Raw genomic sequence first — 526,084 nt, 5'->3', positions numbered from 1 at the left:
CCCTAAAGAGGGAGAGCAAAGGCCACTGTGTTAAAATGTCTGAGGCAGGAGAGGATGGTGGGAGGAAGCCATTCAGTTCCTTCTAAAACTCAGTACTCTCACCCAGGTGATTTGGTCAGGTTAAGCTGGTACTTCTGGATAAAACCAGAATTACATCTGATAAACCAAATTTGAAATAGTCATTCAGAGAAAGCCAGAAAAAAGATCTACTTACCACTCTCAGAATTATTTCAGTGCTCTCTCTATTCGGCATACCTCACCGAGGCTTGTGAGATTGTGGCCAAGCAGTTGAGATGTGCAGGCATCAGGTGTGGGCTGCGCTGCAAAGCCAGAGGCACCAGCCTGGCTTCACGGGGGCCACAGGGTGTCCCGACCTGGCCTGCTGCTAGTCAGGAGGGCCCGACGGTGAGGGCCTGGCATATATGTCTGCTGGGTTTGTTTCTACCCAGGCTGATGGTCTTATTTCTTCAGAAAAAGAGCCCGTCTTAGGAACAAAATGAGTACAGAAGCAGGAGTGAGAATGGGATAAACCAAGGATGGAGTACAAGCATTTCTGGATTTGGCAGGATATCCATTCTTTCCCCCTGATATAAAACACCAGGCTCCCCTTAGAACAGTTTTTGATAAAAACTATTTTAAGTGTCAAGAAGGCAGAAATGGAAACCCTGCGTTTCAGGAAAGACAGTTCTCATGGTCATAATTATGACCACAGATTCTTTCTAGCCTTGGGGGCTTGTGATCCTGTTTGGGTCCATATCAAAATAAGAAACAAATGTCCCAAGAACCCTGCCACCTCAGTCAGCTTAGAAGAAATGCTTGGCCACGGCCAGGGCTTACACTGGGCCTCCTCAGGCTTAGAGCTCTACACTGGATCCAAGAGATCATGGTCAATACCTTCTCTAGGAGTTACAAGGGGCTTTGAATTTAAATATGAACGCTTTTAATTTAATAACAAGTCAGGCAGGGAAATGTGAAGAAAGGAACTGAGACTCCCTTTAGCAGGGACCCTGGAGGGAAAATACCCCCCAGACGTTAACCTTGAGAATGGTCCAGGTTGGATTGTCTGCCTGGGCATCAGCCAGCCTCCTCTTTCCTCTGGGCCCTTCCAGGGTTGGCGGGAGCCAGGAGGAGTGGGACCAGAAAGAGACCCAATTGCTGAAAGGTGGCTTTCTCAGGTTGTACCAAGACAGGCTGGGACCTGGGACCTGGGGCCTTTGCTGCAGTGCTTGCACCTGGACAAACTCTCCTCGAGCAACAGAATACAAAGAAACTATAAGGGACTAAAATAACTGCGTGCATGTGCAGTTGGGGCAAATTATGAACAAGATACAGAAAGGCCAAACCCAACTGCCCTTCCAAGGTGCTGAGGTGCCGGGAGCAAAAGCAGCGTACTGCGCATGATCTCTGCACACGGCCCCACCAGGGCGGTGGGCAGACCACTTGAGCCACGCCTCCCGCCCGACACACAGATCCATCTGTACCCTCACCCTGTTTGAGGGATCGAGCTAGGGCACCTGTTGCTTGTTCTCACTCCCTTGTGCTGCAGCAGGGGCCCCAGTAAAGCCTTGCCTGAATTCCTCATGTGGCCTCTTATCAATTCCTCTTGATTAAAGAATCCAAGAGCCCAGGTAGGTAACCGTACAATAGGAAGCACTGGAAGCTTGCTGGTTCTGAAGGGCAAGAGAAGGACTTCTAAGATGCGACTGATTTCATGCTTCCTGTATTGTTTCTTTTTTGTTTACCTTGCTGTTTAGTAAATGTCTTTCTTCCTTTTTTTTTTCTTTTTTTTAAGGTTTGGAAAATTAGACTACTTTGGGCACACTAAAAGAAACCAAAAAAAGATTTCGTTTGTTTGTTTGTTCGGTTTAGGTGATTGTGAAGAACACAACTCTTAAAAGTCAAACTTCAAATAGACTAGTAGAATGTAAGCTCCTGGACAGGAATTGTGGTGTGTCTTGTTCACTGCTGTGTTCTCAGCAGATGGCATATAGCTTGGAGGGAGCTCAAGTCGTATCTGATAGTGAATGAATGAAGGAAGGAAGGAATGAATAAATGGCAAGGTGAAGCTCAGGGGTAGAGGCTGACTTTTGGGGTTCCTCCGACATTTCTCCAGGGTCCTCTCTTTTCCCAATGAGTTCCTCCTCCTGTTACAGTTTCTACTTCTGCCCACACCCCAGGGCCAAGCTGCAGGAGCACATAACATTTACACTGACACTTTTAGGGTAAGTAGATCTTATGCAAGGTAAAGGGGACAAGGGGAATCAGGTGGAGGGTATCAATAAGGGCTCTTTTGGTAACAGTGACAATTCAAACTGGCTGGAGCAAAAGGGAGACTTGTTATCTCACATAACTGGGAAGCCCAATGATAACCTCAGGCACAGCTGGATCTGGGGGCTCCAACAATGATGTCAGGGCTCTCTTTCACTCCATCTGGTGGTTCTGCTTTCCTCTATGATGACTCCATTCTCAGTGAAGGCTTTCTCAAGGATGGTAAAATGTCCACCAGCACAGCTCCAAACTCAGGTCCTAGTCCTCTGAGCAACCTCAGTGAAAGTAAGTGCTCCTCTTTCCTTTGTTCTCCATGTCTGGGCTGAGCTCTGATTGGCCCTCTTCAGGTCACATGACCACCTCTGAACCAATCACTATGATGAAAGGGATGTACAATGCTATGATTGGCTTACATTCCATGCCCATCTCTGGAACCAGGGTTAAAATCAGCTCCATCTAAATCATGTGGCACACGCATGGGGAGGAGCGGTTCCCCAAGGAAGACTGAGGTGTCATTTGTACAACAGGGGGAATGGGTGCTGAGCAAGCAAATCAACTGTCCAGTCTACAAGGAAATAGCAAGTCAAAGGCCCTGACCCAGAAAAGTGAGCCGGTCAGTCTGAGGTCATAAACATGACTAGGGCAGAGCTCGGCCTCAGGCTCTTGGTCCATGCTGGTCCCAGAGTGCCTTCAGAAAGAACCCACTGGGGCCACCTTGTTTGGCCTCCTGCTGCTGAACATACAGTGTTCCCTGGCCACCCCTGCAGGTGCTGATCTTCTTTTCTCAATGACTCTGGTTACAGCAGCAAACAGCCCAACTATTTGAAAGTCTTTATTTCAAAAACACAATTCCTGCTTCAGTTCCTGACCTGAATTTGATTCCGCCAGTTCTGAGAAAAAAAAAAAAAAAAAAAAAAGGCACTTTAAAAAAAATTGCATTTTTAATGGTCCAGAGCTTCAGATGTGTGGTCCAACAAGGACTAGAGATCCTAAACACATAGCACTTTCATGGAGGAGTTTGTCCCCCAGCAAACTTCTAAGGGAAAGATGCGACCAAGTCTAGCTCTAGTTATCAGGCTTTATTCACTGGTGCTTAGAGGGGGTCATGCCTTCCACTGATTGGGTAAAGAGGGCAGACCACATTTCTCCTGATACACTTCCAAACTGCCCTTGGGAGAAAAAGTTAACAGCTGAGTTCAGTAGGAATAAAGACCATATAGGAGAGGATCTGTTTCATCAGACATATGATCCCTCCATTTATAAACTGTAATACCGACAGCACTCCCACAGAAGTCTGAAGTCTTCTAAATGTTTCCTTTTGCTTGAAGGACACCAGAGACCTTGCCATACCTGGACTTCGGAGTGATAACCCCTGTAATTCAAGGGCTGGGGTTTGGAGGATCCTTGTCCTCAGTGGATATTCCTCTAATCCTTGAGGTCAGGTGAGTGGATCAGAGGCCAAGATCACATTAGCTCCAAGGAGAGTTTTTGCTTGTGTCTGATTTGTTTTGTCACCCTGATAATGCCCTGCTATAATTATCATAGCAGTGGATGAGGAAATATCATCCATTTCACCCAGAGTCATTTTATAGTATCCAGCACAGTGCTTGGCACATAGTAGGTGCTTACTGAATGAATAAGGAACTTATTCAGGATCAATGAGGAGCTTTTCAGGGTCAACCTGTCATTTAAGTGACCTTGGCTGAGGAGTTGCTTGGACAGACCCTGGGCTCCCCAACCCCATCTGAGGGGGGACAGCAGTGTCTGGAAATCTGAGCACCTCCATTTCTCAGAGAAAGTGCCCCAGCTTCCATGCTCATGCCACCTCACACCTCCTCTAATGTGTTTGGGAATCCGTTGGGAGGGTACTCCTTAGTGGTGGGGAGATTTAAGCTGCTATCTAACAGACTGCTGATGGATTAGCAAGGCTTTCAGATAAAACCTTAAAGGGGTTAGAGTTTCATTTTTCCCCCATGCTCAGGGGGAAGAACTGCTGCTTCACTGTTGCTGTAGTTTGGGACCGACAATGAATGAGAGGGGAGGCAGGGCTGGGTGGTGGGCAACTGGGTTCAAGGGAAAGGCCAGATTCTGGTTCCGGCCCAGCCATGGTTTCCTCGGGAAATTCTGGACAAGACATTGAATCTCTGGGCTTCTCTTTCCTTAGCTTCAAATGGGAAATAATAATACCTACCTGACAGGGGTATTGTACACATGAAATGAATGAGAGCAGTGACATGAAAGCCCTTTAGAGAAGTTAAAAGTACTTCTCTGTGTGAGGCTATTATTTTCCTGCCATAGGAAACAGACTGCAGGGCTGAAGCCTCTGCTTGAGACACCAGGACTGTTGGGTGGGACTTTTTGAATAAGGCTCTTTGGCTTACATTTGCCCAGAGTGTAACAGGGAAGAACATATCTGACTCCATACTGGATCTGTTCCTTTTAGTTTAACCTTTGTATTCTACTGCTTTTGAGACAAGTTAACCACTAAAGGGATGTTGCCAATAGCTTAAAGTATACATAATCTCTGGGAACCCTGCCTCCCATGCCCCAGCATTGAGCTAAGATACTTTTGTTTAGTTCATAGGAAACATCCTGACCAGGCTCACCCAGGAATGGCTGCAGGAAAGAAAAAATTAGCACACCCCCACCAGAATCTGACTGGAACCAGGAAACAATGGCAACAACTTATTGCCTTTTAAACTTTACTTCCTCACCTCCTCCTCTTTGTTCCATAAAAGAAACTAACATCCAAAGCTGGGCAAAATGGTTCTTTGGGACACTCGTCCACTGTCTTCACAGTCTGCTGGCTTTCCAAATAAAGTCCCTATTCCTTGCCCCAACACCTCACCTCGTCTCAATTTATTGGCCTGTCATGTGGAGAGGAGTATGAGCTTGGACTTGATGAACAAGTTACAAGAGGAAACACAAAGGCGGACCATCTCATTCCATGTCCTGTGGATATTATGACGAAGAAGTGTGCAGCAGCTACATAGTCCTCTGAGGAGTGGGGGACCCAGTGGCTTGGGATCCAGACAAGATAATGTCATGACTGAGAGGGAAGCCACTGTTGCTACTGGTGACTCACCCACATGCTCTTGAGAACAGAGCCAAGCACATACTCAAGGATGTGCCCTCCAGGTGACATAGCCTTTGAATAAGGTTATTAAACTCCTCCTGTTTATGCCTAACTCTCTTTTTCTTTTTCACAAGACTTCTCATGGGAGAAATCTTCCAGGTCCTCCAACTAGAATTTACATTCTAGTTGTAGAGAAAAAATAAAGACACAGAAAAGAATTTCACATCAAAGTATTTAAAAGTGCAGCATACTGAGACAGGAATTCAGAGGAAGGACAAAAAAGTGTGGGCTGGAAAGGGCTTGGCACAAATGTATGAGTGCCTGGAAGGACCCAGGGTGTTACCAAAACAAACTTGGGTCCACTCACCTGAGTGCGAATCTACTGACAATTGGGTTGTAGTGAAGGAAAGTACAGAGTTTATTGCAGGGTGCCAAGCAAGGAGAAGGAGCAGCTCATGCTCAAAAACCCAAACTCCCCGATGGCTTTCAGAGAAGGGGCTTTAAAGGCAGTGTGAGGGAGGAGGCTGCAGGGTGAGCCATCAGCTTGTGCACAATTCCCAGATTGTTTGGCATCAAGGTGAAGTTTCAAGCATCATCAACCTTCTGGTTTTAACCAGTCTGGGGTCTATGTGCTTGCAGTCAGCAGTTTCCATCTGGTGGGGTCTGCTTCCTGTAAAAACAACTTAGGACCTGTGTCAGGCCTTTGTCTGTATCTTTCAGGGAACTGGGAGTTCAGTGGTTCTGCTGTGTGGTGGATTTATAGTCTAAATTGTTACCAGTTTCCCAGCCCAACAGCTGCCCTTTGTTTCTACATCTTCACATTTCCTAATCATTAACTCTTGAGCCAGCCTTTTGAGACTCAAAGGGAGGCCTGGGAGACGAAATCAAAAGCCTTTAACTTCAAAGGACAGAGACACAGAGGTTTGTATAGGTTTCAATACCCCCTTTTCTTTGATACTCCTCAGTCTTGAGGGGAACAGATTCAGGAAAAGAAAGGGAGTAAAGTTTTGGATAGAAAGGTTAATCATAAACTCAGCAGAGGAACTCAGACTTAGGGGGACTCAGTTTCAGGGACCGATCTTCCACAAGTTGCTTCACCCCTCCATGCCTTAGTTTCCTCCCTGTAAAGAGAGAATAATTGTAATACCCACCTCATTAGCCAGGATCTGAAACCTAGTAAGTATTTGATGAAAGGTACCTCCCATTTTTATTATGTCAGGGCTTTGAGGATGTGTTAAGATTTAAGGAAAGGGAAGAAGGTCTTTTGAGTTGGGGGAACAGCAGAAGCAGAATCAAGAGGATGGGAATGAGCAGAATATATGCAGACAAAATGCATTGGGGAGCTGGCCTAAGAGAAAAGAGGGCATTGGTGGGGCACTGCCACTCAGCAAATCTTCCTCAGGCTTCCTTGAGGAAGCTTCCTTGGAGCACCACAATGAACCACAAAGACGTGGGAGCCAGCGTAAGCACTGTAACCCAGCAGGACCCTATGGGACCTTCCTGGGAAAGACCACCCCCCCACCCATGTCCTCTGCCTGCCTCTTGTCTGTAGAAAAACTTTAGCCTCCTAGGCCTTCCCTGATTTCCAAAGAATAAATTTAATCGGAAAAGTGAGAAAATGCAGAAAAGAAAACAGTCAAGCAAGACAAAATAATAATAGTTTAGCCATTAAACAAAGTCAAGGACCTTTAGTTCCTCCTCTGAGGCCATATTCTGAGCCATATCCTTTGAGCTGTTTTACAGAGACTGAAATCCCTTCCAGGTGGAAGTTAACTGCATGCTGACCACAAGCAGGTAGACCCCAGACTGGTTGGAACCAGAAGGTTGGTGATGTTGACTCCGATTGCCTCACCACCAACCAATCAGAAGAATGTCCATGAATGGATCATGAACCTCACAACACCCCCTCCCTCACCCTGTCTTTAAAAACCTTCCCCTGAAAACCACTGGGGAGTTTGGGTCTTTTGAGCATGAGCAGCCTGGACTCCTTGCTTGGCACCTGCAATAAACGCTGCACTTTCCTTCACCACAACCCAGTGTCAGTAGATTGGCTTTACTGTGCACAGGCGAGTGGACCCAAGTTTGGTTTGGTAACAGTACCAGAATATGACCCTAAAACTAAGCCAACTCCAAGACTCAGTGAGATCATACTTGGATGGGTCATGTGCTAAGGCCATGTGCAATTTTGGTAATATTTAAGGGGTAATAATAGATATGCTTATTTTAAATTGTACCTAAAACTTATGAATCATGGCTCTTACTCATATCCAGTATATGGAATATATATAAATCTTACAGTAGTTTAAGTGAAATAATGTGAATACTGTATCAGCAAAACTTCAGAAGATTGAAAAAGCATTCTTCTTCCCCCTGTATTCATATTCACACATGCACAGACAGGGGGCATCTACAAAGGTGGCTGGCTCCAATATAATGACAACAATAGTAGCTACCATTTCCCGAGGGCTTACTGTGTGCCCAGCATGATGCTGAGAACTTCACAGAAATCATCTCATTTAATCTTTACCATAAACCCATGAAATAGCTGTCATACGTCCCCCACTTTTTACAGACAAGGCAATTGAAGGTATGAAATTGTAAGAGATGAAGCTGGGCTTTGAACCCAGGCATCAGGACGAGGGGCACTTGCACTCCAGTCACTGCATTTACTGCTTCTCAGCGGCCCCCTTGGGTCCCTGCCCTTCTCTGCACCTTGGTTCAGAGGCTTCCCATACATGGAAGGACGGTTCACCTGGCTTTTTGGGATCTTGATTTCCTTATTTGTAAAATGGGGGAGGGTGGCCTGGGTGACACATTTTTGAGCAGTGAATTGTATTTAGCCATTGAAATCAGATGGCTTCCAATAAAGCTGAGAGTGGAGTAGCTGGTCCCTGAATTATTCTAGGAGCCTTTGTCCTCATTACTCATTCCAACATTTCTCACTCTCTTGCCGTGCCTTTGATCTAGCCTAAATCCCCATTGCGTGTGAACACATCCATTTTTACACGGAAGTTCGTCTCTCGGCTGCAGAGAGATGAAGTCTACCTGTGAGTGCGTGTGTCTGGGTGGACTTGTGGCTTGAGGGGACGTGAGGGATCTAAATGAGCAGATATGGGATTAAAACACAGACCTACTAGAGCATGGACTTGAGGATATGGGGAGGGGGAAGGGTAGGCTGTGACGATGTGAGAGAGTGGCAGGGACATATACACGCTACCAAATGTAGATTAGATAGCTAGTGGGAAGCTGCAGCATAGCACAGGGAGTTCACCTCTGTGCTTGGTGACCACCTGGAGGGGTGGGATGGGGAGGGTGGGAGGGAGGGTGACAAAAGAGGGAAGAGTTATGGGAACGTGTGTGTGTGTATAGCTGATTCACTTTGTTGTAAAAGAGAAACTAACACACTATTGTAAGACAGTTACACTCAAATAAAGATGTTAAAAAATAAAAAAAAAATAAAAAAAAGAAAGTCTTTATCAGACTGTTTTATAAAATAAATATCATATGGAAAAGCTCCAAAAATAAATAAATAAATAAATAAATGAGCAGATAGAGCTGCTGAAGATTAAAAGTGCAAAATGTGAAGTTGGAGACGGACCTGTGACGGGGGAGGGATGTTCAGGCCGAGTGCAGTCAGGCGCAGCTGGCAGACAGCCACACACTCATGCGCGGATGGGAGTCCCTCTCTGGAACTGGGCCGACCTGAGGCTGGGGTGGCTGTCAGGGCGCATCAGCAGTCACTGCTCCCACGCTCAGCTGGCGCCCAAGGCCCTCTCCCCACCCTGCCGCCAGAGCTGAGACCAGAGAGCTGCCAGAGAAATGGGATCCTGGCCTCAGGGCCAAATCAGACCAAGGGGCAGACTGGCTCCAGGGAGAACCCATTCTTCATTTCCCCTTCTTGAAATGGACATCGAATTGGAGGTCTTGTTAAAATAGAATGTCATCCAGCAGGCTTCAGATCACAGAAGCCCAGCTCTTCACTGGCACACGGCAGCAGCAACAGGAGTGGGAGCTGTCCCCCGTGGGTGCTTCTGTGACCCACACCTCCTTTCCAGGGCGCTCAGGGCTTGGGCTTGAGGGAAAAAGAACTATCAATATCCTGATGAGTGGGTACTGGAGGCACAGTCCTTGGAATCAATCGGTTTTCTTGATTCTAAACTTAGGTCAAATAGCAAGTGACAGGGGGCATCTGTTTGGGGAGGGGACTTTGGGGCACTGATCCCAGCACCTATGGCCCTTCCTGCATGGGGCTCCCAGCCCACTGTACACTGGGTCCCTCTGGTGTAAATGCAGCCCGGCCCTAGGTCTTGGAAGGCCCCAGTGACACTGCTGCTGGTGAGGAGCACCGTTGAGCTGCGGTGATCTCTACTCAGAGCCCCGCCCTGCCCAGGCCTGGGGCTTTCAGACCTCCCCGCCTCCGAGGGAGTTAAGAAGGCGTTTACCGTCAGGTATAGGAGGCAGAGAAAAGCAAACTTAAGTGCCACACGGCTGCTTGCCTGCCATGAGATGAGTACCTAGGAGGATGAGCAGATTGGTGAGGGTGGAAGGCGGCAGATAATGTGATCACGGGAATTTCAGGCTTCAAAATAATAGTCACTCTTAAGGAAATGCCTTCTCTTTTCCAGTCACCTGTGCCAGGCACCGCATGTATGTTGTATCCAAACCCAAGAACTCTGTAAGTAGGGACCGTTCCTCCCATTTGACAGAGAGGAAACTGAGGTTTGGAGAAACTAGATAATTTTCCTTCAAACCACATTGAGTGAGTGGAGGTATGTTTTTAATGTCGAAGGTGTTAAAATCCAGGCTGAGGTCAAATTCTGACTCCCTAACCTACCTGCTAGGTGATCCTGGGTAAGAAGTACTTACTGTCTTCTCATTTTAGTTTCTTTACCCGCAAAGCAGAGCTAATGCCCACGTCACGGGGTCTCCGTGAGGCTTATGCGGGATGGATCTTTGGGCGCTTATTACAGTGCCTGGTGCAGAGCAGGCTGGCCGGTCGCCGCCCAGGAGGACCAAGAGCCTCTCGCCTTGGGAAAGGGAGTGACTTGTAAATGTTTTCCTCACCTCCAAATACTCTCTCCGCTTAGTGGGCCCTCTGAGGAGCCCGTATTTTCAAGGCATTTAGAAAATGAGAACTTTTGCTGAAAAAAGTCATGGAGGAGTAAACGTCACCTGGCCTCAGGATACTTCAAGGTGGCACTCTCTTCCTTCGGGTCTCCAAGCCAGGAAGGTCTTGTCCTAACAGATCCTCAGGGAAGCGCCTGCAACAGCATGTCCTACCCTTTCCTATCATTTCCTCCCAGAATCTAACCTCAATCCTGCCTTGCTGCCCTGTAGAAGAGCCGGTGTCACCTAATCTAGGACAGGTGTTCACCATCCGTGACCTGACACCTCTGCTGTGGCTTCAGGAGGGTTATGAAGTTCCATCTCGGCCACATCTCTTTAGGATGGACAATCCCACTCTGTCCGTGGAACCAACAGACTGCCTTCTCGGAATACGCCACGATCCTGAGGGTGGTTAGGGGGTGGTTAGGAGGTGCCAGGGGCTCCAGTCACGAGGAGAGGAGCCCCTTCTTCAACACATAGGTCGTTTCTTCCAGGCTGCCTGGGAGCCCTGTATGGTAGCACGTGCTAGAGGCGACGAGGCTAGGGCGGGTTGGCTCCGCAGTGAGACGGAGACACCAGTGTGTGAAACATCTCTCTCCACCTGCGAGGGGAGGGCGCTTCTCAGGTGTGGCCAGACCCTCCTCCAAAGCAGAGGGATGGCAGCTCTTGGCAGGCTCTCCGAGGCAAAGATAATAATATAATTTGACTTTCCCCACTCTCTGGGGAAGAGATTACACGTATAATAGCCATTTTCATGAGCCGGGGAGGAGGAGTGCAGCCAAAGAGAGGGAGTAGGAGGGGTCTGCACTTCAAATAGGAGGAGACAAGCCTGCTCCTTACGTACACAGGCAGGCTTTTCCAGTTTTAAAACCCCACTGAATTCTCTCCGAAACCAGCAAATTTTGCAGCCTCTAATTTTCTTCTCTATTTAGCACCAAGCCATCTCCCTCTGCAATCCAGTAGCCTCTTGAAGTGTGTTTGTTTGCATGATGGGATTGAGTGGGCAAGTCCTAGCCTCTCTAATGTGGCCTGTCACTTGCCTGCCACCCAGGGACAGTAGGGCACCAACACAGAGTACTCCAGTGAGCCTGATCCCAGAGTGAGACTCTCAGGGCTACTGATTTCCTTCCAGCCCCCCAAAGTGACAATTCTCTCTCTTGGTTTCCAAGGGCTATCTCACTTGAGAAGACCCATTTGTTTGGGTGTGTTGAAAAAAATGTCTCAGGAGGAGGATTTCCTTTCTTACGTGGTCCAAAAACATCCAGTTCTGATTCCTTAAAGGACGTGTGCTTACCTTTTCCCAGCCCCCTTAAATTTAACTCAGATGACATCAAAGTCAACCCCCTCAATCTCAAGATGGAGCCTAGAAATCTCTTACATTTGTGTAGCATTTTGCAATTCCTCGTGGCTTTACCTCCAAAACTTCATTTAATCTTCACAGTAATGTTGGAGATAGGTTGGACAGGTATTACGCTAGCTTTTCCAAAAGCAGCAACCAAAGCTCAGAGAGGTTGAGTGTCTTGCCCAAAGTCACACAGCTGCCAGGTAGCAGGGTAAGTAGGACCACAGGCCTTTGGAACTTTGGTCTGGGACACTTGGCATTCACTCTACCATGCAGGTCCCGCCTCCTACCCTAAAACAGTCAAGTGAAAGAGTGGTGGCACTTATTGGACTTTTTGCTTAGGGACTTGGGGTCCAAAGGTGACCCTGTCAGTTTCAGAGTGGACTGAGGGCAACTGTAAGGGAGCAGTGCCTTTGGGGGATGGGGTGGAAGAGCAAGGTGGGTTAGAGAAATAGACTATGTCTGTATTTGTGAGAGTTCAGGACAGAAACAGATCCCCCGCTGCTCTGGCACTGGAAGCAGAAGACAATTTAAGGGAAGGGGGTGTCACAACGTCCTTGCATGGGGCGGAGGAAGGAAGCGGGTGGTGCTTCCAGGACTGAGTCCCCTGGACCTTACAGAACTCCCTGCTGGGGAGCCACACCCACCACTCAACCCACTGAATTCAAGACCGTGCGCCACAGCCAGGCCTGCGGAGGCTCACCATGCAGACGCTGCTGCAGCTGTGTCTTGGCACTTTAGAGCTGGAAAACAGAGGCCAAAACGCCACTCCTGAAAAACCTGATGCTTCTAGCGTGTTGCCAGCAGAAAACAGCAAGAGGGGCAGGTGGGGTGTTAGGCGGAACCTCGTTCCTATCTAGAACCGCTGCTTACCAGAGAGTCTGGGCAAGCTGTGACCAGTGAAACCAACAGGCGAGCATTCTGAAGATCAGTATTCAGGTCTGGAGTGGATACTCAGAAAGTCTTTATTGGCACGGGAACAAGCCAGAGCTCACGCGGACGCCGCGCCTCTCAAGAATCGTCCACGTACTTCAAGGTAGAGTTGAGAATCTCCATCCCGTGAAGCTCTCTCAGTAGAGCAGCAAACCTGTCATAATCAGAACACAAACCCCAGGACATAAATGCCAGGGTGCAGACACCTGGCCCCCAGAGGCATCCCCCCCCTCAGGCGGAAGCCTGCTGGGAGGGCAGGACAGGGCAGCTGCTGTTGCCCTGGGGTGCCCTGAAGATCAGAGTGGGGAGACCCTCAGGAGGCCCACAAAACGCGGCGACACTGGCCGTGTGAGTGGCAGATGTGACAAGGACCTGCGGGACCTGCTCTCGGGAGCCTCCCCAGCAGGTTGCCACAGCGAGAGCCCATCCTAGCTGATGTGCTTTGCTTCCTGTAGAAGAAAGATTTTACCCATTCCTTCCATTTGAACAATCAGACAGAACTCGAAAAGACCGTAGACGTCATCCAGGCCCACCCTCTCATTCTCCAGAGGAGGGGTTGGAGGGGGAGGCTGTGCGAGAAGGAAGCAGGAAGGCCAGAGGCCCTCCCCACCACGGAGGGCACCCCCCCCTGTGCCAGGGCCCCACGCTCAGCCACAGGTGGGCCCCTTCCAGGAACGTGAGGACCAGGCATGCCGGCGCCTCAGATCGGGGCAGAGCGGGGCGGAAGCCTGGGCTGAGAGAGGCAGGATACCCAGGTCAAGCGCAGGCTCCTGTCCGAGCTTGTTGGGTGGTCTTAATCATGCCGCTCCGCTCCCAACCTCCTCTGTTTTCTCCAGCGCAAGAATTTACCCTACAGGACATTCTCCCATACGCTTAGGTCCCAAGCAAAAAAAAAAAAAAAAGAAGCGCGGGAGGTTTCTGGAAAAGCAGCGGAGAGAGAAAGGAGACAGAGAGAAGGGGAGATGGTGTGAGAGGGAGAGGGCGGAGGGGTAGAAAGAGGAGAGGCTGGAGGAGACTGCAGGAATGGAACAGAGAGAAGACAACGGCCGCCGGTGCCCGGAAAGATCCCTGGCCCATAACCATGTTCCCTCTCCGGCTGCAGCCTGAGCTCTCCCCAGTGCCCTGGGGGTGGGGGGCATTCTCCAGAGAAACAGCTGGGCTCCCTGCCGCGCCGTGCACCTGGGCTCGGCCGTGCACAGCTTCCCCAGGGCGATGCCCGCGTTCAGCTGCACGGCTGTCCTCTGAGCATCGCCGCCCGCGAGCTTCAGCAAGACCGGCACGATGTCCGTGGTCAGCAGGGACGAGGCCATGTGTGGCACCTCCATGCAGTTCCCCAGGCAGAGGGTGGCGTTGCCCACCAGAATCTCATCCTCCGAGCCCAGCAGCTGCATCAGGACACCGAGCTCTGCAGGGTGGAGGAGAACAGCCAGGAGGCTGGCAGTGGAACATGGGGGACACAGGGAGGGGGCAGGGGATGGACATGCCACGTACTCGGCAAATCCCTATTGAGTGCTCTGAAGCTCTCTGGCTCCTGGCTGTGTCTCCGAGGGACCTCAGGAGCCCAGGGCAGAGCCTGGCAGGACTCAGTTGTCCTGGGAATGCAGGCTATGCATCAGACAGGTCCATTCTCTCTACATCCCAGATCTGAACCTCTCAGCTCCACCCGACAGCCCCCGCCTGAGTGGGAGGCCATGGGCTGGCACCGTGTACCTGCGGGGCCAGGAAAAGTTTCCACAGGAAAGGTTCCTGCTCCCCACTCAGTGGGGACCCCCCTCAGTTCACGCCTGTGCGGCCCAGAGGAGGTGGGAAGGAGAGCATTAACAGGACCCCTGCCCCGCATGACAGGGCAGCGACTAGACTAAAGCCAGGCTCAGCCTCTCCCATTCTCCTTGGTCACTAAGGTGTTTCCCCTGGAAGGGAAGAGGACCCGTGTTAGGTCAGTCTATGCAGAATGCTTTACAAACAATCTCAATTTACTTGGAGTGGGGAGGTAGCTACCAGCTTTGATTCTGTTATCTTTGGGCTGTTTCCCAGCTGACTCTTCCAGCAAGGATGTGGTACCTGTGCCCGGCCGAATGCTAATTAAGAGCTTCCAGAGCTGGAGGTGAGGTGACGTCATCTTCATACACACTGCCTGAGTCCGGGGAGGGGGTGACGCATCATCCTCAGTCTTTCCTCCCTCCTCACCGGCAGCTCCCTTTGCAGCTTTTCACGGCTTGATGAACCTCTGCGTTAATGTGGGCTCCACTTAAAGAAACTGTCACTTACTTTTATCCAGTCTTATCAGCTCTTCTCGCGCTTCGTGATAACTATTAGTGCAGATGGCGAGGATCTTTACCGCATAACGTGACGCAGTCTGGCCTCCTGCCTAGATTTCAGGGTGAAATTAGGAAAAGAAAATCAATGCCGTGGTTGTTCTCGGCCAGAAAGTACAGTGAGCAGCTGTGATTGTGCTCGTGGCTTTCCTAGACTTCTGAGACAGAGCTCTGCTGACAATAGCGTGTGCTTCCTGGCGAGTGGGCCTGGTCCCTGCTGGGATGCAGTGTCACTCACATCCTCCCTAACATGGCCCTGACCCCCGCTGTGAGTGTAGGCCTGTCACGTACACCTGAGTAATTACCCGTGGAAGGCTTAGGAGTGAGTGGCTGAGAACAGAATGGTGTTGTCGACGGGCAGATGTACCAAAAAGCACCACAGGAACACGGGGGAGTGAACCCCACTGGGCACGTGCATCGCTGGCGGGACCCAGAGATGCAAGCTAGTAACTCACCTCCCACTTCAGGAGAATTCAGTTAACTCTTGTTCTAACCCACATAGAGTCACTGCACTCATACGGCGGGGAAAATCTGAACATCCTTTTAAAAAGCCACACAGTTACTCTGCAGCCTACATATCTCATAAATGGAGTTATCTCCAACCTTCTCTGGGTAACTGGATAAAGCGTCATGAGCAGGAAACCATGAACAAAACCAGGACCTGAGAAACCTTGTTCCAGACCATCTTTTTCGAGGACAGGGGCCATACATTTTTAAAGTTAGGTTTAAGTGGTAAGCAGTTTTTACGGATGTATCTAACGGACAATTATTTGTTCAACAATCTTACATTGCTGGTCAGAGCAGAGTCTGGGTGGACAGGCAGGAGGGAATCTCCATTCGAGAAGGTTAGAAGCTAGCAGGGGGGAAATAGAAGAACCTCAACTGAGCAAAGCCCTCCTTAATTCTATCCCCCAAATAAAATATGACACTCCCGGAAATTCAGGAGGTTGTAAGCAATGAAGTTATTTTACCTTCAGGAATTTCATCATTTTCTTCACCGCTCCTGCTCTGAGGGCCTCCTCGACAATTTTCAGAGAGGAAGCAAGGGTGCGGCTAAGAACGCCAGCAGCTCTCTGAGTGAAGCAGAAAGAAAGGCTGATTAAACCTTCCTAAGCGGGGAGGGGCAAGAAAGGGGTAGGGGGTTAAGGCTACAAACTACTATGTATACAGTAAATAAGCTACAAGGATATATTGTACGGCATAGGGAATATAGCCAATATTTTTTCATAACTATAAATGGAGCATAACCTTTAAAAATTGTGAATCACCGTGTTGTACGTCTGAAACATATAATATTGTACACCCACTATACCTCAATAGAAATTTTTTTCTTAAAATGTTGATGACCTTTTAACGTCAACAAGTAGTTTGGTGAGGCAAAAACAATCATTAGTATTAGATGCAAAATAATACCTTGACTTTAAAAATACAATGGCCAAGGAATTGATAGCAAGTCAAGTACTGTTCTTTATGATAAAGCTGTTGGGTAGGCAATTCTAAGGGCTGCCAACATTGCCCCCGGGTGCACAGAGGCCCAGCTTATTCCAGCTTCACACAGGACCAGTGTTCAACGCTTGGCAAGAACGTCCTGCCCTCTATCACCCATGGGGCTCTGATACCAACAGGGCCCTTATTAGATGGTGGACTTCCTGGATGGATCCTCTGGGACTTTTAGCTTTTCCTTTATCTTTTCTAAATCTTTGTCTTTTTATTCTATTTTCTGGGAGACGTCATCGATTTTATTTTCCAGTTCTGATTTAAAAAAAAATAGTTCTGTTACTATTTTATGGCCATAACACTATCTTGAATCTTTCTGAAGATACAAGGGATGGATAGTTATTAATTTTTTCTTCTGTTTTCTACTTCATCTCTATTTTTGAGAGTCAAATTTTCTGCTTACCTTGCTTTGTCTATTTATTTGTATGGCTTTCCTGATATGCCTGGTGAGATTTACCCTTAGCTCTCCAGTCACATTTATGAAAACAGCAGTATGTTTGGGTACGCTATATTTATGGGAAGTTTATCCACTGACAGGTGGAGAGGTGGCACTCTCAAATACTAGAAAGCAAAAATTTTTTCTCTGGTCTTTCAATTCCTTTAGGAAAAAAAAGGCTCATTTTATGCCTGAGGAATAGATGCCTGGCTGCCAAATGCAGTCCCCCCATCTCTTACTTCTGTCCTCTGCTGTAGCTGGCGGTTTGACTTCTCAATCTTCTCCATGGAACTGCAAGACAGACCTGCTACCTCCCAGCTGGGCTCCCCTCATCTGTCCTCTACACGAAGGCTTCTTTAGCCCTGCCTCATTAATTACCAGCCTGGCAGCTGTTCTCCATCTTCCAGAAACTAGCTAAAATAACTTACCCTTTGGCGACCTCTTGCCTGTTCATGTTGTCAGTGTGGGTTTCTGCCTTTTTTACCCCCTAATGTCTTTTCTTCAGTCTCATTTTAATGCAGTCTCCAGAGCAAGAATGGACAAGCTTGTGTATTATCATATTACCTATCTTGTTTCCCTAATCTGCTTCCTACAGGGGCTAGGATGTGACTACAGTTGACAGTACAGCTCTCTTTTCAGGCCCAAGGCAGTAGAGAGAGCACCGTATTAAAGGACTGGGTTTGGGCTTCCCTGGTGGCGCAGTGGTTGAGAGTCCGCCTGCCGATGCAGGAGACACGGGTTCGTGCCCCGGTCCGGGAAGATCCCACATGCCACCGAGCGGCTGGGTCCGTGAGCCATGGCCGCTGAGCCTGTGCGTCCGGAGCCTGTGCTCCGCAACGGGAGAGGCCACAACAGTGAGAGGCCCGCATACCGCAAAAAAAAAAAAAAAAAGGACTGGGTTCCCTGCTAAGGCTACTGCCCTGCTCAACAAGCTGGTCAGCACCCACCTAGCTGTGGCCAAGCAGAGTTCTGGGGACATCTGGCCCAGAGTCCTTGAAGGGCCAGTGTGGAACTAGTGCAGGCCCAGCTTTAGACCCACCAGCCAGAAAATCCCAAGTACCCAAGAACAGTGGTGCTTACCACGTTTGGGGTGGTCTATCATTTTTGAGGATCTGATGAAAGCTGTGGTGCTCTCCAGTCCCAAGAAAATGCACATACACTCAGAATTTTCTATACAATTGCTGGGGGTTCCAGGGAACCTGAAGACCTACCACATCTTCCTGAAGCCCAGGTTAAACAGCTTTGCCCTGTAAGTCAGGATTGACTTCAGGGAAGCTGTGGGCTTGCTGGCCACAAACAGGATATGCTGGATCTACTTGGAAGGTTTTTACAACCCTGGAGCCAGTCCCCCAGCTATGATCCCTTTTTAAAAAATAAATTTTTTTTTTAATACAGCAGGTTCTCATTAGTTATCTATTTAATATATATTAGGGTATATACGTCAATCCTAATTTCCCAATTCAGCCCACCACCATCCCTCCTTCACGTCCCCCACTTGGTGTCCATACATTTGTTCTCTACATCTGTGTCTCAATTTCTGCCTTGCAAACCGGTTCACCTGTACCATTTTTCTAGATTCCACATATATGCGTTAATATATGATATTTGTTTTTCTCTTTCCGACTTACTTCACTCTGTATGACAGTCTCTAGATCCATCCATGTCTCTACAAATGACCCAATTTCGTCCCTTTTTACGGCTGAGTAATATTCCATTGTATATATGTACCACATCTCCTTTATCTATTCGTCTGTCGATGGGCATTTAGTTTGCTTCCATGACCTGACTATTGTAAATAGTGCTGCAATGAACATTGGGGTGCATGTGTCTTTTTGAATTATAGTTTTCTCAGGGTATATGCCCAGTAGTGGGATTGCTGGGTCATACGGTAATTCTATTTTTAGTTTTTTAAGGAACCTCCATACTGTTCTCCACAGTGGCTGTATCAATTTACATTCCCACCAACAGTGCAAGAGGGTTCCCTTCTCTCCACACCCTCTCCAGCATTTGCTGTTTGTAGATATTCTGATAATGCCCATTCTAACCAGTGTGAGGTGATGCCTCATTGTAGTTTTGATTTGCATTTTTCTAATAATTAGTGATGTTGAGCAGCTTTTCATGTGCCTCTTGGCCATCTGTATGTCTTCTTTGGAGAAATGTCTATTTAGGTCTTCTGCCCATTTGTTGATTGGGTTGTTTGTTTTTTTAGTATTGAGCTGCATGAGCTGTTGATATTTTTTTTGAGATTAATCCTTTGTCCATTGATTCGTTTGCAAATATTTTCTCCCATTCTGAGGGCTGTCTTTTCGTTTTGTTTATAGTTTCCTTTGATGTGCAAAAGCTTTTATTAGGTCCTATTAGGTCCCATTTGTTTATTTTTATTTCCATTACTATAGGAGGTGTGTCAAAAAAGATCTTGCTGTGATTTAGGTCAAAGAGTGTTCTTCCTATGTTTTCCTCTAAGAGTTTTTTAGTGTCTGGTCTTACATTTAGGTCTTTAATCCATTTTGAGTTTATTTTTGTGTAGGGTGTTAGGGAGTGTTCTAATTTCCTTCTTTTACATGTAGCTGTCCAGTTTTCCCAGCACCACTTATTGAAGAGACTGTCTTTTTTCCACTGTATATTCTTGCCTCCTTTGTCATAAATTAGGTGACCATAGGTACATGGGTTTATCTCTGGACTTTCTATCCTGTTCCATTGATCTACATTTCTGTTTCTGTACCGCTAGCATATTGTCTTGACTACTGTTGCTCTGTAGCATAATCTGAAGTCAGGGAGTCTGATTCCTCCAGCTCCGTTTTTTTCCCTCAAGAATGCTTTGGCTATTCGGGGTCTTTTGTGTCTCCATACAAATATTGAGATTTTTTGTTCCAGTTCTATAAAAAATGCCGCTGGTAATTTGATAGGGATTGCATTGAATCTGTAGATTGCTTTTGGTAGTATAGTCATTTTCAAAATATTGAGTCTTCCAATCCAAGAACATGGCATACTCTCCATCTGTTTGTGTTATCTTTGATTTATTTCATCAGTGTCTTATAGTGTTCTGAGTACAGGTCTTTTACCTCCTTAGGTAGGTTTATTGCTAGGTATTTTATTCTTTTTGTTGCAATGGTGAATGGGATTGTTTCCTTAATTTCTCTTTCTGATCTTTCATCATTAGTGTATAGGAATGCCAGAGATTTCTGTGCATTAATTTTGATTCCTGCAACTTTACCAGATTCATTGATTAGCTCTAGTAGTTTCCTGGTGACATCTTTAGGATTCTTTATGTATTGTATCATGTCATCTGCAAACAGTGACATTTTTTCTTCTTGTTTTCCAATTTGTATTCCTCTCATTTCTTTTCCTTCTCTGATTGCCGTGGTTAGGACTTCCAAAACTATGTTGAATAATAGTGGTGAGAGTGCACATCCTTGTCTCGTTCCTGTTCTTAGAGGAAATGCTTTCACTTTTTCACCATTGAGAGTGATGTTTGCTGTGGGTTTGACATATACGGCCTTTATTATGTTGAGGTAGGTTCCCTCTATGCCCACTTTCTGGAGAGTTTCTCTCATAAATGGGTGTTGAATTTTGTCAAAAGCTTTTTCTGCATTTACTGAGATGATCATATGGTTTTCATTCTTCAGTTTGTTAATATGGTGTATCACATTGATTGATTTGCATACACTGAAGAATCCTTGCATCCCTGGGATAAATCCCTCTTGATCATGGTGTATGATCATTTTAATGTGTTGTTGGATTTTGTTTGCCAGCATTTTGTTGAGAATTTTTGCACCTATATTCAGCAGTGATATTGGTCTGTAATTTTTTTTCGTAGTATCTCTGTCTGGTTTTGGTATCAGGGTGATGGTGGCCTCGTAGAATGAGTTTGGGAGTGTTCCTTCTCCTCAATTTTTTGGAAGAGATTGAGAAGGATGGGTGTTAGCTCTTCTCTAAATGTTTGATAGAATTCACCTGTGAAGCCATCTGGTCCTGGGCTTTTGTTTGTTGGAAGATTTCTAATCACAGTTTCAATTTCATTACTTGTGATTGGTCTCTTCATATTTTCTATTTCTTCCTGGTTCAGTCTTGGAAGGTTATACCTTTCTAAGAATTTGTCCATTTCTTCCAGGTTGTCCATTTTATTGGCACAGAGTTGCTTGTAGTAGTCTAGGATGCTTTGTATTTCTGCGGTGTCTGCTGTAACTTCTTTTTTCATTTCTAATTCTATTGATTTGAGTCCTCCCCCTCTTTTTCTTGATGAGTCTGGCTAAAGGTTTATCAATTTTGTTTATCTTCTCAAAGAACCAGCTTTTAGTTTTATTGATCTTTGCTATTGTTTTCTTTGTTTCTATTTCATTTGTTTCTGCTCTGATCTTTATGATTTCTTTCCTTGTACTAACTTTGGGTTTTGTTTGTTCTTCTTTCTCTAGTTCCTTTAGGTGTAAGGTTAGATTGTTTATTTGAGATGTTTATTAAGGTAGGATTATATTTCTATAAACTTCCCTCTTAGAACTGCTTTTGCTGCATCCCATAGGTTTTGGATTGTTGTGTTTTCATTGTAATTTGTCTCTAGGTATTTTTTAATTTCCTCTTTGATTTCTTCAGTGATCTCTTGGTATGTAGTAACATATTTTTTAGCCTCCATGTGTTTGTGTTTTTTTATGTTTCTTTCGTTGTAACTGATTTCTAATCTCAAAGCATTGTGGTCGGAAAAGATGCTTGATGTGACTTCCGTTTTCTTAAATTTACCGAGGCTTGATTTGTGACCCAAGATGTGATCTATCCTGGAGAATGTTCCGTGTGCACTTGAGAAGAAAGTGTAATCTCCTGTTTTTGGATGGAATGTCCTATAAATATTAATTAAATGTATCTGGTCTATTGTGTCATTTAAAACTGTGCTTCCTTATTAATTTTCTGTCTGGATGATCTGTCCATTGGTGTAAATAGGGTGTTAATGTCCCCCACTATTACTGTGTTACTGTCGATTTCCTATTTTATAGCTGTTAGCAGTTGCCTTATGTATTGAGGTGCTCCTATGTTGGGTGCATATATATTTATAATTGTTATATCTTCTTCTTGGATTGATCCCTTGATCATTATGTAGTGTCCTTCCTTGTCTCTTGTAACATTCTTTATTTTAAAGTCTATTTTATCTCATATGAGTATTGCTACTTCAGCTTTCTTTTGTTTTCCATTTGCATGGAATATCTTTTTCCATCCCCTCACTTTCAGTCTGTATGTGTCCCTAGGTCTGAAGTGGGTCTCTTGTAGACAGCATATATATGTGCCTTGTTTTTGTATCTACTCAGCGAGCTTGTGTCTTTTGGTTGGAGCATTTAATCCATTCACGTTTAAGGTAATTATTGATATGTATGTTCCTATTACCATTTGCTTAATTGTTATTGGGTTTTTTTTGTAGGTCATTTTTTCTCTTGTGTTTCCCACTTAGAGAAGTTCCTTTAGCATTTGTTGTAGCGCTGGTTTGGCAGTGCTGAATTCTCTTAGCTTTTGCTTGTCTGTAAAGCTTTTGATTTCTCCACCAAATCGGAATGAGATCCTTGCCAGGTAATCTTGGTTGTAGGTTCTTCCCTTTCATCACTTCAAATATATCATGCCACTCCCTTCTGGCGGTATAGTTTCTGCTGAGATATCAGCTGTTAATCTTATGGGAGTTCCCTTGTATGTTATTTGTCATTTTTCCCTTATTGCTTTCAATAGTTTTTCTTTGTCTTTAATTTTTGTCAATTTGATTACTATGTGTCTTGACATGTTTCTCCTTGGGTTTATCCTACTTGGGACTCTCTGCGCCTCCTGGGCTTGGGTGGCTATTTCCTTTCCCATGTTAGGGAATTTTCGACTATAATCTCTTCAAATATTTTCTCGGGTCCTTTCTCTCTCTCTTCTCCTTCTGGCATCCCTATAATGCGAATATTGGTGTGTTGAATGTTGTCCCAGAGGTATCTTAGGATGTCTTCATTTCTTTTCATTCTTTTTTCTTTATTTTGTTCCACGGCAGTGAATTCCACCATTCTGTTTTCCAGGTCACTTATCCATTTTTCTGCCTCAGTTATTCTGCTATTGATTCCTTCTAGTGTGTTTTTCATTTCAGTTGTTGTATTGTTCATCTCTGTTTGTTCTTTAATTCTTGTAGTGCTTGTTCCTTAATTCTTCTAGGCCTTTGTTAAACATTTCTTGCATCTTCTTGATCTTTGCCTCCATTCTTTTTCCAAGGTCCTGGATCATCCTCACTATCATTATTCTGAATTCGTTTTCTGGAAGGTTGCCTATCTCCACTTCATTTAGTTGTTTTTCTGGGGTTTCATCTCGTTCCTTCATCTGGTACATAGTCCTCTGCCTTTTCATTTTGTCTATCTTTCTGTGAATGTGGTTTTCATTCCACGGGCTGCAGAACTGTAGTTCTTCTTGCTTTTGCTGTCTGCCCTCTGGTGGATGAGGCTATCTAAGAGGTTTGTGCCCAGGCTGTGATCCTTGAAGGGCTGGTTTCCCAGACCTGCCCTGGATGTGACGCCAATTGTTTCTCTAGGTTTAGGGCCCTGACCTAATAGGCATAAAAGTTGGGGTGATTCCTAATGTGAGTGAAGAACACATCCCAGGATAACGGCAAACAGCCTCTTGAATCATATTAACATTCTCCTCCTGATACACTGTGCTAACCATAGGTCTTCTTAATTTTCTTAGCCAAATGTCAGAAACAGAAGAAAGCCATTCCAGCATATATCTCCAAGGGGGCTAAAACCATTATGCATAAAAAAACCTCCAGAATCACTGGCTTCAAAATATGTGTCTGGCTTTTTTGACTATGGAAGCAAGATTCCAAATAAAATCATTTGGCCTGTCCAATTTGCACAGAGATGGCTTGATAAAGGACAAATCAGACAGATTACCTTGGATAAGTTGTTAAGTGCCACAGTTTACAGAAAAGGGATTCTTAACTGGGCTTCCTGGACTCTAGGGCCTCCACAGATGGGCATTAGTGGGGGGTGTCACCAAATCCCCTGAAACCATAGGCAAATTCGGTATTTATGAGTATATAATCTGCCCCATATCTCAGAGAATCAGTAGAATCTGAAAGGTGTGGTGACTTCAAAACGAAACAAAACAAAACAAAACAAAAGGAGAACAACAAAGGAAGCTGTTTCTGGATTTCCCTGGGAGAAGCTTACTGTGAGGATTCCTCCATCCTGGCTGTTCAGTAGAGACAGGCACTTCCTGCTCACCTCCATGGCCCAAACCTACAGCAACAGGGAGCAGGAGAAAGAGTTTGCCTGTCCTGGTCGTGGTCCTCTGCCTCTTCCTTCTGAGCACTCAAGTAGAACCGACCACTCTCCACTCCCTCCCTCTCGCCACCACCACGTCTGTCCACGTTTCCTTCACAAAATCTTCTTCTACTGCTCTCATTTCTTCCCACGTCCAACTCCCCTAACTACAGGGTGACACCTTGAGAGCAGGGACCACATCATATTTGACTTTGTAAATGCAGAACCTAGCACCGTGCCCAGCGCCCTGGATACTCAACTGGTTTTCAGAATCAATACCTGACAGAGCGACTCATCCATCCCTCGGCAGCACAGGGACAGAGCGACCACCCTATTCCCACTGCCAATGTAGAAGCACTGCCATGCTTCTATCCTCTTTGCAGAAATGAGAACAGTTCTATGCAACAGAACGTGTTAAGGTAGGGAGAAAAGAATACGGTACCTCAGAGACAAAGGAGGACTGAAGACACAAGTTCATCATGAGTCCCAGGAGGGTATATATGACCTCTCTGAACAGGTCCACATCCTCCTCACACTTGGCCTTTGGAAACAAAACAAGGTGATCAATGATCTTCCTGCAGCTTGTCACGGTCATCTGTTCCCCTTGGCAATGGTCTCAGTATCACTCACACTCCCTAAAATTGTCAGTGTCATGAACCTAAGTGATGTGGGAAGATCTGAGACCGGTTTACAGCAGAGTGTGTGGTGCCTCATGTCATATGTCGTATGTTGTATGCCCTGGGTTCAAACTCCAGATGGAGCTGCTGAAATGGGTGCTCAAGCCAGCTCCACAGAAAACCCTTCGAACATCTCCGGGGTGGAAGAGACTTGATCTGGAGGACTCTGTAAGGCCAGCTGCCCATCAAACCTACTGTTACAGAAAGGGTAAGCCACTGGCCCCAGCACCCTCAAACAGAAGTTTTGGAAAAGCCAGATAATGAAGAAGAAGCCAATGCCCTCAAAGCAGGTAAAAGACCAACTTTGACTAGAAAAGCTGAAATACCATGAGGCCCAAGCAGGCATCCATGAATTCTTCAGAGGCAGACATCTGTCTTCGGGTGGCAGCCTCAGCGCTGAGGTTTCCCATAATGGCAATACACTGGCAGAGAGCTGAGGTGTTGGTGACCTTGGGATCTCTCTTCTAAAAGGGGATAAAGAGAAAGCGACTCTGCAGAGAGCAGGCAAATGATGCCAGAATAATCTCTAGGGGCATCCCTCACTCACCAAAATGTCTGGGAACCAGATAGCGTTATGCCACATGGGGACATCGGTGGGGTCACGCTGGCAGAAAGGAAGGAGGCACACAGAGGGGGAGACCCCAAATCACCTTGGCCTGGAATAGGGAGGCCTAGGGCTTAGTCTCAGTCACTCCATCAACTAGCTGGGGGGCGCTGGAACCAGTCCTGTCCCTTCTCAGACCTTCCATTTCCACATCTGTGAAATATCGGGGTGTCAGTATGCCCTCTAAGGTCCCCTGAAACTTCTATGGCTCGCTGAGGACAGGTCTAGTCACAGCACGCTCTCCTGGAGGACGCCCGGCCTGGCAATCTTCTCCCTCATCAGCTCCAAGCACTGCACCTGCCCTCCTGACCGAGATGACTCCGACTCAGGGGACAGGGTTGCACGGGGTACTTATGACGGGACTTGGCTCAGGAGAAGACTGATGGAGACCAACAAACTCTCCACCTTGGCCTACCGCAGCCCCCAGGCGGGCTTTCCCCCCGCTGTAACCAGCTCTGCCCATATGCCATCTCCACCTGCCCCCACTGCAGCTGCTTCAACAACCAAGACTTGTATAAATTCGAGCTGTGAACAAGTGATGGATCAACCTGAGAGGCAACAGTTGTTCTGGGGGTCAACTGTGTTGAAACGGCCCCACTCATGCTCCCAAAAGGCTCTGTCACAGGTGATAAAATGCGGGCTTACTCACCAGCACGCCTGTCAGTGGCAGGAGAACATCTGGAAGGCTGGCCTGGAACCAAACTTGGAATCTGTCGAGAGAACATCAGCCATGATTTGTCTCTACCCCGTGCAAACTAAAACATAAATACAGCATCTTGGGTGATGGAGCAGACCGTCCAACCCTGGGCCCGTGTGATTTGCCCCTGCGTGGATGATTCATTCGGAACCAGAAAAGGTCATCACGGGGCAGGTAATGTGGCTTTACTTTTTCTTAGCCTGGAGACTTGCCTCTGATGTTACACAACAGATCTCAGAGGGCGGCTCTCTCATGCAGAAGCTGCCGGAATCCCTAGGTTTCTGCTGAACTGACTTAGCACCACCCCTGCCCTCCCCTTGCTTTGAGTCTCCACGCTGTTTGCCGTGCAAACAGGAGACACGGTGTAAGCATGTTTACGTGTCACAGCCGTGAAGAGGGCCCCGAGGCACACACACCTCCACCAGCTGGAGAGGCGAGTACACCCTCCCAGCCCGTGCTGATGGCCGGCTGCCAGCACAAACAGCTCTCTCTCATTGTTTGACCGTTCCTAAGTAAGATGCCCTAAAGTTGATGAGGATATTAAAAACAAAACAAGATGCAGTTTTTAAAAAACTGAAAAGTTATGAAAATCTAAGAACTTTACTGTCTTCTGCAGCAGCAGCTAAACAAAGGGAAAAAAATAAAAAGCCTGGGGGATGGTTACCCATACTGCCACTGGCAGCCGGGAGGGCTCTACTTTGTTACTGTGTTTCTCTTCCCTTCCCCTCCCTCTCTCCCTCTCTCCCTCTCTTTCTCTCTCATTTAATCAACACATGTCTGCCAGGCAGTTCCTATTAGGCACTGAGTAGGGGAAGAAGCCTCACCGCATAGCAGATTTGCTTGCTGGGAGAGTCACTGTTCTAAGTACGTCACTGCTCCCAAGCTCATCGAGGGCTGGGTCGCCCCCTGCACCTGGAGGGGCTGGAACGGGAGTGGCTGACCACAGCCCCTGAAGACATCAGCTGTCCTATGCAGTGAATCCTGTGATGCTCAGTTGGTCTAGCCTCCCATGTGCCGCACGTTTTAGAAGATCAGACAGTTCAACAAAGGTTGAAGAAGAAATGTCAATTTCTGGAAATAAAAATTACCTTTCTTCCAGAGCCAAGTCTGTGAGCAGTCCCATGGCTGAGTTGGCCTTTTTATCTGAGAGATCAAGAAATGACACGAGGGCTTCCAACAACCTGCAAAAATCCATAGAACCCTCAGGGTGGGCTGACCTCCAGCTGACAGCATCCCCAACAAGGAGGCTCCGCATGGAGGCCAGGAAGGAGTCAGCGGCTGAGTGAAATAAGCCGAAAGGGCCTTGCCATGCCCACCAGGAAGCCCAGCCCCGGCCCACCCCAATGAGGCAGCCACTTTCCCGTGGGAATGGCTCTACCATTTAAAGTGAGGGCCCAGGGGAATTAACAGGTTTTTTTTTTGCGGTACGCGGGCCTCTCACTGTTGTGGCCTCTCCCGTTGCGGAGCACAGGCTCCGGACGTGCAGGCTCACTGGCCCAGCCGCTCTGCGGCATGTGGGATCCTCCCAGATCGGGGCATGAACCCGCGTCCCCTGCATCCGCAGGCGGACTCTCAACCGCTGCACCACGAGGGAAGCCCCAAGAGCTAAGTTTTTTTTTTTTTTTTTTCAGTACGCGGGCCTCTCACTGTTGTGGCCTCTCCCGTTGCGGAGCACAGGCTCCAGACGCGCAGGCTCAGCGGCCACGGCTCACGGGCCCATCCGCTCTGCGGCATGTGGGATCTTCCCGGACCGGGGCACGAACCCGTGTCCCCTGCATCGGCAGGCGGACTCTCAACCGCTGCGCCACCAGGGAAGCCCGAATTAACAGTTTTAACCAAAGTTCACTGATGATCAGATGCTGACTTGGAAGGAATCTCTGGTGCCTCTGCCCTGGGACTCAGGCTTGGCCAAGTTGAATCACACAAATGACATCTAAATGGCACGCTTACTAATCTGCTGATGACTAAGTGGGAAGGCCCGCTAATGAAGTGGGGGATGGCGTCAAGATTTTGACAGGTTGCTGAATATATCAGATGAAATTTCAGAGAGTTAAACTCAAAGTCTTTCACTTAGAGCTGGAAATTCTGTTTAAGTAACAGAATTGGGAGACCTGGTTTATACGTGACTCATGTGAAAGAAACTTACACATTTTTCAACAATGGCAAACCTGGTATATGAGCAAACAGTCTGGTGCAGCTGCCGAAAAGCTAATGCAGTCTCAGGCTGCCTTAACAGACTGACGGCCACCAGGACGATGAGAGCAGAAGTCACTTGTCCATCCAGCAAACCCACACCAAGCACCTACTGCGTGCTGAGTGTCGTGCTCAGTGCTGGGACACAGTGCTGAGCTCCTGTCTCGCACAGGGACGTGTGCCAGATGATAGGTTAGAAACAGACGCACGTCAAGTGGGCACAGAGTCCACCTGGCAAGAGCTGTGGGAGGACGGAGATGAGGATGACATTTCCGCATCACTTGAAAGTGGACCGTTGGCTACTTGTCCCTTTGTCCGTTCAGTCAACACACGTACTGGCATTATGTGCCAGGTGATGTGGTAGGCTCTGGAGCCACAGGGATGAAACAAGACAAGGCCCCAGCTCCAAGGAGCTTGTAGGCCAGTGTCAGGCACGCGGGGACAGGAGCAGAGCATCTGAGGCCGAGCCCACAGCAGTCACAAAGATGATGAGGCATAAAATCGCAGAGGCACACTTGGGGACTGCTAGCGGTTCCTCACAGCTAGTGCTTAGGGTGTGGGGGGGACAGGGAGCAGGGAGGCTGGGGGGCTGGGCAGAGCCAGCCTGGGTCACGGCAGGCCTTCTGGAATGTCTGTACTTTCCCCTGTTAGCCTGTGTCCCGAGTGTGGGCAGTGGATGACTTGCTTGCTGGGGGTGTATGGGGAGGGCTGAAGGCTCTTGAGCCCCTCTCAGTCTCTGAGCTAGAGGAGGCCCCAGGAAGCTGTATTCTAATAAAGCCCCCAGATGATTCCTAAGCGCTATTATTTCTCAGAAATTCAAGAACTAGTCTTAGGGGCAGTAGAGTAATTTCGGCATTTTAAGCAGGAAAGTAACAGGACAGATGTGCATTTGGGACAAATCCCTTTGGTGGCGTGCTGCAGGTGGATCAGAGCAGGTAGTACAGGCGCCAGGGAATCAACGGGGGGAGAATTGGGATTTTCCAGACAATAAAGGTTAAGGGACTGAGCTGAGATGGGGCAGAGTAAGACGTACAGTTGAGAAGAAAGAGGCCTCACAATGACCTAGAAGTAATGATGGGAGACGTGGCAGGAGAGCCAGAGGAAGTGAATCCAGGAGATGCGGAGGAGATAGGACTGACAAGTACCATTTCCTCAAGGATGTGGGCAGGAGCCAACCAGGGAGCTCTCAGGATTCTGGCCTAGGCGACGGGGTGGATGGAAATGCTATCTATGAAGACAGAAAATTCAGCTAGAGGGGCTGGTTTGAAGAACCGCTTTTGAAACACTAAGTTTATGATACTTGTGACGTTGCGATGAAGGTGCCCAGTTGCAGAAGAATGTTTCCTTGTAACATTTGAGAGAGAGACTTAGACATGATAATTAGGGCCATGGACAAGAAGAGGGCCAAGGGTAGGATCTTGCTGTCCCTGACTTGGAAAGATGACAGCATAAAGGGGGCTTGCCAAGGGAGCCGAGAAGGAACAGCGGGGAGTAGGAGGAGGGCCAGGGAGAATGATATCATTAGGACCAGATGCCATCAGGCTGTAACAGGAGATAAAGACAGAAAAGAGCCCATCAAACTGGGCTCTTACATTCAGGAGTACGGCCTCCAGTCACCCACATTTATGGTACTGGGTTTATTTAGCAGCTTGTTCTGGGAGGGGTCTGGAAGTCGAACAACCTGAGGAACGGTTGAGGAAACCAGGATGCTTGACCTGGAAAACATCAATGTCTTCAGACACGTCAAACACTGGGATGCGGGAGAGTTGCGTTCTGTCCTGCCTGCCCTTACCACAGAAGCTGGAACCATCTTCGCCCCCAGGATGGCATGTGACACAATTCTGACCAAAGAGAAACAAAAGCAGTAGCTCCTCTTGATAAAAGGGACAGACCCAGTTGGTGCTAACCTGTCTTAAAGAGGGATGTGATGCTTGGAGTTGCAGCAGCCTTGTGTGACCATGAGGGAAAGGTCAAGAGAAGGACAGAGACCTTGACCCTGCCATCGTTAAACCACCAAACCAGCTGTTACCATCTTTGGTCTTTTTGTAATGTGAGAAAAACAAGACCAGTTCTCTTGGTCAAGTAATCTGTCAAATGCAGCAGAAAAAATTTTACCTAGCATACGGGTATCATGTCTCTGAAGCTTCACCATAAGTCTGTGATACAGATGAGATACCAGGCACATCAAGGCTAAGCAGCTTTCCTGGGTCACACAAGTAGAAAGAGACAAGCAGAGGATTTGGGCTCCTGACTGCTTGAATCTAAAACCCCAGAGCTTTTCACAAAGGGATACTGGCCCTCGCTCGGCTCCTGTCCATGCACATTTGTCCCTTCACTTTCTCATTTGGGGAGGAATGTGAGGGTCATGGAAGCTGCGTGCAGCCCTGTCCTGTTTCAGACTATCTCATTTCATTTCAGAGAACATGTTCCACTCTTTCCGGTTTAACTGGAGATGGACATTAACGAGAAGAGTGGGCACACAGGTAACAAACTGAGGTTTCTTTGACTGTCTAAGGAAAGTAGGCAGGACTATACAAGATGATCACAAATGCCAAGACACTGGAAAAATTCAAATGAAACTCAAGCAATTCAAAGATAGCTGGGGAGAAAGCTTATGATAACTACAGCTACATTTACTCAAAGAGACCAAAACCAAATGAAAAAACATGTGATGAAGGTATTGAGGAAATGACTGCAGAGTCATTTGAAATGTGAAATGCGCTTTTGAGGATTTAACTCTGCTAACGATCCGTTTGCCTATGTAGGTTGAGCTTCGGGGGCTGTCAAGGCCTTTCCTGTGAGCCATGGGGCTGCTGAGCTGGGATGAGAAGGGGGAGAGTCACATCCAAGGCTTATCCTGTCCTCAGCACACATGGACTTCCTCACTGACATGGGACCAGCCCCAGAGGTCTCGCTGTGGTCCAAGAAGGTCTGACACAGCTTCATATTTGACTGCTTTCCTTTTGGGGAACAGAGAGTAGGAGAGAGGCTCCAAGGCCCGGGAGACAGCCGGCTGAGACGCCCCGAGTCACTAGCTGCACTTTCTCCTGCCCCATCTGTGAAATGGGGTAATGACACTTATCTTGCCTCCTTCCCAATGAGATGATAGTGAACAGAACCGGAGGCCAACTTCTGTTTTTAGATTACGTAGGAAGCATTTATAAAACAAAGGTAAAATCATTGCTACTATTTCTTTTAGGTTGAACCACATGAAATTGCCAACATGCAGCCTTCTGTGACATAAAAAGTGGCAATTTCACATATTCAAACTAATACTCTTTAGAAGGAAAAGCACTGGGCAGAATCACTGTGCTTCAGTCATTTTTTAAAAAAAGTTTACTTAGGAAAGAGGAGCATTCCATTCCTATCACCTGAAGCCTTGGAAAAACCTACATGTAACAGTATTTGAAATGTGTTTTATTTACTTATACCCTACCTTGCTCCAGAAAGGGGTTAAGGATATGCAAAATCAGATAGTATTACCTGAAACAGGAATAAACGAAGAAAAGTAAGGACAGGAACAGGGTAGAGCCAGGACGGAGGTTAAAAGGGCAGAAACAAATAGCCTATTTTACAGTTGGGTTCCCAATTGCTGGTTTTGGAAGTGCTGCCATATTTACAAGGTCTGCAATATGTGTGAGATGGAAACAGGCTCAGGAGAAGTGACACTGTCCATGGTACTAAGTTCAGACAGGAGTGTCCTGAAGGTCCTCACGAGGGAGTGTTCTTCTCGAAGGCTCTTTCTGTTTTTGATCCTTAATCTGATAGGCTGGCATCTCTCACGTCAGAGATGTGAGACAGGAGCCAGGCAGGTGCTAATGTGGCAGGTAAGGTCTGAGATGCTGCCGGGAAGCTCCCACCCACAGCGCAGAGCCTTACCCGGTCAGGTCAAGGTGGCCTATGATCAGGCTGCGTCCATTCTCCGTCTGGGCAAGCTGCAGCAGCAGGGCCAGGGTCTGCTGCCGGATGTTCGGGACCCTGGAGGCCAAGAGGGAGGGCAGCAGCTGGCCTGTGTCGGGGTACAGCACAAGTAGGTGCTGGTTCTTCTCTGCAAAACACAGGGCACGTCCGTCTAGCGCAGACCATGACAGCAGTCACGCCAGTTCTGTCTCCCCACATCTCAGCGGGAAACCCAACTCTTCCCCAGGCATTTGAGAGGTAGGGTAATGAAGGGTAAGAGCACGGATTCTAGAACCAGACTGCTGGGTCTGAATGACCGAGAAACGACCTCAGCCAAATTATCAACCCCTCTATTCCTCATCAGTGGAACGAGGAAGGCAACCAACATAACAGAGTTGTCGTGAGGATCAAATGAGTTAAGACGTGATGGCGCGGAGAACAGGGACTGACACACATACGTTAGCTATTATCACTACTCTGGCCAGAGGCCTCTCGGTGTACGGTATTCAGAAATGTGTGGAAAGGAAAAGAAATCAGCTTAATGTCGGAAGAGCTTTAGACCATCGATTTTCATATCATGGCCAGGGCAACTATTTGAGTTTTTTCTAGAAACCTAGAACGATCACATGAGAACATTAATTAATAAAGAATGCTCCCCTTCCTAGACCATGAGCTATTTCCAGCGTGGTGGCATCAGATTTCCCCGCACCCCGCTTTCGCCTGGTGCATTTTCTAACGAGGTACGTGAATTTGAGAGCAGGCAGGGGTACAGGCTGGGGTATGAGGCTAAGCTATGAAACAGAGCAGAGTTTGTTTAGTTTACATAAAAATGAAAAGTAGCTCAGTGCAAACAATTCAAATAACACAACGTGTATACGGCTGAAAATGAAAATCCTCTTCTCTCGTCCGTATCCCCTCCAGGTAAGCCCTTTCCCTAAGGGGGCTAGTATTCACCCTTCTTATGAACAATGTTAAAATATGATACATCCTACCCTGAAACTGGCTTTTCTCTCTCAGTCAGCACTATATCACTGACATATTTCCACATCTTTACTTTTAAGCATTCCTTTGTCCTTTTTAAAAACTGCTCTGTATTTATTGAATTGGACATACCAAGATTTCACTGGTCTGAGATACAGCATGTACGTCACAGGCTGTGTCCAACAGTATTTTTCCAGATATTAAAGAAAGATGTGACCCCAAGGTTCACAGAAACCAAAGTGGGCTGCAGGGTGAGGAAGTTGGGCTGCACGGAGGGAAGCGTGTCCACTTCATACTGAAGAAACACCCGGTCACCAAGCCTGCCTCCCTAACCCTTGGGCAGGGCGATTTGCAAAAACACTGCTTGGAGCCGGTACAGTGTTCTACAAGGAGCAGGGCACCTTGATTGCGATATTAGTCTGAACGTAATTCCCTGCAGGGAAGAGTCCCCCTGATTCTCTAGAACTTAAGAATTCTAGAATTTAACATGATTCCTCCACCCTACTAAATCAGGAAAAAAATCATATTACATCATATTCAGCATTTAATCGTTTACAAGCTGCATTTACAAGCTCTCTTGACAGCTCCTCACAGAAGGCTGTGCATGGCATACACAGCTATCACTATTCCCATTTTCACTGTTTTGTGTCCAAAGTCAGACATTTCCCCCTCATTAAAAAAAAAAAAATAGAATTGTTTTAAAATATGAGGGAAGGGCTTCCCTGGTGGCGCAGCAGTTGAGAGTCCGCCTGCCGATGCAGGGGACGCGGGTTCGTGCCCCGGTCCGGGAGGATCCCACGTGCCGCGGAGCAGCTGGGCCCGTGAGCCATGGCCGCTGAGCCTGCGCTTCCGGGGCCTGTGCTCCGCAATGGGCGAGTCCGCAGCAGTGAGAGGCCCGCGTACCGCAAAAAAATTTAAAAAATAAAAAATGAGGGAAATACCTAAAATTTTTATTGAGGTCACTAAAGTGATAAGATTGTACAAAAACTCAGTGAACCCCAGAAGAGGCTAATATGCAAAAAAGGAAGAGTTACGGTAAATAACTCCCCATAGCATGTTACTGTCCCAATATTATGCACTAATTAATAAGTGTCACAAGAGGCCGGCAGGGATGGTTGTAAATCTCAGGATGCTGAAACCAGTACTGTGGTCAGCAAAAAAGGAGCACTATTTTTCAGCAGACAGAAAAGGAAAAACTCTACCCGCCTCACTGCCAGTGCACGAGCTGAAATCACTAGTCTGCAAAGAGCCAGGGCAAGTGCCCAGGCGATGAGACCACGCATGATGCTGACAGTGACCTGCCCACTGTGGAGGCGGCTGCGAGGGTGCCGGAGACACGACTGCGGCACAGGTCTCGCTTCTGATCCATATGCTTTTCCAGGGGAGGGTCGAGACCGCCATCTCCAGGGCCTGTCCTAGAGGAACTATCCTGCCTGGCCACACCCCCACCCGTAGCCCTCCCATTACCAGCGCGTTAACGATGATTGACGGTTACTCCCTGGCTTACCGTTCTCACTGCACACCGCTTGCCAGAGCCTGAGAACAGACATGCATACTGTCTCTTCCACTGCATCTTTTCCTGCTGTGGAAAAGCACCTACAATGGGCAAGGGAGAGCAATATTAAAACTGCAAATCAGTCTTGCTCTTCCTTTCTGTTGGTTTTATTTCACCTCCAGACTCCTCAAATGTGGGTTTAAGAAAGTCACTTCTTAATCCAGAGCCGCAGGTCACCAGGACCAAAAGGGACTGCTAGGACCTCAACTGAGAGCTCCAGGACAAGGATGCAGCCGAGGAAGCTGAGTCTGCACAGAGGGAAGGTGGTAAGCCAGGGGCCAGGGCGTTGGCTGCGGCAGGACCAATGAACTGTGTGTGATGGGCCAGCAGACCACTTAGGGTTCGTGAGCCTCATCACACACACAAACGTGTGCGGGTGACTCCGACCCACACCAGTGTCCTAAGCCTTGGGAACTGCACCGGAACAATTGAAATACAAAATAAAATAACTTTAGCAAACTACCTCCTGCCATATGGGTCTTTCTTCAGATACAATGATAAATGAGGTCAGCCAGGAACCAGCTGATCTCATTTCCTGTTATGATCAGCAAATTCCCAAAGAGGACAAGAACAAAGAGAAACCTTGCAAAACTGGTGGGAAACCAGCAAGAGTGGTCATTTCTCTGACTCTGAAGTGCTCAGAGGAACCCTGGGAAGTTTTCCTAACCCAGCATTGACTGAAGGCAGTACCATCCAGTGATCACGCTGCCTGTGTGATGAGTGTCTGATTTCATGAGAAATGGTTGTCTTTCCTTGCTTGGATGTCGGGCTGTCTTTACAAACGTCCCTACCTTCTTATGACCTCATTCTCACTGATGATACTGAATCCATTGTGTGTTCTGAATAAAGTTCGTTCCGTGCCTGAAACAAGTTCAGAGAAAACCGCGTCGTCAGACTCCTGAACTGTCTGGCTGATGTCTAGCTGTCACAGAGCCAGATGATAATAGAAACCCAATATGGAATGTCTAGATCACCAAATCCACAGTTTGGGCAGAAACAAATACCTCCAATGCTGAAACCTAAGGCTGTCATCAGCCAGTTGGTGCCACCGTGAGAGGGACGCCCTGGTTCAGAGAAGGAGAGCTGAGCCCTGGGGGCCCCATGAGTGATCTGACAACTCATCATTCTGTAATCTTCAGAGAGTCTCCAGGAGCCGCTTAACCTCCTAGAAGAACTGGCATATCCATCTGTTCTTTTTTTTTTTTTTTTTTTTTTTTTTTTTTGCGGTATGCGGGCCTCTCACTGTTGTGGCCTCTCCCGTTGCGGAGCACAGGCTCCGGACACGCAGGCCTAGCGGCCATGGCTCACGGGCTTAGTTGCTCCGCGGCATGTGGGATCTTCCCGGACCAGGGCACGAACCCGTGTCTCCTGCATCGGCAGGCGGATTCTCAACCACTGCGCCACCAGGGAAGCCCTCATCTGTTCTTAATAAATGTTTATTTCAAAGCTGTTTCCAGGCTCTAGAGAGGAACCTATAATCTCCAAGAAACTACTGCAGGGGTGTTTGAGCACCCTCCACTGTACACTAAAGGAGATCAGACTCCATCCATTTGTACAAACATCATTCTGTCACTGAGTAACAACACTGGTTTCAGCCATGGGATCAGTAATTACAGAAACGACTAAAACAGAGCACTGTGGCTCTCGTTAGCAGGAGGACAGCTGATGTTTGCTCTGACACTATTTCCACATCCTCAGCAGCCATTAAGTGTAACTGGTGCCATTAAGTGAACGTTACAGTTTATCCTACAAAATTCTGTCTTCCATTCCTCTACGGTTGGGGGGAAATTTGTGGGGCTGGTACAGGGTGTTGGGGGTGTATATGGGGTCTGTGTGGGGTATGCAAAGGGTGTGTGGGTATGTGCAGCACGTGGGGAACACCCATGAGGGGTGAATGTGTGTGGTGTGCTTGTATGTGATATAAGCATATATGGTATATTTGTCCCACACGCACAGTGTGTGTGATGCATGTGACATAAGTATACATGATAGTGAGCACATGCTGTGTGTGTGTGTGTATGTGCTGTGAGTATATATGGAGTGTATGCCGTCTGTGTGTTTTGTGTCGTATTGTGTGGTGTTTACAGCGTGTGTGTCATGTGTCAGCATGCTCTGAGGAGAGGATGGAGCTGGGATGGGTTATGTTTCCTAAGCACCCCCTCTAGCACCTACATTATAGTAGAACTTCAATGAATATTGGTGGAAGGAAGGGAGGAACGGATTCTTTGCCTCGTGAGGATAGACCTCTAAACTCTGTCCCTTTATACTGACAATATTCATGAGATCACACACATCGCTGGCTTACAATCCTTCATCATGTTAGTCAGGATTTCAATCCCCCCTGCATAGAACAAGGGGATCTGATTAGGCTTGGAAAGAATCTCCAGAAGATTCTTGGTCGTCACGGCTGTGTTTGTTCCTGAATCCAGTGCTTCCTGGGCTTCCTTCTCTTGAAGGTCTGCTTTCTCCTGAAGATCTACCTGATTCAGGTAATCTAGCAACACAAGAAGGAAGACACAACAAAACCCTAACAATCAACATGTCCACACATGGAGCAACCTTTTTTTTGAGGATGGGAGGCTGAAAGGCAGAAAGCGTTAAAATAATTCAGACTCATCTTCCACAAGGAAAATTTTAGGAAGCGTGTACAGTTTCTACCAGGAATCTTAAAACATCTTGGGAATTATTCAAGGACAGCATTGTTCCTTGTCTAGAAGGCTTGGAGGGAGGATGATGGAGAAAAGGAGGAAGGCCAAGAACAGAGGAAGAGGAGCAAGGCAGGGTGTTAATGAGAGGACTTGATTGTGCAGGGCTGGGCATGGCTGTGTTGCAGCCAAGTGCAGAGAAGGCATGGAGGGCACCCCAGGACCGGAGCACAGAGGGGAGGTGCAATTTGAACAAGGGCGTCAGCAGGAAGTCTCACCTTTCACCGGTGTCTGCAGCTGGGGGTTTATTTCTAAGATCTTCTGATAACACTCTCTAGACTGGAAGAAAGAAACAAAGTCTTGAAGAGTGGTTAGGGGGGAATGGTGATTGTAAGAAAGGCACAGGGTATCATTATCTCCTCCCAGCCTCCCCAGCTACCTGCGTCGGAGGCAGGCATGGGGAATGCAGCATGCATTTGACATTTTGTTTAGGCTTTCTTGGTTCTGTGAGGTAACAGGTATTATTTCAAATTTTATTTTAAAAAATAGTGTTGTCAGATACAGCCTGTGATGGAAAATATCCAGTCCTAAATTCTCGTGGCTCATGTCTGGCTGGGATAAGAATAATCATAAGGCAAATGCAGAATCCAGATATGATATTTGCACTGAGAAAGAACAGGAGGCTACCTGTCAGATATGCTCACAGGGAATAAGGAAATAAATGAAGCTAGAAACACTGTTGACAGAGACTTGGGAACAGGAAGCGAGAACTGCCTATTTAAACGTACAGGCTGCCAAGAGCTGGTAAGGGGTCTGTTCACTGGCCATGGAAGAGTCAACTAGAACACTTGAGAGTGAGAGGCTCACTGAGGACACTGTTAGGTAGAAAGTTTCTGGAAAAGAAAGATTCTTGTTAATGGGGCATGATGATGGGTTTAGGGCAGTACAGTCCTCAGGGCTATCAACGCGACCAGTCACTGAAAGAAAAGGCTCAGAAAAAATAACCCCAAAAACAAAAAACGAAAAACAAAGAAACGTTCTGAGATACCTTAAAAGCTCAAGGCTCATCTAGAAGATTAGGATTAAGAAATGAACTGAAGAAAAAGCATCTCATTAAAACAGAGAATAGTGTTGCAGGATATCAAACATGGTAACTGTAATAGACTGAATGTCTGCATCCCCCCAAAATTCAGATGTTGAAAGCTAACCCCTAATGTGATGTATCTGGAGGTGGGGCCTTTGGGAGGTGATTAAGCCATGAGGGTAGAGCCCTCATGAGTTGATTAGTGCCCTATTAAAGAGACCCCAGAGGGCCCCCTCACCCCCTGCTGGCTGTCTGAACTAGGAAGCAGGTCCTCACCAGACACTGAATTTGCCGGCATCTTGATCTTGGATTTCCTAGCCTCCAGAACTGGGAGAAATAAACCTTTGTTGTATAAACCATCCGATCTATTGTACTATGTTATAGCAGCCCAAAAGGTCTAAGAGAGTAACCCTGTATCCAACTACTTTTTAACCCTAGCTCTAATCTAGCAGCAATTTTTGTTGGCTTCACTGTCAGTATATAAGCAGAACCCCAGCACTTCTCACCACCTTCATCATCACCAACCTGGTCCAAGCCATCATCATCTCTCACTTGGATAATTTGCTGCAATAGCCTTCTGACTGGTTCTCTCTTCTTTTCTTACATGTCAAGATATATTCTCAATACAGCAGAGTGATCCTTTAAAACATGAGTCAGATCATTTCTCTCCTTTACTCAAAACCCTCTGATGGCTCCCAGCTCACTCAAAATAAAAGCCTAGGTCCTTCCGAAAACCTCTAGGGCCCTAGGGGATCAGTCCCCCACGTATCCCCCCTACCACCTGCTCACCTCATCTCCTCTCACTCCCCTCCTTGCTTGCTCCATTCTAGCTATCCCTCTATCTGGACCACTCTTCCACTGTATAATATATCCACATGGCTTGCTCACTTCACTCCTTCCCTTCCTCCAGAGAAGCCCTCCCTGACCACTCTCTGTAAAACCAATCTCACCTTCACCACTTCCTGATTTAGTTTTCTCAGTAACAATAATACTCATTGCTACCTAACACACTACACATCTACTTATTTGCTTTCTATCTTGGGACAAGTCGCCCCTACCACAAGAATGTGAGTTCCCTTAAGCCAAGGATTTTGTCTTGTTTGCTACTGTATTCTGTTGCCTAGGACAGTGCTTGGAACATAGAGAGCATGCATTAAATATGTGCTGAGTGAATTAATTAACTGAATGAATGAATAAGTAAATGGAACTTGGTGAAGGGGGGAGATTAATATTTTCCTTTTTACTTCTCTATTATTTGACCTTATTACAATAAGTCTGTATTACTTTTAGAATTAAAATCCAACAAAGAATAATTTTTAAAAATGTACAATAGGGTCAATTTCTTTTTAAAAATAATATATCTTGTAAATGGAAAGATATCTCATGTTCATGGACTGGAAGCCTTAATATTGTTAAGATGGCAATAATCCTCAGGTTGATCTACAGATTCAATGCAATCTCCATCAAAATTCCATCTGGCTGAGTAATATTCCATTGTATAAATGTACCACATCTTCTTTATCCATTCATCTGTCAATGGACATCTAGGTTGCTTCCATGTCTTGCCTATGATAAATAGTGCTGCAATGAACATTGGGGTGCATGTATCTTTTTGAATTAGAGTTTTCTCTGGATATATACCCAGGAGTAGGATTGCTGGATTATATGGTAGCTCTATTTTTAGTTTTTTTAAGGAGACTCCATACTGTTCTCCAATTTACATCCAACAGTGTAGGACAGTTCCTTTTTTCTCCACACCCTCTCCAGCATTTATTATTTATATTACTCAGCCATAAAAAAGAATGAAATAATTTCATTTGCAGCAACATGGATGGACTTAGAGATTATCATACTAAGTGAAGTAAGCCAGACAAATATCATATGATATTGCTTATATGTAGAATCTAAAAAATATGATACAAATGAACTAATATACAAAACAGAAATAGGTCCAAAGACACAGAAAACAAACTTATGGCTACCAAAGGGGAAAGGGGGAAGAGTGATACATTAGGAGTTTGGGATTAACATATACTCACTACTATATATAAAATGGATAACCAACAAGGACCTACTGTACAGCAAAGGGAACTACTCAATATTTTATAATAACCTATAAGGGAAAAGAATCAGAAAAAATAGGTATATATATATGTATAACTGAATTACTTAGCTGTACACCTGAAACTAACACATCATTGTAAATAGACTATACTTCAATTAAAAAAATTCCACCTGGCTTCTTTGCAGAAATTGACAAAGCAGATCCTGAAATCTGTATGGTAATTCCAGTAACCCAGAATAGCTAAAACAATCTTGAAAAAGCAGAACAAAGTTAGAAGACTCACACTTCCCAATTTCAAAATTTACTACAAAGCTGTGAGAATCAAGACAATGTGGCATAAGTATAAAAGTAGACATAGACAAATGGAATAAAATTGAGAGTCCAGAAATAAGCCTATGCATTTATGATCAATTGATCTTTGACAAGGGTGCCAAAATCATTCAATGGGAGACAAGACAGTCTTCTCAACAAATGGTGCTAGGACAACTGGATATCCACATGTAAAAGAATGAAGCTGGATCCCTTCCTCACACTATATACAAAAATTAACTCAAAGTGGATCAGAGATCTAAATGAAAGAGCTAAAGCCATAAAACTCTTAAATCTTGGATTACGCAATGGTTTCTTAGATTTGATATCAAAAGCATAAGTGACCAAAGAAAAAAATAGGTAATTTAGACTTCATTAAAATTAAAAATTTTTCTGCTATGATGTGAAAAGACAACACAGAGAATAGGAGAAAATATTTTCAAATCATTTATTTGATAAGGGACTTGTATCCAGAATTTATATTGAATATTATATTACTATATATAATATTTATATTACTTTATATTGAATATTTATATAAATATTCTTTATATTATATTGAATATATTTATACTCAATATAAAAAGACAAATAACCTAATGAACAAATGCCTCTGAAGAGGCATTTCTCCAAAGAAGATATACAAATGGCCAATAAGCACATGAAAAGATGCTCAACATTATTAGCCATCAGAGAAATGCAAGTCAAAATTATGAAATACCACTTCATACTCATCAGGATCGGTATAATAGAAAAGAAAAATAAATAACCAGTATTGTTCACGATGTGGAGAAATTGGAACCATACACTACTGGCAGGAATGTCAAATGGAGCAGCCACTTTGGAAAACAAGATGGCAATTCTTCCAAAGGTTAAACATAGAGTTATCACGACTCAGCAGTTCCACTCCTAGGTGTATAGGCAAGAGGACTGTAAACATGTGTCCACACAAAAACTTTTACGTGGATGTTCACAATAACCAAAAGTGGAAACAACTTGATTGTTCATCAACTGACAAATGGATAAATAACATGTGGTATATCCATTCAAAAGAATATTGTTCAGCAATTTAAAAAAATGAAGTACTGCACATATTACAACATGGATGAAACTTGCAAACACTATGCTAAGTGAATGAAGCCAGTCACTAAAGACCACATATTGTATAATTCTATTTATATGAATGGTCTAGAATAGGCGAATGTAAAGAGACAAAAGTAGATCAGTAGTTGTCTAGGGTAGAGGGCGGGGTGGAGGGGAGGGGAGCGACTGCTAATGGGTATAGGTGTTTTTGACAAAGTGACAAAAATGTTCTCAAGTTGATTGTGGTGATGGTTGTGCAACTCTGTGAATATACTGAAAACCACTGAATTGTATATTTTCCATAGGGGAACTGTTTGATACGTGAACTATATCTCAGTAAAGCTGATATTAACAATATACAATATCTTAGTGTGTATATCTATCTGCATGGTTACTTTCAGGTGATGAGATTACAAGTGAATTTTGTTTTTTCATCTTTTTGCTTATGTCTTTTCTCTCCAGAGATGCTCCTCCCAGGACTGAACAGACACTGGTAGAAGATACTACAGAAGAGATTCCTACAGCAGGTGGGGCTGATATCAGATGACACTCAACATCCTTCCCAGCGCTAAGATCTTAAGATTTACCCTGGAAAATACTAAGAAGTGGATTAATATCTCATCAACTTGGAGAAATGTCGTTCTTCTCTGAGACAATCTGAAGCACTACTCCAAGATCAAACATGCCACTTAAGGTTCCTCTAGCACTTACCACACTGTAGTTCTTTAGGGCCAGGTGGGCTTTTCCCATGTGGAAATATGCTTTTGTGCATTTTTCATCACACTGCATAAAAGAGAATCACTGATCAGATGTTCCGGAAGACTTGAAGTTATCAGCCCCTCCCCCAACTGCCCGGCTAATAGGGTTAGGGCAGTGCTTTGATTCTCAGGACAGCCACCAGAGTTGACAATTAAGACTTTTCTGTGCCTCTGTAACCAAACTAATTGATGCCTGCAAGGAGCCTGGATGCACAAGTAAGCTCTCTATTAAATTAATTCACGATACTTGCCAGTTTTCATTTCCATTTAATGAGACAACCAGGAAACAAACCAGAAACCCTTAGTTTAGAAGAGCTCTTGACCTTGGCTGAACATTAGAATCACCCAGGTGCTTGTAAAAATCCTGATGGCCCAGCTGAAACTCACACCAATTAAATTATACTAGTGGGTAGGACTGAGGCATCAATAATTTTTTAAACTCTCCAGGTGATATAAATGTGCAACCAAGTTTGAGAACCACTGGTTTATTAAAAGGTAGGAAAATTTATGCTGGGTAAACAGCTGAGGTTACTATTATATATTTAAGTTCCTTCCTTGAGATAAAGCACATCATATACACTAAGAACTTGCGTTCCTATCACTTACGATCAGGAGGGATGCCCCCTTCAAAACTTATGAAACTTATGGCTGAAACGATACCGCTTGCACAGGGGGCCCTGCACCTGCCTGCTTCGAACTATTATAACTCCAGAGGGAATGATGTGGCACAAAGACATAAACTATAATTTAAAACATCCAGTTAATTCATTGAATCCCTTTTATGTGCCAGGCATTGTGCCTGGTGGGATGCCATCAGCGGTATAGATGTAAAGAGGTTAAGGGTCCAAGCTCATGCGTCTAGAAAGTCCTGGGTGAAGCCCTGTCTGCCTCTCACCAGGAGTGGCACGCTGGCCAGGCCACCCAGCTTTTCTGAGGCTCATTTTCCTCATCTGCAAAGTGGAGATCATAATAGTGTCTCTCTTGGGCTATCGTGAGGAGGGAACGTGTGTAAAACACTGTGGTACCAGGTAATAGAGGATTAGCTGCTGTCGTTGCAGTTATAGCAAAAAGCAATCCATTTCAGGGCAAAAAGGAAAATTTAAAGAAAAGCTAAAAAAAAAAAAGATGAAAAAAAATAAAATAAAATAAAGAAAAGCTAAAGAATAATAGAAGAGGTAACAATAATTGTTATATTTGGGGAGGCCTTTATAGATGCATTTTCATGAATATCGTTTCCTGATTCTTTGCTAAGTGAATGACAGTAATAATATTAGTGCATTATTGTTCAGTCCTGACCGTATGTTTCATATGAATTATCTCATGTCAACTTTATAACAACTCCATGAAGCAGAGATAATTATTAACCCCATTTCACATAGGAGGAAACCAGGGGTTGGAGAGGTTCAAGGTCACATAGATACTAAGTGGAAGAGCTGGGATTAAAATCTAGCCATTTGACTCCGGGACCCAAAAGCTTAAAAATTACACCAGATCTCCTTCAGAAAAGTGCTACAGCAGTTGAGTAGAAGGAAATCCACTCTGAAGACATATAGTCTGACAAAGACATACTGTGTTTCAGAGGATGCAAAGACAATCACTCAGAAACCCGTGGGGTGGGGAGCAGCTGAAATACAGATGTGAGAGCCATTGGCAAGAGTGATAGTTGAGCCCGCCAGAGGAGACGAGAGCTTTGAGGGAGAAACTGTAGGAGGAAGAATGGCAGGGAGCTGTGGCGTGAACCCTGGAGAACTCACAGAGGATGGAACTGAGGAAGTGGGAAGGGAACTGTCAAAGGGAACAGAAACTCTGGCACCGCAGCTCACAGAAGCCACCTGTTCACGGCACCTTCACCGGCAGGGCGTCAGGGTTGCAACAGGGGCAAAGGAGCCCCAGAGCGCGTCCACGTCCCACTGTGCCATCGCGAGGGGTGCATCGTGACCACACTTCCTCAGACACTAACACAAAGCGCCACTAATGGATTTGCTCACTAATAGTCCCTTTCTCCTTTGATGAGGTCTCCACCCTCACCAGGATTCTCTCAGTTGAACCCCAGGTCCCCTCGAAAAGAATCCTGCCTTCAGAGGAAGATGCAGTTTGTTGTGCAGGAAGAGTTCTGCCAAGAAAGAAATGATTCTGATCCTAATTAAAACCAGCTTCGCTGCCTTATCTTCCCTGACTAGGAAGATCAGTCTTGAAATGTCATCACGTGGGCTTGTCTCTGCCAATTCACAAGTGTCAAAAATATTAAACTGGCATGAGAGTCCTAATACTACCAATAATGGGGTGCCGCTGACATCCGCTGCTGATATTTAAAAAGAGTGAAACTTTTCCTTTTAATTCACAGCTTCCATGTAGAGCCAATGATTGTTAGTTTTTAGAATTCCTTATACATTTTTTTCCCCATCCCTCCAAGTGTTTACCCAATCGTCTTCAACGGGAGCCTCGCTGGGCCTTTAAGAAGGCTGGCTGCTGGGTGTCAGCATTTTTTAATGAGGCAAAGGCCTGCTTTGCCTCAGTTTCACCGTTAATAACATCACGCTTCAGTGAACATTTGGGAATGGGCCAGCGTGTCGTCCTGAATCAGCACGAGGCTGTGACTACCTCTTTGGTCCTTTTCAGATCAGAAAAGATGCTCCTGGAAGCCCCACAAGGAGATCTTGTTTCTGCCACATAAGGAATGAAAGCCACACCCAGGGATGATGGGGTTTCCTGGATTCTGTGGAGAAGCTGTTTATGGTCAACAATTCAGGGCACCAGCCTACAGTTAGGCCGATGTTAGCTATGTGATCCCACACAGTGTGCTTAGTTAATCTCTGAGGCTCTGTTTCCTCGTCAGAAAGATGAGGATAACTGTGGTGTTGACCGGAACAGAAAAGAAGGCTGTGAGGCTCCAATGAGACAGCTCACGGCCAGCGTGCAGCAAACGGCAGCTTCTGCTGTTATTGCTGAAACACCAGAGGGAAACGCCCTTGCCTCTTTCTTCTCTTACAGATGATAGTAGAAAAAAGTCATGATCATATAAGGTGACAAAGCAGGCTAATGGATCTCCACTGGAGCTGTGAAGAACCTAATGGCACCAGTTTGGGGCAGTTCTCATCACTTGAAGACTGTCACGATGCAGTGGGACAAGGTGTCCTCCACACCGTATCTTCTAGGGCGTAAAGAAATCAGGCACTCCAGCTATCCATTTTGGTGGGATGCTCGTGTTTTATAAACCGTTGTTAGTAAAGGTGCATTTCGTTTCTTTTTTTTTTTTTTTTTTTCTGCGGTATGCGGGCCTCCCACTGCCGTGGCCTCTCCCGCTGCGGAGCACAGGCTCCGGACGCGCAGGCCCAGCGGCCATGGCCCACGGGCCTAGCCGCTCCGCGGCATGTGGGATCCTCCCGGACCAGGGCACGAACCCGCGTCCCCTGCATCGGCAGGCGGACTCTCAACCACTGCGCCACCAGGGAAGCCCGTAAAGGTGCATTTCGAATTCACCTGTTTTCTTGCTTACCCTTTCAATAAAAAGTAAGGAAGCAGGTATGGCCAATGTGCTGCTGCTGAGATGTGCTCTTGTCTGGGGGCCACGCTCATGAAGCTGGGGTAGGCAGTGCTGGACCAGGGGAATCTATGCCATAGGATAAACCTGGCACGTTCTCCCGGCACTTCAATTTTACTTGATTATAAATTATTTAAAATAACATGGCTGTATTAAGACAGATAACATCTTATGGCATGCCCTGCAAAATTTGCAAGGATTTTTAAGATAAAACACGTGTCTAAAAAGAAATTTCATGCTCTCTGCTTCTAGACCCTCCAGGGGCTCATGTTTGTTCTGTTAGCACTTCAGCAAGGAAGGCTGAGAAGCACTGGTTTTGGTTATTTAGTTAAGCCCCTGTGACAGAGTAACTTGGGGGAATGTGGATTAAGGGTTATTTAAATATTTAGTCATCTGAAATAATGTTCCTATGAAGTGATCATGACATTTCTCTTTTAAAACCCTTCTAGTATTTCTACCAACAGTCCTTCCTTCTCTCCACCTTCGATTATCTATTCTGTCAGGTTTCAGAGGAAATGCCATGCACAGTATTAGGCTATCAGCCTGAGGCCTGACTAGTATCCAAGCTGAACGACAGGAATTCTTTCTTCTGATTATTCCTCTACAAGGAGGGGGTGCCATGATACATTTCCAAATTATCAGAGCCGGAGAGGAAAAGCACGAACTGATGAGGAAGAATGGCAGCACTGTGGAAACAAGCCCCCGAGGTGAGCTCTGGAAAGAGAAGGAGGCGTTTCCACTACCACGTGGAGCAAAGCACCTAATAACACAACAGTGAAGGGTGAGCCATTGCAATAAAACCCTGAAAAACTAATATTAACAGCGGCTTCTCCAGAGTACTTCCCACAGGCAAGGCACCGCGTGCCTTATCATAACCCTCACGACAATTCTATTCGTTCCCATTTTACAGATGAGGAAACTGAGACCCTGACTGCAGAGCCCACACCCTTTCCTGCCATGATACACTGGCAGCTCCCCTCTATTCACTTCAGGACTGAGACATCTGGCCCCAGCAAGCCCAGCTCCATCATGTGGAAGAGGAAACAATCTTCTTACCTTCAGAGCCCAGTCACAATCCACCAGTGCCTTCCGGTACTCCCCAAGTTTGATATAAGCCTGTAAGGACACAAACCGCTGCTATTCATACACAGCTCTGGAGCCGGCAGTCTTCAGTCAACACAGAAAGAGCAGTCGGGCAGGAGAGTGGTGATGAGAAGTAACTCGCCCCTACCTGTACCAGTCAGGGTCCCAGCAGGAAATAGATGCCACCCACACAGGGTAACTGGGGAGAGTTTAATAAAGGGACTATTTACAGGGTCAGGGCAGGGTGGAGGGAGACCAACAGTGGATAACCATCACCCCTGCCAGACCTGAAGAGGCAGGAGGAGGAGAAATGAACAGAACGGAGAGGGTCGCTGTGTGAAGAGCGCTGCTTAACAGGAGCTGAGGCCCTTAGTAGAGCAGAAGCTGGGAGATCACTTTCCTCCTTCCTTCTCATCTCGTTGGCCGAACCCAAATGGAAGTTAGAAAGCTGGGAAGCCAAGAGGGCAGTCCACAGAGGTCAGTCCCCCAGGGCACAGAACAGGGCAGAGAAGGATCTGGAGGGGCAAACAGAAACTACCCAGCACACTGACCACCCCTACAAAGGAAGAGCTAGCTTCTGCAGTCTACCCTGCTGTGAATGGGCCAGAAGGAAACCAGATGAGAAAGGGGATCAAAAAGACAGATAATAACAAGTGTTGGTGAGAATGTAGGGAAGCAGAACACTCATACACTGCTGGTGGGAATGTAAAATGCTGCAGCGATTTTGAAAGACAGTCTGACATTTCCTGAAAAGGTAAAACACAGAGGTACCACATGAGCCAGCAATTTCACCCCTGGGTATATAGCCAAGAGGACAATACACATATGTCCACGCAAAAAGTTGCACACCAGTGTTCATAGCAGAATTATTTCTAGGAGCCAAAAAGCAGAAATGGCTCAAATGTCCCATCAATTTTTGAATGGATAGACAAAATGTGGTAGACAGGCAATGAAATATTATTTGGCAATAAACAGGAATGAATGCATACTACAACACGGATGGACCTTGAAAACACTGTTAAGTGCAAGAAACCAAACACGTAAGGATAAATATTATATGATGTCATTTATATGAAAAGTCCTGAATAGGCAGATGTATAGAGACAGAAAGTAGATTAGTGGTGGCCTAGGGCTGGGGTGGGGGAGGGGAGGGGGACTGGGGAGTGACTGCTTAAAGGGTACGGGGTTCTTTGGGGGATGATGAAACTGTTCTAAAATTGGTTGTGGCGAGGGTTGCACAACCCTGTGAATACACTAAAAACCACTGAATTGTACATTTTCAATGGGTGATTGTAGGTTATATCAATTGTATCTCAATAAAGCTGTTATGGAAATATGCTTAAGAAAAAGCTCCCCTTCTTTCCTCATGAGTGCAGCAAGAAGGAAGAGATATAGGAAATGAGCTGACATTTAAGAGTCAGACCACCACCAGGAGCCCTCGGTTTCAAATGCCTTGGGGCTCTCTTCTGGGATCTCCTAGAATTGGGGAAAATCTTGAAAATCAAGAATTAACTCAGAATTCTGTGATCCACTCAAACTAAACCAAATTTAAGAATTTAGTTCATCTATAGTTTCAAAGAGGTGTGATATGTAAACAAATGCAAGTCATTTAACAGCAAGCACCATGGCTACCATACCCTCTGTATTTAATTACTGGACATGAAAGGTGCTTAATAAATTCTCTTCAAGTTGCACAAAGTAGACTTTAAGGGCTCTTCTTTTGGAAAGTTCCCTAAGAGGCAGCAATGATCACCCTGTTAGAAGAAAGGCAAACCAGGCACCAGGGTCCCATCAGCCACCAATAATAGACCCAATAATCCATGGAGGTTTGCCCATGATCAAAACTGTACCAGGGCACTGTGAAATTCTGAACAATAAATCTGATGAGATATTTCCATGGACAGGCCAAATATGAGGGTAGTGTTATAATTCATGAGAAATCTAAGCATTCAACCAAAGTGAGGAGTGAGCAGGCAATAGCCAGCTAATGGGATTTCTGCTGGGCAGCTCCTCGCACCAATAGATAGGAAGCTGCTATGCAGTGCTTTCATTAACGGGGCTTCAGCACTCATTGAAGACGATGACTCTCTGAGCGCTCTGTTCTATAAAGCACCACCCTTTCCTCCGGGTGTGGGGTTTCATTAGAAAGTCAGAGGATGTGAGGAAGAAACTAACATCCTTCTAGACAACCGTAGTCATAATTTCACAACACTGTTATTCAGGATACAGACTCTGAAAAATTCCCTATGGGCTTCAACAATGTCTCTACAGAGCCTTTCACTTTTCTTTCTTTTTCTTTTTTTAAAGCTTGGACCCAACACCCTATAAATTCCCTGTTCTCTTTTGTTTTTCCACATTTTTAAAAGAATGACTTTTCCAAATGGCAATTAAACTCCTGATTTATCTAAATTACACCAGCAATTGATTGATCATAACATTAGCTCCAGGAGAAAAACACGGCGATGAATGGGTAGGTTTTCTCTCCAGCAAGCAGCGACTCTCAATTCACAGGGTCCTCATTAAGTGTTTTCTAACGCTGTGTGCAAACAGGGAGGCATTTTAAAAATAGTCAAATGATTCTTAACACCAGGCAGCACATTTTGCATTTATTTGTCTCTGAATAAGCTTTCTCTTTGGGAAAAGTGGGAGGAATTGCCTTCCCAAAGCTTTTCATTGCATTTACTTATTTTTATCCACAGTCGTTCTTAATGCGATTCTCCAGAACTAATCAAAGTGCTGCTTAAACTTGAGTACAGGAAAAATGTAACTAATTTAGATGAATCAGGGTATAGACCATCTGAATTAGTATAAGTCTGAATTACATAACATTTTAAAGGCAATTCAATTCTACAGCTTTCAAATAACTACAGAGTAACAAGACTGAATAAGCATCAGTAGGTAAATGTTCTGGAGACCACATGTGGTGATAAATAAAAAGGAACTATGATTATTCTATTAATTGTTTGCATTTAAATGCTTCTTTTGATGTGTCAACAGAAACGCCATTCCCTTAAATGGACTTACTGTGCCTCCACCCAGTGTTATGTAACTTAACAAGGATTTATTGAACATCTGTTATAAGTAAAGCATTAGGGAGAAAAGTATATGGCAGTTTTCGCCTTCAAAAAGTTTATCATCTTGTTAGGGGGATAAGAAGTACATGGCAAAATCAACCTCTGGCCATTTTATTTACTGATTCTCTTCTTTATTACAATTTTTCTCCACAAATGGGGCTAGGTAAATGACACCTCAGCTTGAGTCTGATTTATCCAAACTGCTGAACTAATGAGCTTATGCTGTGCTTGGATTTATTTATCATTAAATCACTGTCACTGCCCAGACTTTCTGGACTGCTAACGTCCTGTTTCTTGCACTCTTCCTCAACATACCACAGCAGGATCTTCTTAATCTTGAGTTATAGAAATTGGAGCTGATGAATCTCTCCCTCTTGTAAATGACATGGTGTCAAGTTCAGCTCACCCAGGTCCTGCTGACATATCCCGATCATTGGATAATCATGTCCACGAATCTGCCAATTTTTCAGGCCTGAGCAGCAGAGAGCCTTCCATACACAAACTCAAGTACTTTTCAAAGATAAGGTCACAGGTGACATTTTTGTTTCAACTGAGAACTATTAATTTTGCCCTTCATTAAGTAGTAGATAATAAACATCTGGGTGATGGTTTTTACCTGGTGCTCCAGGAATCTGAGCTCGTCTGTGATATAAAACAGAGGTATGAGGGATTTCAGAAACTCAAAATTTCTGAGAAATTGGCTCTAGGCCCATTAGCTCTCCAGTATACCCCAGTCACAGAAGCTTAATCAAGGAGGGATTGATACGATGGGTAAGAAATTAACAGGAGAGTAACCCTTAGGAGTGTAGACCGGCATCAAAAAAAGAAGTTGAACAACTTCAGTGGTGGCAGAATTCCAAGGTCTCATAGACTGTCTCATTCCACTAGATTTCTTGTCTATACATGAGGGAAAGTGCCTGGCTACCATCAGTGATGTGCTGGAGCTGACTTCTACTATGGAGAGAACTGATTATGTGTAGCTGTTCCCAAGTTCTCCTTCAACGGTTCCAAGTTGGTAGCTTGAAATTGAACCACAGTGTAAGTATTTACATCATGGAAATTGGCAAATGTTCCATACAAATCAGCCCCCACCCGCAAACCGACCAGAGCCAGCCATTACACAGTTACGAGCACACCCCTGGCTCCATCTGGTCTCATCTTTCTCTGCTTTCACAAGGTTAGTGGCTACTGTTCCCTGAGGAAAGCCCGTGGACACATCCTTGGCTCACTCACCTGGGCTCGGTTGGTGTACAGTACTTTCATGTCCTTCAGCTTCTCCAAACCCTCACTGTAGCACTGGATGGCTGTTTCATAATCACCTTTGACAAATGCTTCATTCCCCTTTTCTTTTAGGGCTGTGAGAATAGAAGTTATACAGGTGAGCTCTCCCCACACACTGGAAAATTCTTTCAGACTTCATTGCCCTGATTTTCCAACCCTACTTTGAAGGTCAGAGCTTCCATGCATCCAAAGGGGGCCTGTCACTTACTTCTCTCTGCAGATAATTCCAGGTGGGTTTCTGTTCTCTCAATCTACCCGAAGTCTTCTAAGCAGCTTCTCAGAAAAAGTAAATGTTTCTGCCTCAAGGCTCAGAACACCCCAAACTTGCCACAAAGAGCAAGTCTACACATTCAAATGTCTCATAAAGAGATTCAAACAACGAATTTTCTGGCAAATATGGAATCGTTCAGATCTGCAGCACACATACCACTGAGTGGTATAAAATAAGTGCTGAAGCATTCTTCTGTCATGTGTATCTTCCTCACCACACACACAACCCCAGTTCTTTCTTTTCCTTTATTTCCCCTCTCCCTTCACCCAGCTTTGTTTGCTTGTTTCATTTTTCTTTTTCATTTCTTCATCTGTGCCTCAGGCTGGACAGTAGTACCTCACTCCCACCCCCCCCTACTTTCCAAGCATCACTTAGTGCTGCTAAATCCATCCATGTGCTTTAGAAAGGTCTGACTGTGGAGGCTGACTCAGGGCTGTGTCTGACTCCCTGCTTGTTGCTGTGGGAACAGGAAACAGACTAGTTTCAGCCTGGCCATGTCCCGTTGCCCCAGGCCCATCATGAACCCACCCACTGGGAATCTTGATGTCCTCAAACATTAGCATAGAGACTTCCTTGTTCTTTCTAGCACAAATCACCCTGGCTATTGAAAAGAGAAAAGACTGACAATTACCATGTGCTAAGACTTTGTTTTCCCTTCTTCTTTTGGCACGTTCTTTTGCATCCCTCTCCACAGATGCCAAGAAGGCCTCTGACAACAGCGTAATTTCAAATATTAAAAAGAAAAATCCAAATACTATAATCAGTTCTTTAGCTCAAATTCAGAAAAAAGCTACTTTAGAGTTTTAGAGCCACGCTTTTCATGCATTCACAGGTAGGCACATGTACGCGCGTGCGCGCGCACACACACACACACACACACACACACACACACACACACAGATTCGGAGACAACTAAGATGACATTTTCTTAATTTGACAGTAAATGGTAATCTGTGTGATGTATTATTATACATGGTGACTATGTCTGTGCTTCAGATTTGAATTATGCCTTTTAAAAGAGTTTTTCTTTGAAGACAGACTTTTTTGTTCCACTTAGCATAATGAGCTTCTGGGCCTGAGCGACTGAGAAACTCTCTGGATCCCTTTAAGCAGCTAAGAGTAAATTGGATGAAACAGAATAACTGAATTCAGTTTACAAAAGACTGGCCAGGAGAACGTAGGAAAAACCCTCTGAGTACTGTCCCCTCCGACTACTAGTAACAGAATTGAGTGATCAGTAGGTTTTGGTTCATGGGTTGTTTGTAAGCCCAGAGGCTATAATTTAAGGGTCTGGAAGCTACAATCAATAAACGCTGATCCTAAAGGAATAATACACATTAGAAAGAGAGATGCTGTCCTTACCTGTGTTTATTTCTTCTGTATTCTGCAGGGCACAGGTTATCATAAAAACAAAGACACAAATTTCAAAAACCACTCCCTCATTTATACATATACAAAGCACGAAGGCAGATCAATTACAAGTGGGGAGTAGGGTCATTTCCTTTAACCATCGACACTGAAAGGCTCAAAATTCAGGGGGCTTGCTGTAAATCAGGAGATCTAGGTATGGGCACAATTGTTATGGGGTTACATCTGCAGAAACAAGGGCGAGCAGGTCAAGGGACCACCGCTGTGGCTGTATGAGTTGGAAATACCAGTTAGTAGAATATATTACCTTAACGGCTTAAAAATGGTCACAAGCTGTGTGGGTAGAGAGGCCAAATTTTCATTAAAACAAACCCAAAGGGTTGTTTAAGGATGACCCAGAAAGATCAAGAAATCAGAGTTTATACTTCCTTGTGGAAAATAAATCTAGTGAATCTAAAAATCAAAAGGCTATTTCAGCCTCACCAGGCAGTTGAGATTAAACCACTGCTTCCTCTGCTTTATGCAGACCTCCTCACACTGTCTACTTAGATAACGCCACCATAGGGAAAGGGCACCTTTGTGGGAGCTTGTGGGGGACTGATCATGGTCTTGTTCACGGTGGTCCTGCACTTGTCCTCCTCTTGGTCTTCCTCTGTAAACTGCAGTCTCTTTTCTGTCTCGAGGACAGCTTTCTCTTGTACGACTGGGTCATCAGAATTCATCTCCTGAATTAAATTGGCTAGAGGAGAAATCAGAAGTGAATCATTCAAGCAAGGTCTTCAGAAAGACTCTATTCACTAAAAAGATGGTGTAGAAAATTTCATGGGGAAGGACTTTTATTTTTCCAGCTTTATTGAGATATAATTGACACATGACATTGTGTAAGTTTAAGGTATACAACATGGCCATCTGACACACGTATACACTGAGACACGATTCCCACACCAAGGTTAGTTAACACACCCATATCCTCATACAATTTCATTTTGTGTGTGTGTGTGGTGAGAACATTTAAGATCTACTCTCTCAGCAACTTTAAAGTGTATAGTACACTATTGTTAACAATAGTCACCATGCTGTATATTAGATCCCCAGAACCTATTCACCTACTAGAGAATTTGTGTATATGTGTGTATTTAAGCATCTTAAATAAATGGTTTTTACAAAATGTGCATTCTTTTGCAACCTAGTTTTTTCTCCTAATATGCTTTAGAGATCTGTTCTTCATACTAATAGTTGCAGTTGATTTATTTTAATCCCTATATATACCATAGGTAATCTATTCTCTTATTGATGGACATCCAGGTGTTTTTAAATTTTTTGCTAGTGAATAAATGACGAATCGAATATCTGTGCGCATATTTCCCCATGCACACACGTGACATATTCCTCGGGTTACGGCTGTATCAAGTTTTATTCCTATAAGCTGTGTACAAGAGTTCCCATGCCTCCACATCCTAGTTAACGCTTGTTGTCAAACTTTTAAGTTGTTGCCGCTATAATGCATTTATCTCCTTAATGTTTTCATTTGCATTTTCCTGAACATGATTGGGATCGAGCAACTTTTCATTGGTTTGTAGGCCATTTGGATTTTTCCTTTTCTGTCAACTGCCTGCTCCTATCCTTGGCCGATTTTCTATTGGGTTGTTTGTCTTTTTCTTATTATGATTTCTTTATATATTCTGGACTGATATGTATTTGTGAACGTCTCCTTGTGTATGGTTTGTCTTTTTATCTGTTTGTATGGAAGCTTTTGTTGAAGAAGTTTTCTATGTGTTAAATGTACCAATATTTCCCGTTATGCTTTAATGCCTTTTGTGTATATTAGGTTTACAAATATACTCTTATATGTCTTCTGTATGTTTTAACGTTCTGTTTTTCTCATTAGGATATTTAATCCACCTGGAGCTGACTTTTTTTTTTTTTTTTGCCGCACCGCTTGGCATGCGGGATCTTAATTCCCAGACCAGGGATTGCAACCGTGCCCCCTGCAGTGGAAGTGCAGAGTCTTAACCACTGGACCACCAGGGAAGTCCCCTGGAGCTGACTCTGCATAGGGCACGAGCACCATTTGTTGAAGAGTCCCTGCCTTCCCACCGATGTGTTGTGCCATCCCTGTTACACGCGTGAACCTGCTCTAGGCTCTTTATTCCATTATACTGGATGACATCTTTTTTCAGCACCAAAACTTCTGTGCGTAATTACTACAGCTTTATAATGAGTCTTGAACATCTGATAGGGAGATCCCACCTTCTTATTTTTCTGCAAAATTTTCTGGATTCGTTCTTGGCCCTTTGCTCTTCTGTGTGAACTCTGGAATCAGCTTGTTGAATTCGAAACAAAACATTTTGGGGATTTTGATCTAAGTTGCGTTGAATGTAGAGAATAATTTGAGGAGAACAGATTTCCTTACCAAATGTGTCTTCCCATCCATGATAAAATGTCTCCACTTATTTAGATATTTTATGTCATTTAATTAAAATTTTTATTCACTAAACTCGGAACTTTACTCTAATTTCATTAATCTCGCTGTAATATCCTTTTTCCATTCCAGGATACCATCTAGGATATCACATTACATTTAGTCATGTCTCCTTGTAATTCTCTGAGCCATGACAATTTCTCAGACCTTCCTTGTTTTCCTTGACAGTTTTGAGAACTACTGGTCAGGAATTTTTTGTAGAATAGTTTTCAGTCCGGGTTTACCTGTGTTATTGTCACAGTCAGACTGAGGTTCTCAAGATTTGGGGAGGAAGACCATAGCACATATTAAGGGTACACGTTATCAATATGATTTATCATGCTGTTAACTCTGACCACCTAAGGTAGAGTTTGTCAGCTTTTTCCATCTTAAAGTTACTTTTTCCCCTCTTTTCCTGTACTGTACTCTTTGGAAGCAAGTCAGGAAATGTATCTCACTTTCAGGGGTGGAGAGTTATGCTCTGCCTTCTAGAGGCAGGAAAACCTACATAAATTGTTTGAAATTCTTCTGTATGGGAGATTTGCCTTACAGATTTATTTACGTATTTATCTATTCATCGTTTATTTATATCCATATAGACTCATGGATATTTATTTTATACTTTGGGCTATAATCTAATCCTGTGTTTTGCTTTCTTGCTCAAATTGTTCTAGTTTTGACCACTGGGAGCTCTTTCAATTAAATTTTATAACCTTCCCCATAAAGGTCTTGCATATATTTTGATGGATTTATTTTGGTATGGTAAATGAAGGGTTGCTGGTATATAGGAAGTATATAAGAATGCAACTGAATTTTATACATTAATCTCCTATCCAAAAACCTTGCTCGATTTCCTTCTTTATTTTAATAATTTATTTACAGAGTTTTTGGAATTTTTCTCTGTAGACTCTCTGCCAGAGCCCTCTTCTCTTTTTCTACACCTTTCCCAGGAATTCCTGCTCCCTCCTACGGCTCCAAATACCATGCAGATGCCAGTGTCTCCTAAGTTGACCTCCCCAGCTACTCCCTCTCTTAGGCTGAGACTCACAAAGTCAACTGCCTTCTGAACATCTTCACTGGGATGCCTTACTCATCTGCCTATCCTCTTTCTCCCCAGACTGCTCCTCCTTCAAATGCTCCTATCTCAGCAGATGGTCCAACCATCCACTTGTCATTCAATCAAGACTCTCAGGCTCATCCTTAAGCCTTTGTTCTCCCTCCACCTTCACAGCCATCAACACTAAAGCCTGTCAAGTAAGCTCTGAAGTCTCTCTCCAATCTGTCTACTTGTGTCCATTCCAGCCACAGTCTCTTCTCCCTGGAGCACTGTAACAGCCTCCTAGCTGGCTCTCAGCACCTGTTTGCTTCTCCCCTCCAGTCTACCACTGCCAGAGTGACTTTTCTAAGGTGTAAATCTGACCATGTTGCTGCTCCGAGTAATTCCTCCAAAGGATTCCCATTGCTCTCAGGATAAATTCGAATTCCTTACCGTGGCTTCCAAGGTCTTTCCTGATCTGGCCTTTCTGGACTCGGATGGGACCCTTCTCTCCTTGATCTATTCTCTCCAGCTATACTGAGCTTTTTAATCTTTCAGTTTCTCAAAAGTACCACACTTGCTCTTAACTTCCATCTTTCCTGCGTACTTTCTCCCCATTTAGAATACTCCCCTACCCTCTCCCCAGTGGCCAACTCCTACTCAGACTTCAGATTTGTGCTTAAATCTCATCCTTTAGGGAAGCCTTTATTTGTGGGCTGAATTGTGCCCCTTTGCCCCAATTCATATGTTGGAGTCCTAATCCCCTCAGTGTGACTGTATTTGGAGACAGGGCTTTTAAAGAGGTCATGAAGGATAAATGAGGTCATAAATGAGGTCAATCCAATTGGATTGACGTCCATATAAGAGGAGGAAGAGACACCAGGGATGTGCACACACAGAGAAAAGACCATGTGAGGACACGGTAAGAAGCGGGTTGTCTGCAAGCCAGGGAGAGAGGGCTCAGGAGAAACTAAACCTAACACCTTGATCTTGGACTTCTGATCTCCAGAACTGTGACAAAAATTAATTTCTGTTGCCTAAGCCCCCCAGTCTGTGATATTTTGTTACAGCAGCCCATCAGATAACTCCCTAATCTGAGTTAGAGTCTCTTGCATTTTACCAATCTCTCTTTGTAGCATACATCACCCTTGAAATTACTTGTTTAATATCTGTTTTCTCTACCAGATTGTAGGTACCATGAAGCAAAGTAATTCTTATTCATTGTTACTGTACTCTCCAGGGTCTAGCAATGCTCAGTACACAGCAAGGGCCCAAGAAATGAATGTATAGAATCTATACACATGTGGCTATATAAATTGAACTTACTTATAAATGAAATAGAGAAATTCACTTCTTTAGTAGCACTAGCCACTTTTCAAACCCTCAATAGCCACTTGTGGTCACTGGTTACCACAGTGGACAGTGCAGATTATAGAACATTTCTATCATCACAGAAAGTTCTATCGGATGGCACTGATATAAATGATATGGAAATGAACTTGGGGTACGAATGAATGTTAGCCAGGTAAAGAAAGACCGGGAGGCAGAGGGAAGGACAAAGGCAGCAGGCACAGGATGAACGGTCAGGGGGTGTGTGGGGAACCGGAAGCTGTCTGTAGCTCAAGTGTGAGGTAGCGGGAGGTGAGAGAGGTAAGGCCAAGGTCACGGGAGGACTTAGGTCCTGATGAGAGCATGAAATTTTTTGGGACTGCGGGGAGAATGCAGGCAGAGAAGTGGCTGGGTCAGATTTGCATTTTAGATACATTACTCTGTGGGGAGTGTAAGCCTGGAGGCCGGGGGGGGGGGGGGGGGGGGGGGGGGGACACAATCAGGGGGTTGTTGAAGTCGTCTGGATAAGAGAACCAGAACAAAGGGAGGTTGGAGCTGGAGGGAGAAGGCAAACCTGAGGGCTGATTAAATTAAGGGCTGAGAGGTGCGAGGAGGCCATTGTGACTTGTAAATCTGGGGACAGCAGTGCCACCAAGTGAGACTAGAATGAATGGGAGAGTAGGAGAAGCAGGTTTTATTTGGCACTGGGGGGGACAGAGAAAGAGACGATCAACTAACCTCTGGACACATTAAGTTCATGGTGCTTGAGGGATACAATGGGTGTGACAGCTGGCATAGAGGCTGAGGCTCAAAAAAAGTGGCTGGTAGCAATTGAGATGTGGGGTCATCCCAAGGGTGGTAGCTAAAGCCACGTGCTTGGGCTAGATCACCTCCGGAGAAAGGTGAGCAGTGGGCCAGGCCAGAACAACATTTGGGGGATGGGCCGAGGAGAAGCAGCCCACGACAAACCCAAAGAACACCCTAAGGATGCACCATCTATGAAGTTGCCTGAACTATTTTAAAACCATTTTATTCTTTGGACCCATACAGCCTGTGAGAAGCAGCAACTTCAATATATTTCTACTTGATATGTAAGGTTTGTTTGTGTCTATCCTCAAACGAGCTCCCTGAGGTCTGAGCGGGGACTGAGTGCTTTGGAATCTCCTGTATGTGATCTGTGTGGTCAGAGTATGTCCTTTGAGATCCCACCTATCTAAGCAGGGGAAGGGTCTCCTGCCTAGAGGAAGAGAGACAGTAGTATGATGAGCAGGAGACATCTACGTAATGTGATGGACCCTGAGGAAAAGCCTTTTGACTTTGCCTCTGCAGCTCAAAACCAGGAACAGCTCTCCCCTAAAACAAGAGGGATTTTAGACTGATCAGTGGGGTTCCTGAGTGATCTTCTCCAAGGGAACAGTAGGCTCACTGGTGATGGGGAAATAGAAGCTCCTTTTGACCTGATTCTACACAGAAGGGCAGAAAAGGAAGAGCTGTCAGCTTGAATTCAATCAGAATGTTAGCAGCTTCTCTGATACCAATTAACAGCCAAAAAATATTACCCCCAGGCTCCAATATTACTTGCTTCTCAATACCCCTGCTGTTTAATCTCAAGAACGTTTTTTTTCCTTAAGAGTCATAAACCTGTCAGGAAACGCATGAACTAACTTAGAGTAATCATCTCTCTTTAATCACTCCACCTCCCTAAAGTAAAATTTAATTTGTATATGATTTACTGGTACTTACTGATTTCATCTACATTTTTAAGAAATTTCTGCAAGTCTTCCTCTTGATAGCCAGCCATTGTGAACCAGAATCCCTGAGGGAGGCAGCATAAATGATGAAAATTAATAATAAAACTCTAAACAGAATTTGTCAGGCTGATTAGACTTCTAAAACCAAGAACCAGGTAATTATTTTTAAGATGGATTTGTGTTTAGAGAAGTCATGAATAACAAGCAGGGTGATCTATTTCACTCTGACTGCTGTTAAGGCCAAGGGACCCTCATTCTATGTGGCGATATTTCTGGAAAGCTGCCAGCCTCCCTCCAATGGGGAAAGTGCTCTTCAAAATGTCCCTACAAAGCCAACATCAGCTGCTGTGATTCAGGGGCCTGGCTTGAAGGCGACCAGGTGGAGAGCAGTCGACAGGCCACCAGAGATGGAGGAGGACACTAACACTTGACTTTGATCACAACAGGCTGGCCCAGCCAGAAGCTTTGGACTTGGCTGTGTGACAGGTAACCAAAAATGGGACAATTTGCACCTAAATGTCCCAACTATTTAAAATATAAGCCTCTGGCTTATTTCTGAGGAGTGAAGAGAAGGTACAAATTGCATGGAGGGATTAGAACTTGACAGCCCTGCACGCCAGCCTCTCTTCTCCTCTCCAGGTACTTTAGTTGGATCACCACTCAGTTGTTTTTGAGTGAAAGGCCTCATGCTACAGCCAGTGGTTCTCAAAGGTGTACCCACAGACCATAAGAATCATCCAAAAACTGGTTTAGCATAAGATTCTTCAGCCTTAGCCCAGAGCCCCTCAGTTAGTAACCCTGAGAGAGTACCCAGGAATGTATAGTTTTAAACACTCTCCAGGTGATTCTGATTTACAGCTAGGTTTAATAACAGTGTAGCCAAATAAGGCACCTTTAACTGGAAATTTGAAATCTGCCAGGAACAAGCCCTGAGTTATTTGATCTCTCTGAGACTCCACCAGTTACAAGCTGTGCTACCTCAGCTAACGTCACAACCTCTCTGAGCCTCAGAGGCCTCATTCATTCTATGGAAACTATAATACAAACAGAGGGCTATCTGGGGATTAAATTAAAGCACCAGGTAGGCAATGAGTGGTTACTGCAAGACATATCTATAAAACAGGGCTGGGGACCTCTGGCTTAACTAAGTGATCGCTAGGTTTCTTTCCAGCTCTTAACAATTCAGGCTCCCGTGAAACTGAGGCCTAGTCAAGTGAGTTGACTTGCCCAAGGTTAGGAGAGGCAGAAGGCAGGCTCAGAACTCCCGCGGGCAGGCGCCAAGCCCTCTGCTCCCAGGCCAGGGTCTAAGGGCGCGCCATGCCTGGGCACGAACCCACGACGGGACGAGAAGGCTAGGGCACGGTGATGCCCAAGGCGCCCGACGGTATCCACTTCACTGGGGAGCCTGCGCCCCGCTTGGAGCCAGGAGACCGGCTCGTCCCAAATGCCCCTTCCCGGCCGGCGTAGAGGGGCGGGGCCGGCGGCACCGTTGCCCGGCAACCGCTCCAGAGCGTCCACCGGCCGAGTGCCCGCCGTGGAGGTCCCGGCGGCCCTCAGCTGATACCGTCCCATCCGCCGGGGTCCAAACCAGCGTCCTCTGCTTGGCTCTGACGGCCAGATCAGGACCAGGACCAGGGCAGACCCCGGGCCACCCCGCTGCACTGACCTGAAGCGCCCAGAGCTGGACAGGAAATGGCGGCTGTGGGCGGGCGGTGACCGACTTAGGTTGAGGCGGGGCGGCGCCAAAGGGCCAGGGGCGGACGTGGCCCCGTGCACGCGCCCTGCCTTCTAGTTCCGGAGCGCGCAGCCAAGTTAAAGGACGAGCTGGGGTGTGGGAAGCCCGCTGGGGACCGGGGAAGCTGGGAGGAGCAAAAGAAGCCCGAGTGACCTGCGCTGATCCCTAAATCAGCACCAGGTTTTGTGTTCTTTGTTTTCTGGGGTTGGAGGGTGTGTCACTTGCATTAGCCTAATATCCCTGGCCCCAAAGAGGGAGGGTCTTCAGCGTACTTGGGAGAGGCAGGCTTGGGTGTGAATCCGATTTTACTTATTAGTATATGCGAGACCTTCGGAGAGGAGAGTTATGTGATCTCTCTGATCTTCAGAGTTCTCCTTTGTATAAAAATTGGAGAAATGGCACTTTCTCATAAGATCTACGGTTAAGGTGCCAGGCACCTAGTCAGTAGGGATAAGTGATGGTTATTATCCAGGGAATCATAGTATTTAGAGCAGAATGAGACAATGGACACATTCACAGAGAGAGAGATTTATCGTTAGGAGTTGACTCACATGATTATGGAGGCTGAGAAGTGCACCATCTGCAGTTGGCAAGCTGGAGACCCAAGGAGCCAATAGTGTGAGTTCCAGTCCAAGTCCAAGGGCCTGAGAACCAGGAGAGCTGACGATGGTGTAAGTTCCAGTCCAAGCCTGAGTGCAAAAGCAGGAGAACACCAATGTTCCTGCTACTACAGTCAGGCAGAGAGCAAGAATTCTATTCAGGCCTTCACCTGATTGGATAAGGCCCACCCACAGTGGGGAGAGAGATCTGCTTTGCTCAGGCTATGGATTCAAATGTTAATCTCATCCAGAAACACAGACAAACCCAGAATAATATTTAAACAAATATCTGAGCACCCTTTGGGCCAGTGATCCATAAAATTAACCATCACAAGTATCCAGTCACCAGACCCAAAGAGCTTGTCACATAAGGGGGTTAAAGGTCAATAAACAAATAATCACTTAAATTCTCACTGTGGTAAGCACTATAAGAAGTAAACGGTGAAAAACAAAAGTAGCAAAGGGTACCATGAAAGCTGAGTCTCAAACCTCGGAGATATTCCCTGAGGACGTGACATTTACACTGAGACTTAAGGGATGAGTGGGCACTGACCAGCTGGAGAGGGAGGTGGAAGCAGAGGGGGCAGGATGGGCAGTCAGGAAGGAGCCTGGCAAGGACAAGGAACCAACAGGAGGCCAAGCTTGGCTGCGGCCTAGAGAGCAAAAGTAAGTAGTGCAAGATGAAGCCAGGCCCAGATCACACAGGGCCTTTGAAAAGTCCTAGGTCTCTCTCCTAAGTGCCACAGGCAGCTTTTGAGGGGTTCTAGGAGAGGAGTGACATGCTCAGATTTTTCTTTTTAGAAAATCATTCTGGCTGCAATGTAGAGAATGATCTGGAATGAGGCCAGAGGGACACTGAGAGACAAGTTAGAGGTTGTCGACAACATGTATTGGTAGAGGAAATAGAGAGGATTAGATGAATTTGCCATGTATTTTGGAGGGGCAATTGACAGCAGGGAAATATTAACAATGACATTAGGTTTCTGGCTTGAGCCAGAATAGGGCTCTCTGTTGGCTGAGATGGAGAATATTGGAGGAGAATCAGGTGTGGAGAAAGATGATGAGTTCAGATTTATATTCAGTTCAAGATGCCTGTGAGTTATTCAAGTGGAGATGTTGAATAAATTAATTGTTCTTTAATAGTTACTCTCCTCTTCTTCAGATTTTCCTATTTTTAGCAAAGCACAGGCACCTAGAATAGACTGTATTTCCCAGCTTTCCTTACATATGACTATTTCCTTACACATGACAGTCCAATTAAATATAAGCAGAAGTGGTGGGTGCTACTTCTAGGAAGTGTCCTAAGAAGGGATTCCCTCCTCCTTACCTTTTCTTCTTGTTGGTTGGAATGTGGACGCAATGGCTGGAGCTGGCTCAGCCATTTTGGACTATGAAGTAGAAGCAGTATATTGAGAATGGAAAGCCACAGGTAGAAGGAGCCTGTGTTCTAATGATCATGGAGTTACCATACTGGGTTTTGGACTACCTAACTCCATATTTCTTTATAGGAAAGCTGTTTAACCCCAACAATACATCATGTTCTGGGAATCTAAAGACTTCTATCTTGTTAGAGTCACTGTTATGTTGGGTTTTCGGTCACTCCCAGCCAAACCTAACGTTAACTGATATGGAAGACACTATTCATTTATTCAACTAACTGTTTTAAAGTTGATATCAAATTTTTTGGTGATAAGTCCTTCCAAATAGTCCAAATGATGTTATGCATAAAAATAGAAATATTGATATTTAAAAATAAACATGTCAATTGTAAATAACTTTTGTCTGAAGGACTCTAAACACCAGAGAAATTTGACACTGAGATCACACAATTAAAAAGCACATGAATATGGGCTTCCCTGGTGGCGCAGTGGTTGAGAGTCCGCCTGCCGATGCAGGGGACATGGGTTCGTGCCCCGGTCCGGGAGGATCCCACATGCCGCGGAGCGACTGGGCCCGTGAGCCATGGCCGCTGAGCCTGCGCCTCCGGAGCCTGTGCTCTGCAACGGGAGAGGCCACGACAGTGAGAGGCCCGCGTACCACAAAAAAAAAAAAAAAAAAAAAAAAAAAAAAGCACATGAATAATGTTTTATGTTAGAAGTTATTTTTGTAGTTAGAAGTTATTTTTTTCTCTTCAGTCATATTTCCATTTTATAGCCCCCCCCCACACACACCCACACTCAGAATACTGTCCTAATCTAGGATATTTTTATGCCTGAATGTCTTTCGCTGATCATCTCATCATAATTCTCTGCCACAGTAATATCAACAAATATTGTTGGACTATTTGCTTTAGCCAGATACCATACTATAAGTCAGGGGCTCAGCCCCAGTCCTCACACAGCCCAATGAGGAAGATAGATGCATAAACAAATCCTTTTTTTTTTCAATTTTTAAAAATTGAAGTATAGTTGATTTACAATGTTGTGTTAATTTCTGCTGCACAGCAATGTGATTCAGTTATACATATATACATTCTTTTTTTATATACTCTTTTCCATTATGGTTTCTCATAGGATATTGAATGTAGTTCTCTGTGCTATGCAGTAGGACCTTGTTGTTTATCCATAAACAAATTCTTACAGAACCATGTGACAAGGACAGTGACAGCCTAGCACTTAAGGAAGAAGGAAGGAGGAGGAAACGGTGTCAGGCAAGTTCCCTTAGAAATAGGAATTGGCACAGTTAATGTGGAAGCTGAGAGTGTGCGGAGTGCTCCAGGCACAGGGAACAGACCGAGCAGAAGTTTAGAGTCAGGAAACATTGTGCTGTGTGTGAGAAAATAGAAAAATTCAAGGCGGGAGTGGTAAGAGATGAGCCCAGAGATGTGGGCAGGGCACAGGGTATCAAGGAGGGAAGCCACAGGGTATCAAGGAGGGAAGCCACAGGGTATCAAGGAAGGAAGCCACAGGAAGAATGTGAAGCAGGGAAGAGACAAGGGAAGAACCCAGGAAGAGCCCAGGGAAGAGCCCAGGCTCAGGGGGAAATACCTGAGCAGGAGGCATACAAGAGAGGGGGGCAGATGTGCGTGCTCCAAGGTCAGGCTGGAACAACAGGACTCAGCAGGGACAGACACTTGCGGCATCTTCGAAGTCACTTCAATCCTGATGACTCCTTCATGGATGTCTGTCAAGCCCACACTTCACTCTAAGCCCCATCCTGATAAATCCAACAGGATAACTAGACTATGAATCTCTTGAGAGAAGGGATTTTGTTTTATCTTGTCTTAATTTCCCCAGCACCTGGCACTTAGTTGGAGCCTAAAAGAAAAGATGTGTTGTGGAAGTGAGTTAATCTCTTGCCCTGCATGGAGGAAGGTTCAAATCTAAGTTATTCTAGATGGAAAAGGATTACGAGTGCTTAGAGTTTCCCTACCCCAAGCTTCCCAGAGAACTCCATCCAGAGGACAAGCATTGTGGCAGTCACAAAGTACATCTTAGGGTAAATTTCATACTTGACAGATTGATCACTTTAAAGTCAGAAGTCCTAGTAAGCCTGGGTGGTGATAAACTGTCCACGAAGATGCCAGTTTTCCTCCTTTCAGGCACACAGTAGGATCTCACCTCCCTGTGGCCAGGTGACTTGCTCTGTTCAGTGCCATGGTGGGAAGAAATGAAATGGGCAGAAGCCTTTAGGGGCCAGAGTGGGACTCACCATACATAGCCAGCCCTTCCTCCTGCCCCGCAACTACAGGGTAGAGTCTGTGTCTGGTGGAGTCTGTGTCTGCCTGAGTCCCTGAGTGAAAGGACATGGACCAGAGTTGCCCACCTACCTTTGCTGGACATGCAGCTCAAGTGAGCAATAGACTTTTCTTGTGACTGGCAAACATTTTGGATCTGCTTGTTACACAGCATAACAGAGCCCTTCGTGTCTAATATGCCCACTCAGACCATTGTACTTCACTTGGCTACAATGACAAAATCTAGGGACCTTGTGCATGAACGTACATAGATTATGATCACTGTGATTTATATTTTAAGCGTCAATGTCTGCCAATATTCAGGAAAACAGACTTAAAATGTGTGTGACACATTTCAAATATATTCCCCCTAGAGAACCTGCTATTTTCATCCTACCTAAATCCCTTGTGCAGTACTTAAATTTTACTTTTTCTTTATGTCCTCAGTAAAAAGTTAGAGAACGTTTGGTCACTTTCCACTGTATAATAAACCTGGACTTGGAGATCATTTAACCTGTTTCTTCTCTCTTTTGCTCTGCTCTCCTTTTGTGTAAACAATTCTAGCTGTTTGCCTTTTCTCATCAATCATACTTTATAAACTTAGGAGAAATAAGGAAGAAAAAGAAATTTTTTTTTTCCTGAGGACAACTGCGTGAGGAATAAAAGGAATCGTACATTTGCCCGCTGCATGGAAAAATTGCAGACAAGGTCAACCTGGAGCCAGGAGCCAGACAGACCACAAAGATGTCTGTTGGGCAACCCCATCACCATGGGTGCTGGGATACAATTCACTTGGTTACTTTGGCTTCAAGATTTGAAGGGGAGGGAAACTGGAGGAATTCAGTACTGTCTCTTCCCTCCCTAAAGAGAATTCAAAAATCACATTTGATTTTTTCCCCCCCAAACTTATGCCCTTTATTTGAAAAACAACTAAAATTCTTGCCTCTTGGACACCCTTTGCTCTCTCAGTTCCCACTTTATTATAGATGAAGAAATCATTTCAGGATCTAGTCACAGATTTAGTCTGTGTGCCCATAGCGGGCAAGAGTCTTCCTTGGGATTTCTATGCACAATTAATGACATCACAGTTACTAACAACAGCAATTACAACAGTGACGATAGTAACTAACACTCGCTGAGCTGCAATGTGCCAGGCATCTCACTCAGTCCTTCGTAGGCGTTATCAAACTCCAATCTCTCAACAGCCATACAATTCCTCTTTCCATTTCACAGACAAGAAATGCAGCCAGGGAGGTTGTGTGGTTTGCCAGAGGCTGAGCCAAGATGTGAAACCTGGTCTGAGTGGCCCCCTAGCTCATACTATCCCGTCTCACTACACTCCCAGGTATCAGCCTTCCCTGGAGAGCTGTTTTCTTTTTTTTGGGGGGGGGCGGGGGGGTTGGCGGCGCTATGCCGCTTGCAGGATCTTAGTTCCCTGACCAGGGACCGAACCCATACTCCCAGCAGTGGAAGCACAGTGTCCAGAGTCCTAACCACTGGACCCCCAGGAAGTCTGGGGCTCGCAGGACGTTTCTGCCTGAAAAGGGAAGGGGAGTTGAGGGCCAGAAGGAAAGTGTGTCCACCCGTCTCTACCTAGTGTGGAGCGGCACTGCCACCGTGTGGACAGACTGGCTGCGCCTGGACAAACGCGGTGGTAGAGAAAGCAGGGGAACTCCTGAGCAGTCAGCCCCTGTTCAGGCATTTATTTGATGTTTGTTGAGCACCTAATATGGCCACGGACTCGGCTAGGCTGCTACTGCTCCAACCGTGGGGAGTTTCCTTCTCTGGGTAGGAAATTAAATGATGCCAACGATTTAGGCTGTTTAACATTTATTCATCATTTATTTGGGGCACTTTCATCTAGGGCTGATTTGCACCACTCAGAAATTATAGATACACCCGATTTGTACAGGGCGATTTTCTTTGCCTCCAAGGTTTTAGAGACAAGAGGATGCAGAGAAATATAGGGCTCCAGAGTGACTTCCTCTATCTTGATTGTTACGAAAGCCGAATATGTATTTCTAGCAAACGCCTTTGCTTCTTTTTGTCTTAACAGTTTAATAGCATCTTAAAAGCATACCATAGAAACAGAAAGTAGAGAAAAACAGAAAATCCTTCATGATCTCTTTAGCCTCACACCATCACTATTAACATTTTGATATATTTCCTTTTTAATTTTTGTCTGCATTTTTGGGCATCGATGTAACCATGCTTGCATATGATTATGTATTTCTCTTTATTGATATAGCACAATATCATCATCATAATAATAGCTGATACATTCTTTTTTTTCTTTTTCGGTATGCGAGCCTCTCACTGCTGTGGCCTCTCCCGTTGCGGAGCACAGGCTCCGGACGCGCAGGCTCAGTGGCCATGGCTCACGGGCCCAGCCACTCTATGGCATGTGGGATCCTCCCGGACCCGGGCACGGACCCGTGTCCCCTGCATCGGCAGGCAGACTCTCAACCACTGCGCCACCGGGGAAGCCCTGTATGTTATTTTTAAAATAAAAAAGTTAAATTTAAAAATGCTATTCTGAGAAGGGGTCTGTAGGCTTCACTTGACTAACAGTGGTGTCATAGCAAAAATAAAGTTTAAAATTCCTGTCCTACAAATGTTCATTATAAAAAAATTCTAAATAATAAATGTAAATACTACCCCTCCAGGGATAGAACTCAATTCCTTTCCCCTTGAGTATCCACTGGACTAAGTGATTCACTTCTAAAGAACAGCACCAGGAAAGGGAAAATAGTGACACCACAGTGGAGAAGCCTGTAGACACCACCTTACCCAACTGACCAATGTCAACACGACCAGTAGACAAGTCAGATGTTGTGCACTCCTGAGGTGATGAGAAAGTCACTTTACCTCTGTGACATTCATTGTCCTAAATCCACAATGCTGGTCTAACCATGAGGAAACAACAGACAACCCCAATTCAGGGACATTCTACAAAATAACCAAAAGGTCCTTTTCAAATGTCAAGGTTATGAAACATAAGGAAAGACTGAGAAACTGCCCCAGACTGGAGGAGACTAAGGAGATATAATGCCTAAGTGTAAGATGGTCCCTGGATGAGATCCTAGTGCTGAAAAAGGATGCTGGTAGAAAAACCGGTGTAATCTCAATGAAGCCTGTCTCTGTCTTGGCGTGACAAAGAATGTTTCAATGTACGTCCTCATTTGTGGGCCTTTATATGAGAATTCTTTGGGATTAAGAACCAGGAGTGGTGGGGGCTTCCCTGGTGGCGCAGTGGTTGAGAATCCGCCTGCCGATGCAGGGGACACGGGTTCGTGCCCCGGTCCGGGAAGATCCCACGTGCCGCCGAGCGGCTGGGCCCGTGAGCCATGGCCGCTGACCCTGTGCTCCGCAACGGGAGAGGCCACAGCAGTGAGAGGCCTGCAAATCGCAAAAAAAAAAAAAAAAAAAAAGATGGGATCTTGTAAAAAATGATACAGAAGTTAGCTTGAATGCACTCCCAGACAAGGGAGCATCAGAATAAATAATGAGAGTGACAATTTGCTGGGAAAAAAAAAAAAAAGAAAACCATTAGTCTACATGGATACAGATAAAGGATAAACCTATAGAAAGTTTGATGGGGCATGGGATATTTACAAATTTTTAAAGTACCTCTCCACATATTAAGCTCTCAATTAATGATATTTACCGCAAGGATGAGCAGATGCTTATCAATTACAAAGGGGAGAAGAGGAACTTTGCAGTGGAGAAGGCTGGCAGACACCCTCTTAATCCAGTGATCAAAGTGGATACCATCAGATACAGGAGAATGGAAATTGTGTGTCACCGTATAGTGTACAATGAGAAAACCAATGACCTCCTCTGTGATGTTCATGTCAGAGGAACTGCCTGAATTTAATTGTGAGAAAATTTCAGAGAAACCAAAATCAGGAGACATTCTGCAAAAGAAATGGACTGTACTCTTCAAAAATGTCAAGATCAGACTTCCCTGGTGGTGCAGTGGTTAAGAATCCACCTGCCAATGCAGGGGACACGGGTTCGAGCCCTGGTCCGGGAAGATCCCACATGCCGCAGAGCAACTAAGCCCGTGCACCACAACTACTGAGCTTGCACTCTAAAGCCCGCAAGCCACAACTACTGAGCCTGCGTGCTGCAACTACTGAAGCCCATGTGCCTAGAGCCCATGCTCTGCAACAAGGGAAGCCACTGCAATAAGAAGCCCACGCACCGCAATGAAGAGTAGGCCCCACTCACTGCAACAAGAGAAAGGCCGCGTACAGCAACAAGGTCCCAACGCAGCCATAAATAAATAAATAAATTTATATTTTAAAAAATATCAAGATCATGACAAACAATAAAGGTTGAATATTCCGGATTGAAGGAGACTAGAGAAGCAGAAAACGAAATGAGATGTGTGTTTCTGGAGTGAATGATAGACACACCAAAATTATTATTGTTTTTTTGCCATAAAGATCATTATTGAAACAACTGGGGAAATTTGAATAAAGACTGCAGATTAAATAGTAGTATTGTATAAATATTCGTTTCTTGATTTCTATTTTGATTGTGGTAAGGTAAGGGAGGGAAAGTCCTTGATTGTAGGAAATAGTAAAATATGTGCAGATAATGGGGCATGGGTCAGAAACTTATCTTCAAACAGTACAGTAAAAAGAAAGTTCTTTGTAACTTCTATGTAAGTTTGTGATTATGATTGGGAGAATCTGCAGTCATATTTTTGTGGCCATTTTTTTCAATCAAATAAAATATGGCTGTTTTTTTTTTTCAGTGTACCACAATGTCCAAAATAGAACTCTTATTTCCTTAGATATGTTCCCTCCTATCTCAGAAAATGGCCCCAAACATCCACCCTCTTGCTTAAGGCGAAAGCCTAGGAGTCATCCTGATTCCTCTCTTTCTCTCCACCAGAAAGTCCTAGCAAGTCCACCTCCAGAGCAGATGTTAAACCCATTCACTCTCCATTACTGTTACCACCTCTCTAATACAAGCCACCACGTCTGTGGGTCTGTGAAGGAGGTGTTCATAGAGAGGTCAATGGGAGGCTATTATCTTTGTGTATTCTACAGCCAAGTGTCTGGCAATGGACTTGAGGCTGTGGTTGATCAGAAGGACACTGACGGTCAGCTGGACTTGAGTGGAGGAGAGCAAAGACGTGACGAACTCGCCCAGCCTCTGCATTTGTCCATCCCTGCAGCTGATAGCGAAAAGTCCTCAATAAAGCAATGAGCACTGCATCACTTCTGCCTTCAAATCTCATACAAGTTCTTCTTTTGGCCAACTCTAATTGGAACTACATATAGAGAAGGGAGTTCTGGGAAACAGTAACCAAGTGGACAGAAAGCATTTCCATCACGACATTCTCTGACCAGCCAATCTAAAGTCCTCACCTGCTCCTACTCTGTCACGTCACTCCATTATAATTCTCTGGGTGGCATGTATTGCCAGCTTCTGTCATCTAATTTGTTTATTGTGGAGTTCCCCACTAGAAAGTTAGCTCAGGAGAGCATGGATCTTATCTGTCCCGGTGCCTACTTGATATCCAGGACCTAGAACAGAGTAGCACACAGAGTTGAATACATGTCCCTCACTACCTTGCCTTTGACAATTCCTTATTTTTGGATCTGTTACAACACCCTACTTCCACATGATGATTTCTTTTATTAAATAGGAATTAATAGAATTCTTTCGGTTTGGAGTAAAAAACATGTTTACTTAGACTTAAGTAAAGGGGAATACATTGGTTCGTGGAATGGAAAAGTCCAGGACTTTTTCAGGTACGGCTGGATCCAGGGTGCTCACATGTCACTGAGATTTGCTCTGCTTCTTGTGCTTTGGTTTCCATCTCGGGCAAGCTTTCTCCTCAGGTGGCACCTTTTCTCATGGCTTCAGTGAGAATAGAGTTTCTTTTTGCCAGTAGTTTCAATGAAAGTTCTGAGAGCAGGAGGGGTATCCTCCCTCTGACTCCGGCCCCCATCCCAGAGAAGGTGCCGTTGAGAGAAAGAAGGAAAATGAAAGCCAGCTGGGCAGATACATTTGTTCGCTACAGATTTGTTGTGAGGATCAAGAGATGATATTTTAAAGTTTATGACATATATAGTAAGCCCTCGGTTATGATGGCTACTACAACAATAATATTGTCATGTAATTATTGTTGCTGTGTGAAAGCATGTTGTACACTTCAGGGTACCAAACCAATGTTGGATGTCATTATCTCCTTCGGAGTTTGTGGGTTTAGACAGTTCAGGAGTGCAGGGGAGGAGAAGGGCTCCTTTCCCACGCCACGGGGGAGGTGGGGTTTTCTGCCTGGGCAGCAGGGTTGGAGGGAAGGCTGGTCCTCCTGTGGTTCTCAGAATAGCCACTTGGTGGCAGCCTTAGCCCGTCCCAGCACCGTCCCAGTTTGACTAGCCTGCTCATCTGGGCTTTCCTGGGATCTCAGGGTCCCCAGCCCTTCTCAAACCTCCTGCTTGAGCCTCTCCCTTGTGCTGGAGATGGGGGCCACGTGTACATAGATGCGATGCACGGTTCCTTGGTGTGTCAGGGTTGCAGTGTGAGGACAGGGAAGCTTTGGGAGTTGGGGGCATCTCCACCAAGAGTTCGCAGGACTGGCTAGAGGCTGGGTATGTATTTGGTGAATAGCCTGGGTAAGGCTCTCCAGTGGACCTTTATCATGTTCAAGTTGCCAAGCACTTGTCGAGCATCCTTGCTCTATTGGAGGAAGGTCTAGCCTTCTGAGTCCTAACCCCCCAAAAAAGTTGAAGCCTGAGAACTCATACCCCAGGCGTCTTTGTCGCTACCAACTGGTCATAGGTGAGACCCAGAGCCCTGTGAGCAGACGTGAGACCCAGTCTGGAGATGAGAACAGCATGAGGAGAGAAGTTCTGCCATTTTTCTGGCATAGTACAGAGACGTCGGCTTTCTCTTGGAGGGGAGGGTGGTGAGGGGTGGGCAGATGGTAGCAGCTGACGGCCAGGTGCCTGACTTGGATGTGGCATTGCTTAGGGGAGAGTGGGTAGTGGCAGATTTCTCATCAGGCCAGCTCTGCAGTTTGTTACAGGCATTGCTTTTGGAAGCTGGGTCTAAAGCCCTGTTCTCCAGGCCTCCCACGATAGTGTGAGCCATTCAGTCTCCTTTTGTAAAATCCTGTTTGGGGTTAATCCACCAGAATCAGCTTTAGTTGCTTGTAGCTAAGAACCCAGACTAATGTAAGTGCTAACACTGATTTATCACATGCAACTGCAAGGCCTCTTTTAAATTGCAAATAGTTCTATGAAGTAGGAATTCTCATTTTATAGATATAAGCAAAACATACTCAGAGAGGTTAAGTGCTTTGCCCATGGTCACACAGCATGGACATACAAGAGCCTCAAGTCCAACGTAAGGTATGTTGGTCTCTGGAGTCCATGATCTTTCCACTGTGCCAGGCTCCTTGCCACCAGGTCAGGGACATTATCGGTACCTCCAGTACCCAGCTCAGTGCCTGACACATAGTAGGTGCTCAATAAATATCCAACCTTAATTAATACTGAACAAATGAGTAAATGAAAATGCCACAGTCTTTTTTCTTGGAGTGTGGTCGAGCTTGGAGCGTCTTTGGGGTGGAGACAAGTCCTGGTAAAATGTCAGGTGAAACTTGTCTTGGAAAGTCTCAACCCTCCTGAGAGCCCTGTCTCCTCCTGGCTCCAGCCCCTCTGCTCCATCTGGGACTTAACTGTCTATCCCCAAAGGTGAATTCGAACGGTGGCTGTGATCTCGTTGATCATTTGCTTCCTCCACCTTCAGTGGTGGCAGGAGCGCAGAGTCGCTGCTTGTATCAAAGGAATCGAGAATTTGAACAGAATCATCTGTGCATCTGATGCATCAATCTCCTCTCCTCGTGCCTGAGGGGTGGCTGCCCAGCCTCTATTAAGGACCTGACTGTCCACTTCTAGGGCTGCTCTGAGACAGTAGTGTTCCTCTGGTTTGTAAAGCCAGGTTCCCTATAATGCTGGTTCTGCTTGAGCCCACAGAGTATCACATGTGACGCCCACTCCACCCCTCTTTCTTTTACTTGTTAGGTTTTTAAAAAAAATTTAATTAAAAAAATTTTAACTCAAGTATAGCTCATTTCCAATGTGGTGTTAGTTTCAAGTGTATGGCAAAGTGATTCAGTTATACACACACACATGTATATTCTTTTCCATTACAGTTTATTACAAGATATTGAGTATAGTTCCCTATGCTATACAGTAGGTACTTGTTTACCTATTTTGTATATAATAGTATGTATATGTTAATCCCAAACTCCTAGTTTATCTCTCCCCATGGCTGATATCCCCTTTGGTAACCATAAGTTTGTTTTCTATATCTCTGAGCCTATTTCTGTTTTGTAGATGTTCATTTGTATCACTTTTTAAGATTCCATATATAAGGGATATCCTATATTTGTCTTTCTCTGTCTGACTTACTTCACTCAGTATGATAATCTCTAGATCCATCCATTTTGTTACAAATGGCATTATTCCATTCTTTTTTATGGCTTAGTAATATTCCAGTGTGTGTGTGTGTGTGTGTGTGTGTGTGTGTGTGTGTGTGTAATATACCACATCTTCTTTATCCATTCATCTGTTGACGGGCATATAGGTTGCTTCCATGTCCTGGCTATTGTAAATAGTGCTGCAGTGAACACTGGGGTGCATGTATCTTTTCAAACTAGAGTTTTCTCTGGATACAGGCCCAGGACCCATTCTCTTTTTTAATTGATAAGCCTTCAGATGTGTGAAGGCAGCCACTTGAAGTCTCCTGTATTCAGTCCCACGCCCTCCCACTTGCTCCCAGGTTTTCTTCCTCAAGTGAAACATATACACCTCCTCCCCACGCTCCTCCTCAGAGGTGGATTTGCATTCCTTCCCCCTCCAGTGGTCCTGCCCTAGACACACCCCAATGGCCTGTGGGTGTGTCTTGGATGTGATGCGGGATCTTGTGGTATGAAAGCTGTACCACAAGTATGGTCTGCCCAGGGCCGGGTGGAGTGTTGGCTCAGGTGTTCCTCGCTCTGGGTACCTTATGACTGGGTTCAAATTCTGGCTCTGCTTTTTACTGGCTGTGTGACTTTGGGCAAGTTACGAAACCTCTCTGTGCCTCAGTTTCTGCATTTGTAAAATGGGTTTATAACAATAATATCTACTTCATAGAATTTTTATAAAGACTAACAGAGTAAATATTGTTAACTAGGACAGCGGCTGACATAGTATTCGAGAAATGGGAAGCAAAAATAAATACAAGTCAGTGTCAATATCACAAGTATTGTTGAATGTCTACACTGCATTACCTCTCATACTGACTTTATAGCCAATTAAAAATCCATTGTCTTTTTTTTCTTCTTCTTTCTTTCTCAAAAAACAGGCTCTGCTGCTAAGCCCCATCCTGTCAGCACATGCTTCAGCAGTTGGATTTCAGGGAGTTCACATCTATTCCTCGGATACGACATCATCTTGGTCACTCCTTGTCTCAAACGGCTGGCTTCCTGGGATGCTAACTCTGCCTTCCAGCGTGTGTGGTGAAGTGTGCTGAGCCGTGGGCAGTGTCTTGCTGACTCCAGACACCCGACTGTGTCTGCAGCCCTTCCTGTCTGTCCCTGAGTACCGCAGAGCCTCCTGAAGAAGCCCCTCCCTGCCCTTAGCAGGACGGGCTGGGCCCTCAGGCCAGGCGCCCACGGCGGGGAAGTTGAAGCGAGACGGTCCCCAGACACCCTCCTTCCAGGCTTTCTCCACCTGCGGTCTCAGGGCCAGCTACAATGGAAGCCCACCACCCCAGACCTGCAGCCTCAGGATCTGGGATCCAGGAATGCGCAGTTTATACGGTGTCTCAGGAGACCCAGAGGGCTGGCCAAGGGGACGATGGAGGAGCTCCGCCAAGTGTGGCTGCGGACGAGTGCCGCCACCGACCTCCCCGCCTGGGCGGCATGGGGCGGGGCCGGCTGTCCGTGGGAGACCTTGTCTCCTTGGAGACACTCCTTGTCTCCTTGTCTCTAAGGACCCACTTTCTTTCCTCCTTCAGCATTAGGACACGGAGTACGGCAGGACTTGTGGGCTGGATCCTTGGGCTCCAAAGTCTGGATCCCTGAGAAGTTTCACCCCCTCTCAGCCCAAGAGCTCATCAAAGCTTCTTCCTCATGTTTCCAGCAGGCTGCTGATGGCCATCGTGGCAAGAAGCACTCTAAACAGACAGACCCTGTGGGTTTCCTTGGTCTGGGCTGGGCTTGACAGCCAAGTTCCTGGGCTCACCTGCTCAGGAAGAGGCAACCGCACCGTGCTGACCCCGGCAGGCCAACACACCGACACCTGGACCTGGGGACCGGGAGGCCTTCACAGACCACACCAGCCTGTTCTCCTGCCTCCTGTTTGCTCTTCCCAGCCTCCCAGCCCAGAGATTTTCCCCTTAGAGAAAACTCCGCAGAAGGAGGTTCCTGGGCTAGCTTGGTCAGTCCTGCCCATTAGATAACCGTGGGTTTGAGTAACAGGATGGGGTCGACCCAGCTGCGATGTTCTTGCCTTTCATGATCTCCTAACCCGAGTCTTCCCAGCCTGCCTCCATCGTGGAGGGGCTGCTCACTGGCTGGACTTTGTTACCAGCCTGGAGGAAGGTGATCAGGGACTGGGCCAGGCAGAGCAGACCCTTTCCAGCCACATGTGAGCCCTGTGACCAGACACTTCCCTGGTCCCTAGGGTGGACTTCTTCAAGACTGAGTGGCACTGCTGTGTGAGTCAAGTTCAAAGGCATCTTCCCTGGCCAGGTACAGACCCTGTTTGCACTTACACACACACACACACACGCTCACATAAACACACACACACACACACACACACACACACACACACACACACGCACATGGGCAGGTAACCATGGCTCGTGTCCATATAGATATGTTCACTTCATTCATGCATTCATTCACTCCGTGATTCATAAAGCAGGCAAATACCAACCTCCTGCTTTGTGGCAGGTGCTTTATGAGGCACCAAGATAAAGTAGTGAATAAGATAGACACAGAACCTGCTCCGGAGAAGTTTAGAATCAGAGGGAAAGAGCAGCATTAAATTAGAGATTTAAAAAAGTGTGGGGTTATGTTAGCTATGGACACCAGCTAAAGCACGAGTGGGAGATCTTGGGGGCATCATCTGAAAGATCCTGTGTGAGGGGCTGGTTGACAGCAGCTGCTTACAACAGTGAAGAAGCATTTCAATATTTTAACAACCTGATACAACTGGACTCGCGAGTGCCAGCTGTATGCTGGCCCTGGAGAGAACATCGAACAGGGGAGTTTGCAACCTGGATCAGGTGTCAGGAGAGGCTTACCTGATCAGGAGATATTTAAGCCGAGACCTGAGGATGAAGTAAGAGTAAAGGATTAACGGGCACTGCGGGTGCTGGAGAGGATTCCAGAGAAAGTAAGAAACGCTTGGACATGCCAGGAACCGTAAGTGAGAAAGAGCCTGGCATAATTAAGGAAATACAATTTTTCCCACTAACTCTGGCACATGGAGTATGAAAGGAAAACCACTGTGATGGGCTTGGAGATGAACACGATTAGGGGTCGTGTCAGCAACACTGAGAGGGCTGAGGGCTTAGTTTGATGGAGATTACATTTCTACCACCCCATGGCATGGCACATTGAAGGAGAAATTAAGTTCAACGTTAGGAAAAAATATTTCATTTCATATTCATTCGAGAGTCTGACGCACCACGCAAGCCTGCCAGCCGAGAAAGGCTCCGAGTGCGTGGAACATGTGCTCCTTCATGTTTTTAGGTCTCTGCTTAATGACAGATCCTCAGAGAGGTCTTTGCCGATTCCTCCATATTAAACAGCCATTCCTCCTTTGTGACCTGCTAGCATCATTGCCTCACTGCATATTTCTTACCGCACTCAGCCTGGACTCATGATATATATTTATTTAGGTGTAAGCTCTATGAGAGGCGGGTCATTGTTTCCCCAGCATCTAGAACAGTCATAGCCTTGGGGCCAGTGCTCAATGATGTTTGTTGAATGGATTATTTTTTTTTTTTTTTTTTTTTTTTTTGCGGTACGCGGGCCTCTCACTGCTGTGGCCTCTCCCGTTGCGGAGCACAGGCTCCGGACGCGCAGACTCAGCGGCCATGGCTCACGGGCCCAGCCGCTCCACGGCATGTGGGATCTTCGCGGACCGGGGCACGAACCCGTGTCCCCTGCATCGGCAGGCGGATTCTCAACCACTGCGCCACCAGGGAAGCCCTGTTGAATGGATCTTGAATGGATGAAGAAAGACCCCATGAAAGGTGGAGAGAAGGGCCAGCACCAAGGGATGGAGATAGCCTTTAGGAAGGGGAAATGCTGCTTCCTTATACGGGAGCCAAGAGATGGTGGGGGGGAAGGGAAGGAGACAGAGGGGTTGTAGGTTTTGTGTGGGTGCTTGAGGTTGCTTCTTCCTGCCAACGGTACTTTTCCTTTAGGAGAAGGAAGCAAGACCATAAGCTGAGATGGAAGGCATGGCTGGGGGTGGGGGGCCTGGTTTGGGGAAAGTGAAGACGTTTTGTAGCCTTTGAACGAGTTGTTGAGAAATACCTGTAAGATTGTCAAGCAGTGCTAGTGTCACAGTCTAGTTGAGAGGGACTTATCTATTGGTACTACTGTGACTGATTACCTGGTTTCTCTCCAAAGGCGGCCAGCTGTCCAGAGGTGAGCAAAGAGCCGGCAGCCAGATGATTTTCTGGGGCTGGAGTTTTACAAGAGAGACACAAGTGAGAACATCGAGGCAAAGGAGTGTTGGATTTTTGGGCATGAGTGGTTGACGTGCTGGACCAGGGAATGGAGACGGGGAGGTCAAGCTGTGTGTTGGAAGGGCTGTCTGCATAAGGCGCTGAAGTCAGCTAAGGTGATGGAGGAGCTTCAGGAGAGAGAAAGATCGTGAGTATTTTGCTCATGTCGTTTTGCTCATGTCAAGGCTTTGACAGATGAGAGGCATAGTCCGGAGACTGCACGTGGCAGGGACAGCCTGGAATCAGATGGAATCAGGTGGTCTTTCATCTTGTCGGTGCGAGCTTGTTCCTCCCCCGACCCCCTGTGTAAATGCTATCGTTCTAAGTGCCAGATAAAGAGTCATTCAGTTTCCTCCTTGACATAGAGCTGCCTGTGAATGTTCTTTTCCGGGTTCCATGCTTGGTTCTCTCCTCTTCTTCATCTATATTCATTCCTGGGTGACCTCAGCAAGTGCCAGGATTTTAAACCCAAGCTCTGTGCTGACAGCTCCTACCTGTGTCTCCAGACTCTCGAGCTTCAGTCTATCCAAAATCTTCAATAGGATGTTCACATAGATCTCAGACTTAAAGTGTCCAGAACCAGAGTCTGCCTTCCCAAACTCTGCTCTTCTTTACTCCTTTTAGAGAGTAAATGGCAATTCCATCTTTTCAATTGTTTTGGCCCCCAAATCTGGAAGTCATCCTTGACGCCACTCTCAAATCCACATCCAATCTATTATCCATTTTTGATGGTTTGACCTTCAGCAGAGCCAGAATCTGGCCACTGTCCACTTCCACTGGATCCAGCTTCCTCCACACACTCCATCTTGTCTCATCTACATTATTGCCTCCTAACTGGTACCCTTACTTCCTCTCTTCCCCTGCTGTGGTCTATTCTCTACCCAGCAGCCGGAGTGACAATTTTAAAACTTAAAAGTCATGTCAGTCTTCTGCTAAAAATTTTCCTTTGGCTTTCCATCTTAGTTGAAGAAAAAGCCAAAATTCTAACCATAGTCTACAGACCCTGTGTGATCTAGCTGTGGATACCACTGACTTATCTCCTACCTCTCCAGCCTCTGTCCTACACCATCCCTTGCTCTCTGCTCTGGCCACACTGCCCTCCTTGCTCTTTATCAAACACACCAGGCAAGTCCTTACCTCAGGACCTTTGCACTTGCTGTTCTCGCTGCCTGAGATATCTTCATTCAGATGCTTGCATAGTTCAGTAGCTCACTTCTTTCAGGTCATCATTTCAGAGAAGACTACTCTGACCTCCCCCCTCACCTGGACTTATTGTTGCCCATAGCACTGACCACACCCTGATTTAGCCATGATAGGCTAAATAACGTTATGGTAACAGATCCCAAGGTGAAGTGGCTTATAACATAAAGGGCTATCCAGTGGTATGCTGAAGCCAGCTCGTACTGGATCCAAAGAGCCAATTGTTAAATTTTCAGGAAATTTAAGTCAGTGTTAAGCACGGTCGTTATTCAAAGTTAAATTACATAAACTTCCTATTAACAAACATTAAAAATGAGGGCAGTATGTACTCAAAACACATCAGATCTCCATTGTTTTACAACATTCTACTATTATTATTAATGTATATGAAGTTTATTATTATTACTCCATATTATGACCTCTGTGCTTGAGGTTATCTATGTCTTTTTTATTTGTAGTGTGGAAATACTGTTATATAATATGTGCCACTGTGCATTTCTACCTAACTCCTCACGCAGTGATGACATGTAGAAATCAGCCATATTGGGAATATTTACATACCCCTGAAATCAGTAAAGCTACAAATCAGGGTTTGATTGTTTTTGTGTCTCTCTCTGTGTGTTTGTCTAGACTTAACAAAGGGATGGGGAAAATACTTATGACGCAGAGGAAACTTCAAAGTGTGTCACGTCTGCAGCCATTACACCGCGAAGAGCAAAAACTGAAGCAGTATTCAAAAACTTACACCTGATTTGGGCAAAGAGATTGCTCACCACTGATGAATGAGTGAAGTTCTGACCCACAGGTCTTCATCGTGTCACTTTCGTCTTACTTATTAACATAAATGAATATATCAGGCAACACTCATGTTGGAAGTACGCTCATCCATCAGTTGCAGCCATAGGTTGATTATGGATACAAGACTTCAGCAAAAATGAACCAAAGCATCTGCATCAATTGGGTACATGGCATTTCAGTGTAATTTGTTTTACTATTTGTAAATTGCATTCTTTATATCAGCAAAGTTTCTAATAAACACACACTCACACCACACACACCCTGTACTTATATACCCTCCCCTCCCCTCCTTCTTTGGAGAGCTGGTTGTTAAACATTCACTGGGTTGGTCCCACATGCACATGCCATGTCCATCATGGGTCCTCGGTCCACATCCCTCACTCCGGGCCCAGGTGATGGCACTTCTACCACGTGCAGTGTTGCTGACTACTGTGGCAGGGGAAGAGACCCACTGGCTTTCAAAGGCTCCACCTAGAAGGGACATGCACTCCCCTGCTCCTATAGCATTGTGGGAAGCAAGCCACATGGCCACATCTACTGTAAGTGAAGAGAGGTGTAATCCTGTCATGTGCTGGGAAGGAGGGGGGGAACTGGAATGATATACTAGGTTCTTGTCTAGAATCCTCAGCCCCACAATGAACAAACATTCCACCGGAGAGTGTTTTGTTCACTGCTGTCTCTTGGAGCGCCTTGAGACACTCAAGAAATACTTAGTGAATCAGAGAGGAGACTAGCCTGAAGGAGGAAGGCTCTGGAAGCAAGCCCTCATGGATCAACAGAGAGGGTTATCCAAATCTTGAAAAGCAATGTGCTCTTAGAGCCCCTCACCCCGCCGTATGCAGCTGGAAATCCATGGCACAGGAAGTCACATAGATGCATGTCCTTCTGTGCCATTTAAACAGGCCCTAGGGCCAGTGAAGCGACAGACTCTGGGAGTGGCTGCAGATGCCAACCCCAGGAGGAGGCTCCACTGACCCAGGCTGAAACCAGGGTGAGGGCCGTAGACCCGAAAGATGGTGTCACCCAGATTCGCGCAGGTGCAGGATTGGCCCTGAGAAGGAGTTACATTTTGCTGCCTGGGCTCCTTGCTTGCCTCACCCTCGTCCTGGCCTCTTCCCCAAGAGCTCCTGATTCCATAGTCTAATAGGTGATCCCAACTCTACTGGCTGCTTCTTCCCAACACAGCCAGACAGCAGCGTATGCAAGAGAATTCGGAGCTGAGGCAAAGTTTTCTTCACCCTCTGTCTAGATCAGAGGTTTCAGTAAATCCCAGGGGTTGAATTAAGGTTCCACGTGCTGAGCGGGATGACAAAGTAATAAGGAGAGGGATCACGTATTCTAGAATAGCCTCATGCATCTACCTTGGCGTTGGCACCTTGGAGCTCAGGTGTACACTGGTATCCCAGGTGGGTTTGATGTTATCACACACCAGGGAGGCAACAGCTCTACTCCCATTCGTTGAGCACCTACTATGTGCCAAGGCTTTCCTATACGCTGCTTCATTCATTACCCAGCACCCCAAATCTAATAGCTCGGTATGTCCTGTTTGTCAAAAGAGGAAACCGGGGCTTCCCTGGTGGCGCAGTGGTTGAGAGTCTGCCGATGCAGGGGACACGGGTTCGCGCCCCGGTCCGGGAAGATCCCACAGGCCGCAGAGCGGCTGGGCCCGTGGGCCATGGCCGCTGAGCCTGCGCGTCCGGAGCCTGTGCTCTGCAGCGGGAGGGGCCACAAAAGTGGGAAGCCCACGTACCAAAAAAAAAAAAAAAAAAAAAAAAAAAAAAAAAAAATATATATATATATATATATATATATATATATATGAAACTGAGTCTGGAGAAGATTAGGTAACTCTTCCAAGGTCAACAGGGAAGTGGCAGAACAAAGGATGTGAATGCAATCTTTCTGAATCTGATGTCTGGCCCTTCTCGACGAGGACTCCTCTATCAGCCTGAGAGAAAAGACTAAAAACTATCATTCAGGCAACATGAACTCAAGACCCTGGGTTTAAATGAGGTTAAAAAAAAAAAATACCAGAAGCATTTCCACATGTGATTCACATGCCAGACTTCCACAGATTTGAAATAAATCCCAGTTGGACCATAATAGCTTTTTTTTCTTTCAATTTTTATTGAACACAAGTATTCTGACAGAATGCAAAGTCAAAATTCTCAGTTAGTACTCAGTATTTACACCAGTGAGAATGGAAACAAAGGTGGTATCGATGTTTCACTTGGTAAAAAGTTTGTAACAAGAGAGAAGGCCCCCGAAGTCGGGAATGCTGGGTAGAGATGTTAATGGAGATCTGATAACCACCATCCAGACAGACAGCCTACAGTGAAAACCTGGGACTTGGAAGGCTCCATAGAAAAGTGTGAAAATAGCGTTCCACTTCAAAGCTGCACTATATATACTACGGCCCTTCAGGGTTCCGAGGCCCCGTGCATGGCACTTGAGTGCCCCTCCAGCAGAACCTGGCCACACCGGTATTTATGTGAATACATATGTATGGCACATACACATATAGACACATAGACACTGGAAACCGATAGAGTGATCCCTCCTTCAAAAAATTAAAAAAAGGAAAACTATAAGCTTTTACCCTTTAACATAAAAGATAGAACGTCTTGAAAAGAAAGTGACTCCCTCTTTGATTTTAAAGAAAGCATTGCTCTGTTTCTTTCTTTCTTTTTTTTTTTTTTAAAAAAAAAGAAAAGAAAGCTCACGCATGCAGAGACAAATCTATGTATGATGGGAGAGAGGCAAAACAAAAGGTTGGCAGAGTTTTGGGTTCCAGCCAATGGCAGAGTCAGGGTTTAGGGAGGGGGCAGGGGAGTCAGCTGCCCTGGGCCAGGTTATCTGAGGGTTGACCATACCTCTTTCTCTTCCTAACCACCGGAACCGAAATCAGTTTATCTGACCACAACCCCTTGGAGTGAGATGCACAGTCTTGACGAGGTATAGTGTGGGCTTGGCCTAGGTAGTCAAAGCCATTAACATCACAAGATGAGGAATTGATTCCACTGAAAACCTGGGGAACCGGAAGAGCCCACCACTCCCTGCTGAGTCCTCCCCGTCTGTCTCAGACGCCCAGGAGCTCCCATCTGCTGTGCGCTCTGTGTGCTCTGACAACTGTCCTCACCTGACTTGTTCCTGAGGGCCTGTGCATTCGAACCATAGATTTGTGCAAGCCCTAACATCTAAGGGCCAGAGCTGTGCAGACTGGGATCCTCCTTTTCCATCCCCAGGAGCTGAGAAAATGCAAAATAACCCCACATTGAGCAACTGACAAGACCATTATTGTTCACAGTTTGATATGATTATCTAGCATAGCGCCACAGATTAGTCTGCAGAAGTGTCAGAACACTGGGGGGTGTGCCCCACAGAACAGACTCAGGGGAAGTCTTGCTACCCTAACCTCTTGCTGTTTCGTACCTTGCGAAAGGTACCTGCAGAGTGCTGATTTCTGTTGACTTATCATCTTCATTATCACAATCGCTTTTACTTCATTTTCTTTGTTTAAAGGCTTCAATTCCTTTCAAGATTTATTTTTGTTTCCTGAATATCTTTTTCTGAACTATCTGCTATACCTTCCACAACCAAACTATGTTGAAGTTTTATTTCAATACTATGACAAAAACACGTTTCACACTAAAATATTCACGCATCCACAGTGCACAAGCTTGCAGTTCTAAAGTAGAATGAGGAAAAAAAAGCAAAATGTCTATACAAAGGGCTGGCTTTTCCCTTCTCCCCCCTCCCATCCCCCTTAAAGTTTCTGTATTTTTCTTTCCCCCACTTGGTTTCCAATCCAGGAAAGTTGTGTTATGACTCCAGACAGCAGGTTGGTTTTTTTTTTTTTTCTCTCTCTTTTGTTTCTACAAACGCTGCCTAAGTGAACAGAAGGCCGATGTTATTTTACTTCAACAGACTTCCAAAAAAAGACACTAATTCCCTGAAGCACACATGCTCTTCCGCTCAAATCTAGATTCTGGGCTCAAAAGGAAATTGTACGTATATATTTTATTTGGCTTTCTACAAAAAAGGGGATGTTTGGGGTAAAAATGTGTGTTCACCAAGACCAGCCCCAACTATACAATCTTCTCTGCTTCATTCAACAAAGCCTAAGAGTCCTTCAAAAGGAAGGACAGGGATGCCTGGGGAGCAGACCCTTTTCACAGATACAGGCAGGTGGTAGCTAATCAGAAGTGGTCTAACCCCCTAGGAAACAAAAAAGAACTGAAAACCCGAAAGCAAAACCATTCCAGAACGAGATGGATTTTCACCTGAGTCGCACACAGGCAAAAATTTCAAATCAGAAAGCGGGGAAGAGCCACTGTAAACAATCAGATTTCGTGAAGCTGTCCTGTGATGATCCTACACCCCTAGGCAGTACTTGTAACTTAAAAAAAAAAGGCAGCTATTTTACACGGACATTGAAACACAACTGAAGTCAAACATTTGTCAACTTGTAAACACTGGAAAGCCAAGTTGGCAGAAAGGTAAAAAAGAGAAGGAAAAAGAAAAGGAAAGGAAAAGAAATCCGTATACTGCAAATTGAGATCTACCCCCAGAAGCTGCAATTTGGCATTCTTCCTACAAAACAAGAGTCTATGTGGGAATTGAATTCAGCTAGAAAGGGTGACACACTTTGCATACTGAACAAATACAAAGTGAACAGAAATTATAACTTATTTATGAGGTTTTACAGAGTTCAAACTCGACTGAAAGTATAAAAATAAACTTGGACTTTGTTCATTCGGTTAGTCTTAGTGTCTGGAAGTATTTCTCTGAACCTGGTCTGTGCCAGTTGGGCAACACCAAGTGCGGTCTTCCTGAACCTAGATTTTTTTATTTTTCTGAGCTTCCTAGATTCTTAATTTGGGGTCCTTTTGTTTGATTTTTAAATGGTTTCAGGGAACGGAGAGTCCTAGTTTGGCTGTGGGTTTCACCTTTTTGTCTCATTTTCTTACAAGTGAGTGTGCAACAAAGGAACCCTTTCTATAAATCTACAAAAAGGAGATCCCACGTTGATCTGCTTAGTTTTTTTTTTTAAAGGCAAAAGACACTAGAGGAATGAGATGTGTGTGTGTGTGTGTGTGTGTGTGTGTGTGTGTGTGTGTGTGTATGAGATATTGGAGATTCTCCGGTGAAGCTGTTGTGTCACTTTTTATTTTGATCTTTGCTGATGTCTCGTCACCCATCATGCTTTGCTCTCGTTCTCCTTTGTTTGTGTGGCATCGTTGGGGACCGTCTTGACTTCGGCTGGCGCTGGCTTCGTTTCTGTCTCCTGGCACTCCGGCTTTGCTTCTACAGGACCCTTCCTGTGGAGAATCAGGAAAACAGCACTGAGACCATGGTCTGCAGTAACGCACCCTCTGGCCAGTTCCTCAAAGGGGGCTCCAGTTAAGAGCACTGGTCTCCGAACTCAGCTGCACGTCAGGATCACCTGGAGTCTCTAAAAATCACTGATGCCTGGGCCGTGTCCCCAGAAATCCCGATTTCATTGGTCTGAATGTGGTGACTTTTAAAAGCACCCAAGTGGTTCTAACTTGCAGCCAAAGTGGAGAGTCACTGAATCAGCGGCAGGAGCCCTTCCGGGCCTAATCTGATGCCAGGGGCTCCAGCTTTACCTGGGGTGGTGCAAGTGCGGCAGGTGCAACCTTTTCCTCCCCCTGCATGGCTGCAGCAGCCCAGCTTGGTATGAATCTTGTATGTGGGGCTCCCTGGTACTGATTCCAGGGGGCCCTCTGCAAACCACCTGCTCTTGCCTGGCCTCACCCCCACCCCTCTGTGCTCTGCTTTTCCTGGTAATGCCTCTATGGCTTGCCAGGGCAGGGTAAGAAAATGCTCTTTGTTACTGAGGTAGCTTTCCATGGGAGTCTGGTGAGAGGCCAGAGTGGGCTGCCGGGCTGCAGGGGAGCTGAGTGGGGTTGAGTGGGCAGGGCTGTCCTTTTATTTTCTGACAGATTCGGGGCTCCTGGTGAAGGTCCCCTTGCTGCTCTTGGTGGCAGCACCTCCGCTTATCTGGGAGCAGCCACAGGAGCCTCTATAAAAACCTCTGTCTGACTCTGCCTCTATCAGTCCCAAGAGTGAGAATCTGGCTTAAGGACGCACCAGAGCAGACTCAGACCCCAGCCCCAGCTGGTGCCCCTGCATTTTGGCCTCAGACTGAAGAAACCTGCAAGCTGAAGGACCTGGCCTCGAACTTGGAAGACCCAGCAGTCACTCAGTGCTTGGGAGCTCTGCGTTTTCCCATTCCCTCAAGGGCAGGAGAAGCAAGGGTGGGTGGGTAGGTGTGTCGGTTGGAGTGTGACGGGGCCTTCTGGACCACACAGATCCTCTCCCCACACGAGCCTCAGGGTCTGCCTCTTTACTTCCCGAATACCCGTGCCATTCTGGTGGGGACTCGGCCTTGCCCTGGATGACACACTGCCTGTGGGTCCCGGGGTCGCCGATCAGGGCACCTTGACCTCCTTAGCTCACTTCCCAAGCTATGCTCATCAGTGGCCCGAATGCAAAGGCTCCTCCAGGGACAACAGACGCCACTGCTAGGACGATAAGGATAAAACCTAATTAACGTGGCCTAATTAGTCAGCAGGCGGCTGCCTGCCGGGCCTGCTGCCTGTCCTCGCTCTCTGCCTCGGCCCAGCCCCTGGCTGACAGTCGCCTCAGAGAAGCTCTGGAGTAGGCTGAAGACACATCTAACAGGGAGGACACAGCACAAACGCACACCACCACCACGGGACACCACCCGACGACAATGGACAGAGAGAGGCCGTACTCGGTCTTGGCTGGTGCAGGAGGAACAGAGCCGTCAGCAGTGGAAGCAGCAAGCTCAGGGGCTTGTCCACTGGCCCCAGCGGCGGGAGCAGGAGAGCCCAGGGCTGCAAAAACATCCTTTGCAAGGTCAATATCTGGGGTCTTGAAGTTCCCTTCGTCCATTTTAAAGTCCTCGCCCTGGGAAGGGTTTGTGGTGCTGATGGAGGCCGCCTCGCTCTTCGGGCTGGCGAGGGCCCTGGCTGCCTCGGCCGGGCTCTTCGCGGCGCCGGGCTGGGTGGGCTCAGGGTCCGGACCTTTGGTGCCGGGAGCCTCCTGCTTGGCCTGGGGGGCTTCTGGGGTGGGGGTCGTCGGTGCCACTGCTAGGGGACCGGCTGCCCCGGCCGCGGGGGGGACCGGCTTGCTGGCCGGAGGGGCCTTGGGGGCCTCGCCCGCACTGGCAGGGGCACTGGGGCTGAGCACGGCCCCCTGGTTTGCCAGGACGCTAGAGGACAGGTTGCTGGCGGCGGGGGCTGAGGTCGGGGTGTCGCTCAGGTCAACGAGGGGGGCGACCTTGGGGGCTGAGGCTGGGGGCGGGGAGGTGGCGGCGACGCCGGGCCCCTTGGAAGGGGTGGCCTGGCCGGCGGGCACAGAGTTTGAGTCAGGGGTGGCTGTGGCCAGGGGGGCGATACTGGAGGTGAGGGTGGTGGTCTCACTGGTGGGGCTGTTCTGAGCAGTGGCAAAGGTTTCGGTGATAGTGTCAGAGTTAGCGGTGACGGTGGTGACAGAAGGCAGCATGTCCTCAACAGTGGCTGTGGTGTCAGCAGGCAGCCTGTGGGGAGGACAGGAAGTAGAAGAGATAGACGATGAAGCTGAGACGGACAGAGAAGCCGGGGAGGGCAGAGGCCAAGGCGGGGGCCGGGGGCTGGCATGCGGGGACGCACAGGCATAGACACAGGCCCACAGAGAGAGGAGGACGCGAGAGGAAGCACACGCCCAGGCGGGCAGAAGAGGACACAGGAGACAACAGAGAACTCGGCAGTCTAACAGGGCCTGTCACCTTCCTCCTGCTGACTCCCCTCCCGATCTGCACGGGGCTCCCTTCCCTACAGCGCTGGTGGCCCTTTCGGACCCCTGCCTGCATCTCGACTCAGGGAGAGGCCAGCTGGAGCTCCGTGTCCACCACCGCAGGCGTCATACATAGGTCCCTGGGGAATTGGGCCCACCTGCCCCGGAGACGAGGAGGGCTCCACGTGGTCCCTCAGGGCTGTGGGGGGTCCAGCCAGAGACTTTGTGCTTCCATTAAACTCCATTTCCTTCAAACCCACAGGACCCACGATACCCACGTGGTCATTACCATCACAGCTGGATGTGGCCTCGGACCGAGGGTCCCCAAGGCTTCCGAGACCAGGAGAACCGGGGAACTTTTACCAGGGCCCCAGCTTCCCTTGCCCTTTGAGGAAGAAGGCAGAAAACCATAGAATTCTTGGAAATCCTAAACAGAATCTGCTAAGCTCAGCTTCTCTCAATGAAGTTTTGTCTCCTTAAGCCATTTCCAGAATGTGCGTGTGACCTGGGCACAGGGTCTAGGGATCCCATGTATGCACGGAGCCTTTAAGGCATCCACAGCCACCCGGGTAGAATCAAGAATGCCTCCTCTGTAGGGAGAGAGTGGGGTCAGGCGTTCCTGGCCCAGCACCCCAGAATTCTGGCCTGCCATGCTCGGCGGGGAGCCGTGGGTGGGAAGCATGGAGCTGTGCGTAGGGTGATGCGTGGCTGTGAGGCTCTGCCGAGGAGGTGGCAGCCCGACCCGCCCACGTACTCGGGCTCCGTCAGTGGCGTGGTCTCGTTGGGCTCTGTGTGTTTCCCTCCGTCGTGGTTTGGGGTCCGCTCCTCCTCAGTTCGCACCTCCACGATGGGTTCCTTGGACTCATCTTTCCTGTGGAGACAGCTCTGCTGGTTCCATCCCAGGGAGCTGGGGGATGCAGGGGGCTCCCAGGGAAGCCAGCTACAGCTCAGGCGCCTGTGCCTGGCCCGAGGCTGGGTGGGGGTGGCGGTGGGATCCAGAACGAGAGTCAAGTGCGGCATCTCAGCCCCCACTCTTGCTAGCTGTGTGACCTGCTCACCCACACCTCGGTTTCCTCATCTGGAAAATGGGGCCAATAACAGTCTCTACCTTGCCTAGACGTTATGAACATTAACTGAGATAATGGATATAAAGTGCTTAGCACAGTGCCTGGCACAGTCTAGTGCTCTAGTCGTCTATATTTGTATACATGTAAGTATGTACGCATATGTGTATATGTATATGTAAGTATGAACACGGATAAGTATATGATGTATATATAAGTATATGTGTACCGTATATGTAAGTATGTATACGTGTAAGTATATGATGTATGTATATGTATAAATGTATACATATATGTAAGTACATACATGTATAAGTATAGCTATACGTACATGTTAGTAAAACATGTATACGTATGTGTATATGCATGTACATGCATGTATAAGTATATGATGTATGTGTGTGTATATACAGTGCCTGGCATGGGGTGGTGCTAACAACTTATTTCCTGCTATTTGGCTCAGGATCTGTTTCTCCAGAGATGCTGGAGCACATCCTCCAGGAGGATGCTGGATCGTCCTCCAGGAGGACAGGTATTTTCATCTGCTTTGTTCACTGCTGTCCCCTAACGCCTGGGGATGGTGCCGTGCCCGTAGCGGCTGCGCCATAAATGTTTGTTGAATGAAGGATGCATGAACGGCAGCAAGGCAAGTGTGTCTCTCAAATGCTGACCCCTCCATGGTAGCTCCCCTCCGGGCTTAGCTCTGACACTTCCCCTCATTTTGACCTACGGAGGAATTTCAAACATCTATGCCGTTCTAGATGTGGGGTTCAGTCCAGGTGTCTGCTTTTTAAACAGGTACCCCTGAAGACCATGCTTTGAGAGACAGTTCTCTAATGCTCTGCTCCCCTCGGGGTTTCCAAGGGGGAAGCTAAGGTGGCCCCCTCGCTGGGCCCCAGGCCGGGGCAGGGTCTAGCGCTCCGCAGCGGCGGGCGGGTCTGCACTCACGAGAAGGCGGCTTTGCCCTCCTCCATGTCCTTGCCCTTGGCTCCAGGCCCGGCTTTTCCGCACAGGTTGACGGCGATGCACATGAGCAGGCCACACTTGTTCAGGAAGTAGCAGGTGACGTCCACGGCCACCAGGAGCAGGACGAAGGTGACGACGAGGATGCCCACGATGGCGCCCGTGCTCAGGCCTGAGGTGGGGCTGCCGTTGGCTTGGAGTGGAGGGAGAGAGGGATGGTGTTGGTTAGTACACTGAGATGCAGACCTGGACCTGCCGAGCCACAGCCCTGGGGGTGGGGTAGAGCCCACAGGACGGCTGTGGCATCTGTGCTCAGAGTGACACTTTCCCTCTGGCCTTTCTACCCCCAGGCGTTGAGACAACAGGGTCTCTTTCTATCTTCAAGAGGGAGCGATGGCAGCCTCCTCTCACAGACCAGGGGACAAGGGCACAAGGCACCCACAAGTCAGGAGGAGACTGGGCAATGTGTCTCCATCCCTGCTCTCGACCCACGCTCAGCTGGTCTCCCCGTGAGCCCTGGGAGCTGCCAGGGACAGGGTCCCAGGTGGGGTGACAGAGGGTTCCCAGGGCTTCCTTTGGGCTTGTGGTGATGTCAGGTACAACAAGATGCCCCGTGCACCTCCGTGCTTCCTTCCCCCCCTTTAGGAGCCGCTAGAGGATCCCGACTTTGGACCATATCCTTCTTCATTGCACCAGGAAGACGAACGAAGCTCACTTACTCTGGAGATATGGGGGCCTCGCGAGGCCCAGAGGGCAAGGTGGAAGGTCTGGGAATACTTACCATCTGGGAGCCAGGCATGCTTGGATCAGATTTCAGGAGACCCGGCCGACTCACCCAGAGGTGCACCCACGCACGACAGGCTCACTCACACAGGACACGTGCCCACCACAGACGGATGCACATTCTCCCCTTTGAGCAGCACCCAGCATCCCTGCTCTAGCTGGACTCACTTGAATGACTCAACCTCTGTGTCTTGCTCCCTGGTGTCCATCTAGAATCCCCTGGGGGCCCTGGGCTATTGACGGTATCACAGAAGGACGCCAGGCTCGGCTCCATAGGGCCCCCTCGTGACTGGTGCTAGGTGCCTGCGGTGGACTCCCGACCGCTTGGTCATTCCCACCAGCATCTGGACGGCGGAAGGCTGTGCTGGGGGAAGCAAGGACCCGTGCGGAGCTCTGTGGAAGCCAGTGTGGAAACCATGACCCCAGGCTGAAAAGTGGGTACCCTGCTTCATTTTTCTTCTTCTGGGAGGACAGGCTTCCAGAAGGGGCAACCCCATCGTACCACCACACCTTGTCTGAAGCTTCCTGTGTCCTCCGGACCCACTTGGGTCACCCAGGCCTGTTGACTGGAGACAGAAACCGTGGCCAACACCACCTGGGTCTCACTGGGCCTTTGCTGAATCTGGGCCAGGCCCAGGGGCCTCTGGTCACATCACGTGCCAAATAATGGAAAGAACAGGTAACCCGAGGTGACAGAGATGGGCCACACACTCTGTCTCCATGTGGTTTGTGCTCCTGGGAGGCCTTCTGTGTGTCCCAGGGGCCCTGCTCGGGCATGGCGGGGCTCCTTCAACTGCTGTCCTATTCTGATGGCCCTTATTTCTAACTTCAATTCAGGGTATAGGCCACTGGCCAGCCCGTAAGAGACGACCACTCACAACCTAATTCCTGGCACCCAGGGCTCAGCTGGGCTGCGCCCGAGGAGCTTCCTAGGATCTTGAATATTTTTGGCTACTTGGGACCTTGCCCTTGCTTCCCAGCCCCTCCTCCTCAGGCTCCCCCACTGGTCCCTTTCAACCCCACACTGAAGACACAGCCTGTTCCCCAGGAAGGCCCGAGTCTGGCAACGGGCTCCGCGCTCAGAGGACCCAGCTCTGGCCACTCTGTCTCCGGGCTTTGGCAGCAGGAAACCGGCCACGGGTCCCTGCGGTCAGCTAGAGCCGGTCTCCTCCCCAGAAGCACACCGTCCACTCTGCTTCCCCGTGGTACTCACACATGCACACACAAAAGCAAAGAAAGACACGCAGGCCTTCCTGGTGTTCAGAATACCAAAGCTGCTTCCCTGAACAGGGAAGAAGTACGGCCTTGGGCTTCCTCCCCATCCCGTGACTCAGGGCTGGAGGCCACCTGACACCCATACCTAATCGGTGTTAAGTGCCTACTTCCTGCAGAAGGAGCCTAAGGTATTTTTGTGGGGAAGGAATGTCTGTAGTTTTGGACTCAAAGGCACTAACACCATGTTCTGAGGTTTATACATAAATGTGGTTTTAGGGAACAAGTCAGGTCTCTAAGGAAGAAAAACGAACCACGGCAAAGCCGCTCCGTGTGGGAGAAGCAGCCGATATCCACCTGTGCTCTGGGCTCAGCAGACCCATCAGAGGGCTGCACTGCTCTGAAGGCCAAGGCCAACACCTCCAAGGGCCAGGAGGGCAACAAGACTGATATAAAACAGAAGGTAGGGCGATGGTCTTCTCTCCCATTTGATATAAAATTCAAATTCTTTCCCTTGGTCTAAAAGGTGCTACACGTGCCGTGGACTCTCCCACTCCTCTGACCATCGTAACTCAGGGCACTGAGCGCCGCCTCCCATCCCTGTGCTCTAGCCAGGAGCGACTCCATTCTATCTGCTCACCACGCCCAGACGGTTCCTGTCATAGTGCCTGGCTGATGCCTTGCCTGGAACCCTCCAGCCCGGTCACCCTGTGGTGGCTCTTTGTTCTCCTGCAGGTTCAGCTCAAATGGTACCTTCTTGCAGAGGTTCCCCCCTCCCCTGCCCTGATCTCTTATCTACTCAGGCACCTCTACCCAGTACACATTGCCCTGTTTTATTCTCTTCTTACCACTATCTGCCATTTTCTGTTCATTGACATGCTTTTTATCTGGCTGCCCTGCCCTCTAGAATATCCTGGCAGGTACCCTGTCTGTCTCTTGTCTCCCCAGCATCTAGGACAACCCAACTTATAAGAAATGTTCAAAGAATATTTGTTGAACAAAGGAACAGTGTTTGGCCTTGGAGGTGAGAACACTGTCTCCGAATATTTGAAGGTATATCATGAGAAGGAAGTAGCCTTATTCAGTGTCCCTAGTGGATGGCAACTATGGGGGCAGGAGGCAAACTTGAGCTCACATGAGACAGAACTAACACACGAGAGCTATTTAAGTGTGGTGTGAGCTGCCTTGAAAGAGCTCCCTGTTGCCAGAGGCCTTCAAGCAGAGGCTGGAAAATCCCTTGGCCGGGATACCGTAATGCTCTGGATGAGGTTCCTGCACTGGGCAGAGCCTAGGATAGAGGATGTCTTCAGGTCCTCTTCAACTCTAAGAGCTTGTCATTGCATGTTAGATGTCCTACAGTCTCCGGCACAGGGTACAGATTCCCTAACGTCCATGTCCTCCACAGTGTGTACTGAGCAGGATTTTGTCCTGCAAGACACATGGTAGGTCCCATCTTTATTCGTTGATTCTTATGATTTTATCTTTAGTTGAAAAATAAATACCTTTTAGCATAATGTTTCTCCACCTGCAGCAGAATTCCTGGGGTGCTGTTAAGAATTCAGATTCTGGGGTTCCCCCATTCTACCAAGTCAGACTCTCTGGGGGTGAGGCTTAGGCTCAGGATTTGATGGAGCACCCCAGTGATTCTTATGCACCCCAGACTTTGAGGACCACTGTTTCTAAGTTTTCTGCCTGCATTAAATGAATAACAGCTGTTCCTATGGCTCCCCACCGAAGGATGAGCTGTGCAGTCTTACCTGGTGGCCCTGACCTAACTGATGTACTTGATGGATGGAGAGAGAGCAAAGACCTATCCCCAAGGGACCACCCAGTTCACCATTAAGAGTCTAGACTTCCAGAGGAAGTGAGGTACCCCTCAAGCTGGAGAAAGGATGTGTGGGGGTTTTACAAAAAACTGTAAATAAAGGAAACACCTGATGCCAATGAAAGGGTATCCAAGTCAAGCCAACATTCATTACCTCTTTGTGGCTGTTACAGAACTGTTTAGTCCAGGAAACTAGAAGGACAAAGGTTATCTCCTGCATCCTGCTTAACATTTTACAAAAGGAAAAGAAAACAACTTTGGGGTCTATCTTTGCATAACCTTCCCCTGACCTCTCCTGGCTATGCCATCTGCACACCTGCATACATAGAGTGCTTCCTGGGAGCAGTTCCTCCACAACCTCTGGGCTCAGCGCAGCGCTATGAAGCTGGGGCTGCCCATCCTCTGTGGTTCCTGGTCTGGGAGGTGTCGGCACTGAACACCTGGCTTGCCCGACTGAGACCTACAAGTGCCTATGCTCATAAATGCCTCAAAATGGGAAGATATCTCCCATCTTGCAGTTGAGGGGGCCCGAGTCACTGTGTCACGGGACATCAGTGCACAAGTGCCCCCTCCTGCCTCCGACTCTTGGAACCATTAAGCTGAGGTTCCGGTTCACTCGTCTGCTTGTTCCTTCCTGGAATCTGCTGAATAGACGGCTGGTCTTGGGGCTTTCAGGAGGCATCCAACTAAGTGTGATTATAAACGGAATAGGGCTTGCCAATGAGACCCTTCTCTTAGATGCTCTCTGTCACCATGTCACTCTGTGAAGCCTCTGATATGAAGTCGTGAAGGGAGCCGGGCAATCGGGAGAACCTGCAACAGAGTTGTGGCTCTGGTGGCCCAGCGTGTGCCCCCGATCCCAAGGTGACCACCTTCTGGCTCTGCGAAGGCACTTTGCCCTCGCCCTGTCTGCTGGGGAAAGTCCAAGGCGGCGGCGACCCACAGCAGCTCTTAGGAGAGCTGAGAAAACCGCATCACTCCTCAGGAGGAAGGGAAAGCTATTCCTTTGGCTAGAACGCCATTCAGCAAGCTACGAGTTTGGGGTCCAATTTAAAGGGCTCTCTGGGGCAATCAAAATAATCCAGGTACCTGGGAGGTGGAGGCAAAGGGATTTTGGCACTTTGTAGGATACACAACTATCAAATAAAATCCAAACACGCTGGTGAGTTCACATGAACTGTTATTTCCTTTAATAATGCAAAGGTGTAAACTTCATCAAGGCCTCGCTGATTATCTACACAACAATGTTAGTTAGCATTCTTATTAGTAGAAAAACGTGATCCAAACCTGCCGTATAAATATTCCAAAAGACAAGCAGAGAAGCCCTGTGGCGTGTCCAGAGTGGGAGGCACTGAGACAGGGCGCGGGGGCAGGGCGGCTGAGCGGGGCGGCGAGCATTCCCTCCTTCAGGGCCTGTCTTAGGGGTTCCCGGTGGGGCTGAGGGCTGCAGCCACCCCGAGAGACCTCAGCGTCTGGTGGGAGCGGGCGTGCCGCAATGCTGTCTCCCGAAGGGCACACCATGGGCCTATCTGAATGGGCCCAATGCAATGGCCCCGAAGTTGCTTCATCTGAGGCCTGCCTGGCCCAGAATGAGCTGAGGGAACAGGGTCATGGATGTCAGGCCTCCCCACACTTTGGGCCAGATCTTCAGAAACACAGACATAGGCCCATGCCTATGGGACTGGGACCAGGGTGGGGCAGACCTCTGAGATGGGCCCTCCTGGGTGAATATGCAACTTCTGCTGAAGATGATACCAAGAGCCTGCCGGGAGTCAGGGGACAGGGACGGGTGACCTGCGTGAGGACCATCTCTCCCTCCTTTGCCCTCCTAATGGCCCTGGGATTCTACGCCGGGCCCAGAGGCACCATGGGCCTCTTCTTGATACTCTGCCTTGTGCCTAAGAACCACGTCTGCTCCTGCTGCCGTGGTGGGACGGTTCATGGCGGGGCTGGAGGCCAACGGGGCTTAGGGCGAGAGGCGCTACCCAACGGCTGAGCTGTTGGGTAGCCTGTGGCCTCCAGTGTGGGTACCTGACCCTCTAAACTGCCAGCGCTGGGGACAAGGGCCTGTGCCCACTGACACGGGCAGCTCTGCCCTGCAGACCATAGGATCATTTGGATTCCCAAAGAGAAAGGCTCGTCTTTGAACATTGAAAAATAACAACAGAACCAAAAAGTAAAGAAACCAAAAAGAACAAAAATCAAACTTCTGTGGAGATGCTCAGAGATGAGATATGTGGAATGACATGTGACCACAATGGAGGGGGGAGTTTTTATTCAGGGGAAGGTGCCCCCGAGCTCAGACACTGACACGACTGAGCAGATTCACCCGAGACTCTACGGGGAACTTTAACAAACACACCTCACCTCCTCTCCTGGGCATGTCGGGAGGTACCCCCAACAGCAGAGGGGCAGCTGGCTTCCACCAGAATTTTTTTAAAATGTCATTGAAGCTACTGACCAACAGGGGGTTGGGCCACTCAGACAGTATGACAGGCTGGCTGGGTTCCAATTTATGGGCACTCCCGGCTGGCCCTGCCTTGCGCTCTACTGAGCACGTGTGGGGAGCGGGTGCGACTCGCGCCAGGCTCACAGTGGAGGCTTCCAACCTGGGAGACTGATGCTTACGGGATAATATGGGTCACAGTTGGGCCACATCTGCCAAGACACGAGGTCTGTGGCTGATCCGTAGCCATGCAGCAGGTATCACCCTGACTGGGAGACACGCACTGCCAGGGCCCATAGGTGCTGGGCACGTCCTAGGTTGGCCCTGTTCACAGAGCCAGCGTCGGGTGCTGGTTATACTACCAGGACCAAAGCGCCTCCCAGGTTGTTGGATCAGCCTCAGAAAATACTCAACAAATCTGAGTTCTTCGGCTGCATGGGCAACAGGGTGACTTACTTTGCCCATCATGTCAGCAAAATGCTTGGTGCATCGCAGCGGCCTTACCAGGGGCACTTAAATGCAAGCAAAGCCAACTACGGATTGAAGGGCAGCAGAGAAGCACAGGGTTACGACGGGGACACGGGGTGATTTTAACAATCTGACGCAAGCTTCAGAGAGTACTTAGAAATCCTTCTCTGCTGCATCATTAAGAACCAAAAATGCAACCAGTAGCAGATGTGCAGAAACTTTTCTGTAAACCTAGTGTAATGGTTTTTTGTTGTTGTTGTTTTATGCATATAGAGAGAGAGAGTTTAAGAGAAGAGCTCCCAAACATTTTTTTATACTGCTATGAAAAGGGGGGCAAACTCCTTATGAAGTGGCACAAAAGCATCTGTGAAGGGTAATAAGTCTGGAGGTCCAGGTTTTTCCAATTGCCAAACCTTCCTCTTCCACAGAGAGCTTGGTGGTGTGGCCATGGCAGTCCTGACAGATTCTTCCAAAGGTTGGGGCGGGGGGGCACTGACCATTCTCATAGGAACTGGGCTTTTAGGCAAATTTAGTTTTTTGGCATTCAAGTTCCTAACAGAGCAAGAGAAGAGTCACTGCAGAGAAAAGTAATGAGGCAAAGGAGTAGGACGTGGAGGAGCCTCCCAAGGTCGCTGCACGTGCCAAGCAATGGGTCCCCAGAGAGAATGTGGTTGTTTAAAAACAAATGTGGCAGTGGGGATGTCCCGGTGACGTCCAAGGTGACATGTGTGATGACAGACACAGGAAGGGGAGGGGGAAGGAGGAAAGAGAAGGAAGAGACAGAAACAGAGAAAAAAAAATAGATAAAAAGAAAAAAAAAATAGGTCAAATATAGAAAATGCAAGAATCCAAGGTTAATTCAACTTTGTAAATTAAACTGACAAAAGTTAGAGAAGAGTTCAGTGCGGTATTATCACCATAAGGCCAGTTCCGAAGCTCAGCAAGGCCAGAAGCAGCACAGCAGGGTGAATTCAGGGGTTAGGGGTCAGCGAGCAAATGAAATTAAAGTGAGAGAACAGAAGCCTCCACAGGCAAATACAAGAGTCTCATTAGGAAAGTGTTACCTTTGATAAGGGGAGGTCTCGAGGTCTCTACGATGCAGTCAGGAGTCTCCCCACAGCCTTCTAGTCTCTAGAGCTTTTTACACGTTGGGGTAGAGATGCATCTGATCACTGCAGTATGTGCAGCAAACTGTATGCAAGGATGGGGGCCACCTTTTCAGCAATAAATCGGACTCTTCTTCCTATTGTACAATGCCCCCACCCACAGTGCACTTAAAGAGAATCTAGTTCTGCACTTCTCACCTCCACCACCCACTGACCACAGAATTCCACCGTGAACGTACACCTCCTAATTCAGAGGTTTTATTCGCAGGTCCCAGAGAAATCCAACCAAGCAACCTCCTTCTAAAACCTATGCAGTAGAGCCCGAAGCCCTCTTGGGGAGGTGAGAAGCCCCTCCAACCTTCCCCTTTAACTGGGAGCCTGGGAGATTAGCCGGAAGGACTCTGACAACTCCGGCGGACAGGACTCGGGGGACTGGTCTTCCCAGAATTTCTGTACCTGACACACAGTGGCCCCAACTTCTCCAACCCCAGAAGCTGATGCCGCTGGCCGTACCCAGCCCGGGAACGCAGTGTGTCGGAATCACCACCTATGAAGTCTTACCCGAGGAAATAGATGTCAGTAGAAATCTGTCTCACTGGAAAGGAATCACTCAAGGCTTCTCACTCCCCCATCTCCTTAGTGCCCCATAAAAGCCGAGCAGATCTGGACACTCCCACCAGACTGTCAATTTCAGGGAAAAACGGACCCAAGAATGCAGAGAAAGAAGGGGCAGAGAATAGAGAGGGCCACCTCTATTTGGGTAGCCTATGAAGCAAGCAGTGAGGAGAACATTGTTTACAGTCACAACCCGATGCCTTGGCTTCATCACTGACCATGTGACCAGTGCCTGCAGAGAGACACCCACCCTAGCCTATGCTAAGGGCCCTCCCTGTCAGTGCAGAGGGGAGGGCCATGGACACTTCTCATCTATGGCTGCCAACTCCCTGGGGGCCCACACACATCTATCAGACACACACACTCATGCACAACCGACCATCGGGAAGCACACACTGATCTTACTTTGTTGCTGCTCGACTAACCCACTTCCACGTGCACACAGCCCTGTGTCACAGCAGCCCATGTCCTTTCTGGCCTCTCTCCCTCTGGGAAGAGCAATCGTGATTACTGAGCTGAGAGTTGGGGGCAAGCACTCTAGACAGGACAGGCATAATGGAGGCCAGACGAATGCCACCGGGAGATTGGAGCATCTGCCTACCATACTTGGACACTGCAGCGCGTTTATGGGGACCCCTCCACTAGGCTGCTGCTGTTATGTTCCATGCCCACCTCTCCTGCCTGTGGCTGGCATCTGGCTGCTCTGGAAAAGCAGACAGGGACGATCTCTTTCTGCTCCGAGGAATTAGATCTTTGAGGAGACTGGCCGTCAGCAGCAAGGCAGCTGGGCCAGAAAGCAGAACTCTCACTTTATTCCCACACTTGAGTTGGTCCTGGATCCCTAGAGACAGATCTGCATCTCCTGGGAGAGCCGCTCCCATCCCAGCCTCTAGCAGACTGGACTGCCTTTCATGGATGGGAGTTTCCAGCGTCTACTTTCTCCACTTGTTTCAAGTGGCTCAATTTAATCTTTGTTTCAATTGAGAGGCCCTTGGCAGGGAGGATTTTTAACTAACTAACTGGGCACCATATGTTCCTTCTCTTGGGGTCCCCACAGAGAAGAGATTTGGGCCACAGTTGTGCAGGTAAGCAAGCATCAGATAGGAAGGGCTTAAAAATAGTTACGTGGTCCTTGTATGAAATGGTAGATAGCAGATAAGGCCTCGAAAAGGGATCCTTCCTCAACCAGCATCCAAAGCTTGGCTGGAGCTGCATCTGACGGGTCCCACGGACCGGCTTATCATCAGTCCTCCAAGGCTCAATGACACAGGACCTTCACTCAGGAGGCTTGGCCAAGCCTTCCTGGGGGTCCAGTCCTTCTCAACCTACTGCACAGCTAGGTACAAAGCAAAACTAAGCTTTGCATGGGCAACCGATCATGAGGATGGCTGTAAGCAAGCGAGTTGTCAGGGGCTGTTCAGGCACATTAGGAGGTGCAGCACTTGTGCATTAATTCAAAGCGGGAAACTCACAGAAAGCAAAGCCGTCATACCTGGGATGGCTGTGGGCTGGGCCGAGGTCCTGAACACAAAGTGAGCTGCTTTGGACTTTCCCTGCTGGTTCTCAGCCACCACATAGACCTCGTACTCGGCATTCCAGTCCAGGGACTTGAGCATGACGTGGTCACTGCCAGACGGGAGCCTGATCTCTGGTTTCCATTCGGAGGAGAGCTTCTGGGAGAAACCGGCAAGAAAGATACAAGACACCAGAAAGCTTTAGATGAAATAGCTGCTAAGACCAGCTAACAGGAGGAACATAAGGGAGTCAGTAACGATTGGTGCAAAACAGAAATAAAAACCGAAGCTAGAACGTGGTCTTTATTCTTAACCAGCCCGAAAAACCCAAAGGTAAATGATCTTGCAGGTCAGGAGGTCACCCTTGCGTGCCTGCAGATACAAACAGCGGCAGACTGCCAGTGTGGCATGGGGCCAACTCTTCAATGTCCTGTGCATCACCTTGAGAGCATGCAGGGACCCAAGCTGCACTCTGGAGTGCTGGCCCATGGCCTAAGGATGAGCTAGAAGAGTAATCCAACAACTGTGTTCCTTGTCCTGTTTCAGAATGTTAGTCACACTCAGGTGTGTAACTCACCTCCCTGACATGGGAACACTGCACAGATTCCACTTTTATTAAAAATGAAAACTATCATTTATGGAGCACCCACTACGTGCCAGGCATTGGACTAAAGGCTTTCTGCACATTTTCTCACTGCAACCCTACAACAAGCCTGCCAGTGCTTTTGCCAGGCCCTTACTAAAGCTGATGACGGGGAAGGGAGGGAGAGGTCAGGTGACTTCCCCAAGTCACATGGGCAGTCGAGCTGTGGCCAAGAGCCGCTGGGCCCAAAGCCTTTCGTAGGAGGGAGCTCAACACACATCTGCTGCACTGAACTGGATTGTCCTATTCCATGCAGTGGAATAGGACAATAGACCTGGTCTCTGAGACTGGAGCTGGAGGTGTCACAGGTGTGAGTTCTTCTGTCAGGTCCAAGGCTGAGGTGCCTAGAGCGCCTACAAGGTACACTCAGCTCAGCAGAGCACTGCCCAGGGCATAATTTCAGGCACGAAGCTGGAGTTATAGGTGTCCCTCTTCTCTCAAATATTCTTTCCAGTTCTATCCTACACGTTCGCCAGTGAGTTTGTTCTGGGTGGGAGCCATTGACACATGTCTACTGGATGATGGGCTGCTCCCCGGAAGAGCAGAACATGCTAGCAGTGTCACCTGGAAGGTGGTCTAGCCCGAGGCTGAGGCTGGAGGAAGAGTTACATTACAGGAAAGCCAGCCGTCTTCCCAGAAGAATGCTTTGTACCAGCCAAAGAGATACCTTTAGGAATGGGATAGCACTCGGGTCATGGCCATGACCAGTGTGGGGAAATGCTGGAAGGGGGTGCTCATGTCCTCAGAGTCTAACTGGAAGCCAGGCTATGGCTCTAAGTTGGCTCCTGAGCGTGTCAGCATGTGCCCCATTTGCATTTAAAATGAAGAAATTCAGCTGTTTTTGTCCTCTTTCTCTGAAAGGCTTCTTTCCTTGGCAAACATCATTACAAAAGAGAGAGCCAGAATATAAAGCAAACATTACGTTACGTAATACATATTAATAATATATAATAATAGTAATGTTCAGCAAATATTAGGATTTTGAGGTGGAAGAGAGAGGACAGTCAAGGTTGTCGAAGTCTAACATATCCCAGTGTTTTGCCCCAGCTGTCTTTTTAAAGCAGGCCTGCCTGGCACAGCTGGGACGGCTCTTCTGGAACACTGACACCTGATGTGGCCTCATAAGGGAGATATTTCCAGCCCCAGCCTTCATCATAGCAGTGATTATCACAGTTACCATGTACAGAGTTTTCCAAGTGTCAGGCACATTTCAGGTTCTTTGTTTATGTTATAACTAATCTTTACAACTGCTCGATAAGCTCTCCCTATTTTATTGATGGAGAAATGGAGATTATGGAAGACTGGGTGACCTGTTCAGGTCCCATGCCTCTAAATGGTAAAGCTGGAATTGGGTGGCATGTCTGTTGGGCCACATCAGCATAACAACACATAACAACATCCTCCCCCACACTGCCCACTTCCATTGGGCTCCATGGGACCACCTGCCCAGTCCCTGCCTCCTACTCCACAGCAAAGAAACCACAGGGACCTCTCAGATGGTGGTGCCTCTGGGCTGGGCCTTAGGAAAGTCAACTGAGGCTCCTCCTCCAACATCAGGCTCACACCTGACTTCACAGTTAAGTAGGAGAGGGCTGAGTGGACTGACAGGCTGCCCAGCAGCTGAGACGTATGCCCGGGAGGGCTCTGTGCTGTACGGACTCTCTGTAAACATAACCCGGTTAGGGCTCCCATGGCACTTCAAGCAGGGCTGATCAAAAGGCAGAGAGGGAGTAAGTCAAACTTCCTGGGAAAAGCCTATTTGGGGGGCTATCTGAAGGAAGAAAACTCCTCTCGAGTTCATCATTTTCTACAGGCAAGAAATCCTAGCAAGAGGCTATTTCCAATGCTCAGATGCTGCCTCTAAACCTCTCAGCAATTGGTTGTGGAAGGCAATGGCCAAGGGTCATTCTAAAACCAAATAAACCAAAAAAAACAAAAAAACACAATGGGGTGATTTTCAGTTTGGGGGTCGGAGATGACAGGTGGAATGTCGGAAATCTTAGATGGGTGGTGGGCAAACCCAGAAGAGAAGGCTTAAGGCCAGGCTCACTGGTAGCCAGACAGCAGGGTGACAACAGCTCAGGTGGGCTGCACGAGCACTGGGGGTGGGGTGAGGGAAGGAGCTGGTTTAGGACCTGAGGCAGCCCAGGCCGGGAGCTAAGGACCCCGTCTCTTCAGGCACACAGACCTGGATTCAAACCCTGGCTGCCTGGCTGTATGAGTCATGCGGTCACTGACACGCACTCACTTACTTCCTCTGTAAAGTGGGGATAATCATTAAAACCAACTTCGTAAGGTTCTTGGGGAGAAGAAAATGCATGTGATCGTGGGCCTGCATGCCTGGCCTATGATACACACTTTATCCAAGTGTGATTATCAGATATCAGTATGTTATTTGCAAAAAGTACTGGGTGATGGCAAGATAACTTCGTAGAAAAATTTAGGAAGCAGAAAAATCAATCATGGTATGGACTTGTCATCACCAAAATCATTTTAGAGGTTTTAAAATGGTCTCAGTGTGTTTATCCATGCTGTATGTAGCACAGCAGACCATATTCATTATCCTACGATAAACCATAATGGCAAAGAGTATTAGAATGTATATATATGTGTAATGGAGTCACTTTGCTGTACAGAAGTAATTAACACAACGCTGTAAATCAACTGTATTTCAATTAAAAAATATAAAATAGGGGACTGAAAAAAAAAATGGTCTCAGCGTAGATATGACCTAAAGGCTGCAAGTCAATCTTGTTATGTAAAACCCTAACCTGGACCCAGGAGCCACCTGCCAGGCACAGAGGCCGTCCCTGCCCCCCTGGGCTTTGCACCCTGCTGCTCCAAGAAGGCAGATGTCAGGGTTGCGGGGTGGTGTGGAGCCCGGGAAGGAGGCCACTCACCGCTCGGTACTTGACCAGGTAGTGTCGGATCGGGGAGCCGCCGTCATCCTGCTTGATCAGGTTCACCTTAATAGAGTTTCCATCCTCTCCCATCTGCCCTTCGAGCTTAGGTGCACTGGGTTCCCCTGAAACAGCCACGTAATTCGCATGACATTTTCATCCACAAAATGAAAACCCAATCCATCAGAATGGGATGTAGTGATGGGCTGGGGCTGGCCTCTTGCTTTCTCAGCAATTCAAATGGTTAAAAAGCAATACATAGAAAACTCTGAATTCCAGTTGGATGCCTCAGACTTAGCCCAAAGTGAGAATGTCTTTTGGGAATGTTCTGGGAAGCTGCCCTCCCTACTAGCATAGTCCTTTTACCATTTTAGAGAGAAGTGGTTTTTTGGTTTTGTTTCGTTGTTGTTTTTTTTCCTGTCACGGGCTTGTATTTTCTTTTAGCTGCTCTTACAACTGCAGATTTAACTTTTATGAACCTGGTACATTTTGAGGAACAGCCTGAAATATGGGAAAATGTAAGCATTTAAGGAGAAAACTTACGCCCATAAAATAATTTTTCAAAGCAGCCCAGTTTTTTTTTTTTCCCTGGATATATGATTCATCCCAGCGGTCTAATCCCTAACTGGGGGAGAATGATGCTGCATTCGTGTGAACATCTTTGTATGAATTAAATTTTATTACTTAGATTCATTAAAAAAAAAATAATGAGTTTCCAGTTGTGATTAAGTAAAGCACGAGTTGCTGTAGGCAAGTTTCTTGTAAGTATCCTGCATTTGCAGCCTGAGTGATAATCCTTGGGACCTTGTATTAATGGAACGATCATTAAAGTCTTTTTATTTGTGAGAAGAGAGAGGGAAATATGTCTTTAGCATTTCTCAGCAGAAAAAAGTCAATGTTTCTCTTTTCCTTGCAGTAGACCTCTGAATCCAAGGTCGAGAAGAAAGATGAGCTTGTATGTGACAAACTACCAGGTCTGGGATGGTTCTTCAGGAAGATGCCGATTTACTTGAAGGGAAACTATTTCATTAGTCTATGTTGAAAGCAATGAGATGAGAGAACATCTGTTATAAAAAGTTAAAGTGAAGATTTAAAACACTTGGGAACCCTGTACTTCCCGTGCAAAGCATCTCTGTATCTATTGCATGACCTCAGACAGAAAATTTGGAGAGCCTATAAAACAGTTACCTTCTGGGTGGGCTGTCCTCGCTTGTCCTCTGGAAGAGAGAATCACAGACATGGGATAGGAGAGCCAGGGGAGGCTTGTCACTAGGCTTTGGGCCTCATCACTCACAGTGTACCTTTGGTAATTTAATGAGAAGGCTGCTGGTGTCCAGCCCACTGTCCTCACTCAGCTACTCTGAGAACCTACAGTGGCCGAGTGTCCTACTTTTCCCTTTGAGACAAGGAGGACCCAGAGACAAAGCTAACGAGTGCCCTGCTACTTGGCCTGGGTCAGCAGCACGCACACCACCTGGAAGCTCAATTAACAGGATCGCAAGGCGATCTTGGTGCACGCGTACTAGTCATGGGGACACATAAAAGCAACAACAGGGGCCTTCCCTGGTGGCGCAGTGATTGAGAGTCCGCCTGCCGATGCGGGGGACGCGGGTTCGTGCCCCAGTCCGGGAAGATCCCACATGCTGCGGAGCGGCTGGGCCCGTGAGCCATGGCCGCTGAGCCTGCGCGTCCGGAGCCTGTGCTCCGCAACGGGAGAGGCCACAACAGTGAGAGGCCCGCGTAATGCAAAAAAAAAAAAAAAAAAAAAAAGAAAAAAAAAAGCAACAACAGGGAGGCTGTGTAATCTTAATGTCTGAGGGATAAAGTATTGAGGAAAATTTGTGCTTATTATTTGTTTTCTTCAATCAGTAATTAAGGAAAAAGAAAAAGAAAAAGATAAATGGGCTTCAGGCGAAGACCTGTCCTGCTTTTACGCCACTATCTAGCCACCAGCACCGACTATTCAGTGGAAAATACTTAGAGATCTGGTTTAGGTAATGTCAAGGTGTGTACGCTTCTCAAATTCTTTTGGACCATTTGAAGTCTTAGATAATATTTCAACCATGTCTTATACCATTAGAGATATCCAGTGCCAAAAAGAAATTCAAAGTGGAGTTTATTTTAGAGTAGGGAAGGAGGTCTGTGTAGACTCAACAATGCTGAACAACGGAATAGGAGATACAGTAGAACTTTACAAATTCTACTCTCTTGCTCAGTTAGAGTGACCTCCTCGTCCCGGTTAGCCTGTGACTTTCCAGGCATTAGCACTGCAAGTCCTTTACCATGGACAAACCCTTAGTCCCAGGTGAAATGGGATGTTGGTGACCCTGGACTGAATGAAGACTTACATTAATCATTATAACTTTCTGTATTTAGAATTGCAACACTGACTCTGGGATTAATGGTCTCTTTGCCTTAAGAAGGAGGGAAGGAGGTGGCATCAGCTGTCCTTCCAGCACACCCACCAGGCAAGGACCTAGTCCTTCCCCTGAGCCTCCTAGGAAGGGAAATAGAGATTATTCCACTGGGTCTTCTCTGTCTGTACCTTCCTTACTATTTTCTCTCAGACTTGAGACCTATGGCTCTCCAAGGCTGAATCAATACCGCAAAATACTGAACCCTGCTTTGTGGGGAGTGTCTAGTTAGAAGAGGGGCTTTCTCCGATGTTGTGAAGCTCCCTTTAGAACTGATTGCTAAGGATGCCACAGTGGACCTCAGGGGGTCTAGGGCCTTGGCTAGGTCATTGCCTCAGTCTCCACATTTGCAAAATACCAGATGCTCCCGAGGGCTCCTCCTCACTCTGATATCACCGTGACACTGTGACAGTCACTGTGCTAGGATGAGCTGTCAAGAACACCTTGGCTATTTTCATGATGCTGTAAAACACAGAGCCCCAAATCTAGGACGTTCAGTCAATTTTAGGGAGATGCACCACAAGATCAACAATTCCATATCACTTAGGCACAGAGATGCCCATTTTTTCTACAATTTAAAAAAAGTCATCTCAAACAATTCCTGTCTTTGAAAAAAAGACTCGAAGAGTCTTCAAAGACATATGAATAAAAATCTAGCCAAGGAATCCCTGCAAAAACCAAGAGCCCTGATGAAGGTGCTGTCCTATTTTTGGATTTATTTCAGAAAAAAGTATAGCAGGAATCACAGAGAAGCCACTAAAAATTATACCACAGTTAGAACATGGTTCTAACATTTATAGAAGTTAGAACACTATAATTTGCCACCATTTTAGCTGAGTGACTACCACGTCACTCTGATGTGTATTGCTTTCTCATAGAATTTAGAGTATTTTACATCATATCATTTAGAGTGCTTTAAAGATAATTTATTCACCAAATGCACATTCAGTACATACTAAGTACCGGGTAGTCCATTAGGCTTTCGAGTTTCAAAGGTGATTAAGACAAGGTTTTGTTTGCCAAATGAAAAAACTTAGTTATTCAATTCTTTGCATGGTGGGGCCTTTGTACAGAAATCTAACCCTTCCTATGACAGTATTTCTAAAGGATGATCCCATTCAACTAATATCATAGAGATCTGGACCAACGTTATGGCCATGCAACTTGTTGTAAGTACATACAGATGTGGAAAGAGCAATATTTGTTTAATCGATGTCTTACTCATCTTCAAATGTTTACTGGCAGCTAATTTTTTTTCAAGATTAGAAATGGGGTTAAAGAAACGATTTCCTAAGCTCTCTGCAAAAAAGAATGTTCCAGCCACGCCTGAGGAGGGAGGGTTTGACACCAAAGAAATGGGCCTGGCATTCAGGAGGCTTGCTGCTTTATTGAACACATTAAGAGAGGAAATTATTTAGAGGGTCCCAGCATACACTCTGTTCTGAGATGGCTGCTCTGATTGAAATCATTACGGGTAATTTCAGCAAAACCAATATTGTAATTATTTGTAAATGTTGGTTTGCAATTCAGCAGAAATCGGCAGGTGGCTCCAAGAAAACCCCTGGGGTTAATTATACCCTTTTGAGTTTAGCTTCAGCCACGAGTCAAATTTTTTTCCCTAAATATTTTATGTAAAGATTAAAACAGTGGTATTCATAAAAATAAACCTTGTCAATAACAAATATGAAATATCAGGCAGTTCTGGTATTTTCTAGAAGAATGTAAATCGTGTATGCAAGAAAAAATAAAAGAATGTAGCAGAGAGACCGCATACAGTCAAAAATATTACTGGCAGGTCCTATAAATTCCCCTTAGAAACCGTAATTGAAATGTGTATTTCTGGCCATGTAGATTGCAGGTTCTTCTTTGTAATTATGGTGCTACTGGCCCTAAAATCAGAGTCAGCTTCACGTCTTTCTCCTCGTCAGCAGAAGCCCTGGGACCAGAAAACTACTGCTGGATATGTGAATTCCACAACAAAAATTCTAGCAAACCCAGGGCCTTTGAACAGCAACTATGAATTCTGGAAGGAAAACAATATTCTACTTCTCACTCAAAAAGCCCAAGGACCAAGAGCTGTATGTTCTGAATGAAATGCTGAGTGGCCAATAGGCTGAGACAGGCTGGACCTGGGTTCTGTCTTCACCCACTTTGTTTTCTCTCCCATCAGGACCCACACAAGTTTTGGTGCATCTGAGAAGAACCCAATGATGGTTGTAGGGCCTGCATTAGAATCTTTTACTACCAAAAAGGATTGTCTGGCATTAAAAATACTGTTCGTTCTGTTTCTCCTAATGCCTGTTCCCCTTTACTGATTATTTCTTATAAGCAATTTGAAACTGTTTTAAAAAGTCCAAAATGTATGATTAAGCTGTTCTGATATGATGCTTGTTTGATGTTTCCAATTCAAGAACGTTTAAAATTACATCAAGAAGTTCGAAGTTTGATTGGTCCTTATGGGATCAGTAAATTACCAAAGGGAAACAGGACTTAGTTATTAGACCACCAACTCTCCTTCCTCAGACCAACCTCTTAGCCCTAACGTCAAACAGACGAATGTGATCTATGCCACATACACTCCTGGACCCTCAACATCTCCCCGATGCTGCTTTGGCAGCCTACCTGGCTATTCTAGTCTAAGGTGGTTTTCCAATACTCCCAAAGAGCAGCCTGCAGTGCTTAGACTGGCATCCATTTGTCTCGAGCGTCGCTCCCCCAAATCAGGCCTTTGGAACAAAGCGTTCTTTTTCTCCTGAGCGCTTGTCTCTCAATTGTTAAGGATTTGCTACGCTAGCATGACCTGACTCTTTGCCATCCTAGTCCCTGGCTCTGGGGACTGCTGGGGTACAGAACGAGCGGGTATGGGCGTGGCCAGGTCCCCCACTTCTACAGAGAAAGGATGCTTGGCTCTCTGCGGCCAGGCTCATGGAGGCATCCAGTCCACAAATCTTCCCAGCGCGAGTTTTCTTGGGGATTGTGAATGGGAGTGCGTGCTGGGGGTTGAGGGGTGGGGCGGGGGGGAGGACGAATTAAACAGCAACAAATGAACTCTGACAGACCGAACCACAAAAGTATCAATTCCCTTCTCGTGGGTGTCATGAAAACACCAACGGATTCATTGATCAACTATCTTTGTTTCCTCATCCTAAAAAGAAAATAAGACCACGAAGGTACGGCTTGTGGTTATGGGGGGCCGATCCAGGCTGAGGAAGTTAACACAGAAATAACTGCCGTCACCAACAATTAACTTGGCTCCTGCCTCCGAGGTCACAAGGTGGGTGCGTGAACCTCTCCAACGCTATTTCATGGACGTGAGATTCGTTATTAAGAAGTATGAGGCTCCTGGGAGGTTTTAGCACTCATACTGGTCAACCCCAGGGAGACAGTCACTTTCTGGGCCCCGCGGTACCTGCCCACAGGATTCGGGCTGATATACATCACTGCCTTGGTCCCTTCATTGCTAGCTTTCTATCCTGGTAACCACCAGTGCTTGGCATCCTTAGGAATAAAGGCAATTAGAGCAGAACCCCTGGTGAAAAGTCTATGTCGACCTGCCAAAGACCGTGGCAATCCAGACACACAGCTGTAAAAAATAAAGGAGGGGGCCGTGGAAGGGATGGTTAGTGATGTTTTCAATCTAAGAAGGAAGAGTGGGTGTTAAAGAGTTTAGTTCATCAGAATCAGCATTTCCTAGTACAAGTCAGTATCAGTAGCTAAAGAAAAAAAGATCATTATAAATGGGTGGGGAGGGATCCATGCTCAAACATGCAGCACACGAACAGGGGGATGCAGGGGGCATCTCATCACATACATGCTGGTGGGAAGGGCGTCCCATTTATGCAGAGTCCTCGGTGGCTGATGGAGGCATGGAGGAAGCAGGACCCAAAGTTATGTGATGTCATGATACCAGAAATGAACTTTGGCATCAGGGGCTCAGATTTACACTTCCAAGGAACCCATGCCTGTGCCCTTGGGCCACGTGTCTGAGCTTCCCTGCCATGGACCCCTCCCTGCAGAGCTCTGTGGGCTCAGGGGCCAAGTGGCCCTGGGCTGTGCTCAATGCCAGTGTTCATCTCCCTTCTTCTGGATGGAAACCGAAGGTGCACGGACACCTGGCATATGTTCATCACATTGTAGGCAATTTTGCGGGGGGGCGGGGGGGCGGAGGGTAGTGGACACTGGATTTAATCTATTGTGGCCACTGTTCACTTAAACCCTCTTCATTAGGCTTAGCTCACCTGAAACCCTTACTAATGCCCAGAGGAACCATCCCTAACTAAGATTTACTTTTCTCTTCTGTAAATTTTATTTGCTCCAGCCTCTCCATTCCCTTCAATTTTATTATTAAAGGCCATTTCCTGCTGCTTGTTGCTCATCTGAGTAACCGTCCTCTGCCTGCCCCCTTGCAAATGGCAGGAGAGGGGTGGTTTGATGAGGGGGTGATCACGCTTCGGAATTCCACAGGCTCCCGAGGTGATTTTTTAGTACTGGCCAAATTTTCTCCTGACAGCCAAGACCACTGCTAAGGTGTGTTTCTAGGGCAACTGTGGGAAACACCTACAAACGCTTCTAGCCTTGCTTAGAATGTCTGCAAGAGATCTCTCCTCAGAGGTGTGAATGAGCTTCTACCTTGCACTTCACTCTGAATCACAGCATTGCACAGAAATGACCCAACTTGGTTTTACAGAAGAAACGAAGGGGTTTCAACCCAATATCTGCTTACACGTCCGCTTTCAGGGGAAAGGTTCAGCCTCTGAGCAGTCACCCCAAGTCTGAAAAGAGCTTGTCTCCCTCAGGGAAATAATGAAACCACATTTTTGTGTGTGGGGGACTTGGAGTTTATACAATCATAGGTTCCCAATGTTCTTTCCTCTGCTCTAAGACTCACAGATTAAGATAATTTTTTAAGCTAGGTCCAAGTTTTTAGCACTATAGAGGTTCCCTGCTTTTGGGGACATCCCTCCTTTATTTCATACGATGTAAATGTTAAACATCTCCTTTTTTGGAAACGAGGATGCCTCCAATCGAAGACCCTGTCCAGGAGTCTGGCTGTAAATGGGACTAAACTGGGGCACGGTGGCCATGCCCAGAGAGCTGAAGTCCTCAGAGGGGGTCAATGCAGAGGGCGAGGGGTGGCACATACAGGGCTCACACACGTGGGGTGCATGGGACACAGGACAGACCAGGGACAGAGCACATGCGAGACGAACGGCCGATGGTTTTGTTCGTGTGGATGTCGCCCAATCAGCTCTCAGAGAAGCGAGGTCGCCGGGGACCCCTTGCATGCACGGGCACCCTGAGGGGGTTACTGGTGTTAGTTTCGCTTTTGTGATCAGTTTAGCCCGTGTGTGTCTCAGGTTGTGACGTGAAGTACAAATTTTCAGTTAGTCACGCGTGTGACTCCCAGGGTAGGTTTGAATGGGTGTTTGATTTTACTGGTAGAAGTGGTGAGCAGAGGCTTCCTTTACTCTTCATGGTAAATAAGAAATGTTTTTAAAAGGTTGTGACAGTCACAATATTAACTAATTATTTTGTCACCCCTATGCGCTTAATTAGGCTATAATTTTTTTTGCCTTTGCTGCAAGGGTCAATTGTGTGCTTCTGGATTACATGGATCTCCAGTCATGGTAATTGTCAAGTGACTTTTGCTTTGATTTTTCTTCCCTCCTGCCTGGAGTGGGAGGCGGGTCACTTTTCAAGTGACCCCTCGGCCATCACAGCCAAACTGCTCTAATTCCAAATTCTTAAATCTCTCATTTCAGAAAGTCCTCAATCTGCATGAATTTTATGAAACTCTCTCATTGGTTTTGAGCAAATACAACCTTTGGGATTGATACGTTTCTCTCTGTAGCAAAGTTATGTTTTTATGGAAATGTGACATTTTAGAGCAACTGTGGTTTGTAGAACTACAAAAGTTAAACAACAATGCAAGAAAGCTCATTTGCAACATTGCTTTCTTGGAAATAATGTTTATGAGCTATCTGGTAAACATTCAAAGGTGCAGATTCTGCCGTGGCTAGAGTGATTTTACTGTAGCCAAATTTCTTGAAGCAAACCATTAAACCGAAGGCTGTCATGGTATCAAATTGTCATGTAAAGGCTACGAAGGATGATGAATTCTGGATGTGCGTTGATTGAGAACAAGAGGAAATCTCTCAAATGGCTTTGCTTAGGAAATCCGAGACAGGAAGAAATGAGTGGGCCCTACGTGCCAGGCTGTGGTCCCAGATTTATTTCACTAATCAGAACAAAGAGTTTTACCTTCTGTTCACCAGCGTGGACGACATCATCAGCACCATGCAAGCCACATGACAAAGTCACATGATACGCACGCACATGATTGGTTGAAAGGAAAGTGGAGGAGATCACATGGAAAATACAAAAAAATTAAAAACTGATGTAAACAATGGGCAGGGAGAAAAATCAACAACAAAATCACAGACTAAATAAAAGGAGAAATTAAATTAAATTAGCAGCATATATAGGAAACATTGGAAGGGCAGTAAAACTGCCCAGAAATAGAAGACTAACAAATCATAAAGAGCATTTGGTTAACAACACCAATAAGCATTAGCTATAGCTGCAACACTGCATATTAATACCACATCAAGGAGCATGGAAACTTGTTTTGAAATGGGGAGGTGTCTCTGTCAGGACCCAGATGCCAAAGTCAATCCAGGAGACTGCTGAAGGAGAAGGACAAGGCAAGTTATTCTTCACAGATTCCAGAAATGTCTCGGCATCCTTGGAAAACAAGGGCAATGAAACAGAGCATGGTCATGAAGGAAGAGTCCCATGATTTTTAAGGCGCAGACCGTGTGCCCTGGAAGAACAAAATATTACATTACATTAAGGAGTCATTTCATGTTTCCTTTGGCGCAATGAGGAGGCGGGTGTGGAATGAGCGAGGGATGGAGGATGCAGGCAGAGATCTCATCTCACTGCCGTATTCGTCTACCCATGTTATCCTAGGGGCCACCGTGAGATAACCCCAATCAAGACACATATAAAAGAAGAGGCCACTATTTTGTTCTCTACATCTGTGAGTCTGCTTCTTTTTTGTTAGATTCACTAGTGTGTTGTATTTTTCAGATTCCACATATAAGTGACATCATACAGTATTTGTCTTTCTCTGTCTGACTTATTTCACTTAGCACGATGGGTACCAGTGGGGAAGAGGTACAAACTATTTGGTTTAAAATAAGCTACAAGTATATATTATACAACACAGGGAATATAGCCAATATTTTATAATAACTATAAATGGAGCATAACCTTTAAAAATTGTGAATCACTATATTGTACACCTGTAAATTACATAATATTGTACGCAGCAACTATACTTCAATGAAAAAACAGTTAAGTAAAGAACCATGAAGTAGTATAATAAAGATTCTAACAAAATAATTTTTTTAAAAAAGAGGCCAGTGCAGAAAGGGAATAGGTTTCCTTCCGGAGGTTGAGACCATAGCTCTGTCAACACTGAACAGCAGAAACTGAACCCCTGGCTCAATGAGCTAAGAATTTGACATGAAACACATGCTCGGGCATTTGCGGATACAGTTATCTCTTTAGACTTGTGGTGAATGGATAAGACACGAGTTTGGTTTTTACAATGAAAAAAACAGCTTTCTTGTTTGGATTTGCCTATACTACTCCTTTTTGTCCCATGCTATATTTACATCTGATTTGTTACTGAGTGATTCTGCATCAACAAAAGGCCTTTTGGGTTTCCCACCTTAACTTGCACAGGCCAAGGGGCGTTTTGGCTATTACCAGTTGGCGCTAAGAGAGGAGGAGGGCAACGAAGGAAGGCGAAGATACCTTCCTGCCCAAAGCACACCAATGTTTAAAAATGATTCGAGAGAAATGCTTTAACCAACTGACACAGTCCCATGCCACTGTGAGCTAATAGGAGTGTTTGCTTCTCACTCTCTGACACTGCACAGGGTCTGGCACATTCCGAGCAAGGATGCCTGCAGGGATTATAGACAACTGAGCAGTTTCTCCTTTGATTTTACTTAGGCTACCTTCATTCATTCATAATTATAAATGAATCAATACACACACAGAGAAGCAAATATAAAAGACATTATTTATATTCAACCCTACTGACTCACTGCCGATTGATGGATTTGGGGATGCTTCCAGCTACTCTGCTGTTAGTGTCACTGCAATTCACGTGTGCTCCGTTCTGCCTTACAGTCGAGAAACATGTTCATGCTAAATACGGGCTGCTGCCCAATCGTGACTGTCTTTCCTTTATCCCAGTATCCACTGGGACCTACAATTCGGGTCAGTAGTCAAGTGGTTCAAAATAAAGAAGACTCAAACTTTCTTCTCTTTGCGTGTCACTGCTAATCATTTTACCTGTGGGAAGAAATGCCTGATGTTTAAAAATTAAACCTATGTCAGGGGAGAGATACCTAATTCCTCCTTAAGGAAAAATCTGGATTCAAGATTCTGTTTTCTTTCCAGAGAAGACCCACTTACAGTGAGACACCTTAAATATGACCCAAGTTGTGCAAATGCATTGTGTAGCCTTTTTGCGCTATGCTCTGCACAGCACACACACTGCACTCAAGCTGCAAAGGACTAGAGCATGGCTGTTAGCAGATGAAGGGGTGCTGTTAATTTCATTCCTTTTCCAAATGCAGAGCAACCCACCACCTGAATTAAACCCATGTGAGCACAGCTCATTGTCGCCTGCTCTGCTCTGCTCACAAAATGTAACCTCAAAAGCATCAGGAATTAAAATTCACTGCAGCACGCACACGGAGAGAACACCAAGAAAGCAGACCCTCAGCTATGTTCTGCAGTAGAAAAGAGAACCACTCCGTGCAACACGCAGAATCTCTTTTCTTCTCTGTTCAATTATGTATCAGAAACCCTGGCCCAGGGAGCAGAGTGGGAGCTGTACTTTGCATTCTTGCTTTCTGCCGTCTGCTCTGATTACTCTTAACGGGACGCACGTCCTTTTTCCTGTGCACTCAGAAGTAGTATAAAATCTAAAACGCGCACACAGCTGTGGACACACACACACATGTTCCAGTTGACTTGTCAGGGGCTTTAAGGCCTGACACACAAGCCCACATCATTAGAGCGTTATAAAGACTAGCTTGGAACGTGTTACAGACCGTGATGAAGAGTAACGTTTTCCGTGATGGGAAAGATGGTACAGTCTGGCCATCAGTAGATGAATTCCAGAACTTTCATCTAGACTTTCAGCTCACAAACTTGACAGAGCCTGGTTATGCTTTTTGAGGCCATAATTTTTCTAGCACAAGGGAGGCTAGAAGCCCCTCTCCTTCCCCGCGTGCTCGGGGCACACACTTCCACACTCCGCAGGAGGCAAAGGAGGGCGCGCTGTCAGGGAGAAGAGGCTCCCTCCTTCCTCACCCTCTCCCTTTCCCCGGGCAGCCAGCTTCTATTCCTTCCCTCCTTGTTCTCAGTCTTTTAGCGATTCTATTTTCGCCTCTGTGTGTGTGTGTGTGTGTGTGTGTGTGTGTGTGTGTCTGAGGGGGAGAGACAATGAAAGCTGGGACGAGATGCTCTCCTTTTGTCTCCTCGGCACTTCTCTAATCATTTTCTGGTTTTTTAACTTGTGGGTAAACTTGGAAAAGTCTCCTTGTGCACAGTTTTCTTCAAGAATCACCCCAGTTCTTTTGGTGACACTGGGTCTGCTCTCTTGGCCAGGCAGACAGCATGCTTAGGGACCCACACCAGGCAAGGAGCCTCCGTGCATGCACAACTGTTGCTTTCAGCACTCGGGGGGGGGGGGGAACCAGGGACAGCACTGTGACCCAGGAGTCAGCTCTGCCACAAGCAGCAGCCTGGCCCATGGCAGCTAAGCTCTGTACTCACTAGATGGTTTGGTGGTGGTAAGGGCAGGAAGAGGCCAGGTTGCTATGGAAACATGAAGGATGGAAAGGGCACAGAAAGGTGAAAGAGGGAACGGAGATAAATTAAATTTATAAATACATATCTATGTGTGTGTATATATATTAAGGCATTATTATAAAGAAAAAAGAGATGGTGAAGCAGGTATTCTCTCATTTCCTTCTTCCCTGATTTATCAATATGAATGTAGGTGTTTTAAAGAGATGATCAGTGATTTTGCTGACAAATTATTCTCACGTAGCAAGAAGTAACATAACTCTCACTTATTCTTACTATGAATTCCAGCTACTATGTGCTGGGCACTGTATTCTGTGTTTTTCATACTTAATCTTTCATTATCATAAATACCTATAGAGTAGGTAGAATCTATCCTTCCTTTGGGAGATAAGAAGTTTGAGGTTCGGAGAGGTGGGAAGACTCTCAAGGTCATGGAGTTATATACAGAAGTAGTGGAGCTGGTATTTGAACCCGGTCCCCAAACCTGAATTCCTGCTGCTACAGAGTCCACTTCCTGGAAAGCAGTGTGTGGGGTAGGCGGGCTTGTTTCCTTCCAAGTCAAGTAGATGCCCCAAAGGGCTCTGAGCTTGGGGCTTGAATCACTCCCGAGGCTCCACCCAAGGTGCAGGGCTTCTGAGGCACCAAGGGGTTAGGGTCAGCCAGCAGCCCCACTGTCTGCTGCTCTGAGCACATGCTGGCGTGACACCCGGATCTCACTCAGCAGCTGTCTGCCTCTGCTCTTTCCCTCTGGAGTGCTGGGTTCATAACTCCGGACAGTGGGAGGCCTGGAGCTCTCCCTATGCCCGGGGACTCAGGGGAACAAAAGGGCAGGGTAGCCGAATAAAATAAGGTGGTAAACGAGTGAGGCTCAGGCAGGGTGACAAAGCCCGAGACTGACCAGGTGACACCACGGCCGGCTTACTGGCACTGCTCCTAGGTGGGCCAACAGTTTGATAAATGCCAGGTTTGTTGTTATTTGCCGGGGGCGGGGGTACGATTCCTTCTCGCGTTTCATAGAGGAGAAGAAACAAGGCTCCCTGGTAAAGGGTTAAATAATGTGCCTAAGTGCCTACGGCCAGGCACATCTGCAAGCAGACACTGCTTCTTTTCCCACAAATATTTAGGAGAAATATATGCATTTATGGAGAAAGCAAAAGCTACAGACCTCGCTATCTAATTTCAATGTCTGAATCCAACTACGCCAATTAAAATGAAGGGGGAAAACACAATGACCCAAACATTTCTTATGACCCTGCAGAATAGACATTTTTCTTGGGAAATTCCTTTGGCTTCTCCAAATAATCAGCCCACTATGAATCCCGAGGACAAGGCTGGGGCTGCCACAGCCTCAGGGAGCTTGTCTGCGGGGTTTTCTGTCCAGAGCCACGCTTCCCACTTGCCTCCTCTTGCGGGGAGAGCCGTCCCCCGTGAATCTGAGCGGACCTGTGCCTACTTCTCATCTGCTTCTCTAAAACCCGGTGCTGCTCTCCACCAACAGAGTGGGATTATCACCTGGTAAGGGAGGTAACGTGACGCAGACCCACTGTGGCTGGCAGAGAGCAAGCAACCTGCCGAGAGATGGGTGAAGAAAATGATATACTCACTATCTGGATGAGACAATGCAACAGGGGTGGAAGAGCTAGCAGGAGCCGCTGAGGAAAGAAAAATGAAGGTGAAAAAAAAGGGGAAAAAAAGATCATTGAGGCACACAGATACTGAAGGGAAAAATGGAAGAGGAAACCCGGGGGTGTCAGTAAGAGAAGCTGAAGCGAGTTATAAGTGGGAAGGAGAACCCCATGCATGAGAACAGGTGGCCGGCGGCCCAGCAGAGAGCAGGGCCTCTCTGACTTCAAGCCCTGAGCCTGTGCGCCTGCCAGGCCCTGCCGTTCAGGTAAGGGACTGGGCCAGGAACAGCTGCAGAGGCCTCCAACCCCTCCTGAAAACAAAGAGCCAGTTCAGCAGGACCAGCTGTCTCCATAGGATCAGGTGTCAGGAGGCAAGGGAACTTGGACCCCAGCTTAAGGTGAACCAGCAGAAAAGGGGAAAAGCACTTTGTTTTTTGCCATTACCTACCTCTTCATGTGTATATACATAGGCATATACCTACGTGGATGGCACGTACCTATAGCAAAACCTGTGTGTCTCACTCTCTGATTTCAAGGTCCCAATGAAACAGAAACAACTATCCTCCTTGATGTTTGTGACTGGGTGAGGTAGGGATGGTTTGGCATCTGGATGGTATGACAGCCACTGCTGCCCTCCAAACCCTATGAAATGTGATGCTCTGGCTGCTGCTGTGTGCACAGAGGGCAAAGCAAATTAACATCGAGTGTCATTCTTGCCCTCGAGAGAAAGGGAATGTTCGAGGGGCCGGGACTGACCAAGTTAATGCTAACCAACTTTCTGCATGGAGAACCTTTAAAATGGTGCGTCCGAGACGTTTTGGACACTGAATGGATCTTTCGTTTTTCATTGGCAAACATTCAGAAGTTGTCCCAGCAGCAATCACAAAACATAGTCCCCTTAGAGAGCTGTATAGAAATTTGGAAAAACATCACTGTATCTCCAACACTGCGTTGACACTCACGGTTCTGTCTTTCTCGTACCTTCCAGATGAGGGTACCTCATTAAACCATCGAGTACGATGTCACTGGAATCAGAGCAAGACAGGCTACTAACTCATCATGACTCGATAGCCTGGTTAACTCTGGTAAAAGTGTATCTCTCTCTCCTTTTTTTCCTTTTTATTTATTTATTTTGTGTGCTTTAACCATAATATATTACAATGCTTTAACTTATACTTGCCATGTGCCACCTAGGGGGCAAACTGTGAAAACAAAAAAGTCTCAAAATGCCTCTTTTAAAAAGTAGAGACTCACTTATGACCTTTATACCCGGAAAGAAATTGTCTACATCGCTTCACGGTACAGAAGCAAATGAAGAGGTAACATTCAGGCCATGGGATCCTGAAGGCGTGTGGTTCATTCATGGAGGAAAGAGTCGTAATAAACTGTCACATCATTTCTTTAGGGCTTTAGCAGCTCTGAGAGGAAAGCAGCCCCTCTCAGGGCAAACAGAGGTTGTGAGCTTTCCACCTAAGAGTTTCTTGGCAGCACGCAGACACCTGGCCTAAAAATACATGAAACAGGGACTTTTTCCCAGGTTGGAATTCCGATTGTCCCTTTGGAGCCACAGCTTCCTTTGCCTTCACAGAAACAAAGGGACCTCGCAACAGGTAAGCCCGGTTTTCAAATGGGGCCGCTCCGAAGCAGGAGTCCTTGAGATACTGGCTAGTTTCACCTGCTCATCCCTGTTTTGACATATTCATGCCGCCAGATGTGGAGTAGTCTATTAAGGAACCATGAGAGCAACACTAATACTGAGACATTTCAACAAACTTCAGGTGCTGAGGAATGGCTCTCCCCTACGCCTCCCAACCCGGAGGGGCCGGCAGCATTGAATCTGTCCCGGGTGCCAGCCCCTGCTGACCTATACTGTCTCCTCCTTGGAGGTGGGGTGTACCCAGCGCCTACCTCCAGTGCTACAGGAGCAGGCGGTGCACCTGCACCCCGACATCACAGCAGGGGAATGCACTGTCGGTGGGCAAGATAAGTCAGCTTCAGAAACCAACACCCCTGGTTCCTGGGCTCAGCGTAAGCCCACAGCTAAACTGATGGCTGATCTCGTTCAAGCTCAGACAGCCTCTGGGTCTTTCAAGGAAAGGGAGCGAGAGCTCAGAGAAGGTTCTTCCTAAAACGTATCCTCATTTTCTAGCAGCAATAACTGGGGTTTGTTCTGGCAGTGGCAAATGTTGGTGTCTTCCTTCCAACTGTAACCTGTTCTCAGGATGGCTCTAGGCACGACAGGATACCCCTTGGGCAGACATCCTCACTTCAGCAACTCTAGGAGGGCTATGAGGGTGCAGGGGAAGTCCATAAGAACCAACTTTAGTGAGAGCATAATATTCTCTTACCCCGCCCAAGCCCTTGAAAAAGGCATGTTCAACTCTAAAACTGTGCCACATTCTCCTTATCTAAAAGAAGTTTGCTTTTTAATTCTTTAAACCATACCTTTATTAGGTGATTGAGAAAACTGACCTTTCATGACACTAGCAATGCCTGCTGCTGTATCACTCACGATTGACTTGGAATAGAGAACTGACCCCACCATTTTCCAAAGGACTTCTTGGAATCTTGGTCAATTATCCATCTTCGTACTGGCAGACAACAAACAATAAAATCTAGAGGTCTCCTTTTCTAAAAAAATTAAATGTTGGCTTTTAAAACAAACCAAAAAATTCTCTATAAAAATTCTCACCCTAACAAAGGCTGGCCTGGCAGTGAATGAAAATCGCTTATGACCTTTGAATTTCAAGACCCAGTTCCTCCGATTCAGTACTCAAAACCCCGTTACTGGTTAGACACTCAGAAGGAGGCCTGACCCTAGCCTTCCTCTCTGTCATATAACTAAGCTGGCCTTCGTCCACTGCTAAATCCAGAGGAGAGGACACCCGAAGACCAGGTTAAAGATCCAGGAGGCAGGTGCCCTCGTGCCTTCTGAATGCACTCAGGGCAGAGCTGAGCTGCCAGCCCAGAGCACACAGCTGGCAGTCCTAGCCGTCAGCTCCACCCAACACACGATTCCGAATCCTTCCAGAACTGGTTCATTCAGGAACCAACTCTGCTGAGAGAGTAGATTTAGCACTTGCTTGAAATCTCAGAACGCCTACACTGAGCTACTTAGTTTTCTGCTGTTGCTGCATTATTTCTGAATAAATTTCAAAAAGATAAGCTTCCCTGAGTGCCTTTCAGGAGCTAGGAGCTTTTTATGAAAAGAGTGTGCAGGGCTTCCCTGGTGGCGCAGTGGTTGAGAGTCCGCCTGCCGATGCAGGGGACGCGGGTTCGTGCCCCGGTCCGGGAAGATCCCGCACGCCGCGGAGCGGCTGGGCCCGTGAGCCACGGCCGCTGGGCCTGCGCGTCCGGAGCCTGTGCTCCGCAACGGGAGAGGCCACAACAGTGAGAGGCCCGCGTACCACAAAAAAGAGTGTGCAGCTTAAGACTTCCCTCCACCATTCTGAGCTCAACCTGGGAAGAAGCTGAGCCTCAGTGGATGCATAGTTTGGGGGGGCATCTGTGCAGGCTGAGACCAGACCACAGTTCTGTTCCTGGAGTAGCAGGCTTGCTTCCTGTTTCCCCTGCTGCCAGATCCACTGTTTACAGCTTACACGATTAGGGTGTCCTTCCTGGGGAGAATCACCCTCTTTCTGCATTCTAGGCAGTAGAGCTACTAAGTAGCTGGTCAGTTTTCCCAAACATGGAAATCCACATTGCAAGTAACTTAGTGCTAGAGAACAGAGTTGACCAGAACTGGGGGTTTAACTCCCCTGCAGGATGTATGTACCCGTGATTTGAACCCAAGTTCATGCTGCTCTTTACAACTGCAGCTGCTGCTGCACGAGGTTCCCCTAACCATTCTCCTTAGAACCTTCCGGCTACCATCCTGTCGGACAGAAAAGGGAGAGGCAGTGAGCTCAGTTCTTTCACCTCCTAAAAGCAAATGTGAAAATCCTTCCGGGTTCTTGTGCCCATGAAGGGGTTTTGAACAGAGGCCTGGTGAGGCTGTGGTCACTTTTCTGGCAACCCGGCTAAAGGTGAGACGGTGCTGTAGCCTGTTATTCAGAGACCCTCTGCACGCCTCCGCCACGCTTGGCTCAGCAACATGTTGCCACAGGGTAAATCGTCACACACAGAAATTAATAAATAAACACAATTTCAAAAGACACAAAAATTGCATGCTCTAAAACAGCACGAGTGTTAGCCTCTTGGTGTAACCTACGGACATTAACAAGAGCACAAGTAGACTAAGGTCAGTGTGGTTAGGGCCCGGACGATATCATCTACTTCAGCCTCTAGGGGACAAAAGGGACCAGAACTCAATTAAAAACTAGAACTAGCAGATGTTAACGCTATAGAAACAGGTAATGAGGTATGAAGAGGCACTTACGTGGAAGAGGGCTATCTGCATATCCCATGGATGGAACACAGACGAAAAGAAAAGACAAGAGACAGACCCAAGAAAAAAAAATAAGATGTAAAAGAAATGAATAGGATCCGCAGAACACACGGAGCTGGAAACTCAAATTATCAAATTACTTCAAATCCAGAAAGAAGCAATTCCTGTACGAGGAAGATGAGACAGGCTTTCTACTTCTGGCAAGAGGTAAGGGGATCACTTCCCAGGCCCCTGGCTTCAGAGAGAAGAGAGCAAAGGATCCCCCCCCGTGTGCTTTTTAATCCAGGAGTCAGAGAGGGCCCAGGGAGCGGAGTCTGTGCTACAGCATCTTCTTCAACCCGGATGGACTCACCATTCTCCCAGGGCAGGAACTCCAGTCTGTGGAGGGATAGGACTAGACCAGGGCTCACCCGGAGCCTGGCTACGTGTGGGAAGGGAGGGAAAAGTACGGCATGCCTGGTTTAAGGAAACAGGGAGTGATGGAGACAAACAGAGCTGCAACCCTGAATGGGATCAGGAAGGAGCGACTCCTGGAAGAGGCCTTGACCAGGGAGACCCCGACTGTGCTCCGATGTGGGAAGGGAGGAGGCGTAGGAACGTCAGAGGCCATTTTTCTCCCTTTTGCCTTGTTGGGCTTTTGCTGCTGCTCATATATCCTACAGCAGGCTCCATTTTCCTATAACTGAGTATCTCTGCTGCGTCAAAAATCCCACAACTAATTATGTCAACTGTCGCTGCGTTTACTGTCTTCCTTCAGGTCACCGGCTGCTTAGGGCCCTGGTGACAAAAAGCAAATCTACCCAGATCCCTCCCTACCACGCTGCCGTGATTCTTCCTGTTGTCTTTAATAACATGTGTTAGTGGTTTTCCTCCCCGGCTGTTATTCTAACAAGCTGGACCAGCTGCTATGATGGTGTCACCAAGCCCTTCAAGAAAGTGAGGACAAAGGGGGACTGGGTATCAGCCATCACGGAGGGCGAGAGAACTAGGAGGTGGGGCCACTGTAAGCAGAGGGATGTGAAAGACAAAAAGCTGTCATCTGAACAATGGATGGGCTCGCTCACGGTCCCCCCTGCCCCCAAGGGGAAGAGGCTGCGCAGCTGGCTTTACTTACGGACTGGCTGCGTCTTGAACTCGGAGGCTGCGCTGATCTCGCCCAGACCCTTGCCGTTGAGGGCCGCCAGCCGGACCGCGTACGTTGTCTCGGGCTTTAGGCCCACGATGGTGACGATGCCCTCCATGCTGGCTGTCATGAAAATACGAAAAGGGTCACAAAGGAGGAAAAGCCTATTGGTGAAATGGTGTAGCTGCTATGGAAAACAGCAGGGCAGGTCTCCCCAAAGTGAAACACAGCATTCTCATTTGATCCAGCGATTCCACTTGTGGATATATGTGCAAAAGAACTGAAAGCAGGGACTGGAATAGATATTTGTACACTCATGTTCACAACAGCCAAAATGTGGAAACAACCCAAGTGTCTGCTGACACATGAATGGATAAACAGAATATGGTCGATACATACAATGGAATATTATCTGGCTTTAAAAAGGAATGACCTTCTGACACCCATTACATGGATGAACCTTGACGACATTACGCTAAGTGAAATAAGCCAGACAGAAAAGGACACGTGCTGTATTATTCCACTTATATGAAGTACCTAGAAGAGTCAACTATACAGAGACTATTACTAGTCAGCTATATAGAAAGTAGAATGGTGGTTGCCAGGGGCTGGGGGAAGGAGGGAATGAGGAGTTATTGTTGAATGGGTATTGAGCTTAGGATGATGAAAAAGTTCTGGAGATGGACAGTGGTGAGGGTTGCACAACAACGTAAATGTATTTAATGCCACCGAACTGTACACTTAAAAATGGTTAAAATAATACATTTTATGTTAAATATCTTTTACCACAATAAAAAAGTTAACTAGAAAAAAAAAAAAAAAAGCCACAGATTTGGTATGAGGTTTCAGGGGGGAAGTCAGGGACGTAAAGGATCATTTTCTTCTAGCTCTAATCCTGATTACCCAGAGAGTCCTCCCAGCCGTCCCCAAAGCTGAAGGAGTGAAAGGAGCTTCCTGGCAGGATGAATGCTCAGGAAAACTGGGTTGAAAGATGTCTCTGAATTGCTATGACACCGTGTCCTAGCCCACTCCCAATTCTACCCTTATTTCCAGGATTAAAAATTTCTACAGAAACGAAACCTACTTCACTGAGTTATTCCAATTAACCCCCAAAGGGAGAGTTCGACATAAATATATTCAGTCCTCAGGGAAAGATGATCCGAGCTCAGAGACTTCAAATTGCAGTCATCCAAAGGTTATTTTTCAAATCTGTGGTTTGGAAATATATCATAGGATTGACTTAAGAGCAGACCTGTCTTGTTGGCTCTGCTTATCTGGTTAATTACAGGCCAGTCCCTGAATAGACCCGAGCAGGCCTGGATGGGTGAGAGCAGAGAACCCGAAGCACATGGAACCCAAATATGCAGAGCAGGGGTGGACTGGACTCCTCTGGTTGTGCTCAGCACCTAAGCAAGGGCTTCCGCTCGGCATGTGGCTGAGCTGGCCTCATCTATCCTGGCAGGGTCACGAGAACCAGGTTCTGAAGTACCAGGGGGCAGAAGGCCAATAACTCTACATGAGATGCGACCACGCCCTAAGTCTGGGGAGCCGGTGATGGTGCTGCAGCATAGGAAGATCAACAGGACGGCACGTGGTGGCATCTGGCCTCTCTCAGTATTGGGGAGTGGTGTGCACCCTACCCAAATGGGCAGTCAGGGTGCCGGCATCTGGTGAATGCAAGGGGTGAGCGTGTACCGGGACTCTCCAACTTACCTTCTTTGGCATCATACCACTTGGAGTGCCACACTTCCTCGTCTATTGCCCTCCACTCAGCCTTGTATTTGAGGATGGGCACCCCGCCTGTGGCCTCTGGCTCATCAAACTGCACCTGTGCTGTGCTAGAATATGGCTCCACCTGGTCAATGGATGGTGATGATGGGGTGTCTGTGGAAAGGACATATATGGAGACTCAGGTGAGCCTGATTTGGCCCAGGATGTAACTCCCAATCATGAAACACATCTCTCTCATTTCTTTTAACTCTTGGGAATCTTGTCGCCTATATCCTGTCTCCTCCTGGTCCACCTCACCATGCAGTTCTTTCCCAACGTGTCCCATGTCCAGATCCTCAAAGCCCCCAGAGCTCCCGGCCTCTTCACCCTCACCCCCTCTTCTTCCCACGCTCCTGTCATCACAGAAGGTCACGAAAAGGGCCGGCAAGGGTGAGGGTGGTGCAGCCATAAGGGGTGCTCACCTGCTTGGACAAGGATGAATTCCAAAGACTCCTGTCCGATGCGGTTCACTGCGGTACAGTTATAGTTTCCAAAATCATTTTCAGAGTCCGGGGTCACCTTTAGAAAGAAGGAGCTCTTGAGTTACGAGTGTCCCACGGAATGGCCCCCACCTCAGATCCTTATTTATTGAACTAAAATTAGTAGAGCATAGAATCAGTAAAGCTGCAGCCCAGCCTTAACCCAGAGGGAACAGAAAAGGGGATCATGGGAGAGGCACACTCTGCCTCCCAGGCCCCAATCTAGCTCCGGGGAGAGAAAGAGGGCCGAGGCTCACTTTCTTCCTCAGCCAGTGGCTCCCCTGCTCAGGACGTGCCAGGGAAGCAAGTGAGAAGATGTTAGCTGTATCCAGGAGCCTGCACATCCTCAAACGGTGCCTCCTCCACCCTGCCCGCTGCCCCCCTGTCTCACCTCCAGGTAGCTGGCGGACGGGGTGTTGTAGATCTTGATATTGCTGTAGTTGGAGCTTGGCAGCAGCTGACCGTCTCGGAACCACGAGATTGTGGCACTGGGGTAGGCAAACACCTCGCAGGTGATGTTCACCTGGTTGCCCTCCCAAGTGTACACAGCCACAGGGCCCTGAAGCTTGGGGGCATCTGCAAAGAAGGACAGCAGCTCTCAGGAAGACTGCCACGATCGTGACCCCTCCCCCCACTCCGTCTCCTGGCACCAGGAAGCTGGTCACGCCTTGAGGCCGAGCTGGTGCCGGGGGACAGCAGACATCGGGGTCACTTCCCATGAGTTGCACAGGGAGACACGCAGACTTGTAAGAAGCCTGGGGATGGCGTGAAGGGGTGCCTTGGGGACACAGCTTTGAAATGGCCAGGGGCCAACCACCACGGGCCGGGTCCTGGCAGCCATTTCCCTCTGTCATCCTGAGCCTGCGCGGCCCTCCCTGCCCCCTGTCTTCCCACCGTTTTCCTCACATTGCACTTCGAGGTACACGGACTGAGAGTCCTGGCCGATGGTGTTGCTGGCGGTGCAGATGTACTCCCCGGCGTCTGTGTACTGGATGCTCTTCAGGGTCAGGGACGACACGCGGGCGTGGCTGCGCACCACCATGTGCCCGTCCAGGGTCTGCCAGGAGGGGAGGGACAGCGTCAGGCCCGGGGCTGGGCGGGGCCAGGAGACCGGGCCATCACTGTCTGCGACCAGCCTCACAGCTCTCTGCTCTCTGGGCCAATGTCTAAGTCTCGCTTTAGGCACCGACTTGCGAGGAGGCTCCGGAGAGCACTATGGGAACTTGGGTGCATCCCAAACAGAAAATGGGACTCAGTTTACCCAAGCAGCCTAGCCTATGTGCCAAGATTGGCTTGAGAAGGACAACCAAGGCCCCCAAGACGATTTGGTTGGCACATCTAAAATGGAAGCCAAAGTCTGGCCGGCAGGCATTGCAGCTGCAACAGTCCTGCCTCGTGAGATTCTGGAAAACCTGCACTCCCGTCCTTTCCTTCTAGTCCCCTGCTCATCTGCCTGTTCCTTGGTGCATGCACACATAATGGGAAATCTAAGTAAAAGAAATGATACAAGAAATCCATATTTCTGCAGATGCCTTACTTTCCTGGATGCTTAAAGGTAAAATAATCTCATTGAAAAAAGTCCAGCAATCCGGAGCTGAGGAGCTGTTGGGCTTGAAGTGAGGGGAACCGGGTCCCCTCTCCCGGAACAGTGATACAGAGAATCCCAGGCAGATTTGGGATTCTGGACACTATCGTCACCATATTCTAGCCCTTGACACTAGAATTGTCTTCCTGAGTCTCTGGAATTACAAGACTTGGTCAAATAGGGAATAAGCATATGAGCCCCGGGCAATGGGCACTGAAATATTTCCAAGGGGTTTCCCCCCTTGACACTCTTAAGTAAACTGGTTGCTGGCCTAGGAAGAGTCTAGGCATGTGGTCTGAGTCCAGACCCTCAAGAAAGCTGGCAATCTGAAGGAGTCTAGCTCCTCGTAGGCTGGGCCATACTCTTTAAGTCCAATGAGCGATATTCCATAAAGATAGACAGGTGAGTGCTCTGTATATCGTCCGTCATCCCATGAAGCTGGGCCCTTAAAGAACTAAAGAACACCTGCCTTCAGGTTCTTTTTGGCTGCTGGTTTGGAAGCCCCAAACCCAGCATTGAAATAACATATGGCAGCCAGTTTGGGGAGCTCAAAAGCAAGACACCATTGGCCTCGACAGAAGCCTCAGATCTACCACAAAAAGTCCCATCACTGGTAGAGCTAATCTGTTTCAGTCATTTAAGTCCCATCCCATTCATATCCAGAAGCCAGAACACAACTGCCAGCAAAGAGGCAGAAGAGCCAAGCAAAACCATCACTACCTACTGCAGCAAGGGCCAGCCCTCTCTGACGGGAATGCCCAGATGCCTTGGCTCTTGGCCTCCACGAGGCCTGGAAAGCTGTGAAGCTGATGGGCTGAGAAGCTGCACCCCAGGGGATGAATGAGAGCTGACACAGGCAGACGTGGAGCACTTATCTCAAAAGTCTACAGTCATGCACCAAACAAAATCTTGAAGCATCACCTAAACTCTTGGCATCAGGAGTGTGAGGTCAACGCTGCAAGTACCTCTGAGGGCTGACCTGACCTGCTTGTCATTCCTGCATTCCCAAGACAGCAGAATGAAGGCAGAGGGGCTTCCTGGTTCACCTCGGCCTTTCAGGTTATCTCAGTGAGATCACAGGTTCAGCCAACAGTGATGCCAGCCGGTGACTGAACTGTAATTTTTTGTCACACACCCAGGATTTGTCCTGGGGCTGCCACCACAAACACAGAAAACTGATCAGAATCTTTCAGAAGTCAAGAGAACATTTCCACAAGGAAGGATACAACAGCAAAAGATGCAAAGAAAGTCGTGTAGGTGAGAGAAGGCCATTAACAAGTAACCACAAAGAGGGGCATGAGCAGTTTTTACTCAGAATAATCTAGAAAATGGTCAAAGAGAAGCTCAGGAAATGGTTGCATTGACAGCCTTACTTTTTTTCCCCCTTCTCTCTGGTCTCTTTGTCTAAAGTTCTCTCTGGAAAATGTTCTCATTTAATGATGTCAGCAGAGCAGCAGGCAGCCTTCCATAGAGAAGTTTATTTTGAGGTGGCTCAAAACAGGATCGATGATGGAATTATTTGCCAGATGCCCAGTTCTCCCTCCGAGGGGACTCAGACAGATTCCAGTGTGATTGGACTATCTCCCTCTGAAATGATTTACTCTGGCACCAGGACAAAGTCAGAGAGTGCCACCTCCAAGCCATCCAGACCACACGTCATGCTGATGGTCCAGACTCGAGGAGGAAGCAGATAAACTCTGGGCACGAATGAAAAGATCACTACGGCAAGAAGACCGGTTTTGCAAAAATGTACGAAAGGCGATTATAATTGCTCTTCTCATCAAAACATTTTTGTCTCTCTTCTTGCAGGGAAAAGTCCTAAGGCTTTCCAGAACTTACAGGATGAAATCAGCCATGACCCAAGCCTTCTTTTGAGCTCATCTGGACTCAAGGTCTTCATCCCTGACTGAGACAAATAGGAGGGAACGGAAGTTCTGAGCCTCAGGGGGCAGAACTCACTTGAAAGTCAATTATGTCCAGAGCGAGATAACTTAAGATAAGGATACGTCTGCAAAATGGAGTGAGGTGTCTGCTTTCCTGGGAGTAAACCAATTACTTCCACTAATAATAACAATTCTCTCAACATCTCCTTAATGCTCCCTGATAAATCTCAGCTCCTCTTGTAGCCGTGTCTAAATCTGAGTGATGGGGAAGATACACAAGGCCAAGAAGAATGAGAGGGGTAGTGGTTCAGGAGCAGCTGATAATTAACCCTTCTTTTCTCCCTTCCCCAATCCCAAGGAGCCCATGACGTTTGGGCAATAAAAACATGCAGTCTGTGACAGCACTCCTGGGGAGTGTTTACAGGAGGCAGGTGTTTTAGCGAGGGTATGCATCTAACTACAGTCCCTACAACGGGGAGGAAGGAATGATACAAAGAGAGCTTATGATGAATTAGATTTGACGACAGCAGGGTGCAGAAACTAGCATCAATACCTGGGGACAGGCGGTCAACTTTTAAATATTAAACAGCATGAAATATTTATAGCTATGACCTGAACACATGAGTTATGTGTTCTGAACAATTATCATTTCCGAAAGACTGGAGGATGGGTTTACCCAATTAAAGTACAATCTACAGGATTGCCATATTCTACATTTACAATATTACACAATATCAAAGTTCCATCCGGAGAAAAGGGCTACTTTTTAAAAAAGTATTTATAGATTAGATTCTTGAACTTCATCTAAAACATACTGTTTTTTATTTCACTATCTGTCACTTAATCACACAAATCAGGTCAAGAATGATAGACATGATCATCCGTAGGGTCTAGGGGATATAGCAATTACAATCTAAAGATTTATATTAAGCTTCAGTTTTCAAACTAAGTCCCACATTACCCAAACTGAAGCAAGCAGTCAGAGAAATTTCAAAGGCTAAATATACTACTGACTTAAAAAAAAAAAAAGAAAAAAGAAAAAAAGAACCATTTGTGACAAATCATTCTAATCTCATAAACTCAATGCTCTATAAAAGTAACATAGATATGTTTAGCAATTTGGGAAAACCAATGAGAGATGTCATTTGCATTGCTCCGAGATGAGATGTGATGTGGTAATTTACCAAGACCAGTCATGATAAAATAAGTGAGCAACAAGATGAGTTGAGCTGGAAAGGTAAGGGCTGAGTGGGTTTTTAGATCATTAACTCTGTGACTTTATGATCCAAAGCCACATCAACCAGGTAAGAGTCAAAAAAATTTTATCATTTCAAAATGCCTGGCCTGGGGCCATTTATTTCTCTAAGTATATAATTACCTGGATGTGATTTTATCAGCACCAGCAAGAGAATAAGATCCAGTTTTAGGAAATAATAAGGATTTGTTCATCCACTCCCAACACAGCTTGCTTGCTCGCTCATCCTAAAGTGACACTATTGCTAAGTAATGTCTACCACTATTGACCTATTCTTTAATCTAACTGAATTACTAATTAATTTTAGCATGACTAATTAGTTTTAGCATGTCTGATTATTAAACTGTAGTGGTGAGTTGAACTGTAATGCTTTCAAAACTACAGACTGGCTAGTGGTCAGGTAAGCTATACCTCTTGCTTCTCTGGTCGAGTCCACGAAGCCTGTAGAGAACAAGATATAAAACACAACAAGAAAGCAGTAAAATTTTACAACATGTTGCTTTAGAGAATTGACGTATCACACTGCATTCCGTGCACATGCAGTTTCTTTTTAATTCAGAACTTTGTCCAAGGCCCACTTTCAACGGTGTGTTTACTACCCAGTTTAATTTAGGATTTAGCTTATGTTCAGCTTTCTTCCCCCACTTATGCACATTAAGATGTATAATTCAAAGGTAAAGTCTTTCCTAATCTTTGGAAGACGTACATATGGATACCAGCAGATATATTAGACTGCTCCTGTTCCAAAAACATCTTGAATATTCCTCGTACTATTAGGTGATACTATTAGTTCTAACCACACAATCTAGAGATACTTCTAGAGTAGGTCTCCTCCTTTGGATTTTATTGGACGGCTTATCATCAATATACTATTTTGTGCTCATGCATTTTGTAACTCTATGCATGCATTCTATTAAAAAATCAAATTTTTATTTTAAAAAAAGGAACAAAGAAAGGAGCAGAGGGTACATTAGGAATGAGAATTATGCCCTTAAGACAGGAAGTTTTGAGGATACTGAACTCTGAGTGCTATGGTACGTTCCAGTTGGTTCTTAAAGGCAGAGGGACACCCAGATGACATGCACACTTAAGCGTTCACCATCTTCATCAAAAATGGCATTCACAAAGGGAGTTTAGGTATTTTCCTACCCACATCAAGATTTTTATTTATCCAGCACTGGGGAATCTACTATGCTTACAGTTTTTCTGATTTCACGCTGGGAGTCAAAACTATCATATATGCATTATTCTTTTTATTAGAGGGCATGACTGCCTGATCGTCCCTCATGTTTAGATGGAAGAAGGGTAGAAACGACGCCAGAGACACAGTAATGCAATCCCGGGAATGCAAATGATTTAGCAAACATTCAGGAAGAGTCCACTAAATGCAAGGAGCTTTTGTGAGACATGAGGATGGAGATGTTGAATTATGTCACATGATGTTGGCATGAAGAAGAAAGTGAGAAAAGAGGAACACGCATAGACCAAAGCAACAGTGGGCCAACATGTCAAATGTGGTTGCCGTTTCCACATCGCTTAGAAGCTTGTCTGTCACATGCCAGGGCTGCATGAATCAAGACAATTTTCAGGGGCCCTATCATATGCAGTTGTTTGTTTTTCAGATATGATTCTTCCTGTGTCTCTCCTAACTTACTGTGGTTTTGTGGCTTTTAGGATAAGTAGGTGCTAGTAACACAATGCTTTTAGTAGCCTGACCTTCTACCTCTGTGCCTGGTGGGATAATAGGATATACCTTGACCCTGATCATTGGATGAAGGCATGTAGCCCACTTTAAGACAACCTGATATGCAAATATACATACTTAAAACCTAAACTAGTTAGCAGTGCTCTCAAAACTGTTAGTTCCAGTTTCTTTTAATATTTGCATGTTTTACGATCTTACACCCAAGTCTGTAGGAGTATGTATACAAATTAAAGTGAAGTGAAGTGATAGACACTTATCCTAAGTATTCCCTGTTATACTCCTGCCTGCATCCTGGATAAACTAGACTCCAACTGCTCAAGGCACGCACCTTTCCTAATGTTTAAGAGTGAGCACCTGTTGTACATTGAATGAGGAATTCTTCCTGGTGAAAAGAAACTTCAGTTTCTAGGGAATCCAGAATTTCATTTTTTTTAACGTCTTTATTGGAGTATAACTGCTTTACAATGGTGTGTTAGTTTCTGCTGTATAACAAAGTGAATCAGCTATATGTATACAAATATCCCCATATCCCCTCCCTCTTGTGTCTCCCTCCCACCCGCCCTATCCCACCCCTCTAGGTGGTCACAAAGCACGGAGCTGATCTCCCTGTGCTATGTGGCTGCTTCCCACTAGCTATCTATTTTACGTTGGGTAGTGTGTACATGTCCATGCCACTCTCACCTTGTCAAAAGGTTTCTCTTTGTTGTAGGATACTCTGTCTACTCAGAATTCAAGGTTCATGAAATGCCTTTCACTTATTTCTATCTCTTCTGATCTCAACTCTTTGCTCTTCTCCTTCTTCTTAGACATTAAGGTTTAACAAGCCTTTCTTTCCCAGTCTCTTCAAAGGCACTGATACATTCAAATGAGCACAGCCTGGACTTGTTCTGCCAGGGACAAAGTATGTAAATTACCATCCAGGGCTCTCACGCAATATGTAAATGGTACCTGGAATTTGGCACCACTCACTGCGGGTCTTTAAAATAACCGGCGATTTAAAAAATGAGCCTCGATAGGATGGGTAATAAAATGATGTCGTTGCACAAACTTTCTTTGTATCTACAGTTACTACAATGCCCTCCATACACATCGATCAAACTGACCCATTACGATATTCAAATTTTTTTTGTCAACAGACTACTGACCACTAAGAAATGGATTAACTTTCAGACAGATGATCTCCTCTAATGATCTCAGTGACCCAAGCTTAGCCTAGCTATTATCATTTGTTGAGTGAAACCAACTCAACTAGCTGAAGCCAAATGGATTGATTATAATCAATCTTAAATGAGTGACTAGACTAAACCTAGAGACATTGCCAAAGACAGAGTGTGACTTTTGGGCTCAGTGTACTGGTTTTTTCTTTTTTTCCCTTCTTTTTTAAATGAAGAACATCAGTATACCGTTAGAAAGTCACCACAAGCCTATGAGTGAAAGCCTGTTCTCCCTTCTTCTCCTAAGAAGGATTAATACTAGATTCAACTAAGCAGTGAAGCAAAAGACCAAGCTGCTTTAATCAGCTTCTGTTGTCACTAACTTTATTAAAGGAAGCATTGAGCCTTCCATGAACGTCATCAGAATCATAAGAGAGCACCAAGGCGTGAGCCACTCACCCCAGGGAAGCGCCGGTGGCATTCTAAGGGCTCTGTACTTGACCATGTTCCAGTCAACATTTTAATCAGTGACTTGGACAAAGACATTTCAAATAAGCATTCATACGAGGTTGGAAGCAACAGCTAATAGAGATGCTAGATGGCAGTTGCATGGGGAAGGCTGAATTGCCTGCCCTTGGGTCTTGTGCTTGGAACTGGGGTCACCATCGACTGCTATAGCCCATTGCTTTTAACAAACATAGATAAAACAGGGGGGACCCACATTGGTTGAAATGCCCTGGACCCAAAGAACTCTAAGGACAGTTCTGATGAAAGCCAGTCCTGACTGGTCAGAAAGATGGACTAAAATAGTCGTTCTCAAGCCAAGGAGTGTTTCTGTATGTGAAGCTTTTGGTAACGACAATGATTAGAGCTGGTTACTAACATTTAAAGGGAAGGGACTAGGGATGTTAAATATCTTGCAATGCACAGGACAGTCCCAGTGAAGAAAGAGTCTTCACAAACTGTCATTTGTGACCCACACTGAGAAATACTGCGTTGCAACAAACAAAACAATCTTTAATAGAAATAAATATACAATTCTACATTATTGGTTAAGCAATCAATTGCATAAGGACAGGACAGGGGATATGCAGCTTAAATGCAGTTCATGCCAAGAAGAGCTGGGCATTTTCGTTGATCACAAGCTCAACAGGAGACAACAGAACGAGGAAACTGCTAAAGGGTTAACGTGATGTTGACAGCATTTCAGTGTCCAGATCAAGGGAGCAATGAGCCAGGAAGTCTCCATTAGCTATACTGGGCACCACAAAGTTATAGGGGACACTAGGGAAGTGAAGCTCTCTAGTACAGGATGACTAAAAAGGTGAAGGGTGTGGAAACCATAAGATAAGAGCAGCAGTGAAAATAAATGGATGTGTTACAGGGCAGAAGGCTGACTAAAGGAAAACTGGAGAGCTAGTTAATGGCTCTCACACAAAGGACTGAGTTGTAGGGGCTGGAAGGCTGAGAAGTGGCAGGCGCAACGAAGCAGGGCCTCTTGACCATCAGTGTTGGCCGCCTGACTGCAAAGAACTGACACTGTCACCCTTCAAGCAAGGGCTGAGTGACTTTTTGGCAGTGAGACTAGATAACGTCCAAAGGCCCCTTCCTTCCGACCTTCTATGATTCTGGCAGGTTATGCGATCTACTTTCTCAGGAGGCTTCTTTCCCTTCCCACTAGAAACAATTGGCTATTCTTACTGCTCAGCATATAGTCTTGACTTTAAAAAGAAAATTGTTTTCTTCTCCTCCTATAATTCTGTGACTCTAATAATCTTGATACCTAATTATCAATATGTATAATGCAACTTCAGATGGAGGAGAAAACAAGGAGTAGCTGTCAAAGGGAAAGTGAAATTTACTATCTGGAGACCACCTAGCTCACGAATAGGCCATCTCTGTTTCCTTAATTTTTAGCCACCCCCAGTATAAGATGGCTATCATGCCTTTTTGATGTCAATATGTAATGAATAGAAATAGTAATTTTTCTATACAGCATTTCATTTAGGCAAATATGCTGATCTGGGGTCACATCACTGGCCAATTTGGCAGGCTTGTTCTAACATTGATTCATTCATGTTGCAGTAATGTCACTTGAAGGCGGTCCACAGTAAAAGAAAGTGCAACACAACCTATGTGGCTGGGCTTAAATAATTATCTCAGATTGAGACTAATGATCTACACTGGTAATTGAACTATGCAAAGCCTACTTGGCTTGACATGGTCTCTGCTAGACACCTTTGGTTTTTATATTTAGGAAGTATGAGTGTGTGATTAATGCCTGGTTTTTGGTTCTCATTCTATAAAAACGAATTCACAGATACAAGCCAGAAGTGCCCACCTATTAAAGGACCTGAGGTAGGCACAAGTCTTAATAACTCTTCTGGTCTAGCTTGGCTGTTGAGCTACTCCTAGGAAAGATATAGAATTTAAAACCATCATTCATCTGGAGTAGATGTTATTTCTGTCCTTCCCTTAAAGATATACACTGGGTCATTCGGGACAAATCTACTCTCAAGCCTGATGTAGAAAAATCTGCCAAGTGGCAGCCCTGTGGTTTAAGCCTTGAAATGTACATTCAATCCACGTAACACACACGATGGGAGCTAAAATCTGAGCTGAGGGTTTAATTCCAATGTTGATAAAGTATCCAAGTAAACACTACATTACTTAATTCGGTTGGTTTGCACAATATCAAACAGCATATGCAAGTTTCAAAAATACTTAGCAGTTCCTCGGTTGAGTTTTTGTTAAGTTGAATTCAACTCTGGAGGTAAAACTTGCAAAAATTAATGGGTTTTTTTGGAACAGCAATTTCTGTTCCTCTTGATTTAGTTTTGTTTTCTATTAGTAGGAGAGAAATCAGTTCTTCAAATGCAAATCCCAAATTTGGCTCTGAAATTTCACACTATCCCTTTTTAGCTTTATTTAAGTCTACCCTCTCTAGGGATTTCCTTTAGGCAGGCAGAAGAGTGAAGATCTATCTTTTGTGACATTCTAGTCAATCAGCCATCCATTATAAATGTTCTTTAAAGCCAAGGCCATTACTCCTGAATAGGTGACAAAGCTCTGGCCAACTAAAATGAAACCCATTACTACAGGATATATGAGATGAGATGAGATTGGAGAAGTGCCATAAGAAGGTTTAAGTTGCTTGAAAACCAAGCTTCTTCCTCCCCCTGTCTTTTGGCCCACTCAACAGCAAAAGGCTGTCTGATGTGGGGTTACCTCAATTTTTATAGACTGTTAATAATAAAGACAGCTTTCCGGTGGTCTATAAATCCATGTGCTTGAAAGCTAAATCTTCCCAGTCATTTAAATTTGCCAGGAAGGTTGCTATAACGTTCTTCATCTCTCAGAGAATATATTGTGGAACCTGGTGTAATGATCATCACATAGAAACTGCTAATTATTTTTGCCTTTAGAACAAAATGATATGCAAGTGCGGCCGAGAATACAGGCAGACACAAAGGCAACCAAGCTTTTGTGCATATAGTGCTTGTAGAGCATGAACATATAAATCACAAGGAGAAGAATTCATCGGCTCATCCTGATCCCTAGTAGTTCTGGGACACATTTCCTTGGGTGCTCCTGAGATGATGCTAATATCACCCAGTGCACCGGGACTTTAACTTTCCTTGTTCCTCCCAGCTCCATAACCTTGGTTTGAAAATCACTATCCCCTTCCTCCTTGCAACATCTAACCTAACCATACCCACTAATATCGCACCCCTACAAATCCATGCAAGGAATTGTGTCTCTTCCATCTCAAGGGGATGCTGAGCAGGCCATAGCCAGGGCAGGCTGGAGGAGGGGGGCCATAGGACCTGGCTGCAGCCTCCGGTGACCACATCCCATTTTCTGGTTCACCGAAGAGGACTGGGCATGGGGCAGACTCAATCCACGTAGAGTCTGCATTCCATGGCCCTGAAACTCTTGGGCGACATTATACCTTTTCTTCGCTGCTGATGTTTCGGGTGGATGTTCTCCAGGTGATTGAGGGAATGGGGTCTCCTGAGGCTTCACAGGTAAGTGTGACCTGTTCCTCTAGTTCCATGGCAGTCTGGTTCTCTACGTAGGTGATTTTGGGTTTTGCTGAAAAGACAGAACACTTCCATGAGTTTGACATTTTTTTAGCTTTCCAGGTTTGAATTATAAAGGCACCATTCAACAAAGGTTATCAACTTATTAATCATAAGGCCGTATTCTAGGTGTTGTATGAGTTAATGAGCTGAACCCCCCAGCAGCTTGCAATGGAGCAGGCAAATGACGACACCAAAGTGACAGTAATAACAACGTCCCGAATGGGGAGAGCACTGAGGGTGATGGTGCAGGAGGCCTGAGCAGAGAAAGAGCCCTCCTCTGGCTGAGTCTTCATGAGGAGGCAGTCTTTGGGGCTGGGTTGTGAGATTTTCAGTACGTGGAACTCTGGGTGGACACGGAGTCATTCCGAGTGCAGAAAGGTGCGTGCGTGAAAGCAAAGAAGCAAGAATGTGTGGGGAGAGGGTGGGGAAGAGAGCAGAGCATCAGGGTCTGCGTGTCTGTGCCTCAAAGCAGTGGGAGACAGTGCTGGACCCAGGCAGAGAGCATCGTGGTTGCCCGGTTACAACTCTGGCTTGAATTTTATCCCCTGCCTGGTGGAGACCCACTGACAGTGTTTAGTCAGAGGAATGAAATGCTCACTTGTATTAAAGGAAGGTTAATCTAGGCAAAATTGAAGATGGAGAAAACCTGAAGGTGGGAAAACCAACCTGGAAGCCCTGGCATTGCCCCAGATGTGATGTAATACAATCCCGAACGTCCTCTCGGGGGTGGGTGGCGGGAATGGAGGAGAAAGGGCAGCTTCAAGAGAGATGCTGAAGGAAGGCTTTACAGGAAGTGGAAGCGAACAGAGGGCAAGTAGAGATGGGAAGAATCCAAAGAAGAAATTAGGAGTCCAAATGACTCTGAGATTCTTAATACCTAGGAGGGTTGTGTTAGCATTAACTCAAGTAAGGAAATGTGGTGGGTGACTCACTGGGGGCTGGGGAGTGGGCTGGGGCTTGGGAAGAAGATGAGTTGAGGTGAGCTCATTTCCCAAATGTTTTGGGTAATGCAAGAAAGTACGAGCATTTGAAAGCTGAGTTTAAATGTAAAAACATCAGAGAACATTGAATTTTCCCAATTTAAAACAATTATCCTCTGAAATCCATTGAAGAGAAAAGATGGCACTGCACAAATATAACTTATTTCACTAATAAAGAAAAAGGCCAGGCTAGATAAACAAACAAACAATAGATAAATTAGAATTATGGATAATTTTTGAAAGAATTACATTTCCTTTATATTCAAATTCATACAGTAACTCCAAGTAGACTATTAAAACTACTGCCTATTATATGTCCTCCAAGTTGAGGCCTTAATTCTGTTTTAATAAACAGAAAACAATGATGGAGCTGTGCATTTTCTGTAGCAAATATCTACTTCTATATAAGATGACTCATTTAGTTCAAATATTCTCCTACAGCTAATCTGTACTAATGGCCTGCTTATAGCAAATCCTTTTTAAAAAAATAATTAATTAATTAATTTTGGGGCACTGTGCTGGGTCTTCGTTGAGGTGCACGGGCTTCTCTACTTAGTGGTGCCCGGGCTCCAGAGCGCTGGCGGGCTCAGTAGTTGTGGCGCGCGGGCTTAGTTTCCCCGCGGCATGTAGGATCTTAGTTCCCCAACCGTGGATCGAACCTGTGTACCCTGCACTGGAAGGAAGATTCTTGACCACTGGACCACCAGGGACATCTCCACAAATCCTTTTTTTTTAAATGTGTTTTTATTGTGGTAAAAGTCACATAATATAAAGCATACTATTTTAACTATATTTAACTGTACAGTTCAGTGGCACTAAGTACCTTCACATTGTTGTACAACTCTCAGTGTCATCCATCTCCCGGATTCTTCACTTTCCTAAACTGAAACTCTGTCATTAAACACTAACTCCCTATTCCCCCTCCCCACCCGCTACCCCCCAGCCCCTGGCATCTACCAATGTACTTTCTGACTCTGTGAGATTCCCCCTACATGAGGTGCCTAGAATAGCAAATCCTTTTGGATGGTTAGCACCCAGGCACATCTCAATCCAATGTGGTCAAATGATTACAAATTTGAACGGATGGAGCCCACGTGAGTGAGGTTTTCCCACAGGAAGGTTCTGTGTCTATCTTGATCAACAGAACTTTCAAGGAGGTTATAACTCATATTGGATGGAGTAAGTGTTAAGTGTGTTGAACCGGAGGTTTTAGAGAGGTAAAATAAAAGTTGCATTTTCTCTACTGTTAAAATCACAGATTGAAAAGTTAAAAAATCAGCCAGACTACTGAATTCACTGAACTGCGAGTTGGCCTGGGGTCTGGAGGCAGCCACAGGAAGGCTGACTTTCTGGCCTCTTGGAACCTACATGGACATTGTGAGCCAGACAGCGCTTGCTGACCTTGTCCCACTCCACGGTGCTTTGTCCTGGCAGCAAAAGGTTAGCAGAAGACAGACAAGGGACAGTTAACATCTATTAATGATATCTGGTCTTGGTGACTCCATTTCCCAGATGGTTATAAAGGCTACACTGTGTTAAGTCTTTGAACAGGCAAAATATATTCTTGTTAAAAACATTATTAACAATGGCTAATTTTGTATGGGCTACAGAGGCTGTTGGAAGGAAGGCAAGCTTCTCGCTGGTAACTTATTCCTTTCTGCACTTCAGAAGCAATGCTATTGTTGGGGCTAACTGAAGGCTTAGAAAGCTGCCTTGGAAATAGGATAGCAATACCATTTATTGTCCAAATTGGGGCATTCTAGAGAGTGAAAGGCGTGCTCTGAATAATTACTCTGGGACAATGGGCTTCACTAAGCAGACAGGGACAGATTTGGGGTCATCCTGCTTATGAAAGCTTCCTTCCTTCTGAACACCAGAATCTAGAAGAATCTCTCCAGGTTTTATCTGTGGATGGTATGTGCACCATCTTAATGAACCTCCATTCTCGGTCCTTGTGACTTTGGATCCCTGTTTTGTTCTCCACCTGCCGCCATGGGACTTAATGCCTTAGAATGTTCCATTGCACCTCTCCCCATGGACCCTCCTGTGAGCACAGCTGTCTTTGTGAGTTTTCTAAGCATGCTTGCTCTCTCCATCCAGCATATCCATGGCTCTGCACCCGGCCACTGAGGGCCAGACTTGTCTACTCTAACTCCAATCCAAGGTCCTGCGAGGCCAAGGAGGGCTCCAGGGCCCCTGCTTCCCTGCACTGCGGTGTTGGGCATGACCGGGTACCCCTTCCTTCAGGAGCCTGTTTGTCCCTTGCTGTAACTCACAAGGGTGGCTTTGGTCCTAAGGGGTCAGCTAAGCAAAGCTTCTGCCCACTGGTGAACTTGTCTCAGACCATAGCACCATGAGGCCTCAAGAGCATTTGTATGGGCATAATAAGAATCTGTGGAGACAAAAATGCTTCTTTAGAAGGGCCCAGGGGAGGGGAGCAATGGAAAGTCATAGTCAAGTTTAAAGGAAGGTAGGATGCTCTTAGTAAAAAGAGCTTCTGGCTGATAACTAGGGCAGTGCATGCTAGAACACGTCCCTTTCTTAGGAAAAAATGGTACTACTTAGGATAATTACAATAGTCCCTAATTTAGATATGTCCCTTACACACTAATTGCTAGCCCTTCTTGAAGCCACCGTTCTGAGAACTTCTTTACTATCTAAGCTACAGGCTTCTTTCCTCTTCTGCCTCATTGCTGTAACTCTGCTGCTTCTGGGGAACCTACCCCATGTCTCCCCAAATGCTGGTCCCTGATGGCAAGGCAGAAGGCAAAGGAGAGGGAAAAAGGGGCTGAAGAAAGATGAAGTCCCAACTAGCTAGCTCTTCCCCACCTGGCTCCCAGGCCTTAGTACCAATCTCCAAAACCCATGGGGAGGCCAGAAGGAGGAGGAGAGAAAGGAGGTCAAGAATGTGAAATGAAGAGAGAAAGGAGGGTACACATGAGGTACCAGGTTGCTCCAAGGAGACCATGTGAACTCTCCTCAGGATGTTACAGAGGAGGATGGGGCCCAGATTAGAGGTGGATGGGACCCGGAGGATGGGGCGTCTATGATCCTTTTACCTGTCTCTGCAGGAGTCGGCCCACATCTCCTTGTTTGCCCTACTGGGCTGCCTAATGACCATTCTCCCAGTTGCAATCTTGGGAAAGAACTGTGGTAGTGGAGTGAGAGAGAGAGAGAGAGAGAGAGAGAGAGAGAGAGAGTGTGTGTGTGTGTGTGTGTGTGTGTGTGTCTGTGAGAGAGAGAGAGAGAGTGTGTGTGTGAGTATGTGCATGAGAGTGTGTGTGTGAGAGTGTGTATGTGAGAGAGGGAGTGTGTGTGTGTGAGTGTGTGTGTGAGAGTGTGTGTGTGTGTGTGTGTGAGAGAGAGAGTGTGTGTGTGATGCAGGAGGGAGGAGGGTGGAAATACAAATCCTGCAGTCCCACAGGTCCTGCATCCAACTTTCCTGCCTCCTTCCCTGGACTCACCCACCCTCTTCACCTTAGCACAGCCCCACGTGGCTCTTGACACTACACACTCCTCCTTCTCGGGGCAGCCGTCGCCACCAGAGAGGCCTGGAACAGAAGCCAAGATCTCTTCTTGACCAGCCAAGTTAGAACTGAGCGTAGTTCCGTAGAGAAACCATGTAACCCATGGAGGTAAAGGCAGAATCCACTAGTCATTCCATATGGAATTCAGATGTAATATGTGTTAAACTGGGTTTCATGGAGGAGTGACCACCATTGCCAGCCCCGGGAATGGATGTGAAAGCTGGGGTTTGAGTCCCGGCTCCTTGGGTAGGACACCGAATCTCTCTGTGGTCAATTTCCTCACTTGCAATATGGGGATAAAAATTAAATCCACTTCATAGGATTGTGATGAGGTTAAAAGAGGTCACTTATGGATAGTACTTCACATACAATGTACTAGGCACATTATACGTGCTCACTTTGCGTTGGGTATTATTATTATTACTTTATTGAGCTGATATGTAAAAGAAGTTCCTAAAGACAAGTGATTACATGTTTCCAGGTTCATCTCCCTGCCACATACATTATGCTTCATTCATATGAAACTAATTATGATTCCCTCATTTATTCAAACACAGGTGTCTATTACATGCCTGGTGATGTTCTAGGCCCTGGGGGTATGCCTGTGAGTGGAGCAGACACAGTCCTCGTTCACAAGTTCACATTCACCACAACATTGGCTCTTCCGGCCTCGATGCCTGTGTGGCCTGACCTGAAAGGCTTGTCCACCTCTCCTGCATCTGGGAAACTCCCACTTGGGAAAAGCGTATCATCTTCAAACACTTCTCTAACTTCTGTCACACAGGACCAGAAATCAAATCTTTTCTTATAAAACACTGTGCATATTGCTATTATGAAGTCATTAAAAATTTCAGCACTGATTCTCTCCGTTAGCCTGTGAACCCACTGGTGAGAACAGAGTACCTGTGATTCATCTTTGTAACCTGGGTAATGGCTGGGCCCACAGCTGGTACTCAAATGTTGTTAACTGACACCATCTATTAGAATTTATGCGCTTATATGTTTATGTCCCTTTTTGTGCTTCTCAGGGTCAAAAGACCACATCTTACTCATCTCTGTAGCCCCTCGCCCAGCAACAAGGGCGCTTAGTAAGTATTTGTGAAAATTAAGGAATACATTAACAAATGCACCTGTCTTTCATCTAGAAAAACTTAAAATCAGAGTGACTGGGGTAGATAAGTCAGAATCAGAGAAAAGACTGTCAAGAATATTTTCCAGGGCTTCCCTGGTGGCGCAGTGGTTGAGAGTCCGCCTGCCGATGCAGGGGTCACGGGTTCGTGCCCTGGTCCGGGAAGATCCCACATGCCGCGGAGCAACTAAGCCCGTGAGCCATGGCCGCTGGGCCTGCGCGTCCGGAGCCTGTGCTCCGCAACGGGAGAGGCCACAGCAGTGAGAGGCCCGCATACCACAAAAAAAAAATAAAAAAAAATAAAAAAAAATAAATAAAAAAAAATAAAAAAATAAAAAAAAAAAAGAATATTTTCCAAGAAGTTTAGCTTCACTTTCGAGTATGCACAGTTAATTTAGACCAAACTGATAACCTGGTTCTAAGCCCATTAATTCATTGTCATTAACGAGTAAACGGGATTCATCTGGGATAGCAGGTCCAATTGCACATAAACGCTGGATTTTCAAAGGTCTGTGTTTACAAACATCAGTGAGTTCTCCGGATCAGGCTAAACAAGCGGGTCCCAGGCAGGTTCCCAAAGCGCAGGTGCTGGAACCACCAGGGAGCTGTGTGTGCCAGGGCTGCCCCTGCGGTGTCTGTACTCTGGCAGCACCACCGACAGTGGACTCGCTTATCTGTGCTTTTAAAAAAGATGGTCAGATAAATAGATAGATAAATAGAAGATGAGCAGACAGAGCTGAGAGCCACTAGGTTAAACATCTCTCTGCCACAAATTCGTTTGTCAAAGTCAGGTCAAAGTGCATTTCAGCTCTCAATGAATGGAAGTTAACTGAGTTTATAGAGACGAAGTGAGCAGAGATATGGAGGTTCTTTTCATGACTTTTATGACCCTGCTTCACACAGGCCAGGGATTAACTGAGTTTATAGAGACGAAGTGAGTAGAGATACGGAGGTTCTTTTCATGACTTTCATGACCCTGCTTCACACAGGCCAGGGAAAGAAGAAATGGAGACAGAGGCAGCCACTTGGTCACTAACAGAAGAGTGGAGGCAGGAGAAATAACTCCCCAAACCAGTATGTAAATGAGATGAGTTTCGGTACCGAAAAGGGCACTGAAGAAGAGATGGGTGGAGTGAAGATAAGGGAGATGCACTGGCCAGAGCAGGGAGGGAAGGATTCACTGAGAAGCAGCTGATCTGAATGATGCACTGACATCTGGATTAGGGATGACACGAGGGCGGCTCACAGCGGATCTGGGGAAATGATATTCCAAGCAGAAGAAGCATCTAGTGTAACAGCCCTGAGACAGAGAACGAGCTTAGCGTGTCTGAGGGAGAAGAAGAGGGCTTCCGGGGTTGGAGAGCTTTAAATGTAGAGCACAGCAGAGGCATGATGAGGTCAGGAAGGAAGCCAGGGGCTAGCTCAGATCTGGCCTCTATCGACTGCAGGGAGTCTTGATTTTATTCTGGTTGCAACAGGAAGCCGTTAGAGGATTTGAAACAGAGTGGTGGTGTTTAAGGTTATTCTGGCTACTGGGAGTGGGAGGGGCTGAAGGGGACCGATGCATGGCTTGGACTAGGGCCGACGTGGTGAAGCTGGCAAGAAGTGGGGTAGATTCCCAGGCAGAGTGGACAGGGTCTTGCTGATGGACCGTGCGGGGTAAGCGGAACTGTGGCAGAGGGGTGACCTTGACCCCCTGTCCTTACCGAAGACCTTGAGATGGATGGACGCATCCTGCTCGCCGGCCTTGTTCTCGGCGATGCAGACGTACTCGGCTTCGTCATTCTTGTCCACCTTTCTGATGGTCAGCTCAGAGCTGTCGTCGCTAAAGAGGTACTTCTCCTCCTCCTCATTCTCTATCTGCTCCCCGTCCCTGCAGGGCACAGAAATGTAAAGGACTGTGATTTTGACTACAGAGCTAAGAGGTTAATTTTTAATTAGTTTCCATAAAACGCGGACCGAGCCCACGCGAAAGACTGAATCTTCACAGAAAGTTAAGATGCTAAATTGTACTTCCTCGGGATTCCTCTACCCAAACCTCCGATTCCGCCCAAGGGCTGCAAATTGCACCCCCCGAAATTCCAAAGAGACCCTCTGGTTCTGCCCCACAAACTGAAAATGAAGGAATCCAGTGCACGCACAAGGCAAGAGGACCTGACGGAAAAGAATCCATTCTGCACCCAAAGCTGATGTTCCCCAGCCGCCCACCCCTGTTGCCCTGAAACGCCAACACAGGACAGACCCTGCAAGGACTCCTTCTCCACTAGTCGGTGATAAAAAGCACGAGCCAGTTTCTTACTTTGTCCAGCTCATGGTGGGTTCTGGGAAGCCTTCGGCATCGCACACCAGAGTGACGGACTGGCCGAGGTTGGCGGTGGCATTCACTATGCTCTGTCTGGCCTGGACGGTGGGCGGCACTGAAGGAAAGAAGGACTGTCAGGGGTGGCGGGGAAAACTTGGAAGGACTCGCTGGCCTGGAGAAGAGGCACTTCCAGGAGACCCCAGGTCAGACGGTCAAGAGTCCTGGGCAGCTGCAAAGTTACTGCAAGGGATCTAAGTTCAGGGGTGCACTAAATAATTACTGTAAACTGGATCAATAATTCATCCACAAATGCACATTCGTACTTTTCAACAATACATAGTATTGTTATACATATAACAATATATAATATTGCTTCTCAATAATATAGATTTAGAAGCTATATTAGTATGTTTCGTTCATTTTACAATGGTATTCTATTTACAGTAGCTATTTATCATTATATATATATATATATATTTTTGTGTGTGTGTGTGATATGCGGGCCTCTCACTGTTGTGGCCTCTCCCGTTGCGGAGCACAGGCTCCGGACGCGCAGGCTCAGCGGCCATGGCTCACGGGCCCAGCCGCTCCGCGGCACGTGGGATCTTCCCGGACCGGGGCACGAACCCGTGTCCCCTGCATCGGCAGGCGGATTCTCAACCGCTGCGCCACCGGGAAGCCCCTCATTATATATTTTCTTAATCAATGCATACCAGTCTTACAACTACCGTGATTGATAGAACTTCACTTTCAAAAGGGGGCTCTTGATGTTGGAAAAAATTCAAAACTCCTGCTCCTAGTGATTAAAGGGTTAATACCAATTTGAAATGCACCAGCTCACCAAAGAGTGACATTTCTCTGGGACTGTCACAAACAACCCTGTGCACAAGCTATTTTTTACCAAAGGAAGGAGAGGGGGAGAGTTTGGCAAAAAATATATATCAATATCCAAAGCAATTTAACCATGATTTACTTATTTTCTTAGTACTGACATTTCCTGTAAACATCTTGTAAATGTCAGATCGATTCCATGGGTGTGTTTATTTGACACTGCAAATTAAGATTAATAAGCCCATGGACTATGATTCTGACTGTTCTGAGGCCTGAATTGATTATAATATTTTCTTTGAAGACTGAACCAGGGGATTAACTTAACAATTACAGTAGCCTCAAGGACATTGAAGGATGAATAAGAATTTACCAGTAAGCATGGGGCAAGTTTCTAGTGTTATAAGATAATGAAGGACGTTCCAGAACTGCACTAAAAGTCCCCACAGTTGAGGGAGACTCAAAGACAAACAAACAAACAAGGCAGAAGTTAGGGGTGGGCTCTGGGAAGGGGTGGACTCAGTCGCCATGGATGAGCCAAGGTTATACCCGTGGAGAAAGCAGAACAGATCTCCTCACCATTCACAATGACCTGAATGTCCTTGAAGTTGATCTCCCCGCGTGCCAGGATCCTGCCTTCACAGCGGTAAGTGCCCTCATCTGTTTTCTTGATGCCCCGGATCTGGAGGTAGTTGTTGGCCAGGACTATGAATCGGACTAGAAGAGACAAGGTGCAGGTTCATCCAAGGATCAGTCAGAGGACTGGTATCTGCAGGCAGGTGGCTGAGCCTTTCCTTTTGCCTGCCTTCAGGCTTATGGGGGGGGGGGGGAGCGGGGGCTGGGAGCGAGAAGAGGCTGTAAGCTGCAATAAGAAAATGTGGCCCTGGCTCCAACACAGAGCCAAGGGCAAAAGTCTATTGGAAATCTGTCTTTTTCCTTGGAGAGAAAGTCAAGTGCTCGAACATACAAGCTATAGACATGCAACCTTTGACCTGGAAACGACACGGGGTTTTGGGACACTAGAATCTGAGTTTGGGCTAGAACGCCTCAGAAGCTGACTCAGTGGCCCAGGGGAAAGGGCAGCTGCCAGGTCTCACCATCTTTTTTCAGGACGACATCTCGGCCTTTGTGTTTCCAGATGATGGTTGGGGGGAGGGAGCTGACCACGTCACACACAATCACGGCATCTTCCCCCTCCCTGAACTCCTGCGGGGTTGGCGCATTCTTGAACATGAGCTTCTCTGGAAAAGGAGCAAGAGGAGAGTGAGGGAAAACGGCTGGTTCTCCCACAAAGATCCCTTTTCACTGGCACCATACTGGTTGGATTCGAGTCCATACATACGGTGGTACCAAAGCGGGTCCCACCCATCACTTGGCCAAAGATGCAGGCAGAGAAGCTGGCACAAGGAGTGGAATATATCAACCGTATTTGGCAATTAGTGTCTATTCAAAAGTGCTAAAATTATCACATGTTGTGCAGAAAAGGGTCTACAGAGGGAAAGGATTGTCTTTACCAAGGGTCTTCGCCACGTGGGATGGAGCCGATGAAACACTGTGAGCAGGTAAAATGAACTGGTAAGACATTTATTCTACAACTAATAGGAGGGGCCACCAGTCCTTCCTCTGTCTCCCACTCTGTCTGGCATCCCATCCCCAGCCGGTCTATGGCAGAAAGAATTTTGAAGAACAAAACAGAAGAAAGGGCTTCCCTAGTGGCACAGTGGTTGAGTGTCTGCCTGCCGATGCAGGGGACGCGGGTTCGTGCCCCGGTCCGGGAAGATCCCACGTGCCGCGGAGCGGCTGGGCCCGTGAGCCGTGGCCGCTGAGCCTGCGCGTCCGGAGCCTGTGCTCCGCAGCGGGAGAGGCCACAACGGTGAGAGGCCCGCGTACCGCAAAAAACAAACAAACAAACAAAAAAAACAGAAGAAAAGCAGGCTTATAGCAATAAATACTGTGGCAATCAATACTGTTCCATTGGCTGTCACCCATCATTACCCTGGCCAACAGGACAGATGCATGATAACAAGGTAATGAGATGCCACCTCCAGACTGGTTTCAGTGGCAATGGGAACTACCCGCTCTGAGTGGCACAGTGTATTCAGATAATAATCCCCCCCACACCCCATCGAGCCTTTGCACTCCATTACCAGCAGGAAAAAGTGAAATAAGAGGGGATAAACTGAAGTGTACGACAGTCAGTCAACACTTGGGGAAGGGAGAGGGGAACCCATCCTAGTCCTCTGGGAATTGGTGTAACTTCAGTTTAGAGAATGGAGGCCACAGGGAGGTAGCTGTGACCCGCATGAACACAGTTGTGAGTTTGGAGGTGGCTGAGGATCATTTAAAAACCTACTGGAGCTCTTAGCTTGATGCAGAAAAGACTTAGGGAAAAAGAGGAAAGGGGCCCTGTCAAGCCCTCAGTGGGTCCTCTACTCCATCCCACTCTCTTTGCTACCCATGTGCCTTCCTAGACAAAGGAGAGGACAGGGAACACAGAAGAAGGAGGAGGAGGAGGATCTTACGGAAGATCTTCACATTGACCGTGGCCTCTGACTCGGTGCCATCCTCTGCAGTGACCACGCACTTGTAAATGCCGGCATCATCGATGTTGGCATTGTAGATGGTGAGGGTGGAAGAAGAGTCATCGTTCCACACCACCGAGATCCGCTGCTGGTTCGGGGTGAGCTTTTCTCCATTGGGGGAGAACCAGGAGATGTCTTTATCTTTGGCATCTCCTGCCACTAAAGAGGAAGAGATTATTTTCAAAACACTGATGCTGAAAAGACAACGACCCCTCCAGGGTGACAGTGGGTACTCAGTAAGAGCTACTGAGCAAGAGCTCATCAGGCTTGATGACAAGGGGGGATGACCATTCGTGTTGGTGATTTCTGCGTTTAATTGTTATGTCCATAAAACAGTGTTTGGAAAGAACTCAACAAACACTGGTGCTGGTATTTCTCACAGTGGTCCCATCCCTAGTGAGGGAAGAGAAGAGATATTTATTGGGGACCCACTGTGTGCCAGGCACTAAGCTCGGAGCTTACAACCTCACAGAATGGGGGGGGTGCAAAGGGAGTTAGTATAGCTGGGATCTGAGCTCAAGGCTAGCTGGTCTGAGCCAACTAATCAGCTTATTTTCCAGGGCTTAGGTTACGGTCTCTTAAGTGGAAGATGAGACGCTGGCTAGTTTTGGAGTGTACACTCCAACCACTTTCATTCCAGCATCTGCCTGCACAAACTGGCATGCTGTCATTTCAGCACTCCCGCCTCAGAGAGGCAAATGCATCTGCCTAACTGCCACAAAGAAGGTAGCCAGCATCGCCTCTGCGTCCTTTCCCCAGGCACCTTGGGATACAGCTGCTGAGCTGTCCAGACACTGAGCTGGAACAAGGGCTCTGGGATCCCCAGACATGGCTTTGCCCTGCCTCTCTGCACAGCACCCTTCCCCAGCCCACACTCCCCGCCCTGCAAAGATGCTTAGTGTGGAAATGAAGCAGCCCTCCTTTCAGGGCCCATCATGTTTTCATTAATATTGCTATTTGCAAGATGTGCTATGGGCTCCACGGCTGCATGTCCAGATCGTTTCAACTGCTGTAGTGAAGGCAAAGCTGGAAGGAATACATCAGCGGCCACCAGCCGCCTCATCTGGTGCAAATCATGACAGCATTTCAAGGCCCCTCCCTGCCGAAAGCGGCTTGCTCAATGTCAGTTTACACCTAGCTCAGCTCTTTCCTGGTCCTTTCATGTTCCAAATCCCAGGCATGTCACATACAGAGACTCCAAAGCCTCATATGAAGCCTTTCCTCTGCAGGACATTTACTGATAATTAGCTGAGCTGTGGATACGGGGGCATATTTTCTAAACAAAAGACAAGGACACCAGGTCTGACAAATTCTAAGCTCTGGTTGGCAATGGGACAGAATATTGGAATTCACTAGAGAGCTGGAAAAACCAGGGCACCTGTCCTCACAGCAAAAAGAGGTACTGGTAACTCAGTTTTCTTTCAGGCACTTTTTAGGCCTTCTTGGATTTTCCTGCTCTGGGGGATTCTAATAATCGGTACACTGACCCACTGAAAGCATTCTTTCTGCACCAGCCCTGCTCTCCAGTGTCATTCATGGGACTCTGGATGTACACAGCGCAGGGGGTCTGAGGGCTGTGCTGACTTTCCTAAGAAAAGCCCTAGACCTCCTCCACATGAAGCAGAAGTCCACACAGCACATTTCACTGTCCTGGGGCAGCCTAGGTAAGGGAAGGAAGGGGGTCTGAGCACTCTCCTGGCTCTCTGGTCACCCTGAGAGCCTGCCCCAGGGTGACCCGAGATTCCAGGCACACTGCGATCCGCCGGGCAGACACAGCCGCTGGCTCTGCTCTGAGGGGGTGGGTTTTCTGAAATGCGGTGTGACACGGGCACTTGCCTTGGCATAGGAAGAATTTGGACTCTCCGACGCTGATTTCCCCTTGGCTGGGAACAATATCCACCTGCAGAGACACTGAAAAAGACAATGTCCACTTTAAACACACGTTTGGATTTCTGAGACAGAAACCAGAGCTTTGATTCAAAAACAGAGTCTCCCCGCTCACATCAAGAAAGAGTGAAGAGAGGAGGTTGTTTGGGTTTTGAGAACTTGTCACCAGAGTTCCTCATGCCGAGGCCAGGAGTGGACAGGGTCCAGGCCATTCCCTGTGGAGTGGGACTATCCTCTATCAGACAGTGCAGGGTCCCCTGGACGATCTGGGGGTGACCTCTGCGCTCAAGGTTTCCGACCCCTTGAGAAGGCCTAGAGTCCTGCTCCAAACAGCAGCACGTCTGGGATTCACGGAAACAGCAGCCCAGCCAGTTCCACATGGATCATCGACCTGCAGCATCCCCACAGCTGTGATGAGAGGGAACCTGCCGCTCCACAACCCTGCACAGGGTTTCCTGCCACCTCCCCACACCACGGAGCTTAACCACTTCGGGGAAGGATTCAACGTGAAGATCCAAACTGATTTTGAAGCGGGGTGTGCCAAACAAACGTCCACCTTACCTCACGACTATAGGACCAATACACCTCTTTGCATAAAGGAGACAGCAATCAAACATCGTCACCCCAAGCAGTCAGTCAACTCTTCTGAAATGCTGGAGTCTGTGCCCTGCGGTCCCCTGAATCTCTTGGCTACTGCACTGCAATATTGGAATATCTATACGCTCTGCTCCACCCGTAAGACAAAATACATTGCACCGGATTTCACAGATTCCCGTATTCGTGGAGTTCCTCGTTGATCTGCTTAGAGCAGATAACTGTTCCTCATGAAAATATACTTTTAGGGTCGGACAAAGGCTGTTATTCATTGGAATTCAACTTCCTTCTGCCTTTCCTCCTCTTAGGTGAAGGAAATCTGCGAGCTAAAGGCTAAGGGGCATTTGTTCCAAGGCGTGTAGCTTCTCAAAGCCGGTACGAAGGAGGGGCCTGGACAAAACAGACCGAGTAATAGAGACTCAGCTAGCCATTCCTTCTAACAGCCATTTTCTCTTCACGGTAGAACAGAGGGAATGCTCGTTGCCATGGTGATAGCCTGGCAGAGCTGCTGTGGGTCTCAGTCTGCGCTCATTTGATGAAGGAGCAACCACGGTTGTGCTCAGTGCAAGAGAGGGATCAAAGGGTCTGCCTGGGCGGGGAAGGCGGAGCATGGGTGCAACTCAGCTATCAGGGGCGCAGCCTTCCTAACTGTCCTCCAGACAAAGCAGCCCATGGAAAAACCCAGCAGAGGCTGCAGAGAGAGGGGTGGTTCGGGGACAGGAACGGAACAGGGGAGAAGTGAGGGTAATGGTGAGAAATCGGGAACAGGCTGGGAGAGGATCCTGAGGGCTCCACTGTGAGAATACGAAGTGGGAGTCCAGAGACTTCCAAATGCTGGTTCAGGAGAAATAATATAGTCACTGAAGGGCAGCCTGTCTGTTTCTCTCAGTCAGTTTGCTGCTGATGACTCACTGGGGGCCCAGGATGGAATTCTTCCCGAGAGCAGTGAAACGTCTTCCCCTACCTTTCCTGAATTTCACCCGTAGTGCACAGAGCTGCAGTGGAATATAATGCCGGGGCCACGGCACGGCACCCGGGGGGCAGGGGTGCCCGGAGGTGGCACGTCTCTCCCATCACTCTCTTCTGGATGGAGTCAGGGCCACTGACTTCTAATCTGAGGGAGCGGAAGGGGTCCCAACCATCACCACGTCCCGCCTCCTGATTTTCCAGATCAGAAAAGAGAGGTAAAGTGACTTCCCTAAGGTCACATCTAGTGAGGACCAGGGTGGCCCCAGAGCCCAGGCCACCCGGTTCCCAGGTAACTGTTCTTTCCGTTACACGTAAGGCTGTCTCTATGAGCAGGGGATACAATGTTTCCACTCAGTTTAACGAATAATCCTGCCAACCTGAGGAACTACCTTCAGATGAACATCCCCTAAGAGAACAGAGCAAGCCCGCAGTATATGGGAAGCGCGGGGCCCTATAGAGAGGGCTACAAGCCAGTGTCATCCATCTTAAGGCCGACCAGGACCTTTGCGATCCCTGTCTGTGGCTCACATTCCATGGAACAACAGGCCTGTGAAGCCCAGAAGCTGCGCCGATGCCATCTGTCACCTAAGTAATGGTCCTTTCTGGAGTTTACTGGGGCATTCTTTAGAGAATCAGAGGCATACTTCTGCCTGGAAAGTCCATTGGCCCATATGCTGTGTATTAGCAGCCAGCTTCAACATATGCATCCTGTTACTCTCACAGAGCCCTTACTGCTTTGAGAAGGATTTTCCTATCCCAAGTGAAAAAACAGCCTTCATTTTTTTCAGCTCTTTTCAAACAGAACTTGACTCTCAAGAGGGAGGAGAGCACGGCAAGGCTGAAAAGTTTCCATACGCAAATGTGGCCAGTGTCTACCTTTGGGCCAAGGAGAGAAGTGAGAAATGAGAATTACAAAGGAACTCCCGGCTTCACCAGACCCCATGGACACATTTATCATCACAGAGATTTTTTTAAAGAAGAGATAGCCATTTAGACGCCTGACCTTTTGCACACATGGAAAAGATAGTGATTTCTCCTTCTAGACGCCAGTCAAAGCCAGGTCAGAGGAACTCCAGACTCTCTGAAAAGTCAACGCTTGGATGTTTTCCACCGAAGCACAATGGCTGATTATTCTTCCCCAAATGCAAAACCTTGAATTATTAGGTTTAATAACGGTAAGTGGAAATCCCGCTCTAAACCTCAGACTCTTTCCCTTCACTTCTTGTGGCCTTTTCCTTTATTACTGTATTAGTCCTCTCAATGCTCCCAATAAAAATTCCTGCCTCGACTTTTACCTTTCTCCAGTTGCAAATATAACTGAGATTTCCTCACCAGGTCTACCTTGGACCCTTTAGAGCAACTATGAAAACACTTCTCCCAGAAAAAGTATCTCGTTTCTTGCTTTGCAGAAACATTCTCTGCAGAATCACAGTGTGTCATCTTAGATGCGTCCAAAGACACACGCTTATAAACACAGGTAGTTGGACCTGGCTGGGACCCAAGGGCAGGCTTTCAGTGTCCTCCCATAAGGACTCATCTCCAAGGCCTCTGGCAGCCAGTTCACACTTTCTGGTTTACAAAGCACACTTTGTTACTTCACCTGAGGCTCACGACAATTCTGGGGTATAAACAGGCTGATACTATAGTCCCCATCCTACAAAAGAGGGAATCAAAGCTCAGGGAAATGAAATAACTTGCCCAGGGCAACTCAGCTAATAAGTAGTAAGTCAAGATTAAAAGTCATCTAATTTTAAGGCTCCAGCTCTTCCCCCTACACTCCATAACTACCACTAATCTTTTCTTGGCCTCCTAATGGGCTCGTTATTGTTATTACCTATTAGTTACCATTTGCTCTCTTTCTAAATTATGGGCTAGAAAGAGCAGAGTGTACAAACATCTTATTATCAAGTTGCTGCCATCATTTCTACTCTGGTTAATTATAACTGGCCTCTCTGTTCACAGATAACCATAGCATTATAATTCCCATTTTACAGATGGGGAAGTGGAGGCTCAGAGCCCTAAGTAATGGTAATAGTGGGGTCAAGATTCAAAGCCGGGTCAAGATTCAAAGCCAGGTCAAATGCATCCAAAGCCCCAGCCATTTCTCCCACACTGTTCTATCCCTTGTGACCAGACAGAAAAAGCTTCTCTTGAGAATGCAATGAGTCCCTTCTCCATGTCTCATTTAAAAAGTAAAATAACCCCGTGAGAGATGTATATGTTTCAAAATGTGTTTTCTACTTAAATGTATCTTTTAAAAAGTAATGACTTGTTCTGAAAGTTATGCCAACTTGCTTAGCAAACAGCTTCAGGTTGAGGTAGAAGTTTTGTGATTCCCAATTCCCTAGCAGAAGCAAGCTGTGAAGTCTTAGTTGCTGAGAAAAAGGAATTAAAATTTCAGTTCTAAAGGTGCTAAGGCACTTATCAGAAGAGGTGAGATCTTACCAAAGCAAAGCAACAGAAAAAAATTATTCTGATTTCAAAAAGGAACTCACAGATTTCATCTGAGTCAGGAACTTCTTGTAGCAGTTTAATTTTGCTGTTCTTTTCAGAAGATTCTTATGTGCTTGAGGAAGTAGAGGCTGAAAGCAGAAAGTGAGCCCAGGTCTCTCCCATGGCTAGGTGATAGTACTTTCTTGTTAAATGGTTATAAAGACACTGGTTCCTGAGGAAGACAGACTGCAGAGATGCAGCAGGCCCAGGGCCAAGGTAGGTGCACCTGAGGACCATGTTCTGGTCACCAATTTAAGAGATGGGTGAACGACAGAGGATTAATCGGATCAATGACTATGCATCAGATAAAGAGATTTTCCAAAACCTATTTAATAACGGCTAAGGATTTTTGAAAAAGGCAGCAAAGTCTAGTTCTACATTTATTTTCTCAGCTATTGTTCTAGAAATGAGCCTTAAATATCACTATACTTAACCACTTTAATGGAGACTTATTTTTTATTTTTCAAAGTATACTAAAGTGTCTTTCATTTGACGGTTCTGTGGGAAATCCAGATGTTGGAACCAGAAGTGTGATAACCGAGGCACCACCGTTTGCCTAGACAGTCTGCCCTCATTGTTAGCAAAGTACTCGAGAGAAGATAAAGGACAATTTCACTGATAAACCAAAGAAACGCAATGAATGTAAAACTGAGACTCAAATGGCAGTCTTGTAGAGTGGGGAAGGCCATGGACTCTGGGCCAACCCTCAGCTCTACCACTTACTAGCCAAGTGTAATCTTGGCCAAGTTATTTAATAACCTCTTGGTGCCTTTTTCCTAATCTGTAAAACGGGGAAAAACAGAACCCTTATCATAGGGCTATTGGAAAGATGAAATGAATTAATACATGTAGAATAGTCTCTGGCACATAATACACATTTTATACTTGTTGTATATTATTACTATTATTAAGCCTCTATCAACAACCCTTCCCAAGGAAATTATTTTGGTTACTATTTTTGAGAGAAGCTATGTTTCCCTTTATGGTTTTAAATAAAGTAAACTTCCTGAATGATCCATGTGTTGGTCAGGTGGACCAATTCCACTCTCTACATTTCTTGAAGATATTTAACTTGCCTGTCAGAACTTTATTGGTATAAAAGATGACTGAATTCAAAGCCCCCAAAAGACAATAATGTAGGCACTCTAGCCAAGTCACTTCACCTCAATTTTCTCATCTGTAAAATGGGGATGATAATAAAACTGAGGTCTTGTGGTTGGACTGTCTCACAGTTAAGAAGTCAGGATCTAGAGTCAGAGAGGCCTGGGTCCAAATTCCAGCTCAGATATGTAGTAACTGAGTTCTCAGGAGAGTTTCAGGACCTGTGATTCCACATTTGTAAATGGACTTAACAACTCAATGGATCTCGCAGGGATGCTGAGATGATATAGACAAGTAATGTATGTAAAGTTCCAAACACAAGGTCAGGCTGTGCTGGTTATCTTTTAAATGATAGCACATACATGATAGTACTTTGAACTCACACACACGCACATACACACACACACCCTAAACAAACAAAATCCCCGATAATGCTTGTAATGAGAATGAGATAGCAGGAACCTCTTGTAGACTACTGCATTCAACTGTCCAAAATCTATTAAGGGGTGTGTGTGTGTTTTTATCTATGTGTATGTATGGGAACATCCACTGAAAGCATAGATAAAAGTGTGTGTGTGTGTGTGTGTGTGTGTGTGTGTGTGTGTGTGTGTATAGAATAATTCAACTTGTCAGATTGTTACTGTTGCAAGAAGCAGCTGGACATAGGTAACTCTTCTCACTTGGGGAGAGAAAAATGAATAAACAATTAAGGATGACAAAGGAGTCTCACCCATTCTTGACATGTGAGTCTCACATTCTGGCTTGAGCTACTGTTGACAGCAGCTGGGTAGGAGAAAACGAGGTAGACTGTTTTACTTTCAAACATTAACCCAAAAGTTATATGTCAGTTTAAAGGAACTATAACATATGTGCTTAGAGATTTTGGCTTCTGGTTCTGTATAATGGCATCATAATGGCAGACCATACTCTGATTGCCACTGGAAGCATCCTCCTTGTCTAAAGCTGGTTCATAGCAGCAACCAAAATCATCTAAGTGTCATACTCAGGGCTGCCAGTCTCTTGGTCAGCCTAGTTAGGGCCCCATCTATGTAAATGCTGGGAATCCTATGTGATTCCCATTTAAACCTAAACACCCAGAAATAATCTAGCTAGCGTTTCTAAGCCAACTGAGATAAGTTATGACCAAACCCTTGGGAAACACTCTGTGTGTAGTCCTCACAGGACCCTGGGCCCCTGGCTTCTCCCAGTATATCAGCCAGCCTAGAGGGTGAAGGAAGCCCTCAAGAAAGCTGTGGTCTTCCCTGGCTGACAACACCAGCACCAGCAGACTTGCAAGAGCAGAACTCAAGATTGGAGAAGGAAGCGAAGCTGGCTCTTGGTGGTGGTGGTGGGTCCATAGTTTATGCCTTTTGAATGGAGAAACCAGAGCTTCTGTATGAAGACAAACCATACAGAGAAGCTGTAGATAAGATACAGACTTTTCTAAACCAAACTCACTTAGCTCATATACCAAGCAGGTTTCCAAAGCCTATCATTTTAATAAAGCCATCAAAACTGGACAATGTTTCATTACAAAACTGATGCAATGACAATTCCTGGTGAAAATTCTCTTTAACCTCCTCAAATCTCAGGACTCTTCCAGAGTGATGGGGGGAGGTACGCAGAAGGTGAATATGGCTTCAGAATTCTTCACCTTTCTATGCAATGTGATAATATAGTTGATATTATAATATTATACTAAGGAAGAAAAAGTATTGAGTGTCACTACACAACTGAGGCCTAGATGGTTAATCTGATATCCTGTTACCCAAATAAACTATCCTATGAAATTCTGGTAGCCAAACAACAGAAACCAACTTGCTAGAATCAGGAGGCTCTATTTCTTAGCATAATAAATTATATGAGCTGCTGGGAATCAGGAATAACTGGGTTCTGGCCCTGTTCCATAGGGCTGGCTTCATATCAGAACACAGAGCCAAGTCAGATAACGGCTTCAGCTCTCTTGGCCTCCTGAGTTCCCTGGGTCAAATTAACATTTCATCAGTTCTGATCGGATGGTTTAGTTTTATAGAACTAAATCAGTGGTTTCAAACCGTGGTTGTTGTCCCCACGAACTACCTAGAAGCTAGAAAACTTGACTAATGTCACACAGTGCCCTTGTGCTTCTGGTTACAGGGCAAGAAGATCTACGCAGTGGTTTAATCTGCTCAGATGTGATAGATTCACGCTATCCCCCAGGCTGTCACTCCCACAGCTAACCCCCACCCCCAAGAAAGTACACAGTTCCTGCTAGGAGCATTCTAGAGCATCTTTAACAGGGAGTCAGAAGAAATGCCTCAAAGGGATATTAATCAGGAGCATGACCCAAACAAATTCTACACCACACCCCCAGATCAGACACAGGAGAGAAGCCAGCCGAACTCTGATGAAAGGAGCTGGTTGGTTTGGTTGTTTTTACAGAGGATCATAAAGGAAGGAGACGGATTGAAGAATTTACTTAATTTTTTTCCCAAAGCAGCAACAAAGTCAGAGGGAGTCCCATAGAGCCTCAAAAGGGCCAGATTCCAGGCCAGGAGTGAAATCCTTTCTGAGTGGGCATTCGTACTGTCTCCTATAGTCCACAAGGGGTGAAGGCAGGAATGCTCCACAGCCTCCACCCTGGGGAGCACCCAGCTGAGGGCATGAGTGTGTACCAAGAGGTGGCAAATGTGGACTAGTTATACCCTGACTTCTGTCTTCTACTCTGTTGGACTGATTCATAGCCAGGGTTTTAGAGCTAGCATTTAGTAACAGAGAAGGTTAGAGCTGGGAGGACCTGACATATAATCTCCAATCCCTTCATTTCACAGATGGGAAACACAGGAGCAGAAGTCTAGGGTCCCTGCAGCAAATTTCAGGAGCCACGAGGTTGGGCCCAGGTGCTGACTGCTGACTTGAGGCCTCTTCTTGCTTCTGTGTCTCATTTGCTTTGTGTGTTCCCTGTAGCTATTTTGCCAACTGTTTCCTCTTGTCTGGTTTGCCCTGCTCTCACCTCTGTCCCCAAAGAGCAAGAGTCATCACTTGGAGAGACTGGCTCTATTACGTGCAGGTAGGAAAGCTGGACAAACATCTGGTGGTCTACCCTTCTGTCCAAAGCCCATTAAAATATCTGGTGCTGCCAACACCAGCCCACTTTTTAACAGAAGCTCTGGTTCCCTGCTTCCTTTTCATAATTTTTCGGTAAATAAATGTATTTATTCTTGTCTGTGTTGGGTCTTCGTTGCTGTGTGCAGGCTTTCTCTAGTTGTGGCGAGCGGGGGTTATTACTCTTTGTTGCGGTGCGTGGGCTTCTCATTGCGGTGGCTTCTCTTGTTGCAGAGCACGGGCTCTAGGTGTGTGGGCTTCAGTAGTTGTGGCACGTGGGCTCAGTAGTTGTGGTGCACGGGCTTAGTTGCTCCGCGGCAGGTGGGATCTTCCCGGACCAGGGCTTGAACCCGTGTCTGCTGCATTGGCAGGCAGATTCTTAACCATTGCGCCACCAGGCAAGTCCCCCCTGCTTCCTTTTCAGACTGTCCTTCCTTCTGTTTCCCTTTTCCTGGCAGACTGACTGCCGGCCAGCACTTTGCCTGAAGTTGAATTATTGAAACATAGGGCAAGGATGCAAATAGATGTTTGGAACTCAGCTAAGCTTCTCTAGATAAACAACATAAAATCTATCAACCTGCCCCGATAACCCAGGCCTTCTTAGTAAATGGCTGTGTGCACTTTGAGAGCTGCCAGGATGCCCCTGACAATGTTTCCTTAGGTCTGCTCTTCTGAAACCTTGCCTTGACAAAATGACTCATCCAACTTCTCTTCTTCCGGCTACAAAAAGGTACTGATACAAGGCGGATCGTTTCTCTCCCTCCCAACAGCTTTTGCCAACATGGCAAGAAGTTGGAATTATATCTTCCAATATTTGTCCAGCTGTTGTTTGCAGATGTTATATTCTTTACACCCAGAAAATAGAAATTTAGAGAATGCTGGCATGCAACTTCATCCAGAGAATTTCAAATCCTGCCCGTGTCTTTCAAAAATGTCTTATTTATGTGATCATAGTTTTAAGCACATCTGGGCTATTGAAGATACAAAGGCTTATAATCTCTTAAACAACCAGTGCAAAGAATCGCTAAATTTGGTTTCTGTCAAGTGAAAAAATCACACTCTCAAACCAAGATATATTGTTTATATAAAGAGTGATTATTTTGTGCCAGTCCCTGTCCTAAGCACTTCATTGAGTTCATGTAATCCATGAGACAGGTACTTTTATTATCCTATTTGACAGATGAAGAAACTTAAGAACTGAAAGGTTAACTAATGGCCCAAGGTCACAAAGCCAGTAAGAGGTAGAGCCGAGATTTGAACCCCAGGCAGATCCAGCTCCATGGCTCTTGCTTGATCTTAAGTATGTATTACTTAAAGTTGGTTTCAATAAAGTCAACTTTCATGAAAAAGGGGTTGCTCTTGTGCTGGATGAACTGGGAGACAAGTACATAAGTAGAGAAAAACACTATCTACTCATGGATGTACTGATTCTGAACAGGGGCTGGAAACAGGTTGCTTGAATTCTGAGCCCACCACGCCACATGCCTCTCCCTGCTGCAGCCCTGCCTTTGTCCCTGAACTGAATCCTTCTAGCCCCTCTGCCTGCCACCAATGGTCCTGGCCTCGATGCCTACGGGCTGCCACCAGAGCTCAGTATCAGTGGTGGCCACCAGCAGGGATCAGGCAGAGGCTGCGAGTGGGACTTTCCCATCTATGGGTCACTCCTGATCCCCCAATTTGGATTCTGGATAAGCCGTATCATGCCTGATTAAAATGTGAGTGTTAGAATTATTCTTTGCCGACACAAGTTGTGACTGGCTCTTCGCCCCTCTGCAGGGTGTGCATCTGAACCGGATTATTCATGCAGCTCCTCGGCCAGTGTTCTCTCAAAGCACTCACTCTCCTTAAGAGGCCATCTGGAGAGCGCCATGGTAAAGAGATTCTTATTAGAGGTCACAATCTCTTCTGCAGGATAGAGAGTCCATTCCCTATTCCCTTGGCCACTGTCACCCCTCATCAGACAGAACCTGACCTGTTGATTAATACATAAAACCATATTACACAAAATTTTGAAGGATATAGAACAGAAGAAAACTCAGCCACTTAATAATAGTTTTACAAATAGTATATCCACTATCTGGGAAATAATTGTATTGCTTTCTTGAATTAGAGAACAAATAAGAAAGCTGTCGCTGGCACCAAGAGCTGAAATGCCATATCTGTCACTATGGCTTATCCGGAACTTAGAAGTGAGAGCAGCCCCAGCCCAGGTGGGGTGGCGTAGAGCAGAAGGGGTAGCGGCAGACGGTGGCTGTGTGGCGGTCCTGGCACCTCTGAAGTACATCCTGGTTCTGAGTCTGTGGTACTACATCTGCCAACCTTAGGATCCATCCATCCGTACAATTACAGAACATTACTTTCTGATTTTCAGTTACAAGTCCTTTGGCTACATTTGTGGCCTCTTTCTGTCTTCACACAGTTTGATTTCAGGGACCCAGAAGATCCCCCAAGGATTCTCCCAGCCCCAGGCTGGTGACTGACACGACTTTTTCATTCTTGGTACTTCTACCTTCTGATGTGTATGCCTACTAACAGCCAGCAACTCTATGTTGCTATCAGTCTTTCCAACTTAAAATGAATCAATTATGTGGACAGAGTTTGTTGGGAGGGCTGGAAAAATGGTCTGCTGGGTAGGAACAGAGAGCTTGGGAAAAAAACAACCAAACACATAACATTCCCACTCATCTTGGTAGCTGAGACCTTCCATGTGTGTTAATTATGCTCCTTTCTTGCCGATAATAATGCTACAACCCAAAAGAACTGCCAGTAAGTCATAAACATTCAATATGGAGTGAGATCAGTATGATATATCCCTTACAATTTTTTTGTTTGGGTTTTGTTTTTTTAGTAGGGTTTTTATTTGAGCAACCATCACTAAATTCTTTCATTATTCACTTAGACTCCTTCCCTCACCCAATCCAAACCCAACTGTCCTTAACAAACTCATTTTGCTTTATCCAACAGGCAGGAGAGCCTTTGAATCCCAGTCTAAGAAATCAAAGACAGAAAGATTAAAGAGAGTCCCCCCCATGGCACCATGTCATAATGGGTTTTGATGTTCAAGGACTAAAATGAGTGAGATCCCAAGGAGCCAATTCTAAGGTCAGAGGCAAATATGATGCTCACCCATGAGAAACAAACACAAACCCATCTCATCTGATGGTGGCAGAATCTTTTTGGAAGGATTTCACAAAGGCAATGTTTCTTAACTTCCCCTTCAAGGTGACAAACTCTAGTTCTATGAGCAACTTCAAAACCAAGTAACTAAACCATTATTCCTGAATCCGTATCTAAATAAAAAGGAAAAACCTGCCAAGAGACAAATTCTCTTTAGGGGAGGTTTATGGGAAACTTCCTCTCAACTTCGGGAGACCAAACCCCTTTCCTGGCAATGGGGATTTAGTGTCCACTGTGACCCTGCCTGCTGGTTCCAGCACCAAGTCTAACTAAGGGACTTGGGCAGGACACAGGGGAGAAAATGTGCGCACACACACACACACACACACACACACACACACACACACATACACACACACTCCTTCCTCACATTGTCTTCCTGGACAGAAAATGCCCCTTGGGAACTAACTTTTTTGTGTGTGTGTTGGTACGCGGGCCTCTCACTGTTGTGGCCTCTCCCATTGCGGAGCACAGGCTCCGGACGCGCAGGCTCAGCGGCCATGGCTCACGGGCCCAGCCGCTCCGCGGCACGTGGGATCTTCCCGGACCGGGACACGAACCCGCGTCCCCTGCATCGGCAGGCGGACTCTCAACCACTGCGCCACCAGGGAAGCCCGGGAACTAACTTTTGAACTTTCAATATGATGTCAAGTCACAGTGACCAGGTAAAACTGGATTCCTTAAACTCAGGTCACTGACCACTGAATTTACAGTCAGCCTCATCAGTGGCTAAACCTGGGAGTGGAAGCACTCGTTTCTACTCCAAACTGGACTGATAGCGACAATACCGAGGAGCCCCAACACTGGTGGCGATCTGAACATATTTAAATTGGCAGAGCTCACACATGATGATGCTGTTTTGTGTTGCATGTAACTCTTAGTTTTCTTACATCCCCACCAGAAAGTCCCCAAACTCCATGCTGCAGGGCTTTGACGGTGCAGACAGACAAGGCTGTAACTGTGGCCACCTTAGAAGCAACAGTGCATCTGTCTGCTGTCAGGATGACTATGTCGTTCTGAGGGTAACTCAGCACATCTCTTAGCACCGCGGATCGTGACAGAATGCGCCACTCATTTCACATGGACTGGGATCTCCCCAACAGGCCTATCTTTTGTATAATGGAGTCCTTGCCTTTATTCCCCTCTTATCACCTCTCTCCCCATCCCACCCCCAACTCTCAGGGTTGGCCTTCCGACTATTTCCAACAGAAAGGCAGACAGAAATCCTACACACCCAACAACAGCAACAAACTTTGGCCAAATAGAAAAAGCACGGATACATATGGATATACAGCCCTCATGTTTGCATTATACCTTATTTGGTAACAAGGCCTTTATTTCTATAAACAAGTCATAGCTTTCAGCATCACTATTTGGCCTTTAAAGGTGCCAGTATCTTATAAGAAAGCTATTAAACAGTAACAACCTGACAACCAAGTCCCCTAAAGGGACAGAATCGCCAGAATAAATGGCCAGAGCAAAAAGGGCTCACAATCCCAGGAGCACTCCCCAAACTCCCTAGGGGGCAAAGAATCCATGTCTGAATTTCATCCTGCTCTCTGGAGGTGTAAGCGATTACCCCCTCTTCCTCTTTTCTGTTATGGGGTCACACATAGATTTACATTTCATGAAGCATTTCTCACTGAGTCCGTTCCGGCAAGATGACACAATTTGAATAGTCTACAAGATATTACCAACACACACACACCAAGATCTCCAGGCCGCACAATGTCAGTCTCAAAAGCCACTGAATTGTGAGCTATATGCCTGCTTCCCACGTAAGGTGAGGTGATGGTTAACACCTAAGCTTTTCCCCAAACTTCTAGGTAGTTTTTAAAGCTGACAACAAAAACAAAAAGAAAACCTACCACATCAAAGACTTCTTGACCTCTATGTCATCCTTTTTCACTGAACCCTTGGGGCAAGGCTATTAAGTGACCAAAATGGGCTCAAGTCTCGGGTTGGCCTTTGTCTTAGACCAAGACTTTTGTAACATCACAAGAGAGAATGACCCAGAGACCAAGACCTGAAATCAAGAGTACTGGGTCCAGTTTCCCCACAGCAAAATACCATATGCTAACACATATACATGGAATCTAAGAAAAAAAAAAAAAAAAAGGTCATGAAGAACCTAGGGGTAAGACGGGAATGAAGACACAGACATACTAGAGAATGGACTTGAGGATGTGGGGAGGGGGAAGGGTAGGCTGTGACAAAGTGGGAGAGTGGCACGGACATATATACACCACCAAACGTAGGGTGGATAGCTAGTGGGAAGCAGCCGCATAGCACAGGGAGATCAGCTCGGTGCTTTGTGACCACCTAGAGGGGTGGGATAGGGAGGGTGGGAGGGAGGGAGACGCAAGAGGCAAGAGATATGGGAACATGTGTATATGTATAACTGATTCACTTTGTTATAAAGCAGAAACACACCATTGTAAAGCAATTATACTCCAATAAAGATGTTAAAAAAAAATCTCCTGGAGTCTGACTTATTCCTGCCTCTTAGCAAAAGGCCTTGCTATACAGCTCAGAGAAGGGGAACTCCCTTAGAGGCCAGGTGCCAGAGGCAGAGCCTCAAAGGTGAGAACGGGTCAAAGAAAAGAGAGAAGAGATATGGGAACATAGGTATATGTATAACTGATTCACTTTGTTGTAAGCAGAAACTAACACACCATTGTAAAGCAATTATACTCCAATAAAGATGTTAAAAAAAAAAAAAAAAAAAAGGAAAGAGCTGAGAACTGAAGTCAAGAAGCAAAGTGCCTTCAGGGGTGAGAAAAGAGATGGAACTAACAGGGTGACATATTAGTGCACTGTGACAAAGGCCTCGAAAGAGCCTCAGGAAGCAGTCACCCTACATACTGATTTTTATGCTTCTCAGAGACTTCCAGAAACCACCAACTGTGATGTAAGCTTCACAGCCATGCCCTGTGTGAGCAGTCCCCTCCCTCCTGCTGTGTGCTCTGGACTCGGAGGCCATGCTGGGACCTTCCGGGAGACCCCAACTATGGGCACAGAAGACTGTCACAAACCAGACTGCACGATGTTCCCTTACACTCTGCAAAAAGTCAAAAAGTGACACTGCTGGATTCTTTTCTTCCAGGGAAAATCAACCAGGGCCACAGGAGGGCTGATCCACGGCTATCCTGGTCTTAACTGTTAAAATCTGGCCCCAGGATCCTCTAAGGCCATAGAAACCATAACAGAAGGGATCTAGAGGTGTAGAGGTGTGAAGGTCAGTCCCGCCTCCCTGTCTCCATAGCAATTAGCTTGCACCTCCGTCACAGCCTCACTGTGTTATAATGCAGTAGCACCTGTTTAAATGACTGAACTCCGTAAGGACTGAGCCTTTGTATGCCTTAAGTGATGTGCTGAATTAACTGAAGATCCTTTCTGATTATTCTTTTCTGAGGTGCACATGAGTCCAATGGTTCTGAAATGCATGGGATGCAGGAGTTCAGGCCCTGGAATAGTACCAGGTTACCTGCTTAAGAATCACCTGGACGCTTGTGAAAAACAGATTTCCTTACTGCACCCCTAAAGATACTGATTCCGTACCTGCACTGGGGTCTTGTGATTCTAATTTTAAAATGCTCCTCAGATGATTTTGATATGTAGCCAAGTGAAGATTCTCTGGCCTAGTCAATAACCTACCTGGCATAACTGATGAATTGCAAACAATACTGAACCCACCTAAACTTTTCAAGGCCCTGACTGAAGTTTTTGATTTTTATAACCATTCTTATGTTGCCCTGCTACTTGGCCATCTGTCACATTAAGCAATGTGGCACAGCTCTGCAGAAACTCCTATTTCATGCACGTCTTTCCAAGTTTGTCACATTAGTACTTTCGGAAGTATAACCCGATGCTCAAAACCAATATACGAGTAAACATCACGTTTTTCTAAGAGCAGATATGCCTCGCAATCAAAGTGGATATAATAATAAAGGACAGGAAATTACAACTGGGTACCACGGTCCTTAACATAGCGTTTGACATCCTTGGTTCATCTAGCCCAGGATGACAACCTGATGCTACAAATGGAGGGTCTCAATCAGTGTCAGTGATCAGCTGAGCTGATCACTGCTTGCTTTGCTAAGCAGGTCAGCCTGAATTGTTCCCCGTGTAAGCCACGTCTATAGCTCTGCTCCCGCAGATGAATGTGCTGGTCACTAAGTAGATGTGGTGAGAGAAATCTATTCTGAAAGCTCAGAGCAGATCTTTGTTAACAGTAAGAGAAAAGAGAGGTGAGCGGGGGGCGGGCATGAAACATCAGACACTATCTTCTTAAAATGAGACTTCAGGGTTCTGAAACAAAAACAGTCTTTAGACATTTTGAATTGGCTCTAACTCATAAAACAAGATGAATTACTTCTATAGTAGCTTCAAAAGGGCAGTTAAAAAGTATACCCAGCCCTATCCGGCAGAAAGCATTCTGGTCCATGGTATAAGGAACTACCTGCCTCTTACCTTCCTTTTGTGATACTGATGAATTTTAAACCTCTACAGGACCATTTAGCAGGCTCTCAATCCCCTGCTGAACCTGATAAAAGAAAACTTCCAATTGTTTCAAACAATTCCTAGCTGAATTCGTCTTGCTTTCAAAGCTGCAGAGTCCCAAGGATGAATGCTCTTCTTGTATGTAAAAGATGATTATTTATTCTTAATATCACTATGCTTGCTCACTGATTTTTTTTCCTCTTCCCTACAGCACAGGCCTCACTTTAAAAGAAAAAGACATCTGGTGATTCGTTAGCTCTTCCCTGAATGTGGAAATTCATAACCGCTGCACAAATGCAGATGCCTTTTCCACCCAAGTTATAGATCTTTCTGCCCTTTCAATGTGGATCTCTATGGCTTACACACTCCCTACAAAATACTCCCACATGCAGGAAATATAGAAGAAAAAGTACACATACATGTTCCTATTAACCCTTAGGTTTCCTCTTTCTTAAACTACCCAGAGAAATTCAAACTACCCAGAATTCTGAGTCTGTCACCACTGTTCACTCTCCTGAGGATACTGAGGGACCCAAAGGGACACCTGGAGCACCACATGGGAACCTCATTTGCTTTACAAGTGGCCAGTGCACATAAGAACAGGAAAGCCTCCAACGCTCAACTTCTGGCTGGTTAAATAATTCGTAGCTGTTAAGTTTCTTGGTCTTAAAATTAGAAATTGAAAACAATATTTAAGAGATGACTCAAATTAGAGGAAAAAGGGGAACAAAAGAAACACACCAAACAGCTAGACGGTAAGCTAGAGCGAGGTCAGGACTTTTCTGCAATTTCAAAGTGTCTTGTACTTAGTTTTATACCCAGCAGGTTCCAATAAATGCTCTCCACTGCCTGACAGCAACCCTCCTTTCATTTATGTTTTATCTCCCGAGGTGAATATTGTTTCTTAAACTACTTGGTTAAAAAAATGTATTTTAAAAATGTTTTCAATGGAAATGCCTGGGTCAGTCCCTAAAAGTGAGGCCAGTGGGAAGAGAACCCCTGTGGCCACTCAGCAGGAGATGTGGATTCTGGTTCTAATTGCCTCATTTGTGCTGTGGCACTGGTGCCTCAGCTGTAAGATTAGGATAAAAGTAGAGGCAGAGGGTGGCAAAGTGGGAAAAGCAGGTGAAAAGGAAGCAGAAAACCAGGTTTTCGATTAGCCTTGCCCCTAAAACACCTCCAGCATTTGAGGTCAGTCATTTTATTTTGCCAGGTCTAGGTTTATTCATTTGGAAAGGAAGAGGTTGGACTAAGTGATTTTTAAGGTCCATTCCACCCTATGGTCATATGACTGGGGCCAAGTGGGCAGTCCATCAAGGGGTTTCCCCATCTTCCTGCCCAGGTTGGCTTGTCCCAGTCCTGCCAGGTGGGGTGGGGAGATTGAACCTGCAGGCACAGGCTCACCTGACTCCTGATCCCACCCTCACTGATCCTGGCGACCCATCAGAAGCCCCAGTCTCACCGGGGAGGCCAGTGCTGCCTCCTTAAGCCTGGGGTACTGGAGTACTGAGGAGGTGCTGCCCTCTTGCCAGCCGTCGCCCGAGGTGGCGCCCTGGACTCTGGCTAAAGTCCTGGTCCTAGCCAATCAGACCACTCAGAATGCAATGCTGCCACCCACTGAGCTTGGAACATGTCCCTCCTCCATACTCCACTCCTACTGCCTCTGCTTCCACCCCAGTCCTTCCTGGTTCCTCCTCTTCGGTGAGACAGAGATGGTGGTTCCATGTACACCATGCAGTGCTGGGGGAGACAAGCAAAATGCCCCGTGAAGCGCAGAGTACACAGCAGGCACTCAGTCATTATCACTACTGATAACCATAATGCAAGGCAGAAAACGCAAGTGCCTGGTGGCTGTTAATTACACCGTGTGAGAGCCCAGAAAAGCAGCCTCAGAGCAGCCCGAGGGCGGAGCAGGCCCACTTCCCGCCCTCTGGCAGGACGACAGCTGCCGAGAGGGAGCTTAACAAGCCGACCCTGGCCCTTCTCCAGTGCACTCCCAGTGGTCCTTGGACGCATTGCCGTCTGGTAGGAGAGTGAGTTAAGAGAAACAGAGAACAAGACGGACTATTCTTTCATCAAGACTTTTATTCCCACTGGGGTACAGTCCAAAAGCTTGATGTTTCTTTAAGTGTTAAGCCATCCCTATGGACTTAAAGGAAGAGATATGAATAACTCTGAGGACAGTAAGCTGTATTTTGCCAAATAACATCATTATGACAAGGGCTAAAAGAAAACCAAGGAGCTACAAAGAAATTGCTGTCTCCATTTGTCTTTTTTTCCCTTCTTGGGTTTATGCAGTAGTAAGCTACTTAGACATGAGGATATACCCCCTAGGGCCTATTTCAAGGACCACTTTTTGAAGCTGAAGTGGCTAAGTGGTTTCATTCAAAGAATGTTTAAACCGTGGAGGCTAGTATGTCAAAATGGAGTGGAGTTCCTTAGTCTAAACCCAGGTGGCTACCCAACAATGTAATGAAATCAGGAGAGAATCGGAGAGGCTGGACCAGCCAAACATCACCAGGATTCTGGTTGCTTCTGAGGTCCAGTCCTGTTTCTGGCAAGGAGAGGGAAGTCCATCTGGACCAGAACCACATGGTAAACCCTTCCCTAAGGAAAATCTGGCCATATCATTGTAGGCTTATTCCCACTCAAAGCAGGTCCTGGGCCTCAGAACCTGTGCCTCCCAAAGCCAGATAGTCTAAAGCCCATCAAACAGAGCTCAGGGCACCTTGCTGACTTGGGCAGCAGGAGAACGGACAGCTTGGAAGCACGAGGCTGACGGAGCCCAAGAGGGCAAGGGGCTCTGCCTACAACACACATGTTCACACCAGATCTCACAAATGCCTCTAAGCAGATCCTCCCAGCCTCGGAGGAACTCATTCTAGTAGGAACTTGTCTTTACATTATTAGTGAAACTAAGAAAACAACAAAGAAGCCCCAGCAGAAGAATTGGCATTGCTATTCCACTTATATCAAGTAGTAAAGAGAAAGTGCAGTAGGAATGAGGCCTCCCATTTGGGATACAGCACTCACATCAGCAACCGAGTGTTTAAATCTGGACCAGATGCTTTACAAACGTCATCTCTGGGACCTAGCATTGTCCTTGCACACTCACTGACTGAGCGATTGAAGCTCACATCCACCCTCCATGGTGGGGGGGCTACTGTTACCCATTTTACAGATGAGAAGACTGAGGCCTAGAGAGGTTAAGTGAATTGCTCAACATTACACAGCTAATAGCTGTGGTTGGGTGGAGGGGGCTGGGCTTTGAGAACTCAAGGTTGTTCTGCTCCAAAGTCCACTTCCTTTGTCTTATACCATGATGCCTCCAATAATGCAGTGGGGCTTCCAATGGGAGACTGATTTCTTCTCCTTTTTCTACGCCAAGTCCAGGTCCTTGCTGTTCATTCTTAGGGGTAGAGAGGAGAAGCAAACTGACAATGCTACAGGAAAGACCATCCTCGCCATATGTATTCACACATCACGCCCACACTTTCCTTAAGGGTGCTCTGTCCAGGGCTAGGCGCCCAGACATTAAGCCTTTTGAAAGATCATTCCAGAAAGTGTCTTGTGATTCTTTTAGTACCAAGTCTGATGCTAAGAAAAACTCCACCCTCTAGCCTTTACCTTTAGAGGTTTATCTTCTTCCTTTAGCTAATGCTCCCCAAAGGGGGAATCCCGGGGATGGCCAAATGCCTCCATCAAATATGCTTTCTCCCGTCTTTCAAACCCAAAGTTCTTAAAACACTCTTTTTACTGGGGGTATTTCTTATCTGCAGGATGAGGCCGGAAGCCTCTTCAGGACAAGGGTAGGGTCCTCCCGTCCTCGCCAACCTCCCGGCGCTCAGCCGTACCTTTCCCAGCAGAAGGTCAACGCAAGTCAGGTGAAGTGAGAAGCACGGAGAATATCTGGCACAGCCCCTGCTGCTACGGGTGTTCCACACACGTGGGCGTGTCAGCAGAGGCAGATGTTGCTGTGGCTCCATGCTGCCTGCAGGTCTGGGGTCCTGTTCTGTGTGCTGATCTTGGGGAAGCCACAGACTCCTGATTCCCAGTTTCTTCATTTATGAGAAATGAGTGTGAACGTTCTTTGACTTGAGAATATTAATGAGTTGGATCCTTTCCTTTCTCCTATTTCCCAAGATACTGCTTAAAGACCCATTGTCACAAAAACCATGTGTCTCCATATTTTAAGAGACACAATTTAAAAGCAAAGGAAATCTCAGCGTTTCATGCTAAGGAGGCTTCAGACATCCTCACGTTTCTCACAATTTCCACGTGGTTGATTGGAAGCTCTTTCTAAGATCTACCTGGTGATTGTCTACCTTCTATCATATGCCCCCGAGGGATGGGAGAGAAGAAATGACCCAAGTGTTGATAGAAAGGCCACACCAAGTCTGTCTGGCAGCGTCCTCATTAGCACGGCAGACAGAGCAAAGATGGCTAAATCATATACCTGCCTCTCTCTCATGGCTGCGCCACTGAGTCCTACACAGTAGACCTTTGGAAGCAGCCAGCTTGTCCCCTGCACATTGGGTGAGCTGAGGCAAAGACAATTTTCCAGGCTGTCTGGCTATCAACAGACACCAAATTGCTTAGCCGAGCAGACGTGATTTCCTTCAACTTGTTGCAAAATTCTTAAACAAACTTTGAAAATGGAAATGTGTTCTCATTTTACTTCAGAGCTAAAGGATGGTGAATGCTTTACATGGGAATCAAGTTGGGGGGGTACCCACATAAACATACACTCTCAGAAAACAAGATGAGGCTCTAAAATGATTAAAAATGGGTAATGATGTATCATTTAAAAACATATGATAGGCTTTCATCACACTTGTCTCCTGCCCAGTGGCATGTGGGTAAATGGCTCTTGGCGGTGGGGGAGTCCTAATTTGTAGCACTTGTCAATTTCTGTGGTGTAAATACTCCCACCATGAAATTTCAAGCTACCAGACTGATGCTTCTGAATGTGACTTTGAAAAAGATACCCACAATACGCTGTTGAAAACTGGTGGACCAGCTCCAACATATACCACTGTCCTGCCCGACATTTAAGCCCTAATCCTGGGCTACAAGCGGGGGGTGGTCACCAAAAGCCTGCTTTCTCTGGCCGGGCAACAGCAGCAGGTGAGTGAGTTGATGCAAACTGGACGAATGCACGTCAGCCCTTCAAAGGTCAGCCATCCTAGAACACAGAGATCTCACCGTCATCTTCCATGTCCTCGTCACTCTCTGGACTCTATTCACTCTTCAGAAAGCCAGCAAACATTCTCTGTCCTGAGATCACCCTGAGGGCTCAGGAAGAAATTAGCCTTCTTTCTTTTTTACTGAGCTCTCTCTCTCCTGATCTCAGCAGGCAGGCTGGCTTTGGTTATCCTGCATCTGCCCAAACCCAGCCTGTCTGTCAGGAACTTGCAGAAAAGCAGAGTGTTAAGTTTTGCTAATTGGCCTCCCGGATGAAGGAGCTTCGTCAGAGGCCCGTGGAGATGTGGCAGGACCAGCCTGGTGCAGTTACATTTCCAGCCAGTTGGCTTATTCTCCCAGATTTCATCATCCTGCACATGAAATATACACTGGAACTTCAAATCATTTCTAAGGACAAGAGGCTAGGTCTGGTACTGGGAGATGAGCCCTGCACCCTGGTTTAAGTCACCATCTGCATTCGCCTGGCATGCCGTGGAAAATGAGGGTCGCCCCGTCCTGAAGTATTTTACTGCTCCCCTCTGCCTTCCTCTCTACTGGGCTCCTTTTTCTGTCTCCCCGACTCTCCTCTGCTCTCAGGTTCTCTTTCTGTCTCTGTTTCATTTTTCTCTTCTAAGATAGAGGCACGAAGAGGGTAGGATGAAGAAGAAGGACATTCGTGATGTGAGGATGGTATTTGCATTTATTTCATCTGCAGGGTCTACCTCATGCTTGCTTCTTGGACTTCAAATCCCACATCGTCTTTAAGGAACTGCTTTTTAGACCTTAACTAGGCATTTATAGAGTCTCTTTTCCAAAACAGCATTCCTCCTACTCATTCTGCACTAGTGGATTTGTCTTTCACTTTTGCTGCAGGCACCCGTTTTGAGGGAGTGAGGGGAGGGTCCATGGGAGGAAGGATATGAAGGTGACAGGCAAGAGAGACAGAGATAAAAGGGAGGTAAGCAGAAATGGAGAGGTGGGCGTGGCAGTCCCACCTTGGCCGCCCACGGGCTCCTGTCAGTTCTGAGCCTCACCGTGGGGCTCAGCCTAAAATATCCCCCACCTGACACCCCCCCCTTCCGTTCATTTCCCACCACGGGGTCTGACCCGCACTTCACCTGCCGCCTTCAGGACTGTGTTCCCTTACAAACGATAAGAAAAGTGTGAGGCTCCTCCCACATGACTTTCAACAGTGGCTCTTTGAGGACAAGGTATCCCGTCTTCTTTCCTGGTGGAATTTCAGACCATGTAAGGCGGTTCCGGGAAAGAGAGAGGCCTATAGAGTTGATGCCCTTGAAGCCACCCCACGTGGGCAGCAGCTTACACCAGGCCTACTCGGCCCGTGAGTGTGATAAACACCAGCGCTGCAAACATTCCAACCGGAGATATGTTTAAATACGCAATCTGTGAATCCAAGGCAACCAGGGAAACATACCCCAGGATAGGCTTGAGATAACACATCTTGTGATACTGCCAGTGACCCCTAGCACACTGTCAGACAAGAAAGTCTATTCAGAAGTTTGGAGAAGATGCCGCAGGAGTATACATTCCAAACTTCCAAAGCCAAGTTTATCATTCCTGGTGAACTGACACAGGATATCACTTTCATACCCCTCCACACGTTGATTTTCCATTGAGGATACAGCCCTCATATAAGAGGTTGGTGGACAAGCTTTCCTCAACAGGCTGGGAGATAAATGGTGCATATTTTTTATGGTACGATGGAAACATTTGGAAAGCATTTAGTGTATCTGCTGTTAGGAATTTCTTAAGCTAAAGTTGGCCCCATCTCAATGACCACAGAGAAAAACCAGACAAATTAAACATACAAAAAACAAACAATGGGGTGATTTACAGATGTCCCATATCTTAAGCTGAAGCTCGGAAGAAAAAATTAACCTTTGCAAAAGCCCATAACATCTCCCTTGAAAATCATGGAGTGTTTTGTGTTTCTCCTTTGCAGACCAGTGGGTGTTCTCAGAGGTGGGGTGGGGTGGGGATGTGACCTCAGAATAGACCAGATGGTTTTTCAAGATGTCAGAGAATTGGATGGTGATCGAATAGGGCTTCACCTACTCTCTTGTAAAACATAACAATCAATTGTGGACGAAACAGCTTTGAGGAGCTGTAGAAGACCTAGCATCTTTTCTGACCTTGGACTACTTCCTTGTACTAACTCTTCAGCACAATCAAAGCAGAATCTAATTTTGAGTAACATGAGGAACCTTCACCTGTACCTTTGCTTCTAAAAAGCTACCCAGCACCCTTCTTAAACCTATAAGCCTCTCAAGTGCCAGCCCTATCTTTGATCTCTGCAACCTTGGGACCAGCACCCTTCTTGTAACGTAGCTGGGCTACACACAGTTGATGAAGGGGTGTGAATGAACCCACTGTGATCTCTGGATTCCCACTCTGTGTTCTTGCCATTCGAGTCTTATGATTAGATCTTGTTCTACCAAGACATGTTGTATTTAATCCAGCACCAGCATCTGGTGGTTGTTAACCAACCACCTTGTACCATCCTCTTCTCTTAACTCACTCATCATTTCCTCTCTACCTGCTCACCAACTGCTGCATTGTCTCCAGTTTACTTAAACAGCTTTCTCATTTTCTTTCTTCTTGCTTCTTTCTTCTTTCCCTCTTTCTTGCATTTATATATATGCATATTTACATATATGCACAAATGTGTTGGGTTTTACATACAGGAACATAAATATGTGTCCAGATATGTAAGGAGTATGACTGATGTTTTTTCACAACAGCAAATGACATGAAAAACATAAGAACAAAGATATTCTATTATTGCTCCATACAAAGACAAAGAGAAAAACTCAAAGATTCATCCCTTTCAGTGTCATAACTGCCTTACTAGCAAGACTCTATTCCTACACCCTGGGGGAATATAGGCTAATTCTCTAGAAGCTTAGGCCTGGCTTAGGTCTAAAACCAAATTACACGTGTGGTATATTGAAATATACCACCGCTCTTACTGAGGAATGGGGCCAATGTGCAAAACTCCTAAATCAAAAGTACTTTCTACAAGGTGAATAGAATGGTGAATAAGTCAATGACATACATGTGAGCAGCGGGGCAAAGTTTCCCAACTGGAGGTGATATATGCAATTCAAGTGCTTTCCAAATTGTTACAAATCGCACGACTCACATTCTACTCCTTGCCACCTTCATTCAAACAGTACACACAGCCTCCATCTTTTGGGCCAACGGTAATTGTGGTGCTGTCATTCACAAATCAGCACAACTGGTAAACTCTATTAAGCTTCTATCAACTCCTCATGTTGCATTAGAGACCTCAGTCAACCTTTTGACAACAACTGTAAAATGTCTCCAGATGGTTAACATAGCACATCAAAGTTAGTATTCAAAGGCTTCAGTCAATCTCAGGAATACAGATCTCCCACAAAGGCATGGCACCACCCAGCAACCTCAGCTGCCAAGGCACGTGTGGAGACTTTTATTTTGTAGGGGCTGCAAGAAGGAAGCCTTTTGGGCCCCAACTGATGTGCAAACACCACACACACACACGACCTTCTCCAGTAGATGCAAAGGTTTTATTCCCGGAGGATGAAGCCCAAGGTGTTGGTGGGCCTGGCGTGAGAGCAAGTATGACATAACACTTGTACTCCACCTTTGATGGAATCCACGCAGAGGAGGCTTTCTTGCTGGGATTCCCCTGCTCTAATCTACCTCCCATGTTGCATCCTTCTCTTCACCATTTCTTTACCTTATTTCTGTTTCTTTTCCCTAGTGAAAATATGAATGGGACCTGGTATCTCAATGCCACAGGCAAGGGGAAAAAAATACTAAGTCGAAGGTGAAAATTTTCACATTTCCAAATTTGCAATATCTTTAAAATCTGTGCCAGCCAAGGGTGGTTAGAAGAACCAGGTGGGGACAGCTCCACAACTCTAGGAGGAGGACCAGACGGACCGCAGCATAAGCTGGGGGCATGAGGGGCAGGACGCCTGGCTCCTGTCTACCAGAGACCTCTATCCCAGGAGTCACAGCCCTACCTGTTGACTACATTTGCTAGAACAAATCACTACTGCAGATGTTCCTTTCTTTCTTTTTTTTTTTTTTTAATTTTCACTAAACCCTCACAAATTTATTTTCAGATGCAAAGAAGGTTTCTGTACAACTTATGCTCCTTTGCATAAACATTACTAAATGCAATTGAGGTTGCTTAGAAATAGCTGGTGTTTGATGGGAAAATGGAGTCTTAGCTCTGAAAGAGAAACCTCAGTAAGATCTCAGTGTGTGTGAAACAGCAAGCAGTCAAGAAGTACAGAGGGGGCTGTGAGTCTGAACCACTGCAGGGAAACTTACCACCCACCCCCTTCCACCATTAGGGTCTTCTCAGTTGCTCTGGCTATTTTAAAAAGGATAGGATTGCCAGGAAATCTTCTGAAGGGGATATATATTTAGATCTATATATATATTTAGGATTTTCCATTTCTAGTCTCCTAGATCGAAGCAGACCATAATAAGAACTCCACTTTCTACTTAAAGACCTTATTCTGCTGCACAGGACACACAGCATTTACACTAACACACTGACAGAGGTAACATACCACAGAGATTTGTTTTTTTTAACATTAAGTACCTTCACTGGGGGTAAGGGATGATCTGGGAAAAGTGGCCGCTGGCACTGAGCTAGTCAGAGGCAACAACAATCTAAGTTCAGAGGCTGATTCTTCTGACCTCACCCCAGAGCACCAGCTCTACTCGCAACCCACAGTAACCCATCGCCCCAGACCAGTGCTGTGGTACTGACCCCACCGGGCTGGTGGGTTCCTTCCACGGGCCCTGCGCATCCTATTTTCTCCAGTTCTAGAGATAAAGGAGCTGAGGCTCTGAAAGTTAAGTCCAAGAACACAAGCCTTGAACTAGGGAAAAAAATGAACGTGGATGGAGATTTTGTTTCCTGTCCCACTCCCACTAATAGCTTTTCCAGCATCTCATGCTGCCCCTAAAATGAGTATGTTTCAAGTACTGTGCTAGCTAGCTTCAGTCATACATTTCCCACCTCCATAGCGAAGTGCTCACAAGCCTGAAAAATGTATCTGGACAAAGTGCTGCTATTAAAACAGTGGAGACCCCTCCCGTAGCAGCTTCCCATCTGATCTCCCCTGCCCCGTTCCTGCCCACTATGGGGGCAATTTGCACCATTATGTGGTCCCTTCCTTCTTATTGTACTACCAGGGCTGAGGTCCAGGGAAGCAATTCAAATGAGACCCCAGGTTTATGGAGATTCTTAACATAGTTATAAATATTCAAATCAGGGCTGGATCTTGGCAGAAGTTTTCTAATTAAAATTTCATTCAAATTAAATCAGCCACATTTTGACAGACACGGGAGACAAAAAGTTTTGTGGTTTCGTGAGGGTTTTTTTTTTTTTTTTTTCCCCAACTAATCAAAAACATGGCTAATGTACTAAGAGCGGGGAAGGGACCCTGTCCATGTGATGGTGGTTACAAGTGAGCAACAAAGGGGATGGTGCAACCAGAAGCCATTGCTTCCGCAAGCTCAGATCATTTAAAAATGGCCTATTACCTAAAAGTCTGAAACACAACCGACCCTACGTGGAGGCAGGAGCTGCCATGAGCAGTATTTTTAAAAAGTGTAACTTGACAACGTCATGGGAAAACTATTCAACATCATCTGCATCTCAGTTCCATCCCAGATTAAGCCTTCAAAACACAGCTGCCAGGCTCAAATTTGCAAATACAGATACAAATTTCCTTTTTATAACAGTCAGACTTGTAAAAAGCAAACAAAATAGACAATGCAGCACTTAGAACACTTCCAGCTAAGAAGGAAAAAAGAAATCCATTTCAAGATCCAAAGCAAAATACCTACTTTTCATGGTAAAACAGTTTTATTCATTTCTACTTCCTTCACTGAATACAATTTAAACTCCGCATAATTTTTGCTATCAACCCCTCTCCCACAGACTGCAACAGCTAAAATGCCAGTCTGTCTCCAACATAATTAAACAAAATGTGCAATCTTCTAAAATCTGTGAATAAACAATATAAGGCAAAATAAAAGACCCAGACAAAAGAACATACTGAGATCAATCCTCAAGCTATAATATCCTGACATTCCACCAAGGAGTACTTACAGGATCCACTGTGGCACGGAAAATACTAATTCCAGAACACAATGAGGACAGGTTGCTGCGGATGGTGCCGCTGGGAGTACAGGTGAGGACACTTATTTGGAATGTAGAGGGGATGAGCTGTATGCAGTGTTCGAGAAAAGACAGCTTTGATGGCAGCTTCTAGAATCTGCCCTAAGTCTGTGAAGACAGCTTGGGAGAAGTTCCAACAGCCCAGCCTGGACTGAAGGAGTTGATGAGACTAGGGAGTTATGGGGAGAGATGGGATGTATTCGTTTGCTGGCACTGCCAAAACAAAGTACCACAAACTGAGTGGCTTCAACAACAGAAATTCCGAAACTCCTTGTCTCACAGTTCTGAGGCTAGAAGTCCAAGATCAAGGTGTCAGCAGGGCCATGCTCCCTCTGAGGCGCTAGGGAAGGATCTGCTCCAGGCCTCTCTGCTTGTTCCTGGCAGTTCCTTGGCTTAGGTCAGTATCACTCCAGTCTTCAGATGGCACTCTCTCTGTATGCATGTCTGTCTCCAAATTTCCCTTTTATAAGGACACCAAGTCATACTGCATTAGGGGTCCACCATATTCCAGTACGATCTCATTTTAGCTGAACTAATTACATCTATTTCTGAATAAGGTCAGAGGTACTGGGGGTTAGGACTCCATCTGATGAATTTCGGGGGGACACAGTTCAACCCATAGTATGTACGAAGGAAATGCATTACCTAACTGGACAGTAAGTGATCATTAAATCCAATTCACTATTAGCTGTGGGAGGGCAATAAGTTATCCCTTTTCATGACGTATCTCAAGCCACATGCCTTCCCAAATTCACCTTTGGGAAACAGTGTGGAGAGGATGGCTGAGCACGGTCTTTACAGCTAGATAGACCTGGATTCAAATTCTGGCTCTGTCACTTAAGAGCTGTGTGTTTGGGACAGATTGGTTAAAACCAATCTGGTGGTTAAAACCACTCTGTTTCCTCATCTGTAAAATAGAGACAACTTCTATGTAACAGGTTTCTGGTAGGGATTGCATGAGAAAACATAAATAAAGCAAGTGTCCCATCTTATGGCACAGCGGGGCAACCACCATTCATTAATTCACCTCCCCTGTCCCTGCCCAGCTTCTCTCTGGAACTGTGCACTTTCTACAAAAAACAAGGCATCTGAAAATCAAGTCACTCTACTTTTAATTACACTACTGCAAATTTTCTAAACACAAACACAATGTAACACCAACATCAGCTCAGATTACCTGGCCCTTATTTACAGCATAAATAATTATTTTAATGCAATTAGCTTTTAGCAGTGTTGGAAGACAAGCGTAATGATTTTTTTCACCCAAGAGAGCTCTGATTCATAACTTCCAATGTCTATTCAATGTAGTATGAAAGAAAAATGCCTCCTTTTTGCCCTTGGTCCATCTCTTTTGTGAGCAAATAGGCCAGGAAGACATGAAAATAAAACTTAAAGAAGCAGCCTAAAACTGAAAAGGTAAAATGAAGCAAAGCAAAACAAACAATGAGAATAAAAATCACCCTATCCTTCCCCCACTGTCCTCCCCGCCCTTACCCCTCCCCCAAACTAATTCCTCAAAATGATGCTTCACATTATTTTGATCCTCTTAACATCTGGCCAGCACATTTCTTAAATTTTAACCCTTTAAGGTTAAGTAAGTATTAGACATTGAGTCTAAGACATCACTTGCAAAAATATCTCTGTGGAACAAACATGCATTACATCTCCAAAATATACAGGCAGCTCATACAACTCAATTTCAAAAATAAAAAATAAAATAAAACAAAATAACCCAATCAGAAAATGGGCAGAAGATCTAAAAAGATATTTCTCCAAAGAAAACATACAGATGGCCAAAAGGCACATGATAAGATGCTCAACAATGCTAATAATTAGAGAAATGCAAATCAAAACTACAATGAGGTATCACCCCACACCAGTCAGAATGGCCAACATCAAAAAGTCTACAAATAATAAGTGCTAGAGAGGATGTGGAGAAAAAGGAACGCTTCTCCACCATTGGTGGGAATGTAAATTGGTACAGCCACTATGGAAAACGGTATGGAGATTCCACAGGAAAATAAAAACAGAGCTACTATATAGATGATCGTGCAATCCCACTCCTGGGCACATATCCAGAGAAAACTGTAATTCAAAAAGATACACGCACCCCAATGTTCATAACAGCACTATTCACAATAGACAAAACATGGAAGCAACCTAAATGTCCCTGAACAGAGGAATGGAAAAAGAAGATGTGGTATATATACACAATGGAATATTACTCAGCTGTTAAAAAAGAATGAAATAATGCCATTTGCAGCAACATGGATGGATCTTATCATACTAAGTGAAGTAAGCCAGACAAAGACAAATATCCCATGATATCACTTATATGTGGAATCTAAAAAAATGATACAAATGAACTTTCTTACAAAACAAAAACAGACTCACAGACATAGAAAACAAAATTATGGTTACCAAAGGGGAAAGGGGAGGAGGGATAAATTAGGAGTTTGGGATTAAAACATACACAATACTACATATAAAATAGACAACCAACAAGGACCTACTGTATATAGCACAGGGAACTATACTCAATATCTTGGATTAACCTATAATGAAAGAGAATGTTAAGAAAGAATATATATATTTATATATACGTATAACTGAATCACTTTGCTGTATACCTGAAACTAACACAACACTGTAAATCTACTATATTTCAATATCAATAAAAAATTTTTAAAAATGCATTACAATTTGGGGGTTTAGAAGTGTCCTAGATCTAAAGTAAGAAGGACATACTCTGTCCTCTCTCCCTTTCAATTTCCCGTGTTTTGCTCACTTGTTGTCACACATGTACTGTACACTCTGTCACAGAAAACCAGAGAGGATGGGCATGGCCAAAGGACAGCAATCCTACTTTAAGAGTGGATAGAATTTTAATAGTGGGGAGAAAGAGAAGTGAAGGAATATACATAAACACGAATACACTTGGAAGTCAGAGAAAGGTTCTAGACATGTTATTTCATTCTTCTTGGAAAAAAACAGCCAGTCAACGAAACAAACAAAGCAAACCAGGCTGTGAAAAGTATTTGCCAACCTCCTCTGAAACAGCAATGTGAAATAACTGGGACCAATGTCTTCATGGAGATGATAGTCACCTTAGTTACATCCAAGAGCCTAAATAAAAATCAGGAAACTTATGACAAGTGAAAATACATATCATCTGTTCTCCTATGTGATGTAAAACTCAAAACAATACATTTGTGAGGAGCTGCCACATGGACAGAAGAAGGCAGGTTCTAGGTTTTTCCAAGGAAACAACTTTTCTCTCTGCATTATTAATGTGGAGTCAATCTGTACTACTGATTTCGCACTGGGGAGAAGTTCAACCCAAATTGTTCTACCAATAAAGGCAAGTTGAAATGATCTGCTAGCGTCCTAACATGGCTAAACAGGTCTGTCTAGCTGTCTATTAAACTGCATCAACGACTGTCCTCAGTTTCTGGTTTTGGTATATGATTAGTATCAACTAGGTAAGTCTCATCCTAAGTTTCCTAAGCTGGTTGTTATTTCTGCAAAGCAATCTGGAAATGGGCCAAAAGACAGAGAGTGAGAAAGAGAGAGAGAGATAGATAGAATATCTTTGCTTTCCTCTTTTTTTTTTTTTTTTTGCATTACGCGGACCTCTCACTGTTGTGGTCTCTCCCGCTGCGGAGCACAGGCTCCGGACGCGCAGGCCCAGCGGCCACGGCTCACGGGCCCAGCCGCTCCGCGGCACGTGGGATCCTCCCGGACCGGGGCACGAACCCGCGTCCCCTGCATTGGCAGCCGGACTCTCAACCACTGCGCCACCAGGGAAGCCCCTTTGCTTTCCTCTTTAATAGGCACACAAGAATATTTATATTCTGCCTCCAAGTTCATGCAGTAAAGGTCTCTTTAGTATCCCATAATAACTCCATGTAAAAGCTTATGCTTAATCACAGAGTTAACATTTTCATGTGGAATTGTTTCCCTGGCTCCCCCCACCCCTCCACCCATCTGGATTCCCAGCTCCTACCTCACACAAGCTATAAACTTTTCCCATTGATTAAAAAGTGCTGTTAGGGCTTCCCTGGTGGCGCAGCGGTTGAGAATCCGCCTGCCGATGCAGGAGACACGGGTTCGTGCCCTGGTCCGGGAAGATCCCACATGCCGCGGAGCAACTAATCCCGTGAGCCATGGCCACTAGGCCTGCGCGTCCGGAGCCTGTGCTCCGCAATGGGAGAGGCCACAACAGTGAGAGGCCCGCATACCGCAAAAAAAAAAAAAAAAAAAAAAAACAACAACAAAAAAGTGCTGTTAGTGCAACTTTACTATCATCCGTGGTTAAACAGAATTAACTCAGCATTTCAACAAAAGAAACTGGATCAAACTTCTCTGCAATTTTGGGTAAGAAACAAGATTTCTTCCCACTGTGTACAGACTAAATCAGGAGCAGCAGGGCAGATCTGAGAAGTTAATAACACATCTCAAACAGAAGTGGGGAAAAGCACATTAATTACTAGGTAGCAGATATCAACAGCGCAACTAACTACAATTACACATGCTTAAGTGATGCAGGATGTGAACCGGTCTCAGAGAATGCAAGCTGTCCCTTCTTTTCCTAAGGCGTGTGACGTTGGGGGCGCACTAAACGGTAGAGATGGGCTGGTTATGATCCCGCTAGCAGGGAGGCTGCCACAACTAGGGAGTAACTGTCCAGGTTTCTCTCCAAATAACAGATGTGAGTTGGAATTCCAAACCTGCGTTTACAAAAGCAGTAAAAGTAAAACAAGAGCCCAAACGCGAATAGAACCCAGGCTGCAAGACTTTGGTTTTCAAAATGCAGACAGATGCATTGTGTATCTAGCACCTCTGCGCAAGGTCCCATTTTCCAAAGAAAGTCCTGCAAATGATTTGAATTAACTTGATTATCCAGCCTAACCTGGAAGGAGCCTTCCTTGTCCGATTCAATTTTAAACACGATTCTGGATTCAATTCCATTTCCTTTTAGATATGGAAAAATGTGTACTGTGAAATTCTAGCTTCATGGTCCAGTCACAATCTAAATTATTTATACAATTTCCAAAGATGTTATGTAAGAGGTGCCTAAAGGTTGGATTTAACCTTTCAAAGGTGAGGAAAAGAAGCATCTTTTTTGGCATAAAAACAACACACACATACACCCTAGCTATCACACTGTTTTACGAAATCACAGCAAATTGGTCACGCTAAATCAGTTCTAGAAAAATCTGCTGATAAACTTGACACAGTGCCAAGAATTAAGTCCCACTCAGTTTGGGCTCGGAATTGTGTGAACCCTGGGCAGAAACTGCCTCCCAAATGGGTGAGGATGCAGGGAACATGCCCTCCAGGCTGGAGATGGACCCAGCTGCTTCCCTGCCACCGCCTGTACTCCACTAGCCCCACCCAGGGGCCTGGCTCCACCTTCTAAGTTTGGAATTAAGGCTTTTGAGTAACTGCTGAATGTTGAGTAAGGGTTTGATGAAAAACTTTTTTTTTTTTTAATTCAAAAACTATTCTGTCAATCTGAAATAGTAGCCTGTAGCCACTATGTCAGGTGGCACCTGCCCTTACGAGTGTGTGGGAAGTGGCCTGAGCCACCGTGTGGGACCGACGTCAACCCATGTCAGCGGGTTTGGGGAGCAGAGCAGGAGGGTCGTTCACCTCATGGCACCTCAGACTGGGGGGCTCTATCACATTGCTCGTAAACCATTCAAAAACGTGGTGTTTTTTGTTTTTTTTTTTCCCTAAGAATGTAAGTGAGGAAGCTCAGAAAGATATAGACACACATGAAGGACATTTCGGCCTTTTCTGTAAGCGAGGCAAATCTGAGGTCAGCGATTAACAGGAAAAGCTCAGGGTTCTGGCTTCTTTACACGGATAGGTCTGAGTTCCTGACAGCTCCTCTGATGACAGAAGGATCAAGACTGTGTACTTAACATGTCCTATGTGTTTAACAGAGGCATGAACACTGCAGTGCACTTTAAATGCAAGTCAAAATCCATTACGTCAAATCCCAAAGAGGCAGAAATCAATTTGCGTTGATTGAACAGAAGAGTGAATACTCTAAGAAGCCATTTTTTAATCTGAAATCTGATCTAATCCAGTTGATTTTGTATATTACTAAAAAGTACTTAAAATGATTGCATTTCCTTTCTTTGTTGTTGTTTTTTTTGCCTATGTGGAGATATATATCACAAAGTTCATATACAGTACATAGAACAGAGTCAACTTTTTTTTATCCAATGATGACTGTATTTGCTGGAGGTAGAACTCCAGATTTCCTTCTACGACATGTAATGTGTTATGAATCTGAGTATCTAAAAGGCTCCCTCATTCTCTAACCAAGTCATTATTCGTTGTCATCATTTAGCAAAGTACAGGCATAATAACAGCCTCCACAAATGTTTTATATTGTTCCTCATATTTTGTCATAACCTATCATATACCTCCTATCACGCCACCCTTAAAACAATCTGTACTTTAGGTAAAATGCACCTGCTTTATAGGTGAGAAACAGAGACTAAGAAAGGTTCAAATGACCCACCCAAGGTCATACAATTCCACCGGATTTGTAATTGCACAGCAGTACCCCACGGGCTCACTGACGTGGAGAGACGCGGTGCCCAGTGGTGGGCGCTTTTTTCTACTCTGCGTTTTGCATGGCTTTTCAGGGTCCTTCTTCTGCAAATTCCCTTCACACATCCTGCCTCTGGCAATCAAGCTGCAAGGCCTTGGAGGCTAGGACCATGGCAGGGATCCAGGTCCCAGTCTCCTCCTCCTCCTTCCTGCTGCTGTCTTTTTGCTATTTTTCTGATCATTATCACCTCTCCCAGGGAGAAGGCGGGCAATATGAAAAGGCAGGGAACTGAGTCAGTCAGTTTTGCTACTTTAGGAGCAACAGAAGCAGGGGAGTAGGCAAGAAGCCAGCGTAGCTAATGGTGGTCTTCCCCACACTGAAGCTGAGCTACCCTGGAGGGTCCAGATGGCTGGGGCACCCCTCAAGTGGGGCAAGGCCAGAGGCTGCCTTATTCATTCAGTGGTACATGATAAGCTCGTAAGGATGTGGAAGAATATTGCAAATAGGTAACAGTCCAGGCGGGGGCGGGAGATGAAGGCTACACAGACCCCAGCTCTGACCAGGTGTCTCAGAGGATTAAACTTTACTCTCTGGAAAGTGGTTTTTAAAATTAACTACAGGGCTTCCCTGGTGGTGCAGTGGTTGAGAGTCCGCCTGCCGATGCAGGGGACACGGGTTCGTGCCCCGGTCCGGGAAGATCCCACGTGCCGCGGAGCGGCTGGACCCGTGAGCCATGGCCGCTGAGCCTGCGCGTCCGGAGTCTGTGCTCCGCAACGGGAGAGGCCACAGCAGTGAGAGGCCCGCGTACCGCAATAAATAAATAAATAAATAAATAAATAAATAAATAAATAAATAAATAAATAAAATTAACTACAGGTCTGAAAAGTGGTGATTCTTAGTACTTCCCAGGCTCCACTGCGTGTAAGACAGGTAGAGAGCCCAGAGACCACGTCTCAGATTCTGGATCTTAGCTCTAAAAGGGACCTTTGAAATCATCTTTCTGAACTAGTGCTTTTAGAAACTATTGGCCTTACCCACATCCATCCCAGTGGACCAGTGCAGTCTTGCTTGACCTTCTTCTTCTTTCTTTTTTGTAAACAAGGAAGAAGCATAAACACTGTTTATCATTCTAATATTAATATCTAATTCTGTTTATTTTCTTCAGACCATTGACTCAGGCTTTCTTCCTTCTTTCTTCCTCTCTTTTTTCCCCCGTGATGGTAAAAGTTAAAACTAGCTTTTCTGTTTATATTTAAACGAAATACATAGTCAAGTTACTGGTAGTTATTTTGTGAAAAATCAAAGGTATCGATTTTAGGAACTATAAAAGCAACAGTAAGGAAAGTATTCCATTCACACTTACTTGCTGGCCAAAGATAAATGACAGGGCGCTATAAGTTGTAAGGACATGAATGTCCTACGTCAGACCCTAATAATCTTAGGTGCAGACAATTTTAAGAGCTGCCCAGCTGGTCTCCCTGTTTCTGGTTTCTCCTTACTCCATCTATGCTGTACATGTTACTTCTGTGGCATTGATCTTTATGAGAAAACATCTCGGTCTTTCACCCAACAAGTACCTGTTACCCTCCACTGCCTTCAGAAAATAAATAAGTAAATAAGCAAACAAACCAAGAAATAAAAATGAAACAAAACCATAAAAGCCCTCTAAATTCCCAAACCTCCTCCAATCTGGCTGTAAGTAATTTTTCAGACCTGATTTTCCGACGTAAATCCTCCATGCCAACTAGTCTGCCAAACTCACTGTCGCGTCGCAATTCTTCACTGGTGAGTTTTTGTTTATTCACATGTTTCCACCTACCTCTTCATCAGTGTGATCCTCTTGTTTCTAAGTCACTCGATCTGTGGAAGGAAGGCCCCTAGTGATGCTAAGGGCAGGGCTGATGATGCTAGGGTTATTTCACAGCTGCCTTCTCTAGCTTCTGTCCTCCCCTCAGAGAAACTCCCACAGACACGCTTGGCCCTTGTTGTCAGTGAGGAAGCCCCCTTCTCCACCACTAATTCACAGCAGAGGTGCTAAGTGCAGACTGTAAATCTGACATACCAGAGGCATCGGGTCAAAGGCAACCTGTCTCCACGCGGGAAAGTGGTGACGCTGCATTCAGCCAGGGGAGATAACCACGTACAGAGATCTACTGTAGCCAACATCAGGTCCGGGATGACCCCGGGTGCGGTGGGGTGCCCTATGGCCCCATCTAGGGGAGGGCCCTATAGGTGTCTTGTCCTGTAGCACCCTGCACTTCCTTTTGGAAATACCTCTCAAGCTTTTGTTCCCTTACTATTTGTCTTCTCCGCCTGACCTTGCACTTGAGGATGCCAAGGTCAGCGAACTCTCTCACAGCTTTGTAACACCCAGCACTTGGAACAGTGCCTGGCACATTACTGGAACCTACGACTTTAGGGCAACTAAACCCTGCCATTTTCTTCCTTAGATCATAGCCAGGTCTGAGCAAAACTTGCCCTTAACTTTATTCTAGATTCTCACTTCTTATCCAGCTTTTGGCCCATAATAAGTGGAATGCTCAAATTATAGCCTTCCCTCCAGGCAAGCAAGGGGCACTGCCCACTGGCTTCTCTGGGCTGGGACTGTACACACCCTTCCTTTGAGAACACGGCCTCTCATAGGAACGATGCCTTGACTCTGACAAGTTACTTTCCATAGTGCTCTCGACAGATTCCAAGAGCAGAACCTCAGCCCCAGCCCTGAACTTCCTGGCTTTGAGGACCAGTTCAATAGAGAAATCCACAGAGGTCAAAAGTGCAACACCCTATCGCCGGGGGCGGGGGTGGGGTTTGGTGGAGAACAAAGTCCCAGTAGAAACAAAAGCATTAAGTCCATGTGGCTGACCAGGCTGCTGAACCGACACTGATGCAAAACAGCAGCATGACTGGTTTATTTTTTTCCCCCACTCTTTCAGCACTATTGCAGCATTTATTTTACAGAACGGTAAAGATTTGCCGCAGACTAAGAAATCTTAGTCTTACATCCCTGACTCCAATTGCCAGGGATCTCTTCCGCTTTTCTTCCGGGAGGTAAGAAGACTTCCCTGCAGCCGGAGAAGGCGGGCAGGGTGTGAGATTACAGGATGAGGAAGCTGCACGGAAGTTTTCCCAAAGCAGTGGCTCTCTACCCTGCTGCATGTTAGAACCACACGGAGCTTGGAAAACACTGATGCCTGCGCCCCACCCCACCGAGTCCCAGCATGCAGGGGTGGGGACAGCATTTGTAACAACTCATGTTCCCAGCTGACTTTCACAGGCAGCCTTGGGTAAGGGCATCTTTCCCAGAGAGCCGAGGCAATGAACTGAACGTCCATCTCAAATCTACATGTGGACTGGGGCTCGAGTGGCCACTAGGGTGGCATGTTGAATCATTAATGAGATTGTGTCTCAGTTGCCTCAGCCTCATGTACTTCCTCGAACGGCCACTAGGGTGGCATGTTGAATCATTAATGAGATTGTGTCTCCCTTGCCTCGGCCTCGTGTGCTGTGCCAGAGAATATGTGCTATGACTGTTAACAACAAAGGAAGAACAAACAGGGCAGAATCCAATCACATTTCTGGTGGAGACAAACATTTGGACAGTCCCACATTCATTTTTTCTTTCTCCATCACATTATGATCATCTCTAAACAGCAACTCATCCTTATTCTGAAAAGCCATTGAAACAAATGTTTTTTCAGTATTATTGGTTCAAGGAGAGTGATTTCATGGGCTCGCTTTCTTTGTAATTTGGGAAAGAAAGATGGATTCTTCCACTCTCAGCCTCAGTAATAGTTATTAGTCCAGGACGGGCGCCGAGAAAGCAACCCATCTTTGCAGATGACAGCAAGCCCTAGTCTCCTCTACTGAAGCCCAGGGAATTGAGCCTGAGCTGGGATTTTTGTTTTTTACCAAATAAATGAAATGCGGACTAGGCTTCAAATGACAGGAAACCGAGTAGACAAAGGGTTTGCTATACTACCGTGTTTTGATATTTTTAGCTCTGTTTGTAAAGGCTAAATTACAGTAGGAATCTGGACTCGTCCCTGGCAATTGCCTGTAGCACACCATAACCATCTCGGGTCGCTCTTCCTCCCCAAGGAGCCATAACTCAAAATTACAGATCCTACCGAAATAAACCCCTAACTGCTTGTTTGCTTGTTTTACTCAAGTGATCCTCACTTTCTAGCATAACACCCTTGGGTTCTGAAAATATCTCGAACGGCAGTCCACCTGGCACACATGAGGATTTCACGTTGTTGGCAGGAAACAATCCAAGCCAAGGTTTCAGGGAAAAGATCAGTTCAGGGGAGGGACAAATATGACCAGCTGCTCCCTGGCACAGAAGACTGTGGAAACTCAGCCGACTGTATGGAGCCCCACCATGGCCCGGGGTCTCCACTCTCTCCCTCAGTTCTGCCACAAGGCGCCTAAAATCAAGGCTCCAGTTCCTGCCGAATTATGGGCAAGAAAGTAGGGGGGACTATATCCTCATGCTTAACAGGGAACGTGGGGACCTTCTCTAATAGCCTAACATACTGACCACAGTCAACAGTCAGATGGATTTTATGTATGTTTCTCTATGATAAATGCACTTTTTTTTTTTAAAGAGCTTTACCCTGATTACAAGATTGATCAGTCTCTGGAATGAGCTGTCCAAGGCTGATAACAGAAGCATGAAAAGCAAGCACACGTATTTTCGATAGCTCAGCAAGCACACATTTGGCTCTAAGAACACACTCCAAGAGCCTCTTATCATACCTGGATCTCTTTCGGTGGCATAAGGTTTAGCGGTAACAGCACAAAAAAAGGGGATTCTGACTCCAAGGCATGATGTCCACCAACTTAAAAATGCCAGGTAGGGTTAAGGGGAAAGACGGAAACATTCTGAAGCAAGAAATTAAACATTTTGAATTAAGATTTTAAAAATTGACAAAGAACCCCCCTGTAGTATATAAGTTCCATTTTGTAAAATGAAAGTCATTGACTATTGGGAAGCTATTTTGATTCCCTGCCCTCTCTTCTCATCTGTAGCATAGATTCTCATTTTCTAACACGACCGTCTGTCCTGACCAACAACAAGTGTAATTCAATGTTCTTGTCTGTCAGATCTCTGTGAGATAAAAGTGAAAGCAGAGCATGCCTGCCAGACCCCCGTGTATTCCAGCCATGGAGCCTACATGAACACATACGTAGGACATGGGAGCTGTGCGTCTCAGTGGATAAGAACACATAGCTTATGTTCTCCAAAAGCCCTTTAGAGGAACTATCAGGCAAGCAGACAAGGCCCAGACCATAAATCAATTTATGGTTGATTTAACCTTGTAAAAACTCCCTAGGTCAGCACAGTCCAGTATGCTTCATCATACAATCTGTGGCGGATTCCTTCCAGAAACCGCACTATATAATCAGAACCCTCCATGACCTTCTTTGTTTGGAGCTGGTACAGCCATCTGCAACTGCAAAAGCAATCATTTTAAGTGCTCAAGATGAACACCTAGGGCAACCACTGGCACGATCACACAAGCAGCTTCCAACAAAAAAATGCCGAGTGCCAAGTGGGGTTGAGGGTTTGCAATGGTTGCTGTTGGCAGAAAATAAAACCAGTTCAGGGGAAGAAACACTCTTGAGTTTCTCTTCACTGAAGATCAGTAACACCGGCTGTGTCTGATTCTCTCATAATTCCTGCAAAACTCTACAGTTCCAAGCTCACTCCCATCATGCAAGATCTGGGATATTGTACCAGTGCCAGGAAAATTAGACAGCCTAAAAGGAGCCCTGGGACTTCATGTCTTGCAATTGGAACAGTCCCGTGGAAACTGGGGCAGCTGGTAACCTGGGGTGAAGCAGAACTAAAGGGGAGGTACAATCTCCTTCTCTGAACACCATTTAGCTCCATGACCACATTCATACTGTCAACTCCAATGTGGTCAGAGATTGTCCAAGGCCACGGTCCTAGGCCTGGTGTTCAAAGGCTGCCTGAGGGAACGCAGTGGTGTCTGCCCCCCATGTGTGACCTCAGGGGCTGACAGAAATAAAATCAGCTGCAAACCAGAGCCTTCCTGCTGGTCACAGCCTCTCCAGGCATCGGGCACTCATGGCTCTGTCTACATGGTATGAGCAGGTGGCAGGTGGGCATGTTTCAGACACAGTGGGAAGGAGGGAGCTACATGCAGTAATGACTAATAGGACTGGTTACAGTTAGGGGACTTTAAAAAATATTTTAAAAATCAGATTACTAAAAACTTCAACTGGACTTTCACTTTCAAAAAGCACTTAATTGGGCTTCTCTGGTGGCGCAGTGGTTGATAGTCCGCCTGCCGATGCAGGGGACAGAGGTTCGTGCCCCGGTCGGGGAAGATCCCACATGCCGCGGAAATGCTGGGCCCGTGAGCCATGGACGCTGAGCCTGCGCGTCCGGAGCCTGTGCTCCACAACGGGAGAGGCCACAACAGTGAGAGGCCCGCGTACCGCAAAAAAAAAAAAAAAAAAAAAAAAAAAAAATTGCATAAAAATTAAAAAAATTCTTAACTGTAAAGGCCACACCACACATTTCTATTTTCTTCACATCTAGTACATTTCACCCAGATGTTTAATAGATGCTCAAGGTAATGATACAGCATAGGCAACTTGAGAACTGACACTTAGTACTGTAAACATTTCTGCAATTGGATATTTCCCAATTATCAAGTATTCTTTTATTTCGAATTGATACCTGGAACAAAAGAAGTGAACTATTAAATTATATAAACATTTAAGAAATATATCAAATTTAAATATAGGAAACATAAATTTTAACTTCTAATTATAAAATGCAAGATTCCTGACCATCAAATTTGAGAAAACATACTAATGTCAGTTTTTAAAAGTTGTCTTGTTACAGTTTACAAATAAGCTGCAACAAGCCATTGATTACATTAGAGCCTTAATCTTATGGAGCTGCCATGGGCATCTATATATAATTTAGAAAAATTAAATACATCACTCTATTCAATAGAGGCTTATGCTCTAACTAAAGAAAATCCCATCTCGCATTAAAAGAGATGCTGAGTTTCAGTTTTCAGTGGGTGGCGCTGGTCTTTAGAGATAGCTATTGTTAGAAATCACATATTGTAGAAGAAAAAAAATATCACATATTGTTATTTATTATTGAAAAAACATACTCCAAATACAAACTTGCTGTTTTAGATAAAGATATCAAGATGTTTACTGTTTTGGGTGATGTTGCTTTCCTAATAATTCAACTTAGCATAAATATGCCCCAAATGACCATAATTAACCCAATGAATAGGAGAAGCTTTCATCAATTTCACTCACCCAGTGTTCACTGGACAACTAGGTGTTGTGTGTTGACTACACACATGGGCACAGTGCACTGAGCACTGAGAAGGCATAAGAAGCCTGATGTGTGGCCCTTGGAGAACTCCATAATTTGGCGAGTAAACCCATAACTTAAAGCAACCAAGACAATGTAGTGTGTGCACAGTCTGCCTTATTATAGCAGGGGTAAGGAGAGGGACAAAGGAGAGAAGAACGGAGGGACACGCACATCTTCTTAACATTCTGTGGGACAAAATGGGAAGAGCGAGTGAAGCGCCTCTGCTGTGTACAGAAGTATGGCGGCTGCTCGAGAACAAACATTGGTGCAGCTGAGTTGTGAGCTCAACTAGCCCCACTGCTCAGGGATCACCATTTTCAGTTGAAATAACTACTGACACACAAACTAAGGTTACTCAGACTTGGGGATTGGAAGATATTTTCTCAAAAAATGAATGAAACAAACCTGTCATTTTAAGGAAAATACTTGGCAGTATTTGTGGCCAGTGACGAAATTCAAGCTTTCAAGAGAAAATTACCATTTCGGAAAACCTGCATCCACCAAGGTGAGTATAATAGCTTTCCAATACTTAAAGACTCTTCTGTTGAAATTTTGGTGATAGCCATGCATACAATTTTAAATATTATGTAAAAAATGTGTTGGTATTTGGAAGGTCTACATAACTCAATGTACCAATATTTTCTAAGGGACCAATACGTGTAAAAAATCATGCTGGAGTAAATTATTCACCAAAGTGCAAGACAAACCAAGGAATTTTAAAGTAACCAAGTGCAAAAAGCTGATTGGTATGCTTTCAGATTCCACATTTGCAACCAACTTTAAAAAGCTGCTGCTTGTCAAGTTTTGGTATAGTGTTATAGAATATCCACAATTGTCATAAAAGTCTACCAAAATACTCCTTCCTACATATCTGCATGAGGCTGGATTTTCTTTATATACGTCAGCAAGAACAGCATACTACAGCAGATTGAATGCAGAAGCAGATATGAGAATCCAGCTGTCTTTTTTCTTTTTTTCACTGTATTATTGATTTATTCTTTTTTCACTTTAAAAAAGTTACACTTGATGAATATACGGTTAGTACCCACAAGCCAGCTAGCAGATCTGTTTTTTGGGGTTTTTTAAATTTTTGAATGTTATTTTATTTATTTTTTTATACAGCAGGTTCTTATTAGTCATCAATTTTATACACATCAGTGTATACATGTCAATCCCAATCACTCAATTCATCACACCACCATCCCCACCCCACCCCCGAGGCTTCCCCTGCTTGGTGTCCATACGTTTGTTCTCTGCATCTGTCTCAACTTCTGCCCTGCAAACCGGTTCATCTGTACCATTTTTCTAGGTTCCACATATATGCGTTAATATACGATATTTGTTTTTCTCTTTCTGACTTACTTCACTCTGTATGACAGTCTCTAGGTCCATCCACGTCTCAACAAATGACCAAATTTCGTTCCTTTTTATGGCTGAGTAATATTCCATTGTATGTATGTACCACTTCTTCTTTATCCATTCATTTGTTGATGGGCATTTAGGTTGCTTCCATGACCTGGCTATTGTAAATAGTGCTGCAATGAACATTGGAGTGCATGTGTCGTTTTGAATTATGGTTTTCTCAGGGTATATGCCCAGTAGTGGGACTGCTGGATCATATGGTAATTCTACTTTTAGTATTTCAGGAACCTCCATACTGTTCTCCACGGTGTCTGTATCAATTTACATTCCCACCAACAGTGCAAGAGGGTTCCCTTTAACAATATTGATTCTTCCAATCCAAGAACATGGTATATCTCTCCATCTGTTGGTATCATCTTTAATTTTTTTCATCAGTGTCTTATAGTTTTCTGAGTACAGGTCTTTTGTCTCCCTAGGTAGGTTTATTCCTAGGTATTTTATTCTTTCTATTGCAGTGGTAAATGGGAGTGTTTCCTTAATTTCTCTCTCAGATTTTTCATCATTTGTGTATAGGAATGCAAGAGATTTCTGCACATTAATTTTGTATCCTGCAACTTTACCAAATTCATTGATTAGCTCTAGTAGGTTTCTGGTGGTATCTTTAGGATTCTCTATGTATAGTATCATGTCATCTGCAAACAGTGACAGTTTTACTCCTTCTTTTCCAATGTTTTCCTTTTACTTCTCTGATTGCCGTGGCTAGGACTTCCAGAACTATGTTGAATAATGGTGAGAGTGGACATCCTTGTCTTGTTCCTGATCTTACAGGAAATGCTTTCAGTTTTTCACCATTGAGAATGATGTTTGCTGTGGGTTTGTCATATATGGCTTTATTATGTTGTGGTAGGTACCCTCTATGCCCACTTTCTGGAGAGTTTTTATCATAAATGGGTGTTGAATTTTGTCAAAAGCTTTTTCTGCATCTATTGAGATGATCATATGGTTTTTATTCTTCAACTTGTTAATATGGTGTATCACATTGATTGATTTGCATATACTGAAGAATCCTTGCATCCCTGGGATAAATCCCACTTGATCATGGTGTATGATCCTTTTAATGTGTTGTTGGATTCTGTTTGTTAGTATTTTGTTGAGGATTTTTGCATCTATATTCATCAGTGATATTGGTCTATAATTTTCTTTTTTTGTAGTATCTTTGTCTGGTTTTGGTATCAGGGTGATGGTGGCCTCATAGAATGAGCTTGGGAGTGTTCCCTTCTCTGCAATTTTTTGGAAGAGTTTGAGAAGGATGGATGTTAGCTCTTCTCTAAATGTTTGATAGAATTCACCTGTGAAGCCATTTGGTCCTGGACTTTTGTTTATCGAAGATTTTTAATCACAGTTTCAATTTCATTACTTGTGGTTGCTCTGTTCATATTTACTATTTCTTCCTGGTTCAGTCTTGGAAGTTTATACCTTTCTAAGAATTTGTCCATTTCTTCCAGGTTGTCCATTTTATTGGCATAGAGTTGCTTGTAGTAATCTCTTAGGATGCTTTGTATTTCTGCGGTGTCTGTTGTAACTTCTTTTTCATTTCTAATTTTATTGATTTGAGTCCTCTCCCTCTTTTTCTTGATGAGTCTGGCTAGAGGTTTATCAATTTTGTTTATCTTCTCAAAGAACCAGCTTTTAGTTTTAATGATCTTTGCTACTGTTTTCTTTGTTTCTATCTCATTTATATCTGCTCTGATCTTTATGATTTCTTTCCTTCTACTAACTTTGGGTTTTGTTTGTTCTTCTTTCTCTAGTTCCTTTAGGTGTAAGGTTAGATTCTTTATTTGAGATTTTTCTTTTTTCTTGAGGTTGGCGTGTATAGAAATAAACTTCTCTCTTAGAACTGCTTTTGCTGCATCCCATAGGTTTTGGATCATTGTGTTTTCATTGTCATTTGTCTCTAGGTATTTTCTGATTTCCTCTTTGATTTCTTCAGTGATCTCTTGGTTATTTAGTAACGTATTGTTTAGCCTCCATGTATTTGTGTTTTTACGTTTTCTTCCCTGTAATTTATTTGTAATCTCATAGTGTTGTGGTTGGAAAAGATGCTTGATACGAGTTCAATTTTCTTAAATTTACCGAGGCTTGACTTGTGACCCAAGATGTGATCTATCCTGGAGAATGTTCCATACGCAATTGAGAAGAAAGTGTAACCTGCTGTTTTGGGATGGAATGTCCTAGAAATATCAATTAAATCTATCTGGTCTATTGTGTCATTTAAAGCTTCTGTTTCCTTATTTATTTGCATTTTGGATGATTTGTCCATTGGTGTAAGTGAGGTGTTAAAGTCCCCCACTATTATTGTGTTATTGTCGTTTTCCTCTTTTATAGCTGTTAGCAGTTGCCTTATGCATTGAGGTGCTCCTATGTTGGGTGCATATATATTTATAATTGTTATATCTTCTTCTTGGATTGATCCCTTGATCATTATGTAGTGTCCTTCTTTGTCTCTTCTAACATTCTTTATTTTAAAGTCTATTTTATCTCATATGAGTATTGCTACTTCAGCTTTCTTTTGTTTTCCATTTACATTGAATATCTTTTTCCATCCCCTCACTTTCAGTCTGTATGTGTCCCTAGGTCTGAAGTGGGTCTCTTATAGACAGCATATATATGGGTCTTGTTTTTGTATCCATTCAGCAAGCATGTGTCTTTTGGTTGGAGCATTTAATCCGTTCACGTTTAAGGTAATTATCAATATGTATGTTCCTATTACCATTTTCTTAATTGTTTTGGGTTTGTTTTTGTAGGTCCTTTTCATCTCTTGTGTTTCCCACTTAGAGAAATTCCTTTAGCATTTGTTGTAAAGCTGGTTTGGTGGTGCTGAATTCTCTTACCTTTTGCTTGTCTGTAAAGCTTTTGATTTCTCCATCAAATCGGAATGAGATCCTTGCCAGGTAGAGTAATCTTGGTTGTAGGTTCTTCCCTTTCATCACTCTAAGTATATCATGCCACTCCCTTCTGGCTTATAGAGTTTCCGCTGAGAAATCAGCAGTTAACCTTATGGGAGTTCCCTTGTATGTTATTTGTCATTTTTCCCTTGCTGCTTTCAATAGCTTTTCTTTGTCTTTAATTTTTGCCAATTTGATTACTATATGTCTTGGCATGTTTCTCCTTGGGTTTATCCTGTATGGGATTCACTGTGCTTCCTGGACTTGCGTGGCTATTTCCTTTCCAACGTTAGGGAAGTTTTCGACTATAATCTCTTCAAATATTTTCTCAGGTCCTTTCTCTCTCTCTTCTCCTTCTGGGACCCCTATAATGCAAATGTTGTTGCATTTAATGTTGTCCCAGAGGTCTCTTAGGCTGTCTTCATTTCTTTTCATTCTTTTTTCTTTCTTCTGCAGCAGTGAATTCCACCATTCTGTCTTCCAGGTCACTTATCTGTTCTTCTGCCTTAGTTATTCTGCTATTGATTCCTTCTAGTGTAGTTTTCATTTCAGTTATTGTATTGTTCATCTCTGTTTGTTTGTTCTTTAATTCTTCTAGGTCTTTGTTAAAACTTTCTTGCATCTTCTCGATCTTTGCCTCCATTCTTTTTCCCAGGTCCTGGATCATCTTCATTATCATTATTCTGAATTGTTCTTCTGGAAGGTTGCTTATCTCCACTTGATTTAGTTGTTTTTCTGGGGTTTTATCTTGTTCCTTCATCTGGTACCTAGCCCTCTGACTTTCCATCTTGTCTATCTTTCTGTGAATGTGGTTTTTGTTCCACAGGCTGCAGGACTGTAGTTCTTCTTGCTTCTGCTGTCTGCCCTCTGGTGGATGAGGCTATCTAAGAAGCTTGTGTAAGTTTCACGGATCTGTTTTGCTTCTTTCTGAGGTTTCACCTTATCTTGCAAATCATACTGGCCAATTCCTTTCTAGCTGATTCCAAGCCACCAAGAAATTCCTTGTTTATCCTTTGTTTCATAATAATGGACTCCATAGGTCAGTAGAGCTTCTACTATTTTCATATACTGAACCACAGTTTGACCCCGAGTCAGACCTTTGATTTTCAAATAATGCTCAATTACCCTGTCCTCACAGTATGCAAGGGAGGGGTGCTCCTGCAGAGTTTTGGTTGGAAAGGCTGGTAATGTCTTTAAATCTTTCCTGGCATTTTCATCACCAGGGGCCCCTCAGGGAGGTGGTGCTAGATCGAGAGGACCAGTGGCTGCTTGACTGGTTCTCCAGACTCCAGGTCAAAGTGGAGCAGCTGGGGAGAAGAAGGAAGCAGAGGAGGGAACTGGAAAGCCAAGAGGAGAGAGGAGGCCAGCTGTCTTTTATTAAGGCAGATATTAAAAGAGATTTGTAAAAGTGTAAAACAAGGCTGCTACTCCCAACTTTTTTTTGTTTTTGTTATTTTATTACCATAAGTATTGATTCATACAGCCAATATAAGTAAAAGATCTTTGGGGAATGTAACAATTTTTTAGGAAGTAAAGGCGCCTGGGACGAAAAAGATTAAGTGCTGATGATCTAGAAGCAGACTTCCAAACAACAAAGTGTCTGACTAGTAAGAGTATAATGTACCAAAATAGATAAACAACAAAGACCTACAGTATAGCACAGGGAACTACATTCAATATCTTATAATAACCTAAAATGGAAAAGAATCTGGAAAAGAATATATATATATGTATAACTGAATCACTTTGCTACACATCTGAAATTAATACAACATTGTAAGTCAACTATACTTCCTTAATAATAATAAAAAGGATGCATTGGCAACTGCTCCAAATATAACCAATACAGATACAAAATTGTCATTTATTTGGTTTGTTTGATGTGAAACTAAAACTTGGAACATTTTCAATTTGGGTGTGGGCATCTGCTCAGCAATCAAGTTTGAATTAACTACATTTCAAATGCTGTAGGTGCTATAGCCTTTTGAGCCCAGCATTGCTCTACAGGACCCAAAAGTGCAAATTAAAGTGCTGCATGCTTCAGGTTTTTAAGCAGAATATGCAAGTGGGTCTTTTTTTTTTTTTTTTTTCAAGTGGGTCTTATTTTGTTTATTTTTTGTGTGTTTTCCTAATGAGGGAATCCTCTTTTGTCTTCAAGTCTTCAGTGCTTCTCTCTAGGCTGCCCTTGCAATATATCTTCCAAACTGGACCAATTAAAAGTGAAAAGGGATACAATTAAAATAATTATGCCTGAACACCAGGCACAAATCATGAGTGTCCTAGACAAACAAAGACATGTGGTCATCTGACTTCTTCCCAGGCCACCACCCTCAAGTCTGACTGATATGCTTTCCCACTCCCTGTAGCATCTACCCGAAGCCTTCCTCCTGCTCTCTCTGGAGATGACTGCTTCTCTCTTATCAAGAACACAGAGGACCACCAGACTGCCATGTTCCTCCATCTCAACACTGCCTTCTTTGCCCATGCATTCCTCTTTCTCTTCATCTTTTGTTCTTGGAGGAATAAGGATGCAAGGCTCTGCCATTTCCCGATCCCTGCTTAATCCAACAAGCAGTTCTTTGCTGGCATTCTCGCTCTCTCTTCCATATTTTCTCCTTCCAGCAAGCCATGAACATTGTAGTCTTTTCTCTCTAAAAAGTCTTCCCTAGACCTCAGGATACTGCTTTCTCTATTCCTTCCACTGTCTGTGTTTTCTCCTGCCCACTTCATGACAAACCTCTCTTTCTGGAGGCTGTTTTACTCTCACCCCTTCAACACAGGTGTCCCCGAAGTTCTCGACTCTGCCCTCCTCTCTTCCCACGTGCTCTCAGTTGGCATGATCTTCCTCTCCTACAGTGTGTCATAGACAAAACTAATTGTGATTAACTCTCAAATATGTATTTCTAGTACTTGCCTCTCTCTTTCTTTAAAGCACCTTTTCCAAGGTCCATCTGTGTTTTGTACATCTCACCTGAATGGGCAGTTGGCACCTTAAACTCAGCAAACTCAGCGTGCTCCACACAAAATGCATCCTCTCCCATGTTCCCCTTTTGGCAACATCATCCTCTCAGGAAGCCTCAACGTTTCATCATCTTTTATCCTTCTGTTTCCATCTCCCTCACATACTTCTTTCTCCCAGTTGTCCTGTTGACTTTCATCATAAACTCTAAAATGCCTTCCACTTCCATCTCTTCTCTCTTTTCCTACCTCCACTTCCCTATTTCAGGCCCATGTGTCAGTTGCTCTAAATTCAGAGCCAGTTTCATACCTCATCTTCCTGCCTCTTCTCTTTCCCTCCACCAGTCTTCATGGACACTTGGCTAGGGAGGGACTCTGATGGTGAATGTGAGCACAGCTCAGAGGAGTCTTCAGAGAAGGTCTCTACCAGCAAACTGAGACCTGAGAGCTGAGAGGAGAAGCCAGTGGAGGGATGAGAAGGGGAGAAGGACCAGAACAGTACATTTACCAGATGTCCAGTGAGGAGAGAGTACGAGGAAGGAGATGGCCAACAGTAAAGAATGCTAGGAGAAGTCAAGGACTTGAGACTGGAGGAGAGGACTTTAATTTGGCAATCAAAGATCACGGTGCTCTTGGAGAAAGAAGTTTCAGTTCCTGAGTGTGGGCGGAGGACCAGCCTCTAGGTTTTCAACTTCTCATGACCACCACTGGCATTCTCCTTCAGCATCTCCTTATCTCGGTCACATTCTAAGACCACTCTTCTTTTGATAATTGAAATGCCACTACACAACTCTCCAAGGACCGTTTTCTATTCTTCCAGTTCCTCTACACCCTCAAAACCCCCTAAACTCAACTCTTTGATCTGGACGAGCCACCAAATGTCATCTACTCTTGGTTCCGCTTGGCTCCACTTGTTTTTTTCCTGTTCCGTCAGACCCTGTCATCCAACACCTCACTTACTGCCCTGCTAGCATCCTTCATTCTCTCATCTGCATTTCGTTACACCACAGTGCACAGGTTGAAATGATGCAGCACTGAGGTACATGGGGCTTGCTGGAGGAAACTTCCCAGCCCTCACTGTCCCTAATACGTGATTCTCCACTCCAATCTTCAGTGGTCCCTCAGCATCATTCAGCAATCCTTCTCCAGGTCAACTTTCTTCTTTTTTTCATTCCTGCACTAGCCAGTTTAACCCATCATGGTTTTCCTCAAGACCTACCATTCTGCCCCATCTCCCAGCAGATTCCTTGCCTCCTTCTCCACAGACAAAGTGAGGCCTCCAGGCGTGAACGTCAACTTCCCTCCTTTAATCCTCACAGTTACAACATTGAACACTGTGTGTGGGTAGATACATGTATGTATATAAGCAGATGTGTGGATAGATGTACAGGTGTATGTGTAAGCATATATGTGTGTGTGTGTACATGCTCACAGCCTTAATCAACACAATTTTTAAAGCACCCACCATGTGCCATCCACTGTGCCATGCATTTTGTAATGTGTTATCTCATTTAATCCTCTTACCATGCTTCTTTTGCTAGTCAGAGAAGGTGCGTTTCTTTACATCTGCCTGTCTCCTGAGAGACCTCTGTCCCTATTTCCTATAACTTCATCCTCTTTGCCAGGTCCTTCCCCTCAGCAGTTCAACATGCTCAAGTCTTCCATCTTGAAAACCCCACAACTTTTCCTCAATCACCACTTCTCTATATAGTCCTCTTAGCAGCCAAACTTTTGAATAATCTTTGCTCATTACTGCCAGTTTCTCACATCTCATTTGTTACTCAATCCAGAAACTAGAATCTATTCACATCACTCCATGACTCCATGAAAAGTATCACAAGTGTTACTACTCCTGCTGGTACTGTCTCAGGACCCACTCTGTGCTACTCTATTATACCAGGTGTCATAAACTCATTCTCTTGTGCAATTCTTCTCAGCATTTACCTTAACAATAATTGTTCTGGCAATTATTTGTTTAATGTCTGCTCCCTACAAAAGACTGGAAGTTAACTTGGAGCGTGGACCATGACTATTTTCTTCACATTTGTGTCCCAAGTCCATGCACAGAGTGCGACCTCAATAAATATTCGTTGAGGGCTTCCCTGGTGGTGCAGTGGTTAAGAATCCGCCTGCCAGTGCAGGGGACACGGGTTCAAGCCCTGGTCCGGGAAGATCCCACATGCCGCCGAGCAGCTAGTCCCGTGTGCCACAACTACTGAGCCTGTGCTCTAGAGCCCGCAAGCCACAACGGCTGAGCCCATGTGACACAACTACTGAAGCCTGTGTGCCCTGGAGCCTGTGCTCTGCAACAGAAAAAGCCACCGCAATGAGAGGCCTGTGCACTGAAATGAAGAGTAGCCTCTGCTTGCTGCAACTAGAGAAAGCCCGCGCGCAGCAACAAAGACTCAACACAGCCAAAAATAAATAAATAAATATATTTAAAATAAATAAATACATACCTACATACATACATACTCGTTGAATTAACGACTGAATAAATAACCGAATAATGCTTTAAGGTAGATCCTCGTATGTCCATTAAACATGAGAAAAACAGGGCTCAATGTGGTTAAATGACTTTCCCAAAGTCATATGGCTAACATGGTGTAAGAGCCAGGACTCAAACCCAGATCCAATGATAAGCCTATGCATGTCCAGTGCCCCCTGTGATCTCCCCCACCATTATCCTCACTGATGCCCATACACATGAGACACACTCTCAGATTTACACACCTAGCCCAGGCCTTTCTTCTTAGCCCCAGATTCAGATACACAACTCTCGACTTTAAATTTCCACCTCTAACCAAACTCAACTCATTATCTTTCACAAACCTGCTCTTTAACTCTTACTCTTAATGTTGTCACCATCGACCCAGATGACCAAGACAGAATCTTGGGAAATATCTTCTCCATCACACCGACTACACACACACACACACACACACACACACACACACACACACACACACACACACACACACACACACACACACACCCTCCCAGTAACTACATCCTGTCTTTTCTCCCTCAACACCTCTTCCATCCATCCTTTCCTCTAAATCACTATACTGTTGTAGTTTAGACACTTACAGATTTCACCTGGATACCAGCAATTGGGTCGAGCTTGGTTTCCTTGCATCTGGCTTGACCCTCTACAATTCATTCTTCCCTTATATCAGCATCATCTTTATAAAGCACAGATATGATGATGTCACTTCCTTCCTTAACACTTTGTAACACTTTGATGGCTTGCTGTCCCAGCTAATGAGGTAACCAAGCAAAATCTCCAGAAATGAGATATAAAGACCTAGATGGGTTCATTCTTCCTGTGTCCCGAGTCCCTCCTGACACATGCCCCCCCCCAGGCTTACTGAGGTGCTTCCAGTCCCCTCCAGCCCACCGTGCTGCTTCACTCACCACTGGCTCTGTACACGCTTCCTCTCCTGGAAGGAACACCTTTCTTCATTACAGTCGTCCTCATGAACTCCTACAGGTACTGCAAAATCCACGTTCTTCAACCAAGTCTTTCCAGACCCTTAGAACCCTCTTCCAAGCTCCTACTGAATATTATGGTTTCTATATAGGATATGCCACACTATGCATCAATTATTTGTTCACTTGCCTGCTTCCTTGCTATGTTGTAAGTTCTTTAAGGGAGGGACCAAAATTTTTTTAATTTTCTTATGCTCAATACCTAGTAGCAATGGTGTCCAATAGAGTTTTGATGGTTGAATAACTAAATACTTTACAAATGCTCCACGTTCCTATAACTGGGCTCCAACCTCACAGAGAACAGGAGCAAAAGTGAAATGAACTTGGTTATGATGGTCCTGATCCATAAAGAGCAAAAGCATGTAAGGTTTGCCTGCCACAGCCAAGTGCTCAAAAAGAGAAAATGTTAGAAACAAATATCGTATATTAATGCATATGTGTGGAGTCTAGAAAAATGGTGTAGATGAACCAGTGTGCAGGGCAGGAATAGAGACAGAGATGTATAGAACAAACGTGTGGATGCCAGGGCAGGGGGTGGGGGGGTGGGGAAGGTGGGGGGGCAGTGGTGGGGTGGAATGAACTGGGAGACTGGGATTGAAATATATACACTAACATGTATAAGGCAGAAAACGAATACGAACCTGCTGTACAAAAAAAATAATAAAATAAAATTCAAAAAACAAGAAAAGAAATATGCATTTTTGAGTATTATACAAATATTTTTAGAACATATTACACAGACTTGTTTCACGTGTTGGCTTGGGGAAGAGAAGATGCCAAAGGGATGTGTGGCAGCTGTAGCTTCCATTTGTTCCAAACAATGTAAACCATGATGCCAGAGGCAGAAACTCACAAATGCATCACAGTGGAAGTGCAGCCAGGCCACATCAAGATTTCTGCAGCCTTTACACATGGATTTTGTTCGAAAGGCAGGGCCTGTCACCCCACACATGGGCTATGTCAAAGAGTGAGGCCTAAGGTCAGAGCCTGACGCTCAGAGAGCAATTATGCTGTCTCCAGACACAAGTGTGGGATGTCTTCCCATAGGTCATTTAAAAGATTCTTAAACTTCGGCTGCTTCCAACCATGGCTTATTTTTCTTTAGAACCCACTTCAAATCTGCACTCAGATGATCCAGTTCTCACGTGTACCCTCTACTGGAATGGAAGGCAGCACGTTGCAGGAGCGTTTTGCCCAGAGTTAGAGGAGATCAAATACCCAGTGTGTCTCCTCCACCCTCTCTCCTCCCACTCCCTGCACCTGTGGCCCTGCTGAGGATCCTTATGTGCTATGGTGGACTCTCAACATCCGTTTTCCATCTTTCTCAAGTCAGCTGCTGAGCCCTGTAAGGCTCTGGGCTGGTGGGCTCATGGGATCTAGCTGCGCACTCACTGTACCCTGGGGGATCAGAAGAGACCACAGTGGCTGATGAGTGACAAAGCGGAGTGAAACCGAAGGCAGAGAGCTGCTAATGTGGGCCTGGGTCTTCCAGCAGAACCTTGATCCTGCATGAAGGGCCTTCCATGAAAGTTGATGACAGAGTGGCGGACAAGGATGACAGAGACAGATTCCCTTTACCCACCGCTTCAACTTTATTCACTACTGGGCTGAGTGTGAGGGCTCAGAAAATGTGCCCCGCTCAGGTAATGCTGTGGCTTTTCCTACCCACTGTCACCCTGGCTTGCAAGTGACAAATTCGCAGAATCTGTCGGGCAGTGGAATGTCTCCTGACCACATCCAATTGACTAGTCACTTTCAGCCTCCCCAGCAGAGAGCACATCTTCACTTATAAGGAATGATTTCAGGATCATGAAGATGGTCAGTTAGATATGGCTGTAATTTCTCTCTCTTGAGCTCCCAGGAGAACTGCCTGACTGGCCCATGGCTTTTGCAAATTGACAAGGGGGTCTCAGCTTCGATCTTTCTTTTGCATGTTTTTCTGGCTGGAGTCTACATTTCTCTTAATTTGGTTTCAGCTGGCATTTTCAGGCTAGGGCCATTCCCCTTGTACATTTAGAATTTAGGTCTTTGGTTCAAGAACCAACCGGAAGCTGAATAAAAGTCATTAATCTCAAGCTTGTCATCTCAGAGCATCCATGTGGCTGACAATGTCCCAGGGTGGAGGACCAGCACCCTACCTGGCTTTGCTCCTACTTCTAAAATTTTCTGCTCAATATCACATTGTCTTGTTGCTCATATCCCGTTTCTATTATGTATTAGATTAAGATGGGATCCTTTCACCAGGCATTCAAGGACTTCAAAACCTACCCACACGTCAACTATCTAGGCTTTCTCCTCCAGGTTGCCTGACAGGGACACTCCATCTGCCAGCCTCATTCAACCTCAGGTCTGAATCTTCCACCACCCTTTCTTCCCCACACAGTAAGCCTTTTTCCTAGATTCCTGGTCTGATGACACTCTAGCCTAAATTCATTCAAACTCATCCCAAAGCCTTCTTCCTTCATACACTCTTCCTAGTCTGCTTTAGTTCACAGAGATCTCTCTCTTTCTTGATGTCCCCACAGTAAAAACTGCTAGACAATTTGTGAACAGAACATACTCCATCTTCTGTGTTCTCCGATTGTCTTTTGTGTGTTAGTTGTGCCTCCCCAAATGAATGACAAATTCCTTAATGGCAGGGAAACAGCTGTACAATTCTTACCCCCTCCCAATGCCTAGATTGGTGCTGGCCTATGAAAGGTACTTAATAAACATTTGCTCAGTTGAATCCAATATAGCAAGTTGGATCATAAATGGTCTTCTCAACAGGAAGTACCAAGTGAGGAGGCTGGTGTCATAGCCCCTGAACTGCCAAGTGACTCATTCAGTTTCAATATAGACAGGACCACACATGCAAACATTGCTGCACCCAAATGGGTTGATTTGAAATCAATTTAAACTACTATGTGCAACTCATTCCATTTTTTCAAAAAGTACTTTTACATTTCTTTTAATTTTTTTAATTTCTTTTTATTTTTTTTAACATCTTAATTCATATTTTCACAACTTGAGATATATTTATTTAAATTGGACATTTCTAAAATAGTGATTTACTTTCATATTTTCAAAAATTATTTTTTACCATGGCAAAGTTGATTCAGGCTTTACGTATTTCATTTTAAATGAAGCAGACCTTGTATTGTTTTTCCTTCCAGTACTAAAGTGGCTGAACCAACGGTGTGCAGTGTGCCTCACTATTTCTCACAGCCCAGTTTCAATCCTTCCCAGCCTTTTAAATTCTGACTTTTAGACAAATGCTCCCAAATATATGCTTCCCAACTTCACCTTTCTTCAACGTAGATGTCAATTCCCCATCTACTACCAGAATATCTTTTTCAAATAAAACACAATAAAAGAAGTCAGCAACTCTGTATTCCAAAATTCTATTTCCAAGGCTGTTTGAAATTTATAATTCATTTTCCATAGAAACGGCATTATAAATAGTAATTCAGTTAGTTCTCTGGCTGGGAAACAAAGCTTAACTAATCCATCTGCAAGGAAAAGTAGCAGAAAGCAATATGGTAGCAATATGAGTAATTAAATGAAGCACTAAAAAGTGAATGTAAAAAGAAAAAAGTTCATCTCGGTTGTTAATATTTAAAGAAAGCACTTTCACTTAGAGGACAGGGAGACTGAGATTGCGCATATCTAGAGGACTTTTAGTTACAGCCACACAGTACTAAAATCTGGCAGGTTCTAGACCTACCTCCTCAATCCAGTTGCCAGTCCTGATTCTTCCTTCAACTGACCTCTTCTACTTGTCTATTCTCTTCCATTCCCTCTGTCCCTCTCCTCTACCAGACATCCTCCTCCCTGACCTGGATTATTCTAACGGTTTCCTAGTTGATTTCTCTGAGTCCAATTTCCTCTTTAAAATTCATTTTGCATATGGCATTCAGATTAATCCTTTTCGAACTGTTCTGCTCAACAGTATACCATCTACCCCCAATGAGTCAGAATAGCATAGACCTTGCCAAACTTTCTGGGGTGATGTGTACCTTGGTACTGGAGGAGACCCCTCATACTGGCAGGGCCCATTCAGGGACCAGTGGAGGACCCACTCCCATGCAAAGTAGTCCAGGCACCCAAATGACATTTAGAATTCTTGGTCAGGAGAGAGCACAAGCTCTCTCCCTTTAGACTGCCTGAATAGTTGATCTGGTCTCGAAGACCAGAAAGTGATGTCTCAGTCTGGTTACTACATTATTCTTTTAGAGGAGCTAGAATGTTGAAGCTCTAGGCCCAAAGTGGGTGGATGGGGAGGTGAGAGAGTTTGGTCTTCCGTTTGGTCTCAGCTACCTGTGATCCCTCTGAGTAGAGGGAACATAGACCTATTGGTACAACCTGACAGAGAAGCATCACAATAGTGAAAGAGACTTGCGTTGGTACAAAGCTCCTTTTCTGAGACTCTGTTGTGTCTTCATTTGTTCAAAGGAGACAGTGATGCTCTCCACCCACAGCTGCTGTAGGATTGAGGGAAGTGCTTGAAAAGACCTCTAACAGTGTCTGATACATACATACATACATACATACATACATACATACATACGGGTATGTGTTAATTAAATCGGAGATAAGGAGATGTACAAAAGCTTTGGGTCAGAGCCTCCAACTCTTGACCAACCCCTGGCAGATGCTTTCACTTGGACGAATGCCCACTTTATCAACTTTGGGCTGGAATTCAAGCAGAATCTTGCTTGCTGTTCTATACTCCATCCTGACTCACTAAGAAGAACTATCTGGGGAAAGGAGAATTACTGATTTACAATTCAGATCCAAGAAATACTCAGGAACGAAGACAACAGCAAATCCAAATGAGACACGGAGTCTGCTCTGGTTAATTAAAACAAAACAAAACAACCTCAAAAAACAAAAGCCAAACAAACCAACAAAAAAACTCTGCATCTAGCCAGCCAGGAGCAGAGCCACTGCCTGTTGTCATGGCGACTCGGGTATTGCAACCCAGAGCTTCTGAGGGCAAAGACTGTGGCTGCAGAGGGCCACGCCCAGGGCTCTGTGGTCCCTAACTCAGGCTGCTTCTCTCTGAGGCTGGCAAGAAAAGTGAAAGAGGGTTGGGAAGATGTGTATTTGCTTCCATCCTCTGTGTGGTACTCACAGAGATATGTATTTTAGGACTAATCATTATGAGGCATTATAGCTGTAGAAGATTTATCCATTTTCAATGCATTTTCACACACTAAAATTCTAACAGCAGCCCAGGTATTATTTCCATTTTGTAGATGATAGAGCTTAGAGTGGTGGCCATGGGACAGGTCACTTAAACCCTCTGAACTGTGGGTTTTTCACTGGCATAATGACTACATGGAATTGTAAACGACAGAGCTCTAAATGTTAGAGAAATGTCACTCCCGACCACTGTCATTCCCATACCACCCCACCCCTTACCCCCACCCCAATCTCTCCTAAGAAAAGATAACGCCAAAAAGCATTAGACACCGAGGTGTTACTCAATGCAGAATGTGTCCTATCCATCTCTGTTTCGTATTTTTAGAGGAGTTGTCCTGTTTCTAGCTCCTTGGGCTGTTTGGGAACTATGGGGCATATCTGGAAACAAAGACTGTAATTGCAATCTGCGCCACCTACTGTGCTGAGAAGTGACCTCATTAGAAGAGGAGAACTATCAGTGCAAACGGAAAGTCTCCTGAACCCTCTGGCAGTTGGGCCTGTGCTTGGGGAAGGCGTCCAGCAGCTGCCACTGACGATGTGTTTCTGTACCCCATATTTGCAAAAGCTTTTTTTGCAGGCCTTTGATCCTCCCAGGAGCTAGCTGGTTTTGTTTTGTTTTTATCCTCAAGCAAGATGGCTGCTGATTGCCATGAGCTCAGAATAGCAGAAAGTAATTAAAAATTCATTTAAAAATCTATTGCACAGTTTACCATCTACATTAAGAACACCGATGGGGTAAATAGGCTGGCATCATCTTCAGTAAGGCAAGGCAAAAGAAGAATTCGGGCAGTCTGTTGCACACAGTTTTAGGAAGAGTAGATAAAATAGACTATATTTCAGCTGGCCTTTGTACACGTTTTGTAGGCCTTTTCCTGAAAATGCAAGTGGTCATGACAGAAACCCGCATTTTCCAAGAGAATTCGGTAGCCATCCGATGGCCCAATTATCTCAATCTTGTTGATTGAGATAATTCTTCAGGAAAATGGATCTCCCGTTTTCAAAGAGCAGTTCTCTTTAGAGGTCAGTGACCAATGGTGCCGGAAAGCTGACATTTTAACAAGCACTTTTGTTTTCTAATGATGTGGATCCACTGTTTATCGCATTTTGGGGGGAACCTTTCTGCGTTGATTATCTAGAGTTTAAACCAGACTTTGATGTGCAGACTGAGCTGCCAAAGTAGTAACAGAGGTGCACCTGGACCCAGACCTGCCTGTGACCGGCAAACGCTGCCATCAACTCCATCCCTGCCCTGGGCCCAGATCTCAGTACCATTTACAACCAGAAGCAAATTCCATTGGAAAATAGATATTCTCTGCAAGAAAGTCCATATGCAAGACATTTTTCTGAGAGCTTTTTTCTTTAAACTCTAGCAGAGAAAGTGCTACTGAGAACACACTATTGAAAAGAAGTTAATCTGCATTAAGTGTTCTGTATTTTCACCCATGAGCTATGTTTTCTGGGTCCAAACATCACTTTATATCAATTTTGAAGTGTGGCAATAGGAATCTGATGATGAATATAATAAAACAGTTTCATTTAGCAATCGTATTACATTATTAATATTACTGCATTACCCATTTTATTCTAGAATTTATGTTCATTTTCAGAACTAACAACCCCTTCTGCACAGTACACATATTTTATGTTTAAAGTACCTTGTTGCACTCCAACCCGGGAAATAAATATCAAATCAATTTACTCTCTCCCTCTTTCCCCAACACTGAAAGCAAGTGTCAAGTGTTATAAAGCTCCCCAATGATGTCAATAATTTTATTAAAACTTGAGATTTAATATCTCTTCTCATATCTTTGAGAGAGGCATTGAAGTAGGTAGGGCTATAAAACTAACAACCTAATTTTCGCTGCAAATATTTTCATTCACCTGGGGCAGAGTAAACCAAGGTCTTTATGGCATCGTTAAGCCAGATTACGAGCAATTTTGATTGAGACCAAAGACACTGACATTTTCCAAACAGAAAAGGAGTGTCACCAGAATCAATGTGTTAGCCATTGCTCATGTCCAGATGAATCCAGAAGCTGGGGTGGGAGAAAGTGCCTCCAGAGAGTTGAGGGCCAAAACGATCACAGGTTCTTAGCATCTCCTGCCTGATCCTAAGTGAGTGGAGGTGAGAGGTGGGGGGTGGAGCTGGGGAGGGAATCTGTGCTTTAGTCACACAAGGGTGACACCTTCTGACCTCAATTAACATATACACGAAGCGAATATAGAGACATTTCTTTCAATAAATGTTGAAAATATCAAAAGCTAACTTTTTTCCAATTTCCAAAGCAACAAAGAAGACCACGGATGGACAGGTCATTAAAAAGCAGGGGACAGACCCAACAAGATGGAATAATGATGCTTGCATTTCTCACTCTTACCGGTGCTGAAGTTGTCTTTATTAAGACAGTTAAGAATATTTACAAGTTTCCAAGGGAAAAAAATTGAGTTGAAGATTCTGATTTTTTTTCTTGTAATTATTTCAGAAACAAATGCTAAATCACTTATAATCCATTATAAAATTATAAGTGATGTACTATAATGCTAGCATGGGCATGATTCCAGAATTTTACCAGGTTTTCTCCATTTGTAGTTTTTATTGTAGGAAAATATGCCTTGATCCAGCCCAGGTTCAAATATAAAGAATAATCATCATGTTTTATAACAAAGGTCTGTTTTGTGGATTCTTGGTTCATGTTATTACATGCTTACATTTGAAGATAAGGCAGCTGCTGTTGGTATTCCTGGGGCCAGTAAAATTGAAACAGTTAATGAATGGGTGTCAATCTTTTCTAGATAGAATATTCATGTAGCTTGAATGAGAGCATTCATATTTTTGATAATAAACTAAGAGGAGGTATCGGCCTTTCTTAGATTATGAGTTAGAAAAGTGCTGTGATACATTTAAGATGATGGACATCATGTAAAAAGTCTTGTTTTTCTTAATCATGTATATTGGCTGGAGGACCCTCTACTCAAGGAAATGGCCAAGGATTCAGTGATACTACAATGTCAATGATCGTTAACATTTGTCAACACCTGCTATGCAGTAGACACTTTACATACGTGATTTATTTTCACCCTCACTACTCTTTGACAGGGGAGCTATTCCTATTTTATGGAAGAGAAAACATAGCTTAAAAATTCTAAGAGGGCTTCCCTGGTGGCGCAGTGGTTGAGAGTCCGGCTGCCGATGCAGCGGACACGGGTTCGTGCCCCGGTCCGCGAAGATCCCACATGCCGCGGAGCGGCTGGGCCCGCGAGCCACGGCCTCTGAGCCTGCGCGTCCGGAGCCTATGCTCCGCAAAGGGAGAGGCCACAACAGTGAGAGGCCCGCGTACAGCAAAAAAAAAAAATTCTAAGGAACATGTTAAATGCTGTTATACAGGACACATTCTGCCAACCTGGAAAATACAAATACTGAACCAATCTTTATAATTAAAATTCACCACAACATTGCCTTGGGTAATGAGGGGAGTCAGCTCTTTTTCTCCTAGGTTGCTGAGTTACTCTGCATTAAGAGCTTTTAAGCAGTAACTGTAATGTATTAGCGGTTCTACCATTTTTTAAATATTTAAATCTTTTTCTAATTACAATAAAATTTATCTTATTCTACATGGACCCAGAATGGACTATTCTGATTATTATAACACTCTGGCTAATAAAGTGTTAGGGGAAGACTACTAATCTTTAAGAAGTAGCAAAATCCCAGGCATTCAGTATCAATGAAGCACACACTTTGATGACTCAGGAATCATGTAGGAGACGGTAATGCTGGAGGGTCCTCATGACAAAGACCGGTTATAATTTCACAAGGAAAGCATGACAACACTACTTGATAGAGGTTTCTAGTTGTCAGAATCTTAGATTTGAAGAACTGGAAGGCACCTTGGAGGTCCTCCAACCAAGCCTTTTATTTACAGGTGAGGACTCGGAGATGCAGACAACTGGCAGCTTTAAGTGACACACCCAAGGTCATCCAGGAGCCCAGTGGGAGCCACCTAGTGACCAGAAGCCATGGTAACCAGTTCTGCCTTGCTAAGCTGATTCGTCAAAATCATAGGTACCCTACTTAGCTCATCATCACTTAGAACAAAACAAAAAAGGAAAGATGTGCCGTCATTTGCCTTCTGAATTTGTTGATTTCCGGGCAACCACAGATTTACTTTTTTTTGGTGTTTTCTGTGAAGCTATTCCCTGGATCGTCATTTTCTTTCCATAACTTCCATAGCACAATTAACACACCTGATGTCATGCTGTAAACAGACAGAGCAAGGAACGTGCACTTTCTCTGAACAGTTTCTGATTTTTCTCTCTCCTCTAATACAATTTTTATTGGGACTGAAATGTGGAGAGGAGTTCTACGAAGCATTCAATTCCAGCCTTGCAATTTAACTTGCCAGGTTTAACTGGGGGATGATTAATCAATTATTTACTTAGCTGGCACCATTTTCCTGTCACTTAAATCATATTTAATTTCAATCTATTATAATCCATTCTCTGTGCTGAGCCAAAACCCTTGATGCACTATCTGCATATGAGATGGTTTCACACATATAGCATCAAAGTACTAAGTGTCTCACGTACATTTACAGATGACGGACTGCCTCTGTTAAGAGGTGGTTCATGTGCACACTTTGGAGATTTCTATGTTTTACAACTTTAACATTCCGGCGCCATTTACTACCAAGTGAAAAACCACCAGAATGATCTAGATCAATAGTCTATTTAATCTGAAAAGTCATCATTCATGTAAAATGGGACTTAAATATTTTTTTTGAAAATCATCCAAATCTTTTATTCCTGCCTCCTTCACAACAGGAAGTCAAAACTCTAAAACTATTTGAGATTTAAAAGCCAAATGCAAAGTATGAAACAATTAAATCCTAGTTCTGGGGAAAATACATATAGTACATTTTGGAGGGATAATTGCACTGGGTGTTTACATGATACTAGAGAATTAGTGCTAATTTTCTTATGTATGAAACTGGCACAGCACCCATGTCAGAGCATAACCTTATTTTAGGGATAACGCCCTTATTTTTAGGAGATGCAATAATGAAGTATTTGGGAGTTAAGTGTCATAATGTCTGCAACTCTTTAAATAGTTCATATAAAAAACATAGATGAAGCAAATGTGGCAAAATATCTGAATTTAAGTAGTCAGTATATAGGTATTCATTGTACCATTTTTCCTTTTAGTTTTTTCTTTGAAAATTTATAATAAAATGGGAAATCACTAAAATATCACTTTAGAGAAATAATTCAGAATTGCTTCATTTTATACACCCTAGCCGCCCCCCCCCCCCCGCCCCGTCAGGGTAACAGAGAACCACTGTTTGGGGCAGGTGATGGGACGGTAACAGATGACAGAGAAAACAGCTATTTCCCAGAATGAGTCTCCAACCAGCAAAGATAAACACAGTGAAAAGAAGAGGAGGCCAAAGGTAGGTGAGGATACAATAAGAGGGCACCCACCTACTTTACATGAGCACTTTTCCAGGCCCTGGCAACTTCCACCTGGGTTGTTCAAGGAGGATGCATGTGCAACTGTGGACACACTTGTATCTAGCTCTTAGGCTTTGCGGCAAAAAGAAGAGGAAGGCACTAGGACACTGCAGATGTGCAAATGTCCCAATTTTCAAAGGGAGTAGAGTGTTCTGTACTTAGAGAAGACAGTGGTTTAAAACCATGCTTTATATCTACATATATTGAATCATTAAGTTGTACACCTGAAACTAATATGTTAAATGTTAATTACATATCAATTAACAACAAACAAAAAACAGCATGCTTCACAGCATGCTTGACAGCATGCAGCATGCTACCGCACCTTTTGAAGCCACCTTGCTTTTGGCTACAGACTTACAAAGGGGACACACTCAAGGATGATTTTCTAATGACATACGCTAACGTGGAAAAGCCTGCTCATTGCCAGCTTAAGAGCTGACCCCCACTTTACCATTCCGTCCCTCACTCTCCTAATTTGTAAGATAGGAAGAACGTGCCTATCTCATGGGTTTCCCGTGAGAATCAAATGAAACAGCATTTGTAAAGAGCCTAGCACTGAGCCTGTCACCTGTCACCAGGTAGGGACCAATATGTGGTAGTCGTCATTACCATGTAGGTTTCCAGAATCAAAGCACTCGACTGTGTTTTATGAGAACCTTCTAGCCCACGTGGAAAAATTAGGGGCAGGTTGTCAATATAAATAGGCTTATTCATATCTAGTTAAAAACTTCCTCAAGAGGGCTGATGAATGGATCAATGTCAACCTAGAGAGAGGTTTTAAGTGTTCCAATAATTCATCTTTATCTTTTTTTACTTCTACTTTTATATAAGACGGAAATGATACCATCCAAAAATGTGGATGAAAAAATATTACGGAGACAACTGATACACCAGAGAGAAGAGCACTAAAATACAGTGAGAACACCCCTAGAGGTGTGTGAGATAGTCCATTAGGGTGAGAGAAGGCAATTTTAGACTATTTCTGTCTATTCTTAAACTTGAAAAAAAAGTTAAGCTTTGCTAATATTCTAAATGCACTGAGTGACAGTGATATTGTCACCTGGTCTATAATGGAGAGGACGGCTTGTCAGGTAAGGTATACAAGGAGTCTGAGGGTTTCTATAACAATAGACGATTGAAGATAGTCTCCTATTTGTTTGTTCTCTTTCATTGTATTACCACACACAGCTGTTTAGTTGAGTTCTGTTAAGTGGATTTATGGATTACATTACCTAGTTTTAACTACAGAATCTTCCTCAAATGGACAGCTGGCTTAAAAAAAAAAAAGATCCCCCAAAGAAATCATGGATTGAAGATAATACTAATGAAGAAAGCACAAGTGAACAAGAAAATGGCAGAGCGGACAGTTCTACTGTTCCTGGCATCTGTACTATGCCAGCCATAGGAGATGAAACAAGAATGATCTAATGAAAGCTGATCAGAAATCAATAGAAAAATTTGAAATCACTAAAATGATTTGAGATATGGATTTGATTCACTATTTGAACCTTGCCTTAAGTATATATTATGGCTTGAGATATTAGCTAATAACATCTGTATATAAATTATAAAATGATAGATACACATATCTCAAGGGTGGCTACTCAAAAGGTGTTTACAGGCGAAGTAATCCATTAAAAATAGTTAGAGAAAATAATCTGGACTCGAATTTCAAAATAGGCTGGAACATGGGTCAGTTTTAACCATAATGAAATATAAATGAGATGAATGCAAAATAAGTCCTACATTTCAGGTCCAAACGTCCAATATACAAGTAAGGATGTGGGAGACTTGCCTACAAAGCAGTTCACGTTAAAGAGGGCTCAGGCTTGCAGCTGGCCGTCAGCTTTGTGCCAGGTAACAGTGGGCCGTGGCTGGAAAAAGCCTGCACCAATTCTCAGGCCGCCTCCCTCAGGGGAACCCTTGGGTCTAGAGACGGGGAGCAGATAGCCTCACTGTATTCTTCTGGCCTACAGGTGGCTGTTCAGTTTTACCAGAAATATACAGGCTTCCACAGAGGCTGCAGGCCTTGCCTGGAGGCTGAACTAAAACCCTGGGAGGTAATTCTAACTCTGAATTTTGCAACTGTGAAGACACAGGACAGGATCTGCATAACAAACGAGCAGAATTTAAAGAGTTTAGCTGTTTAAGGTTCCAATGGACGTGGTAGGCAGCCCACTCAAATGTAAGTCCATGATGATAGGAACTGTTTCTTCATCTTTGTCTTGTTCAATATTGCATCCCAACACCCGAGCTAATGGCTGGCATCTAATATATGCTCAGCAAATGTCTGTTATCACGGTAGGGGTAAGGCATATCTCATCACTTGAGATATTCAAGAAGAGGCTGCAGGGGTTTTATCTCTAAGGAATTTCTGACCCTAAGATGCTACAATTTTATATTTGCATAAAACTTTTCCTCGCCAAATTAAAATATCACTAACACAGGCCTCTGAGCCTCTTTACAAGTTTTTAATTGAACACTCCACATTTCTATGGATGAGATTCTCTATTCAGAACAACTTTGATTTTTTTTTTTCCAAATAATTTGGGATTTTCTTTAATTTTTTTTTTTTACTTCTGACAACTCTTTTTTTAAACTAAAAATGTACAGAGAGATTCTTGAAGTCAATTCTGCCAGGAATTTGTAAACAGTATTATTATTTGTCTTATCTCTCTCTATCCAAGAGACTGCAAATAAACACAAAAACGAATGTGGTATAACAAGCCTCAAAATATTTTAGCTAAGGTTTAAGGGAGAAAAAATAATTAAGGACCATGAAGATACATGTGCCTGAAGAAAAGGTAGATCTGGCCACAGATCAAACTGATGACAGCATAGGGTCCATATTTGATATTTTCTGCAACTTGACAGGACAATAGAGAATCATTCCTTAAACCGTTTCAGCTTATTAGAAATTAGATTCTTACAAAAAAAAACTTCAAGTGGAAACTAATAGTGGAGGAAGTCACTGCCAAATTATGAATATAAGAAGTACACATGATACCCTGAAGCAGCACTGAACATAATCTCTTATGCTGTAGCTAAACTTAAAACAATTTTGCTCATCTCTTTTAAAATAAATATCAAAGATCTGGTTTCCCGTGTACAGCAATATTAGTATATTTGAGTTAGTAATTTCTGTAGAACATTTTTAAAAGACACTTAGTAACTGTGATTTTATTTCGAAGATAAGAACTGTCCCAGGGCTTCCCTGGTGGCGCAGTGGTTGAGAGTCCGCCTGCCGATGCAGGGTATGCGGGTTCGTGCCCCGGTCCGGGAAGATCCCACATGCCGCGGAGCGGCTGGGCCCGTGAGCCATGGCCACGGAGCCTGCGCGTCCGGAGCCTGTGCTCCGCAACGGGAGAGGCCACAACAGTGAGAGGCCCGCGTACCACAAAAAAAAAAAAAAAAAAAAAAAAAAAAAAAAAAAAAAAAAAAAAAAAGAACTGTCCCAGCAAGTCCCTAGGGTAGGTGGCAGTCTGACTGGTCTTTCTAGAATGCCTTGGAGAAACACTAACCCTCACAATTATCCAAGAAAGACAGGCTAAGCATTAGTGGGACAATGCCCCGTGTGGGGAAGTGCTGTCAAAGAGAGGCATCTGCTATTTGCATGGATGTCAGCCTCATGATAGAGGCTGGGTGGCCATCTGTGAGGAGCGGGGCAGAGGAAGGATTCCTACATTGGAAGAGTCGAGATGACCTCTAAAGGCTACAAGCAACTCTAAAACTCTACAGTGCTAAGAGATGCTAAAAATGTGGGTCTGCTGGATGACTAGCTTCCATGGAGATTTCCGGAGCGTGTGGAAAATACACTGTTCCTTCAAGACATCATCTAAAGGGCTGCATCCCATCACCAAGATTAAAACACAAAGAAAAGCGAATTCAAATATAAGAGTTCATTCATGCAATAGAATCAACTAAAGAGGTATCGTAAAAGAGCCCAGATAGGGGCTTCCCTGGTGGCGCAGTGGTTGAGAGTCCGCCTGCCGATGCAGGGGACACGGGTTCGTGCCCCGGTCCGGGAAGATCCCACATGGCGCTGAGCCTGCGCGTCCAGAGCCTGTGCTCCGCAACGGGAGAGGCCACAGCAGTGAGAGGCCCGCATACAGGGAAAAAAAAAAAAAAAAAAAAAAGAGCCCAGATAACGCAGTATGCACATTCAAGGTGGAGTGGAAGGCAGTGTCTCTATCAAGAGAAGTATCAAAATGCAATACAAAACCCACCCAGCTCAGCTCTCTGTCAGTTCTTGCTAGCAGTGACGGGGCTATATCATCTTGCTGTTTGCTATCCCAGGGAGGGGAGCTGTCAGGAGACACAGGCCCCGGATGACAGAAGCGCCTGAGTCCTGGGCCATGACAGATGCTGGACTGAGGTAACCAAAAAGAATAGGAAATATACAGAACAGCAGCTGGGCCAGACAAATTCAACTTCCACCTGCTGTTGATTTACACATTCATGTCTCACACTCGATCCCAGCCCATGTAAAAATCTGCCAGCACGTGGAGAAATTAATCAATCTGGGGAAAGGGAGGGAGTTATCCGTGGTCGATTTTATATTCTTTCTGTAAACACATTTGTGTAGCACTGAGGCAGCTGAGCTGAATGAACAGCAGTGGCTTTTTCTGCTTTCTGCTGTAATCACCCATACACCTGGGACTCACACAGCTCTCGCTGTTTTCTTAGAAGAGAATTTTTTTTTTTTTTTTCCTGGGGTAAAGCTGGCTTTGGAAACTAATTAGATACGTCTGTGTGTCTGTGTTTTTTGTTTGGCTTCGGAGGACACTCTGGCCACCTAATTTGCATTTCTGTCTTGTCCCTCCCTTGTTGCCTTTGTTGTTTTTCCTTTTGTCTGAAGAGAGAACAAGAATGATTTCCAAGCAGGGCTGATCAAACGTGCTACTCTTTAGGGTGTGTGTCTATATATGTACGTAAAATTCAAGTGTCTCATTTGCTGCAAAACAACCTTTATTCTGAAGAACATTTCAGCTCAAGGAAATGCTCTTTAAAATGTCTAATTCCCCACTGTGATTTCCTTTAAAGTTCTAATTAGTTGTGCACAGTAATGAATTCTGTAGATTGCAGTGTTTCATTTAAAGCTTTTAAGGTACAGAAGGCTCTAATAATGAGTTTTGCCACCATCAGCCTTTGAAGAAAGTAATTTTGAAATTTAGGTTTCATATTTTTGGAGATGCCATACATCTTAGAAACAATCACAATGCTGAGTCTCAAATTAATATTTGTTGCTTAATGCCATCAAAATGTCAGATTAATGAGTAATTAACAACATTTGTACATAATGTTATTTCCTTCTTTCTGCAAAGGCCAACGGCGTAATGGAGAATTCAAGCCATGAAACATCTTTCAACAGATATATTTCCAGAGTTTCCATTTTAAATAACTCATTAAGTCCATAACTGTCTTTTTTAATGGTCAGCAAACAGCTGGGTTTCGAGATAACACAGTGAACATAACATATTCATGTTATTTAAGCTATTTCTACATGTCACTAATACTCTTTGATTTGCTGGTCTTGAAGGGGAAAGAAACCATCACCACTGCTCTCCCTACAACATACACACACCCTTTTTTGTAAAAAAAGAAAGGTTTATCTGCACCAACAACCTCTTTCTGTTATGCGCCGCTTGAGGACAACTAAGTTCCTTTTTATTCCGTGTCTGGTTTTCAATCTTTCCTTCTCTTCTTGAACTTAATTGAAACTTGACAGTCTTGGGGGACACGCCCCCCTTTCTCACCCTCCCCAACAGACAGGCAGGGAGCTGTCCTCTGGCCCCGGTCAGCTTCAGCCCAGGCCTCCCCAGGCATCCATTCTCCATGCCCCATTCAGGCTGGAGCCCACAGCCCACAGAGCCCTCCAGACATTCAACTCCCTGGAGTCTGTTAACCCACTTTGTCTACACTGGCCTCCCTTCTCCCGTCCCAGGCTCAGCATTAATGACTGGGAAATCACCCTCTCCAGTAGCCCAGCCTCCTGCCTTACCATTCTCCTAAGTCTCTCAAGTCAGTTCCCAGCCAGGGTCCATCCCCACCATCCATCCTGCCCATTCCTGCACCTGGGTCACAGATGATGGAGACAGAAGGCACGTCCTTACAAACCTGGTCTTTCACAGATTCAGACACGGCCAACTGGAGAAGCACAGAAGCTGATCGTCCATCACTTCACATGGGTCTCACGGTCTTCCTAACCCAGACCCCACAGCAACTATGCCAGTCTGCTTCCCATCTGCTTATCCTCCCAGCTTCTCCTCAATCCCCAGCGGGGTCTCAGGAAGAGCCTGGTCGCTGGTCCCACAGAGAAGGGCAACGCTCTGGTGTGCGCGCCCCTCATCCCCCACCCCTCCACTCTTCAGTGAGGGAACAAGATCCTCTCCAGCCCGCCTTCCCCATGAATCCCACGTCATACCCCAGCCCACTCTCACTGCCCTCTCTTCCTACACTTAGCCTCTCTCTACTGAGCAGCTTTTCTCACACTTATTTTCTTTTAAAACCAACACAAAAGCAAACCCTTTATTTGACCTGCTATTATTCCTCTCACTCATCAACCTCTCACCTTCCATTTCCTGCCACACTCCTTGACTCTGCGCTCCCCCCTTGCAGGCACCCCGCGTTTTTATTCATTCCTCTCTTAACCTTCCACAGGCTGGCCTCCTTCTACCTTCACTGATCTACTGACGACAACACTCAGCGTCCACCAAGCACCCGCCTCTTGATAAATTCATCAGCACTGCTCTATGCTTCCCTCTTGATCAGTGGTTCCCAGCACTTCCTGGACATAAGGATTACTGATCGCTGGTCATAAGGATCCTCACTGATCACTGAAAGTTTTAAAAAATATAGTGTCTGGACTGGGTCCTATCTGTAGACATTCAGATTTAATTGCTGTGGGGTGCGGCTCAGTCATCGGTACGTTTTTAAGAAGCACCCTAGGTGATGGTAATGTGTACCAGGTGGAGCCCTGTTCCCGAGATGATCGCGAACCTCACCTGGTAAGTTCTCTGTCTGTGCTCCGCGCGTGGCGCCCCTCCTCTGCTCATCCTGACTCTTCCTTTCTGTCCTCACTTCTGATTCCTATGCTTTAGCCATGCCCATGCATTTTCTCCAAGGGATAGTCCCCCACCTCATGCACGTGTGCCTAATATAAATAATTTGTAATTCTGAATATGAATAATGTCCATATCTCCACTCCAGTGGCAACCTAAAATCCAGTTCCCCAGTATGACTGCTGTGCATTTCTACCTGCATACTTTGCAGTGACTTGACGACCAAAATGACCTGATGTCTAAAAACCATCTCCATCTTATCAGTCCCATTCCTATCATTAGTACTACTACGAATTACTTTTATTTCAATCTAAACTGCACCAAAATTAAAACCCTGAATAAGTGAAGTGTCCACTGTAGAACTTCGCTTACCTCCAAATTAATGTAAAAGGAAATGAAACCACAAGGGAGACTCATTGTATTCTATCAACTATATTATTTTTGGACAAAAAAAGACCCTCCCCAGATCCATATGATATACAAGGAAACCTGCTTTCAAATCTCATTACCGATCGTCAAGAAATAGTCAGCCCTGGGGTTCCCATCAAATGTGTTGATAGTTAAATTGACTTGTGAGTATTAACTGGCTTTGCCTCCATGACACTACAGGTAGACCTGGCACTTTGCATAGTTCAGCTCGTCCCTGATTTCCCATGAAGAGCACAGAGGAATATACGCAAAATATCTGGTAAGAAAGATAGTTCCCACACTGCTCTCAAAGGCTCAAGTGCCAATGAGACGAAACATCTGGGATGAGGAGGTCTGAGGGGCAGGATGTGTGCCTGCCCAGGGCACACACCCAGCTTTTTAAAAATTTTTTAATTGATGTATAGTTGACTTACAATGTAGTGTTAGTTTCTGCTGTACAGCAAAGTAATTCAGTTATATGTATATATGTATACACATACATTCTTTTTTATATTCCCTTCCATAATGGTTTATCACAGGATATTGAATATAGTTTCCTGTGCTACAGAGTAGGACCTTATTATTATCCATTCTACATATAACAGTTGGTATCTGCTAATCCCAAACTCGCAATCTGTCCCCCCCACTCCGTCCCCCTTGGCAACCACAAGTCTGTTCTCTATGTCTGTGAGTCACACACTCAGCTTTGATGAAGCCAAACAGTTTCTTCATCTTGCTCCAGAGCCTCACATGGGTCCAACACACTTTACTTCTAATGCTCACTCTCTGCAGACCCCGTTGCTCAAGTTTGTTTTCCATCTCAAGAACTGAGTCTAAGATGCACCCTTGCAACTGCTAATAGTGCTGTTTAATTCTGCCCAGTCACTTGTCTTCTCAGATAATGAAACAGCCAACCCAAGTCATGAACATCACATTAAAAATATCACTTCAAATGTGCTCTTGACGTTTTCTTACAGACATCTATTTTTTTTTAAATCAGAAAATGATTATTTTTTTTCTCAATCTGCCTATAGCCACAGGTGAGTCCCACCTCTGCCTGTAGATGCTGTCCTGGTAGAACTTTGGCTCTGTACTTAAGCCACATTGGTTGACAATATCACAGAATTGCCCCACCAACTCACCTTCTTAAATCCCACCCTGTTCACTGTTCTGAAACACTTATGAGCACCAACAGAACTTCTGGAAATCAATCTCTTTTTTCGCCATCAAGGATTCAGGCCCATGATGGGCAAGGTCTGTTGCCCACAGCCCTGGAGAAACCAAGCTCAGTAAACATTCACCATAGACTGATCCCGGGTGCCCCAGGAGGGAACTGGTAGGAAAAGACAGAAACCATCGACCCTGGAAGATCTACACAACGCTCTCTTCCCTTGGTATGGATTACTGCAACAGAGCAAGCTTCTTCCACATAACGAGGCAATGAGATCTGACTTGATAATCAATCCTCAGCTCAACATCATGTACACGAGATGATACATATTACCCAGAAAAGCCTTACAAATGTATGTTACAACAGGCCGACCATCCCAGTGTGAAGATAAAGGGGAATGTGGGGGGCGGGGGAGCATGTGATTCTACAGCCTCTGCCCAAAAAGTATAGGAAAGGGAAGCAGGGGAGAAAAGAATGTGCTGAGTAGCAGGATGGGGGATGAGTACCTGCCAGTCGCTAAGCTGCAATGAATGTTCAGCCCCAGGAGACACTAGGCTGGAGGGCTCGCTATGTTGAAGACTTAATAACACAAGAGGCAGTGATAATTCACTTTGGGAAAGGACATGGCAGGATTCATCTAATCAAAAGATGGGTACACATATTCATGGGATATGTGTACCCAGGTTTGCAGCAACACTAGTCACAAGAGCCAAGAGGTGAAAAAATCCAGATGTCCACCCACTGACAGATAAATGGATAAACAAAATGGAGTGTATATATATACTTACAATGGAATATTATTCAGCCTTAAAAAGGAAGGAAAGCCTGTCACCTGCTGCGACACGGATGACCCTTGAGTACATCACATTAAGTGAAATAAGCCAGTCACAGAAGGACAAATACTGTATGATGCCACCTACATGAGGTAAGTAAAGCAGTCAAATTCATAGAAACAGGGAGCAGAACGGTGATTACTGGGGGCTGGGGCAAAGGAGAAAAGGGGAGTTGGTGTTTAATGGGTGAAGAGTTTCAGTTTTGCAAGATGAGAAAGCTCTGCAGATCTTTAACACAACAATGTGAATGTACTTAAACACTACTGAACTGCACACTTAAAAAATAATTAAGATGGAAAATGTTGTGTTTTTTACCACAATAAAAAAATGCAAAAAAAATATGGCAAATGTGTGTGTGTGTGTGTGTGTGTGTGTGTGTGCGCGCGCGCGTGTGTGTGTGTGTTTAGCAGCTGCAAGATTCTAAGTTTTCCCTTTTGGCGGAGAATCTAAATGGTCTCTCCCCTATCATGCAACAGGTATAATAAAACCCCAAACTGGATCATTATTGGTTGGATTAATCGTGCTTTAGTGTCAATCAAGACAGAGCAATATTAATGCTCCTCTAACCTCCTTTCACTTAATATTTCAGTCTTTATAAAACTCAACTGTGAAATGTCTGTAACTTGCTCTCCATGTTCATGAGCCAATGACAAAAATTCATAAATACGAAGACCCCACCCACACCTGTGCCTCGTTTCCCACCAGCCCCAGAAGAGAGGCAATCCATCAGCCAGACATTGATACTAGAATTGAGGGCTTCACAATCAATCCCTTTTTCTCTTAAAGTCAAAAAATTCCTAATGATCAAAATGTAACTCTTTTTTTGCTTGTTTTATGAGTTGGTGTTGCTTCAGCAAATTAATACCATTTGTGGTTCCTTACCTTTTGGTTTGGATGCGGAAGAGATGAAGGAATTTCATGACAACGGGCAGGACACAGCAGCCGATCACCAGGTTGGAAAGCAGAGCATTAAAGAAAAGGAAGGAGAAAACTGTTAGTTTATGTCCTTGGAAAGAAGGACAAAGTACACTCCTGAGTTACGTCTATCGCTTGAAGAACACAGCAAGAACACAACGTAGAGATATTTTGAAACACAGTGACACGCTTCATCACAGTGATCGCTCCTTCCATCATAATTAGAAACCTAGCGCTTCTGGCACCAAGAACAAAGACAAGACTCTTCGTCATCTAGTAAGGACTGCCCTCCCCAAGCTTGTCTTTTCTTAGCTGTTAATTCTGTTACTAAAAACACGTAGGACATCATTCCTCCTTCAACAGGGCAGAACAACAGGCTCTGTGGGCACAGATTTCTATCCTTGCAACCCTTTCTTCTGAACACAAGAAAAGAATTCCACTCCCGGCACCTACATCCAACACACCAGTACCGACTGCTGTGTCCCCAACATATGAGAAGTGTCCTGTGAAAGCATCAGGACACATGGCCTCTGTGTGAGAGGCCTTGGGTGTGGGAATGCCACTGTTCTGCAGTCCCAATAGGTGCAGGGCAGCCCTCTTCTGGGGCGGGGGGGGCAGTGTCAGGCCACCACCTCTCCCATCGTTGTAAGAGCTGAGCTATCACAGATACTGGACGGTGGTGTTCATACCTCAGAAGTTCCTAGACACACACACACACACACACACACACACACACACACTCTCACTCACTCACTCTTCCTAATATGCTGGATCCCAAATGCATGTGTACCCTCATTAAAGCTGTGTGGCCAAGCTTAGGAGAAGGAAGATGTGTTGACTGTGACATCTGGAAGAAACCACACTGGAGAAACCACAAAAGGAGAGGAGGGGAAGGCCCCTCCCCTCAGGCATTAAGGAACACACATTATCCAGTGCTGAGATAGACTAAACAGATGTGATTTGGGGGAACCTGTCTTTTCTTGTTATAAATGGCAAATTCTCACAGCCTGGCTCAAAATTTAGGGGAGTCTCCTGGGAACACTGTCTTTCCTTACATAGCCTACAGACATGATTTCAATGTCTATTGTTAGCTGTATGAGGTGAGCCTTTCACAGAATATGCTTATAATTCGGCTGACTTTTTACTCCTGGCAGAGGGCAAGGGGGCAACGACAGGCCTCGCTGAATACCAGCCTGACGGATGGTCCAGCGAGCTGAAGCATTGTCCACATGGCAGGAGGATGGAGAGGATATGCATTTCCTCTCTCACAAAAAAAGCATCATGAGTCCCCTTCTCATCCAAAGGGTATCCAGCACAGAAGGACACACAGCTCTCAGTCAGGGCAAAGGACAAAGTTAACCTGGATCCGGATAGACCTGGAGCTCCTAACTGCCCTCCAAACTGCCTTTCCTTTCCTCCTGGGCACACAGCTGGACTGCACACCCAGTCTCCCTTGAAGTAAGCTGTGGCCATATGGCTGCATCCTGGTCCATGGACCGTGGGTGCAAGTGATATATGCCACCTCCAAGGCTGGCCCACAAAACCGCCATCCCAACCCTCCACTCTCCCTTCCCCGGTCTGCGGGCTGGATGCTGATGTCCAGGGTGAAGATGGCAGAGCTTTGTCAGCCTGGGGCCCTGCACGAACGACTCTGTGGAACACAGCCTCCCCCACCGTCCAGCTACTGATGCTGATGGGCAAGAGAAACGAACTTCTGCTGTGCTGAGCCACTGAGGTCTGGGAGTTTACCTGCCACAAGGGCCCACGTTCCTCTTAACTAATTCACCAGTTCTACTCCCTGGTGAGGGGCTAGCTGCCAGATCTTAGCTTCTCTTAGATGCCTCTGCCTGCTTCCAACAAATCCCTCCCTTGACCTTGAGCCAATCTGAACGCGTGTTCTTCCTCAATGAATCTCTGAGTAAAAGATGGGCTTGAAGCAAATGCTCTAGAAGCCCAGCGATGGGCACAGGTGACCTGCTCGGGAGGGGGAGGAGCAGGTGGCTTTGTGTTCCCCTCCCTGCAGCTCAGAAGGGCTGAAAGCACGGAAAGAAGGATGATTGACAGGCATCAACAGGGCTCCCCACCAAGGACGTCAATTAGGTTGCTCATCTTAGCCTACCTATGTCAGAAGAAACAAACAGGCTTAAATTAATTTAGAAGGCACATAAAAGAGAACTTCCTGCCAGCAACTGGAATGTCTTAGATCAGACCACAAGGTCTGATGTCTTCAAGCTAAATATGAACAGGGAGACAACTGCTCCCAGCTGGTCTGGGGTCAAGCCTTTACTGACCATCCCTCCTGTGACCTTTATACTAAGGAAGAAAACTTTCCAGAGGAGAAAACAAAGAAGAGCTCTCTAGTCGTTTCCTTTATAATCCATGCTGTGCCGTGAGGAGACGATTACTAGGGATAGTTCAGCAAAGGGATGTAGCAGTAACTCCGTCCACCTAAGGAAAAACATGTCTACACACCTTATAACACACTCCGTCGAGCCTGAAACAGCCACACCCATGGCCACATCTGTCTCCTGCTGCTGGAGATGTAAACATTCACTTAATATACATGTACGGAGCATCTGTAATGTGTATGACACTGGACTCGGGGCTGTAGGGGAAGCCAGGACTCACAATGTATAGTCCCTGTCTTCAAGTTGCTTAACAACTACTAACAGAAGCAGGATATAAGCATGGGAGATTAAATAACAGAACAAGGCAACAGTACCCATGATGTCACGAAAACGTACAGCCTAATTGCTGGGCAGAATTCAGCCTATCGTCTGTACCCAATTTGTTTTTCAAACATATTAATTTGCCAGTATCACTGTTCCCTGGAACTCCCAATTTCAGCTCGCCTGTGTGATTTATTTCCTTGTAACATATATCACTTTGCAAATCACTGCTTCATTGTTTCTACCGTGTTTACTAAGCTTGACAAAGGCAGGGATTTTCTCTCTTCTGTTCACTGTTGTACCCCAGTGCCTCACACAGTGCCAGGCACAGGGTGGAGGCATACTAAATATTGGTCAAATGAATGAAAACCACTCCAAGTTTCTAAGTACAGAAATGAATAATAAACGATCACCTTGCTCTTAAAAAGAGCCTTTAGCCTCACACAAGACATCCCAGTGTCCTCAGACTCTCTGAGGACAATAACCAGATGCTCCTCAGCCTGCATACCGATGGCAAGACAGAGCATGGCTACAAATTGACAAGGATCTCGGGGTCAAACCCAAGATGCTGGTATTTAGAAGATGCGGCGGGCAAAGCTTGTGTTTCACACGGCTAGCTGATTATTTAAAATAGTAATGTTGGGCTTCCCTGGTGGCGCAGCGATTGAGGGTCCGCCTGCCGATGCAGGGGACGCGGGTTCGTGCCCCGGTCCGGGAGGATCCCACGTGCCGCGGGGCGGCTGGGCCCGTGAGCCGTGGCCGCTGAGCCCGCGCGTCCGGAGCCTGTGCTCCGCAACGGGAGACGCCACAGCAGTGAGAGGCCCGCGTACGCAAAAAAAAAAAAAAAAAAAAAAAAAAAAAAATAGTAATGTTATATCCAGGAAAGTGACCCTCAGTCACCCCTGTGTCCAGAGGGCCATTAGGGCAATCAATGCCATTTAAAATATGGCAGTAAAATTTAAAAAGCAGAATGGATGCCCTGCATAAAATGCGTGGGCTAAGACAACAAAAGCCGAAGCTACAAGAGCAATATGGTAAATCACTGGCCTATTTACTTAGCTAGCAAGAGGCTGAAAAGAACCTCGGGGGCAGAAGAATTGAGCTGCTCACCCCTGCCACTTAACATATCTTTATTCAGGACACCCACCAATATTGCACAGGCTCCCAAGGAAGCTTGAAACTCAAATTCCTGTTTCTCGCCTAGCAATCTCCGCGCCAGGTATTTATTTTACATTCTGTGCTCCTATGGCATGGATAGGGAAAAACTAGCTCTCAGGAGTTCCTCCAGAATACGCTGAATCACTAGATGAAATGAACAGGACTTGGCCTTGTTCATCTGTGTTCATCTCACAGCTGTGGCCGAGCGGGCAGTTCAGAGAGCAAATGACTGCTGCCCCTCCGTCTTGGTCACTGTAGCTGGCATAAAAAATACAGATCCTTGTCTGTAGCGTGCCCAGGAAACAAACCAGAAAAGAATCTCATTATAGTGAAGACCAGGCCAGCAGACATGTACAGAGCTGGTTTCATGTGCACGGAAAATTATGCAGAAGCCAATCTGCCAGGACAACAGTTTAATTTTCAAAAGAAAAACTTGGCCCTAAGTGACCAAGCTAAGAATAGATTTTTTTACTGAAAGTATCTTCATTTGTCAGACACAAAGAGTCCTCTTCGGGAAACGAGAAGGCCTAGTTCCCGCAAAACTGAGAGGGGAAAGTTGTCATTGGGCGGTAGGGGTCCCCCTTGGAGATTTAGTCTAATGAAAAGACAAAAGGCTTGAACCTCATGGCTCCCAGACAGAGGATTGGTTTAATCATTCTGTCCTCCTTTGTGCTGTACATAATCTCCCCCAGGGTTTAATTTTTAATAAATTGTGTGCGTTGGAGAGCATGTGTGAGCATGCACGTACACAGACACGCACACACAGAGATACACACACTTAGAGAAAGTATGACTTTATATTAACTCCCCAACTGCTGGTACCAGAATGTCAGCGAATACACGCTACCCCCAATTACAAGCACTGCCCTTCTAACGCATATTAAACAAACGCGGCAGCTACTTTTACCTGTCTTTCCATTTTTCTCTTGGAGTCGCTGCCGACCCTGCTAAAAGGAAGCTCTAATAAAACTCGGGCTACAAAGCCAATTTTTCAGCTTGTCAGGCCAGGCTGTAGAGTTATGAGCAAATCAACTCGAAGAATAAAGACATCCAAAGGAGTGGGACAGGCCTTCTGCAGAGGGCAGAGGTTTAAAGGGCAGTGCGGTGGAGGTGACAAAAGCAGAGGTCTTCGTGACTATTTCCATCCTGGGGTATATCACCTTGCATTGTGATTTCCCTTTTTACACAAGTGTCTCTCCCGCTAGACTGTGAACACTCTGTGGGAAGGGGGTGTTTATTACTGACTCTTGTAGCCAAAGCTCCCGGAGAAGAATCTATGGGCAGGAGACCTTCAGAAACCTCATCTCACTGGTTGATAACTCATGGGGTGCTTTCATTCCCACTTCACAGAAGAGCAAATTGAGGTGTGGAGATCTGAAGTTGCTTGCCCCAGCTCACAGAGCTAGTAAGTAGCAGACCTGGGACGCAAAGCTCAGTCGGTTGGGTCCCCACCTTTCTGTTATGCCTGCTCTGTCCCCGCACACAGAATCTGGGAAATGAGCAGTTACAGAATAAAAGGACAATGCCTTGAGACTTAGACGTTTAGATACAAGGGAAGGGTGGTCACTAAAACTCGCGGTGAATGGTGTGTGGATTAATTAATGGGGAGATACCAGCCTAGGAAACACACAGGACAGTGACGGGGGTCCACACTTCAGTGCCAGGCAGGACATACCACAGGGAGCACCTAGGAGAAGTGATGACCCAGCCACACCCAGTGTGCCAAGCGCCCCCCACCCCACTGAATCACCTCTGCTCGGCCCTCTGTGTTACAGGAGCCCCTGCAAGGGTGAAGGGACCTGGTATCTAAGGTCGAAGACGTTGTTAAGTTCTAAAGAATCAGCAAACGACTGACCTGTTGAGGCATGACCCATCTTTATATTGGGACCTGTCCATGTCTTTCTCTTTATAATATGGAGGATGCCGCTGATCACTGGCTTGGTTTTTGGTACTGGGCACCAATCACGTACCTTTTTCTTTTATAATTACTTTTCCTTTGGGTGGAGATCGAATTACAACATTTCAATGCCTTGCAGCTCTTAATGTCGATATATTTCTATCTTCCCATCACTTCTTACCACGACCAATTTTGCTAAAAACAATGGAAATTTTAAAACACTATCCCTAAAAGACAATTCCTGACTAAAAAGACACCCCATTTGTCTTCCATTGTAATCTGCAGTCCCTGTTTTTCACGAGAGCAATTAGACCAGGAGCTATATGGCTTTGTTCTAAATAGCTCCTGGAGGGAAAGAGATGGAGCGCTTCTCCCCTCCCGCACCTCACAGCTCTCTACTGGCAAACACAGGTGAACACAGTGGTTCTGCTACAGCCCTGGCAAGTCCTCGTTTACTGCAAACTCCATTTATTGTTCTGAGGCGGTAGAACTGTACTTAAGTAATAACAGAATTACCTGGAGAGCTTTTGTAAAAATGATTCCTAAACCCCATCCCTGGAGATTCTGGGGTGGAGCCTCGGAATGTGTATTTAACAAGCACTCAGGTGAGTCCGTGAGGGGTTCGGGCTTGGGAAACGCAGTTCTGCCTAATAAACCAGAGGTAATGCAACAGAGACAATCTGTAGCTCACACAACCTGCAAAGATCACCACCTCCTTTGAGTTCAACAGTGGTCAGAACAGACTTAGCGGCGCCCAGTAGGCACTGGGTCTCACTGTGGAAGGCAGAAAGGAGCACAGAGGAGGAAGGCCTTCTCCTCCAGAGGAGGTTTAAGCCTGGCTGTGTCCCTTGTACCCGTATCTGCCTGGTTGATCTGGCCTAAGTCATACCTGTGAGTAGTTGGTGTGAGCGTCCTGGGATCTGTGCAATGGGGGCAGGTCTGCCTTAGTGTACCCTGAAAGGCAGATGAGCTCTTCCACTGTGGTGAACATGTTTATTCTCTCTTTGTGTTGTGAGTGAATCTGTATTGTGTTTGCAGGGGTGTGCTGGGTGGTTGAGCAGATTCTTATTGAAAAAGTAACAATGTTGCCTTTTATAAGAGAAATTTTGATCTAAAATGCATTTCAAAACTACATAAGAATGTTGGAGACAGGAGAAGCTCGATAATTTGTCAATCGCACCCACTGAGAATACAATTATGAGAGAAATGAACTGCAATGATATAATAGATCTTTTTGTGTGACTTAAAGACTAAGCAATGAAGGACGAGGGTGATAAGCATGAGGAGAATGCGGCTATAAACACATCTGAATTAATCTCAGGACCATGTGAGGCTACATTCACCCCACTTTCGCCCTGGGACAGAGGCAGCACAGAGAATTCTGTGCTTTGGAGTCTTGACATATCGGGGTTCAAATCCCAGCTTCACTACTTAGATGAGCTGTCTGACCTTGAGCAAACCATGCATACGCTCACTGAGCCTTCTCTTTCTTATGAGAGTGGTGTAAGGATTAGGGCTAATATTGCAGAGCACAGGGCCTGCCACGTAGCAGGCACTGGATAAATGGAAGCTATTTACTGTTATTATTACTTGTTGTTGTTAAGGGTAGTTTAGGGAAGGAGAGACTCAAAGATCTAGGACTCACAGATTTCACAGATGATCTCAATGTATATTTTAATTTTGAAGGATGGGTTGGACCATTTGAAGCTCTATCCCATGTCCAACTTGGTGACCTGGTGTCCTGCACTCTGCCCAGGTGGTCTCCAGCAGGTCGTCTGCCTCTGCCTGACTAAGCAGCAGTTTCTAGACTGAAGTGGTACAAGCTGCTGCCCCCAGGAGAGCCCCAAACAATTCTTCCTTCTCAAACCCAACAGGGAGCTACGGGCCACTGTCCTCACCCCCAAATGGAAGTCTGCTGCAATGTTGATATAATTAAGAAGTAAGGGGAAAAAAAGATAATCCAATTGAATCCCTTCCATTAATAAAGACAATTGAGATTTCTCTCGATTTGTTTGCAATAATTTCCCACTTTTTCATGGATGGAAACATGCTGCCATTTTCCAGCACGGTATGGTGACCAGGGTTAGAATTTCTAAGACGCTACAATCATCATTACACATGGAGCGTGATCTATTAGCTAATAGGTATAACAGTGAAAACAACCCTGCCTGGAATCTGTACAGGACCCAGAGAAAGCCTGATTCACTAGGTTCCTCATTCAAACCCTGACCTACGCATTTATCAAACAAAGGCATCCATTCTGCAAAGCGTTACCAGAAAGTTACTACCCAGCTAAGCGCTTCAGACATCTGAGGGTTGCATTCTATTTTGCTCTACTTATATTACTTAAGATTTTATAAGTTGTCTCATTAGAAGGCTGATTTAATTACAGCGCTAATAGAAGTGACAAATATTACACATGCTCATCTAAAACCTGTCTCAATCGTTTTCGAGACACCACTCCTGTGATGACTAATGCTAGGCATCCAGGCCTCTAATGACCGAAGGCCTCAGGCAACGCACACTTACTTTTAGGACACACATCAAGTCTACATTCAAAACACTGCTGAGGAATTTAACAAAAGTGTCAATGCATGCTCTTTTGCCAGATCCCAAGTCATCCAGCGGTCGGTAAATGTGTTTTATACCAACTTTAACGCAGTAGTGAAAGCCAGACGAACACACGCAGGAATAATGGGTATTAAAAACGTTTTCCAAGTATTATATACCTTTTCATGCTGGTGTCTTTGGGTAAGTTATTATCCAAGGAAAGTTCCTCAAAAATAAATTATCATCAGAAGAGACAATGAAGAATGAAATAAACCACTGTTTCTCATATGTTATGAGCTTTAAGAGAATAATAAGACTAAAGATGAGTAAAGAATTTTTGGATTATCTTGTGACTCTACGGTTTCCAATCTGAAGAACACACAACAGCTGCTTTACAGCACAGAGACTTCACCCCTGCTAGGCAGTGGACTCACAACAAGAGATGGAGGGCGTAGATTTCACCGTGCAGCAGGATGCTGAGTAGGACTTGGGCCACCGCCCCATACTGGTCAAGTAGGCCTAAGTCCCCTTGCCAGGGCCCTGTCCAAAAGGGCAGCCTGCAAATAAAGAGACCTCACGAAGAAAAGGCTGGAGGTTATATCATTAGGTGACTGTATTGAGGAAAGTCAACACTGGATGTCCCGTACCTGGGAACCATGCAATGGAGAGTCTCCAAAAGGGGCCCTGAAGAATGCTCCTTTGGGTACCGCAAGAAGGCCAGTATTTGGATGTCTGCCACCTGGCAGGCACCCACCATCAGCCATACCTACAGAGAGAGGCCTGCAGCCATGACCAGGGATGTGAGGGACGCCTGTCTCTCCTCCCCACCCTAACTTAAGAGACAAAGGATGAGACAAGGGGAGGGGTAAGACTGTCCCAGAGCTACAGCACATCCTCCACCCTTCCGCAAAGGTGTGGGAAGGAGACAGAGAGAGAGAGAGAGAGTGTAGCCCTGCCCCTCCCCCACTTCCTTAAGCCCAAAGAGGGCAAGTGCTGGAAGAAAGGGGCAAAGAAGAGCTTTACAAAGGATATGGGACTGGTGCTTTAAAGCAGACGGTTCTGAGTTTACTTTTAATTAATGAAAGCAATTGGGGTTCCAACCAAAAATGTTCAATTTAATAAATCTTTCCTGAGGTTCTACTATGTGCCAGGCACTATTTTAGGCACTTGGGTGACAATGACACAGATGAACAAAACAGGCAAGATCCCTGCCCCTCTTGCTACTAGTGGGGGAAAGGAGATTTAACCCAGCACGGTCAACAACAGTGAACAGGGAAAAATAAAACTACTGAACCTCTACCAAGTTCAGGCCAGCCAATAAACCAGTTTCAATAGCTTTCAAAGATGTAGCAATTTTTTTTCTGAAAGTTTTGCTTTCAGGAGAAACACTGCCTTTTGCAAAAATGCCTAGTGATCAAAGAGCTGCTTAAGAGGAGGAAAGGAGGGCTGAAGGGAGAAGTGACTAATAAAACAATGTACCTATGTAGAGAAATTAAATGTCTTAGGCATTCTCAGGGAAGAGTATATTGAGGTTTTACAAGCTGAGATGGCAGCTGTATCTGATGGATATTTGATCCCATTTCAAGACTCTCCTGGGAGATGGGACTGAAGGGCAAGCTGGGGACACCCAGGAAACCATGAATTTAGAGAGATGCTTAAGGGCACTCAGGATCAGCTGAAATAGACTAGAATGGCCAGGTAAGAATTTAAGACCTGCTTTCAATTATACCAAGGCAAGCATGACTGTGTTTTCTAAATATTTTCTCTTAGAATGTCATTATTTATACAGTAAATAGGTCCATGTTATGAACAACTCAAAAATCTTTGAAAAAACACCCAAAGTTTCCTCTTTCCTTTCCTCTTCCCTTCATCTCTCTCCCTTCCCAGTTGCTGATTTGATTCCACCTTCCCAGGGGAGGACTCTGAGGGTCACATCTGAGAGGTCTGGCGGGCCTGGGACTCATGAAGCCTGATGGAGACAAGGAACCTCTGGCATCTTCGTCGTGATGGCTCTGAATCCCAGAGTGAATTCTACTCCCCATTCTCCTCCCTGAAATGGATCACTGCTTTCTTCTCAAAAGCCCCTTTCTGGGCTGGAGTGTCCCTTTTTCTTCTAAGATTGGTGTGGACCTCCTTGGCGGAGTCCATCCAAGGTACAGCTGTGTATGGGCCAAGCTTTATCTTCTCAGGATAATAAAAGTGACCTAAGGAGTGGGTCAGTACAAAGCATGACTGCAGTGAAGTCATGGGAGGCCTGTGGTGCTAACGAGCCCGGGTTATAGTTTTATTTAATGTCAGATTATTACCCTGAATAATGCTAAAGGCTGTCCACTAAGGCCTCAGCAGCTGGCTGTTCACAAGGCAGAGTGGGATAGATGATGGTAGTTACTTCTAAATGACTGGGTGTAATAGGAGAGAACAAACCTGACTCCACATTAGATCTGTTCTCTTGCCTGTGCTCTTCACCTTTTGTAAAAGAATGTTGCCTAGAGCCTGAAATATACAGGATAGCCTGTTCTCAGGACTCTGACCTTTAAGAGTCCATTCACAGAGAGATAAAAAGTTGCAGAACAGAAAATAACATTTGTTTTATGGGAGGTTTACAGGAACATCCTGACCTGACCTATGTAGACATCTGCAAGAACAAAGGATTCCAACACCAAGAAGTTTGCACAACTAACCACACCCTCCCTCACCTTGCCTTTAATAAAAGTGCTTTGCTGAAACCATTTGAGAAGTTCGGAGTTTTTTGGGCAGAAGCCATCTGTCTCCTTGCATGGCCCTGCAATAACCTTCCTCTGCTCCAAACTCTGATGTTTTGGTTTGTTTGGCCTCACTGTGTGTCAGGCAGTCGAAACTGTGTTCGCTAACATGGGTACTAAAAAAGATAAGGACACTTCTACGCTGAAACCTTCCAGCTTTCCAAAATGAGTTCACTTATTTTTTTAAACATTTTTATTGGAGTATAATTGCTCTACCACGGGTGTGTTAGTTTCTGCTTTATAACAAAGTGAATCAGCTATACATATACATATATCCCCATATCCCCTCCCTCTTGCAACTCCCTCCCACCCTCCCTATCCCACCCCTCTAGGTGGTCACAAGGCACCGAGCTGATCTTAACACTGCTCCTGGATAATGTCAACCCACAGGGTGCTAATGGCCCCAGAAGCTCCTCAGAGCAAACACAGGATTAACATCACAAATTCCTCATTGGGGAAACCAAAGTGCCAGCGCAGCTCAAAATCATTTAATGTCCTGCCTGCAAAACGCCCCTTCTTAATAAACCGGTACATTTTCCAGCCTGGCACAGCCAAGCCTGGCTAATTCTTTTTAGACAACCAAGAGAAAACTCTAGCTTCAATTCTTTTAGGAAACTATTGGCCTAATTAAACCCAACAGCCAGAATGCTAAATGCAAATCTTGGTCCTCCAGTAATTTAGCTCAAGCAGCAAAGCTACTTTCCCTTTTCTTGTTCCCACTAAGTATTTTGTCATCATGAATTGAGAATAATAAAAATAAACCGAGGCCGGTAAATGTAACTCCAGACAGGGTACTGGGTTGTATGGAAATCTATGGGGCTGACATTAATAAAATTCTGTTTAATACATTAAAATAGTATTTTATAGGAAAATTTCAACATGTGCCACAGAGAGGAGGCATGCTGAACCCATTGACATTTAGCTAACAGAATTTTAATAGACTTGAGCTGGCCTAGGAAGGAAGAAAAATAGGAAAGAAATGCCAACCAGATGACTCCCTAGAGGATAATTCATTTTGGTTTTATGTGACATTAAATATCACTTCCTCCACCAAGGTTAGAACCTGCATTAGGCTTAACAAAGCAAATTTCACCCATTCCCAAACTCCATCATCATGGCTGCCAGATCAACCCCAGGGTCTGGGGCACTGCTACCAACCATTCTAACAAAAGCAAGACAATTCCCTGTGAGTGATGCCATTTTCCATTTCACTGTGCCTATGCACCCGGATCACAAGTACCCGTGGTTTAGGAAACACTGTTGGAACTTCTGTCCTCTTGGCCGAGTCTGACGGCTGGCTTGATTTCACCTGGTCCACGGCTATCATTGGCTATTGCTCTGGATAGAAGCTCTGCAGCTCTGAAAGCAGATTCCCTCTTGTGGGGCAGGTCCAGAGCTCTCAGATCTAGTTACTCAACTGATTAGTACTTCACAGGACAGGAAAAGCAAAGTGTTCTCTAACCCCCAAGTGACCAGAGTCTTCAGAGTACTTCTCCCTCCCTTTTTCTTCTTCCCATCCACCTTTTCCTATTTACCTTCTTACTCTTCTTCCCATTTCCCTTGGCTTAAAACTGCCCATGCAGAAATATAAGTAGAGAAAAGACAGCCTCTTCAATAAGTGGTGCTGGGAAAACTGGACAGGTACATGTAAAAGTATGAAATTAGAACACTCCCTAACACCATACACAAAAATAAACTCAAAATGGGTTAAAGACCTAAATGTAAGGCCAGACACTATCAAACTCTTAGAGGAAAACATAGGCAGAGCACTCTATGATATAAATCACAGCAAGATCCTTTTTGACCCATCTCCTAGAGAAATGGAAATAAAAACAAAAATAAACACACGGGACCTAATGAAACTTAAAAGCTTTTGCACAGCAAAGGAAACCATAAACAAGACCCAAAGACAACCCTCAGAATGGGAGAAAATATTTGCAAATGAAGCAACTGACAAAGGATTAATCTCCAAAATTTACAAGCAGCTCATGAAACTCAATAACAAAAAAACAAACAACCCAATCCCAAAATGGGCAGAAGACCTAAACAGACATTTCTCCAAAGAAGATATACAGATTGCCAACAAACACATGAAAGAATGCTCAACATCATTAATCATTAGAGAAATGCAAATCAAAACTACAATGAGATATCATCTCACACAGGTCAGAATGGCCATCATCAAAAAATCTAGAAACAATAAATGCTGGTGAGGGTGTGGAGGAAAGGGAACACTCTTGCACTGCTGGTGGGAATGTAAATTGATACAGCCACTATGGAGAACAGTATGGAGGTTCCTTAAAAAACTACAAATAGAACTACCATACGACCCAGCAATCCTGCTACTGGGCATATACCCTGAGAAAACCATAATTCAAAAAGAGTCATGTACCAAAATGTTCATTGCAGCTCTATTTACAATAGCCAGGACATAGAAGCAACCTAAGTGTCCATCAACAGATGAATGGATAAAGAAGTTGTGGCACATATATACAATGGAATATTACTAAGCCATAAAATGAAACAAAAGTGAGTTATTTGTAGTGAGGTAGATAGACCTAGAATCTGTCATACAGAGTGAAGTAAGTCAGAAAGAGAAAAACAAATACCATATGCTAACACATATATATGGAACCTTTAAGAAAAAAAAAAGGTCATGAAGAACCTAGGGGTAAGACGGGAATAAAGACACAGACCTACTAGAGCATGGACTTGAGGATATTGGGAGGGAGAAGGGTAAGCTGGGACGAAGTGAGAGAGTGTCATGCACATATATACACTACCAAATGTAAAATAGATAGCTAGTGGGAAGCAGCCGCATAGCACAGGGAGATCAGCTCGGTGCTTTGTGACCACCTAGAGGGGTGGGATAGGGCGGGTGGCAGGGAGGGAGACGCAAGAGGGAAGAGATATGGGAACATATGTATATGTATAACTGATTCACTTTGTTATAAAGCAGAAATGAATACACCATTGTAAAGCAATTATACTCCAATAAAGATGTTAAAAAAAAACAACTGGTCCATGAAGTGATATCTTAGCATTTGTCCAACGTTTTAATGTTCTTCTCATAATCTGAAGGTGATTTGAACATTTTATATTTCTTTCTAAGTATATATTTTTTAAAGACACTAAAATACATTGATTTTTGTTTGTGCTCTGTCATCGTAAGATTTTGATAGTTTAAACTTTTGCTATTCTTGACTTGCTTTAAATATGAAAGGTTTTTTTTGGCCTTTTCTTTTCTTTTTTTGTTTTTTTGCCTTTCTGTTTTTCAATTGCTCCTTTTCATTCTATATGCTTCAAATGAGCACTAAACTTCAGTTGTCAAGTCTCTGGTTTTCCTTATTTGCAGATTCCTTTCACTTGTACATATTTGCAAGTTTAGTGCTTTATTTCAGAACTTAAGCTTCCCTTTACCCAAACATTTTTACTGAGCACCTACACAAGCCAGGAATAGGGCCAGGCTCCAGGGGGTTCATCGTTCAACAAGATAAGGTAACTGGCTTATATTCCAGAAGGGGAGACAGTAAAGTCTAAATATATAAAATATTCAGAGGTGTTGCCATGTGTTACAAAGAAAGTCACTCGCATGCTTTGGGAGAACAGGCAGGAGGCCTGATTGAGATGGGTGGTCAGAGAAGACCTCTCCAAGGAGCTGGTTTTTAAGGGAGCCAGCTGGGCAAGGAGGTGGGGCAGAGAATTTCAGGGGAAGGAATATCAGGCACAGAAGCCCTGAGGCAGGAAGGAGCTTGCGTTTTCTAGGAACTTGGAAAGAATGTGTGAGCGACTGGGGCCCAGCCAAAGCGGAGAAAGTGACATAGGACAAGACTCAGAGAGTGGGACCAGAGCTCACAGGAGGCTTCTGAAGAAGCTGGATTTTATTAAGGAAGTTGCTGAAAGGCTTTAAGCAGGGGGATGGCATGACGTAATTTTTGTGGTATTTCTCTTTACGCATCACTCTAGGAGGATCTGAACTCCTGTCTCTGACTGCAGTCCAGAGTACTTTCCAACACATTCTCAAGACCAAATTACTAGTTACATCCACAAAACACACCAACATCCTGAATCTACCCCCAGATGAACTTCACTTAGAATAGGACAATATGTACTTTTATGAACTCAAACATTTCTGAAGGCATATAATCGACTCAACTGTAAAATGACAGATCCATCTAGTTTCTAAAAATTAGCATCTACAGCTTCCTGCCTGTACATATTTGGTTTTGTTTTATTGTTTCTTCATCATCTCCTTAGAAATCACTAACAAGTACTGTAACATAATGAAATGTGTACAATAGTTTCCCCAAAATTTTATTGACATGATAAAGCAGTTATTTAAAAAAAAAAAAATCAAGGAACACATTATAAGAAGAATGAAAAGAATACAAGATGTAAATAGGAACTAATAGCCACATATCTAAGTCAGTGTAGCTATTGAATTTTAGGTGATAAGCAGAAAGGACATGAAAGAAAAAGTTAATCTTCTTTAGAAACAATCAGTAACATAATCCCCCCTTCCCTGCCTTTTATCTGATCCAATCAATCACACATTTATTGTGAACCTACTATTGGTGTGTGCTCCATCCACCCCTGACACAGCTGTCTTCCTCCACTTTTTCTGTCACTGTTTCTTTATGCTATGGCTCCACCTCTGCCTGTTGGTCAGTCTTCTCTTTCAAGCCCAGCCCTTGCCATCACCCTTGACTCAGAGCTCAGCTCCCCCTTGGAAGGCCTGCTCCTCACTTTTGAAAGCCATGAGGGCTGTAAATGAGGTGCTGATAAGATACAGAATGGATCTGGCCCAGTGACAACTTCTCCCTAAGCCTGAGAAAAGCTTCCCCAGCAAAGGCAGTGGTCTTTTCTGAGACATTTAATAGGTATAATTGTTAATTACATGAGAATCCTTTGGGCTCATTTACGTTTTTCATCTACCCATCAGGGCTAAAATAACAGCTGAACAAAAGCAGGACTCCTCTCCAACACAGACACAGCTGAAGAACAAAAGCTTAAGAAATAAGATTAATGTCCTCTGAGAGCACAGAGATTTAACAAGTTATTTTTAGTTTCAAGTACCTAGACACTAGGATACAAAGAAACCTCAGAAAAAGGAAGACTCAGCTGGAAAATTATGAAAAAGTCATATTGGCAGCAGAACCTCATGAAACCAAAATTGAAAATAACAGATGATAATACACTTTAAAAAATACCTTCTTACAATTACTGGTATTAATCACTCTTAGCCTAAGTAGTCCCGATGATATTGCAGATGTGGAGCAAATGACTGCTTGAGATGCCTATTTACAGTATTTTGTGTACTAAAAAATCTGTCATTCTTTTTCCTCCCCCCTCCAAATTTTAGACATCAAGTAGTTCCTTGTGATGATAAAAGATGTACAATTACTTGACCTTCATAGGTCACTGGATCCATTTCTGTTCTGACTATAAACTAAAAGCGAAGAAATCTCACACCTTTATAACCGGCATGAAATTTACCAGGATTTAGGTGGTTTTGCCCATTTAAAATTGGTTTTCCCTCAGTATAGCTGGACAAAGTTTCTGAGGAAATCAATACTTTTCATTTTTCCTGAAGTCTATAACCCATGTAGAGCAATTCCTGGATGGTCACCAAAACGTTTGCAATCCTTTTGTGGTTGGTTTCAAAGCAAAACAGCCAATAAGACCTTTGCCATGACAAGTAGATGGTCTGGGTTGGGGAACTGAGGCAGGCGGGGTGGGGGAGAGGTGGAAGGTACAGGCGCTTTGTGTCCCTGAGCAGAATGCCGTGGGTAGAGGAAGGCTCTGTTCATCAAAAACAGTGTAACTGACCCGAAGGTAGGACATCACATTTGTAATTCAGGTTTCCTAGAACACGGTGCGAAGATCCCTTGTAGTGGCAAGGACGCCAAAATGGGAATAATTTACATCTGAACACTAAATGCATCTTGGGTTTTGTCTGTAGCATATTAGTCTACTCGCAGTTTTGCCAGCCACCAATCAGTTTATGCAGATGAAGTGAAATACACAAAACTGTGTTTCCAGAGCATTAGGATAAAGATATTAATGCTGCCCTAATTTTGTAACATTTTCTTGGCACATGAAATATTGAAGGCCAATTTGCAAAGAGAAACATGTAATTTATATATTCTACACTCATTCTCAGAAGGATTTGAGGCAGAAAACAGAGAATTCATTTTACAGGGAGTGCCCACTTGAACTCACCAAAAACAGCAAATGTAATCTTCTATATTCATAAAGAGGCATATTTTTATAAACATTTTTTTCTATGAAATCTTACGTAGTTAAAAAAGTTCCAGTCATAATACTAGATTTTAATCTGCTTTTTGGCCCCTTTCCCAAAACACAGTGGTACCTTTCTCCAAAGGCTGGGAAACACACGACAAGACCTCGAATGAAGAATTTCACCACACTTTTCTGAATGTATTGAGAGCAGAAGCGATGCAAAGTGCCACACTCTTTGGCAGCCTTTTCTGGGGTCAGCTTCCCTGGCACCTTCTTGAATAATATCTTTATTGTTTGGTCTTGCTCTTTGAAATGAACAGACTAACCCAGAGGGAAAACAAGAAGCTTTACTCTCCCTGAGTCGATACATTTAAATAACTTGAAGCCTAAAACGATTCTAGTTGTCTAATGGTTTGATGCAGATGGAAGGTTTGTTTTGGAATCACTTGAAAATATGTGCCAGCTGACCTGGCCCCCTCTGGTTTAAGGTCCTCCTATATGCTGTGCTGTCACTCTGGCAGTCAGTGGCTTTGCAGGGCTGTGAGAAGTTCCTTGGAGGAAGGGCTGCAACTGTGGTGCTGTCAGTCTATTACCTTTCTTCCCCCATCACCGCATCCATAATAAAGGCACAAAGCAGTGGCACTGAATGGGCAAAAAGTCATTTACCAAAAGAATGTAACACTCCAGCAACAAATGACCTTTAAGCATCTTAGAGTAAGGCGCTGGACTAAGTACTGCAAAGGATGTGAGTTACTGTCAAAAACCTCACCGCCTAGAAGGGGAAGGAGATGATCAGACATCAACTACACATCCAAGGTATTTATTTTGCCCATGAATTTTTAGAGGCGATCTATTTCCAGTTCCTCACTTTAAACCTAGATTTTTGTACTTGCTTCAGACCCTTGGCTACTTGGGATTAGAGATATCAGTTGAAACTTATGAGGGGGAAGAAGAAATTTTTTTATTCTCTTAGCAGTATAATTCCTCTTTAAAAGAGATTCATCTACTAAACTGTATACCTTAAATTAGTCAGGATCGTAGATTTTATGTTATGTGTATTTTACCAAAGTTTAAAAGAGAGAGAGAGACAGACAGGCAGAGACAGAGAGAGATTTTAGTGGTTCCTCTCCTCTCGGGTAGCATCTCCTCAAGCTGTTTTCTCACTTCTTGGTTTCCTCCACACTTGCTCTTTACCCACTATTTAGCTGGGCAGAATCTCTGAGTCTACGCTTGGCCAGGTTATTGTTATTGTTATTTGTTATTGTTGTTTATTTCCCCTCCAGCTTTACTAAGATGTGATTGACAAATCAAAACTATATATTCGGGCTTCCCTGGTGGCGCAGTGGTTGAGAGTCCGCCTGCCGATGCAGGGGACACGGGTTCGTGCCCCGGTCCGGGAAGATCCCACATGCCGCGGAGCAGCTGGGCCCGTGAGCCGTGGCCGCTGAGCCTGCGCGTCTGGAGCCTGTGCTCCGCAACGGGAGAGGCCCGCATACCGTAAAAAAATAAAAAATTACAAAAAAACACTATATATTCAGGTTGTACAACATGATTTTTTAAAGATGTAAAATGTGATGATTTAATATACAACTATATTGTAAAATGATTACCACAATTAATTTAATTAACCCATCACCTTACATAGTTACTAAACAAACTAAAGCTTGCAAGTTAAAGTCAGCTTACTTCTCTACAGCGAAGAAAACCATCAAACAAAATGAAAAGGCAACCTACGGAATGGGAGGAAGTATTTGTAAGCCACATATCTGATAATGGATTAATATCCAAAGTATATAAGGAACTCATATACTGAAGAGCAAAAAAGCAAATAACCTGATTAAAAAATGGACAAGGGGCCTGAATAGACATTTTTCCAAAGAAGCCATACAAATGGCCAACAGGTACCTGAAAAGGTGCTCAATGTCACTAGCCATCAGGGAAAAGCAAATCAAAACCACAATGAGATATCACCTCACACTAATCCGGATGGCTATTATCAAACAGGCAAGAGATAAGTGTTGGCAAGGAGGTGGAGAAAAGAGAACCCTTGTCCACTGTTGGTAGAAGTGTAAATTGGTGCGGCCACTTTAGAAAACAGTATGGAGGTTCCGCAAAAAATTAGAAATAGAACTACCACTTTGTTATTTGTTCTAAGCAAAAAGTGTTTCTCAAATAGTGCGTGCAAATAAAGTTTTCTTCAGAGTATCCACGAAACAGAAGGATCCCAAAGAGTACATGTAACAGGGATCTCACTGCAGTTCCCCTGTTCTGCTCTTGTTCCTAGAACAATTTGGAACTTCACTTTGTTAGCTGGCTAATGGTAGAATCCATTGGTCCTGACTTTCTGGTCACTGTGTCCCTTACAGAAGCTAAGGCATCGCTGGCATCTTGGCAGTGGGGTGAAGGAGTGATTTTCTTTCTTGATTCTCTGTGTGGATGCTCAGAAACCATAAAAATTAGAACCGATGATAGGCCTTTTGTTAACATAAAATTGGCTGTAAGACAGCTCATACCGGCTTCCCAACTCTTTGCTTGCATATTTTGAACCTTTACCAGGAATGTGGAGGCAAAATATGTTGCTCCAACTTTCAGCTTTCCGCTAACAATGTAATAATAGTAAGAAAGCTTTATTTTCTCAGTATCGCTTTCCAAGCTGTTTTGTATGGTTTTTGAGGACACCTAGGTTAAAGTAGCTTTTTGTTTCCACTACCTCTGTGCTCCACTTGGGTGGTGGGATCAATGAACAAAATGCAGAGATAAGGGCAACTCAGAAATTCACAAGACACAAAGGGTGGACCTTTGACAGCTCCACCTCAACCACTTCTCTTCCAGGATGACACTGACCGTGGGTGTTGACTGCACAGGGACCTCCTCTCAGGAGATCCATTTATTTTTTATGCCTCTTGAAAAATAACCTTAGTTTATAGCTATTAGGTGCAGTCTGAATGTTTGTGTCCCCTCAAAATTCATATATGTTGAACTCCTAACCCCTTAGGTGATGAATCAGGAGGAGGGGCCTTTGGGAGATGATTAAGTCAGGAGTGTGGGGCCCTCATGATGAAGATTAGTGCCGTTATGGAAGGAGACCCCAAAGAGCTCCCTCACCCCTTCTGGCATGTGAGGTTATAATAAGAAGACTTTACTCAAGTAGGAGCAAAGCCCTCCCCAGAAATGCTCCCACGATCTTGGACTTCTCAGCCTCCAGAAATGCAAGCAACAGATGTTTGTTATTAATAAGTCTCCCCCTCCTCCCCCTCTGCCACCGTCCAGTCTATGGTATTTTGTTATAACAGCCTGAAGAGACTTAAGATACTATCTTTTCTAAATTCCCTAATACAAAAAGGAGACGTTGGTGGGTTAGGTAAAATCCTCCCACCCCACCAGCTAGGTGAAACTTTCTTAACTTATTCCTTTTCTCCCCCTAAATGGGTAGAAAGGAACTTGTCTTCATTTCTGTTTCTCGATACGCTACAGATACAAAATTTTAGTGGACCGATAAATTCAAGGTCCATGAATCAGGGACTTGGCTTGGTTCCCTGTTGACTGTCCAGCCTTGATCTGTCAAAAAATACCAGTTTCTGGTGGAATGACTGACTGGTGTGACTTCAAAGTGAAGAGCTGAGCAACCTGAGTGCGTTTCCTTGCTGGGATCTTCTGGGTCACAGAAGTGAGGTGCTCTCCAGCCCTGTAGACCACGTCTTCCACCAGAGGGAGCAGGGGCACCACCACAGTCCCGAGGACACTTGGTGCAAAACCACAGTAGATGCCTGAAGGGGAAACTCAGAAAGTCCCCAGGCACAGCAAGAAAGAGTTTAAATCAAAGCCAAAGAGAAGAAGAATAAATCTTTAGGTCCATATAAGTAAGGGCAAATGGCTAGATCAAGCCAACATAGACCTTCTTTTTCCTGCTGCTTAAATGTCTGGGGCTCGTGACATAGAGGGGCCTCTGCCTGCCTCCTGGTTACTAATGTGGAGGCAGCCTTGCCACAGTGCATCTCATCCTAAAAGCAGAAGGGACAATGACCACAGCCAAACCACTCTGAAATCCCTCACTGCAATGCTCTGAAACAGTTCTATTTGTGTCTCCAGCTCCAGGGAAAAGATCAGTTATGTGGGTTGTTTTTGGTCTGGCACAAGTGCTATGATGACTTCATTCCAAACTCTGGGCTGTGATTCCACCTAAGGCCAAATAATTCTGCACAAACCACCATCAACTCACATAAATGGCAACAGAAGTTTAATATTCAAGGCCTCCACTTTCTTCTCCAGACAAATTTAAATCTATAAAGGGCAACAGTTTGAAAGGTTGGGCATCAAAACACACAGCTGTTAAAGCAGATCATTAGCCCTTTCTAAGTCTCGGCATGAATGAGAAGGTGGTGGGGTGGACAGCGGTGTACAGGGGGGATTCAAAATGACAGACATGGGTGACTACTTTGCCCCATGGACCACCATCCATAGATCAGGGACACCACAGGGTCGATTTTAAAGCCCAACATCATCTAAAAGGAAAGATAATTCAAGAGGAGATCTAAGATGTATCATGATTAAAAAAAAAAAAAAAAAAGACACATCAAACTAAAGCAGCAAGCCTTAAGTAGATTTAGCTAATGAAGTTTTGGAGAGTAAATTATTCTTCCATGGCTGCTGAAACAAGCAACAACAGCAAAAGATACTCTCTATTTTCTGAGTGGTTCCACCCTCTGGATGGAGCCTACCAGTCCACAGACGTCCGATTCGGGCCATTCCTGGGAGCCTACTGATGGGCTATAACTGTTGAGCAAACATGAAACAGAGCATCCCAAGCAGTGAACATGGTAATATTTTAGGTTTGTTTTAAGGTAATGATCAGAGCAAGTGGAAAATTACATATAATTCAAGAGAGAAACCCAGGTGACAAATTCAAATGAACAATGACAAGTTTCTACAAGGCAAGATCCTGGTATATTTCCTTACACTGCCCACTGCATCTTGCCCAGTCTATAGCAAGTGGTCAACAGGGAATTACCGATTATCTAATTTAAAAAGATATATCTATGGGCTTACCTAAAAAGAAACCGGAGGCCAGATCCTTTCTACAAAGCTACCACTAGACCAGAGGATAGAAGTTTTAGACACAGAAAGATAAAAACACAGTAGCTAATCAAACCCACTGAGTCTAAAATGTTTTCCAAAAGTTGGGGGATCCTTCCTATAAAGAAGGTGGCTGGGCTTCCCTGGTGGCGCAGTGGTTGAGAATCTGCCTGCCAATGCAGGGGACACGGGTTCGAGCCCTGGTTTGGGAAGATCCCACATGCAACTAGGCCCGTGAGCCACAACTACTGAGCCTGCGCGTCTGGAGCCTGCGCTCCGCAACAAGAGAGGCCGCGATAGTGAGAGACCCCCGCACCGCGATGAAGCGTGGTCCCCGCTGGCCGCAACTGGAGAAAGCCCTCGCACAGAAACGAAGACCCAACACAGCCAAAACTAACTAACTAACTAAATTAATTAATTTAAAAAAGAAGGTGGCTTCTTGTTCTAATCCTACTCTTCTAGGCAGGCAGGCTTTCAAAAAATTCCTCAAGAGAGAGGCAAAGGGTGTGTTAACTTTGCGGGGGGAACAGAGAAGGCTGAACACACCGAGCAAGACCCATGCAGAAGCTCCCCTAATGTCTGTGGAGAGATGTTTCTCTACATAATGGTAAACAATGAGCCTTGTCAAATTTTTCTTATTTTTCATTATGCGAAACATTAAGTGTCACAATACTTCAAGTATGCAGCGTGAATAGAAATCAAGATGGCACACCGCCTTCACAACAATGGTAAATCAAGTGTTCTGTCCGGCCGGAAAAATGTCATTAGGCTGTGAAGTGATCTAGCTGATGTCAGTTTTGAAACAGAGGTCTACTTGAATTTATGAGGAAAACAATTGACTTTCTTTTCAGCCATCTTCTTTTAGAAGGAAAATATTTATTGTACCTTTCAAAAGAAAGAACATTCGTACTCCCCTCAAAATAAGTTTATAGAATAAATATTTCCACCAGCAAAACATGGAAAACAGAAATTCATTCTTTTTTTTTTTTTTTTTTTGCGGTACGCGGGCCTCTCACTGTTGTGGCCTCTCCCGTTGCGGAGCACAGGCTCCGGACGCGCAGGCTCAGCGGCCAAGGCTCACGGGCCCAGCCGCTCCGCGGCATGTGGGATCTTCCCAGACCGGGGCACAAACCTGCGTCCCCTGCATCGGCAGGCGGATTCTCAACTGCTGCGCCACCAGGGAAGCCCGAAATTCATTCTTTAAAAGTCAGGTTATGAAGGACTAACAGCCTCACGCCCAAATGGAGCATTAAGGTAAAAACAGCTCATCCTTTTGGTCATTCCGCACAGGTTAGGCCTGCCTTGCTATACCTCCAATTCAAGGTCAAGGAAAATGTACTGAAAAGTAGAGTCTTCAGGTACCTAATAACTAGAAGTCTAACAATAGACAGAATGTTCCCAAAGAAGTTATCTAAGCAACCAGTTTCGCTATTTTTCAGTCAAAACAACGGTGTTCTGAGAGAATTTCTTTTTTTTGTAGTAAACATGCACGGTAAAGCTTAAGAACAAGATGTGCTATAAGAAAATGCAGACAAAAGCTAACTTACATAGTTAATAAGTGTATTCAAATAATCATGCTCACTGTTCATGACAGATGAATTGTTATTGATTATAAAGAATGCTTTTGATATATTTTTGAGTGAAAAAATACATTGTATGACATTTAGAGTATAATCTATTTTTAAAACTGTATTTTTATAATGAGTATGCATAGAAAAATGTGTGGAAGGAAAGGATGTACAACAAGGTTTTAATATTGCCTTACATGTTGTCATGTTTCCTGAGGAATAATTTATGTACAGTAAAATTCACTATTTTTCTATACAGCTCTATGAATTTCAACAAATGCATACAATCATATGACCACCACCCCAATCCAGGTGTAGAACACTCCCATCACTCCAGAAAGTTCCTCTGTGTCCTACTGTAGTCCATCCCTAACCCCATCCCAGCCCCTGGCCATCAAAGATCTGTTTTCTTTCCTTTATCATAATTATGCGTATTCTAGAACATCATACAAAAGGAATCATACAGTAATCAGTCTTTTGATTAACATCGTTTTTGCTTTTCTAGAATATGGGATTGTAGGTGATGATCCCTTTTTTCTTGTTATCTTCTTTTCCTATATTTTTTTTTTTTTTTTTTTTTTTTTTTTTTTGTGGTACGCGGGCCTCTCACTGTTGTGGCCTCTCCCGTTGCGGAGCACAGGCTCCGGATGCACAGGCTCAGCGGCCATAGCTCACGGGCCCAGCTGCTCCGCGGTATGTGGGATCTTCCCGGACCGGGGCACGAACCCGTGTCCCCTGCATCAGCAGGCGGATTCTCAACCACTGCGCCACCAGGGAAGCCCTTCCTATATTTTTAATCTTTCATTAAAAACTTAACTATTTTTTCAATTTAGAAAAAAACACAAGCAAAAACTAATTAATTGTGATGCACCTACGGTGAGTAGACAAAGCCATGAGAGCACATGTGAGAGCAAATGTTGTATAAGGTATGAAGACTGTGGAATTACTTCACCAAAGAGTTAACTTTGAGAGGCAACGGAGAATCAGCTAGGGCTTGGGGAAAATACTAGCTGTGCTATCTACCAGTTGGGTGGCTCTGGGTAGGTTTTTTATCACCTTTTAGCTTCAATGTCCTCATTTTAAATTAGGGTTTCAAATAGTTCCTCTCTCATAAAGTTGTTGCAAGGATTACATGAGATTGTGCATATAGGCCACTGGCACTTGGTAAATTTTAGCACTAAAATTGTGTTTCTTATTTATTTGGCTGTTCTCATCAGTATTATTATCATTATGGAGACCTTGGGAGGTTTTCCAATACAAAAGGACATTTCTAAGCCCAGGAGAAGAGCCACAGGGAGAGAGAAGGGCAAGTAGAGGCAGGAGGAAGGTGGCTTAGGTTACATGTTCACCTTTCAAATCTCAAAACTAAACCGTAGACATTCCGCTTTAGAAAATGTAAATCTCCTGATTCTTCTAAACAAAGTTCTTATCATTTTGTTATGATCTCTGAGCGAATTCAGACCCCTGTGGTTTTCTATTCTTGGAATTTTAAGTGATAGCTCATTATTCAAGGCACCTTGGGAAATGTAGTATTAATAGTAAAAGACCAGCCACCCTTACAACTTTAATCCATATTTTCTTACTATTTAGAACCCAGCGATCCTTTAGTGAAAATATACATTTGCATTGATCTAATCCTCTCCCCTTCACCCCACATGAATAGCCCAAACCCTCTAACCTTTCTTCACCCCACTGTATGACATGAATTTAGGGGAGATGAGGGTAGCGAATTATACAGCCAGCAGTCTAAACAAGAACATGACACTGAAGATCAGTGAGCAACAAGACCAAGCAATTGTAGATGTTCATTTCTGCAAGGTTTTTGGTTGTCAGAGACTCTGGGGTAAGAACGAGTTCATAAAAAACAAGTATGATCCACTTTTATCTTCCCAAGACTGTACTACATGCCAGGAAGTAAGTCTATCTCTTTTGGGAAGCTCTCAAATGTTTTGATTGAAATAGAACATCTCATTTAATTTTCATCCTCATGATGAATTTATAATTCATGAACCAGTCCAGGCTTTTCATAATAAATGGCAATTAAATTAAAAACATGTCTGCTGTCTTTGGCCACAAATATACATATAATAAATGTAGGACTATTGGCTTCATGTATTTTGGTCAAAAAATAATTATAGCCACAGTAAAGTTCATAGACATAACATTCATATGTGTATGTCTCTATGTGTATGCATGTGTGTGTATATATGTATATGTGTGTGTGTGTGTAAATGTGCATGGAGCATACGTTATCGCAAAATTGCACAAGCGAGGGAATGATCTCCCAAGCTCCAGGCCCCTCTATCAGATGCCTGCTCAACTACAGGAGATGGTTCCTTTGACTAGAAAATCTTACCATCTCCACACCTTACCTGTCATTCAAGATGTAGCTCACGTGCCACTTCTCCATCAAGCCCCTTTCAGTTTTCCTGCACCAGAAATGACCTTCTCCTTTCTACCTTGGATTCATTATTTATGTACCTGTCCTCTCCCCATGACAAAGCAAAAGGCTCCTTGAGAGTACGGCCCATGGAATATTATCATTTGTATCTCCCTCACCCACTAGTGCCTAGCATAGTACTTTGTACAATTAGGGGCTCAATATAAATTTTCAGAATAAAATGAATATTTTATGTCATTTCACTACAATCATCAGTTTTTGCTTTCATAAGACAGCAACGGCTGAACAGTCCAGAAAATGAGACTTGAGAGTATGGCTTTGGTAATATTCTAATTTCCAATTCCTGATTCCTCTTGAAACCTTGTTAATATTTCAATGGACACATTGAAAAGTCCATAGATATCCAGGCCCAACTCCAGTAAAACAGAAAGAATTGGAGGGTTTAAGAAGAAACTTGTTTTGGATGTTGCAGAGTGCCTGGATTGAAACTGATGAAAGCATTAAGAAATTATTGTCTTCCATATGCTTTCAGGTTAACAAAGAACTTTTTGTCCAGATATGAATACACCAATCACAAGCAGCTTCTGACTTTACATCATTTAAATGACCCGCATATGAGAGATGAGTCAAGAAAGACAGTAGGCGTGTCTCCCCTTTTCCCAAGCTAAGTACCATGCTGGGGGGGCGGGATAATTTCCTCCCAACTTCTGATAAAGCAATCACCCAGAAAGACAGAGAGCTCTGAACAACATTCATCCCAATTTGATATCTCTCTTCTTTTTTGAAGTGTCAAAAGTTTAAAAGTTAGGGGAACAAACATGTGGCATCCTTCAGCGCTCTGCTCTAAGACAAGTATCATTCACTGACTAAACGATGCATGGCTTTGCCAGCCTTTTGCTCACTCAGTGCTCACAACAAGGTGAATTCCCATTTAACCCATTTTACAGATGATAATACTGAGGCTTATAGTATTAAAAATTAGGCCTACACTATAGTCCACAAAGCAGAAAACATCCCTCAAGTCCGAGCTTACTTCCTATGAATTAATCTTTAAAATCTAATATTAAAACTTGGGGACAATGTTGACATAATGGACAATGTCGGTCCATTCATTTTCAATTAACTCAGATGAACACAACTTATTTTCTAACTGTTAAGAGTTTGGGAGAACTTATCTCTGAATGATCACAGAATTTCCAGAACATTCTGAATTTCACCTAGGAGTTAATAATTTCTGAGAAAAGGATAACACAGGTTTAGTAACAGAAAAGTTGGAGCTCACCTGGGGACTTCTACTGGATTCTGTTCCTAGGATTGCTCCCAAGGACTCTACTGCCTGAGTATGCCATCTGGTCAATGTGAAAGGTCTCTAGGAGCGATCTTTTCTGTCTTAAAGCTAAATCTCAAAGCCATTTATTGAGCGCTTACTCAAAAAGCCTGGAGCATTGTACAAATTATCCCATTTAATTTGATCAAATTTGTATTTTAAACCCCTTGAGGACCCTCAATGTCCATACAGAGAGGTTAAATTTCTTGGCTATGAACCACACAACTTAGTAAGAGGTAGAGCGGGAACAGGAACCCAGGTGTTTCTAGCTTTAAAACCCAGGCTTTTTCAACTACACTGTACAACCACAATCCTCCTCCCAGCCTCCTAAGTATTTTTGCCTTCTATACCTCTGAGCTTAAAAGCTCAAGTCCATCCAGCTTCTTTTCAGGATACAATCATTTTCTTAATGCTCATCTTCATCATTAATTCACCAAACTGAACTGAAAGTTGCAAAATTTTTTTAACTTAAGAAATCATGGTGTAAAACAAACTGACAGAGCTCTGACTCCACTGCCATTGCTTAGAGAACGAGGGAGAGAAACCACAAGCAACTGTTGACTGCGTGTCTCAGCCCACACCAAACAACTGCCTCTTCTCTAACTGCCATTTTTACAATTTCATTGGCCTTTTTTAGAAACAGATGGGACAGTGACTGGAGTATTATCAGTTCCCATGTATGCAGCTGGAGCATCCCAGAATTGCAGAAATAGCAATCTTCTGAATAATTTCTCCTGCCACAAACAACTGCTGCTTCTGCGATAATAATCCCCTTAGTGGACCCAGAGAGCATTCTTCCCATTCCAAGAGCCATGGTTCTGTTTATTTTAAACCACAATGTCCTTTTGTATTTCGGCTAAGAAATGCTTCAGATATGTGGACCACCTGATCTTTGTTTTGTCTTTCCGAAGGCAGATATACCAGATGATAATATTTGGGTTAAAGGACATCTTATCTTCAGCTGTCATAAAAAAGGAAGATGAGGATAGGAGGCAACTGAACTGTTTTTGTTCTTTTTCTTCTTACTCATTAAGTCCGGGAGCCTTCATGGGTACGGTATCACATGAACTGCTCATTTTATGACACCAACTCTTAGACTCCCAAAAGGCCAAATTAGTACCAACCACAAACCTTGTTGGCCATATTTTGACCATGTTTGTTGCTACGGGGGGAGAATGTATATCTCAGACCAAAAATATATATTTTTCATCTGAGTGCTCTGCAACCACAAAGTACTCATTTGATAAAACAGGACCTGATAATATTTAGAAATAACTGAAATCACAATATACATAATAATAAACTCGATCTGTCATCCATGGAACAAGCCTTAGTTTTTTTCAGATAATATTTTTCTCTCAGTGGCAAAGCCTACACCAATCAGCCAAATAAGTAAATAAATAAATTACAAATTATTAAAGTTATTAGATTTTTATTAAAGTTATACAAACTGTATAACTCTGAAGAAACTAGTTTTCAGTGGTGACAAAGTTACATTAAGATGTAATTTTCCAATTTGTCAAACGCATCATTTTTCTAACAGCTTTGAGTTATAAGTCAGATACCAAATAATTCAGCCTTTTAAAGTTCAATGGTTTTTAGTATATTCAAAGAATTATGCAACCATTACCACTATCTAATTTTAGAACATTTTTATCATCCCCAAAACATCCCCAGTGGCTGTCACTCTCTATTCTGTCTCCCTAGACCCTAATAATCACTAATCAACTTCCTATCTGCTTAGATTTGCCTGTTATGGATATTTCATACAATATGTGGTCTTTGTAACTGACTTCTCTCACTCAGCATAATGTTATCAAGGTTTATCCATGCTGTAGCAATCTATCAGTACATTATTTCTTTTAATGGGTAAATAATATTTCCCTGTATGAATGAACACCTTTTCATTTATGCATTCGTTAGTTGATGGACATTTGGTTTGTTTCCACTTTTTTGACTATCGTGAGTAATGCTGCTATGAACACTGTGTACAAGTGTTTGCATGGATCTATGTCAAGCATTTCATTTTTAATGACAATCACAATCTTTGGTGAAGAAAGAAATGTGTTATCTTACGCCAGTGAAGGGAAAGGTTTTAACAGTAAGTGCTGTGTGAGAGCGAACAGGTTAAGTAGGTACAACCTACATTGGCTGGATGTGGGGAGGCAATGCAGCCCATCCCTGCCTGGCCCGACGTTACCAGCACGGCAGCCAACTGCAGGGGCATCCCTCTGGCCATTCCTCATGGTGTGATTGAGATCACAGGCCCTCCAAGCTCACCAGCACATTGCCAACCAAGCCTGAGCAAATCTTGCCCACCTCACCCAGGGTCCTCACAACTCATCATTTCCTGATTGTGAAGTGGAGAGAGAGTGTCTAAGCCAAAACCTTGATGATAGATGCTGATGGGGACCAAAATGACCTCCAAATGTATTCTCACTAATGACTGAAGCAGGTCAGTAGGCAAATCAGATTTTTATTAACAGTTTCCTCCCATGTGACACACGATCTCATCCAAATGAAAAGAACTCATTCAAGTAAATAGATAGGTTAGTAAAAGAATAACTCAACCTATTTTATGAAAATAGTAGAAAAGGACCTACATATTAAAATGCACTTTGTTTCTATGTCCATTAAATATCAAAGGCAAGTTTTCCAAGGGGCTGAAGTACTAGTCAAAGAGGTTATACATTAACTTCTTTGCCCTCAAGTAAAATAATATGAGAATTCAAGTGCATAAGACAATTTAATCCAAAACTGGACGTTCAAAAGATCTGTCATTATGAGGCTATGTAGGAGAAAGGGATGTTTTGCGTCCTCTAAATTACCAGAGGTGGTTTGCTAACTAGCACACGTATACAATGAGCAATGAGCGATTACCCCCAATTCAGCTTTGTTCTCATTAGAAAAGGACTTCGACCAAACTGAAAGGCAGCCAGAGCCCAATAATACCACAGTCAACCCCTGTTGTCTTTTCACAACTGGATCTGCATTTTCTTAAAGGAATACAAAAATCACAAATGTAATGTGCTCATTCACACATATATCATCATGGTTATTTCCATTAGTGAAATTATAGCATCTGAATTTCTTGTAATTAAAAGAAAAAAGATAACCACAGAAGCAGCATCAGAGCATATATGACTAAACTCTGAATTCTTTTAGTAGAGCTGTATAAATCACTGTTGCTTTTCTCTCCACTCCTACAAACAAGAGGTTCATCCATCCCTCCTCCCATACCCCCCAGGAAAAAAAGCAACACAAAACAAAACCCTGGTCTAGGCCTCTACACAGTCCACAGTATCCACCACCAAAAGATACTGGGTTCTGTCCTGGGTTTGTGTTTAGAAAGCTGAAAAAGTAAGAGATCAGAAGGAGAAATGGACACACAGGACAAAAGAAGGGCCTACACCAGGGGCAGCCAAATCTACCCACTGCCTTTTTTTCGCAAGGCCCTTGAGCCACAAAAAACATTTACTTATTGGAAAAATTATATTTAAATCATTAGAAGAGAGTCAAATGAAGAATATTCTACGATATATGAAAATTACATAAAAATCCAATTTCAGTGTCCATAAATAAAGTTTTATTGGAACACATCCCTGCTCATGCATTTACATCTTGTGGAAGGTTACCTTTGGGCTGCAAAGGCTGAGTTGAGTAGCTGTGGCAGAGACCAGAGGGCTTGCAAAGCCAAAATGAATCATTATCCGGCCCTTTATAGAAAAAGTTTGCAGACCCTTTGTCTAACCTAGCCAAAGTGTACATTTCATCCCAAATCTCTAAAATGGATCTCAAGAAAGAGGGAAGGTTCTAAACTGCCCATTGTGACTGGGTGGGTGGAAGGTGGGACATTTATGGACAGAGGTAACTGAGATGGGATTCCTGTTCCACAGAAGCACAAAATAAGTCAGATATACCAAGTTTACTGGCTTGAGAGTTTTTGCCGACAAACAAACGACTTGTCTCCTTTTATAAATTTGTTTCAAGCACACAGCTTATCAGTGAACACAAGAACACATAAGTTGCTCACAAATTAGCATTTAGTACAATTATCTACAAAAGGGACAAGGAATGCATTTACATTTCAAATCTTCTTCACTCCATTTAATCTGCAACTTTTTTCAAGTAACAAAACACATCCAGGAACACTAGATACCTACTTCTTATCAATGTGGATGCCATTTTAATCCATCCTTTCATAATGTTGCCGTTGTATGAAGGTGGAGGAGTGAAGCAGCTAGGGAAACGGAATAACTCATGAATAGAAATTGGAACCTGGCGAGCTCACTGACAACAGCCTGAGTGTGATGATGTCAAAGTTTCATTAATTGGATGTGTTAATCAACCTCTCCCCGTGTACTCTTGTTCCCTTAACTCTATCCTGTGCTTATCAATGAACGCAACGTACTGGGTCTTTTGCCTCATTCAACCATGATATGCAGAAAAATGTCTGTAACCAAATTTCATAGCCTAAAACTCATCCAGTTTATTTTGGATCTAATCATCAAGGGGACATCTGTCTGTTCTTATGAAGAAATAAAGGAGATAACCCAAATACAAGATTATAAATGCTTTCAAATTCTGGAATGGGAATGAAAAGACTTTTAATAGTTGATCTAATCTTAAAGATTTTGCTCCAGAAATCTTAGCCGTACTCTTCACCTTCCCCACAAAACTGCTAATATGTGTTTTCTTTTAGTGGCTCATGTATGTGCAACAGAAGAATGATGGTCTAATTTTTAATCAAACTTTGCTCGTGTTTCAACTCTTCCGTTCTTTTTTAATCATTCGAAGTAAATAAGTAACTACCATGTTGCAGACAGGCACAGATGGCTGGGGGATCTATGGGAAGCCCAGATGGTGTATCAACATGCCCACAGGCCAGTCATCTCATCGGCAGCTTCCAACCTGACACTGGCTGGGATTAATATAACCTCTACAGTCTCCACGCCAGCTGAGGGGCTCACAAGACTAGTGTTTGGGCCAGAAAAGATGCTGACTAAAGACCTCCAGGTCTCACTTCACTATCTGCAGCAAATTTGATTTCAAGTTTCATACGGACTGAAATGGCCCAACTTCCTTAGCAGCTGTTATAGGTTAACCATGCTTCTAAGACCACCTAGTGTTGTGTGTGGGAACACGTGTGCCCAGATGTGCCCTCATGTGGATTATAACCTCCTATTTTTCCTTAAGACAATCCCTATCACATTTACAATTTACAGTTCATGGGAAAAGTCCTCTAAAAACTAAATACCGAGTGAATAATGTTCCCAAGGAACTTTTTCACAGGACTAAAAAAAATGCAATTATTATTCACAACATTATTAAAGGGCAGAGTTTACCAAAATCTTCCAAACAAATAATGAGTTTGCAGAATTAGGAAATAACCACATTTCCTTTCATTTTTATCAGGCATTAATCTATCCTTAGAGGAAAATAAAAACAAACATACCAGTGTTCTTAATCAATTTGTAGAAAAGACTAACAGAACATCATGTAAATAGGCTAATGTGTGTAAACAAAGGAGAGATGCCCAGTTGTTTGAAAATCAGCTTATTCATGTTATAAAATAATACATACAAATTATTTAAGAAGCATGTCCTAAGAAATAACAAATCCATATTTATTAAGTTATACAACCCTCTGGGCCTCAGTTTCCCAATGGGGAAAATGATCTCAAAGAGGAGATTGTGGGAACTAAATAATTAATACACTAAACTGCCTGGGAGGTTGTAAGCACTCAAAAGTCTTAACTATTATTACTTCATTATTAAAAGTATTGCTAGGGCTTCCCTGGTGGCGCAGTGGTTGAGAGTCCGCCTGCCGATGCAGGGGACACGGGTTCGTGCCCCAGTCCGGGAAGATCCCACATGCCGCGGAGCGGCTGGGCCTGTGAGCCATGGCCGCTGAGCCTTCGCGTCCGGAGCCTGTGCTCCGCAACGGGAGAGGCCACAGCAGTGAGAGGTCCGCGTACCGCAAAAAAAAAAAAAAAAGTATTGCTAAAATTTCAATCACATTCTTTTCCAAAGAATTTTATTTTTTCTGATACATAAGGAGATAGAAAATAAACAGTTCATTCAACGAGCATAAATGCAGGCAAAGTGAGGACATTAGATAATCAGAAAAAACAAGGGAGGAGGAAACAGGAGAATGTATGACACTATGGTTTATAATTAAGGAGCAATACACAATGCCATCATAATTTAGAACAGATCATAGAGAAGCAGAGTTAAATATGGGAAGTAGACTATGAAAGCAACAGAGGAAAATTACAATGCCATTAAAAACAAGGTCCAAAAAAGGAGTCTGTTGTAGGAGTCTAGGCAAGAGAAAATGATAGCTTGGACTGGGGTCTCTGGGGTGACAGTAGTGAGAATAGTATTTATTCAATTTGGAAGGTAGAGCCAAAGAAAATATTTTACCCTAAAATATTTTTTTATGGATTAAAACATTGATAGCCACGGTTGATTGAACACCTATTATATAGTAGGCACATTACTTATATTATCTCATGTTACTTCTCCCAACAACTCTGATATAGGCAGTATTAATATCAGAATACAATGGGCAAATTGAGGAACAGAGAGGTCTGCTAACTTATCCACTATTTATATCGAGCAAGCAGTAGAAGTAGGATTTGAATTCACATCTATCTGATTCAAGACCCACTCTTTCCACTATATTGTCTCACCTCCAAGGTTGAAAAAGGTGCAGAAATCCCTATTCACAGTTACTGTGAACCTATCAGCATGGATAACTCACCAGAAAGCTAATAACTGTATCAATTATTTTTTCAGGAAACATGCAATGTTTAAGAATAAATCTTGGTGTAATAAAGTTTACTTTAATAAGTTAACATAAAAAAAAGAAAACAAGGTCACACCTTTAGCAATGCTAACAACATGGGAATTCAAGCCATTAGGGAAGAATCTGCTGGCTCTTTCATATTTCATTTTAAAACTTTTAATAATTATTCAGATAGTCTGTCATTGCCACAACAGTAGAGAACACAGGAACTCTGGGATGGCCACCAAAGAATACTATAGAAGTAGTTAAGTGCACCAAGGTGGAGGGACGGCAATTGATACCGAGCTATTTCCAAGTCAAAGGCAAACCTGGTAAATCTTTCCTTAAATCTCCTGAGAAAGGGTAGGTTTCCTCCTCCAGGCACAACCTAAGCTGGATCCTACTACTTTAAATATCATCAGGTTCCTTCTTGGGATGGGGAGAACCAAAAAAGAAGGAAATGATCTCTTTTAAACACATTCCCTTTTATCACCTGGAAGCAGTGTAAAGGACCAGAGTGCATTCTAGGGAAGCCACATTAGAGTTGCCTTAGCAACACCCCAGATGAATTTAGAGATGGAAACCACCGAAGAGGGTACTGCCTAGGGATTTCTACCAGGCACAAGAGGTACATTTAGGGTGAGGGGCTCTGGTTGATGAGTAGCTGGGATTTTTCCATGGACAGGAACTCAAATAGTCTGTCGGTTCTCTAAAAATAAAAATCACTTGAAGCAAGTGTGTTATAACCACCCAGGGAACCTAATCCTTTCACTCTTTTTTTATTTTTATTTTTTGCGGTACGTGGGCCTCTCACTGCCGTGGCCTCTCCCGTTGCGGAGCACAGGCTCCGGACACGCAGGCTCAGCGGCCATGGCTCACGGGCCCAGCCGCTCCGCGGTTGTGGGATCCTCCCAGACCAGGGCACGAACCCGCGTCTCCTGCATCGGCAGGCGGACTCTCAACCACTAGCGCCACCAGGGAAGCCCCCAGCCCCCTTTCACTCTTTTATTGATGTGGGTTTGGGTGAGCTTCTTCAGCTGCTTATCTTTTTCAACTGCTTTCTACCTTTCTGCTTTGTTTGTTTGTTCATTCACATTGCTCTGCTATTCAGAGAAACAATGAAGAGCTTATTATAAACAGAATTAATTTATTCTAGCTACCGGTTCAGGAAAGCATATGGTGAATGTGACAGGACAATAGTTATCTATAACCATGCAGTGATAAACTCAAGAGAAACAAATCAAACTGGGGTGTCCCGCCCACCGCACAGCAGACAATGAATTTATTACTTAACACCCTTCTCAAGTCTCATTATGCTTTCTGGTACTCTCTTCCAGATTTCCCCAAGGTCTTATTTATCCTCTCTTGATGGACAGTCCATAAGGCAGCATAATGTAGTAGTAAAGATCATGGATTCCACAACCAAACTACTTAGACTTGCCTCTGAGCGCCACTAAATAAATTTAACTGGGGGAAAATTAATGTCTCTGAGCTTCGGCATTCTTTCTTCTTTTTTCATTGAGGTATAATTAACACATAACATTATATCAGTTTCAGGTGTATGATGTAATGATTTGATATTTGTATACACTGTGAAATGATCACCTCAATAAGTCTAGTCGTCATCCATCACCATACAAAGTTAGAAAAACAAATTTTTTTCCTTATGAGGAGAACTTTTTAAGATTTACTCTCTTGGAAACTTTCAAATATGCGATACAGTGTTGTTAACTATAGTCCCCATTCTGTACATTACATCCACATGAGATATTTATTTATTTTTTTTTGCGGTACGCGGGCCTCTCACTGTTGTGGCCTCTCCCGTTGAGGAGCACAGGCTCCGGACGCGCAGGCTCAGCGGCCATGGCTCACGGGCCCAGCCGCTCCGCGGCATGTGGGATCCTCCCGGACCGGGGCACGAACCCGTGTACCCTGCATCGGCAGGCGGACTCGCAACCACTGCACCACCAGGGAAGCCCGAGATATTTATTTTTAAGTTTGTACCTATTGACCCCTTTCATCCATTTTGCCCACCCCCAAACCCCTACCCCCTGGTAACCACCATTCTATTCTCTGTATCTATGGGGTTTTTTTTGATTTTTTTTTATATGGCAGGTTCCGATTAGTTATCTATTTTATATATATATATATTAGTGTATATATGTCAATCCCAATCTCCCAATTCATCCCACTACCATCCGCCCCCCATTTTTCCCCCTTGGTGTCCATCCGTTTCATCTCTACATCTGTGTCTCTATTTCTGCCTTGCAAACCGGTTCATCTGTACCATTTTTCTAGATTCCACATATATGTATTAATATACGATATTTGTTTTTCTCTTTCTGACTTACTTTACTCTGTTTAACAGTCTCTAGGTCCATCCACGTCTCTACAAATGACCCAATTTTGTCCCTTTTTATGGCTGAGTGATATTCCATTGTATATATGAACCACTTCTTCTTTATCCATTCCTCTGTTGATGGGCGTTTAGGTGGCTTCCATGACCTGGCTATTGTAGATGGTGCTGCAATGAACAATGGGTGCATGTGTATTTTTGAATTATGGTTTTCTCTGGGTATATGCCCAGTAGTGGGAATGCTGGGTCATATGGTAATTCTATTTTTAGTTTTTAAAGGAACCTCCATACTGTTCTCCATAGTGGCTGTGTCAATTTACATTGTCACCAACAGTGCAAGAGGGTTCCCTTTTCTCCACACCCTCTCCAGCATTTGTTGTTTGTAGATTTTCTGATGATGCCCATTCTAATTGGTGTGAGGTGATACCTCATTGCTGTGATTTACGTCAAAGAGTGTTCTTCCTGTGTTTTCCTCTAAGAGTTTTATAGTGTCCGGTCTTACATTTAGGTCTCAAATCCATTTTGAGTTTATTTTTGTGTATGGTGTTAGGGAGTGTTATAATTTCATTATTTCATTATTTCACATGTAGCTGTCCAGTTTTCCCAGCACCACTTATTGAAGAGAATGTCTTTTCTCCATTGTACATTCTTGCCTCCTTTATCATAGATTAGTTGACCAGAGGTGCATGGGTTTATCTCTGGGTTTTCTATCCTGTTCCATTGATCTATATTTCTGTTTTTGTGCCAGTACCATATTGTCTTGATTACTGTAGCTCTGTAGTATAGTCTGAAGTCAGAGAGTCTGATTCCTCCAGCTCTGTTTTTTTCCTCAAGATTGCTTTGGCTATTTGGGGTCCTTTGTGTCTCCATACAAATTTTAATATTTTTTGTTCTAGTTCTGTAAAAAATGCCATTGGTAATCTGATAGGGATTGCATTGAATACACAGATTGTTTTGGTTAGTATAGTCATTTTCAAAATCTTGATTCTTCCAATCCAAGAACATGGTATATCTCTCCATCTGTTTGTGTCATCTTTGATTTCTTTCATCAGTGTCTTATAGTTTTCTGAGTACAGGTCTTTTACCTCCTTAGGTAGGTTTATTCCTAGGTATTTTATTCTTTTTTTTTGCAGTGGTGAAAGGGACTGTTTGCTTAATTTCTCATTCTGATCTTTTGTTGTCAGCATATAGGAATGCAAGAGATTTCTGTGCATTAATTTTGTACCCTGCAACTTTACCAAATTCATTGAGTAGCTCTAGTAGTTTTTTGGTGGCATCTTTAGGATTCTCCATGTACAGTATCACATCATCTGCTAACAGTGACAATTTTACTCCTTCTTTTCCAATCTGTATTACTTTTATTTCTTTTTCTTCTCTGGTTGCCGTGGCTAGGGCTTCCAAAAACTGTGTTGAATAATAGTGGCGAGAGTGGATATCCTTGTCTTTTTCCTGATCTTAGAGGAAATGCTTTCAGTTTTTCACCATTGAGAATGAAGTTTGCTGTGGGTTTGTCATATATGGCCTTTATTATATTGAGGTAGGTTCCCTCTATGCCCACTTTCTGGATAGTTTTTGTCATAAATGGGTGTTGAGTTTTGTCAAAAGCTTTCTCTGCATCTATTAAGATGATCATATGGTTTTTATTTTTCAATTTGTTAATATGGTGTATCACACTGATTGATTTGCATATATTGAAGAAGGATTTATCCCTGGGATAAATCCCACTTGATCACGGTGTATGATCCTTTTCATGTATTGCTGGATTCTGTTTGTTAGTATTTTGTTGAGGATTTTTGCATCTATATTCTTTGGTGATGTTGGTCTGTAACTTTCTTTTTGTTAGTATCACTTCTGATTTTGGTATCAGGGGACGGTGGCCCTGTAGAATGAGTTTGGGAGTACTCCTTCCTCTGCAACTTTTTGGAAGAGTTTGAGAAGGATGGGTGTTAGCTCTTCTCTAAGTGTTTCATAGAATTCACCTGTGAAGCCATCTGGTCCTGGACTTTTGTTTGTTGGCAGATTTTTAATCACAGTTTCAATTTCATTACTTTTGATTGGTCTGTTCATATTTTCTATTTCTTCCTGGTTCAGTCTTGGAAGGTTAAACCTTTCTGAGAATTTGCCCATTTCTTCCAGGTTGTCTACTTTACTGGCATAGAGTTGCTTGTAGTAGTCTCTTAGGATGCTTTGTATTTCCACAGTGTCCGTTGTATCCTCTCCTTTTTCATTTCTAATTTTATTGATTTGAGTCCTCTCACTCTTTTTTTAATGAGTCTGGCTAAAGGTTTATCAATTTTGTTTATCTTCTCAAAGAACCAACTTTTAGTTTTATTGATCATTGCTATTGGTTTCTTTGTTTCTATTTATTTCTGCTCTGATCTTTATGATTTCTTTCCTTGTACTAACTTTGGGTTTTGTTTGTTCTTCTTTCTCTAGTTCCTTTAGGTGTAAGGTTAGATTGTTTATCTGAGATTTTTCTTGTTTCTTGAGGTAGGCTTGTATAGCTATAAACTTCCCTCTTAGAACTGCTTTTGCTGCATCCCATAGGTTTTGGATCATCATGTTTTCACTGTTATTTGTCTCTAGGTATTTTTTGATTTCCTCTTTACTTTCTTCAGTGATCTCTTGGTTATTCAGTAACATATTGTTTAGCCTCCACATGTTTGTGGTTTTTACCTTTTTTCCCTGTAATTTATTTGTAATCTCATAGTGTTGTGGTTGGAAAAGATGCTTGATATGATTTCAATTTTCTTAAGTTTACAGAGTCTTGATTTGTGACCCAAGATGTGATCCATCCTGGAGAATAGTCTATGTGTACTTGAGAAGAAAGTGTAATCTGCTGGTTTTGGATAGAAAGTCCCATATATATCAATTAAACCTATCTGGTCTAGTATGTCATTTAAAGCTTATGTTGCCTTATTAATTTTCTGTCTGGATGATCTGTCCATTGGTGTAAGTGAGGTGTTAAACTCCCCCATATTTTTGTGTTACTGTCGACTTTCTCACTTAATAGCTGCTAGCATTTGCCTTATGTATTGAAGTGCTCCTATGTTGGGTGCATATATATTTGTAATTGTTATATCTTATCCTTGGATTGATCCCTTGATCATTATGTAGTGTCCTTCCTTGTCTCTTGTAACATTCCTTATTTTAAAGTCTATTTTATCTGATAGAAGTATTGCTACTCCAGCTTTCTTTTGATTTGCATTTACATGGAATATATTTTTCCATCCCCTCACTTTCAGTCTCTATGTGTTCATAGGTCTGAAGTGGGTCCTTTGTAGACAACATATATATATAGGTCTTGTTTTTGTATCCACTCAGCAAGCCTATGTCTTTTGGTTGGAGCATTTAATCCATTCACATTTAAGGTAATTATCAATACGTATGTTCCTATTACCATTTTCTTAATTGTTATGGGTTGGTTTTTTTTTTTTTTTTTTTTTTTTTGATGTATGCGGGCCTCTCACTGTTGTGGCCTCTCCCGTTGCGGAGCACAGGCTCCAGACGCGCAGGCCTAGCGGCCACGGCTCACGGGCTCAGTCGCTCCACGGCATGTGGGATCTTCCCGGACCAGGGCACGAACCCGTGTCTCCTGCATCGGCAGGCGGATTCTCAACCACTGCGCCACCAGGGAAGCCCATGGGTTGGTTTTTGTAGGTCCTTTTCTTCTCTTGTGTTTCCCACTTAGAGAAGTTCCTTTAGCATTTGTTGTAGAGCTGGTTTGGTAGTGCTGAATTCTGTTAGCTTTTGCTTGTCTGTAAAGCTTTTGATTTCTCTGTCAAATCTGAATGAGATCCTAGCTGGGTAGAGTAATCTTGGTTGTAGCTTCTTCCCTTTCAACACTTTAAATATATCTTGCCACTCACTTCTGGCTTGTAGAATTTCTGCTGAGAAATCAGCTATTATCCTTATGGGAGTTTCCTTGTATGTTATTTGTCGTTTTTCCCTTGTTGCTTTTAATAATTTTTCTTTGTCTTTAATTTTTGTCTATTTGATTACTATGTGTCTTGGCATATTTCTCCTTTGGTTTATCCTGCCTGGGAGTCTCTGTACTTCCTGGACTTGGGTGGCTATTTCCTTTCCCATGTTAGGGAAATTTTCGACTATAATCTCTGAAAATGTTTTCTCGCGTGCTTTCTCTCTCTCTTCTCCTTCTGGGACCCCTAGAATGCGAATGTTCATGCGTTTAATGTTGTCCCAGAAGTCTCTTAGGCTGTCTTCATTTCCTTTCATTCTTTTCTCTTTATTCTGTTCTGTGGCAGTGAATTCCACCATTCTGTTTTCCAGGTCACTTATCCGTTCTTCTGCCTCAGTTATTATGCTATTGATTCCTTCTAGTGTATTTTTCATTTCAGTTATTGTATTGTTCTTCTCTGTATGTTCCTTATTTCTTCTAGGTCTTTGTTAAACATTTCTTGCATCTTCTCAGTCTTTGCCTCCATTCTTTTTCCAAGGTCCTGGGTCATCTTCACTATCATTGTTCTGAATTCTTTTTCTGGAGTGTTGCCTATCTCCACCTGATTTAGTTGTTTTTCTGGGTTTATCTTGTTCCTTCATGTGGTACATAGTCCTCTGACTTTTCATTTTGTCTGTCTTTCTGTGGATGTGCTTTTCATTCCACAGGCTGCAGGACTGTAGTTCTTCTTGCTTCTGCTGTCTGCCCTCTGGTGGATGAGGGTATCTAAGAGGCTTCTGCAAGGTTCCTGATGGGAGGGACTGGTGGTGGGTAGAGCTGGGTGTTGCTCTGGTGGGCAGAGCTCAGTAAAACTTTAATCCACTTGTCAGCTGATGGGTGGGGCTGAGTTCTCTCCCTGTTGGTTGTTTGGCTTGAGGCAACACATCACTGGAGGCTACAGGCTCTTTGGTGGGGCTAAAGGCAGCCTCAATGAGGGCTGATGCCAAGGGGCACTTCCCAGAACTTCTCCTGCCAGTTTCCCTGTCTTCATGGTTAGCCACAGTCATCTCCCGCCTCTGCAGGAGACCCTCCAACACTAGCAGGTAGGTCTGGTTCAGTCTCCTATGGGGTAACTGCTCCTTCCCCCTGGGTCCTCTTGCACACACTAGGTTGTGTGTGCCCTCCAAAAGGAGTCTGTGCTTCCTCCAGTCCTGTCAAAATCCTGCAATCAAATCCCGCTAGCCTTCAAAGTCCAATTCTCTGGACATTCCTCCTCCCTTTGCTGGCCCCCAAGGCTGGGAAGCCTGACGTGGGGCTCAGAACCTTCACTCCAGTGGGTGGACTTCTGTGGTATAATTGTTCTCCAGTTTGTGAGTCACCCACCTAGCAGTTATGGTATTTGATTTTATTATGATTGCACCCTCCCTGCCATCTCACTGCAGCCTCCCCTTTGTCTTTGGATGTGGGGCATCTTTTCTGCTGAGTTCCAGTGTCTTCCTGTTGATGATTGTTCAGCAGTTAGTTGTGATTGTGGGGCTCTTCCAAGAATGAGTGAGCACATGTCCCTCTACTCTGCCATCTTGAAACAATCTCCTCTGTATCTATGAGTTTTGTTTGTTTTTTTGCTTTTTTTTTAGATTCTGCATATAAGTGAGATCATATGGTATTTGTCTTTCTCTGTCTGACTTATTTCACTTAGCATAATACCTTCAAGGTCCATTCATGTTATTGAAAAATGGCAAGACTTTAACCTTTTTATGAAGGAGAATACCCATTGTATATTATATACAACACATCTTCTTTATGCATCTACCGATGGACACTTAGGTTGCTTCTGTATCTTGGCTATTATAAATAATATAGCAATGAACATAGGGGTGAATATATCTTTTCAAATTAGTATTTTCATTTTTTTCAGATAAATACCCAGAAGTGGAATTGCTGGATCAAATGGTAGCTGTATTTTTTTTTTTTTTTTTGTGGTATGAGGGTCTCTCACTGCCATGGCCTCTCTTGTTGCGGAGCACAGGCTCCGGACGCACAGGCTCAACAGCCATGGCTCACGGGCCCAGCTGCTCCGTGACATGTGGAATCTTCCTGGACCGGGGCACAAACCCATTTCCCCTGCATCGGCAGGTGGACTCTCAACCACTGCGCCACTAGGGAAGCCCGGTAGCTCTATTTTTAATTTTTTGAAGAAACTCCATAATGTTTTCCATAGTGGCTGCACCAGTTTACATCCCCACCAGTAGTGCATGAGGTTTCCCTTTTCTTCACATCCTTGCCAACATTTGTGTTTTGTTTTGTTTCTTTTGATAATAGCCATTCTGACAGGTATGATGTGATATCACATTGTGGTTTTGATTTGTATTTCCCTGATTATTAGTGATACTGAGCATCTTTTCATGTACCTGCTGGCCATCTCTATGTTTTCTTTGGAAAGGTATTTATTCATATCTTCTGACCATTTTTAAATTGAGTTGTTTGCTTTTCTGTTGTTGAGTCATAGGAGTTCTTTATATATTTTGGACATTAACCCCTTATCAAATATATAATCCACAAATATTTTCTCCCATTCAGTAGGCTGACTTTTCATTTTGCTGATGGTTTCCTTTGCTGTGCAGAAGCTTTTAACTTTGATGGAGCCCCACTTGTTTATTTTTGCTTTTGTTGCCTTTGCTTTTGGACTCAGAACCCCAAGTCATTGCCAAGAACAATGTCAAGAAGCTTACTGCCTATGTTTTCTTCCAGGAGTTTTATGGTTTCCGGTGTTACATTGAAGTCTAATCATTTTGAGTTAATTTTTTTGTATGGTGTAAGACAGTAGTCTAGTTTCATTCTTTTGCATATAGCTATCCAATTTTCCCAACATCGTTTATTAAAGAGATTGTCTTTTCCCTGTTGTATATTCTTGCCTCTTTTGTTAAAGATCAGTTGACCATAAAATCGTGGGTTTATTTCTCCATTGTGTTCCTTTGATCTATATGTCTGTTTTAATGTCAATGCCATGCTGTTTTGATTACCATAGCTTTGAAACATAGTTTGAAATTAGGGAGAGTGATTCCCCCAGCCTTGTTCTTCTTTCTCCAAATTGCTTTGGCTATTCAGGGTCTTTTGTACTTCATACAAATTTTAGGATTCTTTGTTCAATTTCTTTGAAAAATGCCTTTGGGATTTTCACAGGGATTGCACTGAATCTGTATATTGCTTTGGATAATATGGACGTTTTAACTATTAGTTTTTCCAATCCATGAGCACAGAATATTTTTCCATTTACTTATGTCTTCTTCAATTTCTTTCATCAGTGTCTTATACTTTTCAGTGTATAGGTCTTTCACCTCCTTGGTTCCTAGGTATTTTATTCTTTTGATGCAATTGTAAATGGGATTGTTTCTTTCTTTTTTTTTTTTTGGATTGTTTTCTTAATTTCTCTTTCTGATAGTTCATTATTAGTGTCTAGTAACACAACCTATTTTGTATATTGATTTTGTACCCTACACCTTTACTGATTTCATTTATTAATTCTAACTTTTTTTTGAGTCTTTAAGGTTTTCTATATATAAAATCATGTTATCGACAAATAGTGACAGTTTTACTTCTTCCTTTCCAATCTGAATGCCTTTTATTTCTTTTCTTGCCTAACTGCTTTGGAAAGGACTCCCAATACTATGTTGAGTAAAAGTGGTGAGAGTGGGCATTCTTGCTTTGTTCCTAATCTTAGAGGAAGAACTTTCAGCTTTTCCCTATTGAATATGATGTTGGCTGTGGGCTTGTCATATATGGCCTTTATTATGTTGAGGTATGTTCCCTCTTTGCCCACTCTGTTGAGACTTTTTATCATAAATGAATGTTGAATTCTGTAAAATGCTTTTCTGCATCCAGTGAGATAATCATATGATTTTTATCCTTCATTTTGTTAATGTGCTGTATCACACATTGATTTGAAGATGTTGAAAGGTACTTGTGTCCTGGAATAAATCCCACTTGATCATGGTTTATTATCCTTTTAATGTATTATTGAATTTAGTTTGTAATATCTTGTTGAGGATTTTTGCATCTATGTTCACTGGGAATTTTGGCCTATAATATTCCTTACTTGTAGTTGTCTTGCCTGACTTTGGTATCAGGGTAATGCTGGCCTCATAAATGAGTTTGGAATCACTTCCTCCTCTTCAATTTTTGGGAAATGTTTGAGAAGGACAGATATTAAATCTTCTTTAAATGTTTGGTAGAATTCATCAGTGAAACCATTTGGTCTTGGATTTTTGTTTTTTTGAGAGGTTGTTGATTACTGATTCAATATCCTTACTAGTAATCAGTCCGTTCAGATCTACTATTTCTTCAAAATTCAATCCTGAAAGATTGTTATGTTTCTAAAAATTTATCCGTTTCTTCTAGGTTGTTCAATTTGTTGCAGTATAATTGTTCAAAGTGATCTCATGATCCTTTGTATTTCTGTAGTATCAGTTGTAACTTCTCTTTCATTTCTGATTTTATTTATTTGAGCCCTCTTTTTTTCCTGGTGCATCTAGTTAAAGGTTTATCAAATTTGTTTATCTTTTCATAGAACCAGCTCTTTGTTTCATTGATCTTTTCCACTTTATTTTAGTCTCTATTTCATTTATTTCTGCTCTGACTTTTGTTATTTCTTTCTTCTGCTAACTTTGAGCTTCATTTGCTCTTCTTTTTCTAATTCCTTTAGGTATAAGGTTAGCTCGTTTATTTGCGATTTTTCTTGTTTCTTGAGGTAGGCTTGTATCACTATAACCTTCCCTCTAGAACTGCTTTTTCTGCATCTCATAGATTTTGGTAGGTTATAGTTCCATTTTCATTTGTCTCAAGATATTTTTTGATTTCTCCTTTCACTTATTCATTGACGCATAGGTTGTTCAGTAGCATGTTTCTCAATCTGCACATATCTGTGATTTGTCCAGTTTTCTTCTTGCAACTGATTTCTAGTTTCATGTCATGTCTAGTTTCATCTTTTCAGGTCAAAAAAGATGCTTGATATGATTTCAGTCTTCTTAAATTTATTGAGATTTGTTTTGTGGCCTGACATATGATCTATTATGGAGAACATTCCATAGGCACTTGAGAAGAATGTGTACTCTGCTGCTTTTGGATAGAATTTTCTATATATATATATCTCTATTAAGTCTATCTGGTCTAATGTATCTTTTAAGGTTGATGTTTCCTTATTGATTTTCTGTCTAGATGATCTATCCATTGATGTAAGTGGGGTATTAAAGTCCCCTACTATTATTGTATTGCTGTCAATTTATCGCTTTAGGCCTGTTAATATTTTTTTATATGTTTAGGTGCTCAGTTTTCTTACCTTCAAAATGGGAAGACAATAATAGTGCCCGTCTTTTAGTATTGTTTTGAGGATTAAATGAGTTAATATCTGTAATGTGCTTAGAAATATGCCCCATGGGCATTTATCACTGTCATGGGGCATGTATTGGGGAAGGGAAGCAACTCTGGTTCTTCTAAACAATGGTCCTGTTCAATTGTTTTAATTATCTCCAGGGACCTGATGACTATCCAATCTTTATCTCCTTGGCTGTCATTTTCTCCTGCTCCTGATTTCCACACCGAACTGCCTGCCAGCATATAATCCCATGAGCCCTTCAAACCCAACAAACTAACTCAGATTGGACACACTATGTTACCCCTTATCTCAGGCCCTTAGCTCTACTTCAGTTCTTCAAATGATTAATTATTCTGGTCTCAAATCCAATGTCATCTCCTCAGGGAAGCCTTATCTGAACACCCTATTTATAGGGGCCTACCTATCTTAGTATCCTGTAGTGGTTTCTTTATAGCCCTGATCACTATATCTGACATGATCTTCTGCATTTATTTGTTAACATGTTAATTACATGTTCCCCCCACTAGAATAAAGCTCCATGAGACCAGAGTGTTATTTTGTTCACTGCTATATCCTGAGAATCTAGGGCAAATTCTGGCACTTAGTACATGCCTAGTGTTTACTAGATGAGTTTATCTAATAAATTCCATGGCATAAGTTTCAGAAAATTTTGGTCTCACTTATTTGCTTAAGAAATGCTTTCAGGTAGAACACTCTTTAACATAAATCATAGAAATATTTTTTTGGATCTGTCTCTTAAAGTAAAGGAAACAAAAGCAAAAATAAACAAAAGGGATCAAATTAAACTTAAAAGCTTTTGCATGGCAAAGGAAACCATTGACAAAACAAAAAGACACCCTACTGAATGGGAGAAAATATTTGCAAATGATATGATCAATAAGGAGTTAATATCCAAAATATATAAACAGTTCATACAACTCAACAATAGAGAAACAAACAACTTGATTAAAAAATGGGCAAAGACCTGAATAGACATTTTTTCAAGAGGAAATGCAGATGGCCAACAGGCACATGAAAAGATACACAACATCTCTAATCATCAGGAGAACGCAAATCAAAACCACAATGAGATATCACCTCATACTGGTCAGATGGCTATTATCCAAAGAAACACAAATAACAAATGTTGACGATGATGTGGAGAAAATGGAACCCCCGTACACTGTTGGTAAGAATGTAAATTGGTGCAGCCACTGTGCAAAATAGTATGGAGGTTTCTCAAAAAACTAAAAATAGAACTACCATATAACTCAGCAATTCCACTCCTGGGTATATATCTGAAAAAACGAAAACAATTGTCTGAAAAGATACATGCACCCCAATGTTCATGGCAGCATTATTTACAATTGCCAAGATATGGAAGCAACCTAAGTGTACATCAACAGATGAACGGATAAAGAACACACACACACACACACACACACACACACACACTGGATTACTACTCAGCCATAAAAAAGAATGAAATTTTGCCATTTGCAGCAACATGGATGGACTTGGAGGGTATTATGCAGAGTGAGATAAGTCAGACAAATACTGTATGATATCATTTATATGTGGAATCTAAAAATTACAATAAATATTGAATACAGCAACAAAGAAGTAGATTCACAGATAACAAAAAACAAACTAGTGGTTACCAGTGGGGAAAGGGAAGGGGGAAGTGGCAAATCGGGGTAGGGGGTTAAGAATTACAAATTATTATGTATAAAATAAGCTACGGGCCATGGCCGCTGAGCCTGCGATATACCCAACATTTTATAAGTATAAATGGAGTATAACCTCTAAAAATTGTGACTCACTATATTATACACTTGTAACTTATATTGTACATCAACTATACTTCGTTAAAAAAGAAATATTTTCACCAATTGTGTTTAAAATAAAAGGCTTTGGTACTTGGTAGGATAAGCTTCAGCTATCTGAAATATTTAGACATGTGTAAAGCCCCACTGACCCTGAAACAGGAGATAAATGAATCCTATTCTTGTACACTTAACACAGAAGCTTACACAAGTTCAACTTAAATGCACCTTGATGATGATAGCGATCCCACTGTGATTTTAGGTATTTATTTCAAAATAAATGTCCATAAATGCAAATAAATTTATTTTGACATACATGCCTCCAGACCTTTAAAGAACCACTCAACTGTTTTCACTAACAACCATCTAAAATGTGTTCTTGAAAAAAAAAAGCTACTAGCCTTAGGGACAAAGAGTAAAAAAGCAAGCCCAATTCATCCCTTAGTTTCAACAAATGACCAGTTTATATCCTTTTTTTTTTTCTCGACAAGTTGATATTCTAACAGCTCCCAATGAGACAGGCAGTCGTTTGACAGGTAACCAGATCATTCAGCTAACAGGAGAACATATTTGTTGACTCCTAATTTGATGATCACTTTATATTAGCTGCGTGATGCTATTCATTTCAGTTGAACTCAACAAACATGTACTGAGCTTCTCCTTTGTGTTCCATCTCTCATTTAAGTCCTGCACAGAATACAATAAGTAAGACACAGAACCTGCCCTCAGATGAGTGAATATTTGTGCAGGTGCCTGGCGAACAGTAGATCCTCAATAAAAGTATGCTGAATCCATTAAAGCAGAAGACAGCATTACATAAGAGCATTAAAAAGATTCCCAGTATGCTCTGGGGCTTGCAGCTTGGAGGGGTTGGAAGAAGATGGGATTTGGACTTGTGAGCCATGCTGGGATCCCAGCTCTGAGGCTTCCTAGCTGTGTGATCGTCAGCAAACTTCTTAACCCTGTCAGACTCAATTGGACCCCACGTAAATGGAGATAAGAAGTCTTCCAGCTTGTGGGACTTGCCATTGGAGCATTAGATACGATACTTGTTAAGCACTGGGCTTGGCGCAGGGCAGGGGCTCAATGCCTGGTTAAGTAAGATGAGACACGGAAAGGAGGTTGCAGGGAGCAGGACATGCTTTGATACAAACTTATGACAGGAAAGACAGGCGGAGGCATTCCAGGCAGAGAGCGAGTGCTGGGAGCAGGGCCTGGAGGAGGACTGGGCAGGGCACACGCATCTATCAGGGGAGAGGGAATAACTCTGTCGGCCGTATTAGAATGGCTGAAGACACAAGGCAGCAGGATGTAAGATGTCAGCTGAGGGCTTTGAATCCTAGGCCCAGGAGTTTATAATCTGTAAGGTCAAACAGGCATCCACTGAGAGTCTGGGGCAGGGAGGAACACAGGCAGGTAGAAAAACAAACAAAATATTTAAAAATTCAGAAATAGCATAGAGCTAGAAGGGGACCTGAGGATTGATCTACTCCAACGGACGCATTGTTACAGATAAGGAAACTGATAGAAGTACAAAGGAAACACGCTCAGAGTCCCAGGGAAGTTGGTACTAGTGCAGTGTACAGACTGGAATCCAAGTCTCCTGACTTAACCAGCACTTCTCCCACAATGCCACCAAAATATGGTGTGTGTGTATGCCAAAATATGGCATGATATATATGTGAATATACATATGTATATACATACTCATGGAAACATACACACATATACACACATACATATACATACATATATTTACACACACACACTTTTTCATGTTTATGTAAAAATATCCACCAGTGTACATATTGTGGTGATAGAGAATGATTTCCTCTGGGACAGAGAAGCAGACGGCCACTGAAAGCTTTCCCCAGACATTGGCTCCCTCTCCAGAACTGGCACAATCTCTCACTCTACCCTGGTTCCTTACTCAACTTTCAGACCTACTCAATACCCCCTTCTGCCCCCCCAACCGCCCATTGCCCTGCTAATCCCGTATCTTTTAAACATTCCTCAAAGTTAAATATAAGGAAGCAAAGAGACAAATCCAGAAAGTGGGACTTTCAGAAGGACAGTTGTAGAAAGCTCAACAAATCAATGGCATAAAAAATAAAAAGTAGGGGTCTGCTCTGGAGTGAAAGATACCCATGCGGCATAACCACCAAATGTAAAACATGAGCCTTGCCCGGATCTTCACTTAAAAAAAGACATAAAGAACAGACTTGTGGTTGCCAAGGGGGAGAGGCGGAGGGAGAGGAATGCACTGAGAGTTTGGGGTTATTAGATGCGAACTATTACATTTAGAATGGATAAACAACAAGGTCCTACTGTATAGCACAGGGAACTATACTCAGTATCCTGTGATAAACCATAATGGAAGAGAATATGAAAAATAAAGTATATATATATATATATATGTATAACAGAGTCATTTTGCTGTATAGCAGAAATTAACACAACATTGTAAATCAACTATACTTCAATAAAAAACAACAACAACAAAAAGGTACCCCTAAAAAGACAGTTCTGAGACAGAGAAATGCAAAAGAAGACCGGATAGTAGAAGAGACTGTTAATGCTGGACGTGACAGTGACATGACAGCTTTGCAGGCAAGTGTCAGTATTCACAGAGGCACCTATGAAAGTACATAGAGGTGAAATGAGGATGTGTCTGAGATCTGCTTTAAAGTACTTCCAGGATATAATGAGCAGCAGATGAAATAAGCAAGGAAAAATCTGGATTACTGTTGAATCTGTGTAATGGGTATATAGGGGTTCATCATGTTACTCTACTTTTGAGTATGACTGAACTTTTCTTGATTAAAGTTGGGGTTTTATTTTCCCCCAAAACCAAACAGACCAAAAACCCTTACCTACACCTTCCCCTTCAAAAGCAATCCCATTCTCTTTTTCCATTCACTGACATACTGGTTCATCTGACTGTACTTAAACACTGGGATCTCTCTGAGGCCCCTGCCCCTTCTCACCCTCCTTCACCTCTCTGGGTTTCCTCATCTGCACCCATGTCTTCAATTACTATCCAGAAACATACCCTTAGCCCCAGCCTTGACCTCTGAGCTGCAGTGGGCATTTCTGATTACCCTCTGTGCGCATTCCCCTGAATACAGCATGTGGGCATATACTTACCTGACGGAACACGCTGACCTCCCATCTTCCTCCTTTATTCCACATTTTAGGCAAAGGTACTGCCACCATTTCCCTAGGATGGAAATCTCCCACTGTCATCAATTCCCCGCCCCCCCCCCACAATCCCCACTTCTAATGATAACACCTTTTGTCAATTCTGTTTCAGAAGAGTGTCTCAAATTCAAACCCACCTCGGTATCTCACTGCCCAAGACTCAGCTCAGGCTTAGAATTCTATGATAAGTGCCCACCTATCTCCTAGCCAACAGCTATCCCCAAGCCAGCCATTCTCCGTTCTGCTAAGCCAGGGCACTTCTCCAAATCAGACCTGACCTGGCCAGAGGTGCTGACAGCCCTCCCATAACTGTTTCCTCCTTCAGAGCCCAACAGGTCTGTGTCTGAATCCCTAAGAGCAATCATTAATTACAAAAAAATATTGAATGTTTACCCTTTCAGGCATTCTACAGATAAGGAAACTGAGGCACAGAGTATAGTCATCTGCTCAGGATCATACAGTCAGTAGGTGGCAAGGCATAGATTTGACCCTAGACACTCTAGTTCTGAAGCGCAGGCACCCTCTCACAAGGCTGACCTAATTGATGTCACTTCTTGAAGTTAACGTCCCTAAGACTCAGTTTTTTAATCTGCCAAATGGGATTAACAAAGCCTACTCAAAAGATTGTTGTAAGGATTTGATGAAATAAGAACTCAAAAAACATTAACTATTGCTATGCATTGGATTGTTTCCAGTTTGTTGAGAAGGCATTCATAGATTTTCAGCTCCGTGTGGTTTCCCCTCCCCTCCTGCAGTATCCCTAGTAAGTTTCAGAACTTCTGGGAAGGAGCCTGTGTCCTTTCACTAAGTTGGCCCGGGTGTGGGAGGCTCCCCATGTCAAGGGAACCATGTCCAAACAATCATTCGACTGTGCAGTCATTTACTTGCTCAGCACCGACTGAGTGCCCTTCATTGCACTGGGAACTGGGTAAACTGGATAAGATCCCTGATCTTGGATGCTTAGCCTGTGGTAAGATAAACACACAAACAAAAAATTATATGAAATAATGCCATTTTCAGCAACATGGGTGGACCTAGAGATTATCATACTAAGTGAAGCAAGTCAGGCAGAGAAAGAAAAATATCACATAATATCACTTATATGTGGAATCTAAAAAAATGATACAAACTTATTTACAAAACAGAAATAGACTTACAGACATAGAAAACAAACTAATGGTTACCAAAGGGGAAAGGTGGGGGAGGGATAGATTAGGAATTTGGGATTAACAGATACAGACTACTATATATAAAATACATAAACAAGAAGGACCTGCTGTATAGTTCAGGGAACTACATTCAATATCTTGTAATAACATGTAATGGAAAAGAATCTGAAAAAGAATATATATATGTATAGCTGAATCACTCTGCTGTACACTTGAAACATTCTAAATCAACTGTATTTCAATAAAAGTAAATAAATAAATATTAAAAAAACAAATAATTATATTATAGCAGAGTGAGTGCTATATCAGAGGATGATACAAGGGAAAAAGAAATGCTGAGAATAATACAGTGACTAGATTTGCTCGCGGGGGGAATTCAAGGACATGGCGCAAATCCATCACGAGTACTTAACAAGTAATAATTTAGAATGGGGCAGCTATACTGTTCTTCTTCAGTCATGCTCCTTTTACAAAATTATTGAGTTTTGATAAGACCCCACTAAATACGAAAGCTTTAGTCCCTTTCTGAGCTTTAGGTTATCGGGAAATCTTAACTGCGGAACCTCAGAGGTCCAATTTAACGTAAGCAACCTAACAGCTTGAAGAAGGAGAGAAATATAAAATGTATTTCATTTAAAAAAATGCTTAGATTATTTAATAATTCAAAACCGATACTATTTCCTTTTATATAAAAGCACTTGTATAAAAACATACCTATGGCTTTCTGCATATGAAATGGATATGATTTAAATTAAGTATTTCCCTCTATATTTCTCTTTACCTAGAAAGCATGCCAGAGATGTTCTTGCCAATGTGACTTAGAAAAGACCAGGTCAGGGACTTCCCTGGTGGCACAGTGGTTAGGAATCCGCCTGCTAAATGCAGGGGACACGGGTTTGAGCCCTGGTTTGGGAAGATCCTACATGCTGCGGAGCAAATAAGCCCGCGTTCCACCACTACTGAGCCTGCGCTCTAGGGTCTGTGAGCCACACTACTGAGCCCTCGTGCCACAACTACTGAAGCCTGCGCGCCTAGAGCCCGTGCTCCGCAATAAGAGGAGCCACTGCAATGAGAAGTCCGCGCACTGCAACGAAGAGTAGCCCCCGCTCACCGCAACTAGAGAAAGCCCGTGCACAGCAACGAAGACCCAATGCAGCCAAAAAAAATAAAAATAGATAAATAAAATAAATTTTAAAAAATGTTAACGGACCAAAGAGAATTGAAAACATTTGTTAAGAAAAAAGAAAAGACCAGGTCAAAGCTAACAGGGTTGTTTGAGAGCCAACAAAAAATATTTACTCTCCCTTCATTCCAGCTCAAATGGCCCAGATCTGCCTGCTATAGCGTAGCCTATCAGCCATGGGCGAGGTGGAGCTAGCAGGACTGAAACCCGTGGGCCCAGACAAGGGCAGGAGACAAGAGTGCGAGCCACCACAGTGAGTCCCAGGCCCTAAATGCTTGTCACCCAAACATGGGCCTCAAAGGACCTGCTGCAGAGGAGTGGGATGTGCCCCAGTGGTGGCAAAACAGCACAAAAGCCCTGGTCTCCCGTCTGTGCATTAAGGTTCTAAAAGCACAGCCAGTGGAAAACCTCTCCATGCTACGACAGCAAGAAAGACTGAGGGGACTATTTAGTTCAAGCTCTGAAGACACAATGGCCAGTGTATGGAGGCTCATCCAGCACGCCAACGCTGCAGATACCAAAATACAAAGTCATCATCTCTACAATGATTTTAACCAACCTATCAGTCTGATTTCTCTGATCAAAATGGTGCCAAATGATAGAACTTGTCCCCCCCACTCTCACATCCAAATCCACTTTACCTTTTTTCCCCCCTTCACGCTGTCCTTGTTCAAGTTCCCTGATGGGTCCACACTGGTTATAAGCCAAATGGTCAAGAGCTATAGCAATGGGCTCACCCTCAAGCCCCCTCCCCCAAGCCATCCTTCTTTGTTTTTGTAGCTATTGTTTTAACTGCCTAAAGGAACTCGAGCTTTCTCTGTGTGTTTGAAGCAGCATGATGGCACTTCTCTGGTACTGATTGTTACCCCCCAGAGGTAGCAGCAGTGAGGGCAGCTTGCAGGTGTTTTGTGTGGGGTGGGGGTGGGGGCAGGGGGGCCCGGTGGGGGGTCTCCTGCAGAGAAGCACATCACACAGCAGCTTCCCCCTGGCCAGGGAAGGGGGCCCACTGGGACGATGTAATGACTTCATGGCCCATCAGGGTAGGATTCCATCCTGGGTACTCCACTGGTCTGCAGAGGACCCTTTACAATCCATCTGCTTGTTTGCTTTTAAGTAAAAAGGTGTGAAACGATTCCTCCAGTCAGAAAAGGAATGGCTTCCATGTACCTGATTGTGTCCGGTGGCTACTGAGTAAGTGTGCCTCCCTTCCATAAAAGTCTGCTCCTAATGTTCCTACCTAGAGAAGAAAGATCGGCGTTTTAAAATATTCAAAGAGATGCCTTCCAAAGGCTAAAGAATAAAGAAGCTCCTTCCAGCTGTGCTCCACAGGACCATCAATCTCAGGCGGCAGAACCTTCAGGACAGAGCTGCATCACATTTGCAGGACAGGGGGGAGGGAGGAAGATGGGGATGGAAACTAAGTTTGAGTATCTAACAAGGAAAATTGTTCTCCCGTTTCACTTGGGGCAATGAAACAGCTAAGATTCTTCGAAGCCCGCTTGACCATTTTTTTTTTGTTTTTCTCTGAAACAAGCTTTCCCTAAGCGAGCTTTCTCTGTCCTAAACTAGACGCCAGAAAGAAAAGCCATGTGGGCAGCGTGTGACCTGTTTTCCGTCAGATGTCCCGTTCCCTGTTGGCAGCGTGAATTAAGGGGCCTCCAAGTAAGAACTCTCCTTGAAGAGCACCAAATACTAGTGATCTGTGTTAGGGCTGCAACAGAAAACTGCAAGCCTGCGTGTGTATAAAAATATAACTGGGCAGACCCGGTATTTTCTGAGTTACCCATTTATTTGGTCATTCACTAACAAGCTCCGAAAGCTTGGGAGGAATTGATAATGAAGAAATCTTTAATGGAGAAAAAATTCTACCCATACAGTAGTTTTCTGCAAATTAAGATTGCTATTATTGTTTTAACATTGAGCATTTTAGTATTGAACGTTTTTGTATTTTAGCAGTTAGCAGTTTAGGGCTGGTACTGTGTAGGAGCGGAGTTTGAGGACCACTGCTGTGAAATAGTGATCATGGCCCGGTGCCAGTTCCTGCCAAGAAACAGAGGGGATTCTTTATGGACAGTTACAAGAGATGTTATATAATCTCACTCCTTTCTTCCAGTAGCAAGCGTAATTACTTATTTGTCTAAGATGAAAAGCATTTTGCCACCTAGACTCTACTATTTTGATTTTATACTCCCCCTCGCAACGATCAGGCAGGGTTGGTGGGGAGATGGTCAGACTTTCCTGACCCTTCAAGTTCTCCATCGGGTAATTATCTTTAGAATTGAAGCAGACTTTTATATAGTTGCAATTTTATTTGAGAACTGCGTCCATTCTGCCTGGATTTGAATCTCAATTCCACTCCTTGGTAGCAGTGTGCCCTTGGACAGGCTAGTTAACTGCCCTGTGCCTCAGTTTCCCTACCTGTAAAGTATAATCACCATAATGAAAGTACCTGCCTCACAGTACTGCCTCTGTTTCTTTCTTTTTTTTTTTTTTTTGCGGTACGCGGGCCTCTCACTGTTGTGACCTCTCCCGTTGCGGAGCACAGGCTCCGGACGCGCAGGCTCAGCGGCCATGGCTCACGGGCCTAGCCGCTCCGCAGCATGTGGGATCTTCCCAGACAGGGGCACGAACCCGTGTCCCCTGCATCAGCAGGCGGACTCTCAACCACTGCACCACCAGGGAAGCCCCTGTTTCTTTCCGTTTTAATCTTCTCACTCCCTGGTGTGCTGAAAAGGAGGAGGACCTACAGCCAGAAAATCTAAGTTTGAATTCTCATCACACTTTTTTTTAAAATTAAATCATCCCACCTTTGTATGGATAATTGTTAGTCAGGCAAGCCACCTAACCTTTTAAAATCTTGGTTTACTTATCCGTGAAATGGGGAGAATAAAACCCACTTTATAGGATTCAAGGATTGAATGAGATATTGGTTGTGAGTCCAAATTATCTAATTATGCATGTTACTTGTCTTCTTTTATGAATCATGACTTATTTGCTGTCCTCAGTACCAACCCGGGACAAAATTTTCTTGTTAAGTAATTATCTCCCCCAACCTCTGATACAGCTCTGCCCGCTAACCTCCTTTTTTCATCTTAACATTTTGATCCTAGCCTTCTTATCCTCTCATGCATGTCTGATTTCCAGCTATTATAAGCTGCAATTCCCGAGGATATAACTGCAGCGATGAACTATGTTCTGGCACTGGAACCCTGTGTTGCCTAGAAAAGCCTGAGTCCAATAAAATATCTGCAACACACCATCCTGCAATCAACCACGTGGGCCAAGATATATGCCTCGCAGAAAGCTACTGAAATGGGCCCATTTAGCTGGGAGGCAGTGGGGTCTGATAAAATATTTGAGGGTAAACAAATTTCTCTCTTATCTACTCTTTGACTGGGGCACTTACTCAACCTTGTTGAGAAGCAGTTAGCTTATAATTTAAAACTGATGTATGCTGCATAGTGTGTGTGTATCGGGAGAGGGGGTAGAGGGTCCCTCATATAGACTGGATCTTCTAGGAAATCAAACTTGTGACTACCCACACTCTGTCCACTTCCACAAAAATTCCTCTCATTCTGTTCTATACTTTCTCTTCCCATAGCCATTAGCACTTCCTGAAGTACTATACAATTTACTCAATTGCTGTCTACTGTCCATTTTAATCTCCACTAGAATGTGAGCCCAGGAGAAGGAATCTTTGCTATTCCTTTTGCTGATGTATTTCAAGTGCCTAAAACAATACCTGACTCACAGTAGGTGCTTAGTGGGCACCTGTTGAATGAATGAACGAACGAACCACAGCCAAGACAGAACATAAGCCAAAATATGTCTAGAAGTGCTAACTTTGGGGGAGTCACGTTTTGGGTATCATTTTAATTTCTATGAAAGTTTTCATTATTTCTTCCAATTTTAATTCAAAACACCCTTTTTTCCTTTCCCTCTAGTGTACTGGAGCTAGGTTTTATGGATGTAACACAAGTAAGACATGCAACTCGCATACTGGATTTTTCCCCAGTACACTCCCAGTTAGATAACGACTTTGTGGCCGCTGAGCAGGGCATCTGTGTTCAGAAGAAGGGGAGGAAAATAGCTCCACAATCATCCCCCAGCATTACTTCCTTGGCCTTTATGTTTCACACATTCCCTACAAGTTCAAGAGTTCATGCACTGCATTTCACTACAAATTATGTTGCAGAAAGTGAAATAATGTGCTATGTGATTCTAAATCTTCTTTTCCACAAACTCTGCTGTCTTGCTTTATTGTTCAGTGATGCAAAACTTCTCTTTTACAGAAGATGTATTAGTCTTGATCCCATGAATATGGTTCAGTAATACTCTAAGTAATAATCCATGCAAGGCAAACTCCTCATGAATGTTAACTAAAACACACAACCAACAGTGTTTTTTGCCCTGTCAGAGCCTTTAAATTTATCAACTCCGAGTACACAGCATAACGTAATATGAATGAGGTCAGAAAGAACAGTTAAAAATCATTTTCTCATAACTCCTTGTTGAGGTTTTAAAACAAAAACAATCAGAAATACCACAACTTAGAGATACTTAGAAAACCATTATTTAATGTACACAAACCCCCATAAATTTTGAAGATGTTACTTTCATCAACTTAATACATATTTCACTGCATAATATTAAGTTGGATGTACTGTAAAATCTATTTCTTTCTCCTGTACGATCATAAAACCTAACAGACATAGAGAAAGAAGCCTGCACATTATTGTGGGGAGGAAAAATGCACCCAAATCCCCGGTTATGCTTTTTTGGTTCAGTTAATCATGACAGCAAGTACTGTAATCTTCCTTTGGAAAAATATACTTTCTTCAATAACATGAAGATCATACCAGATTATCATTATCACGTATCCTCATCTTCCCCTTTCTGAAATGTCTCCCCCACTGCTTTTCTGTAAAACATTCTGTTTTCTTTCCCCAACACACAGTTACCATCACTTTTCCAAACTCTTCCAGCAGGTTGGTTCTGCAGACTGCTGGATTATATGCCACTCCAAAACCAGGAAAGGGAGGAAAGAGGCTCAGTACCTCTAAGCGTATCACTACTGTGAACCATGGTTGCTCATTTAGTAAATTAAACCTACTTAATAGCCTTTATGCACTGATTTTTAAAAAAAAATCGAAATCAACTCTATCTTTTAAACTTTCAAGGGAAGAACCCAAAGCCTTATGAATTTTGAAGCCAAATGTGTGGTTTAATGAAATGCCTGGTTATGGCACATTCTGATTTCTCAACTGCTTTGCTAATTCTCCATTTTTAATACACACTGGTCCCAATTACAGCTATCTTAGCCCAAACCAAAAGTAATTAACAATATTTTCCAACTCCTCCAAAGATCATAAAATTCAATTGAGTAGCTTTCATTCTCTCTCAATTCCCATCCTCTAATCTGCCTACCACTGACTGAGGAATAAATATCATTCCCTTGGGTTTTACTAATTTTACTATGATTTGGAGTTAAGCACAGGATTTAAATCTACTTAGCGTTTATGTTTAAAGCTTGTGGTGCTTCTCTGATGAAGCAACTTCAAAAAAACCCAAACAAATCCAAGACTAACACGAAACTCTGAGTCTTCAGTATATAGTTCCCCTCCAGAGCCATTTATTTTGCCAAAATAATTGGTCACAACATGAGAACAAAGTCACCACTTTTCAAGGTGATTAAAGTTCAGTTTTCTTTTCAAATGTCTTACTTAGAAGGCAATTGCTAGGACACTAGAAAAGCTGAATGGTGGAAGTATGACCTGGCTGGCTGTCATCACGCCGAGGACACACTGTGATGTCAGCACCTAAGGAGAGGCCATGTCCTTTGACCTCTATTGTGCCAGAAGTCAATGGCATGTGTAGAGCTCCTTAAAGCAGGAGTAAACCTGCTTTCTGTTAAAAGGCTGAAAGAGCAATGCACAGACATCTTTATACAAATCTATTTATAATGATAATGAAGCGAATTATGCTATAGGAAGCTCTATAAGCGATCAAGAAGAACAAATTGAAAGTTATTCATGCCTTACACTCATCCTCTCCAGGGTACCCAGTTCAACAGCTCCTATGAATGGGGAGTTCTGCACCCCCGAGTTAGCTGTATCACATCAGGCAGGGCATCGCTGGAGTCACTTATGTGTGGATAACTTCAGAAAGGGACGGACAAATGGGACTGAATGATACACTGCTAAGATCTGCAACAACTATGAATCAGAAGAGACAGAGAATTAGGGATGCAAAAGTTCACTTTAAACCAAAAAAGCAAGAAACCAGAGTCAGCGCAGGTCATCTGCACAGTGTTCTTCAGGCTTTTCTGCCTTTCAGTGTTTCCATTGTTAGTTCAGAACACAAATTCTATAAACATAGTGACGTAAAGAGAAAGACTAGGAAGCAGGAGATACAACCATGACCTGCCCAGCTCTGCTTGCAAAGGACTGCACAAAGGTCCACCAGCTTCCAAAAAAATGATTCTCTCTGCCTTTCATAGGCATCACCAGTGATGCACTTGGCTGGTCTGTTTGAAAAGAACAACTATCTCCAGAAAGAAAGGCTGCAATACAATCATGTGCTTTCTTTCTGATTAAAATTTGCGCTTCCCTGGTGGCGCAGTGGTTGAGAATCCGCCTGCCGATGCAGGGGACACGGGTTCGTGCCCTGGTCCGGGAAGATCCCACATGCCGTGGAGCGGCTGGGCTCGTGAGCCGTGGCCACTGAGCCTGCGCGTCTGGAGCCTGTGCTCCACAATGGGAGAGGCCACGACAGTGGCCCGTGTACCACAAAAAAAAAAAAAAAAAAAAATTATATTTGTGTAAGTCTTAGAAAAATAGATTCTATGGTCTCAGGCCAAAAAAAAAAAAAAAAGTCTTTGGGCTTCAGCTAATCTGGAAGGTTGCTATGTTTTAATTCTTTGTATACCCTGTATTGCTACAAAGTGGACTAAAGTATAGTCAACTTATAACTACCCATGACAATTGAAGAGAAGCTATTCAGATATTCTCACATAAAACCTTACCATTGTTTTCCTTACCTCGTATTAGGATTATGATTTGTCTTCTGAGAATTTAACACTTCAAACTTTATTGTTTCAAGCTACCTAACAAAGACTCTGCCAGATGCTGGAAATTTGTCAAGCTTTCCCAATCTACTACTCCGTTCATACCTCTTCCCAACTTTCCAAGTTAGGAAGAGCCTGAACCAGTATGTATGGCTCACACTTTCTGATGAGAAAGAGACAAATAAGAAATGGGAACGCACCTCAGTGCTGCCTGGACTGTCAGCACCATCTTCCCTAACAATGTTAGTAAGACTTTAGAAGCAAGAGTCATTCCTGAGCATCTAAACTGTGGTCCACTTCAGAGAGTAACAGCTGTTCAATCTTGGGTATCAGATTGCTTTGCCCTTCATGACTTTTGTCAACTGATCAGTGAAATGTATACTTAAGAAGAGTGATCAGTCACAAACGTATAAATGTTACCTGACGATTAGCAGGAAGTCAGAGGTGCCTTTTAGACGATTCATCGCAAAATGTGCACCAAAAGTGGTCCCTACTTTGCCAGTTCTGAAAAACCAGCATTCAGTCCACGGGCTCTGTTAGGCTTCCCTGAGCCAAGAGCCCTATACTGCCAGCTCCTTCTGATTTACAGCTACAGCCATGAAAAGCAGACTCTTCCCCCAACTTCTCTTCCAGGGCTCCTATAACCCCACCACAGACAGCAGATTTTCCGCCTCATAATGAGTGTCAGTGCAATGTGAGGATAGTTATATGGAATTTGGGGTTAGAAACAAATTTGTTTGTACTCATCTATTATCATTTATCAAGGTGTATGATTATTCCCGCTATTGGTATGTAATGCAGCTTACAGAAGTCAGATATCATTTGCTAAACTGTGGGAGAAGAGCTTCCCCAGCTCTCAGAAGGGAGATAATTGGGGAGAATGGGATAACCTCCATGAGCTATTATCTCTATATATACGGTATATGTGAGCTGAGTGAAATAAATCTACCCTGGCTCTATTCAGAAACCCAAAAGGTTTCCACGCAACGCCGGGGAGTCCAACGAGATTGTGTTTGTTATGAGACTTGATCACGTGAGGCGCGGGATTCCTGGTCCAGCTCTGCCTGCAGACAAGCCAACATCCGTATCAGTCGGGACAAATTTTTGTCCATTTATATTTTTAATAACCTTTATGGGTGGAAATTCTACAGTTTCCCTTGGTAGTCAGCCTAAGAATTTAATGATGCTGACACGCAGGATCCTGTCCGGGGTTTTAGCACGCTTCTCGGCACACAGCTGTGAAGGCAGCGTCAGGGTTCAGGATGACTCAGTCGGCGAGACTGCCATTGATAACAGCAGCGCATTTATTGCGGGCTTACCCTGTGCCACAACCGTTCCAACTGGTTTGCGGACTAATTTACTTCACTCTCACAAAGACACTATCAGGCAGCAAACACTTTTGTCATCCTCATGTTACAGGGCAGTAAGTTGGATGGATCAGGAATGTACAGCTGGTCCTCGGTAGAGTGGCCTGGCTCTAGGGCCAGTGCTCTTAACCGTTACGCTAAGCTGTCTCGAAGAGCCTCAGGGTAACCATGTGGACATCCAGTTAACCACATCACAAGGTATACAGCAGAGGAGCACTGAATACTGAGGTGGGAGACCAGTTCACAACGACTGTATTTCATGGTACATAGGAACCCATCAATTTCAAGATGCAGCATGATTATTTTTCATACCACTAAGAAAGAAAAAACCTTGTTGATCAAACTATGACACGGTGGTCAAAAGCCACCAATTAGAAGACAATCCTCATTTCAGAGATGGGAAAATGAGGGTGAAAATGTGCATTTCAGAATTTATCAACTACTGTTACAGTATTAATTACAATGAACAGATCATATAACCTAAGGCTCAGTTTCTACATCTATAAAATAGGAGGCTGATGATTATTAAGGTCCCTTCCAACCTGACAAGTCTAGGTACCACCTATATAAGGGACAGAGAAAGTGCCGGGATGAGGAGAGTGAGGTGTCCAGGACCCCAAATTTCAGGAAGCACTGCTCTCAGGTTGGTGCAAGTCCAGGGTGGTTACCTGAGAGTGAGCGCCCCCTTAAATCATACACCCCGGCACCTGGCTTCCTCATCCCAGTGGGGCCCTCATGAAGAAAGCAATGAGGGATTCAGACCATTTGTCTTCTGGAATTTTTAATCAAGATCTTTTATAATGACCTGTTCACATTTAAGAGCAACTTTTTCCAATTACTTTCATCTTTCCTACAGAGAACTATTTCCTTGCCTTGGAGTATTTCTTTACATTTCTATTCCCTCTCCAGCTTCTCCCCATTTCTTTTTTTTAAAAAATATAAATTTATTTATTTATTTACATTTGGCTGTGTTGGGTCTTTGTTGCCGCGCGCGGGCTTTCTCTAGTTGCAGTGCGCGGGCTTCTCACTGCGGTGGCTTCTCTTGCTGCGGAGCACGGACTCTAAGCCCGCGGGCTACTGTAGTTATGGCATGCGGTCTCAGTAGCTGTGGCTCGCAGGCTCCAGAGCGCAGGCTCAGTAGTTGTGGCGCACGAGCTTAGCTGCTCCGCAGCATGTGGGATCCTCCCAGAACAGGGCTCGAATCCGTGTCCCCTGCATTGGCAGGCGGATTCTTAACCACTGCGCCACCAGGGAAGTCCCCCCATTTCTATTAAAATCCCTGATTCCAAGTTTGTTCAGCTGGTGCTGCAATGTTTTTACTGAGGCCAAGGACAGATGTGTGAGCTCCTCTGGGCTGGTACTTCGCTGTCTCTCTTAAGTTATACACTGCACTCCATCTCATGGGAAACCCATTGCTGATCTCAAGGAATGGATATAAATGAGGCCCTTGCTGCTTGGATCACCAGGACCACATTACCTGGAAGCATCTTAGAAATGCAGAATCTCAACCCCACTTCTGGCCTTGCAGAATCTGCATTTTAACAAGCTCCCTGTGGTACTTTATAAACACAGTTTGAGAAGCACGGGACTAAGCAAAATCATGCCAAATATACAGAAAAGCAACTCCAATGAAAACCACTCCTTATTAAGCACGTAATATGTGTCAAATGCTTTCCATACAGCATCTCCATTCCATTCAACAATATAGACAAGTAAATGATGATCCATTTAAATTCAGTGACCCAAGTGGAAGTTAATCTGGAAGTATGGTATACCTATCACTTCAGGCCAATGAGGCAAAGTTTTGTAAATTTTTTTTTCTGCAAATAGTATCCTATTCACCTCCCATTCTTTCCTTACAACTATAAAGACTAGAGATCAGGACTTTCAGTTTGCACAGCCTGATATTCACTGTGTGCACTTGAGCTAGCTATTGAACTTTCTGAAATCCAGTCGCTTTATCGATAAAATAGGAGATGATAGCCTGTATTATACGTATGGAATTAAATAAGGGATGTAAAGTGCTTAGCAGTCTTCAGCATGCAGGAAAAACTCAGCAAACAAAACACACTACATCCCTCAGCCACTAGCAAAGGTTGGTTAAGCTACACAAGTACAAATCATTGGCTTAACAATTTGCCCTATGTTTCCACTTCCTTAAGAAAAAAAACTAGGCTCACTGTGTTTTGGGGATTATCCATCTATCTACACAGCTCCTAAGTGATGATAGGCAAAGATATCATTGTCTCTTTGAAAAACCTCTCTTCCGAGTAACGATATCTGTTGTAACTTGACTTGTGACTGAAAAATCGAGCAGCAAAAAACACCCTCCTCCCATGACTGTACATGCACACACTCTGATAGCACAAGAGGCACCTTGCTCATTTATCGAACTCCAGGGAGGTAGAGGGTTGCTTTTGACAGAGCTGTTAAGCAAATAAGGATCTTCCTGGCTGCTGAATAAATTATGCTATTCTTATTTGACCTTGCCAAACTAGGTTTGAGTGACCGACACGATCCAGCATTGTCTCCTGTTCATTCGTAAGATGTGACAGCCACGCTCACCATGTCCAGGCCCTTCTTGCCTTTGTTGCTTTTATAAAAGGTTTCATTGAATTGCTTATTAAAGCTGCTGTATATAAAACTACGTCTTTGAAAGATTTCTCTGGCTGGGCTCCAGCTCAATTAGCAGACTACTTCCAGCTGATGAAAAGTAACAGTCAATATCAGATTAGAGTTAGCAACTATTCACCAGAGTAATCAAATTAGATTTGGGTATCTATGGTGACACGACAAAAATTTCCACTAAGCCCTGTGGTTTACAGTAAGATGACCATGGCTTTATATTAAATTATTGTTCAAAATGTTTTCTCAAAATCTAATCTGCATCTCAGGAGATACACAGTCAAGTCTATGGGCATATCAAAAAAATGTATAACCAGTGCTTTTCCAATTTAAATACTAAGTAGCCTAAAGGGTCTAGGAGAACAATTTGCATGGATCTTGGTCTTTCTTCTCTTCCACCAACTCCCTCCCGATTATCAATTATGACTGGCCATTGTCAAGCTGAAACGCCTGACTGATCTGTCAATAAAACTGACCAAGTCTGTAGTCCAGGATTGGAAGGATAACAGAAAAAAAGAAAAGACAATCACAGCTTTTGATATGCTTACAATCTTAATAGGATATTAAAAATACAATGTAGGGCTTCCCTGGTGGTGCAGTGGTTGAGAGTCCGCCTGACGATGCAGCGGACACGGGTTCATGCCCCAGTTCGGGAATATCCCACATGCTGCGCAGCGGCTGGGCCCATGAGCCATGGCCGCTGAGCCTGCGCGTCCGGAGCCTGTGCTGCACAACGGGAGAGGCCACAACAGTGAGAGGCCCGCGTACCGCAAAAACAAACAAACAAAAAATACAAAGTAAAAGACAATATTAGTACAGTAGATTTCAACTTATGCGCATATGGAGTAAAACTGTACATATATGTAGACACATTACATGCAAATTGTGTTTAACTGCAGGTAGGCAGAGTAAATTTAGCCTTTATCGGGAATTGTTGTGTTTAGTTCACTTAAAGCAAAACAACCAAAAACCCTTAGATGAGATTTTCTCCTATTTAAAAAAGTCTCTGATGCCCTGTGAGATGGGGTCATCTTTGCAGACCCCTAGCTAAGAGACATCACACAGGTTCTTAGGAAGCAGGCACCTTGCAGAGGTCCCAGCAAGACTGGACCTCCCATCAGCTATGGTCCACGTCCAGCTCTGGATCCTATAAGCATAGGTGGGATCCATCCTCTGCACTTCCTGGGAATGGAGCCCTGGTTGATGGAAGTTGGGCGGTTGTCTTAGACCTCTTTTCCCACAGATGCCAGCCCCACCCCATCCTGCTGTCTCTCCACAGATGTCTTTCCCCCTGCTCTGATACACGAGAGTCATACAATTGGGGAACAAAGTGACAGTCTCTCCTCTGCCAGGCACCCCCAGTCTTTACTGGGGATATCCTCCAACCACCGATTGAATTCTGGAAGAGAAATCACTACCTTTTAGTGTTGGAAGAATTAAATGAAATAGCATATATGAAAGTAATTTATAAAATGTAAAGGCTAAAGAAATGTAAGAAATTATTATTTCCAGACATTAACTGATTAAAAAAAAAAAACACACATGTACAGTGCTTATCTTCACTCAAATGTCAATCAGATTGTTCTGGATCCAAGCGATATGCAAAACAAAGTGAAAAACAGCACAGCAGAAGCCACTCCACTCTGTTCCCTTAATGACTTCCATTTACCTTGGCAACTAAATACACGATGACTTGGCACTTAGGGTCGCAGCAAGCACCAGGAAAACAAAGCCAGAACTAACTAACATGAGTCTTCTTAAGACTCCGTCTATACGATCCAATGTTTTGGCAATTCACAGTCACAGCCATGTCTCTTTTCCTCTTGTCACTGTAAAAATACTGTTATATGATCTAGAGCTTTAGAAATTATATCAGTTATAGCCTCCATTCAAACAATTAACTTAATAATCCATGATTACCAATTAGATGCTCAATTGGACAGATGCTTGATCTTACATACAAAAGCAATGCCGCTTGTGAATACCACCCACATCAAACTTGACTGACAGGTCTTTTTTTCTAAGTTAAAAAAAAAGAAGTCTTTTCAGAGTATTTAATTTTCAGGGTTTTATGTGTCTGATTTGACAACCTGTATGTGATTTAGATGGAATACTTTGTATTTTTACTTTGCAAATGGAAATTTTCATCAGGAAACTGTGCTTCTTTAAGGACATTTCAGGCTTTGGGGAAACATATATGCTTACCTGGGAGACCTGTTTCAAATTACCAGGTAAAGCACATTTCTGTAGTGGGCATTTGAAAATCACATCACATATTACTAACTCAATAGGGTGTATATCATCTTCTGCCAGCCTCGCTGTTCATTTTTACATAAATGGATGGTAGAAAAAAAAAGATAACCATAATTCCACATGCCTTATTCAGCCCCAAATCTGTTCTCTTTTCCAGAAATGCAATCAGATATCTGAGCCTAGTCTCTATAGAATTTCAGAATCTGAATCTCTGGTATTATTCCTGAAGACTTTCTACCTAAATTATAATATACTGCAAAATTATTAGGATTTTAAGCCTTTAAAGATACCTTTGTGCACAAAGCCTCCCAAAGCATGAGGACCATTCCTTTCGAAGAAAAAGCAAGCTGAAGCAAGAGTTCATTTCTCTAATATGTCAATCTTGAAGTGGTTTTGTTAAAATAGAGTGACCATGTCTTGCCAGTAAAGGAAAACAACCGGAGAATTACCAAATCGATGTTTTTAGCCACTGTAAAATAGACATCATGGACTGGCTAACTCAGTTGAAAGTGCTAGAATATCACGGTCTGCTATTCATCAAAGACAAGTTTGTCTAATTTTTTAAAATGTTTACTGATTTTATTATGAAACATTTAAACATATTCCGAAAAACGTGTATCACAAAAACTACATAGCTCCATGGTTTATCACAGATAACCTTAATTTTCACATTGACCAGATAAAGAGTAAATTAAAACACTTGGCAAAGTCTTTACAATTAATTATTTATCTGGTTAATAAATAGATGAGACAGATGAGTCAGCCTCTGTCACTGGGACATAAGAAACAAACAAGAAACAGACATAGCACTTGGCTCCCTTGGGAGGGAAATAAAGGAGGCTCACGAAAGCCAGGATAGAAGGTCCTGAAGAAGACAGCGGAGCAGAGAAGAGCACTGGTTGGAGTTGGTCTCTGGATTTGAAGCCTTGTTCTACCACTTATCAGTTGACTGAGTTTAGGAAAGTCCCTTAACCTCTGTTGCCTAGGTCTCTGCGGCTATTAAATGGGGAACAAATCAGATAATACCTGTAAAATGCTTAACACATAGTATGAACTTAACACACAAGTGTTAAGTAGGCTTATCTCTTAAGGAAGTTCAAGGATAAGAAGCACAAAATTACAGCCTCACGCAAACTGGAAGGTGTTTGGAATCAGAGGCTGGTCTTTCTCGAGGGCCACAGGGCCACCCTCTCTCGTGGTGCCTCTGCTTCTCTCTCCATGTTGCTGGGCCAACTCTCCCTACCGACGGACTTCCTCTCTACTCCAGTGGGCACGCGGCCCATGGCCAGAACTCTCCAGGATCTTTCAGTTGCAGGGTGCATTGCCAACTACCTTAGTCTCTTGAGTTTCAATACTCAAATCATTATGAGAGAACGACAAGTGGACCACATCAGCTTGCCAGTACTGGACAGCTTCTGAGTTGGCTGCACTTGGGATGGGTCTCCAACACACTCAAGTCACCTGCGGTCAGGAGTCAGCTATAGTGGTCTACAGTATGGTGATGTGGGTCAAACAAGCTGTAGGCAGACCACACTGTGTGGTCTAGATGACTCTCTAGAAGGCTCTCCCAGAAGACCCTTCCTCAGAATGTGGAGGACACGAAAAAATGAAATATAATGAGACACCTTTAAAATCTTCTCTCACCACTACCCTCCATGTCTACCCCAACTGTGTGATGAAAACAGTTATTTGACTAAAGGGTATAGCTGTGATACCCTCCTTAGTCTTACTTAGGCCCTGGAAAGGACCCTATAATGGGTGGGACAGTGACTCCTCAAAAGATGTGTGCATATTCTAACCCTGAGAAGCTGTGAAGAAGACTGTATTTGGAAAAAAGAGTCTTTGCAGATTAAATTGAGGAGATGATCCTGAATTTAGGGTGGACCCTACATCCAATGACAGGTATCCTTTTAAGAAAGGCAGAGGAGATCTGAGACACTAGCAGAGGCCATGTGAAGGCAGAGGCAGATTGGAGTTACACAGCCCCAAGTCAAAGAACTACTGAACCATTAGAAGGAAGTGGGAGAGGCAAGGAAGGAGTCTCCCCTGGAGCCTTCAGAGGGATCAAAGCCCTGCCCACACCTTGGTTTCAGACTTCCGGCTTCCAGAACTGGGACAGAATACACTTCTGTTGTTTTAAGCCACCAAGATTGTGGTCTTTGTTATGACAGTCCTAAGAAACCAATACAGACTCTAAAATAAGCATCTGTGTTTATCCATTCAAGAAGTACTTCCTGCGTACCTACTACATGCAAAACCCTGAGCTGGGCAGGACACTACAAACATGCTGGGTAAGACAAATGAAAGGGGGATCCAACACACAAATTTGGCACATGGGCTGGCATGGTGTCCAACTTCACGACAGTGAATGGTGAGAACACAAGAAAAAACCTGGCTCGAGAACAGAGGTACATAGTACAGCCTGCTGAGACTGTGGGTGGACCCCAGGGGTCAGGTATATGATACTCGGAGAACAAGTGTCTACATTTAAGTTAAATACAGTGTGCCTAGGAAAAGCAAAGTGCTCCCCTAAGCCCTATATAGAGAAGGAACCTCCTGAATTGCTCTTCCTCCTTCCTTTGCCCAGCAAATGTCTCTACATCAACATCAAATGCTATCTCCCTGATGAAACCTTTGCTGGCTGACTCCCTAGGAAAACGAGCAATTTCTTCCTCTGTACATCACATCAGGCTTTTCATACCATTATTGTAGCACCAATCATACTGCTTTGTTAATCGTTTGCTTACAAGTCTGCCTTCTCCACCAAATTAAGGCTCCTAGACAGAAGGGACTGTGTCTGATACATCCTGGGGTCCCTAGTACCTGGCATAAGAGATGCTCAATATATTTCTTGAATGAATGAGTCAGAGTTATTTATTCATGAATCCGGGTCCTGCTTTGAAACATGCATAATAATTAAATGTTAAAACATTTTGAGGTCAGATAGTTAAAAGCAGTCTTGTTCACAGTCAAAATGAATCATTTTTTTGTATCAAACCAGAAACCTTTTCTACTCTGCTCACGGTAATTCATGCCAACATTTTGGTAAACAGTCAAGAATATAGACACAAATATATAAATAAAGTAGCCTGAACCTGATGTAGCAAAAGGCAGTAAAATAATTTATCAAGGTCAAACCACCTGAATAGAATTCTTTGAAATGCTAGAAACACATCTGTCCTCCTTTTTCTACAGAAGGAAGATGTACATATAAATGTTTCACTTTACTTTGCATTTACATGCAGGGACTATTTTAGATCAGACAGTAGTCTAAGGGGCTGTTATTAAGAGAAATGGTTCGGGGCTGAGGATTCAACAAAAAGAAAAAAAAAATCACTTAACTGTTTTTTTGTTTTTTTTAGCGGTACGCGGGCCTCTCACTGTTGTGGCCTCTCCCGTTGCGGAGCACACGCTCCGGATGCGCAGGCTCAGCGGCCATGGCTCTTGGGCCCAGCTGCTCCGCGGCATGTGGGATCATCCCGGACCGGGGCACGAACCTGCGTCCCCTGCATCGGCAGGCGCCACCACTGCGCCACCAGGGAAGCCCTAACTATTTGTTTTTTAATGTTTACAACCAGGAAACACCCATTTACCTGTACAGCAGTGGAGAACCCATTCCTCTCCTCCTTCTCATATTATTTTTCCTCTAAGCGCAACTAAGTGACGTGTTGCCACAGGTCTGCAGAGACCATGGCTATGCTCCTAAGGAAATGGGCAGGAGAATGAATGGGCAATTTTCCCAACTTACAGAACAAAACCTGGAGCCCAGTGGAGGATGGGCAAACGTGTTTTTACAAGGAGGTAAGCTGAATCAGCAAACTGCTTACTGAAAACGCACCCCCTTCTCCACTCCAGACCAGGAGTCTCTCTGCAGTGGCTTCTGACCAGGGACAGAGTTTGGTGATGCTGCCCCAGTCCTATCCATACCAGAGCCCAACCTCATTAGACAAGTCAGTTCAAAAGAGGACAGGGAACCCTTGCCCACTGGACATCAGACCTTTCTCTTTGAGTCAACTGTAAGATTTTGATTGTTCCAGACATTTCCTTTAGGATGTTAAATCTGCCCCCCCCCCCACTTTTTTTCATTTTAGCTTCCTTTTTCCTTACTGAAGAGTCAGAGAGAATGGATGCAAGGAAACCAGTTATAAATACAGGCCACTGTCCAATAATGATGATAAGCATTTAAACAGCATCTTGCAATGTACATTATTTCATTTTTTATTCCTAAGAATTACACAAGCAAGCAGAACCGTTATTATTCCTCCTCTTTCATGTAGAAGAAACTAAGTTTCTGAGGGAATAAGTGGTTTAGTCAAGTCCATCTGGCTAGCATATATACCTGATGCCAGATAAAGTGGTTCGTATCAAGCCCCAGCGGTATTCCCTTTAACCCGAGTTAGCCTGCCAGAGATCCACCTGGGACCTTTTAAAGGTCTCGCCATTTAGCCCTAGGCAATCTCTTATTTGTAGAGGTAGCCAAGGAAAGCAGAGAGCTTTTCTCTAAAGAGTAACAACTCTTGACTCAAGAACTACCCATCTCAACTTTGCCTTCTCCCCTAGACCACGGAACTCAACAGCTGAGTTCCAAGGATGGCTGATGAATTTGACTAAGTAGGAGGGTGGCCAATGACTGAGCCGCTGTACAGAGATCTACAAGTTCTGACATGTAAACAAGCAAGTTTCCTCCTATCCAACATCATCACCTCTAGAAATGTGTGAGGGATGCCCTAAGCAGGACGGATTTACAGTCACAGATAGAACAGGAAACAGAGCATGGAAGGGGTTAGAAATTCAGGAAGCTGCTCTCTTCTTAGACATGTACTGTCCGGTACAGTAGCAACTAGTCACATGAAGCTCTTTCATTTCCATTTGAATTAATTAAACATAAACATTCAGCTCCTCAGTCATACTACCGATATTTCAAGTGTCCAATAGGCACACATGACAAGTAGCTACCATCGTGGACAGCAGAGAAAAAGAACATTTCCCCCACTGCAGAAAGTTCCATTGGACAGGGCTGTCCTAGGCTGTTTTTCCTTTTCACAGAAGGACCCAAGATTTTTAGTTAGGCATAATTCAGAAAGAACTCGGTTACTTTAGGTACATGTCACTGCAGAGGGCAATGTGAAGAAATGGTCATCTCCCTGGCTGCACTCCTACAGCGGACCCAGAGCCCCATGTTATACAAATCCAGGGTACCATTCCCATCACAGTGTACATGAGTCACGTCTTGTGGCATAGTTCAGGGTTTATCCTGTATTATGGTTGCCTGTGGCCACCCTAATCATCCCCAATTTACAACTTCTTCTTCAAATGTGTGATGTCATGTCCTCAGTATTCAGGAAAAATAAGGACCTGAGACAGCCAAGTTCAAAAGAAATCTGGAGAAAAGGACACAGCAGCATCATCCAAAGGAATTTTTAAAATAACTTACCTGAGTGAAGGTGTTCTCTTGTAAAATATTCTTCTTACCTCTGTACTGGCATGTTTTTCCTTCCAAATTTCATTACTAATGCTTCTCTAACACCTACTCCTTACTCAACAGCAGAAATCAACTCCCACTCAGAAAACAGCTAAGTATTGCCACTTAAAGACTCATAAATATCAGATGTAGGTATTTTATAAGAACATTTTCGAAATTCATATTGCAGGTGAGTGTTGCAGATATCCTTCTGTAACTTTCTTTCCATTGGTGTCACAAATTAATCGATCAGGAGGAAAAAGAATGACAGGTGCATTCCTCACTTCCGACACACACGCCCTCCCACCATGACCATCCACCTTGGGTGCTCTGAAATGTACTATGTATATTTAAATGTTTTGTAAAAAGTTCTTTTTTTATTAGCTTCCATTAGAATGAGATGCTTCCACATGGCTCCAGGGCATTTAAAAAGTTAGCAAGGGCTTCCCTGGTGGCGCAATGGTTGAGAGTCCGCCTGCCTATGCAGGGGACACGGGTTCGTGCCCAGGTCCGGGAAGATCCCACATGCCGCGGAGCGGCTGGGCCCGTGAGCCATGGCCGCTGAGCCTGCGCGTCCGGAGCCTGTGCTCCGCAACGGGAGAGGCCACAACAGTGAGAGGCCCGCGTACCACACACACACACACACAAAAAAAAAAGTTAGCAAAACTTTAAAAATTAAAATAAATTAACCTTATAATTAAAAAAATTGAGGAACATGATCCAATAGAGCCTAATGCCATGCTAAAAATACTGTTGGAGTGCAGTGCCAGAAGGTGGGGTGACGGCTAGAGAGGTGTGAAGAAAGACATATCTCGGCAGAGGCATTCCTGTGATTTGTGAGAAATGAAAATGTTTTTTAAGCTAAATTATTAAAGATAACTTTTCTACACACAGCTCTCCCTTTCTTACCCTCTGTACTTTGGTGAATGCATCTTTTCACTTGGACTCAGTGTAAGGGAGCTGTGTTTTTTTAAAAAATGGTCCTTTTTCTTTCTATAGAGATGCACTTACACTTAGCTGGAGAAAAAAAAAATAACAATATAAAAACAAAGCAAGAGGGTTTCCCTGGTGGCGCAGTGGTTAAGAATCCGCCTGCCAATGCAGGGGACACGGGTTTGAGCCCTGGTCCAGGAAGATCCTACATGCCGCGGAGCAACTAAGCCCGTGCACCACAACTACTGAGCCTGTGCTCTAGAGCCCGTGAGCCACAACTACTGAAGCCTGTGAGCCACAACTACTGAAGCCCGTGCGCGTAGAGCCCACGCACCGCAACAAAGAGTAGCCCCCACTCGCCACACCTAGAGAAAGCCCACGTGCAGCAACGAAGACCCAATGCAGGCAAAAATAAATAAATAAATGAATAAATTTATTTTAAAAAAACAAGGTAAGAAGCAATGGAAAACACTTAGAAACCATGATTATTGGTTTAAAGCCCATGGAAGAAATTGTCTTTTAACAAAGACAAAAAAGAAAGATGACTCCAGAAACACAGCAACCAGTTTGGAACTGTCTCAAGTGAAGTGTGCGTACTGAGTCAGCACAGATGTAAATCAAGACACGAGTTATGGTTAAAGTCGTGCAATAAACGTGCACCAAATGAAGGTGGTCCTCAAATGTTATCCCCCGTGGGTAGATAGTGCGTGAGAAATCTACGCGATGACCCAAACACGACAATTCAACAAAACAGGTCCAGATTAGGATTTTCTGAGCTTTGCTTACCTGGAGCACCAGTACAAATCCTCTATGAGATGCTCTGCCTTCCCTGCCCAGAAAGTTGATATTGCAAATGAATGGATCGGCAATGAAAAGTAACACACTGAATTCACCTATAATACGTTGGAGACTAATATTTCATTGATTAATTTTTAATTTTAAATATGGCAATGCCCTTGGCCTTCCCCCAAATGAATGCCCCTAATTCACTCTTCAATTTCAGTCTTTATTAATAAGGTTAGTCGAAATTCATTGGTCCAAATAAAAGTAATGCCACCATTGGTCCAAACAACAAAATATAACAAAACTACTAGTGACAGCTTCTGAAAAAAATTATGAATTATCAATGATCAGTGGTCATTTTTAATGTAATTACCAATTACCAATGAAAAGTTACCAAAAAATTGGAAACCTTCAAAAACTTTAATTTGGTAAGAGTTACAAACGAAAACTGAGTCCTGCCGTTTGCTCATGGCCGGCAAAGTATTCCACCTAAACCAGCTGTAAAAAGATCCAGCTTCCCAGTACAATTCCCGCCAGCAGTAACAAATCCCAAAGCAATACTTGTAAAAGTTGCTCAAATGAAAAGCCCCAGGGAATATCATGCTATTCATTCAGCAAACACTTAGAGCAAATTTCTATGGCTACATCCTGGGCTTTGGAACCACTGGGAACCATTTCACCTCTGTAATCCTAAACTGGTCCAGTGCAATGTCCAACTGTGATCCATTATCATTCCCCCTCCTTTCTATTCGCCCGTTCCAGCCATACCAACTCCTGCCATCTGTTGGGACTATACCCTCTTCCTGTCCCTTTTCTTCCAATCAATCAGCCTCCTTGACTTCACAATCCCCCAACTGGGGGCTTAATCACTCTCCAACCTAATTCCTCAACCCCTCATCCTTGCACCACACACAAATGGCCAGAAGAGGTTCAATCCAACCATCCAGCGATGCCCCTCCTGCAGAGGGCTTGCCAAGTGCTACAGAAGAAAAATAAACTATGCAGACCAGACCAATGATAAATTTGTGGTTTCCAGTTTCAGCACACCCCAAAAAGACATTTTTGTGAGGGAGGTATCCAGGCAGCTGCCTTTCCCATTTATCCACATTTTTACCACCTTCTCAAAGCACCCAGGTCCTCCCTTTTCTCCCCTGTCCATCAGCAAATGACCTCGTCTCTTCCTTGATGGTAAAAATAGAGGCCACTGAGGAATAGATTTTATCAGCTCTCAGGCTCTCTTCCCAACAACCTCCAAATTTATTTGTATTCCTATCACTCCTTCTTACAGTTCCTCCAATTACAAAGTAAAAGCCATACCTTTTATTTTGAGACTTCTGTCTCCCACATGTACCCTTGATCTCCTTCTGTCTCCCTCAGGGGTCCTGCCCATCAATCATTCTTCTCTCCTCTACCCTAATCTTTCGCTGCCCATTCCCTCAGGCCCACTAAAATGTTCATGTCTCCTTTCAAAGATATAACAGCTCTCCTTCAACCCACGCCCTTCTCCAACTCCCTGTGCATTCTTCTTTCTCTAGGCAAACTTCCTGAAGGAACGACGTTTCCTCATCTTTCATTTAATACCAGATGTGCTGCAATCTAGCTTTTTTCTCCACTACTTCACTTGGTATGACGTCACTTTTTTCTATTTCCCTTAACCTTTCTATCTGGTTATTCTCAGTGCCCATTTCTTTCGGTAACCAGTGCCCATCTCTTTCGGTAAACACTGCCATTTCCTAGAGTTCCACCAAGCATGATCACACCATTCACCATCTAAACCAGGACACTCTTCAGTGTGATAAGCAGTACACTGGCCCTGTGTTCACCTGGGTTCTGACCCTCTCACTGGCTCACTCATACTCAGTCTCCATTAAGACACCTTCACTTCTCCCATGACTGCCCTTTCCCCAGGTAGGATGCTGAATCCTGGATCCACATCTCCAAGCCTGAGTCTTTAGGAGAGCTAAAGCCATAGCTGCATTTTAAAATCTGCAGACATCCTCCGAATACCTCATCGACACATCAGACACAACAGACTCCCGAAAGAACACACCGCTCTTGTCTCTGGCCACCACACGCCCCATCTCAGTCAGTGGCATTACGGCTCCTCTAATCATCACAGCCAGAAGTCATCCCCAATATCCCTTCTCCCTCCTTCCCACCAAAATAATATTGACTATAAACTGTCATCACATTCTGTCAATTCATTGTCTTAAGAATCCTTTAAACCTCATCTCTCCATCTCCAAGGCCACTGCCTTGTAAGTCCTTCTTCAAATCTGCTTAGAACAATGTCCTTGACTTTTTTTTTTTTTTAAACTCAAGCTTGCCCCTTTTTCCTAAACAGAAATACACCTTGTCCTGTACCCAGCCCAGTCCTGAATGACTCATCTCCTTTAACTGGTCTCCCTGGATCTACTTTGGATCCTTCTGGGTCCTTCTCCATTCTGCTTCCAGTTATCTGCCTTAAAAGAAATCTAATCATCATGTTATAAAATCTTAAAACTCCTAAAATCCAGCAAAACTCCTTGCCCGGTCACAGAGGCTTTATCATGGTCTGCTCTCGTCTACACATGCTGCCACTCCTGACTTACCCTTTCCCACTGCCTCCAGCCACTCACACGAGACCAAACCACTTTAAGGTCCTAAAGCTCTTTTATTAGCTGCATGGCAAATTTCCACACAACCTTGAAGATTTTTCCGCTTGGGTTTGAATGCCACCCTCTCCCTAAAGACCTCTCTGTCCTTCTTCTGGACACCTGTTTCCGCTGCTCTCTGATTATTCTCACTCAGGGCCGCCTCCACGAGGGGACTCCACGGCTCTGGAGACAAGGGTCACTTCTCACTCATCTCTGTCTTCCACATGCCCAGAATACAGGAAGCAATTATTAAATACTTGAGAATCAATAAATGAATGAATTAATGAATACAAATGAAGTACCATGTGCCAGGACATCTGCTAATATAGTACAAATATTAACCACATATAAATTAAGCACAATCATCAAGTGAAGCTGAAAACCCCTTCTCTCCATAGATGAGCCATGCATTATGCCTTCTTGACAGAATAAGACTGCATAGTATTATGTGAAGTTAAAGGGCCATAATGATTCAACTGAATAGACAAACTACTATTTCTAGGTCCAAATCATCAAAACCCCACATCTTCCAGTGGTAAGGTCCCTAACACAGTCCCAAGGTCCAGGTATAGCAATGAGACCCTTTTGGTAGAATGTCTACATCACTCTATTCTGTAAGACTAAGAGCTGGCATTTATACTAGGGATGGAAGATTATGGTATGTTAGACATATCAGACTATGGAATAAATCATAGGAATTTATTCTTAGCCTCATCTGTAGAACTAGATGAAATGAATGACCAATACAATTATAGATCAGCATTTGTAGAACTATCTTGCAGAATTCTAGGTTCTTCAAAGTATTATTACCACTAGCAACCATTTTTTAAGGACACCTCAAGTGCCAGGCACAGTGCCAAACATTTTATACCCAATCATTTCATTTAATTGTCATAATAATCCTATGGACATCTATTATAAGTATACCTGCCTTCAAGATGAGGGAACTAAAGCTTAATTATAGAACTTTCCCGAAGTTCCATAATCCAGGTGAATATCACCTTGAAGCCAGAGTTGTTAACCACTGTTGCCCATATTCATACAAGTTTTGGAAACTTGGTATACTCATGACCTCCCTGGAGGTTACAGTCTGCATTACCATTAGAAGGATTCTCAGAAGTCTCCCAGCAAAGAAAGCCTTTTGACTTTGTTTAACACAACAGTCTTCAAGCTTATTTGACCCCAGGAACCTTTTTTTAATGGATCCATTTGTAACATATCAGGGGGCACATGTCTTGCAGAAGACAATTTGGCTTTAGGTGGTAACCAAAGGGATTATGAACTCACTGAGGCCAGAAGGGAGAAAGGAGCTAATTGCAGCATTCGATACAGGTGACAGAGCTAGTGAGGCATTTGTGTCACAATCTCAAAACACCAGGTGACATAATCATGGTGACAATATTCGTGAGTCAAATGAAAAGTATTTTCCATTCATGGAATGAGACGCTTTGATTTGATCCATGAATCACAAAACCAATTCAAGAAGCCAATTTGCCAAGGGGCAGTGGTGGTAAAGGCTTCCTGACTGGGGCCATGGTTTTCAAATGCTGAGTCACAGAAGTGCCTGCTTGTGCTACTTTCTGGTCCTGCCACACTTCCTTCCTGTCCAGGACACTCACATCCTTAAAAGAAACCCTGGGCTTCCAATAAAACATAGTTTGCAGACCTAAGTGTGAGAAGGCTGAGAACAAGTGGCTTTGTTACAAACAACTCACTTGTCAATTCCACTGAATTGTTCTCTCTTATTTATTCAAATTCCATTTATTGACCACCTACTCTGTGTCAAACTCTACCCTAAGGGGGATGACAGCCTACCCCTCAAAGAGCTCCCAGCCTCATGGGGGGAGAGCAGGATACAGAGATAAAGCAACAGACTTCATGCAGTGTTGTACAAAAGATGTGCACGATGATACATGTACCCTCCCTGGTCCAATTCTTTGTAGAAGGAAAGGGGATCCATAAAGGCTTCACATTCCTCATTCTAAAATGAGTACATTTGTAATAAAACCTGCCCTCCAAAATCCTAAGGGAAAATGGAGGTTAGAGCCATAAGAGAAAAGCTGATTAAAAGAGTATGTAATTTGAAAGTCAGCCAACATGTTCACAGTGGGCAAAGCACAGAAAGCAGGAGTTGAGATGCCTGCGGTCTAGTTTTGATCCTGAGAGGCCTTAGCAGAACCCCTGGCCTTTGCCTTTTTTTCCTCTGTCCTACATGGATGCAGTGGATATAAATTAATATGTGGTGATGATGGGCAAAGACTTATTTAATTAGAGAAGACAAATAGAAAAAACAAAAAGCTAATTTAAGATCCATTATAACAACTATTACAGAAAACAAATTTATTTCTGTATATAAATAACCTTAATAACTTTATGTGGACTTTTACAAGACTAAAATTAAATTACAGAATTGCTTCTTGCCTATAGACATTTTTTTTCCCCACTGAACTGTTCATCTTCTAAAGTCAGAGAGGTTCAAAGTGATCTTTAGATGACTTCTTTTTACCAAAATTACTTATCTGACAATCCCTGGTTGAGTAAATTCACATCTACATTCTATACTTACAAGATAAATGAGCCAGATGCATTATGAAAATGAAGGCACGAGGACCAGCCAAATGACCTCCTCTCATGAATTACATTAAAATGCTCACATGTTCTTCTAAAAATTATCATTATTCTTTTTTCAAATTGAAGTATAGTTGATTTACAATGTGTTAATTTCTGCTGGACAGAAAAGTGACTCAATTATACATGTATATATACATACTGTTTTAGATTCTTTTCCATTATGGCTTATCTCAGGATATTGAATAAAGTTCCCTGTGCTATACAGTAGGACCTTGTTTAAATTATCATTATTAATAGACTTTATTTTAAAACACAGTTTCAGCTTGGGAAACTAGTACAGAGTTCCCACATCCACCTATACAAAGTTTCCCTACTATTAACATCTTACAGACCTATGGTACACTTTTTACAATTAATGAACCAATATTAACACGTTATCAATAACCCAAGTCTGTCATTTACTCATCATTTCTTAGTTTTTTCCTAATGTCCTTTTATGTTCCAGAAGCCCATCCATACATTTAGTTATTGGGTCTCCTTAGGTTTCTCACGGCTGTGACATTGTCTCAGTCCCTCCTTGTTTTTGATGACCTTGACAGTTGTGAGGAGGACTGGTCTCGTATTTTGTAGGATGCTCCCTCTGTAGGAATTTGTCTGATACTCTACTCATGATTAGATTGGGGTTATGGGTTTGGGGAGGAAGACCACAGAGGTAAAGTGCCATTTTCATCAGTCATTTCAAGGCTACCTCCTATCAACATGATTTATGACCTGTCAACGTTTGCCCTTGATCCCTTGGCTAAGGCTGTATTCATCAGGTTTCTCCACTATCAAGTCACCCTTTTTTCTCCCCTCTCCATACTGTAGTAAGGAAGTCACCATGTGCATCTTATCCTTAAGGAGGGGGAAGGCATGCTCTCCATCCTTTAGGGTGGAGTATCTCTATGATTTATTTGGAATTCTTCTGCACATGAAATTTGCCTTTTCTTCTGCATATATTAATGTATTCAGTCATTTACTTGTATCAGTATGAACTCATGGATATTTATTTTGTACTTTGGGTTATAATCCAATACTACTCTATTTATTTTGTTGTTCACCCTGTTCCAGCTTTGGCCACTGGGAGCTCTTTCAATTGACTCCTGTGTTCTCTGACACACACCCCTCAATGTGGTTCTTTTTTTTCTTTCTTTCTTTTGGAGCCTTTCCGTACTTTCTGGCACTACACGATGCTCCAGGCTCATGCTGTATATGTCCTGCCCCAGTCCTAGAATCGGCCATTTCTCCAAGGATCTGGGCACTAAGTATGCTTGTTGCTACTGAGGTATCACTTCTTTTAAGCCCATTCAGGTGACAGAGCAAAGAAATATATGTGTGTTTACTAACCCACGTACATATACTTACCTATAAATATTTCTACATGTGATTATATTTATATGTACTAAGTAAAATATTATGTATTTTTTAATTCTCCAGAAAATTTCAACACTTTTAAGTTTTCTCTTCAAAGTGCCTCAGAAGAAAACTATGTCATTTACATTTAAAATTCCCCATGGAGCCTAGCATTGAATGATCAATGAACATCTGCTGATCTGAAATACAGAGCTGAAGAATAGGTTGAGGTATATCTGCTAGTAGTAGGTAAGCCTCTGTCTCCTCACCTATAAAAGGGGGATAGCAATGATACCAACTGAAAAGGATTACTGGACAATAAGATGATGCATGTAAATATTTAATATACTAATAAGCACTTAATAAGTGATAAATAAAGTTCTAGCTTATGGGAAAATATTTTCAAGAGCCAAAGATATAATGATATAATTTCAAGTTTCGACTTCTTTATGGTTGTCTTATTCATTTTTCTCATCTTACTTAAAAGTAAGTGTTGATTTAAATGTATTGTTTTACTCCAAATATACTTTTTTTTTTTTACATTAATAATGCTACTAGTCATGTTACTCCTGGCTGAAGGCACAAAGAAATTGATTCCCTAATGTACACCATCACAACCCGTCTCGAGGAGAGATAATGGGTTAAAAACAGGTGTCACAGTGAGGAAGAGAGAGCAATGAGACATAGGATTAAATGCCCCTACTGCCATTTAATAGAAGGTAGTCAGGTTCCCACAGAAAATAATTTCAACTCCTACGGCTGATTAGAACTGTCTCAGTACTTGGAAAATCTGTCCATACAAATCTGCAACATGATCAGAATGTCTTCCATCTTTTATGAGAAGATACATGACTATATATGGCAGAGAAACTGCATTATTTCCACACGAAGGGCCAAACAAGATACCAGTCACACATGGTATGTGTATAGAGTATGTGAGGACTGATTTTAAGTAACACTTGAGGAGCCCTTAATGCATATTCTGGTGCTCTGAAAGACCACTTAAGTATTCACTTAAACTAAATCTGATTAGGTTATTAGCCTAACAGGGTCAGAATGAAGTAACATGCTTCTTTAGGGTAGATGGTATGAGTTTGGCATTTTAGCAAAGCAGGCTATAGTGTCTGAGATGTGAGTGGCGCCTGAGAACCGCAGAAGGTTGGGGACCCACCATCTAAGTCATAGCAATCACGTGGGCCCACGGTGCCAACACAGCACCATGTGAACTGTGCCTCTTGCAGTTCTTCTGAAGAGCTCAGCACAACCAGCCTATTAATGCTGCTGAGGGATCTCCAGAGGAGGCAGAGCAAGGTCCAGAGATGACCTGTGCAGTAGGCGCAATGTCAAGTTCAGACTGCACACTGAAGATGGAGATCTCGGAGCACGAGGCGTGGCCACAACCCAGGACGGGCCTAGCCACAGGCAGAGAGCAGAGTCTAAATCAGAGAATCAGGAAAGTGATCTCAGAATTAACAACAGGCAGCACACACCATACTAGGATATGCCTGTGAATCTCTGTCCTCCACAAACCCCTGGAACAGCCCCTGACTGGCCAGTCCTGCCCTTGCCCCCCACATAGCACCTGGTAAGTTAGCTCATGTTTCTTCTCTGCTTAAAATGCTCCACTGGCATCCCATTGCCTTCAGAGTGAAGTCCAGAGCCCTGGCTGCCTCTCTAGTCCCCCAGGCTGCTTCAGCCACATCTGCCTTCTTTGAGAGGCTGCAAGATTCTTGCCCATCTCTGGGCCTTTGCACATGCTACTCTTTCTCTCTGAAATTTCCTTCCTCCCATTCTTTACAGGGCTGGTTCCTTCTAAACGTTCAATTGTCTACTTAAATGTCATCACCTTGGAGCGGTCTTCCTTGACTTTTAAGTATCAATATTCTCTAGGCCAATACACTATTTTGTCTTTCTGTGGCACTTAGCATGGTTCAAGGTCATTTGTTTACTTATTTACTTGTTTTTTGATCTGATGCCACCACTGTGCCATGAAATTCACGAGGACAGGGAACCTGCTGGCTTTGTCTTTCACAGTTTATCCAGCACCCAGCACATCACAGGCATTCGGTAAAAAGCACTGATGTTGAAAACATGACGCTCGGTAGAGACGCCGGGCCCAAAGGCCACACATACTGTATGATTCCATTTGTGTCCAGAATAGGCAAATTGAGGGAAACAGAGCACAGATTGGTGGTTGCCGTGGGCTGGGGGAGGTGAGAACGGGAGCGCCTGTTTAATGGGTGTGGGGTTTTCTTTTGGCTGATGAAAATGTTTTGGAACTAGAGGAGGTGATGGCCTCACAACACTGTCACTGTAATCAATGTCACTAATGGCAACGCTATGTTATGTATATTTTACCAGTATCAAAAATCAGTGGTGTGGGGCTTCCCTGGTGGCTCAGTGGTTGGGAGTCCGCCTGCTGATGCGGGGGACACGGGTTCGTGCCCCGGTCCGGGAAGATCCCCCATGCCACGGAGTGGCTGGGCCCGTGAGCCATGGCCACTGAGCCTGTGCTTCCGGAGCCTGTGCTCCACAATGGGAGAGGCCACAACAGTGAGAGGGCCACGTACCGCAAAAAAAAAAAAAAATCAGCCGTGTGAACCAGTGCACACATTGTGCTCACGTTGCCTCCCACCTTCCTGGCAGATGACAGCTAGGAGGTAGGGTGCTTCTCCTCAGGCCGATGCCAGGTTGTATGCCTGCCGGACACGGATGCAACAGGCCAGGTGCTTACCAACTGGACCATTGAGATGGACTCACTTTTATCAAGTGAATTAATCCAATGAAAACCAAATCCCCACTTGGGTTGTACACGTATACAGTCAGACAGAGAACCCCAGTTCAAGTCGCCTATTTTACTCATAGAGAGAACAGAATGCGAGTTCCATGCATTTGTCCCATGTTCAAGCCAAGCAAGATGGCCCAGAGCAGGAACAGGAAATTGGAAATTTCAAAGCAGAAGATCTCTTCTGTTCCTTTCCTGCCTCTGCCCAGTGTCAGTCCCAGTGCCAGGGAGGCTTGCCTTCACCATCTAAGAACTTTCTTTGTATTTGGAATATTTACTTCCATGATTCACCACTTTTGAGATTACAAGTAAAACGAAGGTGTAGGGTTGGGGTGGGGGAGGTATTGGAAGTAAAATATTACGACACTATAAAGTTAGAAGGTGTCTCCAGTAAAATATGTAACTCTCCTGCTAAGAAGGCCGGTCAGTCCCTTGACAACCAGTTTTTTTGTCTTCCTTCGTCTACTTGCAACAACTTGATCACCACCTTGCGAACTCTGCACAGTCCTAGAAAAAGTCAGGGTGACTAGTAACAATTGAACTGCTTATTCAAAGGAAATATTGGGGAACACTGAGGAAGTGAAATGCAAAAGATATATAAACATTATCTTTCCAAATACTGAAATTTAACTATAGGAGTGTTTTAAATAAAATTTGTAGTCCAAAATGTGAGATTCACTTTTTCGGACAGGGAACAACGGGTAACCTTCTCAGTCTCCCATAGTTTGGATCCCACAAAAAACAACATAGCCTTTATCAAACTGTGAATAATTTAAACCATGTTTATGAGTTCATAGGAGGAAGAATCTTTCTAAATCAACTCCCCAAACTAGAATTCTTGATAAGCCGAGCCTTAAAAAGACACAGATTAGTTAAAAGAAATGAACACGTACTTTCTTAAGGACCTGGATTAGGTCTTTAAAGTGAAGATGCCTACATTATACACAAATGAATATAAATATCCAAATTTAGTTCATAAGGCCAAATAAGAGACACTGATTCTCAATCATCCGCTGGAGTCAGCCATTGCAGTATCATAAAACATGATGTATCAACCCGCAAGGGTATACATCACAGTCCTATTAAATATCTTGTCTGAAATGCTTCTAAAGTATCTTTTTAAGTGAAGCAACCCAGATCTACAAAACCTAGATACAAACACTTTACAGTCAGGAAAAATTTAGTATTAAAAAAACCTTGAAATAAAATCTTTTAAAAAGTAGAAAAATATTTACATTTTCTACTTCATCCAGACTATTTTGAGAATCTCACATTCAGTATTCAATCTTCTCAAATATATTCTTATTCATCTATTCTATCTCCTAAGTAACACGCCCCCCGCACCCCCCCCCCCACACACACACACTCCCTGTAGAGTTCTGGGGAAGAAAGAGGTCCTGGCTAACCTTTTCTGTTTGCCCTTTGTTTCCACTGGATTAGTAATAATGCACCATTCATTAAGCACTTGCTATAGTGCCAAGTGCTTGACATACATTATCCCTAAAACCAAGTTTTTTCTCCACTTAATGGGAAGAAACCACTGGCTGTGGCAGAGCACACTTTACAAAGATGGCAGCAACAATACTTCCCATCCCCATGCTCTTGTGCAATGTATCCCTGCCATCAAGAGGTGGGCCCTGTGGTGCCTCAACTCATAAAATATGGTGGAAGTGACACTGTGCCAGTTACAGGCAAGGCTCTTAGCTGACCTGACAGCTTCTATTTTCTGCCTCTTGGAAACCAGCTGCCACGCAAGAAGTGGCCTCCCTGAGATTGCTGTGCTGTGACAAGCTCAAGCCTCCAGAGGGGCCCTTGGAAGATGAGCCAGCATGTGGTGAGGCAGGGGAACCAGCACATGGGCATCAGAGGTATAAGTGAAGAGTCATCTTGGAAGTCGATCCTCCAGGCCCAGCCATCAAAACGGATGCCACGAGGATGAGGCACAAACTGTCCATCCTAAGCCTTTCTCATGTCCACAAAAACATAAGCAAAATAAAATAGTTGTTTCAAGCCACTAAATTTTGACTTGTTTGTTACACAGCAATAGATAACTGTAACACTCTCCCATGGACCCCTTAGCTTTGGAAGGGTCTTAGATCTAAAAAAGACTGAAAGAGATTCCTGTTGAGCTCTATCTTAAGCTTGGAAATGTATAATTTATTCCATTTTACTAAGAGAGCAACTGAGGCCCAGAAAGATTAAGTGACTTTCCTAAGATAGCAGAGTTTATCCATCATGTTTTCCTTGGCAAGTGGAGGAAGAAGCCTAGAACTCTGTTCTCTTGCTTTTTTATTGCTGTGCAGCCTTTCTCCTAGTTACTTGTTCAAACTCTTTGACCAGAGCATGAAAGAAACAATAAAGTAAATGCAGAACCAAGACTTGATGATTAGAAGAAAACAACGGCCAGTAACAGAGACAGCAGATTTCAGTTCACCAAACCCATGTTTCTCATTTACTCCCACTTCTAAGAGTGAATAATGACTTTCCCCAAATTAGGGCATCTTAATTTGTTACGTGAGTCCACTTTGCTCTCAGTAGCATCAGGCCAATAGCTGTGGAGCCTCCCTACACCGATCTGGCTACAAAAGCAGCTGCAGTTAAGCCGAGGGAGTCAGTGTGAGAGGCGTGAAGTAGCAGAAATAGGCTATGACTGGACTCGACTCCTTGCAGCTCCTTTAAAGGTCAAGAAGAAGCAGTTCTGCACCATCTGTTCCAAACAACTACAGAATGAAAGCCAACTCCAATTTTGAATTTAAAAGTAGCAAATTTCAAAAGGTTCCATTCAATCAGCCAAACATCCTCCTCAATATAAAGATTCTATAAACGTGGGAACCTATGAAGAGGTCAGTGCTTGACGGCATGTCTTCTGTGCCAAGGAAGAACAAACTCTACCTCAGCCAAAACGCCCTCACTCCTCGTGCTCTCAGCGTCCCTTCTGACAACCATCCCCTCTCACAACCCTTTCTACCAGGCTCTCTGGAAACCTTTCTCATTGAAAACATACCCACTCACCCACTCTCTCCACACTTTCTCCACATCCAGCTTTTAATGGCAGGCTCTTCTCTGAGGACAACACTTCCCCATCCAAGGAAATCCACGTTATACTCCCACATCCTCTGCACTACAGGACCATAAAGTGGGTGGGGCATGGGAAGTCCTGCAATTCAGTGAACAGTGCAACCAACTGCTTATTGAACATCTTCACCTTGGAGATCCCAGAGGTACTCAAATTCCACACGTCCATAATTGAATTTATTCATCTTCCTCCATGCCAAAGCTGTTATTTGGGTTTTTTTTGTTTGTTTCTTTCTTTTTTCCAGCTTTATCGAGCTACAGTTATCATATAACATTGTGTAATGTCCACAAGGTATCCAACATGGTGATCTGAAGTATGCGTATACTGCAAAATGATTACCACAGTAAGGTTATTTAACACATGCATCCCCTCACATAGCCACCTCTTTTTGTGCGTACACAAAACTGTTATTTTGTATTCTCTGTTTCAATTGATAGAGTCTGTCTATTCATGCTAGAAACAGAGAAGTTATATTTGACTTCTCCCTGTCCCTCACCTCCAACCCCACAATCAGTGACAAATTACTAGAGTTTCCCTCATATCTATTTTAAAACTTATCCTTCTTCTGCATTCTACCACACCCCTAGTTTAGTCACTCACAGCAGCTTAACTGGCCCGATTCCATCCTAGTTCTCTCAGATTCAGACTCCCAAGTAACCAGAGTTCTCCCTCTGAAATACAACTGTGTCCTCGTCGTTCTGTTTAAATTCTCCAATGGTCTGCTCTGCCTGGAGGATAAAGTCTAAGTTCCCTAACACTGTTAGCTAGACCCTCTTTTATCCCATCCCTACCCACTTCTGCAGCACAGTATTTCACCTCTTATTTCCTCACTCTATTGCTTGTAGCTCCCAGCACACTTCATGCTGTTTGTTACCTCTGCACCTTTACTAATGTCATGCCCTCTCTGTCTCGGTGCTCACCACCTCTCTGTCCTCTCCCACACCTCACCTGGTTATCTCCCAGTCACTACTACATATAGTTCAGGTTTCTCCGCTGCTAGGAAGTCATTCCTGCCATTGTCCTTCATCTTTCACCACCCATAGGCTAGGCTCCTTGCCTGTGTTCCTGTAAGAGACTTGGATGACCTCTATCACTATATCTTTAGCACTTTCCACAATACTCACTACTAATATAGTTTAAAGAAACTATGATTTACTCATAGTGAATGCCAAACCTGGCATTGTAGTAGATGCTCAAGAAACTTTTAATGACGGATGATTAAATTATTATAGGGATGTAAGACCCAGAGAATAAGTCTGTACCAAAATGTATCCATTATCTATGGCTGTACAACAATATTACAATAATTTAGTGGCTTAAAACAATACACAGTTATTGTCTAAGAGTTTCTGTAGCTCAGGAATCCAAGCATAGCCTGGCTGGGTCTTCTGCCCTGGGGTCTCACAAGGCTGCCTTTAAGATGCTGGCCAGGGTTGTGGTCTCATCTGGGGCTCGACTGGGGAAGGATCTGCTTTCAAGTTCATGCAGTTGTTTCCAGCATTCATTTCCATGCAGACTGTTGGGCTGAGGGCCTCACTGGAACTGGAGGTCCCTCTCCGGTGCTTGCCACATGGGACTTTCCAACATGGCCAGAAAAGGAGAGAGTGGCTCAGTAAGACAGACATTACAATCTTACGTAATGTAATCACAGAAGTAGTATTCCATCACCTTTGCCATATTCTATTTTTTAGAGACAAGTCACAGGTCCCCTCCCCCACTCAAGGGCATTAAAACCAAGAGGTGGGAACCACGGTGAATCTAAGAGTCTGTCTGCCACACAAAGATATGGTTTTGAGAGAACTCAACAGAACAGGTGTGTAGCTACAACAGCAAGGAGAGGACTGAGAACAGCAAAAGCATGTTAACTGTGTTAAAAAGAGTATGTTTATGTGCAAAACTTACTGCACAATCTCATTAATTTTTCTCTTTATGGAAATGACTTTTAGGTTACTAGAGACTTCCACAATTAATAAACAAAAAATCTGTAAAGCATAGCTCTGGGTTTGGGGGCAAATACTAAATTTAAAACATTGACCATTTTCTACTTCTACATTCTTATCGGCATCATTATTTTTGTAACTGGCTCTGTAGATCAGCTAGACTCTTCTTAAATCATTGGTTTTTCATCCATTTTACAGGGTGTTTGGGGCCCAGGAAGCAGAGCTTTATTTAGTATATCTCAATAATTTATAGCCAACAATACACTGAGGGAAATGTCAACCTCATAAAAACTGAGATTTGAAAAGTGAGAAATGTTCAAATTTTCCTCAGAGAAAGAGAAATTTATGAAAATAAGGCAAGTCAAGGAAGTATATTAAAACGTTTCAAAACTTAAAGAATGTGTTCAATGCATCAGCAAAACTTAGATGTGTCCCTGTGAGCTGTGCCACATCTATTACAAACATGGCAGCCTATGACTTCTTTATGACTAGGCTTGTCACTCTTCAGACAAATCAGCACCGAATGTGGCCAATGACACAATGGTCACTTCAAGGTAGAACTTTGCCTCAAGGCTTTCCTATATCCTCCCTTAAAAGGGCTTCAATCCTTTTTATAAATGTTATGTTTCCCCTGTGAGTGGCTCTCTGCTCCCTCTGACTCAGGGTTAATCACAACATTTATGGAGAAGGTCCCCAATACCGCTCAAGAGGTATCATGAATGAGGGAAAAGGAAAAAAAAACAACTTCTGACTTTCTCTCAAAACATAAAGCTATTAGCAATCATATGCAAAGACTTGGGGACCAGACCAACCTAGCCTCCAGAGAGCCAAAGAGGTCAAATTCTCCATGGTAAAAATATCTTCTCAGGCCTCTCTTTAGTTCTGTGATCAGGGAATAAGGAGAGAATTTTCCAGTGAACTTTTAAGCTTCTGTGTAATTTCTGAGGCATAGCTATTATGTACAATTAGATATGCAGGGTTTACCCAATGAAATTCAATAGCACTCTGAGGATTCAACTGGAAAAGTACCCTTTCTCAAGGGCAACCAGATTGTAAAGGGTATGGCTAATGCCTCAGGTAAGGGTTTAAAATGTTGAGGTTGGGATTTTAACATTAAGCCCGCAAACCTACCAGTCCTGGTGCTAAACTGGCTGACACTGGGCTCCAACTAAGCATCAAGAATTTACAAAAGAGCATGGATGAGGGTTTTAGAATCAGAACAATCATCCTTACTAGCTGGGCGGGTTGTTTCACTTCCCTGGGCCTCAGTCTTCTTCCCTACAAATTGCCTATTTCATGGACTGGTATGTCCGGGTTCAGACATCTCCGAGCATATTCGGTGAGCTTAGAGGAAGGGGTGTCTATCAGCAACTGAATTTATCTAAATATAGAAGAGAGCCAGGCTCACCAGCTTGACTCGGGTTGGAGTGGAGCAATGATCTTGAATTCAGCAGGGTAGAGGCTACACAGATCCGTCCCCAGCCTAGACCTATGGAATTGGGCTGAGCCCAGAAAGAGGAGGCCAACATGGAGAACATGGGGGCATAAGCAAGCTGCTCTGGTGTCCCCGAGGCAAAAGCATGACAACCTGAGAAAGGAGCGAACTCCCCTTTCACACGTGACAATGTGGCCTTATTGTAACATAGGTTCCAAGGGACACAGAATATGTGGTACCCTGAGGATGCATTCAACAAAACTTACCAGATATTAGCTGAGCACTTATACTGTGGTTGGAAGAACAGAGACAGGACTAGGGCAGAAGGTACCAGAAGACAAGGTAGAGGTAGAGCTGCACTCTACACAGAGGGGCTCAGAGGGGAAGACAGGAGAGAAGACAACCCCCCAGGAACCCACAGGTACTCGAAGGGAATTTTGCTAGGGTGAGATCATATGGTTGCAGGTGGGGACGAGTGTCTAATATCATTAACATCAGTCTGACCCTCACTCTCATTATACAAGTAGGACAAGCTGGGGAGATCAGGGTCATTACCATTATTATTTGCAGTGGGAAAAATCTGGAAATTAAAAAAAAAAATAAATCCAGATTTCACAAAAGTTTCTTCAAAGCAAAGCAGGAGAGAGGAAGAATATTCCTCCAGTGATTGTGAGGCAAGAAACGGCTCCTATCATCAGAAGTTAAATTGTGCTAGTTCAATTTCCTTATAGTGTCTCACGGTTTTTCCCAGTTTCTCTCCTCCTGGCTTCCTCATTTTCCCAGAACCCCATGCGAACCTGCATCTCTTGGGGAGGAGCAGGGGCTGCTGTAAGGCCGCTGCTCAGATTAGGAATGAGATGGAAACTCAGGTCACATTTCATAAAAGATGACTTCTGAGAAATACCAAATCTGTTTCCCACAGCTCATGAGTTCTTCAAAGTCCTTTTTTTTTTTCTTTTTTTGGCGGTATGCAGGCCTCTCTCACTGTTGTGGCCTCTCCCGTTGTGCAGCGCAGGCTCAGCGGCCATGGCTCACGGGCCCAGCCGCTCCGTGGCATGTGGGATCTTCCCGGACCAGGGCACGAACCCGTGTCACCTGCATCAGCAGGCGGACTCTCTCAACTACTGCGCCACCAGGGAAGCCCCAAAGTCCATTTTAATTACCAATGTTTCAAAGGAAAAGTCCTTTGTCTACTTATCCTTTAAACAGGGAGTTCAGGTTTTCTTCCATTTGAAATTGCTTTATTGACTGTCTTGCAGCAATTCTCTTAGGTGGGTATCACCAGCAGATCCCATTCAGCTAAGCACTGGATTCGATTATTGTCAAGTAAACAACTTACCACCCATGCAGATTCCATCCCCAATGAAATCCCCGTGTTACTGAATTCATGCCAGATTGTGCATAGTGTGGTTCCCTGAGCTGTAGGGACACTGCACATGGAAGACCAAGGAGGTGTAAGGCAGCAAACTCAGCCCTGCATCTACATCAGAACTGCCTCTCAGGAGGGTGATGTGTAACATGGATCACTATGAACCATGTATCAAAAATATTTGTATCTTTAGCCCTACTTATACCATTTGTAGGAATTTGTACTAAGAATAGAAAGTGAGTGTAGAAATTCACAAGGATGTTCATGGCAATGTTATTGATGGGTGAAAAAAATGGAAAGAAACTAACACTCAATGATAGGAATTGGTTAAATAAATTGGCCAATTAAATATCCTACGGGTATTTTCAGACATTTAAAAAATACAGCAGAACATATACATATAGAATTGATACTATAATGAGCAAAGCAAATTTGTACTGTAATACAAAAAACTGTAATTTATAAAACATATACATTTGTACATAGAAAAAAGAGCCAAAGGATAGACACCAAAATGTTAACATTACTTATTTTTAGGTGGTAGTTTAATGGGTAATTTTAATTTTCCTCTTTTGTCTGAGTTTGTAAATTTTCAATAAAAACATGTGTTACTTTTTTAATAATAAAAAATAAAGTATTTTGGTTAAAGTTAGAAGAGAACTAAAAATAATCTAGCCCAACCTTTCATTTTTAAATATAGTGATGGTCGAGCTTCAGGAAGTGTATTGGGCAAAAAAGAAACTCTACCACAAATAAGGGAAAAGAACTTCTTAAATTGTTATTCACATTAATGTTACCTCTAAATAAAATTTGTAATTAAGTGAATTACAAACTTATCAAAATAATCTCTGACTTATTATGAAACTAGAGCCCCTCTAGATGAGTAGTTTTTCAGGTTTTCTGCATCACTGAGACCACATTTTGAAATATTTGATTAATGCCATCAATGCAACTCCCAGAAAATGCACAAAGCTCTAATAAAGGGAAGTTTAGCACGTTGGTTCAGGGATTCACAGAGACCCAAAAGCCGGTCCATGGGTTCCACACAGCAGTGTTGTACGCTGTGACATGAAATCGTATGATGTGGAACAGAAAATGATAGAATAAAGAAGAATAAAAGGGAATAACATAAAATAGATCATGCATCTGTGATGGGTCAGTAATATTTTGTGAAATTTGGGGCTTAAAAAATTTTTTTAATTAATTATTTTTAACATCTGGATAAATCTAAAGAATATTCAATGATATAATTGATTCTTTTAGGTGTCTGTGTATTCTAGATTGTGATTAAGCTTTCTTACCATGCAGCATGGTTAATCTGTAGCAAAGTGACTATCCTAGAAGCCTATTACTTGGGTTAAAAAAAAATCCTTGGTTAAATCACCCTCATGCAGCATGAGGGTGATTTAACCAAGCATCAACTACACCTTTTGGAGGAAATAAGGGAAAAGAGTGGAATTTCTTAAACCTCCCATAAAAAGTTACCTATTGCTGCTTGGAAAAATTAGGAGTTAAAAATTTGTGTCAGGGCCTGAGCAAGGAGTTTTGGATTCTTTCTGGTCTATATTCCTTACGTATCAATACTTAACATTAATTATTTCTAATTATGATTTATTTACCACCTTTAAATATGGACAACATTCATTCATTTACTACTCTGATTTCTGTGAAAGTAAATCATATCTGGCCACATGCAAACTCATTTTCTCTTTCTTTCTCTCTCTCATTCATTCTCTGTCTCCTTCATTCATCTCCCCCTGCCTTTTTCCCAGAACAGAGCAACAGCTAGAAATGGGAAAATTCTACAGAACTGATTGAATCTGAGACATCCATACCAACCACAAGGAGACTAATGTCTGTTTCAGACTGTCTCCAGCTCTTGCCAAATGCCTGAATCCAATGGATCTTCCATCAGAATGGCGGATTTGTGTCCCATTAAGACAACTGATTCAATCAAGTTTTCTCTCATACCTGTTTCAGCATGAGCCACTGAACAGCTCTCAAACACTGCTTGTCAATAGGACAGACACACACCTCCTTAGTTTTATGGGAAGCTCTTGTAACTGTTTTAGTTCTCACTCAGGAGAGTGTAGACAGAGGAGGAAACTGGTGCCAGGTGGGGGGCTCTTCGTTAGAACTGCTGCTATTTTTCTGCTCTGTCCTTTGGAGCTCTGACATGCAGGCCTACACCATCTGTGGCAGGACAGCCCATGGAAACCAAAGCTGGGGCCAAGGTCACCTTCGGCACTTTCAGCCCTTCTGTTCCCTTCCCCAGGTGCTCCCCAAAGAGTATTTGCAAAAAGGGTCATTGGCCTGCATGAAAGTGTGGAAGCAGAAGGAGAATTTTAGGCATTACTAGGAGATATAATTATTACTAACTCATTACATGTGGAAAGCACTCTTTCAGGTTCTGAAGTCACATTACATAGGCTACATCTGGCCCTGACCCAAGAGTTTCAAAGGCAGTTCCAAATAAAGGAAAGGAATTTTCAGGGAAGAAATTATCTAAGGTCAGTAAGAAACAGGCCCAGCATGAATCACAAATTAGGGTGAAGGCCAGGGAGCTGATCATAAGACCTTTTTTTTTTTTTTTAAATTTAGGCAAAACTTGCATAACACAAAATTAACCATTTTAAAGTGTACAGTTGAGTGGTATCTAATATTGTGCAATTACCACCTATATCAAGTTCCAAAGCAGCAGTATCACTCCAAAAAGAAAACCCTTTACCCATTCAGCAGTCACTCCCTGATCCCAGGATCTTGAGCTCAAAAGCAGATCTGACACTGTGAGGTCTGTTCACAAAAGGTCTAAGCTGAGTATAACGTCAGGCAGGAACTTTGCTCTTCTCCTCCATCCCTGTATCCTCAGCATTGCTGAAGCGATGCTGAATGATTGGGAACAAAACTGAGTAGCACAGCAGAGAACTTGACTTGTCACTAAGCCAGTGAAGTATTAACCCCTCTCTGTCTACCCCCCAATAAGCTGGGCCAGGCCATCAGTTCTGGAATCCAGAGACCTGAAGGGGCCTGACACCCAAGTAAGAGTTAAGAAGGACCAAATTTGAAAACATGAGGTTTAGTGAGCACTTCCAAAGTGACAGAAGTTTTACTTTAACCCATTTAACCCCCCATGGGGACACTTGGATCTTAAGGAAGCAATTTGTGTGAGCTCACTCAGCTGGAGAGAGACAGAGCTGGGGCTGCGACCTGGGCAGTGCAGTCCAAAGCACTTGCCTCCTAACACTAGACCATGGCCATTTTACAGATGAGGAAACTGAGGCTCAGAGAAAAAGCAGCAGGAACCCAGGGAATCAAAGATACTATAGGCTTCAGGACACTTCAACGTCAGGATGGGCAGGAAAGCTGCCAACTAGATGGGTGAGTTTACATCTGAGTCCAAAAGGGAGAGTCCTCACTCTCTGGTGATGCAATCAGAGGCAAGACTCCATGTCCTGGTGATACTGCAAGGTTGTACAGGTCGCAGGGTGAACCCAAAGGTATGATTAGAAGGCAAACCTAATCTATAAAGTGATCCACAGAACCCACTTATGTAATGTTGTAACGTAAAAGATCACTTTCTAAGCACCTAAATACCCACTGTTTTTAAAGCTTTCAATGTTTCTGTTAAAAAGAATATTGTTGGAGCAGATGGCAATGTCAATTCCAGCAAAAGGTCTTTCTCCCTCTCCCTCCTCAACTTTTTAGAGTTGAGTTTTGTCTCTTTTTCTCAGGGAAAGCAGAGGACAAAGTGGTCAGTGTACCTGGTAGTTTAAGTCTCAGTGACAACACTGAAGGAGACACTGCTCTCTAACCACTTTCAGACACGGAACCTGAGGGCCAGAGAGGTGAACTGCAGCAGAAGATGTTCCTGAAGCCAGCTGGCACCTCCGAGGACAGCAGCCACGGGGACTGGGACACATGAGAATTAGGAGAAAGAGGATGTGGAGGTGACTTCCGGGACGTCGGGAATGACACTGAAGAATTTCCCCCATAACAGAGCTAGTGCAACAGAGAAAGAGTTCTGAGACTACACTTAGGACAGAAATTTCACCTCCCACCTGGTATGGTCTGGGAAGCAGGGGCTCTCTTATTCCTTGTTTTGCTCAGTAAAGCCCAACACATTACTAATATTTGAAAATTTTCTTTCTGTATTGCTTTCTCTGGGGTTATAATCTTAAGTTATTTGAAAAGATTTTAAGTGTGAGTGTATTTTATTTGATTCCTATTTTAAGTGTGATTTTACTCATTGGTGATTTTATTCGATGTAGGAAAAGAATGTCCTGAAGTAAATAAATATTCAATTAAATAAATAAATAGAATCTAACAGGAAAATAGGATTCCCTTTGTTTGTCTATTATTATTCAGGGGAAACATGACACAATGAAAATGTTAGCTCCTGTACTACAAGACTTGCAGGAACCACGTGTTCCTGTAAAAGTACCAGTAGCATAAAATCACAAATCTCCTAAGTGCCTGGGATGCTGTCTACATGGATCACGTGAAAGCCTAACAAATACAAGGCTTAAAAGATGCACTTTAACATCCAGTATCTTTCCACATCTATGAACTGTTCTCTAACGATCCATCTGTCGGTCTATCCATTTGTCTATATACCCATCCATCAACTATCTATCTATCTATCAACTATCTATCTGTCTATCATCTATCTATCTATCATCTGCTCTGTTGCTAACATAAAACATTCAAGACTGTGAACAGATAACTTCCCAGCCAGGTAGGCATCTTTGGCTCTCTTGTTGAAAAGAGTCAACACCTCTTAACCCATAGGTGTAAAAGTGAAGTTCCAACTGAAGATGACTGAAGGTTGTGTATAAACATTAGGCAGAAATTACAGGTTCTGTGTGCCTTGGACCAAATGAGTTTTGGTCCTGCCAGCATGGGCAATACAGAGTAACGGTATAGAATGTGGGCTCCAGCATTTCGCTGCCTGTGTTCAAAGCCCGAGCTCCTCTCTTCCCAGCTCTGTGTTCCTAAGCAACTTACTTAACCTCTTGTCTTTATTCTGCTGTGAAAGAAGGTGATATGAATATCAACCCCAAGGACTGGATTAAGTGAGTCAAGTAAGTACAGTGCTCAAACCGCTCCTGGCACCTACCGGACACTCAATAATGATTACTCTGTCTACAGATCATTTTACATTTGGTTCTTTAACAGCAATCAAATGAGTATAGACTACTGAGCAAACTGTGCTCTCTCTCCCATGTTATTTTCCCCAAATGCCATCAGAAGCTATGCAGCATAAGTCTTGAGAAACATACCACCACTCATCTTTTTATCACAACTCACCGATAGCTTTTTGTAGCTCTATTCATCTTCCCGCAGAGCTTTAAATGACAGAACTTCTAACATTCCTGAAGCTGATCACCAGATAACATAACACAGTTTAAAAGCCGGTTTAAAAAAAATAAGAAAACTCTTTTATTCAAAGAAAAATTTCCTTGAGCTAAGCCACTTCACTCACCTCAAAGAGAAAAGCGCATTTCTATAACATGCTGGCCCATTTTAGCAGACAGGATGAAATAAAAGAATTTGCCCAGTCTGAATCTATCATCAGGGGGAAAAGAAGAAATATTATCTCTATCATTTAAATTCATTTACGATATATTTTTGTATCGAGGGGTATAAATAATGCATGATGGCATTTTGGAACCATGGATTCATGCTCCAGTTGTGTCCTATTACCTTCTACTCTGTAGTCACAGCGAATAGGATCCTGTGGTGAGATCAGAGAGCTGTTTTAGACGGAAACGTGGGAAGGGGATGGCCTCTCCCAGGGCTCCGATGTGTCTGAGTGCACTTTCTCCCTCCCACAACTACTACCCTCCCAGTGGGTGCCCTGAGGCCTGGCTGTGAGCCACTGCGATGTCCTTGGGAGAGGGTCTCAGGGTCTGGCAATGATCTACAGTCATCGCCGTTCCCTGAAACGGCCATCTTCCTGCCGCCCAGGGAAGCCAGTACAGCGGAGGGAGTCGCCCAAGGCTGGGCTGCCTACTGGGAGGGGGAAACAAGCTTCCTTTTGAGCTCTTTCCTAGGAAAATACTTATCCAGTAAGCAAACTGTGATCTCCATCTCATGTAAACATGTATGCCTTTATTTCTGATCTGTTTAAAGAATACACCACAACTGGAGACATTTTAGCTCACAAATTTACCACCCTGCTTGTTGGTAGAAATAAAAATGAGATAAAGCTCACCAACATATTTTGCTATTAGGTTCTACAAACCATGTTTTACAGCCTGTGTGTGTGTGTGTGTGTGTGTGTGTGTGTGTGTGTGTGTCTGTGTGTGTCTGTGTGTAGTAAGAATTGGCAAAGAAAAGTACAGCACAGGGAAACTAAAAACAAATTATTCTCTCATCTTCCCTCAAACGTTAAGTAAAGGTTAGTAGGTCCACCTTGGTGTGTGACCATGTCCGGAAGAAATTATTGATCCAAAGATGTTCAGACAATAGTCTCATATAGAAGAGCATGAAAAAGAGCAGGTAGAAAAGAAGGAACCAGAGAACCCATTCAATTCTTGCCTGACATCCTGGTTTTGAGGAGAAAACTCTTCAGACTTCGTAGATTTCTAGTGGACTCAGAAAAGCCTTGTTTCATTTGGTTAAAGAGATTTGATCTTGGCTAAATACTGCCAAGGCTAAATAGTATAATGAAGGTATCATTATTGTATCATTATCAGTGTCATTATATCAGAAAATAGCAATACTCAGTAAACCTGCTGTGAAATCTTAAAACAAGACAAATACTCAAAACAGTCTGGACCACACTTAAACTCATACAACCAGCTTCAGGGCACCTGCTAGGTGCTGCTAGACACTGGCGGGGTGGTCAGGACCCTGCAGGTGGTGATGGGGAGGGGCCCTGAACACAAGGCATGTCCTACAAGACAGGGAGTTGAAAGTGTCATTGTGGCATGCAGACTCTGAGAGTTTGCTACCAGCTGGAAAGATCACAGAGGCTTCTTAAAAGAGACAGTATTCCAAATCCACTTTTAATTAAAAGCAGGATTTCAACAGGCACAGATAGGGGAGGGGAGAGTGGGAGTTAGAGGAGAAACTGGTCTCTCCTGGCTGTGCACATGCATATCCTACCTCTATTTACATTTATTTATTTATTTCATTTATTTTGGGCTGTGTTGGGTCTTCGTTGCTACGCGTGGGCTTTCTCTAGTTGCGGCGAGCGGGGGCTACACTTCGTTGCAGTGTCCAGGCTTCTCATTGCGGTGGCCGCAATTCTCATTCCCTCGCTGCGGAGCACGGGCTCTAGGCACGCGGGCTTCAGTAGTTGTGGCATGCAGGTTCAGTAGTTGTGGCTTGCGGGCTCTAGAGTGCAGGCTCAGTAGTTGTGACACACAGGCTTAGTTGCTCCACAGCATGTGGGATCTTCCCGGACCAGGGCTTGAACCCGTGTCCCCTGCAGTGGCAGGCAGATTCTTAACCACTGCGCCACCAGGGAAGTCCTCCTGCCTCTATTTAAAATGCTCCCTGTCACTCATGGGATGGAGTAAAGCCCCCTCCTTGACCTGTCCCCTCCCCCCTCTCTGGTTCATTCCTACTGTGTGGATTTCTCATCCCAGGGAGTAGATACATGCAATTCCCTGGGGTTTGTTTCTGCTCTGCTTCCCACCCTCAAGCTTATACACACAGGTTCCTCTTCCTGGAACACCTTCCCCCCTCACCTCCCAGCTCCCCACATGTCCTAGTTCCCTCCAGATTCCTTTGATCCTTCAACGCTGAAATCAAGCTCAGTCCCCTCAGCAGAAGGGTCTTCATCAGCCCAGTAGAGTGAGGGCCAAAGGGTTCAGAAGCCCAGCCTACACCCAGGCGGGCAGGAAACTCCACTCAGCCCTTTGGCTGGCAGAAGAACAATTCTCCTATAGCTTCCACTACGCTGCACTTAGCCTGGAGGAGAGGACAGCACCACCGGAACCCCAGCATCCTCATGGCCAGTGGTACCCAGGACCAACCCCATGTCCTCTCCAGGGCTCTCCTGACCCATTAGAGCAGGGCTGCTTCTGCTGCCTCTGGGTCAGCGCTGGGGGAGGGCTCTGGCCCAAACTGCTAGCAGTGACTTTAGAAGGCAGGGTTCTTAGTGCCTTTGTCCCCGCCTTTGCTCCTAAGCCACACAGAATCCATCAGGGTGTGTCCCACTTTCCTGCTCATGCATCTGGGGGCCCTACTAGACCCAGAACTCCCTGAGCATAGGGAAGGTGTGTCATTCATTGCTTTAGCCTTAGTCCTTGGTAAATCTAAGTATGTCCTCCATCCGTGATGGTGGAAGGCAGGGGAGAAAAGCAACAAACATGAAAGGGAACTGCAGAAAATATAGTCGAAAAGAAGGTTGGCCCAGATCACTGAAAGCTTTAAATGGCAAAATAAGAAACTGAGAATACAGATGATGGTGAGGAAGAGGAAGAGGAAAATAATGGCATTACTGAGCACCTACTATGTGCTAGGCACAGTTCTAAGTGCTTTCCACATGTTGTCAATAAAGGCGAGGATCCGAGGAAGATTCTGGAACAGCAAAGTGGTGGGATCAGAATGATGCTTTATGAAGATTTATCTGACAGCAGCAGGTAACAGGGGCAAGCAGGGGGGAAGGGGTGGCAGTGATCCCACAGAGAGCACGTGTGGGATGTGCACAGGAAATGGAAAAGCCAGGGCAGAGGCAGAACCAAGGCTCTCACAAGGGACAGAGGGACAGTGAGGAAGAGACTGAAACTCTGATAATGGGAGGAAAGGGAGGAGGCAAGATGATGGGTGCTGTTGGTTTTAAGTGCAGCCAGGCAGGCATAGAGATGTGCACGGGAGCCAGAGGAGGGGGCAGAGCTTGAGACAGGCTCGGGATCCTCACAGGTGGATGCTCTGCAGTTACGAGGATGTGCCTTCCAAGAGTGCAGCGTGGTCAAGACAGAGCCTGAGGAGGGGGGTGGAATTTCAGTAGAAATTGCATGGGGAGGGATGCAATTTCAGTAGAAAGGTTGTGGAAGCAAAAGGAGGAAAGGATACCGCTTCCGAGACACGTGATGGGGAAAAGAAGGAAGAGAAGAGAAGTGGGGGACAGCTTTCTCTGCTCCTCTCGGGCCCCAGGAAACTTTATGATGTCTGAAGGCTGGAAGGAAAGATCTGCTGGAGAAAGACGGCAGATGCCACAGGGAGAGACCTGACTGATGAAACAAGGTCCCAGCGGAAGTTAGAGGAGGTAGAAACAAGTGGCAAGTGCAAAACTTAGCTTCTGAAAGCTATTTCTTTTCCTTGCAATTCGAAAGAGGAGGAAAGTGGATTAAGAATAAAAGGATCATTTGGGGGATGGAGAGGGGGAAAGCTGAGGGCATTCTTTTCAGAGGGCTTTTCCTTGCTGGTGATGTGTAAGAGGGAAGGAGGGGAGGACAGTGCTTGGAGGAGTGGAAAGGTCTGAACCAGGCATTGCCACAGGGAACAGAGGGGTCATCAGTCGGTCACCGGATCACCTGACCACCAGCCCAGCCACTCCAGGCTGATCCATCTCCCGAGGGGGTCAGAGTGATATTGTTGTTACTGTTGTTTCAAATGGGGGAGAACAAATCTTAAAATGTATTTTTTCTCCCAAAGACACAATAAGATAGCATAACAAGAGGAGATTTAAAGGTGTTTATATCTTCTCTCTTTACATTTTCCCCTTACACTCCAGTGAGCCAGGTCTACAATTGGTTCATATAAAGTAGTCAAAACAAATCCGAAGCTAGATTTCTCCATTACATAACCAGATGGTCAATTCATTGTACAGTCAGTCGCTCCCAGCTTCACAGAATATAACAGCACACTCTCCAACACTACAACAAAAGACAAGTCTCCCTCCAGCATTCTTGATGCAAGGAGAGTTTTAAAAAATGTTTTAATGTAACCATGCCGAGGGGCAGGAGGGTGGGGAGGAGTGGAATGGGACTCTGAGATTAGCAGATGCAAACTATTATAAACAGAATGGATAAACGACAAGGTCCCACTGTATAGCACAAGGAACTACATTCAGTATCCTGTGATAAACCATATGGAAAAGAATATGAAAAAGAATGTATATATATATATGTATAACTGAGTCACTTTGCTGTACAGCAGAAATTAACACACTGTAAATCAACTAAGCTTCAATAAAATAAATTTTAAAAAAAGTTTTAATGTAACCACAATAACACACATAAAGGTGTATATGGGTTTATGATAGTTATATCCAGTTTGGGAATGAAAAAATAAAACAGCATCAGAATCCTGCATCTAGCTATTTTTTAAATTGTGTATTAAATGTAAAATATGTTTAATAAAATATTTTCAGGCAGGGGTTATTCCATAGCTGACTGAAATCTATCTCACCATATATCCTGCACCAATGACCATTCCCTTGTAGCTGAGACAGCCTAAGACAAATTTATAGAAACTACTTCACACTGTGTCCCTGAACATTTAAATTAAAAACAAAATCTTATATGTTAATTTTTATAAAATTAGGCAGAATCATAATTCAAAAAGAAAGAAAAGGTCTTACCTGTTGTAAAATAATAATACAAGTAGAAATGCAACAGCCAAACCATCCGGAAATGTTATTCCAGCCAGACGGGGGTGGGGGGGAGAAAAAAAAGTTGTGATCAACAGTGATACAAAAACAGTTCATTTTCTAAACAAACAAACCAAAGCATCGTAACAAAATGAGCATTAACAATCATTTTATAAAGGATGAAATAAACTATAGAACCCATCATTTTGCTGTATTTGTTAGCTTCTCAATACATATAGAACTATCCAACATAGAAGCAGTAATGCCAAACAGAAATTATTTTTATTTACATGATAGAGGAATTTGTTTTAAACTTAAGAACTAGAGTAGGCAAACTACAGCCCACAAGACTAATTTGCCCACTGCTTGTTTTTATGAAGTTTTATTGGAACACAGCCACACCCATTTGTTTATGTATCATCTGTGGCTACTTTTGGGATACAATAGCGATCTGAATAGTTGCTAGAGAGTCCATATGACCCTTAAAGCCTAAGTATTTACTATCTGACTCATTACAAAAAATGTTTGCTGACTCCTGTTTAGGAGTAAATGGTAAAATTATTCCTTTACCTTTTCCTTCTCAGATAATTCCATCCCAATCAGCCTTGACATGTGTTGCCCAATATGGTAGCCACTAGTCACGTGTGACTACCACGCACTTGAAATGTGGCCAGTCAGAACTGAGATATGTAAAATACACGCCAGTTTTCAACAGAAAGTAAAAAGCTCATTAATAAATTTTCAAATATTGATTACATACTGAAATAATATTTTTCATACATTGAGTTAAATAAAATATGCTATTAAAATTAAGTCAAGGGCTTCCCTGGTGGCGCAGTGGTTTAGAGTCCGCCTGCTGATGCAGGGGACACGGGTTCGTGCCCCGGTCCGGGAAGATCCCATGTGCCGCGGAGCGGCTGGGCCCGTGAGCCATGGCCACTGAGCCTGTGCGTCCGGAGCCTGCGCTCCGCAGCGGGAGAGGCCACAACAGTGAGAGGCCCGTATACCGGAAAAAAAAAAAAAAAAAAAAAAAAAAAAAAAATTAAGTCAAATACGTTATATAAAATTACATTAAAATTGCAGCCATTTCTTTTTTTTTTTTAATGTGGCGACTAGAAAAATTTTAAATGCATACGAAGCTCACCTTTTATTTCTATTGCACAGTGGTGGCCTAGAGTCAAGGCCCAAAACAAATAATGCTCTGAGGACTACGTCCTTCCAGGATCTGTTCCTAAAATAACACACAATTCAACTTACAACCGTGTGTAGGCTATACGACTAGGATCTAGCAGCAAATGATAGATAATTGGTCTGCTTTTTGATTTGCTTAGTAACTGAATTGCACAACTTGTCTGGATAATTTGGTGCTTGAGATGGTTTAAAAAATGAGTGAAAATGTTCAATTACTAGCTACATACAGACACAGTTTAAGTTGTTGGGCTCAAACTGCCTAGGAGCAAAAACTTTTGGTAAGGGCCAATTACATCTTTCATCTTCCCTCATTACATAGATGGGAATAATGTGAGCTCTCACTTCCCACAAGTTCAGTGCAGCATGTAAGTAAGTAAGGGGAGGTGACAGGGAAGGGAAGAAAAAAAATCAAGTTTCTGTTAGTGCATATGTGCCAAATGCAAAAAACAGATTTGAACAATACAACCTATCTTATATAATTCATACCTCACACATATTCTGTTTAACACTTACCTCATTTAATACGCAAAAGTCATTAGATATAGAATTCTTTTTTCATCAGTTGCCCCATTGATTAGGCATATTATTTCCATATAAGTCTATGTAGTAAAATTAGACAAACTGATGAATGTTTACATAGATGATGAGGAGAAGTCAGCAGCCCTGGAAATGACTGTTCACCTCATCACATCCACAGTGTTTGTGAAATGAAACATCACATCCCAGATCGTAAACATCCATTTCTCCCAAGGCCACACAGAGCCAATCACATGCAGTGTGTCCGTGGTGGAAACAGGCTGATATTTCACCACTTGTGAAAGCAGTCTCATTACTCAAGCAACAAGCAACCGACGTGGGGCAGGCACGGCAAGAAAAGGAGGGGAGCAAAGCACCTCCCCTCACCCTCAGCATTTCCATGACATTTTATTTTATTTTTTATTTATTTTTTTATTTTTTTGCAGTACGCGGGCCTCTCACTGTTGTGGCCTCTCCCATTGCAGAGCGCAGGCTCAACGGCCATGGCTCACGGGCCGAGCCGCTCCGCGGCATGTGGGATCTTCCCGGACCGGGGCACGAACCCGTGTCCCCTGCATTGGCAGGCGGATTCTCAACCACTGTGCCACCAGGGAAGCCCTCCATGACATTTAAAAAATTAAGCTATTTCCAAGGCAATGGAGCAATGGAGGCCAAACCCCAAAGTTCTTCAGGGAATGAACTGAGGTCCAATGTTTCTGGTGTGCTGGTCAGAGCTGCCCCAGTGCTTTCTGTCATGTTTCAACTATCCAATAACCACTCTGCTATGGACCCTAGGCCAGGCCGGTCCACTCTGCTGGACGGTGAGGGATACAGGGGTGGGCAACAGCTAGTTCTTCCTTGCTCCAAAAATGCTTAGAATCAAAAGGGAGATCAGGGCTTCCCTGGTGGCACAGTGGTTGAGAATCCGCCTGCCGATGCAGGGGACACAGGTTCGTGCCCCGGTCCGGGAAAATCCCACATGCTGAGGAGCGGCTGGGCCCGTGAGCCATGGCCACTGAGGCTGCGCGTCTGGAGCCTGTGCTCTGCAGCGGGAGAGGCCTGCGTACCGCAAAAAAAAAAAAAAAAAAAAAAAGGGAGATCAGATGAGCACAGCTAAAGAACCAGGATGTAGGGCAGACCAAGGTAGATCCGGAGCAGAAAAGCAACATGCTAGGAGCATTCACAGATGGGACAGACCCTTCCTTTTCAACTAGAAGAGAGTCAGGGAACTTTTCGTGGAAAGGACGGCTCGAGATGAAGAGTGATGAAAGGATTCTGTGTCGAGAGAATTACCTAAAAAAGGTAAGGAGGCAAAAATGCGGTGGGCATGTTGAAAGAATGGTAAGCAGCACGTCTTGGCTGGAACATGGATTTAGGGATCAGAGTCAGATAATGTGAACAGCATGTTGGAAATGGGTAATGCGGAGTGTCTCCATGCTGGACAAAGAGACCCAGACTTCATTTGGCAGGCAGGGAAGAATCACAGAAGACTCCCAATCAGGCAAATGGCAAGATGCAGAATGTCACAGAGGCCAGAGCCCTGAACGGGGCATCACGAAGCCCTGAGTCGTGGGAGGTGCACTCCCACCGCAGGGGTGACTCTGGCTTTCTGGGACCATATTTCGTTGTTGTTGTTTTCTTGGAGGTGGGCTGGAACAGACAATCTCTAAAAGTCCCTCATGCATAAGAATAAGTCTGCGTCCAGGAGGAGAGCTGTGTTTGGGGAAGACCGATGTGACATTAGTGTAGCCCTAGGCTGGAGCCTAGGACCAGGAAGGAGGGGACAGCAACCCAAGGGACACATGGAAATGAGAACCCCAGCATGTGTGTCTGAAAGAGAAAGAGAGGGCAGCATAGAAACACCTGAAGCATTGAGAAGAGAAAATTCTATCAGGCTTATTTATCTAAAATATTGCTAGAACAGAAAGGAAGGAGTCACAGATGATTGTAAGGTTTGGTGTCTGGGTCTCAGAAGACCTGCACCTTCAGCAGTTCAACTGAAACCAGCCGACACTTATTAATCAACTCCGTCGGTAGACAGACCCTGTGCTGGGCAAGGGTCTCGGAGATGGGTAAGACAGGGAGGCTCCCTGTGGCCAAGAACAGGGGTGAGGCTTCTGCTGGTTTGCATTTTTGTTTCTGCTGTGGTATTACTTGTTTGTGGGCAAAGCAGAGGGACACAATGGCCATTAGAGCCTTGGACTAGACCCCCGACAGCCTAGAGCAGTCAAAGGGCAAAAGGATCTGAACTCACAAACCCAGCTCTATTGCTTTTCCCCTGTGTCACTCTGAGCAACCCCTGTAACCTCTGTGAGCTTCAACCGCCCCATCTGTCAAAGTGGTTGATAATACAGCCCTTCCTATATTATGAAGCGATTTAAATAAGCTTATATATGTGGGAGCACTTTGTGAATCTCCTAATGCTTTACGAATGTTGTTTGATGTGGCTGTTCATTCTGAGGCGCTGGTGTGGCATCCAGGTACCCAATAAAAATACAGGTACGTAAACTGGGAGAGAGGTCCCGCTAAAGATAAGTTTGGAGTAAGATTGTAGTTAAAGTCATGAGAACACATGGAGGGGCTAAGGGAAAAAGCACAGTGAAAAAATCTGAGAGATAAACTTAGACAGATGCCCACATTGATGGACCGGGGGAAGAAAAGAGTCCAAGGAAACAGAAGGTGTCCTAATGTAGGCATTAGAAAAAACACGGGCCTTGAAAACCCACGTACTAGTCCAGACTCTCCTACTTATTACTTGGCTTTGGACAAATTATTTAAGCCTCTAGTCTTTGAACTTAGACACAGGTACCCCTGGGGCATCAGTGATGAACAGAAAAATACCAAAATCTTAGCCTATCTCTATAGTGCCAATTTACCCCAAAGATTTGACGCAGGGTACGGAGAGAGGGAATTTACCAAGGTAGGATGAGACTAGAATAGTGAGGATTGTGATAAAATACAGACAGCCCTGAGGAAAGAAGGAAAAGCTCCCAGAAGGAGAAGGTGATCAGAAGTACCAAAGAAAGTGGGAAGTCAAGGAGAATGAACAACTAAAGGAGTAAAGGATTCAGAAGTCATCAGTGACTTTGGAGAGAGGCATCTCTGAAGTAGAGGGGACAGAGGTGGATGGCAAAAGACGATGGGAAGATGGAAGGTGAGGTTGTAGGAAAAATGGGGCACGAAAGGATGGTCATGTCCCAGGTCTCGGGTGAGTCCTTGGGACGGGCCGCCAAGTGAGGGTCCTTGGCTTCACACAGGAAAGAGTCCAAGAGTGAGGGATAGTAAAGTGAAAGCAGGTTTATTTAGAGAGATACACATTCCACAGGCAGAGTGTGGGACTTCTCAGAAGGCAAGAGAGGCGGCCCCAGGGCATGGGGTCCTCTCAGAAAGTGAGAGTGGCCTGAGATATGGCGGTTGTTAGATATTATGGGCTGGGTAATTTCATAGGCTAAAGAGTGGGAGGAATATTCTGACTATCATGGGGAAGGGGCGGGGTTTTCCAGGAACTGGGGCACCACCCACTTTTTGACCTTTTATGGTCAGCCTGGGAATTGTCATGGCACCTGTGGGCGTGTCATTTAGCACATGCTAATGTATTAAAGGAGCGTATAATGGTGCTCAAGGTGTACTGAAAGTTGAATCTTCTGCCATCTTGGGCCTAGTTGGTTCTAACCAGTTGATGTCATATCCTGTTCTTAATAGTTATGTCATTCTTTTGATGGTTGTGCCCTTCTTTCCTGTTTCAGAACCTGAGAAAGGAGGTGACAATGGCAGAAGGAAGAAGCGGAGTTGACAAACAATTCAGGCTCTGGAATGGGGGAGATGCAATGTTTCTGGAGAGCAGAGGGGTAGAGCCTTCTTGGAAGGCTGAGGGATCAATTACTGCGGAGTGGGAGAAAGGGCCCATGGGCAGAGTTTACCATTAAAAAGGAGAAGGGGTGACTCTTCTGTTGAGACTGTGGGGACAGGAAGGACTAAGAACACGAGGGGTTTGAAGCAGGAAAATAAAAAGCAAGAAATAGTTCATATCAAACACCTCGACACTTCCGAACTGGGGGTGAGGTCATTTACTAAGAGCTCAGGGCTGGGAGCTCGGGGCGTGGGAATGGTTTGGAAGAGCCCCCATGGGGACTGAGCTAGGGAACCAAGGACACAGGACTACATGTGCTCCCGGAGAGCTGGCTTCCAATCAGAGACTTGGCCCACGCAGAGAGGGGAGTGGGTCACCCTGAGGAGGGGCTGACAAGGCAGGCTCTCAGGGAGACCTGGACGCTTCAGGTAACGCGGTCACATTCCTTAGTCTGGCTGGTATATGCTAAATGCTGCACTGGGGCCTCCCCAGGTAAGAGCTTAGTCCAGGGAGAAAGAAAGGTGATCTTCATTTTTTTCCCTTGTTAAGAGTGAGAATAGAACTAAAGAGATCATGGCAATCATAAAATAACAGGGTACTGATTATTTAGAACAAACATACTTAATAAATGCCAATATATTATATTATTATGCCAGTAATAAAACACTATCGGAATAATGTTAAATTCAGTCTAAAAATTACACCAGTGCTCCTCTCATCCTGCTCTGCTAGATGATATAGGATTCACATACCTGAATTTACCAAATAATGATGCTTTCTTCCTAGAACGCCAGGGCCTTTAAGAAATAATTTTAACACCATGTTCTTAAATGAGAACAATATATTTCCCTACTAGGCAGAGCATGATTTAATATCTTCTTGGTGCCTAGGGGTCATCATTATAAAATCTGTCACTATGTTGGACTCTATAATATGATAATGCCTTCAGGGGTGCTGAGATGTGCAGAGTTACTTGTCCATTCAATAAACATCCCAGACCTTGATGTCATTATAGTTCATGATGCTGCTGTCTCCTTCTCAATGGTCACATCCCAGGGTGAGATTTGTCTTATAATGTGTTGTCCACATAAACTTGAAAGGACTAAAGATTCTGGGGGAAAATATATAATCAAATTTATTAAACCAGAATTGCTGCTTTCACTGAAGTGCAATGAAATGGGCTCTAGCTGAAAGGTCTAGGGTGTTTCCATATGTTTCCTACAAAGCAAAGTACATGGGTCTTGTGACAACTACTTTCCTCAGTGCTTAGATATTTCACTGTCTCATTTTCTTGTCTCTGCAAACTCCAAGAATGAGCTGTCAGAAGTCTGACGCCCAGGAACCTATAATATTATTATATTGCCTTCTCCACTATTAAGTGCTGAAGGGTCTTGCTTGAAGGATATTAACATGGTCTTCTTAACGTAGACCTGAGAGTATTTTATTATAATAACAGAATATTTCCCTCGTGTTCTTAGATGTCTAAAGAGAATAGAAGCTATTTTTTTAAGCCTTGAATCTCTCATCATAAAAGGTATCATGATAGCCTAAATCACTTGGGTTCTGGGTTTGGCTAGTCATGCTGACGCTTTCCAATGATGAATCCCTTATTTAATATTTTTAAACCACAAGCTATTTCTGAATCCCTAAAGCTGCTGACAACTAAGGAAAGGTAACATTAAAACAATATTTCATCTTCACCTTCTATCCCATCCTACACCCTGAGATGGTAACAGATTGGAACTGTCACCCAATCAGACATCTCCTAGGTCTACAGAAACCAGGGCCATTGAAAAGAAGAGGGGCAAGAAGAAGAAAAGAGATACCCACAAACCTCATAAGCACCTCATATGTTCAGATAAATAATATTACTTCTGGAATGCGGCTAGCTATATACACAATGACACAATGAAAAATAGCTTCCTTTCTTAATTAAGAAAAGAGACCCCCCTGAACCCATCCATTAGTGTGTCTCGTATCTTCAACACTCTATGCTACAACAAAGGCTTCAGGGTTTTCTGTTAAATCTAGGTCCCAAGTTCACAATCCCTCAAGAGGAGGTAAAAGTAGAAAAAAAAAAAAAAGTCTATTCTGTCTCAAGGACAAACCTCTGATAGACAAGGGTTTCTCTGCCCAGGTGCTAATGTGCCACCCGTCTGCGAAGAACTGGACAGACAGGTAGCAGAAGAAACTGACCGCCAGGACAAGTGGGTGAGTTAAGCTGCAGCCTAATTACCATGACTGGATTTGAGGTTAATTTTCCTTTGCTGACAATAGCACAAAATAAAAGACAGCTCATCAATCACATAAATTAGCATAGCCCTGAGGCCCAAGCCTCAAAGAAACTAGGTCAAATCAAAAAGATATCAGAATAAGTTGCAAGTCAGAATTTGAACAAAAGCAGATTATAACTCTCAGCAAGTTTTTCTCTCTTACGGCTGCTCAGTGATATCAAACAGAATATGTCTAAGACAATGGTAATACCAGGGCCAAGGCATGAAAATGTGGCTGTTCAAGAGTCTTTATAACTGTTCCTGCAATAGGATGCCTGCAATAGGATTGATCTAAATTTCCTTAAGCCATTTCTTCAGTCTCCACCAGGAGTCCTTGTTACAATGCTGTGAATACAAGATATTCAGTAAAGGCTTATTAACTAACTAAGGACAGGCAGGGGAATGAAAGTGCTTTTTATAATGACGAAACCCAAAATTCATAAAGAATCAATGGTGTGTTTATTAATTACATTTTAGGGACACACTGAACACAAGCCCATTTCCTCATTTCCATCAATCAGATATTAGAGGTGAGATGGGAAGAGGTTACATTATATACGCATAATGGAAAGCAGGAAACTACAAATATCAAATGTATAGCCTTACTTTAACCTCGTGACACTTGCATCTGGGTACGTGTGTGTGATATCTTACATAGTTAACATTTTATGAATTAAAAAAAGAATTGTAAAGGGTTAATGGACAAAAGCCACCGGTGGCCTCTCAAGGAGCGCACTTCACCCAGATGTGTAAGGAAGCTGGGGAAACATACCCCTCTATAAAGACAGCTCCTGAGGAAGAAGAGACCTGCAGTGGTGTGGCTGTTGGTCTTTAATTCACGTGAGCTTCTTTATTCTACAGAGAATAACCACTAGGCTCTCTGTGGAGTAGAGGAATAATATGTTTCCCCTTCTGGGGCTTCCCTGGTGGCGCAGTGGTTAAGAATCCACCGGCCAATGCAGGGGACACAGGTTTGATTCCTGGTCCAGGAAGATCCCACATGCCGCGGAGCAACAAAGCCCATGCGCCACAACTACTGAGCCTGTGCTCTAGAGCCCATGAGCCACAACTACTGAGCCCGCACGCTGCAACTACTGAAGCCCAGGTGCCTAGAGCCCGTGCTCTGCAACAAGAGAAGCCACCGCAATGAGAAGCCCGCGCACCGCAATGAAGAGTAGCCCCCGCTCACTGCAACTAGAGAAAGCCCACGCACAGCAGTGAAGACCCAACATAGCCAAAAATAAAAAAATAATAATAAATAAATATGTACAGCTTAAAAACAAAACAAAACAAAACAATAACGCAGTATCAAATTTAGGATTGAAAGCAAAAGGAAGAAGCCTCTATATTTTCATCCCAATTCTTCAGCGCTCTTCATCCTGTCTCCACACTTGTACATCCTGAAGCCGGTGCCCTTCCAAGGCCATCCTCAACTGTACATTTCCTTCTATATTTTCAAAACAATTATTAATATTTCTGCTACCATTTCTACTATTTCAGTGTACAGAGTAAGGTAGGAATCTTCTCAGCTCTGCTTCCCAAGGCAAGTCTGATAATATTACTGATCAGAAATGAAACACAGCCTATTTCAGAAGCATGGTTCATCCCAGAGCTGCAATTACTAGTCCTAATTCCGAAGCCAGAAGCAGTGATGTGTCTGAATTCCAGAGAGATGATTGAATGGAAATGTTCACATCTGATCACCTCTCACATACAAATTACTGTGTATGCCAATCTGGCAATTACCTCAAAAGTAATAGTAAAAGCCATGCAATCAAATCTGTTATTATGGTTGCCTTCAATTACGGGAGGCAAGAACCTGAGTGCAGAAAATTTACTGAGGGGGGGAAAATGAGTGTCTGTATCTATTTTAATTTTAAATCAAGTCATTTCATTTCATTGGAAAACTCTTTTAATTTCAGAAAAGACTCCATTCAAATACCCAGCTAAGTATAAGAAAATAATCAGATCATTTTCCCTGGCACACAGGGAAACTTCGCACAGAAAACAAAACCTCAGCTTCCACTCTTTTCTTCCACAATTTTATTCAATTACAGACAGAGGTGCAAGCCCCTATCACTTCTTAAAGCGACAAAGAAAAATGGCATAAAGAATACAAAATAGCCTAAAAATATGATGATGCCCTCCTGTATTGTGTATGACAGAGAAAACGCCATATGTTCACCAAACCCTACTCCTTTCCTGCCTGAGCACATAAGAAAGTTTCCCAGCCTCCCTTACGGCTAGATGGGGCCACTGGAATATGGATGGAAGTGAGGCAAAGCACATCCAGGCCTTGTTCCTAAAACCTCCCCTGTGGTTCGCTGCACTCTCCCTGTGTCCTGTAGGTCAGCCCACAGGATGCAGGGGATTCTGGGAAGGACTAGAGGATGGATGAGCTTGAATCCCTGGATGACTGTAGGGTGCAGAGCCTGCCCCGCCCCGAGACCCCCGGGTCCCTGAAATCAGTGCTGGTGGCCCCTCTGGGGTCAGTCAAAGACCTGTGCAGAGCATCACCCACATTCCCAACTGCGGTGGAACAAGGCCACGCTCGCCTTCTTGTTTCCACTCTCCTACTACAAACAAGGGTCCTTTTCACGGTCTATTTAGCGCTACGTTCTTCTCTGAATTTTTGTTCTTTTTGTTGGTGACTTTGCTGTTGAAAATGGCCCCCAAGGTACCTCTGAATGGTGTCTGGTGTTCCCAAGCATGCAAAGGCTGTGATGTGCGTCACAGAGAAAATACACGTTACATAAGCTTTGTTCAGTTATGAACTAGACACGCTGTTGGCCACGAGTTCAGTGTTAATGAATCAACAGTATATATTAAATAAAGTGTCTTCAAACAGAAACACACATAAAACAAGGTTACGTACTGATCAGTTGGCAAAAATATTGTTACCATAGGCTGGAAGGAACCTAACCCTAGAACATCTTCCTAGAAGCGATGATTCAGGGTTTGCTAATCAGTGCTCCTGGCAACTTCATAGAACCTCCTATTGCAAATAAGGAGAATTGACTATAATAGCGTCCTTTACAAGATAATGAACGTTGATGTCTTTCCTACCTTAATGGGGTGTAAAAATGTTGGCTATTGTTTCCTTTAAAATTTCAGCTGTACACTGGGCCAACGAAATCACTTTATTTACTCTCCATCCTACCTCAAATCCCTAGTGGAGCAAGGATTAGCCCTCCTTGCTTGGTAACTATTGCCCGCAGTAAAGCAAAGTTCAAATTATGTTTAAATTAACTTCCTTTATTATGCAGTTTTTTACACAGCTTTCATAAGTCTCTAATTGCATTTTTTCATTTTCCTTTCTTGACGGTTGACTTTTTTCAAACTCTTTAATCATATCTGGTATTGTATGGACCAAATGCCCCCTTTCCCCAGAGTCCACACCCTCTTGTTCTGACCTCACCTGGCTCCTCTGCAACTTTGCTCTCATCCTGAGACTTTCCTCACCACTCTCGAGAGATGCATAGATTCTTCCTGAAATCCCTCATCTTTTTTTTCTTGGTTCTCTCCCTCGTTTTGCTGAAGCACATCCCCCTAAATTCCCAACAACACCCGAAGTTATTAATTCTCAACCAGTCTTGTGATTATGGTCACCCATGATGTTGCCACCTCGACTGTACCATCACCTCAGTTGTTACTGCACAAGTTCGATTCTATGTGCCTGAAAATTCTATGTGCTTTTGTGATTTACGTTAGTCAGAAAAGATTACGTTCACAATTTCTATGCAAAAGGAGCAGCATTAGCTCATGAAACAGCCTGCTGGGATTAATAGATCACCTCCTAACATTGAAGAAGTAAATGTGTTTGCAGGTTTTATTTAAGATGTACCACCTTCTGAACTCTAGTGATGTTTTTAGATTATAACTGAAAGAACTATATCACGTTGCTGAGAACAAAAGGAAAAATAAAAGTAGATGTGCAATACATTTGAGCAGTTGTTATGCTATTTTATTTTATGCTGATATTTATATAGGAAAATCAAAATGGCCAGTTGATGTAATTGCCCAGATAACTTAGAGAGGAAAAATTACCCTTATACTGCACAAAGATGTTGATACTAAATTGTTTAAAATGTGCATATACACTAGTTTGATTTATTAGATAACCTTATAATACTGTAAGTGCCAAGCAACAGAGAAATGTAAACACGATTTGACAAGGAAATCCAGGTTATTATACAGTTACCTTTTATCCCCCCAGAGATCACTTTCTGGGAATCAATTCAAGGATTTGGTTTGGTAAGAATCAAATCTACATCTCCGGGAAATTTAGGAATAAACAGTGCATCCCTCCACCATAAGAGCATGCCTTTTATACCAGTGTGATTCTTGTCCTGTGATCCAATACTGGAAGGGACTTCCCATTCTATTCAATATGAATCTAAAAACCCTGAGAGGTAGTCAGTTTCCATGAACTTACATTGGCACCAAGACCAGGAATGTAGAAATTCTGATTTCAGTTAACTTAAATTGAAATAAAATCGTATTAAAGGAACTCAAGTCATTCACAGAAATGCTGGCTCACTGAAGCCATATGACTCAGGTCTTTGGTTATTTGGAGGTGTCTAGTCTAGTGACTTCCCAGATTTGACAGTTTGGGGTAAGGTAATTCTTACACATTCAGGTGAAAATTCACAGCAGTCATTATTAAATGCCCAAAGAAGATATCTGAGATCAACTTCATGCCAATGACTTATCTACACCAACAATTTATCATGCAGCAGGTTCTTCGTGGCAGCTGGACAAGGATTACAAGAACTAAAATCCAAGAGATGGTCTTTAAAGGTCTAGATGACTTAAAAATTAACCTAACATGGGGCAGCAGCTTTCACACCTGTAATGGAACCAACCCATTACATGGGAACACAGCTTCACTTTCAGGGTACTACTGCTGTGTGACTTTGACGTCCGCTGGCCAGGTACTAACATTTAAAATTCCTACAACACTGCTTCTATTCATTTCCACCTACGTGTTGCTCCAGTATGTTGTATGTCCTCTTTAACATCTCAAATTTTTTTCTTTATTTGGGAAACAAACACACATTTTGAATTTTTTTGAATCAACAGTGGAAAAGGCTGTTGACTTCAAAGTTGTTAAGAAAGTTCACTGCTGTCAGATTGAATTGCTCCTTTGTTCACACAGATCTCAAGATGATCCCAGGTCCTTGGATGGAGGAGAAGAAAGCAGTCACAGAATACATATCACCTTTGTGCTCCACCTCCACACACGGAATCTTATTTCCCATACGGGCACTGACTACAAGTGCCTAACTGAGTAGAGCAAGCTTAAGTCCCTTCTACTAGAACAAAACTGAGAGGAGCAAGCAAGACTCATCATCCAGAAGAAAAATGGCAGAACAATACAGTCCAAAATATAAACGGAAAAAAATAAGTTTTCTGCTACCAAATGTGAGGAGACAAAGCTTGCTGCTCTTGAATAGCTGGTGATCCAATTGAAGTTTATTCTTTTGATAACTTCAAGGATAGCTCAGATGAATAACTCTGAGGTGGGTTTGACATATGAAAATAGTCAAAGGCATTCAGAGTTGGTCCGGTAAGTGAATCTCCTGGGGATGCTGTCAATGACAATGACGCCTGGAGACTGGAGGAGTGGCTTTTCTGCACCTGCCACCGCCCCCCCATGCTCCCAACTCTAGGATCTACCCCCGACCCCAACTGAAAGTGCTGGTTTGAGCGGAGACCAGATGTTATCCTATGCGTCCACCACCTTGTCACATGGCTTGGTATGTGCTGATGCAATAAATTAATAATAATAATAATAAATATCTGCTGAAACATTGTCCCAGTAAAAAAGACTGAGAATGGCCCCCAATCCTTCTCCTCTTGCATCTCACATAACCTCTCTAGAACAGCACGATTTCTACATGGTAAATCTGCCTATTTGATCTTATAGAGGCACGTTCACAGTGTATCTATATGCAACGAATCTCTGTGTTTTGCAACAGTTTTATTGGTATTTTATGGGTACCTATTAAAACTCTCGCTACCTCGTCATCATGATCATCACTAGGAACGCTCGGCAGCTATTGCATCCTCCCTCCACCAGCCCACTTAGCAGCATCTTGCAGTCACTGTTAAATAATCTTCACAACAATCCTGCAAGGTAAGCCGCAGTGAGGGCGGAAGACATTGGGGGCGCAGGGAACTGGGTACGAGTCCAGCTCTGAATATGTGACACGGGGTAAGTTGCCTACTCACTTTGAGTCTATTTATCCAACAATAAAATAGAGATTAAAAACTTAAAATTTAGTACGGCTGTAACGTACGTTAAGTGCCATGTCTGACAAGTTTTTAATAAATGACACCTATTTTCATTATTACTATGATCTTAAGGATGAGTTAACTAAGGCTCCAAGACGCTAAGTCACTCATGTAACCAACTGCATGGCTGGTTCCAGAGCCTGTGCTCTCTCTCATGCAAAATGTTTAACCACAGAAGGACATTTTACAATGTTTAGCATCTTTTGTCACCACCGTTTAAACTCTACACAGTATTTGTTTGTTTCTAATTTTTTCAAAAAAATATATTGATCATTCCCCACCTGCATCCTTGAAGGCACCACTACCACAAGAGGATGTACATCCCTTTCTATGAAGGCTCCTCTTACGTTTCCACAAGGCACTAAAGAAAATAGGCACCTCTCTACCTATTATGGAGACATTCAATTTCCTCAAAAAGCACAAAATCCTGGGGAAGCAGATTAGCCAATGAAAATCTTAACTACTAAGTTACTTCTTTTTAGGCCCACCATGATTTCATGTATGTCTTAGACATGAGTTCCTGCCCATCTCTACAATTCTTATTAGTTGGGCAATGAGAAAGAAACTGATTACCCATCTGGTTTAATCTTTTGGCTTCATAGGCTATACCTGGAATTTACAGTGCTTCTCTAAGAAGGCCCTGGAGTTTTTCAAAGTAATTCATAACTCCTTTGAAATATTTCCCTTAAACCATAGAATTCGATCTTTTGAAAATCCTTGTAACTCATAATTCAGTCTATGCACTTAATAAGTGTTCTTGAGCACAGCAGGCTCTCCATAAATATTTGCCGACAGTTCAATAGCATTAGCTGATGATGGTAACGCACTTAAAACTATACGCAAACTATGTCAAATTTCACAGTGTGGGTACAGCCATACAATAACTCAAAAGAGTGTCCCTAAAGCTGCCAACCCACATTGATGTTTCTCTTACTCTATGCTTACATGTTTGCAAGTGTGTCTATCTCTCTCTCTCTCATTGCTGGCTCCTTTGTATCATTCAAGTCTCATTTCCAATGTCAGTGGGAGTTTGCATTGACTACCTGCTCTCTGCCCACTTACTCTCTTTGCCATTGTTCCCTTTTATTTTCTTCATAAGACTTCTTATGTCTGAAACATCTTATTCAGTCATTCATTCACTCATTTACCCTTTCACCATCTGTCTCCTCCAAACAGAGTGACAGCTCTCTGACAGCAGGGTCTTAACTTATAGGTTACCACTGAACCTCAGCACCCACAAGGGTGCATGGCACATAAGCAGGTGCTAAACAAATAATATGTGAATAAAGGAAGAAAGGGATGAATAAATACAGTTGTTTTTATAGTTCTTCTCATAACTTAACCAGTTATGTCTTATAACTTAACCAAACTATAACCCAACATGTAAGAGCTTGTTTCCATTTATAACTCTTAAAAGTCTTTAGAACCATTCTATATATACTTAGGTACTTAAAAATCTCTGATTACAAAAATGATTTGGGAAATATATAAATTACTCTGTTAGGTAAGCAAACTATTTAATTCCAATGGTTCACAGACTAGATGGCCTAATATTTTAACAACAAAACCATTATTAACTGACTACAGCATTTTCTGAAACCACTGATGAGACAACTTGGAATAATTTATTTCCAAATTTCAAGTTTTCTCCAATAGGCATGAAGCAGAGCACAAGTAGTAAATCACCCCTGGTTTCAACTGATTAGTTTTTTTTTTCACCATATCATAAGCCTGAAGATTCCAAATCCCCATTTTACAGCTGAAAATGTACACTTCATAATGAGGTAAAAAATATATTGTTACATTATTTTTGCAAGCAATTTGTTAGCACATGTTGGAGTCTGGAAAACCATCTCCTACATACTTATTAAATATAAAGCTTTCAACACATTGGCTGATGCTAACCTTTCTAGATTCCACTAGACTTGTAGAATAGTAGAGGTAAGCAAATCACTCCAACAATCACATAATGAAACGATTAAGAAAAGACTATAAAAATGGGTAAAATAGTAAACTAGGGTCAGAAAACATCCAAGATATAAAACTTCTCATATGTAAACTGAATACAGAATGGAATTTGCCTGATGGCTCCAAATTTCAGCTAAAGCTCAAATCTGAAGACAGCCAGTGAAAAGGTATTCTGGCCTTAAAGACACATCGCCTCAGGGCCTATTAAGAACTACCTGCGGCTTCCCTGGTGGCGCAGTGGTTGAGAGTCCGCCTGCCGATGCAGGGGACACGGGTTCGTGCCCTGGTCCGGTAAGATCCCACGTGCCGCGGAGCGGCTGGGCCCGTGAGCCATGGCCGCTGAGCCTGCGCGTCCGGAACCTGTGCTCCGCAAGGGGAGAGGCCACAACAGTGAGAGGCCTGCATACCACAAAAAAAAAAAAAAGAAAAAAAAAGAAACTGGGGCTTCCCTGGTGGCGCAGTGGTTGAGAGTCCACCTGCCAATGCAGGGGACACGGGCTCGTGCCCCAGTCCGGGAAGACCCCACATGCCGCGGAGCGGCTGGGCCCGTGAACCGTGGCCACTGAGCCTGCGCATCCGGAGCCTGTGCTCCGCAACGGGAGAGGGGAGAGGCCACAAGAGTGAGAGGCCCGCGTATGCGGGGCGGGGGAGGCGGGGGGAAGAAGTACCTGAACTGGTCTTTGAACCGACCACATCCATCACCTCCCTCCCATTTCTATAAGAGACTAGAGATTGTTGGGGAGGAGATTCTCTGACCTAAAGCAATTCACACACATAAGGAGTGCTCTGACCTTCCCCACCCTCCAATCTGAAACTGAATAATGGATACCCCAAGGCAACCCCTTGAAATGATAAAGGGTACTTGCAGGGAGGAAAAACTAGACTGACCATTTTAAATACCTGAAAGTTACTAAAGAACTAGAAGGTCTACCCAAGAAGTTGTTAAATACCTTGTGTTTCAGGTTTATGAAGTATTTTTTGCAGAAGATCAGACCAAAATATTGCCCCATGCATTAAACTGAGTTTACTGACCCCCCCCCCCATTAGGGAAAATATGCAGTTTATTGAATGCTAAAAGCCTTTTCATGTTTTTGGCAAGGCTATTTTAAAAGAATTTCCTCAAACAAGAAAAGAGATGAAATCCCTAATTCTGTAAAATTATTAACCTGACCTTGAATACGTATGCATATATTTGTATTGATTTCGATGCACAAAGACACACCACACACACAGAAAACAGAGCTCTAAAATTGCTACTCAATCATAGGTGGTTTTAAGTTATTTCTTTTTTCTTTTCTTTTAAAGGAAAAACTACTCTGTTCATACTCCCCAAGTCCTTCAATGGGTTTTCTTCTTTGAGAATGTTTTCTGCCTGGAGATGGTCATTGAAATGAATGAAAAATGGACAAGCCCGGCCAAGTGAATTCTTGGCTGTAATCTCCTTGGGAAGTGCTTTGTGGGTAGGCAGCTGAAAGAACTGCTATAAAAGTCACGGAGTTGGCATTTAATTATTTCCGCCTCTCTGTTCCCAGGTCACATCTCTCCTTTTTGCTTGCATAAGAAATGTAAGGCTGCTAAGAAGGAATCAATGTTTTAATGTCCAAGTTCAATCGACTACCAAAGATTTGTTTTCTAATAAGTGTTTCTTCAACAAATTTTCTGCTTTTCCCCATGGTGAGAAAGATAACCCACCTCTTTGGTACCACCATTTATTAAAGTTCTTATAGCTCTGATTTTTGTATAAATAGTAGAGTATCTAGCAGTTGTGCTGGAATCTGCTACTCTTCTCCCTATAGCCTCTTGTCTCCTCTGTAGTAATAAGGACTGGGCATCTAGTGAGGTACCCTGCCACACAGCTACCCACCTACATTACCTGGCTTCTCCTGCATTGGGTGTGGTCTGGTGGCCAAGTTTCCACCAAAGAGATATGCAACTTCCTTCCAAGAAGCCTCCTCATGGGAGAGGGAGGATTGCCCTTTTTTGTCACTTCCTCTTTCCAACTGGCTGGAATGCAGATAGGATGTGGTGACTAGAGCTCTAACAGCCGTCTTAGGCCATGAGGTAGAAGCTTCCTGATAGCATGGGGAAGTCATCATACCAGCTCTGGACTACCTACCTTCTCATTTCCTTTATCTAAAAAAGAAACAAACTATCTCATTGAAGCTACTCTTATTTTAGGCTTTTGGTCATATATGGCGAAACCTAATCTTAATTCAGTTTGTGCTTTCTTGGCACTCTCTCTACCAAATTCTATTCTCAAAACCCATTTATGCCCAGTTATCCAAAAAAAGGCTCTAAATTCTCCCAGGCAGATTTATATGAAGCCATTAGCTAAATTCCTTCATTCCATAAGTCTAAATGCAGGCATGGCATTGTCTTGGAATGGTACTGGAGATCATCTATGCAATCCCAGAAGAATTTATCCGGCCCAGAATGGAAACAACAAAGGTGGAGACTCCAAAATCTTCCATCCTCTTCACTAGCCTAATAAGCCAGCAAAATATGTGCCCCTGAGAACTACACATGTCCAGGTTTCTAAACTATGAACCAGAGGATTAGACTCACTGTCCCAAGACAATGTATTTGCATTGAGAGCATTATCCTTAAATGAAGTCAGTCAGTCAGAGGCCTGTTGGCTTAAACCAATTCCCTCCAATACATGCTCAGTCTCAATGCATCTGTTAAACTCAAGTTTCAAGCTGGTGGACTGACATCAGACTTTCCTGTTATGAGTTTCTGTTCATTTCCTTGGACGGATTATATAATTCCTATTACAAAATGTTTGCAAATCACTCTTAGCACTTCGATGATAAGCTGGCTCTGCTTCAACACATTACCAGGCTATATATTTCTCCACATTGCAGAGAAACAACCACCACTGCAGCTGTGGCTTGGTTTAATTCTTTACCTCTGCTATTTTGGAAGTTTAGTATAGTCTAGTAAATGGTGTTATTATCCTGAAGGCTAACTAAGCAAAGCCAAACAGTCTATAGTAGGTTTTCAAAAGCCACAAAGATCTCGTGTAATACTCTAACCATGCAAAATGGCAATTTATAAACCTGCACAAGCCGCCACCTTATTTAGTTTCATGACAATTAGAAAATCACCATGACATTATTAGTTGCATTTTGTATAAAAGATATATTCTTTAGGGATTTAATTGATATAATGTATAAACAGAAAATATCTTTCTCACATTATGAAGTGTGAAAAAAATTCACAGAAATTCCTAAAGCTGACTGAGGTTAGAAAAGATGAAAACATACTCCAATTTGTCTCTTAAAACCACTTTCCTGTACCAACTGCTATATGACTTAAGCCCAAATGAATACCCAAAGGATGTTATCATAGCTTAGTTCTGTTTCTTATTAGAATAAGGCTTCCACATATATCCCTGGACACATTTATATAATGTCTTCTCTATTCCTGGTTAACTTCCTGGACTCCTGACCAGACATTTCCATAAGGCCATCCTAACAACTGACGCCACTCACTGCATACTCCATAAGAGGGCTCTGTGCATGGATGCTCTTTGCATCCCACTCTGTGGATGCACAGAGAAAGGACCACAGCATGCTAACTCATGACCTTTTGGAGTGATGGTCTGATTCATTCAGCCAGTTCTTACACCCAGTTTTGAGCAGAGCACTTAGCACAATACCGGGAGTGTGGTAAACACTCAACTGTATTACCATTATTGTTCTTATTACTACTAATTTCTTATCCTAAAAGTTAGTAGTTCCTGACTAGTAGGAGCCATCAACTAAGAAAATAATAAACAGTAATACATCACCAACTAGCTGCTATGAAATCATGAATCCAATAAAATGATGGATATAAAAACGCTTTTAAAATCCTAAGGGCGGTTTCTTCAGCAGAGATATGTCCCAATACCTCCTTCTGGGAGCAAACTAAGTTGTGCTCTGCTTTGTGCAGAGCAAAGGACTCAATGTCCTTTGCTTTAAAAAAAATCTTTTACAGTTTCTAAAGTAAAAATAAATGTAAAAATTAAATTAAGAAGTCTAAGGACTGGTTCAAAGGTAGGGTGTAAGGGATCTTTGTCATCTGACTATCCAAGTCCCTACAGCTAAGAGAGCTGGGGGCAGAGCATAAGCCACCTTAGTACAATAGTCACTGGTAAACCGAGCACTGATAAGAATACTTCCAACTGAAACAGTCCTTCCTGACGCTGATGTTCCTTCCTCCCCTTCAGCTCAGTGTCCTAATTCGTCTCTTCCTGATTTTCAGATGAGGTATATCCAAAGGTATAATGCAAATGGAATGAAAATAATCACAAACCTCGCAAGGATGTAGTGTTGCATAGAGGCAATGAAAGCAGTGCTGAAAAACTGCTCACATCACAGAAGAGCTGTTGACAAGAGTGGGACTAGCTAACAACCAAAGGGGTTAAAACTGGCTAGGATGACGGCAGGATGGTTGCTTCCAAGAGGATGATCTAACTCCGAAAGGATTTAGAGAGGCTCTTGAAGATTGCAGCAGAAATGACCCTCTCTGATCAGGCAGTGGAAAGTGTAATGTTCAAGAAAGGATGTCCTTTCATGTTATTACACAATTCCAGAAATATTAGGAGGCGCATCCACAGTGATGGCTTAGTCTGCTCGAGCTGCCATAATAAAATACCACAGACTGGAGGGCTTAAACAACAGCAGTCTACTTTCCCATGGTTCTGGAGGCTGGAAGTCAAAGATCAAGGTGTTGGCAGCTTTGGTTTCTTCTGAGGCCTCTCTCCTTGGCTTGCACGTGGCCTTCTCACTGTCCTCACATGGTGCTCTGGTGTCTCTTTCTCTTCTTATAAGGACAACAGTCATTGAATTAGGGCCCGACCCTTATGATCTCATTTAACATTAATTCCCCCAAAGGCCAAATACAATCTCATTGGTCTTGGGTTTGTTCTTGGTAGGCTGATTGCGGATAGAAGGACCACAACTTATCGGCACAGTCCAAGGATATGCTGACAGTCAGAGGTCAGTTAATGACACATCAGGTGTCTCTTCTCCCTAAGCATGACCAAGCACCATGCTTCATTTGGGGCATTCCGAAGAGAAGGGTTCTCATCTTAAGGCCAGAGCACAAAAAGGGGTAAGACACCTTCTACTGCTCCTGGAAATAAGAAACCTATTCTCCCACCTTTGTTCTTTATACAAATCTGTACAAGCATTTCCCTCTGTTCTTTATAAAGAGTCCAACATGGAAAAATAGTAATTTTGGTAGTAAAAATTCTCTTCCAAAAATGATAGTTCAATAAAACTAGACCATTTAGCAACTTTATAATGAGTCTATTAAAACAGGTCTTTCAGGATAAAGCATTTAAACACCATGACTGTTCTAAATGACTTAAAAACAAAGTAAAAGCTAAGCACAACCAAAGCAGTATTGTGAATGGTTAACTGAAATAGGACCCACCATCTATACAATCATTAATAAAGCCAAATATTTCAGGTTTATTCTGCAGTGACTGATTAAAATATATTACGTGGACATGGCTGAGCCACGTAGACATGGCTAAAGTACATGAATTATCTGGCAAATCTATGTAGCCCCATCCAAGACTCCAAATGTGGGAATCGTCAGAAGTAGAATCAATGCTGCCCACGATGAGCACAGCACACATAAACAGGGAAGGGTTGCCTGAATAGATTCATCTACATGGCCCGTGGCTATACTGTTGTGTAATAAGTTCTCTTAAGCATGCAAGTTCCTTCTTCCCCAAAATATCTCCTTTTCATTCCTCACTCTTTTATGGCAAAAAAGAAAAAAAAGAAAAAACTTTAACGTAATGGGCATGGCTATTGCACAATAATATGAATATACTGAACACTATTAAACTGTATCCTTAAAATGATTAAGATGGTAAATTTTATGTTATATAGACTTTTTACTACAATTTAAATTTTTTTCAATAAAATGCAAAAAAAAAAACAACAGAGAGAGAGAGAGAGAGAGAGAGAGAGAGAGAAAGCCATAGATTTTTGACCTATTCATATTTTCAGCTAAATCATAGGCCAAGAAGGACAACATAAGAGATGTAAAATCTAAATCTCAGGAATATTTCAATTTATACACTTTGTTCAATGGAAATTTATTCCAAATATAATTGGTACAAACAGCAGCACATGGACAAATAGAGAATTTTTGGTGTGTCTGATTTCTTTCTTTTTTTTGATTTCCATACTTTACACCTATTTGATGGAAGGGATCAGAGGAATTCTGTCTCACTAATTTCACCCTTACTACTTGCAGTAGAGAGGCCAAGACCACTGTTTTTTCAAATTTAGTAATAATGGGAAATTTTCATTTATTGAAACAAATAGGGATGTTGGTACAATATGGTAGAAATATCGGATACAGATACAGTATATACAGTATATCATTGCTATAAATGAAAAAAAAATCCTCATATTTACTTTGTGTATTTCCTTCTCCTCTTCATGTTCAAAGCTTCTGATTAGAGTTAATTAATGTATCAAGGTGCCCTCGAGTCCTGGTCACGCTTGTGCATGCACATGCCTACACATAACTACACACACGCACACAAATACACATACACGCGCACACATTATTCATGGCTGATATTACTATCAACAAAAAGGTCCAACAATCATCTTTTATTTTTTTCAGACCCAAGTGAAGGATGTTTTTGTTTATGCATCAGATCCATTGATGAAGTCACCACAGCTCTGGGAATTACTCACTAGCTAAGTAGGCTTGCTGTGACACCAGGGGAATATGAACCATTGTTTTTTCCAGGAGTCACAGTAACAGACACTACTCTGCTTGTTCTTATTTAATGCTTGTTCTTATTTAAAGGTTGAAGAGAAGGGGACTCTTGGAAAAGAAATTCTAAAAGATTTGAAAATCATAACAGCTTTACGTCTGCTTTAAAAAAACTTAGAACATATCTAAACACAATTAAATTTCTAATCCAGTTCATTACATATTATTTATCCTTGCTTTTTTTTTTCCAGTCAGCCTCATTCACCTCTTCCAGTGACGAGGCATCTAACAACAAATGCTCCCAACTTCTAGCAAAAAAAGAATCTCTCTCAAGTCCTCTAAGAGAAGGTGGAGGCACTTCTTCTACCTCCCTGCAAACTACTCAAGATGCAAGGAAGGTGACAAACCAACCTCCAAACCATGGTCACTGAAACAGGCTGACATACTTCGCATTAAAGAAGGCCATAAGCTCCAAACCATGATATAGCTGTGTCAGGTCTGTGCTTACACCTAACTGATTCCCTTTAATACAACAGTTCATTGGAAGTACCTTCTACTCACAAATACTCATCACTGAAAAGTAAGCAACAAAGAAGGAGATTCATCTGGACACCAGCTGTTTGTCTGGTACCCGCCAAAATTATTTGTAATTTAGAATTGCTTGCTTTCACACGTCTCTGGTCTTCTTTCTGACCTGCTTCACATCCTTTTATTCCTCCAAGTGATTTATAAAGTTTAAGGGTTGCCGTGCCCTTTCTCTCAGGAAACACTAGCACATCCTCCAGAACAGTTATAAAGAAGATAATGATCCCCCTCATCCTCTCCCTGTTCTAGCTGAGTTCTGTTTGTCACCCGCAGGGCCATCAGCAAAGGCTCTCAGGAGACAGCCGTAAACAAGCAATTAACACACCCTCCAAAGCTGCGGTTCCTGCCCCACATGTCTCCTCCCCTCCCACTGGAGGCTTCTCCACCAAGCTCTGCCCAGACATGTGTGCTCCTGCCTTAAACCCCGAAGGCTAGAGGGCGAATCGTCACGACTCAGTAAAAGCTGCTTGAGTTGGGGAGGTGGCAGTGGGGACAGCAGTGGAAGAGAAGGGCAGTGTCCAGAAACAAGACCTCCACTCAAATTCACAGTTGGGTCACCACCTTTGTGGCCCTGGGAAAGTTGCTTATCCTCTCTAATTGCTTTCAGCTGTCAAATAGAGACTAAGTACAGGACAACTCACTGGTCACCCAGGACGGCATGTGAAATTCTTAACTCATTTCCTAGCTGATCACAGTAAAACACCAATACTTACTGTCTGCATGAACTCAGCCTCCTCAATAGGTCTGTGAATGGGCTTAATAAATTGAACCATTTATGGACATTTCCTTGAGTCCCTCCAATTAAAGCTGTTATCAGTTTCCAATCAATTTAAATCAAATATTTAAAACCTGGCAGAGCACCATCACCCTGGTCTGGCTCTTCTCCTAGGAAGCCTGCTCAACACCTGGTATCTTCAGGCTGCTGAGTCAAGGTTCTCTCATATTCTAACATTGTCTCAAAGAAAAATGTTTGTCTCTATATCCTCCTTTTGTGACAAAAGCCCTAAGACAGAGGTACAAACTCCAACGTTAAGAGTGGAAGTGTAATGCTTGTTCCCGGTTACCTGTCTAGATCTATTATTACATTAAGAGTGACCCCCAGCCATCCATCTTAAACTGCCCGTGACACCAGAGAATCACAAGGAAAATATTTCACAAGATCTGGATATATAAGATGTGTCGATCGTGGTGTCTTCCGTGCCCACAGCTCTTCCTAAAGGAAGCAGCCTTAAATGACTGTATTCTTTTTTTAAATTTTTATCTTATATTGGAGTAGAGCTGATTAACAATGTATTAGTTTCAGGTGTATGGAAAAGTGACTCAGTAATACATATACATGTATCTATTCTTAGGTGACTGTATTCTGTTCTGCCGAAACTGCTACCTGGGCCAGGAATGGGTCGTATCGTGACGTGGCCTGGGATCCGGGGCACAAGCCTGTCTCTTTAGAGACCTGAACTAGAAAATACTGGAGGAGCCAGATGGGGAGGTGCAGGATGAGATGGAGAGTGGCTGGAGGGGCCACAATGAACCAGAGATGCATGGAGAACGTGATGAGAAAGGAGGAGTCAGAAGGTCGTGGGCACTGTATGTAGGTGGTGCAGCCCAGAAGGGAAGGCAGGAAGCCAGCTGGCGGCAGCTTGCCCAGGCCCAGGGATGCTCGATTACATCACTCACAGCCTTCAAGTGAAGATCCAGAAACACCTGCTGCCGTGGGTCCCAGCGCAGCAGTTCTGGATTCAGAATAAGCCCTCCCGCTCCCAAGTGTGCCAAGCTCAGCCCCGGGCTCCCGTGCTCAGATTTCCACGAGCTTCGGTTTCGGTGACCGCCTGGTGTGTGTACTCATCTGAATGGATCTCTGTCCTTACAACCCAGAGTGTCACAGCATCCCGTGGGGATTTCCAATGTTACGGAGACTCCACCTTTTACTGCTGTAACTTATCCCTCAAAACATCCTCTGGTAAAGGAGACACTGGAAAATGGACCCCAAACAACTTCTATGACCGACTTTTATAACATACAGTTTTGTATTTCATTACAACATTCTTTCTGCATCATGTCACACTGCTCAGTAAAAGTCCTCCTTTACGACAGCATTCATTCATCAAAGAAGGGAAGGAGTTGCCTGCCTGTTTTGTTCTGTGTCAGGGGTGACGCTGGGCAGACGGAAATGAGCCCCATGGGAATAACTTTACAAGCTGCCTCTCTGCCCTTACGCTGAGGCTCCCCGCACAAACAAACCCCTCGGCCATCTGCATACGAGGTGGAGGAGAGCCATCTGCTTGGAAAGCACATGTTTCCATCTAACAGCCTGCCCTGAGCTAGCATGTCTCTCCATCCAGAGGGCTGCATCATATTATATTTTGCATAGCTGTTTTATTTATTTCAGGAGATGCCAAGCTCATGGAATGTTATAGTCTAAACGTATTACCAGCTATAAGATAAAGCATATTTTAAACATGTTCTCCAGGCCTGCATAGTGTACTATTTACGTGCAACAGTATAAATACACAAAGTTTCAAAGATTAGAAACGTGCAGGGCTTCCCTGGTGGCACAGTGGTTAAGAATCCGCCTGCCAATGTAAGGGACACAGGTTTGATCCCTGGTCCAGGAAGATCCCACATGTTGCAGAAGCAACTAAGCCCGTGGGCCACAACTACTGAGCCTGCACTCTACAGCCCACGAGCCACAACTACTGAAGCCCGTGCACCTACAGCCCGGGCTCCACAACAAGAGAAGCCACCGCAATGAGAAGCCAGCGCACTGCAACGAAGAGTAGCCCCTGCTTGCTGCAAGTAGAGAAAGCCAGTACAGCAACGAAGATACAATGCAGCCAAAAATAAATAAATAAATTTATAAAAAAAGAAATGCGCAAAAATATACATGGAAATACTCTTGCTCCAAGCTCTTTCTTTCGGGAACAAAAAGTCCTGAGGGTAAAACGAGACTTGTATTTGTCTTTAAGAAAGGTAGTTTAATCTGAGACGTTCAAAGGGACAATTAGGTCAGCTATCACGTACCAAAATCTTGGGCAAAATGCCAAGCATTTAACTTGAAAAACTGCATTGGAATTTGGATAAATATTTAAACTACTTTTATAAACACTGATAAAGCATGGAAGTATGAAAGTGGATTTTTAATTTGTTTCAAATAAATGGAATATATTGACATTAACCTGGCTAATACAACACATAGCTCTGCAAAAGTGCATCAATTGAGGCAGATTGTTTTTAGCTGCAAGAAACTAAACGCTTAACTCAAACCTGCTTAAGCCATTAAAAAAAAATCTCCCATAAGCAGAAAAACAGAGGTTGTGTGAATTGATAACGGGAACATCAAAAACCCCTCTTGGCTCTGCAGCCTCAGTGTTGGCTGCATCTTTAGATGTGTAGCAATATAGATTTAGCAGTTTTGTGCAACAGTCCAGAGGTGACAATGGCCAGAGGAAAAATATATATGATCCATTTTTGTAAATTTTTCTTTTGCTTTTTAGAAAAATTTTTATTCTGAAAAATTTCCAACGTATGGAAAAGTTACAAAAATTACACAACCCATATATCCTTCACTGAAATTCATCAGTTGTTAACATGATTCCCCATTGCTTTGTCTCCCTCTCCATAATATATACATAATACTATTATTGCTGACCCATTTGAGAGTATGTTGCAGACATCATGATCCTTTACCCCTAAATACTGCAGCGTCTCTCTCCAAACAACTGGGAGAGTCTCATGTGTCTTCTGTACTCAGTTGACTAGTGTCTCCTCCCAAATCCGTGTCCACCTGGAACCTCAGAACATGACCTTATTTGTAAATAGGATCTCTGCAGATGCAATTAGGTAAGATGAGGTCATAATGGATTAGGGTGGGGCCTAAACCCAATTCGTATGTGTCCTTCTACGGCCATGTGAAGACAGAGACACACATGGAAAAGGTCGTGTGATGACGAGTTTGCAGTGCTACGGCTGCAAGCCAAGGAAATACAAGGATGGCCAGCAACCACCAGAAGGCAGGAAGAGGCAAGGAAAGAGCCTCCTCTAGAGCCTTCAGAGGGCACATGCCCTTCCCAACTCCTTGCTTTCAGACTTCCAGCCTCCAGAACTGTGACAGAACGCATTTCTGTTGTGTTAAGCCACCCAGTTTGTGGTCCTTGGTTACAGCAGCCCTAGGGAACTAATACATAAGCACAACACATTTATGAAGTTCAGGAAGTCTAACACTGATACAATGCTAGTATCTAATATACAACCTATATTCAAATTTCATAAAGTTTCCCAAAATGTCCTTCATAGCACTTTTTTTCCCCAAACCACACTCCAATCTAGGATCACAAGTTGTGTTTAGAAACCATGCCTCCTCAACCTCTTTCAATCTGAAAGATTGAAAAGATTGAAAGCCTTTCATCGTCCTTCATCAAGTTGATGGTTTGATGACTACAGGTCAGTGGTGTGATACAACAAACGTGATCGCTAGGATCCCCATCATACACAGGGTGTTTCTTTTATGGTTGCTCATGTTGTGCATGGTACCACCACCACCACCAACCTCTCTGTTTATCCACCCTCCTCCTCACCACGGTAAAATTCCTACCCCTGTTGAAAGGCCCAAATAAAGGCCTCCCTCCCCCATGAATCCCTTGCCCACTCCTGATTATATCATTTCTCCTGCTTCTTGAATTACATCCATAACAGTGACTATCTTACGAGTTCATTTGACACTTAACAATAACTAGACTTTATTGTCATTCAACTTTTCCTAAGTATGTACACTGTATCTTACCAAAATCGCCCCTACTCCTAGTACTATGTACTCAATATGTACATTACTTGAATTTAATATAATTAACATTTTCAGTAATTTATTACACAATTAAATACTTAGTACTCTCACTAACGGACTTTTCCTTCTTGACTTGGGTATAGCAGCAAACGAAAGTAATAAAGAGCAGATCTTTCCATCTCAGAAAAGTCAGCAATTATAAATCAGTAATTATTTTCATAACAACAATTATGCTTTCAGGTATACAGCTGATGTTTTCACATTAGGAGAAAGCACTCCAGAGAATAGACTATGACTCATTGATAATAGGGAAGGTGGTTTTATTATCAGCGATTGCACCGAAAAGCTATATGATCCTGTTATTCGTCAGAATAAGGAAAATGAAGGAATTAGAGTCAAGCCTCACTTATTCGTACTTACGTTACTGAAAGCCTATCTGACTAAAATAGAGAAGTCTGATTTATAGAATGTTTCTGAGGGAACAGTTTGATTCTTTCAAGTATAAAGAGTTTTTTTTTTAAAGCCAATTCATAATGAATTGCTCAAATGAAATCTTGCTTTAATAAATATATAAGAAGGGGCTGCAATTAGCAGATCAGAGCCAGAAACATGAATCAAATAGAAAACTAATTTAGTTCAGAATCAGATCTGGGAATGCTTTGACATCCTAGTTTTATTCCAGTTTCATACTTTCCGAAAATATAAAATTGGTTCATTAGGTGGTTTTGCTTTTCCTTTTAAAACTGAATTAATAGTTCCTTTCTGGTTCAAAATACGGTTCAGTTTTCTAAGTCAAAGAAAGCTTCAGCATCCTCTTCTTAGCCTGTGCACTGGCATCTGCTTATGCTGGAAATTGCAGACTTTGTACATAAATAAGAGCTTTACTGTGCTTGCAGGTAAGTCATCTTGCTCCCCTTCTGCTTTTGCTTCCTTTGTTCTTATTACTTGATCCCTTTTCATGCTTTCATGATGCATACAAAAGTAAGCATCACTCTAGCCCCTTTTGAATTAACACAAATAACTGAATCTTCCAACCTGGGATTAATCTTTTCATACTCTACAATCCCAAAGCATCTCTAGGACCCTGATCTTACTTTTCAAACTCAAAACTTGGATACTTGGTCTTGGAAAAAAAGTTCTTTCTGATCCAGGGATGGATTTCAGTGATGAGTGCCCAGCAGAGAAATAAGCACTAAATCACATTCAGTTACATATATATCTATTGAGACTCCTCTCCTCATTGCCTGTCTAGTTATGCTTACTCTCATATACAGCAACAACTGTTTAAAACCTTCCAATTAAATAAGCACAAGGAAGACTTCCTACCTTCACAAATTTCAAGGTTTAGTCTGACTGAGCAGATAAAATTTTTGCTAATATGTCAGTAAGTCTATGGGTGTGGTCCTCACGAGTCTATGCTGTTTTAAAAAGGGAAAACAAATGGAGATGACCAGCATGTCAACCATACTATCAGTTTCCTCCTTTATGAAGTTCAAGGCTCAGTGTCTCAGGCTAATTCAGGTTCTTCATGAACAGCCAAAGCCTTTAGAGCAAGTTACTGTACTCTTCCACTGTGACGCCCCCGGATCGCCCCATGAGAGACCTGTCAGGATGACACACAACTGTCTGCAGCTTATATTGGTCTTTCTTTGGTCTTTGGCCCTGTGCACAGGACTCAGCTATGCTTCAGGCTCGGTGAGCCCACACTCACCCTGGAATCTGCTGTTTATATAGAGTCTTCAGCCAAAAACTATAGTTGAAGGAAGATCAGCAAGAATGATCTCCCAATGGATCAAAAAACGTTTCAGAGTGTAAAACCAGAATGTGTTCTGGTTCTCTTTCTTCTTAACTTTTAACATATTGATTTAAAATCACAACAGAGAACAGAGAGATAAGTCATCTCCAGACAATGTGTTTTTAGTTTCACTACTTGGACAGACAGTGGGCGTGTCTCTGGAACTATCAGGAAGAATGACCACCATTTGAATATTCTAAGCTCATAACCATAGTTTTGGGAAGTTGTCCTCCAATACTAACTGGCTTATAACCAGCAACTCATTTCGGGGTACATTTTGCAACAAATTTATGGGGAGGCTTTTGCAGGTAATAAAATTAGACAGGTGAACTGGTAAAGTTTTTGTGGTTAAAATGAGTCATTAATCCTGCTCTGAAACTGTCCTGGCTAAATTCATCACAGCCATGTATTTCTACCCCTATGAAACTGCTTTTATTGAGGGGGTGTTTTGGAGAAATCCCCTCTGCTTATAGTGAGGGAAGCTATAAGAAATGGCCATATGAAACTTACTCCATACCTGTGATTATTCTTAAAACTAGTATCAGAGCATCACAATTTAAAGGCCTTACTTGGAGGATAAAGGTACTGACCCTTCATTGAAGAATGTCATTATTTACATTCAGAATCCATAATGATGAAAGCATGTTAGAAAAAGAACATGAAGAAGAGGGATTTCTCCAACTCTTAGTTACCATAATTCATGAATTCTAAATCCCCACGTATTGTAAGATGCACCATTATTTTACAAACTAAGAAAGAAATAAAAGCTAATAAAAGTCAATTAAATTATGCCACAATGCCTTATCACTTCAAATTTTTGTTTCACACCTAGTAAGAGAGTTCTTTTATACACAGATTTTTATCAGATATCACCTTTGTACTTAAGTAAAAAGGAAAATACCAGAACAAAATGAATTAGTTAAGTATCCCTAACACTTTTTTACATTCAGAGTCCAACTTCGGATTATGTTTTGACTCCAAACCATCCAGTTCCAAGCTTTCCACACAATATTACCTCTGTGCCATCAAAAGCAATGATGACACAGTATCTGTAAGAAGGTTCCACTACTGTCACCGGGATTTGCTTCCAAGCTGCTGATACCCATGCTGCACACTGTGCTGCTGGTCCTCTGGATTTTCATGCATGCAAAGGCAATCACAAGTATATCACAACTGCTGTATGGCTGAAAGCTGCTGTCAAGACACCATTAACTATAAGAAGCAATCCTGTTTCCAGAATTATTATAATGGAAACATGTGTTCCTTAGAACCAATACAACGTGGTAGTTTTGTGACCCTGCACGAGTCCCTTAGCCTAGATTTCATTGGCTAATCGAAAGGAGTATCCTTGATCAGCAGGAAAGGCTCCCAGGGCTTTAAGATTCTGTGACTTTATTTGTACTGTTTTGTTTATTAGGTAGTTAGGTTCGAAACAATCAACAGGATGCTTTTAGACTATCTGAAAACAATTTGAGAATAGAGAGAGGTCCAAATTTCTCCTGCTCCCTTCATTTGGCACTACCTGATGAGACCTATAGATTACTTCTGGATGCCTTTACCCAAACCTAGGCTTCAATGCATAGATTTTAACTTAAGGATATCTACTAAACTGGTTTTTAAGAAAGCACTGCACCTAGAGCAGAAGGAGACAGGTACCAGTGCCCATTTATTAGGAGGAAAACCATGTCCTTCATAACAAAACTGCACCTCGGTTCCAGTCACAGGCCTACTACTTACCAGCTCTGTTGAGTTTAGACAATTATACAATGCCTCTGTGACTCCCTCAAAGTCTTCCTATGTAAATGAAGGTGAAAATTCATGCTTCAGTTTATGTCAAGGAATACATATCTGGTATAGATCTAGCACCAAGTATACTCAATAAACGTTCCCTTCAAGGATGTGAATCCTGCTGAATTCTTCCCTAAATCCTAGACCCACAATTATTTGTAAAGTTGCCTTGATTAATGCATTGCTTCCTACTCAATGACCAAAGGAGAGGGGAGCAGGCTTTGCATTTCTATACTCTTAAAAATGTTTGTCACGCTCATGAAGATAAGCTGAATCCCTTCTTTCATAGCAGCTAATTTATTTGGGATCTTTTTATTTTCTCATATAAGTCATAGAGATTGGAGAGTTTAGTACCTTCTAAATATCAAAGCTATATGAAAATGGTACAGTACTTTAATAAAATTATGTTATGCAAGAAATCACCAAAGCCACTGCTGCCCCACCAGCCATTCCATGGCAAGAACCTGTGCTAATTTTGAACTCCTGGGGTCCCATAGGGCCAAGTTTTTGAAAACTATGTTTGTCTTCTCACCTTATGAAGCATTTTGCCTGCTTCTGTCTGTTTCAATTTTGATTACCAAAAAACCCACTAGTTCAACTTTCTGCCATAATTGCAGTCTATCAGAAGTTCTATTTATTGTAAGCATACAACTATTCTCAAATCCAATTCACCAGAGCACAAAAGTGATAAAAATCATGGTGTTTGTTCTGTGATAATGACTTATTTACTTGTTTTTAAAAATTCTGTTTGCAATCAGGAATGCCACGTGTGGGTTTAAAACAGGAAACAAGTAATAGAGGTTTTAAAACCATGCAAATGTACAAAGATAATGATTAAAGGTAATAACCGTCTGAAAGTATTGAGGATTGAGACAGACATGGAATTCACTGTCCCTGAGGGTCCCCACAATGAGCTGACAGGATTCCCCTGGCCACAATTCATGACTCCATAGTGAATAGTTAATCAAGAAAGCAGAGGCTGTTTCTTTAAAACGTGGGTTTTAGTACATGGAGATGCAAATAAGGCTCACTTTGATAACTCTTGCACATGTGTAAAAACATACGCAAGAAGTACACAGTCATGCCTTTCAGAATGACATTTTATAAACCAATCATGCAAAGTAAGAAGGAAAACTGCCAGAATTTTTGGACATGTATTGGCCAGGAACGATATGATATAAAGCTCAATCAAGCAAACAAAGAAAAAGATTGCTCAAAGCTGCCTTCAAGATTGGATACAGAATCTCTTCAGAAGGAAAATCTCACATGTTGAGAGATAATTTGTTGAAGCTCTAGACTGAAGATGTGGTCAAAACAAGTCTCAAGGGAAAAAAAAAAATATATATATATATATATATATATATAAAAGAATAACCAAGTTGAAAAAAGGCATCATTTTTGAATGACACTGTTACAGGATGTTTCAATGTGCTTGAAAGACATACCTACCTTCCATATTCAAGATGAAAGTCTATAAAATGAGCAGTTAGGCCTCCAGGCCCCCATCCCAACATTGCAGTTAAGCCACCACTGCTCCCCCAAACCCTACAGAACATACAAGACTGGACTCAGGAGAAATTGAGTCGGTGACACCAGCAAAGAAAACGTACACATGGGAATGGAGATCTACACTGGGAGATTGAGTGTTTGAGAGCTGAGTGATGAGACCCCGCTCACCTAATCCCCTTCCTCACCAGATCCAGAATGGCAGAGCAAAGCTGCAATCACCCATTTTCTCCAGGCGGAAGACTAGAAAAAGTGAACCAGAGAACTGTGGAATTTCAAAATACTGGGAACAGAAACAAGATATTAAACTGCACCCTGAAAATGGAAAACTGGGCACACACAGAAAAGCGGGAATCAGAATGCCACTGGACTTCTTGACATTGATACTGGAAGCCTAAGAACGAAGAAATAATGCCTCCAAAACTGCAAGTGAAAATCTTCCTAGAATGCTCAAATGATCCTCATTTTAGCAAACAACAACAACAACAACAAAAGACAAATATATATAGTTGTGTGTAAGTACACACAGCAAAAGAAAAAGAGAAAGACAGAAAGAACATAAACAAAAATGTTAAAAAAGTGAGAAAAAATAATTGTTAAATAGCTGGTTAGATATTAAAATTCATCTCAGTGTTTCTCTCATGGTTGGAAGAAAGCCAACACAATGAGTTCCGTCATCTCATTATCTCTTTGGTGTATTTACAATGATTATGTCTCTGAAGACATTAATCCTCAAAATTCTTTAGGTAAAACCATCTGGTAAAGAAATCTTAAATAAGATGTATGAGTTTTCAGCTAGGCTGATACTGACACATATCGATATGTCAGCAAATTTGGACAAACTGATGAAAAGAAAACCTTTTTATGACTATCAGTCACTGCATCGTTCACTCCTTAATGAATCTGACACCCAATTAGCTCAGCATATTCAAAAGGACAGTTAAAATTATTCTTAACATATACACATTATAAATTGAATATTTCTGTGGAAAATCTGTAAGGCACAGGTAAGTGGCTTTTATGTTGGCTTGGCAAGAAGGCACTAGTCGAATTTTTGAATGCAGGGTTTACTTCTTATTTTTCATCATAAGGAAAAAATCCTGTATTCATTTAAAAATCCAGATAAGCTGAATGAATTCACTCCTCACTTTAAAGAAGCAGTAGTCCACAGAGTCGGCTACTTTAACAGACTTCTACTCAAGTAACAACTGAAACATGAAAAAGAATAACAAAGCTGAATGTTTTTGCCACACGAGACAAGACAGCTGCAATTAGAAAGAAGATTGAAAGTTGGATGAAAAGTACTAAGGATTATTTGGGACATTTAGTTCATTTACATGTGATAAAAATGAAAACATTAATGATAAAGTTAAAAATATGATCATCAATAATCTCTTGGCATTGAGAGGCCTTTCCTTCCCTAAAACAGAGAGAGAGAGAACGAAGGCACTATCAACTGACAAAAGACCCTCTGAAAAATGATTTACTCCTTTAATAAGAAGTATGCCCTCAACACTGCATCCCACCACCCTCTTCAGCAATATTTTAAGCTTTTCTTCCAAATGATTATGAAGCTTCTATATTTATATTTATCTGGGTATCAGAAACCAAGATAAAAGGAAAGGCTTGGACCATGAAACTGACTTTTGACATCGGCTTTCCTCAGTTCAACCCAATTTTCCAAAATTAGTAAGATTCAATGAAATACCATCTTTCTGTTTAACTAAGACCCAGAGGAAGCATTTTTGGTTTTGTTTTCTGAAGTTTTATTAACTTTAAATATTAATTTATTATTAAAAGGACTGTGTAAATATCATAAAAGTATTATCCAAAATTTGCATAAACCTTTAAGATAAAACACAAGACTTCAAAGAAATTCCACTTGTTCTCCCCTCTGAGGAGCCCTCAAGGTGTTTCCATTTACACCCCTCTGCTGCAGGGGACTCAGGTAGAAGGTGGCTTGGAAAAATGAAATTCCCTCATTCCTTCCATTATCCCAATACTTATCCCAATATCTGAGGGGCAAGGAGCAAAGTAAAACATAAATGACTTGATGGAAGCCCCTTCAAACACTCATTAATCAAAAAAGGAGCATTTAACTTTTTACCTTGTAGAACACAGATTATACCTTCCCTCACAAACTTATTCATTCATTCCTATTAAATTAAAATGTACTGCAGGCTTAATGTGTGTCCCAATTTGTGACATCTTATTTTTAGAGATCCTTGTATTCTCTGAAGTTTCCCTAGAACAGAACAGGTTAATTTCTTCCTTCCTTCCTTCATTCATTCAGCCAATATTTATTGAATACCTTTTGCAATGAACATAGGTTTCTGCCTATGTACAGTATGTCGGAGAGAACAACTGCTCCCCCTTTATCAGTTCATGGGGTTCAAGGGGGGCTGACTCCTCCCACTTCCAGCTGTTCCTTCCTACAGAGATGCCTTCTCCCGAGCCCAGCCTAGTTTCAGAAATGGGTATTTGACCCCAAAAAAGCTAATGAGAGTCCCCCCGCCCCCAGGGCTTTTGTTGGGACAGTTAGAAGGAGACAACCGCTTATTTCTGGGATTAGTTGTCTAGAGCTGCTGGTTCCTCTAATTGCCTCCCCATGGAGAGAGCCTGCCTGGGAATGAAGCCAACACAGAAGGAAGCACAACGGAAAGATGGAAAGAAAGGAAGTCTTGGTGACATCATCCATCCACCTGTATCCAGGCACGTCTGAAGGACTGCACCTCACCACTGGATTTTTTATTATATGAGCCAACGAAGTCTGCTTAATGTTTATTTTACACCAGTTTCTGTCACTTGCAACCAAAGGGTCACTAATACATCTAGCCCAGGACCGGGCACTGTGACAGCCTTTGGGGCTATAACAGCAAATGAGACAAGTGAGTGGGTATCTGTGTGGCTTCCATGACCAGAGAACGAATAGGGACAACAGAACGTCCAGTTAAGAGAGAAGGCTTCACAATCGGTCATAGCCAAGTCCAGGTCTAGCTGTGCTATCCACTAGATACGGGACCTTGGATGGTCCCTAACTAGACCTACCTCACAGGCTTGTCTTAAGAATTACATGAGATTCTCTGTCAATCACTTAGGTCAGTAACATGCGTATATAAAATGCCCAAAAACATGACTATTATTATTAGCAAGGGAAACATGACTAAATTCCTCAATGGCCAGTCCACGTCATCTGATCAGAGATTTCAGTCCTCTTACATACCATTCTTCCTTGCACTGGAGCAAACGTCCCCAGAGTTACGTCTATGCTCCAGGAAACACTGCTCTTCACCAGCCCAGAGTCCATGAGCTTGCTGTCCAGTGTTGCACCTAGGGCACTGTTTTATCACCCCGCCTACAAAGAATGTGCAGGGACACATGGGCGCAACACACACACACACACAGGATGGCTGTTGTAAGAAGGAACCAGAGGACTCACATATTCTCTCACCTCTACATGACCTTTAATAGAATTTCTATTTTTGGATTTAGGGCAGCCTGCTTTCCAACTTCAGGTTGTAGACCTGGGAAGATTCCTTCTTTCCTGTGATTACATACTAAGCGCCTAGACCCTGTGGGGGAAGACACTACTATACACATGTACAAATACACATGCATATACACATACACATATAATTTGTGTGTATATATTATAACACAATATATGTATATGTGTATCTATACATTAAAATATATAAAAATAGATGTGTGTGAATATATGTATATGTATGTATGTGGAATTCTGTAGAACTGGCTCCCAACACCTAAAAGCTTAAAATAAAAGCAGTGTTAAAAAAGTAACCACTAGACCCCAACTTCCCTGCAGCAACTTCGACCCATCAACCTTCTGGGAACAGTGTTAGCCACGCCACACTCAAATATCCACCAAGGTAACGCCCACTCTAACACCTAGAGGATGACAACCATATTTTGGGAAGCCTGCGTTTTAATTCACGTGGCTTAAACTCCCTCAACCCGAATTCACCATGTTTCATTATGTCACCATACAACCTGCAACTAGTTCCTGCACTGCCTTGTCCTCACGTACTCACGTTTGGCTTGGGATGAAATCATAATGATACTAATAACACTTCCAAAAATCACTCCCACCATTCACTGGGCTTCTTATGGGCCAGAACCTGGAAAAGGAGACCAGAGAATTCCAATCTCACTGTACAGCTCCATAATCTTTCCGCTCCTAGCCTCACCACAATGGTAGCTGTATCATTTATGTGATTGTTGCTTTAATGTCTGGCTCTCCCACTAAATCATAAGCTCCAAAGGATCGAGAACCTTTTCTTTTTTACTCACCCCTTAAAACCCAGCACCTAGCACAGTCCCTGACACACAGTAGAGATTCAATGAGTATTTGCTGAATGAATACATAAATGAATGTGCAGACAGTGATATTGAGTTTAAAAAGAAACAGATTAGGTCACACAGCTATTTAACTAGTGGCAGAATGTCAGGCCAGGTGATTCTACAGTGCCCAAACTCCTTCCTCTGTGTAAAGCTTCTTACGTATCTGAGTCTTCAGTAATTCAAATTTATCTTATAATAGAAAGTGTACCAAAGTTACCAATTACCATCATATCAAATGATGTTTTAATTTAAATAAGCTTTATTCATATTCTGGTGTTTTAATTTAAATAATTAAATTATTAATCACTGTACTTCTTACAGTGAGCTTATAATAATGACAAAGGTGAAAAGTACAAATAAACACACACTTCATAAGACAAATCTAAACCACCCAAACCTCTCTTAAGGTCTGAAAAACAACACAGCTGTTTGTGACAAGGACATTCTCTCAGGGGAAATGGTGCCGAATGTGATTACCTGGAAATGACATCATGATTTATAGCACAATATTCTAAATTCTAAAGCTGTAATTTGTGATGAATCAGACAATATCCATATGGGACCTGGTTTCCTCTTAATTGGGGTTATCTGCATTACCACTTTGTTCTAATTTTTTTATTAAAAATAACTCTCCTGCAAAACATGAAATGCAGACTCCAAGTCACAATAATTAAAAAATGAATACACAGAGAGTTAGAAAGAAGAATATTTTAGAGAGTGTTTTCCTGAATTCTCTAGAATTGTATAACGTCTATTGGAGATAATCATGAAAACTTATTTTTTAAAAACTTTTTTTAACATCTTTATTGGAGTATAATTGTTTTACAATGGTGTGTTACTTTCTGCTTTATAACAAAGTAAATCAGCTATACATATACATATATCCCCATATCTCCTCCCTCTTGCATCTCCCTCCCAACCTCCCTATCCTACCCCTCTAGGTGGACACAAAGCATTGAGCTGATCTCCCTGTGCTATGCGGCTGCATCCCACCAGCTATTTTACATTTGGTAGTGTATATGTGTCCATGCCATTCCCTTACATCATCCCAGCTTACCGTTCCCACTCCCCATGTCCTCAAGTCCATTCTCTATGTCTGCCTCTTTATTCCTGTTCTGCCCCTAGGTTCTTCAGAATTTTTTTTAAAATTCCATATATATGTGTTAGCATACGGTATTTGTTTTTCTCTTTCTGACTTACTTCACTCTGTATGACAGGCTCTAGGCCCATCCACCTCACTGCAAATAACTCAATTTTGTTTTTTATGGCTGAGTACTATTCCATTGTATATATGTGCCACATCTTCTTTATCCATTCATCTGTCAATGGACACTTAGGTTGCTTCCATGTCCTGGCTATTGTAAATAGAGCTCAGTGAATATTGGGGTACACATGTTTTTTGAATTATGCTTTTATCAGCATGTATGCCCAGTAGTGGGATTGCCGGGTCATATGGTAGTTCTATTTGTAGTTTTTTAAGGAACCTCCATACTGTTCTCCATAGTGGCTGTATCAATTTACATTCTCACCAATTGTGTAAGAGGGTTCCCTTTTCTCCACACCCTCTCCAGAGTTTATTATTTGTAGATATTTTGATGATGGCCATTCTGACTGGTATGAGGTGATAGCTAATTGTAGTTTGATTTGCATTTCTCTAATGGTTACTGATGTTGAGCATCCTTTCGTGTGTTTGTTGGAAATCTGTATATCTTCTTTGGAGAAGTGTCTGTTTAGGTCTTCTGCCCATTGTTGGATTGGGTTGTTTGATTTTTTGATATTGAGCTGCATGAGCTGCTTGTAAATTTTGGAGATTAATCCTTGGTCACTTGTTTCATTTGCAAATATTTTCTCTTTTCTGAGGGTTGTCTTTTGGTCTTGTTTATGGTTTCCTTTGCTGTGCAAAACCTTTCAAGTTTCATTAGGTCTCATGTGTTTATTTTTGTTTTTATTTCCATTTCTCTAGGAGGTGGGTCAAAAAGGATCTTGCTGTCATTTATGTCATAGAGTGTTCTGCCTATGTTTTCCTCTAAGAGTTTGATAGTGTCTGGCCTTACATTTAGGTCTTTAATCCATTTTGAGTTTATTTTTGTATACGGTGTTAGGGAGTGTTCCAATTTCATTCTTTTACATGTAGCTGTCCAGTTTTCCCGGCACCACTTATTGAAGAGGCTGTCTTTTCTCCACTGTATATTCTTGCCTCCTTTATCAAAGATAAGGTGACCATATGTGTGTGGGTTTATCTCTGGGCTTTCTATCCTGTTCCATTGATCTATATTTCTGTTTTTGTGCCAGTACCATACTGTCTTGATTACTGTAGCTTTGTAGTATAGTCTGAAGTCCAGGAGCCTGATTCCTCCAGCTCCGTTTTTCTTTCTCAAGATTTCTTTGGCTATTCGGGGTCTTTTGTGTTTCCATACGAACTGTGAAATTTTTTGTTCTTAGTTCCTTGAAAAATGCCATTGGTAGTTTGATAGGGATTACACTGAGTCTGTAGATTGCTTTGGGTAGTAGAGTCATTTTCACAATGTTGACTCTTCCAATCGAAGAACATGCTATATCTCTCCATCTGTTTGTATCATCTTTAATTTCTTTTATCAGTGTCTTATTATTTTCTGCATACAGGTCTTTTGTCTCCTTAGGAGGTTTATTCCTAGATATTTTATTCTTTTTGTTGCAGTGGTAAATGGGAGTGTTTCCTTAATATCTCTTTCAGTTTTTCATCATTAGTGTATAGGAATGCCAGAGATTTCTGTGCATTCATTTTGTATCCTGCGACTTTACCAAAAACAGTGATTAGCTCTAGTAGTTTTCTGGTAGCATCTTTCAGATTCTCTATGTACAGTATCATGTCATCTGCAAACAGTGACAGCTTTACTTCTTCTTTTTCGATTTAGATTCCTTTTATTTCTTTTTCTTCACTGATTGCTGGGGCTAAAACTTCCAAAACTATGTTGAATAATAGGGGTGAGAGTGGGCAACCTTGTCTTATTCCTGATCATAGTGGAAATTGTTTCAGTTTTTCACCATTGAGGACGATATTGGCTGTGGGTTTGTCATATATGGCCTTTATTATGTTAAGGTAAGTTCCCTCTATGTCTACTTTCTGGAGGGTTTTTATCATAAATGAGTGTTGAATTCTGTTGAAAGCTTTTTCTGCATCTATTGAGATGATCATATGGTTTTTCTCCTTCAGTTTGTTAATATGGTGTATCACGTTGATTGATTTGTGTATATTGAAGAATCCTTGCATTCCTGGAATAAAGCCCACTTGATCATGGTGTGTGATCCTTTTAATGTGCCATTGGATTCTGTTTGCTAGTAGTTTGTTGAGAATTTTTGCATCTATGTTCATAAGTGATACTGGCTTGCAGTTTTCTTTTTTTGTGACATCTTTGTCTGGATTTGGTATCCGGGTGATGGTGGCCTCATAGAATGAGTTTGGGTGTCTTCCTCCGACTGCTCTATTTTCGAAGAGTGTGAGGAGGATAGGTGTTAGCTCTTCCCTAAATGTTTGATAGAATCCAGTTTTCAATCCATCTGGTCCTAGGCTTTTAGTTGTTGGAAGATTTTTAATCACAGTCTCAATTTCAGTGCTTGTGATTGGTCTGTTTATATTATCTATTTCTTCCTGCTTCAGTCTCAGTCTCTTTGTGCTTCTCTAAGAATTTGTCCATTTCTTCCAGGTTTTCCATTTTATTGGCATAGAGTTGCTTATAGTAATCTCTCATGATCCTTTGTATTTCTGCAGTGTCAGTTGTTACTTCTCCTTTTTCATTTCTAATTCTATTGATTTGAGTCTTCTCCCTTTTTTTCTTGATGAGTCTGGCTAATGGTTTATTGATATTGTTTATCTTCTCAACGAGCCAGCTTTTAGTTTTATTGATCTTTGCTATCGTTTCCTTCATTTCTTTATCATTTATTTCTGATCTGATCTTTATGATTTCTTTCCTTCTGCTAACTTTGGGGTTTTTTTTGTTCTTCTTTCTCTAATTGCTTTAGGTGCAAGGTTAGGTTGTTTATTTGAGATGTTTCTTTTTTCTTGAGGTAGGACTGTATTGCTATAAACTTCCCTCTTAGAACTGCCTTTGCTGCATCCCATAGGTTTTGGATCGTCGTGTTTTCATTGTCATTTGTTTGTAGGTATTTTTTGATTTCCTCTTTTATTTCCTCAGTGATCTCTTGGTTATTTAGTAACATATTGTTTAGCCTCCATGTGTTTGTATTTTTTACAAATTTTTTCCCATAATTGATATCTAGTCTCATAGCATTGTGGTCAGAAAAGATACTTGATACAATTTCAATTTTCTTAAATTTACCAAGGCTTGATTTGTAACCCAAGATATGATCTATCCTGGAGAATGTTCCATGAGCACTTGAGAAGAAAATGTATTCTGTTGTTTTTAGATGGCATATCCTATAAATATCAATTAAGTCCATCTTGTTTATATATCATTTAAAGGTTGTGTTTCCTTTTTTATTTTCATTTTAGATGATCTGTCTGTTGGTGAAAGTGGGGTGGTAAAGTCCCCTACTATGATTGTGTTACTGTTAATTTCCTCTTTTATGGCTGTTAGCATTTGCCTTATGTATTGAGGTGCTCTTATGCTGGGTGCATAAATATTTACAATTGTTATATCTTCTAGGATTGATCCCTTGATCATTATGTAGTGTCCTTCTTTTCTCTTGTAATAGTCTTTATTTTCTTTTTCTTTTTTTTTTTTTTTTGTGGTACGTAGGCCTCTCACCGCCATGGCCTCTTCCACTGTGGAGCACAGGCTCTGGACGCGCAGGCCCAGTGGCCATGGCTCATGGGCCCAGCCGCTCCGCAGCACGTGGGATCCTCCCAGACCAAGGCATGAACCCGTGTCCCCTCCATCGGCAGGCAGACTCTCAACCACTGTGCCACCAGGGAAGCCCGGTAATAGTCTTTATTTTAAAGTCTATTTTTTCTGATATGAGAATTACTACTCCAGCTTTGTTTTGATTTCCATTTGCATGGAATATCGTTTTCCATCCCCTCACTTTCAGTCTGTATGTGTCCCTAGATGTGAAGTGGGTCTCTTGTAGAGAGCATATGTATGGGTCATGTTTTTGTACCCATTCACCCAGTCTATGACTTTTGGTTGGAGCATTTAATCCATTTACATTTAAGGAAGTTATCGATATGTATGTCCCTATTACCATTTTCTTAATTGTATTGGGTTTGTTTCTGTAGGTCTTTTCCTTCTCTTGTGTTTCCTGCCTAGAGAAGTTCCTTTAGCATTTGTTGTAAAGCTGGTTTGGTGGTATTGAACTGTCTCAGCTTTTGCTTGTCTGTAAAGGTTTTAATTTCTCCATCAAATCTGAATGAGATCCTTGCTGGGTAGAGTAATCTTCCCTGTATGTTTTTCCCTTTCATCACTTTAGATATGACCTCCCACTCCCTTCTGGCTTGCAGAGTTTCTGCTGAAAGATCATCTGTTAACCTTATGGGGATTCCCTTGTATGTTATTTGTTGTTTTTCCCTTGCTGCTTTTAATATTTTTTCTTTGTATTTAATTTTTGATAGTTTAATTAATATGTGTCTTGGCATGTTTCTCCTTGGATTTATCCTGTATGGGATTCTCTGTGCTTCCTGGACTTGATTTGACTATTTCCTTTCCTGTATTAGGGAAGTTTTCAACTACAATCTCTTCAAATATTTTCTCAGTCCCTTTCTTTTTCTCTTCTTCTTCTAGGGCCCCTAAAATCCAAATGTTGGTGCATTTACTGTTGTCCCAGAGATCTCTGAGACTGTTCTCAATTCTTTTCATTATTTTTTCTTTCTTCTGCTCTGTGGTAGTCATTTCCACTATTTTATCTTCCAGGTAACTTATCCATTCTTCTGCCTCAGTTATTCTGCTATTGATTCCTTGTAGAGAATTTTTAATTTCATTTATTGTGTTGTTTGTTCATCATTGTTTGTTTGCTTTTTAGTTCTTCTAGGTACTTGTTAAACATTTCTTGTATTTTCTCCATTCTATTTCCAAGATTTTGGATCATCTTTACTATCATTACTCTGAATTCTTTTTCAGGTAGATTGCCTATTTCCTCTTCATTTGTTTGGTCTAATGGGTTTTTACCTTGCTCCTTCATCTGCTGTGTGTTTCTCTGTCTTCTCATTTTGCTTAACTTACTGTGTTTGGGGTCTCCTTTTCACAGGCTGCAGGTCTCATTGTTTTTGATGTCTGCCCCCAGTGGCTGAGGTTGATTCAGTGGGTTGTGTAGGCTTCCTGGTGGAGGGGACTGGTGCCTTTGTTCTGGTGGATGAGGCTGGATCTTGTCTTTCTGGTGGGCAGGACCATGTACAGTGGTGTGTTTTGGGGTGCCTGTGACCTCATTATGATTTTAGGCAGCCTCTCTGCTAATGGGTGGGGTTGTGTTCCTGTCTTGCTAGTTGTTTGGCATAGGGTGTCCAGCAATGTAGCTTGCTCTCGTTGAGTGGATCTGGGTCTTAGCTTTGAGATGGAGATCTCTGGGAGAGCTTTTGCCATTTGATATTATGTGGAGACGGGAGGTCTCTGGTGGACCAATGTCCTGCACTCAGCTCTCCTCCCTCAGAGGCACAGGCCTGACACCCAGCTAAAGCAAAGTCCTTGTCAGCCACAAGGGTGATGTAACTGTTCTCAGCATGACTAATTTCAACCTGATGTCACAGAGCTGCAGTGGTGTGTTATCAAGCAAAGCCTTAATAACCTCAATCAGCACTCCCTAAACCTTTCATTGATTTTGCTGAACTCTTGCATCACCAGCCAACCTATGTTTGCAATTCCGTCATGATTTGACAGTACCAGACTTAGTGTTGACATAATTGACTCCTGAGGCTGCCATGAGAGCTAAAAACTTTATTGCTACAATTTTGGTGGCACTTTTTGTCCTTTGAACAATATGGAATAAAATTATTAGCACTACATAATCAATATTCCATAAAGGAAAAGGTTAATCACAATATATATTTTAAGCCCTCCCCCTATTTTTAATGTCTGTGTCACACCAACCTGATGGTCACCCCAAATGTACCCTTTGAAGGATGTACATTTGAAGGTGTAGTATCTAATCTGTACTTCAATTAGGACCTGAAATGAAGGGAGTTTATTTTTGTTTTTATTTTTGACTCAATCCAACAAGAATGAAATTATGATGTTGTGTGTTATTAAAGTGTAGAGAAACCTGTTTAGCTCAGTTTTTAAAATGTGATTTTATTTGGTGGACTCCAAGTATTCAAAGGCATTTTAGCCGATGCTGGATCACCCCTGGGAAAATGAAGTCCTAGATGAGAAAGTAAAAAAGAGACCTGGACACACATACTATGTGGGCTCGAAAGACACTCACAATCAGCTGTAAGGATAGAGTAGATATTCATTTTGAGCTTTTGGCTAAAACATGATAACTTAAGCTTGTAGAAAATAAAGTCATCTTAGTGTAGAGAGGTGCTTGGAAAGTAAGAACCTGTATCCTAAACGGCAGTGAGAAGAAGTAGAACAAAAGGGACCAGACGCTGGGTTGGGGGAGGGAGGTGGAACAAAAATTTGGAGACTTAGAGATGAAGTACTACATTTGTATCCGGGAATTTTTTTTCCTTTTCCTAACTGGGATTCATCAAAATGTGTCAAACATCAAGGTTCAATATTTATGCTGCTATCAATAATGAAAGAATATAAAAAGCAGATGAACTGAGGAATCCCCATTTCTCTCCCATCCATCCTTAAAGAAATCTAATTGCCTGCAGGGCTGTTAATCAGACTCATGTCAGTTTCAAGTCCTACAGGTATGTGCCTGAGGCAACTAGCCAAGGCTGAGTAGAAATCACCCTGCAATGTCAACGTCTTTTACGATGAACACATCGCATGGCACCGTGAAAAGAGCCTAGATGTTGAATCAGATGGAACAAGTTGCTCTCCAAGCCTCAAACTCTTCACTGAGCCCTTCCAATCCAACTCCAGCATCTAATGACTCCAGCCAGGGCTTGATGATGAATTCTAATTCAGGCTCTGCTCTCAGCTGAGCACCCAACCTGGCACTTCTTTGTCTGTGACATGCAAGCTAAGGATAGGCAGGTCAGCCCACTTCTTGGTGAAACGCTGGAAAGGATCTAGAAAGAACAAGAGTCTTCATAGGAAAAGAATCATGTTTTAGGTCTTTGTAAGAATAGAACCAATTATCCACCAAGCTATACTGTTTAAAATGGAATCATCAATTAGCTACAACTAAAACATACTGTATTAGACCTGAAAATAATCTTTGATGGGATAACTTCTTTATTACTTAATTTAATTATGGTTCTTATAAGAGACTTTGCAGGAATTAGCAGCCCTCAGTAAATTCTTCTATGTCTTAACTCCCCTTCGACTCATTCATTTACTTGCCATTTATTCTCCAGCCCAAAGAAAGTGAGAGAGAAAGAGAGAAATAAAGAAGCTTACATATGTTTACATATATCTTAGCATCTAATAATTAAAAAATCATATTTTTCAGGGAAAAAAAAATCTACTTTTTCCTAGCCCTGAACTCTGATGGCTTTATCACTTGGATGTTTATAGAAGGAAAACTGCAAATAATAGGCAATGTCCCAAAAGCAGTTTGACCAAAGAATGCAAAAACATTTCTTTATATGATCATTTTACATGGGCTCATTAACCTCTCTTTTGAAAAATCCACCCCCTAAAAACAAAGAAGACATGACAACACCTATAAATCTTTTTGTGGTGAATTAATACACTATGGAATTAATAAATGTTCCATCTTTGTAATTATCACTGGTTTCTATGTTTAACATAGGTGGAAATAAAGTAGCCTTTTAATTCTGACATTATTTTCTCCAATAATAGGTTTCCTGACCCAGTCAGTATTCTTCAACGCCCACAGCCTAATATGGCAATTACCCGTTTTTTCTGATTAATGTTTGCACTAACAGAGTAGGCCCGGGAAAGGGTGTGAAAGTGTCTGGTTCATCCTCCCACCCCCACCTCTAATTCTGACTGAAGCTTCTCGTGCCCAGTCCCCCGCAGGAAGCTGTCCTGTGCACCCTTCTTGAGAGAGATTGCTCTCAGGTAGCTGTCATGACTGCAAATCAGGCTGATAAAATCCTTACCACAGGGTTTGCTGCTAAAAACTTGACCTGTATTACCCTTACCAGCAATGTCTGCAATTTAGTTGGAGGAATCTACTCTCTGGAAAAGCACCGTGTGATGAGCAGGGTTAGAAATGAGCAGGTGTCCTCAGAAGATACTGTATAATTGAAATTTGCTAAGAGGGTAGATCCTAAGGTAACCCTGTGAGGTGATGGATATGTTAATTAGCTTGACTGAGGTGAATCTTTCACAGTACATATGCATCAAATCGTCAAGGTGTACACCTTCAATATAGGCACTGTTTAAAAAGATAAAGAGAATAATCTTCCACATTCAAACTTCTTCCATACAATTAACGGATTCAGCTAAAAGTACAGAACTATGGGTTCTCCATTGCATATGTAAACCCAAATGGCAAATCATCAGAGGAGATTTACCAGCCTCCCTAATAAAAATAGGTGGAATAAAACAACTGCACAGTCCTGTCTTTCTGGAGACCAAAATGTCTGTGTAAATAAGAGGTATAAAACAGAAGACCTGATAATCCCAGGTGGGGGATATATTCTAAGAAAACAATCCCCAAAGCAAAATAATTTTTACAAAAGATTATTGCCAATATCAATACTGTTTATGAGGACTTTCCTGGTGGTGCAGTGGTTAAAAGTCCACCTGCCAATGCAGGGAACATGGGTTCGACCCCTGGTCCGTGAAGATACCCCATGCCGCGGAGTAACTAAGCCCATGTGCCACAATTACTGAGCCTGTGCTCTAGAGCCCACAAGCCACAACTACTGAGCCTGCGTGCCACAACTACTGAAGCCTGCACACCTAGAGCCTGTGCTCCGCAACAAGACAAACCAGTGCATGAGAAGCCCGCGCACCACAACAAAGAGTAGCTCCCGCTCGCCGCAACTAGAGAAAGCCCTTGCGCAGCAACGAAGACCTAACGCAGCCAAAAATAAATAAATAAAAATAAATTTTAAAAAATACTGTTTATGATATTAAACAATTAGAAACACACTAATTTGTAATAACGGTAAAGTTTAAGTATGATTATGACATATCAACGTGATGGATATTTTATCACTGTTAAAAACGTTATGTAAGAAGTTTCACTTAGGGCTTCCCTGGTGGCGCAGTGGTTGGGAGTCCACCTGCCGATGCAGGGGACACGGGTTCGTACCCCGGTCCGGGAGGATCTCACATGCCGCGGAGCGGCTGGGCCTGTGAACCATGGCCGCTGAGCCTGAGTGTCCAGAGCCTGTGCTCCGCAACGGCAGAGGCCACAGCAGTGAGAGGCCTGCGTACCGCCAAAAAAAAAAAAAAAAAGTTTCACTTAATGCAAGATGAAGAAATTCTAGCGATCTGCTGTACCACACTGTGCTTCTGGTTAGCAATACTATATTGTACACATAAGAGGGCAGATCTCATGTTAAGTGTTTTTGCCACATTAAAAAAAAGTACTACATAAGCACACAGTTGTATAAATTATACATAAAGTAATATTCATTTGGAAAATTAGATCATGTGTGCACTGCTTATACCTATTCAAAGTGTACAAACACACACAGATTAAAAACTGGAAGTAAATTTAAAGTTATAAACAGAGGTTTCAATTAATTATATTCCCTTTTTCCTACGAAATTAAGTGTATAATGACTTTTTTTTTAAAAATCAAAATAGTGGACAAAGGGGAAGAGGATAGGCCTCAAGTAGAAATGCCACCAGGAGTTCTGACTTGCATAAACAAAGGCTGGTTCTCACTTCAGTGCTAATTCAGTATCTCGGCCCTTCTGGCAGTCAAGCTCCACCAAGGCTCCCAACCTGTCAGGCAGTCTTGATTGATCACTTCAACAGAACTAGCCAAACAGAACCAGATCAGGGTCAGTAGATTTTTATCACCGGGGCCACATTACATTTATATTTGAGATATGTCCAAAGATCTTCATAGCATCTTCGGTCCTCTACATTCCCCTAATGCTACGTAAACACTAGCCAAATAAATCTGAAAATGATCATATACTATGCAGACTTGCTCCATCTCTACTGTTCCTATTTAAGGCTCACAACTATATATGACAAAATAATTCCTTCTCCATTTAAAGTACAAAAATAGATGACAATAGGATGCTAATTAGTGCCTTAATCCCTGCTCAAAATAGAGGCTTGAAAAACAATGCTGGCAGTTCCCACATTATAATATCAACAAAAACTCAAATGTGGATAGCACTTTACAGTATAGGAAATGCTATTGTAAACATTAGTTTACACCACCACATGATCCTTACGTTAGCTAAAATTCAGCTTCGGGCTTCCCTGGTGGCGCAGTGGTTGAGAATCCGCCTGCCGATGCAAGGGACACGGGTTCGTGCCCCGGTCCGGGAAGATCCCACGTGTTGCAGAGCTTCTAGGCCCGTGAGCCATGGTCGCTGAGCCTGCGCGTCCGGATCCTGCGCTCCGAAACGGGAGAGGCCACAGCAGGGAGAGGCCCGCGTACCGCAAAAAAAAAAAAAAAACCTGCAGCTTAGCTTATATTAAGATGGAGTGTCAAGTTCTAGCAGCTTTCTAATTGCAAGGAAAAGTAGGCAATTAGAAGAGGCCTATTTAGAGGAGCTACTTCTCAGACAGCTATGATATGGAAAACGATATCACTTAAAGCTAGCAATTCTTTTAATCCAAAGTTAGGTGGGAGGGTATCGAATTTAACCACAAAACCTCTTTATTTTTCACAGGTCCTTTAATGGATTCTCCGGTGGGGGGGAGGGGGGCAGAAGTGGGGGACGATTTAGGATTCATTCTACTGAAGATCTGACCAAAGTCGAATGTAGAGAGGTTACTGAATCATTCCTAAATACAACATTTCAATTTTCAAGTGTATTATAATTCAGCAGACATTGACTCAGTGATGATTATGTGCCAACCTCCAGCATATATAAACAGGTGAAGAAGACAAGGTGCCTAACGTGGGTGACTGAGGCAGGGCTACAGAACAACTATCAAGCTTGGGATCTGCTGAACCCTTCTCACTTGGATGACAGAAGACACAGCTTATTTCTTCTCCCACTCAAGTCTCCATTGTAATAGAGGGATATTATAATATTCCTTATAATAAAGGGATAACATTATAATAAACAGAAAAGAGAAGCATGAAAGCACAGGAGCAAGATAATGGGAGGGGAGCCATCAGCAAACAATAATGATAACAGATTTCTACAAAAGCAGGTCGAAAACGGTGCCTGAAGAAGGGCAAAGGAGGTCCAGCAGAAAATACAACCTTGAGGGACCCGGTGCCCCACAAGGCAGGAAGTAGCTGACCTGCCTTGCAGATACCTAGACAGACTCAGGCCCACTAGGCCCTCTGGAGAAGGGGCATGAGCTGCAGGGCCAAGGTCAGAGGGGACTAATTAAGAGTTACAGACCAGGCTGCCTTCTCTTCCCCATCATCTTATCTCTGAAGACTAAATGATCAGGTTTCTGGATCTCAGACTAGAAGAAGAGGCTTTCCCCAAAATGAAGAATATAAGTCTTCTCATTGCAATGACCCATCAGGAAAAATGAACTCTGAAGGTCCCCACTTAGACACATTGTGTTAGAACGTTCAGAACAACAAGGGTGAAGAAGAGATCCTATACGCTTTCGGGGAGAAAATGAAGACACGTACAGAAAATGAAATATCAGATTGGTGTCAGACTTCTCATTAGAATTAAGAAGGTTAGAAGACCACAAGAAATGCCTTCTGGTTCCAATGGGGAAATTGTTTTCAGCCTAGAAGTCATATGTAGTCAGCCCTGTAATTAACAGGACAGCATGCAGACATCATCAGACATGCGTGGGCAGAACAAAGACATTATTAGAAATGCACGGACTAAAATGCAGAAAGTTTACCTTTCATTCATCCTTTCCTAGGAAATTATTTGAAAATGCCCTCAAACAAAGCCACATAGTAAACAAGGAAGAAAAGAAAGTCCTTCAATTCCAAAAACTGTATTCGACCAAGAAGAGCAAAGAAGGGTCATCCTGGGGTGACAGCTATGTAGCCAATCCGAGGTCAACCAACCCAGAGGAAAGCAGCAAGGGGACAGAGGAATCAGGGATTCCTCCTCACAAAAGGGATTCCTTCAAACCTAGAGACACTGGGGAAGCTTAACAAGGTGATAAAAACAGACAATGCAAAAATGAAACAAAACAAGAAATAGAAACTTTAGGAAATCTTCATAGGAAAGGATATATAATCATAATATTCCATTTGACTCCTCAATGAATAGTATTTACTTAGTCATCATAATGTAAAAACTATTTATTGATTTTCAACTTTAAAATTTAAGCTATAAAGAAATCACTGAAGACTTAATTATGGGTAAAGAAAAGCAAGTACATGTTATCCACATTGATAATATAAAAGGAAATGGACAGATGTCAAAGGCTGGAAGAAGAAAGATAATGGGGAAAGCTGAAGGGAGTATAAGTGTGCTGATAACCTCCATCCATAGTTGACAACATAAAAAGCAAAGTAACAGCTAACTGCTTAAAGTTAAGAACTTAACCAACCAAAAATTGTATATAGTGATGGACCTGTTTTCAAAGATGGGGATTGGGTGAGTTAGGGTGATGTCAGAAAGATACACTTCTTGGGATTAATAGATACACACCACTGTATATAAAATAGATAAACAACAAGATCCTACTGTATAACACAGAGAACTATATTCAATACCTTGTAATAACCTATAATGGAAAAGAATCTGAAAAGGAATATATATACATATATATTCAGTTATATTCTATATATATATATATATATATATATATATAAATGAATCACTTTGTTGTACACCAGAAACTACAACAGCATTGTAAATCAACTATACTTCAATGAAAAGAAGTCAATGACAAAAACAAAACAAAAAAAAGAAAGGTACACTTCTTTTATCACAGCGGAAGTCAATAAAAAATGACTAAAATTGACCAACCCAGAAAACACAGTACAAATTTACATAAAAGGGTACACATTTTTGCATTTGCATATATATCAATATGAAGAATTTTCTAGAAGAGACAAGAGTTAACTGATTTTTCTGACTTTTCTCCTTGGGGAGATTCTAAGGTATAGGACAAAAGGTGAGAAGATTTTTCACTCTATGTATTTTTATACTTTTTATTTCTGAACCATGTCAAATGAATTACCTTCTCAGACAATGAAATGTGTTAACATTTAAAATATAAAAATATATTATTTAGCAATATGGAGGCAACCAAACTAAAGAAACAATGAAAAAATATAAAAGGGGTTCCTTTTACAGTCGGGCAGGTTAGTTATCAGGGAATGCGTGCCTTTCATTACAATTTCACCCGCACAATACTTTTAACAATTTGTGCATAACAAGCTTCATTAAAAATTTAAATGAATAAAAATAAACAAAAAACGCCAGATGAAGAAAAAGGTTTCGTTAAGAAAAGATGGGGGCTTCGGTTGGATCGCAGGGAGAGGACTGGCAGCACGAACACAGCCTGAAGGGGTTAGTGCACCACGGCTAGCAGGGAGGGAGTCCGGGAGAAATCTGGAGCTGCCAAAGAGGCAGGAGACTTTTCCTTCCCTCTTTGTTACCTGGTGCGCGAGGAGAGGGTATTAAGAGCGCTGTTTAAAGGAGCTCCAGAGATGGGCACGAGCCGCGGCTATCAGTGTGGACCCCAGAGATGGGCATGAGATGCTAAGGCCGTTGCTGCAGCCACCAAGAAGCCTGTGGGCGAGCACAGGTCACTCTCCACACCTCCCCTCCCGGGAGGCTGTGCAGCCCGCCACTGCCAGGGTCCCATGATCCAGGGACAACTTCCCTGGGAGAACGCACGGCGCGCCTCAGGCTGGTGCAGTGTCACACTGGCCTCTGCCGCTGCAGGCTTGCCCCGCCCTCTGTACCCCTCCCTCCCCCCGGCCTGAGTGAGCCAGAGCCCCCACATCAGCTGCTCCTTTAACCCCGTCCTGTCTGAGCGAAGAACAGACGCCCTCCAGTGACCTACATGCAGAGGCGGGTCCAACACCAAAGCTGAATCCCGGGAGATGTGTGAACAAAGAACAGAAAGGGAAATCTCTCCCAGCAGCCTCAGGAACAGTGGATTGAATCTCCACAATCAACTTGATGTACCCTGCATCGGTGGAAAACCTGAATAGACAACGAATCATCCCAAATTGAGGAGGTGGACTTTGAGAGCAAGATATATTATTTTTTCCCCTTTTCCTCTTTTTGTGAGTGTGTATGTGTATGCTTCTGTGTGAGATTTCATCTGTATAGCTTTGCTTTCACCATTTGTCCTAGGGTTCTGTCCATCCGTTTTTGTTTTTACTTAAAAAAATTTTTTTTTCTTAATAATTATTTTTTATTTAAATAAATTTATTTTATTTTATCTTACTTTATTTTATTTTATTTTATCCTCTTTCTTTCTTTCTACTTTTCCTCCCTTTTATTCTGAGCCATGTGGATGAAATGCTCTTGGTGCTGCAGCCAGGAGTCAGTGCTGTGCCTCTGAGGTGGGAGAGCCAACTTCAGGACACTGGTCCACAAGAGACCTCCCAGCTCCATATAATATCAAATGGCGATAAATCTCCCAGAGATCTCCATCTCAACACCAACACCCAGCTTCACTCAATGACCAGCAAGCTACAGTGCTGGACACCTTATTCCAAACAACTAGCAAGATAGGAACACAACCCCACCCATTAGCAGAGAGGCTGCCTAAAAACATAATAAGGCCAGAGACACCCCAAAACACACCACCAGACGTGGACCTGCCCACCAGAAAGACAAGATCCAGCCTCATCCACCAGAACACAGGCACTAGTCCCCTCCACCAGGAAGCCTACACAACCCACTGAACCAACTTTAGCCACTGGCGACAGACACCAAAAACAACGGGAACTATGAACCTGCAGCCTGCAAAAAGGAGACCCCAAACACAGTAAGATAAGCAAAATGAGAAGACAGAAAAACACACAGCAGATGAAGGAGCAAGATAAAAACCCACCTGACCTAACAAATGAAGAGGAAATAGGCAATCTACCTGAAAAAGAATTCAGAATAATGATAGTAATGATGATCCAAAATCTTGGAAATAGAATAGAGAAAATACAGGAAACATTTAACAAGGATCTAGAAGAACTAAAGAGGAAACAAACAACAGTGAACAATACAAAAAATGAATTTAAAAATACTATAGATGGGATCAATAGCAGAATAACTGAGGCAGAAGAACGGATAAGTGACCTGGAAGATAAAATAGTGGAAATGACTACTGCAGAGCAGAATAAAGAAAAAATAATCAAAAGAACTGAGGACAGTCTCAGAGACCTCTGGGACAACATTAAATGCACCAACATTCAAATTATATGGTTCCCAGAAGGAGAAGAGAAAAAGAAAGGGACTGAGAAAATATTTGAAGAGATTATAGTTGAAAACGTCCCTAATATGGGAAAGGAAATAGTTAATAAAGTCCAGGAAGCACAGATAGTCCCATACAGGATAAATCCAAGGAGAAACACGCCAAGACACATGTTAATCAAACTGTCAATAATTAAATACAAAGAAAACATATTAAAAACAGCAAGGGAAAAACAACAAATAACACACAAGGGAATCCCCATAAGGTTAACAGATGGTCTTTCAGTAGAAACTCTACAAGCCAGAAGGGAGTGGCAGGGCATATTTAAAGTGATGAAGGAGAAAAACCTACAACCAAGATTACTCTACCCAGCAAAGATACCATTCAGATTTGATGGAGAAATTAAAACCTTTACAGACAAGCAAAAGCTGAAACAGTTCAATACCACCAAACCAGCTTTACAACAAATGCTAAAGGAACTTCTCTAGGCAAGGAACACAAGAGAGGAAAAAGACCTACAATAATAAACGCAAAACAATTAAGAAAATGGGAATAGGAACATACATATCGATAATTACCTTAAATGTAAATGAATTAAAAGTTCCCACCAAAAGACACAGATTGGCTAAATGGATACAAAAACAAGACCCATATATATGCTGTCTACAAGAGACCCACTTCAGACCTAGAGACACATACAGACTGAAAGTGAGGGGATGGAAAATGATATTCCATGCAAATGGAAATCAAAAGAAAGCTGGAGTAGCAATTCTCATATCAGACAAAATAGACTTTAAAATAAAGACTATTATAAGAGACAAAGAAGGACGCTACATAATGAACAAGGGGTCAATCCAAGAAAAAGATATAACAATTGGAAATATTTATGCACCCAACATAGGAGCACCACAATACATAAGGCAAATACTAACAGCGATAAAAGGGGAAATCAACAGTATCACATTCATAGTAGGGGATTTTAACATCCCACTTTCACCAATGGACAGATCATCCAAAATGAAAATAATTAAGGAAACACAAGCTTTAAATGATACATTAAACAAGATGGAGTTAACTGATATTTATAGGACATTCCATCCAAAAACAACAGAATACACATTTTTCTCAAGTGCTCATGGAACATTCTCCAAGATAGATCATATATTGGGTCACAAATCATGCCTTGGTAAATTTAAGAAAATTGAAATTGTATCAAGTATCTTTTCAAACCACAATGCTATGAGACTAGATACCAATTACAGGAAAAGATCTGTAAAAACTACAAACACATGGAGGCTAAACAATACACTACTTAATAACAAAGTGATCACTGAAGAAATAAAAGAGGAAATCAAAAAATACCTAGAAACAAATGACAATGCAGACACGATGACCCAAAACCTATGGGATGCAGCAAAAGCAGTTCTAAGAGGGAAGTTTATAGCAATACAATCCTACCTTAAGAAACAAGAAACATCTCAAATAAACAACCTAACCTTGCACCTAAAGCAATTAGAGAAAGAAGAACAAAAAAAAACCCCAAAGTTAGCAGAAGGAAAGAAATCATAAAGATGAGATCAGAAATAAATGAAAAAGAAATGAAGGAAACGATAGCAAAGATCAATAAAACTAAAAGCTGGCTTGTTGAGAAGATAAACAATATCAATAAACCATTAGCCAGACTCATCAAGAAAAAAAGGGAGAAGACTCAAATCAATAGAATTAGAAATGAAAAAGGAGAAGTAACAACTGACACTGCAGAAATACAAAGGATCATGAGAGATTACTATAAGCAACTCTATGCCAATAAAATGGAAAACCTGGAAGAAATGGACAAATTCTTAGAGAAGCACAAAGAGACTGAGACTGAAGCAGGAAGAAATAGATAATATAAACAGACCAATCACAAGCACTGAAATTGAGACTGTGATTAAGAATCTTCCAACAACTAAAAGCCTAGGACCAGATGGATTGAAAAGTGGATTCTATCAAACATTTAGGGAAGAGCTAACACCTATCCTCCTCACACTCTTCGAAAATAGAGCAGTCGGAGGAAGACTCCCAAACTCATTCTATGAGGCCACCATCACCCTGATACCAAATCCAGACAAAGATGTCACAAAAAAAGAAAACTGCAAGCCAGTATCACTTATGAACATAGATGCAAAAATTCTCAACAAACTACTAGCAAACAGAATCCAACAGCACATTAAAAGGATCACACACCATGATCAAGTGGGCTTTATTCCAGGAATGCAAGGATTCTTCAATATACACAAATCAATCAACGTGATACACCATATTAACAAACTGAAGGAGAAAAACCATATGATCATCTCAATAGATGCAGAAAAAGCTTTCAACAGAATTCAACACTCATTTATGATAAAAACACTGTAGAAAGCAGGCATAGAGGGACCTTTCCTCAACCTAATAAAGGTCATATATGACAAACCCACAGCCAATATCATCCTGAATGGTGAAAAACTGAAACAATTTCCACTACGATCAGGAACAAGACAAGGTTGCCCACTCTCACCACTATTATTCAACATAGTTTTGGAAGTTTTAGCCCCAGCAATCAGAGAAGAAAAAGAAATAAAAGGAATCCAAATCGAAAAAGAAGAAGTAAAGCTGTCACTGTTTGCAGATGACATGATACTGTACATAGAGAATCTGAAAGATGCTACTAGAAAACTACTAGAGCTAATCAAGGAATTTGGTAAAGTTGCAGGATACAAAATTAATGCACAGAAATCTCTGGCATTCCTATACACTAATGATGAAAAACCTGAAAGTGAAATTAAAAAAACACTCCCATTTACCATTGCAACCAAAAGAATAAAATATCTAGGAATAAACCTATCTAAGGAGACAAAAGACCTGTATGCAGAAAATCATAAGACACTGATGAAAGAAATTAAAGATGATACAAATAGATGGAAAGATATAGCATGTTCTTCGATTGGAAGAGTCAACATTGTGAAAATGACTCTATTACCCAAAGCAATCTACAGATTCAGTGTAATCCCTATCAAGCTACCACTGTCATTTTTCACATAACTAGAACAAAAAATTTCACAAGTTGTATGGAAACACAAAAGACCCCGAATAGCCAAAGAAATCTTGAGAACGAAAAATGGAGCTGAAGGAATCAGGCTCCTTGACTTTAGACTATACTACAAAGCTACAGTAATCAAGACAGTATGGTACTGGCACAAAAACAGAAATATAGATCAATGGAACAGGATAAAAAGCCCAGAGATAAACCCACACACATATGGTCACCTTATCTTTGATAAAGGAGGCAAGAATATACAGTGGAGAAAAGACAGCCTCTTCAATAAGTGGTGCTGGGAAAACTGGACAGCTACATGTAAAAGAATGAAATTGGAACACTCCCTAACACCGTATACAAAAATAAACTCAAAATGGATTAAAGACCTAAATGTAAGGCCAGACACTATCAAACTCTTAGAGGAAAACATAGGCAGAACACTCTATGACATAAATCACAGCAAGATCCTTTTTGACCCACTTCCTAGAGAAATGGAAATATAAACAAAAATAAACACATGGGACCTAATGAAACTTGAAAGGTTTTGCACAGCAAAGGAAACCATAAACAAGACCAAAAGACAACCCTCAGAAAAGAGAAAATATATGCAAATGAAACAAGTGACCAAGGATTAATCTCCAAAATTTACAAGCAGCTCATGCAGCTCAATACCAAAAATCAAACAACCCAATCCAACAATGGGCAGAAGACCTAAACAGACATTTCTCCAAAGAAGATATACAGATTTCCAACAAACACACGAAAGGAGGCTCAACATCACTAAACATTAGAGAAATGCAAATGAAAACTTCAATTAGCTATCACCTCGTACCAGTCAGAATGGCCATCATCAAAAAATCTACAAATAATAAACTCTGGAGAGGGTGTGGAGAAAAGGGAACCCTCTTGCACTGTTGGTGGGAATGTAAATTGATACAGCCACTATGGAGAACAGTATGGAGGTTCCTTAAAAAACTACAAATAGAACTACCATATGACCCAGCAATCCCACTACTGGGCATACATGCTGATAAAAGCATATCTCAAAAAGACACATGTACCCCAATGTCCACTGAGCTCTATTTACAATAGCCAGGACATGGAAGCAACCTAAGTGTCCATCGACAGATGAATGGATAAAGATGTGGCACATATATACAATGGAATAGTACTCAGTCATAAAAAAAACCAAAATTGAGTTATCTGCAGTGAGGTGGATGGACCTAGAGCCTGTCATATAGAGTGAAGTAAGTCAGAAAGAGAAAAACAAATACTGTATGCTAACACTTATATATGGAATCTAAGAAAAAAAAAAGTCATGAAGAACCTAGGGGTAAGATGGGAAAGGAGACGCAGACCTACTAGAGAATTGGACTTGAGGATGTGGGGAGGAGGAAGGGTAGGCTGTGACAAAGTGAGAGAGTGGCATGGACATATATACACTACCAAACGTAGAACAGATAGCTAGTGGGAAGCAGCCGCATAGCACAGGGAGATCAGCTTGGTGCTTTGTGTCCACCTAGAGGGGTGGGATAGGGAGGGTGGGAGGGAGGGAGACGCAAGAGGCAAGAGATATGGGAACGTGTGTATATGTATAACTGATTCACTTTGTTATAAAGCAGAAACTAACACACCATTATAAAGCAATTATACTCCAATAAAGATGTTAAAAAAACACAGATTGCTGAGCCCTGCCACCCAGAGATTCTAATCCAGTAGTAGGTCGGAGGTGGAGTGCATAAATTTGCATTTCTAACAAGTTCACAGTTGATATTGATACTGCTGGTGTAGACCACATATGAGAACCACTTATGCATCAGCCGACACACTAAAACATTTTAAAGGAGCATCTTACTCTATGGCTTTCATTCCTCAGAACAAGTTGCTGCTAACTTTTTAGTATGAAGAGTGATGAACTTGTAATCATCAGGTATGAAACTGATTCCCACACAGAGAGAACGGAGCATCAGAAGAGATTACAGAAATATACTCCAGGTTTTGTCTTTCTCTCCGATCTTCCTAACCAGTTATTTCAGACTGAGAGTAGGAAGTGGAAAGGCAGACTTTTAGCTTTGAATGAAGAAAAGGAACTTCAGATTTCTGTACCTTCTGCTTTGAGTCTTTAGGTACTTTGATGCATTTATCCAAAATACAAAAACCATTTGTTTGCCTTATTTTGGTGGGGTAAATATCATACAATAGGAATTAGACGTGGATTTTAAGCATTTTATGGAAACTGTTAGATATAAAATAGTTGTGTGGGCCTACATGAAATCAAATTAATTAATCAGTGTTCTTCAATAAAACAGTTCCACATTTTGTATTAAAAAAAAAGAAAAGATGTCTTTCAGAGGAAGCAACTGTCACATAATAATACAAATAATCAATCATTCTCTAAAATCCCCCTCTCCTATTTCTCCAAGGCTTCTTCCTCCCTACACCTCCCAAGAGAATTTTATAATTTTGATACGATTTCCAATAGAATAATAATGTAGTTAATGTGTTAAAGGCTGAATAAAAGTTAGCTACAATGAATATTTCTCCCTTAAAACTTTTATAACTAAGCCAACAAACATGGAAACCATTACATTTCTCATCATTAAAAGAAATGGAAATTTTAAATGACTTTATCAACATTTACAGACTATCTATTGTGAATCATAATTATGCATAATTACTCATTGATGATACTTCAAAATATGTCCAAAATTACTACCAAAAACATTTTTTTCATACAAACATAAACTTTAAAAATACTCATACTGGGCATAAAACTAAGAGTCAGCAGTCCCAGCAAAATGAGCTGTGTTAACCTGGCCAAGTCATCTATCCCCTATCCTCTCTTTCTTTTTCACCTTATTTCTTCATGTGTAAAATAAGTTAGATAAACCCAATCTCTAAGATCCCTGCCAGCTACAGTCATTTTTTGCTTGTTTGTTTTACCTTTCAGGCTATTTGCTAGTGAAAATTTAATAGCAAAGAATCAATTAGTGGATGTAACCATTAATGTCCAGACATGGTAAGAGTCTGACCAATTGCAATATTCTATCAACCACATCACATTGTCCACCCTGAGTGAGGTTACTAAGGCTTTTTCAAAGTGCTGCCACTAGGTTCTAGTTTGGTTATTCCATCAGTCATTTGAGGTGTACTGCTGGTAGCAGATTGAGGAAGAAGTAAAGCACAGTCCCTGTTCTCAAACTGTTCACATGTAGAGGGCGAAGTGAACAGTAAAAACAGTACAATGGTGAAAAGTGTTCTGGAAGAATTAAGTCTATGGTGCTAAATGGAACACAGAGAGTAGAGTAATTCACTCTGCTAAAGGCTGTGAAAAGAGGATAGACAAGGAGAGAAGAGAATCATGAAACACCTTTTAGGATCCAAGTGTAAATTTTGCTTTTTATTCTTGTTAAATTTCATCATGTTAATTTTTAGCTCTTTAATCCAGACGATTGAATCCTGATCCTATTAGCCATCATTTAACTCTTGATCCAAATCTGTGCCACTTACATTGCCTTTCCATCTAAAATACAAAGGTTGAAAAAGAAAGTATAAGTGAGGACCAACCTGGATATTTCCTTCAAGTTGATGATGGGTATGGTCATTTGACTAATATTTGCACCTAACTTGTATTTTTCTCCATTTGACTATCATGGTAAACCAATGTAAACCCCATCTTCCATCTAGAAATCCTGCTAACGAAAGAAAATTGAGGTCTGACATAGCTTTTTCATAGTAAACTTACATGAGATGCTAGACCTCTCCCCTGGGCTCACATATGGCACGCTTAATTCTTAAAACTTTCTTAATTGTTAAAATATTCTTAAAACTTGTCTAAGATAGACATTCTTTACCAGTCTGGAGTAATACATAGAAGTCACCCTCTTTCCATTTTAAAAAAATCAGCATTTTTGTTCAGATTTCTCCAAGTCATTTTCTATAACTGTCCAAGAATCTTATTTACAAATTCTCCTAGTATCCTAGAATATAGTTTAATTGAAGCCAAAGGATTTTGAAATCTATTAAAGCCAAATAAATCTCTCATCTATTAGCCCTGTTATTCACCATCAGCACTGAAAAATAAAAATCCCAATGAGAAGTTGGTATGGATTGAAAACAAACTTCGTCAAAATAGAGCCAAAGTGAACAGATAAAAAAGAGAATAAGATAGCAAGGCAGGAGTATAATGTACAAATGGCAGCTCTGTGGTCTTACTTTTTTGGAAATATACAAAACAGCAATTTGCTTAAATGACTCAGTAACCGTTTTTACCAAACATTACATATAAAAAGTGCCCATCCCCAGAGAGTGGGTGTTTGGCTAGACTCTGTCCTTGGTCGTCTCTGCTTCTCTCTCTAAATGGACTCACTCTCTGAGACTCATCTACTAGTTAAATGACTGCTGATGTAACCTGATCTCTCCTAAGAACTCTTTCTATTTCCAGCTGTCTACTCACTTTTCTTCCTAGACAGTCCACTTTAACCTCAGGGTGAACTCGCCCCAAGCCAAACTATCACCTTCTGAAAAGATTAAAAGTCCCCTCTTCTCCTTCCCCATTTCTGTTGCTAGTGCCACCCTAAGCCGAAAACCTAAATCATCGCTACTCTTCCCTTTGATCCATATCCAAACCAGACACCACGTTCATTAATGTTCCTGCCATTTGCAGTGTCTCTTGCATAGTCCCTTCCTTTAATTCTCACAATCAAAATTCAAATTCAATCTTCTATCATCTTATACAGGCTCTCCCCTCCCCACCATAATCTTTCCCAACTTCCAAGAGAAGGGCAACAGATTCATCTCTCCAAAGCACACTGTCATCATACATTCCCAGGCTCTAGAGTTTCCAATGACTGATGACCTCCCAACTTCCCACCTGATGAACAAGGCCACCCACAGTGTAACCTTCAAAACCATCATTCTTGTTTACTCACTGCCACCAAACCTTTGCACCTACATTCACAGCTGGAATTTAGGTGTGACTCTAAATTTAATTAAATCTAAATTTAATTTAAAGCATTTAAACATCGTAAATGCTTTAAATCTTACCTCTCAGTCCAAGCCATAGATACATGCCAATGCAGGAATGAATGAGTCTACAAGGGACTTAAAATGAAACTGAGTCAATTGGGAGCTTACCGGGCACCTATTTGCAAGACGCTTTGCTAGGCACTGTAGAGGATTTGAAGATTTGCATCATGTTGAAACATATTAAAAAATGCATCTCCATTTCCAATCAAAGTAAGTTACAAATCTCTTAGGGGAAAAAAATCCTGTTAGAAGCTAGGTGCAGCCTACATCACAAAATAAGTATGTCTAAGGAAAACTTGATTGTGTTCTTCAAAAAATATTAAATTCACTCTAAGAACCACCAAATGAGAGTCAACTAATTTCATTACAATTCAAATAACCTTTGATCTTTAACCTTCTTCTGTATGTCTAAGATGTATTTATTTTTAAAGACATTTCTTATTGAAAATGTTTGGGAATAGTGCTTTAAAGAAATAACTTTAATAAGATAAGCTTTTCGATGATCCTTCAAATTCCTTATTCCCCAGGGGTTAACCATCTTGCATGTCTCCTGTAAATGATTTTGGGCATGGTAGAGCCAGATACATCCCTTTGAAAGCATCCTGGAGGAAAATCTAGAAGTTGTCTAGAGAGCTTCCAGTTAGCTCAAGACCACTAGTAAAGATTTCTCCTTCTTTCAGTAAAAGAGCCATCCTATCAGAAGTTCCCCACCTATGTTCTAGAAAAGCAACGCTGTGTTTGCCAAACACAGTGAATGCCATCTAGGAATTATTTAACCATTTTCATATTAATCACCACAGCATTATCTAATTAATATTTCATTTATGATCACCGAAGTAGTATCACGTCAGGAAATACATCTTAAAGCCATCTTAGCTTGGCTTTAAAATGCAATGATGTGTATTTTTTACAGCTTTATGCTTTTAAAGGACTACAAACAAATGAACATCTTTCTTCTACAATTCATGAGTCAAAGATTATAAAATGCTGGAAAACACATCGTTCTATTTTTCTCTATACACAAAGAATCCATGATAAACTTTAAACTACAAGATGGGGGAGATGGAGATTGACAATCTAAGCACACAGCACAACATAGTAACATAGCACATGGTAAAGCTACTAGGTATGTGGGAGGGATGATTCTCCTCTATCTTCTGCTACCTTAAGTAACAGCTCCATGAAACAAAAGGAAACTCTACGGCAAAGAGGACATAAATAGAACACATGAATGTTCCCCCTCTCTTAGAAGACAGACACAGATGTTTTCAGATACTAAGGATTCTTCTTTGTGCCAGGGGTAATCCTAGCTTGTTCATGCTGAATAGTTCTTTCAAGACTATCCAAATAAAGTTACTTTAACTATCCTCATGAGGATGTAATGCATACAACCTAATAGTTAATAAGAATGAAAGATAAATATTAACAAATACTAATAAGAATGAAAGATAAATATTAACAAATACTAGGATTTTCTAGGATTAAAGTAAAGCTTCAAGGTTACAAGCGAACAAATGGCTAATGCAATTAAGGACCTTACATGACAAAAAAGTAAAATTTTCACAATGAAGTATCAACAACCATGATGAATATATTTATTTTCAGATTGATACCTCATAGACCAATGAAAACTAGTAAAGAGACTGAAAATGTCTGACTCTCTCTTCCATCGGACTGTAAGCTCCTTGAGGGCTCCTATTTGATGCCCATTTCCTAGCATGAAATTTACCTTTAAAGTACTACATATGCTGCTAGGTTAATAAGTATTAAATAACAGCACTGATCATTTTAAAACCTCATATGAATCAACTTCGCATGAACTTCTTTACAAACTTTAGAAGTACCTTGGGTAAATACTAGTAAGTTATAATATTCACTATCAACTCTTTTCTGTTAGAACTGAGGAGGGTTTGGGGTTTTTTTTACACAGGATATCATCTGATTTCCATGTCATTGATCATGCAGTTGATCCAAATTATTCCTCTAAGACAGTTGGAAACATTACCAATCTTTCTGCATTCATTTTCACTCAACATTCACTGAGCACCTACTATGTTATGGGGCACTGTGCTTCTCTGGAGAATAAAATGGTGATCAAGACTTGTGATAACTACAGAATGGTTTGATGGGTGAGACTAGCAATTAAGCAAACAAGCAATTATAGTACGATTGATAAGTACTATGATAAATATCAATATTGTAGGAGTATGAGGCACTATGGAAGCCCATGGAAGGAGGCACCTAATCCAGACTTGAAAGATCAGAGGAAACTTTCCTAGAGGAAATAACATATAAATAGAGAACCAAAGAGATGAAGAAGATTTTGCTAGGCAAAGAGAAAGTGAAGATTTCCTGCACTGGGAACAGCCCAGAATCGAGGCACGGAAATTAAGGAGAAGCATGGCTATGGGCTACATAGAGTCCATGGGAGCTGGAATTGAAGGTAAGGGGTGAGGAGTGGTGAGAGCTGAGGTTGGAGAGATAAACTGAAATCTGATTATGAATCAGACCTTTTAAGCTACATTAGGGAGATGGGACTGTACCCTGAGAGTAGTGTGCAGCTATTGTTCCTGAGGCCTGCATGGGAGAGGTCCCTTCATCAGAACACTCTAGTTATGATACGGTAAGTGCATTAGAATGGCGGACCTCAAAGCGTGGTGCCCAGATCAGCAGCGTCAGGAACCCCTGGACACATGTTAGAAAGGTAAACTCTTGGGCCCTACGCCAGACCTACGGAATCCGATACCGTGGGGGTGAAGCCCAGCAACCTGTGCTTTAACAGGCCTTCCAGGTGATTCTGATGCATGTACTGTGCAGGTGGTAACTGAAACTAGGCAGTAGATGCAACTACCCTGAGAAAACGTTAAGGGATAAGCGAAGAGGGCCGAGGAGAGCCCCGGGAAACACCCATGTTTAATAAGAGATGAACAGAAGAAGACCCAGAAAAAATAAGACTGAGGAGGGGGCAGCCAGAGTGCTAAGAGGAAAGTCAGGAGACTGTGGGGACTCATAGGGTCAAGTCTGTTGAGAAGGCAGGCAAGACAAGGACTGGAACGCATCTCTCCTGGATTCAGCAATGACAAGGTCATGGGCGACTTCAGCAAGAACAGTCTTAGCGGGGTGGTGGGGCTTGAAGCCAGACTGTGAAGAGGTAAGAGATGGGATAGCCGTTGGAAAGGCCAAGAGATGAAGGGTATTTTTAAGTTGAGAAAGACTTGGTCATATTTAAATGCTAATTAAAAGGATCCAGTGGAGGCAATCATTGAAGAATGAACCCTCTAAAAATGTGGGAGGGGAGGTGGCCTAGTAAACAGGTTCCTGGGATTAGTCTTGGACCCAACTGGATTCACCTCTGCCGCTGTCACAACACAAAAGGCAAAGATGGGTGTGGGTACAGGTATATTTGTAGGTTGGGGGAGTGAATTTTCATCTCAGGGTTTCTATTTCCTCTGTCAAATAAATATAAGAGGAAAGGTCATCTGCTGAGAGTGATGGGTGGGGGAGGAGTGAGAATATGGTTAAAGTCTAGATAGGGCCCATCTTAGATGGGGGCCAAGCTGAAAGCTGGGGAACGAGCTGGGAGCATCACTCACTGAGCCACATGAGAGAAGACAGTGACCTAATCAGTCAGATGGTGGCAGTGGGGATGCAGATAAATACGTGGATTGCAGAGATGTTATGGGAGTAGAATTATCCAGAATTGTTGAGCTTCCCTGGTGGCGTAGTGGTTGAGAGTCCGCCTGCCGATGCAGGGGACACGGGTTCGTGCCCCGGTCCAGGAAGATCCCACATGCCGCGGAGCGGCTGGGCCCGTGAGCCGTGGCTGCTGAGCCTGCGCGTCCGGAGCCTGTGCTCTGCAATGGGAGAGGCCGCAACAGTGAGAGGCCCGCGTACCGCAAAAAAAAAAACCAAAAAACAAACAAACAAAAAAAAAGAATTGTTGATTGGTAAATTATAGGAAATAAGAGGAACTCATCTACATATGGTGTAGAAGATGGATGAAAGGTTCCCCTGCATGGAGGCCACTTTGTCTGTGAAAGGGGATCGTAACACTTGCTTCACATATGGCCCCTGGAGTGAAAACACATATAAAGACGGTAGTCTAGTACTTAAGGAAATGCACAGCAAATGGTAACTGGCAGAATTAGTTTGCTCTTATAGCAGAATACTTTGAACAGAATAAGCACTCATATTGGTTGAATGATGACTGATTGAATGAATGAACAAATGAATAAGGATGAGTGCAAACAAAAGTAGAATGAATATTTCCCCTTCTGCTTCGACCCCTGGCCTAACTTTACAATAAAGATCACAAAATACTAAGTGGATATTTGACAACAGTAAACACTTTTATTAAGGTATAATAATTGTGTGGATGTTCTTAACTAGTTCTTATCTTTATGGATACATACTGAAATACAGATAAAATGCTATAATATTTGGGATTTCCATTAAATATGGGATGGGAAGGAAGAGTAGGAAGTATAAAAGAAATAAAGTAGGACTTAAGTTGATAATTCTTAAATTTTGGTGATGGGTATATGGGAATCATATTAGTCTAATTTTGTGTTTGATTGAAAAGTATGTGGTCATTGTTTTTGTTTCTGTTTTTCCCCTAAATCACAACCAAGTTAATCCACAACCTCTGGCAGAACACAAAGTCATAAGACGTTTAAGTGCCACATGGAAAAAAATGATATTCAAATCTTCTGGATCACCAATGAGGAGATGACAGTTATTATATTAGAGAGTGGTTTTGTTATTCTTTATTTATTTCATGGGATGGAGGTAAGGCTTTTTTCATAAAATAGGTTTGAAGTATACATTAGTATTTTTAAAAATGAATCACCTTATTGCTCCTCTACTACATTCAATCCCATCCATCTCCCTGCTTTGGGTTTGAAGAAATACGTATCCTATGCTGCTCACTTACCTTAATGCCTAGACACACGCTCACTGAGGTGCCTGCTTCCAGCTCTCCTCCACTGTGTGTCACTCCTCTCAACGTAGGGCCTTACCCACTCTGTTCCCTCTACGTGTTTGCTCTGCCTGGTACCCCCGACCTGCCCCTGTGCCTGGCCACTTCCTCCTCATACTTCAGGTCTCATCATTAATTTCATGCTCCCTGAATGCCTTCCTGGACCCTGAGACTGTGTTGACTGCCCTTCTTATGTTCTCGGAGCATCAGTGTTCATGCTAATGGTTGTTCTCTCCTTTACGCTCCTTACCAAAAGGGGGCTCAAGCGCTGTGAGCTAGAGGACAGCTGTAGTCCATCCACCAACATCTATCAGTTCTCTAAGAAAACGCAAATCCATCTCCTCCGCTCCAGCCCCTCTGCCGGTGCCTGCACCACCCATGAGTCACACCACCATCCCCCACCTAAACTTTTTCAAGGGCTTCTCAATGCCGCCTTCCTTAGCCCCTGCCCAATTTTTCTTTCCATTTGCTTTTACTATAATAAATACATAACATAAAACTTGTCATTTTAATCATTTCAAGTGAACAGTCCAGTGGCATTAATTATATACATAATGTTATGCAACCATCACCACTCTCTATGTCTGAAATGTTTTCATCACCCCAAACAGAAAATCTGTACCTATTAGACAATAACTACCCCTACCCCCAGCCTCTGTAATCTATTTTCTGCCAAGGACAGGGACTGTCTCACTCCATGGATTTGCCTGTTCTAGAAATGTCATGGAAGTGGAATCATACACTACTTGTCCTTTTGTGTCTGGTTTATTTCACTCAGCAAAATGTTTTCAAGGTTCATCCATGTTGTAGCGTGTATCAGAACTTCACTTCTTTTCATGGCTAATATTCCACTGTACATATACACCACATTGTGTTTATCCATTCATCTGTTGATGGACACTGGGCTGTTTTCCACTTTTAAGCTATTGTGAAGAGTGTTGCTGTGAATGTTGGCATAGAAGTATCTGTTTGAGTTCCTGTTTTCAATTCTCTTGGGTTTACTCCTAGTCGTAGAATTGCTGGGTCATATGCTAATTCTATGTTTAGCCTTTCGAGAAATTCCCCTTTTGATAAACATAAAACTCTCACACCTACCTCAAGACCATGGTATGGTGCTTCCCTATCCCCCACGTGAACTCTCTCCCTTGAGAATCACACATCTCTAGGGAACTTGCAAGAGCCTTGGCCCAGCTGGCAAGACGGTCCACAGTTTGGCCTCTTGTCTCCCTTTGCCGTCTCATCATCTTCCTCTCCTGGGTCTAATCCTGGTGAATCCGTGTGACTTTCAGAACCTATGCCTCCATGCCCTCTCCTTCTCTTCCTTCGCCTACTCCCTTGGAAGAAACTCTCCAAGCCTTTCTCGATCTTCTTGGGTCTCCCACAGCACCATCTCTGCACCACGAGGGCAAAAATTACCACCACTCTGAATTGTTCAAAAGGAGAAAATCTACATTGGCCTCTCTCAGCTCACAGATGCTGCCATCAGCCAAGCCTACATTGTATAAAAGCTCAAGGAAGTCTGAAAACAAAACTTTACTGGCATAAAATTTCAAGGTCAAACAGATGGCGGTGGGTTATCCAAAGGAAGTTTCATCTATTTAGTATAATAAAATGCTAGCATAAATATGTGCTATTGATCTTTAATATGCTACTAAATACCATATTTAACATTTCATTTGACTGCAAATGTCTCAAGGAAGGGATTATGTTTTTCTAATGTAAGCATTTTATTATGAAATATGATACATAGAGAATAATGAAATGCATTGCATGAAAGCATACGGCTTAATGAATTAATATAATTCAAATACAATTCAAAACTCAAGTAACCACCACCTAGTTCAAGACACAGAATGTTGTTAGACCCCCTAGAAGGCTTGCATGTGACCCTCCCCAATGACAATCCTTCCCTTCAGGCAGTTATCTTTCAGATGGTCTATATCTTTAAAAAATGTAGAGCTCCATCCTAGTCAGGCAACTGAAAGCTTATGAAAGAATAAAGCAATGTTCAAACTTTTATACCATGGAGTCTCATGGTATGTCATCAACAAATGTGTTGGGTGATGCTTAGTTTCATAGCTCTATATTTTATACCATCTTTTGTTTCATCTACCAAAATTAATTTTAATAAAATAACAAATTTCACTTTGGCTTTCATAGATTCCACTGGGAAAAAAAATCTCTGGTTCATTTGTTTCCCTCCAAATGACAGCATATACCAGCTGTGTGTGTGTGTGTGTGTGTGTGTGTGTGTGTGTGTGTGTGTGTGTGTGTGAGCTTTATTGAGATATAATTCACATATCATACAATTAACCCAAATGGACTATACAATTCAATGTTTTTAGTATATTCACAGTTGTCCAACCATAATCACAATCTATCTTATTTTAAAACATTTCCTCACCCCCCCATAAAAAAAAAACCCATACACATCAGCAGTCACTTCTCAGTTCCCTCCAACCCTCCAGGCCTAGGCAGCCATGAATCTATTTTCTACCTTCATGGATTTTCCTATTCTGGACATTTCAGATAAATGGAATCATACAATATGTGGTCTTTTGTGTCTGGCTTCTTTCACTGGTATAATGTTTTCAAGGCTCATTCATGTTGTAGTATATATCAATACTTCATCCTTTTTATTTCTGAATAACACTACATTATATGGATACACCACATTTTCTTTATCCATTTATCAGTAAATGGACATTTCCGTTGCTTCTACTTTTTTAATGGGTCAGTGCTCTTTTTTAAAATATACCTATTTTATTTTTTTAATATTTATTTATTTATTTATTTGATCACACCAGGTGTCTTAGTTGCATCATGTGGGATCTTTAGCTGTGGCATGTGGGATCTTTAGTTGCAACATGCAAACTCTTAGTTGCAGCATGTGGGATCTAGTTCCGTGACCAGGGATTGAACCTGAGCCCCCTGCACTGGGAGTGTGGAGTCTTAGCCACTGGAGCACCAGGGAAGCCCCCAGTTTCTTCTATTTTTGACTATTATTAATAATGCTGCTATGAACCTTTGTGTACAAGTTTTGATATAGATGTATGTGTACACTTAAAAGAGTGAAACTGCTGGTTCATGTGGTAACTTTATTTAAGATCTGCCAGGTTACTTTCCAAAGGAGCTGCACCATTTTACCTTCCCACCAGCAGTATATGGTTGTTCCAATTTCTTCACATCATTGCTAACATTGTTATTATCTGTCTTTAAGTATAGTTGATTTACAGTATTATATTAGTTTCAAGTGTACAGCATAGTGATTCAGTATTTTTGCAGATTATATTCCAGTATAGGTTATTATAAGATAATGGCTATAATTCTCTGTGCTATATAATATATCCTTGTTGCTTATCTATTTTATACATAGTAGTTTGTATCTCTCAATCTCATACCCCTAATTTGTCCCTCTCCCCTTTGGTAACCAGAAGTTTGTTTTCTATGTCTGTGAGTCTGCTTCTGTTTTGCATTACAGTCATTTGTATTATTTTTTAGATTCCACATATAAGTGATATAATACGGTATTTGTCTTACTCTGTCTGACTTATTTCACTAGGCATAATATTGTCTAGGTCCATCCTAGTGAGTGTGAAGTAGTATCTCATTGTGGTTTTGATTTACATTTCCCTGATGGCTAATGATGCTAAGTATATTTCCTGTGCCTATTGGCCACTTTTAGATTAGCTCTGGGTTTTCATAGATGTCTTTTATCAGACTGAGGTAGTCCTTTCTATTCCTAGTTTATTGAGTGCTTATATCATGAAAAGGTGTTACACTTTGTCAAATGCTTTTTCAGCCTCTACTGGTCCTACTTTTTCAAACTACATCTTGGCTCCTGCCATTCTTTAGAGTAACAACCCAAGCACACACTAAATGTGTCTATGAAATATTCTGCATGAGCCCCAATTAAACACAATTTCTATATACATGAATATTGCAGGAAGCAATTCAAATAAAATAAATGGTATCATCAGAGGATCTGTGTTCAACTGTCAAATAACCAAATCTGTACAATATTAAAGAAGGCAATAAAAAGTACTTACACTGATAGCCAAGTATACCAAAGGCAAGTAGTTTTTAGTAAAACCTGTGTACAGCTTTTTAAATCAGTTAACCACCTTCTAATATTTAACAAAACCATTTAGAATAATAAGCTTTGTTTCTATGATTACACATAATCATTCTGTCAAAAGATGTGTACACAGATAATGGCACATTCCCTCCCTTGTAAAATTCAAAGTCTAATTGGGAATGCCACAGACTGTGCAGAATTTTTTAAAAGATGCTAAAAACAAGTAAAGGATATTAAACCAGCCTAAAGTAACAGACCTCCAAAATAACTAATGTACATGTCAAGGTTCTGGAAACTATACTGGCTCCCAAGGCTGGTGCCAGCTAGAACTGACTGGAACTAAGAGATCAGGAAAAGGCTTCAGGGAGGTGTGTTTTACCAGGGCAGAAGAGAAACACAGATGAAATAAAAGTAGCTCACCTAATAATGAGATCTTATTAAGAGAAAGCCTCAATAACATTAAGAACATTTCTGCTGCTTATTCTCAGTGTTTATTTTTAACCAATGAGTCTGAAAATACAATGAAGCAGGGGTTTCCCTGGTGGCGCAGTGGTTGGGAGTCCGCCTGCCAATGCAGGGGACACGGGTTCGTGCCCAGGTCTGGGAAGATCCCACATGCCGCGCAGCGGCTAGTCCCGTGAGCCGTGGCCACTGAGCTTGCGCGTCTGGAGCCTGTGCTCCGCAACGGAAGAGGCCACAGCAGTGAGAGGCCCGCGTACCGCAAAAAAAAAAAAAAAAATACAATGACGCAAAGATGCCATTATTAAAATAATTTCAAAGAAATCACTTAACATCAATTTGGGGGGCAAATTATATCTGCAAGGTGTTAACTAAATAACATATTTTCTCAAAAAAAATGCTACTACATAATTCACTTAATTTTATACTATGTATCTCTACCCTACACCCCAAAACATAAACACTAAGATGCAGACGTTTTTTTGGTTCATGTTTAATTCCCCTGAGATTTCCAATATTATAAATATCGCCAAAATCTCAATTTAACTCGTTTGGGATTCAGAACAAGTGCTTGGAAAATTACAGAGATCTACAGGGGCATCGGATGCATCCAAGGAAGATAAGGCCTCTCCTCTTCACCCCAATGTTCAGGATCCTAACCCACTGGAATTGCACCACATGAAATGCAGTGGGCAAAAGGGACTCTTCTTCCACAAAACACTGCACTAATTCTCCAGCATTCAGCTTCTCCACTTGAATGGAATAAAAACCCTTTTGACAACAACAATTACAATCCCCCCATTTTTTTCTCAGGCACACTACTGGACTGCTTGGTGCATGCACAATGCAAATAAGGCAAGCTTCCTTTCACAGAGTGATTAATATGCAACGACAGCCTGCTTTTCTAGGAGGATGTGAAGAACCACCAACAAGCTTTTCTAAACCCAGAGGTTTCTACAATTATTTCCACTGTTTATTTTTAAACAGATTACACAATAACAATAACTCCAAGCGCTTTAGCTCTAATTTGCCAATATTTTGTAAACAATGACAATTTAGATTTTGAAACTTTTTGTATTATATTTAAGTCTATGGTCAACCATGGATGCCAATATATTAATTTTTTCCCCCAAAATCTAGGAAACTCGTGTGAAACAGGATTCAAGCTATACCTTCTTTTCAAGAAACAGCACTTCATTTTTAAATAGCAAGACCTGACTGGCATATACCTTTGGCAAACTCGTGATTTTAAAAATGTATTATAAATTCCAAAATAAGACTAAGAAATTACATTTTAATGGTAACCCATCTAACTTATATGTATATGCCTTTATAAAACACGATTTTTCCAAACTGTAGTTAAATTCAATATAAGGCTAAGGCTATGTTTTGATAGAAAATTAAATGGAATTTGTTCAATAAAACAATATCACAAAGAAAATGGAATCTACAGATTATATACATATGCACATTTAATCTCAAAATAATTTAGGAAGCATTTCTAATCACGTTTCCTTGGTGACTTTTACCAAAGTTTCCAAGAAAATGCAAACTAGCAGATATAATATTAGACTTTCCTTACTAAAAATTTCACTTGTGTCTCTTTTTTTTGGGGGGTGGCCTATCTCCATCTACATAGTCTCAGGAAGAGATTCCAATCATACAACTACCTGACTATCCCGCCTAATATTTCAAACAAAAAAATCATCAACAACTCAAACGTTTTGCTCTGGATATGAATTTTTCTATTCAATGTATTAAATGTCAAAATGTAAATTTGATTTTTATGTTCATTTTAAAAAAAAAAAACGTCTATAGTTAGAGTTTTAAGACACGATGTTATATATGGATCTGACTTTTGGCTTCAAATTGAATGTCAGTCAAAATATTTCAAAATTATATGTAGGTCAATACTAATTATGGCTTAAATCAAATCCATCTTCTTGCCAATAGACCCAAATCCCAGGGCATGTGATGACAGGTCAAGAGGAGTTGACTGTGACACCTGCATATCATCAGTTTTCTTCTAGGATAGATAAGAGCATCATTTCAGGACATCAGCAAGTCATTCAAGTTGTTTCCTTGTGAAGTTGGAGTGTCTAGCTTAGTGCAAGTCCCTTACCTGCCCAGATTCTCCAGACATCACCAGATACGTAACCAACCCCACATTTATCACCACCATATTCACTGTAGGTTTACACTGTTTATTTCTTTTGTACCTTTAAATTCCAAGTTAAGAAGTTTGTAGTTACAAAAGAAACAGAACGAATTTATTTGTTCTAGTCTATAAGTAAATAAAAAGATGAAAGTGAAGACTAAATTAACAGTGGAACTCCTCATTTTAAATCTCTCCTGTTGAGTTAGTTAAAAGAGAATATAATTTTAAACCCACCCATTACAAACAAAAAGTTTAATATTTAGAAACTCATACCTACATTGTTAAAATAATTATACATACTTATAATTTATGTTTGCTGAAAATATACCCCACTAAACAGTGATTGTTATGGTATTTAAATAATACAATGGAACTGCCTGGGGTTGTCTGTGATAGCTATTCTCTTAATATTGCACAGGGCAGCAAAAATATAACAGAGTAATATATCGATTTACCTCCCAGTGACTTCAAAAGGGTCTGGTGTAAGGGCTTCCCTGGTGGCGCAGTGGTTGAGAGTCCGCCTGCCGATGCAGGAGACACGGGTTCGTGCCCTGGTCCAGGAAGATCCCACATGCCGCGGAGCAACTAAGCCCGTGAGCCATGGCCGCTGAGCCTGTGCGTCCGGAGCCTGTGCTCCGCAACGGGAGAGGCCACAACAGTGAGAGGCCCGCGTACCGCAAAAAAAAAAAAAAAAAAAAAAAAAAAAAGGGTCTGGTGTAAATACCTCTAGAAAACCAAATAATAAATGATTATCCAGGTTTCTTATTTAGATACAAAACTACTCTCTAATACCTAAATCAATGAATGTATGAAATTTTTATCTTCTAAAAAATAATGCCTAATAATGGCTGTGAAGAACTATAAACCATAAATATATTATTTTATGAGAAGGGAGGACGGGGAATGAACGGTCTGCATGACCAGTTATCTTAATTGAGCCTGACCAGTAATTTCAATTCTGATTCCAAAACCAATTTAGCTGAAAATGACCTCAAACTGTAATCAAGGGCAGTTAATGGACTGATTTTCAATCTCTTATCTTCAAAGAATTCACACAATGTCCTTTTTTTACTTCATTATGACAGATGGTTTTCTTGGATGAAAATTTTAAATTTTAAACATGTCATGAGTAACTTTAAGTTACATACACAAAAGGGAAATTCTGAGAAAGGAATAAATAACTCTTGGTTATCTTTTTTTCTGACATTTCAAGGTTGTCTTTGGTGTCATTCCACAGGAATAAATATTACAAATGTAACCAAAAACAGTTCAGAAAGTAGTTTAGAATTTTTTACGAAACTACTGAATACATTCATCTTAGACAAACTACACAGAACATAGTAGTTATTCTGTAAGGACTAAATTAAGTGAATGTTTCTGCTACCCAACAAGTCTGGGACACAGCCCGTTTGCAAATGTGTTCATGAAACTGCTCTTATTCTGGTTCACAGCATCACTGCCAAGCCCATGTCTTTATATCCAAAAGATGTGGGATCTCAGGCCACCCTGCCATCGTTTGAGGGCTCCTCAGTTCAGAAAAGGTTCTTCAACAATCTGAAACAGGCCATAACTCCCTGAATTGTCAATTCCCTTGAAGTTGCCTTAACATTCATCTTCTTAGGTCTTTGCCTTTGATGCAACCCCTGGAGGCTTTACCTTTTCCTTTATGAACTGTGCAAGCTTCTTCCAATCTCAAAAATTCCATACTAAACCATGTGAGATAAAAGATTTCAAAAATAGCCTTTGGCTTGCAGCAGTTATGAACACTGAAAGAGACAGGTCACCAGAGGGTTCTCACAGTCTGCTCCAAAATTAAAACTCACAATTCCTCGCTTACCACATGCCTTCTCATACCACTAACTTCAACCCAACACACACACACATGCACACACACACACACATAACCCATAGGAGGGTTGCAGCTATGTATCTCATCTCCCATCCTGCATTCTTCCTCATGCCAGTAAAAGATTGCATTTTTATTAATGGAGAGTTAAATCACAGGGACTTTGCTCTTGGGGATACCAGGCATTGTTGAGGGCAGAGTGCCCCACTGCAAACAGGAGGATTAAATGAAATCTTGACAACTGAATAAAATACCCCCAAACCAATTCCCCCACTCAGCTTAAGAGAAAAAGAACAGTCAGACATACCCTATAATTTGCAAAATGTTGGATTCTCTTCAGCTGATCAGCACAAGACAAAACACAGGTACTAATGAGTGGATGCAGACGTCCCCCACCCAAGAGACCAGATCTCTGCAGAATCACTCTGCGGTGAAGCCCACCCACATGGAGCTTCCCCACAGCTTTTCAATGTCTCACCCTTAATTACCAATAGACAGCCAGGAACCATTAGAATTTCAGAAATGAAATGAGACAATATGAAACACAGCAGAGATACTCAACCCAACAATAAAGAGGAATTCAAAGGTAAAAGAGACAATACAGGAAGCAGGAAAATTTTCTAAAATACTCAGCAATATAAAGATTATTGCATCAAGAAAGAAGAAGAGGGTGCTACCAAAGAAACATCAAGACCACATAAAAGCTCTTAGAAATTTTTAATATATGCTTATATAGTTATGTGTTTTATATGTTATATATGTCAGCTGAATATAAAATTCAATAGAAATATTGGCAAAAAACTGAGAAAACCTCCCAGAAAATAAGGGATGGGGCCTGGTGAGACAAAGAAATGAATAATAGGAGATAGAAGATAAGAAAAATCTGATAATCAATCCAATTTCTGAATAAAAGTTCCAGAAAAAGATATGAAAATAGCAAATAAATGAGGTAGGACCATTTCTCTGCACTGAATGACATGAATTTCCAGATGAAAATGGCCCACTGAGAATCTACCCCAATAAATGAAAACAGACCTACATCAAGGCACATCATAGTGAAATTTCAGAACAGTATAAAGAGAAGATCCTAAAGGCTTCTATAGGAGAAATAAACAAGTTTCATACAAATTATCAGGAATTAGAATGCACTGGATTTCACAAATGCAGCACATAAAGCTAGAAAACCTGGAGCAACACCTTCAAAACTCTCAGGGAAAGCAATTTCCAATGTAGAGAATTATATATCAGGCAAATATAAATTAACTGCCATAAGCCTAGAAAACTAACAGTCTAGACTGAAAAACAGGGGTTAGGTCTAGGATATATGTCTGAGAGGAAGAAACAAAATAACCATGTTTTAACATATTGAGAAGGGATATATACTTCAGTTTGAGAACTTGACCATGAAATAATGATGGGTATGTAGAAAACTAAGCTAAAGAAAACTGAGGCCATAAAAAACTCCAAAAAAATCCAGAAAACTGTAGAAGGAATAAAATCATAGCATACATCAAGGCTCAGCTGTGAAAAATATTTATATGGTCATAATAATGTAAACATTAAATATCGGTTTAACCAAAAATAGAAAAATTGCTATATTGGGAGGCCAAGGTAAAGGAAGTAGGAGGTGGTGGGCAGTGCATATAGGAAAAAGTCAATAAATAATACCTAAGACTGAAAATTTAAAAAGTATAAATATGGAGATAAAATTTGTGGAAACAGCTAAAGGAGTAGAAAGTGGTTACTTTAGGGGAGTCAAAATCAATGGTTGGAGGGGTAAGAAGGAGTAGAAAGAGTTGGGGAAGGGGACTAATGTTTTTTGTTACAAGTCTTATAAAACTGACTTTTTAAACATAGACATTTCATTCTGCTAAAAGTAAAAATTAAACTCAAGAAAGAAGGGAGGCATGCTTGACTAGTTGGGATCTTTCATCTCAAGATATATTTAGTATAACTTAGCAGAGAAGAAACAAACTAGCTGACCCACCTTATCTTAATGGTAAATAAATAGCTATGGGCTTCAAGCCAAGCTGAGAAGCTTAACAGTATAATGAAGTCACTTTATAAGAATGAAATATGAAATCTCCTTTGTCCTAAATCCTTGGGGATTAGAATGTGTCATGAGTAGATTTTCCAGATGAGTAACACTAACTACATTGCCTCTTTCATTCCAACTTGCCATTGGTGAAGATAATGGTACCTTATGTTTAAGTTTGTTTTATTTTTCCAACTATATGGAAAAATAGTCTTAACTCCTTTAGCACCTAGTACAGAGCTGAACACTAAAGACACATGCTCAATAACTGAGTCCATATAATTGTTGCCTGCTGCTTGATAATGATGTTTAGTCATAAATAGGCATTATTTATACTGCACTGTGTTAGAGACATTTCCTTGACATTTGTGATGTATAGGGCTTTGTTTATAGCCAAAAACTAAATGGCTAAGACTGACATGCTTCTTTGTATTCTTGAGTCTGATTCTCATAATTTTTCCATCCATTCAAGTTACTGCATCTTCTTACCATCAGTGTAACTGTACCTAGTGGTCATGTTTCACTTGATTCTAATCTGAATCTAGGAATCTTTATAAATGTGGTAGAATCTAGGAAATTAATTGAGAATATATGGGCTCTTTGTGAATAAAGGTTTAAGGGCTTTAAGGGCTTCCCTATGAGTCAAGTGTGTACAATTCAGTGCATGGACTTTGGGGATATATATTTTGGCTATCCAGAGGCTGAATTCCTTCAGTTCTTCACTCTTTCCCTTAATTCTTCATTCTTCATGTTCCAAAAAATAAAGGTTGCCAGACAAATGACTTCCATATTAATCAAGTATCACCAGTAGGTTCTTTATCAGCAACCATTACTTCAAATATTATGGCTCCACCATTGACAGATTTAATATTAACTCTATGCAAATAGAAAATAGAATCTATATAAACCAATTTGTTTTTTAAACTTCCACTTTTCTCAAAATCAAGATGACTTTGCTTTCATGGAAGGTAAAGCAGCTAAGCAATCAGCCACAGCATTTCTAACTCAGTTGCAACTCATGGTGAGTTCAATGCTGAACTCTCAGGATGAAAAATAAATAGAAAAAATGTGATTCTAATTATAATCAATATCTAAATCCAACACTAACTGTACACCCCTTCACTGTGAACTTTAGCAGAAAGAAAGGAAATGGGAAAAATATGACTGAGTTTACTATGTGCCAGACAGTTGTATAAATTACCTCATTTTGTCCTCACAACAGCCCTTTTAGGTGGGTATTATTATCCCTGTCTCACACATAAATAAACTGAGTGTTGGAGAGATTAAATTACTGGATCAAGGTCATGGACAGCTGGAGAGCCACCTTTCAAAATCAAGTTTGATATAAAAGACCTACAGAGCGCCCCCTAAAGTATGCACTGCCGCTAAAACACCAAAAAGAGATACTAAATTAAGAAAGGAAGATATTGGGGGCGGGGGGGGGAGGAAGGTCCAAGAGGGAGGGGATATATGTATACGTATAGCTGATTCACTTCCTTGTACAGGAGAAACTAACACAACATTGTAAAGCAACTATACCCCAATTTTTAAAAAAGGAAGATAATTTATAACTATCACTTAAATCAAAGTGTTTGTATTGAATGTAGATCTTCGCATGCCCAGGATAGCAGATCTTTAAGGTTTCCATTTGTGCCCTAAATCTAAATATCATATAGCAACTGCAGCTTAACTCGTGATTGCCAGTATCTCATGTGGACGGAATGGACACTTGCAGATGAAATATGAATAAAAGAACATTAGAAAAGTGGTCAATCTCAACCATTTCCACTCCTTTGCTGATCTGATCAAAGCAATGCATCCAATATGTGACAGGCAGAACAGACTTCAAAAGATTTTGCATGAAAAGTAATGACTAATGGGCATTGGGGTTTCTTTGGCAATAATAAAAATGTTTTGAAATTTTTAAAAAGGTAGGTGCATTGCCTCGCCAACCTCTTCTGGCTCTCTCCCTCAGTGTGCAGGTACATGGGCCCAGATGGCCCTCAGCTTAAAGCCTTCCCAATGAACACCTCTTCTCCCCTTCTTTTTGGTCAAGTGTCCGGGATATCAGCTCTTCCTCAGTCTTTGATTCTAAGGACTTGAATTTCACCATCCAACTGAAATTACTCTAAGATCACCACTCTCCTCCCAATCCAGAGATGCTACTTGAGTCTCATCCTCCTTATACTCTTACCTGCCTCTTTTTGATTGTACTATTTGTTTTGCAATCTGAACATAAAGCTCATTAGAGAAAGCCCAGATGGTATAAAAATTCATCTTCTTCCAGTCTTAAGAAGTGAAAGAGATTTCTTAAACCAAAATTGGGATCATGCTTATAAATACTATTTGTTTCCAACTCTTCCACTTAACATTATCATCCTTCTCTAACCTAGGCATTCATACCACGAGGCTCTGTTTACCTTTTTTTTGTTCAATATCACTTTCTAAATTATGGACAAGAGACCATTCTAGATGCTACATAAACACAACAACATAAATACTTCAGGTGTGATAAAGACTCCACAATGTACGTGTTCTAATTCATGGTGTTTTCTCTCCACCAAAAGAGGATAAAAATATAGACTACTACGACTCTCAGTTACGACCCTCAGTCTTCTTGGTCTCCTTAGCTGGGCTTCCTCCAGGCTTCCTTCCAAACACACAACAAGTAACATACCTCATCCACGCTAAATCCTTCCCTTACAACCTCCTTCAGAGCTCACTTAACACTGAGAAGAGTTCCAATCTCCCATGGTGCACAGGTAACCTTTATCCTGCCTCGACAATCTTAGCCACACTTCTGGCTTTAAATGCCACCTGGTATTCCCAGTTGTCTTTTCTTTCTCCACTAGACAGTAAGCTCTCTTAATATCAAGAAATTGTACTTGAGATTTGTGGGTTTTGTTTTACATCTGCAGCTAACAGATTTTGGAGATGCTCAGTAAGTATTTTCACTGTCACTACTTCTCGCTCTCCCCCAAAACCCATTAACTCTCTGTCCTGTCCCTTCTCTGCACTACAGATAGTTTTACCTTTTCTCTAGTCCTATATTCCTCCATCTGTGAGGATTAGCTTTCTAACTTTTTTTTTTTTTTTTTTTTTTTCCGGTATGCAGGCCTCACACTGTTGTGGCCTCTCCCGTTGCGGAGCGCAGGCTCCGGAAGCACAGGCTCAGTGGCCATGGCTCACGGGCCCAGCCGCTCCGCGGCATGTGGGATCTTCCTGGACCGGGGCACAAACCCGTGTGCCCTGCATTGGCAGACGGATTCTCAACCACTGCGCCACCAGGGAAGCCCTTTCTAACTTTTTTGACCTGAGTCATAACATGATACATGTTTTCCATCACAGCCGGGTCAACAAAAGTTTAACAAAATAATACCTACCCTCACTACATAAGACATACTCTCTTTTCTATTCTATTCCATTCCTTCTTTCTTCCTTTTATTCCTTCCTTCTTTTTAATGCTAGTGGAAGCCAACTGCATAGATTTCACCACCCACAGCTGAAAAATACTGACCTGCATACAAGTTAAGACACTAGGATGCCCACATTTTTTCTAAAACCTAATGCGTATAAAACTGAGGTTATCCATCTTTCATCCAAGGTAACCCCTCTTCTCAATTCCCTGTCATACTGACAGAACCATGATTATTTCATTACCTTGGGTTTGTAGCTTAAAATTATTTCTCTCTCTCAGTCACCTACCATTTTGGGCCTATCACCTACCTCTTCTGATTGATTTGTCATCTCCAACATGTCAGCTGTGTGTCCTTTTTATCCTTATCCAAAGCCATTACAAGCGTATCTTCCCAAGATTATCTGTTCCATTAAATATATGGCCGTTGGATTTCTTTAACAAGCCCCTCTGATACATAAAATTTAATTTTTATAAGACTTTTCAGCTACACGTCTATTAATAAAAAGTAGAGTTGTGAAGTGTTTTGGTTTGCAGTGCATTTCACATACATTATTTTATTTGCTTCTCCTACTCAAATGAGGAAATTACAGTTCGAAGATATTAAGTGACTCACACAGATTCACTAGGCAGTTGGTGGCAGAGCCAAATCTTGAACCCAAATCTTTTTAATCTAAGCCCAATAGTTCCTTTCCCCACATACACATCTTCCTACCCTATAAAGCAAAAGACTTTCATTAGACTTCACTGGCCTTCAAAGCAGTTTTAACTGGCTCTCCTATCTCCTAGCCTCTGGGCTCTCCATCATCTAGCTGATTTTTCATAATGCAGCAAAAATCCTTTTACCAACTCACGATTTTGTCCAGCCACTATAGTGGCTGCCACATAAAACCAAAACTCCCCTTAAGGACTGCAACGATCTCTATTGATTTGCTCCTACTTAATTCTCTTGCTAATTCATAGCTGGCAACAAACAGAGCCTAGCACAGCAGACGTTCAATTGCTGTAGTTGACTATACCCTTAAACATTTTTTTTTTCTTTTTTGTGGTATGCGGGCCTCTCACTGTTGAGGCCTCTCCCGTTGCGGAGCACAGGCTCCGGACGCGCAGGCTCAGCGGCCATGGATCACGGGCCCATCCGCTCCGCGCCATGTGGGATCTTCCCGGACCGGGCCACGAACCCGCGTCCCCTGCATCGGCAGGCAGACTCTCAACCACTGCGCCACCAGGGAAGCCCCCCATAAACATTTTTTAAAATGATTTCTCTTGTATCTCCAGCAGCACACTCTCCTTTGTGCAGCATTTAAAATTTTAATAAGATTTGTCCCAATATCCAGTCTGCTTTCACTGCTCTTCAATACCAATAATCCTCTAGCTAGATGCATCTCCTCCTACATACAGAGAACTAGGTCCTTCCTCCTCTTATTTATCCTTATGTCCCCAGAGCTTCAGATCAAGTACTAGCTCTGTCACATCTTTTTCCAGACATTTAAACCAACCAAGACCATTTTTGCCTTTCTGAACAATTCTCACAATTACCTCTCTCCTTCCTTCTAGGTACTTATTCACATAGTACCTTTCAGGATTTCCTAAGTGTTTGAACAAAGTAAGTGGTTTCTCCCCAGCCATCTGAAAGCCTCTGCAGGCCTGGTATAACTTGCTTAAATGTATTTTGTTTTTCCCCTCAGCCTCCAGCACAGAACTCTGCACATCACATTCACAGCACACCTGTTTGATAAAGATTTCAAATAAAACCTCCATGCAGGATGAACCTTTTAAAAGAACATATTGAGTACCTACAGGCTATTACCTGTTTTACGTATGTGATTTTATTTAAGCTCACCAAAATCTGTAAGGGAGGTGTCATTTTCTCCATTTTACACAGGGGAAGCGGGCTCAGAAGGGCAGCACCTTGCAGAATGTCAGTGACAGTGACCTCGACCTAGACCTGTCAGACTCCAAAGCTCTTGATACTGCCCTCCACCTACCACTGCCCCCTCACTTCCATCAGATCAGTCAGCCCAGAAGCCAAATTCACATTTGCTTGGCATGTATTCCGAGGCTATATGTATTCAAATTATCGTAACTTTAAAAAAGGATGAAATTCAGCCAACGAATGGAAGTTATAGTCCCAGCTTCAACTGTGTAAATCACTTACCCCTTCTTAGACTCAGTTTCTATTTCAAGACCTAACACAATCTGGCCTTAGAGAACTGGTTTTTCTCCTCATTTCTGGCCACTTCTCCCCAGGTACCCAACACTGTTCCCCAAACGTGACTGTATATATTCATGTCTCCGTGTGTTGGTTCTGCTGAATCACCTCTTCTTCCAGCTGCATGCAGTGAAGGCAAACTGGTGCCCCACGCCCAGCTCAAGGGAGCCCCAAGCAGAGTTAATTGCTTCCTTCCTTGTGCTCCAATGGCATTTAATTCATGTCTCTATTTGTAAGTAGAGTATGTCTCTCCCCAACACTAGACGGTAAGCTCTAGAAGCAGAGGCATATCTTACTTGACTCCATAACCCCAAACTGAGCACAATTCCTGAAACTATTTGACCATCACAAGGTTTCAGGAAGGTTCACTGAATTAAGGAAGTCAGGAATATTTGTTGTGATTCAACCATTGTTTGTTAAGTAGTCAATCAACCTTGCCTTAAAACGAGAAGAGTGTCTGTCCTTCCTACTTCACAGAGAGTTCTTTAAATGTTACCTGCTCACTCGCTCAACTAACCAAAGAAAGATTTCCCCCGATAATCTCTCATAGCACCCTTCTCCTTTCCTTAGTTTTTAATCAGAATATATAATTATAAAGATGTGTGTGAATTACTTTGCTAATGTCTATATTCCTCCACACTATTAGACTAGAAGCTCTATATAGGTATGATGTATGTTTAGGTAACAGGGATGATGTTATGTTTAGTCTACCACTGTATTCCTAGCACCCAACACCCAATAAGTGCTTGATAAATATTTACCGAATAAAAGATATGAAGATTAGAAGATATAATGCGTATCAAACACTCTGTGAATTGTATAGTGATGATTAAGACACACTTACTGGGATTATATATTCAGTTTATTCCCCCTTTGATAGCTAAAACAAAACCTTCAGTCTCTTCTCCAGTATCATATGCCTTTAGTTGGCAAACCTCTTCCTGCCTCGCCAATAGGGCACTTATGTTTGACTCACTTGAATAATAATATCAATTACCTTATTTTATTCCAGTTTGTAATTTACAAAAAATATCAGCAGTGAGTGAGACATATTAAATCACCTCAGATCTCACCTAAGATATTCTATAAAATAAAAGTCAAATAGCTTTTTCTTTTCAAAAATAACTTTGATTTTGATACATGGTTCTAATCTTCAGAGCACTGCACAATATTTACAAGGTACACGTTTAACACTTTGGAACAATTAGCCTGTATTCTCAAGCAGTGGGGCCAAGGAGACCAACACAGTTGCTACGACAGGTCAGATGTTTGCATGGCTCCTCCGTTACACTGGTTCCTTCCAAGGCTCTGCGGGGGATGGGGACCTGATGACCTGTTCTAACGGTCGAAAGCAAGAGAGTGCTGAATTTTCCTTAAAGAGGGCATTCAAAATTGTAGACCTTTTGGCCCCCATGAGACCCAGATGCATCCCTGTGCTAACGGCTTTCAACCTCATAATGAAACCACTTTCTCTCTGAAGTATTCATAAACCAACAAGACACGCAGGCATATTTAAAAACAGATTTAACAAAATCTAGTTCTCATCTTTGAAGTAGAGTTCCTATTACATCCTTTTTAAAAGTCTGTCTAAAACAGGACCATTATGGCTGAATAATTATTTTTTCTACACCCATATACACCCCTCTTTCTCCTTAACAAGCAGGGCTCATGTGCATTTGAAAATATTCACAAGATCTCTACCAAGTAGGTGTTACTAATTTCCCCATTTCACAGAAGAGGAAACAAACTTAGAGAAGGGAACTGACTTGCCCAGGATCAGAGAGCTAATAAAGGATCCGTGTGCCTGGGATTTCACCCTAGGGCCCTAGGCCGCTGGCCACACTTAATCTCTAGGCTTTCTTACACACAGGGTTCCTTGACAGCAGAAATTAGGTCATCACGGTGCTTTGTAATTCCCCACAGAGCTGATGATAAAAAGCTGGCACTCAACATATTTTATGAACTATTTAACAGAATACCTATTGTAACCCAATCTCCAACAGTGTGATACCACTATGAATATTCCTAAATGGTGAGGTAATCAGATCTCTCAGGAATGATACAGAATGGAAAACAGGGCCAGATGCTGCCAGGGTTTGCAGCTCCAAATCAAAACTACTCAGGGAGAGTATCCAGTGAAATACAAGTTATACAGAGGGCTTTCAAGTCATAGCAGTGAGGCAATCTTTGAATTGAAAGGCAAGCATATTTACATATATCTGAGAGAAAACGAATGCCTAACAGGCTTATTAAAATCTTTTTTTTAAATCAAAAATACACATACACAAGATAGACCAAATGTCTTGTCCTTCTAGTATAGTCCTCTTTGAGTGATTGCCTGGAAGCTAAATTAATCCTGCAGGAAGGGAAAAGTGTGTCTACCTAACTGAAAACAGTGAATTCAGTGGCTGCATGTAGACATGGCCTAACAGTGTAATGTAATGAAAGTGCCCAACAAGCTGCCATTTGGCACCCAGGCCAACATCAAAAGGCAAGGCTCGTAATGAGGATCTTCAGCCAAGAGACAGCATTTCAACACCGTGAAAGAAAGAGTGTAATGGCACCACCGACAACGCCACATAATTTACATCCCTCTACATGAGCAAATGGTTTTAAGGTTTGGCACCAAGAGGTAATAACAAAAAGGGCTAGAGTTGACATGCCTCTGACCCTCAGATTGACTTCTGCATTGTACTGCTCTATAGTAGTAACTACATCTACCTGATTACTGATAGTAGTTTCACTACATGTTTTTTTCATAGGAAAAACTTGGGATCTCACAGAGACCTATTCATTAGGACTCGGAGAGGTCCTTGGGCATTCACTCTTCCTAAGAGGCAGTCTCTGACAATATTCCTCAGAGACTCATCATTTTAAGAGATGTATAAAATTCTCCTCTGAATCGTACTATTTCTTCCATTTTGACCAAAGGAATCTTAACCTTTAGTCTTCTTGATTCAAAGCCCAAAGAGCTATTAGCATTACATGGCCTGTTGAGTCATGTTTTCAATTTTGTTTAACTTGTAACTCATTTTTAAGACTGGAAAAATGCTATGTATAATTTCCTGTCACTTCTTTTAATGTTCCAAAAGTTTCTTAGCCTATATATCCATTAGGTGACTAAATGGAAGAATGATCAGTTATGGAATTTACATTAAAATATTTATATTGACAGCTTAAGACGTGTGTGATCAAAAGCTCAATACTTAAATAGTGCAGGAGAGCCTTTTTAAAATGCCTTTGTCTCCTCCCAGGGTGACGGTTCCCAGAAGACTGACGGGGGCAGGTGTCAGTCCCTTCTCTCCCCTCCCTACCCATTGGTTCTGCTCTCCAGCACCATAAACCCAAGATCAGCAGGGAAAGTTCAAACCATTCTTTAGCAACAGGTAGTTGATCGCTTATTATCCACCAAGACAGGAAGAACTCTCTGTAAAATATCTCTGGAGGTCTGCCAGCAGCACCAAAGTCCCTTTCAGTCTGGAAAGCAGCCCCAGTTCTGTAACTCTGAACACCATAAACGTGGGGAATTCATCAAACTAATATTAAACAGAGGCTTTGTTGCCTTAAAAAAATTCAGTGCTTGGATCAGAAATTCCAAAGTCTGTATTTCAAGCAGTGTAAAGTTTACAAGATGCTGTCTGTAATTTACAAAACTGAGTTCTGCAGCAAACAAAAACATCTGTCATGTCTAAAGATTAGTATTTGAATGACGAAATCGTGCTATTTTGAAAGGCATTAAGATGTTGTTCCCTATGAAGAAAAAATATATAGATTGCTTACATTAAATGACATATTACCTATTCGAGGAAATCAATTAATGATAAATGTACTCTAAAGAAAAGCACTATGCAAAACTCAGAATTTGGGGTTCCAGTGACTAATTTTTCTCTTCTACTGCTGCCTTGACTAAGCACCTACAGTCCTTGCAAACAGCACACCCACACCATAATTTTTTTTTGGCAAACAATTAGTGCCTTAATTCTTGAACTATCAAGCTTGAGAAACAACAGCCACTTAAATCAACAAACCCTTAGTTTAATCAATTAGCATAGAGACTTGGATGAACCTCCTTTATTAAACATGCATGTGTCCTGCTATTTTCTGCTATTTTAATATTATTTTTTAAAAAACAGATCCTGGGTAAATGTATCTGGAAAGAAATCATCAAGTTCAGTGTGTTGGGGAAAGACAGGGGGAGCTTCTTGAAAACAGATCCTGGGTAAAGGTATCTGGAAAGAAATCATCAAGTTCAATGTGTTAGGGGAAGACAGGGGGAGCTTCTTGAAAACTGGCTCTAAAAAACAATGTTAAGTGTTAGACTAATGAAAACTTAGCCCCAGTTGGTAGTTCTTTAGAATCTTTGTAGTGGGAAGAGCAACTCAAAAACTATTAAACAAATGACAGGCCAAACATCCACAATGTCTGGATTTTATTCTCTTTTCGTTTAATTCTGTTGAATTTTAAATAAAGTTTAGGTTATTTTCAATATTTTAAAATATGCTAATAGTTGTTGAAAGAAAATTAACTTTTCGGTTTTTGGACAGAGTTGTAAAAGGTTTCCCACATTCTTAAATATGACTTTATTACATTCCGTTAAATTTTGTTCAGAAAGATACATTACTGATATTAAAATGAAAACCAATGAAAAAATATAGCTCACCATAACTGTATTCATAGCAAACTCTGCTGAAACATACCTTAATTCGTTTAGTAAATGATATTATATATACTATAAATACAGTGCAAGCTAGCTTTTGGGTAGCAAAGGTGTGCTTTGTTCTTAATCCGGTGCTACGTGTTAGAAAACCAGTCCTCATCACTCCTTGACTCTTTCAAGTTAAACTGGCAGAGGATTATAAAATTATCAAATAAACATATGACTTAACAACCATTCCAGATCATTCAAGCAAACAGTTTTTCCACAAAACATCTAAAACTGCAGTTAAAATAAACTCAAATTTGCTGTGTAATTCCACAACGTTTCACTTTATTCCTAAGGAGCAGAAGACACCAAAATGACAGACGGGCAGCAGACCTGATTCCTTTGGTATATTAAGGTGAGCACACCTTACATCTAAATTTTCATGTGCGCCCAGTGGAGCAGAGACTGAACAACCATTGTCCCTGGAGACGACAGAACACTGGAGGCCAAACAACAACAATAACAAAACGTATGTGTGTGTGTTTTCGTTTTATTTTCGTCCTGACCCTTTGACTTGAACTCAACATTTTTTTTAAACTATGGTAAAACAATACTTTAATGTTAAATTATTTCTCTTTGGAAAACCGCTCAACTTCTTTCTTTTGTTAAGAAACCTTGTATGTGTTTCCCCTTCTGCCTTCTTCCCATCCTCACGTTACTAGGGCCACGAACGAGGACGCTTTCCTTCCAGAGAACACCGGTCAGAATGCCACCCTTGCCTGGGCAGCCTTGAACATCCAAACGGGGATTCCCTGGGGATCCCAACACCAAGAGTTACACCCATCACGACGCTGGAAAGGACGTCTGGGCGATCCACCCTAAAGGCCTACCAAAGACCAGGTCTCTACCGTTACGCCCCCATCTAGAGGAGAGGACGTCCCAGACACACACCCCCGCGTGCAGTGCGGGGAAATCGCGCCCGGGAGTCCCACGGACACGATGGGAAAGGGCATGCCCGGGCGGGGGGCAGGATGCTTACCCGGGGACTGCCGGTACAGAGCGACAAGCCAGCTGGGGTTGGCCGACGCCCCGCCCCCTCACTGGGGGCCTCACCACCCCCGCCAAGGCCCCGCCCCCGGCCCGCCCCCAGCTTCGCCCCCAGCCCGCCGGTCAGCGCACGCGTGTCGGTGCGCCCAGCCTCTGCGCCCTCCCAGGCAGCACGCTCCGGTCTGGACGGTTCCGCGGGTGTGTATGTGCCAGAGAGGCGGGAGGGATGCTCCAAGTCGGCGTGAAGGAGGCACGAGTGGGGAAGCACGGGCAGGCCAGACCAGGAGACCTCCCGGTAACCACCTCGACTCCATTTTATCTCCTCGGAAACTGGGCAGGCTGGGGACCCCGCCGCAGGGCGGGGTTCCTCCCGGCGGGGGGCGAGAGAGACCGTTACGTTGTAGCACCGGGAGACGGTCCTGGCAGCTCCCGGCCGCCACCCGCGCCGAAATAAAAGCCTCTCGCGGCTTCCCGCCCAGCCAGCCTCTCTCTGATTGGTCGCCATGGGAGGGACCCGAGTTGACTGGAGGCGGCGGCGGAGCGCGGCTCTCGTGCCGCCCGGGGAGGGGGCGCGTTGGGTGCTCCCCGGCCCGCCCCGCACGCTCCCCCACCCAGGTTCGGCCATCTAGGGCAGCTCCAGCGGCAGCTGGCAGCGGCGGCCACAACATACAGACCCCTCCGCCCGGTTTTCCTCGGGCGCTTCCCAGCACACGCCCCCCACCGAGAACGTCTGCCCACCCCACCCAGCCTCTCGGGTTCCTGCTCCTTTTCTTCCCCTTCCCCGTCCGTCAGCTCCAAAACGCAAATCCTGGGGTGGGGCGGGGTGGGGTGGGGTGGGGTGGGGTGAGCAGCTGGAGGGAAGGGTGGGCACGCACGGAAGAATCTTCCAGGGAGGCCGGGATGGAAATACCCCAAATGAAATAAACCTCCCTCCCTGCCGCCAAGGTTTTATGGGCGGCGGCGCAGCCCCCACCACCCGCGGCAGCATCACTACTGTCTTCCTCCCAGCTCCTATTGTTCGCACTTTGCAAGGGTCAGGAACCTCGCCCAAAGAAAGGAGACTGGGGCGAGGTGTTTCGGGCGGCTACCTGCCATTCTTCTCTCGCACCACGCAACATGGGGCTCGCGGTGCGTGTGAAGGCACACACGCGCACACACGCGCGCGCGCACACACACCAGGCAGTCCCGATCACGCCCTCCTCGCCCTCCGCCCCTCCGCACTTCCTCCTGTCAAAACGCGGCGCTCGATCCTCCCATCCCTCCTTGCTCCGGGCCGAGAGCAGGCTTTGCAACTAACCAGATATTTGGCAAATGAAAAACTAACGTCATACCGACGGGGGTGCAACAACGGCCACACAGCCCTTAGATTCTGCCCATTTCGCCCCATTTTTCAAACCGTTATTCGGCCGGGGCGGGGGGGAAAGGCGCAAAGGCGGCGAGCCCCACTTTATTAGACCCGGGGAAATAACGATCGGGGGCGGCTGCCCCGGCCTTATTGTTCACTCTTCGCGGAACCAGGGTTGACAAGCCCCTTCCCCACAGAACCCGAGCCTGTGCGGCTGCACCACCGAACCGCGGCCTCCCCCGCTCCGCCGCCCGCCACCCGCCTTCGGGGATGGAGCGCTGCCCATCACCGGCGCGGCCGCAGCGTCCCGGGAGCGGACTGCTCCGCTCCCAGCGCAGCGGGCACACAAAGTGGGAAGGGCGGGCGCGCTGGAGGGGCGCCCGGCGCTCGCTACGCGGGGAGGCTGCCCCAGTCCAGGCAGCCCGAGAGGGTTCGGGTGGGCAGCAAGGGCGACGCGCTCCTTCCTCAGCTCAACGAAAATGACCACTCTTAGCATTCCATGTAAAACCACCCCAAATAACAGCGTTCCTCGGGGGGAGGAGTGGGGGGGAGGGTGCAATTAGCAAATCAAATTGCGAATATTAATTTTGAAAATGTACCTGCAGTTCCCAGGAAAAACAAAGTCCAGATGAGATCCTTAGTTTGCAGCATTGTAATCTGCTGGCCAGGAGGGATGTTCCTGCCGCGGTAAATTCTCTGCCCCCCCCCCTTGCAGCGAGTGTGGACGGCGGCAGAGCAACAGAGCTAGGGGCAGACAATTGCCAGGCTGAGTATGATTATTTTTGCAGAATTGTTTCCTGCCAGCCGCTGCCGAGCTGCGTTCACGCGCTGATCGGAGAATGAGTGACAGTCCCAGCCTCAGCACATTCGCAACTCGGAGATCCTTGCGCTGGCCCGGGTTCGCTTTGATGGAACTGGGGATGGGAGCGGGGGGCGGGGGTGAGAACCTCACTGTGTCCTTCCACCACGCCGGCCACAAATAGTGCCGAACATCAAGGAGGTAAGAGAGACAGGGGAGGCAGCTGCGGCCGCCTGCAAAACCCGGCGTGGAACTGCCGGAGGAGTCGGGCTCTTTCACAGGCAGTTTTCCAGGCAGAACTGGGATTTCTTCTTTTCACACTTCTCGCCTATGCCTCCGCGGCCCTTATTGCCATCCAGCCTTCCTTAATCAGGAAGGTAGGATACTTTAATACTTAGTAAATAATAAAAGTAAAATCTTGGGTTTGTGTAGGGTTTCAAAGTTGTCGAATCCTTCATTTAGATCCTAAGATCCTTGCATTATAAGGATATCCTAGGACTTAGTTGTTTTAAGTGCAGGAAATTAGAAATTTGGAGGAGGGGGATTGCTGTTGTGGGGTTTTGTTTGTTAATTTGTTTGTTTGTTTGTTTTATACTGGCTATGAAGTTTGCTCTCCCACAGAGAGGCAGCAGATCTCAGGGGAAGGAGGTGGGAAGAACTTAAGTTAGAAGGAAAACGCAGATGTTTAGAAGGGATTTTCAGATATAACTACAGGAAAATGTTTTCTTGTTTATAAATGCTGGAATCTGTGGTCTCTTTATAAAGATAACCAAGATTTTTTTATGTAGGTTTTATGGTATAGGCACAATATTAAATAATATTTTCTTACAAGGGCATACAACCTCAATTCTTAAAGATTTTAATATAGAATATCACTGAGGTACTAACGCAAAGAGTTTCAATGAACCTTCCAGCTGTTATTTTAAACAGAAGAGGGTGGGGGAGCAAGGTGAAAATAAACATGTTTCAGCACCTGAGCAAGGTTTGAGTGTTTACGGAACAAAAGGTGAGGCAGAAAAAGGAGCTCACTGTGTCCTAGATGCTGGACTAGCCTACTAGCCTAGCACAGTGAAACCCTCCCAGAGGAAGGCTGCCTGTCAATGTTCAAAGCACCAATGCACCAACATCACCATGCACTCCATTTTCCTTTAAAGGTCAGACTCTCCACTGCTGTATCACTCTTTAAAAACCCATTCTCTGCTGGCTAACCAGCCAGCCTCCGTTACTGGAGAGGCTGGCAGCCCTCCCCCTCCCCTCCTGTACACTAAACCCAGGTGGGCCAAACCAACAGGCTGAAATACAGGGGCCCCTGAAAAGTACTTCCTCCCCCAAATCTATCTTTCACAACATTTATTTTTGTAATATTTCCCTCATACCAACTATAAATAATTTTAAAATACGGAGAAGTAGAAAGAATCCCACAGATTCCAGAGATACCCACAGATTTTCTAAGTCTTCTGTATATGCTTATGATTTTTATCAGTGACATAGTATAGCAGCGCCTAACATTTCATTATAAGCATTTTTCCAGTTGGTTAAAAAGTCCTGTGAAATCTTTTATAGCTATGTAGTATTTCTTCATGTTGATGGCTCTTCAATGGTCTCTCCACTGTTGGATATTTAGATTGTTTCCAGAGTTTAATAATATCAGTAATGTTTTTTGAACATCTTTTAATAAGTATTTATTGAACAACCACTGTATTTAGTCCTGTGCTGGGTACGGTGAATTATATAGTTGTTGTTATTTTTTTATTTTTTATTTTTTTGTGATATGCGGGCCTCTCACTGTTGTGGCCCCTCCCGTTGCGAAGCACAGGCTCCAGACGCGCAGGCTCAGCGGCCATGGCTCACGGGCCCAGCCGCTCTGCGGCATGTGGGATCTTCCCGGACCGGGACACGAACCCGTGTCCCCTGCATCGGCAGGCGGACTCCCAACCACTGCACCACCAGGGAAGCCCCAGTTGTTGTTATTTTTAATGGTTGCTGTATTTAGCATATTTGGCTTCAGACATGAGGTCCTGCTAACATGTAAAATTGCCACATTGGCCTTGTAAATGTAAGTGGAAAAATATATTAGACTCTTTCCTAAGGAAGAGGTTTTGATAGCAGGGAAAGATGGAGAGAACAAGCCTGAGGGGAAAGGGAAGAAAGTGAAGGTTGGGATAACCAACCTAAAATTTTTCTATTTCTAATTATACCAAGAGTGAGAGACACACCCTTCTCTGCAAACCTCCCTATAGCCCCTATCCAGAGAATTAAAAGATTCCTTGCTATTTTTCTCCCCAAATGTCCCTATTTTTAGTTTTTTAATGTAGGCAGGTGTGGAAATCCTATCTCACTTCAGCATGACTGAATCCCCCCCAGCCCCTCCCTTCCCTGTGGGGCTGCTGCTCTCTGTTGTGATGATTCATTCTAGACTTCTGGTCCCCAGTCCTTCCAGTCCACACTCCATGTATCTCTCCTGTGTTCTTTTAACAGGATCCATCACTTGTGTCCAATTCGTCAGCTCTCCACTTGTCAGTGCCCACATCTGTGAGCTCTGCGTGTCAATCCTTTCCTGAACCTCACTTTGAAATGAGACAAAACTGTGTCCCTCCCCAGACCTCTTTCCCTGGAGGGAGTCCCAGGGTGTCAGGCCCACATTAATGAGCATTTAGCGAGTGAACAACCAGCGGACTGAAGCAGAGAAAGGAGATACTCAGGACTGTTTTAGAGATTGGAGCTTCCCTAATAAAGCAGAGAATGGGCTATAAAATCAGCCACAGCAAGAAGACCAGCCAGGAAGCTATGACAGTGCTCTGTGGATGGGCTGGCAGGTCCTGATCCCAGGCAGTGGCCGTGGGGAAGGAAGCCAACAGGAGCACAGATTTGAGAAATATTTCCAAGACAACAAACAGCAGAACTTTGGAACTTTCTGAAGATGGGGGTCTGAGGCAGGGGAAGAAATCAGAATTGCTTTCACTCATTCAACAAATACTTATTCGGTATCAACTAGGTGCGGGGCACCGCTCTAGATACTCAAGACACAGCAGTAGACAAGAGTATCTTTGTCTTCTTGGACTTCTTTTCTTATGGGTAAGATAGAAATTAATCTACAGATGTCTAGTATGTAGATGGTAATATGTGCAAAGGAGAGCAATAAAGAGGGGTACAGGGGTAAGGAGTTCTGTGGGGATTAGCATTTTGTACAGGGGAGCCAGGGGAAACATCTCTGATTCAGAGATATCTGGCAAAGATCTCAAGAAAGTAATGACTCCAAAGCTTCCAGTGTGGGCAATTAAGTAGCTGTTGGTAACCTTGACGGGGAGTAGAAGAGGGAGGGCAGACTTAGACAAGGTAATAAGCAAAGGAGCAGTGGTGTCAGCTCTGGACATACTAATTCTGAGACGTCTGAGGGATATCCAAGTGGAGATGTACAGAAGACTAACAGTCAGATGGAGAGGAGTGTAGAGAACATTAATAGTTAAGCTGCGGGCAGATGGAACTGCCAAAGAAATAGTGAAAACACAGAGAGATAGATAATTGGAACATTATAATGTCACCAACTCGAAAGGAGAAGAAAGTTTGGAAGTGGTCAAATAAGAAGCCTTAAAAGTTTCCTGGATTTGACCATTGGGAAGTCATGAGTGGTCTCTGAGAGAGCAGCGTTCATGGGGAAGGGGAGACATCACTGTCCCAGGAATGGAAGACTGGCCAGGAAGGACCAGGAGGGGATGTGGACCACTCCTTAGAGGAGCCATGTGATAATGGAGGAGGAGTATGATAAAGATAGTAACAGAGGGCTTCCCTGGTGGCGCAGTGGTTGGGAGTCCGCCTGCCGATGCAGGAGACACGGGTTCGTGCCCCGGTCCGGGAAGATCCCACATGCCGCGGAGCAACTAGGCCCGTGAGCCATGGCCGCTGGGCCTGCGCGTCCGGAGCCTGTGCTCCGCAACGGGAGAGGCCACAACAGTGAGAGCCCCGCGTACAGCAAAAAAAAAAAAAAAAAAAAAAAAAAAAAAAAAAAAAAAAGATAGTAACAGAAAGACAAGCTTGAGGGAGAAGGAAACTTGAAAGGAGGTTTTCTTCTCTTCTTTTTAATATGAGGACTTAATTATTAGGTTATAAAGTAAATTAAATCTGCCACCAACTCCTGCTCACCATCACCACCACGTTATGGTCTAACTTAGACTACTTGAAAAAATGAACTTGGTCTAGAGTCCAGTGCTCTCACAGATGTTTTTTCCTCATTTAAGGCTTCTTTCCTGTTGGTGTTGAAAAGGAGAACCTAGGCAAGACCTCAGAGCCCACAGAAATCCAAGGAACTCAGTTTAAACATTTGACATGAGCAAAATACATTCTGGGAAACTCAGCAGCCTAAGCCCAAAGCCAAAGACAGTGACCTGGGGCTAGGAGAGGCTGGAGAAACAGAGGCATGCCCGAAAAGGTGAGTGTGATCTAGGAAAGAGAGGACCGCAGAGCTAAGGAGTGAGTCTCTAGGGAGTCCTCAGAGCTCCCTCCTAGCTTCTCATATTCCTGATCTGGTTGACATGAGAAGTGACTTCTAACTTCTACGGTGTGATGGGGCTGAGGCCACTGACATGCTTCCCTCCTTGCTCGAGGCTGGCTCAGGCCCTGGTTAAGGGCTAGTGCACACTCATCAGTTGATCCAGCTGGATGATGCCGGGGACTCCAAAAGCCGAGGAATGAGAAAGGTCGACACAGAAACCACTACTTCTTTGTGCGGGTTGTGCGCTGCACGACTTCAAGGGGTGCCTTTCAAGTCCCACTCATCATATATTTAACCAGATGTTAGGACAATTTTTGTGTCAAGTGCAAGTAAATAATCTCAGGGAAGGGGTGATGTTTCTTTTTTTCTTTCTTTCCTCCTTCTTTTCTTTCTCTTTCTTTTTCTTCCTCCCTCCCTCCCTTCTTTCCTTCTTTTTTATTTATTTATTTATTTATTTATTTATTTATTTTTGGCTGCGTTGAGTCTTCGTTACTGCAGGTGGGGTTTCTCTAGTTGCGGCGAGCAGGGGCTAGTCTTCGTTGTGATGCAATGGGCTTCTCATTGCAGTGGCTTCTCTTGTTGTGGAGCGCAGGCTCTAGGCACAAGGGCTTCAGTAGTTGCAGCACACGGGCTTAGTTTCTCCGCGGCATGTGGGATCTTCCCGGACCAGGGATCGAACCCGTGTCCCCTGCATTGGCAGGCGGATTCTTAACCACTGTGCCACCAGGGAAGTCCCTTTCCTTCTTTTTTTAAAAAAATTGCAGACCCTTTATTAGAGAGTGCTTTCAACCCTGTATACGAAGGGAAGAAAACAGTTTGGAAAGAGGGAGAAGCTGAGCCATACCACAGGCACAACAAGGTGTCAGTCGGCCCCTGGGAGCTGTGAAACCAGCTGTAGTGTCCTGGCATGGAACAGTCATAAGATTTAGGCTGAACCTGACCTTGGGAGAGGCAGCTCTCTGCAGCCAAGGGCAATTTCTCAAGGCTAACAGCTGAGAGCATCCTCCCAAGTAGAGAAGCATGTTGTCCCCCAGACCTGAAAGTGGCATCTGGGCAGCTTAGCACAGCATCCACACACAATTTTAGCTGTAAATCAAAATATAATTGGGGGGAAAGCTACATATATTTTCTTTTTTTTCATTGTGGGAAAATATATGTAACATAAAGCTTACCATTTTAACCATTTTAAGTCTACACTTCTGTAGCATTAAATACATTCACATCATAGTACAGCCATCACCATTATCCATCTCCAGAACATTTTCACCTTCTCCAACTGAAACTCTGTACCCATTAAACAATAAATTCCCATTTCCATTCTTCCCCTAGCGCCTAGTAACAACCATTCTACCTTCTGTCTCTATGAACCTGAATAGTTACACATACAAGAACGATCATATGTTTGTCCTTTTGTTCCTGTCTTATTTCACTTAGCATAATTTTTTCAAGGTTCACCTAAGTGGTAGCATGTGTCAAATTTTCCATTGTATATATATACCACATTTTGTTCATTCATCAGCTGACGCTTGGGTTGCTTCCACCTTTTTATTTTTTATTATTATTATTTTTTGTGGTACGTGGGCCTCTCACTGTTGTGGCCTCTCCCGTTGAGGAGCACAGGCTCCGCGGCCATGGCTCACGGGCCCAGCCACTCCACAGCATGTGGGATCTTCCCAGACTGGGGCACAAACCCGTGTCCCCTGCATCGGCAGGTGGATTCTCAACCACTGTGCCACCAGGGAAGACCTGCTTCCACCTTTTGACTATTATGAATAAAGCTATGAACATGGATGTGTAAATATCTGTTCAAGTCCCTGCTTTCATTTCTTTGGGGTATGTACCTAGAAGTGGAATTGCTGAATCATGTGATTTAATTTTTTGAGGAATTGCCATACATTTTCCACAGCTGCCGTATCATTTTATATTCCTACTGGCAATGCACGTGGGTTCCAATTTCTCCACAACGTTGCTAAAACTTTTCTTTCCTTTTCTCCTTTCCTTCCTTTTTCCTTCCTTCCTTCCTTCCTCCCTCCCTCCCTTCCTTTTTCTTTCCCTGTTTCTTTCTCTCTCTCTTTCTTTCTTTTTCTTTCTTTCTCTCTTTCTTTCTTCATTTCTTTCTTTCTTTTTTACGGTAGTCATCCTAGTGATTGTGAAATGGTATCTCATTATGATTTTATTTGCATTTCCCTAAGGTCTAGGGATATTGAGCATCTTTTCATGTGCTCATTGCCCATTTGTATATCTTCTTTGAAGAAATATCTGTTCGAGTCCTTTGCCCATGTTTTAATTGGGTTATTTGTTTTATGCTGTTGTTGAATTATAGGAGTTCTTTATATATTCTGAATATGAATCTCTTATCAGTTATACAATTTACAACATTTTCTCCCATCCCATGGGTTAACTTTTCACTCTGCTGATAGTGTCCTTTGATACATAAGTTTTTAATTTTGATGAAGGCCAACATGTCTATATTTCCTTTTATCTTCTGTGCTTTTGGTATCATATTCAAGAATTATTGCCAAATCCAAAGTCTTGAAGTTTTCCCCCTATATTTTCTTCTAGTTTTATGGTTTTAGCTCTTACATTTAAGTCTTAGATCCATTTTGAATTAATTTTTGTACATGGGTAAGGTAAGGGTCCCGTGTTATTTATTTATTAGTTTTCCCAGTATTATTTGTTAAAAACTATTTCCCCATTGAATGGTCTTGGCATCCTGGTCAAAAATCATTTAACCATATATGCAAGGATTTATCTGTGGACTCTCTATTTTATTCCATTGGTCTATAGTCTGTCTTTATGACAATATCACACTGTTTTGATTACCACAGCTTTGTCGTAAGCTTTTAAATCAGAAAGTGTAAGACCTCCAACTTCGTTATTTTTCAAGATTATTTTGTTTATTGGAATCCCTTGAGAATCCATATGAATCTGAGGATAATTCTTCTTTTCAAAAAAGGTCATTGGGATTTTGGTAGAGATCGAGGGGTACTGTTTTCAAATCTGTCCAAAATTGTTACCTGGTCTAGTATCTGGAGCCATGCTGACATCTTGATGATGGATGTGTGTTAGACATCACACTCTAGAGCTATGGGAAACTGAGTCACAGTGAACTATCACAAATTGCTGACTTGGGTGATCTATTCTTTCCAGTGTAGATATGGAGAGATGAAGTAGGGTCAAATCACAAGAATCAGATCATGAAATTGCACAGCCAGTTTAGAGAGGTGACTGTGTGCTAATAAAGGAAAAATGGGTTTAAATGGTTTCTTGGCTTTACTGAACTCAAACCTCAGAGATTCAAACCTGTTTTATCTTTGAAAGCAACCCCTCTGAAACAGATAATTTAACAGTCTGGAGAAAGGAGCCAGGATCTCCATGTCAAGATCTTCTAAATCACAAAGTTTGACTGAACTAAAGTTAAAGACAGGATCACTTCATTGCTCCTTCTTACACATCCTCTTACACACCTCAGCAGCAATGAAGTACAGTGAGGTGAGTCCTCAGGTCCTGGAGCTTGACAATCCAAGTTCAGGTCCCAGCTTCTCCACCTGTAGGCTCTGTGGATTTGGGCAAAGTATTTCCCGCCTATAAACCTTGTTTTTTTCTTGGTCATAACATCTGCTTTTCAGATGTCTTAAGAACATTAGTTAAAATAACATACATAGAGGGCTTAGTGCAGGCCTGATACTCTTTCATTCAACAGATATGTACTGAACCCCTGTCACATGCAAGGCACTGTGTTAGTTGTGGGCAATAAAAAGAAGTCAACAGAACACATGTGTTTACAGGCTTGTCAAGAAGAAAAGTAACTAAACAAAGAGACCAAAACAATTATAAACTATAATTAGAGTCATGAAAGACATAAACAGTATTGTTTGACAAAGAATGACAGTAGAGATATATTTTAGATCAAGGAGGGAGGTGACAGGTAAGTTGCAACCTAAAGAATGAAAAATACCCAGCCATGTTTCCAAGTAGAGGAGCATTCCAAGAATGTGCAAAGATCCCAAGGTCAGAAATATCTAAACGGTTCTAGAAACTAAGAGAATGCGAATCTGAGATGGAAAGAGCAAGTGGTTAAAGGACAAAAGATAGGCACCATGTGAGCCAACTTGAAGGCTAAAGTAAGGAGCTTGTATTGTAGTCAAAGTTCAAAGAAAGCCCCTAGAGGACTTGCAGCAGCAGAGTGACAGGAGCCGTTTTCCATGTTTTAATAACCACTCAGGCTGCTGTGTGGAAAATGGCTTATAAGGAGACAGGTGTGGGTGTGAGGAGGCCAGTTATTATAGAAACCACCACATAAATGCAGGGAAGAGATGATGGAGGCTGGGGAGGAGGTGGTAGGAGATGGAGAGGAGCAGAGATAAAATGGATCAAACTTGCTGATGGATGTGAGGAGAGAGAAGATGCAGAACATGCTGGGAGAATTTGTTTGGAGAGAAGGTGGGATCAAGGGTTAGATTTTGGACAAGTTACGTCTACCTGAGAGACATCCACATGGAAATGTCATATTGGTGGTCAGACATGAGTATGGAAGTCAGAAGAGAGAGATCTTAGCAGGAAATATAAATTTTGGAGTCATCAGCATCAGTGGCATCTAAACCCATGGGAAAGGATGAGGTTACTTAGCCAAAAATGAGGAGAAAGAAGAGAGGAAGGCTTAGTCCCTGATCTGGAGAAACACCAATTTTATGAGTTCAGGTGAAGAAAACAGAACAAGCGAGAAGACTGAGATGAGGTGTCGTGAGGTCAGAGGTCAACCAGGAGAGAGCAGCATCTCAGGACCAGGGGAAGAGAGACTTGTAAAAAGGAAGGATGTGCCATGTGATGAATGCCGCTGAGAGGCCAGGTGAAATGAGGACAGAGAGGAGTATCCACCAGATTTGGGAATATGATGGTCATTAGTAACCTCGGCAAGAACAAATTCATACTCTGGGTTGAAAGTGAGTGCCTAATAAATGTTAGCTATAATAACAATAATAGGCTCCCTACTCATTCCTTCTTTGAGCTTCTGTGATAATAGAAAGACATCTGGGGACTGATCAGGGCACAGAAGTGCAGCACTCAATGATTATTCACACATGCAAGTTGGTCTTATTTTAAGGTGTAAATTCATACACCAATGTCCGTCCTGAATAATTGCCATAGTAGTTGTAGACAACTAATGCTCTAAAAGATTTGGTTGCATCAATACTTGGGGTAAGAGGGGCAAATACATCCCTTTTTCCTCCAACTATCTTTACTTCTCCTGCTCAGTGTCCTCCCTCCTGTTCCTCTGTGTCTTCTGTGGTTATACTGCTTCCCTTGGTCACACCCTAAAATACCAACAGGTATTGACCTCAGCACCAAGGAAAAGAGCCTAGTGGGCAGAGCCAACACTAAATTTAGGTCCCTCTAGGCTCATCCGCATCTTTGGAGCCAGAGAGGGTCCCATCCATGGAGCCAGTACCCACTTGTGGCACCTCCTCTCCTAAGAGTAAGCACCTTGGGGAGTGAGAGAAGAGTTAAGAAAATGAGGAATCAAGATGGCAACCATTCATAATGAAAGACAAAGGCATTCATCCCATTCCCACTATTACCACCACTGCTGCTTCATTGCAAGAACAAAACTGCTTCCCTCCTTTACACAGCCACTGCATTACATCTCTCTCTCTCTTTTTTTAAAATATCTTTATTGGAGTACGATTGCTTTACAATTGTGTGTTAGTTTCTGCTTTATAACAAAGTGAATCAGTTATACGTATGTTCCCATATCTCTTCCCTTTTGCATCTCCCTCCCTCCCACCCTCCCTATCCTTGACCCACCTCCTAGAGAAATGGAAATAAAAACAAAAATAAACAAATGGAATCTAATGAAACTTAAAAGCTTTTGCACAGCAAAGGAAGCCATAAACAAGACCAAAAGACAACCCTCAGAATGGGAGAAAATATTTGCAAACAAAGCAACTGACAAAGGATTAATCTCCAAAATTTACAAGCAGCTCATGCAGCTCAATAACAAAAAAACAAACAACTCAATCCAAAAATGGGCAGAAGACCTAAATAGACATTTCTCCAAAGAAGATATACAGATTGCCAACAAACACATGAAAAAATGCTCAACATCATTAATCATTAGAGAAATGCAAATCAAAACTACATCTCTCTTGAGAATCCTCTGGAACCATCCTGAAAAAACACAGCGCCAAAGAGGATGGTGTTGCTGGTTCTACACTAGTGACAAAATCCCAAAGAACTCTGAATTTGAAGTCAATATGGGTTTAAATGCCACCCACCCCTACCCCATGCACACCTTCTAAACACTGGCAGCCATTTCTACCCTTGTCCCTCTACCCCTTGGGTGCAGATGGTTCCACAGAGCCCGAGAGCTCCCGGGAGCTCCCAGGAGATACAGCGCTCATTCTAGCCACTGTCTCCAAAAGAGAAATTCCAGCAAGAACTGTGGAGTGAGCAGGCACGTTCCAGGATAGGAGGCTCCCCCCAACCACCATGTGTCCTTGCATCAGCAAAGGAGCAATCAAAAAGGAAGATTCCACTCAGTGACTCTCTGAGCAGGGGACAAATGTGACCTGGAACTCTGGTCGGAGCTACCCTTCCCTGACCCTCCACCCCCACTGCCCCACCATAAACATCACTCTAAATTTTATTGAAGGAATGGGATGAGTAAACAAACCAAGAAACAGCTCATACAACTCAATATGAAAAAAAAAATCAAAAAATGGGCAAAAGACCTCAGTAAACATTTTTTTCCAAAGAAGACATGCAGATGGCTAACAGACTATCAACGTTGCTAATTATTAGAGAAATGCAAATCAAAACAACAACAAGATATCACCTCACACCTGTCAGAATGGATATCATTGAAAAGTCTACAGATAACAACTGTGGAGAGGGTGTGAAGAAAAGGGAACCCTCCTACACTGTTGGTGGGAACGTAAATTGGTGCAGCCACTATGGAAAATCGTATGGAGGTTCCTCAAAAAGCTAAATATAGAACTACCATATGATCCAGCAATTCCACTCCTGGGTATATATCTGGAAAAAATGAAAACAGTAATTTGAAAAGATACATGTACCCCAATGTTCATAGCAGTGCTGTTCACAGTAGCCAAGATACGAAGCAAACTGTGTCCATCAACAGATGAATGGATAAAGAAGTTGTGGTATATATATGCAATGGAATATTACTCAGTCATAAAAAAGAATGAAATAATGCCATTTGCAGCAACATGGATGGACCTAGAGAATATTATCCTTAGTGAAATAAGTTAGAGAAGGACAAACACTGTATGATACCACTACAAGTGGAGATTAAGAGATGCTACACATAAGTATATATGCAAAACAGAAACAGAATCACAGATGTAGAAAACAAACGTGGTTATCAGAGGTGAGAGGGAAACGAGAGTCAAATTAAAGATACGGGACTAAGAGAGACAAACTACTATGTATAAAATAGATAAGCAACAAGGATATATTGTACAGCACAAGGAAATATAGCCATTTTCTTGTGATAACTTCTAATGGAGTATAATCTATAAAAGTACTGAGTCACTATACTATACACCTGAAATAAATATAATATTGTAAATCAACTATACTTCAATTAAAAACTCCTGCATAAAACAAAGCAGCTAAAAATAAATAAAATGAATACTAACCAACTATACTCCAATATAAAATAAAAATAAAAATAAAAATAAATAAACAAACAAACCAAGAAAGAGCTTGAGGGTCGCTTCATCCCGGGCCTTTGGCCGGGGTCTCTTCCCAGCTCCCATGGCTGCAGTTCAGGCCTCCTCATATCTCACAGTGATGTAACCACGGCCTCATGACTGTGCCTCCACTCTCCCCCTTCAAATCCACCTCCCCCGACCTCCGGAACCATCTTCCTAAAAAGAATATTTGTAAAAAGGTGAAAGAGTCACATCCCCACAGAAAAGCCTTAAAGGCCCCCCATTTCCCTGAGATGAAGTCCAAGCCCCATCAAGTCCCTTCCAGTCTTACCTCCTGCCTCTTCTGGTGCTCCCTGCGGCCCTGAGTAACCATCCCGCCTGGGCTCCTGCTGGCTGCCTGGCTGACTTCTGATCATCCTCTAAGACTTGCTTCTGAGGTCCTCTCTTCCCTGACCCTCCAATCTCTTGCTGCTTGTGCCTTTCCCCTGGTCTAGGTGCTCTTCCCAGATGCCTCCAGAATCCCTTGGCCTACCTCCTCACTGCATTTAATTATCTAATTACCTATTTCTGAATCCATCTCCCCCACTACCCCTGGACATCCTTTAGGACAGGGACTTTCATTCTAATTTCTATATCGCTACTACCTAGTTTGTTGCCTGGCACTTAATAGGTGTTCAAAGCTTGTCATGGAATTAATGAATTAACGTCATCAATAACTTTTTCCTGCCCCACTTGTCCTGAATATGGTAAAAGCTACCTTTCCATCATGTAGGAGTTGCTCAGAGAACAAAGTATACAGTGGAGACAATTATAGGTCTAACTAAGTAAAGTCAATTTTTATTTTAAGATGTCTTACAGAGAATATTTGGCCTTAATATCTCAGGCTAGCCTCAGAGGCCAATCTTTCTTGGTTTGGATCCTTCTATCCTTGATTAATTGAGAAGATTCTATTTTCTCCTCAGTTCCATCCTGGTTTTGTCCATGAAGGTCAGGCACCCTGGCATCAAGCACATTTCTGAAGTATCTTCCCCTGGCAGCTCAGTTCCTCCTCTGGACTCAGAGCAGCAGCCCCCAGATGTCTGCAGAAGAAGCCAGCCTTGTCCCTGGCTCCGAGGCTCATAACCCCCTCCTCCTTCCCCGGTGGCCTTCCTTTCCTCCTTTCGAGGGCTGCTTCCTGTCTGCCTTTGCTAATGCTGCCTATTTATAAAATGGGGTGACAAAATTCCGTATTCCTCATTTTCCATCTTTCTGTTTGCTAGATAATTTCAGGTTGCTTTTCCCCCTGTGATTTCTAAACAAGAGAATGAGGAAGTTACTGCCCTTACTAAAAATGCTTTGTGTCGTGTGCTGTATCCCTGGGTCATAGCACAGACTCTGGTTTATCAGGTTGCAACATTTTTACCTGCTTTGTCCACTGGAGTACTGAGAACACAAACAGTTTCTATGTGCAATTAACCTTACAATAGCAAGAGGGAATTTGGAGCCATAAACAAGGGCTTCCCAACTTCTCAGCATCTTGACCTGCCTTCCATTCCCGCCCCCATCACCTGCCACTTGTGTGCATTCCTGTTTGTTAATGTCCCCCTCAAATGTGATACTCAGAGCAGAGAAGAGGACTGCATGAAGAAGAGGTCAGTGGGGCCATTGCCACCTTCACTTGGGATCCCTCTCAGTCCAGGATCACCCAGGCCAGCAACTGGCTGAGCCAGAGCTAAAATCCCAGCACCATGTCCTCTCCTCCTCATCCAAGCTGTCTTCTTGTCTGACTGTGCCTTGGAAAACCTGATGTAAGGAAATGAGCAGGAAAAAAAGAACATTCATGTTGCAAAAGGGTTGCTAAAAGATCTTTTAAATAAGTCTCTCTCTAAGTGTATGTAAATGTTTCTGTGTGTTCATTTATTTATTCAAGCACTTTCCGGATTCCAGGGCTTATTCTGGACACAATCAGCTGGTAAATAAGACACTAGCTCTCTCCTCACATGTAAAGGAAGAAAAAGGAAGGCCGAGGAACAAACATTGCTATATACATTCTTTGGGACAACCACTTTGCTCATGTGCATTTATTTAATCCTCACGTGACTCTCTGAGGGGGAGGGAGAAGTACCATAATCTGTCCAAGGACCTGAGCCCAGGCCTGTCCAGCCCCCTATCAGTCAGGATAAGCTAGGTTCTGCAGCAATAACAGCTAACCCCCAAGTCTCAGTGGCTTAAAAATAACAAGTGTTATGTCATGTGAGTTAAGGATTCTCTTCTGTACTGTCCTCACCAGGGGACCTCATCTGAAGGGGGTGTCATATCCAGGCTTCCATGAATGGGGAAGCAGGGAAAAAAAAGAAAGAGTGGTGTGGCAAATCACACGTAAGCTCCTAAACTTTCCCCCTGGAAGTGGCCACATCACTTTCGCTTTCATTTCCTTGAACAAAAGGAGTCATGCAGACCTTCTTATCTTCAGGGGCGCAGAGAGGTGAAAATCTATTGTGCCTAAAAGGAGAATCAGAAATGCTTAATGAACATGCTAATAACTACCACAAGCTCCAAAGCCTAAGTTCTGTTCCACTACACTGTACTTGAAACTAGCTGGAAAGATTAAGTGCTTTCAAAGGGGCTAGGGGCAGGGAAGCATAAATCTAGAGAGTTAGAAGCCACTACCAAAGGAAGATCAAAATCAGGAATGAAGATAAGTTATCTTTGAAATATACACGAACATTAATGAAGAATGGGATCTTTTTGACACAATTCAGATACACCTACCAAATTTACAAGCACCTATAAAATACACACAAGAAATGAGGCCCTGCTATCATGAGATCTTTTAGGATTTTAATAACTAGGACTTGGTTCAAAGTCCTTTTATATAATATCCAATTTCTGGCTAAAATTTATATTATGACAAGATTTCTGAATATAAGGAAAGAGCCTGCCACCTCTCCTTAGTCCTGTGGATGAGAGCACCGGGAACTGAAGTTGATTTCTATTTATTTCTGAAATAATATCCTAGCAATTACCTGTAAATTTTAAAGTGATAAATATGCATAAGAAAGCCAAGCTTTGCAGGACTGCAGAGCCCCACACACAGGTAGAGATAAACCATCAGCAGAGCTGTACAATTATGGAAATCCTTATAAGAGGCTAGGAGTCAAGATAGAACCTCACGCTTTCCAAGACATAAATGTGGACTCATAGGTAGTCTAAATGAGATCATTATCCATTGCACCACATATTGTTTGTCTAATAGTATCACACTTAGTCACTGAGGATTTAATTACTTAAATTCGGATTCCAAATATCACAGAAGAGTCCTCCTAGGCCATCCTCATTTTACACACACACACACACACACACACACACACACACACACACACACACACACACACATCTTTCTGCTCTTGTTCGCATTAAGGAGAAAATTCTGCATTCTGAAATTGCTTGTGAGTTTAAATCCCATGATTGCAAAATGATGCAAATACACGGCAATATGGCTTCCACCTGGGGAAACATGGCTAAACCACTTCCCTCAACAGATTTGAACTGGATGGACTGTCTTCCAGTGCTAGCTTCTCTGAGTTGCTCCAGGATAAAAGGGACTTGTTTGGCTTTTAAAGTAATGTCACCTGTTCAGTTGCTTATCCTTGGTATAGGTTGTCTGGCTGGTGATAAATGCATTTCTGAGCTACCATCTACTGTAGTCGTTTGACATGTGCTCTCCTAGGCATGTATTTTAATATTGTTTTATACCTCAGAGAATTAAAAGATAAGCATATTAATATAAATATACATATATGTTCTGTATTCCAAACACAAACACTACAGATCTTTCAATCTTTAATTATTTTTTTAATCTTCTAAAAGAATCACTATGTTTAGACCTGGGGACTGCTGTTATCCTCCATGCATGAGAAAAAACAGTAAATGCAACCATGTGCAAAATGAACTTGACATTTAAAAAATACTAAGTGAGCACTTGGTATGTGCCAGGTGCTGAGCTGGGTGCGGCACATTCTAACAACAACTGTTTAGACTTATTCAAACTTGTTTTATCCTGGATAAAGATGTTTGTTATTGTGTTAATGATTTATTAAAAATTCATTAACTCAAAATCAGAAAGACACCTCCAAATCAGACTCTGTTTTTATTCATATAAGTGTCCAATATAATAAATGAGCTATGGGTTTATTAAGAGTATGCTAAGGAAGAAAGCAAGTTCATTACCTTTATTCATTTTTTAAATGAGAAACCGTGTCTCTACTAATTTTCCTAATAGGATTCTTCTTTTCACTGTCACTTGCCTTCCCAAGAATGGAACTGAGGTGTAGCCTGGGGTACCAAGCCTAAACTCTGCTTTCTGGACTTCAAGTCTCAGCCTCACTTACTAACTTAACTTCTCACTGTTTTCTGACATGAATTTTCTATTAAGGTCAAATTGTTCCCTTCTGCTTCCCCTAACTCATTTAGCCACTCACAAAACATTTATGGAAGGCTTGCTTTACGTGCTAGGCTCCATGACAGGGGCCTGGAGATGAACAGGAGGTGGGTTTTATTTGTAAGGACCTCAAGTCGAGATGTGAGATGCGGAGACAGACCCACAATCAAATAATCACAAATCGTGCACAGTGGACTTGGGGGTCATGAAGAGGGAATAATTCTGTGTGTGTACGGGAAAGGGTGCGCTAACGGAGAGGTCAAGGACAGTTTCACGGTGGGGAGGCTGGTGGAGCTGACCATTGGACATTTGCCAAGTGAGCAAGTGGGAAAGGGTATTTTGGGCAGAGAGAACATTCTGTTCAAAGGAATGCAGTATTAGTCCATGTTGCTCCTCATGCAATCTCGTCCCTCCTGTCTATGCTGCTAAACTCGGATTCATCCTCATCCCTGGACTAGCGGCATGCATTCTTAAGACTGGGAGGAAGTGTAGAGATCATGCAGCCCAAGTCCCTTGTTTCACAGAGATGGATTTGAGGTGTAAAGTGTTACGTTGTGAATCATGCTTTGACCCTCAGTCCACTGTTACCAAATGTGTGCCACCTATATTTATTGAGTACCAACTGTGTATCAGACAGTTTGTCAACAAAGACAAGTTGAACTTGGGTTTTGCCCCCACAAGAATTTATTTCTCATTAGCAATACATGGCCTGGAGGTTAAGAACACTTTGGTGTCAGACAGACCAGAGTTTGAAGCCTGACCCTGTGACATTCCTGCTGGTGACCTTGCATGAGTTACTCATCCTCACTGAAACTAAGTTTCCTCTTATAAGAATGAAGATAACACTAGAATACTATTCATAGGTTTGCTATAAGAATTCAGTGCGATAACATTTGTAGAGCATGAAGCACTTAACAAATCTTAGCTATTAGTTATATAGTCTTAAGACAACACTGGAACATAAGGGATGGTACAGAGTACGTACTCAATTTAAAAAGAGCTATATGATTCATGAACTACAGTTTCAATTTCAAGGTCTGTACCTGATCAAAAATTAGTATATAGTTCCTTGAGAATCTAGATTCCTCAAAGCTTTGTGTCAGGCCAAATTAAAATGGATTTTTTTCCCCCTTAAGGTCCAGTAACCTCTTGCAATATAATGAAACCTAATTACTCCATTAGTATCATGCCATCTTTAAACTTGGTAGGCCTGAACAGCATTCTGAAAATCAGCTGTTCGATAGGAGAAGAGCTGCTTCCTGGTTTTATGGGTTACACCCCTTTAGCCATTATACTCTGCTTCAAGCCATTTGGGCTCCAAAGGGAACTGTGAGACCATCTCCTGCTCTCTGAAACATTGTCAGGAAAAACAGAGTATCACTCTGGAAGGAAGAACAAGAATGAAAGAGGGGGTCTTCCCTGGTGGCGCAGTGGTTGAGAGTCCGCCTGCCGATGCAGGGGACGCGGGCTCGTGCCCCGGTCCAGGAAGATCCCATATGCCGCCGAGCGGCTGGGCCCGTGAGCCATGGCCGCTGAGCCTGCGCGTCTGGAGCCTGTGCTCCGCAACGGGAGAGGTCACAGCAGTGAGAGGCCCGCATACCGCAAAAAAAAAAGAATGAAAGAGGGAAGACATAAAGAGACAGACTATGATTCCACATAAGATGGAAGTTTAGAACAGTGAAAGACCTTCATAAATGGAATGGACTGCCTTCCAAGTAGTGGGGGGGCGTGGTCTCATGTCTGCAGGGGTTCTAGAAGATGTAAGATCAGTTGGCATCACTTTGTAGGAGAGACCCTGGAAATGGCTGAGGACGAGAATCAGCAGTGTTTACATCCCTTCCAATAAGTTTCTATGATTCTGTTAAGCCTTTCAAACAAATGTTTATTGATCATCTGTTACGCATCACCTCCATTTAAAGCTCTAGGTAGACAGCAGTAAACAAAACAATGTCCCTGTCCTCATGGAGGTTACATTCTAGGGAACTGCTATGAATCCCGCAGTGAGCTAACAAGCAGCGAGGTCTCAGGGCAACTGAGCTGACTCTCTCTTTTCGGTGTGGAGATCTGAGTTGACAGGTCACGCGAGGATGAATCTTCATTGACACATACCACTTCTGCCTATGAAAATTAGGCAAGAGAAATCACTAAGTATGCCATATATGGAATAAATAATGCACAGCTTTTATTATTATTATCTTTTTTGATTATTGGCATAACTTTATTAAAAAGATACAGAGATGCTTTCTTTTTTAAAAACTTTTAGTGGAGTGTAGTTGATTTATAATGTTGTGTCAGTTTCAGGTATACTGCAAAGTGAGTCCGTCATACATATGCATATATCCACTCTTTTTTAAGATTCTTTTCCCATATAGGCCATTACAGAGTATTGAGTAGAGTCCCCTGTGCTATACAGTAGGTCCTTATTGGTTATCTATTTTATATACAGTAGTGTATATATGTCAGTCCCAATCTTTCAATTTATCCCTCCTCCCCCTTACCTCCTGGTAACCGTGAGTTTGTTTTCTACATCTGTAGCTCTGTTACTGTTTTATAGATAAGTTCATTTGGACCCTTTTTCTAGGTTCCACATATAAGCAATATAGATTGTCTTCCTGAGTGAAGTAAGTCAGACAGAGAATAATGCACAACTTTAAATGCTGGGACTAACTAACTACAGTGGTAAGTGCTCGAATCATCAAAATCCTCCAAGATAAATTTACAGGCCATGACTTACACATTTGCCTGGTTTTTATTTTATGGGCTGCACAGTCTAACCCCAACCTTTGACTCTGTAACCACCCCTGGTTTGAGTTTGGGTTTGAACAGCTGCCCAGGCCGTCAGTGCTTCAGTGTGTTTGAGCAATAACTCATGCAGAGACGTTGAAGAGCTCACACGTCCTCAATAGACTAAAAGCAAGAGAAATAAGATTCCATAGCAACAACATGTCACTCTAAATCATCATTGCTGTTTCATGAACAAAGTGAGAATTGCAATAGAAAATACAGCAGGGAGTGAGACCAGTTCAGCAGATATGATCGGCTGTTTTCTGGGAATTAGATCACTTTGGTTAGAGAGACCACAATATGCTCATTTTTATGAATCCTAAAGCTAGAAAAATTTGCCATTTTTTGTTACTTTCTCTTTCACTGAAAAAAGGGGTTTCGTTTCCCTCCCTTGTTCTTTGCATGGAGATATCAGTACTGATGAAGACAGCCAACGTGAATTTGGAGCAAGAGGACTTGAATGCTGCAACTGAAAACCTCTGCTGATTTGATTAAGGTTTTGCTTATTATGATACATATTCCAGCAGCCAAAAAGTAGCTAGTAAACATTTGAGGGACTGAGCTGGGACTTACCTCATTGTGGGATTTGCTAATCATCCAGTTTTGTTTAAAAAAAAAAAGAAAATGTACCCAAAGTGAGCTCTCACATATGTGAAAGCTTGGAGTAAGCTGCATTGGCTCGGTCAGGACTCTGACCACAAACACTGCTTGGAGCACATATAATCTTAGGCAGAAACAACTTTCCAACACAAACAGCAAATGGAAGCCTCTTGGAAATTACTTGATAAACTGTTAAAATAATAACTGCTTATCTTAGAGTTGGCTCAAGACTGCAGTGTTGGAAATGATACAGCCAAAGATCAGAGCAAGCATTTCCTGCAGTGTAGCTGAAAACGAATATAGTTTTGTTTCAGTCATTTGTAGAGGAAGGACGGGGGAGTGGGAATCTGTTCTCGTGTATAAAAAAGAGGAGGGTTCATGTGTGCTCATATATTCCAGAACTATAAAGTTGAAGACTGATTTAAAATTCAGACAGCTTCTCTCTTTCTTCCCTGTTTTGACAATAGACAGCTGTGTCCTTAAATGTGTTCCTCTCAGGGAAGTTTTGTTCAAGAGATGCCTGTGTGCTCCAAAATAACAAACATGCATTGTTTCTGCTAATGGTTTCACCATAGGTGGCTCCAAGATGGCTGGACTGTCCTACAGGTTGCTTTTAAGCCTACAAGCAAACCTGTGTAAAAGCTCCCTCTCAGTTTTATTCCCTAAGTCTCTTCACAATTCTCTGAGGACTCCCCCATCTATGGTGGGCCCCTCTTGTAAAAAGTTTCCAGGGTAGTAGGCATACATATGCTGCTATTATTTTATTTATTATTATTATTTATTATTATTTTAACCAATTCTATTTGACTTGCTATATTGATGGCATTGTTGGGTAGATTATTTTGCCATCTTACAAGCGGATTGAATTGAGTATTTATACCTGTGGATACAAAAATTGACATTTAAAATATTATTTATTATCTTTATACCATGGAGAAAGAGTGCAGCTAATCTTCTTTATACACCGTATGTATTGTCTCATTTAATTTTCACAATAACACTGTGGGGTATGCTTTACCTACATTGCCTGTATTTTACTGGTTAAAAAACAAACAGGCCTGATGTTCAGAGAAATAACTTGGCTTCTGGTTTATTCTCCACACAGCAAAGTAGTCTTTAAAAACATAAATTGGAATGCTTTCACCCAAGATGCAATAACAGTGACTAGATTTACCCTCCAATCTGAAACAGTTGAAAACTGGACAAAGTGTATGAAACAATTATTTTTTAAGACATTGGGCATCAGGCAACTAAGGACAGTGGTCCCCAAGAAATAAGAAACAAAAGAGATGGTCCCCACAATGCTCCAGTTTACTACCTTCCTGCTTTCTACATGCTTACTGCTTACTGTCAAGGAGCAGGGACTCCCTGACTTGAGGATCCAGAACTGGAAGTCCAGGGAGGCCACGGGAGCTCAGAACAAATTATGGAAGAAGAGAAAGAATATGGCAGACAAGTCTGCTGATCTGTAGAGGGTCCCATTAAGTTTTCAGCCAAGTACTAATCAGTCATGTGTGTGAGGAAAAGCACCACGAAAGGATTATAGGGAACAATCACTGGAGGTCACACAGGAGTAGGAATAGTTTATTTCCCAGCTAGCCAGAGTGGAAAGCCATGTGATTAATGGGGCATTGAGTAGGCATTGAGCCTAACTCAAAAGAATTTTGCCTCCAAAACGGAGAATAATTAGTCCTAGACAAAATGCTACTCTGGCCTCACTTCACAAAACTTAAGAGCAAGAAATGAAAGGATCAAGATGTTTCCAATTAACTTTTTTGTGTCTCAGAGCAAAGTTAGGAACAGCCATAGGAATACAAAAATATCCAGCACCCAACAAAATGAAATTCACAATGTCTATTATCTAATCAAAAAATAATAAGCATGCAAAAAAGGCAAGAAAATATGAACTAATAATGAAGAAAAAAGTCAATAAATTAAACTGACCCAGAAATAACACAGATGATAGAATTCACAAACAAGACCATTAAAACAGTTGTTATAATTACATTCCATATGATCAGGAAGTTAGAAGAAAGATGGAACATTTAACTAGACATGGAAGATATACAAAGGCCCAAAGCAGAGGGGGGCACCTTCAAGATGACAGAGGAGTAAGACATGGAGATCACCTTCCTCCCACAAATACATCAGAACTACATACAGGGACTTCCCTGGTGGTCCAGTTGTTAAGACTTCACCTTCCAGTGTAGGGGGTACAGGTTTGATCCCTGGTTGGGAGCTAAGATCCCACATGCCTTGGGGCCAAAATAAACCTACATCTACATGTGGAACAACTCCTACAGAACACCTACTGAACGCTGGCAGAAGACCTCAGACCTCCCAAAAGGCAAGAAACTCCCCAAAAGAGACAAAAGAATAGGGATGGGACCTGCACCTCAGATAGGGAGCTGTGAAGGAGGAAAAGTTTCCACACACTAGGAAGACCGTTCACTGGGGGCGACGAGGGGTGGCATGGGGTAAGCTTCAGAGCCATGGAGGAGAGCACAGCAACAGTGGTGCAGAGACCAAAGCAGAGGGATTCCCACACAGAGGATCGGTGCCGACCAGCACTCACCAGCCTGAGATGCTTGTCCGCTCACCCACCGGGACAGGTGGGGGCAGGGAGCTGAGGCGCCGGCTTTGGAAGTCAGATCCCAGGGAGAGGACTGGGTTTAGCTGCGTGAACGCAGCCTGAAGGGGGCTAGTGCACCACAGCTAGCTGGGAGGGAGTGCGGGAAAAACTCTGGAACTGCTTAAGAGGCAAGAGACCATTGTTTCAGGGTGTGCAAGGAGAGGGGATTCAGAGCACTGCCTAAACGAGCTCCAGAGACAGGTGTGAGTGGCTGCTATCAGCGCGGACTCCAGAGACAGGCATGAGACGCTAAGGCTGCTGCTGCAGCCAGCAAGAAGCCTGTGTGCAAGCACAGGTCACTATCCACACCTCCCCTCCTGGGAACCTGTGCAGCCCACCACTACCAGGGTCCCGTGATCCAGGGACAGTATCCCCGGGAGAATACATGGCACGCCTCTGGCTGTTGCAATGTCACACTGGCCTCTGCCGTCTGCAGGCTCGCCCCACATTCTGTACCCCTCCCTCCCCTCCGGCCTGAGTTAGCCAGAGCCCCCTAATCAGCCACTCCTTTAATCCCATCCTGTCTCGGGGGGAACTGATGCCCTCAGTTGACCTACACACAGAGGCAGGGCCAAATCCAAAACTGAACCCCAGGAGCTGTGCGAACACAGAAGAGAAAGGGAAATCTCCCAGCAGCCTCAGGAGCAGCAGATTAAATCTCCACAATCAACTTGATGTACTCTGCATCTCTGGAATTCCTGAATAGACAACAAAGAATCTCAGAATTGAGGTGGTGGAGTTTGGAAGCAACTGTAGACTTGGGGTTTGCTTTTTGCATTGAATTTGTTCCTGGTTTTATGTTTATCTTAGTTTAGTATTTAGGGCTTATTATCATTGGTATATTTGCTTATTGATTTGGTTGCTCTCTTCCTTTTTAAAAAAATATATTTTTTTCTTTTTTTCCTTTTTCTTTGTTTGTGAGTGTGTATGTGTATGCTTCTTTGTATGATTTTGTCTGTATAGCATTGCTTTAGCCATTTGTCCTAGGTTTCTTACTGCCCATATTTTCTTTTATGTTTGTTTATTTTTAGTATAGTTTTTACTTGTTATTATTGGAAGATTTGTTTTTTGGTTTGGTTGCGCTCTTCTTTCTTACTCTTTCTTTTTTTATTACTTTTAAATTCTTTTATTGTTAATAATTTTTTCTATTTTAATCACTTTATTTTATTTTATTTATTTATTTTTCTTTCTTTCTTTCCTTTTTTTTTCTCGCTTTTCTTCTGAACCATGTGGCTGACAGGGTCTTAGTGCTCTGGCTGGGTGTCAGACCTGTGCCTCTGAGGTGGGAGAGCTGAGTGCAGGACATTGGTACACCAGAGACCTCCCGGCCCCATGTAATATCACACAGAAAAAGCTCTCCCAGAGATCTCCATCTCAATGCTAAGACCCAGTTCCACTCAACGATCAGCAAGCTACGGTGCTGGACACCCTATTCCAAACAACTAGCAAGACAGGAACACAAACCCACCCATTAGCAAAGAGGCTGCCTAAAATCATAATAAGGCTACAGACACCCCAAAACACACCACCGGATGTGGTCCTGCCCGCCAGAAAGACAAGATCCAGCCTAATCCACCAGAATACAGGCACCAGTTCCCTCCACCAGGAAGCCTACACAACCCACTGAACCAACCTTAGCCACTGGGGGCACACACCAAAAAAAACGGGAACTAAGAACCTGCAGCCTGCAAAAAGGAGACCACAAACACAGTAAGTTAAGCAAAATGAGAAGACAGAGAAACACACAGCAGATGAAGGAGCAAGGCAAAAACCCACCAGACCTAACAAATGAAGAGGAAATAGGCCGTCTACCTGAAAAAGAATTCAGAATAATGATAGTAAAGATTATCCAAATTCTTGAAAATAGAATGGAGAAAATAAAGAAACATTTAACAAGGACTTAGAAGAATTAAGAGCAAACAAACAATAAAGGAAATTAAAAATTTTCTAGAAGGAATCAATAGCAGATAACTGAGACAGAAGAATGGATAAGTGACCTGGAAGATAAAATAATGGAAATAACTACTGCAGAGCAGAATAAAGAAAAAAGAATGAAAATAATTGAGGACAATCTCAGAGAAGAATTGAGGACAATCCCAGAGACCTTTGGGACAACATTAAATGCACCAACATTTGAATTATAGGGGTCCCAGAAGACGAAGAGATGAAAAAGGGGACTGAGAAAATATTTGAAGAAATTATAGTTGAAAACTTCCCTAATATGGGAAAGGAAATACTCAATCAACTCCAGGAAGCACAGGGTCCCATACAGGATAAATACAAGGAGAAACATGCCAAGAAACATATTAATCAAACTAACAAAAATTAAATACAAAGAAAAAATATTAAAAGCAGCAAGGGAAAAGCAAAAATTAACATACAAGGGAATCCCCATAATGTTAACAGCTGATCTTTCAGCAGAAACTCTGCAAGCCAGAAGGGAGTGGCAGGACGTTTTTAAAGTGATGAAAGGGAAAAACCTACAACCAAGATTACTCTACCCAGCAAGGATCTCATTCAGATTCGACAGAGAAATTAAAACCTTTACAGATAAGCAAAAGCTAAGAGAATTCAGCACCACCAAACCTGCTCTACAACAAATGCTAAAGGAACTTCTCTAGGGAGGAAGCACAAGAGAAGGAAAAGACTTAAAATAACAAACCCAAAACAATTAAGAAAATAATAATTGGAACATACATATCTATAACTACCTTAAATGTAAATGCATTAAATGCTCCAACCATAAGTCATACACTGGCTGAATGGATACAAAAACAAAACCCCTATATATGCTGTCTACAAGAGACCCACTTCAGACCTAGGGACACATACAGACTGAAAGTGAGGGGGTGGAAAAAGATATTCCATGCAAATGGAAATCAAAAGAAAGCTGGAGTAGCAATTCTCATATCAGAAGAAATAGACGTTAAAATAAAGACTATTACAAGAGACAAAGAAGAACACTACATAATGATCAAGGGATCAATCCAAAGAGATATAACAATTGTAAATATATATGCACCCAACATAGGAGCACCTCAATACATAAGGCAAAGGCTAACAGACATAAAAGGGGAAATCAACAGAAACACAATCATAGTAGGAGACTTTAAAACCCCACTTTCACCAATGGACAGATCATCCAAAATGAAAATAAATAAGGAAACACAAGCTTTAAATGATACATTAAACAAGATGGACTTAATTGATATTTATAGGGCATTCCATCCAAAAACAACAGAATACATTTTCTTCTCAAGTGCTCATGGAACATTCTCCAGGATAGATCATATCTTGGGTTGCAAATCAAGCCTTGGTAAATTTAAGAAAATTGAAATCATATCAAGTATCTTTTCCGACCACAACACTATGAGACTAGATATCAATTACAGGAAAAAATCTGTAAAAAAGACAAACACATGGAGGCTAAGCAATACACTACTAAATAACCAAGAGATCACTGAAGAAATCAAAGAGTAAATGAAAAAATACCTAGAAACAAATGACAATGAAAACACGATGACCTAAAATCTATGGGACGCAGCAAAAGCAGTTATAAGAGGGAAGCTTGTAGCAATACAATCCTACCTCAAGAAACAAGAAACATCTCAAATAAACAACCTAACCTGACACCTAAAGCAATTAGAGAAAGAAGAACAAAAACAGCCCAAAGTTAGCAGAAGGGAAGTAATCATAAAGATCAGATCAGAAATAAATGAAAAAGAAATGGAGAAACAATAGCAAAGATCAATAAAATTGAAAGCTGATTCTTTGAGAAGATAAACAAAATTGATAAACCATTAGCCAGACTCATCAAGAAACAAAGGGAGAAGACTCAAATCAATAGAATTAGAAATGAAAATGGAGAAGTATCAACTGACACTGCAGAAATACAAAAGATCATGAGAGATTACTACAAACAACTATGTGCCAATAAAATGGACAACCTGGAAGAAATGGACAAATTCTTTGAAAACCACAATCTTTCAAGACTGAACCAGGAAGAAATAGAAAATATAAACAGACCAATCACAAGCACTGAAATTGAAACTGTAATTTAAAATATTCCAACACACAAAAGCCCAGGACCAGAAGTCTTCAAAGGCAAATTCTATCAAACATTTGGAGAAGAGCTAAAAACTATCCTTCTCAAACTCTTCCAAAATATAACAGAGGGAGGAACACTCCCAAACTCATTCTGCGAGGCCACCATCACCCTGATACCAAAAGCAGACAAAGATGCCAGAAAAAAAGAAAACTACAGAGCAATATCACTGATGAACATAGATGCAAAAATCCTCAACAAACTACCAGGAAACAGAATCCAACAGCACATTAAAAGGATCATAAACCATGATCAAGTGGGGTTTATCCCAGGAATGCAAGGATTCTTCAATATACACAAATCAATCAATGTCATACACCATATTACCAAACTGAAGGAGAAAAACCATATGATCATCTCAATAGATGCAGAGAAACCTTTCAACAAAATTCAACACCCATTTATGATAAAAACCCTCCAGAAAGTAGGCATAAGGGAACTTACCTCAACATAATAAAGGCCATATATGACAAACCCACAGCCAACTTCATTCTCAATGGTGAAAAACTGAAAGCATTTCCTCTAAGATCAGGAACAAGACAAGGTTGCCCATTCTCACCACTATTATTCAACATAGTTTTGGAATTTTTAGCCCCAGCAATCAGAGAAGAAAAAGAAATAAAAGGAATTCAAATCAGAAAAGAAGAAGTAAAACTGTCACTGTTTGCAGATGACATGGTACTCTACATAGAGAATCCTAAAGATGCTACTAGAAAACTACTATAGCTAATCAATGAATTTGGTAAAGTAGCAGGATACAAAATGAATGCACAGAAATCTCTTGCATTCCTATACACTAATGATGAAAAATCTGAAAGAGAAATTAAGGAAACACTCCCATTTACCATTGAAACAAAAATAATAAAGTACGTAGACATAGGGTTTCCCTGGTGGCTCAGTGGTTGGGAGCCCACCTGCCAATGCAGGGGACACGGGTTCATGCCCCAGTCCACAGGAACCCACATGCCGGAGTGACTGGGCCCATGGCCATGGCCATTGAGCTTATGCATCCGGGAGCTTGTGCTCCACAATGGGAGGGGCCACAGCAGTGAGGGGCCCGTGTACGGCAAAAAACAAAACAAAACAAAACAAAAATCTAGGATAAACCTACCTAAGGAGGCAAAAGACCTGTATGCAGAAAACTATAAGACACTGATGAAAGAAATTAAAGATGATACAAACAGGTGGAGAGATATACCATGTTCTTGGATTGGAAGAATCAACATTGTGAAAATGACTATACAACTCAAAGCAATCTACAGATTCAATGCAATCACTATGATATTACCAATGGCCATTTTCACAGAACTAGAACAAAAAATTTCACAATTTGTATGGAAATGCAAAAGACCCCGAACAACCAAAGCAATCTTGAGAAAGAAAAACAGAGCTGGAGGAATCAGGTTCCCTGATCTCAGATGATAATACAAAGTTACAGTATTCAAGACAGTATGGTACTGGCACAAAAACAGAAATATAGATCAATGGAACAGGATAAAAAGTCCAGAGATAAACCCACACACATATGGTCACTTTATCTTTGACAAAGGATGTAAGAATATACAATGGAGAAATGACAGCCTCTTCAACAAGCGGTGCTGGGAAAACTGTACAGCTACATGTAAAAAAGTAAAATTAGAACACTCCCTAACTCCATATGCAAAAATAGACTCAAAATGGATTAAAGACCTAAATGTAAGGCCAGACACTATCAAACTCTTAGAGGAAAACATAGGTAGAACACTCCATGACATAAATCACAGCAAGATCCTTTTTGACCCACCTCTTAGAGATATGGAAATAAAAACAAAAATAAACAAATGGGACCTAATGAAACTTAAAAGGTTTTGCACTGCAAAGGAAACCATAAACAAGACGAAAAGACAACCCGCAGAATGGGAGAAAATCTTTGCAAACAAAGCAACTGACAAAGGATTGATCTCCAAAATTTACAAGCAGCTCATGCAGCTCAATAACAACAACAAAAAACAACCCAATCCAAAAATGGGTGGAAGACCTAAATCGATATTTCTCCAAAGAAGATATACAGATTTCCAACAAACACACAAAAGGATGCTCAACATCACTAACCATTAGAGAAACGCAAATTAAAGCTACAATTAGGTATCACCTCACACCAGTCAGAGTGGCCATCATTAAAAAATCTACAAATAATAAATGCTGGAGAAGGTATGGTGAAAAGGGAACCCTCTTGCACTGTTGGTGGGAATATAAATTGATACAGCCACTATGGAGAACAGTATGGAGGTTCCTCAAAAAATTAAAAATAGAACTACCATATGATCCAGGAATCCTGCTACTGGGTATAAACCCTGAGAAAACCATAATTCAAAAAGAGTCATGTACCCCAATGTTCATTACAGCTCTTTACAAAAGCTAGAATGTGGAAGCAACCTAAGTGTCCATTGACAGATGAATGGATAAAGAAGATGTGGCACATATATATATAATGGAATATTACTCAGCCATAAAAAGAAATGAAATTGAGTTATTTGTAGTGAGGTGGATGGACCTAGAGACTGTCATACAGAGTGAAGTAAGTCAGAAAGAGAAAAACAATTACCGTTTGCTAACACGTATATATGGAATCTAAAAAACAAATAGAAGAAGGTTCTGAAGAACCTAGGGGCAGGACAGGAATAAAGACACAGACATAGAGAATTGACTGGAGGACATGGGCAGTGGGAAGGGTAAGCTGGGATGAAGTGAGAAAGTGGCATGAACATATATACAGTACCAAATGTAAAATAGATAGCTAGTGGGAAGCAGCCGCATAGAACAGGGAGATCAGCTCGGTGCTTTGTGTCCACCTAGAGGAATGGGATAGGGAGGGTGGGAGGGAGATGCAAGAGGGAGGAGATATGGGGACATATGTATATGTATAGGTGATTCACTTTGTTATACAGCAGAAACTAACACACCATTGTAAAGCAATTACACTCCAATAAAGATGTTAAATAATAATAATACATAGCTTATAAGCATTAAAAAAAGAAAGAAAGGCCCAAACCGAATTTCCAGTGGTGAAAACAACAACATCTGAGATGAAAAATACATGGAGGCAGGGAGATTAAAAACAGATTAGACAGTGCCAAAGAAAACTTAAGAGAACTTGAAGACACAGCGATAGAAAGTATCCAAAATTAAACAAAGAGTGCAGTGAGCTGTGTGTGACAACTTCACACAGGCTAATATACATGTAATTAGAGCCACTGTAGTTAAAGCTGCTGAATAATGTTTGAAAAAATAATGGCAAATACTTTTCAAATGTGATGTAAACTATAACCTCACAGATCTGAAAATCCCAATGAACTCCAGACACAAAAACCATGAATAAAACTTCACCAAGGCACAGCATAATCAAATTTCTCAAAACTAGTGATAAAGAGAATATGTTACAGGTACGCAGAGAATAAAAGACACCTTCCTGGGACTTCCCTCATGGTGCAGTGGTTAAGAATCCACCTGCCAATGCAGGGGACACAGGTTCGAGCCCTGGTCCAGGAAGATCCCCCATGATGCGGAGCAATTAAGCCTGTGTGCCACAACTACAGAGCCTGCACTCTAGAGCCTGCAAGGCACAACTACTGAGTCCTCGTGCCATATCTACTGAAGTCTGCGTGCCTAGAGCCTGTGCTCCACAACAAGAGAAGCCACCGCAGTGAGGAGCCCTCACACCACAACGAAGAGTAGCCCCTGCTTGCCGCAACTAGAGAAAGCCTGCGCACATCAACAAAGACCCAGTGCAGCCAAAAATAAATAGATGAATTTATTTCTTAAAAAAACGACACCTTACCTAAGCAGGGTCAAGATAAGAATGAGAGCAGCTTTCCAGTCAACAAGGTGGCGAAGCTTTAAAATACTGAAAGAAAAAAAATTAATCTGGAATTTGATACCCGGTGAAAATGACTTTCCAAAATGACAGCAAAATAAAGCATTTTTCGGAAAAAACTTATCACCAGTAGACATGCACATTCAAAAGTGTTAAAGGATGTCATTTAGGCAGAAGGCGATGATGCTAGAGGAAATCTAGCATTTCCTACACAAATGAATGCAGACCACCAGAAATGGTAACTTGAATATTTTCGTTATGGTTTATATCTCTTTAAAAAATAATCGGCCATTGAAAATAAAACTAATAAAAACGTTAGGAGTATTATAGCATAAATATACAATGTATGACAGAAAAAGCATATAAGCAAGAACAAGAGAAATAGAAGTATACAAATATAAGGTTTTTACACTATACATGAAATGGTATAATATCCCTTTTAGGTAGATGTTGTTAAATAAGATGTATATTATAAATCCTAAAGCAACTGCTACAATAATTCACAAAGAGTTATAACTAATAAACCAACAAAGTAGATCAAAAGTAATCATAAAAATACCCAGTTTCTTAAAAGGAAGAAAAAGAAAGAAACAGGAGGGAAAAACCATATGAGGCAAATAGAAAACAAATATCATGATAGAATATTTACTCCAACATGCTTTAAAAAACCACATTATGTGCTTTTAAATGGTCTAAATATTTCAGAAGGCAGAAATTATTAGATTGGATAAAAGAGCAAGAACTATACTTTGTCTGCAAGAAACCCACTTTAAATATAAAGATACGAATAGTTTAAGAGTAAAAGGATGAATGACTTACACTACTTGATTTCAAGTCTTTTTATAGAGCTACAGTAATTAAGACAGTATAGTTTTTGTGGAAAGTTAGACAGATAGATCAAGGAAACAGAATAGAGTCCAGAAATTGACCCACACATATGTGGTTGGCTGATTTTTGACAAAAGTGCAAAGGCAATTCAGTGGAAAAGAGCAATCATTTAGGAAATGGTACTGGCACAATTGGATATTCATACGCAAAAAAAAAAAAAAAAACCAAAACAAAACTTGATTCATATCTGATACCATAAAGAAAATTAACTCAAAATGAATAATAGACTAAAGGTGAAACCTAAATTCATAAAAAATTTCTAGAAGTTTCTTCTAGAAATTCTTGTGTTTCACAAGAAAAATATCTGTGTGCCCTAAGTGTTAGGCAAAAACTTCTCAGACACCAAAAGGATGACCCATAAAAGAACAAATTGATAAATTGGACTTCATCAACTAGGAATATTTTCTCTTCCAAATTATTGTTAAGAGAATGAAAACAAGCTGAGTGAAAAAATATGCAATTCAAATATCTCATAAACAACTTGCACCCAGAATATATAAAGAACTCTCAAAACTCAATAATGGGCAAACCCTCCCCCCGCAAAAAAAAGATTTGAACAGGCACTTTGTCAAAGAAGATATACAGACAGCAAATAACAACATGAAAAGGTGAATTGATCTCATTAGCCATTAGGAAAATGAAAATTAAAACCACAATAAGGTACCATTGAACACTATCAGACTGTCTAAAATTAAAAAGACATGTCAAGTTTTGGTAAGGACATGGACTAACTAGAACTCTTCTTCACTGCTTATGGGGATGTAAAGTGGTATAACTATTTTGGGAAATGTTTTCCAGCTTCTTAAAATGTAAAGTATATACCTACCATATGATATAGCTATTTTATCCCTAGGTGTTTACCAAAGAAAAATGAAAGCGTATGTCCATACCAAGATGGGTACACAAATGGTCATAGTGGTTGTGTTTGTAAGAGCCCCAAACTGGAAACAATTCAAATGTCCATCAGCAGGTGAATGGATAAAAAGTGTGGTATATCCATATAATGGACTATTATTTAACAACGAAAAGGAATATCTGTTAATATACCCAACAACATGAATTAAACCCAAAATAATTACACTGAGTGAAAGAAGCCAGACAAAATGAGAACATTATGTATGATTACTTTTATATCAAATTCTAGAAAATACTACTGATTATTAGTGACAGAAAGCAGATCTCTACCTGGGTAGAGACTGAGGGGGTACTAGGGAAGACTAACAGAGGAAAATCTGTGGAATGTTTATTATCTTGATTATCTTCGTGGTTTCAAGGTTTTATATACATGTCAAAAAATCAAATTTCATAGTTAAAAATGTATTTAGTTAATTGTACATCAATCATACCTCAATAACCAGTTTTAAAAGTATGTAAATTAGAACATGTCACTCCCCTGCTTAAACTCTGAATAATTGCCTATTACATTTAGAATAAAATCCAACTCTCTCATGAACGACAATGAAAGGTCTGCATGGCATTTGTTTCCTAGCATACCTTGTTCTACTTTCTTCTTGTTCAACACATGTTGGTCACACTTGCCCCCTCTAGGTTTTTTGCACACACTAACTCTCCCACTTTGGGGTATTTTATGTGCTATTTCCTTCACCTGGGACAGTTTACCCTCGTGTGTTCACATGGTGAGCTCCTTTCATTTTTCAGGTGCAATATCACATCATAAGAGAAGCACTTCTGTTTAAGCAGTCTTCCCTCCAAAATTATTCTTCCTTATTGAACCGTATTTATGTTAGCCATAGCACTTAGCAGAAGTTATAATTATACATTACTTATTTATTTACTTGTTTGTGATCTGTCTCTCCCACTAGGCCATGAGCAGACAATGTCTTATCATATTGGCCATGTCAATGACACACTAACCTCCCACCACCTCCATGCTGTCATGTACAATTACCCCAGCCTGACTATGCCCTCTCTGGTAATAGCTTTTTGTTTTAATTGGGGTAGAGTTGTTTTACAATGTTGTGTTAGTTTCTACTGTACAGCAAAGTGAAGTAGAGTTCCCTGTACTATACAGCAGGTTCTCATTTGTTATCTATTTTATACATATTAGTGTATATATGTCAATTCCAATCTTCCAATTCATCCCACTCCCCTCCCTTTCTCCCCTTGGTGTCCATACATTTGTTCTCTACATCTGTGTCTCTATTTCTGCCTTGCAAACAGGTTCATCTGCTTTGCAGATAGGTAACATTTTTCTAGATTCCACATATGTGTTAATATACAAAATTTTTTTTCACTTTCTGTCTTACTTTACTCTGTATGACAGTCTCTAGGTCCATCCATGTCTCTACAAATGACCCAACTTCATTCTTTTTTATGGCTGAGTAATATTCCATTGTATATATGTACCACATCTTCTTTATCCATTTGTCTGTCAATGGGCATTTAGGTTGCTTCCATGACCTGGCTATTGTAAATAGTGCTGCAGTGAACATTGAGGTACATGTGCCTCTTTGAATTATAGTTTTCTCTGGGTATAAGCCCAGTAGTGGGATGGCTGGGTCATATGGTAGTTCTATTTTTAGTTTTTTAAGGAACCTCCATACTGTTCTCCCGTAGTGGCTGTATCAATTTACATTCCCACCAACAGTGCAAGAGGGTTCCCTTTCCTCCACACCCTCTCCAGCATTTATTGTTAGTACGCTTTTTGATAATGGCCATTCTGACCAGTGTGAGGTGATACATCATTGTAGTCTTGATTTGCATTTTTCTAATAATTAGTGATGTTGAGCATCTTTTCATGTGTTTCTTGGCCATCTGTATGTCTTCTTTGGAGAAATGTCTATTTAGGTTTTCCACCCATTTTTGGATTGGGTTGTTTGTTTTTTTGATATTTAGCTGCATGAGCTGCTTGTATATTTTGGAGATTAATCCTTTGTCCATTGATTCACTTGTAAATATTTTCTCCCATTCTGAGGGTTGTCTTTTCATCTGTTTATGGTTTCCTTTGCAGTGCAAAAGCTTTTAAGTTTCATTAGATCCCATTTGTTTATTTTTGTCTTTATTTTCATTACTCTGGGAGGTGGGTCAAAAAATATCTTGCTGTGATTTATGTCAAAGAGTGTTCTTCCCATGTTTTCCTCTAAGAGTTTTATAGTGTCCAGTCTTACATTTAGGTCTTTAATCCATTTAAAGTTTATTTTTGTGTATGGTGTTAGGGAGTGTTCTAATTTCACTTTTTTACATGTAGCTGTCCAGTTTTCCTAGCACCACTTATTGAAGAAACTGTCTTTTCTCCGTTGCATATTCTTGCCTCCTTTGTCATAGATTAGTTGACCATAGGTGCATGGGTTTATCTCTGGGCTTTCTATCCTGTTCCACTGATCTGTATTTCTGTTTTTGTGCCTGTACCATTCTGTCTTGATTACTGTAACTTTGTAATATAGTCTGAAGTCAGGGAGCCTGATTCCTCCAGCTCCATTTTTCTTTCTCAAGATTGCTTTGGCTATTCAGGGTCTTTTGTGTCTCCATAGAAATTTTAAGATTTTTGTTTTAGTTCTGTGAAAAATGCCATTGGTAATTTGATAGGGATTGCATTGAACCTGTAGATTGCTTTGGGAAGTAATATCTTTTCATACCAACCACCCTCAGGAGAGGGCATGTGTAGTGTTGAAGAAAAAAAAATAATCAACTGATTTTCTGAATGTTTTATTTTAAAAATCAGAGGAAAAACCAATAGCTTTGAAAGCCAAAGCTTTGATTTGTAAGAGCTGAGCTTTGAGAGGAAAAAAAGGTATTTTTCCTCTTTGTTTAAATTGACACAGAATTTACATCCAACAAAATGTACAGATTTTGTTTTGAGAAATGTATACACCTGGAGAAACACCACTACACTTAACATAGAGAATATTCTCTTCACTTAGTAAGTTCCCTGATGCCCCTTTTTAGTCAAGATTCTTCCCACCCCTTCCAAGCAGAGGAAACCATGATTCTGATTTCTATCTATCACAGTAGTATGGTTTGTCTCTTCTAGAACTGTGTATATTATACATGGAATTATACTTTTGCATCTGGCTAATTCCATTCCACACAATGTCTTTGAGCTTTGCCATATTGCTGCATGTACAAATAGTTTGTTCCTTTTTGTTGTTGTTGTTAAGCAGTATTGCATTGTATGGATATATCACAGTTTGTTTATCCATTCCTCTGTTGATGGATACATGAATTTGCCAGTTTTTAGCTGTTATGAATAAAACTGTTATGAACATTCTTTTTTATAATTTTTTAATTGAAGTATAGTTGATTTATGAATATTTTTGTACAAGGATTTTGTGGATATATATTTCTCTGAGGTTAATACCTAGCAATTTATGGGCCATAGGGTAGATGTATGTTTAATTTTATAAGAAATTGCCAAAATGTTTTCCAAAGTAGTTGGATCATTTTACATCTCCACCATGATGTGTGAAATTTCTAAGTACCCCACATTTTTACCACCCTTGGTATTATCAGTACTTTAGATTTTAGTCATTCTCATGGATGTGAAGTTGTATCTCATGGTGATTTCATTTTATTTTATTTTTTAATTTATTTTTTATTTTTTGTGGTACGCAGGCCTCTCACTGTTGTGGCCTCTCCCATTGCAGAGCACAGGCTCCGGACGCGCAGGCTCAGTGGCCATGGCTCACGGGCCCAGCCGCTCTGCGGCATGTGGGATCTTCCCGGATCAGGGCATGAACCCATGTCCCCTGCATCGGCAGGTGGATTCTCAACCACTGTGCCACCAGGGAAGCCCTCTCATGGTGATTTTAAACTGTATTTCCCTGATAACCAGTGATATTCAGCATCTTTTCATGTGCTCTTTGGCTATTCATAGAACCTTCTTTATGAAAATACTGTTGAAGTCTTTTGGACATTTAAAAAATTTGAATTGTTTGTCTTTGTATTATTGAGTTGTAGGAGTTTTTAATATATTCTGAAGTCAAGTCCTTGGTCTGATATATGTATTGTGAATGTCTTCTCCCACTATGTGATTTTTTTTTTTAGTCTATCAGTATGTTTCAAGAAGAGATTTTTAGTTTTGCTAAGTTCAATTTATCAATTAAGAAAAGGGTACTGAGAATCAAAAAGTTGAGTCCTAAAGAAGGTAGCGTAAAAAGTTTATGCCACAAGCCAATATTTTTGAAAGAATTCATCATGATTTAAGAGCTGGTTTTCCTTACTGCTCAAGAGGAGATTAAAAGTTTTTTCTGGGCTAAAGAGAAGGGGAGAATGGGAGAGGAAATCAAGACTAAATGGGGTTCTGCCCAACCCCTACCCCCCACCTTCCTGGGGTAAGTGATCCATGTCTCAGTCAGCGTGTGGGGATCCCAGAGCAGAGGAGACCTATGCCTGGCATAGGAATGAGCCAAGGAAAAAGAAAGCCTTGTCCAAAGCCTCACAGAAGGGTAGCAATGGTGGGTGAGATATAAGCAGACAGGCCTGGGGGAAGAATTGGGAGGTACTATTACTCTCAGAAAAAAATGGGAAAAGCAGACAAAAAAGAGTTCTTAGATCCACCATGGGAGAGGTGAATGCTGAGAGATGGTGGGCGAACTCAATGTGGTCCAACTTCCACTGTGAAAGGATGGACAACAGGAGTGATGCCCAGCATCTGAGGACAAGGGTGAAATAAGGTGAAGTTCAACCCAGTGAAGGCCAGTGTAGACAAAGGACCATTGTGAATGAGATCCCATTTTACCCTGGAATCCTCTGGAACTTAAATTACTCCCCAAAGAAGGGGAAAGGGGAGGAAGGCAAACATGAACCAAATCTTCACCCAGACGAGACATCGCTTTAATCCAGAGGAAAGTGAGTTTTACCTTGAATCGGCAAGCTTGTTTCTCACTATCGAAAGGATATGAGAACTTGAGAACTAAGTTAAATTAAGTTATAGAGAAATAGAGTTTCATATACGAACCCCTGAGTTTTATGATAGTGAAATTACCCCACGTGGAGTCATAAGGTGTTCAGGGTGGGGACCATTTCTGTGCTGTTCACCAACTGATACTCGGGGTTTTGACCTATGCCAATCACATAGTAGATGGTCAAGCAATAGTTTTAAGTGGATGAAAGAAAATGTCTCAACTATGGTGAAGTGAGTTTGTGTGACCTCAAATCCCCCAATTTTCTGGCTTTCTTTCTACATTTCTTTCCTCCTCACATAGTGAAATTGAGGACAAATTAGCCATGTACTTGGGACATAGCAGCAATGGGAGTAGACATTGTATTTTCCCTTTCCTTGCCAATTGGTAAGCAATTATTTCCTTAAACCTGCCTTTATAAATGGGGGATTATTTAATCTAGTAAATTCATCCCTGGATGCCATATCATATGATTCAATATTCTTAACTCTTTATACATCTTGAGGCCACTGAGGTGTTCTCTAGGAGTTAAAAAAATTTTTTTTTAATAATTTTTTTAATACACTAAAAGAATGACACTCATTTGTGTTTTTTTTTTTTTTTTCATAAACTGTGCCTGACATTCCTATGTCTCGAGTTGAGTTGTAGGGAGCAATGAAGAGCCTGTTTCATAAAAATTTATGGACAGTGGTAGATATTAAAAAAAAGCTGTCCTAATTTACAAAGGCTTACAAAGGATGCTGAGGACCTTCTGGTGGCACTTTAGGGAAGAGGGCTGTGCAGTACTCATGAGAACCAACTATGGAATCACATTTCATCTCCTATCCAGGCTCTGCCGCTTATGAACCATGGGCTCTTGAGTCAGTTGTGTAAGGTCTTCAAGCTTCAGTTGAGTCACCCAGGGAAGTTTAGACTATTACATGAGGTAATATGAGTTTAGCACAAAACCTGGCACAAATTGCTTACTCAATTCATTTTAGCCATTTCATCATAATTATCTTTATTTTTATTCACTGACATTCTGAAACTGGAACAAAGTGGTGACATACTTTTCTTGAGAATAGCAAAGTTTGAACATGGTTAGGGTGAGATTGTTAAAACATTTCCTTGTGCCAGGTGTTCGATTTTCAGGAACCAATGTCACAGACCCAGGCACCTCTGTAAACATATTTGAAAGAAGTCAGCAGGGAAATCACTTCCAGGGAGCACCATTTCTTTGAAGGCAATCTAAACGATGCCTTAGGGTTTGGAAAAGAAGTTGAGGCTTCTCCTGGTGAATGGAAAAATGCTCAGGAACAGGAAAACTTGGGCTAAACGTGTGTTTCTTTTTGTAATTGCTATTTGACATTCATTAACGACCAGCCCTATTATGGAAGCAGGAGGTATAAAAACAAATGGGCTCCTGACTCTCTCCCATAATCAAGTGAGGGGCTGCAGGCTTTCAAAATCATTTGGAAAGGAAACTCCAACTTAGGCCAGAACTTACTGGCTGACTGATGACCCACCAGTAAATCTTCAAGCAAAAAGAAGTTGATTTTGAATCCATTCAGAAAACATTCTTCATTTGATCCTCCTAAAACCTAATTGATTTAAATATAATTCATTCAAAGTGAGGCAGCTGTCCCAGAAATCAGAAAAAGCCTACTTGTTTCATGTTGGCTTATTTGCTCTTCTGCTAAAGAAATGAACTTGATGGTGTGGACACAGCATCCTGGGCCCACTTGGGGATTTTATACAGGGCAGCTGCAGCAGGCGCAGCTCCCAGATGGCACTTTGGAGAAAAGATGGAGGCTTTGAACTAACTAATAAAACAAGGGATTGGAAGCAGGGGAGGGAACACTAGAACATGGAGGGGTGTGACCTCAGTAGTATCAGGCCATTAAGATGAGGCTTCAGAAGTAGCCTTGGAAGCTACAATGATTTGGACAAGGGAGGTGACCTTTAAGAAAATGACATGAATATCCAATTAGATGCTCTTCTTCTGCACAATTACTGCTAAACCTCTATTAGATCCAAGTTCCCTGCATAAGAAAACTGTTCCTACAGTGGACAGAAAACAGCCAAGAGGAAAATATCCATCCTTAGATGAGTGTGAAGATTCTAAGTGATGGAGAGTGAGTCCATGGATAAGAAATGGAAAGAGGGGATGGAGTTAATACATAGTGGAAGGTTATTGCTGCTGTCCCGGGGAACAGAAAAGGACAGCTTCACAGAGAGAAATGAGAGCAGTAACAGGGCCGAGGTGAAGAACTTTTTTATTCCTACAGATAGGCCTGGAATATGTTCCCCAGTTTTAGGTCTTTGCATAGCTTTTAAACACATTTGACCCAACTCTGCTGTCTAGATAGAGATTGCTGGAGACTCTTGTCTCCCCAGACGTTATTTCACCTGACTTGAAAAGTCTTTCATGAGTTTAAGGAGCTCTTAGCATAACCATCTAGGGCTGTGGGACTCACGATAATGGGATTCTCAATGCACATTTTAACCATTACTTACCTGCCAAACCATGTTTGTTTATTTATTCATTTATTCAATAAATGTTTACTGAGTATGTATTACATGCCCAGGTACTGTTCTAGGTTCTGAGATTAAGGTGGAGAATAAAACAGGCACCACCCCTGGCTTCAAGAAGTTCACTTTCTAGAGAGAAACACAGTCAATATACAAGCAAACAGACAAAGCAGATACATTTTATGAAGGAAACAAGGGGTTGAGATATAGAGTAAGGGGGTGGAGAATTATGTTCAAAGTCAAGGGAAAGAGTCTCGGAGGCCTAAGGCAGGAGTATAATATAGTGCTGCCATTCTGGAAAGCACACCAGCAGTATTTACCAATATGGAATCGATGTGGGTCTGGGACCCAGCAATCTCCATCCTACCTATATATGGCAGAGATATTCTTGCTTAGGTCCGTAAGAAAGTGCATTCCAGAATGTGTATTATTATAAAGTTTTTGATAAGAGGGAGTTGGAGGGGTTCATCACTAGGGTGAACAATTGCTATGGATTATTGTAGAACACTAAGAAGCAATGGACAGGATGAACAGGAATGTGGATGGCTCTCAAAGTCTTAATGTTGAGTAAAAAAGGCAGAAAACAGAAGGAGACTCAAAGAACAATACCTTTTATGTACACTGAAAACACACACTAGAAACATCACAGTAAATGTAACTGGGATACATTAGAGCCAATCTCGATCCTCTCTATGGGGAGAAGGGAATGAGAGTAATGATGTCAGAAGAGGAAAGTCTGTTTTATTGTTTATGCGGTACGCGGGCCTCTCACTGCTGTGGCCCCTCCCGTTGTGCAGCACAGGCTCCAGACGCGCAGGCTCAGCGGCCATAGCTCACGGGCCCAGCCGCTCCGCGGCACGTGGGCTCCTCCCGGACCGGGGCACGAACCCGCGTCCCCTGCATCAGCAGGCGAACTCCCAACCACTGCGCCACCAGGGAAGGCCAGGAAAGTCATTTTTAATGGAATGGGGGAAGAGGCTTGAATGGTCTAGTCCTGACAATGTGTTAAAAACTTAAGAGTACAATTGACTCAGATCTGCACCTGGGGTTAAAACAGAGCAAAACAAAACAAAACAAAAAAGAGTGAGAAAGAGCCAGCCAGGCTGAGTGCTGGGAGGAATACTCTGGCTAACCAGAGCGGCAAGGCAGGCAAAGGGCCGGCCTGAAAAAGGGCCAGTGATTGTCAAGAGCAATGGGGAAGGGGCGACAGATGACGCTGGAGAGAGAGGATGGAGGTTGATCGTGCGAGGCCCCCGCAGGCCATGTCAGGAGACTCAGATTTTATTGAAAGAGCAATGGGAGGCCACTAAAATATTTTAAGCAAAAAGGGATATGCCTTAGTTGATGCTTTAACAGATCAAGTTGTCTGTGGCGGAAAGTCTGGACAGGAGGGAGCAAGAGGAAAACCAGAGACACCATTGAAGAGGCGCAGCCCAGCTGAGAAATGCTGGTGACCTGGACCAAGGTGTCTGCACACACGGAGCGGAGTGTTTGAACACACCTGTACACAAACACACTCCCACTTCTGCACTAGGCTGACGAGAAGACTTCAGTCTTTACGTGTCTCACATTTCTGCTTTTCCACAATGAACATAACCCAGTGTTTCTTCTCTGTTGAGTTTCTGATGCAGAAACACGAATGCCCATGACGCCTCGGGCTTCACCCTAGCCCCACTCCCATCCCAGGTAGCCTGCAGCTTCATTTGCTCGCAGATGTTTGCCTCCTAGTCCTGGACTTTTCCCAGCCATGAAGGAGTCACACAGTTCTCCCTACGTATGTCTGTGGTCAGGATGGTTAAGAACTGAACTCTAGAGCCTGGTGGCCTGAATTTGATTCACAGCTCCGTCATTCATTTACTAGCTGTGTGACCTTGGACAAGTTCCTTTGTGTCTCTGTGCCTTAGTTTCCTCATCTGTAAAATACAGATAACAATAGTACCTATTTCATAACCTGTTTCTTAATTAAGTATTCTATATGAAGTGCTCAGAACAGTGCTAGGCATTAAATCCATGTCCTTTTAGAGTTTGCTTTCATTATTATAATTATTATTATTAGTGAAGGGAACCAAATGTTTTCCCCACTGACATGCCTAGTAATTACAGCTCTTCTAGCAGAATTCTTTCTGATAAGCATCAGCCAGGGATCCTGCTGCCCTGCCTCCTCTCTGCACCCCACTTACACTTTGAACAACCAAGCTCCTAAAACATGAGATAATTTTTTCGATAAACTCCAACTTACGTGAATAGCCCCATGCTTCTCAAGTACAAAAAAAAAAATCCTTGTTGTAAACAAGGCTGAGAATTTAAAAACTTTTCTTAAGTTAAAATGAATGCGTCATCTGCCACTTTTTGTTTTAAGTGAGCCAGGCTAAATTTATTTTTATACAGAAATAAAAGAAATTGTATATAACTTGACTACTGCTAACTGACATGGTTTTCCCCCAAGTTAGTCTCTATGTGTAAGCTTCTCTAAATGCAATCCAGGAGCCTAGTGCATCTAAATTTTTGAATTTAGAAGTACAGCTTTTGTAGTGAGATTTAAAAAAAAAATTTAAGTGAACATTCTTGTGCATGAAAACATTACATAATTACATTTTTCATATATAAAAAGATGAAATAGTTACTATTAATCATTTGCCATTACTTTAAAAAATAATCTATTCTGAGTTGGGCATAAAAAGATTTTTAAAAAATACATTATCTAGAAATTGAGAATTTGTTACCATTCCTGAGGATGGGACACAAATGTATAGGCTACTATTCTCCAAGTTAACTTTAAAAAGCTTCTCTGAATTGAATTTGAACTGAAGCTTTTGTTACTGTTTTTCTTACTGTCTTTAAGGCAATCATTTTTAGTACTTTAAAGCAGAGAAAAATAATTCATTGAAGTTATAATTTCTGGGATTTGAGGGAAAATTCTTATGAACTATTCTCCAAATTAATCTTATTTATTTAAAAAAAATAAGGATCTTTTTTAAAGCCTTATTTTCATAGAAGCAAAATTTCTTATCTACATAAACCCAGTACATTTTGATAAACTAAGTATATTTATCTCACGCACAGACCTCTAAATAAAACTTATCTCGAAGTGGTACATTCAGTATTCATGTCTTCAACTTCTTCTGCCTCTGGAACTGGCAGGAAGGACACAATCAAAGCCTTGCAAGAAGGGGTTTCAAACCTTTATAATAATATTCGATTATTTGAAAAAGGGATGAAGTTCTTTACAGGTATTATACTTCACACTGTTTTTTCATTGATTCTCATAACTGTTCCTTGGACATTCATTTTAATGAAGCGCTTTTATTTTCCAGATGGTACCCAGGCTGCTCGTTACCAAGCACTTGCTGAAGACAGTGTGTACGGATATCACTAATCTCATTTGCAGCTTAGCTTCGGAGTTAACGATGGCAGTAGACGATCCTGCAGCCATTGCAAGTGAAGTACGTTAGTGATTTTCTTGCCACTCTCGATGTGTGTTGCTTTGAAATCCGAGCATGTTTTATTTTCTCACATTTTAGGCAGATCTTCAGGGAGAAGAGGTGCCCATCATAGAAGCTGGAAGGAAAGCAGCTGAAGTTTTAACAAATTCTTAAAGGTCTAGGCCCGGATTCTCTTTTTCGTGCAAGATGAATGGTGTGTATGTGCTCATTCACTCATGCGCTCTCTGTTTCTCATTCCTCTTCTTAGACTGGTGGAGCAGATGGGCGGAGTAGGGGCTGCCTCTAGCATCTTTGACTGACTAGCTGTTGGCTAGCATTCTGATTTTAGAGTGTGTTAGCATATTGTTATCTCTAGCTTGTGGTCTTTTCAGAGCATAGAAGACTTTCTTTCTTGTCTGGATTCTGCAGCAGGAGCTCTTGTGCCGCAGACTGCAGGCAGGACGAACGTGGCAGCAGTCCTGCCACTTCTTTTATGAGTGTATTTTTATACTTCTCATCTCATACGAGAGCTCAAAAAAAGCAGGCTTAATACCAACGTAGAGTCATACGTTCCATGTCGCTGCTTCAGGTCACGCCGATACACTTACACATGCTGGACATGGTGTGGCCAATGTGTCAGCCCACAAAACTCCCTACTGCACGTTTACCAGGTGTGACAGTCATATATCACCTTTCTTTATCCCCCTCCCATTATCTTCCATCTGAACTAACATTTCCTAGCTTGCAATCTCATTAAGCCAGTCACAGTAGGTTTGAAGGACCAGTAAAATTAACCTTGGCCCTCTCAGTTATTGGCATTTTAAAAGGAAGGTTTTAATCTGAATAGACCTCTAATTTGATGATTTGAGAGTGAGGAAATGCACTTTCCAAACATCTCTGGAACAGGGCTGGTGTAGACCTTAGATGCCCTCTGCCATTTGAACCTCTAGCCCCAGCACCCTCGTATTCCCTGTAGACTTCTTGCCCAGGTGGGGCCTGTGTTGGGTGCTTCCTGCGGCCGCCTCATATCCTCCCAGCTCAGTTCCTTTTCCAGCCTGTGCTGTAGCACCTCCTTCCCCACGGTGTGATCTGCCAGGACCTTACCTAACTTCCACACACACACCTCTCACTTTCTGCCCAGGCTTCCCTGATTTGGGGTACCTGTCTGTGCAGCCTGGATGTGAAGGTGCATTCATACCCCAGGGGGCAGCCTCTGACCAAGAGGGGATGGAGCCGGTGGGTGGATGCTCTTCTGTCTTTCACATGGATGATACTGAGGCACATTCTACTTGGTTCCCCACCCATGATCCAGTGGTGATCCAACTCGAAGACTCACCCTTGAGTCAGCTTTCTGTCCTCCCATGTTTTTCTCTACTCAGTTTCCCACTCCTGTTTCCTCAGACCAGTTATCAGAATAGACTACATGCTTTCAGAGGAACCCAGGTTAAAACAGTGCCAAAGCCAACATGCTTTCACCTGGCCATTTACTTTTGGGCTGTTCAGGGGAGGATTATTATATTGACAGATTATGATTTATATAGCAGAAATTTGTCAGAGTATTTATCAACACGGTAAGTCCAATTGTTTAATGACATTTAATGCAATGAATATTTATTGCAGTTTACATACTGCCAGGTGCAGAGCTGGGCTTTGAGCAGACAATGGTGAATGATCCCCCCCTGACATTGTAGCCCAATGTGTGTGGTTCCAATGTCTCTGACAGTAGCTCCTCTGAGAGAACACAATGGTCCACGCTGGAAAGGAAAGGTAAGCAGATGTCCAGAGCAGGCGGCCACGCTAGGATTAAGAGTGTAGATGCCTAAGGCAGACTGCCTGAATTCACTTCCTCATCCATTACTTCCTGGTTGGGTAATTACCTAATCTCACCAAGCCTCAGTTTCCTCCTCTTAGAGTGATCTTGAAGAAGAAATGGAAAAAATGCCTGTGATGGTCTTATTATGTTGCCTGACATGTAGCATGTGTAGAGCCAAGTCTAGCTCTGCAGTGAGGCATTGATCTTCATGTGATATGTTAGGGCCATGAGGGTGTTGGCTTTAGACAAGGGGGGATGGAGAGGAGGAGGGTGAAGAAGCTGCTATACCTGCCCAACCTGGGTCTAGTTTTAATATTAGGGACATAAGAAGGAGAATTCAGCTAAGATAAAGGTAACCACCGTGAATTATCTAAACAGATGTTAAACTATGGCCACTTTTATATTCAAGCAATTTATATCATGTTCTGTGTTCTGAAAGTATTGCATTATGTTTACAGATTTGGATGACCTATGCAGGCTGACAAATGCACTCTTAAATGTTGGAAATAATTTTAACCAAAAAACTTAACGTTCTCATATATTTTGTACCACAATTTGACTAGTTTTACTTGAACAGCACTTCCCTCTCTCTAATTATCCTGGTCAGTCAAAAGTTCCTTATGCCTTCTACTTGTAACACGTGGCTAATTCTACAGTGTCTCTGGGAAATTTTCTGTCAGCCATTTTGTTAGAGATGCTTAAGGGGAGAGGAGGAGCTTCTAATCTGAAGGAGGAAAAGGGAGGGGGGAGTATGGGAGAAAGGAGATTTCGTATAGATGCAAGCAGTAGAGCTAGAAAGGCTACTATAATCCCCCCTGAGAGAGCAGCTGTCCATCCGTGGGCCAAAGAAACCATCTTGGACATGCCCTGTCCCCTCCTCCACTCTCCCGGACACCTGCACCTGCCACCAGGTGTTTTGACATCTCCCTCTCACACCAAGCCTTCCGTTCTTCTCTGAAAGTTTCACAACGTGCCAGCAAAACTGGAAAGTGGACAATTTTCCTTTGCCCCACCCCTGTTTCTGTACTCCTGTCCAAGCTACTATTCTCCCCAGGCAACTGTGAAGATATTTTTGGCTAAGGAGGGCATTCCCAGCACTCTGCCAGATGAACAGATGAGGGGTGGACCAGAGGAATGAGTGGGTGTGTGTGTGGGGCGGTCTGAGGGGCATCTGCCAGTGTCAGGCTGGATTACGGGAAGTGGGGGGCTTAAGAAGCTCTGTTCCTTCCCAGAGTCTCTGACTGGCTTTTTACAGACTCCCAGTGCCTCCTGAAATGAACCAGAGAGTTGGTGGAACCAGATGATTCTCCTTCAGATGAATGGTTTATTGTATCATTTGTAGGTGTAAAAAGATTATTAACTCATAATTTTATCAAGTAGTAATGAGTGAGTAAATGTTTTAAAAAGGTCACTAATTCCATTACAGTATGTTGTGTTTAATAGCCTTTAAAGGTGAAATAAAATGATCGGCTCTTAGTTACTCTTCTCCAATTTTCTGTAGACTTAATGAGGGGTTTTCCAGAAGCCCATGCCTCCCTCATCCCCCTATCCCCTTCCTGCCCACCCCCCACCTCCACAGGACTCTGCTGCATCCAAGACAATATACAGTGTGGTGGTTCAGAATTAACATTCTGGAGTAAGGAAGAGTAAAGTTAAAATCCTGGCTAAACTACTCAGTACCTGTGTGGCCTAGGAAGAGTTCCTTATCCTCTCTAAGCCTCAGCATGCTCACCTGTAAAATGGGATCTTGACCCCACCTCATGAAGTTCTCCCTGAAGATTGGATGAGATCATTAATTCATGTACAGTGCTAACAAAGTGCCTGGAAGGGAGTATGAGCCCACTAAGTGTTAGCTATCGTATTAGTTGTACGTTGCTGTAGCACAAATTACCCCAACTTAATCTGGGCACAACTGAGTTATGTGCCTCTGCTTCAAAACCCCTGAGAAGGCTATAGTCAAGGTGTTGGCTGGGCTGCAATCTCATGTGAAGGCTTGACTCAAAGACCATCTGCTTGCAAGCTCACTCATGTGGTTGTTGGTAAGATTCTATTCCTTGTGAGCTGCTGTTGGCTGGAGGACTTCCTCCATTCCTTGATATATGGGTTTCCCCATGGTGCACCTCAAACAGGGCAGCTGGCTTTCATCAGGAGTGAGCAAGCAAGAGGTCAAGAGAGGGCCAGCAAGACAGAGGACACAGTCTTTTTGGAACCTAACCTCTGAGTGACATTCCATCATTTTGCCATCTTCTATTCATAAGAAGCAAATAATTAGGTCTAGGCCACATTCAAGGGGAAAGTGTCATACAAGGGTGAGGACACCAGGAAGTAGGGAACATTAGGAGCCATTTTAGAAGCTGCCTACACATCTATGGATGTTATTATTGCAAAGTAACTTACATTTAACAGTATCATATTTTATAAATCCTCGACTTGAAAACTTTTCTTGATGTCCCTTTGTTTATCATATAAAGTTCACATGCCTTATACAGCATAGAAGGCTTTTCAGGCCAGGTCCCTTTGCTCTCCTAAGTTTTATTCCCTGCAACTCCCCATGGATCTCTTCAGTCTTCTCTACCCCTATTTCTCATATTGTCTAAACATGCCAGGTTCTAAGAGCTCCCAATGCTTCCCCTCCAATTCACAATTATGTTCCAGGAGATTTATGTCATTGAAAGAGACAATGGTGTCTGTTTCAATTCCTATCTTTTTAGAAACAAAATAAATGCATAAAATTATTGACGTATTTTCCCCTTTCACAACAGAACAGGGGAGCCTTTGAGTGTGTAGCAGATGAGCATGTGAGGTTTGAGTGTGAAAAGAGGTTTGGAGGTGTTGCCATGCATATTTACACCTCTGTGATTGCTTGAGCCTCTCTGTTCAGTTTGGTGTACTCATAGTGACCCTTCAGAGTCACATTGAGATGTCATCTTCTTTTGGTGAACACATATCCAAGCTCTTCAAGACTTACCTCTTCCTCCATCTTTTCTCTGTTTCCCCCATAGCATTTTGGGATAATCCCCTCTTAGAGATCTTTTGTTATAGATAGTGTGTATAGAAAGTGTCCCATTCTGTGGGACACTGGTGTTGGGGGTGGTGATGGGGTGAGCTCATTTCTGAAAGGATGGTCTTTTCAGTTTGTATTACCTGCTCTGCCTACAGTCCCCTGCTATGCATGCTTCTTTTTTTTTTTTTTTTTTTCCACTCATGGACCATGTTGCTCAAGATAGCCCTGTCTTGAGGGTGAGCCCTTGTCTCAATGGCAAGTCACCTCACTGCAGGAGCACTGGACATGTCTTATTAGGTAACGTGTCCAAGTTCATCAGCCAGCAGATGATGAGCTGGGATTCAAACCCTGACAGTGTCGCTGAATGGCCTTTGCTTTTACTGTCTGCAGCATACAGCTACAAACGCTGGCAGGAGGATAACTCTTTAAAAACCTCTTGTAGTCAGCCCTTGGTTCAAAGGCATGAGGAAAACATGGGATTTTTCCATGCTTCAGAACAATTTGAAAACCAATACAGAGTCAAAAATACTTCCCTAAGGAGCACTTATCAGCAGTTCTTACTGTCCCTGTCAATCATTCACACACTCTCTCTTTCTCCCTGCATCTTTCTGCAACAATACATTTACTTGCGTCAGGTCACTCTTTTTTTTGCCTTCCAAAGTGCCCTCATACCTTGGGTTTACTAGAGTTTATGACATATTTGTCTCTCAACTGCAGAGTCTGACCTTCCTGTAGAGTGAAGCCTTTCTCTAATTCTATCAAAACAGGCAGTTCAGAATGGAAATGGACCCATGTTGATGTTGTTATTTTTGCCAGGCATCCTGTTTCTTTTGGGAATGGTACTTCTCCCATGCTGAAGGATCCTGGTGGGCTACCCATTAAGGTACCTTAATCCAACCCCACTTACAGGCATAAACCTATGATCCAGTCTACAGCCTGTGACCCGTGGTCACGCCCATCTGTAAGGCATCAGTTGTAGAAGTGAGTGCAAGGCCTAAGCTAAGCCGATCAGAATTATATGGATTGACAAATAGAAGTTGGGAAAAGGAAATCCCTTGGTTGTTAAGCTGGGAATAAATAAATCTGCTACTGGGGGTGCCTTCTTCTCTGTCAGGTGGAGAAGAAAGCACCCCCAGTAGCAGATTTATTGGGCTGCAGAAAGAAGCTGCAGAAAGAAGCCAACAGTGCCTGATGTTAGAGCCACCCCTGCAATTCCCAGCTGTGTCCAATAATTAACTACCTTTTATCCCTAAAACTAGTTAGAATTGAGTTTTAATCATTTGATAGCCCAAAGTCATGATTAATCAGAGGTCAGGGATGACAAGTCAATTTCAACTCACATGCAAACCACAAGAGTTGCCAGATAAAATATGGGATTCCCAACTACATTTGAATTTCAGATAAATAATGAATATTTTTAGTATAATAATTATATATATATATATATCCCAAATATTACATGGGATACACATATACTAAAACATTACTCATTTTTTATTTGAAATTCAAATGTGACCATGTATCCTATATTTTTATTTACTAAATAAATAGCAGAACACTGTGTTGAGGATTCTGAGGCCAAGTTTAGTCTCATTGGAAAAGAGTATGGTTATTGATGAATGATGTCTGCTATGTATGTGGAAGTAGACAGAGGAAGCATGAATGCCATGTATATACCACCCCTGGTTTAGAAATGTTTAGAAATATTTTTCTTCTGCAGAAGAAGAAAAGTATTCCCAAGTGTTTAGAAATGTTTTTTTTCTGCAGCCATAGGTAATGCAATGTATTTTAAAAATAGTGTGAATAATGGTAGCTGCCATTCATTGAGTCCCTTTAACTAAGAGCCTTATATATGTCTTATATATATAATTGAATCCTCATGACAATATTTTATCAGCTGTATTTCACAACTGAGACTCAGAGAAGTTAAAACTTTCACAGACAGCAAAAATGCCAGAGCTGGTATTCAAACCCATGTCTATATGACACTGAAGTTCATGCTTTTTCCAATTCATCATTCTGCAGGAAGCAAATATTGTCCTAACAGCATATACGAGGAAGTCATCTTAAAATGCTATTTTGCAAATTGCTATATAAACACTTATAAATCCAGTTCTTGGCCCAAAATGGTAAACTGTCCTTTCACGACAAAGAGCAGCAATTCAACAACAAATTGGAGCCTTGTATGAGACAGTGTTTTGGCAAACAGATTTCAACAGTTGACACCAGAGGACTGCCAATTGTGAAAACTGATTTCAGGCTATAAATGACTATGTAAAACCAGTGTTATGACAAGGTGGGAGGGGAGCTGTTTAATGTGGAGCAGGGAGAGCTGGAGGAGCCCCGCACAAAATTTAGAGTTGGCCGTTTGTGGGGCTAGAACGCTTATGGTTCTCAGTTAATCTGCGTGAGCTGATCTGTACAAGAGCATTTGCGATTTGGTAGATGAAAGGAGAAGACAGCGTGTGTAGTTTTCTGTTTTTTTATTTTTTTTATTTTTCATGTATTTGATGTTCAATATTTTTTAAGCTATAAGACAGGGAGACGGTAGACAGGCAATAACATGGGTGATGGGATAGGATGGCATCCATCCCCTATTCTATTTCTTGGGAACAGGGCATGAGCGACAGAAGCTGAAAGAAAATTGTGTGATTTGGGCACAAGCAATGCTATTTCAGGTCCAGTGGAAAAAGGAGGCATGGAGCCATGGAAGGCCATGGTTTCCACATGGGCGTGCTACCCTGCACCTCTCTGGGACCTTGAGGACCAGAGGCTTGGGCATCTTTTAAAGGCAATACTTTTGGCCTGAGCATTTTCATTCTTAGAAAGAGTTCAATTAACCCTTGCATTGGCGTGACTTCCTGGAGCTACTGCCTGTGCAGAGAACACTGACAATGAGGCTGGGCATCCAGTGATGGGTGATGAGGGTGACAGACAGTTTCATAAGCACATGCCTGTGGCAATGCTTAGACGTACCTCGAGGCCTTCTCAGGAGGGCGGGAGGCCCAAGTGAACAGATAGTCTTAAATTATTAATTTATAATATATAATTATATACATAATATAATATTATTTATTTATTTATTATTATATTATATATATTATATTATAATTATATATATAATATATAATTATAATATATAATTTATATTATTAATGGGATATCTTTTGTACCTACAGACCACTAAGGCCTGGGGCACCCAGTTTACAAGCATGAAGACCATGTAGAGAAAATGGATAGGATAAATAAAAGGCAATTTTGGCAAAAATAGAGGCTTAAATAACCTCAAAGAGGCAAGGGAAGCTAAATGCTGGATGAAGGCAATTCCCAACCAATAAAGGAAAAGGGAACTCTAAGAAGGAAAATATAATTTTCTTTTCTCTTACCTGATCTAGGGGGGAATAGACGTCCTCCTCTTCCTCACATGTGTTTCGAAATCCATGGCCTGACCCTGGTGATGGGCTCTTCTCCCAGTGGGGCTTTGTTGTCAGGTATTAGGAGTCCCTGCCCTGGGTCCCTTTCCTTTTGCTTCTTTTTATGAGATCCTTGTCACCTTTAGTGTGTTCTGTTTCAAGACTGCAGAGTGTGTTCTGAGATCAGAAGATACCATTAACATTTCTCCACCATTGCAGCTTGTCCCTGGGATTTTTATTTTATTTCTCTGAATCTTATGAATGAGATGAATATTTCATAGTGCTTGTTACACAACCATCCTTAATATATTGTTAAGCTCTAATTTCCACAAGGGCTCTACATCCCCAGATATGGCTTCGCCTTGGCACATGCTGGGCCTGTGTCCTTTTAGACCTGTGAGCTAGGTGCAATAGGCATTTCTGTGGAAGAAGAAAGGAGAAACTCAAATCAGCCAAGAGCTCACTACATTCAGAGCAGCTTTGGTTTTTTGCAAGCTTAAAACGAGTACTGGCATTTACAACAGCAGGGACAAATTAAGTGGGATGTTTCTTAGGATTTAGAGCTACTTCATGAGCAAAAAATCCCAGTTTCCTCAGGATGCCTTCTGGAAACATATTACCTTTTGCAAAATTCCTCACCAGCTTTCTGCAGCTGACAGAATATTTGCAAACTCTCCGCCTGACATTTGAGGTCTTCTGGGCCACCGTTCACGCAGTTCCCCTCAACTTCCTTTCATGCCCTTCACAGTAAATAAGCCAATCTGTTCAATGTTCCCTGAACCTTCTTGTTTCTGAGACTTTTCTAGACCTTTCCTTACACCTGGATGACCAGTTTTCCCTGTCCAGTTCATATCACTTTCTCCACTGGACCTTTGCGATGTGCACAGAAGGAAATTCACTGCTTTTCCCTTGGAATTTCTAGAACACAGCCTCTCGAGTGGGGCTGAACACTTGTTTTATGCTTCTATCCATGACTACTTTATCTCCCCCACTAGGTGTAATTTCCGTAAATCTAAGACCCACCTCCAAGTTTTCTTTGTGGGTCACCTGCTCCTCCCTCCACAATGCTGATGGCAGAGGGCTGGACACATCATAGGCTATAGTGACTGTTTGTGAATGAAAGTACTAGAGAACAGTCCCCATAAATTTGGGGATAGCAGAGGTCAAGTCCCTTTGGCCTCTGGAAAATCAGGTCTGGGCAACCTGCTGGTGCTGCAATGTGAACGCTCCCTCCCCTGTTGCATAGGAGATCCTTGGTGGGATGTTAGGGTGTATGAGCCCTGACCTGCTTCACTTGGTTAGAGGAGGAGCCCGAGGAGGCTGCTCTCCCAGAGCAGAGCTGGGGTAGAGGTGACAGAACATCTGCAGCCACATTCCTGGATTTGTGGCTCCAGCCTGATTCTCCCGCCTCTGGCTTCCCTCACTTTCCACTGCCTGACCTGCTGACCTCACCACCACCAGCCCACCAGCTGCCCTCAGTTCCAGACCCAGTCTCGCTCAGGGCAGCAGAGGGCAAAGAGAGAGCTGGCTGGGCTTGGGAGGACCTTCTGCATGGGTTCCAGGTCCTCTGCTCTGGATTGACCTGGGCCCTGGCTAATGTAGTTCCTGGAATCTCAGCTCTGACCTCTCAGTAATCCGTTACTTAAGAGGGTGTGCAGGTCCCCTGCCTGTCCCAAGTACTTGCCCTCCTGTCCTCTTGTGGACCCCAACCCTCCTAAATGACTTATGATTCTCTTCCCTCTTTCTATCCCATCCCACAGCCTTAGGCTGGGCCCTCATTTTCCCTTATCTAGAATATACCTTCCCAACTGTTGTTTCTCCAGACTTTTTCTTCTGGGTCCACCCTCCACATAGTGAACCCAGACTCTCCCCTCTCGCTCCTCTGCATAGGCCATTTGGTACTCCCCATCACCGATCGAAGGTCCAGCCTCCTTACCATGGCACACAAGGCCCAGCATGAACCCACCTTTCCACTCCTCCAGGCTCACTGCTTCCAATTTCTTGTCTGCACTTTGAATCCAGAACTCCCTGCCCCCACCGTGCTGTTCACCTGCTTCTCTGATGCCATCATCTTTGTCTCTGGATACCCTCCCATTCTTTATACTTCTTATTTGGCCAACTATATATTTTTTTCTTTGATTCCACTGATTTCCTATTCACAATCCCCCAGGCCAGCTTCGATACCCCTCTTTCGTGCTTCTTAGTGTATCATGACACATGCCTCTGGCAGGCCAACACTTACAACCCCATCTAGAGCAGGATACTCCTTATATCTTGATGCCAGTGTTACTGCTCAAATCCACACATGTCCTATTCAACATCACACATTAACGTGCCTGGCACTGTGGTCATACAGTTCTTGCATCGCCAAGGTAACGAAGGCAAAAATTCCAACTGGGACTTTTTTCCATATTCCAATCACAAAATGACCGTATGAAATGTTCTAAGACGAAAGAGTACGCAGGATGTCAGTGGGTGGCAAATAGCACAGATAAAGACATTCAGGATGTTAAGAGATCAGAGGTCAGAGTCATGAAAGACACCATTCAAGGGGACTGAAGGAAAAGGAACCAGTGAAGTAGGTGGGATAGAGATATTCTTCTGCAGAACTCTGTCCCTTAACTCCAAACCAGATGACTCCATAACTTTAGCCAACTCCTCCACAGGTATATACATGCTTTGATTAGAAGGGATGGCACCTTCCTAATACAAACATATTATTGTTATTGGAACCTGGGTGCCAAGGAAATGATCTGCAGAACACCTCTGAGGCATCGTTGCTCTGAGGGTCACGAAGGATAGTGGGTCAGCCTGTACCAAATACAGAATTTAAGGTTTGCTCAACCCTTGACTTCCTTTATGTCCCAAGCCAACTGAAGCCCCATCCATCTAGGTCTTTTTTTTTTTTTTTTTTGCGGTACGCGGACCTCTCACTGCTGTGGCCTCTCCCGTTGCGGAGCACAGGCTTCGGACGCGCAGGCTCAGCGGCCATGGCTCACGGGCCCAGCCGCTCCGCGGCACGTGGGATCTTCCCGGACCGGGGCACGAACCCGTGTCCCCTGCATCGGCAGGTGGACTCTCAACCACTGCGCCACCAGGGAAGCCCCATCTAGGTCTTTTGTAATACTGTTCTAATATGAGAAATTAAATAAAGTGTCCCACCCCCCCATATTCATCATTACAGAAAATGACAGTCTATTTGGCCCAACTCAAGATTGCCTCCTTTTTAGGAAGGTTGGGAAGTCCCATCAAGCGCCTCCTTTACGAGGCCTTTCTCCCTCTGGCGCTTCTCATTCCAACTGACTTATTCACCATCAGTTGGGTATTGGAGATTAAGTTAAATTAGTACTTAATGGGTTCTAAACTGGTCTACTGCGGATTAGACTATGGTGCTCATTCTTGATTTAAACAGTAAATTGGATCACCATTTGCCAGCATGGTGATTTGTGCTTTGGCAGCTTTTGCAGATCCATAAGTAAACTAGTAGATTTCCCTGACACAGTAATCGGCCTTACTGTCTAGAGTCATCACACATTTTTCTTATACATTGAATTAAAATAGAGAAGCAGGATGGTTGATGGTTTCATTTGTCATCCCATTAATGAAACATAAAACAGATGCGTGAAACACTGTCTTAGTAATAGAAACTGTATTACAAATTATTTATCTGCAGAAATCATGTCCTGAATGTAAGGCAGGAACAAAATGTAGTTTTCTCTTGACAGTACTAGGTCAAACGATATTAAAAAAAAAACATTAAGCATAAAGTCTCCTGCTGCCATTAAATATAAAACACAATTTGTTCTCTTAGTTCCACATAGCATTAAAATCTTGTAAAATCAACAGTACATCGGACCCACTTGTGTGTGACTTTCACTTTCTTTTTTCCTGGTCACGTCCCTAGAAGACGAGGAAATGAGAGAAACATATGTACTCGCTTTCGTCCTCCCTGTAAAGACCAGACCAGCAATGAAGTGTTGGAGGAGGAGGTCAAGTGAGCCAGAGAAACTTGGCAGCTGACCCTGGTACTGAGGGAACGAGTCCATCACCTTCATCTTCATCCTTTAATATGCAAAGGAAAACATGGCATGCTAAACTCAAGAGGGAACATAAAACTGCCTTCTAGGAAGCCTTGGCAGGACTACAAGGGAGGGATTGTAAATTGCAATGCTTTTCTTGACTTGGATGGCTAGGAAAGCTGGAGAGATAGGGTACTCAGGTTACGTTATGTTCTTGGACACCAACACTCAGCACCAGTGCCTTCATAAGGTGCGGGGGGGGCGTGGGGGGAAGGGGAAAAGAGAGGGAGGGCTGATGTGGCTCAAGTGTGTACTGCAGAGCACACCTTCTGGTACCTTCCCTCAGTTGTCCTTAGTGGTCACTCAAAGTGTTCTTGGATATTCTGGACGAAAGGGGTGCAGGGACATTTCCCAGGCAGCACTCCCAAGTCAGCTGTGCTTTCTTTCCCTGGACTCCTATTCCTAGAACTTGCCTTGACACTGTATCTCTCTTCAGTCTGGTCTCAGGCATGGTGCCTAACAACCTTGACCTGTTCATCTTACAAACAGAGAGTCTGTGGGTTCCAGCCTCAGCCTCCATGTCCAGCTCTGACCACCCCACTGTCCAGTTTATAGCTCTGCTTGCTCCCTGCACAGTGAGCCAGGACTACTCTTCTCTGTGCAGTCCTAATACGTTTTACACGCATGAGGTGTAGGATTTAAGCTATTATATCATAATTTACGTACATCTAAACAAGATATTTCCTTTGGTGGACAGAGTCATTGAAAGTGGGGACTTCCAAGTGTGTGCTTATCAGCACCTCTCACAGCACCTGCCACATAATAGATGCTCAATGAAGAAGTGTTGAGTGAATGTTTGAGTGAATGATTATATTTTGGAGGGGGGCTTTTTCCCTACATAGCCATCCCCTCATAACACAAATGAGGGGAAAACGGGGTTTGCCAGGAAACCTACTTACAGGAACCTCAAAACTGGTTTATTGCCCAGAGCCTTAAATCTTGGCCTTCTGTTTACAGTGAAGGGGCCTAAATACAGATGGGAATCACACTCAGGTACTCTGGCTCATGAGCAGCCAAAGTCAAGGGTCTTTCTCTCTGGAAACACATAAAATTTCCCATCAAAACTGGTGGTAATCTTAAAAAACGAATACTTCATTTTGGTGAACCGTTTGAGTTTTAAACAGTTTGATTTTAAATAGGAGAAGAAAATTTGTGCATGATTCATTAAAAAAAATTTGTATTATACGGTGGGCACTGGAAAGACAAAATCCCTTTGTTTCAGGAGAGGAACTCATGACCCAATTGGGAAGCGGACCTGTAAATGGAATGGTCAGGAGGTCGGGTTGTGATAGGTAAAGAAATTGTTATGACATAATACAATACATACCCGAATAGAGAACGAACTTGATGTGTTGCTAAGGCAGCCTAGAAGAGAGAGTCCACGGGATCATAGAAAGGTGCAACAAGAAAGGGCTTGAGCAAACAAAAGCATGGTTAATGCACTTCAGCTATATTAAATAAAAAGAGGGAAGGGAGGGAGGGAGGGAGGAAGAGAGAGAGAGAAAGGAGGGAAAAAGGAAAGAAAGAAAGAAAGGATGGAAGGAAGGGCGGACGAAGGAAGAGAGAGAGAGAGAGAGAGAGAGAGAGAGAGAGAGTGTTAATTGTTCTAAGGATGAAATCGCTGGTAATGTCCGCCATTCACTTGTCTGCTATCATGACCTTTACTTTACAATTACGTCCACTGTTAAGTAATTACACGTGAGAGCCTACAACCGTTTGTAAATAATTACTTTTTACCATGTTTTCACTCTCAGTGATAATTAGTGATCCAGGCGATGACATTAGCAATACACTGCAGCAAAAGTCCTCCTCCTGCCTGGAATCTCCTGCACATTGACAAGAGCACAGGAAAAGGCAGCTGAAGAAATAACAAAGAAGGGATATTGTCAGGGAGCAGAACAGGATTTGGACTAGGTGTGAAGGCCAATGGCCGAGTGTCCAGTTGCACTGTTTCCTCTTGCTGGCTTTAAGATTTTTAGCCACTTACAGTGCGTTCAAATGTATTTGTTCTAGGAATTTGAGACATTTAAAAACGTTTACGAGCCCCCTTAAGAAAATAAATCCTGGGCCATAAACTCTAAAATCTTTGCTTATGCATGCAGAGAAATTAGGCTCACCCATTGTCACATCCTGCTTGGGACAGCAGTGTCTGGGGACAGTGGGTCAGAGGGACAAAACCAGACCTAGGAGTGAAGGTGAGGCGGATAGTTTGATTCAGTTGGATTTCTCCTGGGGCTGAACTCTGGGCCAGTTGTACCTTTCAAGACTGGATCAGACACTTTGGAAAGGTACACCTTAGAGGAAGATCCAGCATGGGTGGGTCTCTCGCTGGTGGGGAGGACACCACTCTCATTACTAGAAGTCATTTAATGTTGGACAAATGGGAAAGGCGAAGGTTTTATGGAGTCATTCCACCAGAAGGGAAAGATTTGCAGTTTACAGAACCTTGAGAGATGACCTGAAATTACCTTTGCTCACCTACTGCTGGTCACTCAATCCCCCAGGTAAGGAGGCGAACCCTCTCTGAATGCAAAATATTCCACAGGCAGCTGGAAGCTTTATTTTTTTCGAACTGTGTCTGCTCAACTAGAAACAAGCCTGTTGTCAGTGATCCTCCTTTCTGTAAAACTTTCTCCTAGAACTTTTCTTTTTGTTTCTTTCGCCTATAATCTTTAAGGAGATGCTTCTCCCCTCACCACTGCTTTGACAACCTAAACATCCGCTGTGAATGTCCGGAGCCTCTCAAATCGCGAATCTTCTGAAGAGATGTTTGATGGGTCTAAATCTCAGCACGTAAACCGCCAGCTTCTGGTCCCCAGCCGAGGAAAATCGATCCCATTCCTCTTTTAGGAGCAGTGGTGTGAATATCAGGCAGTTTCTGTTTAATGGGGTCCCTAGAGTTTGTGGGAGGAGGGGCTAGTTTTCATTTCTCTGGTGCCCACAGTTCACCAGGAAAGGCCAACAGGGGAGAACAGAAAGGGAAAAGAGGGGACAGCACTCTCTGCTGCAACTTCGGGAAAAGTTGAGGATTCAGGGCATGTGGGGGAGGAGCCCCAGCTGTGAAAAACAGTTTGAAGAACTGCCAGGCTGAGGTTTGCCATCTTGCTGGCAACTCCCGGGCTGAAATTGAGATCCTGTTCCTGCTACCACGGAGGCGGAGGATAAGCATTTCTTTTCTCTCTCTTTTTTTTTTCTTTTTCCTATTTTTTTTTTTTTTGATTTATAATGTTGTGTTAGTTTCAGGTGTACAGCAAAGTGATTCAGGATTCAGTTATATATTCTTTTTCAGATTCTTTTCCATTATAGGTTACTACAAGATACTGAATATAGTTCCTTGTGCTATACAGTAGGTCCTTGTTGTTGATCTATTTTGTTTAATTTTTAAAATTATTATGAAATTAAAAAAAATTTTTATTGGAGTATAGTTGATTTAAAATGTTGTGGTAGTTTCTGCTGTACAGCAAAGTGAATCAGTGATACATATACATAAATCCACTGTTTTTTTTTTTTTTTTTTTTTTTTTTTTTTTTGCGGTATGCGGGACTCTCACTGCTGTGGCCTCTCCCGTTGCGGAGCACAGGCTCCGGACGCGCAGGCCTAGCGGCCATGGCTCACGGGCTTAGTTGCTCCGCGGCATGTGGGATCTTCCCGGACCAGGGCACGAACCCGTGTCCCCTGCATCGGCAGGCGGATTCTCAACCACTGCGCCACCAGGGAAGCCCAATCCACTGTTTTTAAAATAATTCTTCTGCCCATGTCGACAGTCCCAGTCCCCCAGGGATGTTGACTTAGTACTGGGTCATCAAATCCTGGCCTTCTCATGGAGGATCTCATGGGAGGCAGGGAGTGTCACAGATAAGGCCAGGGAGGTTGGCAGGGGACAGGTTTGGAGACCCTCTCATGCCAAGCTAAGGAATTCAACTTTATCCTCTAGAAGATGGAAAACTATTGAAGAGTATTTAGCTGAGGAGAACTGCAGTCAGATCGGTGTTTTAGGTAGGACAACTGTGGCAGCTGAGTGAGGATGAATTTGAGGGCAACAGGACAGGTCAGGGATCTCTATTAATAATTCAGGGAAGAGCCTCAGGACTCGCATATATCCAACCACCCATCGGACACTTCCACTTCCGTTTCCCACAAGCAAAGAAAACCTTATCCTGCTTCTCCTAAATTCCCTATCTTGGTGAATAATTGCCCAACCACCCTAGTTAGAAACATGGTAATCGTCCTTGATACCCTTCATTTCCCTCTTTCCCCATATTCTATCGCCATGGTCTGCTAACTCTGATCTTTCCCTCCACTCCACTCTTAAAATCATCACTCTGGTTCAGGTCTTTGCCATCTCCTCCCTGGACTTTTTCAATAGCCTTCTGAACGTGAAAGCAGTGGTCCTTAGAGGGTCTGCTCTTTCAAGAAGGGCAAAGGAATGAGCAGTGTCCACCCTGGGCTGCAGATACAAGCTCCTGAAGAAGAAGTCTAATCTGAAACCAACAGGCTAGGGTAGGTGCCCATCCCCTGCTATAATAGCATTTTTCACATTTTGTTGATGTTATCTGGTTACATATCAGTCATTCCCTTGAGATCAGACATCAGCAAACGATGGACCAGATCTGGACTGCCACCTCTCTTCGTAAAGAATGTATTATTGGAAGAAACCATGTGTGATTATTTGCATATTATCTATGGCTGTGTTTTATGTGGGTCGTTGCAACAAAGATTATGCGACCCACAAAGACTAAACTATTTGCCACCTCGCCCTCTACAGAAAAAGTTTGCCAACCCCTGCTCAAGCCTAGAAACTTGCCAAGGGTGAGGAGCTGTGTTTCTGTAATTGTTGTATCCCTGGGATCTGGCCCTTTGCTTAGAACATAAATATGTGACTTGGATGTGTGTTACATGAGGGGGACAATACCACGTGCAACTCGATGGTGTTGAGGAGGACGTGTTGCAGCCTGATTTCTATATGCACAGGAGCAGATGTTGAAGCTGCCTCTTTCCTTCTCAAATGGGGGCCTCCAATGTAAGTTACTCCATTGTTATTCTTAACAGTGCAAAGCTCCACTTAGTAGTAAGGTCCCAAACACCTTGACTCATCCTGCCCTCTGGGTGGCACTGCCTGCAACCCTTAGACCCTAAACAATGCCACCCATCCTTCAGCCAGTGGCTACAGATCCTGGCTACTGTTAGTTCCAAATGAGGACAAAAGTTTGGAGACGCCTATAAGGGGCTTCGTACATTTTTTTATAGTTGTACTGCTTTCAGTAGGTTTTGATGGTTGAGTCTAATTTGGGGAGATAGATAATGGATTTAGTTGTTACTTTCTAGAAGCAAAGCATTAACCTAACACGGGGGCCCCAGGCCTGTCTGTTGGTGACGGGGCACCATGCTGGGTTCCTTTCCTGCGTTGTCTCTGCTCACCAGTTTTGCTCACTGCTGTAATCCTATCTCTCTAGAACTCTGCCTGATGCATGGTAGGTGCTCAACAATGATTTGTTAATGAAAGTTCATTTGAATTGTTTTATAACCTCTTTTTTACCTCCCTGTAAGCTATGCCTCACTATGCCCCATTTTACGGATGATTGAGCTGGGCTGGGGAGATTCTGTAACACGGCTGGTCAATGTCACGGGCACGATGTAAATCCAGATCTTTTTGTCTTGGAAGTCTGTATTCTGTCCGTAACATCAAAATTCAGACGAACAGGAGCTCCATTTTGGGCCGAACATCCTCATTTTCCTTTTTACAGGATCCGAAATGTATAGGAACTTCCCAGGCCACTATTTCCCAGGTTCCAGTCACCATTATGTGATTTCAGAAGCTGAGTCTTCATGAGCCAAAGTGAATTCTTTGCCTAAAATCGGTACTATGGCCCCTGGGATTTCTCTGTTGCCTGTGCAGATTTTGGCATATTCTCTGAAATTTCTGAGTCACAACCCCTCACCCATGCCACTGGAGAGAATCCTGTGCTCACAAAGGCTACCCCGTGTTCCATTCAAGCACAATGAGAATCAGGCAATTGAGCCGTACACCGGCTTTTCAAAAAGTCCCAGTATAATGTGGCGATTGTGTCATGGACAACAATAATAAAGAAAAAAACTCCCAGCCAACTTTTTTCACATGACTGGAGAGAGAAAACAAGCAAACACAACACGGACCGAGCCTCCCCCCCCCGCTTTCCTCCCCAGAAGGCAAGTTCTAGAACCACTGCTTGATTCTCTATGTCACAAATCCGATGATGATTGGAAATTTCCTGCTACTTAGTGCAGCAAGGGAATCTAATTGGTGATTTTCATTCCCTTGGCTCCGAGCTCTATTTATGGCTGAGCTTTGGTGTCACATCCATTACCAAAATATATCATTAAGTAGCAAAAACCAACTCAGCAGCTGAGATTAAAACTGATCATGTGGAAGTTTTTACTTGTGTTTCTACCCAGGCTGAAAACCAGACTTTGTGCTTTTCCTCTTCCAAAGATAATCTTCACGTTAACGGACTGCAAAAAGCAGCCTGCCAGCAAAAATAAATAAATAAACATTTATTAAACCCTCAATAAAGAGTCATTCACTGAAGATAAGATTCTTCCTCCTGAAAGTCTAAACGCCTTCTAGAAATTATTCCAGAACTCTTCCCCTCTCTCATCCACACTCTTTTCCATCTTGCTTTGCATCTGGCTCTGATCTGGTTTCTCTTGCCTTCAGGACCTTGGAATGCATTCCAAGCCATTTTCTAGGTGACTCTTGAAGATCAGGGAAGGCTCAGTTTGTAAATGCTGGAAGGGAGGCTGATGGGAGAGAAATGTGTAAACTGCAAATTCTGGGCGGTCTAGATGCTTTCCCAGCCTAGCGAGTTCTCCAAAGTGTCACTCCGCTCCGAGCTCTTCAGTATGTCCTGGTCTGGGGAAGGAAGAGCAAAGCAGGCCCGGAGGAAACGACCACAAGTAATGTTTCCAGTTCATATTTCTTGTTGTACTGGAAATCCGTCAGCAACAGGAGAATGCTTCCCCATGTCCTTAAACATAGTCCTTAGATCAAAGGACAAGAGAGTTGGAAGGAATCTTGGGGATCTTCTTGTCCCATCCCTTCATTTTACACATGCTTAAACTCTCTCCCACTTTGAATTAAAGCTCTCCCACTACTGTGTGTTGTTCTCCAGTCACCTCCGTAGCTTTCACCTTCCCTTCATTGCCAGACATATTGAAAAGTAGCCTAGATTCCCTCTCCTCCTCCTTCATCTTTCTGCAATCCATCTTTTACGTATTATTCCTGGAAACTGCTTGTCGCAAAGTCATCAGTAACCCTCCAGTTGCCAAAACCAATGAACGCTTGCCAGTTCAGTCTTGCACTGTGCCCCTTGGATGCTGCTCACAGCTTCTTTGGGAAACTCTTCCCCGCCAGCTCCAGTGACCCCCTTCTGGTTCTCTCGCTTCCTTGACAGCTCCTGCTCAATCTCTTGCTGCTTCTTTCACCAGGTCTGGAAACACAGCTTTCCCCCATGGCTCTGTCCTTGGCCTTCTTCTCTTTTCCTCTGTGCATTCTATTTGGCTGATCCCATCAGGTCCTATGACATCAGCCATCAACCATCTCCTCTATGGCTGGCTCTCATAGGTATGTCACTAACTCAGACTTTTCAGCTCCAGGCAGTGTGTCTTACTGCCATGGCATCTTCACCTGGCTGCTCTTAGGCACATGACTTGTCAAGGATAGAAATCAGTTGTCCTCTTTCCCCATCCAGTCTTCCCTTCAGAGTCCTTGTATCTCTATCAGTGTATTCAAGCCAGAATCTCTAGGGTCACCCAACATCTGTTTCTCCTATGTGTCCCACGCCTAATTTTTTCTTAGATTTTAATGAAAGCACATTCATTAGCTATTCCATTTTCTTTCTAATTTATTTTACTGAAGTATAGTTGATTTACAATGTTATGGTAATTTCTGCTATACAGCAAAAGTGATTCAGTTATATGTATATATACATTCTTTTTCATATTCTTTTCCATTATGCTTTATCACAGTATATTGAATACAGTTCCCTGTTCTATACAGTAGGACCTTGTTGTTTATCTATTCTACATGTAATAGTTTGCATCCACTAATTCCCACACCCAATCCATCCTCCCTCACGCCCCTCCCCCTTGGCAGCCACAAGTCTGCTCTCTACTTCTGAGTCTGTTTCTGTTTTGTAGATAATTTCATTTGTGTCATACTTTAGATCTCACATAGAAGTGATATTATATCATTCCACACCTAATTAATCACCAAGTTCTGCCAATGCTTCATTCTATGACTCTTTTGGCTCCTGCCCTGCCATACTTTCTATACCTTTCCTGTCCTATTGCAACACGTTCCCATTGATCTCCCTGCTTCAACTTCCTGCCTCTCCAACCCATCCTCCATATGCAGGTCAGCGTTGTCTTATATACACTGGTCTGATCTGGCAACTCTCCTGTTTAAAAGTCCTTGGTGGCTCTTCATTGTCTGTAGGATAAAATGCAACCTCCTTAGCCACACATAAAAGGCCCATCATTATTTAGCTCCTCTGTACTTTCTAACCTCGTTGCTGGCCACTTGTACCCTCTTACAGTCATTCCAAGTCATGATCAGTTTCTGGCATCTCTCATGCAATTCTCACCCCTGCACCTTTGCATATGTTCTTTTTTCTGCCCTGGAGGCCATTGACTCCTTGGTAAGTACCAGCTCATCCTTGGAGATGGCTCAAACATCTCTTCCTCTGTACACTCTGCCTTGATCTCCCTCAGGCACAGTTAATTGCTTTGTTCTCCACATTTTTATAACATTTGACTACGTCTTTCTTATCATTTACCCAGCAATTTTGTAATTGTTTATTTATAAGACTGTTGCCCCAGCTAGAATGAGCTTCTTAAGGGTGAGGACCTTGCCTTTTTCATATTTTGCATTTCTGATACCTGGTAGATCCTCTATAAATACAATTAGAAAATGAATGAGAAAAGTGAGGTTCAGAGAGGTGAAGTGGATTTCAGATTTTCCCAATCACACAGCCAATCAATGGCGATTTCTGGACTGGAACTGTGATCCTCTGACTCTGGACTTGTGTCCCATTTACCACAAAATGGCTGACTGAAATTCAACTCCCTACTGGGGTGGGGTGAGCGTGGGTGGGTATAGGGCTCTGGACAGACCCATCCACTGATATCAAAGGGGATGTAATTCGGCAGACAGAACTGGCATCTGGAGGGGATCTGCAGAGACAAGAGTGACCAGTACTCTGGGTTGTCAAAGTTGGGCGAAGGCACAGGAAGAGATAGGTGAGCCTTAACCAGGAAGCATAGAACCACTGCAGAGAAGCCAGGAGCAGACAACATTCAGAAATCCAGGAGGACAGGGACTCAGTGAGGTGGCATCAGATAAACTTATCAGAAGGGCTCTGTGTTAGGGCTGTCCAGAGAAACTGAACCTATATGATGATTGATACCTAGGTTTAGCTCTATCTATCTATCTATCTATCTGTCTATCTGTATCTCTATCTCTGTCTAGAAAGAGATTTATTATAAGATGTTGCCTCTCTAAATTATGGAAACTGACAAGTCCCACTATCTGCCATCTGTAAGCTGGAGTTCCAGGAAAGCAGGAGGTATAGTTCGAAGGCCTGAGAGCCAGAGAGCTGAATGGTACAGATTTCAGTCCGAGTCTGAAGACCTGAGAACCAGATCACCAAAGGCAGAAGATGGCTCTCCAGATCAAGTTGTCAGGCAGAGAGTGAATTCAACCTTCCTCTGCTTTTTTGTTCTTTTCAGGCCCTCAATGGACTGAATGGTGCCCACCCACATTGGGGAGGAACATATGCTCCACTCAGTTCACCAATTCAAATGCTGATCTCTTTCAGACACACCCTCAGAGACACACCCAGATATCTGGTCATCCAGTGGCCCATAAGATTATCCATCACAAGTTCCTATTTTAGCTGCCAGATAGAATTAGAGTCCTGGTCTTAGAAACGAGAAGCTTAGACTGATCACCAAGAGGACTTGGGCACAGGTAACAGGACAGGAAGCCAGTTACCAGAATCAGGTTACAAAGTAGAGAAGACAGGGAGGGAGGTTGAGAATAGGGGAGGCTATCACACACTTGCCGCTCAGCTATGTTACACTCTAAAAAGCAGGTGTTTTCAAAATAGACAATATTAAACATCTCCCAAGGACTTTCTCCCTATTTTCCCCTGGGTCCATTTTCCTTTATTTCCAGTTGCATTTCTGTTTATTAAAAACAAGCTGGTAATAACTTGGGATGATTGGCCAGTGTCCCTCATTCTGGACAGAAGAAAGTATCTGCTGATGCAGTCAAGGTGTATTTAGAGCTTGGAAAGAGGGCAGCTCTGCCTGGAGGGCTTCTCAAGGGTCCTTGGTAGCCTGTGTCTGAGAAGATGACCTTGGGCTGGGATTCAGATCCTCCACACATCTGTTTGCTTTTGATCTGACCTCAAAAGAGGTAATAAAATATACTCCGACTTTTTATCTTTCCCATCCTGATTAACCAAAATGTTTAATAAGTAACAGGGATGTTTCCAGTAATTTAGCACTTCATTAGTAATTTGTTCTATTAAAATATGTATCACCCAAATCAACCCATTCAGACAACCTTTTGCTGCCTTCACAAAAGATAATGACTTCTAATTCCCATTACTTGAACAGCTTATAAACCTTCTAAGTGTTTTGCTCTTTTTCATTAAGGTGTATCACAGACAGATTTTGGACCTTGCAAAAAAGTAAATAAAACCCATGAAAACTGAACCAGAGATAAGCAAATAAAAGTGAATAAACACACTTAGAAACCCCCTTAGGGATACTACATCATGACTGTGCAGGAACAGCCTTTGTGGTTTTGCATAAACCAAAGTCCACTTCTTGTTAAGTCAGGGAATTTGAATTTTGCCTTTTCAGATACCTAAGGCAGCTGGAAACTTCATCCCTATTTCACAGAGATGAAGGCTTATAAAATCAGAGAATGTTGTGAGAAGGCGTCAAAGTATTTCATAATGCAGATGAGAGGAATTTTGAAGTCAACAGACTGTGTTTGGGACAGAATGGTTCACATGATAGCTTGTCCGATCACTATTAACGAATAGTGAATATGGTACATCCACGTCTCTACAAATGACCTAGAGACTGTCATACAGAGTGAAGTAAGTCAGAGAGAGAAAAACAAATATCATATACTAACGCATATATGAGGAACCTAAAAAAATGGTATAGATGATCTTATTTGCAAAGCAGAAATAGAGACACAGGTATAGAGAACAAATGTATGGATACCAAGGGGGCAGGGAGGGTGGGATGAATTGGGAGATGGGGATTGACATATATACACGACTATGTATAAAATAAATAACTAATGACAACCTACTATATAGCACAGGGAACCCTACTCAGTGCTTTGCAGTGACCTAAATCGGAAGGAAATCCAAAAAGGAGAGGATGTATGTATATGTATAGCTGATTCACTTTGCTGTACAGTAGAAACTAACAACATTGTAAAGTAACTATACTCTAATTTTAAAAAATAGTGAATAAGGTGGAGATCTCACCTGTGGTTCGTGGCTTGACATTGACTTTGCCTGTTTGCCTTTCTTTTTGTATCTGCTCCACAGTACCCACTACAGCACTGAGCACATAGTAGGTAGGTTATGCTCATTTGTTTGACTCCAGATTGTTGCTACCTAGTATGAATTGAGAACACACCATGTGTCAGTCGCTGTACAGAAATGTTCAATGTTATCTTATTTATCCAGTGATTGGAGCCTACTCTTTTAAATAGCAAAACTTTTGCTATTTTGTGTTAGCCAATTTTGACAGAAACTATTCTCTAATATAATGCATATTTCTTTGTCTTCCTCCAGAGAGAAGACAGAATATGACCCCTACATTTAAGGGTCTAGATGGAAAGCAGGACTCAAGGTATGAAGTGATAGCAAGAATTAAAGGGAGAGCAGGACGAGAGGCACAATGGAGGCGAAAGGAGAAGTGGCCTGCAGCCATGTGTGCATTCCTTCACTCCACAGATAGTTGCTGAGCACCTACTATGCTACCACTGTGCTACAGACTGAAGATTCAGTGATAGGCCAAGCAGACGTGGTCTCTGTCCTCCCGAAGCCTCCAGGCTAGTGAGAAAACCTGAGAAGTGAAAGCACCATTCTAATGTGGTGGGATACATACTGTGATGGAGAAAAAGACTGAGGACATATCAAATGAGGCAGCTCGGAGGAGCATCCTGAGGAAGGAACGAGGATGGTTGCACACCCCACTCTTCAGTATGTTGGTGAGAACCGACTAGGTTCCTGGGGTGAATAGATGTGAGGGACACTGCAGAACTGCCATCTCCTATCTCCTGTTCCCCAAAGAAATGTGTAGGACAAGAGATAGGCAAACATGAAGATCACAGGGCAATGGAGATGCAGCTTTACTTTTCCTGTGAGAGCAGTTGATGCTTCTAACTGGATCAATGTGGTGCAGAGTGGAAGTGCTTCCCCTTTAAGGTGTGTCATGCTGTGATTTAAGGAAGGTGCATTGCAGCTCTATTTACAATAGCCAGGACATGGAAGCAACCTATGTGTCCATCGACAGATGAATGGATAAAGAAGATGTGGCACATATATACAATGGAATATTACTCAGCCATAAAAAGAAATGAAACTGAGTTATTTGTAATGAGGTGGATAGACCTGGAGTCTGTCATACAGAGTGAAGTAAGTCAGAAGGAGAAAAACAAATACCGTATGCTAACACATATATATGGACTCTAAGGAAAAAAAAATGTCATGAAGAGATTAGTGGTAGGACGAGAATAAAACACAGACCTACTAGAGCATGGACTTGAGGACATGGGGAGGGGGAAGGGTAAGCTGTGACGATGTGAGAGAGTGGCAGGGACATATACACACTACCAAATGTAAGTTAGATAGCTAGTGGGAATCTGCCGCATAACACAGGGAGTTCACCTCTGTGCTTTGTGACCACCTAGAGGGGTGGGATAGGGAGGGTGGGAGGGAGGGTGACGCAAGAGGGAAGAGATATGGGAACATATGTATACGTATAACTGATTCACTTTGTTGTAAAGGAGAAACTAACACACTATTGTAAAACAGTTATACTCAAATAAAGATGTTAAAAAAAAAAAAGAAAAATAAGAAGCAAGGTGCGGCAGGTGTCTTCATAGAGCCCTTTATCTGATGCTGACATTTTTTTAAATTGACGTATAGTTGATTTACAACATATATTACGTATATGACATAATATTACGTATATGACGTCATATACGTAATATATATATATTCTTTTAATATTCTTTTCCATTATGGTTTATTACAGTATATTGAATATATATATATCAATATATATATATATATCAAGTAGGACATTGTCATTTACCTATTTTATGTATAGTATTTGGTATCTGCTAATCCCAAACTCCTAATTTACCCCTCCTCCACCCCTTTTTCCACTTTGGTAATCATAAGTTTGTTTTCCATGTCTGTGAGTCTGTTTCTGTTTGTAAATAAGTTTATTTGTATCATATTTTAGATTCCACATATAAATGATATGATGTGCTATTTGTCTTTCTCTGTGTGACTTACTTCACTTAGTATGATAGTCTCTAGGTCCATCCATGTTGCCACAAATGGCATCATTTCATTAGAGTTTTCTATGGATATATGTCCAGGAGTGGGATTGCTGGATCATATGGCAACTCTACTTTTAGTTTCTAAAGGAATCTCCATACTGTCCTCCATAGTGGCTGCACCAATTTACATTCCCACCAACAGTATAAGAGGGTTCCCTTTTCTCCACATCCTCTCCAGCATTTGTAATTTGTAGACATTTTAACGATGGCCATTCTGACCAGTGTGAGGTGATACCACATTGTAGTTTTAATCTGCACTTCTCTAATAATTAGCGATGTTGTGACTTCAACATTTTTAAAAGCAGTGTCTCAGCTAGCTATTTCTGCATTACAAACCACCCCAAAGCTCAGTCACTTAAACCAGGAGTATTTATTCTGGCTCCTGAGCTCCAGCTGAGTGGTTCTTCTGGTCTCAGCTGGGCTTATTAACGTGCTGGGCGTCATCTGTGGATCAGTTCACTAGCTCTGGTGATCTTGACCGGTCTCTGGCATGTTTGGGGGTTTGCTGCTTATTGGTTGATCTGGGATGGCGTTGGTTGGGGCAAGTGGTTGGTTCACATGTTCTCTCATCTTCCAGAAGCCAGCCTAGTTATATTCATATGTGGTGGCAAAGTTCCAAGAAAGCAAGTGGAAGCATGAAGACCTTTTGATGCCTAGGCTCAGAACTGACATACTATTATTTCTGCCATATTTTATGGGCCAAAACAAGTCAGGTCACCCAAACTCAAGGGTGGGGAAATACCCTTCAGTTTTTCACAGGAGGAGCTACATAGTCATGTAGCAAAGGCATAAACCAGGAAGCCACTTTTGCAGTCAATCTACAACAAGTAGCAACTTTGAAAGTGCTGGAAAACCCAGTGTTTCCCTGGTATCTTTGTCACAGCTCATGTCTCTGGTGTCCTCTGGGCCTTGTCATGATTGTGCACACCTGCTTCCGTGAAAAGGAACAGACATCAGGCCCCTACGACTTTCCTTAGCCTCCTTTGTAGGGAGTTCTGTCTTCCCACTGGCGTGCAGTGGAAGTCGGCCAAACCAAGAGTCATAAGGGCACACGCCCATTAAACAATGCCAGTCAGCTCTACTGACCACAGTCATCATATTGATCACTGATATTCATAGATCTGCCCTGGTCAAGAGACAGATCCATTGGGACAGAATGGTTGGCAGTTCACCACATCCAGGGAGAGTGCCGTGTGTGTGGTTATACATTTAATGAACATTTAATACAGTGCTGGGTGCTTGAATGAGCTTGGGGTCACTGCTAATAAAAACCTGGGCTCAAGATCTCATATATTTGGCATAAATGTGCCACCAGGCATTGAAATACCATGAGACCCATTCTCACTTAAAGAAATGAAAACCGCTTTTTCTTAGGTGAAGATAAGAATCTTTCTTCTTTGTATCTTCTGATACAATCTTTTGTATTTTCAAACTCTGCCCCTTTCAGGGTTCATGTTTTCTTGACTTCGCACTGGGAGAAAGATTGCCTTTTCTTCCTCAGTTTGTTATAGAAAAACGGAGGAAGTCTATTTTGAATAATGTTGCAATGAACAAGGGAGTGTAGATATCTCTTTTGAGATACTGATTTCAGTTCTGTTGGATGTTAACCCAGAAGTGGGATTACTGTATTATATGGTAGTTCTATTTTTAAGTTTTTGAGGAACCACCATACATTTTACATTCCTACCAACAGTGCACAAGGGTTCCAATTTCTCCACATTCTTGCCAACATTTAAAAAAAATAATAGCCATCCGAATGGGTGTGAATTGGTATCTCATTATAGTTTTGATTTGCATTTCCCTGTTGCTTAGTGATGTTGAACATCTTTTAATGTACCTGTTGGCCATCTGTATGTCTTCTTTGGAGAAATGTCTATTCAAGATCCTTCTTTTTTTTTTTTTTTTAATATTTGTGCTTTGGGTTCGTTTGTCTTTTTTTTTTAACATCTTTGTTCGAGTATAATTGCTTTACAATGGTGTGTTAGTTTCTGCTTTATAACAAAGTGAATCAGCTATACATATACATATATCTCCATATCTCCTCCGTCTTGCATCTCCCTCCCACCTTAATAGGTGTTTTGTTATTGAGTTGTAGTTCTTTGAATATTAATCCCTTATCAGATTATTCACAATAGCCAAGGCAAGAAACAACCAGAACATCCATTGATGAATGAATGGAGAAAAAAGGTGGTATATACATACCTGGACTATTATTCAGTCTTAAAAAGAAGGAAATCCTGTCGTATGCAACAACGTAGATGGGCCTGGAGCACATTATGCTAAGTGAAATAAGCCAATCACATTTGTAAGGACAAATATGGCAGGATTCCATTTCTGTGAGGTATCTAAAACAAACTCAGAGAAGCAGAGTATTAGAATGTTTGTTGCCAGGGGCAAGGGTCTGGGGAAATGGGAAGTTGTTCATGTGTATACAGGTTCAGTTATGGAAGACGAGTGGGTTCTAGAGATCTGCTTTATAAAATAGTGCCTTTAGTTAATACTATATTGTGCACTTAAAAAAAAAATTGTTCAGAGGGTAGATCTCATGTTAAGGGGTCCTACCACAAAACCAAACCAAAACCAAACCCCTAAAGGGACATGAGGTAACTTTTGAAGGTGATGGATATATTTATTACCTCGACTGTGGTGATGGTTTCCCAGGTTGACGCATACGTCCAAACTCATCAAATTGTATGCGTTAAGTATGCACAGGTTTTTATTTATCAGTTATACCTCAGTAAAGCTGCTTTTCAAAAAGGAAACCTGAGAAAGGGCTCTGATGGGACACTGGCCCTGGGTGCCTGCCATGGTCCAATCAACTGCTTCCAGGGGGTGGTACTATTGCACTAACTGGACATTACCTATGGCAACCTGTGTGTGGAGGAAGGATCAGTTCCTGGCAAGATGCGAGGGGATGAGTGTGGGTGAGGGTGGGGATAGAGGGTGGCTGGTTGGGAGTGAGGGTAACAATGGAGCAGGGAGTAGGATCAAATAGTATTTTTCTAGTTGAGATAGTCCGATTTATTCAGACTAGTTTGCAAGTACCATTAGATCACACAGACAAGTTTATGAACAATTAAATTATAATAAAATACTAAAACAAAAGCTATCTATGGTATTTACTATATATCTTTGATCATAAATATTTAGATACCCTCAGATTCTACAAGGAGGCAAAGATGAATCACTGATTACATCCTGAAATGTGCTTTCCTGAATGTTCCCCACTAACAGCTTTCTAATTTGTTGCTTTATATCTTTTCAATAAATTCTATGTGAAAATGGTTATTTGAGATTTCTGATTTGTTGAGTTGTGGATCGATGGCAGTTTATCTTATGAGCAGAGTTGAACTATTGTCAGGAATCTTGACATGACACACTGCAACAGAGGCCTTTGCCAAGGGCCATGTAACTCTCCTCTGGCCCTCCCTGCTTTGATCCCCACTCACTCAGCTCCAACCATCCCATGAGCTCTCAGTCCTCACATGGCCCATCTGTCCGTTATATGGGTGGACTCTAAGGAAAAGAGTAAGAACTTTATGGCCAAGCTTTATAGAGGAAAACAAGCTAATTATTGTCCCAGTAGATAAATACTATATTACCCATTCTGTGGATAGTGGTCCAAAGGATGTGTACGTAATAAATGAGAGGAGCAAAGAACTGCTGCTTAGGGGCTTAAATGCTCCAACTTCCAAAGGCTCTCACTGCTCGATGAAAATATCTCCAGTGCTTGACTCCAAAAGGAGTCTAGAAAGTACAAGTCTCATGCGCCACATTTGGAATTTAACCCTTTCCTGGCTACCATTTTCTTGAGGCCAGCAGGTTCTCTAAAGGTCTCATTCCAATCTTTTCCTCCCATCTCCCTGCTGTCACCACTCCCTCCCAGATGTTGCTGGTTCCAGGACCCAGCTCATCTATTTGACATTGGTATTTCTTGCTGAGAGATGGCAAATATAGGTTGATGGGTTTGGCAGCAGCAGAATTGTTCTGAGCAGAGCTGGTATATGCCTTCTTGGTAACTTCAACCCAGGGAGGTTAAAAAGCAAACAAGCAAGACAGCCAGCACTTGCTCTTTTCTCCTGCTTCTTCTTCGGCACATAGCTTTCCTGAGTAGAAGTTGGGTCTCCCATCGCCAGATCATCCAGTGAGAATTCATGCCCCTTAATATTAATAGAATAAGCATTTGCAAGTCAGATATTTTTGAGCATAAGCAAAGCACAGGATTTTCCTGATAAAAGGCTGTTCTTGGCTTACCCTGGGTTGAGATCTTTCTTGGTTGGCACAGAACTGTTTCTGCTGTCTCTTCATGTGCCTGTTACCTGTCGTCGAAAGGGTATAAATATTGACACGTAAGCTTGTAGTTCAGGCTTTTCTTATGGCACTATTTCACCTTTCCCTGGTACTAGGAAGGCTCCCTACCCCCCATGCAATTAGCATCAATGGGCTGCTTGCTGTCATTGTTAAATGGGAAGCAGAGGAGCTGCATTGGTTTCTGCTGTTGTGTTTCCTTATTTTCCCAGGTTTGCGCACAGAACATAAGACCCACTCTAACTACTGCTGTTAAGCCCTGATTGCTGTGACACATTATTAACAACAAAAGCCCTTTTGTTCTTTGCTCTCTCTGAGGGAACAGCCAACTCAGCCCTCCCCCTGTGGAAGTCAGATGCTCTTGCATCTGCCATTTACACATACTTTGACTCCAAAACTATGCATCTGAGCTGAATGAAATAGTCTGGGAAAAGTTCCGTTGTAGAATGTTTTGATGCACTGATTTGGTTCATTCCATTTTATTTCAACAAACGTTTGTTTAAGACTTATCCTATGCCTGACTTTGGGGTTGCACAGAAAACCAAGTCACCATCCCCGTCCTCAAGGAACTCACAGTCCATGGTAGAGAAAGAGGGATAAATAAAGTAAGTTAAAGTGAGTTTGAAACAACCTATCAGAAGGAACACAGAGGTTACTATGGAAGCAAAAGGTAGGAGCACTAAGTCTACCAGGGTAAGATGGGAGATCTTTCTAGGGACAGCAATGATAGAGCCAAATTTTAGAGGTAAGATTCTTGAAACATGTATTCATTCACTCAACGAATATTACATTTCCCAAAGGTGAGGCACATAAGGACTCCAGTGAGTAGGTGGATAGGACCTGAGAGCAATTGTTGGTGGATGGAGAAATGTCAGGAAGAGGAAAAACCATGGAGAGAGGCATGGAGAGCTGAGAGGAGGGGCTTCAAAGGAATTGCTAAAGTCCAGGAGCGTAGAGGAGAGTGATGAGGCAGGGGATAGGACATAAGGGGTGAGGACTCAGTTGTAAAGGGTCTTTAGACTGAACCTTATTCTGAGGAGGAGGGGAACTATTAAAGGATCTTAATAGTGACATAATCAGATCTACATTTTAGCAAGACAGCCCTGTCCTGTTTAAAGGATAGAGTGGAGACAAGACTCAAAGAAGGAAAATTAGGAGGCTATTGTTGTAATTAATGGATAGAGCAATGTCTTGGGTCTGAATAAAGGCAGTGATATTGGGTTGGACAAAAGGGCATACATGTGAGACACATTTAGGGTTTAGAAATGATAGGCGTAGAGGGTGGGGGAGGAGGTGAATGGGATGGCTTCAGGATGAGTTCCAGTTTTCAGACCTGAATGACCAGCTAAAAGAGAAGACTTGCGTTGTGTTGGAGAAGTCTGGAGGAGAAGAGGATTTAGGGAAGAAAGACAGTGAGTTGTGTTTTGAACAACTTAAGCATAAAACACCTGTGAGGATGTCTTTTAGGCAGTCAGAAATGTGGGTCTTTAATTTGGGAGAAAGGCTGGACTGGAGGTATCGTTTGAGGAATCACCTCCTTAGGTGGTAATCAAGACCAAGGGTGTGGATGAGAACACATGGGAGAGCTTGTGTGGGAAGAAAATGCAGGAAAGGAAGAAGCACAGGGGCAGAAATATTTAAGGGACAAAGGTGGTTGAAAAGAAGCCAGCAAGGAGATCAAGATGAAACAGAAATGAGAGAACCTAGAAAGACAGAAGAGATCATTCTTTCAGAAGTCAAGGGGAAAGAACATTTCAAGGAGATGGGAATGCAGAAAAAAAGGTTTAAAAATTTTTTTAAAGGAGGTAGAGAGGAAGAAAGGAAGGGAGGGAGGGTAGGAGGAAGGGGCTAAGCAGGAAGAAGAATAGAAAGAAGCTCTTGGACTTGGCAATTAGGACATCACTGTTGAACTTGGAGTGGTTCAGTAGAGTTTCAGAAGATACAGAGATTCCTTCCTAGTTCAAAGTGGTTCATGAAGATTTTCCTTGCAAGAGGCAAAAACCAAATGAATGAAAAACTTCTTTGATTTAGTTCTTAAAAACAAACAAACAAAAAGACTTACCTGCACCGGTCCAGTTTCATTCAAGCTTTAGCAAATTACTGTGGTTCAATCTGCTGTTGGTTCATGATTCAGTGCAATTCATCTACGACCCCCTGCTTTGCTGTCTTCTACATCCTCACGTGGTGGTGGCTGGTCCTGGTAAACAGACCTTCTCTGCAAGACCCTCCTCTTCTCCTAGCTGTTGAACTTGGGACTTCAGCAGCTGATCTTATCACTTTAGAGGCAACCTTCTATCCACAGGTCTCGTTACAGAATTTTCCAGCTCACAGGAAGCCCGCTTCCAAGAATATTACCAAGTTTCTTCATCTTTCTGTTTTGTTTGTTTTCTCCATGTGTAGTAGTAAGTTTTAGGGCTCTTGGTCAGAGGTATTTTATAAAGTAAATTGGGAAGGCACAGCATAGAGTACATGGGGAAATTTGTCAACAGGAGAAGGGAGGAATAGAGAGGCAAAGACACTGCAAATAAAGAGCCACAGATTACGTGGAGCTATGGAGAAAGTGGAAAACAAGAAGGGAGGGGAAAGGATGGCACAGAGAAATATGAAAGTGAAGGTAAAATATTATTAGGGACACAGAGTAGATGCTTCTAAAGTATTTGTTGACTAAATGAATAAAAACAACGCAGGGGGAAACATGAGGTCTTTGTAAACCTTGCTTCTGCTGTGTTTACACTTTGTTGTCCTCTGCTGATGGGGACCCTATGCCCTCTCCTGTCTGCAATCCAGAGGAGGCCCCAAGCTGTGGGGTAAAGCCTGCCCATCCCAGAAGGTGGGATGATGTATGTTCTGAGCAGTGTGGCTGCCACCCAAGCCTCCTGTATTGCAGTGATGCTCTCCTTTTCATGCTTATTGACATATCACCAATTCAGATGTGCTGGACCCCAGAGGGTTTCTAGGTAGTAAATAAATGATCCCTCTGAATTTGTACTTGGCAAAGACATGACCAGGTTGGCTATCTTTGGAGGTCAGTGAATGAGATGCCCCAGGAGTACAGCAGAGCTGTAGACTCAGAAACCTTCTTTTCATTATTCAGAAAAAAACATCTGCACACAGATAATGTGCTGATCCTGGGTTCATCCAGTTGCTAGAATGGACACTGCATAGCTCACCCCACAACCAATGGGCATGTGAGGAAAAGTATTCAGCAAGGGTTACTGTCTAACCCACAAAAAAATACTGGGAGAGGAGAGGGGAAACTGGCCTGAGGCACCGCTGGACCCAGGACCTCACATTCCATCACTACCTCTTGACTAGTTTCCCTAATTATTGGCACCTCCTCTGAAATGACATCTCCATGAGGAGGTGGCCAGTGGCTGAGAGGCCCCAGTTAAGATCCGTACAGTATCTTAACCAGACAGAGAGGCAGCTCTTCACGTAATCTTCAGTTAGACAATCCCTCGGGAAGGATCATGACGAGCCTAGCCTGGATTATATGCCCATTCACAGACCAATCACTTTGGCCAGGGAGGTGAAGTTCTGTGATTATCCCATGTTGGGCCAGGTATCCACATCTTAATCCATCATTAGCCAGAGAGGTTCAATCTTATAAGAAGATGTCAGCCGCCAGCCATTCCCAAAGGCTGTTTGCAGAAAGAGAAGTCTCCTTGCTCTTAACAAAGTGCCACGTGAAGAAACTTTCTCTTCTGGGTATTGGTTACATGTTTGTGAGGAATGAGGCTGTCAAAGCCATTTTGCAACCATGAGGGGAGTCATCCAATCATAGAAGGGGGCACATCTGAGGACATGGCAAAGACAAGGAGCTAGAGTCTCTGAACGGATCCAACCCAGACGCGTGCCCTTCCTTGGCCCTTTGAGTCAATAGCATTCCTTGTTCTTTAGACCAGTTCAAATTTGGTTTTTTGTTTCTTGTTTTTGGTAACTTGCAGCCAAAAATTCCCTAACTGTATGGGGGTGATTGAAGAGTGGTTCTAGAAAAAACTAAGAGCCGCTGAGCAGCCAAAAAAAGGTCCACTAAAGCGAGGATGAGGAGAGTGTGGCCTGGAGGACATCTACGGCCATGCTTAAGTCTGAAGGAAGAGCCTTGGATTTTCGTTGATGTTCAGTGGAAGATGTGGGCAGGGGAGAAGGGCGAGGCCTCCTCATAGCTACTGATCCTCGTGGCAACTCCTACCATCCACTGTCAACTCTCAGAGCGGGACCCTGGAACTGAGGGGGACGGGCACTGGCTGCATTTCATGCTAACTGTTGGTCCTTGGGGCCAGGCAGGTCAGGGTTTTCCGTGTGGACAGTGACCTTTGGGGAGGTGATGCTGGTACCTCAGGGTGGGGGGCCCATGCCTTCTATCCCAACGCCCTTTCTCTGCTTCTGTAGGTCAGCATCCTGCTTGCTGTAGGATAGGTTAGGGTTAGTGTCACATGGAAAGTGGGTTTTGTGAAGTGAGGTCTCCAGAGAAAGCGCTCTCCAGGGATGGAGGGCAGCAGGGCAAGTCTCACGTCAGTTGGAAGATGCTAGCTTGGCCAGTTGCTTGGGAGATTCTTCTTCCCCAGGTGCCAGCTTCTCCCCAGACCTTGTGGCCTAGAGAGCCGTCTCACCTCTCTCTCTCTCACCCAAGCCTCAGGAAAGCCCAGGCCCAGGGGCCAATGCTGTCTTGTTCCCAGGCTGTGATTTCTGAGTGGCCTCTTGTTTGGGGGCCCAGGGAGCAAGAAGAACGGGTTGGGAAGCAAGGAAAGAGCTGCTCTGGGAGCTGGGCTGCAGTTTCTTTGTGTTCCCTGCCACGTGCCCCTCTAATCTAGGACAGAGGGCCTGCTCCCAGCTGGGCGTTGGAAGGGGCCCTGGCCTTTGGGCTCCTGGGAAGTGGGACAAGAGTAAGGAAGAGCAGGAACCTCACGGATCCTTCAGGGCAGCTGACGGTATCTGAGTGTGAGGATTGTTCAGTCTGATCTGACTGGTGCACGTGTCATTGTGAGTATGTGTCCGTGGGTGTGAATGTGGACGACTCTAGGAAAGTATATATTTGCTCTCTCTGTGACTCCTTGATTATGGGTGAATAGAATTAGAACCCCAAATCTGGTAGGTCTTGTTTGTCAGAAATAGACCTAAGCTTATCCAAGCCCAAATGGAATTAGACTACCCGTCTTCGGCCTTACGGCTTTGTCCTACCGTGGCATTATCATGAATCGACTCAGTGTTGTACGTAGGCTCTTTGGGCTTGATGGATAAGGCCTGGTGTATGTGTTTGTTTGTGTTGCTTGTATGTATGCACTTAACAGTCCATGTGCACTTGCCATGGTTTGTACATGATCTGTCATAGGCATGCTCGGTAGAGCTTAGCAGAGACCCAGTCACATATTAACATAATAAAATGTGTGGACTCTTCCTTAGATGATGGACTAGCCTCCTCTCCAGGCCTCCTATCTTCAATCCTTTCATGCTTTCTTTCAGGGCTCCCTGAACTTTTCCACCAAAATACCCCACATATGGTGGTTCTCAATCCCGACAGCCCATTAGAGCCTTTAAAAGACATTGCTTCCCGGGCCCCCTCCTCAGAAGTTTGAATCTAAACAGCCAAAGTAGAGCCTGAGACTTGGCGACTCTTGAAAATTCCTCAGATGACCCTGATGTACAGCCAGGGTTGAGAACCAGAGGCTAAAGGAAGGGGACCATGAAGCCCTCTGCTCTGGGCCTGGTCTATAAGCTGCTCACAGCCGGTGAGATTTCTTGGACTTTGCTTGTTTTTTATTCAACATTCCTGTGATTTTTGCTAAATAAATGTAACACGTTCACACTATAACCACACTATTTTAAATTACTTACCAATGAGTTAAATTTCCACTCCAAAAAGGAGCAGCACGTTTTTGCCGTGCCTCTCATGCCAGCTCACAATCCCATGCTCCCGGGTCTACATGTATCCCAGGAATGCAGACCAGGGCTGACTTACCTGCACCTCCCACAAAGCCTTTCACCTATAAATCTTTGGGATGTGTTTGCCAATATTTACCAAGGTAAGAGGTCATTTTTCCTAAAAGTTCCCTTTGATCTTGTCTTTGTTCAAAATGTATGATGGCTCGCCATTGCCTGGGACACTGATTCTGAAATAGAGATGCCCAGGTACAGGAAATTACATTGGGGGTTCATTGACAAATTTTTTTTAAAGTAGTTATGTCTATATTTTATGCATATTGGATAAATACAAATAGGACATAAAACTGTGATTATTATATTATTATTTCTTAGAACAAGGCTAAGTTTAAAAAAAGGGGGGGCACGGGCTTCCCTGGTGGCGCAGTAGTTGAGAGTCCGCCTGCCGATGCAGGGGACACGGGTTCGTGCCCCGGTCCGGGAAGATGCCACATGCCGCGGAGCGGCTGGGCCCGTGAGCCATGGCCGCTGAGCCTGTGCTCCGCAACGGGAGAGGCCACAACAGTGAGAGGCCCGCATACCGCAAAATAAAAAAATTTAAAAAAAAAAATTAAAAAGAAAAGGGGGGGCGTAGTTGTAAATTTGATTTTTAAAAAACCACTATGTCAATAGTAGTGCTTGGATGTATGTGTCCAAGTGAGAAGTAAATGACTAAATGACGGCATTCATGGCCCATCTAGTCTGACCCTGACCAGTGCTTCCAGTCTTGTTTATTCTTCCTTACCCAAAAGGGCTCTCTGCTTTGTCAAAAAGGCTTACAAATAGTCTCATATATAGAGGCCCCATAAAAACATGAGCTCTGGTATAGAATTACAAACTTGCAGTTACCAAAGGGGAGAGGGAAGGGTGAAGGGGCATGGGATTAACAGCTACAAACTACTAGGTATAAAATAGATAAGCAACAAGGATGTGTTGTAGAGCACAAGGAATTGTATCCATTCGCTTGTAATAATTTATAATGGAGTACAGTCTGCAAAAACACTGAATCACTATGTTGTACACCTGAAACTAACATAATGTTGGAAATCAACTATCCTTCAATAAAAATAATAATGAAATGCAAAAAAATCCCAAAACAAAAACATAAACTCTGGAGCTATTCTACCTGGTTAAACCAATGGTTCATCCAAGTCCAAGAGGAGGATACACATGCTCCACTTCTTTTTTAAAAAATAAATTTATTTATTTATTTTTGGGTCTTCGTTGCTGTGTGTGGGCTTTCTCTAGTTGCGACGAGCAGGGGTTACTCTTCATTGTGGTGCAAGGGCTTCTCATTGTGGTGGCTTCTCTTGAAGCTCTAGGTATGTGGGTTTCAGTAGTTGTGGCACTCGGTCTCAGTAGTTGTGGCTCGCAGGCTCAGTAGTTGTGGCGCACGGGCTCAGTTGCTCTGCAGCATGTGGGATATTCCCAAACCAGGGATCGAACCCGTGTCCTCTGAATTGGCAGGCAGATTCTTAACCACTGTGCCACCAGGGAAGCCCCAGACTCCACTCCTTGACAGGGGATGTACATGGCAAGATTCTGAAAGAACATCTAAGATGGATAAGATTGTCATGGCCATTTTTGGGAAATGTAATCTGCCACAATCCATTTCATGGATTTCATACACACTTCATGATCTTATATGCACATGTAGGTGAGGTTTAGGATAAACAGGCAAGAAGCACTCTTCTCTCCCTCCCCTTATTCATATCCAGCTTGACAGAAAGGTCTCAATTCAGGGGGACAACTGGGCCATATGTGGACAGGGCTTTGACCTCTTCCTTCAGACCTGTGGAAAATGCTAGGGACGCAGACAGTCTGGGCAGGAGCAGATGAAGGCACACACAGTGATCTTGCCTACACTGCCCTGTGCACGAGTCCTCCAACCCTCTTCCCCTTGCCATTGCACTTTGGCTCCTGGAGTAAGTTCCCCTGGTCCTCCACATCTCTCCTTTTGCCCCATGCCTCTAGGGGGAACACACCAAAGCTGAGGGAAGAGAGCAGCCACCACAGGACCCTTGGGGAGTTAGTACAATACAGTGATTAAGAGTGAGGGTCCTGGAGTCAGATGGACTTGGGTTTGAATTCCAACTCTGCCAATGTTGTGGCTTTGGAAAAATTCCTCAGTTCTCTAAGACCCAGTGCCCCATCAGTTGAGTGCAAGTAATGGTAAGAGCATTTCTCTCAAGAGTAGTTGTGAGGATTAGATGAACTAATGGAGATAACACTACTCATCTGTGAGAGTTTGTGGGAAGGAGAGGGAGGCTCTTAGAACTGGAATTGTCTTTGGTATCATCCAATAATAATAATTACACTTATTGAGAGTTTGCTGTATGCCAAGCACTTCACGTACATTCACTAATTTAATCTCTACAAGTTTCATGACATGGGTATTTTAAAGATGGAGAAAGGGCCCAGAGAGTTTCAGTATGTTGCCCAAGATGGGATAGGTAGGATTTGAACCCAGGTTTTTCTGACTCTGGCCTCAGAATGGTTCTCACCTTGGACAGGGCTTCTTAACAGCGAGAGTGTGTCTGGGGCCCCCGTGGTCACTCTGAGTGACAGTGAGGCTGTCAGGTGGTCAAGGCCGAGTTTGCTCTTTCACAGTTCACTGCAGATGGTACCAGGGAGTCATTGGCAATTAACCTTGAGGTCACGGAGAAACATAGCTGCTGTTGTTCCAGGATGCAAATGTGCTTTTTGGTACAGTGGTCTTTAACCCTCCCATAATATATCCTGTGCTCTCTCAGCTCAGGGCCTTTGCACATGCTATTCATTTATTCATTCAGTAAACATTTTTGAGCCCCTCTTGTATGCTAATCACAATGATATGTCTGGAGTAAGACCACTGGACAGGATGAACAAGTTGTGTTCCCTCTTGGAGTTCACTTTCAAATTGCAGAGGTAAAATGGAGACAGAAGATATTCACAGAAACAAAAGAGTGAAAAAGATGACCCCAGATTTGGGATCTGTTAATCACTAAGAAGAAAATAAACAAGGTAATGGAAAAGGGAATAGTCTGGAACACTTCCCAGAACTAATTATCCTTTAGGGTGTACCCAGATAGCACCTCTTCTGAGAATCCTTTCTGGCCCAACAAGTCTACGTAAGACATTCTCCAATGTGCTACCAGGGCAGCTGGCTTACTACTGTCATGGCATTTATATTTGTTTGTTTACTTGTCTTCTCTCATACGAGCCTGTGTGCTACTTGAGGACAGGGACCAGGCACTGTCCCCAGCACCTGGAACGTGCCTGACACAGCAAAGGTGTTTGATTATTATTTGTTAAATTAATGGATGGGTGGATGGATGGATGGATGGATGGATGGATATGTTTTTCTGGGGGAGACATCAATGCTATTTTTAGTGCAATTATGTCCTCAAGGTTGTGTGATCTGATTGCATTCTTCCAAACTGCTGCTGGCTGTCCTTTTTTTTTTTTTTACATATTTTGGGATTTTAATGAATGAGAATGATTTGCACTGCAGCATATGGCTACTTTAATTAAGCAAAAGGTATCATTTTAGTAACATAATAAATAGTGTATAATTTATCAGGTCTCATGTGTATTTTATAAGTATACCATGTGGGCTATAAAAATCTTTCTGTATTTTGGAGGGGTGGAAAGAATGCCTATTGATCTGATGCAAGACAGTTCATGGAAAAAATGAGCTGAACATCTTGGTTGGCCCCTGAAGAGGCAGTTTTCTGTGCTGGAGTCATCTTGACACCCTAAAAAGCAGAGGAACCAAGACAGGAGAGTGGGAGCGGGGAAAAGCCACCAGCTAGTGTTGTAGAATTAAGAGTAACCCTCTATGTTTGTTCCTCATGGGACAAAGTACTGAAGAGGTAGTTCTCCATTGAAAGAGGTGCTGCTTGGAGAGTTGGAAAGACGCCCTGGGCTCCTGGGCTTTGTTGTTAAGCATTTGCTCAGGGCTGGGGAATTAGAATCCATCTGGGAGAAGGGGCAGGCTAAAAATAAGGCAGGGGGAAAGCAAGCTTATCACGTGGTGCAATGGAAACCCAGTAATAGTGAGATATAGCAAAGAAACACCAAACAGGTTAGAAGTAGACCCTGACATAGCTATACAGATAGACAGACGGGCTGGCTGGGTCCAGGACCTTTCAGTGAGCTAGATGCCTCTGACACAGAACAAAAGATGGCCAGGCTCTCCAAGAATATTCAGCACTGTGATGAGGGTTTTTCCTGGGTCAGCGCTCCCCTTCACTAGAGACAAGGGCAACTGGTCCCTGTGCTATGGGACTGGGCTGCCCAGGAGTCACCAGGAAAATGAAACCAGGAGAAAGGGGTGCTCTAAAAAATGAATTTTCCCCTATGGAACTCGTGGACACTTTCTGTAAACAACCTGACCTGTTATTTGCCCTCCTCAGAGAAGGATTCATGGAGAAAGTGGACAGAGAACAGGGTCCGGTAGCATGAGTCACATCAGGCAGATGGAACGAGCGGGAGAAAGGCAGTAACAGAAACAGAGGAACAGTGTGCCACGTAGCATACCTTTTTATTACATTTTATATGGACTCCATGTGGGAGATATCAATTCTATTTCTCCATCATCTCTCTATCTATTCCAGAGGCTGCAAGGAGACATATGTTTGGGGAAAATGAAGAAACCTATCTATCTGAGCAGAGCATCCATGGACAGGGCAGATCAGCCTATTCTGATTTCATGCACTTTTGAAAAGTACAAGGAGATGAGATCAAAAAGTAGATCGAGAGGAGATTGTAGAAAACCTTGAAGGCTTTATCTGTAAATTTAAAAAGAAAAAACCAAAAACATTTACTACCTACACCGATCTACAACATGCAAGGCACTCCATTTGGGCTGGGCTGTATCAAGAAGTATCTGACTCAATCAAATTGCTGCTTGGGCAGCTCCATTTGGATGACCCCCTGGCACGTTAGACACCACATGGCCAGCACACTACTCCTCATCTGTCTGCTCAGGTGAGCTCCTTCCTTTATTCCTTTTTCCCAGTTAAAGGCACCAGTGCACACCCAGTCACCTGAGCCGTAAACCCAGCATTTATTCTAGACACTCGTTTCTCCCTGACTCTCCATGTTAAATCAAGTATCACATCCCACCAATTTCCCCTCCTAACCCTTTCTCCAATCTCTCAGCTCCTTTCTATTTCTCTTTCTTCAATTATTACATTCCTAACTGGTGCATTTAAATCTATCTGGGAGAAGGGGAAGACTTAAAATAAGGCAGGGGGAAAGCAGTTGGAAGTTGCTATTTGGTGCTCCTGCCTCCAGGCCTGCACCCCTCCATTTCAGACACCCCACTACCACCACGCCACCCCCTGCTTAGAACGCTACAAGGATTCTTCACTAGCTAAAACAGTAGTAGTTGTTGGCCTTTTTAAACTTTAGAAAGTTTCTTTTTCAAATAACCCCAATGAGCAGTGGAAAGAGACTGTTCCAAGACTTTCATCAACGTGTGGTTTTTCTGAGGACAAAGATGAGCAATGAGGCACTTGCTTCAAGAGGCAGATACAGAGATGCATCATCCTGCTCAGCTGAGAGGAGTGAGTCAACCAGGCACTGGATACAGGAGGATTAGGGGACAAAAAGCCCCTCATCACTATGTCCTCTGGGGGAGAAAGTGGTTAAATAGGGGTTTCATAATAGTTGCGGAAAATGATGATGTTATTGGCTGAACTGTTCCTCCCCAAATTCATATGTGGAAGTTCTAAGCCCCAGTATCTCAGAAGGCAACTGTGTTTGGTGGTGGGGCCTTTAAAGAGGTAAAATAAGGTAAAATTAGGGTGGGTCTTCATCCCATATGATTGATGTCCTTCTGAGAAGAGGACATTTGAACAAGGCTATGGGTAAAGAGGGAAGACCACGTGGAGACAATGGGAGAAGGTAGCCACCTACAAAGCCAAGGAGAGAGGCCTCAGAAGAAATCAACCCTGCTGACACGTTGATCTCAGACTTCTGGCCTCCAGAGGTGTGGTTTAAGCCCCCCAGTCCTTGGTACTTTGCTATGGCAGCCCTAGCAAACCAATGGGTACAATGTGCTGAGGGGCTCAAGCCTTCTGGGGCTACAGCCCCCTGAGTGCCACTATCCTCTTGAAGGGTTTCCGGATGCCCTATCCCCACGAGGTTGTCTGCTCTCACAGCACCTGGTGCTTCTGGCTTGGCTGCCATCACACCCTAATACAAGGCCTGTATTTTTTGCTTCTCTGTCTCCCTAACGAGACCCTGAGCTCTTTGAGGGGACTGTGTCCCTCTTATTCCCAGTGCCTGGTACAGAGGCGGTACCCTGTAAATAAATGTTTGTGGGGTTGATGAATTGGAGCTGGGCTCTGCCTGGGTGTTTGCCATCAGTTTCTCTCTCCAGCCCTTCCGCCTGAGCCTGCTCCTTAAATTGACCTGGCTTGGGGCTCTCAGCTGCCCCTCCTCTCCAGCTTCGAAGGCCACTGGCTGCTCTGGTAAACAAGCTCTCAGCAGGAGGAGGTTTGGGATGAAATGGCCTAGATGGGGGGAGCAAGATGATTGGGCCCTGTCCTTCCGAGCACTGTGATTGGCTATCTGTCTGAACGGCCTCCTGTGATTGGCTCCCCAAGCAGTAAGTGAGGTTCATGAATCCCTTCCCTTTTGGTGTTTCCTGTTAGCTTTCTGGCCGGGAGAGTGGCTGCTGTCTCTGAGCTTGCTCTGTTCTAGTCAGTGTTTGCTGCAGCCTCTAGGTGCAAAAACTGCTCACAGCCGGAGCAAACAGCCCCTTCCTAGACCTGCTGGGAAGGGGATTAGCTGAGGGTCAGTAGGGGTCTAACACAATCTCTTTTTGTTGGGTAAATACAATAACTATTGATATACCTGCTCTCTGGACTTGACACCTTTAACTCAATACAGAAAATCAAACCTCCTAGCTGCAATTCGATTCTAGCCACTTCCCTCGTTCTTCTTTTCCTTCGGTTTCCCTCCTGGGGTTCGACCTGTATTTTCCTTTTTTTTCTGCAAGTTGAAAATGTAGGTTACCGACTGCGCTGCCAAATCAGGAAGAACTGGTAGATAGAATGAGTGGATCTCCCACCCTTCTCAGCCTAGAAATGTTCCTTACTGTTCCATAAGCTCCAATAATATTTGGGAAACTATAGTGATAATAATAATTATTATTATTTGCATATTGTAGCTGCAAACAGTTTACACATTATAATAATTCCTCATGCAACTTTTATCTTACGTGAATGGGCATTATGCCATTTGTCCTCCAAACCCTGAAGCAATTTACAGTTTTTGATTCTTATTCTACCTTTTGAAAATAAGGATAAACCTTGGTTGGGAGGTTAAGTGACTCGGCCAAGATCACAGCCCTAGGACGGAGCTGGGTTGCATCGGGATTTACAGACCCATTAGGGGAAGAAGAAGTGTGTCCACTGTGGAGAGGGTTGTGTTAGTGGGAGGAGGGAGGTTATTCTACCAGGTTTAATTCCGTGGGCTGGAAATTCAACATCCAGCCTCCTTTTCTGGCCCAGTTTCCAAGAAGCGTTAGCTCCGCCCACTCCCAAGGTGGGCTTGTCTCTGGTCCTTGAGTCGTTCCTGCCCTGGGTAGTTCCTGGGTGGGTGGCAACCTGCCTGTGGTCAGTGATGGCAGCGGTCGGCAGGAAAGTATCCTCCCTCCTTCCCGCCTGCCTCCTTGCTTCTCTTCCGCTCAGTGGCCTCATAGAAGCAGATGAAGGTGACGGCACTGGTTTACCATTTCTTCACAAGACTCTTCCTGTGCTCCCTGCCCCTGCTCCCCTCTACTTGAGTGGGGGGTCCCTGGAGAGGAGTTCTTAAATCATTTCTTTTTAATAGGATTTAAATAGCTCATCTGGTGTAACCGTGTCTCAGGAACCAGATACTTTTCTAGTTCTTTCTGGACCTTCTCTCATGCAAGGTAGCTTTTCTGTTTCTTTGTTTTAATCTTGTGAAGGTAGCATCACCTTAAAAAAAATCGAAAAATTACTTTATAGAAAATGGGAACTAGGTTGAGTAAATGGATGTATATGAAGGAAAATAGTGGTGCATAAGTTTTCATTTCAGGGACTCTAGAAAACTGAAAAGTAGCCACCCCTCCCTCGTTTCCCTCAGGTTTGACGTGCTGGGTTGGTGCAAAAGGAAAGCATCATCTTTGTGGACCCTCAGGTGCTGCAGGGCTTACTTAAGGGCATCTGTGTGTAAGAACATCCTTATACAGTGCTTGATGCAGTGCCTGGTACCTAGTAAGTGCTCAGGAAACGAGAGGTATTATCATTATTAATAAAAATGAGACTGGGCTTCCTTGGTGGTGCAGTGGTTGAGAGTCTGCCTACCGATTCAGGGGACACGGGTTCGTGCCCCGGTCTGAGAAGATCCCACATGCCGCGGAGCGGCTAGGCCTGTGAGCCGTGGCCGCTGAGCCTATGCGTCCGCAGCCCGTGCTCCGCAACGGGAGAGGCCACGACAGTGAGAGGCCCGCGTACCGCAAAAAAAAAAAAAAAAAAAAAAAAAAAAAAAAAAGAGAGAGACAATGAAAGAAAAAGATTTGATTTGTCTCCTTTTCTCCGAAACCCCTGAAATTGACTCTTTTATTCGGAGTTTATGTTGTCCATCTCAGGAGAGGAGGCATCTCTACTGACCGTCAAAGTAGACAGGGAGACCTCTTGGGGGTTGGGGCAGGGCAGGGGTCTGGCTCCTGAACCTTCCATGGTACGACAGTTTGCGTGATCACTCTGAGACCTGCTTTTGTGTTTCCAGGTGTCTGGGCTGAGATTTCATTGCTAGATTGAATCTGAGATTTTACTAGTCACTGTGTCAAATGGCTGCTGAGAGTATGTATTGGTTCCTTAGAGTTATTGCAACAAAGCACCACAAACTAGATGACTTAAAACAGCAGAAATATATTCTCTCTCAAAGTCTGGGGACTAGAAGTCCAAATTAAGGTGTTGGAAGGACCACGTTCCCTCAGAAGTCTCCAGGGGAGGGTACTTCCTTGCTCTTTCCAGCTTCTGGTGGCCCCAGGCCTTCCTCAGCTTGTGGAAGCATCACCCCAATCTCTGCTCCCCACCGTCACGTGGTCATCTTCACCGTGTGTCTCCTTTTCTTCTAAGAGCACCAGTCCTATTGGATGAGGGGCCCAACCTTACTCCAGTATGACCTCATCTTAACTAATTACCTCTGCAATGACTTCATTTCCAAATAAGGTCACATTCTGAGATAATGGGAGTTAGGGCTCCGAAGTATATTTGGGAGGGTGGACGTAATTCAACCCCTATCAGGGCTCTTCCATCGTCCATCCCAACAGGCCTTGATGTCAGCAGGGCTCTGGGACATGACTCAAGTTTCGCCTCCAGATATGCTGCACCAGAAAGAACAGGGGCTTGACTGTGGCTCTGGGTTTCTCTCCCCTTTGCCGAGCTCTGGGCCCCGCCTGGGCAGGGTTGATTAAGCACAGAGCCTGTATCCCTATCTCACTGCATCCCAGGCATCCTTGGCTCAGTGAGCAGAACCCAGGGATCAGTGGAGAGTTTTGACCCGGCCACTCCTCCAGACCAGCCAGAGCCCTTCCTGCCCCAGAGGAGCAGCCTGCTGAAGTGGACTTGACTTTAGCCACTGGTCTTTCCCTCCTCCTGTGCCCCCCTGCCTCCTGGCCCCCTACTCTGTCACCAGAAAATGTTGTCCTGGCTTAGACACTCTGAAATCCCATTGTCTGGAGGACAGAGGGACTGGGTCAGGCTGAGTGACAGTCACAGCTGAGCAGAAAGAGGGCAGAGAGAGAGAGAGAGACCACAAGAAAGAATGGAGCGAGAGCCTGCGTGCAGAGACAGGGTGGACGCAGGACGCCTCTGCCCCAGGCTCTCTTGACACCGGCAGCAGCGGCAGCAGCTGTTCTGCCTCCCGGGAGGGAGCCCGGCTCCAGAGCCCTTCCCCCTGGTCCGCAGGGACAAGTCTGCCAGGTTACTCGGCTACTCACAGTGATTGTGGAGCCTTGAAGTGGGGACAGAATAAACTGTTAAGTGCCTCGCTCCTCCATGCAGCGTTATTTATTATGCACCCGGTTTGCCTCAGAAGGAGACAGTTGTTGGCTTTTATTATTTTTTCCAGAAAGATCTAAATGTTCCCTAATTAACCTATTAGTTTTAATTATATCCTCATAGCCATTTATTTGCTAATCTGAAAAACACGAACACCCTGGATTCAAAGGAAAGGTTCCCCCTGCAACCTCCACCCTCTTTTTTTCTTTTCTCCTGTGAAGTGTTTAAATCACTTGTCAACACAGAGGGAATAATAATAATAAAAAACTGACATCCCATCAGAGAGCAAGGGAGAGGTGGAGAGATACAAAGCCCCAGTGCAATCAGCCTGAGTGAAGCCTCCTCCATATTCACTGGGGAGAGGATGCAGGCTCCCTGGCTCAGCACGGAGGCGGGGAGGTGTGGGGAGGTGAGAAGAACCGGCCTGCAGGGCAGCGCTGCCCCTCCACACCCGAGCCCCCTGGCCCGCCTTCAGGACTTACCTCATGGCTCAGGTCTTACAGAGGGACCCTGGGACCACGTGGGTGCTGCTGTTGTCGGCGTCCCTCGGCCCCGACATCCTTGGCAGATGTGGCTCCTGCCTGAGACACACTCTCCCAGGGCAGCCAAAACGAGGCAGGAAACACACACACACACACACACACACACACACACACACACACACACACATTTATTTTGTGGGGAAACAAGGCATTAGCATCAGTTGTAACCACCACAAATACTATTAGCACATCAGTGGTGATAATTCCCTCGTGGATGTGACAAAAAAATAAGCTGTTCTTACATACAATTCCTTCTGTACAGCCTGCAATTCCACCCTTTTCTCTCCCTGCTGCAGAAAGCCTGTCAGAATAAAAGAGAGTAAGGGTACCATTATTACAGGCAGCTTCTTGAATTTATTTCTATATATAAACACATGGGAATACGAATATTAAGTTTAGCCGACATTTACTGTTAGCTGCTTCTAGGCCAGACATTGTGATAAGCACTTGGCATATCTTTTCTCATTTATTCCTCACAATAACGCTTAGGAAGTAGATACTATTATCATCCCATTTTACAGACAAGTAGATCGAAGCTTAAAGAGGTGATGGAAATTGTCCAAGGTCACAAAACCAGTCAGGGGTAGAGCCAGAACTCAGGCTCTGCTGGACTCCGAAGTGCCTGCTTGCAACAACTTTGCTATTCTGCTTCCCCAACTAAATTTATGATAAAGTAAGTAGTTTGTAAATGTCAATACTTACTTTTGGTAACAGATTACTGGTGACATCCTGCACAAATGAGGCTGAGGCCTGCCGGCAGGGGCGGGGACAGGGGTGGAGGGAATGGTGCCTGTCTTATAACCTTGGGTAAGTCACTCTCTCACCTGCACAGGTAACTAACTGTCTGTGGCCTGGAGAGTCCTATCTGGCTTCAGGGGCCTGGCTTTATTTGAGAGAGAGAGGAGAGCTGGGGCTGGAGAGAGGAGCCCAGTTTGCTGGAGGAAACGTGAGAGCTGCCTTGTGAGTCAAGGGTCCTCCAGGAAGCCTGGGAACCCTGCAGGCCTGTGGGATGCAGGCCAGGGCCTGAGGATGACACATCCCTTCTCAGAAGGGAACCAAGTGTCTGCAGAAGCCCAGTCAAGAAGGGTGAGGAGAAGGGAGGAGGATGGTGGTCCCTCAGGACATCACTGCGGAAGGTCCCTAATGAGTAGTTCAGAGTCTGTGAATAGGGGATGCAGGCAGGGGCCCCAGACCAGAGGGTGGGGCTGGAGGGATGTTAACAAGGGCAGACGGGGAATAAGAAAGCTGGTAAGAGTGGAAACCAGGAAGACTTGGAAAGGCTATGATGCCGGGGGGGGGGGTTGTTTATTTTTTTAAACCAGGACTTCAAGAAGAGTGGGACTCCCCTGAAACTGAATGCAAATTTTGTACATTCACACATTTGTGTCCCCCCATCCCAGCAGCCCTGATTAGATCCTCACTGGGTTGGGACCCTAAACAAAGAAGAACCACTGTCCCAAACTATCTCCAGCAAAGGACAAATGTTTGTTGCGTGTGATTGGCAGCTTTCCTGGGGCCCCTGGAAGCCAGAACTACTCCTCCACCAAGTCCAGCCGTTGGGGTGCCTGCCTTGGGTTTTGAGGTTCCTTGGCGGTGCTGTGTCCAGGTGTGTCCCCGCCTCGGGAAGCCTGAGAACACATCTCGACCCACACACCCTCGGCGTTTCTCATGGATTGACCATTGTCCTGAAGTTCTTGCTCGGTGGGGATTTCACACCTGCGGATAAATGATACGTCGTGTGACAGCCATGTAAGACCTATGAAGCGAGTGTTTTAAAAAATAATTAAATGCGTAATTTGACACTTGCTGCTTTCTTCCATCTCTGTTCACCGAAGATATATAAAACCTAATGAATTGCACATCGCTCTGCATCTAACCATCTGCCATTTCAAGCTTGGATGTCTTCCCTCCCCCCATTCCCCTTCCTTGGTTCCAGAGGGTGGGCCCGACTCCTGGGCTTTGCTGGGGAACTTCCCCAAGAAGCCTGGCATCTTCCCCTTGGGCTGAGATCCATCAGTAATCTTGTCCCTACTCACTCCATCGCTTAAAACAGACCCACAAGTCTAGGGACTGAGTTCAAGTGCAATGATGCTTCATTTGACTGGGCATTGTTGGAATCTACGCAAACTAGCCAGATAACCGAAACTTATCCTTTCAAGAGCCAGAATCGTTTCTTAAAAAAATTAATCATTTTTAGTAGACATTTTTCAAAAACGCATTACACACTCGCCTTCCTCCTTAACCAGAAGCTACTGATCATAATCTCATGGAACTGTGATCTATGTCCACACTGCTTTTTAGTTGCTCTGACTCCTTCAATGTCAGGAGATCAGCTTTCACTCCTCTTGCTGTCAGGGTATCCGTCTCTAATAGCCTCACCGCCTTTCTTTTGCTGGGCTGTTTCTATGCCTGCTGCTGCTGGCTTTGGGGAGCTATCAGCCCACTTCCTCAGCCAGCTGCATTTCAGAAAAGAGTCTGGGAGGTGCTTAACAATGTCCTGAAGAGTCAGGTACTGGACTCGGCAGAGGCAGGGCTCTGTGATGGCTGTTTGGGGCAGTCAAGTGCTTTCGGGCTTATTAAATGGGATGTTTCCACCTTATCAGACTGATAGTTAGAGATACCATGGAAACATCGTTTATTTAGAGGCAGTAAACACACGTTAAAACCCTCAGTGATCATTTTGGCTGTGTTGGGTGACAGGATGTCATGAAGGAGAAGACAGGGAAGAAAAGTGGAGTTAGCGAATGTTTGTTCCCTGACAAGTGCTCTCTGCTAGGACTAGTCACATCCTATTTCACCTACTTCTCACCACCACTGGAGATGTAGATACCATCATCCCTGTTTTACTGGGGAGGAAGTGAAGGCTGGAAGATTTTAACTAGTAAATTGCAAGATCAAGATGCCAACTCAGGTCTGTCTCACTTTAAAACCTACTGTCTTTAATACATTTTATTCTTGAAAAAAACATAGAATTCTTTCTCTTTAATTCTTGCATTTTTCTCTAATTCTTTTAAATTTCTTTTAAAAATCTTCTTAATTTAAAAATTTTTAATTAATGAAATCTTATGTGAAACTCCAATATAAGAGGTAACTACAGATACTCCTGTTGAAGGCTGCACTGTTCTAGACCCCAAGACTCTACTGGAACCCCAAGGCCTCATGGAACTCAGATTGAACACCATGGTAACCAGGTCTAGAGATGTGTCAAGATAATTGGGTTGGGAGTTCTCAAATAGGGCCAAAATAAAATTTTCTCTCACCATACCCAAGAAACAGAAGGGATAGACAGAGTTTTCCCAGAGAGATCTGTACATGAGATCTCCGTCTCAATCCAAGTCCTCCACCTTCTCTGGGCTCTTATTTGAGTCCGTTTAAAAGATTTCTTTGACATCTGATTACATTTGGTTGCTCGGACACACCTGGACATACTGACCCCCAGGCAATTCACTTCTTGTGGACTAAGGTTCAGCCTCCTTGGGACCTAAGCTTTCTCCCTCTAAATCCTTCTTGTAACTGACTGCCCTCTACCCCTTTTCTTCAGCACCGATTGTGCTCGGTTCATCAGGGAGGAAAGATTATTTTTTTAAACTGTCCAGTGTCTAGGATGTTTAAGACATGGACAGGAACTCTCACATCAAGATGCAAAAGCAAGAGGACGTGGCAGGCCTGGAGGGGGCAACCAGTGACCTCAACAAGGAGGTTTGGTGCAAAACTGGTTGTGGCCACAGTATGGGTTCATAAGAAGAGTCAGTCAGTAAGGAGCTGGTGTGAGCGTTTGAGCTCTGGAGTTAAGCAAAGTAGGTTTCTCATTCTTCTGTTTCCAGTCCTGTGACCTAAGCAAGCACTTTAATTTCTCTAAGCCTGAATGCTCTGAGCTGTAAAATGGGCATAAAAATATCTTCCCCATCGGGTTGCTATGTGTGTTTAATGGATTGATGCATATAAGGTGCTGGGCACAGGGCCTCACACCCAGTGAGAAATCGGTAACTCTTAGTTGCTTTTATTACTATCATCATTCATCATTATATGATCAGGCAGAAAATCTAAAGAAGGAGAAGGAAGTAAAAACAATATAAAAAGCAGAAAGCTACTTAGCGCCTGGTCACAATGTTTAAATTAGTTTAATGGTGATCAGTACAATGGCCTGAATTTTATTAGGAGACCCCGGGCCCGAGTCCTGCTCTTCAAGCAGAGATACTGAGTTGTTGGGCATTTGAATTTGGAGCACAGAGGAGCGAGTGGTCCAGGAGTCCTCAGCACGTAGATGGTATTACATACGTACGTTGAATACATAGATGGTATTAAACCACGGGGCCAGACAAGTCATTTCCTGGGAGGGTGGGGATGGAGACGAGAAGGGGTCTAGCAAGGAGTGGGAGCCCGCAAAGGAGACTGAGAAGGAGGCAACATCAAGGTAGAAGGAAAGCCCGGTGTCCTGTATGCCAAGAGGAAGAAAGGATTCAAGGAAGGAAAGGCCAGCTGTGCTGAATGCAGTGGAGGCTGGGAAGGGACACTGCACGTAGTACCTTGATAGGGGTAGCATTATGGGGAAGAGGGGCTGAAGCCTCATTTGGTGGTTTGAGCAGGGAAAGGGAAGTGAGGGAGTTGCCATCATCAGAAAGAAAACTCCTTGGAGATGTTTGGCTTCAATGATCTCCCCGAGGCTTGGAGTGAGTGTGAGTTCTACTAGTAAAAGTGGGGTGAGAAGGAAGAAAGTGAACCACTCCTGAGATGCATCGGCTTCTGAGGTGTCCTCTGGGAAGCTCAGCACTGATGCACTGTTTTCACAGAAAACAGATTTCAGCTGGAGGGAAGAAATGAAGTAAAAGCCCCCAAAGGCTGTAGGAATCGCTTTTCCTCCAATCAGCTGAGTGGCTGGTGCAAAGGAAATGGGGTGGAAGGGACCAGACTTGCTGGAGCAGAATATTCCTTCCCACCCATCATGAAGCCTGAACCGTGGCCCCATGTAAGATGAGGAATTGTCCCAGCCCCTGGGACACTAGCCTGCCCTGGAGAGTTCGGGGCCACGCCCAGTCTGGCCTTACTGCCTAGCGCCCTGAGACAGGTGGCCGGGGATGAATCAGACAGCTAATTAGCACTCTGTCCCCAGTCTAAGAGGAGCCAGAGACATATCAATTGCTCCCAAGAGGGAGGGAAGGAGGCAGAGAAAAGGGAGGTGGGGAAATCAACAGGGGTTACATCAGAAAAACAACATCACCAAACAGCCGCACACCCCAAATCCGTGTTCTTCCTCCGATAGGGGTGGCAGAAGCAGCTGGGACCCAGGGGACCCCTGAGGAAAAACACCTGTGTCAGTGTCTCGTTATCTGCAGGAAGGATGCTGCCTCCCTGCCCAACTGAGGCCTGACCTGCTCTCTACACGGCTCCTTGGTGTCTGGCATCTCTAACTTTCCCATTATACAACCCTGAAAATTTATTATAGAATGTCAGCAGCCAGCTCCATCCTCCATAAACTGGGGTTTCTGCCAGGTCAGAGTCACATTGAGGCAGTGGCCAGTCCCGCCCTAGCCTGGGGGATGAAGGATGGGCTTCACCAGCAGAGTGTTTTGGGGAAGAGGGCAACAGGGAAAGTTCTGGAGGGTTAGAGTCTAACTGTGGCTGCATGACCCTGGACCATCATTTTACTTCTTAGAGCCTCAGAAATTGGAAAGTTTGGACTACGTAATGTATTTAACAATCAGGAATTCTGTGAATTCAGCATGCTTCCAACCGAATTACTTCTGGAACTTTTATGGAGGCATGCCTCTTATTTTTTATATTCTTTCCACCCTAACTTTTGAGAGCCTAGCATTCCTGTTGATCTCAGTTCTGTGTGGGCAGAGACAGTGAGAAAGAAACTGGAAGTAGGCAGAGGAGCGAAATAATTATTCATTTGAGAGATGGGGAAGGAAGTTTTAAGTCTGTGATTAAAGACAACTGCCCACAATGAGCACATCCAGTGCCCAGATCTTGGTTTTTAATACCGTTCTCCGACTTCCTTGAAGAAATGGTTGGTTCTCGGACTGGGGCAGGAAATACACAGGATAAGCCTGGAGCAGAAAGTAAGGAAGTACTACACACACACACACACACACACACACACACACACACACACACACACACACACATTGAGGAGGTTATGTCAAGGGGGCACAGGAGCCAACTGAAAGAGCTCCCAATGGCCAAAGGTGGAAGAATTTGAGCAAGAAAACAAATAAAGGAGCATTGGATCATAACCCAAGGTATAGAATAAATATGCATGAGTCTATACTAAAGTAAATAAGTACTTGAATAAATAAATAAATAAATAGGGAGAAAAGACCAATCTCTTTTGCAAGAGAATTACAAATCATTTAGGTAGATCCTCTGCTTTCAAGATGTGGTACGTAGCTCACCACTCTTTATTTGTGGGATGCACTTAATAACTTCCTTCCAAAGACTACAGTGTGGAAATGGGGGTGGGAGAGAAACTTTAGAGTGGAGAACCCTGATACACATGACCCCAGCCAGATGATCAAGGTCAACATCAGCAGAGATAAGTCATGTGGATGGTGTGTACTCTTGATAATGATGTTATACAAATGCCACTTCACCTCTGTGGTCTTCCTTTCAAAAACTCATAGTCCTAGTCTAAGCATGAGAAAAACATCAGACATTTGAGAGACATTTTATGAAATACCTGGCCAGTACTCCTCAAAACTGTCAAGGTCATCAGAAATAACTAAAGTCTGAGAAACTGTTACAGCCAGTGGAGCCTAAGGTGACATAACAGATAAATGTCATATGGTGTCCTGGATGGGATCCTGGAACAGAAAAAGGACATTAGGTAAAAACTAAGGAAACCTGAATAAACAATGGACTTACTTAATAACCAAGTGTCAATGTTGGTTCATTAATTTTAACAATGTACCATACTAAAGTAAAATATTAACAGTAGGGGAAACCAGATGCTAGGTGTACAAGAAATGCCATACTACAGTCATGATATTCCTGTGAATCTAAAACTGTTCTAAAAAAATAGAGTTTATTTAAAAAAATTACCCCACCCAGCAATCCCACTACTGGGCATACACCTTGAGAAAACCATAATTCAAAAAGAGTCATGTACCACAATGTTCATTGCAGGTCTATTTACAATAGCCAGGACGTGGAAGCAACCTAAGTGTCCATCAACAGATGAATGGATAAAGAAGATGTGGCACGTATATACAATGGAATATTACTCAGCCATAAAAAGAAACGGAATTGAGTTATTTGTAGTGAGGTGGATGGACCTGGAGTCTGTCATACAGAGTGAAGTAAGTCAGAAGGAGAAAAACAAATACCGTATGCTAACACATATATATGGACTCTATGAAAAAAAAATGTCATGAAGAGCCTAGGGGTAAGATGGGAATAAAACACAGACCTACTAGAGCATGGCCTTGAGGATATGGGGAGGGGGAAGGGTAAACTGTGACGAAGTGAGAGAGTGGCATGGACATATATACACTACCAAACGTAGGGTGGATAGCTAGTGGGAAGCAGCTGCATGGCATAGAGAGATCATCTAGGTGGTTTGTGACCACCTGGAGGGGTGGGATAGGGAGGGTGAGAGGGAGGGAGACGCAAGAGGGAAGAGATATGGGAACATATGTATATGTACAACTGATTCACTTTGTTGTAAAGCAGAAACTAACACACCATTGTAAAGCAATTATACTTCAATAAAAATGTTAAAAAAATTTACCCCACCCAAATCATGTGTTTCTAATTAAATCATATGACTGTTTCAAGTCTGAGTTGCTTTTTAATTTAAAAATTGTATTTGGATAAGGAATTGTGGAGGACACTGCTAATTGCCTACTTAATTTCTGTTTCCTTCTTCTTAATGGACAGAACATCAGGTTTTGTTCAGAGGAGCAATGTGTCCAGTTAACAATACCATTTTCCCTCATTCTCTTATAGCAAGTGGTGGCTATGATTAGAGTTCTGGTCAATGAGATGTAGGGGAACCTCTGGGAAGAGGTTGTCCTCTTGAATAAAAAGAGTTGCTATGCCCCTTATTCTTGCCTGGATTTGGGACATGAGGCCTGGAGGTGCAACAGCCATATTGTGAGCATGAAGCAACCAGCATGAGGATGAAACTTTACACATTATGGGTGGCAGGGCACAGAGATAGAGACACCTAGGTCCCCAGTGACATTGTTGAGTGGCTGCATAAGCCCTGGACTGCCCATCTCTAAACTTCTTTTTAGGTGAATCAACTAAACCTTGTTTAAAAAAAATTCTACAGTAGTTAGAGCTTTTGTTACTTGCAACCAAATGCAATCTTACCGATACAAGGATCAACTCTTCAATAGGTAAGATGAGAATGAGGACAATAAGAGATAAAACAAAATATTCCAGGCAGGTACAGCAGCAAGGATGGTATAGGAAGAAAGCTGATGTATTTGGGGAGAGAAAATTGGCTTTTAGAACTAAGAGCAATAGAAATAGTATTAACTATTAAGTATCACTATTGAGTATTTATTATATACCTGAGACTTAAAAAAAATGAGGTAAACTAATTAAATCTACACATTAAACTGGTGTGGATATGAATCACTATCTCTGTTTGAGAGCTTGGAACATTCAGGCACAGAAATAAACTTGCTCGAGGTCACAAAATAAGTAAGGGACAGAGCTAGGAATGTAATCCGGGTCCTCTCAGGCCAAGGTGGGCAGGTGTCCCAAAGCTCCACTTTGGAGCTCAAGTGCATTCTGTCTGAGTAAGGCAAGGAATGGAAATGGTAAAGAGACCAGAGATTGAGGAGAAGAAGCTGGTCCAGATGTCAGCTCCATCCGAGGGCTCTAGGGATGAGAGGGGTCAGGACATTCTCAAGCTACAAGAGAACAAACAATGAACTTGACATTCCAGTGATCATAAAGAGAGGAGGGTCTACGTGTAACTGGGGTTTTCAGCCAGTAAGGATACGGTAACCCTCTAAAGACCAGGAATTAGGAGATCAGGCAACAGTGAATGAGAGATGTTGAAATAGAAAAGTCCAGACTTTTTGAAATTTTTATGGAAAAAATGAGCATAAATACTTGTTGAAAATTCAACGAACACTTCTTAAACATATACTATGGGCAAAGCATCATGTTAGGCAAGGTGAAGTCTACAAAAATAAGTAAAGATCAGGTGGTCCTAGTTAAGTGAGAGAATCCAGTTAATGTAGCAATAGCTTTGTATGTGGAATTGCATTCAGTGACAAATTAGGAGTTTCCTTTTTCTCCTGAAATAAAGGATGAGCATGGGGCTGTTATGATGCCTTTAGGATGTCTTCAGAAACCAAGAATCTTTCTGTGTTTTCCTCCAGGATAGGAGAAGCCCTAGTGGACACAAGATGGTTGATGGACCTCTAGCATTCCATCTGTGTCCCAGGCAGGGAGAAAGAGAGAGGCAACGTGCAAGAGTCACTGCCACTGTGTCTACCCCACCTCTTTTAGGGAGCTTTCCTGGAAGTCTCACACTAGAACTGTCTCTTACATATCATTCGCAAGAATTGTGTTATGTGGACTTTTCTATTGTTATGGGCTGAATGTCTGTGTCTCCCCCAAATTCAAATGTTGAAGCCCTAAACCCCAATGTGATGGTATTTGGAGATGTGGCCTTTAGGAGGTAATTAGGTTTAGACTAGGCTGTAAAGGAGGCAATCTTATGCTAGATTAGTCCCCTTATAAAAAGAAGACAGATTTATCTGTGTCCAACTCATGCATTGAGGAAAGGCCACGTGAACATACAGTGAGAAGGCGGCTGTCTGTAAGATAGGAAGACAATTCCTACCAGAACCCAATCTTCCTGCACCTTGATCTTGGACTTCCCTAGCCTCCAGAACTGTGAGAAATACATGTCTGTTGTTTAAGTCACTCAGTCTATGGTATTTTTTACACAGCTGATTAAGACACCTACCTACAAGGCAAGCTAAGAAATGTGCCCATGTGACATCCCAAATAAAATCGACGTTTTGTTAATATGGTTGAGGGAAGAAGACTAGATATGAGGCAGGTGACTAGCACTCTCCGCCACAACACGCATTGCCTTCTGGAAAGTTGATGTTTCAACTGAATCGAGTAACAGCAGGCTGACTATGATAGAGGTCATAAAAACTAACTAAAAAGTTATTCTGCAGAGTAACATTTCCCAAATACCTTAAGTTAAAGTCAGCATCTACCATATCTCCCTATTTTATTTTCTCTCATGAGTACCTAAAATTATGTAACTGATTCATTTCCATATTTACTGTCAGTTCCTTGAGGGATACTGCCTGTCTTATTCACCCCTGTGCTAGAACAGAGCATCACACTGGGTACACATTTAACAAATTTTTATTAAACACATATTATATGCCAGATGCTATTCTTTACATAGATTAGTTTATTTAATCCTTACCATCATCTTATGAGAAGTATCATGTTATTGGTTCCATTTTACAGAGAAAAAAAAATACTGAGTCATAAAGGTTCGGTTCCTTGGTCAAAGTCACAGAGCAAGTACTTAGATAAGCTGGGTCTAACTCCACAGCTGGGGTGCCAATCACTACATGATGCACCAGGGAAGAGCAAGGCTGCTCCTAAAGTGCCCAAAATGCAGAGGCCATAGCACTCTGGCTAGACCTTAAAGAATGAGTAGGGATTTTACAGTTGGTTGTATCAGGAGACTAGAGATGAGAGTGGGGATAGGGAAGGGAACCCCACTCTAATCGGAGGAAACAGTCTGAACCATAAAATCTCGTAATGGTTTGGGAATAGTGAGTAATCAGATGCCCCAGCAAATGTGCACAGGGGTAGGTAAGACTAGAGATGAGAGGTGGGTCCAGATTTGAAAATCAAGCCAAAGAATCTCAACATTGACACTGGGGAAGCTTCAAAGTTTTCTAAGTGGTTAGGACCGTGATTAGATCTGTGTTGGAGGAAGATCCCTGGCAGCAGCATGGAGCCCAGATGTGAAAGGCTAATGACTGGAGGCAGGAAGAATTAGTTGGGGCTGAACCTGGCTACTTACACCTGGAATGGGAAGCGAAGGATGGGTGCCAAAGATGTAGCAGATGCACAATCACGAGGCTCTGGGAGCTGACTGAATGAGATGGAGTGTGTGCAGATGAAGCCAGCCTACGAAGAGATGCCAGACTACTACAAGAAGAAGAAGGGAAATCAGGAGGCAGGCTCTGGCCAAAGGCAACCACATGGGATCCATGGTTTTCTTGTTTGATGTCTGCTGACCTGATAGCAAGCAAATTCAGGGAGACACACTTTTTAGAGAATCCTAGGTCCCTCTTTTAACCTTGGAGTAGTGATGTCCTGGTCCTCTGTCTGCAAGACCTGTAACACAATTCCAGCAAGATGAGCCAGATCTCCAGACTTCTGCATAGAGTGGTGGGTCAGGAGAACTGGTGCCAAGATGAGGCTTCCTCTCTTCCATAGCAGATGGGGCCAGAGGGTGAGGGTGCTGCTCTCAGTGGTCCCCAGGATGTGAGGGGACTTTACTCCCCAGCAAAGGCACTGGATTGAAACCGTGCTGACTCTGATGGCAATAAAACTGGACTGAACAGGAGGATGAGGGCTTTATCCACAGCAGGATGTATTAGATTAGACCCTGAAGAGTGTCCTAGGAGGGTTTAGAATGCATATGCCCAGAAATGCTGTACAATCTCTGTCCTCCCAGGTATAACAAATGAAGACTAAGCCCCTACCTGCTCTCTGCACATCCCCTGGCCCATTATTCCCCAGGCACTGTGGCCTCTTTTCTATTCTTAGTCTCAGAGAGTATCCTTCCCGAGAGCTGGCCCCTGCTTTGTGATTCTTTTCCCCCAAACCCATCCTTCTTGTTCTGCAGGTCTTCTTTCCAATATCATCTCCCACAGAGGCCTTCCCTGACCACCCCCCATCAAACTAACACTGCTGTCCACGCAACCTGCACCTCCACTTTGATTATGGTCCCCTAATTTATTTAATTTCACATCAATTTACTCCTTAACTTTCTATCTCACCCAGGCGATTAAGCTCAAACTGAGTAGGGACACTGCTGTCGAATTTGCAACACGTCTGCAGTGCCCAGAACATTTCTTGGTCCACTGTAGGTGTTCAATAAGTATGTCTGGAATGAAGGAGATGGATGGGTTGCTGTATTGGGGAGCATCCAGTATTTCTCCCTCCCACCTGTTTCTCACCTTGCACCTGTCTTCAGGCTCTCTTTCCAAACAGGGCCACAGGCAGAATTTATAATGTTCTGAGGATGAGGATATGTGAATTACCATCCTCTACCCCACTCCTCCCTAGCAACGCTCCTCCCCTCTGCCAGGTGAACAGACAGGAAGGGCAGGTGACTTTGGGACACCCAGATATGCCCGAGAAAAAAGGCGTTTGCAGGGGGCTCCTCAGCAGACAGGACAGTGTGGCCTGGCAGGAAGTAGGTGCATTATAGAATGAGGGTGGAGGAAGTCTGCGCATTTCAGTATAAACTTGATGGCATGTCATCGTGTGCAAATCAAGCACGGATTAATGTCAATCCACAATCAGGTCCATAGAGGCCCCAGCACCTTTCTTTCCAGCTGACAACGATCCCTCCTCACTCTTGGGTGGAGCAGAGACTGAGCACCAGCATGGCGGGTGCATGCTGGGAATCTGCTCAGCATTCAGCTTAGGCAGTACTGGGTCCTCATCAGTTTTAATATGAATTAACACTTTGGAAAAGGCAGGGATGATGTTATAGCTACTGAGTGTGGATCAGCTGCCTTCATTTATGCCCCAGTGGAGAGCCATCTCCTTCCTTCATTTTCCTTTTTCCTCCCAGGTGTGGAAGCCTGAAACTTCTCTAATTGCTGGAATCAAAAACCTCTGCTTTTTCTATCCTAACCCCTTCTGCAAGCTGTTCATAGACCAAAATCACAGCAATTTTTGAGTCAATGAAAGATGGAATCATCCCTGTTAGAAATTCTGATGTCTAGTGTTGGACCCGGAGATGCTAGTGATCCTGAGCATCACTGTCTGTCCTCCTGCAGCCCCCAATCCTGCCCCTGTAAGCTGGACAGCTACTCCTTGGGTGGGAGTGGCTGGATCACCACCTTTACCAGCAATGTGGACAAAAATTTCTTTGGGACAGAATTATCTGATGGGGAAGAAATCAAGAATTGTTGAAAGTAAAGGATTTTTAAAATCTGTAAACTCACGTTCCTTTTTTTAAAATAAATTTATTTATTTTACTTATTATTTTTGGCTGCATTGGGTCTTCATTGCTGCGTGTGGGCTTTCTCTAGTTGCGGCGGGCAGGGGCTACTCTTCGTTGCAATGTGTGGGCTTCTTATTGCAGTGGCTTCTCTTGTTGCAGAGCATGGGCTCTAGGCACGTGGGCTTCAGTAGTTGTAGCACACGGGCTCAGTAGTTGTGGCTCACGGGCTCTAGAGCACAGGTTCAGTAGCTGTGGTGCATGGGCTTAGTTGCTCCATGGCATGTGGGATCTTCCCGGACCAGGGATCGAACCTGTGTCCCCTGCATTGGCAGGTGGATTCTTAACTACTGTGCCACCAGGGAAATCCCTGTAAACTCACATTCTTTTCAATATAGGCGGTGCCACTGCAGGTGGGAAGTTGTTACCACATTGTGAAAAAATTTGCTAGAGAAACAAAAAGAGAGTGACAAAAATGGGCAGAGCTGGTCAAAGAGAAGGCAGACCCACACCAGAGAGAAAGGAACAAAGAGGTGGAAAATACTCAAGGACAGGTGGCCAGTGGCTTCAAGAGACATTCATCAAGACAGCAGCATGTTTCCACCAGGGAAATGTCCTGAGGATCCACTGATTTTGCCTGAGGGGACTGTTCTTCCCTGTTTCCTGGAGAATTGCTGCAAATTTTTTATGGAAAGAGAGCCTGGGTAGACTCCAGCTGCTGAAACTGAATGAAAATGTGATCTGATGGCTGTGAATAATCAGAGCTGCAAAATGAAGAGGGTTAGACCCAGATCACTGACTGAGGAGATTCTTCCTCATTCTTAGGATTCACTGTAGGTTGAGTGCCTGGTCACATTGCCTGGTTTAAATCCTAGTTCTGCAACTTATTAGCTGGGTGAACTTGGACAAGTTATTTAACTTTTCTGTAACTAATTTCCTCATCTGTTAAACAGGGATAATAATAGTAACTGCCTTAGATACTCTTATGAAGATTGAGATAGCACATGTCAAGTGCTTAGAACAGTGCTTGGCATACTTACTATCGTCAATGTCATCATTACTGTTATTGTTATTGTTATCCCTGTGCTTTTTCTGGTCTGGGGGTTCCATGTGGAGCAGGGATGTAAGCATTCATCACTTCTAAGATTGTATATAACATGTTGTTGCCAATGACCACATTTCTCCAGCCACTGGAGTGAGGTGAGTGAAGGTCTGTGCTTTACAGCTGGGAAGGAATCTCAGAATATTTCTCTTTTAGGAGATTATTATGTTCTGGTGAAATTGGGATTGTGACAAAAGGAGTTTGGATCAAAATCAAATTGGTAAGTGAACTGGAAACCAGGTAGTCTAAATCTTAATGTTTAAATGAAACTTAATTCAAAAAGATTCAGAAAGGGAAGAGATTAATAACCATTGAGAACCAGTTATGAGCCAGGCACTATACTAGTTTATTTTACATTACTAGTTTATTTTATCATTACTGTCTTATAGATGAATAGCTTTTTGACCAAGATCACAAAGACTGGTGAAATGTATGTGGTATATGAATGCAGCCAACATTTAGGTTAGCCAGTCAGATAGTGTATAATGAATAAGGGAATGTTGTAGTTATAGAATCCAAAAGGTGAGTGTGGATTAGGTTTTTGGACTTCTTTAAGGATGTCTTTTTAAGTTCAAGTTTTAGTACTCTCCCTTTGCCCTCAAAACAGAAATAACAAATAAAATATGAGAGAGGAAACCAACAAGAAGTCAGTTGGCTCAAAAATAAGATAAACATATCTGTGAACTAGATCCAGAAGAGAACACAAGCAGGGCAGAAAAAAAAACAAAGGGCAGGAAAAGGTGATGAGATGGGGAACAGTATCTTTCTCACTGAAGTATGGAGCTGACTTGGGTGAATGTCCCCCTTCACACAAGGAGGCTGAAAAAGCAATCATTGGCTAAGTTGTCTGGAGGCTGATTGTAGTGAGTGTGCGTCAGAACCACCAGGAAAACTTAAATTGCTGAACCCCACCCCCAGAGTGTTAATTCAGTAGGTCTGGGGGAAGGATTTGCACTTCTCACTAGTTTCCAGGGATTCAGATGCTATTGCTCCAGGAACACACTTTAAGAACCATTGTTTGATAGGAAGCTGTGGCCCCAGGAAGTTGGAAGAAAATGAACATAGTTTTGTGAGCAGGTACTATGTCAAGCCACCTCTGAATTCATGTCTGCATCTGTGATATCCTTAACATCACTCCAGATCCAGCAATAATATTATACAACTTTAGTTCTGGACTTGGACCCAGGGAATCAAGTGGAGGCAAGCACTAAATTACCAGATAGGGAAGCAGAGAAGAAAAATTCAATAACAACAACAACAAAACATCCCAATCAAAATGATCACTGCAAACCAAATTATAAAACACATGAAGAAATCTGACAGCAAGAAAAAGAGCCAATAAAATAAATAACCAGAATATGAATTAACTCCAAATGAAGTTAAGTATATGGATCTAACAAAGTTTTATTAAAATGACGTATGGGCTTCCCTGGTGGTTCAGTGGTTGAGAGTCTGCCTGCCGATGCAGGGAGCGCAAGTTCGTGCCCTGGTCCGGGATGATCCCACGTGCCACAGGGCAGCTGGGCCCGTGAGTTGTGGCCACTGAACCTGCGTGTCCGGAGCCTGTGCTCTGCAATGGGAGGGGCCACTGCAGTGAGAGACTGGCATACTGAAAAAAAAAAAAAAAAAAAAGACGTATGTTTAAAATCCTCACAGAGATTAAAAATAAGTAACAACAATTAAGAATAAACAAAAAATATGAAACAAACTAGGAAGAAATGACAAAAAAGAATAGAAGGCCATGAAACAAAACTAGTTAGAAATCTTGTAAATGAATGGAGGTAATGACGACAGAGAAGCAATATATGAAGAAAAAATAGCTGAGTTTTTCTTTCAGAAAGACATGAATCCTCCAGTTTAAAATGTGTCTGGATTACTGAGCAGAATAAAGGTAAATACACACTTGGATTTATAGTTAAACTACAGAACATGAAGAGAAATATTAAAGCTATCAGAGAGACAACATCCTGTTTTACCAGGAAAAACAATTAAACTCATAGCTGTTATCCTATTTGCAATAACAGAAGAAGGAAAGCAAGGGAGTAAAACCTTCCAAGTGCTAAGGAAAACTGACCATTAACCTAAAATTTTATAACCAGCTAAACTATCATTCTCTAAACAAAAGCAAAGAGAAAGTACCAACCACACACAGGAATTATTAAAGAAAAAGTAGAAGAATCCAGAAAGAAGATCTGGAATGCTAGATATGATGGTGAGAGCAGAAATGAATAAAATAGTAATAAATTTAATTAACCATTAACATTTTAAAACAAAACACCTTGTTTTACATTGAAAAGGGGCAAAATTAAAATTCTAGACTGAGGATCCACAAACATTTTCTGTAAAGGGCCAGATAGTAAATATGTTATACTTTGCAGGCCCTAACATTTTCTGTCACAACTACTCAACACTGCCATTGTAGACTGAAATAATCCACAGACAATACATAAGTGAATGAATGTGGCTGTGTTTCCAGAAAATGTTATTTATAAAAACAAGTGGTCAGCCAGATTTGGCCTGAGAATGGTAGTTTGCCCATCCCTTTGATGCTGGCAGTGGAACGGCTGGAAGAAGGACCTTGTCCTTGTCTCCTTTGAAGAAAGAATTCAGTGAAGAGACCAAGATTGTGTAATAGAGACAGTATTTATTAGAAGCAAAGTATTTGTGGAAGAGCACATGGGCAAACTCAGAGTGAGTTGAGAGAAAAAGGGGCAGCTTAGGTTGCTTATGTGGGAGCAGTCTTCCAGGTTGTCTCTGCCCAATCATCTCACTTGTGCCCATATTTGGTCTGTCAAAGGGCAGCAGGAAACCAGTTACGGCTGCTCAGCCTAGGGCCTATCTATATCCTACCTCACCTTCTATATGACAAGGTTTGGGGGATGGGGTGGTGTGCTGTTCAGTAGGTAGGTTGACATTTTACTGTCTTTGGCATGTTTAGTTTAGGGAAGAATGGAAATATTAAATAACTTAGATATGTTTTAATATCATGTTCAATTAAGCATGCCTGTTAAAAAATTAAGAGTAACCATTAAAAATTTAAAGTATACAGCTCCCAAGTTACCAGAAGGGAAAAAGGGTATAAATCAAGTAGATACTGTTGAAGGTAAAAATTTGAGGCCATGTAAATGATCACTATCTGTGCCCTACCTGCTCCCAGTGATCTGGGTAAAGCATATGAGAAAGAAGATTGACCGTTTGGCACCCACTTCTGTTTGCTGACGGACTTGGTTAGACTGAAAAAGGCAAGCGATAGTTGGTGACTTGGTCTCCTGGGGTGTTTGTTTGAATGAAAGACATCTTAGCTAACACTTAGTAATAGGCAGAACCCTGTAGGAAGCAGCTCAGACAGTCAGTCGTTCGATACTTATTAGCTGCCCACATAACATAATACTAGTTGTCATGGCAAGTACTAAAGGATACAAAACTAAAAATCATAGTCCCTTCCTTCAAGAAATTCATAGGATAGAGGTCAAGGTTTAAGGGAATTTATTGCTGCTAATGCCTTGGTTATAATTTACCAAGTGAGAAAGTCTCTTACCGACATAAGGGCCCTTTCTGAGAATGAAATTCAGTAGCTGCTGGACACCACCTCGTCCACCAAATCCCTCCTCCTTCTCAACCCAAGATTCTTCCCAGAGAGAATCTGTTCTTATTGTCCTTTTTCCTGGTTTCTCTTCCTCTCTCCAATAGGACAGTACTGACCATGGCTTGGCTGTGAAGCTGAGGTAAGCAGAACTAGAGAAAGGTCAACAGTTTGAATGTATCAAGAGGAACCAGAAGAAAAAGAAAAGTGCTGATCATGTTACAACCTTGCAGCTCACAGTATCCCTAGGATCTTGAATGTTCGTTCTCTCTGCCCAGAATGCCCTTCCTTTTCCTCTTCCCTGGTTAAACTCTACACAACCTTGATGTTTCAGCTGAGATGTTGCCTCCTGAGGAAACCTTCCTTTATTCTCCATCCCCCCCAACTAGGTTATGTGCCTATCCAGCCTGCCTGTATCGTATTGCCTGTGATATGGTCTGTCTCATGTCTTGGACTAGACTGTGAACTCCTCAAAGCCTTGTCTAATCATTCCCTTCCTCACCTTTCACTTGTACAGAGCCACATGTGTTTCCCAGAATGGACCAACTTAAGGAGTTTTGAACACTAAAACTTCTCCTTCCCACAGGACTCCCTCCTCCTGCCCACACTATAGGTATTGATTTAGACAAGTCCTATTCCACTTCTAGGACTCAGCCTGGATACCACCTCCTACAAGAAGTCCCCCCACCCCACCTCACCACCTGCTGACGAAAGAAACTAAGGCTGGGTTCAGCTGGTGCTTCCCTATCTTGGCACCTAATAAGTCTTATCTAAAATAGTCAATTTCCTTTTCTGTCCCTCACATTAAGCTCCCTGAGGGCAGGACTTTCTGGTTCACTGTTGCATTCCCAGCACCCAGAATAGCTGGTGCTCAAAAAATGTTGAATGAATGAGTGAGAAACATTGTCATAATCCCTGGGGGGGGGGGGGATAAGAAAATTGTTTCTCCATTCAGAAGTTTAAATTGATTGAGAGATTTAAAAATTAGGGAAATTAAATCATCAGAAAATGATTACATTAGAAAATTAAACATGTCACACTCATGTTACAGCAGGTCGGCAGATAGAGTTGGTGTGAGCTGGACTAGAGTGACGTTGGAGGCCTCATGGAGAAGATGGTCTCTAATGAAAAGGCAGGTTTTAGACAGAGAAGGTAGAAGAAGTGGTAGCTGTTATTCTGAGATGCCAGAGAAGGCAGAGCTGGGGCTAAGATGCAGTCAGCTCTCTGGAATTTGCATGGAAGTACTCAATTCCCAGCAGGTATCTTGAATATAAGCTGTCATGGTGTTTAAATAGCAGTTTTGACAAAATCTACATGTATTTTTGCATTGGCTTTTATATGTGATTGGCTCTTGTGTGAGGTATTTATGGAGACTTCTGGGTAACAAGAAAAACCAGTGACAGAAATGCTTTGTGTGGTAAGAAAAGCCAGGCTAAGGGAGCTTCTAGAGAGGGCTGGCCGTGGGGTCCAGAGTCCTCAGCATAACCACGTTGTGGGTTGCACTCAGTCATGTATATTTGGCAG

General features: G+C 43.3%; 2 protein-coding genes across 25 annotated transcripts; both read right to left on the bottom strand.

Annotated features, from left to right (window-relative positions):
* Window positions 1-12,735: 12,735 nt before the first annotated feature.
* TTC12 (tetratricopeptide repeat domain 12) lies at window positions 12,736-61,710 on the bottom strand. 6 transcript variants are annotated; one of them, XM_067038942.1, is made up of 22 exons: window positions 61,645-61,710; window positions 59,971-60,043; window positions 53,977-54,140; window positions 53,396-53,417; window positions 52,665-52,742; window positions 51,715-51,836; window positions 47,381-47,440; window positions 42,737-42,808; window positions 37,763-37,823; window positions 37,145-37,333; window positions 35,631-35,700; window positions 34,792-34,880; window positions 32,283-32,451; window positions 27,299-27,391; window positions 26,163-26,223; window positions 25,236-25,373; window positions 24,675-24,773; window positions 24,140-24,208; window positions 16,012-16,113; window positions 14,994-15,093; window positions 13,905-14,130; window positions 12,736-12,879 (listed from the first exon to the last, which is right to left on the bottom strand). In XM_067038942.1, the coding sequence occupies exons 2-22, from the start codon at window positions 60,026-60,028 to the stop codon at window positions 12,804-12,806; spliced, it is 2,118 nt and encodes a 705-aa protein (XP_066895043.1). In that variant the 5' UTR covers window positions 60,029-60,043; window positions 61,645-61,710; the 3' UTR covers window positions 12,736-12,803. The 6 variants fall into 6 exon arrangements, with proteins under 6 accessions (XP_066895043.1, XP_066895044.1, XP_066895039.1 ...); XM_067038943.1 differs by lacking the exon at window positions 13,905-14,130 and having other exon boundaries at window positions 12,765-12,879; window positions 61,645-61,682; XM_067038938.1 differs by lacking the exon at window positions 12,736-12,879 and having other exon boundaries at window positions 13,499-14,130; window positions 61,645-61,682.
* A 21,743-nt stretch (window positions 61,711-83,453) lies between these two features.
* NCAM1 (neural cell adhesion molecule 1) lies at window positions 83,454-416,887 on the bottom strand. Of its 19 annotated transcripts, none has more exons than XM_067038952.1 (21): window positions 416,501-416,748; window positions 150,661-150,735; window positions 148,765-148,983; window positions 147,340-147,483; window positions 146,822-146,959; window positions 145,412-145,529; window positions 144,819-144,985; window positions 137,344-137,486; window positions 130,944-130,973; window positions 126,716-126,866; window positions 126,201-126,385; window positions 125,753-125,849; window positions 125,274-125,444; window positions 123,552-123,683; window positions 122,429-122,443; window positions 104,115-104,239; window positions 100,550-100,730; window positions 90,588-90,795; window positions 89,330-89,446; window positions 87,533-88,339; window positions 83,454-86,072 (listed from the first exon to the last, which is right to left on the bottom strand). In XM_067038952.1, exons 1-21 carry the CDS (start codon window positions 416,550-416,552, stop codon window positions 85,952-85,954), a joined length of 3,396 nt encoding a protein of 1,131 aa, XP_066895053.1. In that variant the 5' UTR covers window positions 416,553-416,748; the 3' UTR covers window positions 83,454-85,951. The 19 variants fall into 19 exon arrangements, with proteins under 19 accessions (XP_066895053.1, XP_066895054.1, XP_066895056.1 ...); XM_067038953.1 differs by having other exon boundaries at window positions 100,550-100,727; XM_067038955.1 differs by lacking the exon at window positions 122,429-122,443 and having other exon boundaries at window positions 100,550-100,727; window positions 416,501-416,887.
* Between the last annotated feature and the right edge of the window lie 109,197 nt (window positions 416,888-526,084).

Source organism: Kogia breviceps, chromosome 7 (assembly GCF_026419965.1).
Source record: "Kogia breviceps isolate mKogBre1 chromosome 7, mKogBre1 haplotype 1, whole genome shotgun sequence".
Lineage (NCBI taxonomy): Eukaryota > Metazoa > Chordata > Mammalia > Artiodactyla > Physeteridae > Kogia > Kogia breviceps.
The sequence above is the reverse complement of the archived record's forward strand: the minus strand, read 5'-3'. Positions and strand labels throughout refer to the sequence as shown.

Bases quoted from the DNA above. Each gene is read 5' to 3' on its own strand.
- NCAM1 (XM_067038952.1), bottom strand. From the start codon at position 416,552: ATGCTGCAAACTAAGGATCTCATCTGGACTTTGTTTTTCCTGGGAACT. The intron at 126,386-126,715 runs GTGAGGAAAACG...CCTTCTTTGCAG, and splicing joins CGTGTACCTCGAAGTGCAAT to ATGCCCCCAAGCTTCAGGGC. The intron at 125,850-126,200 runs GTGAGACAGGGG...TTCTTTCTAAAG, and splicing joins CGTCCGCCAGCTACCTGGAG to GTGACCCCGGACTCTGAAAA.
- TTC12 (XM_067038938.1), bottom strand. From the start codon at position 60,028: ATGGCTGGCTATCAAGAGGAAGACTTGCAGAAATTTCTTAAAAATGTA. The intron at 53,418-53,976 runs GTGCCCTTTCCC...TGTGCCCTGCAG, and splicing joins CCCCACAAGCTCCCACAAAG to AATACAGAAGAAATAAACAC. The intron at 14,131-14,993 runs GTAAGTGACAGT...TCCACCCTGCAG, and splicing joins GCTGATAAGACTGGATAAAA to AGCTCGGTGTCCTGATGCAG.